This window comes from Motacilla alba, chromosome 2, assembly GCF_015832195.1.
Source record: "Motacilla alba alba isolate MOTALB_02 chromosome 2, Motacilla_alba_V1.0_pri, whole genome shotgun sequence".
Classification (NCBI taxonomy): domain Eukaryota; kingdom Metazoa; phylum Chordata; class Aves; order Passeriformes; family Motacillidae; genus Motacilla; species Motacilla alba.
Window position 1 is genome coordinate 18,842,059 of NC_052017.1, and position 571,632 is coordinate 19,413,690.

The 571,632-nt window shown below is 36.6% G+C and overlaps 2 protein-coding genes across 3 annotated transcripts; both read right to left on the reverse strand.

The window, feature by feature from the left end:
- Positions 1-28,139: 28,139 nt before the first annotated feature.
- Positions 28,140-277,265, reverse strand: PLXDC2 (plexin domain containing 2). 2 transcript variants are annotated; one of them, XM_038128625.1, is made up of 14 exons: positions 276,570-277,265; positions 164,619-164,830; positions 142,889-143,035; positions 137,946-138,015; positions 101,158-101,280; positions 98,220-98,338; positions 89,554-89,653; positions 80,472-80,567; positions 79,450-79,531; positions 59,575-59,635; positions 56,500-56,653; positions 55,044-55,082; positions 45,414-45,574; positions 28,140-31,141 (listed from the first exon to the last, which is right to left on the reverse strand). In XM_038128625.1, the coding sequence occupies exons 1-14, from the start codon at positions 276,676-276,678 to the stop codon at positions 31,025-31,027; spliced, it is 1,590 nt and encodes a 529-aa protein (XP_037984553.1). In that variant the 5' UTR covers positions 276,679-277,265; the 3' UTR covers positions 28,140-31,024. The 2 variants fall into 2 exon arrangements, with proteins under 2 accessions (XP_037984553.1, XP_037984554.1); XM_038128626.1 differs by lacking the exon at positions 276,570-277,265 and adding an exon at positions 167,705-167,738.
- Positions 277,266-306,135: 28,870 nt separating this feature from the next.
- Positions 306,136-542,807, reverse strand: MALRD1 (MAM and LDL receptor class A domain containing 1). Its single transcript, XM_038161885.1, has 40 exons — positions 542,645-542,807; positions 537,973-538,113; positions 533,950-534,044; positions 533,710-533,871; positions 529,683-529,776; positions 525,922-526,065; positions 522,229-522,386; positions 515,605-515,697; positions 513,196-513,403; positions 505,483-505,629; positions 502,473-502,582; positions 498,647-498,814; positions 496,507-496,627; positions 484,689-484,841; positions 484,432-484,537; positions 482,788-483,155; positions 480,900-481,312; positions 466,882-466,975; positions 463,968-464,141; positions 461,517-461,694; positions 451,432-451,588; positions 447,911-448,021; positions 446,812-447,025; positions 442,980-443,227; positions 440,132-440,429; positions 424,071-424,316; positions 422,282-422,439; positions 401,312-401,492; positions 386,835-386,963; positions 382,387-382,548; positions 379,947-380,104; positions 372,951-373,152; positions 358,178-358,453; positions 354,778-354,903; positions 352,664-352,730; positions 319,387-319,469; positions 319,204-319,294; positions 310,764-310,839; positions 309,046-309,102; positions 306,136-308,319 (listed from the first exon to the last, which is right to left on the reverse strand). Exons 1-40 carry the CDS (start codon positions 542,805-542,807, stop codon positions 308,218-308,220), a joined length of 6,432 nt encoding a protein of 2,143 aa, XP_038017813.1. The 3' UTR covers positions 306,136-308,217.
- Positions 542,808-571,632: the final 28,825 nt, after the last annotated feature.

Genomic DNA, 571,632 nt, shown 5'->3' on the forward strand with positions numbered 1-571,632 from the left:
TCTCTTATTTTAATTCACTTGGCATATTTTAATCTTTCTAAGTTTTGTTTCTTTTCCCACTTTTCAGCTTTCTTCCACTTAAAAAAAAAAATCTATAAATAACCATAACCAAAACTTTAAAAGAACTGGTGGTGTTAATCTACATCTGGCTGTAATGGCTGAAAGAAATAATGAGTCAGAGTCTGGAGTGCCCTGCATGAGCTCTGATGTCATGTGTGATTTCATTTGACAGCATTATAAAGGAAAATGTGTAACAGGCTAGATTTCCTTGGCTTAGTGAAGAAATCTATGACCTCCTGCAGTAATGCACTGCTATTCTGACTCATCCAGTACAACAGTCCCAGCTCTAAAAGACAAAACACAGAACCAGATCCCTGATGTATGCAAGGATAGAAAGATTGAGGGTTTGATGTATTTGAATGAATAAAATTGCGAGTGTGAATATGCCATAGATCAACATGTTTAATATGCTGCTAGTGTCCTTACTAGAGCTGACTTCTGTAGGAATCATTATAGGATCAGTCCCAGATTCCTTCAAAAGCCTCTAGCTCCTTAGGTCTCTCTAAATCAAAATTTCTAGTACTCTTAAAACCTGAGCTCAATGTCTCTGAAAAACTGGGTCTGCCCTCAGTCATAAGTTGCAGTTTCACAGAGCATCACATACATTAAATGTAGCTCAGCTTTTGCCAAAAGATTCTCCAAGACTTTTTATGTTCATAAGAAAATAATAGACAGAGATTTAAGTGCTTACACATAGAATTCCTTTTCCCTCCCCTAGAGAGAAGGAATGTCACGATTAGTGACAGTTAACGCTTACAAAATCACACTATTTAATAGAATTTCTATTAGTTTTTTTAAAATGTATTTTAAAGGTTTCTTTTGTAAAATAACACAGACCCTTTTATTTCTTCTATTAAAACCCAGAACCTAATATATGTGTGCATGTGTGTGTGTTTATATGTACGTGCCCTCTTTTAATCAACAGCAAAAACCTGCCTTCAGGGCAACACAGGCATTTATGAAGCAGACAAGACATGGATTGTGCCCTTAATACTAGATATCATTTGCCAGTTGGGTGAGCTTTAACACACTCTGTGACTTGAGGATAAATTTGGCACTTTTTTTGGCCTCAACTGCAAAAAAGTGTCTCTACAGTATAGCTGACTTCCAATTTACACAGTACTAATGTGTTTTCCTTATGATAAAATCCCAGTGCACTGGAAATGACTGGTGTTTCATTTCTGCTTTCCATTCCTCATGTTTTCTGCAAGTCTTATCAGTGCTGATTGACACTATTCAATATTTTTCATACTTTGAATGTGATAAAGATCTCTGCCTTTCTTTCCTATTACCACATCTGGTCTTCTCACATATATTCCAATTCCATTAATAGTAATATTTGAAAAATTTGGTAATGCTTTCTCATTTTTTATTTTCTCTATCTTTGTGTCTTGTGAAGATAACGCTCCTCTCTTGCTGCACATTACTGCCAACTTTCTAATGTAGTGATTTATAGTTCTCTCCAGACAGTTAGATGCATAACTGAAATGGGATTTACATTTAATGAGGCCAGGCCACACATTTTATTGTCTAAATTCACATTTTCCCTGTCATCTGTCTTCTGTCTTTGCATTGGCATATCTTATGCAAATCACCTACTTAGAGCAGTCATAGTAAAACTTCAGGCTGTTCTGTCCTTCCTCTTTTGTCAGGTCACTTGTAATTTTCCAATGTATTCAATGAGATTTCATAAAAGATGCTCCACGTGGGATTTTTTCATCTCTTTCTGCTTGGGTATCTGTTCCTGTTGTTAAATGGCCTATTGACAGAAGTAGTATATTCTTCAGATAGTTTTGGATTTGGTCCAGTAAGTCCTTCTATCATAGTTTCCTGTCATTACTCATTGTACTCACTGACATCCTTCACTGATCTCATCTTTTCTTCTGTACATTTCATGCCAACATAAAGTCACTTCAGGTCAGAGTTCATACAGTGCTAACTTCCTCCTGCTGCTCCTGTCAGATTCCCTTAAATCTACTTTTCATCAAGACACTAATCCCAGGCATATGATCTAATTGGGTGGTATGTAACAGAGCCTTAAATATCCGTAAGCATTACTGAAATTTGCTTGAAAATATTCCTTGTTTTCTTTGTTTGCTTGTCATAATTCCCCTTTCTTAAGCTTCTATATAAAGCTGCCTACATCTGCACTCTTGCAGAGCCCATGCCATTTCCTGTGGCATTTGTGCAATTCCTTTTGGTATCACAAGGCACTGTTAAATCTAAATACTAACTCGAACCCCAGAAAAATTTCACTGAGGAATTAATATCAAGGAAAAACTGCATATTTTCAATCCCTATAATACATGTGGATTTTTTTCTTTTAATTTTCCAATAACTTTTCCAAAACATTTCGGTATTTACAACTGAAAAAAAAAAAAAGCAAATGGGAAAAGTAAGAGCAAAATAAGCCTTTCCTAAACTCTTGACTTTCTATTGTATCAATCCATTCTTCTCTCCATGCAGCCTATTTCAATTTCTAATAACAGATGCCCTTAAAAGATTCAAACATATTGCAGATTTCTGTCAGGGTGATATTGTTGTGTTCTGCATTGTGACTTATCTGGCTAAACTGCAGGCTGCTTGGCAAAGCTTCACTTTCCATGTTGTCATTGTCTGCTATCTGATGGCTCTTTACAACCTGAAACTTTGGCATCCTTCTTGTTCTTGAGGAATCCTACCAATACTTTAATCATGTTTGATTTTTTTTTTTCCTATTAATGAAGTTCAGTTATAGCCAAATCATGGGAAAAGAGAATATACACTTGCAATTTTAGCTAGAGCATTTTACTATGTAACAGCATTTTTCATTAAACTAACCTTTCTTGGTACTATTCAGGTGAGTGAATATTTTCGCTGATTTTTGCATAAATTTTCTAAGCTCATTTATGTTTGCAAAACTCTTAACTGATGATTCCAGATTCTCTTCATTCCCATTTGCTTCCCAATTAGGCAATTTTCTCTTGATCCTCATCTGTGGTTTGCGCTTTATTTTGATTAGCCACACCATGTTATTCACACTTTGTGTTTAATATCCACTTCTCAAAGAAGTCTTTGTTTTCTTTCAGTCAAAAAACCAAGCATTCTTTTTCTTCAGTAATTGTATTCTTCTTACCTTTGTTTCAGTCACCTGTTCAATTTCCTCTTTTCATTTGAAAACATTTTTATTTTAGTAGAAGCCTTATCAGTACAGACAAAGATAATAGCAATCCAGAAAGTTGTCCCACCTTTAGCAGCAATAAAAATGATATTACTGACCTTATGTGTCATTCTCCAAAATAAATTCCATGCTTTAAACTTAAATTTGACATGGAAATTCTGTGGTAAGAAAACCATATATTGATTTTTAATTGGGGATGATAGTGACGCCTCAAATTGGTTAAAATGTTCAGCTCTATATGGAACATGTCTTCTGTCATGTTTTTTTGTGAATACAGCAAATCCTCATCAAAGGTGATCTTTTATACTGGTGCTGCTAAAAAATGCAAGGATTTCTTTCTCTAAGTAAAAGGATCTTTCAGTCTCTGAGTGTTGGAAAAATTTGCTTCTCTGCTGGTCTCACAACTGCCAAAGAAAAGGGTGGGTTGGCATCATACTGTGTTGGTACACAAAAAGCCTACATGACCTGCTCACACGCCTGACTGCCTTTGCTTGCTGCAGAAAGTCTGGCGAGGAGCCCTGGATAATTCACCATCTGCTGGGTCTTTGCATTTTCTCAACAAGACTCCTACCCCCCACAGCCAAGTCTCGATAGAGAAATCAGTGTTGGACAGCACCATGCTTTGGCTTTCCATGTCAGCGTCGCAAAACGAGACCACTGGTGACACAGAAAGAAATTGGGATTTTGGCAGCTGAGTGAGAGTTCATGGTGCTTGGCACCAAAGCATGTGGTGAAGGTCACATAATACAACATAAAACCTCTTAGTAATGTAGCAACTGGCCCAGAATTTGCTGACTGCTTGTTAGTTATTGAACAATCCCAAACTGTCTGACCAAAACTCTACCCTGTGTGTCCTCAGCTGCTTGTCCCAGATGACTAATGGCAACTCTTTTTGAAAGGGGTCCAGGAATGTCTTTGTAGTGCCTTTACTGCCTTTACTTTTCCACAGCTCTGGCCAAGTGACTATTTACCAAGAACCCTGAAACTCCCAGCCAAAACCTCTCCCTCCTGGTACATCTTCCATAAACATGTCCTCTGGTGGATTTCAAATATGGCTGACACTGAAATATGCCAGAAAAAGAAGCTTGAACAGAAGGATTCGTTGATTAGAAATCCTCCTAACATCTTTAAAAAATAAAGCTTCTTCATTGTTACCACTAGCTCAAGTAACATAGATAGGGAAGAAGGGAAAAACTGTGAACTCCTTACACAAACATGAGGTAATAGTCTCTAAGTCAGCTATGAAGCTATGAATTAAAAAAAAAAAAAAAAAAAAGAAGCAAGCAGCATTCCTGGTGTCTGTTCCTGTGTTTCTCTAAGTTTCTAAACATTTATTTTTCAAATGGAAACTTGTGCTTAATCTGGACAAACAAGAAAAAGGTCAGTAATTTTACAAAATGAGCTACTAGTGAAAGAGAAGCCACAGCAAAGGTTCACCTGAACGGATATGTATCTTATTGTTGTCATTCACTGTGAATGTTAATACTGGGAGGTTTACAAGAGGACAGCAGTATTATTCTTTGGTCAGCAATGCCCTTGACCACTACTGTGTGAAGAACATTTCAAATAAGATCCTTGACTAATTCAATCAGAATTTTAGTCGTTAAATATTGTTTGAGCACAGGCTTTATTCATATTCTGGGTTTTAATGATAATCATTGTAGCACAATTCAGACTTCACTTTAAAAAAAATTTCCTTTCTTCCTTCTGGGATATGGTCACATCTACTACTTAAACTAAAGGAAAAAGAAATACTTAAAGTTGCTCCTTTAGCATAACAGAAATCAATATATCTTGACCCTTTTCTGTCCCTGAAGCCCCAGGAAGGTATCCATAGAAGTCCCTAAAAAGCCCTGCAATAGAATTTCTTGCTATTTCCTAACACTTAATGCGTCTATAAAGCTGGTAAAGCCATTTCATTTGCTTTTCCTCTCTCTCTCTATGGAAATCTTGCCATTTCTTCTTTAACTCTGTTGATTCACTCTTTGCTTGGGAATTTGACCTCTAAGTAACTTTGACTTTCAACAAGCACTTTAAGGCCACTATATGTCCTTTCTCTCTCCAGATGTCAAGTCAAAATCTTGGCCATTTCAGGTGGGAAATTGGAATAGGTGGAAAAACCCCTATTTTCCTCTATTTTATACTTAGTGGTATGCCTTTCTCATAATTCCTCTCTTTGGTTTGGTTACCTACCATTTAAACATGTATTACTGTTCTATTTGCTAAAATATGAACATTAATCTTTGTCTCCTCGGGCTTCATTTTCATTCTAAAACAAATAACAAGGGTCAGCAGCAACCAAATAGTTCTGCTCCTCTCCAGACCTCACTCCTATCTCTTCCCTTAAATCTTCTACCTGTCTACATCAGAGAGCATTTCTTCAATTTAGTTCCTGGGGAAGAATCCAGAACTGTGAGTTATGTGGGAAGATGTCTCCTACAGTTTCGGAGAAAAGATAAACACCATAATGGGACTGAATATGACCAACTGAGTGATGCATCCAGTACAAGTCAATAGGAAATACTGAGAATGGTGAGTTTTCTGATTTCTTCCTAATTATTTTCAGGTCTGTGACTTCAGATAGGAACTTAGCAGCATAACCTTGTAATGCCTCCTGATAACAGACCCAAATAATGGTTCTTTCCATTAACTCAGCAATGTTCCTAATTTATTTTTTTTTACAGGAAGAGGATGATGCATCACCTATTTTCTGTAGTATAGTTACTATGGGCATTCTGAAAACCAGAAGAAAATTCAGTGCAGTTAGGCTGCTGGAAGTTCTTTGTGTTGCATTTTAAATTGTTTTCTTAATCCTTTGTCTGGATTTATCCTTAAGACGGGTCACTATTATAACACCATATGTGTTATAATTGTTGTTGTATTGGGGAGTAGGTTGGAATTAAACTAAGTATCTACAACATTTGACTGAAATTTTCTTGCCTGTTTGAGTTGGAAAGCAAATTTGCATTTATTTGTTAAATAAGCTATGGTTAGCATTAATAATTAATACATTTCTTCAATATATGAACTCTAGTCTGCATCAGAAACGCTGTGAAGAGAAAAGGAGGAAAGGTTAAACAGCTATACTTAAGTTTGTATAGTAGAGTTCAAAGAGCAAGATAATTTTCCTGTGCAAGTATTCAGACAATATACCTGAGGTCAGAAGTCTGCTGCATTTTTATTAATATTATAATTTCAAAGCTTGGATTTTCATTGACAGCATCTTATGTAACCTTAGGCAGGTGTTAAGAAGTACATGTACTCTGAGACAGAAGGGGAAAGTGCCCTAAAGATATCAACAGTGAGCTAAACACTTCTCCCTGATCTCTGTATGCCCTTTCCCATTCAATTTCTGGCACATAGAGTAAAACATAACCTGGAAGGAAGAATGTGGTTTTGCAGCAGGCATTTTTAAGAATGACTGAAACTGCCAATTGCTCTCTTTGAGACACGGACAAGAACAAAGAACAAAGACAAGAACAAAGATAAGTTTCCATCTCTGGTAGCAGGATGAAGGGAGAAGCAAGTCCAAATCATAAGAAGATGATGTTGAGAAAGACAATAAATAAAATCTAAGTAATTTATCTTGATGCAGTTAACTTCAGTAAGGTAAGTTGGAAGAAAGTTGAACATACCAGAATTTTAGCTAATCAGCTGCTTTAAAATCTCTCTTCATCTCTTGTCTCTTCTCAGTGCAACCATTCCATCTGTGGCCTCAGATTCCCTTCCAGCTATAACTTTCAAGGTTAACCTCCTCCTTTGTCATCCTCCCCTTCAACACTTCTTCCACACAGACTTTCTGACTGTGCTACTGAAAAAATAATCCTCACAACAGTGCCTCCAGGAACCACAAAAACACACTCCAGGAACACACAAACCAGGAAATACACTTTGTGGCTGCTTCTCTGGTATTTTTTTTGTGTCTTGTCTTTTTCCCCAGGATTTGCTCTTTGAGTTTACCACAGGTCCATGATTGTACCTACTCTAAAAAAGTGATGGGAATTCAGTGCTGGCTGCCAGTGGCTGTCAGATCTCAGACCCAGGAACAGATCATTGTACTTAGGTTCTCTGACATTTATAATGAATAATATTAGTTAGAGAATTATTTAGGAGTTCTTTTGGTTTTTGTAGTATAGCTTGATCTAGGAAGACCTGCTGTGCTGATTTTAGACATTTAAGCTCTAAGATTTGCATTATTATATATCAAAATGAAGCAAAACCTTATGATAATTAAAAAAAAATCCAGACATCTGCCCTGCCATTTTTTAATGGGCATCCAGTCTCTCATCTCAATAATTTCTTCTGTTATGTCGCCATGTGCTAAGTAGAGGTTGAAAGGCCAATAATGTGACTAAAATCTATGTAGTTATCATGCAAATTGAATCTGCAAAATGAAGCAAAATTTTTCAAATATAACTCTATTAAGACTAGTTTATTGATTAGAGGCTGTGTTTTGTTCTAACTATCCACTTGCCTGCTTCCCAAAGCAGAAGAGTGCCATATTGCTGCTCACACAAGGCATGACTGTCTAGATTGTAGATTTGAATGTATTCTGATCATTTCATACATATACAATCAACAGTTGTCATTTTTTCTTGGACAATATCTTCATGGTGTTCACAGTCACTTTAGCTCTCCTTTGCCCAAGTCAGAGCATGCCTCTGATAATAAAGTGTATTTTTCTTCTCCAGTGTTTTAAAGCGCACAAGATACATTAAATTTTATCAGCATCATCTAATCATTATATAGGCAGAGATCTGATAGGGATCAAAATTAAAGATTTCCAGTGCATGTGAGTTTGTACATATTTTTTAAATCTTTCTAGTATTCAGTAGGTTGGAGAGAAATTCTAAACATGTGGTATTTCTTTCAAGATAATTTAGAAAAAAAATGAATGAAAGAAATGTAAGTAAGTGACATTGACCTTTCCCCTCTCTGTGTTTTTTCTTTTTTTGAATCATTCCATAAATCTACTCATTTAAATTCTTTTGGTTCAGAAATTTCAGCTGTTGACTGCAATGAAAACGAACACTTCATAGGTAGACAATGAATCACTTAAATTTTCAAATTGAGAGTGACTCTCCAAATTGGTACTCATGAGCAATCTGAACAGCACACGTTCTGAAATCATCACTCTTGCACAGTTGTACCTCACTTTGCAAACAAGCATTTGAAAGAGTGAGGCTGCTTATGTAGTAAGGGTCAATTTTGTGGCAATGAGTTTATCATCATTTACTTTCATCATGGATTTACTTTCATCATGGATTTTAGAGAGTGCTTTATGTCTTCCAAGTAATAGTATTTTCAATCCCACAGAACAGATGAAAAAATATAGGCTCTGTCAATATTTGCAAGAAACCCTCAGCACTTAATGACTTTAGAAGATATATGTTATTTTATGTTGACATTTGGCTTCTCACCAAAAAAGTAGGAAATTTTTTGAAAAACTTTGGTCATGAAGCAAGAAGCAAATTATTCCCATTCCTTCACTTTAATGTTATTTTCTTCTTCCCCACATCCAATACTGTTTAAGAAGCACATCCTTAGCAAACTTTGAAAGAGTAGGTTGAGTTGAAAGAATTGGATTCAGTTTCTGAATCCTCATTCATAACACCACATCTCAGTCTAAGAGACAGAATTATGTGTAACTTTTATGCAAAATAGCTGGTTGTGTCTTTTGTGTCGACAGACACATGACAGCAATAAAAAATACAATGCAATACAGATAAAATTAACTAAATTATTTAAGAAGTCACATGTTGGCTACACAATGCCTGATTTGCATTTCCCAGAGAGCTGCACATGTGAAGATGAATTTTAGCTCCTATCTGTTGTTCAGTAGGCACTAGGATCTCAGATCCAAGCTCAGCAGTATATCCCTGATAAACGATAAGCAGGCTGTAGGAATCCATATGTATGTCATAGCTAAGTATGTGCTATGCCAAAGTTAATAATTTATTCATAACTGTACAAACCTCTTGAAAATATCATTCTTTTCTCAAGGAAATTGTCATCTATGCTTATTTTCCATGTAAAACTGCAACTCCTCTGAACAGACTGGAGAAGGTTTTTACCATAAGAATAATGGCATCTGGACTGCTGGAGAGAGTGTATTTACTCAATCCTTTTTCTCATTAAGACATATATTCACACACATATATATATATATATATATATATATATCTCACATTCTGATAAAGATGATATCTGAACTGAAACATACAGAAATTTCAAAAATCTAGTTCATCCATTATGATAAAAAAATATAGTTATCAGAAGTTACTTTGATATTTTACCTGTGATTATCACAAATCTCAAGAGGGAAATTGAAAAGCTTTGCCTGCTGTTTAATGAATTAAATTTCCTTTCTCTGAAAGTGAAACTTTATACACCAAAGCCTAGTTGATCATGAATAAAAGAAATTGAAAATCTGAAATATGTTCTCAAACTTAGAATGTTATGTAGCAGCTTTTATGTTTATTTCAGAACACAGAACCATGTAGCAGAAAGAACACAGCTTTTTAGAATTTAAAATGATGCAAATTTTCTGTTCAACTCATAATTTTCAAGTTATTTGTACATAAACCTCTGTGTCTAAATGAAAGCTCCAGTATGTTTGTGTCATCTTCTCAAATGATAAGCTATATAATGGAATTATACATTTATTCTTGATGATGGAAATAATCTTCAATTTGGGCATGTAACTGTGTGCACAATTGATTCAGGACATGGAACTCAGGGCTCAAGGCTGGCTTAAAACTATTTATTTCAAACAAACAACCATGTTCCTCCTAATATTCTCTACTGCCTTGGTTGAAGAACATGTTATATCTCTCCTCAGCAAACAGAAGTGAAAAAGTTTGAATAATCCTTCCTCTTCCACTGTGCAGAGAGCTCTGCCTGCAAAGAGAGAGTGGACTAATGCCATAGGGTAGAACATTGCCTTAGTAACTGATTTTAAGTTGTTGTTGACTTCAAATCTAAAATTTAGCTTTGCAGTGAAATAAAGAAAACCAGATGGGAGTAGGTGGTGAAGAAAGTGCCTCACAGGTTATTCTAATTGAGAATCTCAAGGGATTTTACCTTTGCCCGAACTCAGAGGTGATCCTAGTATAAACCAGCAAAAATCACTTAGTTGAAAAGGATAATACTGCCTTCTCCAACTGAAAACCTAATCTGTAATGTGTTTCCTGTGTTATCTTTCTCAAAGTTTATTGAACTCATTGATACTCAGAGAACTAGATAAAAATTACTAGAAACCTTTTCTGCCTTCACCTTTAATTTAACAGAAAAAAGCTAGAAGTTTTCTTTTTCATGGTGTTATGGTCTCAGAAGTGTCCTGCTGGGAATCTGCCCTGCAGCTTGATAGTACAAACTTTGGATTTTTAAAACCATCTGGAATATCTGGCCTTGCTACTGACCTATCTGTTTGAAGTGTGTGCATATTAGTTGAGGCTAAACTTTTGTTCGCAGTGAATTAACACAGCTCAGAGAGAAATCTCATGCTGTTTTACTGACCCAGGACAGCATACTGATGAGAAGGCTACCTTTTTCTGAAAGCTAATATCTGTCTTTCAGCTTATTGCTATCATATTCCATATTGTTATTCTTGCAAATTAACTGATTTTTTTTCTTTTTAGGATCTTTTACAGACCTATGAGTTCAATTGCATCTTATTTATAACAGATTTTATTGGAAAACATTTTGATTTGTGTCATTGTTTAATATTAGATTTATAATTTTAAATGATTCTTGTGTTCAAGAATGATTCTCATCCATAAAGTTGATGTCATCCTTAAGTGTAATGGACCCTAACACTGGATCAGGAAGTAGCAACAGCACAAGGGACAAAAGATACAAAATGTTCTTGTGCATCTCTCCAGCAATGTGGTCAAATGAATGATTAGAGTCAAAAGTGCCTCATGGACTGTGGATCTCCTAAGAACTTTGGCTATGCAGCCTTGACTGGCATCTTTCTGTACTCTCTCCCTCTCTTGAAGAAAACACTGTTTTGCTGATATTTATAGCTTACCTTGGCGGGGTGTATCCTCTGCTGACGTGGGGTTGCTGTCTTGTGCACCCCCATGTTCCTGGAAATTTGGTCTCCCCAGGGCTTGGCTAGGGCTGAAAAATCACTGCTTCTCTCCGGGAATGTCTGTGTAGTTTATTTGCCCAAAAAAGCAACAGATCTGCTTTTGGTGTATCCTCATAATGCATCAGCTGCCATCGACTTTGTCTTGAGCAATTCTGTCCTGCTCCATCAGGGAGAGGCTGTAAACCAAACTGCCAGTGCACAGCCTCTGCCAAGGCTGACAGCCAGTGGATGGCTACTGCCTGTTGTGATGTCTTTGCCTTGTGACACCTGTACATAGAAAGAAGCCAGCAAGCACCACTCAATTGCTCTCATCCTCAGTTACAACACCCCAGCCATCTATACTTCTAAAGCAGACCACATAAACTGGGAAAAACCGCATCTTCTGGAGAAGCAATTATGGGAATAAAGGATTTTGCAGTAGGTATTAATAATTTAATTTGAGAAACACAGTGTAGCAATGATAAATGAAGTTGTCTGTTATCAAATTGTTCAATTGAATTAATGGTTTAAGTTATTTTTTGTTATTTTAAGTTATTTTAAAGTTTTTTTATAGCATTAAGTTTGGTAAATACTGAAATTACAAAAGTAATCTCGCAAGTCAGTAAAAGGTTCCTTTTATTGACAGTGATCTAAAACAAAAACATCTGCTGCTACTGTTCTTGTTCTTTATATGTCCCCTTCTGTGTGGCACTTTTTTTTTTGCTTTTTACTGAAACGCAGCCTGTGCTGAAGACCATAAAACAACAACTTAATTGCTGTGTTGATGCTTTCTTGGATCCCACTGACTTTCTTGGGCAGCCTATGAGCCCAATCAGAACGCAAAAATTTGGCACACCATAGTTGTGTGAAATGCTCAGGGACAGGAGAAGGACAGGAAGAAAATGTAGAACTGATGAAACAGAGAATAATCAATTCACCAGCCTAAAAGTGAAATAAATATACTTACTGACAACAAGTGCTTTCCAAATAGTTTGAATTAATTCAAATGACAGCTGAATAAAAAATGTTACTGTTGATAAATGCTGAGGAAGGAATATTTTTTTCCCTGCTTTACAAAGTGGGTAAATGTACAGAGAGGGGGAGATTTTCTTTCCTCCACCCTTGCCTTGGATTCTTAGCTGATTCTGTTCTACAACCAATAGACAGTACCTGAGGTGAGAGAAGCAGAAAACAGGGGATATAATTTTCTATTATAATAGCAAGAAATTCAAGACTGAGCTTCCAGAGAGATTACTGCTTTTCACAGGTGATTGAAGCTCCTTGGCTTGCAGCCCTTATGCCTTATACAATCCAGGGAGCTACATTGTCTAAAACCTAAAAACGCACTGCCAGTCTTATGGTTCCATTATCGCTTGGGTTTGCTAGATACTTCTCTCCTTATTTTTTTTTCCTTTTCTCTTTTTCCAAAGATTTTATTTAGCATTTTCTGTATTTGGAATGATGGATATTGTCAAGTAGGATATCAATGTGTTAAATTTGTTTGCTAAATTACTACAAATATTTTTTTAAATTTGTGCACTATTTACCAATATCCTTTAGGTGATATGTAGAGATACTGATACAGGTAATGTAGTTTGTTTTCCCTTTGAGTTTGTTTTTGTAAAAACTGAAAGAATTAAAAAATGTTTGGAATTACATTATTTGATTAATGTAGGGTTAGTAAGTTTTCAGATCCACTGCTTTAATGTATTGCTAAGTAATAAAAACAAAAGGTGTACGTCCAGTAAACTGCTAGTGTTGACTTTCCAGCTATCACTCGCTTTACTTGAGAGTATAAAAATTATCAGATGTGTAAACATTCTGATAAGAAACAACCATAACAGAGCTAAAATCCTGAAGAATTTCATTTAGAGAAAAGAGTTTAAACCTTGTATTGACACTTGCTTTTCTAAATTGATATTTTTTTCTTAGAATAAAATGAGAAAATACATTTAGGTTAATAAAATACTAGTTGTATAAGCACAATGAAGGAAAGGAAAATACATGCTCATTAGGAATGATAAACTTAAGGATTTATTTTATGTGAATGGTTTTGAAAATCTGCAGGAATAAATTCTTCAATTATTAAGAATATATATAAAATTAGGCAGTTTTTGCAATTAACATAATTCTAATGCTACACAGTCAACACAGAAAGCTCACTGTTATTCCATGCAAAGGAACAGATGTGTTTCCATTTCCTTGGTGAATTGTTTCTCAATACTGCATTAATTTGGGCATATGTGCTCCTGAAGGAAATCCACCAAAGGATATAACATATTTATGTATTGCTGGCAGTGTTTGTCAATTTTCTCTCTCCATGAAATATATCAGTTTTTGTTAAGAAAAGCAGCTCTCCCAAGAACAATAAAACTCTCCATGCTCCATAAATGTTATGGTGAAAATCTTGTCATTTTTGCAGCTCAATCTTTGAATTGCAACTTGTTACTAGGCTTGGGAAATTTACAGGTTGAGATTAAGAAATATAAAAACATTGTCCTCCTAGGAGGGAGTTGGATTAGTGTTAGCACCTTTCCAAAGGGTGTCTTCTGTCTCTCAAGTAGTAGAGGCACTTGAGAGGTGCTTCTCTTATTTCTTTATCTCAAGAGAACACAGGAGTTTGTAGTTTGAGTGGTGGGATTAATTTGGATGCTGAAACTGGCTTCAAAGCATATAATGGACTTTTGACAGCTCCAGCATTAAATATCAGCTTAAGATAGTGGAATCTCTTAATTCCTGGGCAGGCAGCTGGGTATTCACTCACAAATGAACTTTTTCTTCTGTTTTAAAATAATCTGATGTAGTACTTTAGGGTGTACAGGTCACAACCTTTCTTCATTATCAGGGAAAAAAAAATAATTTAAAGCCCCTTCATGTTCTTGCAATATTGTAAAATACTAAAGTTCAGTCTTTAGTCATTTGAAAAATCAAGCAATAGGATGAAACATTTAGTATGACCTTTTATGCGATTTCATTTGCAGCACCAGAAGGAGCAGTACTTTATCTCACTGAAGCATATGACCTTGAGGACCTCTTTCACCTGTGAGCTTCCTGCTGAGACCTGTGTGTTATACTGTCTGTAAAAATCCTGGGAGGAACATTTCCTATTCCTTGCTGTCAAAACTTTAAGTTATCTAATTGTCCACTGCAAATTTGTCATGTGCACAGAGAATTCAAATATGTTGGAGAAAACATGCAGCTCACAATTTTAGTTGTATTTAGTGCTATTATGAAGTACCCAGTTTAGGGAGATTTATCTTCATAAACTGCTCCCTCTTTATCTAAATGGTTGTGATTTCTATATTTCCAATAGAAGGCAAATCACTAAGATAAAAAACCCCTTGCCAGTTGGGATGACCGGATTTATTCGATGCTAAGTCTCATATTTGAATAATTATTTACTAAGAACAGACTGAGATCATAAACATGTTCATGCTTTTCAATCTGTTTATGAATATTTATTTTATTATATTATTTGATATATTTAACAGGAGTACATGTTTTGAAATCAGCAGAAGATAGAATGTCTGAATCCCACTAACACAAGAAAATAATAGCTAATCATTATTTAGGTTTGATTTCTGTACCCAAGGCACAACCAAAAAATAACATCTTTTAGAACATTGAAGAATTTGGGCAGAGTTGACAACAGTGACTCTTAAAAGCAGCTCCTGTGCTCATTTCAGTAAAGCTTCATTCAGTCAGCTGGAGCTTCTATGAGCTTGACTTTAATGGGGATCCAACATCTTCTCTACAACTTTAACAAATTGATTCTCTTTTACCTGTGTGGTAGGTCTGGGTTCTTACCCAAATTCTGCCTGAAAGGAATCATAATTGATATTACTAACTAAAGAACTGATGCATGTCCCTAGGTGAGCCAGCCGGCAAGTAAACAGTGAAGTTGGGAAGGCTTTGTTCAGACTTCGAAGATGCCAAGGTTTACTGCAGCCCAGAGAACAAAGTGACTGTCTAGCATTTCTGATCCAAAAGGGACACAATGCATAAAAAATAGTCCTGTTAAATTGGAAAATAAAATCTTGAATGGTCTTTATACACAAGCATTAAAGAATGGAAAATGGATCTTCTGCTTTGTAGGTCACCTTTAAGACTTCTAGCCATTAAAGAGAATTTTGCCTTAAGAAATTACAGGTGTACTGAATTTTAATGGCTTGTTTTCAGACAAAAGATTTTTAAACTTTGATATCAGTTGGAATGCATTGGCAACTTTGTTACTGGACAGAGCTGGCAAGAAGAAACAGTATTTAGCAAAGTTATGTTCTGGGGTAAGAACATGAAGGTTAAAGTTTTTTGTGTACATCAGGAAGATGAGAGGGTTTAACTCTCTGAGTTTCTTTTTGCTCTGTGATGTCTGCCCAGAACTGTATTTGGGAGTACTGCCAAAATGGAATCTTTCAGACAGGCTTCTTTTCTCAGCTTCCTGAGTGGGAGGTTTTAGCCTAGCTTTCACAACTCTTATGGATCAAGGTGCTGAGCCCTCATCTATGCAGGAGGGCTCTATGGACAAGTTGGGATGTTTTACAGGGGCTGTTTAATCCCCTTTCCCAAAGCAAGCCCCTAGAGTTAAGTTGCTGCCACATCCACAGCATGGCAAGGAGAGCATTTCTTTGTCCTAGAACCCCCTTGCAGGTCAGGGTATGGTGATTTTCCCAGCATCACAGATGAGGAAACAGGTGGGTAATCAGGGAATTGCATGGAAAGCTCCCAGCTCTGTAATGGCCACTAAATGCACTTTTTCTTGTCATCTGACTGTGTTTATCAGCTATATGTGACTCTCCAGGGTAGAAACCACCATGTTCACATGCTATCAGCTGTGACAAAAGGAAAAGATAACCTTCCAGACAATCCTTATTCTTCCTAAAACAAAGGCAATTCCCTTTTTGCCTTTGCAAAAAGAAGCTGATAAATATGTCTTTTTGTCCTCTTTCACTCTGCTTATTCAGAAACATGTAGGCACTGAACTGATATTTATCTGCGGTTTTTAATATAACTGTTGAGGGCAAGGAGTAAAAAAGAACAAGGGCAAAAAAAGCTTTTTCTTCAGTGGCTCATAACAGTGCCAATGGCAAGTTCTGCTTTAATAACAAAAGGAACACTTCTGCTGCCTGTTGAAGCAGAAAGAATATATTGCTGAAGAAAAGAAATCAATGTAAATTATTTTAAATGTCCTGCATTATATTACTCTAAGTCAGACAAAAAAGGTGAAAATGATGCTGTATGAGGTGGAGAAAGGATGTAGCTAAATAGAGAAAGGCATGAATTATTTAAAAGCTAATGGATGATAGAAACAATTCAACACAGTTGCAGATGACTTATGATCTGAGAATTTGCCTTACAAGCTTATATAACATTAGGAGAAGTAGTTGGGTACTAATGCAGTAAGGTGATGTGAAATATTGAATTAGAAGGAAAAGAACAGCAAGTGAGAAACCAAAATCTGTGCACTGTAGTGAACTCTATGCTTCTAGAAAGTTGCCACTTTTGCCACAACCTTTTAAGCAAAAGGCACTGATGAGTCCCAAACTCTGGGCCTCTGAGGCTGCACTATACTCTGTGTGATATATCCTGGGTGACTCTGTGGTCCAAGGACTCCTGGGTGATAGAGGGTTTTAGCTGCAGTGCAGTGCTGGGCTTTCCCCACCATGTGAGACCAGCAATCCTTCTTTTCCCCTTGCTGGCTATTGGAGATGCCATAAATAAGTGGGCAAAAGCAGAGGGGCCTTTTTGATTGGCTGTAGCTTTGTTCTGTCTAGAGGATGAGGATGAGAGGTGCTCTACTCCATAGCACACGGAAGTGTTACTGCTCTTGAATGACTTAGATGCCTTAAGCTACCCGAGACTGTTTCTGCTAGGATGCTGCAGTCAGCAGGTTGAGTGAAGTGAAAAAATTGCTGTGGTAATAAAGTGCCCATAAGGCTGCTGCAAAATCACTCACACAGCAGCTTATGGAGCTAAGGAACTCTATCCTGCCAGGAGGTATGGGAGCTTCCCTGTTGCCCCCAAAACACACTGTCAAAGCCACAAAAGCCAAAATTTTCTTATGTTTATCAAGTTTCTAGTGACTGCAGTACAGCTTCTTAAAAACCATGCAGCCTCACTAAAGATGCCAGCTTTGTTATATCTTAGTATGTAAATAATAAACTATAAATGGAAGTTAAAACAGTCATGTGAGTTAATATAAGTGATACTTACAGCATAGGAATTTTAAAGAAATCAATTGACTAAACAAATATAATCAGGCAGATCAGAGAATAACTAGAATGGAGTTCTTGTGTCATATGTCTAAATAATGATAGCAGCAGAAATTATAAATTGTAAAAAGGACCATAGAATGGTTTAAGAATACCTTACCCAGCAAGCCTATCCCCTGTACAAAGACTGTAAGTAGGAATGAAACTCAACTAATAACATGCATTTGTGTGCATATATATATATATATATATATATATATATTATTTTAATAGGTCTACTTAACAAGTTAAATAGCCTGACGAAAGCAGCTGCCCTTAAGTGTCATTAAAACTGAAAAGATGTGGTTTATTTACGTCTAAATCATTGGCCTCAATCAGACATCTCAGGTAATATGTAATCTATAGCCCAGTGAGATTTGCCCCTGTGATTCAGCTGTAGGGAGCTGCCCTTGTTATGGAACATTTTGTTAGGGAAAATATGATATGATGTTGCCTACATCTGTCTGTCTACTTTAGATTGTTGCTCAGGGGATACTAAAGATGAGGAATGACTACCCTGAACATCACACTGATTTGATTTGTGCTGTTTTCTTCTTCTGAGATGTGCACACTTCTTAACTTCATGTTAAATCACCAAGTATTTGGCTGCAACAGACATTTTTTCCAAGCTGTACCTGTGCTATCAGCAATCACATTAATTGGAGTGCAATAGCAGCATATAAACTGGGCAATCTATAAACAAAGCTGCGTGAGACAGGTGTGTGCACATTTCAGATTGTTATCTGCACATTCTGGTTTTGTTTTCTGTACAGTAAGGGACAGGCTGCACCTCCAGACTTCTCAGCCTACATCAAGATATATGAATGTGTGAAACACCTGAGGGAGAGGAAAGAAACAACACCATAGTGAGAAGAAAATTCCCTGACATTCTGGAAGAGTTATAAATGTGTGTGTGAAGGACATTCAGAGGCAAAATAACCTTGACTATGATTTTCACACTCATGTAGGTATTTCCAGAAGAAGAATTGTGATGAGTATGGGAACAATGATGAGCTGAAATGACAAAGTGTCGATAAGCCCCTCAAATTTGGCTTTTTAAAGGTCAGCAAGTTTTTAACATTAGAACATTGGAGGACTGGAAAATAGTATAGCACACACTATAAATCTTCTAGCAGATGTCTGAAGAAAGCTATAAAAGAAATCAGTATTACAACATACATATGATTGAATTTCAATGAATCATCATTTTATAGTGGCCATGACATGAAATCTCCATCTTCCTCTGAAATTGAAGGTTAAGAATGATACACTATTTTACATTTCCCTGATGTTTATATAGAACACTGGAAACAGCATGAAGGAAAGCAGAAAAATAAAGCAGACATTTTAAAAACCTTGTAAGATAACGGGCAAACCACTGTTCTGTTATACAGAATATTTTTTCCTTATTGATATTTGGTGAACTGTAAAAAATCCCCACCTTAAATTAGTGCTTTCCTGCATTCCATTACTGTAACAATAAAGACTGCTTTTTTTGGGGTGCTGTAGCTTTATATATAGTGTACCTAAACAGTATGTCCAAAGATTTTTAGACTTTAGCACCTGAGAATTGCAATACAGAATCACCATTAAATGCTCAGCCTGAAATGTTCACTTATAATGAAAGTGAACAGATAAAAAAGGAGAAGTTGTAGTTCCACACATTTGTTAGACTTTATAGACCCCAGTGGTCTATCTCATGAATCAGATCATCAGGGTATACCAGTCACTTCTGCTTGTCTGAAAATCTTATTAATAGTGTATAATGCTTTTCCTGTCTCTGTTACTGCTTTAAGTAGGGCTAGGTCACTATAAGGTCTTGTGTAAAAATGACCCCTTCTTATTCAGTGGCTTTGGTTCCATGTTTAGCTGATGTATGTAATAATAGATACGGTTAAGTAGGATGGGTTTGTAATTATCGCTTTGCTGCAGGCAGCACAATTTATCAAGGCAATAAAAGTGAGCAAGCTGGAAAGTAGCCCTGCTCACACCTCATCAGCAGATTGTTTCCTGCAGCCCAGCTCCTGGAGGAGTGCTAGATGTGAACAAATCCATCGAGGGCAATCAAAATGCACAGGTATTACTCAAGGCTGAAAAGGAAAACAACACTTCTACCCAGTTCTGCTCTGACATCAGCATTCAGCCTCATGTGACCTGCATTACTGGAGCTGATGTATAGGGAGCAAAACCACCACACATACCTTCAAGGTCCAGCAAGGATTTTTCTGGGGTAATACTTTGTCAAAATACCATTAGTTTGATGTATTATAAACCTTTTATTTTTTTTTTTTTTTTTTATAATTACCAAACAAAATATATGGGTACTAACACTCTTACCAGAAAAATTGTATTATGACTCTATATTAGTTCAGGGTAAGTAATTTTTAACAGACTTTTTTTTTTCTTTTTTTTTTTTTTGTTGAGCTACTGGTTCAGAGTCTTGGCTGTGTGGATCATCTCATTTAAGTTGGCAACATAATGAATTTAACATAAACATATTAATCCATGGCGTGGGCCAGTTACCAATATGAGTTTGGCCTGGTATGCTCTGCACTTTTTGGGAAACAAAGTGTGTATATATATATATATATATATATATATATATATATATATATATATATATATATATATATATATGTTTTAAATTAGTAGATTTAGAAGTTAGTTTCAACTGTTTTTTCCCAGAAGCTTCTACTGAGTTCAAGAGCTTACACTGAATTCCTCCCAGATAAATTTCTTCCCCTGTGTTCCATTTCACTAAAGTGAGAGTTTCCATTTTATGGTAAACTAACTAATTTAGAAATTTATTTAGCTGTCTGTAAGTCCTGAAATTAATCCAGCTTTTTTTTTCCCTATTTCTTACTAATCTACAGGCCAGATGCATTATCTCACTTCCAGTTCCATTGAAATGAAAAAGAGGATTACTTTTTTTAATTCCCATTTGCCATCACTGCAGCAGTCCTAGAGCATTAGAAGTCCATCTCTCCATTTATTTTTAGTACTCTGATTACTGCCCACAGTTTGAAAACAACTTCTGCAATAGCCAGTGCTGCAATATGGATCTTCATTCAAGTACTAACTAGCCTTTCTTTGGCTCATTTACCATTTTGACAAAATTAAATTGGCAATTTGAGTTTGAGTTTTATTTAAGAGCAGTAGAAATAAAGTGAGTTTTTGCTGCTCAAAACTAGGGAAATCTTATAATGAAAGACTAGCTTTCTCTGTTGAATTTTTTTATATTGAGATAAAAGACTAGCCCTTTGATTACCATGCTGGGAAACAGCATTGCTTGGGTTACTAACAACAGCATGCATTGCCAAAGGGTCTTGAAAGTCTGGCTGTGGCTGTAGCCAGTACTTCAGGATTCCTCCCAGGGTTGTCCTGTACAAAGACCTCATAAGTTTCTGGCACATCTGCAAGGATGAATATGGTTTTGCTGTTCAAATTACACTTGGATTTTGAGCCTCTTAGGGAATCAGACACTGCTCTTTCCTGGCGTTTCCATCCATATTTCTCTTGTGTTCATTTACCTGCCCATACTCCTCTTTGACTTGCTCACCTAGCTAGGCTTGCTCACTCTCTTATATCCTGGTAGCTCTTGCTAGCACTACAGATATAAGGCTGTGCTTTGCAGTTTGTAGTATTTTCCCCATAAAAGCACAGAAGAAAAATTTGAGTACTGGAAATCTCTGGCTCTGCAGTGGAAAACTTAAGAGTGTAAAGGACTTGGTTACAGCAGCTCCATGGTTACAGGTGAGGAGATAGAAGCTTCCTTTGCCCATACTTCAAATCAGATAGACATGCTCTAGCTGGGTACATGATGCAGGGTATCTGTGACATTAGCAGGGTGAGGTTCTGCTGACTTGATTCTAGGAGCTCACTTAAGAATATGGATTTTAAAATTAATTACTGTGGTTTCTTGTTTGTATGAATTTTAAATTATTCTCCCGAGGTTTTAAAGCTCTTCAGGTACAAGAACAACTTATAATATTTTCTTCACTTTTGTTACTCAGCCCTATTAAGAATCCTAAGGGTGTGGGAACTTTCATGTTGGAGATTTTATCAAACTGAACATTTCAGTTATCCCTGAAAAATGATAATAGAATCTGCAAATAGGTGGGAAATTCACCTCAATCTCTTTCAAGCACATTTTGTTGTGCTTGCTTTGTGTATGGTTGCTCTGCTTCCTGTGCTCTTTTTCCACTGCTATGCCACTGAGGTTGATCTGGAAAATGCAGCAGGGATCCAAATCTTGCCAAAGTAAATCCTGACTGATATTAATGGGAGCTGGATTTTGCAGAGCCATTTACCACAGGTTTCTGAGGCCAATGACGAAGTGAGGAGTGCTTCATTGCCAGCAGTCAAGCCACCACCACCACCACTACCACCATCACCACCACTAGAAATGGTGGAGCATGAGAAAATCACATTTTATACCTGCTAGGCTTCCATCTCTGTTGTGACAAGAGCAGAGGTCGCTAATGGCCTCTGGTGTGCTGCGACCCTTGAGTGACCCTTGAGTGACCTGGTGGCATGTGCCCCTCCTCCTGAAGCCCAGCCTCTTGCCTTTGCCCACGCTGATGTTACCAGCTGTCAGCTGCTCCCACGTTAAAGCTTCCTGTGAGCAATTCACTAACTGGCAGCCATTGTGAGGATGTGCTCATTTCCAGAGCAACATGCTCCCTCATCACTTTCTCCTTGGACAGTCATCAGATCAGAAAACTCTCTTTGTAAGCTGGATCTCTGCTTTCCCTTTTTAATGCAATAACATGTGCCTCAATGCAGGGAACTTCACTGATTGCTGGCAAGGTTTTCCTGAAAGGGATTGCATCTCTGTTTAAGCCATATATGAGCACGACAAAAACTTTCATCCTGAATGAAGTTGTGTATTGCATTACATAACCTCTTAAAAGATAAAGAAAGAGCAGCAGTTATAGCAGCACTTATATTTATGAGCAGTTTTTCATGGTATTTGCTTCACTTAGGCTGTAATGCTTCTCTGATACAGATGCTTAATCTGTTCTTTATTTTCAAGAAAGCCATGCAAATGTCATCCAGTAATTCTCATTTCAAATCTACCCAGCCCTTTGGCTAATCACTGTGGTAAACATTTTTTTTTCAAAATTTTTTTCCTTTCAGATGCTGCACAGAATTAGCTGTGAGCCTTGGGGTTTTTTTTCTTTTTTTCTTTTTTTTTTTTTTTCTTTTTTTCTTGTTTTGTTTTGTTTTGTTAGATTGGAGTTTTTGTTGGCAATGGTGGACTTCAACAAGACTGGCTGCTGTGCAGAGGTAGAGGGGAAGCCATCTTGCAGGTTACCACAGCTGATGTATCTGTTCTAAAGGAAGAAAGCAGCAAACAGCACAGTGTCTGAGCTGATCTGGGTATGCACAAGTTTCAATAATGTGACTGGGTGTACAATTAATTTCTCCTCTTTATCTCCAGGTGTGCATCCCTTTGCCTTCCTAGGAGGTGCTGTTCAGCTGAAGCACTCTGTTTTTGGGCACTTCAGTAACTGATTACTCTTATGGCTTGCATATCCCAATTTAATATCAGTACAACAGAACTAAACCTTTGCCTTCATTCAGCCATTGTAGTCAGTGGGATGATTAATGAAGGAAGATGCGTGGTAGTATATTTAAATATCACTCTTTTTTTTCTCTCCTCCCTTTGAACATTTTTTAGTAATAACTGTAAAAAAATACTTGTATATGGGATTTTTGCCTATGGGTTTTTTAGTATTTACGTGCCATTTAAAATATTTGAAACTTTAGCATTTTGTGCTAACATAAAAGATTAAATTAATTAAATATGGAAAACTAATTTCAAAACATTTATAATTATTTTACTAAAAATTTACAGTACAACAGAATGGCATGCTACATGCAGTCAACAAGGGAAACACTAATACTATCAATCCAGGTAGGCATTCATATATTGAAACCTAATGAAAAAGGTTTGCCTTTTATTCATATTTTGGGCTGCTGACTATGATTATAGCTTCATAGAAAATGAAAGGCAACTTCTCCTTTATTCAGATGAAATGTACTGCCCTCTAATTAATACTCAGGATCATTCCACAACAATTTATGTGAAAATATTCAAGTGTTAGTGGATAAGATGAGGAATATTTCTTTTCTGAGCATGGTTTTACTCATTCTTTTCCCATCATCACATGTAACAATTGACATTCATTTGCAGTACTTCAGCTGAGCTCTCTGCATGCTGTACAACTATTAATATCCACTGCAGGGAGAAAGAAGGAACAAAACTTCAGAGCTCAGAGTTTCTCTAAGCCAAAGCATCATTATTCAATGTAGAGAAATGTGACAGAACTTTTACTAAAACAACTGTGTCTATAAACCTTGGGTTGTTTATACATTATCTTAGAAGTGGAAAGCTGACAGGTTTCCAGTCTGCAATAGGCAGTGCTTGGAGAGAAGACATGGACTAGGCAAATAAAAGCTCCATACATCATTTAGTTCCCAAAGTACAAGGTGACTGTTCTAAACCATTAGAATAGATGACAGCAAGACTAGCCTCCACACAGCACTTCATTGCTTCTGCAGTGAAGGGTTCATCTGATTTCATTACTGTCTCGCTCACGATTTCCTGTTCTGCAGCAGGGAGAAAAGTTTGGCTTTGCTTTGTGCATATGTGTTTGCATGTTCTTTATTGCTCATGATGCTCATTACAGATACCTCAGCATCCTGCAGGAATGCTTTACCTCTCCTCACTCCTAAGGCACCTAGAAGTTAGGGAACAGCTTACTGTGATGTAGAGCTTTTTCACATCAGCTCCAGGCAAGAAAGTGTTTCCAGGGAAATGTATACCTAAATCTATATACTGGTGAACTGGATTCCTGAGGATGATGCTGATGAAAAATGACATAACATAAATGGGCAAGGGTGTCTTATGCCCAGTCTGTTGCTTGTAAAATAGCAGCATATGTCTGAAAATCCACATCTTACTAATTGTGGGAATCTAGTATCCCTGATTTAACTGTATATTTGAGACAAAGCCATGACCTGAAACTGCTTGCTACTTCTACAATTGCAAATGACACCTCCACACTGGAAAATTTACATCCTTAGGAATATTTTTAGGTATCTGATCATATCTAAAAATTGCAGTCACTCCCCAGGTTTCTTGTCACGTCTGGCTCCCTCTAGGCAGAAATCTGCAGGCCAAGATAACCTCTGAGCACTTGTCACCTTTCACTGACATGGTCACCTGCACTTCAGGTGAGGAGGAAAGCATTCTGGGAGGAGATCTATCAGGTCAGCTTTGCATCCTCAGGATGCAAAGCGTGCTGCAGAGATACAGAGTGAGACAACTTGTGTCATCTTTTATGGCAACAGAGTGCTCTTGCTCTGAGAAAGCACTCAAAACTCAGAATACATGCTTGACAGCAACTGGAAAGAGTGGGTGAGCATGAGGGGGTGCAAGCTGTGTGTGCATGGCTGCAGGAGCCAAAGGCTGTGCCCACACCACAGGGATGGCCTCGTGGGACTGCTGAAGAGATCCTTGGCTCGTGCTCAGCACTGACAAGGCAGAGGCTGGCACAAGGTCACGCTGTTTTATAGAGAGTGCAAGGTGCCACTGCCTCTTTCCGAGCAGGAATGGCACCTGCAGTCCTTCAAGCATCCACTGCCCTGCCCTCATCCTGCCCACAGCCCATGTTAGAGAGGGGCTGTGGATGGGTCAGGTCCCAGCTGGGAGTAATTCTATCCATTGATAGCACAGCTACACAGAGTTTGTGATTTGCAGAGTTATTTTTTTTCAATCACAGTCTGTTTGTAAATCTAGACTGCCAGACTCATCTTTCCAGGAAGAGGACTCCTTCTGGAAACAGGTCATTATGAAAATGCCCACATATCCAGGAAAGGCATGCCATTTTCTTTTGAAAAGCTTCAGCTTGCCACTAAAACAGTGGTGAAATCCTGACATACTCGTAGTCAAGTCAGAGCTGGAAATTTTTAAGGTGAAAAACTTTAATAAAAGACAACATTGATGAAATGTAGTCAAATCTGACCCTCATATTACAGTATGTTTTGTTACTTCTCAAAAAAAAAAAAATTAACAACTCTTATTGAAACTGAAAAAAAAAAAGTCTAGTAATAAAACCAGTAGTCCAAAAAAGCTAGACAGGAACAAGTAATATTTCTTACTAACAGCTTCTAGATGTCTGAGGAAATACTGTGCCACCCAAGCAGACAATAAACCAAATTTCTTTCAAGCTAACATTAGCAATTAACAAAATAGTCTTTTTTGTTTTTCGAGTAAGAGCTACACCAAAGGAAATAAGGCAAAATCCATGGGAAGAGTTTAATTAATATCCCTAAACACCATATTCCTGGAGACCACAGAAACAACAGGCATCCATATTAATTAATTGAGTAGAATTTTCTGCTTAGTTAAATGGATGTAATTAAGAGTAATGTCTTGAGGTCTGTCTTTTAAAGTCCTTTCACTGCTATAAAAGAATATCTGGGACAAGTTTTTCATCGAAGAGACCAGAATTTTGTTTGACCAAAATGTCTAAGGAAAAGTTTCCAAGAGATTCAGCATTTAGCTTGCTAATTCCTGTGGACAGAATCTAGTCAATAACAGGAAAATCTACCTTCAAGTAGTTCCATTAACCCAGAACCCATATACAGAAGAAAAATCAAGTGAGGTTTTTTTTCAGATAGAGGCTTATTTTGAGTGATACTAAAAGTGGTCATGATGACACATAAGTCAGAACTTAAAGGAGTAAAAGAAATGTAGAGTTAAGTCAGAGGTGAAGAACCAAAGGATAAAATGCAAGGCAGGATATAGATATTGAAAAATCTTGCAAGAGAAAGAGAATTGTGTTAAAAAGTGTGGAATGTCCTTTGGAGTCATCATGAGACCCACTAAAATCAGTTTTTCACAAGGGAGCAACTTTTCTGGTCAGGAAAGAACTACATCAGGAGATGAAACTCTGTTCCTGTCAGAAAGATACTTTATTCTACTTGGCATGCTCAAGAGTTTTCTTCTCCTTAAAAAATTAAAAAGTCAAGAAAATCACTTAAGATTTGACAATAAACTGATAGTTAAAGGACCGCTTTAGATTTATGATATTGTTTCAATCAAGTCCAATCAGCTCACAGACTTGAATATTTTATCTGTGCTCCAGCCGTAGGGATACTGGCTGCTCTGATAAAATTAAGTTGATTTGTTTCTCTCAGTTCCACAGAAGCTACATTCTCTGCTTTGTCATATTTGGCTTCTGATAAAACACTACTGTTCCATCTCAAAATGCTGCCTGTGGCTCAAGCCTTTTTTCCTTAAGGAGTGACATAAACCATCCGTGAGATGAAATACAGACTCATGTAGATTTAGACAGAAGCCAGTGGTTCTGATGACTTTTTGTTAGTTTAAAATATAGAGCTGGCATGAAGGAAGACCTCATGTGTTTCCACTCAGTGCCACTGGCACACAGTATCAATGCTCTCAAGACTGCAAATAAGGTTTCTTGCTGTACCTTTAGAGCATCTGTGAATACTGAAATTCCTTCCCTTCTGCATTTTTTCCTTCCCCTTCTCCTACTCCAAAAAAAACCAAGACTCAAACCCAATGTACCATTACATCCATAAAGAAATCAGTAGCAGGTATCAGTTCTTGAAATCTCTATCTAAAACATGAGACTTAGGGTTAAGACTACCCTGTTGGTCAGTAGCGTTTATTTCTGGACCTTTCTAGGCTTCAAGCAGTTTCTCTGCAAGAAGGCAGAGGCAATGTTTATGGATTCCATTGGTCTTACTCTGAACAACAGTGCGTGCTGCTGGTCTTTCTCTTCAGTGGAGGTAATAAATTCCCCGAGATCAAAACTGTTGATCTGAGCCAAATTTGTGATCTATTCCAGTTCTGTTCCTCATGGCTAATACTGTGGACTTTGTGCAGCTGAGATATCTTCTATGTGAATGTCAAATGTTGTCTTTATACAAAGCTTCATTGCTTAGCATCAGAAACTGATAACACAGCCATTGCTTTCTCCACTGTATGCACACAAGGCAAAAATTCCCTTTCATGATCTGTGAACTGGACCATGATCCAACATGGGCCATTCTGAATGCTCTAGTCACCCACTAATTAATGTGATTTGAAAGCTACTTAGTAATGTGCCTTGAGTCCTTAGACTTCAAATTTTCCTTTATCTCTGTGGAAGAGGATGAGCTGAAGCAGAGCACTGAGAGTGTTGGGCATTATGGAACAGTTGACACTAAAATGGAAAATAATAAGAAAAAATGTGACAGATCTTACAATAATTGAATAGTATTAAATGAATAAATTTATAGGGAAGTTTAAGAGTTAAAATGACTTTTGGGATAAATTACTCTGTAAACAAGCATTTTTCTGAGTAAGATTCAAATGAAGGACCACTGGGAATGCTAGTGAAACCACTGTTTCAGACACTTGGATGAAAATTTATGAATTGTTGAAAAACATTTCAGCTGGATTTCTGAGAGAGGCCTATATGACTTTTTTTTTGTCTGGGTCAATTATACCTGCTGCTTTATGAAAATATAAGAATAGAATTCTCAGTCAATCTCAATATTGTATCAGACCTCTAGATTAATGTTTGTATAATTTTTAATGTGGCAATTTTAATTATTAAAAAATTAGAAAACCAGATGGAATTACAAAACAGCAACAGATTACTTAATTAACTTTTGCCTACTGGGATAAATAGAACAAACCACAGATTATATCAAAGCAGACACCAATGAGACACTATACATCCATTAGTATGCAGGAGGTTTTCTCATCAGGTAGCAGTTCTTATCAGACATAAGCATATGCCCATCAATCTCATTAAATAAACCCAGCAACTCCTCATGTTATAATCCACAGCATAAAACATCATGGCAAAAACCTGAAGAAGTATTCTATGATGCTCCCTGCAGACCAGTGAAATCTCCCACCTAAGTACATGAGGGGGACAAAAATGAAAAAAATGGTTGCTATTATTTTATGAAGTAGTATAACATGTAAGTTAGTCTGCAAATACTAACAAACATCCTTCAGCTGTGAAGGGGCCTTAAACCAAAAGTAATCAAAACATCAGATTTTAAAATTTGATATATTTGATATAAATTTGATATATTTGATATATTTGTCTAATCAAATCACAAATACTCTGTCAGCTCCATTGCATGACATGTATTACATACCTGGGTAAAAACAGGAGTGAATCAGATGAAGAGCAGACCTGTAAACCCATAATAATATAAATCTTCTTTACTTATATGAAATATCCTTTGAACTTATTACAGTACAATGTAAATTTTTGCAAATTCCTAATATAATTTGCAAAGATGTTCTCTGAAATAAAAATTATTTCAAACAGGATTCCTGAAGCTCTACAATTGCTTCTTTTAGAATGAACCCCAGCTGATGACTTCCAAGATTCCCAGAATAACTGATGATAATTATTGCACACCAAATACGTTCCTACATGATGTGCACTGATACCGTTTTATTTAATAAAAATGAGTGTCACCATATATATGTGCATACATTTGGTTATTGCTATCAGAATTAAAAGCCTGCAATTTAAACCCAGCCTATTAGAAAAAGGGCTCAGCAGACCCACACAAATGGAAATGACTACTTGCAACAGGTTTTTAACCAGGCTTTGAAACAATACGTTTGTTAGTACCTTCAGATTAATATCAGTTAGTTTTTGCACAGTTTCAATCTCATGCTAGATGATTCAAACCAGATGAAAATAAAAATGTGTTACCCAAAACAAAAGAATACAGAAAATACAGTATTGTAGTATTTACTGAAGAAAATAACAAAAATAATGTTTGCTTTTTTTTTTTTTTTAACAGCATTAAGTAATCAAATTTAGGTCACACAAGCATCAAGAAATGTAAGTAACTGTACTATTAAGGTGGCATCTACAACTTTTTTAAACGGCTCAAAATCCAAAATCACAAATGTTGTCTACCTCACTTAAAAATCATTCAAGTGCCTTGAACAGTATGTAAAAAAATTGATAGTAAATGACTGCTATGAAACATACATGCAGTACCTGAATTTTATATTTCAATACCTCAGGCCCAGATCATCAAAGCATTTAGATTTCTACTCCTCAGGGAAGCTCATGTATATTAACCCCTTCCCTGAAAGGAGTAACTGTTTTTGATGGTGTGAATTTATAGTGTTGTCTTTCCCTGTGCAGGGAGGGAAAGAGTCAATTTTACAGAAAGAATGGTTCCAATAGGCAGAAAGTTTATGGACTGCAACTACATGAACCACCTTCCCTACACAACATAAAAATATTCTAATATTAAGGATTATTTTACAACTCAGTGGAAATATGCAGTAATGCAATTCATTTCCTTTGTCTGGATGACAAAAATGCAGTCTTAACAGTCACAAGAACCCGCCTTGTGTTAGCTATAAAAAAAAATATATTTATATATATATTTATGCAACTACTATGTGCATTAAACAAAACCACTGTATGAATCAGCAGGGTTCAGTAACACTTGTATCTGAATCTCTGGAAGGGGTGCATTGAAGTCTATGGTGCTTCTCAGTAAGGACTCACAATGAAATGGCAAAGAATAGAAACCCATTTATTTTGAATCTTATTTTTCTTACCCCGTTGCCTAAGAAATGCTCCATAAGCTCTCTGGCAGCTAAAAGGATCTGTTGCTTTTATTTCAACCTACTGCTGAGAAATGAAAAATACACCTTAATACAAATCTGATAATTCAATTTTTAGGGAACACTGAAATCGAAAATCAGCCAAACATCATTGTGAACTTCCATGAAATAATTCCACCATCATGAAAATTCTCTGTTGTCTTCAGTTTTTACCAATCTGTGTATCATGAGTTGTTGAGCAGCTTAGTAATCAGCAACGTACAAGAAACACTGTATTATTCCTGGAAAGCATTTACATTGTGACTCACTCAGGTTGGCAGGTCGATTTGAAAAGTGTATTTGTATTTCACATCTGCTTATATAAATGTTGGAAAATTCCTTTTCTTCTTCTTTACCTGTCTTAAGATACTTTTCTCAATCACACTGTGATCAATGCCCTTTGCACTGAAATGGTACAGGTTTTTTCCTCAGTCTTTGCAATAACAGAGAAGAAGACTTGAACCAAAGGGCAACACCCTTGCGCACCAAAGCTTTATTATATTTCTGATTACTGTGCATCCCCACACCTAAAGCAAATAACATGGCACTTGTGCCATGGTTCTGATACTGTAGGTGTCCACTGACAAGTGTTCTGCATGAACCATTGTGTCTCAGTCCACTAACAAAAACTACTATGCAGTAGTAATCTGGTATCTTAGATAGTTTTTCTTCTTGGACAAAGTATATCCAGAATCTTCTTTCTATCAGGCTACAGCAGCTTAGGGCTCCTTTTCTTTAAAGAGAGGCAAAATAAATGTCTTACACCTGTAGGCCAGTACTGGTGTTCTGTCCCAGAAATTTTAGCACTGCTCTGATACGATGAACCCTTCTTTTTCTCCCACTGGTTCCACCTCAGCATAGGCAGGATGTCCAGATCCTCTTCTGAATTTCATTGCTGGCCATCTGCTTGGACGTCGCTACAACAGCAATAAAAAAAGAAACTTTTATGAAGGGTACTACAATAAATTGTTAATAAAAAGATCTAACAATATCCTGCAATTTTGACCTCATATAAACCACATTCCCTGTAGTTGTTACAGGAATAGAAAGGCACAGTTCAGCAGCAGCAAAAGTCAGAGGAATTATTACCTCTTTTTAAATTTATGGAGGATGACTGTTCTTAAACACATAAACAATTACCACTACCCTTAGCAATGAAGAGGATGAAGTAGCTCCTGTCTAAAATGGTTGATTATTGGATTTGTCACATAAAGAACTGATGCTCCACTAACCTCTAGAGGATCTATTCAATGCTCTTCCTTCCTAGTTCTGCATAGGAATTTTTCACTATATGCCATGGGAAAATACATGTCAGGGTTGACAGGAACTTTAATTAAAAAATTATTTAGGATAAAATTCTGGCACGCTTATGCAGGACTCTCAAAATAATGGCTTCCTATTTCAAGTGCCATAATTTCTACTTGAGTAGTTTACTTTGATGGTTCAAATAGAGCAACATTTTTATTAAACTCTTAAGAACTTTGGATACAAGAGCCTTAAGAAGCCCTAACCAGTTTCCACTAGGATCTTGGGTGCCTGCTTTTAAAACAGCTAATAAACAGAGAAAATAAACAGTTATTTTCTAGGGCAGATGAAACAATTCCTGTATTATTATGATATCTCTAGGGAGGAAAAGTGCTTTAAACAATCTCTATTTTCAAAGGAATTAATGTCAGGTAAAGCTCAGATTTTCAGTGACCACTCTGAGATTATGTCAAAGGCAATAGCTTTCTGAAAATAGGGAAACTCCTACATTTAATCAGTGAGAAGGGAAATCTTTCTCAAAAAGATTTTTCCCTATTGAAAATTTTATCTGCCAAATATACTGCTTTATTTCTCTTTACTAACAAGAGTTATAATCTGCTTGGAAGGAGGGCTAGAAATTCAGCAACTTATATAGAAACATTGCAGGAAAATGAGAGGAGAATCAATGAAAACAAGTTACAGCCTATATTTTCATTGACAGCTCAAAAGCTAAATAATTTCACTTTACGATCTTTATTCTGAATATAAACATTGCATTTGATTTTCTGTCCCTATAATACCCAATTTTTATTTCTTTTCAATCACAAAGGAGACTTCATGCTGCTGAGGGGTGTTTTGGTGGCCATAGCACAGCCACAGCCATGATGTTTTGCTGGGACTCATGGTGCTGTTGGGCAGGACTTACTAAAGAAATCTTGAGGTGTCACTGGACCTTGTTCCCAACAAACCACACAGCTGACTGCAGGTTCAGCACAAAGTCTTCCTCAGTGACCATTTTCAGGATGATACCTCATAAAAGCAACTGCTTCCTTTTCCTCCCATTGCAGGATCAGGTTACTTTTGAGGCATTCAGAGCTAAATTCTGTTTGGCAGGTAATTTAAAATACCAGACTTTTCAGTGCAGCACCTTCCTACAAAATAGGAAGGCAGAACACTGTCTTCTTTAATGGATGTCTCTTCCTAACAAGAAAACTTAGTCTATTTAAACTTTGGAGAGTTTTTTTCTACCCAAGCTTGATTCTGTGTGTTTTCAAAATTAAGAAGGACAGTTTGGTTACTGCTAAAGAAAAAGGGTCATATTCTGTTCTCAGTCTCACTAAAGTAAATCAAGAATAATGCAATTAAATGTAAAGGGTTTATTTCAGATTTACACTGGTACAAATGAGAAAGGAATTTGATGGAGAGGTCTCTAATGAAAAGGGAAAAGGAAAAACCACTGGGAAACTAGCAGGAAAGAATAACTAGACATGGTACCAAATGGTGACACATAAGGATGAGCTGGGTTTTAATACACTAAGTTGCTTCCTAATTTAATCTTAAGGTGTACCAATGATTAGTTACTACTTCATTGCTACATTGATGATAGACGCTAAATTTACCATTTTGTAACACTCTTTTTAATGGCCTTTCCAGATGATTAGTTATGGAACAGATGTGTATTAGTTTTTATGATACAAGCCATAAGACATAAATATGAGTTGTTTTTCCAGAAATAAAGCAAAAGACTTGAAGGTCATCTTCTAATATTGCAATTACAGTTTTCTGTGGTTTCTTGTCACGTCTGAGGTGAGATTCTACATTTATTATGATTGTTTAACTTCAGCTTCATTATGTGCATGTTGACAGTTTTAAAAAGAGCACTGACAAACTATAAATTCATTGCCTTATGTAACCCCTTGAAAGCTGTAAAAATATTTCAACTTTAATTGAAGAAAAACTAACTGAATAGATACTGGGAGATATAAAGTTCCTTCATTTACTGAAGCAGCTCAGGAAATACTTAATGCATTCCTTTTTTCTCTGTGAAGACTATTTAAAGAACAGAAAAAACCCTACCCCCAAACAAACCAACCAAACCAAAGACACCAAAAAACCCCACCAAACCCAAACCAAGCAGGGAGAAAGCAAGCTGGGTACTTAATTAACTAATTCCCAATTTTAGCAGAAAAAAAGTTTCTTCATCTGGAATCAGAACACTTAAAGGAAATCCTCTGAGCTGTGAGAGAGTTGAAACGCCTTCTTCCTTTCAGGGTATTACAAAGCAGGAAAACAAGACTAGTTTTTTTTTTTTAAATTTTTTTGAAACTTCCTTGAGTTTGCTATTTTAAGCAACGAAGTTGAGAGAAAAGCACTTGTGACCCTACACGACCAGGATGCAAAAGAAATATGTTGAGATGCAGGAAAATACTTAATGATATACATTAAAAAGTTAGTTCCTATTGAAGATCAGTAAGATAAAAGGAAAAAAAAAATCCAGCAGTTGGATAATCCATGGAAATTGAGGTCTACCTTTCATTTTCCTACATAATGTCTGTCTACACCATTGCTGGTGGCTGTGCAGGATGTTTGATTTCCTGCTGCAATACAAAGACTAAAATAAGTATATTTATATCCATCATGCAGAAGAGACAGAATTTATACAATTTTTCTTACTTCTGAGGGAAAACCAGAGAGGATTCCACCTATAAAATGAAAGGGTAGAGACTGAAGTAACTTCCCACTCTGATTGCAAGGAAAGATCTTCAAGTGTATTCTTCTTTTGATCACTTTCTTCTTTTGACATCTTTCAATATCAGGGATTTTTGAGTCTTATAGGTCCTTACTCATCCATGAAAAACATATGATCTCAGACATGTTAAAAAAAGGGTTTGATACATATCTGAGGGCAGTTAATTGAATATAGTATAAATAAAACAGTTGTTATGATCTGAACATGTTTTCTAGTGTTACATGATTTTTTTTAAGGTTGCTAGCTCTAGACCATCTTATTTCCTGCTGAACAGTAACCAGTATTAGAAGATCAGTTATAGGAGGATGGACAGTTGTGTATAGTTGTGTTGAATTACTGGTATCTGAAGATTGATGCCCTGCTTCTGAGAATTTTTGGTGCTGACATTATTTCTAAAATTTATGCAATTTAACACTTCTTCTGAGATGGTAATTTATCAAAAGCAATTGTAATAATGTATATTTTGTTAGCTGCAGCAATTTTAAGCTTTTACATTTCCTTTCATACATCTGTGTGAAGACAAGCTTCTACTAGTAATGGACCAAAAAAACTTGGCAACTGGTATTACATATTTGATATTTTTACATCCTAGCTTTTATTATCACCATCCCATCCTTAGTCTATATTTCCCTGAGTACACAAAAATTGAATGAAAACAATTCTGTACAGATCTGCAATGTCAGAAGAACAGTGAAGGAAAACAGTAATGAAATATTTGCCCTTCTGTCATCTCCTGAACCCTGCCACACACATTTTGCTCTGAAAGATTCCTAAACCCTATCAAAAGTTTCTTTGAATGTTTCAACCAGCATAAAATCCCAGAATGCTTGTGCATGCATCAGCTCTTCATTCCTATTCATCACTAAACTTGAACTGTGGATTTCATCAAGACATGCACACTCTTTTTAAAACTGAATTTACTGAGTATAAATACTGAGTATACTGAGTATAAATGCTTGACATAACATGAGAAGGTCAATCTTTCAAAGCCTTGACTCTCCAGAGCTCCCTAGTAAACTTGATTTACCACTAAACTACACAAAAGCTGAAGTTATTGAGTACCTTTTAGACTTGAGTGCTCAGGCACAACTTTGTCTCCTCTATGTATTGATTTTTTCTATATTTCAATCTTTCAAACTTCCAGCGGAGTGGTTCACTGTGTCTACTGAGGGGCTGCATCTTACATTTCCACTGATGTCAAATTCTTTGTCTCATTCAGGAGTATAGGCACATTTAAATCTATTTAAAAGCTGTACTCTTTAACCACTTTGTCAAGAAGGCCTATTTAACTCTGATGATACGGAAACATGCAAATCTGGACTTATCAAAATTCTGGATTTATTGCCAAAACTTCAGAAAAACTTATGACTTACTAAAATAGATTAAGAAAAAGGGAACAAAACTATAGTTAGGTCTGACTAAATGACTAAATGTTAATGTGATACTATTCAAGACTCATTAGTCCAAGTATTTGTCCAGTGTTTATCTGCCTCAGTAGTCAGGGCTTTGGTTTCTTGTGAGAAGTAAAGATCTTTCTGTTACCAATTACCTTGACCATAACATTTACTTTTGTGCTCAAAGTTACCTGAAATTGGTACATTAGTCTTTAATATCCCCTAGAAACACCCAATTTATTTGACAAATCACAGTCAGAAGTGGATGAGGCTGCAAATATCTGAAACTATACCTATGATATATATTCCTAGGAATAAGAAAAGAACAATTGCCTGACACCATGTTAAATTCATATTTTGAAGAAACTGTTCTCAAATAAGGATTGCTTCAGACTAAAGATTTAGTAGAGTCATTTACAGGCTTAATTTATTTTTCTTTTTGATAGAAGTACTTGTTTAACATATTTTTTTGTGATTTAAACCATCTTTCTATAACATTTTTTGCAGTCTTATGTTCGTCTGAGGAGCTGCCTGCTGAAGGATGAGAAACAGAATGCCTCCTTCCTCTACACCTTTGACTTTCATTGTCAGTGTTGATTATTTATTTTAGTGCTTCTCCCTTGTGGTCGATTTAGGTTTCCCTTGCTGAACTGCTGGTTCCTGCTGAGCTGGATAAGCTTTGGAAAAATAACTTTACTATCAGTACTAGGTAATGACAGTGAGATCAGTGACAATACTCCAAATGCCAGGACTTCAAAATAAGAGAAGGAAAATGATACCTGTTCTCTTCTTTTTAATCATCATCTTCATGAAATGCAATTCAGCCTGAACATCTGGACAAAAACTACTTGATGACCATGTTAAGCCTATTTCAAACTAAAAGCATAATCTCCTATAAAAAACAATGGGCCATATCCCAGAAGAAAACAGCAAAGCTGTGTGAGCTCTATCAGCTGGCTTAGACAGCTGATGATCTCATTATTTTTACAAAAAAACCCTTATTTTTTTTTAAATCTGCCTCCTCTTTCCTTCTTGTTTGTTTGAAGACATACACTGCATTTTTGACATTAATACAGAAACCTAGAAATGGTACATGGAAAACATGGCTGGATGTTAAATCTGGCTCTTATTTGCGGTGTGCTGTTACAAGCAGAGAAGTAAAATGGTGACCCAGAAATGTCCATTTATTTCCTGAGTCCTGAAATATCAAGAACCCCAGCATTTAAACTATTTTCTCATATTATTTCCTTCCGCTAAGCAGATAGGGGGACGAGCAGAAGATCAAAATCTGAAGAAAATCTGCTGCTAGATGTGTGTGTCAGTGAATGTTTTTAGATAGAATCCCCTATACAGCCCATCATTAAAAAACCTCCCAATAATTAGTGCTTTCTCAGACCACCCCAGCTAGGGCTCAGTATTTAGAAATCATCCTCAGTTCATGCTGAGTCTACATACTGTCAGCTTGAAGTGAGGCAGAGTTAAATGACAGGAATGCAGATCCTTTCATGCTGGTAGGTCTTTATGCTAAAAATCAGTCACAACCTTATTTAATTTACTAGCAAATACATAATTTAAGTTAAATCAAGGACATAATTTAAGTTGAATCAAGAGGACTCAAGGTGCATTCTCCATGCTCTCATCACACACTATTATGTATTTGCTGAAGCTCTGCAGCTGTTTCTTCCTCCCTCCTTGTCTTTTTCCTGATGGTCACTCCCTGGCTCAATAGCACCCGTTCAACTCTCTCTGTGGCCATTTAAACAGATTCCTGAAATCATCCATCTTTGACATCCAAGATGAAGTAAAACAAGCAACAAAAAAAAGACATAGGCATGTGATGTGTGTGATGTAAGTGTACATGTATGTTTCTAAGCAGCTGAATCAGCAAAATAAATCTCTGACATCCCTCCAATGAGACTGGGAATATGAAGGCAGGTGTGACCTTCAAAAAAGGATCTTAACTCAAAAGAATGTTAATTTTTAACCACAAACATCCACACTGTTCTTCAGTGTGTGACATATTAACTACTATTAATACATACACAGCCACTAATACATAATCTCTGAATTCATTAATATTCTTACAGCTTTGGAGTCCCCATATGTTAATAAGTTTTGTAACTATAAGGTGAATACAAGAGAAAGGATCTTTTGCCTGAGGTCAAGAAGTCCTAATTTGAAATGTCATTTTAGACTCCTTAAAATCCTTTGCCCCCAGAGAATCGCCAAAGTAAAATTTTATTCATCTCTTGTCAAGCCTCCTGTAGTCATGCTTGCCAAATGTATCATTGTGTCCATCTGGGAAGAGACATCCCAGTGTATCATTCCTTACCGTCATATCACAGAATCACAAAATCTGCTGAGTTGGAAAGGACCCACAAGGGCCATTGAGTCCAACTCCCAGCGCTGCACAGCACCATCCCCAAGAGTCCCACTCTGTGCCTGTGAGTATTGCCAAATGCTCCTGGGGCTGTCAGGCTGGTGCTGTGACTACTGCCCTGGGGAACCTGTTCCAGGGCTCAACCACCCTCTGGGTGAAGAACCTTTTCCAACCTAAACCTCATCTGGCACAACCTCAGGCCATTCCCTCAAGTCCTGTCACTGGTCACCACAGAGATGAGATCAGTGCCTGACCCTCCTCTTCCCCTCATGAGGAACTTGTAGATTGCCATGAGGTCTCCCCTCAGTCTCCTCCAGGCTGAACAGATCAAGTGACCTCAGCCACCATCTTTGTTGCCTTCTTTTGGACTCTAATAATAAATATTATTCTTACATTGTGGCATCCAAAACTGCCCCCAGCACTTGAGGTGAGGCCACCCCAGAGCAGAGAAGAGCTTGACAATCCCCTCCCTTGCCCTGCTGGCCATGTTGTGCCTGATGTCCCCCAGGACAGGGGGGGACAGCTCCTGGCCCTTCTGGCTGCCAGGGCACTGCTGGCTCATATCCAACTTTCCATGGACCAGGACCCCCACGTTCCCTTCCATGGCACTGCTTCCCAGCATCTCATTCTCCAGTCTGTCTGTACATCCATGGTTGCTCCATCCCAGGTGCAGAATCCAGCACTTTCCCATGTTGAGCTTCAATGGTTGGTAATTGATTGCCCAGCCCTCTGATTTGTTGAGGTCTTGGCAGGGCCTTTCTGCCTTTGAGGGAGTGAACAGCAACTGCCAGTTTTGTATCATCTGTGAACTTGCTTAGTGTTCCTTCCAGTCCTGGTCCAAGTCATTGATGAAGCTGTGGAAGAGCACAGGGCCAAGGATGGAGCCCTGTGGAACCCCAGTAGTGACAGGTCACCAGTCTGATGTCACCCCATTCTCTGTAACCCTTTGTGCCTGACCCATGAGCCAGCTGCTCACCCATCACATGATGTGTTTATCCAGCTGTGAGCTGGACATCTTGTGCAAAGGACACTGAGAGAGACAGCACTGAAAGCTTTACTGAAATCCAAAAATCTCATTACATCAACTGACTACCCTTGATCAACCCCATGGGTTACCTTGTCACAAAAGGAAATCAGGTTGGATAAGCAGGACTTTCCTCTCATGAAGTTGTGCTGGCTGTGACCAATGACTGTGTTGTCTTTATTATTCAGGTTTTTCCATACCTGCCAGAATAATCTTCTCCATAACTTTACCAGGCACTGAAGTGAGACTGACAAGCCTGTAGTTTATGGGGTCCTCCTTCTTGCCTTTCTTGAAAGTTCAGACAGCTTACACCATCTTCCAGTCACCTGGGACTTCTCCATATTCCCAAGACTGCTCAAAAATCATTGAGAGAGGTTGTGCAATAACATCATCCAGCTCTTTGAGGATTCCTGAATGAATCCCACCAGGCCCTGTAGATTTATAGCGATCCAGCCAGAGCAGCAGATCCTGCAGAGTTTCAGGGTTGACTGGGAGTTGACCATTCTTGCAGTCACGGTCCTCCAGCTCGGGGCACCCTTGGTCCACCATCCTTGTTGAAGACAGAGGCAAAGAATGTGTTAAACACCTCTGCCTTGTCTCTGTCCCTCATCCTCACCCTCTAATGGGATAACGTTGTTTTTACACTGCCTAATATTAACATACTTGAAAAAAATCTTTTCATTGTCCCCCACAGCTCTGCTCTGCTGAGCTTTGGCCATGTGAATTTTCTCCCTATAGTGGCCAGCAGAGGCTCTGTGTTTTTCCCATGTCACATGGCCTTGCTTCCACTGCGCATACATCTTCCTTATCTTCCTTATTTTTAAGGGAAGATTCCTGTTCAACCAAGATGGCCTTCTGCCTCAATTGCTTGACTTCCACCATTTGGGAATTTCCTGCTCCTGTGCCCTTAGGAGGTGATGTTTAAAAAGTGACCAGCACTGATGGACTGCAGCACCTGCAAAAGCTTTTTTCCCAAGGACTCCTACTCACTAATTCCCTGAGCAGTCTGAGGTCTGCTCTCCTCAGGTCCAGAGTCAAGGTTTTTGCAATTTTCCTTCTGTTAACAGAGATTTTAAACTCAATCTCTTTGTGGTCACTGTGGCCAAGGCGGCTGCCAATCTCCACTTGCTCACAAGATCCACCCTGTTGACAATCAGGAGGTCAAGGAGGGCATCTTTCCAAGCCTGTTCCATAAAGCTGTCATTCAGGCTTTTAGGAATCTTCTGGCCTGGGTTGTACCAGCTGTGTGATGTTCCCAGTTAATTTCTGGCAAGTTGAAGTCTCCAACAGGGACAAGGGCCGTTGACTTGGAAGAGTTCCTTAGTTCCTCAAAGAATAATTCATCATTGTCCTGTTCAGGAGGTCTGTAGTGGACTCCCACAATGGCATCTGCATCATTTGTTTGTCCCTTGATTCTTATCCAGAGGCTCTCACCTGTGCCATTGGCAGCTGTGAGCTCCATACATTGTACCCCTTCTGTTCCATAGAGTGCCACCCCTGCACCTCTCCTGCCCCACCTGTCCCTCCTGAAGAGCCTGTAACCATCCAACAGGGCACTCCAGGCACAGGACCCATCCCATCAGGTTTCACTTCTCAACTGCGCCCAGCTCATATTGCCTTTGATCTACAATGGCAGAACACTGTGATGACAGCTGAGGTAAATTTCAGGCCTCAAAAGGACTTTGGATCACAATATAAGGAAGGAAGGGAAGAAAACCACAAAGTATGCAAGTTTAAACTTCTTGTGTCCTGCAACCCTTCTGTCCACTGATAACTGGGTGCAAATATGCAAAAGACAACTGAATAAAAAGTAGTGAGACTTAAACCTCATTTTTCAATTTGCTAAATATTCCCTTGACATTAATTGCTCTCAACACCCAAGTTCAAGCACACATGTAAATAATTAGAGATTAAAAATACAGGAAAAAGAAAGAACATAAGAGGAAAAATAAGGGAAGAATTAACATATAAAACTAAAGCTTCAATTTAGTCCACAGCTCATTGAAATCTGAGCAAATCCATCTGGCTCAGCTGGGAATTTCAGCAAATTCCCAGGCTCAGCTGGGAATTTCTTTACTCCTCTTTACATTGAGCTCTGGACCTCTAGATCACATACGTTGTGATCTGTATCACAGGTATGAAATCCATGACATTCAGGACATCATGACTGGCTTCTTGGCCAGCAAACCTCACATGCTGAATACAAGTATACTACATAAATTAGTAAATCAATTAATCAATTGCTTTTTAATTGTGCTATAGCTAGTGTGTAGTGATATATGTTATAGCTAGATTTCTGACATAAACTTTGCTAAGAAAATCATGAACAGCATTATTCGACATGTATCCTACTTTACAAAAAAATCAGTCCAAATCAGCTCAAAGTATAGAGACACAGGATTCCTCAAGGTAGGAGTATGTAATGTGATTACATTACAAAGAGAGGAAACCATTGGCAACTAAATTAAATTCATTGGAGAGGAAATACTGCAAGGTTAATGATAATAGGAAACTAAGGCATGGAACATCTCTTCTGCCACTCTGCAAGCTAATCTTTTGTCAATATTTACTCTTAGCTCTTAGGAAGAACTTGCAGTCATTGGAACTTTGACTGAAGCTCCCTTGACTTTAAAAGCTGATAATTTGTTCAGTCTTTGGGTCACCAGAGAAATGTCCAACCTAAACATTGAAAGACATGTTGAACAGTGTAGAGGCTGGAAGAAACAGGAAAACAGTGCATTTTGATTTGAGTCTTCTACACACTTAACAAAAAGTGGAACATTTTTGAAAATGCATTGAACTGTTTTGATGGCATTGTTTTAAAATTGCACACTACCATAGGCAAATTGAATAGCACTGGCATTTAAGACTTCTCACACTCCTCATTCAAAATAGCTATCTTTATTCCTGGTGGGGCTGCACATGTGTGTTCTGCTCAACAGGCATGAACAAAAACCCCTAGGGAAGCATTTTCTTCAGACTTAAAAGGTAAAAAAAAAAGTAATACAATAATGTTACTATGTTCTAAGACTAATATGTTACTATGACAAATTTGTTCTAAGACAAATATGTTACTATGTTCTAATACCTTTTGTAATAAATGGTATTTTTCTTGGATTTTTTTGTATTGTTTATTTAAACCAACTGTCCTGCACTCAGGATATCATTTAGTGGTGTTCAGAGGTGCCACAAGAGATTGGCTTTATCAGTGCAAGGGTAAACAGCACAGTCAAAGTTTGGGTGTATTTATTCTTATCTGGGAGAGCTCACTTCATGACAAACATAAGTTGGATTTGAGATGAGCTTTGTGAGAACCTAAGCGAGGACGTAAGTGAATATTGGGTGATATCTGCAGAGAACACAAGGAAGAAAGAGACTTAAAGCCTCAGATACAGGATCAGTTTGTTGCATTGTTCTTTAGTAACCACTCATGACTATAAAACAAATCTGCTAAAAATTCCTTACATAGCCCTTAACCTAAAAAACCCAACAAAATCTGATTGAAAATGACATTTTAGCTATGAAATAATGACAGTATCTTAGATACAAAAATAAGTTTCTCTATTAATTATATTAGAGTTTTGAATGAGTGCTATGTTTAATGTCTATATGATGCCTCAATAAAATAACTTCTTTAAAAGTAAACATAAATGCACCAGGTTCCTGTTCCTTCTTTTGGCCAGTCTTAGAGTTATATTAATTCCTAATGATAGATAAACTGATGTGGATCTTGATTTGACTTGAAGACTTGATGGCAGACTAAAGTGTACCTGTAATTTTTTAGACATCTGCAGGAGGGAGATGCCTGTCCATCTGTCACATCTTGTTTTAACTGTGCAATGTGCTTATTAATCAAGAGACTCATAAGAAACAGTATTATTTTCTGAAATATTTATGTGTTTGTTCTTATTTCCTGACCAAGCCCATGGCAATCCTCTTCAGTCCTTTTCCTAGAATGGTAACATCAGATCCATATTTCATTCATTTTCCATAAATAATGCAGCTTGTCTTCTGTGCTGCGTGGGCTATCATGTTATCTGTAACAGTTTACTCAAATATTTTTCAACTGCAAAAAAGCAATAAAGAATGATTTCTTGTAACACTGGCCCATTTATACCAGTTTTTCCTGATTATTTTTGAGCTTCGTTTTCAAAAGGCAAGTTTGAGAAGATGTTTTCTTCTTTGCATTGGAACCATGTAAATCCTATAGATCAGATGAATGTAAGAACAATACATTCTACTTATTATTCTTTTAATTGATCAAATGACTTTTTTCTTTGAAAATCAAATTATTAAACTTATTAAAGCAATTTGATTTCTAGAATGGATTACCTTATTCTGTTCTAGACTTATGATACCAAAAATAGTTTTAAAGTTGAAATATAGTTTCATAGTTTTTTTTTGTAGTTTAAATATAGTTTAATAGTTTTAAAGTTTTAAAGCATTCTGAAGTACAGTCATCCCCTATTTCATCCCTTGTGATTTTCCCCACTATATCAGTGTTTGCATCACTCACAGGGAAAGGCCACCCCTTCATGACTAGTACTTTTTACAATTCTTGCTAATGCTGATCCTTCACAAGTACCACAGTTATCCTAGTAACCAATAGAGAATGTAGGTTATACCCTGTTTTGCATAAACTTTATTTTGACTGATTTCTACTTTATTTTATACAGAAAGTTTAGGGTTTTCTATTTATTCTAAATGACTACATTGCTTGCTGAAAGACATGTTAGCTGTGACTAATAATAGATTAATAGATTGATTAATGGCACCTAAAGATTAGATTCAGTGGAATGATTTTAACAACACTGATTAAGACACCTCTGTTTGCATGATGAGTACAATATCAATGAAAGAAATAAATTAACATGCCCTAACTGTGTTTAAAACAGATAAACAAACAAACAAAAAATGTGAATTGTAATTTGGAATTCTCTTGTTAAAAAGCAGTGCTTAGCCTTTTCTATCACACTATGACAGATAAGAAACTTGCTTTTAGTAGAGTGAAAGAATAGAAATTCAATCCATATAAATTTAATCTGTGTGTGAAAAAAAGAAAGGGACAAAACCGTCTCTTTCATACAAGGACTTCAGTGGAATTTTGTTTGTCTGTATCAACAGTGAACTGGCTTGAAATGCTGCATAAACATGAGAGAAAACTATGTGTTATTATATGGATTCTGTTCCCTGATGGTTAGCACAGTTACATTACTAGAACTGGAATACTGATAAACAGTTCATTCTGATTTCTGTCGCTACTATTCCATCTTAGAAGAATATTTATTATAATATGATGTTAAAGATGAATCATTCTGTTCATGTTCATGTCTCACTTCAATTCTCATTGATGTCACTAAGAATAAATGTCTATATCTTCCTGGGCCAGGCTTTTACTTAAGCAATCCCTAAGGTGTGTCCCTAGTGACATTTCCAGTGGTTTTGCATCTTCACTGTTGTCCAATAGTAAGTGTCTGGGCTCTTCATATGAAGGGAGTACCACAAGTGGGGGCTATGAACAGTCATCCCTTTCTTTCATGTTCAGCAAATCTGTGTTTATCACAAGGCAGAGGGATGTTGCTGAGTTAAAGAAAAGAAACCACAAGGAGGTGTAGGTATTCATGGGTTTTTGTGGATACAAAAGCCTATGGAGAATTTTCCTTTCTCCTATTTTTGTCCACAGCGGAACTGAACTGACTAAATGTCAGCGCCTGCAATGTAGGTATCTGCACCTAAGGTAGCTATCTGTATTTGAGGGAGAAAAATGTCAATTTATCTAATCCTAAAGGGGATGTCTCAAATAGGTAAGATGACTCATGGTCTAAAAGAGTCTGTTTCTCTCTACACTAATAGAAAGAGCAGAAGAAATTACAGATGTTAAAAACTAGGCAAAAATAATCTTCTCCACACTCTAGACAAAGTGTAAAAAGATTCCTTTAAATGGTGTAAGGAACAGCTAATATGAATTTCCAGCTAAAAATGAACTGGAAGTCAGTTCTTCTGTAGAATTAAGAATGAATACTTTTTTCCTCCCCCCACAGGAAAACTATAGAAAAATTACATGTCCTGAAATAAAGCGACAGTGCACAGGAAAGGTTATGGAAAAATGCTGTTGTGAGGAAAATGAAGGACAGGAAATAGAAGTAGTGTTATATTTGACATATATCTCTTAGATATATGTCCTTTCTACAAACAAAAAAAGTAATAGCAATGGTAGCTAAAGGACCAGAGTGACAAACATGCTAAGAGCAAAACAATATCCCCTGCTAGGAGAGCTCCTTTTCTTCAAAGATTACACTCTGAACACGAAGACATTTTTAAAAGATCTATTTTGGAGTCTCCAAATACCCTAGCCAAGAGACAGGACTAGTGACACAGCATGTTGCTCTTGTCTTACCTCTATAAAGAAGAGACTAGCTGCTGACGTTGGGTGATGATACATGTAGACAGTCACGAGGATGGCTGCAGCCACAACGAGGACCAGGACGAGGATGCCGACAATTAACCCAGCATGAAGTGTTCCACCTTTCTTCTCCGCCGCACTGTCATCTGTTGAAGCTGCACACAGAGCACCCTTCTTAGCACAGTAACTTATGCCCTACCCATTCCATTACACAGATGGCAACTGAGCATTTCCTTTTTCTTGTTACATGTACCTGATTTTCTACAGCCCAAGTTGGAAAAAGATATTAGAAGTCTCTTTTCTACAACTGGCTACTCTCATAATCTTAATGAAGAGACTTTCAAATGTTTTACTGATTCTAATTCAACAAATGATATTAATACCCTTTCTTTTGAACTTAAAATGGACAGTCTGAAGTCCCTAACTGCCTTTATAACAAATTTCACTTTGTTTTTCTTATAAAATTATTGCAATTGTCCCACAGAGAAAAAAGTACTAATTGAATACATTTTGAACATTTTATTTTTCTTGAAATATTCCAGTTGAGACATGCCACAAACCCTTATGAGGTCTAGGTATTAAACACATTCTGAAAGCTTTATTCATTAGCTTGTAGAAGAATTTGGAACTGCTCTTTGCAACTGAATCAGGCAGCCAAAAGTGCAACAGATGGATGCAAATATCCTGCAATATTTTGATCTTGGTCTCAATGGAACGCTTGTCATACCAAAATATTACAGTAGACCATTTGTTTACTACACTTGATACCAAGAAGCCACTCATGCTATGCTCCTGTCAGGATAAAAAAGGATGGTTTGTGTCACAAGTCAACAGTCAACGGTGTAACCTCTGGGGGAAAAGTTTCTCAATATATCAACCAATACCTGTAGAACTGGTTGCTCTTCATCATACTCTTGCATACAAGAATTGCTGTTCTGCCCACTTCTGCAGGCAAAAGAGCCATTCAGAAGTCCTAGCTTTAAGAACAAGTAGAGCTCTGGGAATTTGACTTCCATCATTCTGCTACATGTTCTTCACCCAGAGGGTTGCTGGGCACCTCAGGGAGGTGGTAACAGCACCAAGCCTGACAGAGTACAGGAAGCATTTGGACAATGCTGTCAGGTACATGGTGTGACTCTTGGGGGTGGTTCAGTGCAGAGCCAGGAGTCTGTGGTCTTTGTGGGTCCCTTCCAACTCTGCATATTCTGTGAGTTTGTGTGATATTCCCACTGCTTTCTGCTTTTCTGGAAATTCCTCTAATCACTTTCATGGGTTACTCCATACAACACCTGTCTGCTTTTGCTTATGAGAAATTTTCTTTCAGGTCCACTTTTAAGTTTCCTCTCACCATGCTTGTTTGGCAAGCGGACTATGATGAAAATCATTGATATCTGCAACCATCCTTTTTGCTGTGCCATTCCCTTGAAATATTTGTTTGCTTTGTTCTCTGAGGTCAGGTACTCCCATTTATTTATTTTTTGAAGACAGATATGTGTTATGAGTATCACTTCAAACAAATAATTGTTATTGTTATTAAGAGGAACAGCAACAACAACAACAGCAACAAATGTACACGGTCTGTTACCATTCACCTGATTGGAGTTGAACACTCCATGCTAAAGTTAAAATTGAGAACTGGAAAAAATATAGAAGAAAGGCATATTGATGCAGGTAGCAGTAAATGCCTTGCATGAGGGGCAATAAAAGAAAAGCAGAACAGTTAATCTGAGTGTTACAGCCATACACCCATGTATGGCAGCATGTTTCTCACCAGACTAAAGAGAGCTGCATGGTTGGTCACCCAGCAGATTGCACAGCACCATTGGAACAAAACGGAGAAAAGGAAAATGAAGATGCATTATCTTAGCCAAGACACATATCTGACTATTACTCCATGTAATAGTTATGCATCTCTGGGGATAGAGAAGGGACTCATGTACATATCCCTTGTTTTTTGTCCATATTTCCTCAGTCTTGATTCAGGACAGTCAAAACCCCACAGTTTTACTCTGTTCTGTCCCCATAAAGTCAGCGACACTTTGTGGAGTAAGGAACTGAATAACAGAATCAGAGGATAAAGAAAAAGATCCCAATAGATAGGTAAGCTAAACTAGCATGTGGGAAACATTAATGATTTTAATAAAAAAATTGCAAGCATGATACCCATTCAGGTACAGCTGAATCCTGCAGGTATCATTCTTTTTAAAAGTTCATGAGTATCTGGTCACACAGGAACTTCAGTTTTAATTTTACTGATTTTGGACATGAATTTTGAGTTTATGTATGAACAGGATCCAAGAACCAGGTCTCTCCCTGCTTAAATCCTACAAAGGGATTTACTTCGCTTTCTTAGAGCTTAGTTCATACAAATGTATAGGAGTTTTGAAATGGAAAATTAGGTGTCAGTATATTTTATTATTATATTTATTTTATTTTATTTTATTTTATTTTATTTTATTTTATTTTATTTTATTTTATTTTATCAAAATACATACTGTGAACATTTCCAGGCAATTCTTTATGTTGAAGTGGAGGAAAGGAGATATTACCTAGAATGTGGAAGTTCTATTTTTCAAATTTTCAAAATTGTCTCCTAAAGGGTCATTAAAATACTTCCTGCTAGTTAGACCACTTCCTGTCATGGAGAAGACAGGAAAGAAAGGTGATCCAAGAAAAGATTCCTCTTATTTTCAGACAGCAGAATCTTTTGCTTGACATAGCCATCAATATTCACTTCATCTGAGAACAGACGAATGGATAGAAACATCAGTCTTAGTTTCTGTTCATGCACTGTAACAATATTTAATACTTATACATATTTTTCAAATTTCCATACAAATGGAAATTAAGTAACTGAAAGGCCATCAGAAAAGGCCTACTTGATTGTACATCCTCTTGGTTGGACCATTAATTCCCACTGATGAACAATTCATTTTGAGTCACCCTACTGAGAAGCAACTGCTCTTGCAAAGGAGCAGAGGATTCATAGCTTGTTTGTCTCATAATTATCTTTTTGACAGTTTCATACTCTTTACTTCAATGTCACATTTGTGCAGCAAAAACTACTTTGTCACATGTACCCATTTTCGGGCTGATTTGCACTAAACGAGCAATTTGTACTGTTACTATATTATGGTTGAAGGCATAACCTTATATTCTGCATTTTAAAAAGTTCTGGACTTCGGCAAAGGTCCTAACCACTCTATAAAGGTCATCAGTTTAATCCCTTTTGATCTGATATTTTCTCAGCTTCCAGCATTCAGCTTTGCAAACTGGAACACAGTCTCTTTGAAACAGTGCAGGTGTCAACTGCCTGCCCAGATTTCTGCTAGTCAAGGGTGGAGCACTGTGTGGACATGAGTGCAGAGATCAGAATGCCAAATGCAAAAAAAATGATGAAACGAAAAAATGCTTTCCTTAAATTACATCAAGTTTAAGTTACTTGTAATTTCAGTAATGGAAATTCAGTCCATTGACTCCAGGGCTCAAATACTCATGAGAAATTGATTTCACTCTCTGTGCACAGAGACAATAAACAGTTTTGTCAACACTCAAAATACTCTTTGCTGCAAAATCAACTGTCAGTTCTTTTAAAAAGCCACCAAAGGAAATAGTTAAAAAAAAAAAAAAGGACTTGGAAACTTTTTCAGGAGTAGAAGTTCTACTAAGATTATCACAGCATGTCTGTTGTTCCAGGCAAGGATATACCCATGGAAGGCTATTTGTTTTATGGCCAATCCTTTCCCAAAAGGAGTTTTCTCTATGGAACTTTCCCCAGACTTTCCTTTTCTTATGCTCAAGAAGCAATTGTTACATATAATATACTCTGTATTTATAATGTCTTCTCAAACTATCAAATGCATTAAACTTTTAAGCTGAAGGAGCCTGTTACTATCTCCAAGGTCAGTCTGCCTCTCATTAGGTGCTGAATGACTGGACAGAAAGAGCAAGTAGCCTTTTTTCCCTAATATAAAGGCACAGAACCCGAACAAGAAATAGCTGTTCTGATACTAGAATATTAAAAAAAAAAAAGTGAAAATACAATAAAAATGTTACTATTGTTTCCTTTAGAAACACATAAACATTATAAAATCTTGGATTTAAAATAACTATTATGTCTCTAGTTACTCTTGGGCTAGCTTCTTTTGGAGTGGGAAAACAAAAAACCTCAAGGAATGAAAATTGAAAATCTTGTTTTGCCATGGCACACAGGACTGCAATGCTGACTTTAACAGAACAAAGGTGTCTACAAACTCAGACTGCTTTTTAGTGTTTATAAACTGCTACTTGCTCTTTGTAAACACATTGAGGGTACATTGCCAACATTATTTTTCTCATAACTGCATATTAACCCTTGAGGTCTGCAAAATAATGAAATACATTGGTTTTCATTATGTTAAAGTAAAAAAATTGTCATACATACATTTACACCTCTTATGATATGAGACAAAAGAGTTTACTTTCCAGAGATTACTATCTCTGTCTGTGAGAACAGAGATACAAAACATTTTACAGGAAAACTGAGGAGAACTAGATGAACTTCTGGTACTTCCTGGCTAGAAAATTTCCTTTATATAAAGTGATGTGGAACAAAAGGTAAATGACAGACAAAAATGTAGAATTTCATTGCAGACTTGGAAAAAAAAATTTGCTTTTTCCTCCAAAAGCCATAGCATTCCTTTTTGCTCTTGCATTTTGATCAGATGGTAAAAGACCATCTAGAAAAAAACATTGGATTTGAACCTCCAATTCAAACTCACTTTTCTGAACGTGAATCATTAAGGGATAAAACACAATACCTTATTTGACCCTCCTGACTGACGCACCAAGCCAGGGATATAGATGATTTAAATAGCAGCAATCAGCCTGAAGATGATAACTCAGTCCCAAACTTGGTTCTTTTCTCCCCTCTTTTTACCAGAAGAATGCATTTTCTCCTTTTTGGTCAGCAAAAGAGCAGAAACCTTCTCTTGCTGCATGTTCTAGGGCAACTACAGATCAAGTTCACTCATCACCCCTCCACCCTCTTACACACTTAATTTCTAGCCTGGAAACTGTATCACTCCTGTTGGCTGGACTGTGGGTTTGAGTTAATGGGCTCCTGCCAAGAGGGAGGACATAATGTTTAGGACAGCTGAGCACGGAGGCTCACAGGAACAGTGGGCCAGATAGAGCCACCAGATTTTCCCCCTCTTCTGGGCCTCCATTTACATCTGGAATGTGAATCTACCAGGAGACTCTTTGCTTTATGGGGCAGGTATATGGTTCTTCACACGCAAGTTTTTTCCCCCTGTACATAAAGATTCCTGAAAAGATGGTTAATGGCCTGTGGGAGGGAATAAGGGAATGTGCAGTTGGAAGGATTCTCCAGAGACTCAAGGGAATCCCCATAAAATTTTCCCTCTACCTCTTTTAGGAACAGCACGGTCTGGAGTTCTCAACTTATTCACAGTAATGGAGTGTGATTTTCTTGATTTGTGGGTTCAATCCCTTAGCATTTGTTAACATTTTGAGGTTAAGCCATTGCTTTAGTTGGTTTCATGATGATTTATTAAGTTATGGCTCGGCTAATGCTTTAAAAATTGATTTTCAATTGCATGTAAGAAATGAAAGGTGGTCTCTGAGTGAGAATATTATGAACTATAACACACCAAATCAGAATTCAGTATCTGGCTTTGCTATCAATTTTCTGTAGGACCCAGGGCAACTCAGTAAGTCTCTCCAAGACTGATCAGCTGCTTAGTGTAGTAAATTGATGAGAGTCCATTACAATCAAATCCCTCTATTTATAGGATGACAGTACTCTAAATATGTTAGCTAAGGGCTTTCATTCTTCTGCTGTAAAATATCACCTAATGCTACAACAGTTGTCATCTGTATTAATTTTAGTATTCATTTTAGTTTGAGCTGGTTGAGATCATGTAAACCATTACAATACTTAGTAGCACCACCCAGTTGTCATCATGTAGCTCAATATTGTACCATGAAGGACCACACCATTTGCCTGTAAAAGCAGCCGACTCAAATTCAGATGAACAAAAAAGTTAGCTATTTAAAAGATTTTCAATTCTGTCACCCCATTGACTCCTCTTAGCCTTACTGAAAGCAAACACAAGACAATAAGGTAAAGCAGGCTGTTCCTCTCGAATGCTGTGTCTAATGCTTGTAGAGGTACTCACCAGAGTGCCCACCACACCTTTGGGACACAGAACAGCTTTTCTTTTGAGTTTTAAAGCTGAAGGACTTAGGGGGACTCATAGCAATCTAATCATCACAACAAAGTGTCTAAAATGGCAAATAAAATGTCTAGATGTGCTGGCCAGTCATCTAAATCATCCAACAGAGAGTTCTCAACAAGAAAATATTGCATTCCAGGATAATCATGGCCAATTGCTCACAGTTTTATGAAAAATTAGGCTTTTAACTGTTTAGTCAGTTGTGTTAAATTTTAAGAATATGAAGAAACAACTGAATCTGAAATTAATAACAACAAAATTATACATTTTTAGTGTTGGTCATCTCTTAGAACTTATAAAATGCTTGTCATCTTAAGGAGAACCAAGATATAACAAAAATTGTGATGGCATGCCACCTGTATTTTAAAATGGTCTAGGCATGCATGTAACAGGCATTTGTCATGTCTGTAAAGAAAGAAGGCAGGCAGAAGAAACAAAACCAAGCAAATTTGAAATGTACATTAACATAAGCCATAAAACTGCAGCTGGATTACAGTACAGTTGCAAAAGATTTTCTCATACAATTAAAAGGTCAAAGCAGTATGACCAGAACAAAAAAATTAAATTTATAACAATTTATAAATTTATAATATTTGGTTTCAAAAGTTCTAGACAGAGGTAAGATGTAGAATTTCAATGGAATCCTTTTGTTCTACCTAACCATATATTGACTGCTATCACCCAAGGACACATCAAACTATAGGCAATCATTGATCCAATACAGCTTTGGTTTTCCATTATAAAGGGTTTCCTTTCATTAGAGTTTTAAAAGATTTAGTGTGAGAAAGAAAAGACCCTGTATTCATGACCTGGAATAATCTACTCTTTATGAAGGGCTGACAAACCACAGAGAATCAAAGAACGTTCCTGCGGCTACAGAGTTTTATCTGAGTCTAATCTAGGGGACACTAGAAAATTCAATGCATAATTGAAGACTCATCAAAAAGAACTTCTCAGATTAAAAGATACCTTTACTGTGTGAATGAGAAATCCTGGAGTGTTGCTTTGCTTTTCTGTTGTCTAAGTATTTTTTTTCAATTTCAAGAATAAAAGGAAAGCTGAAGGAAAATGAATAATTGCATCAGGTGTTGGTTTGTCCTCCTAAAATGCAGCAGCTTTCTCTGTGGAAATGAACTTTCTATATATAGCTAATGCCTGAAACCCTACACCTCACCTACCAAGTAGGCCACAGCCATCTATAATTTGCTCTGGGATTCAACACTTTTACATAGTTTTTCTTTTCAGATCTTGGGCACTAAACAAACAATCCTGCTGCAATTCCCAAAGTGAAAGAAACATGGATGTGTTTTCTAAACCCCACTTTTGGAATAATTTTTTATATTACAGCATGCAGTTTTGAGCTGTGTATGAGATGGTCATGATGGACAGCTGCCTGTTCCTGGGTCAGCCACCTGCCACAGAGCATTGGCTCACAGGGCAGTGTGGGCACTTTTCAGCCAGGAACACACCTCCAGTTCAGAGCAGACATGGAACAGGAGAATGAAGTGCTGACTGTTGACCTCTAAGAGCACTGAAGGAATTTTCACAATAAAATAAGAAGCAATTTGATTTCAAGAGAGAGAGAGAGAGAGAGAGAGAGAGAGAGAGAGAAGCTTTCAGGTCATTTCCACAGACAAAATGCTTAAAGTACCACATTGAGTTTACAGATCACTTTATTCCAAGGGATCACTTATGCATCAAAGCAATGTCTAAACCACCACTACCAAATATGCAATTTAATGCCCAATACAGCATGTGACCAGCCATGCTGTGGTTGGTGACAGCAAAATGACAGAGGGGAGATGGGCAAGGAAGAGGATGAGAACTGCTCCTGCGGAGTGAACAGATCTCTAGTTTGAGGGAAGGAGAAAATAATGACTGAATGTGACTAAAAAATGACAGGAAAACAGACCAACAAGCTAAGTGGCATCTGCACTCTGTGTTTTTTCAAAACTTGAATAATTCTTTGTGAAGGTCCTGAGAAACTGCTATATCTCAGCTGTTCTGGACTGCTGTATGTGGGACTTCTGCCCATGATGTTAGGGTCCCCCATGTAAGCTCAGGTCCAAACCTAAGCTGTGCTGCAGATAAACCAATATTCAATCCCCTCTCTGATCTTGTATCCTGGAGCAACACTGAAGATAGCTTATCTCCAGTCCTGTCCATGGACTTTGCCTCCTAGGATGGGCCTTGGAGCTGTTTATCCTTTTGCTGTTGCACAATTCCTGTGTAGATGTGGTTCATCATCTCCCCTTCTCTCCACTGATGGGAGCTGCTTTCTCTAGTCCTTTCCTGAGCTGTCTGTTGGCAGCTGTGCCACTTTGCTGTGTCGCTGCTCCCTTCTTCACCAACCTGGCTTCCTGCCTTGTCCCTGGGTCTGCCTCATTGCTGCAGACTCAGCTGGTGGTCACTAGACCAGGGTTGACCCCTGTTGCTTCCCTGAGCTGCTGGGCTTGCCCTGTGCCCTGCCTGTGCCTGCCGCCACACTTGGCTACCTGTTCCCTTCACCCATGAGAGTAACTTCATGCTCCCTGCTTGGAAAGGTAATCAGAGCCAATAATAATCCCCTAAATATCAGAGGAAATGTGATTTATTTAAATTTGCTCACCAAATCTTCCTCTGCTTGGATAGACCATTCTGAAGCCTTCAGAAATTAACCCAAATCTTCCTTTTCACCTCAGCTAGCCCAACTTTGGCAATAAACACAGACACAGGTGATGTCTGACAACTCAGTCCTATTCTAGTAGGGGAATTCTCATCCACTTCAAAGGCAGAAGGAAAAACCTCAGGTCTCAGTCCTTGAACTCACAAAGAAGATTACAAAAGTAGTCCCCTGCAGAGCCTCATTTAACAGGGGCCTTTATGGCAAAGGTGATCTTATTAACTTGCACAGGAAATGTGCATGGAGAATGTGCAGGATCTCTGCTAGTACAGACATAGATATAAAATGGGTATGCTTATTAACAAAATGCCATATAATGATTCACTACTATAAATGACTTTATAGCACAATATTATTATTTAGAACTAGCACCATATACTCTCTTAAAACAGTGAAATAAAACTGCATTATTATAGTCAATAACTATATTAATACTGCATTGCTAGTCAATAACTGTATTAATACAACTAAAATTTGCTTAATATGTCCATAATTGAACAAGCTCTTTAATTATAGAATGCTAACAAGAATTGTAAATATTTAGTTTCCTAAGTAGTTCCTAAGCTTATCTGTCCTACTTATCTTCCACACAGATGTGGGATGATGGAGTCCCTTGAGATTCTGGTGGAAGCTATTTCTACAATCAGATTTTGATTAATAAAGTTCAGTGGAGTATAATTTGACAAAATACTGACACTATTTACAGACAAAAAAAAAACCTCTTACCTCCATTATCTTTTAGGTGCAGTGCTATCTTGGTGTCATCTATAAAGGAAATTCAAAGTTAGTTGAAGGAAAAAGCATTTTTCTAGGTCATGATTCACATTAGCAATAAATTTGTAATGATAAAAACATTCCACAACAAGAAAATTATTTGGTACTCAACTCAATGAGAATTAGCTTGTGGTTTTTCTTACATTGAGCAATATACTTTCTCACCACTAAAAAAAACGCTACTTAAGAGAGTGTTAAAGCATTCAGGAGGACTCAAAACACTAGCAAATAAGGGTATGAGAGTCTGTCTCATAATGTTTATAAATAATTCATATATATTACATGTTCACACACTGCTTGAGCATTCTATCATATTAAGGACTATATGAACCTATGTATGTCAATAAAGTAAGACAATGACTTAGTTTCTCTTTGAAGAATCTTTGAAAAGTCTACTAATACTAAACTCTATTTACTTCCATATTCCTCTTTTTCTTGTGAATTTTATTGAACAGAATGCCAGACAATATTCCTTTTAATGCAGTCCAAATGCTGCACTGACAGTTTCTAAACTTTTATTGCTTTAAACTAACCAGCCTTTCCTATCAGTAGATTCCCACCTTGAAGTGTCTTCAGCTCAGATTTTCCTGTCACAGACTACTTGGAAAATCTGTACCTAGTTCTTTTTCTTGTGTTAACATATAATTTCAACAAACACTCACACACACACACACACACACATATTTTATAGATGTTCCTACACACATGTTATAGATGTTCCTTGATTAATCTGAATGAGCTTTCTTGCCCAGATGAATTTCCTCCAAAGGCAGGAGAGTAGGATATCCCAAGTTCAAAAAGGTAAGGTTTAAGCAGCCATTGGTACGAGGATGAGAACTGTCTCACCATTCCTTACCCAGTTAATTCAATTCAGAAGCCTAGAGAAACTACCTCACAACAGTGAGCACCACATGAAAAGAACAGTGTCAACTGACTGAAAAAAGGTAAACAGCCATATTTCAGTGAGGTTTTTATTTTGGATTATCTATAATTTTCACCTGGCTAAATAGAATCCATAAAAGAATTACTAATTCATTAAGTCTGTGATGGGAATTTCTTCTAGATTTAGCAGGGACCTTTACTACTACTGTTTCAGTAGGTTTTGGACTACTGCCTGAATGTAAAGGAACAATGAAAAAGTCATTGTAACCTCAAGTTTTCACGAAGTCTTCCTAACTTGTCCTTACTTCTCCATCATCATCCTCTCCTTGAGCCTTCATCCCCTTTTCACCTTACTGGTGCAAGAGCAAGCGATTTAAAAGCAAGAACCATGAATGCAATTCCCAGCTCTTTCTGATGCCCCAGAGGGAAAAGGTTGTCATCAACACATACTTAAAGGAAATAAATTTCTTTCTGAGTTGTAAATTGCTTTTTTTTTAAGTGTAAAAATGCAGTGTATACATATCACCTTCTGTGGGCAGGCTGGTTGGAAGGTGGGAAGTAGTGGATCCTCTGGTGGTTGTTAAAAATCTGAACCTTGTGGTGGTTGGCAGAAGGGTGGTGGTGGAGTACAGAGGTGTTTCAGTTGTGTCTATATTCTTCTCACAAATCTTATCCTTTGACTGTTGGGAAACAACAGAAACAAGGAAGAGCAAATTAATTCTCAGTGGAAACTGTCAAGAATGAAGAATTTAATCACAGACAAGTTACTGTGATAAAAGGAGTGAAAATAGACAGTAGATAAATAAATTTCAAGAGCTTTCTCTTTTAATTTAATTTTTTTTCCCTTTTCCCCTTTCAAGTCTCTATGCAGCATTCAGCAACATACATTTTTTTATTTATCTGCAAAATTTACAACTCTTAATTGTTAATTACAAAGTCACCCCAGATTGTCAAACGTGTTATTTCCCCTCAATCAGAGTTTAACATTTAAGGTTATAATTCAGATTTTCACTCTTGTTATGAAATCTCACTACCATCAATCCAGGTGACATAAAACATGTTAGAAAAGATAGGTGGGAATTAAATAGTCACTCTTCACAGTGAACAATGTGTAGTTAACTGGAGCATTTAATTAGGCTTTACATGGAATTATCACAAGAGAACACACATAGATGTGTAAAATATGGGCATGTATTCAGCCTATAGAATATTTATTTACTACAATAAATCAATTCATTCACTATATGCCTATTAGTTCTAATAATATTAAAATGTAATGTATTATTTTTATATAAAAACCATAAAAATATTTATGTATATAGATAAATATAAACCACAATTATTATAAAATACAAACATAAAATAATAAAATTATTATAATATATTAGCACACTATAAATAAAAGTCACTATCAAATAATAAATATTTATTTTCATGGGCAAATATTTTTATACAAATATAGAGTCTGCTTGGTCTTTTTTTTCCCCCCAAGTTCTGGACATTTTAAAAATTCTGAAGATGCAATGAATAATTTCTTTTATGGTTCACACAATTTTGTAGGAAAATACATGCAATTATCTTTCAGCAAATATGGGAACTGCATCTAGCTCCTGCTGTCCCCATTCATTTTAATGAGAAGTGGAGTCATGCAAAACTTTATTTCATTTTATTGAGATCTGGCTGTCACAACCCAGTGAGCATTGCCTTTCTTTTAATATTCACAGATATTTTATCATTCTTTTTTTTTACTCAAAACTATTTCTTACACTACAGAATTGTATCAGTACATGCAGGATAATTATTCTTTACTTTTTTGTATTTTTCTCAAAAAATACTGTTAATTTCACTGATGTAATTTAGTCAAAATTTAGCTCAAAATCTATATTAAAAATAAAGAAACCTTACTATGAGAATTCTCATTATTTATCTTCTTGAGTGAAGCATCTAAAACTAACCATTGTGTGTTAATTATTGATCCTTCCTGGAACTCTAGCAGTCAGCTCAGGCATAATTCTGGAGGATGCCAAGCAAGCTGTTGCTTCTGCTCCAGAGAGCCTAAAAGCTGGACAGTCAGCTGCCACCAAGTAACCCGAAACTGTGCAAATTAAACTATTAATTTCTCAGATACACTTAGTAGATAGATAATTTCCTCTCAGATCATGTACTAAACCTTGGAGCACATGCTGGACTGAAAAAATAAAGGAGAAGTAGAAGGGAATGTTAATGTCCTGCAAAGAGAAGTTTTTTGACATCTTAATTTGCAAGCAAATTGAATCCTAGCTAATTATAACCAGGATTAAAGCAATACAAGGGTCGTGCCCTCTAATAACACATGCTCCCAGTAACTTTAATCCTATGTTCTTGAAAAGGTTGCCGTCCACAGATAACAAACATCTCAGAAATTTTGCTTTCAAATCAGCTGGTGACCAACTGCAAAGCTGAAGCTTCAAGGACATGGAATAAGGCAGTATGTAGGTTGCAGTTACTTTGCAATTACAGTTACAAAAAAGTTCTTCCATTAATAGGGATTTATAGCATTACTTCTCTTTGCTTCTACGGAAAATAAAACAGAATGTGCTTTTCTCACTAGACACCTGGGGCTATGTTTTGCCCTGGGTTTCCCCTGACATTTCAGAAGGCCTGTATTACTGAAAATCTTGAGGATATTTAGCCTGTTCAGCAAAAATGGAAAAATAACTGATTTTTTAATGGCCACCTTTTTTTTTTTTTTTTAAATAGAAAGTGCCATAAATTAATTTGTTGCTATTACCACAAACCCAACATGGAAAAAAGAAAGGATAATGAAAAAAACCCCTGAACCTCAAACCAAAAATGCTTGTCAAAGGGCTTTTAAACTGGAAAGTCATCATCATCATCATCATCATCAATCATCATCATCATCATCGTCATCATCATCATATTTATAAATGTTTATTGACAATAAACTTCTCTGGACTAGGAGTACTCCAGATAACTTTCAGAGGAGGGTTATGGTTTCTGTTTGACAGCCCACCACTACCAAAGTCAGATAACTTTTTGATCCTCTCACTGCATCTCCATGAGAAGAAATCAAAATGCCATGTAGGCTGGTTGTGTGAGAACATTTAAATTTTTATTTCAATTACTATTTTTATTTTATCTCTTTGAATTCATTTGTGTAATTTCTTCTTTATTAAATGATTTGGCCAGATTTCAAAACCAAAATGCAATGTCTGTTTTTCATTTGAGGCTACTCTTGCAAAGAGTTTTCTGAAGTAAGGAACATCACTGTTTCTTCCCCTTGTCTGGCAAAAGTCAGAGTTCTAAAAGAAAATAGGCACAGAGACACGGTTTTGGAGGAGGCTTTCTTGTTTTTGGGTTTTATTTAATTAAAATATTTTCCCAAAGATAAATTTTTAATTTTTGTCTGTTTTATTCCCTCAAATGGGGAGTGAAACTGCTCAGATATTTGTTCTTTGTTATGCCTTATGGGATTTCCCCTGAATGGTAAATATAGTATTTCTTTGGCCTTGAAACCATGCTTTATGATCTGAATAATTTAAACAAAAACATCACAAATACATAAATTGTCACTGATGGGCTGAGGATGTAAACTACTCACCTCTTCAGGGCAGCCACTGTCTACCCAATCTTGCCGGTGACGATCAAATCCACTGGAGCATCTTTAAATTATGAAATAGATAGAAGTTGTCCAGATGGAAATTGGAAGAAAAAAAAGAATAAAGGAAGGGAGAGGAACAGAAGAGAGCGACAGAAAGAATAAGTAAATGATGTGATTTAAAATCCACATGTTTTATATGGTATCGCTTTTATTCAAGATGCTTTTGCTTACAATATCAGTAACTCCTTTAATCCACTTTAGTGAAAGGTCTTTCAATGAATGAGACTTTAATTTAATTTTAAAATTTATTTATAATTTTTAGATAGGAATATCTACCTTTCACTGCATAATTATTCTTAAGATGTCACTGATCCATAGCATTTTTAAGTTTGATGTCAGCTATATCAATGTAAATTAGTTTAATTATTATTGTCCAGACTTAGCCAGGAAAATTTAATCCCACAAAGGATGCAGTGAACCAGTCACTGCGTTTATCAGGCAAAATGCTCAGAGACATCAAGATGCATGTATAGTCATTTGATCAATGTTAACAGCTCCTCTGAACACTCTCTGTGACAAATAGAGAACACTGTACAGCTGCTTCTATCTCCTCTCTAGATGCTGAAAACTTATATTGCATGCATATTTCTTATCAAATTAGGTGAGTTTAATAACCTGTTTGCAATATCTCTTGTCTTTTGCTGTATGTAACAAAGAAATTTTTAAGAAACTTGTAACACTTTAATGTAATGATTCCCCTGGAAATTCCCATCCCTCAAGAGTATCATCAGTGATTGTAGAGTAAGCTTGTGTTTCCTAGACAACAGGTATCATCACAAACAGAAAGCATTATTAAAATGGCAAGCAAATAACTAAACCACCGTGTTAAGCTTTGAAGGAGATTCTTGCCAGCTAGGATTTTTTTATATTTTGGAGGGTTTGTTTTTGGTTTCTGCATTCATTTCCTGCAGTATTTGGTTATGAGACAGGGTGATGACATTTGGCACCCATGGTCATAACTTACCTGAATGCATAAAAAACAACTTTTTGCTGTCTTTTAATAAAACTAGGCAAGCAAATAAGGCCACTGTTATGGTTAGCTGTATTTTAGGGTCCTTTTTTTGTTTACAAAGAATTGAAAGATAACAAGACGTCAAGTTCTACCTACTTCAAGCAAGGGAACAGTTCATTTGGAAAAATGGAACACCATAATTATTTTTATAGTAGGAGAGGATGTTACAAGAAGATGTAAACAATGTTAACAACACTCTTGGGGTAAGAAAAATCTCCATATAATTATTCTGAGCAGAATCTACAATGTCTTTGAGAAAAGATTTTGAGAAAAATGTTCATTCTCTTGTTATACCTGCATTGCATACAACATTCCATCATTTGCAATATTACTAAAAGAAATACCCCAACACGAACAGGTGCCAATTTTCACACACTCTATAGCCATTGGCTTCTCCAAACACCCACTGCCGTTAAGAGAGAAATGTTCAGACCAGAAATGTATTTCAGAGAAATACATTTATTATATCTCCTTCCCAATGTACGAGGCCTCTAACATAAGAAGGGCATTGACGTGCTGAAGCACTCCAGAGAGCCACAAAGCTGATCACAGGGCTGGAGCACTTCTCTTATGAGGACAGGCTGAGCGAATTGAGGTTGCTCAGCCTGGAGAAGAAAAGGCTTCAGGAAAATCCTATACAGGCTGTTCACACTTAAAGGGAGTTTATAAGAAAGATAGAGAGAGACCTTTTATCAAAGTAGTGACAGAACATGGGTAAATGGTTTTAAATGAAAGAGAATAGACTAATATTGGTATAAGGAAGAAGTTTCTCACAGTGATGCTGGTGTGTCACTAGAATAGACTCTCAAGAGAAATCGTGAAAGTCCCATTGTTGGAAGTGTTCAAGGTCTGGTTGGATGGGGCTTTGTGCATCCTTGCATCTACTGCAAGATGTTCCTGCCCATGTCAGTGGGGCTGCTCAGAATAATCTTTAAAGGTCCCATCCAACTCAAATTATTCTATGAATAAAGACCACTTGAAAAGTGTTTTCTTGCTGAACTGTGAGTGAATCAGTACTATGTTGGGAGCTCAGTGCTGCTTCTCCATCTCTGTGGTGTTCTGTCTCTGTGAATGTTTGAAAGAACCAGAAAAACTTAAGCAGAAAGAAATGACAACATGGTATTCCAGGTATGAATAGAACCTTTTTTTTCCATCTCCCCTACATTTCTGTAACTTTGAAGAGCTTCATTAGCAACTTCTGTGCCCATCTCTAAGCAGGACTGAACTGATTTCTCAGATGTACTGAAAACTCATAAATCCATTACATTTTATTCATACTGCTCCGGCTCAAATGGTTTTGAGGATATTCAGTACATCAGAAAACCAAGCCAAATATTTGGACATGAAATCAAGCCACTCCATAAATTCCTCCACTTGAGGCAGTTACTGCTGTTGCATATCTATGCTAATTGAACCCAGTGTACTTAGAGCTAGTAGGGATTAAAAAACCTAGATTTTATCCTATATCTAAACAGTGTCAAATTTAAGTCTCCAAAGATTAAATGAATAGAATATCCCAGGTGCACTCACTTACAGTTCTTAAGCCTTTTCTTACAAACTACTGAATTACAGGGGTGAGTAACATTTCTGTGTTGTTGTGGTTTTGTTTTTTTTTTTTTTTTCCCCACCAGGAATTAACCAACCACCAAAAATTGCATGTAACACTCAAGGACTTGGAATGGCTCTTTCAAAGACATGAGGCAGTCTTGAGAAGACTCTGCCTTTAAAAAAGTACATTAAGCCCTGGGCACTGCTTATTTAACGTTTTCCACTGATGCATAGTGAGTCCAAACAATATTATCAGAAAGCAGCTTTATCAGGAATGAGAGTCTCCTGGCAAACCTGTTTGTGAACTTCCTTTGAGGCACATATCACTGCATGTCAGCCATAGAAGCTACTATTGTTGCTGCCTCGTTGAGTTAGAGTTCTGGAAACTGTCATTTCAGTGCAGCACCCGCTTTACTGACTGCATTTTTAAGACCTTAATTTAGTGGCATGGTGATAATTCCCTGTTGCCATTAAAACAGTGGAGCAGATTTGATTTGCTGCGCTGTTTATGCCATCTGTCAACACGGCTATTTTATAACAACTTCATTTTCAAGTGATGCCTGAACTCAGCTCCTAGGAAAGCAATAATAAAGATGTTCTAGGAAATGAAAATAGGGACATTTATGAAAAGCAAGGAATTTCAGGATTTGTGTGGAACTCTGGAGTACTGGTTCAAGGAAGAAAGGGAAAATGAATATCTCCATACATACAGCAATTAATGCAGCTCAATTGATGGCACGACTAATGCAGCTCAGTCTGAGTAAGAAGAAAACTGTCAGAATCCATTCAGTGAATGGCATGTAGCCCGAAAGGAGCTGAAGATGCCATCCCATTTACCAAATGCCATTTACCTTTATTTGTCAGAGAATACTTGAATGACAAGAAGTGTCCACTTAGTGCAGGACATGAAATGCTTTGCTCCTTTTCTTAAAGAGAGTTCAATTAATATTAATGATGATGATGGTGATGATGACGACGATGATGATGATGATGATAATAATAATAATAATAATAATAATAATAATAATAATAATAATAGATGAGATAACCTGAATACAGAAAACGCATCAAGATTTAACGTGTAAAAGCTAGAAACATTATTAGGAAGAAAATGGGCAAAGTCTGGATGGAAAAACCTTTTCATTAGATTGAGCTGGAGTATGACAATCAAAAGCATTGAAATGCACAGCACATGTAATTTAAACCAATAATTTCCTAGTATTTTTGGCTCTGTAAGAGCATGTAGAGAGCAGATTTTTGGAAATAAAAGGCATTCCAGAAATCTGAAATGATTTTGTAAATACCATGTAATGATTTAGCTAAGTTAAAAGGTTTATCTAGCTGAGTTTATTAACTCAGCTACATAAAATGTTAATCTGGAAAATTAAATAGAAAATTGAAGAGGCAGAACTCTTTTCTGAATTCAACCATTAAGGAAGGACCATCACATTATGAAAGGATTAAGACAGTTGCTAGGATGTTTGAATTACTAAAAGAAGAATTAGAACTTAGAATTAGAATTTAAAGTGGAATTTCTTGCCAAGGTGAGATAGGAAGTAAAAAAATAAATATAAATATATTATTAAAAAATTGCTGGAACTTTGTGTCTGTCCGACTGAAAAATAACTAATTGTAGAGTGATTTTTGGAGGGAAAAATCTTTGTGCTTAGTCTGGTTTTGCCTCCCTTTATGACAGAGCAGGTTCCAGTTTGGTTCCCTCACACGTTAAATATCACTTTCTTGCCACAACGTGCTGTTTGGGGAAAGACTGAATTTTCCTTCCTTTGTTATTTTCCACTTTCAAATGCAGAACTTAATCACAGCTCGAAATGCTTATGAAGTTCATGCAAAGTGTCACTGTGAGTGACTATGGTATGCATTTGTAAGGTATTTGAATAGCATTGGTGCTTATCACTTAGCTCAGTACTCCTAATCATATATCTGAATTCTAGCATAAATAAGTTTTCTGGTTTTATCCTGTACTTCAATATTGCTTAATGAAACTGTACTTCAGAATAGGAGGAATATTTGATTAGTCAGAAGAGGACTTGCTCCCATCTTGCTCTTGTAAAATATCTGACTAGCTGAATACAAGGATTCTAATGTTTATAAAAAAATTGAATGTTACAAAGACATAATTAATAGTTGATGCAACACTGAATTCCACCACAATTGTGCACTGCTCAAAATTTAAAACATTCAGGTAATGACAACAAAGTTCAGCAGTCAATCTTCAGCCTGACAATGGTTCCACAACTTTATGGGACGGAAAGCTTGGAAAAATATAGCTACATGTTGTGTAAAATACTCCTGAGATATCAAGTAAACATAGCAGGCAAATATGTTGAAACTCAAGCTGTTATTTTACAGAAAATGACTGAACATTCATAAGCCTCAATATTTGTAACTCTGACACAATATTTGAATAGGCAGTAAAAAATAAAGACTCCCATAGGGAATTCTTTCTGCTGAAAGAAGCGAAGAATAAAAGTGGGATAAAACAAGTAAGTTTTATTTTCAATTCCAGTAGAAAGAAAAAGATCAAATTGTGGTTAAAGTGAGACTTGGCAGAGTTCTGATTAAAGAAGAATAGGAGGATATTTTCTATAAACTTAATGTCAGTTACAACAATAAAGGAAACATGCTGAAAAGCAGATAAAGAATAAAAAATATGCTTTTGCTAAAGGCTCTGCTTTGAACAGTTAGAAGGAAAAAGATAGTGTAAGAGGAGGACTCTAGAGTCAAATTTATGAGATTATGGGGTACTGGCATTTCCAACAGAATCAGCAGAAATTTATATCAAATGTGTTCTCTAGGAAGGAGCCACACTGAGATTAGTCCCTCTTACTAGATTGCAGTTGCCACTGCTTTGACTTTGTGCATTTGTACCTGCACAAAGTGGGTATCAAGAGCTAACAACAACAGAAGTTAGCAGAGAATTCTGATCTGTTGGCATTGCTGCATGGTTGGCACACAAGTAATTTCTCAGGGTTTGATGCAAACAGCTCTGAAGTACTACTGGATGTACTTTACATTCTGTTTCGTGATCCTAAAAAGCACAATTTAGCTCTTCTTTCTAACATGATTGTCTGAACTATTTTCTATCTTTGCATATGCAGCTGACACTATCTCAGAATTACAGTTATTGTTGCACATCCATTGATTTAGTCTCATTTTTAAAATAAAAATATGAAAGTTGCCTTTGGAGAAAATGTTTCTTTTTCCCCTTTAGAGATAAGGAAACAGAACATAGGAGACATGGAAGGATCAGCTGAGATAACACAGAATTTGTAACAGAACCTAGAATTAAGCCCAGATTTTCTGAAAACAAGATGAGCATGCACTATTTCACAGCTTCTGTGCTTCCCATAGTACTCACAGACATTTGAATGGTAGAAGTGGGAATTAAACTGAAAAACATCAAGTCTCAGGTGCTGTGTACTAAGGCACAGATCTCATTCACACATTGCCCATGCTCGTTTTAATTTAGGTACTTTACTGGGATGTTACTCCTTAAAAAAAACTCACACTGATAACATTAACAACTAGTAGAGTCTTTGTGACAGGATAAAAATGACCTGGTGCCTGGAGACAGTATGAAACAGGGCTGTTCACATGTCTGTTATCACACATGAACCCCCAGTAATCATACAGTGTACACCATGGTTCAGTACTGGTGGGCAGCAGCATCTGAGCTGCTGGAAAAAGAATTGCAATGGTTTAGTTAGTGCTGGGTTACTGCCCCTGCTGTGTCTCATTCACAACTCTGAAAAGAGTAAGAACTAAAGGAAGCAGGAGCTATGACAGGCAAAGGAGGCACAGAGGGCTAAACTCACTCTGTGTAATCCAATGCTTATGTGCTTATAAAAGTATGTGAATTAGGGCAAAGAAAAACACCCTCTGTTAAAACTCAGTGAACTCCTCAGATAGAGAGCTAAAGAAGGAAGGACATGAATCATCCTGTAACTGGTTATGTTCAAAGCAACTTAAAGTTCAGAAAGCTATTTGTTTCCCAAAATAGTATCTTAATTGTGTCTCATTTTTTATTCTAAAAGTGAGTCCAATTCTGAAGTCAACATTGAGCAGGAACAGTCACCAAAAGAGATTAAAAAAGAATTATAGAACAGCAGGGACTTCTCAGTTTCTTAATTAATGGTACATATTGATGTTGTGATATCCAGTGATTTCATTAATACATTATGATAATGCAGATATTGGAAGAGTTAATAGATCTGAATAGAGGGGGAGCTAAAGATGACATTTAAGGAAGAGTACTCATAAAATTTCATTTATTTCCCTAAACTGGGAATATCTTCTACAAGAACATGTTAGAGAATTCCTGAGTTTATGTGACTGGAAAGATTGAGAAGTATATATACTATAAAAAATCTGAAGACTATGTTGGGAAATGGAGCAGTTTGCTTGAGGTGGTCCTAATCCCAAATAATCCAAAATTTATGAAGAGACTTAGGAATTTCAGATTTGTTTAAATAAAAACTTTTGACAAATGATTAGTGTTTAGTAATATGTAAAATTTAAAATATGCTAAAAAATGAGAATTTTCATTCATAGTACTTCATTATAGAATGATATCTAGGAGGCTGTAGGGCAAATCTGATCTCAATGATGCTCAGTTTATACTGAGTACAGCCATAAGAGGTTAGCACTTCTGGAAAGCAATTAAGGCAATTGTGATCATTCTGTCCATACTAGTACAATAAACATGCCCAGAAATGTTCTTTGGCACTGAAGACTGCTGGCACACAATGGCCAATGCCTGAAGAAGCAAACTCTCTCAACCTTGAAAAGGAGGAGGCTGCACATAAATAGCCAGCTGGGAATAACATTTGGAACAGTCCAATTCCTGCACCATGCCTGGGAACTGTTCTGGACAGTGCTCCTGGGCATGGACTGAAATCACAGCAGGAAACATCTCAACTGTTTTAGGGACACATACAATTGTTTTACAATGCCCAGGAAGCTTCCCAGGCTATGTTTAATTTGCAATACTATGTAAAAAGATACTTTGTATGACAAGATGAACTATGCTTGTAAAAGCGACTGGGGCTACCATTCTGCATTATATTTCAATGAAACATGAGAAAAAGAAAATTTGATAAAGTGCAAAAGCTTTTCATTAAAAAATCTTGGTTGATTCCATTAAAAACCACTTGAGTTATTTTATTAACTTATTTTTCCTTGTTTTATTTATTTCCCTTGTAATGAGAACAAAGGGAATTAAGAGTGATCATAAAAAATTGGTAGAAGATAGATTTCTCTATGGTAATGCAGGGGGTTGGATGCCTATATGAAAGGAAAAAAATCTAATGCTTCCAAAAAAGGAGATTAACGTTCATCCTAAAAGTTGTCCTAGAGTCAGGTGTGATAATCTGGGCTGCCTGTTTCCGCAGATGTGTCCTGAGTTTTGACATTCCTGAAATGCTTTGTTCTCAGTTTCTGTTGTTTAACTTTTTATTTATTTTTTTTTTTTTAATACTTGAAATAAGGAAAGAAGGGGACCAGTTTAGAAAATTTTATCTAGGCCAAAAAATTTAGGCTACAATGGGTAGGCTTTTGAAATATAGACTTGTGAACATTCAAGTATTGGATAAAAGTTACCCAGAAAGTAATTTCTGGGAACATACCTTTCTCTGGTAATCAAGGAAGGCATTTGGAACTACAAATTAAGTTCATTTCAGACATGAAAGGAAAGAAATATAGTACCTTGTTCCTCACTAAATTATTCTACTGGGAGGGTCTAAGAGACAGAATGAACCTACTACACAATAATTATTTTTATTAATCCATTTATAGACCTTTTCTATTAAAAAAAATTCCTAAAGTCATAAAACTTGGGTTGGCCAAACTTGTGCATTTTCTAATACATCTTTTTTGGGACAGAAAAAAAATGTCCAATTTGTTCATCTGTTGTAAGCAGTACAGTTGATTTATTTCAGACCATTGGAAGAGAAAATATAGTGCAAAATAGCAGCAGCACAGCTCTATGTACAACAATGCATAAAAGCATTGCAAAATGAGCAATGATGGATAATGGAACCATACTGTTAGAGTACTATCCTATCTTTTTTTTGATTAAAAAGTCATTTAGGACTAGAATAACTAGTTAGTTTCATCAGGAGGAGCTTACTTATATATTTGGCTCAGAAACTGCTGTTGTGGGGCCTAAGAGCTCTTGAGAAACTAAGAACCAAATTATGTTTGGTTTTTATTCCCTTTAACTTTCATATTAGGACATTGAAGTTATAATATGTTCAAAGTCAAAGCATATATCCTGTCATATATGGTTAGAGAATTGACCATGAGCTATTTTAGAATCCACTCTTTCCATTAGTGGAAGATGGTCAGCTCACTTATGACTCTTCCAGTAGCACAGGAATAGTAGTTAGCACAAAATAGTATAAAGAACTATACATCATAGTCAACAGAGAGAGAATTGGGTAAAAATATCAGTAGTTGGCAAATAAAGATAACACTTGCAAATTAATGTTAGTTAGGTTAAGGAAAATGTAGTAAATTTCAGAGGTGTGAAAAAGATATAATTTGTGACTTCACCCACAACACGAAATGGAAGAAACAGCCTGAGTGTCAAGAAGATAACCTAAGTAGAGTAGAAATGATGCTGTAGACATGATGTTAAATTATCTCATTGTTTTTTCGGTACAATACATTATAGTGAGACAACCAATGAGAGATTTGTGACCCTGACTGCATTCCTCTGTCTTTGAACATGGGTTCATACAGCAGTGGTTCATACCTGAAGATGTCAAAACCTTCTTAAAGCTCTTTCTCTGAATGCAGGTAAAGCAGGCACAGTTTTTGCCTAATGCTCTCAGTATTTTTTAAGCAGCCATGTGTCTTAAGTAACAAACCTAGTTTTTGCTAATTTTTCTCATTTGTGTTCTGTATTCATCATTCATCATCTACCTGTATGTCACATTTCACATTTCACATGTCACTTATTATAAAAATTATCACACTAACCACTTTGTATTACAATTTATTTCATACAGTGTTGCTATGCATTTTAATTTATTATCAGAAAAATCTGTTTTATTTGAAATTTGAATTTGAATGTCCCTTGCATTCCTTGTACTATACAATTAAAGTCCAATAATTATGGTAGATGACCATTTGAGGCATTTATTTGGGAATTAGAAAGTCTATAAAGTTTTGTTTAGAACCCATGAGAGAGAGACAGCCTATCACACACAGAATGATGACTACAAGCCTGAGTCAAGTTTCTTAAATCAAAATGTCAAAGTAATCAAAAAGCCTAGTATATGTATAATCAAAAGTCTAGTATATGTATAAATTACATCATAAGGCATCTGTGGAACCCTTTCAAGGGTGAGTGTCACCTTTCTGCAAATAGGAATTTTTCTGAATTCAAATGTAGCTATTAATGTAAGAAATGAACAGACGAAAAGGAAACCAAACTGAAAAGAATTTTGGGCTGCAATGGGACTGAATGTAGCATAGTTCTATCAGAAAAAAACCAAAGTTTAATCCCAGAGTAAATGCCTCTCTAATACAGTGTGGCAATACCCACTGGAATGGCTATCACCCTCAGGATAAACAAACAATGAGGAATTAAGTCTGTACTAAGCTCTCTTGTGATTTGAAAGATTTATGACTGGCACAGAAATTGCAGTTCTAGATATAAATGGTTCATTAAAGACTGAGATGGGCTTTCTCTTATCATTCTAATGCAATAAATAAAGAATAAAATATTACTAGTATTTAAAAGAATTGCAACAGAAGTTTCTAAATAAAAGAATTGTACTGCTAGCTATTTTTCTAGTTGTTATATTACACCTATTTGTCATTTTGGTGTCTTAGGTGCATTTGTGAATTTAAACATAGAAATGAAATATAAATGTTGTCATCTTCTTTCCAAATTAATCAGCAAAATTAAGTATTACCTAAGGTATATATAACAGGTGTATGTCTTCTATCCCTCCTCTCAATGAGATTTAAGTGCTTAACTGTCCTCTGTATCTTTGATAACTACTTCCTGCATTTATTAAAAACACCTTAGGAATGTCATATATTTGGTAATAAACAGTACATGAGACAGACTTTACAGGAAGGTCTTAGAACAGTCCAGGCAGTGGTACTTTCCATATTAACTGTGATATCTATGTCTTGTCCAAGCTGTGTTGCAAAATTGAATATCACAGAAACCTGCACAGTGGATAATGAACAGAGTCTCTAAGCCTCAGAAGACGCAGCAACAACTCTGGCAAAGGATGTTATTGTAAACATCTAGTTAGTGAAAACAATCTCAAATTTTGAAAAGCAAACGATAGTGTAAGAAACATGTATATAGAATATTATTAGTGTAAGTGTAGTCTTAATTTTTAATAGTCTTAAATTGATAACTGTCTTTATATCTAGATTAAAAATCTTCAACAGAAATACTAGGATTTCATACTAATGAGAATTGTAGCAATCTTCTGCTCCTTTTCTAGAAATAATTTAAACTTCTGTGACCTAGCCTTGAACTTCTTGAAAACCTACATCAGTTATGAGCATAACTGTTGTCCTCATGCTGTTCTGAGTTACTCAGGAAAACAAAACAAGGTATACTTATGTGTGACTAATGCTGCAGCTGCAAGAAGACTGGCTATTTCCTGTGTGAAAGCAAGATTCAAATTCACTTGGTTAGATACAAAACTATTAATGATAGGACCAGGATAATTTTATGGAGCTGCTGAGAACATCAGCGAGTAACTGCAGAAGAATGTGGGGAGAAAAGAAGCTTGGCGAATGAATGGTCTGGTCTTGCACTGACTTGTATGAAGCCCCTGAAAGCTAGGGCATGTTCACTGGGTTTCTGCTCAGAGACTGAGCTTTATAGGTTTATTGCTATTAATCATGGGAATTATTCCAGACAATTTGTGCTGGAGGGAATTACAGAAAATTCCACAATGATTCGACTTAATGATTTGACTCCAGCTACTATCAAATTCCACCGATTTACAAAAAAAAGTAGAAAGGCAAGTAATCTGCTATTTATCGATGTGAGATTCTCAGTGAATTGCAAATTCCTCCGGCTGCAGGCTAACTTTTAACAAAAACATGTTGTGAGCTCAGGATCATCTACGTTCCTTAACAGTACTTTCCAATGTACTGCTATGTACATTTTACTGGTGTATATCATTATTACCATTTTTTAAGTGAACCATTACCATTTACCATTATTTTTAAGTGTACCTACAGGGTCACTGAAGTTAACATTCTCTTCTAAACAGAACTGTCATCCCACTTGAGAATATCTATTACTATAATCTTGTGAAGCTTTTTTCATCAAACAATACAATCACTGAGCTCATTCTGGTTTGAGAAAATGCTTTGTTCATTAAACACTTTTGTGCCTCTGTCTTTTCTTGCTTTAGTCCCATCAGGCTTACCATGCATACAAAATTCTTAATTATTGAATGCTAATTTCCTAACAGTTTCTTGCAGCGCATGAGGGCAAATTAGCTCGTCAAATTAAGAGCAAGCACCTTGGAAAATATTTGAAGAAGTTGGGTGTGGAGCAATTTTCTGCTCAATAAAGTATAGATCTACTTATTGTATTGTTCGTATCAGTAATGCAGCAGGGCTGACAAATTTACACATTAATTCTTGATACATTTGTTGCACTTGATTGGAAAGACCAATTGCTGTCTCAATACAGCTTTTAAAATAAAAGAAAAATATGTTGCATTTTAGAGCAAACTCTGACAAAGGGCCATACTTCCTCAGGTCTGCAATATGATTGCTTCATAATTGTAAAAGAAACTGTACGCAAGTTAGAAAAACATTACTTTCCATTTATCTTAGGGTAAATGTGACCTAATTCAACAATCTGATTGTTAAGACCTGTGTTAGTACTCAGCTATATTTTCACAGAAAACCCCTCCAGCTGTAGTGGCATACAAACATCCAGAATCTGGGCACATTTCTTTTGCTTTGTCTGAAGCAGGGGTATGATCAGCAAATTCATGAAGTCAGACACATTGGTAGAATGAAATGTATTTAACAGAATACACTATGTATTAAACCTCTAGCCCTTCAAAAGCACCTAAAATGAGATTTTCCTTGTAATTGGTATATGAAACTGTTACATTGATTGGATTATATATGCTCCCTCTGGTGGTTTACTTAATCCACAGAAATGCCTTTTTTTTCTTTTTTTGGTGTTTGTATTTCAATGGCTAAGGTAATGTGACCAATTTAATAATAACAGCACACTACTGCCAGTTAAATAGTGTTTGGATAAAAAAACCTGAGTATAAACCAGCCAATCTTCCTCCCATTTTTTAATTTGCAGATGAACTATGAAATATTCCTAAAGCAATCAAAAAAACCAACCGACCAACCAACCAAAAAAAAAACCCCAGAAAAACCCCAAACCCATAACTCTTAAAACTTCAAATAGTTAAAATGAGGTATTTTAAAGTGAGCATTTTTAACCAACCTTGAGGCTTTATGATGGAGTGCTAATGTCAGTGGAGAAGGGTAACTCAGTGGATGTCGCCTATCTGTAATTCTGTGAGGCCTCTGCCACAGCTCCTCACAACACCCCTCTCTAAACTGGACGGATTCAGATTTGGTGGTTGGATGGTGTAGTGGATGAGGAACTGGTGAGATGTTAGCATCTATAAAGTAGTGGTCAAAGGATCAATGTCCTGATGGAGATTGGTACAAGAGATTCCTCAGGTGTCTGTACTGGACCAGCGCTGCTTAATGTCTTCATCAAAGGCACAGACAATGGGATCAAGGGCATCCTCAGCAGGTTTGCAGGTGATACCAAGCTGAGGGATGTGGTTTGCCTTTCCCTGCTCTTCAGTGGAATCTACAACCCTCGTTGTAGTGTAAAAGCTGAGGAAAATGTAGATATCAAACAATAAGCTATGTGTTTCTTATTTGGATTTAATTATTTGCTTTCATAAATCCAGAGGCTTCTCTAGTCAGATAGCATAGTAATTATGTTTATGGTTTTATAAATTCTGTAGGGAAGGTGTTTTGCTCAGCTGATAAATATTTTAGGTTACATAAAACTGTTACTTATAAATACTACAATATTTGAGTCAACACTTCTTAAAATGAGAACAGGTCTTGCCAATTGGGATATACAGACCAACAAACAATAAACATTATCCTTTTCTTCTTCCTGATACGAAAAATTTCCAGACATGAACTCACATTTGAAAATTACCTAAACATGTTTCTAATTTCCTTCTAAAGGAAGAAGAACCAACAAGGCATTTCAAACTTATCCAGAAGTTCAGAAGACAAGTGATAGGAATTCTTTTTTATCTCAGTTACTATAAGGGCACTATGGAAAACTGTCACTTCATATTTCAACTGTAACATGTTTTCTTGAAAAATGCAGGTGCCTAAAGAGTCTTCCTTCCCTGCTTTCCAGCTAATCAGCATGGAATGCAAAACAACTTGTTTCTTTATTACCTGCTTAGATAGGAATAATGATTATCATAATAAAAGATTAGAAGTATCAAGATTTAAATCACATTATTGCTACTATTCCCAGACACATTTCTGATTTTTCACTTTGCTCAGAACACATTCCATAAACCCCAGCTATAACCTGTTCATTTACACAACTAGAGCTATTGTTGGCACATGGGACTAAGCACTGAAGTAAAATGCACCACAAATGGGATTATTTCAATATTTTTTACCTCAGAATTGCTTTAAGAGTGTAAGAAGCTTTGGGAGCTGTGCATATACACAAGGGCAGTATGACTCCCTAAAGTCCATGGAGTGCCCTACCTCCTCACTGTACTCAGCCCTGGAATTTGTACAGCCTCTTTCAGGGCACTTTTCAGAAAGGGGGTTTGCACTTTGTGGATCAAAACCATAAACTGGTATGATTTCAAACCACATTATTCAAAGCATACTCTGGAAAACATAGACTCTTAAGGATACGAGTGCAAAATGTCACTTTTCAAACTAAGGAAGGTCCCCAGCAGGGTGGTCTGGAGAGCAGTGGCAGGAGCTAACCCTGAGTCTCCAGGCAGCCAGTGACTGAGAGTAGTGGAGCTGGTCTGAGCGGGAGATATGCAAGGAAGTGCTCATGCTTACATACCTCCACAATTAATGGGCCATTCTTCAGGGGTGACCTGTTTTCAGAGGACCAATGTTCATGTGTTCATCTATCTCCTGTGCCTCTGGGGGTTCTCTGATCACTGACAGACTGTTGTGTCAAGGCAGTGTCACCCTTACTGAGTAGAGAAGCTTCGTGGGGCTCCCATGGGGCATTTCACTGGTCAGCCCTGCTTAGACTCATCTGAAGAATGTTTTCCTCATACAAAGTGTTGGAGCCTTAGTAATTTTTTGGTCCTAGATACTTAAGTCCAGAATTTGGTAAAAAGTTGCTTTTAGTACTGCTCTCCTATTCTGGGTAACTTCCCTTGAAAACCCAAGTGAGTCTGCAAGCAAAGCATCCTTGTGGATCCAGGTGTTAGCCTTTTGGGTACCCTTGGCACAAGGCAGACAGTTTTGAGGATTAAAAATTTGAATATATTTTCCAACAGTGACAGCTGAATTAAGCTATCATCTAAACTGTTTACTTACATCTAAACTCCTGCCCTTAGTACTACAGCCCTCCAGCTCCCTTATCTTCAGTGTAGGGGTAATGGTACCACACCAAACCCGGCTGACGTTGCAGGTACTGGGGAGGTGCTTTTATCCTGTATTGATGAAGTGAAGTATGAGACATTCATAGCCCAAGTCTTTAGGATGCACAGATTGCAAGAATGTGCTCTGAAATACCAGTTTCATTTCACTGCCCAAATCTGAGACTTTCCTGAAGTTTATCAAAATAAAAACATCAATATCTAGGGAATCTTTATTTATTGGACAATCAACTTCAAATATTTTCAAGGGAACTCACTATTTCAGTATATGCAAGAAAGTTTTACAAACTGAAGCTATAAAATAACATCAAAGTGGTCTTAAAACTTTCAAAAACTTTTCTAGAAAATGACATCTCTAATGTGCAGGCTATACAAAGTGCCTAGCGTACATAAACATTTTCAGATGCATAAGAAGATGATATAAACAAATCTAACATTAATGAATTCTCCCAATTTTTACATGTCAGGAAATTAGAGATAATGAAGGGCAAATGATTCATGTTTCAGCCACTGGAGACCTCCATGGGACAGATGCTAAAGAGTTTCAGGCATTTTATAGACATGGATACTTGTGTTGGAGAAAGTTAGAATACTATCTTAGCTTACATATTTATAGTTAAGCTCCTTTTGAAGAGTTTTACTTGTAAAACAGTTATGAAATATACATAGTTCCAACAGAAATTACCTCCTAGGGGGATCCTCCATCTGCTGAAGTCAAAGGAAAATGATGTGCCTTTGCTTCAGTCATGATAAAGTTGTGTGACACACATCATACTGGATTTCAGACTGATAGTTTGATGTCCCCCTATGACAGAGCTAATGGTGATTTAAGCTTGTAGAGAGTGCAGGAATAGAGGATTTGGCCCTCAGTCACATCCAAAATGAACCTGCCTCTCCAACCATTGCAGAGCTGGCACAGCAGCTGGGTTGAAATTACAGGTAGGAAACAACCCACTGTTGTAGGATAAAGCTAGTTTCATTCCAACACAGATTGCCCACATGGGGGAGTAAAGTTTTTCTGCAATGGTCACACTGGTCAGTTTTCCTTGTGCAATTAAAGGTGTTACATAAAGTTTTGGGGTCCTTTTCCCCCCAAAACTGTACTTTGCTGTGTGAATGGTTCAATATATGGATTAAATCTAATGCAAAGAAAGAAATTAAATGCAAGATAGTGCTCCTGGTAGTCACATTTCTCTGGCTAAACGAAGTAATAAGTACCTGAGAAAAAAGGTTGTGTTTCCCAATGGATATGTGTAGGCTTGTTACCCACATGGAAATCTGTCTGCTCAAGAATATCTCACTTTAGAGCAGCACAGTACTACTGTGGCACCATGGAAATAACATCTCTGTGTGTTCCAGGCATATCTGAGCCTCACTACCTATCAGTGCCCTCAGAAGCTAACAGGCATCCTCCACCTGCACAAATCTGAGTGCTACGTCTGCCGGGAGATTATTGATACATTGAAAAGCCACCACTGCCAGTTCAAAGCCTTCTTCAGGCTTTTGCAACAAAGGCTAATTGGCTTCCCCGCTCTGGGATTTGCCTACAGACAGAAGGGGCAGTCTTGGCTCCTTATTTCTTGGATCAGTGTGTGTGTCCAGTCAGATTTGCAACTGAGAAGCATTAATCAGGCATTGCTCCTAAGCATTCCTCCTACTTCAAAAAACCCTATGAGCACACATTTGAAAGTGGATTGTAAATATTAATTTCTTTGTCCTTTAGGCACTTCTGAAATGTCTAAGTTAGTGCTTCATGTAATTCTTTGCCCTTGGTTTTTCAGTCGGATTTTATCCTACTGCAGCAGAGCAATGTATATCATAACAGGAGATAAAAGTCTCCATTGATTTACAAGACTGGTGAGTGAAGAGCAGTGACATATAGAAAAAGCTGAAGGACTGAGAGGTAGGAATTAACAGCTTTCCATCCTTTATGATTTTTAACCAGGCTATCAGATTTTCCTGTTGAGGAAATGTTTCTTGATGACATGCAAAAAGAACTTTTTAACAGAGCAAATTTATTTTTGAGGGGAACAAAACCACAATGTGGTACTGAAGCAAATGATTCTGAGCATTCCTCTTTGAACCAGACATTGCCACTGAGAATGGAGTAAGATTTTTTTACTTTTTATCCTTGAAAATGATTAGTCATGCAGAGAAAGTACAAGGTAAAGGAAGAGAAGCACCAGACTACAAGTCAAGAATGAATATGCAGAACTGGTAGAAAATTTTCAAAGCTGGGACAGAATGATTCCTCATCCCAATAATCCTGCAGTGTAACCAAATAAATATTCAGTTTTCACATTTTTGGAATGCAAGTTGCCTCTTTTCACAAAATATTTAACCATTTATTATTTCAGATCTCTTTCTCCACAGAGATGAAATAGTTGAAATTGCTCATTTCAGAAACTGGAGATGAGTGACCAAGAAGATGAGGCCTGAAGCAGACATCCACCAAAGCCATGTTTCCAGAGGAAACATCAAGCTAATAGATTAGGTGTAAAATCCTGTATTAGGTGTTCTGGGGACTGAACCACAGCCTCTGTGGTCAAGTCCTAGATGAAAAGAGTCATGAAGAAACCAGCTGATCTAACAGCTGGCCCTACTTTGAGTGGGAGGTTAGTCTGGGTTTTCCATTCTCAGCTATTTTATGACTCTATACACAATTCTCCATTTTCTAAAACCTGAATGAATATTGCTCATTCTGACATATAAAAATTGTATGGTATGACTTATTTAGTACTACTGAAATTCCCATGTAGAAGCATATTCTTAGTTTCCCTTTCAGTATCCATCCTTTTTCAAAGGAATCCTCTCCAGTTCCTGCTTTTGCTGTTGGTCAAACAATGCCCAAAGACAGCCTGCATGAAGTGACAGTCTCACTACTGTCAGTAATGGCCTAATTAATAGCAATAAAGCTACTCAGTCTACCTGCTGCATCTTCTCAAAAGCACAACCATGCTGCAAAGTGGAGACAGCTGTTTTTTGGGAAACAGTGCAGGACTACCTCACAGTAGGCTCATCTTTGATCTCCACATGCAAAACAAAAAGCAAGCTTTTCTTCATTCAAACTTTAATTGAATAGAAATAGATGTGTTCAGACTGTGCATTTTTCAGCAGTAAATTACACCTTGCCAGTTGCGAGGGGACAGCCACAAATTCTCCTAAATGAGCAGAAAGAATCACAGTGTGACTACATGGCTGGTTCTGCTCCTGCTAAAGGTGAAGAATAAAACATTTCTCCACAGTGGATTTGTGTCCCAGTGAGCAAAACATATTTCTCAGCAATTTCAGAACTCAGGAAACTCAAGTGTTTGGAAACTAGAGGGAAACAAAAAGGATCTGAAGGTTTCTGCACCTGTTCTTTGCAAGAGGTCTGGATTTTACAATATAAGTGAGTTTATCCAAACAAAAATGAGAACACTGGCAGCACAGCAACAGGCCTTGCTCAAACCAAAGCTAATAGAAACTCGATGCTAAAGCATCTATTGATGGAAGGAGAAGCAATGCTGAAAGCAAGGATTTGGCTAAGGCAACCAAGAACTGTTCATGCTTGCTTGGAACAGTTTTCTAGAAGTTGTATTATCCTCAATATATTTGGTATGTTTTCTATTACTTGATTTGTCTTAGCTCTAATTCCCTTAGAAAGGGTTTTGCAAGACAAATGGGGAACAGAGTTACTTTTAAAGTGACTTACTACAGGAGTTGCAACTTAAGAAAACATTATAAAAATTGCCCCAATTTTCTAATTCTGTGCTATGTTCTTCAGCTATTTATCAGTTCTTCAACTATGGTGTCAAAATATTGCACTATTTTAGAATGTTAATTACCTTTTCTTGTTTCAGTATACATCAGTTTCATACAAAGTATTTCTAAACCAAATCGCAAGAGCTGAAGAGGACAGCAACAATGAATGTTCATTATGATACTGCATTTTGCTTCAGAGAACTGGCATGAAATTCATCATTATGGTCAGTGAAGGTCAGTGAGTGAAAAACATTTTGAAAAGCTGCAGTTGTGGAGTTTCCATTTTGCTGGCTGTGCTTCAGCTGCACCACAGTCTAAATCACTCCTGCCATGGACTTGACTGTCCTGGTCCATGTGTCACTGAGAGCCTGAGGAGACCCAATGCACCCACTAAGTGTAATGACAGGTTAAAAAGGAAAGTACTCTGACTGTTTGGATGTGTTGGTCTCCCTGCTGCTAAAAAGAAAGTTTTGACACCTTGCATCTCCATGGGGTTAAATTATTTTTGATGAAGCCAATGATGTAGGGAGAAAATATGATTTTTATTACGACATCTCCTTCTTTTTCTACTTCAAAAGGATTTTTAAGTATGACTGAAGAAATAAGAACAAGGGCTTAACTCCTGAGTCAATTGTTTTGACTATTCTTGCCTTATTGTTGAAGTGAAATGTGACATTGATGTGTTGCTAGTGATCACACTTGAGATTTTTGTTCATGTGAATGCATATATATAAACCCAAATGTAACAACTTTTAATGCTGTATAACCTGTAGGCAATGGAGAGCCTTTGAGCACAGCTCCATACCCACACACACAAAAAAAGAAAAGAATTTTTTTCTCTACCTTTGGAGTTTACTGCACCAGCTGCAGTTGAAACCAATCTGGGCAGTGACACAGGGACCACAGCTGGTAAACTGGAGACAAGCTGGGATGTAGATAAACATAAATTATTACACTAGTCTTATGTATGGTTCACATTAAAAACACAAAAGAAGAATATATCTTCTGATAATATATATTTAGGAAGTCAACAGGTTCAAACATGTCTAAATAAGACCCTGAATCCAGCATGTTACAATGCTTTGCACAATTGCATACACAAAAGTACATTTCATCTGTGGTATTCCATTCGTATTCCATTTGTAAATGTATTCCTACTTCCACATCTGTTCATTCAGCTTTGTTCCTAAATTTTTATCTTTTTGCTCAATATTAAGTATTTCCTTAAATCTCTTTCTTCTCTGGTTGTTCTTTGGTGTTGCTAACATTGAGACATAAGCAGATAATGACACTGGCAGAAAAGTGTGCAAGAACTAAACCTGAATTTAAAAAAAGGGAAGAAATAGGGGTTTCTACTCTTTTTACAGTAGTACAGCTGGCATTTTAAACCCCAAGATTTCTAAGCAATGTAGTTTTACCTTGGAAAAAAGAGCCAGATGAGCTGCAAAATATTTGGAGCCATTTGTTTGGCGATATGCCTTTGTGATGTGATGCACAGTACACAGAAGAATTCATGTTTGCATTGCATGCATGAAAACTGCTGGTTTTTTTTTTTTTTTTCCTTGAGGAAATGTATTTAAAGGCAATATAATCATTCTTCTGAAAAAATGATTTGGCACAAATTTCATCCAAAACCTACTGGGAGCTGTGTACCTATAAATTAACTTGAAATACACGAGGATGAAGTGAATAATGCATCATCCATTCGGGAATCTAGGAGAGGATAAATGAATCTGTTTGTGATTCCAAGCCCACAGCTAAAACAAAATATTTGAAATTGTGTAAATTGTGTATGTGTTGCCGGGAGGGAGAGGGAGATAGATGCTTTCTAGATCTGGCTCCTGCTTATGTAATGTTTTACTTACTTGGAAGGGGTATCATTTCAACAGCTGAGAGATTGGTAATCTTTGACATCTGTAGCTCCACCCTGTGGTATTCATAAATTGTTCTTCTGCGGACATCTAACAGAAAAGAAAAAAAAAATCATATTTTCTTAATTTGCAGTTTTTAGACTGTGAAAAATAGTGGATGCAATGAATGCACACTGTTTCTTAGGTGCACATATGGCAACTATTTTTCTCAAGAATATATTTTTAACTTTGAATATCACAAAGTAACACGTAAAGATAGATAGAGAATTTTTCAGTAGAGAAACCCTGAGAGCTGACAGAAAAGGTACTTCTCCTGGAAAAGAATTGTGAAAATGCTGACTGTGCTCTCAAGCATCTTAGTCATTGATCTGGGCAGAAATTCTAGAGGGTATACTGTCAGACATTTTAGGGTGTATTTCAAATGCTTCCTTTCCTGAGACGTTTTTCTCGGCTTACAGATTTGAGAGAAATGCTTTATATGCTCACTTTGTCAGTTCTTGCCAAAATGTGGAAACAAAACTTATTTCATTGCTTAATATAATTTGTTAGCTACAAGATGGCTCACATCTAAGAGTACCAGGGTATATTTTCATATAATAACATATTAGAGAAGACAATCTTCCTAAACAGCCATTGTGCATAATCTTTACAAAGGCTGACTGCACCTGTTGCTCAAAGCAGAAATTCAATATAGTCAATGTACTGTTCTGAAGGGCTTTGAACTCACAAGCAACTGTAACACCCAAGCACAAGATAAATGTGAAAAAATCACACACTACTTCCCAGAACGATATCCTGTAATGTGTTCTGAAAATTCCAGATTTTATATATACTGTTGAAATATAGACTGGGGAGCTTGTATATTTAAAGATCAAAAGTACAACGTATAACACCAATCTGACACAAAAATGACAGCTTTCTGGGGTGCTGGTTTCGTTTTTATGTTCTTTTTGAAGGTCTGAAATCAGAGCTAAATGCAAACACTGACCCTCTGCAGTCATTCCAGAGAGGAATTAAGGGTCACATACAAAAGACTAACAGATTATCCAAGCCAATGACTAGTCTTAGTCTACATGTAACAGAAGAAAAAGGACTTCTAGACAGTCACAAACTCAGTCTTTGGATGTCTTCCACGCTGCCAGCCCTGTATGGATTAGGGCACACCTTGTTCCTTGAGGAAGCAGCTTCCCTGCCCTCTCTCACCTCCTTAGCTCTCAGGGATAAGTAGGCAGTATCTCACTTTCAGACAATAATATTTCTATTTAGCTTCAAATCAGCACCATTGCCAACCACTTCTTGCAATTTATTTGAAGCTTTGCTGTGACTTCACCCCTCCTGATAGCAGCATTCTCTTTCAGTACAAAATAAACCTATAATTGAACTAGTTTTATGTGCTACCTGCAAAGTCATTCTGACTGGTTAAAAGACAGATATGGGCAGGTGCCAAAATTTACCCCAATAAATGCCTTAACCATGTCCTTCAGACCCACTGGAGAGAAAGAGTTTTCAAGACCAAGCTAATTATGTGTTGGAATAGGGAAAATCTCTTGCCAGCTTCAAGGGGTTTATGCTCACAGGATGGTCAGCCTCCTAAAAGCCCAATCAGAGTGATTGTAAAATGTCTTTGAAATGAGCTCCTGCCAATGCTGAAGGCTGCAATTTGTTTCCACAGAAACCTTTAACATTCTGGCAAAAAAACAAACAAAAAACCCCCACCAAAACAAAAAAAACCAAACACAACAACAACCCCCCCCCCAAAAAAAAAACCCCAAACAAACAAACAAACAAACAAACAAAAAAAAAAACCACCAAAAAAAACCAAACAAGTAAGTGCATGTGAAGGCAGAACTTAAAATTCTGGGTGTCGACACTTTATTTGAACTGCACCTCATCAGTACTGGCACAGGCTAGTATACTATAATCCTGTTAATACTGAATCTCTCCTTACAGGTTCCTTACAGGGCTTACAAGAAATAAGGAGCTTCTGGCTTTCCAAAGACTCAGTAAGAATCAGAGATTCAGGGCATTTTACCTCACCCAGTGCATGAAATTTCTGAAAAACACTACTTTGAAGAGAATTGTGTTATATATAAAAAAAAAAAAATTATAATCATGGGTATTTTAGCATGACTGTTTATTCCATTAAATCCCACTGCCTGACAGACTCAGATTTGATCTTTTTCTTTAGAGAGATGACTGTGTAAACTACAGGTGCTGAGTTTGCACATGAGATATCTATCTAATGTAAGAAACTTTTAAGCACAGAGAGGTATTTGCATAGTCACCTTCTAACATCTTTGTATATTCTTGCAGACAGGTGGTTGGAAACGTGAGCATTCAAATTTATCTGCCCGACCAGGCTAGAAAAAGATGCAGGCCTAGATTCTTTTGAAAGCATGACTTAAACATGCCATGCTTAGATCTTTGAAATGCACTGTTTCTCCCTATTTTGAATTGTGAGCTGGTTTCCCTTAACAAAATCGGTTAAAAAAACCTAAACTCAACAGGATAAACAGGAAAATGAACGCTTTCCCCCTAACCTCTTCACACACTCCTGCTTCAACCCAGAACAGACAATGCATTTCCCTCAGGTGGAATTTGCTCTTTGTCTTACGCTGTCTATTTAGCTCTTTAACAAAAAAGTACTAGTGCAGAATCATAAAGAGCTTAGGAGCTCAGGTATACCTCAGAACAGACCTTAACATGACAAGAACTAGTGAAATAATTTGGTGCAGAAACAGATCAATATTTAAGCATCACATGCAGGTATTTTGCTATAAAGAAATGTTACATCAGGTCTAGCAGGGAAAAGAAGAAAGGAAAAGGACTTTTGTATGGTTTTGAAGTACCATTCCTGGTTCTAAATTTCAGTAAATATGCGTATATCTTTTCCCAGTAATGAAAAAAAAATTACATTTCTACAAATCTGGGTTTCTCAAACACACTTTTTAACTAAATGCTATAAAATTTAATATATTCCTTAATAACTGATAGCTATATTTTTTACACTTAGTTTAATTCACAGTGTGGTTCAGATTGTTTTTTGGTTTGTTTTCATGGAATGCACTTGTGCTATCTTTGAACACAGGCCAAAGGTACAGTCCCAAAAGAAAAACCTGAAGAAAACACCAGCTACTTGAGGTAAGAACACATTCCTCATTGACTGAGAGAGATAGCATGAGGGTCAGAAGGCTATTTGAAAGAATTCTTTCAAGGGATTAAGCAATGAATTGGTAAATTATAGATGTGCAAGATTCTGCTGTGACAAAATAATTCTATGTAGTTTTATCACAGTAGTATTAAACTAAATAATTTTATATATAAGTATTCTTTGAAACAGATCTGCAAGAGTTAACTAAAGGTACTCAATAGGGAGAGTACTCTGGAGAGGGAACAGTGTCAGGAGAGCACCAATGATTTCTTAACATGCCTGAAGGGTCAGTAGTTCACAGCAAACTATTCATAATATGTGGCTGACAGATGCATAATCTCTCTGTTTTTTTTTCCATTACATAATCACTGCTTTTCCTCATACACCATTCCTCAGCTGAAACCTGCAATACAGTGAAATGTGAAAATACTGGAGAACTCATTCCGAGTTTTTAAATTATATGTTCACACAACTAAAGACCTTTTCCAGTGAAAGATTTCTAGGGAATTTGGATTGGCCATATAACCAGAAATAACTGCTAAACAAGGCCATATGTATTCATCCAGCTGTACTTTCAGTTTTAAGTCTTGCTGATAGAGAAAACACAAATGGTAAGAGGGTTCATTTGATTATGCAGAAGTCAATTTGAAGTAAACAATTTATGAAACATATCCAACAAGCTGCAAGCAATTTGTGGAAAATATAAGGCATAGAGAAGGGAGGGGCACAGCTGCCTTGTTATACAGCCACTGGCTTTGTTTGGCATCACTGGCTGAAAAAAAGCCGGGTATATCTGATTGCTGTCACCACAAAAGGTAAAGGAATCAGAATGTCAAAAGTACCTGTTCTTTACAGCTTTATATTGCTAAACTTATCAATATTAACAAATTAATACTTGAGGCACTGGCACTGGGACTAAAAACCAATGCCTGTAATCCAAACATCTCCACAATTGCTCCTCTGAATATAACACACATCTAAGTCTAGATAAAAATTCAGATTCCCTAATTGTATTAATTTTATAATTCTCTTAAAAATTACTAAAAATATCCTTTTAAACCCGGGAGCTGCACCTCAAATCTGTGAACAAGCAAACCAGTGAAGTAGGATCTGAAAGTATCTTTATGAACAATGTACTGAGAGCTGTTCTGCCACAATGCTCTGCTCCTACCACACATGATTTACTTTGAAACTCTCCATGTCCTTCCAGATTTGCCCCAGTACCTGTTGGCAGCTAAAGAGTTCCTAGTACAGGATCTAGGTGTGAAAAACTTGCTTCATTCCCTAATCCCACCACACACCAAACTGCCTCACTCTGAGATCTGTCTGTGGCTGTTCATGAAAATATTTTAAACTTTGATCAACTTGTACCAGTCCTGGCTGCACTGTCATGCTACCAAAGATCAACAGGAAGCTCCTAAATCAGACATCTAGTGCAAGGAACCCAGCTGCCTGGATAAACCTTTCTGGAACCAGCAGACAAACACTTAGGACTGGAGCAGCTGGCTCTGTGAGATTAGTTACACTAGTGTAAAGAAGAATAAATAATATGATTTTAGAGTGATAACTCTGGGGCCGTTTTGCACAGAGGTAAATGAAAACACTGCCAGTAAGGCAGCAGGAAATCAGACTTGATTTCCCAAGTGGTGCTGCACCTTCATATAATAGATATCAGAGCATAAACGGCCAGTGGTCTTTTACCCTTCAGGAAGGCAATACTAAGGTTCTTTCGGGGCCTTCACTGCTGTAAACAAAGTGGTGAGACAACTTGAGCAAACATTTATAACATGCAGAGTTGTCACTCAATTATATGCTTGAGTTGCACTACATATTGAGTGACACTAATTGCACTGAAACTGGAATATACTAATACATACATCAGTTACAATTTCATTTCTGTGCACAGCGTTGTTGAATAATTTCAGTGTGATTAAATGTTAAGTTGTCAAGGCATGGATTTCCTAAAGAAGTTGCATCTAATACAGTAGATGCCAAAATCACAGAGAAGTATGTCTCATTGTGGAGACAGACCTACTACCCAGTATCTCTTAGTGCAAGACTGTAATTCACTGAGGCATATCCCTGAATTTGGCACTCTGTCGTTTCCCAGTGTATTTCATGGTTTTGTGGAAAACAAACACAACATGGAAAGGCTCTCTGGTGGGGTTTTGATTGTTAAAACACAAAAGTGGGTTGCAGGAAATGCTTTTTCATTTCTTCTTGCACAACAAAATGCTAATTGAAAGACAATAGGGAAGAGCACTAAAACAAAGGAGAGAAACACAGTAACCCTGAATGAGAGGAAAAATGGAGGGAAAGAAAGATGGTCATGAAGTTAAAGAGAGATCTTGGGAGTCTGCAGAAGGAAGAGCAAAGGATACCACAGGCAAGTGAAAGAAGGACCAAGAACAGAATAACAAGGATGGCAGAGAAATAAACGAGAAATGAAAGGGAGATGGTTGGAGAAGGTGGGCAAGGAACAAAGGTCCTGAAGCACTGAAGGTGTTTAAAAAAGTCTTGCTGGAGGAATATGTAAGGCTCCTAACTTTGTCATCACCAATCATATTTCTAGCTGGAAGACATCCATGAAACTCTCATTGTATTCGTTACAAAAGGAAAAATTAGTTAGTCTGCAAGGGTTCAACCTGTCTGAAGAAGAAGAAATTAGGGTGATCATTTTAACTTACACATCAGAAGCAGAGTTCCAGAGCCTGGAACTTCATTTGAATTACCTGGATAGAGCGGAAACTTTTCCTCAGAAATTAATCAAAGGACCTAGTTTGCCATTTTGCTGTCGTATAAATCTCAGAATTATCAGGTTAACCTCGGTGTCAATCAGAAATTTACTTCCCTTAACATATTACCAATCATTCCAAAACACCCCTAGAGTATATACAGGCATATCTATATCTAGATATAAAATAGAGGCTAATCTGCAATAATATAATTATAAGTGGAAAATAGAGACATGGTCTATAAGCAAGAAGTAGTAGCAGATCAAGAAAATATTTATTAAAAAAACCAAACATACAGGCATAAAGCCACAGGCCAAAAATCTCCCATCTCCATGCTCTAACTCTTAAAAGATAAGGTCAACAAGTGTATGTGCCTGTGTGCTTGTAGGGGCAGATAAAAGGAGTATTACTGCAAAGTCTTTATATGAAGAAATATTAAATTAATAAAAATAGGTATGATATTCTCAAGTTCCTTCTTCTAAAACAGTTCAGAAAATCTTTCCTTTTAGCTTTTGTCTCTTCAAGACTTTTCTGCACTCATTAAAATGCACTTTTGAAATGAAATGGCTGATCAAAAAGCATGTTTTCTCTTCCCAGAATGAAACAGGTTTGCCTGGCTTTTGAACTCATCTTTCAGAACTATTAAAAAGGTTATTACCAATCTTTTGGACAGTACATCTGAAAAAAAAGTGATAGTTAGCTTTAAATCTTCTGAAATTACTTTAATAAGCTAGGTCCATTATATTGAAATTTTGGAATGCTGAGCATACAGAAGGCATAAAAGATTTTCAGCATTTTTAAAAATTGAGGGGATATATTTGTTCAAACAGGCTTGCATTGCTCTTAGTTTCTCTTTCCTTTTCAAATGCACAATATATACAAAAAGAATTGACAGAGCTCAAACATGAAGCAGTAGAGTTTGGGGTGGTTTTTTTTTTAATTATTTGAGGGGGATGTTTTTGGCTTTTTTTTCTTTTTTTAATAACTAGCCATGAACATAAAGGGAGACTGAGCTCTTTTGATGGAAAAATCTTTGATAAAGTGGCAAGCTAGAACTAGTCGTTATACTTCTTTGCCTTCTCTTGGGACAAACAACAATTTATATTCATTCTTCCATTGTCTTAAGAAGCCAACAAATAAAGTAAAATAACAATTCTATTATATCACTCTATTATATCACTCTTTCAGCAATTGACTAGAGCCATAGTTGATTTAATACCTCTGAAAAACAAGAATTCAAGAACATGCATATTTTAAGAGCATCTGATACTGGCTTTCTATGGGCCAACATTATTTACCAGCTCTGTCTAGGTGCTATTATATTGCCTGTACACATCAATACAAACCTATTTCATTGAGCACACAATTCAGCTTCAGGAAAATCTACTGTGAAATGATGGTTCCCTTGATTAATATTAGCTCTAGTGTAAGCTGCAATCTAGCAAAAATAATCATGCATTACCACCATCCACAGAATTGGTAGTTGGGGCAAGAGCAATGCATTGTAAACAGCAATACATTAATGCTCTCAAAACTGCTGAAACAGTGGCACATTTTATACTCCTTACCCACATTATAGTCTGACTTCCGTTAGCAGAAAGTGTCATGTGAAAAGAAAATAGATATGCTAAAACCAGAAGCCTAGTAAGTAATTCTGCAATCATCAAAACCGATAGTATTTACTGGTAGTACAACAAGGTGCTTGTCTGAAATATTTCTACAAATAGAAACATTCAGACTTGAATAAAGACTCACATCTACCATATATTTTCCATACAAAATACGTAAATACAAGTCCTTTAGTGCTGTTTTATTATGGAGGCCTGATGCCAAAAGATATCATCCTGTTGCATCTCTTGGATAGAATTTCTTTGTGACTATTCTCATAAACCATTTGCATAGTCAATCAACCTAATTTCCCCCTGAATCCATATTAAGAGCTCTTAGAAACTGAAAATTTAGAAATATTCATATGATTTACTTGCAAATATCACTCACATTACTGAAATTTGTTGCCTAGTTTCATTTGGTCTTAAACACTCAAAACCAATCCATGCAAACATAGGCACATCACAGCTGTCTATCATACCTCAGAAAGAAATTTCTTGACCCCTTCTTCTCCCCCCTTAACTTGTCCCAAGTGAAATCTTGGCATGCTACATCCTTCACACTACTCTGAGCTCACAAGTAACAAATAGTACTGAAATCTTCCATATTCCCCAAGACAGGACATGTAAGACATAGGATTGATGCTCCCTTGTGTTAAAGACTGTTTTATGTGTGGTGAGGAGATAGGATGAGCTGACGCCAATGGCATTGGATTTTTCAGTGTCAGCCCCATCTGCTCTCTGCCTCAAAGCTGGGCTGGATCAGGTCAGTCCCTGTGAGAACCACAGGTCTGCCAGAGTTCACTTTAGGAGAATATGCCTGGTGTCAGCCCTAGGAGGCTGGTTCAAGCACAGCTCCTTCCATCTGCACCCTGTTATCAGGGCTTCATCAAAAACTGGTCTTAGTAAATTTTCTCTAAATATTTAAGTAAACCCAGTAGACTTGAAAAGTGAGCATATTGTCTAATGGCTAAACAGCCTCAAAGGGTTCTGAACACAGTACATTAGAGCATTGAGAAAATCACACTTGATTTCCTATTCTTTGATTTCAGTGAAGCCATGCAAATTATAATTGAAGCCAGACAAAACTAAATTCCACCTGCAATACGGCTGCCATGACTATGTGAGCTCAAGATGTTATTTAATAACTACACCTCCTCTTTTTTTCCTCTCACTAAAATGTGTACATGAATTTGAAATACAGAATAAACTATCAAGAGCTTCCAGCCTGGATATTTTTGGACACAGATGGTTTTTCTAAGCAGATTGCTTCTTCTGTACTATGGATATGAAAGCATTTTCCAGATAAAGATTCTTATGGAAAACCAAATCTAGCCAGTTGAGAGTTTAATTTGACATTATTTGACTGGCCATTTAATTTTATTTACTTAATTTATCAGCTCAAAAGAAACAATGACATGAAAAGCCATATTGGGAATTATCAAGCAAATAAAATTACACTTGAATTAACAAGCTGAAATTAGCTAAGTGATTTGTTGTGCAACTAATCACAAGCTTGATGGAGTCAGCTTATACTAATTTCTCAGCCTCCAAACCATTAGCACCACTAAAATTCTACATACTGGGAATTTGCTGGATCCTGTGCACGACCACAAATGCATCTGAAAGTCCCACTTTCACTGGGTGGTTGGTTGAGCTTATCTGTGTCACAGCGACAGGAATCTAAAAGACAAAACAGGAAGATATCATTGAAATATTGAACTAGAATAAAAAGATTAAAAACAAAAAGCACTGCCAAAATGAACATTTAACCAGTATAACTTAAAAGTCCTAAATAAATATTTTATGCAACATAGCACAATAGAACCAAGAATTACTCGAAGATATAAATTACTGGTTTTACTCTCTATTTTATCTCAGTTTTCTTTGCATTGTTTTCACGTGAACCCTTAGAGGTAGAGAAATTGTCAGTGACAAAGCAGAAAACATAGTAATTTCCAGTAATTTATTTCCCTCAACTGAAGGAAAAGTGGGATGATGTGCCAGTACACTCAAGGATGAGGAGGCAATACCTCCTGTCTACTGTTGAACACAAAAACTGTGAAAGTTCAGCTTGGGATGAATATTTTAAAACTTATGGCTTAGTTAACTTGCACTGAAAACTGTGTGAATTTTTATCTGTAAAGAGTTCTGACAGAATGATAATAATATTTATTATGTTCTCGAATAGCAGGAAAATGGTGTTGTGGTAAACATGGAAAATTCCAGATGCTCAATTGTCAATATCTAGAGGAAGAAATAAAAACATGTAGATAGTCATAGACCATTGCAGCTTTATGTTACAGAGCTATTGACACTGGGTAACATGGTTGCATGAAAACAAATGTCAGGTTTGATTCCATTCTTGGGACAAGATTGCAGCTTTGGCTGATACTTTTATATCGACATAATAGGACTGAAATGTTTTGAGATGTTTGATTTAGCGACATGTAGCATTTCTTCAATATTAATATAGTTAAATAGATTGACAGGTCACAAAAAGCAGCCATCACTGAAGAAGCAGCTCAGACTGACAGTGTGCCTTTACAGCATTCAAAAGTTCTATCCAAGACTGAGAAAGAAACATAAATTTACTGCCTAGCAGTTCTCCAGATGGCACTAGCAGAGTCAAAATAATGAAATGCCTGGATCAATTAGCAAGGCTAGACATTGCAAAAAATGCAACGATATAATACAGACAAAAAAAAGACTGCAAGGTAGAGTTTGGGGACTGGGGTGTAGGAAGAAGCAGTTTCAGAAGGAATATGAGCATTGTAGTGGATGAACAACTCCAGCTGTTTGAGGGGACATCTCAGCAAGAAAACCTAATTGATATGATATTTGGTTACACAAACAGTGAAATATAGACTAGATGTGGGGTGACCATTTTACCTGCACCTGAAAACTAGATCATTACTGATATATCACACAGATTTTGAAAGGATATATTTCTTAAAAAGAGGCCAAAAATTAAGAGAAGGAAGATTAAAAGTGTCATAAAAATATTTTGTAAACTTCTCCAGTTCTCAAATGCCATTAACAGAAATGTTATAAATGTTCTATCCATTTGACTTCTGGATGAAAACCTGAATAGCTGGTTAGATTACCACAAACAAGTAATACAAAAGGCAGAAATTACTTAGAGACTAAAGAGTCTTTTATTCTATTACAGAAAGATATAACCAGCAGTTGGAAATTTCATGCAGGTACTTTAGGAGTAGAATAAGCCACAGCTTTCTATGAGCAATTATGATTTTGTGCCAGTTGCTGTTTTCAGATATCTTATATTTGGATATCTTACTTTTCAAAGCTGCCCTTCAGTTAACCTGAAATTTCTAGGCTGAAGACAGATGATCTGGATCAAGTGTAAGAAACTGAGATACAAGGTCTAAGTTTAGCTAACCCAATTGGTTGCTCTGGCTTTATTTGTGTAGAACTACAAAAATTATATAGTTGGCCAGTAATTCTCACATAGCAGAAAAATGCTGAAGTAAAAAGTTGGTTATTCATCCAGTGGCTGAGGATTCAGTTCTGTCTACGTGACAATTAATAGCATGATTTCTGGCATTTGAGTTAAGCATCAGTAGTTCTCCTTGTTCTCAAAATAACTTTTAGTTTTGCTTTTCCCCAATTACATTGGTAAGTAAGTTCTGGTGAATTAAACATTGTCATAAAATTCCATTCCTTTTACTTAATTTAGTGACTGTTTTCTTCAGGGTTCTTGCACACATGATCTGGTGTGGTACACAAAAGGCTTGTGGCACGTTGTCAAAATGAGAGGAAAAAGAAAACTGGCTTGGAAATACTGCTAGAAATACATCAGCTTAAATTTGGCTTATATCAGCTGAGCTCAGATGCAATTATTGGATAATATGCCAGAAGAAGGCCAAAAGCCATATTTTCAAATTCTTCAAAATAAAAGACTCACTAAGTTCAGAAACAAGTCTATAAATTTTCTGCAGCATGAAAGCTTAAACAAAATAAGGGAATTATTTATAGTCTCAGAACACTGTAAAGAAAAGCTTACATTAACTATCAAAGAAACTGTCTTAAAGGATTTTGAGGAGGATACTCCAGACAACCTATTGAAAGTTAAGTTAGAAAAAGCACTGATGATGAGGATGCAATGACTTTCTCCTCAAAGTTAGGGAGGAAGCAGTAGTTGAAGAATGAGCACAGAGTGTATTTGGAATTGGAATTAGTAGGTGTGTGGCAAAAGATGCTGGCAAAATTGTCATCTTAACGCATAAATTGTTTCTGATGCATGAAAGGATTATACTCATTTGTATCACATGAATGTAAATCAGGAGAAGTTGCACTCTGGCCTTCTAGAATGAGACTCCTTTCTTTTCTTTCTTTTTAGTCTAGCCTTTTCACATGTTTATTGTGAATTTTTGAATTACTGAAAAATTTGCATATTTTCCTCAAAAATTATGAAAAAAGCAAGCTATTTTATTTTTTGTTTGGTTTAGTTTGGTTTTGTTTTGCTTCTGGGAAGGAGCAATGAATTCTTGCAGTACTAATGCCATAAGTGAGGGGTTTGGGTATTTTATTTTATTTTGTTTTATTTTATTTTTTTAAATTTTATTTTTTAGAAGTAAATTTATTTTCATTACAACCTGTTTCAGACCTTGAAAGTTAATAAAATTATGAATGACTCAGTGATATGTGGTACTAAAGCAGGATGCAGTAGCCAGCTTGAACAGAAAATATTTAGAAAAACTTCAAAAGAAATTAGAAAACCTTGAAGCAGAAGTAACCATGGACTTTGCCAAAATCCCAGCAGGTGTCAATACTCCAGTGCTGGGCATTCTACTGAAAGCAAGGAACTTTCAAAATAATTTCTAAAACAAATAAGAAAGTAGTAGGGTCCAGTCTAACAGAACCAGCAGCCAACAGTTTGGATTTATGTTTTAGAAACAGGCTTAGAAGCAAGAGCTTCTGTAAGATTAAAAAGAAAAAAAATTTTAGTGTAGACAGCTCTTCAAACTGAAGGGCAGCCCGTGTGAAACACTCATACAGTCAGAAATGCAGTTAAAGTAGAAGGCAGTCCACAACCCAGGAACACTCTTCTTCTCCTGAAAAACTACAGTGCCCTTATACCTGTACTTACAAAAACATATATTAATTTTTAAGGAGTGAAAAAAGGAATTGGTAGTGTGTGTACTGAGTGCCATGTTACAGGTGAAATCTTTTGCATGAGATGTCAAGATAAAATGAGCTTTTACCATATGCTCTCTGATCAGGAAACATTCCCTTTTGACAGAAAGCTTGTAGTAAACATTAAAACAAATTATGGAATATTACAGCAAAACATAGCAAGCAGACAGCTGCTGTTCTGGATTTCTCACCTGAATAACAAGATATGTCACAACAGGCTGACATGTTAAATGGTTGAGCAGAGAGCTAGGAACCTGCAAGTGATTGCTAATGGTTGGCAAAGATTTTACAGAATTACCTTCTAAGAATGGCTTTTAGCTAGAATAATGTGATCTTTTGTGTTGTACAAATCAAGAGTTTATGAATAAACTTCCCACGCTAGCACTTCGGCCATTAATGTCCATATTTTGGATTATATATCTCAACAGTAAGGAGAAGGGTATTTAGAATTTTTGCTGAATTCTATGAATCATTGGGGTCTGTAATGTAGACAGTATTTTTCATGAGACTTCTCAAATTTTATTCTTTTCAACTGTAAGGTCATATCAGAATCCTATTCTTCAAAAAGGGATAAAATCTCGGCCTCTAAACTTATTCTGAGAGAGGTGGTAAGCAGGTTGCAATTACTGCCCCACTTCAATACTGAGTCAAAGATAAGAGCCAAAGTTGCAAAATAATAATTAGGAACACAATAATTGTGTTTATATAGGGTTTTCATCGCCAGTTTCCTAAGTAGTAATTAATTAGCCCACAGGCTAAATTGCATGAAAATCAGGAGTTTTAATTTGTGTAAAATGAGCACCTCAAAGATCAAAAATCATTTCCACTTCCATATTTTTGATAACAATAAAAAGGCAAAAGTAGCATTATGGGATTATGTTTTTTTTTCTTTTTTTCTAATTTAGTTTTTTGTGGTTTTGTGGTTTTTGTGTTTTTTTTTTTTTGTTATTGTTTGTTTGGGATATTTTTTGGCTTTTATTTTTTTTTATTTTTTAATTTTTTTTAGTTTTCAGGGAAAAATAGAAAGGTTTGAATTCTTGTTACTGAAAACAGAGTATTTTCTTTCATGCCTAGCAGGGGCATCAGTTTTATTTAAGTGCTAGCACTTAATAATTTTAATTTATTTCTGTCTCCTTCTTAGAATAGAAATTCATTCTGCTACAAGCCTCTTTTAGAATTATTTTCCAAATTCACATATTGGGCAAATTTGAGCAAATATTTTGACTGTAATAATGGTTTCTGGATGACTACATAAATACAGAGTCATTATTATTTAAATGAACAAAGAGAGCCTTCTCTAATGATATTAAGAAAAATATCCTAAACAATTGACAAGACCTATGGAACCAATGCCTAATTTGTTCTGTATTAATCATGGATTAAAAAAAGAAACCAAATATTACACTAAGGAACATTAGCTCTAAGCATTAATGGGAAAAGCTATATAGAATAGTTATTTTGTTTAATAAGAAGTGGAACTCTTGAGAATTGAACTTCAGTGAAATTTAGAACATAAGAAATGAGTATTCACTACTAATACATAAAAAGTATGCCTTTGCCAAAATTCTTCTTTGTTCCTGTGTTCTGCTGGCTCTTTTGCACTGTAATGTATTTCACATGCAGTAGAGGTACACCAGTGAAATCTTCATGCCAGCTGATATTTCCTGACATATTGACCATTTGCCAGAATACTAAGAGTTGGTGCAAGCAAAGTGATATTGAAAATGGAAGGGGCATGCACTGTAAAAGAAGTAAATTGCTAAAGAAATAAATATTTTACTTGCTAAAGGACCTTGTTATATTTCAAATTGTTTTCACATTTTGAAAACTTGACCATACAGCTCCTTCTCCTAACAATTAACCCTTCTGAAAGATATTCTGACATCTCCATATTTGTCTTTTCTGATGGTTCTGCTCCTTTTAAAATTATTTTAAATTTTTGGATAAAAATTGCAAATTTCAGGTTGTTTTCTATTGGGGAAAACAACAGAATGCAGAAGATTGGGCAGGGCAACTCCTTTGGTATTCAGCAAACCTCCGCCGGGATCCTGTCTTGGTGATCAACACCAGGTTTATGAGGTAGCAAACCTAATTTGGGAGCAGGAAGAATGGGAAAAAGGGACTCTCAAACTGTTTGAATTAAAAAAAAAAAAAAAAAAAGGTAAAATTTACCTAAAGTGCATTAGACATAAAAGTCACTAGTTGTATCTGCTTTAAATGTATAATCACAGTTATTTTAAAGGTAGACCCTTTTAGATAAATGTGTGGTGTCCCCAAGACAGAGCCCCTGTGGGATGCTTGATGAAGCTACTGGCAACCTGTTTGCTGTATTTCTTACATGGTGCTCCAGCTTGGGGATATTCAATGACAGTGCCATGAAGACCTCTCAGATTTGCCATACATCACTGTCATTTTTGATGAGCTGTGGTGCTAAAATAAATGGCACCAAAAAGACAGTAGAAATCTTGTGCAACTTTTAGTCATGCACTTACACAAGTAATCTTACTGGAGTTAGTGGGGCACCTGACAACGTAACTCAGCAGCAAGAGAAATGGCTCCAGGTGGAAGGACTTCCTCAGAAAGCAATGGATTCAGCACTGCAAAGTAAATAAATTCCTAGCGAGGCTTATAAGCACCAGGACCAAGTTTAAAATGATAAGTGACATGTTTGTTCTTTTCAGACAACTTGTGTCTGATCAGTGATTGGCAATTTTATTTCATTTTCCTCATTTAGGTAAGGTAGTGGTAATGGAGTAAAGGCTGCAAATAAAGAGTGTAGTTGTCTAGAAATCTCAGTCTCAAAACCTATTCCCCAAGTAATTCTGATGAAATACACTAATTATAATGGTCTAAAATGTTTAGAAAAATCTTTTGTCAAAAAAGATTTACAGATCATTAATACACTACTATTACCACTTAAAAAAAAATCTCTTTCCTTAGTTATATGCAATAGTTTTAAAGTAATGTTTGGAAATTCCATTCAGGACAGGAATAACTCATGAGAAGGGATGAGTTCAAACATTTACCAGTAGCAAAAAGCACATTATTACATTTACAAAATCCAGTTTTCTGTCTCAAGATAAATGAACAGAACATTAATAACTCCTACCCACAAAAGCGATGTGGTTTTGGGGGAAGCTTCCAGTAATGTAATGAGAGCAAGCAGCTTGTGCAATGTAGCTCAGAAATTGTTTAACCATGGATTAGATGTCATACTTCCCTGCAATTCTAGGAACCACTTGTAAAGGAGTGGCCTGTTTACTCCTCTTTTCCTAAATGAATAATGTTTTCAACTACCTGACACTCTGCATCATCATTTTCTGTTGTGCAAAATGTATGCCAGATAGTTTCAATTTAGAGCAGTGACTTCTATCATCATATTAGATCAAATTTGCACAGGGCTAGATAGTAACAGGGAGTGCAGTGCATCTCATAACCAGGAATAGAAGTCTCCTGAAATTGTCACCATTTTAATGGCAGAATGCCTATATAGTTCTTGACAAATTTATCTTAAAACTAGTATCCATCCCTCTAGGTCTTGAAGGCAGGAAATTTTGTGCAGTCTTTAGAAGTTTTTGCTTTTCTTTAAAAAGTTTTCAACAACAGGAGATAAGCAAAGCTTTTATGCACTCTTTTGATCAAGTACAACTGAGCTCCATTGTCTTAAGCAGAGTAAAGCTTATATGAAGTAAGATTCAAAATGCAAATAAACTGCATTTTCATAGATGAAGATTCTAACCTGCACATAACATTCAGAAAAAAACCCAAGAAGACCTTGCATCAGCATGTCTTTTATAAGAAAAGGAAAGCCATGTACCTGGGCATACCAGAAGTTTCTTTTTTTCTACAATACTGATCCAGTAAGAGTATCTTGCAACAATCCCTTTCCAAGCTGCAAAGACATCTGTCTTAAGTGAAGGTATGACTGCTGCTAGCAGAAAAACCCAGATCCTGTCTAGCTTGCTAGTGAATGGCAGAAGAATGTTATTATTTCTGCTTCATTAAAGGTGCATAGCTACAACACAGGCAGGGAAAATGAGCCTGAAGGCTCACAAGTGTTTTATAGCAGAGAGAGAAGAGAAAAGAGATTTCTCCAAGTCTGGACAATTGGTTGCATCACTCATTAGAGTTTCTTACTAAAAGGAAAATAACTGAGAGTTGCATTTTGAAGACAAAGTCACAGTGTGCATGCCAAATAGATTAAAATAAAACAAGACAGAACAAAAAACCCAAACCAAGCAAAACCAAAAACAAACAGAAAAGAGGACATAATTTTGTCACTAGAGATTTAAGCTTGTCTACTTTCTGTTTCTTATTTGCATGAATCAGAGAATCATAGAATACCAGATTGAAAGGGGACCTCAAGGATCACCTGCTCCAACCTTTCTTGGCAAAAGCACTGAAATTCAAACAGGCTATAGTTTCCAGAGCTCTAGCAACTCTAGAAAAAAAAAACAAACAAAACACTCAAAGCAACAACTGGAATTCTGAAACACTTGGAGAATGCACAAGAGCCCATTTAAGACAACATATTGGTGCTATGAAGGCAAACCAAATGGCCTCTATCTGAGCAATTTTATCACCAAACAGATGGAAAACCTCAGAGCTAGCAATACAAACCAGTTATTTCTTGTTTCAAATATATGAACTTTGAAATATGTGAGTAGCCAAAAAACTACAGCTGCAGGAAATAGGTGACCTTTTAACAATAACCATTGATTCTAGAGTATTTTGAAATGGGTCAAGATTGGGTAGACTAATTGAAAAATTAGATCCTATCTTTCAAAACCCATGGGGAATTTACTAAAAGCCCAGGAATTTACTGAACTTTTAACACTCACAAACGTCCAAAAAAGCCCAGTTGAAATCCAGGATTAGTACATTTGTGTCATGTTGATGTTTTGAAGTCAATTATATGAACATCACTTTAATAATAATAGATCATTTTCATCAAAATAGTGATCTTACAAAAATGATTTATATAACTGATCTTTCAAAAATTTTCCCTCCCCCACAAAAATGTTGGGAAATTCCTGACATGTATAAAGTAATTTGTCCACTGAAATGACAATCCTCAGACCCGACTTACTTCTTTGTAGCCGAAAATGATACGCCCATCATTGAGAAGGGTGGCCTGAAAAGTGAAACTCCCCAGGTTGTAATTATCCTGCAGATGTACATGGTCCCACTGGACAACTAGTGCTGTGCCTGTGAACCCCAGAGCGGGGGTAGAGAGGCAAAAGGAAGAAAAAAATGTGAGAAATATATTAACTGATTGTAGGAAAAGTACTTCACTGCTGTTACTTGAAATGCGAACAGTGATCTGTCTCTTTCTAGCAACTTTCAGCTCTACACCTTGAAATGCCAAAGATATTACAAACACAAGTTGAAACTGAAATTCGCTTAAACCTAGACACCACAGTGCTACACAAACAGCACAACTACTACTAAAGCAAGAGTGGTCAAATATCTTGTTTGAAATTCACAAGAAATCAATTAAAGGTAGGATCCAGTAGTTCAGGTGTGCTGCCATTACTATTTCTTTGCAGTGACATTCTTTACACTCTATACATAAATCCTTATGGCTTTGAAATGTGAAGTGCTAACAGCATTCTCTGCTTAGTAAAAGTTATTATTTCAAGAATTCAGATTCTTCCTCTAACTGTGCATTAATTAAATAACTTTTTTTTTTCCCTGCATGGTACAAGCCCTTGCTGAGGTTCTGCAAATTGAGAAATGTTAGGGGTTGGCAATAAATAAATGTAGTTCAAATCAAACTCACTGAGAAGTCATAGACAGGGTAAATATTGAGTCTGGTATGCAGAGATTCAGTTGCAAGAGCCTTTTTAATATTCACAGGAGTTCACTGGCTGAAGATGTACTTACCACACTAAAAATATTTCTCAAGCAACTTGCATACCCTGTGAGCATATTTTACAGATGTTGAGGCACTTATCACCAAAACTGTGTTTACTGAAAATAACATTTTCATCTTTATATGCCTTCCTCAGAAACTTCTCTTTTTGGCAGTAATGGAAGTTTATGTGCTTTGATTCAGACTTTAATTTCCTTTCTTCCTAGAATGTTCATGATGGGTCAGTACATATTCAGCTTAATATATTTTTGAAAAATCTTTTGTTACAGATCTATGCTGCAACTGTCATGAACACATCTTGGCAGGGGTTGTCATGAAACTATCAGCATGCAAATTTTGGGTCCACACTGTACCAAGTCCACCATATTATTGTTCTTTGTGTTTTTCTGTATAGCAGATACTCATTATTTGTGCACACCGTGCATTTTTTCCTTTGTGACCACATTCATTAATTACTTTTTGAATATTTCTTTTATTGCATTAAATTTTACTTTAAATTTAAAGTTATTACCTTTATTTTAAATGTAAAGGTATAACTTGTAAACTTATTAGAGCACAATTAGCCAGAATTTCTTCAGAATTTCACTGAGCACTTCAGATCTATGTGCACCTCAGAACCCCAAGCAAAAATGGAAATCAGCTGCCACCATAACTGTTCTTTCATTCCAGAGGCTTTTATGTAGATTTGTGTGTACCTAAGTTCCTTGGAGTTAGCTCCACCAGTGAGACTTTGATGGATCCCCACACTCTGTGCTGTCCCAATACAGATGCTGCTTTATGGCAGAGCACTTACTCATGGGGACAAAGCACAGATGAGTAAGAAATAAGGCACTGAAGACACAATCTGCTCAGTTCCTTTTTACTTGTGTTAAGATAGAAAATTCTTCGTCCTAAAGCCCATGGAGCTCAAAAGATGATGCATTACACATGAAGAAGAAGCCAAAATCTCAAATAACTGTTCAGCCTTGAAATGAAAGCCATATGATCCAGCCTGGCACACCTGGTGTGAAGACTGGAAGTCAGGACTATCATGAGAATTACCAACATCTCCAGAATCCTCAGATTTTTTAAGTAAAGATGATAACTCTCTGGATAAAATATTAAATAATTTAAAACATGAAAATTATATCTTCTTCTGTTTCAAAATTCTTCATGGAAGGAGTAGGATTTTCTCATGTAAGCATTTTATTGGATTTTTTACAAACAAACATTTCAATGGCTAGATTGTAAGGAAAGGTTATGACGATGTAAAAGATACAGAATACATTTTGATAACTGATCTAATTAATAAAAATATTTCTGGAAGTATGAAATGGTTTCGAACCTGCTGGCAATTTTTGTTTAAATTCACTATAAATAAGCATACATAAAATAGCACAGATGTATCCAGGACAATTTGGAAGTCATGGATGTCATGATATTAATTCACAATACTAAACTCTCTAAGTTTTAACTGTCACTGTAGCTGATCACTAAAGGCCTGAGGTAAAGCACCAGGTGCCTTTTAACCACATAGGGTATGTTTCTAAAATATCGATTACAACTGACTTCAAGAGAAAAATATCCACACATTCAAGGGCTTTGAAACTTCTCACAGAGTTTCAAGTACAACACTGCAGCTTGCCTTTTCTTCTTTCAATCTTTTTTACAAGGAACTGTTGAGAAATCATGGGGTAGATGAGGGTATTGGATTCCAATTCTGGGACTCCATGAACACTTAGTCATTGACAGGTTTATTAACCTTATCCCTGCCCTGCTTCTGTGTATTCTTGCTATTGCACTCCACAAATGCTATTTTCATTTTAGGTAGTGGACAGATGGTATCCACTATAAATACTTTGAAGTAACACTTTGAATTTACACTGTTATATAAGACAGATTTTCCCTCCTAAAACTGATAAAATGCATTGCTAGTTTGAGTTTATGTACTTCAACACCCAGATGATATCTGCTCAATTAAGAAAAGGCATTCATAATTCTTTACTGTGTTCTAAATTAATAATTGCTTATAGATGTCAAGTCACATGTTCTATATAGCCTTTAAATTAAAAACAAAAAGCAAAAAAAAATTAAATCCTCAATGCTTTCTTCTGAAATAGTTATTTGGAAAAATAAGAAGAGCCAAGGGATACAGACAAGGACTGCTACATACCATTGTCAAAGTATCTGACTGTTGAATTTCTTGACACACTGGGGTCAAAATTTGCCATTAGGGGTGCAATATATTGAGTAGCTGTTAGCATTCGATGCACAACTTCTCCAGTATATATGAAACCTACAATAAAAAAAAATTGAGACCATTTCAGTAAATTTTGAAAAGATTTTAATAGAATGGCAGGTTGAATTAGGCATTGCTGGAGCATTAAAGGGTCATCTGAGAGAAATTAATCCCACCACAAATTTTATAGTGAATTAAATAAGAGCTAAAACTTCAGAAAAACATCTGTGATGGCTGCCAGAAAAACAAGATCCAAAATGAATAATGGAACAAATAGTTCAAGAAAGTTTTTTATAGAAATAAAAACCAGTGAAAATTCAAGGAAGAATAACTCCAGTTAAGAGCAAAATGCAAGTATGTGGCACTATGAAAATAAGCCATTTACCACCAGGCATATTCCATAATGCTTTTTTCCATACTTTCCAAAAACTTGCAGTTTGTTTTGCTCACACAATTTGTGACCTCATTTAAAGTTAGTCTAGCCCTTTTTCATATTTCTAGAGACACAGAGTTCGGGACTATTTCAGCCTAGAGGTGACAACCTTTAAAAAAAAAAAGTCAGATGGAAAGTGGAACAGATAGGACTTTTTCAGGTTTATAAGGCAAGCAACATTTCTACGACATTCTCTGCTGTGTCAGGACACACTAGTCTGTCCTATTCATCCCTGAATCGACAGTACTCCTCAGATCAATATGGGCTTCTTTCATCTGAAGTGCTCATCCAAAACCTCTTACTGATTTGGAATTAGAGTCCTTCCTTTGAAAGAAGACCAGTCATCTATGGTGAATACAGTAATTCTGCAGTTTTCTTCAAAGCCAACATCAGTGTATTTTAATGGCAAGAAACTCCTATTTTAAACAATAACTGGTCTACAAATAAACCTGTGTTGTTTAGGTTTGCCAACTCCACTTCAACTGGCTAATGGAACTAATTATTTTAAGTGCCCAGATGAAAGCTTGATTTAAAAACTCCCATTGCCCTAGAATGAGTCTTTTTGTTACCCCTTGCCTTTACGTTGATTTGAGCCGCAGACAGATCTTCAAAACTGATGTTTGCATATTACCTCTTCTCCTAGTGTTCCCTAGCAGAGGGTGTCTCATGATGTTTTTGCTTTTTCTACTTCTATTGATTCAATGACATATATTCCACCAGTAAACATCTCAACAACAAGAATAATATTAGAGCTGAAAATTTTCTAACATGAAAAATGTTATTAGAAAGACATATAAATCAAAGAAATATAATTCTTTACTGGAAAATTGTAGCATTATTTTCAACACTAATTATGCTGATTTATGTTTCCTTTTCCATTTTCAATTATATTGAGGGTCTCTCTTCCTCTACAAAACCCTTCACCCCCAAGGCCAAGAGTTCCTTTCTTCTTACCTTTAGTACCATTGCAATAAAACATGTGATAAAGTAGCCTATAAATCTAACTCTAAAACATGATTGTGAAATTCCAGAACCAAATATGAACCTGATCAAAAGTGGTATTAATGTATACTATTGAAAACTGTTAGTGTGCAACCTCACTTTCTGAACAATATCTCCATCCTGACCAGTGTGAGATGGGAGGGTTCATTAACAGATTTGTTTGATATCATATAGGAAATCTCTGAGTGCATGAAAAATTAAGTTTCTGGAGTACTTTAGGCATCCTTCTACTCCTGTACTCTTCTGAAATACACAGTTAAATGCTTGACAACTGCTCATGGAACTAGTTATAGAAGTCATAAGATGTTATAAACAAACAAGGTGGTTCTCTCTGGAGTAATTCTCCTGTATGGCTACTTATAGATAATGTTCTGTGAAGTCAGCTCTTGTGGTGGTGATAGGGGGCCTAAGAAAAAGTCAAGCATGGGGAAAATACAACAAAAGATTCAGTTGCAAAGACTTGGTATCTGACAAAGGGGTGATGTGGGGACTGAGATTTTTTTTTTTTTTCATTTAAAACATTTCTGTGTATTCAAAAGATACAGTATTTTAATATCTGGGCACTCCCTAACTACTAAATTATTTCTTAGGATTAAACTAAAACCTTTTTGTTTTGTTTTGTTTTGTTTTGTTTGTTTTTTTTGTAGCGGACACAGGGGGAAACTGCGGGCCAGATTCTTCCAATTGAATATCTAAATACCACTTTTCTCTTTTGGTAATAGGGAGAGAGAAACACCAGTTTAGAAAGAGAATCTGCCCACACATATTTGCAAGTCATTCATAAATGTGAGCTTTCAGAATATATAAGTGTGGCTGATTTTATGCTATTACTTATTTTAGGATACCCAAATACCTTGCCAAAGTATAGTCCCTGAAAGGCATTTTCACTATTTCCTGCTTATTAGTGTTTGCTTCTGAAATGTCATTCCCTTGATAAATAATCCCTTATGCTTATTTAGACATTTTCAGTAGGTATTATTACACAGAATTCCATTTCATACTATGTGCTCCTTATTATCCCTTTGGACATCTGCACACATATTTTAACACACTTGTGGGTAGGTCTATAACCTTGAAACCATTCCTCAAAAATATTTTAGAGACAATACAAACAAAACCTTTGAATCCATATTCATACATTATAATTAGCCTTAACAGTTCAGTACTTATTCTTCCCTTGCACAATCATCCTGCACTTACACAGTTTGCCTTTCATGCTTTCATGCCATTTACAGTATAAATGTCACCCTTATAACTAATAATGAGGCAGATACAATAGGAAAAGAAAAGACTCAATCGTGCTGGAACACTTAACTAAGTAAATCAGCCCAAGTAATTAGTAACCACAAAGCGTATTTCGAAGTATTTGCCGGATGCAGCTCTACTATAGACAAAAATGGAAAGCAGGAGGTGGATGATAGCTGGGAAGCAGGCAGGCCTTGCATGATGATCATTCTAATGAGAACTCCAGTCATGCATCAGAACAACTTGAAAAGGAACACAAAGTCATTTCAAATCATCCCAGAGATTCACAAGATGAAGCCACCATTGACCATGGACATTTTATCATTTCAACTATGACTTAAAAAGAGCAGCAAAAGTAAAATAAACTTTTTCTGGGACGGAATTCCACAGAAAATTGGCTTATGTTATCTGTGACCTAATTTTCTGACAATGCTTAATGTTTGTGGTTGATTCATTTAGTCAAGGAAGAATTTTTCAGACCTGCAATTTCCTGAACCACTTAATCTCTCTTTTGTGGGAGGCACTGGTAGAGCTCTTTTCCAAAACTCTCCACAAGCAGTCTACCTAGAAGCATAATATGCTCCTAAATACTGAAATGAAGACAAATAGGGATAAGTGCTCAGCATTTTTTAAGTTAAACATGTTCATATAAATTTAGCTAAAACTAAGGCTGAACTAATACTAAAACCACTTGTAAATCAAGAAGAGTATACTTCTAGTTCTCACAGTGTACAAATTTACACCCACACAAACAGGGAAAAAAATATATATTACCACTTAAGCATGAAAGCACAATCCCACTTGATGCAGGACCCTGACTTGATTTAAAAATGCATTTTATGGCTGAAGTTACCCATTCCAAAATATGCTTATCTGTTGCATGCTAACATATCAAGTTTACAAAGAAAATTTAATGTACAAGGTTGCAACACGCTGCATATCAGATTTCTGTGCTTTCCTTTCTCATATTCTTAGCTGTGCACAAACTCAGTATCACTTAGAAAGTTTTTTGACAATGTTTGCCAACAGAATGACAAAATATAGTTTCAAGGTAGCACAGGCAATGAGTCCTTTGAAGAGTGCCTAAAGAGAGTAGGATATGGGATATGCAGACAACAACAACAGAATTACCTAGGTTGATAACCATCTTGTAAGCTGCCTGACAACTAACTTGTAAGATAAACCCTTGTCTCTCTCTGTGGTGGGTTGACTTTTGCCATCTGCCCCTTGTCCACCCAGCTGCTGTCTCAAATCCCTTCCTCAAAAGGATAAGGGGACTAAAGAGAATGAAAAAATGTGTGTGTCCAGACACAAACAGGGAGAACACTTGCCAATTGCTGTCATGGGCAAGGAAGAACTGACTTAGGGAAAGTTAATTTAATTTGCTGCCAGATAAAATAGTTTTGCATAGTGAGAAAGACAGATTAAAACACCTTCCCTCCACCCCTCCCTTTTTCCCAGACTTGGTTGGTGTCACTCCTTTATTCCCATCTCCTCCACCTCCTCCTCCCCACTGAGCAGTGCAGGGGGATGGGGAATGTGACCTGTGGTCAGTTCATAACGATTCATCCGCATCAGTCCTTTCCCTCTCATTTTTTTCCTATTCCACCATAGATCTTTTGCATGGTCTGCAGTCCTTTAGGATAAACCTGCTCCATTGTGAGAACTCCACAGCCCATGGTTCCTCCAGGACCTCTCCAGTGTGGGGTCCTCCACAGGCTGCAGTGGATATCTGCTCCAGTGTGGCTCTCCCATGGTCTGTGAGGAAATACCTGCTCCAGCCTGGTCTCCTTTACAGATGCTTTGGTGCTTCGACAACCTCCTCCCTCTTCTTTTCTCTCCTTGGTGTTCACAGTGGTTTTTTCTCACGCATTTTGCCTCACTCCTGACACTGAAGTGCAACATTTTTTACACTTTTTTAAAACAGGCTCCCCTAGAGGTGCCACCAGGGCTCAGCTGTCCCCTACAGTGGATTTGTCTCTGTCTGCTAAGGGCCAGTTCCCCACCTCCCTCCACAGAGACAGTCACTCTGCTGCCTAAACATTACCACAGTCCCTAATACAACTTTAATTTAGTATTTTGATCTTCTATATACATTATATTTTATTTTGTATATCAACTATTTTACCTAATATGCAAAACCAACATTAGTTACCTGAATTACTGGAATTTGTTGTTTCTTCCTAAGAGTTTTTAAAATTTATTTATTTTTAGTTTAGTTATTTTCTAGTAGAAGACAGGTGGGAAGTTGCAGCTGAAACAGCACTTAATATACCAGTCTTACCCTCAGTAATTGTTAGTTCTTGCCCAGGTCAGGTTACTAACACTATATAATATCTTTTGTCTTCTAAAAAGGAAAAATGTTCTGGCAAAAAGAAAATGAGAGAGAAAAAGAACTATTGTGTCTGCTGGTGATAAATAACAGCAGTGAAATAAGTTGATGTGAAATCATACTTTAAATAGACATGTCATTGCTATCATAAAGAGCACAAAAATTTATAATTGATTGATCCAGAGTTGCAATTTTTCTCTTTTGTTGAAAGTTCAGGGGGATGTAGGATTTTTTGCAATTGTTTTGATTAATGCTGCTGAGAATTTTGACTTTCATTTTATTTTGAGGATGTTTCTTATTTTACATCTCATTGTTTCTGACATACCACATTTTTATCTTAGACTCTTTTTCTTCTCTTCAGCAGTAACAGTAAAAACCTGATGAACCTATTCTTGTTTCTGGAAATAAACTACAAAAGAGATATTTACATGGAAAGATGGCAAGATATATGGAAATAAAACATCAGAAGTAGTGTTGCTCATGTTTTTATTTGGTGAAGCTGAAAAGTATTGCAGAGGTGTATAAAGCACAGCTCACAAAACTTTGCACCGTATCTTTTTCAACTGTGCTGAAATGGCTTTGCCTGTGCTTTTCCAGATATTTCTCTACCAAATATTTCTTTATGAAGCAAATTCAAGGATGTGTTATGCTGTTCAGCCCCTAAAATACATTGGAATGCTGAATTCTAGAAACAGACGATGCAATTTACTTTCACACCTTGTCCTATATAGCCATATTAATTTTTCTTTGATATTTCAGTGAAGTAAGCTTTGAGTAATGTCATTTATCCCCAGATGGCTAATTTATTGTTATGTCTGTAGAAAAAATTTATCATCACTGTAATTGTATGAAGATTACAGTGTAATTAAACAAAAGGATAACAGCAACTCCAGATCCCTCAGACATTCCATGAAAGTTAAATACCTTAATGAGCTTTCAAGATCAGTGTAAAATGAACCAATCTCTCATGCTTTTATGATTTTTTTTCTAGCCTTCTGGGAAAAATGAATTAGAGAGAGAGATTATACATATTTTTTTGCTTTGCTTTTGCCTGACTAGATTGAATGTCTTACCCATTTCTTCTGGCCTGAAAAAGTGGGCTATCTGAAAGCTAAACCCCAGAAGGCATGAGCATAACTGTTTCTCTTAATTGCATAACCTTACAAGGCTTTCTTGTGAGTCTGTGCATGAGGGTAAAAAGAAAAGCTACCCACAATTCTCATACTGTTCTCTGTACTTCTGTGTTATCTTATGTAGATATTTAAAGGCCAGAAAATTAGTTTTTCACCATTATTTTCCCTGCTGCTTTGTTAATACTTAAAGCAAGCATTATCTGGAATATTTGGGAACATGCAATTTATGACATTGAGTAAATGTCAGTAAGTTTTCCAGCTTGCTGTAGTTTCCCTGCTATTCACTCTCTTTTTGAAAAGTTTATGATCCAGTGGAATATAATCCATCCTGATTAATATCCTATTCAGTTCAGTGAAGGAATTTAGGGGACAATGTATCATGAAACTCTTCCAGAAGATGTTTTTCTTCTGAAAAAAATGCCACAAGACATACCCTGTCAGGAGACTGTCAGATGCCACTAGGTAGAACATAGGAGCAAGAGGACTTTTAAGAAAGGACAGTGATGGAATGCAAAAAACTTGCAAATATAATTGTAACTGAAGTATCTCTTCATATACTTTTAATGACTCTAAATTGCAACGCTCTCAACTTCAGGAGAAAGAAACCACAATGTTATTTAGAGTCTGATGGTTTGTATCTATTCCTCTCTGATCATACTTAGAGAAAATTCTTGGAAAGAGGCATGAAATACTTAATCTACTTGGTGAGACACCACCATGCGATAGCTCCCAAGAGCCCCTCAGCTTCAGCCAAACAAAGACCATCACAGTTCCTAGACAGACTGGAACCAGAGAGAAGAGGTTGACAGGAGGATTATCTCACTTGGGATGAATATCTTAGCAGCTGTGTCATTGTAGTAACTTTGGCGCTGCTGAATCCCTGGAAGAGGCTTGAATAGAGCTCTTAAAGGAAAATCAAACTTTGCAGTCTCTTTCTGGTACTTTGCAGTCTATTTTTGCTATTTACTGGTCAGGTAAAACATCTTCATGCCTGAATAGATCTTGTCTCCAATTAAAAAATGTGGATGGTACTGGATGATTTTTGGATGGAATTTTAATGTTTGTAGACATTTAATATAATTGGGGGGGGGGGGGTGTGGGTTCATGTTTGAATCAAACTGTCATAATATCCATACAGAAGTTTTTTACTTTTGCTGCTGTCTGTCTCTTATACTGCCACAGAATTTAAAAAATAAACAACTGTTATTAGCTTTTGCCTTTGCTCTGTTTATTCTTCTCTTTGTTCCAGGCTAACTTTCAAAGTTATTTCTTACCTGATAAATCACAGGAAACTTCAATCACATGATACACAAGAATTAAAAAAAAAAGCCTTCAGGTTATGATGAAATCATTATTCTCCAATGTTTCAAAAAATTCAGTAAGGAAAAGAATAATAGAGTTTAGAAAAATGCTGGATGCCATCAAACTGGGTTGTCATTCATTCTATAGAAGTTTGAAGCAACAAGGTTGCAGAAGACAAAAATAAAATTTTTCAAATTTTAAAAAACCTGCTTTAAATTTATGCAAAACAGAAAGACAGTTTGGTGAATGTCTGGGGTTTTACTGCAAGAAATTAATGTTATTTGAAACATAACTTTGCAGGTTCTATGCAGAGATTAATTCCACACCCATTGTATAATACTATTGCATTGCCTCTGTTAATCCTTCATAAACTACTTAAGCAAATCCCATGTATATAATATTCACATTCATGTAAAACAACAGCACACAGCATGTCAGGGAAGACTGCAGAGACTAACATGCAACATTAGAGAAGTTTCAGACACCACTAAATTACATTTCACATGTATACACAAAAAATAATACTGAAATAGCATATAATGGACATGGTTTTCATTCTATTGGGAATTTTTCAGAGGGGAATTTAGCTCTGTGTTCCTCTACTGCCACAACTACGTGCTGTCCAATGCCTTGCTCTCCCACCACATTTTTTGGTGTTGCACACAGAGTTCAGAGAGGTGAGGCAGCATGGGTTTGCCTCAAGCAGAACTATTCAGCAGTGAATGTACAGCTCAGAACAGTGAGATAGAAGCTGGTAAATGTCCATGTGCAACTTGGGCTTCAGGGGAGGGAAGCTGAGCTTTTGTGTTCTGAAAGAGGTTGTTGCTTATTGCTCAATTCAAGGTTATGTCAATATACGCATATTATCCTTTTCTCTTGTTGAACTCTGTATCCCTCCCAAGGGGACTCAATGCAGCTATTGTAGGGAAAAGCAGCTAGCTCTGCTCCTTTCTGTCACTTCAGCCTGATGCACAGGACTGGATACACCACTCAACAAATTTCACCAACAATTTATTTCTAATCTTAGTGGAATCAATGGCAAACAATAATTTGAATGAGGAACCCCTACCCTGGGTTAAAATTAAATAAACACCAAACCTTTTTGATTAAGATCAGTTTGCTGGTTTAGCTCTCTGGGCAGGGGACAAATGTGGAGGCAGTGAAGGTGGCAGCCAGGTGTAGTGAGGAGCAGACAGCAAGAAATAACAACAATATTCAACCAGATTTGTAGCAGACACACTGTATCCTGAAGCTGAGACAATTTTGGTTTTATACATTCTTTGCCTCCTTTGTCCACTTGTTACCTTACAATCATTTTGGGCTATGCTCTTTAGTTGTGGAGCTAATCTATGAAAAAAATCTGGCCTAGAGCAGAACTAGACAGAGAAAAGGCAAAAATCTAAGTGGAGGAAAACTAGAATATATTAGCCTCAGTGTTTAGAATTTGAGAATTAAATCACATTAGCTTTGGTATCATCAAACACCTTGTGTTTCCTCTCTTTTGCTACATTAGTTACATTAAAGCAAATTACCTCACATGAAAGCACTGTATTGATCTGTAATTTAAAGCACACACAAAAACTTCCACAAAGAGGTAGGGAATTGGACAAATTTCCTTTACATAAAGAGAAATATTGCCTGTATAAAGTGTTCCTATATGATAATTTCAGTTTTATGAAATTTCAGTACTAAAGACCTTCATGGCTTTTACCTTCATGGTCATACACAACTTTGTAATACATGATGGAAATGAGAAGACCAAAATGTCTTTCTCAGTGCAGTTAACACAGGAAGACAGTCACTCAGATCCAAAAAGATGAAGCTTTCTCTCTAAGCAAGTAACTTAACAAAAGTCCTATAATGATGTCAGGAAAATCTGCACTGTCAAACTGGTTAATTACACTCTCATTTCAAATTAATTCTTTTAATTAAAGAAAAACCTTTCCCTTATCTTCCTATTAGAACAGGACCTGTGCTGTGTCCCAGTTCCAAGTCCAAGGTTTTAATTATCTGACCAAAAAGAATAAAGGACAAAAAAAATTTCAATACTAATTTGAACTAAATGATTACAAGTCTGTCATAGGAAGTATACTAGCTTCAACTTTGAACAAAAAGACTAAAATAAAAGTAACATCTTTAGGGTTTTTATTTTAAAGTAATGTTTGGTTTTTTTTTTTGACTGAATAAGTGCTCTAAAGGGATGAGTGAGAAATAGGCCATGGCTAGGCTGTGGGTGGCATGTAGCTGTGCTGCTCATAGTTCTCATAGGCCTAAAAAGCCATCAGGAGGAAGCTGACTTGTGTGAAATCTCTACAAAGGCCTCTAGTAAATATAGTTCTGCCTAGTCTCATGGCTGGTTCTAGCAGGTTGAAGTGTATTCATCAGTGGAATACTGTACATGCTGTGATGGATTGCCTGGGCACTTAATTGTACAGCAACATCAGCCCTGCCAGGGGGGTGCCTTATAGCAGTGCGCAGCATGTACTAACAGACACATCAAACTGGGCTTATGTTTCTGTGCCTCAGTAAAAATACATGTGAAAACACATGGTTCATGTCTTTTAGACATTTGCAGTAGACTGGAAGGGTCATCTTTCATAAATTCAGTATGCATTGGTACATGATCTGAAAGAAAGTCTAAATGATTGAGATTGAAAATGTTTTGAGTAAATATTTTGACCATCACATGATGAGCTAAAATATGGCTATTGGAAGAAGAGGCAAAAGAACTTAACAGAAAAGGTCTTTAGACGAAACAAGACCAAAAATGAATTTCTAAAAAGCAAAGGACTTAACTTACAATGTTGTTCTACGTTATGGAAGATGTATGATACAATGCACACTTCACTCTGATCATAAATATTGGTCATTTAATCATATGGTAAGTTACAAGCAGCAATAGGATATCTGTGGTAAATGCCATATAATCACAGGGTACGTAAACAGTGATCCCTGCCTCCTAAGCCAAAGTGTGGGTTGCAACATAATTATGTTTAGACTTAGTAAAAGCAATCATCAGATGTGGCTGGATTGTATTTGCCAAGGAACAGCCATTTAGGGTCTGCCCAAAGAAAACATGTTCATTCCTTTCAATATTAGAAGCTGGTAAAGCATAACTGTAGCCCCATGTCTCATCACCCACCCAAAAGATAAAAGTTATATCAGGAAAGCTAGAAGTCTAGTCTTAATCTAAGGCAGAAAGCCTTACACAGACATTAGCTGTAATGAGGATAAGGCTGTTTCATCGTGCTTTGGTGGGAAATGTCTGTCTGTGGCATAAGACACAATAGGCTGCTCTTCACATCAGATGACAGCTACAGAAGAGTGGTGACAGTTCTTTCCATGAGCATTTTAACCACTTCCTTTTGAATGAATAACAAAATGGAGAGTATGGATTAAACCACCAAGATGCAAGAAGAAAATCTTGTCTCTCATGAAATCCCAGGAAAAAAAAATACCGTCATGTTCACATTCTATTATTTTTTAAGAAATAAAGTTCCTGAAAGATTAAATTCAGGAAGCATGCACAGGCAGGTGCAGAAACAAAACTGCTTTCTGCTACCAGCTGCACTCATATCTGTTTTCATTGTTGCAGGTCATGAATGGCAGCAGAGGGAAAATGGAGAACCTATGAATTTTTTTACTTCGTTCAGTTTGAACAAAATAATGCAGGTTCTACTTATTTCCCTTGAGAGAGTGTAGGCATATGCCTTGTCATCCTTCTGTCTGCTGTAATGACTCCATTAGGGAAATGATTATTACTTTCACTCTTGCACAAACTTTATACCCTAGAAGCTGCTACTTTCACAAGTTGCCATCAGTATGGCAACTCATATCCCATTTTTGAGGAACATAATTGCTTGTTCAGAGTACATGATCACATTAGGTAAGGTGCATACACATCTTAATAGAGGGGAAAAAATATTTTTTGCCAGAGGATTTGATGACCTTTGTCAAGAAATTAAGAAAAAGGCAGGAACAAAAAATTTCAAATGTCCACCCTGAGTATACACTTTGAGGCACTAAGACAACAAAGAAAATGTTCAAAGGTTAACACCAGCATTATTTTTGCTTTGATAATCTTCTCACAAAACTGTGGATCTGTCCTCTCTGATTTGGGGACTCAGTTGCAATAGCCAGTCCTCAGTGATGATTACAATGTTTTAAAATTTACCATAGGCAGGAAAACACATAAAAACAATCATAATTTGTTCTGACCAGAAATGTGTTTTGTAAATGTAAGCAAGGAAGAACCAGCTTTTTACCCTCTGTTACTAATTGTGCTGAGTATATGAAAGGCAAGTCATAGCTAGCAGAAACCAAGATTTTGTTACTGAGTCCAAGTAAAGGCCTCCTGAAAGTTTGATTCATTTGGAATTGTAACGAAGGGATAGCTAGTACAAAGGGTAGTGCAACACTTTTAGTCACACAAGCATTTTATGAGACATTTCAGAAAACCAGGAACTTGGTAAGGGGTCAGACCCAGCTTCATCTATACACTGCTGACATAGATCAACCACTACAACAGAGTGTGGTGAAGTTGCAGCGATTCCTGACACAGAGCACAGCTTCCTGAGCTGAGTCACTGCTGGTGAGGAAGGCAAGAGCACAAATGACCAAGAGGAGCAGAGTGACTTTGTTGCATTAACAGACCTATTATCATGTGCATTTTGATTTCTTTGTACGGTATCCAACAGAGTGGGGTTTTGAAAAAGAGAATATCTTACAACTTCCTACATCAAGTAAAGTGAGAGAAGGAGGACTCTGAGTGTGAAATACACTGGCATACAATGTGATAGAATAGTATGTTTTATTGACAGAGGAAATAATGGCTGGGACACGTCTGATCAACAGGAGTGATACATTGAGAAAGCCATCAAATCAAAGGTACTATGATCACCCCCACATCTATTACTCAGTGATAATACTGGACTAGAGAGCTGAGGGATATACTCTCCTGAACTGCTCTGGTGCTTGTTGCCTCTTTTGCACTAAGCTGTATGGAGCAGAAGAGGTCAGTTTCCAATTGGTCACGTCAGCACTTCTGTGACCTAAAGTACTGCATAAGAAGCAAGTTCAATACGGAATTTAAAGAACACATTTCTGTCCCTAATTTCTCTATTCACTACCCATCCTCCTTTATTTGGAGATAAACCTTAACTACATCTTCTTACTCTCTGCACAAACTCAGTCATACAGGATCAACAACATCTCAAAAGCATCACTGCTGAGCATTTCTACCAATGTGACTGATGTGACTTATATTGGTTTTATCTGTGTGTACTCAACTAAGTAATTTAAGATGTCAACTAGGACCAGCAAAGCTTCTAGCACAAGAAAACTTTGTACAGGCGTACCACGCAAAGCTCCTAGCACAAGAAAACTTGGTACAGGCGTACCACAGGATGAACATAATTATGTACGAAATCATGTTGCCACTGCTGCTTTTCCTTCTGCAGCAGGTAAAAGTGGAAAGGTAAAAGTAGAAAGAGGACTGCTCTGGTACTGCCCAAATCCAAGTAGCAGTCACCAGAGAACCATGTCTAGTTGCTTTCTCTGAAGCTGTTTGTTAAAATGATGGTATCAGAAGTGAAACCTTTCCCCTTCCTACCTTTTTGGGGAAACTGCCTTGAAATGTCCATCACAGAACAGGACTGCCTGCCCTTTGTATAAAGTACAGAGGGCTGGCACCAAAATAAAACCACCACATGAGTTTATAACTTTAAAAGTGGTTGTCACCAATCTGTCACTAATGATCTTCCTGCCAGTCTTTTTGCCTCCAAGACTAGACTCACACTTTCCGACTGAAATTCAATTTCCAGTTCTTTATCTCGTTTAATAAACCCATCAAGGTTATGTAAACTCACATCCTCATACAATGTCACATCCAACCAAAGTGGTCCCCAACACTTTACCTGCTTTTGCACACCTCCTACCAAGGAACAGAAGATCAAGCCAGCAATAGTACCAAAAAGATGCTTCATCACCCCTCTTCACTGAACTGCAGTGTAAGCACTTCTGCTATCCCAGGATAGCTAGCAGACAAGGTCAGCAGTGAGGGAAACTGTTTCTTCTCTTGACTGTGAAGGCTTATGTCAATTCAAAGTCTTCATGAATTCCCAGCCTTCCACAACTTGTTATGATACATGTCACTTTGAAAATCTCTTGAGCTTTCAATTTCCACTTAAGACTCTCATTGGGCTATCCTACTCCCTCTCAACCTTCTAAAATTTTTGGCCTAAACAACATCTAACATGTTTTTTTTTTTACCTCTGAAAGTAGAAAGTAAGAGCAAATCTGATAGATTTCACTTCTTTTTCATCAGTTCTAGGAAGATGACCTAATCCCCTCTTCCTAAAGTGAAATCACTTCCCTACATGTTTAAGACTGCTGAAAAACCTTTTCAACAACGACTGAAAGATGCTTCTGAAAACAGGAGAGACATAGGTTTTCTTCTCATTTGCAAGTACAGAGATTCAGTGATGAGGCATGAGAAGGAAATCTCATGGAATGAAAATTCTGAGCTTAAATGCCTAACATTCAAGGTCATTCAAGATCAACGTGTTCAACATTCGTGCTCAGCTTCAAAATAAGCTAGTAAAAAGAAATTAAAATATTATTATAACAAGATACTTAAAAACACTAAACCAGAAATCCTTCTCTATTGCAGAAAACATTGGTTCTTAAGAAACCATATCCACACTCTTTCTTTCAGCTTTTGAAAACTCCTTATCAGGTTGAACACAACGGCTTATAAATTTGATTTAAATGAATGCCAAACCATTTCTCAATAGAAAAAAAAGCAGACATGTCTCTAATTCTTATCACTTAACATAAACTATAGAAAGAGTAGAAGGACCAAATGCCATTAAAAATACTATTGAAATAAGAGTGATGAATTCACAAGATGGAACCACAAAGAGAGAACTCAACTATTCGATTTATGTTAAATATAAACCTAAATTTTAATGTAGATTTTAAAACACTCAGGAAAATAGTTTTCATAGAATACATGCACATTATTTACAGTGAAAGCTATACAAAATCCAGTAATTTTATGGCAGTATGTAATGCTTCAGTTATTCTGCAAAAGCTGGAAACACAAACAAATGAAAAGCCCTAAAGGGCTGAATATTCTACCAATTGCAGAGATGGGTTTTCTCATTTAACAAATTATAAAAGTATCTAAGGGCCTGTGTCTGCAAAGGCTCAAAGGTCCCTCAGTACCTGTTGAGTTCAGTAAATATTTAGGGTGCTTACTGTGGACAAAAACACTAGTGGTTTTGACATGAAGTCCTGTTTCCACTTACTAATTTCTTCTAACAAAGGGAATGCCTATCTCTATCTCCCACCAATATTATCATAGCACTGAATTAGAACGTCAGCTACCATTCAGCCATACATGGAATCCGAGTTCAATCTTCTACACTCTTATTACCTTAAAAGATGGTGTAGATATCTGGGAACACCAAGTCAGGATCTTCAGCCCTAATGAGACATTCACACGCAGTCCTCTTGGCAGTCAAATATGTCTTGCAGTGCAAGTGGCTGAATGCCATGGACAGTGTTTCCTATTTTGCTGAACAGACTCATAGAAAAACAGAATCCAGCCAGGCCTAGGGACCTTTCTGCCTCAGGCTGCTTCCAGACCTTTCATCCAACCTCAAGAGAAAATTGTATTTACACCTCTGGCAAATGGAAATCATACATTCACTTAGGCACAAGAGAGGAAATCTTTGCATGCTTGGCACTGGCTGCTCTCAGCATGTTTCCAGATTGCAGAGGGGGAAGGGGCCAGCTCTGAGGAGGGAATCCTATTGCGGAGGCTAACAGGCTTTTATCCAAGAAGGCTAAATTAGGCACTCTGAATTACCTTTTTCATTTCATTGACTACATAAGCAAATATATCCTTAATTGAAAGTGAGTTCCATCTCTCTTGCCCTGTTTCCTGTTTCATCTTCCCTTCTACATTTAGAAAGAGGAAAGATTTCATTGCACAAAGGCTATTGCTTCTTTAAAAATCACAATAACAATAATAATATCTTTTGTCCAGTATATTTAATTAAGCATTTATAATGCTCAGATAATATAGCTACTTTTTAGGTTGAAAATAAGTATTGTAAAAACCTTTGAATATATATATATATTCAATAATATATACAATATAATGTATATATTATTGCTAGCTAGAAAACAACTCTAGAATGCCACTGATATGTTTCTTATTTCTTAGCATTTATTGAAATGAGCAAGCAGAGAATATATTTAAAAGAATCAATACAGAAAATATGGTAAAAGGTGGCAGGCTATTTTGGGCAGTGGGATGGTGCTACCTCTCTTTCTAGAACAAAGACAACAATTTTTTTTCCTTACTTCATCTCACTTTCTCAAGTTGCCTATTTTTTTTTTTTGTAAAGATGGCATTAATCATTCCATATGTAGGTTTTACAGGTTTGTACATTTACTTCTAGTACCATTGCTTTGTTTTCTTCTTCTGGTTCCCTTTGTTAAGTGTTTTAAAACCTGGGTGATTTTTGTGTAGATCAGGATGCTGGAACTCTACACAGAGAGTAAACAGTAGCATACCATTTCTACTAAAACATTACTTATTTGCACACTTTCTCTTCAGCACGATACATCTCACTTCCAAAGTAGACATGTACAGTTAAACACATTTCTGTAGTGACAATTTAATTTCAGCTACACTTAGGCCTTCATTTGGGAATGTGTCATCGGCATGGTTTTGCACATTTAATTTTTTTATAAGATGCGCACGTTGTACCCTTTCACTTCACCTGCAAATTAGTAAACTGGGAAAACTCATACACTGTAGAATAAGTACCAGCATCAGGTAGCAGGAGTTCTTGGGTGAAGTCCAAATTGAACTGCTGTGTGACAATTTTATTTTTTATAAGTGCTGAGGACAAAATGTAACTACCAAATAACGTGAATCATCCAAACTCGAGAAGAGCTTTAGACATGATGGATGGGATCTTTAGAAAAGCATCTCTCTTGACAGAGTACACACAAATCCTACTCTGATATTGCTGAGTTTCCATTGAGTTAGTAATGTGAAACATAATTCACAAGCTGTCCTTGCACATGTTAGGGAGAAAGTTCTAATGAAATCTATTTAAATTGGTGAAAAATTTGGGTATAACTCGAGCACAGTTTTTCCAGGTCTCCTAACAGTAATTAAACATGAAAGAAGAAAATCTACCTCCCCCCAAAAACCAAAAAAACTCCAACAAACTCAACCCTTCTATCAAAAAATACCAACCAACCAAACAAAACAAAAACAAAACAACAAAAAGAAAGAAAGAAACAAACAAAAACAGTAACCACCCCCCCCCCACACCCCCAAGAAAAAAAAGAAGCCAAAATTTTGCTAGCTGTTACCACCGGTAAATGACATATTTTGGTCTAAACTAGTGCTTTATTTTCATAAGGCACAATTATGTCTAAATTTTATATGGAAAGTTGAATTGTTCATATTGTGTTCATAGGAAGTCCTTGGCAAAATCTCCACATTCATTGTAGACAGTTAGTAAAATTAAGCAAAATTGACTACACAGAAAGATCACGGCACAAAATATTTGGCTTATCTAATTCATACAGTTCTTAGGCACAACTCTCTACTTGATCTATGCCCTTCAATCTTATGCATAGTCAGTCAAATGTCTTCTGAATGAAATGTCAGAAGAAAGGTATTCAGCTGATTTTTGATACCTCAATAAAAGTTGGCGGGATTTACCAAAGTTCTTCCTGCTTTTTCTTCCTCTTACTGCTGAAGAAGCAAGGAATTCATGACACCAATGTTGCAGATTATGTCCTTTGGTACTGCTCACTACTCAGTTGCTTATATTGAACATTTCATCTTGACTTTTCACTGCTACTGATCTGCTTCTGCTCAGAGATAAATTTTCCTTTTACTGTCAGTTCTCAGCACATCACAATTCAAAGCCTCTTTTCCCTATCCTTAATCTGAGTAGTTCTTTTCTGAGGCACTGGTCTTTGCAATCAAGTCCTCTCTGTTTTCTCAAGGCTGCATGTTTCCAACACTTCGTGTCTTTCCCCATTAAACAGGCTTTCTGTTGGCCAGGTTGGAATACTGTTCTGCAACTGACCCTCTGCAAGAATTTCAGTAGATTTTCTGAATTTCATTGTTCAATTTTAAGTATTTATTTCTAACTGAGGGATTTTTGTGAAAAGATTAGGGCAAGGGATTCTATACCTAACAGAGTAACTCTAGATTTTAACAATAATCTGTGTTATGCAGCCTGCATACTTCACAGATTTGTGAAAGTATCATAAAAAATCACAAAAGTATCACAAAAAGATTCCCCAGCACCACAGAGATATGGAACTACTGGTGAGAGTTCAGTGAAGGACATTCCAGTGAGGACATTCCAAAGATTATTAGAGGGCTGTTTAGCCCTGAGAACAGAAGGTTGGAGTTTTCCAGAGACTTTGTGGACTATTCATCCATGGAAATATTCAAAAGCTCTGTGGCTACTGCTGTAAGCAACTGGCTGCATGTGGCCCTGCCTGGGAAAGGGGTTGGACTCAATAACCCCAAGAGGTCCCTTCCAACCTCAATGTCTCTGTATCCTGTGATACTTTCAGGTGTGAAAATAACCTACTCTATGACTGACTGAAAGCAAATGCTTGTGAGACTATTACATGTATATTTTGTGACATACCCATTAATTTCCAGACTAATAAGAAAAAAGCTTTTTCTGCCTCAAAAAGCATACATGAGCATTTTATGAATTCCCTTCCCAACCTCAGCAGTGTAATGAGACCAAATTGATATACTAGGAAACAGAATATTTAATGAGGATCAAAGTCATTAAAACACTAGCAGACCTGCTAAAATGGTCCAGTCATGGTCCTTTGTATTTATTGCCTGGCTACTTAAGTTGTTATCACCTGCCCCATGGGGCAAAACAATTTAATTCTTAAATTGAACTGTTGGAGAACCTATAGTTATAGAATAGGGCAGTCTTACAGGATGAAGTTAGAGTCATTCTTGAAAAACATTAAGCAACTGGCTGAATTAGAAAATAATATCTGCAGTTTGCTGATAACTGTACTGTTTTTGTACTGCTTCAAACTTTACCTGGAGGTGAGGCAGTGTTCAGATCACACCACAACTCTTTTATTGATTTTATGCTGTGTTACCATGGAAACTTTTCCCACAAAAAATGCACATTGCATTACAAATTTATACAGACAGTGTTCAATTTGTTGATGGGTTAAAGGAGGACCCAAATCTAAATGCTCTTTCATTTTAATCATCTAGTTAACTGATATACTGAGTCCTAGCCAGTAATTTTTCTTATGGCTATTTTGTTTTCTCAACCTTCTTGCAAGGTTGAGAAGTTTTCCGTAGATATCAATCAACTCCTATAAATGGGATTCTTCCACTCAATGTCTCCTTAAAGTTTCTTCCATTCACTCATTACAGAGGCAGCCTTTTATTTGTTTCTTCTTCAGATTTATTGCTGTGAAACCACTGGGCTATAACCTGCTTAAGGGTTGTGACACAAAATGGTTTTATAGGCTGGTGCTTTTAAATCATTCATTTTCTTGATGAGGTGAAAGGAAAAGTGCTTCAGGCATGTTGGCTTTCATGAAGTCAGTCAGGGAAGCAGTCAGGCTTTAGATCTTTATATGGTAAGGACCAGTCAACATGTGCTTAGAATAGCTGTAACGAATGACAGAAGTTTGGGTTCTTTTTAGATAAGTCAAAACAAATCACCTGAAAACTCCTGTGTTTATGAAACCAGCTTCATTCAGCTGTCCTCAGCTCTGATGTTTTATCCAAGGATCACATAGGATATGATTAAGATGAAAATAATGGATTAGGCTGATAAAATGAAGATGAATTCAGTGGTTAAAGAAGTTCCTGCCTATAGAAATTAGGTGGAACAAAGGAAAACAGGAATGAAATAGGTCCTTGTCTCCCACGAACATGATCTGACTTGCTCCACTGAATCTACAAGGGCTTCTACCCTCTGACTACAGCTGAACCAGAAGGTCAGATGAATATTTATGAAGCAGGGATGCCTACAGGCGGCCCACGGTTTGCCGAATTAACATTGCAAAATTCTTTATCACATACCATTGAAACTCACATACTAGTGAGTTTTCCTTGGTCTGTATTTTAAGTAAATTCTGTGTACTACCTCCCTAATATTACTGGAAATCCTGAAAGCTTAAGTACCTAATTGAAAATTTTATTGCAACTCATATTGGTCTCAATAGCTGCCCACCTAGATGATATACTTTAAATACACCAAAGGAATAATTATTTTAGGCAAGATTAATTTATTAGTTCCCTGCTTGGAGCATATGGTTGGATGCAGTAATCTCTGAAGGTCCTTCTCTATCTGATATGCACAAAATCTCTGTGCTTATTGATATGGTTGTCCTATGCAGAATTCACAATCAGCAGTCCAGCTCTTTTTTTTTCCTAAAGCATGCCATGAACAGAGTTACTGCACCATCCAGCAGCTTTCAGTGTCAGTTAATGATGAGACACAATAAGAGGATGAGGCTAAAACTACCACACATTGATTCCCCCCTTTGACACAGTCAATAGTGACTCTCCTAAAGATTTTGAGGGCACGATGTTGAGTTTCAGCTAAAAGGTTATTTTAAAATTTGAGAATATGCTGAAATATAGGCAAAAAGTAGCTCATGAATGGGAGCATTTTTACATAGAAGCAATATATAGAAGAAGCCAAAGTAACAGCAAGAAGACGACAAAGTGAATAGAAACAGGAAGAGACAAATCAGCTTGAAGCTCTGAGACTATCAAAGGAACAAGACATTAGAGATTAATGGAATAAGATAAAGAATGTATTCATTGATTCATCTTTATAAAATTAAAATTTAATTTAATTAAAAAATTAAGGCTAAAAAGCAAGTAGAAGCCAGAGATACCCATGTTTAAATTCAGAAGAGAAAACAACAGTTTTTAAAAAGCTGTTGAATTGATCACTGCCTTTGCTCCTACTTCCAGACAGCAAAACCAACTAGACACTCATGATCATACAGAAGAAAATCTATGAGAAATTTCATCAAAGAACACAAACAGACTTAAAGGTGCAACTAAAATTCAGAATTATTGTTGGAAATGGCAAAGAAAACAAAATGTTTCAGTAAAAAACTCTGAAAATTTCCATCATAGTTTTATAACTTGTAGCAATCTGGTAACATGACTTTCTGTCTAGTCATACAACAATCATTATAAATCTCTTAAAAATGTATTTATACATTTGCTTACAATGACTTTGGAGCAATTTAAACAAGTAATTTGCATTTTTCATTATCCTGATGTCACATAAACAGATGCATACAAGGATATGCATGATTAGACACATTTCCCCCTATTGCCAGAAATTGTTGTATTTTATGTTTTTTTCCATTTTCTTACCCTCTGGCAAAAATTAACCAGATCAATAAAATTATTTTTGAATTTTATTGTGGCCACAGGTCACATTTCAATACTGTGCTCAACATAGGAATTCCTGTAAGCTATGTCTGGACACAGGCTATCTGTTGGAATCAGCTATTGCCTCTTTCCTCACAGGATGATCATTCAGTATTAAGACCAGGCAGACTTCTCAGGACACACTGAACCCACACAGGCCATTATCTTTAGGGAGAAAATTAAACTTCTCCATTTAATTTAATTTATTTTTTTTATACCAACCCACAAGAGATCCTAGTTGAACTGGCTGAGGATTTCATACTGGCTTGCCCATGAGAATGGGGTTTCACCAACTTAAAAAGTTACACAAATTTCTCTCATGCCAGGATTTATCTCATTACTCCAAAACATGAGACCAAAAAAGGCATGGTAATACTTACATGCATAGAAAGATGTGAGTCCAAAATATTTGTCTTTTGATTGATCTCTTGAGTCATAACTAAGTCATATTTTTAAGTGCACAGTTCCAGTTAGTTGGAAGCTAGGGACATTAGTTTAAAAATAGTCTCCCTGCCTCAAAAAAAAAAAACCAAACCAACAAACCCAACTCCAAATCCAAAACAACAAAACAAACAAACAAAAAAAACCAAACAAAAAACCCAACCCAAACCAAAACCAAAACAAAACGAAAATAAGAGAAAAGAAAAAAACAATTTCCAAACATACTGAAGGAATGACATTAGATTATTTAAAGTCAAAATGTTAATAGCAGTGCTAGTTTGCCACAAAAAATAGTGATGAGATGACACGATCTCTGTATACCTGTTCAAAATGCATTCTCCTTTCTGCTGCTCCTTACATAGCAGCTTCTTCTAGTACACTGTTATCTTGTGAGCCCACCTGCTTCACATTGCTGTCCAATAAATACATTTTCAGAGCCTGCTGGCTTAAAGAACAAGCTGACTGCCTGCTGAACAGCGTCTTTCCACGCCGTCCCAGTTTTACATTAATGCATTGAGATGACGAAGTTTTAAGCCATAATACCAGAAGGCACAGGTTAATTGTTGGTGACACAACCACTGCTCCCCTTCACAGCGGCCGCTCTGGTGCGATGCAATTAGCGGGCACATTAATCATTAATCAGACAGTAATGCATTAAAGTGCACCAATGAGCTGTCCACCAATACTGTGCTGGTGCTTGCTCTGCAGTGGGCAAAGCTGCTGACTTTTCCAGGACAGTCAACTGCCTGCTGAGGGCAATGATACAGCAGTGCCGGAGAACACAGAGAAGTCAGCAAGAACACCCAGGAAAAACACACCTATGGAGCCTACAGAGCCTCCTGACCAACTATCCAATATCCAACTATCTGTCACACAGATGGCGTCATCAATAGGGGAGAAGTCATTTTAGAAATTTCTCAACATTGGACAATGCCTTGGTAATTCTAGGCCTTTGGTAGCAAAAGACAGTAGCTCTGCATTTTAAAGTTGGAGTCCTCAGAGCTTCCTTCTGTATCTTAGCCACTGTACTAGTTTTTCTGAAAAAAAAAAAAAAAAAGAAAACAAACCTATTTTTGGACTGTGAAAAAATGAAGAATGGTTTTAATACAGCTGACAGCCATCTCTGGTTATTGGCTTTGCAAGACCAAGAAATGTCTCTATTAGAAGACTAATTCATGTGACCATGTCAACAAGACCACATTTCCCAAGCCACTATGAAAAGGACAGAAGCTACAACTCATCCCCAATTTCAGTGATCCTCATTTAAAAGAGAAAGACTGAAACAGCCTTTCTCATGGAACAGTTTTCTAGAAGAGGAAAACAGCAGAATCTGAGCAACCCAAGAGGAACTGCAAGTTCATAATGGTACTTACATTTCATTTCACAAGGAAACATCTAGAAACAGAACTAGGGAAAACGTACATGACTGTGGCATCCTGATAATTTGACTACTAGGTAAAAATACAAAACTGTAAATATACCAGAAAAAAACAGACATCTAAATGGGAATCAATGAATAAAAAACATGCCTGATTAGTTTTCAAATATTTGATAAGTTTAAAGTGCTTTTGTGAGTGGAACTGACCTTTAATATCTATAAGAGTGACTGCCAAAATGACTACATTTAAAAGAAAACAAAATGTCAACAGTGCTATACTTCAAAACAATTATATTTCAACCTCAGAAATATTTAAGAATATTCTTGACTGCCTAGCCAGTACTTAATTTTTGCTTGGATGTGAAAAGAAAAAAACACATGGATTCTTGATAACTCATATTCTTCTTCTCTCCCTTGTCTTAACAAGCTTATGCAATAGAAATAGGTTAAGTTTCTGAACATATACAGGAAAGTCTCCAAACCAGAGACTTCCCCTTACATGGATTTTAAAAGATATATTTTCTTTTATGAATAAAGGACACTAAACTAATATTTGTCTAATTTTAAAAATTATTATTATTTCACAGTAAACCAAAACCATAAAATTTACCACAGAAAATGTACATTTTACCATTCTTTTCTGGTCTGCATAAAATGTAATTAAACCTAGTGGAATGATTGAAAATTGCACTGTCAGTCTCACTCTTTTAAGATGTGTATTATGGATTGATATTATTCGTGCTCCATTTGTGTTTTAAGCAAAATTGTGTTTTCTCAATAAATACCAGTGATGATAGAATAAACCAAACACAGCTAGCAGTGAAAACAGCATTTAAATGATCCCAACCATGCCTTCCAAATGCCCAAATGCCCAGAGCATATTTGCTTAGAATTGCTTGAGTTCCTCTTCATGTAGGGAAAAACCAGCTGAATGCCTCATAAAAATATGTTCTGTTCCCTCCCCCACAATGGAAATAGATGAAAAACTGTATTTATAAAAATTGGAATAAACGTATTTTGCAATTGGCAACCTAGGGCTAGATTTTAAAGTGCCATGAATTCTGAGAAGTACCAGAGGATGCAAGCTGCTCCGCCAAATTTTTCACTATTTTTTTGAGTGAGTACATATGAAGTAATGCAAATATTATTCCTTGGACATTTTCACAGCTGAATGCACAACTTTCTAGTCTCTGTGTTATCAGAAGTCCATGTTCATACTAGGAGTTGGAATTAACAAGTAAAATGGTTACAAATGCTACACCTGAAAGAGCACCAAAAAAAAAAAAAAAAAAAAGCAAGCATTTCTAAAAATTCAGAAACTCTTCTTGAAGAGAAATGTTCATGTACCAAATCAATCTGCTGGCCGGGTGTTTATGGGCAGTGCAGGCATGTGTCCTCCAAAGTAAAAGAATGCTTTATCTTTCGCATAACTATTTAAAAGAAACCAATAAATAAGCATGATGACTAAGAACAAAACTTGCTTCAAAACAGGCCTGAAGAGGTTTTTTTTGCTGAAAATGTGGACATAATTTTTATCATTGAGGTAAGCAATGCCATTGCTGTGACACCTTGCTCTGACACTTGAAAACAGGTACAGCTCAGAGCTGTTAAGGTGGACGAAAGCCAGTAGGCACAGGTAGGTGTGTATTATTCACACAGGAAACAAGGTATAAAATTCACATTCTCCTGAAGGAGGCTCAAAAGGCTCTGGGTCTAATGGCTTATAGTGTCCTTAGGGGATAAATTCAGGCCGTCAACTAAGAAACATAATTTTTTCCTTAAAATATTGGTTCTGATGCAATTGCAAGAGAGGTAGAAATCAGGGGGTAGGAATCCTAAAGTAAAATTCACCAATAATGATCATCCAATGACGCTACATAGAAATCTACTTGAAAGAAGGAAAACATTTATTTTAGCGTATAGGATCGAGAGAGATGGAGCTTAAAACTCTTAGTCAATGCTCCATAGATCTTTTTATTCCATTGTATTTCATGTCTCCTTCACATTAGGCAGAAAATCAAAGCAGCACATAAACTGCAATAAAAAAAAGACTTTTATTGCCCTATTAAGTCATTGCCTAATAACCTCTTGTTTTGTTTGGCGTCGCTTGCATCTAACATGTGAGATGTATGAAATCACACATCTACTGTCATTCCTCTCATGATTTAACAATATTGCAGCTAGCACCCTTCTATTAATAAGTTATTAAATTAATAGGAATTTATTTCTTTGACAAATGGTAATTTTTACCAAGCCAGTTAAGCCCTTGGAATCTTAAACCAGTCACCATTCATGCTCTCTTCAACAGCTTTTAGACTCTCTCTGCTCTCAGATGTGCAGGCACATACCAGACTGCCACATGCGGCAGCTTGAAGTCAAAAATTCACCATTTCTACTTGAGCAAATAGCTACAAAAAGGTTTTTCTAGGTAAGCAGCCCCAGGCATCATGGGTCACGATGCAGGTAATAGAGTCTGGCTTTCCTTTTTTCAGGTTGGTTAAAAGCAGAGTTACAGGCTACACTTCTTCATGCACAGGTTTTGCAGTACAGCAATAGGTGAAGATAAAACACTTATGACACAAATTGCAGGGCAGTCCCCGACTGCAGAGTTATATCAATGTTGTCTCTGGCAAGGCAAGGCAGTGTTGAACCCACAAACACTTGAAGGAGAGGCAGCATTTGCCCCGATGGCCCTTTATGGAGATGTCTATGCCCTCTTTATCCCCTACTTAAGACTTGAGACCAGTACTGGTGAGTGAGGCAGGGTAAGAATCCCATGCTAGTGATTCTGGCTATCTTATCATTTCCTGGAAACACACTAGAGAGACACATCAGCAAGCTGACAAAATGGCACCATAAAATGGTGTGAAATTGTTACAATATTGTGGCCTAGTGGTAGTAGTTCTAAAACAAAAGTCCTGTCTAGAATAGTTACTGCAAGGGATTGGAGCATGAAGAAGCCCCTACAAGTAAATGGAACTAAAACATGTGAAAACAAATGCAGTTTTGAGGTAAGCTTTCCATGCAAAAAACAACTTGAGGAAGAGGAAAACAGGAAAAAACCTGTTTTTCATTTTAATAGTTTTTCCTGACATGTCTTGTAATTAAATTTATGTGAACAAAAATTATCACTTTTTTGTGAACAAAATTATCACTTTAAGCCATGGCAAGGAAAACCTCCATAAACCTCTGGCAAACTCTTTCCTATGATTTTAGAAGAAATTTAGGCATAAATGTTTCTTTCTGCTGCTCACACCTGGAACCATCTCCTCAGCAACAGACATATGCATGAAAAATCTTGAAGACTGGGGATGTCACAGCCCAGTGACAGCATTGACAGAAGGAAGGGGAAAGGGTGTGAATGCAGTCAAGACCAAGACTGTAAGGAGGAGTGAGAAGCAAGTGAAAAAATTAAAGTCTCTATTGAAAACTGACAAAGATCCATGGGAACCTATTTATTTCAATGGCTTTGGTTTCAGAAAACAGACAGATATGAATCTGAGCAATTTGCAAGGGTAATGAATTTAGCAAGGACTGGCTTGAGACAGGGAGGTTGCCAAGGAAGGAATGATGACATAATGAAGAGGCTGGCAACGGGCAACTGATTTTTCATAATGTGGCTCAGACAACACTTGCATGCACTCTGTTTTCCAACTGTTGATCATGCAAAACACGTAGCAGCATTTGCTTTTCTAAAGACTCTCCAGGAGTCAGGGATGGATAGACATGGACAGCCATCATATGAAATCGCAGTACAGTAAAGATATTAAGAAAATCTGTAATCCCTGTTCTGTCAGAGATGCAAAAGAAATTCCATGTGCAGATTTTACATGACAGATCCCAAGTAGTGAAATTAGAATACTTTATCTGAAGTAATGAATATAAAAAGACTTTCATAGATTTATTCATGTGCTTTCATACTATTCAACAGTTAGAGATACAGACAGGAAATGGAAATTATGGGTGGTTTGTGGCTTTGGAGACAACAATGCAGAAACTCAATAGCAAGAATATATTTACTTTTTTTAAAATATTTACTTTTAAACAATGCTGCTGGTGACATGTAAAACTAAGTAACTAAATAGCCTCTTAATGTGAGCCTGTGTTATCAGTAGGTTGGTTCCAGTATGATGGTTCTCTGTTGCTGCCTTCTTTTAGCTCCCACTAAATATTTCTGGCTTCCTCATCAGTGAAGGCTTGCACTGGGTCTCTGTGGGATGATCTGGGGCCATTTTAGGATCCAATTTACTTTGTTAATTATATTTCTCCAGCAATAATTTCAGTGTTCACTTTTAAATCCTTCATTGATTTTAATTAATCCTGCGTAAGCTTCCAAACTTTTCTTTTAGATAACAACAAGCTGCTTATAGCACAACAACCAGAAATTCCACACTTACTAATGCAGCAGGAAATCAAATGTACTGTCACTTGCTATAATTGCTTTGGACATACTGTCAGTGGCCTAAATAATGGGTAAGTCTGAAGAAAAATAGAGGGGCAAGAAATCTTGTTTTCCAAAATATGACAAGTTGCAAATTAGAACATTGTTTCAAGACTTTAGATTTCTATTTTTCTTGCAACTTTTTTTTGTTATTAAATCGTTTTCTGGATGATGGTTCTATACCACATATCACGTTAAGATAGCAACAAAGATTAAATAACAAAGGTAATATAGAGTAAATGCCCAACTGTTGTACTAACATTGCACTAAACACCTTGATATACATAATCCTGTGAGCTGCTGGAATAGTGTTTAAGGTAATAAAATGCACAGCATAAAAATGGAGTGAGACCCTTCACTGATAGAACAAAAAATTATTGACTGGATAGGACTCTTACCTACAGCTTTAAAAACATCACTTAGATGAACTGATATTGTAGCTGATGAGTACATCCAAATATGATATTTCTAATATATTTTCCTGACAGAATTGAAGGTACTTTATCTACACAGGCAAAAACCTTGCCTGTATTACTCTCTTCTTGCACCTGATGCACCTCTGCAGAGGACTGCCTCTTCTCTGCTGTATTAAGTTCCCAGCAGATGTCTGGTAGGTTAAAATCACCTAGAAGAACAAGGGCTGCTGATCCTGAAACATTCTCCAGCTGCTTATAGAATGAATTGTCCACCTCTTCTTCCTGGTTGGGTGAATGATAACAGACTCCCAGTAGGATGTCAGCCTTCCCTCTAACTCTTATCCATGGGCATTCAACTTCATCATCATTAGTTTGAATACTCATGGCATCAAAAGCCTCCCTAGTATAAAGGGCCACCCCTCCATCTCTTCCCCATTTCCTGTCTCTTCTGAAGAGCTTGTAGCCATCCAGTGCAGCGCTCCAGCTATGTAAGTCATCCCACCACATTTCCATAATGGGGACCACATCATTGCTTTGCTGTTGTATCATGGCTCCCAACTCTTGTTTGTTACCCATGCTGCGTGCATTGGTATACATGCACCTCAGCTAGGCTACTGATTTCACCCCTAACTCAGGCTTACCACCCTTGGGCCTGCTTCATAACAGTTCAGCTGCATCCCCTTCCCTCTTAAAACCTAGTTTAAAGCCCTGTCAATGAGTACTACCAGCTCATGAACTAAAATCCTTTGGCCCTTAGCAGAGAGATGGAGCCCATACAGTTCCAGCAGGCGAGATGCTGTAAAAGCTGCCCCATGATCAACAAACCTAAAATTCTGCTGATGATACAAACCCTTGAGCCACTTGTTGATGATGTGAGCTCTCCTATTCCTTTCATCATTTTTCTCTGCCACCAAAGAGACTGAGCAGAACACTACCTGACCTCCTGCCCTATCAACCACTTAATCAGCGCCCTCAAGTCCCTTTTAATTGCCCTGATGCTTCTCTTTTCAATCTCATCACTGCCAGCCTGGAGCATCAGCAGTGGGTAATAATCAGAGGGCTGAATCAGCCCAGGAAGTCTGTCAGTGATATCCCATATGCGGGCCCAGGGAGGCAACAGACTGTGGGGTGGGTCCCATCAACATATGGGACCCTCTGTTCCCTCAGAAGGGAGTCACCCACTATGACTACCCTTCTCTTCTTTTTAATGTCAGAGATGGTGATCCCTCTTACAGATGAAGCATAACTCAGAGGGTCACTGGGCAGATTATTTTCTTCTGCATCCTCCAGCTGACCCTCTAGATCCAGGGCCTCATACCTATTCTGAAGTGGCACCTGGGTAGGTGAAGGGGGTCAGGAGGAATTTTTATTACTTCTCTGAGTAGGGACCCATTTCCATTCCCCTTCATCCACCAGGTGTCCTCCTGTTGCTTGACAGTGGGAAGTGTGGGTGTGCTCAGACTCTTGGTGGGCCCTCCTTCGAGGATGGAAGGGCAGAACTCCACCAATCTATTTCCCCTTTCACTTTCCCTAATATTCCTTAGTCTTTCAACTTCCTCCCTAAGCTAGGCCACCAGTGAAAGGAGATCATTCACCTGCTCACACCACAGGCAGGCTTCTTCTGCAATGCTCCCAAGAACCACTCATAAGCTCAAACACTCTGCACAGAAAGGAGTCTGGACAGATGGATTTTTTTTGGAGGGTTTTATTTGGCTACATACATTTTTACTAACTGCAGTTATTGATCATGTAAAAACCATTACTAACAAAAATCCCCAAAACCAACCAACAGAAACACAACAACTAAAAACCCCTCTAGCAGGGAGAAACCTGCCACCCTGCCTGTGTGAACTGCCACGTAAACTGCCCTGCCATGCCTGCAGAGATGTGCCACACCCCTGTTTGCCCACTTCTGTTTGCCATGCTCCCTAGAGCCCCCTTTTAATCACCTGCTGCCCACCGGAGGAAAGCCCCACCCTGTGCAGCTAACTAGAACGAGGAACCAACCTGCTCAGTGCTCTTTTAATCACCCGCCGTTCGCAGAAATGGAGAGCTGCCCTGATATGAGGTACAGCCAATTAGGGAAGAGTCCTGTGGCAATCTAAGGAGCTTTACAGCTCATTTTGATAGCAATAGGATCATGATATAATTTCTGGGAACCCTTGTCTTAACAGTAATTTCTTAAGGAAACCAAATGATCAGTCAGTGCAGGTGCCTAGATTTCAGAAGAAATATGAGGAACAATATGAATTCCATAGGTATTCTAGGAACAAGAACACAAATGTATGACATTTACAGATATGGAGGATAACATGCAAAGGAGAATGAAGCCCACAGTTTCCCTGGCTATTAAAAGTAATCATCACTGGTACCTGGTGCTATGGGGTACTAGGTAGCAATAGCATCACACAATATGAAGGATTTCAATTTTTATAAATTAAAATTTTGAAACTGCATTTACAGCTGCCTGATTTGAGATGTAAAATAGGTTTCCCTTAAAAGTTCAAGGAAAAGAGCCTTCATTAAGATGCACATGGGACCAAGTGACTGAAAAGATTTTACTACCCCTTGGCAATAATATTGATATTAGTAGGAATTCAACACACTAAAAAAACCCTAAACCCAAACACTAAGAAAATCAGGAAAAAGAACTTTTGCCAAAGTCAGAAAAAAAATTTTTCAGAAAGGACAACTTTTAATAATATTTGGAGAGAATTCAAACTAAGACACACCTCTTATTACAAATATTGTAACCTATAGCAGTCCTTATGTTTAATAATTCATATTAACTCTGAGCTGAATTTTTCATGCAATTCCAAGCCTAAATAGTGTGTAAATACTCTATGCTTGGAAATAGTTAATTTTTAAAAAAAATTTTGTAATCAAATATTATCATGATCTTATTTTGACTTTAGGAAACAGATATATCCAAGTACTATTTTACAAATATTAGAAGATTTATGAACTGACCACATTTCATTTGGTTTGGGAATTCCACACTTATACAAAATTTTTATGCACTGCTGCCTTACAGCATCAAAAGGTGTGTTTCCCACTTGTCATCAGGAATTTCTTCTTTTAATTAGAAGCTATAGGCAAAAATGTATTGAAGCTTTTTTTTTTTTTTTTAACTTTTAAGCATGGACCAAACCAAAGAAACATTATATTTTGTAGTACCTGGAGAAAATAAAGATTTGTCAAACATTAGAAATCTTTACTATGATGTAATAGCATAATTTATTGAGACTTTGAATGCTACTGTAAAGGCTTAATGAAAAACTATACTATAAAAAGTTATGGATCCATTTTAGACATAGTCTATATCTAACAACTTCTCAGTTTTGGGCTACCCTGAAGACTCTTTGCCTTAACATTAGGTAATTTAATTCATTATTATTTTCTGCAAAATTATTTTATTTTATTTTATGCTTATTTGGCATTACATGTGGACAAATGCTTTGGCCAGTTATCTTTTTTTCTATGAAACAGAGTCTTAAAAAAACACAAATATGGTCATTTTAAGCCTTTACCACTTTGGTACCCCTACTGCCCATTATCATCACAAAGTTGGCAAATGCCTTAATATATGATGATCAGAGTTATGTCAAGGCATATGGAATGCTTTTTTCCCCCTAAAACTTATAATTCTCTTTGCCCTAAGTGCTTCTGATCCAGTTGGTAAAGATAAAGCATAAGTGTGGGAATGGAAAGTATTCAAAGGGTTTACCAAGAAGAGGTAGGAAAGCAGAGTTTCCAGGGAGGGGTTAGAACCTTACAAAGACAGGAGGGGTATTCCCAGGACATTTGAAACAGGAATGACAGACAAAGGAAGCTTTACAGGGAGAAAATTTTTTGTTACAACTGGATGGCAATATAAGACATCAGAAAAAGACGAGGCAAATGAAGGCAATTGTGTGAGCTAGTCACCAGCCAGACCTCCACAGTCCCTTCAGAGTGACCTGCCCACTGGTGATGACAAGAGTAATCCCTTGTAACAGACACAAGCTAATCTGAGGCACTAATTTTGGCTAGAAACACTGTGTTTCACTCTGCTTTGTATCACCTTTGCCATTCAACAGATGTTGCCCACAGGGCAATTTGTGTTGTCAAAGAGCTCTGCATTAAGTGATGAACACATCTCCTACTGGCTCCTGTGCTGAGACAGTCAGAGAAGCAGGAACAGCCAGAAAAGCCTTGCTAAAATTTCTGACAGACTCCAACAAAATGTTCCACTCAGGACACTGATAATTCAAAGAGACAGGTAAATTTCACTCTACTTACCCACTGGTTTGGAAATTTAAGAAAATGAACACATGAGATGCAGGGAAAATAATTAATTAGCATGGACTTTCTGCAGGCTGCAAATGCACAGCCATCCTCACCCTTAACAAGCTCAGGTCCTGACTGCATGATCCCTTCTCTTTTCATAGCACCACCAGCTGGGTGGACAAATTTCCCTCCTGCTCAGAGGTATTGCCAACACAGAAAGATGGGACTGAGACAGTGCAACATCAGGCTTTATTCCTTCCCCACAGCATACTTTATCATTGATCCCTTTTCCTTGAAAGTACCGCAAAATGTGACACAAATTGTATTAGAATTCTCCACACTTTGGTACTTATTTTTCATATCCCTCCTTGCTACGTTGAAAACAGTAAAATTGAGCAGAATTCCATAACTATATATACACATTCAATGTCCAAAAGAAAACTTAAAGTGTTATGTGTGTATAGAACTTCAGCTTTCAAGTAGCTAACCATCTTGCTAACCAGAGAGATTTTGCCTTTGCCTTTCTTACAAGCCATATGTACACTTAAAAAGAATTTGATACTGAAATAAGGGTGATTCCTCATGAGAATGAAAGATTACTTTGAATCAGTTGTCCTGACTCGTCAGGGTTTAAGAACCATGCTCAGGCACCTCACAGCTGCTCCTCAGTGCAAGATCCAATAACATCAGGTTTCAGCAGAAAAATTAGTTCAGTATTTTCAATGCTTGTGTTCCTATCTTGTGTCAATAGAGCACAGGACTGCTGTAGTTTTGATGAAAAGCTGTGTGAATCTTGGATGCACAAAGACTTCTTTCTTCCATAAATACAAGTATTTTTAAGCATGAGATCTGGCCTTAGGAAGTAATAATCATACAAAGAGTTCTTGATTTCTGTTTTAGAAAATTATCAACTGTAATTTAATTACACTGGAATTTACTGCTAGGATGGCTTTTTATTTGTTTGTTTGGTTCTCCTTTGATTGACAGTGGTAGAAATGCTCAGACAGCATCCTCAGAATTATGTCAGACAATTCTTCCATCTGGAATATTCCTCTAGTGAAAGATGATTCAAATATTATCTCACCAGAATTTAATACAATATTTAAAAATTCAGCTGCTTGCTTCAACTTCAGCAATTTGCTATTACACAGGGTAAGCAGACATTTCTGGAGACTTCTTCATGCTAGCTGGCAAAATGTCTCAATATTCAGCATTATAAATCTAAAAATGTAACCACCTGGTCACTTCAATTTCTAATGTTATTGTTATGTTTCCTTAATGCTGGGCAGTGCTTGCACAGCAAGGCCTTTCCTTCTCCCTGCAATCCCACAGAGAAATTTAATGAATGAAAAATGCCACAAAAAAATCCCCACCTAAATAACTTACAGTACCTGATATAAAATTGCACTAAAAATAGAGACTGATAAACAAAACAAACAAAAAAAATCCCACAGAGAATAAACAAGAGGGGCTTACTACAATGAACATGGAAAATGAATACAGCCAGCAATGAAGTCTGCAGCATGTTGAGTAGGATGTGGGGCACAGAGCTTCAAGGACACCCTTGAGAAGGGTTATGGTACTGCATGGAGAGATGTATCACAAGAGAGGGTTTTCCCAGCTCCACTGAGCTCTGTGAGGGGAGTCAGTGACTGGCAACAAGCAGACTTCACGTGCTCAGCTCCTGGCATGTACAACATGACTCACTATCGCACAAGATTTTTCTTTTTGCAAAATTACCACATTTTTAGCCTGTAGGCTAAGAACTTTAGAAAGCTTCACAAAAACCAAAATTCAGCTTGTTTGAGAACTATTTATAGGAATGTGGGCAGAGACATATCTGTATGGCAAAGAACCAATTACTAAGTTTGTTAATAGTTATTTCAATTCTAATATATACTTTATATAATAATATATAGCCCTTTCAAATACAAGCTAAGACAACAGTGAATAAAACCCTCAAACTATTTCTTTTCACTACCCATTCTTCCTTTTCTTAGTTGAACACAATCAGGTCATCAAAACTATTCAGAAGAGGAAATAAATATTAGCTAAAGAGAAAAAAAAGTTGAGTTTTAAACTGCAGTGATTCCAAAATCATCCTAACCAATTCGGGAGCCCTACTATGCCACAGTGCACACTCCATGAAGAATGGCAGAAACCACTGGGGTTGATGTTTTTATTGTGACAGGGATTTATTGTGCCATTGTCCTCGACTTCCCTTTTAAGAAGACTATTTAATTTATGATTTGTATATAAAAAACAATTTTTAGTGTTGTCATTAGCATAATTAATAATATCTCGCTCTCCAGGAAGTGGACATCTGTCATGTGGGAGTTCTGTACACATTAACTTTGTCATTTTTTTGATGTCAGAATAACCTCTGGAGGTATTCCAGGTCTCTAATAATAGTAATGCCATTGTAAAATCTTGGTTACTAAGAAATAGGAGACCATAGAGAATATGAAGCATGTGGAACATGTATTCATCTTCTGTTATCATAAATCATTGGTGGTGAAGTGTGATGCTTAGCCTAGCAACAAAATTTGCAAATATATCTGAATTAAAACACCTTTAGAGAGGTAGCACAGAAATAAACCTTTCTTTTCCTGCTAGACGAGTTTAGGAGCCCTATAATTGTAGTAAAGGTTGCATCCTGGACTGACAGAATGACTTACAGTTACTGAGCTTTATCAAGATAACATTTTAAAATCTATTATTAACCAGATCTTTTTTGTGCTTAATTTTGAGGTGGAAAAATCATGGAAATGTCAATGAAAGACAGAAATATCTCTATGCTAGTGTCAATGGTGTACATTAAAAAGACTGATTTTAAAGTTGTATTTAGCTTGACAATAATCCATAGATCTATTTACAGCAATAATATTTTATTTAGTCCCAATGGAGCATAATTATCAGCCAGTGTTCCATTAATAGTGAGAGAAAAGAATACTGCAGAGCTGCAGTCATTTCTATATTCTGACTTTAAAAAAAAACCCAAAAATCCAAAGGACAAAACCACTTAAATTCCTTGTTTACTCTGTATCAAAAGGAAAAAAAAAGGTACCTCAGAAATTGCTACTACACGGTTCACCTCATGAGATTAACTGTCCTTCCAAATCTTTTGGGTCTGATGGAGAAACTAGTCAGAGCTCTATATTAGTGAAAGTGGTAAAAGTAGTAAAAAAATCAGGTATTTTAAATTCCATTAAATGAGAATGCTCAGCAGACTGACCACACAAAAAAATTACTAGAAGAGAGTGAACTTTGTGAAATTTTAAGGAACCGAGCACAGTAGTAAGAATAAGGGGACATTTAGAGGATGAACCCTGTCCCCACCACTGCTGTTTTAGCTTTGCAGGATCTATCCCATCCTTTCATGCTACACAAATCACGTGCTTGATTTTGGCAACCTGTCAAAAGCAACCCCTCTAATAAAGAATGCAAAACTAGGCATTGATGATCAAGCACCAAAATGAAGCTAACAGCACAGCAGAATGGAAATGAGACAAATCTCAAAATCAGTGGTTCTTGGCTCATCTTATCCAAATCAGAATCAAAATGTTATTGCTGATCAAGAGGAGAAAACTGATACTGAAGTCACTTCATAATTCTGCATCCTTTTTCATCATTCTGCTGCAAATCACTTTAATATCAGCCTTTATTCACCTTTGTCCAGCACTTGTATTCTGCTTTGGTAGCAAAATGGAGATCCTGATGGGGAGCATGACAGGAATCTCTGTTACAGTTCACACTGTTGTTGAGACTGTCCACAATTCTACCCCAATCTTTTAGTCATAACCTCCCCATTTAGGACTCCAGTTGGACACGGATATCCCCTGATGTCCATCTGGACCCCATAGCAAGAAAAGGAGAAACTTTGATCAGGGACTGGGTAGAATTGTTCCTGATGATGGTGGCTCCTATTTCTGCCTGCTTGTCCTGCCACCTGTCTAGGCTGAGCACCACCAGCCAGGGTCCATTAACTTGCTGGACACATTCAAGGACCAGAGGATCTTCTGGGTGTGCTCTCCATGATGCTTCCTTTTGCCTCCGTTTTCATTTTTTTACTACTCCTCCTCCTCCTTCTTTTTCTCATTTGTTGTCTTTCACATCATCTCCTTTTCCTTATCTCATTAAAATCAAATTGTCTTTCGAGGAGTTTGAGTTAGGAAGGGAACAGAAGGAGCTGATGGCTGTTCCCAGTGCAGGAGATTGGTGCAAGCAGCAGCCAGCAGCACTGGGAGAAGAGCCCCGACTGTGAGCCATCAGTGCATCCCAGAGCTGCCAGACTGAGAGCTTGAGTTGGCGCTATCTTCCTTCTCACCCCACTCCTCTCATGGAAAGAGGAGAGGAAGGCCATGGAACATTTTCAGAGGCCGTACCACACCATGGCAATGCACTGCGATGGGTTTGCCTTACAGGTGACACATGCCATACTTCTAGCAGCACTTCTAATCTTTGGGCAGGAAATCCTCTCCCCCTGTGCAGGCAAACCCTGTCTCCCTCCTGGTTCTGGCTCCAGCACTCTCATGTCCAGTGCAACTGCTAAATACACATACACCTGAGTTTTGGGGGAAATATCTAAACAGAAAAGGATTAGTGCTGTAAAGTTTTATAATGAGATGGGTTTATAACAGTTCAACTTAAATGCTGGAGGTTTTTCATCATATTGATACTTTGTAATTTGCTTTTTGTGGACAGGAAAATTTCGTAAATAAAAGCTGCAGTTTATCTCTTGACATATACAAGCAGGGGAAAAATATTTTAAATAGCTGCAAGAAACTCTTCTCATCTTACTCAAAGCAAATGGTTAAAAAACCACTTACCCCCAGTTGCCACAGTAATTTCACGTAGAAAATGTCCGTAAAATGGAAAATCAAAGGACAGATTCACTCTCTGAAAGGAATAATAGCAGAAAATAAAATCAATATTGAGCAGAATGTTAAGAGAAAAAAAGACAAACAGTCATCCACTTGAAATATCTCTTTCATTGCCTTTTATTTTTCACTGGAGCCTTGTTCCTTAATTTGGAATTGCCAGTAGCTAACTGGAAAGAATTCTGAGGAGCAGACAAACACTTTAAGCAGTGGATCTTTATAACAGAAAACTTCAGAAAAGAAAATACATGAACAGACATTGTAACTCAATTACAAGAACCAAATTAATAAAAGATTTGTGGAGTTTCTCCTTAAAAAACTGTCACTTTAACTTCTTTCATAAAAGAACCCATCAATATCAAAAGCCTTAGCAATACCTATGTTTTACAGGACACCTGCTACTTTGGCTGCTGGCTTTCTGCTGCTCTGCCACACGAGCCTTCAGATTCAAGTGCTGTCCCTGACATCCTGCTGCTGCCTGGGAGCTTGTCTGATGAAGCTGGTCACTGGAAGGCAATTCCTCCATCAAACCCATATGACACCATTCCCTAAAACTCTCAATAGTCTCAGCTAGGAGATGGAATGATGTATAAAGAAATATTCAACAGAAGCAATAACAAACTGTACTTAAGCTACTTATTGAAAAATAAAGTAAATAATTAAAATTTTAAAAAGAACCTTTTTTTTCCTCCATCTACCTCCATGTGACTATCCTCTATCAGCTGAATTCATAGCACAGAATTGTAATTTAAGGAATGAATTCTTCTTCTCAACTAAGCTCACCATAAAACAACATTCAAATTCAAACTCACTTTGCCTCTCTTCCTATGGCTTTATCTTTTTCCATCTATTTCATTCCATTCCATTCCATTCCATTCCATTCCATTCCATTCCATTCCATTCCATTCCATTCCATTCCATTCCCAAAGCTCAGTGATTATTGTGGCCACCCATAATTATCATCTTGTGTGCTACGTGGTCAAACTCTGAATAAATTAGTGGTCATGGCCGAAAGGAGTGCTGAAATCTCAGCATGGTCTTTTCATTGTTTAAATATAATATCCTGTGAAAAACACATCTCTTTCACAATGGTCCAAGTAGTAAATATGAAATGAGCATGCAGTCCATTATTCCTTCTTTTGGAGGATTTACTACAGTAAACACTGGTGTGGAGATGAGTTGTTTGTGTCTGTCCCTCAACCGTAACTTTTGATGACTCCACTTAAGAAAGGGTGACAGCCCACACATTTTAAGAAAGTGGAGGAGGAAGGGAGAAGAAAAGTACTCATGTCTTAGTTTTCCCTCCCATTATTTCTGTCCTGTATTTGTTATTTTCAGATTGTATCTGAATAATTCTTCTCTCAGGAAGAATTATATTTACATCAACCAGAAATGTTTAAAGAATTATTTAGCATGAAATTAGCAGTTGAAGACTTACAGTAACTTTAAGTGTTTGGAGAGGGATAGAAAGATTTGCTTTCCATTTAAATGGAAGACAGAATTATGACAGGATTTATTAGCACATTTTTGTTTGTTTTTAATTAGAATGCAAAATCCATTTGCAATGTGTTAATTGGACTGAGTAGGTTCTAGTGACCTTTTCTGTATATACATAAATATGGATGTAGAACTGAACATTTCTAATCAAAAATAGCATATGCAAAAGACAGCACATGAATTAACTCACACAAATATTTTTTTACTATGTTCTACAACTTTCACTGCTGAAGTGTACGCTACGTCTATAAATGCACTCCATTTAAATTATGTCCTTGCTCTACCAAACATCATTTGAAGAACTCCATTGAAACTACCAATATTCTGACCAAACTTTCCCTCTTTCCTTTATATGCCATCCTCCATTTTACCTATTCACTTTGAATCATAGTAACCATTGAACTACTTCAAATGAAAACTGCACCCCCTAATCTGTGTTCTAAATGGCTATAATATAAACATTAGTATAAAGATGTTTGCAACAAAAACTTGATCCCATTTCCACTCAAGCCTAAAATAGATCTCTCACTCATTTAAGTCAAAATGTGATACTTTAAATTCTGACAATCTAAAAATGTTTAATATAGCAGATTTTTAGCATAATGCTGTAATAACCAACATGATTTAAGTATTATTTTGAAACACAATTTCTAATAGTCACTAAAGTTTTGCTTTTATTTTGATGTTAGAAAGCATACCTCATTTTTAAGAAAGAATATCAGAACTTTCAATTCACCAAAATGAAAATGTTCTCTCCATGCATAAATGATAGAATGGATTGGGAGAAAAAGGGAGTTGTGTTCCCAAATATGACATATCCTGTATTCTAGTTCAGCGTTTGACTAATCAACTCTTAGATATCTAATTTAAATCCACTGATTATCAAAGCCACCTCTAAAATTCTATTATATGGTAAAGAAGATGGTGGCAATATATTGAAAAAACATCTTTACTACTAGTGTTATAAATCCTATAGTGTTAGACATTTTAATTATTCCATTAATATATGCTTGCTACTTTCCACAAAAATTTACTGTGCTGTTTGTAAAATCAAACCGTTTCATGGATCCTCTCCAGGATTCTCTCCAGTCCTTATGACTTTTCTTGTAGAAGCAAAACAAAGTGACAGCTTCTGGGACCTCTCAGGATTATTTACTTCCAAATGAAGGAAAACACACAAATTGAGTGTATAATTGTCAGCATTCAAAGAATCCCTGACATTGTAAATTAATTCCTTAATATTTAGCATGTGATAATTTAACTCCTGGTTCTATTGTCAAATTGGAGAATAATGTTTAAGAAAAAATCATGTAAATCATTATGTGCAAGATGTGCAAAATGGCCTTTTTAAAAAGAGTAATGGCAAAGTTTATGAGAGAGAAGGTAAGAGATTGCTGCTGAGGTATGTATGATCTCAAAATATATGACTCTGCAGTTGTGCAGCTATAAAAATCACATCTCTCTGTTAAACGCCTTTGTTGTGTAGTACATGTGGATGTTGTTTACTTGGACACACACATACAAAAAATCAATTATAGGTGCATAAATAAGGAATAAAATCTTACAGGATGACTCTCTGATATTTTTAATCCTTTTAGGGGGACATAAAACAGATCTGAAAAAGGGCTCTTTAAAACTCTATGTAGATATGGCTGCAGCCACTCAAGTTCATAGTCCAAGACTTTTGGGTAAGCAGGAAAAGAGAACAGTGTGCTAACCAGGGACCAGAGCTTTCTCTGCTGGAGCTGGAAGAAAGGTAGAGGAGGCACCCCACATTCAGAAGAGAGGTCTTAAACCACTGGCTTTGGGGAGAAACAGTTGAATCCCTCGTTTCCATTTGCCATGCTTAATGGTCCTCTACATTGACCCCACACCAGACCAAAAATATAGCCTTGTTCAAGCCTCTAGTTTATTAACTTGAACCAAAAGTCCCCCTTGGGATGGACATTTTAGCTGCATAATCTCAGGGATCCAATTGGAAATAAAAGTGCTTACAACAAAGATATGGGAGGGTGTCATCTTTATTAATCACGAAACATGGGTTAAAATTTTACATTTATTTATTAGCTTTTCTTTCGGCATATTTCCATTCTTTACCTCAACACAGAGCATCAGAATACCACATAAAGTAGACCAGACAGACAACAGAGATCCTCACTACCTCAAGGTACCCTTGAGGGTCGTTTTTTTTCTCATTAGAATCAAATTGTCTTAAGAAAATAGCTGATACACTATTTTATGAAGTCTACCCCAAAGATCTATAACTGTCTGAACCCTCTGCATTTGCATTATCCCTGACTGCCTACACTCTTTTAATTATGAAGGATATATTTTTGAATTGGACTCTCTGTCAGTTACATGTGCTGGATTTATCACCTCACTCTGCTTTCTGTATTCTGACTTAAATACCACAGTATTTCTTTCTGCTGCCTCTTGCATTCCTCTGAGCAGTCACCTGGCTTGTGCCAGGGAGAAAACAGATTACCAAAGGAAAAGATGAATTAAACTTCTGATTTCTCTCAGCTTTAAAACTGTTAAACACATCTGCATCTGTAAAAACTGTGCAACTTTTAAGTAAGGCATTCACTAGATTTTGTTTTAAACTAGCAAAACCCAAGGACTTTTTTTTGAGCTATGTTGCTGATTGGATGAAACAAGAGTCTCTTCAACCATAGTTCTGAGCTGTAATTTTCTGTATTCAATTTATGCTAATATTGGCTCTTCTATGTATGCAGCTTCTAGCCACAGGTGAGAACCAAGAATACAATCTCTAAATCATACAGTATTTGATTCCATTTCTAGGTGTGTAAGCCCGTTATTTTCATACCCACCTTACCAGCAGCATGACTACCATAAGTTAAATATGATTGTTATTTACACCCCAATTATTTATTTGCTGATAACCTAAAATAGTGTTCACATAATTTCTGTTACTATGTGACATTCTCATGAGCTTTATCAGTTGTCCCAAAAGGAAATATAAGCATGAAACCTCATATAAAATAGAAGTACAAACATATCACATACTTTCCATTAGAGACTTAAAACTTCATCTACTTCATCCTGAACCCAGCTCTTTTACTATTTAACTCAACAGTAAAATTCCCTCTGATTACAGCAACACAAGTGGTTTACCATTTGATAGTTTGTGATTCTTAGGAGCAGAGGAAAATTTTAAATCTATTTGTAAAGGCATCTCTGAAGGACTGTTACAGAAGGTTCAAAAAGTTCAAGGAAACATTTGATAGCAATAGTGTAAAGACTTCCACAGCTTAACTAGAATTCAAAGACATAGCTCTATGAACAATAGTCACGGTACCTAATAATACTGCTGTGTGGATCTCTGGGGAAAAATATCCATGTTAGTCAAAGAAGAAAATGATAAAATAACTTACTGCTGCTTGACGATGGGTATTGGAAAGAATCCCATGAATCTTTACTTTGTCCTTCTCCATTTGGTCTATATTGACCCACAGATCCCGGCTGGTAGAATCATAGGGGCCATATGTCCTTGATGTGTAATAATTATGATCTGTATCTTCCTGAAAAGGAAAACCACAGAAAAAAAAAACCAAACAGATTATAATGGAAGATGAGCCTTTGTTTTATATAAAACTCACCCTTGAAATACTGAGTCCTACTGCTTCTTGAAGAACCTCAGCAATGAAGGAAAAAGAGTAAGAATTGTAAATATGTTGCAGAGATAGCTCTGCTCCTAAGCACTAGCAGTTGACAAGGCAGTTGCCTCATGCAATCATCTTGTATCATGATTATAATGTTCACTATCCCAAGTACCAATCATACAGGTTGTGTAATAACCACATCAGTGAAATCTATGGCAAAATGTTTGATGTCTTTTGAGGCAAGATGGACAATTCCTGTAACAATGGCCACACTCTAATGAAGCCATGAGAACTATTCATGGATAACACCTTAAAAAAATTGCAGTTTTTAACATTTGTGAACATAAGTCACTAGACTATCCTATTTAAGAACATCTGAAACATTCGTAATAGCTGTAGGCTTACAATGCTATGTTATTTTAAATCTCTAGAAGTCTGGTTTACTGTAGATTTTCCCCTCCAATACAGAAAAATATATAAGTATTTGTGGAAAAAAATTTCCTAATTCTTGTGGTTTTAAAAAATACAGTAGTTGCTGTCATGCTCCCATCACAGCAAATTTTTCCTAAGGTTAATTACTGTGAAGGTCTCAACCTTCCTATCTAAGACAGAAAAAAAGAAAACAAGTGTGTGGTCTGGGGCAAGAAATGAAACTCAGCTCAGATTCCCAGTCTTCCTTTACTCAAACCAAGCTTTTGCAACCACAAAATATTTGAATCAACAGCATTGCCAGCTTTCTGCTGAATAGCTACAAGTAATTATATAGAAGTAGTACCTGCTAGTATTTCTTAGTTCCCGCCTCACTTCCTCCCCTTCTAAGAAAAAGTAAAAAAACCCCAAAGCCTCAATGATAGAGCTTGAAAATGAAAAGAAACTCAGAAAATAAAAAATACCATAGAAAATCGAAGAGGAGGACATAGAATTTGGAATTACCCTGGTGATGAAGATGTTCTCCTCCTGCTGCATCTCCTGTATCCAGTCAGCCACATGGGAGTACCCTCAAATCAGGCTGTGCTGCCATGCAGAACCTGACATTCCCTCCCCACAACCCCAGATCGTACACAACCCATTCCTACTGACATGATCCTGAGCTGGAGACACGCGTGGCAAGGACTGATATTCTAATGACATCCTTCATGTCCTAGATAAATATATTGACCATAAATCCTGTTTCAGCTGGATTTGACCCTATATTAACATCATTACTGATGCATCTTACTTTAGCTGTTGCAGAAATAATGAGGATATTTTCTCCTTGACAATTTCTGTGTCTTCTGCTGTACTTTGCATGCTGGGATGTAATTTATATGTCCAGTAAATCTCAGTAACAATTCTGAAGCAACTTCTAACAGATTCACCAGCTCTAGGTTAGTCACACAAGTAAACATAATTAAAACTATACTGTCAGGAAGATGACAAAAGCCAGCCACCTTACCAAATTCTTTCCTTCTTTAATGGTCAACAGAAACAGTTATTGCTGTCAGGTATAAAATAGAGGTACTGTAAATTAAAAGGTTTTGAAAACAAATATGTATATTCCCAGTCCAATTTATGACTCTGAAAAAAATTTCCTTAGTAAATATTGGTCACATTTAAGGCATACAAAATCTCAAAGAAAGAGATCCACAGACAAATAACAAATAATAACAGTTTATTTCAGATAAACATGCAATATTTAAACTATAGTCAAAACTGTGCAAAGTTTTTTGCATTTCAATTTTTTTTTTATAGCTAATAAAGATACCCCAGTTAATTTCTAGTACCTAAGCCCCCACTTCCACAAATAGAAGGCTCTAGCACTGAGCCTAGTTGGTATCTCTGTAAGAATGTTTTAAATGGTATCTTGACCCATGCCTAAAGCAGATTTACCATACAGATTGTAAATCAAACACTTAAATTATAGCCTTCAGCTCAAGATTTTGGCACTGTGTGAGGAATTGTTTATGTCTAACAAATTTTGTGTACAAAAAGACTCGTTTATTATGTTAATCCAAGTTAAATAATCTTGGATTATTTATATATTCTGGAAGGAAACAAATTCACTTCTACTTGAATGATAGAAGGAAGGCAGAATTCCTCTTCATAGCCTTCATGCAGATGTATTTTATGAATATATTTTGAATTATTTCTCTCTCACACCCTAATTTTTCTTAATCCCATCTGTAAATTTACAATCTGAAACAAAAAGGCACACACAGGTAACTACTAAAGTTGCTATGAGCAGCTTGGGAGCTCCAAATAAGGTTAGGATCTAAGCTTCCGTTCCAAGTCACTGCTTTTATAGCTTCTAATTTGCATTACCATGGAAATGAAATTCTTGGAGTCTTTAATAAATATGATTTTATTGGTATCAATAGATACCTATGACTTTTCATTCTGTCAGACCTGTTTATATTCTTTGGCTGATTGTACCTGCTTCATAATGCATTCCATTCCCTACAGGTAGGTACTACATAAGAAGATGGAAACATGTTTAAGAAATTTTACTGAATTTGCATGTAAACTACTCAATGAAGAAAATAATTTTAATACTTATATGAGACAGATTCAGAGTTTTACTGATAATTAGACTTATATAAAGATACAATTATGATAAGGAACAAACTTTTCAGTATCTATTAGGGACATGGAAGCACGTTACTGAAAGGAAGGCAGAAAAAGCAGAGAACATACCCTTCACTGCTTCAAGAAAGCTTTGCTTTTTTCTTTTTCAGGTATTTGGGGGATATGAGCATTAGCTCCCACTGGATCTCTAAGTGTGCAATTCTGTCCAAATTCTGTTTGTATATGAAGTACATAGCAGCTTTCTTCTATGGAACAGTACAGCATTAAAGCAATGGATTTTCCCAGATATTTACACCAGCTATGAGGATTACTGTTGGCAACCTTTGTGACTATAAAGGGAGTATTTATTAGAATATCTCTCATAACACTTTTCTTTTGGGGAAATGAGCTGTTTTTAACCTCAGGCAATACTTGATGTTGAGTTGCCATCTTATTGTTGATTGTGGAAAATAATTTCTTAGCTTTCACAAGCTAAGTGATGACACTTTCACAAGTGATGACACTTTAAATATATTCCCATACTTCTCCAAATACAGCTGAATTTTTCAGGAAAGCTGAATACATGCACTACTCATAAGAGCTCAGCACAACTGAAGATTAAGCCTTCTTTAAATACTTGGTGTTTAGTATTTGCCAAATTCAAAGACTTAACATCCATTCCATACATTAGATATACAGATAATCCCAAATACAGTCTAAATGTCACATACTCACTTCATCAATAACTGCTGTTGCTTAACAGATTAAGGCTTCCAATGTGTGATGTGATCTTTCACAATCAAGATAACATAAAGTAACTATATGTGATATTTAAAAGTAACAACAACATTATGCTTCTGACATTTGTTCAAAATATTAACTGGGATTCTGGCCAAAGATAGGCATGAAAATAGTACCAAAACTAACATGAAACAATGAAGCTTCCTCTCAATGTGTCCTGGGTTGAAAGATGTGGGTGGGGGTGTGTATTCTATTCCCATCTGTTAGAGGTGGGGTGGTTATCTTGTGTTAATTGTGCAGTTTTCTTTATCTCTTCCATGAGGGATCCTCCCTCTGGGAAATATCTTCTGTTAATGGGCCACTTGAGTCTCATTGCATGACTGATAAAAATTACATCATCCCATTGTGAGATGCTCCACCCAAGGAGAGGAGCCAAGCATTCCTACCTGGATATGATCTGAGGTTGGAACATCCCAGTAGCCTTTTCCCACCAGATTCCCAGAGGAGCTGCCCTTTCCCATTGGATTCCCAGAGGAAGACCAGGCCCATCTACACCACCACTGAACCTTCAGAGGAAAACTACACCCTTCAACAGGATCACTGCTTCAACAGAGCCACATCTGTCACTCCAGGAGGATTGCAGCCACCATTTCAATTGGACTGCTGCCAACACCCTGATCCACAGGAAGTCAGGTTGTATTCTGACTCTGTCAGTGTTGTTTTGTATGACTGCATTTTTATTTTTATCTTTCCCAATAAAGACCTGTTAATCCTACTCCTACATCTTTGCCTGAGAGCCCCTTAATTTCAAAATTATAATAATTTGGAGGGAGGAGGTTTACATTTTCCATTTCAAGGGAGGCTCCTGCCTTCCTTAGCAGACACCTGTCTTTTCAAACCAAGACACAATGGAGACACCATGATTCTATGATGATACAATCACATAAGTAAACATGTGACTTTTTAGATTTAATTATTTTCCTGTCACATTTTTTCTTGAACAGGTATTGAAAAGTATTATAAATCTCTAGGAGACAGAGGATATTATCAAACAAGATTTAGGAATAAGAGTTGCTGTTGAATCCAAGTGCATGAATATTTTGTTTTTAAATACTGGATTCAATTCGACCCAAACCACAGACATTACTGAACATGAAGTTCTGCTATCTCTCAAGCTCTCTCTGTGTAAGGCTGTAATTGAAGAAAATGAATAACTTTAACCAGAGAAAAAGCAACCAGGAATGAGCTCTGCTGTTGCACAATAGTATGTCGTAGAAAAGATCTTGCTTTCCTGAGAAAGGAAAGGAAGACATCCACAAGGCAAATTATTATGGATCAGCCAACCAGATGGCCATTACATTTCAGCAGATTGTTCTGGCTGCCTTCCCCCAGTACTGGAACATTGTTTGTGACATTATCAATGAAAAATCAATTGACTGATCAATCAATCCATCAATCATCCCATCCAAGGATCCTCATCATCAGATCTTCCTTATCAAGTGTCATCAGTTATTGCCAGATGCAATAGAAGACAGGAAGACTGCATTTAATTTGATAACTGTTGTCCCTTTAAATATGCTACTTTATAATTATGCTGGAATTGCATTCCCAGCTTCAACTGAGAAGACAACATAATACAAAAAACTCTGAAGCCCTCAAGGATATGGTGGTAGACTTTATAGATACCTAATTTTATCACTGTGAGTAGAAGGTCTGGTATCTGATTTTTAACAAAATACATTAACAAATTGCTACAATATTTCCATACTCACAGACTAGGTTTATTTTTAAATTAACTGGAATTTCTGATAATATTTGCCCCAAAAAAATTAGTTCCAAACAAATCACCAATTACTAATTTCAGGGTCTTCTGAATACAAACATTTCTCCATTAATAGCCTATGAAATTAGTCAGAGAATTGTGTTTTCCATAAGGTGCATTTGTAGACTAAAATGAAAACACTGGAAGAAGAAAACATGCAATTTTATATTTTAAAACAGACTACTTTTCAGCAAAAAAGGAGCAAAGATATCAATACTTTGGATATTTAGATAAAGGAAATAAGCTGGCAATTACAATTAGTTCCTAAGGAATGAAGCAGTTCTGGCAATCCATTTTGCAGAACCAAAACACCCTTTCTATTTAAATGTGACAACAACAACAATGTGCCACTGCACACATACAGCCAAAACAGCTTCCTCAAAACTATTTGTACTTTTACCCAATCACATGGCTACTCTCTTATGGTATCTCTGCCTATCACGTCAGTAAAATACAGCCAAAAGTGACTTCTGAATTGTTTCAGACTTTTGTTAGAAAATTGCTTTTAGATTTCTGAGCGCTATTAATCCCCACCAGCTAACAGCAGCCCAAAGGGGAGAACAGAGGTGACAGTTTTGATAGGACTTGAGCTAGCTCTGCATTGCAGGTGATGGAAAACCTCTTCTCAACAGCACGTTTTTGGGCCCTGAGAAGGGGCAAGAGAGATGCATGGTCACACTCTGCATTACCTGGGCAGGAGAAGCATGTGTGTATGGTGTTGCAACTGATTTTCCTCATTTATTCACATTTTCTTTAGGCAGACACTGACTGAGACAAGGGCAGGTGGCAAGGACACATGGAGAATACTCCTAGTATAACAGCCATTAGTACAGGAGATGAGACAGCACAAGAGAGGATCAGCTATCCTGAGATGGGGTCCTTGTGGGAAGATTAAGGCCAGGGGAAATGGGGATAGAGATACTATGCATGCTGCAGCCACATAGCTCATTCCAACAGAATACTGGAATTACAATCATAACAGAGCAATGCTATGATTTACAGGTTCATAGGATCTGATAATTGAAGAATCCTGAGGAATACTTAACTTGAACTGGCCTCTCAAAACATGAAAGCTCTAATTTTGGTAGATAAGGTACATGTGGATTACAACATAGTCTTACAGAGGAAATATATAGGGGCTGCTGCTTAGGAAGCTCAATTGTTCTGAGGTGCTCAGAATTACCAATTTCATAAGCACTTTGCATCAAGGATAAACTCTCTGCTGTTCAATTTCTTAACAAAAGTCTTTGTTCTGTACTAATCTACTGAGGAAACATGCAATTTAGAGAAGTGCTTTTTCAGTGACTTGCTGCTTTCATAGTGACAAAGCTGCAATCTGCTGGGTTTTCTTTTTTTTTTCTTTTTTTAATGTCTCATATGGGACAAACTAAGGGAATATACATATATTTATAGCAATATGGGTATAGCATACATAGTTGACATCAACCACCAGCTTGTAAATATCACTGTTGATGACAAAACCCCCAGCAAAATCCATTTTGAACTCCTAATATAATGACTAATGAAAGAGAGGAAGCCAAAGTAATGGAAGAGGAGATTCTGTATCTGAGTGCTTTGTTATTAAAAATGTCGTCTCACATTAAATTCTCCAAGAAGAGGCTACATGAGTACTCTACAGAGTCCTGAAAGCCTATTGTGTGTGTGTGCAGTAGTCCTCACACTCAGGTTTTCAAGAGGACCAGTATAGAAGTCACTTTGCCCAGAATCTCACAGATTTACATCCAGAGGCTGTTATGGTAAACATTAAATGCTGTCATCTGCTGGGATGAAACAAAAGATTTATCTCACATCTCTCCCCCCCATGCAGACACAAGGCTTTACGCAACTCTGTAACAACTTAAGTTCACAGGTTTTAAACTGCACTTTTCTGAGCTCCTGACAGCACCTATAATGGAGAGTCACACTTGCTGACAGACATTCTGCAAGAGAAGGATGCCATAAAACTGTTATTAATCCAAAAAGCCATTTAGTCTTTGCAGCTTAGTGAAAAGTCAATGTGGAGTCACTGCCTTTTCCATGATATTCAGCTGCTTTTGAAAGGAAGCTTCCCTCTTGGGGACTGCTATAAAACTGTCAGCCTATTTAGGGGTCATTACAGCAGGCTTATAAAACCCTTTGGACTGTCTTGTCATATGAGACAAGCTTCAAAAGAGCAAAAATCTCTGCAATGCCTTACTTAAGAAGGGAAAAAAGCCAAATCATCAGTCACTCAAAACCCAATTACAGTAAGGAAATATTTATTATGCAGTTTTGTTCCTGATTTGCTGGAGCAGAAGTCTGAGAAATGACATTCTGAAAATGCATCTTTATTAACTGCTCCACATAGCATCCTCTCCACTAAAAGAAAATATAAAGAACCATTTCAATACAAAGCCCAAAAAATATCTAGCAGAAATTTTATTTTGGTGTAATTATGACACAGGTTTTAGAGTTTATTTTCTCATTTTTAGATATGTATAAATGACTGAAGGGTTCATGAAACTGAAACTATAAAAATTACTTTTTGTAAACATGAAAACCTATCTGCCAGGACTAGACTACAAAGCATTAGTGGTTATGACACTGCATCTATTACCAGCTCCATTCTTGGGGGCTTATGACTCCAGATAATACCATAAATAACTACATTCTTGGGGGCTTATGACTCCAGGTAATACCATAAATAACTACATTTTTGTCAAGTTAGCTTTTAAAGATGTAGTATTTTAGTCTTATAAAGATCCACTTCCTGTCTGGAGTATGACAAACTCTGTTCCTGAGCATATGTACTTTGACCTACTTACAGCCACACTTGGGCAATTTTCTTCCTCCTCCTAAATATGTAAGTTCAGTTTGGTATTGTACACCCTCTTATTTTTTTTTTTCATCCAGGTATTAGAGTAGCTTTAAACTCTTTGTAGCCTTGTATTCCTCCACTGTATATTCAAATGCCAGGAGATGTAAGTCATATTATTATTACAGTCTTATTTCCTGTTCTTTGGCACTTCTCTGTTGGAAGAGATGCGAGGAAAACAGCAACCAAGACCCAACCAAGAGCCTGAGGCCTCACATAAGGAGAAGTGGCAAATATAAATTGGTATGGAAAGTGTTACAGATCTGAAGCATTAAGTTGATATTAGCAGGTATAGTTTGTAGTTGATCAGGGCTTTCCATAGGACAGTGCAGGAAACTGCCTCTGTGCTCACTGGTATGAGACGCAGCTCCTGAGCTGTTGATATTGTGTTTCAGGGATCCATCAGGGTTTTGAGCCAAAATTGTAGAGCAATCAGTTGTAGGAACATGTATGATCAATACAAAGTTGATACAGGCAGGAGCATGGGTTAATTAATGCAGTAGCATTTTACCTGTTGGGATAAAGCTTATTTTGAAGCTTTTAAAGGTGTCACACATACACCTCACTCAGCACCAGTCTTTGCCAAAGTCATGCTCTTCAGTCCAGCTGTCTGCTGGTGAGCATATAGACAGACCATGCCCATCAGAGAACCTGAGCAACACAGGACAAACTGCATCACCATGGCTTCCCTGGGAAGCACTGGTTTAAACAGATTGCAAAAAAACTGGTAGTTGATTTAGCCACAGAACTTTCTAGTTTAGCTCTCATGCACAATACACATGAAGCTTTAGTTACTAAAAGATAGGACTGGCTGAAATCTGCAATCAATATGCAAAATTCCAAAATCACTGTTCATGGCTTACAGAGAAAGACAGTGATGATTATGAAAGTGGTTAGAAATTTCTACTGCTCTTTTGTTTGGAAAAAGTATGCATTTTGATTTATTCACATGTCTTTTTCTGTGTACATCTGTAGGAGCATTTCAGTCAGGATTGCATACACAAAAATATTGAAAAAAATGCTATGTACAGTTTTACCAAACTGTTATCACCAGCCACATTTCTTAAGGACTTGTCACAGAAATGCTTATTTATCAGATCTTGCAGTCACGCTCAATAAAATAAATAAATCCCTTGAGAACTCTTGTGCCACAACTCTAAGACATCATATTTAATTGAGATGCTTGATGAGTTACATGTTGTCTAGACAGGCGTGTTCCAGTTGCTACCTTTGCCTGACATCAGGCTCCAAACAAGATTTCTGCAGAATATGCACTGGTTTTTTTTAAAAGAGGAATACTCTGTGCACTTCACAATTACCCAGACAAGATCAGGATGCTAAATAATGTCTTCCCTCTGTTGTCTCTGAGAAGTACTCCCTTCAAGTTAACCTAGAGTGCTGTTGAACCAATATACTAAAATATTTCAAAAATATACTAACACATTGTTTTGGTTTTGATGTTATTTTTTCTTGTGTCTAAATCTACATTGCTCTTCCACAGTAAATTGATCCAAAGTGGAATGTTGCATAAACTTGTATTTCCTTTTTTTGTCTTTCATCTAAATACAGGACACTAAGAAGATAAATCACAAGGTGCTACAGAATTACTTTTGACTTGAAAGGTATCTTTTGACAATTTCAAGCAACAGAAGGGATGCAAAACATCTAAGCCCTGAAAACCAATGAAAGATGATGACATGAGATTTTACTTGTGTTTGAAATCAATATTTTTTTTTACTGGTGTGGGGTTGCTGGTGTGGCAAGTAAGATAGGGAGAGGGGAAAAGAAAGGAGGGATCTCAACATTTTGACCTTGATACAATTTATAGGTATATCTGTAAAAAAAAAAAAAAAAAACCCAAACAAAAAACAAACCACCAAAACCAACAAAAAATCCTATATTTTTTCCCTTCAGACTCTGATAAAAAAATAGGTAGATGAGCAGCGTGTTATTCAGTGCTCAGGTTGGATACTTCACTGCAGCTGTCTACCTAGGAACTGAGTTTGGAAGCACTCATTATCAGAACCACAGATGTGTTAACGCTGTCAGTGAAGATTTGCCAGCTCCTTCAGCTCCACTTTAGAACAATCAAAATGCACACTTTAACTGCACTGCCTGTACTGACCATGGATAAGATCTAATTACTAAGCACTGGAGGAACCCAAGGCCATCTGAAAATTGCAGATATGATTCAGGACCTGCAGCTGACCTTTATCCTACAGGAGCATCAGTGGACCATTCAGTATAACCACAGCCTAAAATTATATCAGACATCTATTGCTAGGCACTTTTCACCTTAAATTTCCACCAACTTTGATCACAGAATAGTTTGTATTGGAAGAGACCTTACAGATCATCTTGTTCCAATTCCCCAGCCATGGGCAGGGATGTTTTCCACTAGAGCAGGCTGTTCAGAGCCCATCCAACCTGGCCTTGAAATCTTCCTGGGATGAGTCATCCAAATTGCTCTGGACAACCTGTTCAAGTACCCTACCATCCTCATGGCAAAGACTATTTTGCAAATATCTCATCTAAATCTATCTTCTTTAAGCTGTTCCCCCTTCTCCTACCTCTACATGCCCTGTTAAAAACTTGCACATTCCTTGTCTATGCCACATGCATCTATACTTAGGTTACCAAACTGAAGAGCTGAATTTCACTTCCAATTTCAATATTAGCTATGACTAAAAAAGAAAATCACCACCCGTACAGACTCCGGTGTCTTTTAGCAATCACAGTCACCTAATATTTCGTATAAATTCATGTCCATTATTGGAGCAGTATACAGATGTGTACTACCCTTTATTGAATGTTTATATTAGAAACAAAACTCTGCAGTGCAGCGTATTTAAGAAATTACCTTGATTTCCAAGGGGATGGAATAATATGCCTGATATAAGAAAAATCAACATTGTGTACACTGCTAGAAGACTAAATGGTTGAATCAAAATTCTATTTCCAGGTTTTTTGAAAAAAAAAATTCTCAGGAATGAATTGCTGTTTCTTTCAACTTCATAGCCAGTAGTTTTGACTCAACAAAGAGCTGGGGGCTTTGTTTTCTAGTCAAATAGGGACATTGGGGCCCTAGCTTATGACTATGAAATGAAGATATTCCAAACATCCTCACCAAACTTGCTATAATCCACTGTGCCAGCTAATATAATAGCCAAAAAGTTATACCCTCAAAATGAGCACCCACCAAGTTGTTGACCTATGTAAGCCAGATCTAAGCAGTAGCACTTTGGAGCCAGATTATGTCTGTTCTAACACTGCAAGACACTTTTCATACACCAGAAGAGAGGCATCTATCCTTTGCCTGGAGCAGGAAGAACCTGAGAAACATCTTGCTTTGTTATCTGTACTAGAGCAGAAAACCTCTGAGAGATCTTGGCACTTTATCCCTCAAGACATTTACTGCTCCGCCTAGATGAGATCAGACAGATAGGATTTCCATCTGCAATTTCTCCCTCTTCCTACTTGTGTTGCTAAGGTTACGGAAAGAATGCTCAGAAAATAATGCTTTATTTAAAAATTGTAATAGGAAATTGTGAAGAATTCTGCAGCTTACTACAAATGCATGAAGCAAACTTCCAGTATCCATGTCACATCTCTCTAACTTTTGTTAACTGTTGTGCCATGTTTGCTATTCTTTTTTTGTTTTTCCCCCTCATTATTCACACTGCAATTTGCTGCACTCTCTCCAAGATCTCCTATTGCCAATTTTGTTTTCCAGAAATAAGTATACTGTTTCTTTACTGATGGTGTGTGAACACTTAGACATGCTGCACATGAATGCATGCCAGTGTTATAGAAGAAAGAAAAAAACCAAATAAATCCCTGGTATTTCCATTAGTTATTTCTGTTCTGTGTATGAAATATTACAGCTCCTAGAAATGTTTCATCAGCATTTTCTTCAGGAGTTGAAAACATTTAACTGGCATTTTTGGAAGAACAAATGTACATTTAACAAATGGAACTTTCTTGACTCTGATCCCCCTCTTGATATGAATTTTGAGCATTGGCATTTATTATTCTCTTTGCAAAATCTGTGTAACTCATACAATCACAATGAGGATAGATCATTGGCTTTGGCATAAATACTAAATTTACAGAGTCACAGGAAGTGTCTGACCAAATCTGAAACAATAGACCCATCTGTTTACATGCCATGTCGTTACTGTTTTGGGATAACAAATAATTGACTTTCCCATATTAAAAAAACATGAAAGATTTGGAGAAACACTGAGCAATCCATCAATGCCAGCAGAATTCCTACAGCTTTGAAAATCTATCCCTAAGGACTGGTACTATCCAAACTGGAATTGTGTGGCTCAGTGTGACCACTCTTTACTTACTTACTCAAATTCCTCTGCACAAACAACTTGGTAATATATTCACCCTCACTCCCTGCTCCAACCAACTATGCACAATTTGCTGAGTGCTGTTAAATTAGCTGAGTGCTGTCTGCTTTGCATGGGTAGAAATGAACATCATCTTCTGCTTTTTGCATGACCAAATTGATACAAGTCTCCTCTCTTGAGGACACTCCAGGTGAACATGGTGAAAAGGCTCAGAAAGAAGTGTCTGGGAAAGGAAAGACCTTCTCAGCCTTCACAGCCACACTAATATTCAGCTTCACAAGTTGAATCTATTTTCAGCAAACCCCTGCAAGCAAGTGCTGAGGCATGTATGACTGAAATAATTAATTCAGAAAGTACAAGGTCTGTTGATTCTGCTCATAGCTCTTTTCAGTCATGAGTTCCACCATTCTGGAATATGCTTTAGGAAGTTGGAGATGAAGGATATGGAAAAGTAAAATATTGATGTGGCGTTCACATTTTCTTACTCTCATTGTCTTATTATCATTAAGAAAATTCAAAGGCAGATACCATTAAATTCTGAATTTCCTGTCTCCTTCCTTGCTATAAAGATTCATTTTCCTCAATGTGTTAAATGCCTTTTGTGCCAATGTAGCTAAGCATGGGAAATGAACTCAGGATTACAATGGAGTTATCTTATTTAGGAATGGGGAAGCTAGTTTTTAATTTCTTTCCTTCCCTGTCCTCTCCTCCTGAGCTTAAAGGAAATAGAGAATGAATTTTTCCTCCAGCCTTTTCCCTTTTCACCTATACACGAGTTATTAGCAGAACCATCACTTCTTGACTTTAATTTGAGAATATTGAAACGTTGACAGGCTTATTTTTACAACACTTCTTACAGAGTTGGCAATGCATTCAGTGCAGCTGAACATCATAGCAAGACCCAGTAAAAGTGTTAAGATGACCTTGATATAAATAAGCAATCAGTATATTCAAAAGAAAAAGATATATGAGGCGTTTGCCTAGTTTAACATTTTGAAACAGAAAGCCTGGAAAAAAAACAAGACAGTGATATTTCAGTCTGCTGGCTGGCTAGGAAGTGTGACATCACTGGTAAAAATCTTAGCAGAAAATAGTGAGTAAATTAATGATTCTTCCAGATTCTGTTTCTAATTGCTGGTGACATACTTTTTGGTGTAATTTAGCAATAGCATAGACTTAGGACATTTCATGTATGATCTGTGCTGTTTTCCAGACTAATCCACTTTCTGGCTCTTCTTTGTAATGATTAAAAATGATCAACTAAATACAAAATTTAGCAGTAATTTCCAGACATTTTAGTTTGTCTTAGGATGTTACATGAAGAGAAAGTTAAAAAATTTTCCTAAGATCACATGAAAAGGAAACTTATTTTTTCCCTTGACTCAGTTTGAAAAATGTATATTCAGTTTTTGTGAAAATAAATTACATTCTCCATCTCCAGAGTAACAAGCTAACTTTCTAAAATAAATTCTTGAAAATTGTGAAAAAAACCAATTTAAAAATAACAATTAAAACCTTTGCAAAAAAATTAAAATACAGTAGGAAAATTCTATACAACTTAGCCTTTAATTATTATACTAGCTACATATATTAAAACAAAATTTTAGCTCTCCTTCAACAAAAAAATGACATCCAAGCATTCTGTTAAATGGAAAACAAATGATATATCCACAATGGTTTCAGTGCAGCAGCACTGTTTCAGCATATCCCAAGTTCCTTCCTCCAATACATCCTTAATATCCACTGTAATTTTCAAGCTCCCAAATATGAAAATAATAACATGATATTTAACTTAATCTAGTAAATGGATACCAAAAAAGCACTAGACCAGCTGGAGTCTCTTAAGTCAAACATCTTCATGTGGTCCTCAGAACTGACTGGGAAAGAGAATTGGACTCAGTGATACTTGTGGGTCCCCTCCAGCTCAGGATATTCTATGATTCTGTCTGTGATGCCCAGTAAGCATAGGGGACCCAGAGCAAACAATGGCAGTTCCCCATTTTCCCTAGGGTCCAGTAATCTGCTCTTCAGAAACTTCCTTTGTGTTTAATAACCCATAACAAATTTGTATTCCAAGAATTTGCTTCATTCTGTAAATTTTGACATCCACAAGATTCAGCGCCAATGAGCTTCAGAACTTTTGCAGTTTCATGATGTGCAGTAGAAAGGAATCATATGGCACATTCGTTTAACCCTCTAGAACATTACGGAAACACCAGAGATGTGAACAGCACATATTCCAGCAGAGACTTCTGGACTTAGGTTACATCTGGCTTAAAGGCTGCAAGACATCTGTGTTAGAGGTACAACTGGCACGGCCAAAGGCAACATAAGATAGGGCCTGAAAATGGCTGCAAATCTTATCCAATGCCTTCAACCTTCAACTGTAAAACCATGTATTTTAGTCACAGGAAGTTCCAGGTCTATACACTAGATAACTGAAGTTTGATCAAAAATTGTGAAAAATATTTGCAGGCCTACTGGAAGAGCCCAGATTTTTCCTCCTTCTCTTGAATGAGTCATACAGCAGAAATCACACATACACCAAAAATCATGTAGTAATTATTAACTGTGAACAAGAAATAATTATACATGCCTAAAAGTGAAAATAAGAGTGAACATAACTTTTGTTATGATAATGATTTTGCAAGTAGACCTGAAAACTTCAGCTATGTAATTAAATCAATTAAAGCGTATTTCTTGACTTAGAACTTTAAATTAACCTTAACCAAAATCTAATGTTTCCCTTATTTCAGTCAAGAGCTAAATATTATTTGAGCTCAATAATATAGTCTAGAATCTGTTCCTAAAATGAAGCCACATCAGAAAGTAGGTATCAAAAATAAAACTGGCTGTTGCTTCAGGTTTTTAGTTAGTTTTTTTCCCCCTGAGTTTTGTAAACACAAATTTCATAACAGAAGTATTGTTCTTTTGCTCTTTAAAGAAACAGCCAATTCCTGTTCAGCAAAGCTTCATTCCTCTTCACTTACATGTTAAATGCTTCCACTGAAACCTAAAATCTGGTTAAACCTTTGTACTGAATATGCATTACTTTGATATTTCATGATTTGCATTAACATGTGACTATGCACTAAGAAAAGAGGGTGGAGGGATCTGTCCTAAGGTGGAGGGATCAATAGCATCCCTGATATTATTAAACTAAATGGCTGTACGAGAAATGTTGCCCATGGAATTAACTTGCACTGTTGAGGACCCCAGACTGGGGAAGGAAGATACAGATACTATTTAAGATAAACAGTTGAACTTTAAGTTTAAAAGGTAAGTAAGGAGGCAACTTTACACAGGCGATTAAAGGCTCTAAAAATTGCAAGTCAGAAAACAGGTTCAAGAAGGAAAGGGGCACATTCTTAGCTTGGGATGAGGAAAAAGAAAAGAAGTACTCATTAGACTGTGGTAATAAGGATTTTTTTTCTTAGATACAGAATCTGGTTGTCAGTAACTTGAAGGGACCATGGTTTCAGAATACAGTGTTATTAACACTGCTCTTTCTAAGGCCATCAAATGCAACTGGCATTAAAGCATTGGGATGGGAAGAAAAGAAAAGAAAAAAAAAGGCAGAAACAAAACAGGGGCAGACTCGGCCAAACTGACAGCTCACTATGAGACTGTAATACTCTTTAGTTTTAAGGCTTCTCTTTCTCATGGACAAGTTTTTCTACTTTTAATACAGTGCATTAGAGAAGTAAACACAGAATTGCCTTATCATTTGTCCAGCTGAGGGAAATTTAATCTCAACCATTTATTTTCTTCCTTGCTCAGACTTGCAGTGGGGACACAGCAATGTGCATGCTGACACTGCTGTCAGTAGCTGAGAGCAGTTGCTCTCAAATCCCAAGGGGTGTAAAACTCAATCCCTTCTGTTGTTTTTGCCAGTCAGAATCAGACATCTTCACTTCCATGAGTGACTGGGACTGATAAGGGAGAAGTGCTCTTTTGGGCAGAAACTCTGGATCAGAATGTAAAATCCAGCAAAAGACTGCTTTTTATCAGTAGGAAACCCACAAATGTTGTTTCAATAGGGACAAGATGCTTTTGAGGTATAAACTACAGGTGCTGCTAAAATTTACATTTCAAACAACATCTAGAGAACATAAAGAAAGGAGGAAAAAAAACAAAGGGTGACTTCAGTTGGCAACAACTCTATTTTAGTTAAAAGCAATACACAGCAGGAGATATCAGTGACATCCACAGGAATAAATTAATTGCTTCAATACAGAAAAAAAAAATTGCACCGAAATAGCCTCAGTTTTCTATGCTTGCTAGGAGTATGTTAGGTGGGGTGGAGAAAATAAGATACAGTTGAGTTTGGTTTGATTTAGTGTGCTCAGAACTGAATCTTCTGTCATACAGCAGCAATCATTCATTCTGTTCTAAGACTTTATATGAAAAATTATGTTTTCCTCGCATTTTTGCTGGTGCAAAGCAATAAAACTTTACTGCACTCAGCTCAAGCTTGACTATGATTTAATCTATTATTTTATTGCTGGATTTATTTTTGGTATTTGAAGTTTGTGAAAGACTATTGTTTTGATGTAGTATCTCTATACAGCAGCAACAAATTTGAAAGTAATTCACATGATCTAAAGTTATTCTGCAAAGTTTTTCACCTTCTGCTCCTGACAATGCAAGCTATATATCAGACACTTCTCCACTTCAATTTCTCTATATTTTTCTTGCCAGTGTTTTACCCAGCACTGGTGTGACTGCAGTCACAAGGAAGATCCATGATAAAGAGACCAAAGCTATACATACAGAGGGAGATTCTGTTCTGAATGGAGCTACACATAGCCAAAAACCATAGGAAATCACTTGAAAAATGATGCACATGGGAAAATTATCATGCAACATTTGTGCAATGCACAATTGTATGTTAATGAGTTAGTTGTATATTATTGAATTATTAAGCCTTTTCCAACTCTCAGTAGCCAAACCTGCATTAGCAAGTACTACGACAAAGCAGGAATGCATTTATGGATCCTTTAGTGGCGAATGCTGGGGAACCAGGATCCACAGGAGATTCATTTCAGAGATCAACTTCTTTCTCAGTAATGCAAAAAACGAACAGGCAGAAAGAACCTCTGATATCCACCTTCATTATCTGTGTGGCCACAGGCCTCTGGGGATTAACAGAACACTGGTCACATCATAACCATGAAGCTGAGTTTATTTTAGCAATAATAATACTAATCTACTTAATAAAATTGAGTGATTAAGGAGTATATTTTTATTTTAAAAGAATATATATGAAGGAATATAGTATATTTATCTTATTTTTCTCCTTGCTTAAAAGACATGCCAAACTACGTATATTCAGGAAGATTTATTTTCACACTCACTGCTTTTACAAGGGCTTACAGTGTTTGCAGCAACAAATTCCACCTGACACGTTGCATTTCCTAAGCTCTATTTATCATAAGTAAAAGGCACTTCTAAATGTCCTGAGCCCAATAAACAAAAGCAGTAGATTACACAACAAGCAAAAACCCAAAACAAACCTGACCCTCAAAACAGGAGTGAAGAATTTAAGATAGATGGGAGGGAAAAAAAAAGAAAGCTAGTCTTGAAATCATGATATTGTGAAATCCCAGAAATTTGAGAAACAAAATTTCTAGAAAGAAGAATTCTGACAGTCCCAAAGTTATTCCAGGCAGAAGGCTTTAATGTTTGGCTTTGTGACCCTTGGGAAAAAATATGACTTAGTCATGGATGTTCCTATCTTCAATGGAGACCTGAAACTCTCATTTGCCATGAAGCCAAGAAGACAACTTGTTGCAGTGCATCACCATAACCCTGTATTTTGGGGCTGCCCCTTACAGTTGGTTTAGATGGCTGACAGCATATTGCTTTACCTGTCCAAGGCTATCTGCTTTGGGAATTTCTCTCAGACTGTTCCATTTGCACCCATCTGTATAAGATTTCACTCTTTTTATGTCACTATTTTATGCCTCTTCAGAGCTTTCTCTCTCTCTATTTAGCTATTTGATATAATGGGAATGAAAACATAATAAGTCTCTTATAGAATATGACCCTCTTCTGCCGTTGAGCTCTAGAGCACCAATTGCAAATAAAGCAAATGGGACTAACCTCCATCCTTGGGGGGCTTTTTGGATTTGCAATATTATAGTCTCTAATTGGCACACCATAATAATCCTTCTAAAGTAGGAGGAGTTTTTTCAAGATAGTAGTACTGTTTTAAGAGTGTTATATATAAATTTTACCCTATAATTTATAGTTAGCCATCAGGGTTCCTATCTGATGTGCAGCAAAACACTGCTTTTCTTTTGGCAGCATCCATCCTTGTGGGTTTGTGCCACCACAACATTCCTATTCTCCAGCAACACAATGGGACTTGGAGGTCTTTTCTTCTTCTTCTACTTCCCCAGACCCTACTCTTTTCTGAAGGCCCAGCACATCAAATGGTTATAACCATTGCTTCTTCCAGTTTCTGCAATTTAGTTCAAGACCAGTTCAAGAGAACAGCCTTACTTATAAAAGGCACATGAATGTGTATATCATTTTGTATGAGTCCTTTCCTGAATCACAGTGCCAAACAAATGCAGGAGACAAAATGGAGATGTGAAGATAAACACCTGGGCTCCCTGGTGGCTACACTGCTCCATTTTTTGGACCAGAGAAGCTGCACCCTAAAGAGAATCTCATCATTATCATCTTTCCCATGCACAGGAGGGGGTTCACCCTGACTACTAGAAAGGTGCGATGAACCAATCTACAATGCACTTGCAAGAAGAGCTTTAGAAGGTCTGCACTTCATGCTCCAACACAAGCTGATGTTAAAATAACCTCCGGATCAGGGCTGATGGCTGATCCAGTGAAAGTTACAGAACAATTCCAGTACTTCATTGGGAAAAAAATAATTAAAAGTGTCATTATCTTAAAATAAACAGCAACCCAGTGGAACTAAGCTGTGCTCCACACAGGTTTGATTTTATCTTTTTTTATCTTATGACTATGCATTGATAACTCAAGTAATATTAATTTTAAACAGTGTCCAGAAATTTCTGCCTACTGCCTTCCCTTTTTTCCTTGGCTGTTTTGGTTTTTGTGGGGTTTGTTTGTTTGTTTTATTTTTGTTTTGGTTTTGTTGTTGTTTTGGGGTTTTTGATTTGGTTTGGTTTTTTTTTGCCAAAAGGGGAAAAAAAAAAAGAGATGGATAGAGGTGAGAGAGGTAGGGTTTGGGTTTATAAAGCTGGAGATAAAATGAACTCATCATTATAAAAAAGGACAGCAAATACTATCGAGTGAAAACATGTTAATCACTGTCAGTCTTCATATTAAAGAAGTCTGCATTTGCATGGTAAGCCTACAAAACACTTTAGAGAAAACAGTATCTGTAAAGGAGGGATGTCATCATCCTGTAGCATCACTAAATGTAAGTGGCAGCTAATACTTATTCTCTGGATTTTCTTTAGCAGGCACTGCAATGTTCACAGAGCAAGAATTTAAAATAATCAATAAGCTCTCCAGCACTGCTGATAAGCTGCCAAGCTGCAAAGACTGCAACGTATGGATTCTTCCTCTGTGGATTTCTGTTGTATACTCTACCTCCTCTATAAGGCCAAGCATCAAGGGTTTTTTTATGAGATGTCTGTGTGTTGTAGTGGGGATTTTCAATGGAATCCGATAATGTGTAAAACCACAACTCTGTTATCTCATTGTGCTGAAAAGACCTTAGAAAAAAGAGGTTTGCAACAGAACACAAAACCTGAATTCAATAAACTTTTCAGGTTAAGACACTGTAAAGACATTAATCTGTCAGGAAAGATGTTCCTGGGAATACCATTCTATGTATATCCATTTGCAAGCATTCATTTTTTTTCCCCAAGTCTTGCTATACATAAGTGTTAGAGGGGGACATCTGACCATTTTGCTTCATAAGAGCTTGGAACAGAACTGAATGGAAACACCACATAGGCATCTACAGGGTAAGCCATGGAAAGATCAGCTACTAAAACTTCCCTGTACCTGAGACAGCTTGCCCTTTTCCTGCTAAAATAACTAGAAGCAAGACTGATCTCTGTTGTAGTCCAAAATATTTGCTACAAGTATGGGCAGATGAGGATTACATGAGGCAAAAAGGAAGTTAAAAAATCAACATGAAATTCAAAACTACAATTTACCAACCAGTGACTTTCATGTTAGTACAAGAGGAAATGTAATTAGTCCTGTGCAAACTGGGAACATTAAAAACAACCAGCACAAAACACACCTCTCTGAAAGCACTTTTTTTTTGCTTATGAAGAAGAGATTCCATTGTCTCTACAGATGGGTTTTATATTGCATTATGGTTTTTTATTGTGTAAGTAACAACCCAAAATCTGAAATCTGCATTTTTTTTTCTCTGAGAGTCAGCTTCTTGGAACTGAAAAAACCCCAACACTGTTGTTTTGGAAGCAGATTATAATGACTGAAGATGTTAAGTGTAGTTTATTCAAAGTTGTATTTTATTGAAAAACAGGATGTAGATTTTATTAACAGGAAACCCCCAAGTTCAATACTTAAAAAAACACCACCACCACAACAACAAAAGGACCAAAGAAAACAGGACAGAGAACTATCTGGCAGCTAAATAGGAAATTAGAGGTTGAAAGACACTATAAAATAGAGGGAGAATGTCCCAAGGCTTCACAAAGATGGACTCAATCCATCTTATTCTTTGGAAGACCAAAAATCAAATAATATGCAATTTTTTTTTCAATTACCAACCTGAATTTTCTTCCAATTTTTCATTTTTCTAGGGTCTTTTCCCCTTTGTGCCTGGATATCACTCTCCAGAAAGATCAGGCAAAGTCTTGCAAATTGAGGTATTTACATCAACTTCAAAAAAGAATTCAATTTTATTCTGTTTTAATACCACTTCCTTTTCCAGTTTTCCAGCAAGAACTGCTAAAACATGGGACTTCCCTTAACTGTTTTCCAGCAAAAAAGCAAACATCCTCAAGAGACTATCTTCAAAAGCCATGAAGGACAGGCTCTAGCCTCAGGACAAGAGAAAATTCCAGCTTCCACATACTGATAGCTTCACTAAGACCAGAGGTTCTCCTCCCCATAAGTGTTTGAATACCCTGAAGGAAATGTCCTAATTTTTTACTTACTCCCAGTCAAAGACAATAAAATTAATTAGATGAAATTAATATCTACCTCAATCTGTGTAGTGTTGTCATGTCCTTCTTCAAGCAGCAGGTCTGTGAAACCCCCTGGCTCCAAGGAATCCTGCCCCATGCTGGCTCTGTTGGTGTCCACGGATTTGAGGGACTCTGAGTGCCTTCTCCACCTGTGGCTGCTTACAAATGAATCCACCTCCACATTTTCCTCCACTCGAGGGAAGCTCTGAACAACTTCATAAAACACACCTGTTTGACAAGAAAAGAAAGGCAAAACAAAGCAATGTAGTGAACAGGACACTAGTTTGTTAATCATACTTGAAAAAAAATTGTAAATGAATATAAATCATAATTGAAATTGAAAATAATTTTATAAAGGTTTTGAACACTCCATAAAATAGCCATTTGTTTCCCTCATAAAGATTTTATGGCAATGTAAGTGCTTAAAACAGCTATTATACTTCTACAAAATTCAGGAATTTTGGACTAAGTTTTGTAGACTCACCTAAACTTCCTAGCAGTTTTATTTTTCTGCTTGTTTTCTGTCTGGGAAAAGCTTTGCCTGTAACATTTTTAACTTTAATACATGTTTACCCATAGCTGACACTTTTCAAAATAGGATAAGTCTAAAAGAAATGTAAGAAATGTAATATTTTCACCTAAGAAAACAAATATAGAAGAGACAGAGAAACTCTTGTACAGACTTAAGTTTCCTACTGATTTTATGTCAAAAGAGCTTGGAAGCCATGGTGAAAGGCAAATAAACATTATGAAAGATGTGAAATTCTCATAAACAGCTGTTCCAGTTCATAAATAAAGCTGTCTTGCTGTATACGTGATAAACATGAATGATGTGTGAATTCTGCAGACACCCACTATATCTTCTGCAAGGGGTGAGCAGTTGGGTGGTGTGTTTAACATATTACTTTTTAACATTTTCATGCTCATTTGCAATTTTTTCATACTAGTAAGACTACCAGCAAAACAACCCTATAAAACTATCAGCAGACAAAACCATTAACTCTTCAGAAGTTTCCATTTTGCCCAGTCCAAAACCCTATCAAAATATTTTTCTGTTAATTTATTTTTGTTAACACCATCAAGAGAGAGTGAAGTAAGTTTGTATATTTTGCACTAAAAATCAGATATGCTTTTCATATTGTCTTTGTGTCTGAAAGGAGAAGTACAGGGGCGCTTGCTTTTGATGGGCCAGGAAGAAGGTGATTTGGTCCAAAAAACAGAAAAAAACAGATGTCTCAAAAGGAGAGGTAAAGGACAATGCTGAAAGGATAGACCAGTAAACAATCATGTGCAGAAAAACTTCCACTGCTTTTTTAAACAGAATCATCTGTACAAATAATGGTACCACTTCCAAGGTCCTTAATAAGCAACAAACATGTTGTCAAAGTACAGAAATAGAAAATTAGCTATCAAAGGTTTAAGTAAGTGAGGTTTTCCTGCATCACAGGTACAGGTGTAGGAGCCTTGGGTATAGAAAAATCTGTCAGACATTGTTCTTGGCAGACCAGAAAGTCCTACAATACAGAAATAATATCTATTACACTTTAGGCTCTATGTGGCTCCATTTTTCTATCAAACTCTGAAATCTACTAAACTTATTTCCTAAGTTATTTGATCAGCTTCAACCAAGCCGAAATTATGTGTGATGAAGGTGCTTGGTCAGCTAGATAAATTGGAATTTAATTGACATGCAAAGCAAGCAAGCAATCTCAGGCCATATCTTTCCTCAGACCTCAAGAAATCAGACTTCTTTTCTTTTAATAGGTGGCTTTTTGAAGCCTGTTTCCTTGCATTTCTTAAAAGCCTTAGAACATTGACTTCAACAAATTGCTACTCTGCTCCCTATTTTATCAGACAGTCAGCAGCCCGATGCAGCGGGACAGCTCAGCGGGTGAACTAACTTATTCCTCCACATTCCTTATCAAAATTTATTCAAAGCAGCCCTCCCTGCTTCAGCTTGCAGCCTTCACCGTGCTGTTATGGGGATCAGGAAGCTGTGGGACATGGCAAACTCTTCAGAGCTGTGGACAGGCACGGCTCCTTGTCTGCGCCTGCCATGCCCGGGGCTGGCTCCAGGGAGGCAGGGTTTGTCCCCTGCTGCCACCGAGGCTGGGGCACCGGAACACCATGGCACCTTCTGCAAGCCCTGGGGAGCATCACACACCTACACACAGGGCGCCAAGGCCACAGCACCTCAGCTACGTCTGCGTGACCCCTTTCCCTTCCCCTGAAGCGCCTTTCCTGCCTAGTCTTGGTGACCCAAAACCCACACTCAGAGAGAACCAAAAAAACCCCATTTTGCAGTCCCACTCCAGCCTATTCTTCTCATGGCTATCATACATGCTTGACATGTTGAGGCAATCACCTAAATTAGCAAATAGAACATGTGAAAGTTAGGGGAGGGTTTTAAATACCATTCACCTCAAGTTGAGACCCACTTGTGAAGAAAATCAATTACACCTTGTTCTCCCACATCCTGAATAGAAGTGAATGAAGTTTCTAACCTTAAGGTGTTCGTAACATAAATTGGTTTTTAAAATTATAATAATATAATGATGGTGAGAAGGAAAGAAGCGTGTTGGGATATTTCCACTGGCTTGGAAATTCTACACAGTTTTCTCCATATTTTCTTTTATCGTATAATAGGCATCAGGGCAGCTTCAAAATTTGGCTTGCCCATTCCCCATTACATAGATTTTCGATGTCATTAGTGCACAATTTTTACCCCCTTTTAAATTTTTAATTATGTGATTTTTCTCTTTTAAACATAGAAAATGTTTTAAAAAAGACAATTTCTGCCATTACACTGATAAACATTTTTTACAGGTACAAGCTATACTGACATAAGGAAGCTTTAGAATCATCTAACTGTATTCAGAATGCATGATATCCATCTAAATTGAATAGTAGCAAGAATTAAATGCAGGAAGTGATAACTACGCAGTTTAAAACTAATCTTTGGAGGTTTTTTCACTGTAAAATCTGTAAAATACTGTTATCAATAGACCAGTTGACTGTCCTGGACAGGCAGTATGAGGATACTGAGCTACAATGTGAGATAAAATCTGGATGTGATTTCAAGGAATAAATAAAGAAATGTACTGTGTGATTCCTCCTTCATTAAACCTTCTCCTTAAACTACAGGGGATAAAGAGGGGTGATGATCTTGGCTGGACCAGCTCTGCTGCAGAACGTTCTCTTTGTTTATCCCAGCAGTTCTCTAATGCTGAGAAAATGACAAACATTTTTGAAATAAGCTGAACAAGATGTTTTATTTTTATGTAAATAAAACTTATATAAATTTTCAGATAATGGATTGATAAACTACCTTTAAGTTCTAAAAGGAGGCATGCCAGAAGAAAAGGCATTCAGAGACCTAAAATTCCAACACTTTGCAAGTCAGAACTGTTTGATGTTTCTGGTTGAAATCACTGTGTAGCTAAAAAAAAAAAAATCACATAAAAGGCATTTTAGAGGAAATGTACTGAAGTATTATAGTCTTATCTTTTGGATCTTGGAGCTCTTGCTTTAATTAACGCTGAAGGAGAAGATGTCATCCAAATCAATTGAAAAGAAGCCAAATGCTGTAATGTCTGATTTATAATAAAATCACAATATTGGCAAGCACAGATGGGTAGCAACTTGTTCGACTTGTATGAACAGAGATGCAAAACTTGGCTCTAACAGATCAGAAATGCTGGGCTATACAAGAAAGGTTTGCTGAAAGGGAAGAAGACACCTAAATGTGTTGGGGACAGGGGTTCTCTGCTTTGCTAAGCCTGCCCTCAAAGAAAAAGGGAGAAATTCTAACCAAATAGGCCCAAAATGCAACAGCTGAACCTGACAAGTAAGACAACTCTGATTTTGTCAGGAAGTCTGGTCTACATAAAGCTTTATTTACAAGGAAGAAACAACAAAAAAGGAATTTTTTTTTAATGGGTGGCAATATAACCAAAGGAGAAAGAAACCTTCTTTGGAAAAAAAAAATTGCAAATACATAAATCTTCTTCCATTCATTCAACTAGTTTTGGGTTCCTCCCCCAGCCTTTTAGCCTTTTCCAAAAGTTCAATCTAAGTTTTGTGGAGTGTTTCAGCACATCAGAATTTCAGAATTGCATTTCTGAAATGTGTGTGTTATTTCATGATTGCACACATTTAAGCCAACTCTGCAATTTGACTAATTTCATAAATGCATCATAATCAGTAAGATTTTTTTTAAAGACTTGAAATACTCATACATTGAAACCTGTATTCAGAAGATTGCTTGTGAGACAGATGATCAACTTTCTAAATATGCCACAGCTCAAATGCCAGCAAAATCAAGTATCAAACACAATTTTTTTCATCAAGAGACAGAAAAAGCCATGATACTACTTTAGCTTAAATAACTTTCTATAGCCTCATGTCTCATATAGCCTATAGTCTCATGAGTTTTCATTTCTATTACGATCCTTTCAGTAAGGAAACCAAAACATGTTGATGAAAGATATGAACAATAGTGTCACGAAGTTATAGACTCTTTCAAAGTATAAACATGCCTTTAAAGGATTCTCCAGGTACAGAGCTTATATATTAAATGATGATTTTCACAGCAGAAATCAGTCATATGTCTCAAAGAAAGGAAAATTTCTACTTTAAATTAATTCTTCCTATGAAAACCTCAACACAATAGAGACTTTTTTCTTCATCAGTACCTGATTCATGGGCCTCGGACTAATTCCATCTTTCTGATCTTAATTTAGGAAAGATAGATAAGCTTGACTTTGAATATGTCCTTGATAATGATATGATACATTTCTTAATAAATTAAAAAATAACATGATTTGTAAAATCTATCCCACAATGATAACTGGCAAACAAATAGCTGTGTCAGTTTGGGTCATGATTTGGGTCAACCAACAACAGACCAGATCCTTATAGTTTCTTTTTAAAGCTTGTCTGAAACTGCTAACAGAATTGTAATAATATGTGGGAAAATAATGCATAGCATGATCCTATTTTTCCCAGCTAGGGATGAGAATTTATGAGGCCTGCAAAGGGAATCAGAGGTCAACGATGATAAAACTCTGAATGATGGCAGATGATGATCATGGTACTGCTGTTGACTTGTCTGCTCAGAGCAAAAAATAATGTCTAAAATAATAACACTAGCTCGAGGTACGTTTTCCTTGCAATTACATAATAAGTAGCGACTAAGACATGTCCAATACAGAATCAGTACCAATAATAATAGGTATTATGGCAGGGAAATAACATAACTGGTAATTTCCTTCCACATCCATTTTATCAACAATATGAACTCAGACCTTTCCCTTTGCAACTGCTTTCTAGTCAATAATTATTTTTCACCACTACAAGTGGTCCCAAAGAGCATATTAACACACTTCTAGAACTTTATCTTTGTCACAAGCAGAACTGCTGCAGGCTGAGTTTTTGTCGTGTTGTGGTGTTTTGTTTTTGTTTTGGTTTTTAAAAATTTTTGTTTCATTGTTCTAACTGCCTGATTTACTTTCACTTAGTAATTATTTATGTAGTCATACAGATAAATTGAAATGGTATAAATCAAGATCTGAGTCCACTGGTAACAATACTGTTACTTTGATTAGCCTACATCACCACTGAGGAAATATTGTTAAATTCCAGCTTCACTCGTATTCTCCAGCTACACGAACACAATAATTTGCACATTGAATTTATAAGCAATCTGATTATGGCTTTATAATTTCTTATAGGCTTGTTTTTCTATTCTTTTTTTGTCAGTTCCACCTGGGGACCAAGATTTAAATTTATTGCTAACTGGATACATACAGAACCAAAAAAATACAACTTATGTCTCAAAGAAGGCTTGCAGTCTTGAAGATGCTGGATAGCAAGAGGAGGGAGAAAATTTTGTTCAGTACAAAGTGGTATCAGCCATCACCAAATACCTAGCCAATATCAAGATTTTGAAGCTATTTTAGTAAAAAGAAGATTTAAAATGGAAAAAAAAAGTGGTTAATTTTTTTTTTTGCACGCATGTTCTAGAAGGATATAAGTTACTTTCACAACTGAAGGCAGAACAAGAGTCTAGAGAAGGCTGATCATAACAAGTGGATGGCATAAAACATTTCATTCCTACTAGGTGCTTACAAATCTTATGCACATCTGCATCCCACACTTGCAGACTTTTTTTTTTGTATTATTTTTGGAACGATAAAAACACAATTATGATAAAGCTAACAATGTGGAGTGTAATCCTTTATTTCAGCTCTCCACTTTTGGAGACAGGATGAAAAAATCACCTTGAAAAGAAAGATAATGAAGTTGGAATTGATTCTGGTTTAGTCTTTCCTTACAAAATAAGAGAAAAAAAAAAAAAAAAAAAAAAGACGCTCTAATAGACTTAGATACGATACCCAGCCATGGCAAATTCAATTTGAGTACTATTCACTTAATCTTTACACCCTATACTAATGTTCTATATGCACGCCTACAGCAGCACTTGCAATTATTATCAGTAATGAGACCCCCAGCTGTACATAGAAGAATATTTAGCACATACTAAGCTTCCAAAAGGAAGTATATCTGTAATGTTCTCATGTGCTTGGAGCACAGATTGCACTTTTAATAATTTCATTTTCTTGTGCATTATCAACTACAGCATAGAAAAGGAAGTAGTTAACACATTTTAATAAATTTGATGTTTTCTGATTAACTTGTAGCAATAATTTCAAAATGTTAATTCATGTGTAGTTTGTGTATTTTCTGTTCAAACCTCCCTATAACACAAATCCTTGCTAAAGTACAGAATTATTTCTTTAAAAAGCACTAAAAAGTAAAGAATTCAAAAAAAAAAAAAAAAAAAAAGCCCTGCCAAGAGAAATAGAGATCTCTGTATAATATTCTATTTATATGCAAATTCTTGCTTTTCCAAACTAAATTCAAAGGTTTGCCAGAGAATACTAATACCAACTACACCTTATTTAAACACATTGTAAAGAAGTTTTTTCTTCTGGTCAGTACCTGGATTACAGTATGATTGTTGGTATTGGACAGTAACATTAGAGCTGTCTCCTCTACATCCACTTCACTGTTTCTGCTTGAAGGCATCTTTCTTTTTCCTGAAGGATCTAGCAAACCTAGGCAGTAGAACAACCCGAGGATATGAGAGAAAAGCATACAAAAAGTGAACTAGGTATTCATAGTTTGAGCTGCAGCATATGTCTGGAACTCATTTTGCATGACTTGTTGAGAAAGAATACAGTAAAAAACTGGGATGTAAGAACCTGTGGTAGCTTGGCTAACGATGCCCTTCTAAGCAGATAGTGCCAAACGCAACTTTGGTAGAAGTTTGGTCTTCAGTTTTAGCCTGAGGAAAAGCCAAAGGCTAAGGCAGAAGGAAGCCCATTGCTCAAAAAATGGATTAGCACAGACAGCACACACAGTCTCTGCACAGCAGCGTGCAGAGGAAAAGAGCAGCGATTGCAGGGACACTGCTCTGGCCAGGACACCACAGGCCTGTCACTCACTGGTGCTGGAGCAGCACCAGAGGGTAATTGGCTCCCTGGGTAGCCCTGTCAGGCTGACTTCGAATCAGGCTCAAGGATCAATGCCAGCATCCACCCCAAAGGCAGCCATGCAGGATTGGGTTGCTCAAGCAAAGAGATACAGATGGACAACAGGGCTCGCATACCAAACCAATGGAGCTGCCCATACATACAGGTACAGGCAAAGTCACCGCAGGGGCACAGGTTAAAGTCTGAGCTACCTGGCACAGTGGAAATAAAAGAACAAGGTTGGAACAATGGCATAATGCCTCATCAGGTACAACAAACACTGATGGCACACAGATGAAGGATTTCCTCTGCTCCCTAGTCAGTGGTGCCCAACAGACTGAAACCACCCTTGGTAAGTTTGTCTCAAACAAGGGTGAACTCCTAAGCCTCTTACTATCTCCAAACAGACTTATTAATGAGTTTGTGGCAGTGTGCCAAAATACAGCCTACATACAGAGTGACACTTCGGAGAACTCAACATGTCCTGGACACTTCAAAGAAAGGCAGCTCATGCAATGTAACCCCAGCATGACTTAAATATGGCACATTTCTTTCTCTGCATCCTCAATCCCCTCTGCCCCCATCACAGGAGGGGAAAGGAAGTGGTTTGCAGTAGTAGATGTTTCACAGAGCTCAGGATTTGGAAATCTGGAAAATGAACAAGCCAGAAAAGTGTAGCAGAGAATGTAATAATAATCTGATGTTATAAAAGCTGAAGAAAAAAATTGCATTATTTTTCTTCCAGTAGCGTGGCAAAAGAGAATTTTTTGAAGATGGGAAAATTAAAATTTACAGCAGTTTATGGAGACATAACTTGGACTACTTTTCAGCTCAAGATCAAAAACTGGTTTCCATCAGAGCCATAAATTTAAACCCCTTCACTTTCATTATGGATCAAACAAGGAAACTAAATATCTTCTTTCATTTTCTGCACACCAAGTCTTCCTAGACAAACAATGATTCAGGATTAAGAAAGATTAATCCAGCTACAAGTAAACAGATTGATCATTTCTAGAATTAATGAATTCATTTAATAAACAGTAAAGGCTTAGTGCCAGAACTCACTACACTGTGGTGTCAAGATGTTTTTCATGAAATTTCCTGCAAAAAGTAAAAGAAGTAAATTGTCATGTTCAAACACGGAGTTGCTTCAAGGGTCAGGAGAAGTAAAGGTGATCTCACTGGGCTAATATAAAACAGTTAAATGTTTAGGTTAGTAATGATTGAAAAATACATTAAATTGGAATACTTTAGAATTCTTAAGATACCTTTACCAGATTTTCATGCCTTTATAGATACACTGAATTATGCTTACGATGTTTTATCTGTGATGCCTTTTCTTTTTTTTTTTTTTTTTGTAGAGAGGGGATGGTCAAGAAATGAAAATTGCATTCTATTAAAAAAAATACATCAAATCTTATTTCAAGGTCTCTCCACCCTCAACTTGAAATTGCTGTTCAACTTACATTTCTCTCTACATTTACCCAGTTCCCTCAGTTCTGCATATTTTGTTCCAAAATAATTGAAAAAAACTTTAAAAAAGAAGACCTATTCCCTTCTATTTTCACTCATATGCATGAAGTAGGTGTTCTAAGGACTTCTGACAACATAGTAGGGATTCTAAATGATAAGGGATCCAATCTAGCCCAGTGCAGTACCATAGACATGGTCCTCTGTAAGAGAAGTCACTAGAGAAGACAGAACTTTTCAATTTTTGAAGATGCATAAGAGAAAAATAAGTAATTATAGTACTATATATAGTGTAGAGATGAATTCTTTAAAAGAAAGTAAATATATGCTGTAAAAGAGCAGTTTATATTTTTTAGTATTTTTTTCATAATAGCTCAATGAATGCCTCTCTTTTGCAATCTGTAAGATGCAGATAATGAAACTAACTTTCTCTCTTAAACATGGTCTGTGTTACTAATAACAAGCACAAGATAATAGCTATGTACTATTTTATTACTAAAAGGCCATTGCTTATTTCTTCCAGTCTCTCTTGGCAAAGTATTTTCTGTCTTGTCTAATGAAGATAAAATTTGTCACTGAAATCACAATGGATTTAAATGCCTTCAGCTTTTTTATTTTTTTATTTTTTTATTTTCTGGAGAAATTATCATTTTAGCTTCAGCTAAAATCAGCTAAAATCCTAGATCAGGATATCTGCTGGAGAAAAACATCATGTTTCTAGCACACTAATGGGAGGAAATTAGAGGAAAGATTGTTTTTAAGCTCTGGCACAAAATCTGTCTTGCTAGACTTGTTGTGAGACCAAAAAAAAAAAAATCATAGATTAAGTAGGAGTTGTTGTAGAAATGTGTTTAGAGTCAAAGAACAGCTGTATTAAAACCATCAGAAATCAGAGGCATAAAAATACAAATTAAGCCTGTTTGAGATATGAATGATAGAAAGACATTCTTTGTTTGGGAGAAAAGAAATAATCCCTTTGAAAACTGGCAGAGATACTGGAGAAACAGAAGATAAAATACTCCACCGATCTTGAAACTTGTCAAAGCAATGAAATTATCCAGAAAATGTTGAATTGGACTGCCTGATACATGGAGTATTGAATATGGCCTTTGTCTTCTAAAAGGCAGACGAGCTGGTACTGTGGATTGCACAGCTCTGGGGAGTGAAGTGCAGGAAGGGCAAGTTTTAACAGTTTTTAAACAGGACTATTTAAAAACTGTGAAAACAATCAGGAACTGGACTGGAATGACTCCACTCCTATAAAGGCATTTTAGAATTTACAGATAAAACATGTTTTTTTTTTTTTTAATGTATGTTACATTTGACACTGTTTACATGCACTCCCACCATACCAAAGTAAAATTAGGGAACTGCATTGCTGGCATCCACTTTTAATATACAGAAGTTACAAGGAACGTAGGCATTTGGATAGACATATTCTGGGAGAAGACTGAATAAATGTGTTTTTTTTTTCTTCTGTATTAAACACCTTCCAATTCAACAACAACATTTCCAGGAAGAAAAACCATTATCAGCACTCCTGCTGGGGTGGGTTTGTTAGCATGCTGTGGTTACATTTAATCTCTGTATTTTTTTAAAAAAGGAGGCAGAAACGGATACTGCCATTACTGTTGCAAAGCACACGGTGTTTTGGAAGCTGTGCAGGGATGAGCCAGCTTAAATGACATCAGTCTACACTTTATGAAGGGACAGATTTGCAACTCTCTGCTGTGCCAGTGCTTTTCTAAATGGAAGATAGGACATTATGTAATGTGTGAAGATCATTACACATTAATCATCATATGAAGAATATGTTATTTTGCTTTTCAGAGGGTAAAAAAATAGACATGACACACGGAACAAGAGAGTTCAGTATATTCCTTGAAAATACAAATGTACTTAAATGTTTAGGAAGAGCTTATTTTCAAAATGAAGCTGAGCTAATAGGAACTCAGACCTGATAGACGCAGTGATTGGATGCATGCAAACACTGCCTAGTGCCCACAGAGAGCTGAAGGAATGACTCTATGAGGAAAAGACCTTCTTCACAAAATTGTTGGTTTTCTACTCAGGTAATCACTCTAGTGCAGAGCATTTATACTTTATGCAGCCACTCACTCAAACTGTTGCTCAGGTTCTTTATTTTCACTGGCTAGAAGACAAATTCAAAGGAGAAAAGAGAAAAATATCTTTAAGTAAGAGAGAAAATAGAATGTTTTAGAAGATTTTTAGATAAAAAGACATTTCAGTGTTTAATTACTAAACAAAGACAAGAATATCCATGTAGAGAATGAGTTGGTAAAAAAGTCAAAATTTGGCCTATTTTGTTAGACAGAGATTGATATACCTGTAAAATATACTTGAAAAACCATCTGTGTTTCTTCTTATTCTATTCACCACAGACTTTATTCCTAAGAAGCACATAATAATGCTGTCTCAATGTGCCATTTCTTTTCTCTTTCCAAAGGAAAAATAGTGCCAACAGTCAGCTATGATTCCCCATGCCCTGCCCTTGAAATTCAATGACAGAAAAGCACTAGCCAGATGCACAAAAAGGCATCTTTTAGAGCAGTCTTATATTTCTTTGTCACATCATCTTGCTGCCAAGGTTTTAACCCACATCCTGGCTGACAGCCCATCCAGAACCAGAGCGGCCACAGTAAGGTTTGCAAACCAGCTCGTCACATCTTGCAGCAGGGAATGGATTCAAAACCAGCTAAACTGCATTCAGTGTTGTAAGTGTAAAAGATTTGCCTGGTTCCTGGAAATTAATGTAATTTTTCCTAGAAATCATACTTAAGTTTCTCAAGAGCAATTTGGTTTTTTTTTCTAATTAGCTCAATGCTAATTTAGGGCACAAACTCTCACCCTGTACCACATGTATTCACACTGTCAAAGCACTTGCAACTCATGCAAGTCCCAAGCTGGTGAACTTTAATGGGACTTAAACAGCCCCTAAAACTGCCCATCTTCTTCAGGCCTGTCAGTTCCACTCCAATGAGGAGTTAATTTTAAATTAATCTGTCTGCTTGATGAGTGCTGATTGCCTTCCTCAACACATACATCTCATTTATTCAAGCAGAGAAACAGTTCAGTCACTAAAGATCTATCATTCCATGTCTGAATTACAGAGGGATAAATTACCAGTTCCTGGATATCTGGGTGTCTTGGCCAACTGACTGCTGAGCTTGCACAGGCTGACTGTCCTTTTGCAGTATGTCCCACAGACCCACCACTTCCAAACCCACTGCCATTAACAGGCCTAGTTTACAGTATTTTCTCTTCAGATAACTGTAAGGATGAGGCTATCTAGTGCTAAAGGATGCAGTCAGGCTCAGTCAGTAAGGATTGGCATCCCCTCCTACCAAAAAGGCTGGCTTGGCCACCTTTTTTACCCGCCTGAGCTGCTCACTTGATCCTGCTTTCCAGTTTTGGAAAGCATTTGCCCACTGTGACAGCACTGTCACTTGAAATTCACAGTAAACTTTTCTTAAATCAGGGCTAGTTCCAGTCCTCATAGATTTTATAAACTGTCTGTCCTGCCCTCTCCTTTGTTTGCATTAGTCTTCCCTATTGTCCAGAAAAACTTCAAAAGCAGGACACCTTGCTAAGAGATGGAAGACCTCCCCCAGGGTAAAGGTAATCTTGAACTTTCTGCCTCACTTCCCTGGAGAGTGCATAACCACCAAGATATCAGGAAAGCACAAGACACCAGTACTTGGGTTCAGAAGACAAATGGAGCGCTTCTCTCATTGACAAAGACCAGCTGCACTCTCAGAAGTGCATTGCGCATGCTGGAGCCCAAGGCAAGCAGGTCTCTTTTTGCAAACCTTAAGAGCAGTTAAGTTAATCCCTAGAAGCAGGATTTCAGACACACAATGGGTGTTGCTTATTTTTGTTTTTAATTTTCAGGCCACTCCCAGATCCACAGCTAAGTGTTTGGGATGGCAAACTAAGTGATAACAGTAAGCAGCTCACACAAGGCTTTAATTCCACTTAAGAATTACAAAACTACAGATTTGCTATGAAAACGCAGTTTGTAAGCGCTGAAGTCCGTCATCACATTCACAACCTTAAACAAATTTGGAAGGAAGTGTTTGTTAAACACTAACCAGTGTTGACAGCAAATGCCCACTTGCTTCAAAAACTAAAACCAGTTTTTCAGCCCCTGTATCACATGCTTGCCAATCATGTGGAAATTTCTCATCGTTTGGTGCATTTGGGCACATTGTTTGGCTCTAAATGAGCCCACAAATCCACTGACACTTCTATGAACCAGGACCTTCCAAAGACTTGTTATTTAACTGAACTTTATTGCATAACTCACAGTGGACATTTTTCCTCTTTTCTGTTAATGGTAAACCGTAACCTCACAACTTCTTGTGCCCCAAATGAATCTCCATTTCTGCCTGGTTACACCAAAAGCAGCAGATTTTTCACACCGCATAATGTAGGCATCCCTTCGCAAGATTTAGTTAAACTGTTTCTAAGCATCTGTCCAGTATAATCTGTTTGTAAAAAAGTATGAAGCATATATCACTTTTTACCTGCTACTGGAGGAGAAAAGTAATAAAAGACAGCACATTCAGCTTCCTCCTCTCATATAAATGCAGTAAGAAGGGAAAAAGCAACAACTTACTTTATTACTCCCATCAGTTTTGCTGAAGTAAGGAGACTGAAAGCTGTGGGAGAAAACTTTCTGTGTCATTATACATACTCTCCACAGGAAGCACAGGCTCATCAATATATTGTTTTCATCTTCAGCTTTAAACATGAGTGATTTCACATATACCAGCTCATACAATTTCTCTTAGATCTGTAATGCACTCAACCAGGGGCAAACTGAATCTTGCTTTTTAAAAAATTTTTTATGATTTGTTTGGTTTTTTTTTCCCCTACATGTGCATGTGACCCCACTCCTCACTGTGTGCCTTCCTCCCTCCTCCCAGCAGGGTACAAAACCCCAGAGTGGCATTCCCTCTGATGTCCTCAGATTCCAAATCAAGTCTCTCCCCATACAACCAGAGTTGTCTTTCCCATAGCTTGAATGACAGGCTTTAATAGAGTGTTTACCATCCAGTGCCCTGACAGGTCAATCCCACCAGGAACCAGTCTAGACTGGAAATTCCTCCTTTTACAGCTTTACTCAGGTTTTATTCTGCCGCCAGTCCAGTTATTCAGCCTTATTCTGATCATGTCCTTTTCCACAGCTGCCTGGTCTCTCCAGATCAGCCTGTGCTCTCCCAGGAAGAGCACAGACCCCATGTTGCACCACTTTTGTTTAGCCCTGTTTCAGGAAAGAGGAGCAGAGCAGGGAGGAAAAGGTGATGTTTCATGCAGAGACTGTCTCATAGCCTCGACCATAGAATTTAGCCTTACTTGCCTGCTACCTTTTCCCAACCTTATTGTCTGAAATCAGATGTTATCCTCTCCAGTGACCTGTCAGAGGAAGATAAAACAGCAGAGGGGAGAGTAAATTGCATGGAGTTCTGCAGTCAGAAAATCACTTCTCTGAAAAGCAATGTGACAAGTCTGAACTCTATTTTATATCATATATTTTCTCAGTATTGAAGGAATGTTTTTCCTGTTTAAAAAGTTTAAAATTAGGACCTTTCTTATCTGAAATGAATATCAGATATGTGTCACATAATAAGTGCATGGAAACAATGCTGGGCTTACTTCACACTGTTCAAGCCTGTGGACAAAGAACTTGCATGTTTTAATTTACAGAACAGTCTATATGCATCCTATGATCTGTTACTTACTATTCCATAAATATATGGGACATAAATCATTAAGAAAAACACTTAGTCAAGGCAGTGACAAAACAGCAAAGTGGTTTGCATGCACATAGGGAGGGAATGAAATGACTGTGCATGTTGAGTCCAGTGGGATGTCTAGATCCCAAGAAAAAAACAAAAGGTAATTTACTGATGATATCTAATACACAGCAGCACCATAAAACTGCTAGTCATGGGCTCTTCTTGCTTCTCTTAGAAAACTCAGACATTAGAAAATTCAGAAGAAGAATTCTAATACTATTCTACTGCAAGATACATCATATAGCAAATAAATTGGCATGTTTAAATCTCACAAAGTGATCTAGAAGCCATACATTTGACATTATAGTTAATAGGAGCACTTGCTGGTGCTCTGCAGAGAGCTGATTAGTCACAGCACACAGTTTCCTTTAGTTTTCAGCTATTAAACAATACTTAGAAAGTTAAACTCATATTAAATATTTATCTGATATTTCTTTTTCCATGTAAGTAATTGCTGCAAATGCCACAGGAATACAACGCTGTTGCCAGAAAGAAGATGCAATGGCAAATAGGTTGGGAAGTAAGCCCACGAGGCAACATCTGAGTTGAAATATGAATTTGGGAACCCTTTGGCCAGAATTGCTCAACATGACTGAGAGTTTCACATTTTGCAGATGCCTGACTGCAGCATCTTAAAGAGGCATAATTTTTGCAGGGTGATCTTTTGGCTCCTTCTGAACATCATCCCATCCAGAACATATCCCTACAGACATTTTCCATCTCTTTACCTTCTGGTTCTTCTCATTAGTAAGCTCAGTTACTTCCTCACATTACACCATCCTCACATAGCTCAAGATTTAGAATTATAATCACTTTGAGATGTGTAAATGCAAGTGTGCAACCTCCTGAAGATCTTATCATTCAGATCAGCTGTGGATGCTTAGAGCACCTTTGATGTCAAGCTGCTCTGGTGTGGGGTGGTGTCTGACTGGAGGTGGTAACCCTTCTGAAACATTCAACTGTGGAAAACTGAATTGAAACCAGCTGCAACAGATTATGAATTTCTGGAAACAGGTAGTGCTGCATTCTCATAAATGTATGTGCCTCATATAACATCAGGTGGAGGAGGTCATCTCCCCAGCTATTTACTGCAACTGTGAAGGTGGCTCTGGCTCTAGTGTTACAGGTTTAGTTTTATTCCATGGGAAAAACCTTTTCTGCCCTAACTTGAAATCTTTTAAACCTGAAATATTCTGGGTGATCAATACCATTGTCTACTGAAGCTATTCAAGTAGTCTGACTGCCTTACAATAATAACTTCTGATTAGATGTTTCTAAAATATTCTAAACTTCAATTTGGCATATAAGTAACCTCATTTTTTTTTTCTCAAACTAGCACCCACTAACACATTGCCTGCTCTGAAATTCCCTGTCATTGCTAGGAAAGTCAGCACTAGGTCAGTGTTAGACATCTGCATTTTCAGATCCATAACAGCTTTTTGTGGGGAGAAGTAAGGCTTGCCAGAAAGGACAAAGTTCAAGAACACAACATCCCCCATTAGCATGGCTCAGTTCTAGTCAAAATAACGTTTTAATGTCTTTATTTGAAATTAATGCCTCCCTCCAATCAAATCCAGATGTTCTGTGTTTATTTATTTATTTACATTTTTTAGAAGCAGAAAGTGGTAGGAATGGTGAGAAACAGTTTGAAACTCTGAGAAGAAGCTTTGATCCCAGAAGCACTGTTAAAACTATTGTAAAACACTGTTTTCTCAACCTAAATGCTATGAAGTTTATATACCCAAGCTAACTGAAAAAAAAAAAACCTAAGCTAAAATAACAAGCTTAAAAAAACATACAAAAATGTTCTTCTAAACACTTTCGATGTATTTCATTTATTGTAATTCTAACCAACTGCAGCTGCCTTCTCCTTTACTTATTGAAAATGCAATCAGCAATGAAGTTAATTTGTGTCAGACCAAAGCTCTTGCACTAACTGATTACTTACAGATGTCAAATCTCCAAGTGAAATTTTTGCCACCTGTTTTCAATTTCAGGATTGGCAGTTTTGTATTTCCACAGTTTACTGACCTGGTGTGGATCTATACCATCTGCTGTTGTATTCTCAACGCTCAGTTTCCACAAGACATCAACAATATCAAAATAGTTTTATCAGGAAGTTTTCTCCTTTATACAAGGAGACATCCAAAATATTGCAGTGTGGAAGTATCAAAACTGTCTTCCACATTAAAAAGAAGCTGTAGATGAAACATTGACTACTTTTCATTAATAAGTGGTTTCATTCGAGGTGTGAATATGGTTTATTTGCATGTCAAATTAACTATATCAAGATGCTTCCATGAATTGTCCAGGCCAAGCTTCACTGCATTTTTATTTGGATATCAGTTATCAAGCATAAACATTTTGTCTGGCCTGAAGTTCTTTAAGAGACCCCATTTTATTTATTGCTGTCAACATTAAATCCATGTACTAAAAAATACAAAGCTTTATTTAATTAAAAGGGGCAATAATAAACATTTCAGAAATAAACTGGAATTTTTGGTGATAAGCAATGATCAGAAATACAAAATTGCCTTTTTTTTTCTACTAGTCTGCAAAGGCTACATTGCTAAGTAGCTTTGTACAACATTTTTTCTATTTTAGATGGGATTTATTGTACAAGATGCATTACCAACAATGTTTTAGCCATGACTCATCAACAAGATAATTCCAAAATGTATTCTCATTATAATGATTACTAGATGGTAATTTTAAGAGAAATCAGTTAAGGAAAAGGAGCAGTTATCCTATCTGTAAATTGTAGCATGAACCTCTAGGGGATGCTGTGTATATTAAATTTACACTGCATTTTTATTTTTGAATTCTTTCCAGTATAGAAGTCTCAGCTGATACCAGCTCAGATGGCTTGTGGTTGGTAGATATTATTTTTGCTTGTATGACCATAGTGGGTAAGTTCCTTTGCTGTTGACAAGGTCCAGGGTGGAAGATGCACTGCAAATGCAGGATAAAAACTGTCCCATCCTTTCCACTGCTGCATGAAGAGTTAAGCATGCGCTAAATTAGGCTGTGCTCTGAGATATCAGCTCCTTCCCTATCCTCAGGTAGCCCATGACCAGAGGAAGCTGCAGGGCTTTGGAAGAGGAGGAGAAGGGGGTCTGAGATGGGTGCTGTTCCCACAGCACTGGAGTGGGCTATCAGAGGTGGAAAGGCAAAACCTCAGACATGAACAGCAGAGTGGGCACGAGTCACAGACTGTGGGCATGCTAGGGTGGGAGAGAAGGATGACTTTTTGCTAAGACACTAAAATTCCTAAAAGGATTGTTTCCCTACTTTAACACCAACCACAGAGGTTCTCTCAGTCTTCTCCCCACTGCAGGAAATGACAGGTTCCCCAGCCCTTCCCCTCCTTCATGAAGCAATTGAAACCATTGTCTTCAAAAGAAGCTTCTGAGCATTCCCCTCGGGTCGAGTTTTAGTGTAGAGACAAGAGACAGCACAAGATCAAAAAGCACTTTCCAGACAGCCACAGCTCTTCCAAGCCTCTCAGACTGCAGTTACAGCTCATGTGCTAATGGTGATAGACACAGAACCCTTTACTCCTCATAACTATTTGATTAACATCCTGCCATACTGTTTGCTATTGCTCAGTCTCCAGAAGAGTGAAGGAGACTTTGGCATCACTTTGGAGCCACTAGAGTTTTTATGTATTTTGCTTAAAGAACTCTGCCAGGCAAAAATTAGGCAGGATTGTGGCCCACTTGCTGCAATGTCCTCTGACCTCACTTAACACTGACATAAAACTAGAAGAATGCTGTTGACTGGAGCACAGCTATTGCCATTGTACAGGAGTGCATCTGAGGTCAGAATCTGACTCAATCTGCTTGCCAAAGACTGCAAAATATTATGAAAGAATGGCTAACAGAAGCTACCCACACCCACTGAGCTGTGGATGTTCAGCTGAGAAGCAGATGTTTTAAGGGTCAGTACTTCTGTAATAAGTAAACACATTTATTGTAATGTAGAACACTGAGCTAATAATATAAATACCAAGTAAGACACTTGAAATACTGTGCAAACAACAACATACATCTGAAAAATAACTACAACAAATGCTTGTTTTTCACTAGAAAGATCACAGGATCAGCAGCTGTTTACTGCTTCAGCACAGCAATTACGACGTAAGCTTAGCCAATGTTTCCAATAAAGCCTACTCCCATCCATCCAATTTCTAATAATCTGTGACATTTTTTCCTGGGTCTAATATTCAGAGTTTGCTGTCCAAAACACTAGCTGAGCTACTCTCAGAGCAAGGCCAAAGAACCACGTGCTCTCCTTTTTAGATGCAGTTAGCTAAAACTAATTCACTTCGCTCTTTGCAAAGACCCCCTGCTTCCTACTCAGCAGTATAATTGTAGAATGCAAATAAGGAAGTTTCTGAAGACTAAACATGTTAATTAGAAACCAAAAAAACCTCCCCCACAAACACAGAAAAGAAAAAGGAAAAAAGAAAATCCCTCCTAGAACAAAAGAAATCTTTGCATTTACTTTTGTTTCTGGAATTTGGCTAAATAAAGTACATTGATATGATAGCCAAGCTTTCAGCTAAGAAGACACCCACACAGATTCAAGAACAGATCCAATATTTGCACTTCTGCTGACTTTGGTGGGCTCTGGGCCAGTGCTCAATAAAGCAAATAAAGTATCACTTTCACCAGGGTTCCTGCTTATCTGCATCCCCATGCAAGTTCTCCATAAGCTCTGACCTTTTAGAGGGAAGCCACAGAGCCTCTCCCACACCATCAGCAGAAGCCTGAGGAGTGACTCTGGAGTGCCAAACTGGGCTGAGGAGAGGCTGTAGGTTACTGGGGCTGCTGTAGGTCCTCTGTCCCTGTCCCAGGGGACCCTTGCTCCAGCTGCCCCCACCCATCCATTTCAGGACTCTCCATCTGGGGTACTGGGTATGCTGGAGGGTTAGAAATGGGTACAGAGCCCAGCCTCATAGTCAAGAAGAGAGACTCTTTTATTCACTGCATTATCTTCTCGGACCTCTTCTAAGTCGCAAAAATACACAAACGTGCTTAAATGTGGGAGCAATATTCTCATCAGACCAGTCTAACTGTTCCCTCTTGTATTATCCTACATGCCAATTATTTTAGTTTGATTTTTCATCTTATTCAACACGTAAAAACAAAAGCATCATCCACTCTCTCTTTTCTTTTTTTCTCCAGAAGAGAAAGAGGCTAAAAATTGCAGTGGAAATGCAGACATACACGTACATTTTTGCTAGCATATCTGAAGTTTTGCAGACATGTCTCCCTTCTCCTTCCTTTTCCTTGGCTAAAAAAAAAAAAAAAAAAGACATGTCCATTATAGCTCAAAATTTTAAAACCAACACCATGTCTACTCTTCCTCAGAACTCCCTTTCCCAAGTTAGGAATTCCACGCTAAACAGTGAAGCTACTACAGAACCAAGCAAGCTAAGCAGCCCACTCAAAGCCAGCAAAGAACTCCTCCTAATCCATTCCAATGCACCCAAATCCCTCTTTTGACCTGCAGTCTTGCATGTACCAGCCAGGGTTCACCTGGGGTGAACAAAACTAGTTTGCTGACTCTATTAAACAGGCAAAAATTTGGACCAGCTCAGGAAGAACCTGCATGTAGTGCATCATCTAGAATTGTAGTGGCTTATTTTCTTCTTTGAACATAGATTCTCCCTATTTATTTATTTATTTTAAAATCAAGAACATGCTGTTTGGATGAAAATAATTTCATTCTTTATCTTCTCTAGTCTATAAAGGTGCACATGTGTTTCTGATAAATTGCGGGATCTTCCTCCATCCCTGAAGAAAGAAAGGGACATGTTGATAACAGTTAAACAGAGTCAAGATTAGAAAACTTAGGAGCTGGACTGAGTAACCAAATTTAAAAAGTGATTTGGACAATGTCAGACAGCAGGATGAAAGATTAAATTTTTGTCAGAGCATCAGCTAGCACCCTCTGGTTAATGGCATACAGACGAGAAGCAGCTCAGGTAAATGTCTCATCACCAGCTCTATATCTGAATTTTAAATCAGTTCTAAGTTATAAAACTGCTTGCAGAGTTCTGAATTACTGACTTCTCCAAGGTTTTACTCCGGATGTTGTCTAGGTCTTCCCTAGTTCTGCCTGTTTTCTACTGCTAGGGTAAGTTTTGTCAAATAGAGTTCAGAAAGGCCTACTTTTAATCAGATGTCAGAAATGTTGGGGTTTTTCGGATTCAGGCTATTAGGATTTACACAGTTATGCACTTGCAGCTCTGGGTTAGAAAAACACAGATAAGTGAAAAGGGATGAAACAGATACATGGATGACTTGCTTATTTTCATTGGCTGAGTAGTATCACATGGAAAAAATAAAAAGGGCTTTAAAAACAATTAAGATTTAAAACACAGGTGGACAGTTATAGACATTGTTTAAAAGCATGAATTATGTGTGAGCTCTGATCCTTGCTCTCAGAATGAGAAAAGGTGACCACACAGAAACGTGTATAGTCTAGTCTACCATGAAAGATTGAATTAATGAATACAGTCACTAACTTCAATTGGACTTCCCTAATTCAGAGCGAGATTTATTTATTTATTTGCACTGCAGAGGCCTGCAGGACAAGGCCAATGACTCTGACAGAGGCTTTCATAACACAGCCGTGTATGTGCTCTGCTTCAAAACAAAGGAAAGGTACAATCAGCTGGATGATTAATTCCTTTCATATATCAACCTTTCATACAAAATTTATATGATCTAGTAACCTCATAATATTCCTTTAAACATAGATTTCAACAAAAAAATCACTTGAAAAAATATACATAAACTAAGTATCCAACTTCAGCTTCTTCAGGAGACCTGGAAATAAGGATGGAGTGATGTATATATAAGTTCTTAATGGAAAGCTTGTGACTGGAAAGAAAAACAAATAAAGGACTTAAGTGTAAGGTTTTATTCAATATAAGGAAGCTACAAACATGCTGGAGTTATATATTAGGGCAATATAAACACAGATTTAGGTAAATCTCTTAATTATCTTTAACAGTTTTTCATGTATATTTTCTTCCTTTTCAAAGACAGGGGTTTGTGTGCTTTTTAAACACATATTGAGAATAAGGACTCTCATCATCATTCACGTCTATTAGCTGAAATTTTTTCAAGTAACCTTTTATCTATTTTAAAATATTTTCTCCCTATTTTGGTAAAGCAATTAATCTAGATTAGTGTAAGTTGACTGCCTGTTAAATTAACTCAAGAATGCATGGGAAAATCCTTCAGGTTAATATCTAGTTGCTCAGCTGGGTTCTGGAAAATGTTGCAAACAATATTCTTTTGGAAGCAAAACCTCTTCAGCAAGCTAAGCAAGTTTTCCCAGTAATTATGTTATTAATCTTCAGTGTGACTTCAGTGATTTTGTGATTTCTACAAGTGTCAAAAAGTATAATTATACATTATACATTAGCCTCTTTAATGTTGTAAAATACTGATGTAGAAACAAAGATCTTGTTCAGCAGAAGGGAAACTCAGCCCATGCAGGGTTTCAACATATTATTTACTCTCTGGATTTCTAGAGGTAGAAAAGAGGATTTATCATGACAACTGCTATCACAGTATTGAAGCTCAAGTGTATTCAACATTCAGTCAATCCATTAGGAGTAACAGATCAAAAAAATGGACAAATTAATATGGAGATTTTTTTTTATTTTAAAAGTAGAGTCAGCAAAACTCCATGAAATCCAGCAAGCACTTTGCTGCCATTACCCATTCTCAAGGAAATTGTTGTTCTAACAGACAGTTGTATATAATCCTACAATTACTCTCAACCCATTTTCTATCTGTTCTCAGTCATTTACTCTGCAGAGACAGACAAGTTACTATCTATTTCCCTTGTCTAGTATTTGTGTGGAAAAAAGTCTCCTGGTATGGGTGATTGCTTCTTGGCCTGGTGTACGTGTTAGAAGGTGTTAATGGACCTGAAGAATAAGGGTGTAAATATGAAGAATGAAGCACAGTAAAAGTATCTCCACTCAAGATATTTCCATTTTGTTTCACAAAACACGAATTTGAGCCAGCAGCAGCCTATGTATGAGTGCACTGTAATGAAGGTGAAAATTCCTGGACATGCACTGAGACTAATAGCATCTACAATGAACATTAATTATTTCTCACATTTATTAGGGAAAAAAAAAAGAGCAAAATTATTTTAGGTAATATAGGGGAAGCATTGTATCTATACCCTGTCATTTTCTAGCTTTCATAATAAGTTTCTACTTCAGCATTAGAAAATGCAGATAGGCAAAGCACCAAGTGCATGACTTTTACCTTCCCATGACACATCCACAAGTCTGAATGATAAAAAACACATAGCAAATCTCTGAAAATTCATCAGCTCTACATGTGCTCACACACACTGCATTTCACAGAGCTACAACAAGAACACAAAAGGTGTCAAAAAACTGGGCCAAACTTGCCCAAGGGTAGCAAGTAGCAATCAACTGATTGGATAAGTCCCCTCCAAAACTATCAGCACTTCTGCAAAAGTAAATACAACCTGAATAAAAAGTTCTCACAAATACATGGCAGCTTCCTTAGCACTTCAGTGGTCACATAAGATATTTCCCAGGATTTATAACCTGGATTTTGGGTTTTTTTTCCCCAAAATGTAAGGGCTGAATTTTTCTTCCCAAGTTTACCTCGACACAGCATTTTGTGGAGAGTTACCAAACAAAGTCCTTCTGTAAAGTTCAGTTCTACAGGTAAGCTGGCAAAGAGCTCTGCAAAGCACTGCAAACCTTAATTTCTAAATGCAACTCACCAAAGACTGAATATACACTGTGAGATCCAACACAGTGAGTTGGTGTTAATAAACTACTTATCACCTAATAACACCAGTATTTTCTAATGCCTCTTAGTTCCTCTGATTGCTGAAATAATGGTGTCTTTATGCCCTACATTCTGAATCAAGTAAATCCCTGGTGGGATTTGGATGTGAGGCAACATATTACAGACATTTCCCTATATCTTCAAAATACCTCTAGAAGAACAAATTAGGTAAATTTTCCACTCTGAAAGAAACTGTGCTATGTTCTCAAAACAGGAATCCAGCCTTGCAAGTAGATTGCTGCCTCTTTCATTCATGTCATTCATGCCCAAAGGATATGTTAAGAACATGGGAAGGCCTCAGCTGAGCTGCACTGGCAGCATAAATTGCCTTTTCATGAAGAAATATCAAAGAAAAAACTAGGGACCAATGGAGTGAGTGATTCACAGAAAATTTCTTGTCAGGAAAAGTTCTCAAAAAATTTCAGTGGTGTTATACCAGCTGGAATAGAAGGGGGAACTTTCATACTGCCATAAACATCACCTTGATCAATGCATTGCTCTCCCTGTGGACACTGACCAGTGATATAAAACACTTCTAGTAGCAAACATCTGGAGATCTTCACATTATTAATGCCCTGTAAGAATTTTTATCAGGAGGAAAATAATTCCAAAATTTAAAATGGAAACGATACAAATGTCTCTTGGTATTTATAAAATCCTGAAAGTATCCTATTATCCTGTTTGCTGAATGATTAATTTTAATACATTTTAAAGAGAAGCAGTATTTTTCTAGCTTCACCTAGAAAATATTATCAAAATAACACAATCTTACAGCCCTATTGTTAATATTTTAATTTTCACATGATTATCTTGCTTGCATTTCTGTACCTTAGAAAGCAATTTTTCCTATTGTCTACCCACAAAAGTCTAACTTGACCATAACAATTTCTTCTTCTTGAGATGAGATTGTATTATTGCTCAACCTGAGGGCATCTTTTAACAAATAAACTTTGAGGTGATCTATTTTAACTTTTTATTTTAAAAGAAAATGCATGAAATATAGCAAGTCATTCAAGAAATTAAAAGAAAATAATTGTACTAATTCAGAAGTAATGGAACCCTTTGGAAAAAAATATAGTCTATTACCAACTGCATGAACCACTAATACTGGCTCATTAAATAGAAACTTGTCTTAGAGCAATTTCTGGATCAGGCAGAAATGATAATCTAGTGTGGACACAGAAACTTTGCACATTCACTAAAACCATCTCTAAGAATGATTTCAACCGTGTAATCCAGAAATTCTGCAAGCTGTGAGATCAAATTTGTAATGTTCCACTTCACTGGAGATTAGAAGACCTTTTGCTGCCTTTGTCCCTGCATTTCTCCTGCTCCTGATCCTGCACCTGGCTCTGATCCAGGCAGGCAGAGCTACAAGTGCAAGCAGAGCTTCATTTCAGCACTCACTTCTGCATGCAGGCCGAGGAGGGGCTGGTGCTGGGCAGGACTGTTCAGATACACACAAGCAGCAGAAGGCTTTCCCTTCCCTCTGGTATCAGCTGTTGGTTATCAGCAGAAACATTACAGACATCAGGCACTAAGACCACTGAGACAGTTTGATGTTCAGAATACTCTTGCCCTTAAAGATCCTGTGTCCAGCTGCTGGAAGAGATGAGGGGTGTGGGTTGCACAGACATCTGTAATGCTGGTATGCTGCAGCATTTTAACATCCTGTTTATCCTGGCCTTAATTTTAGCTCATTGCTGGGTAATGATGCAAGAGATTATCTGATGAAGCAGGAACTTGGAACATGAAACCAAATTTCCAGGCAAATCAGGTTTTCCATTTTTTCCCTTCAGCTCAAGAGCCCCTTCTGCTCAATCCTGGTAATTGTGTACACCAGATGAAGAACATGGCATTGACAGATGACTTACTACTGCAGTCTTTACTCCAGGATCTTCCAACAAGTTCCTGTTTTCTCTTGCCAACACAACCACAAATTATAGAGGACCTTGACATTTTCAGGCTATATATCAAAGTACCTAATATCACATCTTTAAGGTATATTTTTTTCTTTAGTATAAATCATATAGTACATTTTTACTGACTAAAAAGCTGAGCAGAAAGAGGAGTAGAGCTGGAGAAAGTGATGGAATTGATGAGTGATGGGTAAAAAGTTTCTTTTTGAGCAAGTCAGAGAGGAGACATTTCTCTCTTGCTTCTTCTCCTCTCTTCTCGGGAAAATAACGTATAATTACGGGAAAATAACGTATAATATAACAAGGCAAATAGTTCTTTTTATATAGAAATAAAGATGGTTTAAGGAGTTGAAGGTCTTTGCAAATGAAAACCACCAGAGGCTACAACATAAATCATAATTAGAACAGAAAGGAAAGGTATTAGCAGACTCCTGAGCTGGAGTGGGTGAGAGGACCCTCACTGCCATTGTAAAGTCTGCAGGGAGCTGCTGGAATTCGCCAGCCAGGAGTGGAACACAGCACTCCTGATAGTTTTCCTGGTCAAGACCCAGGATGGCTGTCTTTGCTACTAACCCTCCTTGCAGCCCCAGGATCACTGTAGTTCAGGGACAGACAGCTGGGAGAATCCCCCCAGCCCTGTTCTGATGTGGTCTGTACTAAGTGCAAAGCCAGCATCAGGTCACTTACAGGGCTGTCACACTTACAGGCTGTATATTCTCTGAGCTATTACTTTGGCTACTAATATAGAATTTTTCTGTTCAGTGTCTCAGTTTGAAAGAGAATTACAAATTTTCAATGTGAAGGGTTTAATAAAGTCTCAAAAAAAGAACATACAAAACTGCTTTTCTCAAATATAAAGTCATCCAGCACACCAGGGCTGTGCTCCATATCCATGGTCACAACCACATGCTCAGTCCAGGTCTTTTCACACTAAAGATGCAGGTACGCAGCTCATTTGCAAATCTTCTGGACCATGCCCGAGTAAACAAAGTTACACTTTCTGGTTCTTTAATTGCCTTTTTTTTTTTTTTTTTTTTTAAATCATCTCAGCAGGCTGTGATCCCAGAAATGACAGTAACTGCTGGTGTCATACAGGCTTTTTGGCTTCCACACACCAAGCTTATGATTCTGCCACCAAACTGTAAGTTGTACACATATGATTAGAACTTTTCAGAGAGCCAGTCACAGTATTTGTAGGAAGCAAAAGAAAATAGGCAGTGTTACCCAAAATAGCAGTCAATATAGATATTCACTTTAATGGTGGGAAGACAGGCTGCAAGACAGAAATCTAGAGCATTGTGCAGTGAAGGAAATGGCTTGTCTGCACTGATGTGTTAAACTCACATCTGCTAGGGTATAGAAAGAATGGAGTATTTCTCTCGCTTTATATTAGGAAGTAATTAAATCAAAGAGGTGCAGTCAAATGCAGCTCTGAGAATCATGTGGCATATTCCCTTAGACACCTCACTGGTTCACAGGAGAGAATAAAATGCCCATTTGAACGAAACACCTCATATACAGCTTTTTATACAGGAATTTCATACCTAGACTGGTCTAACCCAGGCCCTAGTTTGCTAGATTAACTCTGCTGTGAACAGCTGCTACTCCTTAAAAATATTCTAAGTGCATCTGACTGAAACCAAAGGGACACAGTATGATTTTGTCTTTCATCTCAACAGAAGTAGACCATTCTTCAGGAGAAATTCTCCTTCTAAATCAGGCTCTGATGAAAGATCAATGCCAAAAGCTGGCTCTAGCACTGGTCATACAAATTTCTCTCCAAATACCATTATTTCTGCCAAGTTTAATGAAACAGATGGCAAATGCTGCAGCATGTACTTCCCAGCACATACTGGAAAGAATTTGGAAGCACATGTGTAACTGCACTATGCAGTGACATCTGTCTTAGCACTTATCTGTTGTCAATTATGTAACATAATAAAATAGAGATAAAATAACATCTGCTAGAACAAGAACGAATCTAGCTTTTAGGAAGTATTAAGGACTTTATTTTACTTTCTATGAGGTCAGCAATAATTTTGTTATTGATGTTAGTAGACACACAGCTGAGGACAAAAGCTTATTTTAAGCCTCAAAATAGCTGCTGAGCAAAGAGGAGAACAAATTATTTGAAGAAGTATTTATTGTAATGGTGGGGCTTTTTCTTGGGATGATTAACTAGTTAGTGTATAACAGACATAAAGGGAATAAGATAACAAGCACTTACCAAATTATTACATACACAGATGATTTAGTTTAGTGTGAAGTATTTTGGCTAAATGATGCTGCTTTTCAAGATTAGAGCATAGGAGGCTCTGCTGCATCTTCAGATTAACCAGAAAAGAGTTTGAATGCTATAGTAAATATATCTGTCCTCTTGGATTTTACAGGGATTCTTTAAATTTAGAAATAGACTCAAATCAGTGTGCAATCTACAGGGACAAATTTGAATCTACAGCTAGTGCTCCACTGACAATTTACTCTGAAGTGCCATACACTGATTTTGTTAATGAGAATTTTCAATTAATTTAATGAGAGCTGAATTTGTCTTCCATGTGTTGTTCTAACCTAATGAAGAAAATACATTAACTACCTGACAGTCCCAAGGTATTATCTATTAAATGTTTTTGGAAGATGAGGATGGACAGACATTTTTGGAACTAATTGTGAATACTTTGTATCACTTTGGGAAAACCATGTAATTACTGTTTTTTCAAAGATGTTAAACTGAGTTGAATAGCATAAGTTTTGGGGTTTTTTGATTTGATTGGTTGGCTTTGTTACATTTTTTCCTTTATTTTTTAATAAAGAAAAAGAATTCTCTCACTTATTTTATGTCTTGATTCAGGCTTGTAATGATATTTAAACACTATTTGTAGAACAACAGATTTAGAAGTGGAAAGTAATTCAAGTTACACCCATTTGATTTTTGGCAGCTTAACAGAGTGACCTAAAGAGGGGCGACAACTAGTATTGGTAGCACTCTGAGTTTTGCCAAGCCCAGTCAAAACAATTGCATTTATAAAGATCATACATCAAACATAAATCCAATTAATATACAATTAATGAAACACCATATCTACAATTTACGCTGTCACTGGTCAGATTTAGACAGAAATATCCATATTTTAGAAAGAGAGTTTGCATTTTTGACACATTGCCCCTCAGCTGCTTCCATTCAATGAGTATTATATCTCCCTTGTGCTATCCAAATTTCTGCTTTAAGTACCGGCACTTCCTCTCTCTCTCTAAGCCTAACCTTGCATGCTCCCAGAAGATATGCAGATGCCATTGCAGTTAGGCAAGCAGATGTTTTTGAGCTCATGGTGAAGTTGCTGCCAGCTGTAGTAGTTGCTTGGAACGTTACAGAAGAGTTAGCATCCTCCATGAAGCCCTGTAGATTATTAAATCTTTGTCATAATGGCTTTATTGTAATAGACTGGTACCTTGATTTTTCCTATGACTACATCAGTTTGTTTCAACTTGCCTTTTAGAAAATTAATTCTAAGGATGTTCTCCTAAACTACACAACTGTGGAATACATGCCCAAAATTTAGAGAAAGCAGGATTGACAGTTCCAGTTGTGATAGTCTAAACCAGGGGGCTCACAATCAGTTTTCTCTTCTGATATTTGTTTTTAAGTGCTGTTACTACCCTTTATTGTGCTGTTTATATCCATTAGTATTATCCATACTTATCCAAATGGTTAAGTTGGAGTAGAATTTAAGCTAACACTTGACTCTTAATGTACCTACCATGTTTTTCTGTACCACCTTCTAGAAGCCCCATGTCTTGATAAACAATCCTTTGGACTTTGCAACACATGTATTTATTATTCCAGCTTTATAGAACAGAAACCTGCAGAAACATGGAACTACACTCTCATGAGAGATTACAGTCACTGTCAATGTAAACATTGCATTTTCTCCACCATATGAGTAGCTGCAAACACCTTCCTTTAGACCGCAGTTACATCAGCAGGCAATATAGAGCTAAACTATATGTAAACATATAATTTATAAACACCCAACCATTCAGAAGTTTATAAGCATTAATCCTTTCATGATGCTGATCCTTTTAAAAATATCATGTCCAACTGATTTTATTCTTTGTCTTTATCTCAGTAAAAAAATTGCCTAGTTAGGTTGTATGAGGCATGTCACTGACTCAATTTTCAGTACTCAATTCCAACTGATCAAAATGACAGGCTTACAAAAATGCTTCTGAAAGTCCCAGTATGCCTGCTCGTATCCTCTAACACCTCCTTTAAAAACATGATCCTTAATGATTTCTGGAGTATCTGAAACGTTTGTTCAGACATTGGTTTAAGGAATGCAGTCAGGACATTCTACATTCCTTTCTCCTTTAACTTGACAGAATACGGATCTCTATAAAAGAATACCAGATGAAAATCTGTTTATTTATCTGTTCTGTGCTGAAAATCCCAGCACCTCACCCACACACGCTATGATAAAGTCCATTTTTTTAGCATGCCTACCCAAATATTTTCATGTGCCTCTCTGTATATGTATGTGTGACACACTTTCTCCTGAAGATGATGAGAAAAAAAGTGAATGAAAAACTTTAATGATGCATTATAGTTATACTAATCAACACGTTTCTGAAAGGCACTTGGATACCATAAAAAGAGGCATGGAATAGGAACAGAAGGGTGGCTTCAAAGTGTAAAACATACTCACAGCATGAATGTAAGGCTTTAGCCCTCAAGTAAAGTAAACCTGTGGTAATTTTGATAGATCAGCAAACTCTTATGGAAAACATCTCAAGTCCCACATATACAGTTGAATGCATAATAAAAATTTAGATCATCCAAAGGTATAATTCTGTCTTCTTATCTTGTTCAGTCATGTAGAAAACTTAATATCTCCATAATTCACAAGCTCCTTCATAAATTGATAATATTGGTAGTCAAACAGTGGTTTGGTTTTACTAACATAGCAGAAAGCTATCCAAGAATGTTTTATATATTTCTTCTAAACTCTGACTTAGATGTATTCATAAGTTATATACATGTATTTGTTCTTGAGCCAATATAATTCTATACCTTAAATAGATCTTCTCCTCTGTTATTTACCCACCTAATCATGCATGAAAATTAACCATTTCGGCCTCCATTTTAAAAGGCTAAACAAGCCAAGGCCTCTTAGAATTTTTACAACATCTCTTCACTTTTTTTTTCCTCCTTCAGTGCCTATTCCAGTTTTAGTTAATCCCTCCAGAAGTTAGAAGATCGAATTTCCATGCAGCCCTGTAGGAAAAAAATAAAGCCTTACCTGTTCTCCACACAACAAAATGAGTTTTCATTCACCAGAAGTGTCTCAGATAATGCACTTTATGGTCACAGCACCATTGGAGCATACTTATTGCTGTGACCCTGCTGAAATTTTCTTCAAGAATGGTGACAGATTAAGTGGAGCCAAAACCTAATATATCCTACTGGGTTTCTGTTCTGAGCTTTCTGGATTATTCAGAAACAAACTGGACTTTGTATCCTAGTGAGATGGCATTGTCAGCTTTTCAAGTCAAGTGAAATAAAAGAAAAAAGCAAAAAAAAAGAGGTAAAATATATAGATTTTTCCAATGAACCCATATATCAGGCTTGAAAAGCTCTGCTAGTTACTGACTTTTTGCTCTGAAGGGATAAGAAATACCACATCTTTGTTTAAATGCCATAATACACTGTAAGACAGTGAAGAATTGACTTAAAAAGGCTCTGGATGCAAGCTACCACTACTTCTCAGACTGTCCTTTTCATTTGCTTAAAACTTTCTCTATTTCTCAGATATTCAAATAATCAATCATATATAACCTCAATTTCAGATCACAAGAAATTAAAAGCTTGAACATTACCTCACTTAGGACCTAGTCCTTTGAGCAATCCATCTGGCTAATTAGAATTAAATTTGCTTTTAATTTACCTGTACTGAAATGAGACAGGACATATCAGAATGTATTACAACCCTTAGTACTATCAGCCAGCATTGTTAAATCCCAAAAGAACTGAAGACTTTAAGATGGGAGGATTATTCAAAGGGATTATACACTAAATTCCTGCATGTTAAATAACTCATCAGAATTAATTCCACATATATTATCAGCTTTTCTCTCCTTCTCATCAGTCCCAAAGACCAGTTTATAAGAATATGAAGTGATTCAGCATCTATGATATTTTTAAGACTTTTTTTTTTAAACCACCACCTTCAGAACAGCTGGTAAGAAGGGGACAATGTATATCAAAAGAAACAAAAAACCCCAGTGGTAAGAGCTAATAGTCTACTTGAGCAAGAGAAAGGGCCTCATGTTGGACAAATCTTGATTTCTTGGATGTCTGAAGTCCATCTTTTTAAAAAATGTCACAAATCATTTTTATTGCTGTCTTCTCCTCCAACAAAACAAGCTATCAGCATAATTCACTCTACAAGGATAGTTTAATACACTTAAAAGAGCACAGCACTACATTTCTCAGATGACTGGAACTAAGCCAAAGCAAAGCAAACACAAATTGTGCTTCCAGTGTTCAAAAGCACAATTAGACAAGCAGGACTGACCAAGCTGACAGGTTTGTCTACCTAATATTTCCTGAACAAAGTGCAGGGCTCTTATTCTGTGATGGCTGCTGAACACCGTGCTTAAGCTATTAAACTAAAAATTGTTTGGGACACAGAAGATTTTCAGTATTCATGAACAGGCTGGCTACATGTTGAACAACTGAGATCAAGAGTAGTCAGGTGATGAGTTCTAGTAAATATTGCCTTTTTTGTCACCTCTCTCTCAAGACAGGACCTCTCTCTATAAATGCTCTCCATGCCTTTCAAGAGTTGATCAGCAGGGTCCTTCCACAGTTTACTCACTGTAAATCAAAACACATCTTGTTCAATAGGTGACTATTTTAATTTAGGTCCCTTCACTCTCTCCCTACCACCTGACAGGCTTGGGCTTTTCCACCTCAACCTGAGGCAAGATCCATTATGATCTAGTTCTTCTTGGCTTGGGTCGGGAAACATTTCTGTACAGTACTCCTGAAAAGAAAATCACTCAGCTACTCTATTTGAAAAAAAATCCCCTTCTCTCTAGAACACAAATATTTTTAATGATGCTGAAAGCATTTCGACAAAATAATGTACTAGTTAATGAGGATTAAAATAGTAATTGGCCTATACAGCTTGTTCCAGAACTTCACAAATATTTAGAATATTTAGTACTTAGCATCACCAACTCCCACTGAAACAAAGAATGCATTTAATAATTCAGGCTGTAAATACTTATTCAAATATTGTCCTTTCATTGCAATTGAAGCTGATGTAAAGTCAGAGTCAAAGAATTATGACCCTGCTGCAACAGCTCTTAGCAATTAATCAGAAAAACATTTCCAGAAGTTTTGGCTGATGTTCTTTTCTCCTGGGCTACTTTTTAAACACTTTTAAGCTTCTCTGTCTTTTAAACCTAAACCTTATGATCTTGTTAGCCCACCTGGACTGAGGTTGACATTTCCCCATTATTAGCATTCCCTCTGCTCTCACAGGGCCTTACATTTCTCCTGGAGACATTTCATCTTTGAAACTGTTCTGTGTCTTTCCTGTTTTCTTCCTAACAGCTTTGTCTGCAGCTCCAACTTTTCCTGCTGAATAATATGGAGCAGATAAAGTAATACTAACTAGCACTGACACTACAACAGAAAAGAAAGTATACTTTTTATTTCATTCACATTAAAGTAAAGCTTAAAGCAAAGGTGAACACTGTCTTCTGTGAGAGTACAACTGAGAAAGATGGCAGTGTACCGAATACAAAAACAGAAGAATGTATTAAAAGCAGAGTCCTCATTTTGATATAAAATTTAGATAGAAACAATTACTTTTTATTCTTGGCAGGATTGATGTCACTGCCACTTCATTTACTGAGAGTCTACATGTCTATGCTGATTATTCCATTGCTGAATTGCTACACAGAAGTATAACCAACTTTTGATTGTTTCTTTTGGATAAATTTAATTTAATAAAAACCATCATTAAAAATAACCATTCTGTGTTACTATGTCGAACTGTAGATCCAGGACATACCTATATCCATCTGATTTAATCATGGAAACACAGATGTGCTCAAAGGACAAAGGTAGTCAGCCTTTCTTCTCCCTGAGAAAGTTGGTTTCACTGTGATTTGAATTGATTCATCCTCAAATGTAAATACCTCAGCTATTCTCATGCTCCAGTGAAGCCTCTGAACATGGCAGATGGATAGAGAGATGCCAATCCTCACAATTTACTTACAACTCCTGCCATGTTTTCCTTTCATCCACCTTCCTCCCTCTTTTGCAGCCTAATCTTTATTTTCTGTTTCTTCTCCTTTACTCCTTGTCACCTATTTCCCCTTCTCACATTTTTTTTTCGTGTTTGTATTCCTCTGCTTCGTATTACCCACTAAGGAACAAAACCGCTTCCTGGATCCTTGAAAACATTTTTGGAACTTAAACCTGAGTGTTCCTCATGGAAAAAAAGCCAAGAAGCTCAAACAAAGAAGTACCGGCCTTGTTTCTTTAACTTTTCCACCAAACCAAGAATGCTTTTTGTGTCCAGCTGGAATAAAAAGTCACTACTAAAGGAGAGCACAGGTGTAAGTTCTGACAATTATAATGCAACTAAGACAAAATGAGGTAATGGATCAATGTGAAACAGGACTATATAGGAACTAAGCAACTTTATCTCCAGGCTCTCATTTACTGTGACGGCGTTTATATCTTAATAGAGACAACAGATTTCCTAAAAGAAAAGACCTCTCCTAATTTCAACACTTGTTCTCATTTTAGGAGAGGTCCATATGATTCTCAGATACTGGGTATGCAGCAGACACACTCCCATGCACACCCACTGCAGAGTACCTCAGGCTGAGGAGAGGTGATGAACACTCCCTCTGTCAACACCACCATGTGAGAATGTACTCTGCACACACCTTAGGTGAAGCTTTTATTAACAAACTTTCATTGGCTGTAAAGTGTGTAAAGTCAAATAATGAACGTGGAGAAAAATATTGAAAAGAATAAATGCAATTACAACAGGTTCTGGAAACACACCTTGATCTAATTCCTTCCCCTGCTGTACCCTCAAAAGTGAAAAAAATGTCTGTGAGGAAAAAGAAGCCATTTACTGTCAGCAGAGACCACTCCATGACCAGAGATTAAACCTGTGCTCATCATTATGCCTTTAAAAAACAATCATTTTTTTTCTTTTAGCATACTTAAAAATGTGTAAGTGCAGGAATGTGAAATATATTTGGAAATTCTAGTGTGCTTTCTTTGTGCTAAAAATGCAGACCAGAGATATTAAAACCTTTGCAGTGTATGGTCAATTTTTATACACTGCATACTTGAAACACAAATATTAAGTGTCCCAATCTTGTTTCACAAGAAGAATAAACCATGGCACAGACCTGATTAAGTGCTATGCAGATAGCAAGTACAGATAATCAACACTTTCTGATTTTGAGGTATGTGTTGTTGATCCACATCATGTAATAACTCTAAAAACATTTGGCTTGAGGAGCAGGCAACAAGGCATCTGATTATTGAACTGAGACAGACAGGTTAACTCCATCAAAATTTGTTGCTGATAGATGCTCACCACTGCTAAATTAGGTACTTAGGAGAGCACTGTGTGAAAGGTCCTGCTCTACACACCTAAATGGTGACTGCCACGAAGAGTTCAGGCTTCTCCTCAAGTGTAAGCATGGCCCAAGGATCTGCTGAACATAGTAAATGACTTAATGACTTTGTCCATGGAGTGTAGCCTTGGTATAAACCTCTGGAGAATAATAATTATAGAGATTATAGTGAACGTGACTTGTGACAGAGGATCATAAAAAAAAAAAAAAGTGTCAACCACAGCTTCAGCAATACAGTGTAATACATAAATATAGTGAAATTCAATTGCCACCCTCAGATCACTTAAGAACAGGGGAGAACAAGGCTTGTTTTAAGAGGAAATGCTGTTTTTTCTGCTATCATTAACTAAAATAAAATACTTATGCATTTTCTGAAGGGCTCAAAAAAGTGGGTTTTTTTTAGAAATGTCAGATGTAAGAAACATTTTCTATGACAGGATATTTTTAGGTATCAGTCATATATGAGTGGAGAAGAAGATATAGGGAGAAGGAAAGATGGAAAGGGAGAAGCAGAAAGGCAGGTAGAGAATGTTTTCATCTAGATCAGTTCTGAAAGTTCACTTCAAAAATAAGTATGAAAAATGTTTTCATATTATTTTTGAAATAGGAGGAGTATGACAAGGAATCCTTGAAATTTCCTCAAAATTTCCAGGATAACCTAATTAGTTAGATGAAGGAAATGAGAAGACATAAGTACACATCCCCCTGGCAAAAAGCTTTCTTGTAACTTCATTAGAGAATGTTAAAACAGGATCTCTGTGATCCTACCAGGTTTAACAAGACTCACAGATCATCTGTGATTAAATGCAGGTCACATAAAATAACATCTGTAATGCTGCCAACTTCAGTGAGGCTCAAGCATGACAGTGATTAAATGCTGGTCACATAAAGTAACCCCATGACTCTAAAAACCACGGAATAGATTTGCAATTCAAAGGCACGTACACAAATACATTACATACACTCAGATTGTAACTGCTGGAGATTAACTAGCAGGAAATTCTTGTGTTCTTTAACAAAGCTTAGAAGGTTGCAAAATAGGCATAAAGACGAACAGAACTGTCTCATGAAATCACAACCATTACTAACACATAGAAGCAGGGATGTTGCTCCTCATGTGCAGGAGTGCTTTTGCAGGATGCATTGTGTTTTACTCCACAGTATTAGTACTTAAAGTTAATCCCACACTTCAACAGCACATGTCATCTAAACATCACACTGTTTTTACTGACAGGTATTTATATGAAAATAAATAAGAGGACCATTTTCCTCCCCTCTTTCTTTCAATCATTTGAAGTGCTGTCACTAAGAAAAGATAAGAAGGGCAGAACACTGCTGCATGACCGGAACTCCACAAGGCAGGGGAATAACTGCTTCCTGCAGTGAACACAAACCAGAGCTGGATGTCAAAAATATAGCTCCTTGCCTCAGCTAGCTGCTGCTGCTGTCTTTGGAACCAAAAGCTGAGTAAGACCTATTCATTCACATGCGTGGGCTGAAAATGAAACATTATGTACTTCTCTTAAAGCTGTTTTCAGAATGGCTGCTCATGATGCATCAGAAAAAAAAAAGGCAGTTTCGTAAATTGAATCAAACTAAATCTCCACTACATTAAAAGAAGAATTCTCTTCAAAGTCCTGACAGATCAAGCTACTTTTTCTAAGTTTTAGAATGCCAGGTGCCACACCAAGATACCAGCAAGTTTGTAAAGTCTCATTTGTCTTTAGTATAAAACATTCCTTTTGTATCAGTTTAAGAGATAAAGGTGCTTTTGCTTTTTCAAGATAAAGTCATGCAGATGTACTGAATACACACATCCTGCAGTTTTTCTGAGCCTTATCATGGAAGCCTATCAAGCCTTAACTGATGTTTTTCATTTACTTTTTTCATGTGCAGTAAACCACTGATGGCTTTTCTTCTGAATTCTTATTTCTCTTTTCCTGACCTACTTTTTGAACATGAGGTTTTGGGAATACTATTACACATTTGCCTACCGGATGTCTGAACCTCTGCTAAAGTCATCTCTTTCTGCTACTCCTGCATAGCTGCTATTTTCAGAGGAATATTAAATTAGTGTGTTAGACTATTCACTGCCAGCATGAAAAGGCTAACTTTAAATATTTCAGGACAATGCCACAAGTGAATGCATTTGTTGAAGGCATCTTTAAAAAGTTGACATTATCAGTAGATTAATTTTAACTGCCAAGTTTCGTAAGTTTGGTAGGAGTACTAGCAAGCACATTGACAATATGAGTAATTCTGTCAGCTGTCATCGATTTAGTCCTTTGACCTTTTCTGCTGGAAAATCTTGCAAAATGCACTACATTACTGAATTTATTTGAATCAGAAATACAATACAAATAACCTGTCAATTAATCTGGCTTTTAGTCCTAGCAGAAACTTAAATTTCCACAGCCAATTTGTACTGGCAGTTTCTGTACTGAAAGAACAAAAGTTAAAAAAAATCTCTCTCTTAGCAGGCTTTGAAGTCAAAAAAGTGGTTTTATAAAACCACAGATACTCTACCACTTTACTCTTTCCTTAAGTTCTGCCTGTTTCACAGACCATCTGTTGAAGGAACATGGCAAAATATTCCTGTGACTCACTTCAGTCACTTAGAGAATAAAGTCTTCAACAAACCCACTACTGACATAAAACTTGTAGATGAAGTGGTTAATATATGCGCTATCTTTTTAAAGAAAATATGAAACTATAAATTAATAGCAAAACCAAGACTAGCTAACAATTAAAATGGGAACCTTATGCTCCAAGGTTTACCTTCTGTAAAGATATAAGCAGGTGCTTTGTTTAGCACATAAAATAGACTCATTAAAATTAATGGGACAATTCACTGTATGTAAGAGTGCACAGACTTAAATCAAAATGATTGGAATTACTAAATTTAATCAGGAGTTAAATGAGTCAGCAGAAGAGTATGACTTAGATCTTCAAGTTTAATCTTCTTTTCAATTTTTAGGTTTTTTTTTCTTTAATGAAAAGTTGAGTCTTTATAGCTGGTATAATTTTTTCTCTCTTCCTGCAATTAGGGAACATTATGCCAAATAAACCCACAAATAGTGACTAACAAAGCCTTGTCACTTGGTAAAAGTTATTCAAATCTCTAATTTTTACTTTGGATTAAGTGTGAAAATAGTGAATGGAGTATTTCTTACTAATAGATAATGGTTATTCTTAATTTGTGTCTATACATATAGACGGAAAATTTGATCTCAGTTTAAGCTAAACAGAAAAAGGAAGTATTAAACCAATTCATTCAGGGAGCAATCTCACTTGACTTCACCCATCTAAAAGTTAAGCATCTCATCCCAGCAGGTAACCTAGCCTTGGTTTGCAGTCAATAGAGGTAAGAAGCAATTTCAGCATGTGATTCCTTATTCTAATGATGAAACGATTTGCCATCTGCAATGGCTATCTTCTCCCTCTGACTAAAAAGGGAAGACAAAGTTTTTGCTTAGAATTCAACAACTAATGTTAGGTAGAATGATTCTTACTCATATTATTTAATCTAAACACCTAAGTGCATTAGAGACATAAAAAAAATCTACTTAAGTTTACAGTATCAACTAAAGAAAATTATTGCAAATGCAAAGGATATACTGTGTCTATTTTGCAATTTAAATACATTGATTTTGGTTAGCCCAGTCTTTAAAATTTTAAAACTAATAAGAAGTACTTCTTTTGCATTTTAGCCAAAGACTGAAAATGAAAAATATTGCCAATTTTCAGGCTTTTATAATTTCAGACCATTTCTTAACTTTTAGGGGAAAAGTCACAGAATAGAACTTAATGAATAAACTGAAAAAAACCCACATCCTGTGAAGATTAGGATGTTTCTGTCAGAAGCCGATTTTACACTTCAGCAAATCTATGTTTCAGGTGGTCAGGTTTCAACTGGCCAAAAATTTCCAGTGGTTCACTGAGATACCTTCTAAAAAACATCTACTTCAAACACAGTATGCTTAAATATGGCTTTGGTGTTGTTTTTTTTTTTTTTTTTTTCCTTTTCTGCTGGGACTTGGCTCTCAGCAAAACAAATGTTCAGAAAGTGCTCGTGCACAGGACCATATCAGATCACTATAATTTTATGTTTTATCATTATGAGAGTATAAGTTAGAGTCAAAATAAACATTTATCTAAATTTGTACATTTCATTCGTACATTTGTACATTCACAATGTACATTTGTACATTTCAAAGTAGGAAAGACAAATAAAAATGACAAAAATTAAGTATATTTCTTGTAGTCTCCTCAAATAAAGAAAAAAAGTAAAGCATATCTCTCACTTCTATTTCAAAACATTAAGAGAAACAATTTTAGTAGTGTTATTAGTAATTGCTTATTACATTTCTTAAGTCTGATGAAAATATAGGAGTAGAAAAAACAAACAAATAAACTACAGAAAAAAAAAATCAAAACAAAAAGAGATGGAAAATGTGGCCTGCTGGTTCTTCTATTAAGTAGAAAATTAGGTCTTCCCTGCCCCTGAGGCGTTCTCCTAACAATGTGCTCTTTGGATGCTTATTCTTTTCACAGCAATTTACAGCTAAAAGTAAAATCAGACTTATTAAAAGCACACACCACCACTACTCAGCTGAGACCACTCTGCCTCTGAATCGTGCAAAGACATTTAAAAACACACAATCTCATAGGAAACCCTTTTTCATAAGCCTTAGTTAATAAAATTAAGCTTTATTGGTGAAATATGCAATATTCTTAGAGGTCTCCTACTCATAGATAAAACTAAAATTTAAAAAAATATAAAATTTTAAAAAGAGGAATGTAGCTTTCTTTCTGAAAAATATGAAAAGAAGCATCCTGTGTGATCAGGATAGGGCTGTGATAACAGGTTCAGGATAAAGCAGTTGAGGCACAGTACCTGAAATTGCAAATACTTCAGCTGAGGAACTACTGCAGAATACACTTATTTGCTCCATCTAGGCAACACATGAAAAGGGATTCCTATCATAAAATTTATGTGCCACAACACCAGTTAGAAAATAACCTTCTTCCTAGCTCTGAGGTAGTCCATTTTTGATCTATTATCCTATTGTACACACTATGGTAACATTAAGTAATTAAAATAAATTAACAAGCTTAACATTCTTGGATTATCCTTGGTGCCTTTCTCTGTAGTTCTACTACAGTGTTTCTGGGAGAAGGAGACCAGGGCAACACACAGTACTCAGTGTAAAAGGTCCTTGTGGAATGTTGCAATCACAGAGTCATGCTGTTGTGTTTACTGTTCTATTACTTTCCTAAGAAGCCCTAAATTTCTAATTCTACAGGACTACTTCTTAGATTTAACTGAATCTTTTACAGGACTATGCACTATAACCTTTCAGCAGTAATGGTCAGCATGCCAAGGGCCATTTGTGAAGTTAGATTTTGGTTTTTCCATAAGCACCACTTTACAATTAATTGTACTGAATTTCTAACTACCTAAGACTAGCTAAGATATTGAACATTGCCAGGCCTTTTCCTTTTTTTAAGATTTACAGTTGCTCTGATCCAGCACTATGAACACCTAAAAGTCTGATCTTCCTGGCATACACAGGGCCCAAGCATTAAACATCTAGGGTATCTATTTCCCTGTCTTGGAGCCACACTTCTTCCCAGTTTGAAACACAATCACAAGAATAAAACCTCTGCGTTTGTCACTAAAAAATCAACAAACAAACAAAAAAAATCATAGTCTAAGGCAAGAGACAGTTTCTGAACTGTTAATAGACTCTTTAAGCATTCCTGGGTACTGCCAAAGTTAACGTACAAATGGATTATAAGACACACGCATCTCAGCATAGAGTTTTATGATACAAAGGTAATGTTTATATAGACATGCCACCCTTGTTCCTTTTTCTCACAAGCTATGTTTTTTCAGATTGTGTACTACACAAAAATCTATTTTTGGGAATATTACTTTGAGATATGTCAGGTAATAGCATGGTCCAGGGTGTTTTAGAAAAAAACCAGTCATATTTTTAAGGTCCAAATTTCACTAAACTTGAATTTAAAATCTAGAATCACCATTTTGTTGCTGGTGGATGACCTCTGGTTTCACTTACACATCTGTTCAAAAGTATTTTGTTCAAGATCCTGGGTAATATCCTTCATTTTTAGGTCTATCCTCTAAAAAGACTAGAATCTGTTTCTGGCACTGATTTGAATACTTTCACACTATTATATAAATGGCATTAGGAATGGAAACCTATTTGATGTTCAAAAAGGCTTGTGAGCCAGGTGTATTAAAACCACCCCAAAGTTGGTTGGGGTTTTTTGTAAAAACAACTAACAACAATAATAGTAAAACTAGGAAAATATTAATTTCTGAAGGACTTTTCCTTTGTATGGGTTCATGGTTCGTGTGGACTGATGTAGGCAAAATGTCTACCCAAAAAATAAATTCTGAGCGTGAAAGTTTTTGTCCAAAGTTGTGGAATGTGATAGATTTAATCTAAGCCAGACAGGTTGCCAAAGACAAGTTCCAGAGGTGTGCTTGGGATCAATGCATTCTTGGATCACAGAGCATTTGCTGCACTTGCACTTCTGCTGGCATAGGAGCTAACAAGATTAAATTGAAATTGTGCACGCCCATGCAAAGGCTGTCACCATCTTCTTTTCTGTGGACATATTCAAAGCTTAATTCAGGGGATTTCAGTGGCACATAATGTTAGGTGATTCGTTTCAGCCATATGTAAACATAGCAGGAAGGATTCAAATACAAAAGATAAGTAGAAAATACTTAAAGTATGTTAGAAGAAAATTGTGCAACTTATTTGCAAAGCAATGCAAAATACTCAGAGGAAACATTTATAGATGTTTGAGGCTATTAATCATTGTATAGTTCACTTCCTCAGGGAACAGAGCACATATTAACAAAATTCTTCTATTATTAAATCAGAAGGCAGATTCTGAACAGAACATGCACATCATGAGGGACTGTGTTGACAAAGTGCTGAGAACAATGCCCAGCGGGTCAGGCTCTTTGCATCTTCAGCCATGATGCAAAGCATCATCTATCAAAATATCTAACTAGGTTGCAGTTTTATGAAGAATAGATTTTTGCTTTCAATGTAAAGTAAGTGGTAGCAAAAAGTATGGCATATTGCAAACAACAAACACTACATAAAAGACTTAAAACCACAGCTATTTTGTGTTCTCCAACACTTGACATAAAGCCACAAATTATATATAAAAAATAAATAAAAAGGAAGAGAATCAATCAAAAAACTATTTTTTCTAGTAAGACAATGCAAAGCTTGCATCTATACTTCATGATCTGAAGCATTAAGCTTTTATCAAGAAAATAAACAATTCTTCTATTGTATCTCCACCTCAGGATGGCACTGCAGATATACAAGGCTGGCAATAAAATAAGATACTATTTTTGTCCCCAAGATTGGGAAGTGTCACAAAACTTGTTCTGAGCAGATTGTTCAGTTCCTTAACTTGGTTATTGTCCCTTTTGCAACAGGCACCTCATCAGGCTGAGCAATGGCAGCTTGATTCAGGAGTTCTCATTCCCTCCAACAACATCTGCTCACAATATAGTGTTCTTTAATTTATGCACTGGACAGGACTGACATAAGAACAGCAGTGTCTATCACTAGATATCCCTCTGCCCCCGGCATTGAACTTGGGAAAAGAGAAAGCAACAGATTTGTGCTTACAATCAACCATTCTAAAAAAGCCAAAGCATAAGACCTTGGCTCTCACAAGAGCATTTTACCTAAGTAAAAATGCTTTAAATCAGGTAAAATTTTGGAAATTTTGTATTTTATTCTGTGTTATGAAGGAAACACAGAGACACATCTCTATAAAATTGACGTTCATGTAAAAGAAATGTATAAGCATTTAAGTAGTTCTTTAAAGTGCAGAAATATTATACATTTTTGTACTTATACTAATTTCCTCTTCCAGAGTCTTCTTCTGTAATTTCCATTTTTTTTCCTGCAGATTAATTTTGCCAAGTGTCTTTGCTGTCTGCATAAATATTTCAAATGCTGCCTTGATCTTTCCCATTATTCACCCATTATGACACAGAGCAGATCTGATGCTGAAGTAGGGCTATACCTTACCAAATTTATTTTTAGTGGCTTGCATGATTCCTTCCAAGGCAGGATCAAGAGAAGATTAAGTATAGTAGAGCACTTTCTAAATCATGTATCTTGTCTTGAAAGTTAGGAGAGTCCAGAGCTAAAGAAGTGTAAATCAATAAATCAGTAAATCAGTTCAGTGTCATTTCATTCAAAAATCCTTCTCTTGGTAGCAATTTGCTAGTAGGAGTATCTGCTCTTTAACACTTCAGTATTGCTCTACAGAAATTAACACAACCCTTCAGTAATTCTGTAGTGCTAAACTGACCTACTCCATCGGATGTGCAAATATGGCAGCATTTTAATTACCTGATTCAGAAAATATTGTTTATATTCCTAGGAGTAATATTTTTCTCTAAAATTAAAAGGCAAAATCAGTGGGAGGTTTTCTTCTACACTGACTTTAGTAAAGCTCCTTGGGAATTATGACTAAATTTTGTGACATCACAAGAAATAGTGTACCAATTCACCCTGTCCTTACATCCTAAAGGGAGGAATCACAACATCAGGTGGGAAATCAGGAAAGCATGAACACCTAAGAGTTGGACTTGATCATCCTTGTAGGTCCCTTCTTCTCAGAATATTCTGTCATAACAGATGAGCCATCTCATCATTCCCAAGAGCCTCACATGGGTAACTTTTCCTTGTGTGGAAAAAGAATTTTTTCAGTGTAGAACAGCTAAAAATGTAAACAAAACAAAATTAAATAGAAACTGGCTTGAGAATCATGTTAAGTCACACATTAGTACCCCAGGCCAGTGAAATGGAGCTGCAGGCAATCTGCATTTAGCTTCAAGGTTACAGATTCTTGGCTCTTGATCAGACTGATACGAAGATGAGAATGAAAGCACCAACCAAGGACGTGAAAGACCTATGCTGATATTCCATCAGACATTATCTAGTATTAAACCTCTTTTTTATGATCTTTCCAACTCAAAAAACCACAAAGGTATAACACCAGAGCTACTGACAATTAAAAAAAGATTAAACCTTCACATGGAAATAGTAATTGTCATTCCATTTTAAAGTAAAAGAAAACAAAATACACCAAAACAAACTGATTTTTGAAATACTACTCTGATGGATTAATTGTCTAGCTTGCATGCTCTTCAACATAAATACCACATCTCACATGCTTGCAAACTTACTGCAGAAGCAAGATTGTCAGCTCATTTGAAACCCCTGTATGTATTAATTTATATATTAAAATAACAGAAATGTAAAAGATTTCTTGTGATTGTAAGACTTAGAAGAATAAGAATGTAATTTTAAATATTTTATGACTGTTCTGTTTCAAATATTTATCTGCTCTTCTATAACATATCCCATTTTCTATTCTCATTTTTTTCTTTTTCCATTTCTTATTTCACTCTGATATAATTTCTTATCTGTTCTTGCAGTTGCTTTTAGAAATGGAACCTAGGAAAAACTCCTGCTGAAAGATAACAGCTCTGTTTGCAGATTAAATAGTCCATGAGGAGATTTAGCACCTGCAGGGGAGCTGATTCTGCGTGGTGCGAAGCATCATCAGTCACGCTCTGAGCATCAACAATCACAGCCAGCAACACTGGGCTTAAAAGTGGCAGTGTTTCAATGGATGCAACCCTTTCATAGAAGATAGAAATAAAAGCAGAAAGAAAAATCAAGCCATGGCTTAAAAATGAGTTTACAAGGGCATGCAGTGACAGGATGAGGGTAATGGCTTTGAACTGAAAGAAGGTAGATTTAGATTGGATACTAGGAAGAAATTCTTTACTGTGAGGATGGTGAGGCTCAGGAACAGATTGTCCAGGCAAGTTGTGAATATGCCGGGAAGTGTTCAAGGCCAGATTGGATGGGGCTCTGAGAAACCTGGTCTAGTGGAAGGCACCCCTACCCATGGCAGCGGGATAGAATTAGGTATGCTTTAAGGTTCCTTCCAACCCAAGACATTTTAAGATTCTAAGAGCAATGGAAAATATTGCAATTTAGATCTAATGTAATGTAACTAACTATGATGGGAATATTTTACACATCCTAAAGCCAGAATTACCAATGTAATTTTAAATGAAGCATCTAATAATATATAGTGTGTGTACTAGAAGACCTCATTCTTGTACAGTTGATCTACTCTGCCAGCCTCTTGCACCAAACAAAAATCTCAAACAAGAAAGCACCCAAAACTTAAGATAAATGTCATAACAGTGGCAGACAACCATGAAGGAAAATTCTGTATGCTGTAATACTCCTCTCAAAGCAAATTAAATTAATTAGAGGGTATGAGTAAAAAAAAAAAAAAAACAAGTAAAATTTGAAGAAAAATATAATTACTGCATTTAGCTTCAAGGTTACAGATTCTTGGCTCTTGATCAGACTGATACGAAGATGAGAATGAAAGCACCAACCAAGGACGTGAAAGACCTATGCTGATATTCCATCAGACATTATCTAGTAATAAACCTCTTTTTTATGATCTTTCCAACTCAAAAAACCACAAAGGTATAACACCAGAGCTACTGACAATTAAAAAAAGATTAAACCTTCCCATGGAAATAGTAATTGTCATTCCATTTTAAAGTAAAAAAAAAACAAAATACACCAAAACAAACTGATTTTTGAAATACTACTCTCTGATGGATCCTCCAGCTCAGGGCACCCTTGGTCCATCATCCAGTTGAAGACAGAGGCAAAGAATGTGTTAAACACCTCTGCCTTGTCTCTGTCCCTATTTGTGAGGAGATCTTCCTCATCCTGTAATGGGATGTTGTTTTTACATTGCCTAATATTAATATATTTGAAAAAAACTCTTTTTATTGTCCCCCACAGGTCTGCTCAGCTAAGTTTTGGCCACATGAATTTTTGCCCTACAGTGGCCAGCAGAGGCTCTGTGTTTTTCCCATGTCACCTGACCTTGCTTCCACTGCGCATACATCTTCTTTTTCCTCCTTAACTTTAAGAAAATATTCCTGTTCTGTCAAGATGGCCTTCTGCCTCAATTGCTTGACTTCCACCATTTGGGAATTGACTGCTCTTGTGCCCTCACAGGTGATGTTTAAAAAGTGACCAGCACTGATGGACAGCAGCACCTGCAAAAAGCTTTTTTCCCAGGGGATCTTACTCACTAATTCCCTGAGCAGTCTGAGGTCTGCTCTCCTCAGGTCCAGAGTCAAAGTTTTTACATTTTTCCTTCTCTTCACAGAAATTTTACACTCGATTTCTTCATAGTAGACGTGGCCAAGATGGCTTCCAATCTCCACTTGCTCACAAGATCCACCCTGTTGACAAGGAGTAGATCAAGGAGGGCATCTTTCCAAGCCTGTTCCATAAAGCTGTCATTCAGGCTTTTAGGAATCTTCTGGCCTGGGTTGTACCAGCTGTGGGATGTTCCCAGTTAATTTCTGGCAAGTTGAAGTCTCCCATAGGGACAAGGGCAGTTGACTTAGAAGAGTCCCTTAGTTCCTCAAAGAATAATTTGTCATTGTCCTGTCCAGGAGGTCTGTAGTGGACTCCCACAATGGCATCTGCATCATTTCTTTGTCCCTTGATTCTTATCCAGAAGCTCTCACCTGTGCCATTGGCAGCTGTGAGCTCCATACATTGTACCCCTTCTGTTCCATAGAGTGCCACCCCTGCACCTCTCCTGCCCTACCTGTCCCTCCTGAAGAGCCTGTAACCATCCAACAGGGCACCCCAGGCACAGGACCCATCCCACCAGGTTTCTCTCCTGCCAGCGATGTCAGATCTCCGGGACTGGGCCAAAGCCTGGATTCCCCTTGTTTGTCCCTCTTGCTGGGTGCATTAGCGTGGAAACATTTCAGGTGTGGTGCATTGTAGCCAACACCTCCTGAGGCAGATTGAGGGACCCCGTGGGTGCTCCTTTCCTCAAGTACTGACACCCCATCCCATCACTCATCACTGTCCCACCTGGCTTTATCTCTTTCCCCCTTCCAGGCTGGTTTAAAGCTCTGACAGTAGCCAGCTCCTGTGCTAAAGCTCTTTTTCCCCTCTGATATTGGTGCATCCTGTCAGGTGTCAGAAGTCCAGGCTGAGAAATTCATCCCATGGTAAAACCCCTAAATTTTCTTTGATTACACCAGCCTCACAGTATGCATTGACCTGATAGATCTGGCTGCTCCTATCAATATTATTCCTTGTTACAGGAAGGATTGAGGAAATCACCATCTGTGCTCCTGATCCATCATACCAGTCTCTTTTGATTTTTGACTTTGGTTAAACCTGTACAAAAACTACCTTGCTATAGGTCCACCACAGCAGCAAGACAGTCACCTGTGCATCCTGAGATGGAGCACAGATGATTTTAAATAGCAAGCCTTCTTCCTACCCATCTCTCCCATCTACCTTTTTTTATTCAGCAAAACAGTTCAGACCAATCCCATTTTCATTAACTCTACAGGCTTAAAACTGGTTGTAAAAACACTGATTCAGAAAAATCCAGCACCCTTGGATTCAACAAAAGATGCAGGACAGATGACTATGAACACCTGAAAGTGTCCCAGGTTTGACTTTCAGGAGGCAGGCATGTGTACATGTCTAAACTACTCATGCAGTTAGAGCTATATCATCAAGGTATTACAGTTTTTAATAAATACACATTCTGAATGCTGCAGTAAAATTGGTGATTTCAGATACTTTAATTGAGGGACCTTCATGCTGAAGACTTCTACTTAAAATGCTGTTACAAATGTCATATGTGCAAATGAAGGCAGTCTATCCATCAGCAGTGTTTTTTACTGTGTTTTGGGGCAAAGCACAGGCAATTAAACACAAGAAGGGGAGAAGTGAAAGTTCTCTTCTGCAGTTTTTGCAGTGCATTCCAAGAGGGACTGAGAGCCTCACCGTTCTTACTGAGCATATTCTCAGTAAGGAGTCAGAATTCCTTTCACTGAATTTACAGGAAAATAAGAAAAAGTGGTGGGAGTAGAAGGAAGGAATAAAGATAGAGACAACTCTAAAGAAGTAATTTAATTGTGCACAGTGTGTCTGACTGTTGCTGAGTAAAACAAAGACAATTTGATTCATTAAATGGAGATTGCCATTTTTGTAAACATAGACTGCAGGCTATTGATTTAACTGAGTAAATTCCATCTATACTGGGACATTGTAGGGATGTAAGCCTTTTATATCACTCCAAGCAATTTGGTGTATTTCTCTGTGTTTTACCTTTACCTCCTATTAACAGTGTTTATATAAGCTAATTTAATAGCATCTGTAGCGGGAGTATTGAATGTGTGCAAATTCTTGTAACCTCCATTAACAGGCTTCCAGCACAGGGATAGAAGATTCAGTTCTAATAAGCAGCAAAAGATGGTCAGGTGCCCTTAGCAAGGAGCAGGCCTGACCATGCCTGACCAAGAGCATTGTCTTGTTTTGGGGTGGTGACACTGTAATTTGGAACAATTTGTCAAACCTAGGCCAGACTCCAAATCTAACAAATAATTCAATGGATATGAGAACTGCAACATATTGGTTATCAGAGCCTAAAATTAAAATGTCATGGAGTCCCAGCTTGGAACTAGAAGAAATTCAATGCCTGAAACTGCATTTTAGATAATAATTTCCTCACAGAAGAGAAAGTGTCTGTAAACCTAAGAATGCCACCACATCTTTCTATCTAAATTAAGTTTGAAATTTGAAAGAGCTGCTTTCTTTTCAATCTTACAAAGAGAGCAAAAGAGAAAAACTGGGATTAAAGAGAGATTTCTTTTAGCCCAGTTGTCATCACTTTGCAGACCAATGCATTTGATGATCCTTGTGGGTCCCTTTCAACTAAGGATATTTTAGGATTCTATGAAGTCATGCTTCATTTTCTCTACTTGGAAAAACGTGTATTTCCATAGAACCACTTGCCTGCTTTTCATCATATTCCCAGGGATCTCTTGGCACTTTTCTATGCCCTAGGAAGGTACACCTTACTTCCATTTCCACAGAAGTTCTCATTCATCATCTCTTATTAGGTCTCAAGGTAAAAATTTCCATCTGTTTACTTCATTTTTTTAAAGGAAGCAATCTATCACAGTCTATTCATTCTGCATGAACTACTAGCATCAAATGTAACAGACTTACTGTGGTCCCTGCCCTACAGATTAAAAGGTAATCTCTCAAACAAATGTAAAAATTACTGAAAAATTCTAATGTAGAAACGAGTTAACATAAATTCTCTTCTGCTTGTTAATGTGACTTTTTTTCTTTCTTTTACTTCACAGGGTCTTGAATGCATTCATAATGAACAATCATGGCGAAAAATGCTATAATGATTAAAATCAGCACTTCTTGTAGCACAGGAAAAAAAAAAATCACAAAGTTTACCAAGAGCATGAGAAAAATGACAGAATTTTTGTTACCATAGAATTGGAATTTTGCAGCTTTCCTGAAGATGTTTTTTATGTCCATGAGGAACAGGACATAAAACTAAAAATCTTATATACATCAAACCAATATTCTCAGTATTAGGAAAATAGAAGTAATACATAAATAATAATCTCCTAAGGACATACAGAACTACAAAGTAATGAAAAATGAATGAATCATGTTTAGGTATTTGCCATGATTAGGGATAGATAAAAAAGTCACGTGTATTGATGTCTTCTTTCCTTCCCAAATGATGACCCGACTTTGTTTCTTGCCAGCTGGCCTATGATGGAGCAATTGAAGCAATCAACTGGCAAGGAACTCTAAGCCAAGAGTGATAGTGATCTTTGCTTCTACAGTGACATACTTTAAAATGCCATCTCAGCTTCCCTGTGCTATTTCTTTCAGCCAAGAAATCTAATGATCTCCTTCTATAACAAGGCTGCTATAGCTACAGACAGAAGAAGACTTTATCACAACCGAATGAAGCTCAGCTGTGCAGAAGAAAATTTTCAGACCAGAACAATCTTCAGTGGGGACTAAAAAGCCCCACTGTCTTGTTTTTTTCTAAGTGCTGTAGACACTCATTGATTTAGTTAACACAGTATTTTATAGCATATATGTGGTGCACACATAATTTACAAAACCATCGTAAAAGTACAACACTATTGGATAAACAATCTCCCACCTGGAGAAGGGAGAGAAAGAATGAACTGCATACGACAAACATTTGTCAAGCTACTTACCACATTTCTGCAAGGCAGTGAGAAACTCCCTGATAATGGGAGTAAGAAGCATAAAAACAGAGCAGATGAAGAGTGAGTAGACAACTGGACAGGATAAATTATTTACAAGAAAACATAGCAAACATTTCTACTTTATAAAGGATTAATAGTGCTCATTACAGAGGTACCTGCAAATAGTTTGCATGGAAAATAATATATATTTCAGGCTTATAAACAGAGTTCACAGTCATTTCTGAAAGGAAATAAGGTAATACTGGCTTATTAAAATTCAAAATGAAAGACCTGTAAAATCCCAAGACGTCAGCTTTTGGTGTCATGTAAATCAAAGTAGCCCCAGCAGACACAGGTAGGTCACCATCATTTAAACAAGATGAAAACTGTGCTGTTGTAGTCACTTGATTTGAACTTATTAGGAGAGTACTTGCCAGCTCATCAAAGTGTGGTCTTATTGCTGTTAAGCTCCTTCTCATCCAGCATCTTCCTATGGATTATTAACATTCTTATTCAGGTACAAAAGCACTGCTGCTAAACCTACTGTAAGTCACCTGCTATAAATCTGTTTGGAAGTTTGATTTTGTGGTCAGGGGACTCTGACAGTGTTTAATGCAGTAACCATACACATCACATCTACGTATGAATTTCTTTGCTTCAGCGTTCCCATGCATTTAGCCTTCCATGTCTCTCCGGACTGCGGATCTCTGAAACCAGAACTGGCTTGGTAATTCTGTCTGGCACAGTGTCAGGGTTTAACAGACAAGAATTAGTAACAATATTCCAGAGGGTGTTGTGCAGCGCCAGAGGAAAGCTGTTGTGAGGTCACATGTCAGCTGTGTCTGCTTGCTGCCAGCAGGCTTTAAGGGGTTTCAAGGAGAACCCCTGCAGAATACAGAGCAGGAGAACCCCTGTGGAGTCATTCATACAAACACTGCATCCCGCTACCAGAAATAACATCCTGGGGAATAGGGTTGGGGAAAGAAAAACAGGCAAGAAAAAAACAAAATAAGCAATAAACTAGACACACACGTACAGCTAAACTGCTTGAAAGTGAAAACTCAGCAGGGAGGTAAATGTTGCTACATAACTCTGAGACCACATACGACACAGAACCTCCAATTTTCATGCAGTTTAATTGTGAGTTCTTTCCTCCTTTGGGAGTTAAATCAGTGAGAACCATATAACTTAAAGTGGCTTGTTGTGGGCTCTATCTCTGGCAATCGGTGCCTAGTTTCATTTTTTCATGAATGCTCTCTCTGTTGTTGCAAGCATTGTTTCTCTGCTCCTGTATAACTGGATTGCAAAAAAAGGTGTGTGGGAATTTTTAGATAGAAAAGTCTGCTGAATTTGAATGAGACAGTTCTACTCTCTCATTTCAAACCGCACCAAAGGGTAGATACAGAGGGTGTAAGAGACATGAAACTAAGGGCTCAACAAGGAATCCATAAAAAAGATTGAAATGCAAACTGAGTGGTCCAAATTAAAAAAAAAAAAAAAGCTGTCTGGCCTTTTATTTTTTAATAAATTAATGATCTTGACAATATTTGCAGAACAAACTGGAACATTGATTTTTACCACATCCCTTTCAGTCACAGAAAAATTTAATCAGAACCAAGGTACATACTTCTTTCCTCTTATTATAGTTTTATTAATTCAATTACTGATTTCTTTGAGATTCTCCTCCCTATTACTTCAACCCTGGCTCCTGAATAAAAATTTTCATGTTGACACTACCTTTTAACCCAAAAACATTTCTGCATTTGTGGCTGGTGTAGAATTAGCAGCCTCAGAGAATGGCATTCCCTCCCAGTTCACTGCATGGGAAGACGATGGACAGTATAAAATGCTTTATAGAGATCCTCTCAGGCCATGTATGAAGATGATAATTTTAAGGTCAATTTAGCTGCATGTTGCTGTGACAGCCAGTGAATATACAGATTTACACATTCAAGTAGTAGGTACTGTACTTTGTTTTATGATGGCAACTGTCCAGGACCATTGCAGTTGGCAGTTGCCACGTACTTGAGTGAGATGTAAGATCAAACTGGTTTGGGTTACTGTCCCATTTCATTCATTCTCAGAACTTGGCATTTTCAGTAGTTGGTAATATCTAGGTGAAGTTATCCCTCCTTTTATTGACAAGGGAAACATTAACTCCAAATTACCTGCCATTACTTCAAACAGTTATAGACCAGAGTGATTTTTGACGTCACTTCTCATGATTCCAGGAGGGGGAATGTTTCCTGCAGTTAGTGCTAGAAAGGCACAAGGAAAAACACTACTGAAGAAAGAACCCCCAACTTAGCTCCTTATTAAGGCAGAAATTCACCTTAAGAGTTGCATTTACAATGTGCTTTTAAGACAAATGCAGACATTTCCAAGTGTCTGTCTCTCCACAGCCAGCCATCCCTCCCTCCATATTTCATGCAAGTTTCTACAGCAACATTTACAATTGAGTGCCCTGCACACAGACAGCAGCAAAATACCCCTTATGAGTGAATGAGGAAAAAACAGCATTTGATGCCTTGAACAAAATGCAATTAAAATGATAACAACGTCTTTCATTCATTCATGCACTGATATTCTTTAACAATTAGTATAAGTATTTCTTTATAGTATTTGATGATGCAAAAGAATAAAAAGCACCACAAATCACCTCAGGCAAAAGTGAAGCTTTGGCGTGGATGGGCAAAAGAACAAAAAAGCAAAGGAAGGAGTTAAACAAATACCTGCTCAGGGGCTGTGTGAGCTGGGTCCTCCTGCCCCATTCAGCAGTCTGGGAGAGCCAGACTGGTGGCAGGATGGCAGGGCAGCCTCAGCCACCCCTCATCTGCAATGGCATCCCCTGCCCAGCCCTGGGACAGGACACTACACAACCCTGCAGGTGAGTGCATGAAACAGGACCATGCACCTGTGGTTTCCACATGGAGCTAAAGCCCTCAGAGCTCCCTTCAGGCAGCCTGGGCACGGGGGCACTTGCTCTGGAAGGCAGCAATGAGAGGAGGATCCATACATCACCCCTCAGGGATCACTCACCATGCAGGTCCACTCTCTCCATTTTTTTTTGGCTGAATATAACCTGCTCAGATTCACACTTACATAGATCCAGAACTGGCCACACAAGTTAAAAAGCTGCTCTGGACCACTTTTCAGTGGGTAGTTTGTGTCACCAAGTTCCAGCATGGTTTGCCTTCACGCTGTCTTTAAAACAAAGAGAACTTTAACTTGAGCCCTTGACTTGACCTGACCCTAAATTCTCCATAAGATTTCAAACTAGGAAAAATATGCAGGTCCAGGAATGGATGTTCTGGATGCTGGGAGAAACTGGCGGAGGACCAGGGTTAGCTCAGTGCGCAGACACGCATCTCCATCTCCGGATCAAGCCTACAACCTCCAGTCAGCTGAATGCCTATAGCATTCAGAAAGACAGGTTAACAACTCTAGATATTTTGCATGAAGTAGAATCTGCCAAATACCTGTGCAAGATATTCTCTTTTTCTCTTCTGTTCCAATGATTTAAAAATCAAGTCTCATTTAAAGTCTAAATACATAAGATTGAAGCCTTCAGTCATTAGGACCCTTTACATCTTTCTGCTAAATTAGGTGGCCCTCTTCTAGAATAAATACTTTCACAGGATTTCTCTGAAATACAAAATGTTGCCCTTTTGCTTTTTCATTAATAAGGTAAGCAGATCAAGTTTCTCACTGCAAGAAGCATCACCTTGTCAATGTTGTCAATGTTATCAAAAAAAAAAAAAATAAAAGAAAGAAAGACATATAGGCAGAAGTACTTTCTGAATTTCCACAAGTGCCATATAGTTTCCCTTATGCTAGGGAAACTATAGTACCAGTATAGTACTAGTACTATATAAACTATAGTACTAGTATAGTACTAGTATGCATTAGAACATTACTCTTTCAAAATAACATAATGTAGTCTGTCACTCTGGCCATGTAATAATTTTTTAAAAAAATGTTTCTAAAAATATTTCCTTTTTGTTTTCAATATAAGTATGAAGTGGAATTTCTAAGTATTGTTGGAAAAGAAATTCAGAAGAATCAAGATTAACCTGAAGCTTACTTTCATTATATATCACAACACTGATCCCTTGAACAAGCATTTCCTACTTTAGGAAAAAAAAAAAGGCAAACCAAAACATCGAAACCTAAAGAAAACAAAAGAATCTATACAAAAATAAATAAAATCAGAAAATATCTGACTATGAATGTTACAATGCACAAATCTGATGCGAAGGAAGAGTGCAGCTTAAAAGGTAATAACTTGCAGAGTTATATTAATTTCTGCAGTACTGCAACCAATTTACAAATAACAGGGATGCCATCTGTTCTCTCAAGAACCATGTAAAAAAATGTCTGCTAGCAATTAAGAGGCTGTACACAAGACAAAATTTCTGCAATTTTTACTTCTTTTACCTGTTTTGTTTTGGTTGCTTGGAACAGAAACAATGTAATCACAAATACCAGTAGATGGTCTTTCTACAGGTTTTTTTTTTTTAATATTTTAGCCTACTTAGCTTAGATATGTACTTTTTTAATCAGTGTATTTGGTATTCATGACTAATGTGAATTTGTAGATGAGATCCGAGAGAATTATGTGGATTTAGGTTTAGAGCTTTTCCCATCCTGGCAGACTGATATTAACTGAACATTTATTCTGCTCTGACTAATGAATTTTCTCTCTCTGGCCTCTCAATTATTGTTACTTTTCACTTTCTCTTTTTAATAGTTATGGTACATTAGTGTAAGCACTGCTTCTTTCGGGTTATGCTGTTACCGAGACTTTGCTAACATGTGGATGAGAATGTTGTCAACTATTTCACTGTTACAGATTTTCACAGTCCTAGAGGGCTTAAAGTTAAAAGAAACTACAGATTTGTTAATGCATTTTGCAATTTGATTGCATTAATGTATTCAGTAACATGCTCAGATCTTTGGAACAAGTCTGTGGGTGCTGAATTGTATTTGAGAATGATTCTTATGTACACAATACCATTCTGGCACATGACATAATTGCTATCCAGATAAGTCAATAAAGACATAGCGAAATCCAAAACAAAGTCATACAGGAGAATTAAATGACACAGGCTGCTATTTTACTTGCTGCCATGCACGCTCTCTTTGGCCAAAACAAGCTTTCCCTAAGAAAGTGGTTCCAGCATACTGCTACCATAATGCCTCGGAACGTTTATCTGGGCTTTGGCAGCAGAGCCATGATGATTATTTTGGTTTCCATTGCAGAAGGTCTATTTAAGATCAAATACTTTCTTTTAATGTGTGCCCACCCTTGAAAGAGCATATAATCCTCCTGTAGATAGAACACCGTAAGGATAAGGACAAGTAGGAATTCATCCCTAATTTTAACCTACGGGAACACCTGGGCTCCTGCAAAAATCTATACTTGTTGCAAAAAAACCCTTCCACAGACTCTGTGGTAAATCAATCCTCCCTGCCAAACCCCTGGAAAGCCTGTATCGGTGTGACTAGCAAGATATGATTGCATTTGTCAGTCACACCAAAACCAGGATTTTTGCTTTCCACAGAGAAGAAGTTAAAGACCAGTTCCTTAGGGCAGAAGATAAACCAGAGTAGCATCTTCAAAACAACTACACAGAACAATCCTGACAAGAGACACAGATAAAGCCAAGGGGCCCCTTGGCCACACTGGCATTAAATAGAAATCTGCAATATCATTACTTCCTCTTAGCTGCTAAGAGGTGTCTTTCATGATTGGAAAAAACTGAGCACATGTAAATTCAAAACTGCACAGAGAACATATAAAGAGACTTCACACTCACCTACTGAATGATTTTAACAGCAGAGAATTTCACACTGGGACTTAAAACCAGAGTATTTTACAGCTGTCTATAAAATTGCTTCAATATCTAAGTACAAGCTTGGATTTCCTGGAAGTGGACCTTCATTTTGAAGGAATCTTGCTCTTGCTGATGTCTGTCTGGTAACAGCCAGCACTGCGCTGTGGTGGGCAGAACTAGAATTTGATCAATGAGAAAAATTCAATTGTAAGCAGCAATTAGGTGGATCTGAGATGCATGCAATAGATTATTTTCAGTGTGGAGAGCCAGCCACACCAATTGCACTAATGGGACTTAGGCTTTTAAATTTTATTTGTACTGCATGCTGGAAATCCTACTCTCTTTCACTGATCTACATGGTACATGACCACTATACCTAAAAATGGAAATTGAGAATGATTATCCTGTTTCATTTTTGCTCCCGTGAGTGTCTGAAAGTTTAAATAGAAATGAAAAGTCCTGACTTATCATTCTATATAAGAGTAATTTCTGTTTATAAGAAATGTAGAGGACTGGATAGGCACACCCTAGGCTGGTGCTGGGAGCACATCACAGGCAAAGGAAAGCACAAACTTGGGCTCCTCTGGCAAAGCCAGTGACAGGGGGGATCCAAAGAAATGCCAGGGATAAGAAGCACTAATTTTCCTCTCCAGTTCGAAAAGTTTGAATACTTTTCAAAGTGAAAAATTGTTCATTTTGGCACTTGAAAATTGGGCTGGGAGAATAGGGACAGCACTAAAAAACTAGTCTCGTGGTGATGAAGCTGCAAATATAAAGATTTGTCTAGGTAAGGCAGAAAATACCTTTTTAAAAATTGGTCTAACAGCAACTGATTTCTCCCAACAATTTAAGGTTGGCACCAGGCAAAGATTCTCATTTGTACCTGTGGCACCAAATTAAGCCTCTATTTTCTGTATCTCTCTCCTTTTCATAACCTATGTCCTACTCCTAAGGAAATAAAAGAAACAGGCAAGAAGCAGGCTCGGTGTCACAAGACTGCAGGTCACACACTGGCACAGCAAAGATAAAGCATCTCTACTGTAAGAGTAGATGTGGTCTCCAGATGAGAAACTTTCTGCGAGCCTGGTCCAAAGCAGCATGAGTGATCATGACAATGACTACCACCTCCTGCCTAACCTCTCCACGCACAGGCCATTTCTCTGTTGCTTTCCTCTTTTCCTCACAGGGCTGTATAATCTGTGTAGTGAGGCAGGATGTTATCACCATGAAATCTCCATGGCAAACATCCCTGTGAAAACAAGGCAGTGCACTGCAGTCACGTGTGTACTTTCCCTCACCACCCCTTGGAAGAAGATGAGGGGATAAGCACTGTGCAAACCCATATTCTGTTCCACATGGCCTGACAGCAATGGGATAAGAGTCTGCGGAGCACAGGAAAGCACACAAGTGCAAATAGTAATGTGAACAAAACCTAACCTATTACCATTACCAGAAGTACTGTGGTGGCACATCGCTCCTGTGACTAGGCCCACGTTCATGTGCCAGCCTGGCCCCACTTACTGCTCTGTTCTTCAGGCTCCAACCTTCTACTTTACTCTGGGACTGTCCTGGGAGTGCCAGTCCTCCAGCTACTGGTTTGGAGGAAGAAGCAGCCAATGCAGACAGCATGATCTAATGTTGCATACAAGTCTTGGGCAATTCCTACAGAAGAGCAAGGAACTTGATCTTCTCTGGAACTACTCCACTGCAACAGACCATCCACCACCTCTGAAGAAAACCCAGAAAGGGAATTTTGCTTTTACAGGTATCAGATGGGTCCTGTAGAAGTCAAATATAGTTTTACTACTGATTTGTTTGAAACACTTTACCTCCATGACTGATTTCAATGAGGTTGTTGTTTTTTATGCTTCCTTCCTCCCTTGGTTAGGGTACACCTGATGGACTAATGAGGAAGAAAGAATCTACTACTGTTTCTCTTTGAAGTGTATCATCCAAAGCAGCTGCTGATACTTTTAATGAATATCAACAAAATATTTATCACTCTGACTACAGCCAAGCTTTAATTTGAACTCTGTCTATGATGACCTCAAACAAAGTACTTAAAAAATCACTAGAACCCAGAAAAAGAGAAATCTGATTGTAACTCTCATTTGTAATATGCCATGGAGCCATCATAATTTATCACAGTATACCAAAAACTGGTGAGTTCATTGTCAGGCTACAAAAATACTTCCTTACCACTCATGTAGCTACTTGGTTGTGGTAATAAATAATCTACATCGAAATCATGGGTTCGCTACAAACAAAAGCATGCAAATTTCAAAGCAGATGTGTAGCTTTTGTGTTCTCTTTTATGAAAGAGGGGAAAAGTAAAGAGAGGAAAGAGGAAAAATGAAAAGGAAAAAGAAAAAAAAAGAAAATGAAATAAAGTGAAAGATTTGACTTATTGATTTACAGTTTAATGAATGGTGAAATAATTTGTTGAATATCAACAAGGTTTTAACGCCGCCCTGAAGGACTACCTGGAAGTTCAATAGTGAGTTAAGACTATAACACGCTTCAGTGACCAAGATAAATCAACAAATCAGGGATCTGTATTTGAAAAATGGAAATCTGCTGTTTTCTGCTAAATGCTGAAATAATCTGTATTGTGAATCAATATTATCCATGTTTTCAATACCAGAGGAAAAAAAAGTAACTCATTATTCACTTGTTATCCCTTCCCTTGCAAAGCTGTTAACCCCCACAAAGATGCTTGTGAGTTGAGAAAACCAGGAAGGAACAAGAGCAAATGGCACAAAAGATCATTTCATTTGCTTGACTAGGCACATTAATGAATTCCACTTAGACTGGAAAAATGCAGGGAGCACCACAGCATCATACATTGCTTTAGCTTGAGTGATTCAGAGTCTATGTCATTAAAATGTAGAGTAAACTGTAATTAAGCAATTAGACATGAAAGAGCATAGGCTGAGCTGAAATAATGTTAGACCCCCAAATGCCTTGTTTGTTTTATGCCTATAGCAGTTTCAGCTTTAACTCTATTTCAGAATGACATATGCCCTGTCAGAGCTGTCTAACTGTGGTTATAAAAAGCTACCTCTTTTTCTTTCCTACCAAAAGGCAATTCAAAGTATTTTGTTCTTGCACCCTTGTATAAATCCTTTCAATTCCTGTTAACACGTTTGCTGCTCATAGAAGCTGCCTTCCAAAAAGCGTGATGATGGCTCAGAGGCAGGAAATAAAGGGCAAAGATAGAAAAGCTTTCTTTAGCATGAAAAGAAATAATAATTTAGCCTCCAGAATTGTTTTAGTGTAGCCTAAAAAGGGTGCCAACATGAAAAATTATTTTAATTAGGACTGCAGGTGATTGCAAAACCTTATTGGAAACAAAAGATTATCTGCACCTCAGATCAGCATGCAAAATGCATAAATATGGAACTTTGATGAAGGACATAAACAAAGACATGATAAGATAAACTAAACTATAAGGGGCAGTTATGATTATATCTCATTTTTACAGTTTTTCCAATAATTTCCTGATATAAAAAAATCCAGGTCTCACAAAGACTCAGTGATGAAGTCTAACCTACAGGCAGCAGGAAAGTGAACAGGAGAATACATTTTAGTAAAATAAAGGACAGATCAATACAGGAATCTTACAACAAAGGACTTCACAGATGAGAGTTTAAAAACAAATGCCCAAAAACTCCTACAGAGTTTAGAACAACCTGTCACAGTGGTATCTTGAAAAACTAGCTTTCACATTTTAATTTGTGTATTAACTTATTTTTAGGATCCTATGTTGTATCCTAAAGCCTATTTTTTTTGGCAGAAACAGGCAGGTATATATTGTCAAATTTATTATTTCAGAACAGCTACTAATCAGCAAGGTAAACTTCCACTTTTATTATCCAACAGAACAAAACATATACATAACATACACAAAACAAAACATAGATCTGTAGCTCTTATTTTTTCATTTTCCATTTTTCAAGCAGAGAGTGGGTATTTCAGGCATTAAAACAGCATATTAAAACAGGCACTAAAGACTTAAAAAGTAATGAATGAGATGTGATTTAGGGAAAAAAATCCAAACCAACCAATCTCGACAAATTCTAAAATTAGAAAAAACAGGTCTGTAAGATGCATCATAACAGGCTTCACATCTGAAGCAGCTGCTACAAAACACCAAAAGAGTAAAAAATCTAGTGAAACTGAACACTGGCCTGATTCAATGCCACAGATTTTACTGTATGAGGCTGTCTCCTGGTTTTCAGCATTTACTTCTGAACAGAAGCAGTATAAGACCTTCCTCCACACTCAGACAACACCGGAAGCAAAAGCAAACAGGGTTTGTGAGGTATCAAAACCCTCTCTCCTCTCTGCCTAGAAGGAAAAATGTCTGTGCAGTCTCCAAGACAGAACTCAATTCCCAACAAAGCAACTGTCAGGAAAAGCACATGAACCTAAACCTTTTTACCCTTTTTTGTAGCCCACACACACACAAACTTCTTCAAACAGGTTATTCATTATTCTAAGGGGAGTCTTCCAGAGCAGCTCTAACCTCTGTGCAGACTTAACTCCACAGTGAGGAAATTAGTATTAGTATTAGACATTTGTGAGATCATGACATACTTCAGAGACAGTGAACTCCTATTTTTTTTACCCCAGTGACTGTCTAGTCATGTTCCTGCCAAAAATTTGTTTTTCTCTGTGTTTTCTGTTCTTCCTTTTAAAATTAAAATCACATTTGAGACAAAAAATTTAACACAGCTGAGTTTTCAGGCTAGTATTGAGAATAGTTATTTACCCATTTGAGCTCTCAAATTCAATTTTGTTTATTTCCTCCAAAATTTTTTTCATATTTCTTCCAAGTAATTTTGGGGGGAAAAAGGAAGTATTGAATATTTTGTATTTGGATTTTAGCATAAACAAGCCTGTCAGCAAAACCACAAAGTTCAGTTTGAAGATATCTTTCCAAAATAAAGACATGAAAATAAATGTAAAGGTTACGAAAGCACTTGGCTCACCAGACTTGCAGACTCATGTCCTCTGTTTTTCAGAACAGGAGGAATGTGGATAGTGGCCAGGACATTTGTCAGACAAACTCCATCAACAACCATAACTCAGTCAGCCACATGTGTGCAATCTAATAATCCTGGCAGATGAATATTATGCAACATTGAAGTTGGTGGACTTGCTGTACTGAAGAATTTATCTGTGCCTGATCATGATTTGTTTATAGTGTGGGAAGACACAATGATGGGATTGGTACAGCAGGATAAACCAAACTTTTCCCCCTTTAATTTAAAAAGACAAATACTAATCACCAAAAGCAGCAGAAGGAATAAAAGATTAAAAAGTATTATATCTTATAAGCAAAAAAATAGGAGCCAGTGTGATTTTTCACAGAGATGTAACAGGTCCTCACTACATGACCTAACATATCAAAAACCCCCTAGAATTGTTATTCAGAGATTAATTATCTCTGAGGGTCTTGTGGTCTAATCCATCACTTAGACCATGACTGATCTTATGATTCCTCTTTTCCCTAAAGTCTAACTGGATTTCTTTTGCTGTGACTTGTGTCCATTTCTACTTGTCCTATCACCTTTCATTTTTAGCTGCAGACAGATGTGAGGTCCTCCCTTGTCCTTTTTTCTTAGAATTCAGCAATACCACTCCCATCATCCTCCTTTCACCATTTCCTTCTTTTTCTTCCAAAATAAGCTCTTTACCAATAAACCTTCACAAGAATGGCTCTTGAAAGGTAGGAAAAGCCAATGCAAACTTACCAAATTCCTGAGTATGCTTTTTTTCTGAATACACAGTTAAACTACTTATGAGAGAACTCATGTTAAGGAGTGCACAGAGCTCATACATTATTTAATACAGGACCACTCTTACGCAGTTTCCAGAGCTAGGTGACAGGCAGAGGCTCAGGAAGCAGATATTTCCATGGCCCAGAGCCTGACCTGACAAGACCACTGAACAGAATTTTCAGGTCACTCTCACCAGGGCCACTCTTCTTTCTCTCTTCCCTCTGATCACATATCCCTGTGATCACATATCCCTTTTGTTGACTAACTTCAGCCTGTAATACAGAAACTATCACTGCAAGATTTTAGAATCAGGTAAAAATCTAGACATCAGAATTTCTCAAAAGCACAGTCTGATACACTGGACATATAGAATGTCATTACTGCTCAGCACATTAAAAAAATCCCAACAAAACACACACACACACAAAAAAAAACCTCACAAAAAAAAATCCCCCCCCAAAAGAAACCCCCCCCATTCCTGTTTTGACTGGAGAGATATTCTTGCATACAAAATAAGCAGACCATATACAAGCCTGTCTACTATGGATCTCTAGTAATAGTGTGCACATTAAGTTCCCGTTTGATAAAATCATGTACAGCCTATACTTTGGGCAGAGAATGAAGGACAAGAATGTGTGAGAGCCACAGAACTGCACTAACACAACCTTGGCTAAAGAAGGAGAAACCTCTCCCACCCAGGTTGTACATGTTTGCTTGCACATATGACTAAGCACATCTCCAGAGGTGTTTTGACTGCCAGGTATGTTCAAACCCACCCATTCTTGCTCATTAAAGCTCAGTCTGAAAATTGTAGAAACAAGGAAAAAGTAAAATGTCATAAAGTCACACATTATTTTAAAAGGCGTTCTAATGTCCTGGGTTGACAAGTAACCTGAGCTGTACAGTTGCAGATTTGGTGCCACCCTGTCCTGATACTGGCTCCCACAGTAGGTTCAACGAACTATCAAGTCTTCCTCTCAATAGAGGCAAAACTCAGTTTTGCCATATCAGTAATAAAAACCTCTTGTTGGAGTCAAAGGGCTCAGCTTGGATAACTGGGAGAAAGGGCAACAACCACAGGGAGCTGGGCTTTGTCCTCCCACTGCCCATTGTGTGGTGCAACAGATCTCCAGGTCCTCCTTGCCTGTGGGATGGTCCAAGTAGAGAGCACAGCCATGCTTTTCGGATGCTGCTGCCATTTAGCTGCCCTGGTGTAGTCTGTGACCAAAGCAAGCCCCGCTGTAACAAACTGCTTAGATTTTCTTTCTTTAGTATAAAAGATACAATGATGTTCACCATTTTATCCCTCGTAACCGCTTCTTTTTCAGTACTAAATGATATTTTGTATACATTTTATCACACATTATACATTTTCTTTAAAGTGATGAGATCCATTTGTGCTGCTCTATGACAGTCCCTCAACCTTACTCTCACTCTGGGAAGCCTATGAACAGCATAAAACAGAGAAGGGTCCTGCCTCAAAATTTAAATGCTTTGACACAAAATCATTGCTCATCTTAGGCAGAAGGCAAAAAAAGCATGTGCTCCTCAGTAAACAAGTAGTGATACCAGCTACGAATCAAGTTGCACTGACATACACTAAGCATAGAAATTCTATCATCAAATCTATTACAGAAGTGCTCATCCTTACCTAAATTAATTTCTTTAGCGATGTTTTTAGCAATTGCTTTTTAATGACATTTATTAAATGCCCCTTTTTTATTTAAAAGACAGAACTGGACAGACATTAAGGTGAGATTTTAATCTTTATGTCACGTGTAATGCTTACTACGTACAGCTTGTCACACAAGCATAGAAACACACATGTAGCTGTATCTAGCAGCAGCTAACTCAACAATCCCAGAAGAAAAGCACAGCTGAACTCCTCCTGCCACACTAAATGTTGGCAGCAAAAGGATTTTACTCCTAACCATAAGACAATGGCGGCTCAGACTGAAAATATAAACCTCGCATTTTTGAAACCCCGAGAGATTACCAGTGTGTTAAGAGAAATATGGCTTCTTTATGCCAAATTTTTACTTCTCTACAAACCAAATGTTTGTCTTTAGACCCAAAATACTGCAGTAAAATATTCAATTTGTGTCATTTCACCTTGTAATAAAGGATGACTCTCTAAGAACATGAGGATGTTGATCAGTCTGCTAAGATAACTACACAAATAGAGGTAGACTGGATACAAAAACACACCCTTAGGTGTTCCTAAAATATTCCAGAGAAAATATGATAAAGTTTACTATTATGTTATGAATTTTGCACCAGGCTTTTTTCTATTTCTCATAAAAAAATATTGCTAACCCAGTTCCATGTAGATACTTTATGGTAGTTCTAGCTCAGCTAATTAACTGAATTTAGATTGCAATTTGTGGTTTGTGGGTCTGAAGCTCTACGAACTTCATTCAAGTGGCTCTCCATAGGTAATTAAAAAAGGAAACTAGTAAAATAAGATTAGTTGCAGAATCAGCCAGCAGTCATTAGAAAAAACATAGTAGCCCATAAATGTATGGTGTTAAAAATCTCCACTTTACTGGGCCATCATTGTCTAGTGCATTAGGTAGATAAGTAGAATTATTAAAAAAACAAACAAACAAACAAAACAAATGAGAGAATTGCAATTCACCTCTTTACAGCATTGCTTTTGAAGACATCCCCTTCACTGCCTCACTGCAATATGACCAACTTTTGGTATTGGCTGCAATGCAGAGGGACATCTCATGCAAGAACTTGAGGACATGCACATAGCAGCATTTTTGCTCACCTTTCCTCTCACCACCTTCCAAGAATTTGACTCCTCTTGAAATAAAAACCATAAAAATTATTACTACTCCAAATACAGAGGGGGTAAAGTCAAAGCAAGATTATTAAATTCTAGCAATTTCTTTTTGGAGTAAACCAGAGCCATGTCATACTGCTGACAATGTAAGTACATAGAGAGCCCTGGAGTTAGAATGGAGGCACTCCTGTCTTCTAGGGTAGACAAAAATGTAATCTTCTTTTATTAATAGGTCAGATTTCTCTGTACTTATCACAACTGGAGCAATAAAATTTCATACTGTGAACAATCACACATTGGATATTCTTAACTATAATTTGAAAGTTCAGAGTTACTCGATTCTTTAATTAAATATTCTCCTAATGCCTTTAGCTTATCACTGACTGGTAGTATTCTCATAGCTCAAATACATCAGTTTGAGAGGTCTGAACTATTTGTACTCCTCAATGAGTTGTCATGTAATTATAAAAGCAACAAGTAAGACCATTGATCGTCCCATATATTTACCAATGAACTGTGAGCAACACAATTCCGCGGAGAGCAATATTGAAAGAAGAAGCTGAGCAGACAGCAGGCCAGACATGATTGCAAACTAGAAACTTTCAATTTGCATCTGGACTTGTTTTTTTCATGGATTACACTCACTCAAAGCTGCCATCAAGCCAAGGCAATCAGAGAATTGATAGAAAACAAAAAGGATGCAGTGACCTGACTCCTACATGATGGTGGAAATCCAAAGGCCAATTTTGCTCTTTTCATTGATTAACATATCAAAACAATCCTTTCAATATAGGGAGGGCTTCAACAAATGCTTGTTTTGATTGCAAATGACTTTAGAAATCTATGAAATATAAAATGGTTAAATGAAATTGCAGAAGCCAGGACTTCGTTTCTCCCACTTGTGGTGGAGGAGTTTCAAAGTGACACTGAGGGCAAATGCCAGTGTTCCTGCATGCAGAACATTTTGTGCACTATTAACACTTTGCAAATGCCCAACTGATTAAGAGCGCACTACCACAAATGCTTATTCACAGAAAAAATTGCTATCGGATAAGAAAGCCTAATGAAAACAATGGGTCTACTAAGATGCTCACAACTAATGACAGAGCAGGATTCTGTTTCAAATGAGAAGCTAAAAACAATCAAGAGAAGTCTGGCCTATTCTCTGCTTTCAAGAACAGTGACAAACAGGCCTGAAGCAGGAAACTTAAGCCTTAGTTTTAGGTCAGGTGTTTCCTTGATCATATTTTGGGCTGTGTTGTGCAAGAAATATCCATGACTTAGCTACGCTGTAGGTGGGCAACGCTCCCAGAAAAAATTAGCAATTTCTACCAAACACTGTGGTAAATGACACAATAATAAAACAAAATTTTGTGTCCTTTTCACATTGAAGTGATCTGATTGCAAAATGTGACAATATCTTTAAAAATAAACTTTTTTTAAATTTTATACTACGCAATAACAAGAAATGAGATATGGAAGATATGCTATGGGATTATAATAATGATGTCCTTTTGCATTTTGCAATACTGGAAATAAGAATTAATACTGCAAAGCTTCAATCCTATTTCTCGTTGCTATTTCAACAAGTGATTTAACAGAGCACTCAGTAAAGATAATTGACTTGTGGCTTCCAAACCAGAGATCTCTTGTGCTGATTCCAAAGCAGGTACCTTCCTAGTGTATGGTTTGCAATATAAACCAACTGAGAATATCAAGGGGGGGCTGCTGAGACCAGATTTGCAGGGTTACACAAAGCACAGCAGCTCGCCCAAACCAGCCAAGTCCCCAGCACACCATGAGGCAGCATCAGCCACAAAACTGCTTGATGCCTTTGGGCTACACACAGGCTTTATCCTTCTCTTGCCTTCCTGAATCAAATGCTGTGCAACTTGTGGCCACATAAAGGTTTCCTTGGGTATCGTAGGGCCAGAAGCAATCTGAAATACATCTAACATTGGGATCGAGAAATGACATTTCTGTAAATCTCTTTTAACATTAAACTATCATTCATGGACACACATGTCTTGGTCTACAACACACGACGGGTGATGAGTGTTAAGTTTGAAACAAGATGTCTTCAGCAAGATGATCAGGTGCATAATTTAGCCAGTAAAGTTCTCATATAGTCTTTGCCAGATCCACAGGAATAATTTCTAGTTTCAATGAGAACAAAGTACACACAGAAACATAAATGGAAAAAAACCAATCATTTCACAAAATCATAGGATATTTATCATTTTCTTCTGAATGTGTTAATGTAGATTCCACACAGCAGTCATGGATTTTCATTTTCATGGTCTATGCCATATTAATATCCATATTTTTCTGCCTCTAGGTGTAGCATTTGGCAGTAAGCCATTAAACTGTGAAGTACAAAGGAAAAAGCAAAACAAAAGCATGCTCAGAGTCTCTACAATCAGCAGTGAAGACTTTGCCAGATAGAGCAAATGATATGGTCAATGAAGGTGCAGAAGGTGAAAAAATTAATCTAAGGGAATTAACAGGATGCCTGACACCAGAGTGCTCCCCAAAATCTCTTGTGTCAGCTTCAGCTGTCCATGCAGTGTCAAGTTCACATGGTGGATATGCACTAATTATGCATCTCCCTCTCTGCAGTTACTGAATTTATTGATTGTTTTTACTGTGCTCATTTGATTTCTTTTCCACTATTTAGTTTGGCCGAGAAGAGGCTAAACACTTTAAATTGCAAATCACAGCTGCAAAACCCAAACATACACTGTTTCTTGTGCATTTTCCACATTCCTTCCAAGAGCATAAAAAATGCACTTTCTTGAGACCTTTCACCACCTTAAGTCCATCTGCAGCATTGCTTGCACAGTTCATCTACAATTGTTTCTGGGGCTTCCAAGCTTAACACCTTCTACTATTCCCCCCACAATAATGTGACTGCATTTTTTCATCTTTCAAGATCACTGAGGATGGAAGAGAACAAGTCTTGTCATATATGCATATATTTAACAAGAATTTTATGCTCTCATCTCTTTCTTAGCAAAGTTTCATACCTATTCGGTGTTTCTGGTGAGCAGCTCCTCTGAGCACATCCTTCCTCTCTCACCAGGTAACCAACTGACTCCAGTTCCCTTCCTGCTTTAAGGCGTGGCCTCTTGACAAGCCAACCCACTCTTTTATAGCTCCTATTGTTCTTATTAGTTACAGCTGTGGCTTGTTGAAGTTAGGCCTTCTCCTCATTTTGATAATCTGCCCAGCTGCAACTCCTTAGGGGTAAGATTACTTTATATACTATTTCCATTCTATCCCCCCCACAAACAAGTACCTAGTCCAGGATGTCAACAGATTTTTTCAAGATAGGCTTCTGTGGTCCCAAAAATGCTCTGTCTTCAATACTTAGTCATCAACTTTATAAAGCCTTGATTCTTCCAGTCCACTTCCTATAGCAAGGGCCAATTTTGGGGTGTCTTGTACTACAGTCCCAGATTTTTCCTCACAAATTATAGAACAAAGAGAGCAAGTATCTTTGTGTAAAAATTTTCAGGTAATAATTCTGAAGTGATGGAGTTAGCATTCCCACAAGGCATATATGTGTTTGTGGGTGAGTTTATTCAGAGAAAAAGAAAGGCCAGCAACCATTCTGTTCTTTAGAAGGTTCACACCTGCTCCCTGCAGTGTCCTATATTTGTTTTTAACTCTACTCCATGTTCTTCCTCTTAAAATTTCTGAAGTCTCTCAGAGAGCCTGTGCCCCCTGTGCAGCAGAACAGAGGTCAGAGAGACCCAGAAGCTCCCTGGCTGGGCACATGTGCAGCTGCAAGGGGCGTTATTGCTCGTGCTGATGTCAGAACTCACCTAAGAAGGGCAATCTCTGAACTAGTCGTTCCAACCACTGGTCTCAGTGGAAAGCACTGGAGGCAGAAGTTAGCCAGACTTATAAACTGGTTTAATGATGCCCTGCTATTATTTCAGAAGAGCTTTTGCTTACTGCTGCACTGTGCAACCAAGAACACCTGAGGGAACCAGTTTGGCTTTCCATGAAACGGGGCAGTCTGTTCAGACAGCACATCCTTCCACACTCTTCCACATTCACAACTTGTTCAACCTGTTGGTCGGAGAAAAAAAATTACAGGTATTTATCCTTCTTCTCCATCTCTCTCCAAACTTGTCAGGACTTCACCTAAACTGAATAAACTAGGAATTAGATTCTAGTCAAAATTACTCTTCAAAAGAAAAGCGCAATATAGCACCTCCCCTTTCTCAAATCCTTTGCAACAGAAGACTGTGAATTTTTTCTTCTTAACATCCCAACAGTCCCATAAATGTGATAGGATATATAGTTTGAAGTCTTATTGGCAGAATTCATTCTTTTTAGCAGTTGGGTTTTTTTTTAGTTTGGGTGGGGTTTTTTTAGGTTTTTTTTTTTTTTTTTTTTTTTTTTTTGTAACTATAGGTGAGGTGAATTCAGTGAAAATGAAATTTTAAGAAATTAAGGTATTTGGAATCTATCTGATGCACTAGTTGACATTTCTATTATTTTTCACAGCATCTAGATATTTGTACTTTTAATCTTGTTTTGAGAACTCTGCCTGACTGCTGGGAAGAAACCTGTGGGCAAGATATGTCTGTCCTTCAAATTTCACTCTTTCCTAGCTGCCACATGCTGGCAGCTGTTGATTAAGAAATCAATGACAGCAACAAATTCTGCCTGTTGTAACACTTTTCATACCACATATAGAAATGGAAAATGCATATATAAAAACCCCAAAGAAATTGTCTTTTGTTTCATCTTCCCCTTTGTAGATTTGTCAGCCTACTGAATAACTAAACTTGGCAGAAATGCTGACTAATTCAGCTTGTGTTTACAATTCCTGCTTTTTAACTAGCTGTAAGTCCAAATGAAGCAATAAAAATTATTTGTTGCCTTGGAAACACATGAACTATGCATTTATGCCTTTCTCAGTGTAAATGCTTTTTTCTATAATGCTGCACCACCGGTCTACCAAAGCTTGTAATTTACCAGTTGGAATGAACACAACCTTCTAAAACTCAGTTGTTTATCAACTGCTGATGGCCAAAGTTTTCTTTAACTGAGGTGCAGATGACTTTTGACAATTCTGTCTCTAACCAGCATCACTACCATGTTTATGAAACAATGCAGTTTTTGTTTTCCCAGTAGATATTAAAAAGATCATTTTTTCCCCTATTATAAAATAAAATATTTGCTAGAAGTTATTATTTATCCTCTTCATATCCAGAAGTTCTTTGGCTTGGCAAATTGAGCTAACAGCATGTTGAAGGACATTACTAAACAATTTCTTTATACTTATTTTCATATACTTTAAAAGTCTTTGCCTTCCCTACAGTGTACTTGCGACTCTGTTGCCAAAGAGAAGTAGAATGTCCTTTACATTACTTCCACATAAATCATACCACAGTAGCTACAGAAATATCAATCAAAATCATTGGTGTCAGAACAAACTAACCTCATGAGTCTCTCACATTATCAAAACAGCCTTACCATTCAGTCTAAATACACTCCTACCCATCAGCTTAGCATAGGAATGTATTTGCCTTATTAGCCAAATAATAATAAACTGCTTACTTTCCCAGTTAAAGGCATTTCTCAGTTAAATAATTAATTGCATCAACCGAACCTCACTTCCATTACACTAACCAATGGTTAGTGTATATACAGCAAAAGCTTCTAAGCAGTCTACATTCAGTTTTGCTTTTCTCTACCAAAATATCTAAAACCAGAAGAGTAGAGAACACAATTTTCTAAATGGCTTACATCCCATTTTCTAAAAGGCACAGACATGAACTACAGACAGGCTTTCCCCTACTCCAAGAGCTCAGGGAGAGCAGGGAAGCCTCGGGGTACTCGCTGATGCTGGCACCCGTGTGAAGAGAATCCCACAAAAGCAGGGAGAAAGTTCTCTTCATAGAACTTTGTGGAAACTGGGCCAAGATTTAAATAATACCTGGACCTCCCAGAAGGCATTATGTTACTTAAAAATATGAAGAACCAAAAACCTAATTAGATTTGTAGCACAGTGTTCAGGCTCCCCAGGTACAAGCGAGGAGCTTTATAGCTTAGACTGAAAAGCTACAGAATGCCATTTTACTGCTGCTCTGTGGCTGGCTCCTCAGAATACAGTATTACACTAATAGGAGCAATTAGACCTTCTTCTGAAGTTTAAAAAAAAAATCCTTTCTTTATAATCTGAATGGGTTTTATTAATGGTATTTATTATTGTAAGTGACACATGATAAAATAAAGATCCTGAAGAGTACAAAGTCTTTGACTGAGATGTACAAATAGACTTAGCAGTCAGGTCTCAAGTTCACATGCTATGGAAACAACCTAATATATTTATGATTTTATTAAGACAGAAAAAACCTTGATATATGCACAATGAAAAATCCTCAATTTCTTTTCCCTGCCCATTATTCATCAAGATTTCCAAATGTACTATATGAGAAATTATTCTAAACAGCAGGTGATTTGGTACCTCATACTGATAAAGAAGGAAAGCAATTTCCCATCAGTTTCCAACCATCAATCCTTTTGAAAAATAAGCTTAACCGTAAGCTTAAGGCACAATGCCTTAACTAGAAAATACCCAAAGGGCATTCCAAGCTATGCCAGAGCAACTGCCTTTTCTCATGTGAAATGTGATTTCTAAAAACTTTCTAGTTGAAAAAGGCTTTTAGTAAGGTAAAAACTACCCAATGCATACACAGAAAAGGGAAAAAAAAGATATTTTCTCATTATTTTCCTTATTTTCAGAAAAAAAAATCTCACTCCCTAAATGAGATCAATTCTTTTTTTTTTTTTCTCTGCACTAGGATTTTTTTTGATGATCAGGTCTGACTATCAACAGTTATGTTGATTTGTGAAGAACTTGAAAAGATGGCCAAAACATAAAATATTGACCTTTTAGAAAGTAATATTGTACTGTGCTATATACTCCCCAATGCATATTGATCATCTCTTTACCTACTTCAATAGGAAAACGTAATTAAATTTAAGTTGAGTAGGGTACTTGCTATTTTTTCACAGCTTGGGATTCTCTGCAATGGCCCCAGCTGACATCATCGTTAATATAAAAAGATACTCAACAAAAGTCAAGGACAGAAGGTGACTCTCCAGTTTGATTCTACCTTTTTTCCTGGACAAACCTGCTGCTAGCTTCAGAGAATTCAAGATGTTAATGCCAAACAGATTGGCATTTGAATGACAATCGTCTTAGACAAATTTCTCCATGAGCTGGACCTACAGAGGCATCATATTCCAGATAAAAGGGTTATGATTTTTGCACAGATGTGCAACTAATTATTGTGGGCACCCCAAATAAGTCAGAACCCTGTGCTTTTGTCCCAGTCATATCACAGGTCAGGTAAGGACAACACCAAACACCTACCACTAAGAAATAAGACAATAAAATCTCTTGTCTCTGTGGCGGAGTATTCAAACTAAGGAAAACTGATAGATGGTTCATAAAATAGAAAGGATGCTAACTAGAATTTGCTAAATTAAGGCAAAGTGTCCAAGTCTTTAAGAGCAAAAATAATCCCCACACCTTCTCTTTTGGAGTTGTGCATAACTACTAAGAGTTGGTGAATTTGTATTCCCCAGATTTCACCAAGGCAGTATTCACTAATAAAGGTACTCTAGTCAGTGAGCCTCAAAAAATCCTTACCTGCATGTAATTATCTGGCCTGCCTACTCCTATCATTTCTACTACCCTCATTGGTAATTATTTTCTTCTAATGAAAATCAAGGGACACTTCAAGAAGAATAATTTCCTTTACTTGTCAGCTCCTTTTGCACTTCCCTTTCATTAGCTCTTGCTAATGGCTACTGCTCCAAACAATTCTCCCAGCACAAATATCTCAGAGCTCCTAGATGAAATTTTTGAAAAATGAAGTCTTTACCACACTTACAATATTTTCCTGACCCATTTAAAATTTTTATTACAAGTTATTATATTTTATTTTTATTTTTTATCTATCTATATATATTCTTATATTTTTAAGTAGTGCAAAAATCTAGATAAATTTCTAAGAAAAATGGCAGCATAATTTAATGTTGCTTCAGTTGTTAAATATCTTCTCGTAACAGAGACAAAGAAAGTACTTGGCTGGCAACTAGTTACTACTAGAATATTGCTTGGTTTAGATGATGGGCATAAAGCTTTCATTTTTTCTTTGAGTGAAACTAGATATTAGGAAGCATTTCTTTACTGAGAGGGTGGTTGAACACTGGAACAGAATTCTTAGAAAGGTGGCCAATGCCCCATGCCTGTCAACATTTAAGAGGCATTTGAATACTGTCCTTAATAATATACTTGTCCAGCCCTGAATTGGTCAGGAAGTTGGACTAGGTAACCATTGACAGTCCCTTCCAACTGGCATCATTCTAGTCTAATTAATATGATAAATAAATAAATAAATAAATAGGAGACTGAAAAAGTCCTGAACTGCCTCCCTCTGGGAAGTGAATGGTGCCCAGCAATGCCTGTCAGGGCTGTTACATTCACTGTGAGAGATGGAAGGTGGGAATCAAAACCTTGACTCATGTCTCTTATTGGCCTAAGAGATTTCAAGCACAGCAAGACTCTGTTGAGCCTGCATTTGGAGAAAGCCTGCTTCGTTGAGAGTAATCAACGTCACAGTGTTTTTTCTCTAGATAATGACTCTTTTCCTTGCCTCTGAACACTGCTGTCATTTTACTGACAAGGTTCCTTCCAACCTCTGCATCATGCCACCCATGTGGAAGTATAGCAATAGGAGCACTGATACCTAGAAGACAGAGGGGATAGCTCTGAGAAAGGTCTGGAGTGACTAAAGTATAACCTCAAATGGAACCTGGATGATTTTGTTAGCAAGTACTCTTACTGTGTCAAAAGATGGCAATGCTCAGCATTTTGTTGGTCATTACTTTGCTTTAAAATAACCAAGAAGCCAGCACCTAATTCAGTGAGCTAAGACCACTGTAAAGGCTTTGATGTAGAGATATACACAACATTTCATTATCAAACATTATCAGATGAAGCCCTACTTTAGCTAGTGTACATTTTTAAAAGATAATTTTCTAGTTTTCAAGCACATTGCCTGTAAAACATATATATCCTATAGCTAGCTCTCATATTGTCCTTACATTGTCGAATTCAGACACGTAACATGATTTGCAAAAGCTAAAAAAAGCAAACCAAAAGTGGCATTAATTTAGACGCTTAACTATGCATCTAAGAATCAGATTTTTTGCACTACCCTGAATGAATAGACAAGTATAAATAATCTTGACAGAATGATAGATGCTTTATCATTTTTTCATCAAAAGTACATCCAAAGATTTAATATATGGTTTTTACAACGTAATTCATGACAAAGACATACATAACCCACAAATACATTACTACTTAGCAGCTGTGTATCTCCTCCCATCATGCTGAGCGTTGAAAACTGAAAAAACAAACATATTGGCTTGTTATCCTTTAAAAGGCATTGATGGACACACTCTCTTTCTTTTGTTTCTACTGTTTCATCTCTCAAGCATTAATCACTGCCTTAGTTGCAAATCAAACTTTTATTGGGCAATTATCGTCTTGGTCTATACTAAATTCTTTCCCTTTGCTCCATGTATTAGGCAAAGGTGGCATAATATATTATTGCTGTATTCTGCCCGCAGAATACAGCAATAATATATTATAAAATGTGAAACCTAATGAAAGCAGTGCAGTGTTTCTTGTTCCATCATATTCCTGTATTTAACCAGTGTATAGAGAAGAAACGCCTGATGTCCCTGATAGGTCCCACTATTACATCAGTGAAAACAGAATGTTCTTCTGGCCCTAGAATACATGCACAAGCCACAGACATACTGCTTCTTAATCTTTTTCAATTGAGAAGGGGAAAAAAAACCCCTCTTTTCTTACCCTCCAAAAAACCTATAGGCCCTCTGGCATCCCCTCACATACTTTTTGAAATTGAGAGTAAGGAGTCATGAAGCAATAATGGAAATTAAATGCTGTTCCTTAAAAAAATTAAAAACAACTTTAATTTAACTCTTTTAATTGCAGATGAAACAAAATATCAGTGATCACTATACTTCTGACTATGCTTGGTAATAGACTTTCATAGGACAGAACCTGCACTAACATTGGAAAATTACTGTATTAACTTTATTTCCCCCCACTCTCTGCTTATATGCAAAGGGATGTTATGGTGCTTCTATGCATCAGCAAGATTTGTACAGCTTCCTGGTTTTTTTGGATGAAGAATGATCACAGTGAGTGAGCAAAATCATGTTAAATTAATGAGGAGTCAGTAACACACATGCTGACTAGAATATCTGGCCCAATCTTTCATTCTCTACTACACGAAGTGCAATTTCTGGCCAAATCTGCTGTCTGTATGAAAGAGGCAGAATGGAAAAAATGTTAGGTGTATGCCAGCCTCTCCAGCCTTGCAGTGACAGGATGTCACCTGGCAGCTGTTTCTCTAACTCCTCCAATGAAGTATTCTTTTCAACTGGGATTCATGCAAATGTTTATGTCAATACAACTTTAGAACAAACATCTAATGGGGCATGAAGCAAGAGCCTTCAAAATAAATAATTTAAGTTTGCCCCTGGGACAAACTTATGGATGGAAAAATGAATAGAAAGACAAGGAATAAAAAGGCCAAACCCCAAGAATTCCTTTTTTTCCTCCCATTTTTTTCCTCAGAAGCTATTCAAAATCAAATTTTAACATTGATATGGATGGAGCTACTCATCAGCTGAAACAATTTTAGCTAGAGCTTTTCCTGCCAGTCCTTATGTGCAGCCAGGGAGAATCTTCCACACTCTAAAATGTTCTCCATGTCTGAAACAGGTAGCAGATTAGAAGCTATCATAGGTTCAAATAAACAAAACCAAACAGCAATACAGGTTGAACAGGAAGCCTTAGCAGCTGGTACAGGCATCAGTTATTCAACATGATTCAAAACTTTGTTAGTATCCAAAGCCCACATGTGAAAAAAAGCATTGATTAAATGAAACCCAAATAAAATGGCAGAAAGATTTTCAGTGAAAATATAAGATTATTTGACTGCATTCCTTTATTTTACTGTCTACAATCTCACTGCTACGAGCTGTAATTTTTTTCCTCCCTATGAAGATTGCTTTCAAACAATCAAATTGAAATAGTATCAAGTTTGGCATGTAATGAGGTTGGCATTAATACTTGCTAAATCTTTCAGATGTCTAATGTTAAGATGCATAATTTTCTTCATAGCATATTCATATTGGAAAAATCTAAATTGGTTCTCTCTTTTTTTGATCTTTTGTTTTCTCTTGTGATGGTTTTGCTGCTTGCATATTCCAGCATTATAATAATGACCTAGATGAGAGGATGGGTTGTGCAATTCTCCTATCTCTTCTTTAAAACCTGTTATTTGAGTTTCAATACTCTGATTGACTCTTGGATCTTGCCTGGAAGCAAAATTCCACAGCAGAAGACACAACAAAACTTAGGCACAAATAGCAGCCTTGATACAAACAAAAGAAACACAACAGGCTGCCAATATGTGAAAGTTTAACCTTATGGGATCCTCACTCTTGTTTTCACTCAGACAAATACAAAAACTCCACGGAATTCTATGCCAGATGAAGTGAAAGACGGATTACCATTTTACTATAAAAAAAGTCTGTGCTAAGTACTAAACCAATACTGAGAAAAAGCAAAATTACAGGTAAGAAAATTATTTTTTCTTTTTTTGTGTGTTATATCCACTCTTGTGGGCAGAAGTAATAATTCATGGGAAGTAGCAAAGAATGACCATCATTTATCAACTGCACAGAAATGGTGATGAAAGAGTAAAATAAAATAACTCTTCCTTCCTCTCCAAACCTCAAAAAGGCCTGTTTTGAAGATTTTTCAGTAAATGAAAATTTGTGAAAGACTTGGATTTTTTCTGTATGCAAAAAACTATGGTTTTTTCCCAATTTATACCATATAATTTCTGAGTATATATTAAATATTCTAGGAAGAGCAAGATACAAACAGAGGGGAATTTTAGACTTCAGCTTTCATACAGACAGACTTCCCTTTTCATGCACAAAGTAGATAAAGTGTGCATGTATGCAAAGCTTGGTTTCTATAAGAAGTAGGCATCTTCCTTTCAAAGGTGTTTCTGAGAGGACTGAATGATTTGATAGCTAAATACTATATTTAAATACAGGTCTGATGGAAAACTGATTTTTCTCCACCCAGAAGCATCACATCTCCTCATAATCATATACCTGGCAAAACTGAAATCTGAAGGGATGCTCCCAGATTGCCACCTTTCCTGCCTGAAAACAATGGAGCAATTTGGCCTAGCAAATTACAGCATAGTTTTAGACATATTTTTCATTAATCTGCCATACACCATAGGGGATGCAAATAGGCTTCTTTTAGGTCTGATTGGTTTAGATAAACATTATTGTCAAGACTACTCCCAAAACCACAAAATGCCATTCAAACATTTTGGAAAAAATTCACACCACCATTTGAAAAAACAAAAAAAAAACCAAAAAAAAGGTAAAATTATATGTTTTTGGTTGAAATCACTAATGTGCTGGAAAGGCCTAAGAAGCTACAGGCAGGTTTTTAATGTATCAAACCATTAATACTGCTTAGTAAGTAAAAAAAAAAACAAAACCAAACCACCTCTCTTGGTGCAATACACCTCAGTACCTGCTCCCTGTCTAGTCTGAAAAAAGTATTTTAATGATTAGCATGATGGGAAAGAAAAGATATTGAAAAGTGAAGATGAAGTACAGCTAGACATGGTGGGGGTAGGTTTACCAGATCAGGCTTTCAGAAGCCATGTCTCATTCAAGCTCCTTCAAAAAAGAGTTGCAAGTTCTCTCTCAAAGGCAAGTAATATCTTAATATCTTCATTATTGTCCCACTAACTACTAGACAAGACACTCCCTGGATGCTTTACACAACACTGCTAGATATAACCATAGTGCATACTCAGTGCATTACTCCTGATGGATTGAATAGTATAGAGAGAAAAAAAATCTTATAGTTTTTATTGAGGTTTCAAATTCAGATTCATTTTCAAAAGATGAACACACTTAAATAATTAACCACCAATCTCTGAGGGAGGAAAAATGGGTTTGTTTTGGTTTTTTTGTTTGATTTGGTTTCCTTTGTCCTCAAGAAGGCCTCAATAAATCATAGAGAATAGGAGTTCAAGGGGTGATTAAAGATGAAAAAATAAAATAATTCATTTAGAAAGGACTTGGAAAAGATTTAACTGAAGGTTGTTTAGTACCATCAAAGTGCAAACAAAAAACCCCTGCACTATAACTATTTGTAGAAGAAATAGTAATTAAGAAAATAAGTTAAATGCATCTGTAAAGTAAGATGTTTGCTCCATCTCTCTCAGCTTTGGCATAGACCTATCAAATGCTGAATCAGTCAGACCCTCAAAAATAAACAAATTTTAAATCTACAATTCATGGGAGATGAGGATTTTCTTAAATTCTCATGTAATCAAACACAACTGGTCTAGAATATATATTATGTAATAATCTGCAGGTACTCTGTCCAGCCTCCACTGGCTTTCTGAGGGAGGATGTGTGCCAGATAAAAGTTGGGAGCAAGGGCAGCTGTCTGAATTCAGAGCCAGAGCGGTACTGAATAATACAGCACAGAATGTGAGTCCAACCAATACTCTTTTGGGTTATACAAGGTACCACACTTGCTAAATAAAATATGAATTCAATTATTTTATTTGTTATTTAAAGAAGTAGTACTTCAGGATTGGCTGAGCAACAAAAGCAACAAAATTCTTGTTCAACAAAACAACAGTTATCCCAGAGGAGTAATTGCAATGTGTGCTCTAATTCTCGAATTTGAAACTCAGGGTGGTTACACAACCTGGAATTCAGAACATCTGAAGGATACTCACAAACATATCCATTATTTACTATTCTGAGGAAAAGGCATGAACACGTCTGGCACCTTTGAACACCTGAGTTCCAGAGTCAGATTGTATCACAAATAAGCACAAGGCATTTGCCCCTAGCCTAGCCAGCTCTCAGGAGCCCATTCATATAACACTGCTCCAGCTCTGATTGATATGCTTTTATTTTTAAGAAAAATTCCCATGAGTCTAGGTTTTATAAAGTCCCTGGATTTCCATCTACAGCACTGAAGGCAAGAATACAAATGAAGTAAGGTCCCACTATTATACAAGAAGATAAAGACTGGAGACAAAGCCTGGACCTCCTGCAAGGTTTCTTGACTTTGGGGAACCCTAACTTCACCCTAAGGCCCTTCTGACAGCACATATAGATTCAGACTGTCATAGCTGACATTTTAAAGTGGAAAGACAAACAGATAAAAACTGTTGCCCAGCTGTTGGGATATCAACTCAAATGCAACTGTTCCAACTAATCTTTGCTCTAGGTCTATTGAGATGATGTCATGGATTCCTCTGCCTCGGTCACAAGGTCCATTTAAGCAACTACAGTCAAGATTTGGCCAACAGTATTTATTCAGCACTAAAGTCAACCAAAATGCCTCAAACTAAAATGATTTGAGAAACCTAATAGTGAGTATATTTTCATGTATTTCACAGAATGTTTAGAAAATTGAGGAAGCAGAGATATATGACATCCTTCTGCATGAAAGAAGATTCAATTAAACCTCAGATATTCTTGCCAGATATTTGTTTAATACATTCTCAAGTATCTCTACCAGTGGAGACTTTCCATGTCATTAAGTAATTTACTGTAGAGCTTAAACTGCTCATTCAGCCACAAGGGTTTCCCTAACCCTCTAGTCTGATTTACCTTATTGCCATCTAAGTCATGCAATGCTTATCCAATCCACAATGGACAGGAAGAGAAAACTACTGCCTTTCCCTTTGCAACTGTGTTTTAAGCACCTGAAAAATAATTTTGTGGTCCACTTCAGTCTGATTCCATTTTAGTAACCAAGCCCCTTTCACATTTCTTTTCACTTTCAAGACATGTAAGATCCCATTTGCTATATATTTGCTTTCTCCTTTGGTCTAGTTAGATGGCTTATGTCCTTCCTGAAGGATACAATGTGCAAGCCTGGATGCATGATTCCAGTTGAGAATGTATGAGCTCAGAAGAGAATAGACAGCCTTATCTTTTTCTTTTTTTTTTCTCTTCTTAACATCCATTTTAGCCTTTAGAACTTCAAATATGAATCCTCTTCCTCACCTATCTTTCTCACTGCTGTAATGCTTCAGCCATTGTTCTGAGAAAGACACTCTGACAAAGTTTCACAGAGAATTGGCTTCTATTTCTTTCAGAATGCTGCTCTCATTTGTCGCGATCATCCGGAATACAACACTCCATTGTTCTTTTAAGCCTCTCACCTTTGCTTCATCTGCAAATTCAGTAAGTATTTCCCAGCTGATATCATGGGATTGCTCTTTTCTATAAGTTTCTTTTCAGTGTTATGGAATCCATAGCTCTGGAACAAAATATACCTATTTCCCCTCCATTTTATCCTGAACACTTCCCCTCCCACCAGACATACTGTCACCCAAGTAATGTTCCTGGTTTTTATAAGTGTGTTATACAATGAGTACTAAACCTCTCATTGCTGAAGGAATGTTATGACAGTTTGCCTATACTACCTTTGTTATTGTGTAACTGAAAGTAATATTTGCTTCTAAAAGCCTAAAATGTTTCTAATATTGTATAAGCACAGCATTGTAACTGTTCCTTGTTGCAGTGAATCCTCTTGATATCAATGAAGCTGTTTATAGGAGTTACACAACAGATTTCAAAAAAACCTGTTATTTGTTTGGTCATGAAATTAACACGTGCATAATAGAAAACTAGTCATGACATATTTTTGGGGCAAAGCTATGCATGTTTTTTGCTCAAAGTCCCTAGTCTGTTGGGCTGCATTGCCTAGTATCACCGTGTTTTTGGGACCCAACCTTCATGAAAACAAAACTGATTGCTTCAAATGATCTTTCTTGTAGCAAAGGCCTGAAGGATGGGTCAGTAATTTCATTAACATATCCTACTCTGGTGTGAATACTCTTAATTGAAGTCTGGAGAGGGCCTAAAGACATTTCAGATGGGAGGTTCTGTGAAATAAGGCATGTAATTAGGGAATGTCTCAGAATGATTGAAAGGGTGTTTTTCATCAACACCATCTCTGCTGTTTGAGGCCATTCACTGAACTTTGCAGAAAGGACTTTCTGAACAAAAGGAATGTGGAACAAAGCTATTATTACTGTCAATTATGACACAGGTGAAAAAAAAAAACCCCAAAACTATTCCTCCATTACTTAGAAAATCACAGCTCTGGCTAAAAAAAGCTCTATATTTCATCTGTGGCCTTTACTACAGAATTCTTTAAAACTATTAGCAGCATCTTCTGTTTTTCTCAGAGTGAAGGCTGATAAATTAGCAACAGAGGGAAGAGCTCCTAAGCTAGACGGTTCACTTGGAGTCATTATATAAATGACCTTTCTGAAATGTGTCCAAGACTTAAATTACTCTGATTAGTTGATGTCTGTGGAACTGGCAACAAGCCTTTTTACTGTTGCTCTCATGGTAATTATTATTCTTGTTTCACTGCATATTTTGATAGCATTTCTCAAGTGTCTAGTTATAAATCTCTTAAAAGCCTGAGGACAGTTGAATCAGTAGAGGTAAAATAAGAACAGATCCCAGCTGATACGGTCCTTGTCTTCTCTGTAGTTGAAAATAAGTGTCTTCCTACATCCAACCCAGAATTGATCAGAATGTGCTTAAAAAAAGGAACAGGGATGCTTTCAACCTATCCATTATATTTATATATCACAAAAGGATGTATAATTCAGAATAAAAAAGTTATGAGCACACAGTTTGCTTCTTTTTGTTAGACTACGTTTTTAAAAATTAACTGTAAAAATAGCATTTCTAATAGCCATAATCACGACACATTTTTCCATGTAGATAACAGCTCTCTTCAGATTCAAGAAAGCTCTAATAGATCTCATTTATCTAATCTTTCGGAGCCAATTAATTTTACCAGAAAAATATTCATCTCATATCCTCAAACATCAAACCTTTCTCGTTTCCATAACTCATCTCCCCAAATTGCTATCAACTCTGCAACTAGAGTTTGTGTCTCTTTGTTCCCACAGCTCTTTCAAACACTACTTCAAGTCCCATCACTTCTCATTAACTAGTAACTTCTCCAAATCTCTTTGGTAGAAGAGTTAAATCCCCCAAGTCAAAACTTCGAAAATTAACATTTATTAATCCATATTTCACTGTGCTCTGCATTATCTGCCACTGAATCAGGAACAGAAACTGCTGTCTCAGTTCCTAACAAGTTAGATGACTTCAGAAAGTTTCTGTTTTCTCTGTAAAAATCATTCTTTGCATCCTGTGCTGCCTAAGAGTGACACAAGATATTCCTCTAACAATATGGTATGACATGCCATGGAAAACCAGCTGTGAAGTATTTTTTTGATAGATGCTGCAAGAAATTTTTCATGCTCTATGATGAAAGCAGACATAAGCAACCTTTTAATAACTTGCACCACATCTTGCTTTTTTCTTGATTGCACACACCCAAATGGGTAGAGGACTTAATTCTGGTGGGTTTGAAAGATAAAGCTGAAATAATATTAAATTAAATAGATCTTTACACTGAAGAAAAAAAATCTATATATAAATATGCATCATTATAGAACTTGAGTTTCCATTTCAGTGCATCCAAGTGGAAATACATGGTTAGTAATTGACAAAGATGCCAACCATAAATTTTGGTAAAGAGAGCTCAAAAAAAAGCTTTCTTATTCCACTAACACCATTTTCTTCAATCAATATTACAGAACCAAATGGCCAGAAAATAACTACATATATGAATGTCACCTTAACTTCAAGGAGGTGAGAAAAAAATTCTTAATTACCAAGAAGTTAGATTACTAACTGAAAAATTCTCTACATGAAATACAATACAATAGCAAAGGAAAAAAATGGTGAATGGGCTGAGGCACTCAGGGAGCAATTCTAAGAGCTACCAGTACTGACAGACTTCCCCTAGACAGAAGATGATAAATGTGCAGAGGAACTGTTTGTAAACTGAAAAAAATCATCCAACAGATTAGGCAGAAACAGTTTTTCTTTAGGATCTTAGCAGGGTTTTGTTTTGCTTCCTCATCTGACAGTACTTTCAATTATTGAGACAGAATGACAAAGGAGCATATGTGCTCAATGATCAGAGGACCTGCACCATCAAACTGGGCATCTGCTACTCATTTCCAAAGGATGCTGCAAGTGAGATACAAGTGAAAACCAGAATACTGAATAGTCCTAAGCCAGGCCAGCTGGAGCAGGACCAAGCAATTGGGCTATTTTCAGAGGAACTTAACACAAGTGGTCTATAGAAAGTAATTTGTACCTGGAAATGCACCCTGTAATTGTTTCATTGTATTTGATCAGCAATGTCACAGAGATGATTTAGGCACACATATGGCCAACAACAGACCAAAGAGTGACGGCAAAGGTGATTCCATCTATCCTTGGTCCTGCTCCTAAACAGAGTTAAAGTGCACTATCATGACCCAGACATTGATCTGTGAACATATGAATAGAACTGGAGGAATCGTATCCTTGAACAGGATGCATCACAGAAATAATCACCAAATTTATGAAGCTGAAGGGTCTCCTCTGACTTGATTTAATTCTAGCCTGATTTGCACCTGCCCCATTATGTCCTGAATTGTTCATTCATTTTGGAAAATGTTATGGCTATCTACCGCATTCACCAACTGTAACTGCAGCTGTTATTTCTGTTGTCCTTTTTTCCAGAAAAAAAAAAAAAAAGTGTCTTTTTTATTCTATCTTTCCATGTTAACAGCCAGCCCAGGAAAACACATTTTGCAAACAAAATTCTGAAGCACTGGATTAATGATATGATAGTTGTTCAGTGACAGAATCACTAGATCACTAGGGTTGCAATGTTACTTACAACTCCTTTTAATCGACTGCACAGCATTTACAGAAAAGATGGTCTCACTTCAATTTTTTTTTCATTAAGTCTTAAAAATATTTCTTCTTCTTCTTTCATTGTTTTAGATAAATTCCTGAATAACCTTCTTCATTATTCAGTAAGAAGAATGTAATTTCTCAGGTTTTATGGAGACAGTAGCTCATCATAAATGTGTGCTAACACTGCTTCTACTAGAAAACTTTGTAATCTCACCACATTGCAGGAAAGGGAAGAGGGAAAGAACTCCTTTTCCTGGAAAGCATGATTCCCAGTGAGTTTCTTCAAAATAGTGAATGGAATCACAGAATTGCAGCAACCGAAGTCAGATGGAACTTTCAGGAACATTTGGTCCAAACCGTGGCTCAAAACAGGTCTGTTTAGAACAGGCTGCTCAAGCCCATGTCCAAGTGAATGCTGAGTCCCTCCAAGGACAGAGGTACCACAACCTCTCCTTAAATCCTATTCCAGTGTTTGACCATTCTCATGGTAAATACAAAATCTCAATAACTAATCAGAATATTCTACATGAATATGTTTTCTTGCCCAAACTTTTAAAATCTATGACCAATTTAAAGTCACACTAATAACAAAAAATCAACTTCTTATTCATTGCTTTGTGCCCCTCAAACACTCAAATGCAAAGTTTGGTTTAAATTTCTTTTCTCTCTTCATTGACTATCTGAGTGGCAAATGAAATTCTATAAATGAAATGCATACAGGAATTCTGTACAGATGTAGAGGGGAAAAAGGATCCAGAATAGAGCATGAATGTGGCACTACATCATCCCACAGACAGAATAAGCCTGATAATTGTCCAATTAAACATTATTGCAAAAAAGGTCATTACCCTGTCCCCTACCACTTCAATACATAGCACACAATAAAATCATGTTATCTTATTCTAATAATCAGGATGACTGGGAGTAGCACAGAAGAAAGAAGTCAGATATTCAACTTGCCTTCACCTCCAAGAAGTTTTTTTTTAGTTTTTGGGGTTTTTTTTTCCTATAACTAATGCAGCAAAGGCTCTAAGAGGCCTGATAAACATTTCTAATCTTGGGTAATACTAATTTAGTAGTGTCAAAGCAATTACTGTGTATGAACTATCACCCATAGACATAAAGAAAGATTGCTAAAGAGTTCACTGAGTCTTTTCCTTAAAAATGCTCTCATACAAATGGGACCAAATGCAGATGAAAAAAACCAGAAGGCTGAACAGAGATGAATCTGTAAATTGTTATCTGGTTTATGTGGATCCATTTCAGCATCTATCTGCACCTTGAAAGATGGAAGAGTTGGGTGGTTGATTTGTGGGGTACAAATCATCCCTTAACAAAAACTTTCAGATCCTTAACATCTCTCTTGAAGGCAACATAACTTCAGTCACCAGTGCTGGTTTCATTGCCTTATTTTAGCTGATAATTTAAAGCTAATTGTAGAGCAGATCACATTTAAGCCACTGGAAAAAAAGCCCAGTTACTTTTACAGTGCATGCCCAAGATCTGAAAGCAAATAATAAAACCATTAATTGAACCCATTTTAAAAGCAAAAAACAGCAAGAAGCAAACACAACCTAGCTATGGTTATTTGGAATTATGTGTAATTTTTCTAACTGGTTCCCAGGTAAACACAGCGTCCATTGCTTTCTTAAGCTTTCTGCCACAAAATATCTCGTCGTCTCACACTGCCATACCCACCTTGGCCTTTATAATCACAGAATCTGGGTTGCAATTTGCAGACACCTACTGGCATTTTCTCCTCTCTGTCCCTTCTTTCCCCCAACAACATGGAAGGCATCTACAAAACCAGACATGAAAACTGAAGCAATGCTTCCTCTGGGTGCCATGCAAAAAGCCCATTATCATCAGAAGGCAAACATGCTGCTTTTTTTTCCATAAATGGGGGAATTCAAAACATGAAATAATTAACACATTCCTGCACTCAACCCAAAAATACTTGCTACAGAATACAGCATCTTCATTTTATATTCATGATAATGTAGGGAGTTAAAACATTCACTCCCTTATTTATTTATGTGCAACAACAAACATCCTTTTCCAGACACCACCAAGCATACCAGAAAATAGAGTTCCATCTCCACTGCTATTCTGTGGCTCAAGATTGAGAAGACAAAAATACCAGCAGTGTGGCACAAGATAATTAAAACACAATAAAATATAACTCAGCTTTACAACTAAAGTAATCTGTTCAAGAGTAACAAGACGCCAAAGCTCTGTCACCTACAATGCCCAAACAGGCAACATGTCTAGACTGGGCAGAGCACATTGTCTGCTGTTCACAAAACTATGTGAAATGCTTACTGAGACCTTGGATAAAAAAGTTTACCTAGTGCATTCCTTCTGTTCATCCACCATCAGGTTCACTAAAATGAACAGGCTGTGAAATCAATGGCCTCCCAATTGTTCATTTGTAGGAGAGGCACAAAACTGTTTTATATAAAAGGGACTGAACTGCCAACATTTCAATGAATCTGAAAGAACTTACCCAAAACCATTGACCCAAAAAGATAATCAGCACGCAGTGGTGAGCACTCAATGCTCCCCCACTAGAGAAATTGTTTAGTAATGGTGACATAACCCCTGGATTCTGGGTCATCAGATATAAAATATCATTACTGTTCAGTAACTATTCAGTGACTCAGAGGACACAAGAAGAGTTGGCAATCACAGTACCTTTTTTTTTTGTGCTTGTGATGAGCAGTTTTTGGCTAGACAAGTGGTTCTTCACAGTGGCAGGCCAGAGGATGCCAAGTCTATTCTGTTCCAGCCAAAGACTCACACAGGTATTTCAACGGAATTACCCGAGAGCTTGACAATTGACTTCAAGTTTGAAGGTTATGTTGGACTGGAACCAAAGTGCTCAGCACTAAATCTCTCTTGATGAACTTCTCTGTATAAACATGTATTGAGGAAAGAAAAAAAGAAAAAAGAGAAAGACCTAGATCCTGAATGGTGTTTCGATACCAAAATTATTAAATACCAAAATCCTATGGATGGTGTAACTTCCTTAAATATCTTCCAAGATATGAAGCAAAACCACCCTCTATGCTCCCAACTACTCTGTTTGCTGTGAGCCTCAGCGAAGAGGCCAGTGACAGAACAAAAGTGCAGAAGGCAAATCCCACAAGGCAACCTGGCAGACTAGAGAGAAACACCATGGTTTACTGTACCATGGCTCAGACTCTTTTTTAACCATCTGAATTTATGCTTCTCTGATTTGGCTGTCAACCATAAGCATTAAAGACTCTTTGTAACATAAAAGAAAAGGCTTCCTATGCTACAACTGCCCTGCAAAAGTAGTCATAGTTTAATCAGAGTTGCAAAACAACCAATACATTTCATTGAGTCATATTCATCACTTCGCCTAATCTGTATCAGGGAAATATCTACTTTATTTATAAAGACTTGTTTTAGTTTAACTAAAACTCTGTTATAGCTGCATGCCAAGGAAAGAAGCCATACTGGCTCCTTAAATGGATAGTCACGTAGTACTTCCATCTGTGGAACATGTTTTCTCTGTAATTTCCCTTTCAGCATGGAGTCTTTGACATGCAGAAGAATGGACAGCACTTGTCAAACTATGATTACTTCAGAAATTGAAATACATAAAATAATAACCAAGGCAATCAAATGCACACACAACTATCATTTGCTTGGAACACAGACAAGCAGATAGTAAATGATTCAATTTATAATTAATTCAGAGAAAGAAGGAGGAGTTGAAAAAAACCTATATAAATACATTCTTCAGGACTTGGCAGAAAATAATGACTGAACAAGGATCTCAAAAGGAAAATTAATGAATGACAACAGGAGCAGCACATGTGTAACATGAAGATAGACTACCAGAAAATTAAACATGTTGCTTATGGGAAAATAATCACCTTCTCCTTATTTTGCTCAGAAAAAAACCACACGGTTCCTAATGGAATACAAGGCTATTATTCAATCAGAAGATTCTCATGAAGGCAGGAACTGTGAAAGTATGCTTCCTAAAGCAGAACCCCAGGAGATAACCGAAGCTCTAGAATCACAGCAGTGATTTTCTTGAACACTCATCCCCAGGTTACCTTAAAAAAATCCATCAGACAAGAACATCCAATGCAGCAACATAAAGGTTACAGTCCGTGAGATGTAAATAAAGAAAGAGAAAGAAAATAAAATGCCTAAAAAAATCTTTGGGGAAAATTATAGGTGAGTATTTGCATATGTACACACACAAACTGAACTTTGCTATATAAACCATATACCTGAAAAAAAATTTTAAAAATCCTAGTTCCCTTTTGAAAGTACCGTCCAGAAATTTCACATACAAGCAGTGTTTTAAGAGCCTTTCAATAGCCACAGTTTTCAGAACTCAAGCACAGTTTTCAAGATCACACTCAATCAGATTTGCTAAAAGGAAAACTGAAAAAGATGGACTTGACCTGTAGGAAGGCCATAGATGTCACAGCAATCCTATGTGAAGAGCCCCATTCTCTGGTCTAAAACGATGGAGATTTAAATGGAAGTCACTCTGACAAAGCAGGTTCCAGCCTGACAATTCACACATTGCAATGATCTCTCTAAAAGCAAGAAATATTTTTATGGACGTTATAGAGGGGAAAAACCAGATCTTATTGATTTAGAAATTCACTTAAATCCTGTGATACCACAAAACTGGAGAGAGAAGAAAACAGAACAACTCTTTTCTTCCTAGGTCAGTACTGTAACTAAATCTGCAGTCTTCTCAGCCGTGTAGCCATTTCTCAAGGAGATCCAGTGATAAATCAAATTATTAGAAGAGCCTCATGCTCCGTATATGAGCACCAGATCCCACTCTGTGCTCCTCTCCCATATGGCATCAAATAATGTATGCTAACCTTACTATTTGCCTTCAAAGCTCCCCCATCACCAAAGAACTTGGTCACCACTGCTCTGAAGTTATGGTCAGAGGACAGCAGGGACAGAGCTGTGTTTCCAGCACTTGTCAGTTAGTGATAACCACTGCACCTACCAAAGCTGAATGACAACCATGTGAAAATTCCATCATCCTAAGTCCTGCAGCCAGAGGTGCTGATGTATTTTTTCCCTAAGAGGAATAAATTTCAGCCATTCTTCAGTTCCAAGCACACCATATACCATACAGGGATGCAAAACCAGCTCCCTCTGCAGCAAGGTGAAGCACCAGCAAGGAAGGGTTAGAGAAAGGATTATAGCCTAGGGTATAGCACATAAACTGGCACAGTCTAATTTATGAGCTATCAAGTCTCATAGGGAAGCAATACAAACCATTCAAAGTACCTAAGACCCAGAGAGCAAAGGAGGCCAAACATTGGCAAGAAATTAAATAGGTTTAATATACTACTGGGCACTCACAGATAAGTGCCATTAGTTCCCACATACTTCATTTTTTAAAAGACCAATTACAGAACTCCTGCCACTGAATAAAGATTGTGACTTTTACTGTGGCTTCTCAGGGAGAAAAGAAATTAGTCTGGACAACTTAGAAATTATATAAGCAAATAAAGAATGCCAGTATTATTGTTTCTTAACAAATCCCATGATTTCTTGAGCCTTGTGGCATTTAATTTTGGAGTTTGTTGCATGGTAAAGCTTGGTTCATGAAGGCAGGGATATAAGGCTGTTATCAGCTGCATTGTAAAAGCCCGAACACTGTACCGGAATTTATTGCTTACTCACTGGAGTAGGAGATATATATTCCAACATCACCAAAGAAAATTTAAAAGTTTGCATTCCTATTTTCTCCAATTGCTGATAAAAATCACTTTGAAGAGTACATTAAACTAATGCCAGGAAAAACACTGCAGTGCTTGCTCCTCACAAAGAGGAAGTTTCCAGCCATAGCAAAATTTGGCTGCTAAATGCATGTCCTTATTACCAAAATGGTTTTTTGTGACATCTGCTGCCCTATAATCAGTGCTTGGATGCTAATAAATACATATGATATGATACTGTACATCTAATCAGTGCTTCAGTGAACCAAAGAAAAAGACCAAGCCAGAAGTAAAAAAAAAAGAATTCAATAGCAAACTCACACAGAATGGAAATTTTGGTTCTCTCTCAGGTGTTCCCATTACCTGACATTTTTTTTGATATGTAGTAAAGAAATTTTATTTATACTAATGAGACACTACCAAAAATCAATTCCTAAACTACAATTGCATTTAAAACAATTGCTGCAACCTTGCCTTTTCTGGGAGTCCTGAGGGAAGAGGAGCTCTTACAGTTTCTCTTCGCAGGATGCAGGAATGTGTGCAATTGGTATTGATGAGTCAGGGGAAAAAAGCTTCCTTAGCCATCCTTCTCTTTCTTGCTAAACTCTTTGGACATATGTCTTTATTTGTGTGTGGAGAAACACAGGCAACATAAATAACAGTTCCACTGAATCCTGGAGCTCAAACAACACAACTGTGATTTCACTCCCCCTGTGATTCAAAGCAGGCTGGAAGTTCCCTTGCTATAGAAATCATGCAAATATATTAAACATTGTTACCAGCCCCAAAGACAAGAGCCATAAAGAAAGAAACACTGTTCTAAAATCTGTTGGAGACCAAGCACACAAATTGATTTTTTGTTAGGTTCTTTTACAAAGACAATACTAGAAAGAACTAGGATTGAAAGTCCTGAAAACTGGTTTGGCCACTATCCTAAAACTGTAGGATGAAATTATATGTTGTAGTCTTCGTTACTTGAAGTCTTTAAGTCAGATTTTTTGTAAGATACATATATACTCAGGTTTTAACAATAGAACACTGAAGTTACAAACTCCCAGTGAGCCCTAGGAGTGGACACTCCTTTACTTAGCTGCTCCCCACAGACATTTGAGTTAGTTTTATGATGTCATACATATATTCCTAAATCTGTCTTCCAGTTTTGAAATTAGCCTGTACAGCCGTGTTATCCCTTGGATACTCTAAAGAAATACACCAAGACACTGGACTATAGAAGAGGTGTTTAGTGCTCTTTGTCTCCTGTAAGCAGATTTCGTAAGACTGAAATAAGATCCAAGAAGACAAAAGCAAGAAAGCACACTCCCAGCATCTCCAGTTACATACTGTGTCAGAGTGACCAGCTAATTTTCTCAGTCTCTCTGAAGCAACAACTTGGGCCACTAATTCCACCACTTTTTCAAGATTATATTTGCTACTGAACCTAATGTGGAGTCTTTCTGCTTTCTTTTGCTTAAATGACATTTCAGAAAAGGGAGGAATGGCACAGAGTAAGGAGCTGGAATCCTCTCTATGTTTCCCAAGTTCAAATGGCAGAGCACTGCTCATTCATCCTTTCAAAGGTGGTTCTTCTTCTCCCGTCAGTGGGTGCTGGGACACACAAATGTCCCTGTCTCATTCCCCCGTGGATTAGCTTTAAACTGCTTTTGCTAGTTAAAAGACTAATAAATAATGATAAAATTTTACTATTTGTTATCACACCAACTTTGCCTTGGCACTTTGCATTAGTCCCATAACTGAAATTACATCATCTTCAGGAACCAATACAATCTAATCATGGTACTTGAGCACAAATTAATTACAGGATTAGGGAACAGGTTTTCTGATGTGCGTGGCATACCTGTATCCCTTCAGGGGAATGCTTGAAAGACTCAAACACAGTGCTATGACGCTTCATTTTCAATCCTCCACTACCCAGGGGCCACAGTAGTTTTAAAACTCAATGACCAGTCATCCTCTTGACATTCATGCTGCAAGGTTTGAACAGAGTGCAAAGTAGTGCAGGGTTATATAAGCACCTATCATAAGCTCATTGTGGGGAAACCTTGAGTGAAATCTGTAGATAAACAATCATGCCACAGAGGCTGAGCAGAAGCCAGCAGGTTAGACACGCAACTGTGATGCTAAGAAACCACTCTCTCTGGGAGATCTGGAGCAGAAACAGCAAAGTTATGATATAACCCATGACCACAGACAGCACTGTCAGTGAAACTGCAAGCCAAGTCTCCTGGACAGAGGCCCACTGGGATGCTCTCCAGGCAGCAGAATCTGTGGCACTTGTTTTAGAGTCTAGCACACACGATTTAAGTGTCTTTTCAGATTACAGCAAAAAGGAAATTGCAAGGCCAGAACATGCAAAAAAAGTGGATTGCCTGTGAACATGTCTACTTCTCTTACATCTCCAATCACACACTTTGGGCAACACCCTTCCCTCGTTCTGCTCCTGAAGGTGTTTATCTCTGGAACATTGACTGAACAGTGTTGAAGGACTCATTTATTACCTCCCAAGATGAACAAAACACTTTCCTCTGCAGTACTGCACTACAGGACTCAAAAGGAGCAGGTGAAGTTATGTAGCAGTAACACCAGATTTAGGACAGCAGTACCCTGCAGATGTGTATCCTCTATAAACTATTCCATAAAGTTTAGGTGTGCACTCACTAGAAATCTCTTTGACTTTGAAAGGGAACCACATTTAGAACCCCCCTTCTCTGCTGGTTACTGATCTTTGTATTTGCATAAATTTATTCATGGCCAATATATATCTATTTGATTTTTACCTCAAATATCTCCTCTTCTCTGTTTTTTCTCCTGAAATATATTTACAGAAAGATATTATGACTTCTTCCAGACTTTATTTTGTGAAACTGAAGAAATTTATCTTACCTCACATAGAATTGTTCATCCTATTCATCCCAAATAGGCTTCCTCTGCACCTTTTGCAATTTGAATGCGTTTTTATAGCAAATGGATGATCAGAACTTTATGAAATATTCTATGCTCAGTTACATCAGCATACTTTCCCACTTCTGAAAAAGATGCTTCTCATGTCTTTTAGTAGCACAGCCACTTTTTCCACATCTACAACACATTTTTATGGTACAGTCTTTTCTCCAGTAAGGAGCAAGATAATAAGGATTTTGTTTCTTTTTTTTGTTTGGTTTTTTTTGTTTGTTTGTTTGGTTTTTTTTCAGTTTCAATCAACAAATGTGAGAATTTTGACTATATTTCATGCCTTTTTCATACTTTGCCATCTCATTATTTTTTTACAGGAATTCCTAGTCCTCCTCTGACATGGATTAAAAGGAATCATCAGCACAAGAGCAGAATTTACTAGCATACTCCCATTTTAATGACAATTTTATTATGGAAATACTAAAGAAGACTAGTTCCCAAAGCCAATTTAGGAGAATCTCTGTTTGCTTGGATAGAAGCTGCTTCTCCTTTCTTCTTCCCAGAGTCTTGCCATGTCCATTACAGTTCTTCTGTTAGTTAACCATTTTCCCTATTTGAACTACCAATTTCTATGGGATACATAACATATGCCTTTGGGAAGAAAAGTAAAAGAAGATCTACCACAATCTCTTTTCACTAAACAGTAAAGAAATAATCTTCCCTTACTTAAGTCACCTAGATATTAAAAAAAAAAAAAGGAAAAATCACTGAAGTATATAACTGAAATTTAAAAATAATTGTTTCAAAATGTCTAAAGCTTGGGTATAATTGCCTGTATCACTGTTTTTCTCATTTTGACAAATGAAATACACGGCAAAATGTCACATACTATCAAACTTAAAAAACAGATTTTTTTTTCTTTTGCTAGGAAGAAACACTGAAAATCAAAGGATAAAAAGTTAAAAGCTTCTTTTTCTTCCCCAGAAGGAAGATATTTTCATGATGCAGTCATCTTTAAAAGCAAAACAAAAACCAACAAAACATGTTTCTTACAAAACCATCTGCAAAACAAGCAACCCACCTATTAAAATTGAGCCTGGACTGATATTCAGTTGAGAATGTTTTTGATTTCCATTATCATTATGAGATAAAAATGGTAGGGAATTTCTTTGCTCTAACTATTGGATAAATTATAACAGATCTTTGAGTATGTATGTTTTCAAAGGCTACTCTTTCAACAGCACTTTGTATAATTTGCTTCAACATCTGTTGGCCTGCTGAGTTCTTTCTTTATTCACATTTCACTAGACCTATAATTAAACCCTCTTAAAAAATGTACCACTTCAGGTGTCCTAATGAAGAATCTTGAGGAAGCTGGTAATAGTTTGCTAAGGGAGAGCAACAAAGCTCCTTCTCTTCTTACAACTATTTCTTGCAAGATTCATTCTCTTCAGCAGATGGAAGGCTGCAGTAAAAGACAGCAAGTCAGGGCTGAAGAGGTCATAAAACTCTCAAGAGCAGGAAATTACATAGGCATATCTGCCAATGAGGTCTATATAAGAAAAGTCATTAGGCTTTCCCAATCTCTTCAGTTCCTGCTTCCCCAAATAAAAGAACAGTATTTTAAGAGTAGTAAACCCCAAAAATCTTGTTTCAATTTAAGCTTATTCCTCTATTTTCTTTTATATGATAAGCATATAACTCATGCCAAACACAAAAAATATCCACCTGCTACAGGGAAACTAATTAGATGTATAAGCAAGTAGGGGATTCTCCCCCTTGAAATTTGATCCTGCAGCCCATGGAGAGTTTTGAAGCAGTAAATACCTGCTACAGTATTGATATCACATGATTTTGCTTTTGTTTCAACATGAGTTTTAGCCTCCAGGTTTAACAACCTTGGAAGGCCTCACTTCACTATGCCACAGACTCAGGGAGAGAAGAAGACACCCACCCTCCAAGAGCTGTGTCACACCTGGGTGACCAGGCTCATCATCCTCCCAGGCTGGAGCATTCTGTGAGCTTCATGTGCCTTCATCCCCTTGGGACTCCAGGCTTCTCCATCAGGGACAGGTATAAGCCTTTACAGGCAACTACTACGGAAGCCACGAGGATTTTTGCCAGAGTAAGGAAAGCAAATTTAGACTAACATCCATAAATATAGCTGTGCACAATGATCATCAACATGTGAAATTGCTTTTACAAAGACTAGCAAAAACCAGTCAGAAGAACCCTGATGTCCCTAGGCAGTCACTTTATTTGAATGACTACGAGGTACTATGAGTTACTAATAGAAGTCAAAAGTGGAAAAGTAAAAGTAAACATCGAGAAAAGATAATTACTAGATGCTCTTTGCATTTTATTGAATTATGATTTTGATTAGTACTGAGTATTAAAAAGATGACAAAATAGTGAAAACAGTAATTAAGCTAGGTTAAAGAAGATTGTATTTCCTTAATACATGACATTCTATCAATAAATAAAAGAAGAACTTGGAGTGGAATATGCTCTGAGAATAGTAAAAGGAATGGCACCTCTGGGAAGTAAGAATACCAAATATTCAAAGTAATTTTATTATAAAAACTGTGAAAATCAATGTAGGAATATGCAAATAAGGAATGAAAACAAAGAAAATTTACTGTATAACTGATGTGCAGCCTTATCTTTAGATATGACAATATTTACACATATGCATATTTAGCTCAGTTGGTCAGAGCCTGGTGCTAATAATGACAAGGCTGTGGATTCAACCCCTGTATGGGCCGTTCACTTAAGAGCTGGACTTGGTGATCCTTGTGGGCCCCTTGCAACTCAGAATATTCTGTGATTCTGTGATAGAAGTACCTACAAACACCCTCCTATCGTTCCATTTTTATAAGAGGTTACATACTGAATGTAAAAATGGGTTCACAAGTATTTTCAATATGTAAATTCACAATATCCCACAGCTCCTTCTAAATATTTCTAATTTATTTTGCATCCTTCCTACACAGCTGGGACAGTTTACATTTCTTTAAAAATTATTTAGCAGTTGAAGGAGATCATAAGACCTGGCAACCTCTTGTACATGGAGCTCTGTGCTTCCCAGACCAGCAGAGCTGAGCTCTTCAGGAACCAATGGGAAATGTTCTTCAAGAAACACATACTCAAAAGTCCTGTTGAGCTCTTGGTCCCAAGACTGTCTATTATCTTTACTATTTTGATTTCAAAGGCTAAATGGCTGAAATTCAATTTGCTACCAAGTGAATTGCTTGCTAAGCTGCAAAAACTCCCAAACCTGGCATTGTTTTGAAATTAAATAGAAAATAAATGCATGCAAAAATAAACTAAATGCAAAATATAACCTTGCATACCACACATCTAGAAGTGCTTAAGGAGATTTTGGGCACTTAGTTCCCACTGACGTCAGTGGTAAATGCCCAAGATTAAGCACTTAGGGAACTGTACAGTAACAGTTGCAGAACTGCGTGGCCTAACTGTAAGTTATATTCATCTTATTCATTAAAGTTGCATATTTTCAATTTTGTGGAGAGCATTCCAAATGTATTGTGGTTGTTGTAAAACCAGACATTCCAAGCTAAATGGAGCACATGTCTCATGGAGGTTATTAAGTAAAGGATTAGAAAACTTTTAACATAATTTTTTTCCTAAAAATCTGCTCTAAATATTAATGCAATTGTATATCTTTCAGAAATGAGACAACAATTGTACTCAATGGCTTGATTAAACTTCCAAACCAGATAACTGTTCTTAAAAAAAAAGAAAAAACAAACCCAAAACATCCAACTGATGCCTCTAATTTATAGCAGACCTTAAAAAATAAATCATGCAGGTCATTAATTTTATATCACAAGAGGTCTTTATATTAGATTAAATGCTTAGATGCATTTATTGCAGAAGAAAATTAACAGATCACATTTGGCTGCCTTTTCTTGGCCATCATTTATTTGGGAACAGCTCTTTGGTGACTTGGCATATCTTTTTCAAGGTAAACTGAGGTGATGAAGGATTCTGTGATTCTATTTCTAAACTACACCCTCTACAATCTTTCCATCAAGGAAATAATCTCAAAAATCATGCTGGATTCCACATCCTAAAGAATATGGGAGTTTTCTAAAACCAGAGCTTAAATTTTGGAGTACCTCTGCTGCTGGTAGGTCCCAAAACCAAGCTCTGCTACAGTATTAAGTCATTTTTGCTGCCTGTGACTCTGTAGTGTAATTTAGGAAAAGACCAGGTATGTTTTATATGTAGGCCACAAGAAATATTAAGGAGTCACATGATTTTTCTTTTCCCTTTGCACACTGAGGCAAAGGACCTCATGCTCTTACTGAACAGCATCTGAGGGCAGCATTTGAAAAAAGGTCTTGGTATATGTAACTATCCCTGGGCTGTGACATTTCTCCAGATTTCTTCTAAGATTTGTAGGACCCTCATTATATTCTTCAAATCAATAAAAGAGATGCTGACTGTAAACCTAGACCCTTCCAGGCCTCCACTTCCCTGCCAAACCTTTACTCCAGGACAGTGGGGGTCTCTGCCTGTTCCTTTGGCCTCATATAACTTCCATTTCTACTTCTTGCTCAGAGCATTTGAAGGAAAAATTAAAAAGTCAAAAGAAGAGAAAAAGGAGAAGAGAATTGCAGAAAAGTGTTTAAAAATCTAAAACGACAAGTAAATACAATCCATAACTACATTAATAACTTCAGCCAGAGCACAGAGCAGAAGCCTTTTTTTTTTTTTTGGCTAAATTCTTTTGGTGTATTTTTTGGTGTTGTTTTTGTTTTTGCAGTTGATTTGTTTGAGGTTTTTTTTTTTTCCTTTAAAGCATATGTTACTATTCTCCTGGAAGCAAAACAGATTCCCTAATTTAAGAGACTGCAGCTCTACTCAGCAGTAAGCTTGAATGCCATTTTGCAGCAACAGGGAGAGTAACAAACCAGTCTTGGACTGCCAAATATTTAAATGGAAGTTCAAGAGCTCTTGGCGGATGGTGGAGTTCTGACAGAAATTGTGAAGATGCTATTGGCTTGCGTTCTAGTGAGTAGCTCTTGTATATTCAATTTTAAGTTCGTAGTTCCATCACTACAAAGCATACGGTGTCTGCTTTGAAGGTAAAACATGAAAACACAAATTAAAACTGGGATTTTTTTCTTGTTTCTACACTAAATTTCTTGTGTGTGATCTTGGCAAGTCATTCAATACTAGGGTGCTCCTTTGGTAAAATGAAAAGAAATAATAACAGATATTAGATGCGGCAGTTTTATCACTAAATTCATCAGTCTTTAAAAACAACTTTAATAAATGGTGATGATGAAACCTATGGAAAACATTATAAACAGGTATTTAAAATTCAAATCCATCCATTCTAAATCCACAAATGGAAAGTAAAATATATTACAGCATAAATACCAAGAGAGATGGGAGGGAGAAAAAGCACATGACATGATTTTAAATCATGAAATGCACATGGAAGTTTTCATTGAGTATGCACAATGAATGGCCATCAGATGCCAGCTGGCTGGATGAATATAAACAGCAGGAATAGGTATAGGTCAATGAACTTCCCTTGGCAGGTGGGTATCAAAATCCCAAAGTAAGTAAGAGCAGAGATTCCTAGTTACTGATAAAAAGAGCAACTTGAGGGAGATGGGCACTTCTGATCAGAAGCATGTTTTAGGATTCCTGGGAATGTTGAAGGCTGGAGCAATTTGCCTCAGCAAACAAAGGTAAGTGATACACCATGTCAGTTAACAAGTTAAGGAAATACAGCCCACAACTGCAGAGGGATGTGCAAGGAGAATAGAACAGGTTTTAAATTCAGCATCCCATGTTTAATGAAGCATTACTTTGGGTTATAACTTAGTGCTTTCTGCTGGGATTTACTGCCTCAAGGATGGTCAGAGGCTACTCTGTCAAGTTACAAGCTAAACCCCTATTGCCACAGTACAGCTGGAACGATACAGGAAATTACCATAGGGCCAAGCAAACAGCCTGTAGTTTTCTTTATCACTATTATTCATTTTTTTTTTCCTCATTTCCCCTCAGAAAACATGATTACTGAACATGGAAACAGCTAGACCTTTGAAGAAATGCCACAGACCAGAAGGGTCCCACTTTGCCTTCCTGGCCTTTGCTCCCCCCATCCTGCGATGCCTGGCTGAAACAGGTGTTCTGTGATGAAAAAGGAAGCTCCTGAATGCCTAGAAGCATAGCCCAGAAAACCCAGACAAAAAGTCTTTTCATTCCTCATGTATTTTTTTTTACAAGGCAGCCATTGATAATAGCAGTCACCTGGCAGGGACATAAAAGTTGGGAAGCTTTCCTTCCCAGTTTACCTGTCCTATATAATTTAGAAGTTAGTAACATTCCTAAAACTGTGCAACAGGCACTTCCTTCTTCCTTTCTGTGATTTTCAAGAGAACAGAATCAGAGAAGGTACCTTTTTTTAATTTTATTTTTTAATAATTACTTTTTAATACTGAAAAAGAAACCAAATTAGAATAGCAAATGCAGCGTTTTCCTCTAAATGGACACAGCTTCTCTATAGAGTTCTACAGAGCTTCTGAATATATCTTTTCCTATCTTCACTCTCTGGCTCCCAACAGATTTAAATCACAGAAGCAGAATATTTGTCCTCAAAGTAACCTATTTTTTTTAATTCACACGGATGTTTTGATCTCTCTCCCCAGAATTCCAGGCTGAATAGCCCCACAGAATTAGTACGGCTGCTAAAATGTATAGAGAGAACTGAATCAGGTCTTTCATTCCTGCCCAGCAAATAGTCTTATAGCTCTCAGTCAACTCATGGACTCCTCTGCTTGCTTCTCTTTTTCCCATTTCAAGAGTCTCAAGCACTCTAAAACCAAATGCACTTTCTTTACCCTTAGATATAAGCAAATTAAATTATCATATAAATAAATAATACAAATAAAAACACAACAAAGAAACAGGCACCCAGAACCTTTCAGCCTCCAAATCCCAAATGCCTTCAAAGAGTATAATGAACAACTCTGAGGTATGGAGTAGGTTTTCAACAACGAGGTAAAAATCCCCCCATTCATTCATTCTCTTCCTGGGAGCACACAAGCCATGCTCACTGCCTGTGGGAAAGTTGCATCAAGCTGTCCTGTGACCAAAATCCCACACTGCAAGACTTCACATGCACTGAGCACTGCTGAGCACACTACAGAATTAGAGGCAAGGCTTTGTGGGCTGAAGACTCATTACAAACTGGCTCAAGCTGTTCTTTTAGGAGTAAACTGTGGCTGTGTTGAAGCATGTAAGGGTAGAATATAACCGCTTTCTTTTTCCCTAAATTAAATTCTACATACAAAAGCCCTACAAACATTTTAGCAACACCTACCAGCATGTTCTAGCACAAGTCATTTTGGTGAAGGCTTTACATATGCACTTCTCTTTAAGCACATGCTTCAGTCACATTTTCAAGTGCTGTGCCAAATTGAGGCTTGCAAGGGCAGCAACTATTTTTCTTTTTATATTGAATTTAAATTTAAATCTTTTAAATCTTTAATCTCTTCTCTTTGCCTTCTCTTGCTTTATGGCAAACCTCAAAACATATTTGAATTCTACTTAAAAATTTCCTTAGATCTCCAAACAATAGATTAGTGGAAAGAGAGGGACAACTGGCTGGCTCTATAACTGTACTAGTAACTGTCTCAGACTCTCAGGTAGAGAGATGAAGTTAAAACTACAATGGATTTATGATTATCAATAAAACAAAATTATGACACCAGAAAATATAACCAAACACTAGACAATCTCTCTGGCCACAGAGTTTTTAAGCCTCACTGGGAAAGCTGGCTTGGTATGCAGCCCCAATAGACTGTGCCATAAAACAGCAGAATAGGATAAAATAATGAAATTCAAATACAGGCATGGGAGGGTCAAAGCTAAAGCTGAAAGAACTAATTTTATTTTACAATCTGATCTAACTAGAGCAAACTTCTGAAGATAAAGCTGGATATAACTTCCTATCCTGAAGACTTCAACTTCAGTTTATTATCTATACATGCTTAGGGACAAAAATGTGATTCACTAACATCTCTGGGTCATCCCTTGAAGCTAACAGCAATGTTTTTGTGTAAAAAAGCAGAACAATAAACCATAAATTTGCATTCAAGAAGCAGCATGGAATAAGTGTTTACACATAAATTTGATGTGAGCCATGTGTGCTTATAGCTTCTCAAGCTCAGGCCACATTTCAGTCCCTTGGAGAGAGATCATAAAATCTAAGTGAATATTTAGTTTGTGCATCTTCTAAATGTGTCTTCCACATCACATTAGGAAAAAAAAATCCCAGTGTCCAGCTCTTAAAGAACAATGCAACATGCATTAGAAGAGATTACTCACTGCTGTTATCCACTACAAATACACATGGAGGTCAGTCTTTTCTGCCTGCTGAAAGATCCTTTTCCCTTCAAACCATTTCAGGATCTGCAACAAGGCTGCAAAAATTACTGCCTCTGTTGCAAATGTACTGGGACTTCTGGGTCAGCTACATTCCAAAATCCAAGATCAGATGAAAATCTCAGACATCTACATCTTTTCAGTCCACTCATCTGTAGGACACCATTTGCATAGAATGATACTGTTAAGCAAGCATTTAAGCACAGTTCTAAATAAGGGAAGTTTTCCATAACTGAAGCCTAGATATGCAACTCCAAATGCTCCAAAGTGTGCAGTCTGTTTGAGGTTTGGTTTGTTATTTTTTTTGGTGGGCTGCTCCTCCTCCCACTTCCTCCCCCCATTCTTGCTGTCCCCCCCCAACCCCTTCCCCCCACCTTTCTGGTTTTATTGTTCTTGTTGCTTTCTCCTCTTGTTTTGTTGGGTTTTTTCCCCCCCAACTGATGGCTCTATTAGATCTATTACCTAAATGATAATGTAAATTTCTTTTCAAATTAGGTGGGAGAAGGAAACACATATACTTTGCAAAAAAAGAATTACAGCTTTTTAAAATACAGGGTTTTTTTAACTTATCACTATTTCTGCAGAACAAACAAAACCCACCATCAGTGATAAAACAGCACATGCTGAAAAGCACCAGTCTGCTGATCTATCAGTTCTGTTTTCAGCAAGATACTTACTCTACAGGAAACTTCAACATGATTTATAGCACCAGAGGCACAGTATTATACATGGATGGTGTATACATACATGTGTTATAGATCATTTGTTAATAATCTTTCTCCTTAAAAGGTCATGAAGATACAGTCCCAGTAAAGGCTGCTATCATATTTATCAAGCAAAATAATAATTTATGTCTTGCAATGATTGTTTTTTTTAGGATGATAAACTTTTTGAGCAATCAAAGCATTCTGGTCAGCAGGGTTTTAACCCAAGTGCTTTGGAATTCTTTCCTCTGACTAGCAATTTCTGATTCTGGATTGTTATTTTTAAAGTTTAATTACAGGAAAAATAATTTTACAGTTTGTGGAACACTGTCGTTCTCTTCTCTCCAAGAACTCAATGACAAAACCAAAAAAGATTTGGATACAGACTTTTCAAACTGTCAAAGTGCCAACAGGCAGAAATCTGACACAGTATTTCTCTATTTGTCTATCCTTCAGACATGCTTGTGTTTAGGAAAAGAACTTATCACACTAGACTATAAAATGATGAAGTTTGGGATGTGTTATATAAACAGCTTAGGGAAAAAAACACTCTCCTGATGCAAGCCTGAGTGAAGAAGGAGTATCAGAAAAGGCAAAATCTACAGCAGTCCAAGACTAAACCTTGTGGTCTCTGCACTAATCAGAATCTTCAGTCAACTCTAATCTGGATTTTTTTCCAGAGAGACAGGTTACTTGATCAGACGTCTGACTGGGATTTAAAGTCTGAGATTAGAGAATTGAAGGATAAAAATGCAGAGAGAAACTACACCCCTGAATTTGAAGAAACAAGGGGAAACTCAAAAGATCTGCTATTGTAGAAAAATTCAACTCATGCTTTGATACATAAACAAGGAATCTTTAATTCTAGCAAAGTTGTCACCTTTTAAAACCATCTTCTCATTCATAAAACTAGAATATTACCTGACTTCTACAAGGTCTTCCAAGAATAAGAAAACTATGAATATAAAACACATATCTATGATACCGGGAACAATCAAGCAAGCTGTAAGACAAGTATGGTCTGAAAACAGGAGTGGAGAAGTAGAGCATACAAATTGCTTGCTGACAAGTGATGGGAATCAAAAGTCAGGGGTTCAACATCAGAGCACCTAAACAAAATTAAGAACACAGGCTGGATCCAAGCTTGCAGTACAACACAATATGAATCGGCAGAACTGCCAGTCCTCAGGCATCTCAGCTGAGGTGGAGCATAATCCCTCCTCCTTTTGAACACTTTTTCAGGGTGCTTTACAGGCGTATGGGGTTGAGATCAAGAGGCTGATAAAAGACAGTGGTGGTTTCTTTCCTCCATTCAAATTGACAAGTTTTCTCTAAGAAGAGTTATTTTGCAGGTCAATAATGTTGTTCTAGAAAATGACTCTGAATTGAATCAAAACCAGTGTTACCAACTCTGCAATCATTGTCCATGTAATTGTGCATGCAAAGCCAGGGGCTGAAAGAGCCAAGTATATTAGGTCAAAAAATAAATGGAAAAAAAATACCAGGCTAAGCAAAACCAGATAAAGACCAACAAGCCTTCAAACAAAGGATGCTACAATTTTGGAGTTTTTTGCTACTGTAGTAACTCAAACTCAATGACTTGGGTCTGCTGCAATTTTACCAAAGGTTGTTATAGTGAAGCACATTACCAATGGCCTGTGGTGCATGGGGGCGTGTGGAACAGACTTGCACGACACAACTTCTTCTCATCTCAAGAAAATACTTGCTGACCTAAGTAATCCCTTCTTAGCTATGCTGTCCTAGGTAAGAAATTGTTAGGACAACTTACCACTGTTATTGTATCATTTGTGCATTGGAAAGATAGAAGTGTCTCCAACAGCTTACAGGAAAGGTTTGGGAAGGAAAAATTCATTAACATCAGCAAAACTGAAAGTAATTATGCTATTGCTTAGCATGATATTTGATAGGGGAAAGAACCCTTTGGGTTTCTGTGGCTGAATGTAAACATGAAAAGCTGTGTACTTCTACAGTTTACAACTGTACATTTCAGTTATTAAATCTTTCAGAGTTTGCATAATAAACTAAAAAGCATTGCATTACACATTCTTAATTCATAAAAACTTTTTTAAAAAGAACATGAATAACAGACGTAATAAAAAGTAAATGGAAACCAGAACTGATGACAATCTACATTGGTGATTCATGTTAACCATTTTATTTGAGACTACAATTTAGATCAGTGTATATATAAGTTTAAATAGGAATCAGTAATTAATTGTGTTGATATTGAGGTCAGGTTTCTGCAATACACCAAATGCTAAACTTCTAGTCCATAAATACCTTCACTGCAAGTAAAACATAAATCTATTACCTTTACAGCAGCTGCAATCTGAAAAATATGCTCTTTTAATTTTGTTGCCTCATGTATATCTTATTAAAAAAGAAGCAACCTGAATGAGAAATATACAATAAAGTTAAAAAAACAAAACCCTCAAACCCTAGCTGGATGATCAAGACAACTGGCCTGTTCAGCCATTCTCACCTTTTCTGTCATCAAATGAAAGTAAGCTTTTTTACAAGATAAAATGGCCTGCTCTTACAGGGCTTACTTAGACAAATTCTCAACAGCAATAAGTCTCAATTAGAGATGACCAGAAAATTAATTTCCCACCTTCATCAAAATTTTGATCTTATTCAGATTAAAAGTGAATAGTCAATGCTTGGTGTAGGAAATTAAATAAAAACATGTAAATACACAAACACATTAACTTTGAATCAACGTGCTTTTTGATTGTGTTTATATACATTACAAAAATTCTAAGTTAAAGGTCCAAATGCAACATTTGAAATGAGATATTTTATCATCATCAAAATAACAATCTCACAACTACTTGTTTTGTTACTTGCCAGTGAAATACTTGACAAGAGCATGTCAACTGTGACATAATTTTCCAATTTCAACTAGTTTTTCTTTGAGCTTTTTTTGACTAAACCTACATAACACCTGGTAGTATTGAACAGAATTCAGCTATTCCACTTTTCCAGAGTTTTTATATTGTTTTAAGAGGATTTATGATGCTCACAGGTTTCAAAATATTACATTCATCCTCCTTATAATTTTATTTTCACCTCCACTACCTCTTCTGAAATGTAGTCGTTTCTGTTTCTCTCTCTTTTTTAAATCCCTCTTGACTAACAAGAGCAGGTCTGGTCCATCTGACCTAGAGCATGGCCACATCAGCTGCTGAAACAGTGCAAGTGAGGAGGAAGCAATCTCTTCACAAGCAGGAAGGGCAAGGAGGAGATGCAGCATGGGACAAAAGAGGATGGACCCAGGAACTCTGAAACCTGTTTTGCCAGAAAGAAGTTCCTTACATAGGGCCTTGGGTTTCTATCCCGGGGGGCTGAGGTTGAATTGCAGATGCACACTGTTTTGCTTGCAAATTCAAATGGAGAGTCCTTTTAACCCACACAGGAAAGCAGAAACATGCAGCTGGAGAATATCATGGAGCAACTACCACAAGAAAGACTCATGCCAGCTCCCAGTTCTCTATGGAGGCCAAGACTACATTTTCCAATGGATTTTTGATTCAGCTGCTGACTCAGAAAAGAAGAATCTGCATAGTGATGAATGAACCTTAACCCTTCAGAAAACACTGAATTTACAATGGATGATACCCGCCTTTTACAACTAGCCTAGCAACTAGCAACTCCTGTGAGAAGATGCAATTATTCAGCAGAGATGCAGTTTGCAAATTACGACTAAAGGGGGAAAAAAAGGGTAATGCATGAATAGAAGAAAAAATTAAATAAAACTCTAACTGCTTATTACTGGGTAACCACTGCATCCTATTCTGCTACTAAATGCAGCTGAAACTTCCAAGAGAATGTGCCCTATGACAGCAGTTAAGGAAAGCTGCAGTAAATACTATAAATGGTATTGCATCCCTGAAACATAACCAGCCCTTTGACACAGTTCAATTACATCTGTAAAGCAAAGGAATGGAGATCCTAGCATCAATTCTGACACAACATATATTTGAAACACTGCCAGAGAAAGGTTAAATGGAAAGGTTTATATATTCCCTTTGTGGAACTCTTCCTGTTCATGTCAAGGATTGTTCACTGAACAAAATGGCATGAGATAAGTGATTCTGCCCAAAGACCAAAAAAATCACCATGAGAATATCCTAAAAAAAAAAATTATCTGCTTATAATGGAACATAGACAGTGTTCATATTAAAAGGTAAAGGTTTTAAACAAGTAAGAACAAAATCTGATTTTAAAAGCTTTATTTCATGACATAAGAACACTAACTACAGCAGAATTTTGAATGTCCTTAACTCGTCTACAGCCACAGAAAGTGTATGTTGAAATCACATTAAAGCCACGTATATCATTGGAAATAAGAGACAGAGGCCCCAAGCTAAGTGAGCACTGGAATTCATGCTTGTATTTTATCTGGCTGCAGAGTTCAAGGCGAGCTCCTGTGTACTTAAAGCTATCCACACAGAATGATTCCAGATAGCTTGGTGACACCTAGAAAGGTCACATTGTCCAGCCATTTGCTCTAAGGCAAGAACAGCTGCCTTTTTTGACAGAAAGACATTTTGGACATATGTTTATCTAACCTGTTTCAGTGATGAAGAATACTCATAGATAATCTGTTCCTCTAGCCTTATCATATAGGAATCTGCTTTACTGCAATTTCAGTCATCAGTTGCTGCTGAAGACAAGCTCCTCCTCTGTGGAAGCCTTTTACACACCTTAAGATTGTTACCATGTCATCTCTTAATTTTATTCTTTATAGCAGTTTTCTTTACCTTTTTTCTTCACATGACAGTCCTCAATTACTTCATATATTTCTTTAAGTGCAGTGCTTGAAACTGAAGAAAATAACTCTTGGCATCTTATCATGGTTGAGTAGAGCACAGGTGTCCTTCTTGTGATGTCTTGTACCTATCTTCATATTAATCCTTACATTTCTCTTGATGGATCACCCTATCAAGACGCTACTTTTCAAACTGTGTGTTCAACTCAAGCACCATGTCTGACCCTGGATCTGGCCTCACAACCTGCTCCATTTGCCTGTTTCAGAAGGTTGGGTCAAATCCAGCCCAGAAACACACTCTAACACACTGCCCTTTGGTTGAGGGACATGAACAGGTTACACAAGCTCTTTCAAACCCAAACACTTAGCACAACTGATTGCTCAATGTTGACTGCAAGGAGTGCTAACTGAAGTTCAGTTTATTGGTTGGATGAAAAAAAGAGAAGAGGAGAAAGCGGAGGAAGTGTTCCATGATGAGACGCAGCACCCAGCACTCACAGATGTTACTTTAGGGCAACGTTTATGCTCATTTGTGAGAAGCCACAACCTAAAACAATCCTCATGTGTACTTAGCATGGCCTCTCTGCATACTTCTCCATAGAAAGCAAACTCATAGGTTCTTCTTGTTCCTGCTGTGATTATGCAATTCTCCAGTTTAGTAAATACAGCATCTGCCAATTGCACCACATTAACACTCCCAGCTCAGCCCTCATCAAACCTAGAAGTTGGATATAATTCCACACTGCTGGCAAGCTTGCAGCATTTCCTTGTACTGGATCGTAAATGCTCCCACCAAATTACCTTTGTTCCCTCTCTACAGAGTCCTCAGGAGAGATTACACTGACCAGGGCCGCCTTAAATTCCATTGGTATTCCTTCTTCTTAGGAAGCATAAACCACACTGGGAATGCAAAATACCAGTGACCCCAGCTGTGTTCTCAGACTAACAGTCTGCAGCCTTGGTAAGTTTTGAAACTGGGGATGTTACAGAGATTTCTTTTTTCCAGGGCTTTTAGAGTTACAAGCAGCAGAACTGTGCAGCAATTCACACAGTCCAATGAAACCACGGTGACTTTTATAAAAAGCAGGGTCAAATTATACTTTTATTGTTATTTATTTTAATATGAAATTTTTATCTCCTTTGTGGAGAAAAACCAGTAGGATTCAACAGAGCATGTAATAACTGTATTTGGCATACTTCAAAACACAGCAACTTTCCAGGTACCACTGCATAGCAGTCCTGCAGGAAACACAAGTTTCAGGTCCAAAGCTCCATCTCCTGAGGTCTGTGCAGGTGTGGAGACCTGCAGCACTGCTCCACCAAAATTTGCCAAAAAAAGTCCTTAACGAAAAATACTAGAGTCTGTGACTATTCTCCTCAGGAAGTCTCTCATCGCCTGACATCATGCATTTCTTGATCTACCTCCTTCATGGTCTCAGGAGTCTCTTCCTTGAAAGGAAGCAGCCTTCCTGAACTGCATTTTTTAGAGGAATCTGGTATTCAGTAAGGCAGTGGATGTCACAAGATTTTGCTCTAAATAGCCTGTATGTGTTGTTAATAAATTTTTCACTAGACAAAAAACTATCCCAAATTATAAAGACCTTCTCTTCATTCGACTACATTTGTTTACAGTATGGAGAGATAGTTCCCCTGTTATTTATCATCAGCTCCAAGTTACATGTCAGACAAAACCTAACATCTGAGTCAAGTATTTGCTGGAGTTTAGGTGCCTGTATGAGGATATAAACTCTGAACAGGAATATTCAGAGCCAAACAAAAACACTTTTTCCCCAAGGGATTTTTAAACTTTCAATGAACTATGAGTATTGATCTTACTGTGGAAATGAGTTTCTGTAAAACTGAATTTAAGACCACCTCAGTCAACCTCACTATAGTCCTAATTTATCCACTATTTACGAGCAGTATTTCAAACCACTTTTTCAGAGGAAATGACGAAGACAAAAAGCACAAAAAAAGAGGAAGAAGTAGTGTGAAAGTTGAAAAAGAGATGACTACTTTAGAGAGAAATCTTAGTAAAATATATATGATGTGCAAATAGGAATTGCTCTCAAATGTCACTATGATTCTCTACCCCAATAGTCCTTCTTTACATATCAAGTACAAAAAAAAAAAAAAAAAAAAAACAACAAAAAAAAACCACAAAAAAAATACCGCAACTTAAATGCAAACAGAGAAAATATACCTGATATACATGTTGCCTAATCTTGCATTTCTTTTGCTACTTTATCTTCCAAGATAAAAGCCAAAGGTCCTAAAGTATGGTGATGAAAGTTTTCTCTCAATTATAGATTTTTTTTTTTAACAGAGTAAAATTCAGGCAATATCAAAATGTTACTATTCCAGCAGATAAACATTCCTTAATAGCAATTTATCCTATAAAAATAATTCTACCCCTCCTCTGAATGCTGATGTCTGGAGACAGCAGAAGTCCAATGAATATAAATTATATCAGGACTCAGGAACATACTTTGACATATTGTAGTAAAAATTACAATAACAACCTCCCAATTCTGACTGATGACATTTGCAAAAGAATGTAACGCTTTCAAGACTTTGTGGCAGCACTTCAACAGTGAGCCCTCACTTACACAACTGGACGCCTTAATTGTTTTGTGAGCTTTCCAGAGACAGTCTGTTTCACTTCACTTAATTAATGTCATATTCAGTCTAGCTACTGTAAAACACACATACACACAAACCTTGCGTTTAAGAACCTCCATCCTGGATTTTTAGCATTTTTGTCACCAAAAGGGAAGTTCTGCCCGGGCCCAGGGGTGGGTGGGTGGGTGGGTGGGTGGATGGATGGATGGATGGATGGATGGATGGATGGATGGATGGATGGATGGATGGATGGATGGATGGATACACGGACGGATGGATGCTGAAAGGGAGCCGGGCCGCCGCTGCGCCCTCTGGCGGGGACAGCCCCGCTCCGGCCAGCGCAGCCTGGCACAAAGTCCGCGTTTAGAAACCCCCGGGGGCACCAGGTAAGTTCCGGCATGCCTAGAGAATTATTTCACTTGAATTGGTCCGACTTGATTGTCTGCGGTAAGATAATTCTAATGAGCTGGCAAAAAACTCCTTTGCATTTTTTTTCCCACGTCTGCTGAAATCAGAGTGTATCCCTTTGGTAGCATCCTCAGAAATCCTCCCTGGCTCCAGCTCTGACACGGTTTACTATATGTTTCCATTTCTTGATACTGTTATTCCATTCATTTTCAATAAGGGGGTTTGTCACCGAGTGTTTGGGAAAAAAAGGTAAAAGCAGCATCCCCTTAAGAACTTGCAGCTACCTCAAATATTTAATTCTTTAAAGGTTTTATCTGAGCTGATCCAAAGGGATACAGTAGGTGCTAAATAAAGTAAAACTTTGAAACATCACTTTTTTCATCTTGTCTCACAAAACCTGAAGTTGAATTTCTGGCTTTACATATTTTTTCTCTTCTCACTGGTTGGACACAGTCTAACATTGCCTTTTTTTTTTCCCAAATAGATACAGTATTACAAACAAACAAACAAAAAAGGAAATAAAACTCAGATTTTGAAATATTTAATTATTACTGTACTGATATAGATTTTTTAAATCTAGAACTATTGAAAATATGCCAAAGTTATAAACATCTAGATGTCAAAATTGACTTCAGATTGCCCATCTTGCTACTTGAAGAAAACAACTACTTGCTATATTTTCTTCAGAATGCATTAAATATCAAAATAATATTTGCCTGATTATTAACCCCTTCCTACTTCATAACACATTCAGGAAGACACAAGACATTATTAAATGATTTATGAATAAGCAATCCACTGGTAAACCTTCTATTTAGCACCTCCTGGTACAGAAATTGATGTCTACTACAATTTAACAGCCGAAATCAGTGATCTGTGGTGTTTATTTGCCCACTGATATATTATTATACTTCATTTAGTCACCATCTTATTGGCTGGATACATTGGCTGAAAGATCATAAACTTTGTGAGTTCAGTCCACTACCACGCAAGATTGCAATTCTCTTTTTCTAATATCACCACTACACCTTTTTTCCTCCCTTATCACTAACATTAATAAATACCAACATTCGTTGCCTACAGCCCTGAGTGTAGCAACATGGAGTTTGCAGCAGTACATGAAAACTCTCCTCCCGGCTTTTCCCTTTGGCTCCAAGTGACATGTGAGCCCCAGCAACCTGCTGAGCTACCCCGTCGTTTAGCAATTCCAAAACTCAGTGGTAGGCCCCTGCCCAGGAAACTCCTGCTCTGTCTAGCACATAATCTCACTGGACATTTAAAAAAACTACCCAGCCTCTCTTGTTCGGGTCAGTTACACAGTGACCACAAAACTTTTCACACTTGTATCAAAACCTTAAAGAAAGGAGGAAGGGGCAGTTCTGTTGCACCAGGGAAGCCAGTAGGCGTGTTCTATCTATTAATAATCTAGCTGGTATTGCGACTACACAGGCACAGCTCTCGAAAATACCTGTAAACCAGAATCTGCTGCAGAAAGGTCCCCTGACACACAAACGCCACGACCTTTCTCACTGTCCGCAAATGTGCAAAGATTTCCCTTAGCAGCTTTCCCCTCCACAGCACAGGAATGCAGGATACAGAAGGCTTTAGTGATCCAAAGGGAACCCCATGCTGTGGGAAACAGTGGCCCAAGAGAAAGCACTACAGGTGCTGTGTGTCACGCATTAACAGGTGTCTCCAGAAGGACTGGCAGGAGGACCCTGACACTTCGCAAGCAAAGTTAGTCAACAGAGCCTCTCGCTCCTAACGAACAGGTCCCACAGCGCCTGGGGCTTCTTCCTTAATCTTTCTCCTCGCAACACCCAGTTTCCAGGGAAGGCTGCAAGCTACTGACTTCCGCGGGGGAGGAGAGTGCCCGCTAGCTCTCCCAGGCAGGATCTGCAGGGAAACTTTGCCATCCCTCCACGGCTCGCTGCCGGGAGAGCTGGGGGCCCCCAGCGCGGGAGGGCGGGAGGGGGAGGCTGTCGGGGCGCCTCTCCCGGGAACTCCGGGGGCTCCGTCCCTCCCTTCCCGGTTCTCGAAGTGAGCCCCTCACGTCTCGTACAGGGCTGGGAAGGAGGCTCCGGGGACCCCGCGGAGGGGCTGGGGAGGGGAACAGCACCGGCTCCCAGTGATCGCGGGGCAGATTCATTAAAGGAGGAAAGTCCCGAATTCTCGTTAAAATAAGGAATGAAGTCATAGAGAGCTCTTTCCGGAGAAGCCAGTAGGGAAGGATGAGAAGCCCGGGACCCCGGGCCTCTCTCGGGAGGAGGGGTAGCCAGCCCCGAACGGCGTTTGCCCTCTCCGGGTACGCGGCCCGTGGAGCGGCCGGCAGAGTCCACCCCGCGGGGGGCTGCGGAGCCGGCCCGGCCCCCGACCCCGGCCCCGGCCCGACCCCGCCCCGGCCGCGCTGCCCCGGGCTCCGCGGAGAAGCCGGGCCGGCCCCGCCCGGCAGGTACCGGCCTCCCTTACCGCGGCTCTGCCTCGGCGTCTCCCCGCCGGCGAGCTGGCAGCGCTCGCTCAGGCACTGGAAAAGTAATAGAAATCCGGCGGCTAGTTTGCTTCTCCGCAGCCTCGCCATAGCACGGAGCCCGCCGAGACAACTCTCCGGGTGCGGGGTGCGCGCCGCTCCTCGTCGGTGGTGGAGAAGTCCGGGGGGCGGCGGGGAGCAGCCCTAGCAGGCGCCGAGCCGCCCTGTCCTCGGAGCAGCGCTCATACAGTGGGGCGGCAGGGACGAGCCGCCGGGGCTGAAGGCGCTGCGCCGGGTCTGGGGGGCGCTGGAAGGAGGTGGGGGGGGCTCCGTCCCCCTAACTCGCGCGGCCGCGCCGCTCTCAGTCCAGCGGCATCACCGCTAGGGAAAACAAGCCCAGCCTCGCTGCGAAGTGCCAAACTCTTCCCTCCTCGCAGCCTGCTGATAGATTTTAGGAGAGCCACTGAGATCCTCCCTTCCTGGCTTGCCCCCACCCAGCTCCCTTCCCCCGCAGGGTGAGACAGGATGCCTGAGGGACGGAGCCTCTCCTCGGTGTACCGCTACCGACTAAACCCCTCCGAGGGCAGCCAGCGGGGAAACGTTCCAGCCGGAGCCAGCGGACCGGCCCCGAGTACGGGGGGAGCAGGACCCGGAGGGCGGGCGGATGCGCCGCGGGAGAGGATGCGCGGGCGGCGGGGAGGCAGGCGGGGACGGACGAACAAGTTCTCTCTCTCTTTCGGGGCGGTTTCCGCGGCCGGCGGCGCTGGTGCGGGGCCGAGGGCAGCGGCGTGGGGCGGGCGCTCCCCCGGCCCGCAGCGCGCCCGCGCTGCCGCCGCCCCCGCCGCGCAAGTGCGGGCAGGGGGCTCGCCTGAGGCCGGTCCCGGCCGCCACCTCGCTCTGCCCCCCGCCCCCTCCGCAGAGCGCGGTGGGGCGCAGGCGCCGGGGCTTCCCCGTCTCTCCCACCGCTGCCGGCGGGGCCGCGCTCCGCGCGGCGGTCCCGGGAGGCGCTGCCGGGCCGGGCACCTGGCCCCGGCACGGCTCCCGAGCGGGGCGGGTCGCTGCCCGGAGCTGCCGGCAGCCTCCGCTGCACGGCGAGGGCGGGGGGAGGACGGCGGGCGGCACGAAGACCCCCGGGCCCGGCCGGAGCGCCCCCGCTCCGCGGGAGGGGGCGAGCCCGGCCCAACGCCGCCTGCTTGTTCAAAAGTTGCTGTGTAAACGTGCGTCAGTTTCGCGGGTGACAACTGCAATAACGCCCAAACCCCCTGAATCGCGTTCCCCGCTTCCCCTCTCCCCCAGAATTTCCCTGTGTTTTCGGGCAAAGCAGCCTTCCTTCACACACACCCACACACACACACAGTCCTCCACCCCCTCCCTTTTATTTTCTATTTCTTTTCGCAAACCAAAGAGTTGTTTATGTACACTCATCACTTCAAAAGTGCAATGACTGGGAAGGTTCTCCCCTTCCAAAAAATTATCTTCATGCTTGATTAAACGCACCGTGAATAATCCCATCCCCTCCATTAATCTGTGAACGACGGCACGGAGACAGAAGCGAGCAGAGGGCACATCAATCAAATCCAGACAAGCGAAAGGGGCACCGGGGACCGGGCGGCGGCTTTTTACCAGTTCAGCAAACTGTGGAGCTGGTAATCAGCTGAGCAACATGTAGAGAACCATGAATGCACCAGCCTCTCAGCACTTGCTACCAAATAATTAAATTAATTAGGGCGACAATTAAATTAATCAAATAAATAGGTCTACAGAATGTCAAACATAGCAGATAACTAATACTTAATCACAAAAGAACAACCAGTAACAAGACTGTGTTTTTCTTTAATTTACTGCTGCTCCTGAGATTAAGAATTCATCAGGTCCATTGTAAGTGTCTTGCTCTTTAATCATTGATGTGTTTATGTGTAAATCAAAGCATAACACCCGTGGGTTTAGGAAGTATATTTGAAGTATAAACAGAAATTTTCTAAATGTCTCAATCTATATTGAAATATGATACTGGAGGGTGTTATCAATAAGGTTTATATTTGAGTTTCTGGCCTTTCTAGTTTCTAGTTTCAAGCTTCTTGCACATACCCTTAAAAAAAAGCAAAAAACAGTCCAAGTATTGCTAAAAATAACTGCAGAAAATATATTCTATATTCGCTGTATAAGAGAAAATAATACTGGAGATTTTATGCATCAGGAATGAAATCCTGCCCTTGCTGAAATCTGTGGGGATTCAGGGGGTGTAAGCCTTGTATACCAGCTGATCCGGATTATGCCACAGACTTTGGTGCAGATTTGGTCAAGTTGGTATTAAAGCTATTGCAGCTTCTTAAACAAAATGTAAGACAGAGGTTTCTTCATGCTATTGGAATACATTTTTCCTTGACAGTTGGTCAGGTTGCTCAGATTACCCAAAGTATTGCTGAAGTTGCTGAGAGGATTGTTGAGCTTTTGGCCTTTACTGGAAGGGGTAGGGAGATAGTCTTAAAGAAGGGCTGACCACTCTTTCTGCTGTTTTTCAGCAAAACTATTAGCTGAGAATAAGAACAGTAAGGTCTGTAAAACCTTCACAATCTGTTTTCATCGTCTTTTATCCTTTAAAAAAAATTAATAATAAAGACGAGATTATTGTAAAGTTACAGTAAATCTTAAAATACAAAAGATTTGAATGATTTGAGAAAAAAGTTTACGTGTTGCTGCATAAGTAATAATTTGTCAAGCCCCTTATGTATAGTATAGAGAAGCCTAAATGAGGACAACTAATTTTTTTTATTTGTTCTTTCCTTCTCAGTTCTATAGTTTCAGATTTAAATTCTTCAAAGATACACCACAAAAACTGCATGCTGAAGAAAGGGAAGGATTAGCAAGAGATGGCTGAAGTGTGCAGTTGCAGATAAAAGTGTTAGCAACATACTAGGTCCCACAGTCCTAATTTCCTGCGTTCTGTGTAGTTGTGGGATAGTTTTGCAGTGTGCCTGCTGCAAGGTTGGCCCAGAATCACAGCATTCTATACGTCTTTTTCTCCACAGAAAAAACCAAACTGCATCCTCCAAAGAAGGCTGTATCCATTGTGCTTCTTGTGCTGCAAAACAGAATTAGAACATAGCTTATCTTGGTATAATTGTGTGTAAAAGTACAGGAAAGACTTTTTATTGCACTGAGAAAAAGCCTGAGATGAAAGTTAATAATCAATCTCATAGTGATTAATGACATGACATTGCTAGAGAGGCATTCATAACACAAAAGGTTATGCATTTGTTGTTACTTGTAAAGCATAAGTAAAACTGAAAGAACAACTTCTTGAAGGCTACGTGACATGATGAGCGGTTTTTACTTGGAACAGAGTGATAAACCTGTGATAAGTTTTCATTACTCCTATGTGCTTTTACCATCACCATGGTTGCACATTATCTCACCTCTCTTATGTAATATCTTACAGTGGCATAAACAGCAGTGGTTCCATAGAAATAAATGAGAACCCTTCCACTTTCACCAGTCAAGAATATGGCATTATAATCTCTCTTCCCGTGTAATCCATCCCTGTTTATAACATCAATCACTCAGGAAAAAAGGGTGGGAACATTCTCTCTGTTCATTGTGTTCTACTGTCATACTGCTTGCAAGTGCCTGCTCTCACTTACATATTCATTTAAGAATTTGCTTGCCTTTTTTTTTTTTCTTTTGGTATCAACATAGTCTTTTCTACCTACACTATTTCTGGCTGTATTGCATTACTGATTCTGAAAAACAGAGTTTTTAACATTTCTTTGTCTGTTTTAACATGTTCCTAGCTATTCTGCTTTGATAGATATAAGAGAGGCACTTCTCAACTGCACTCCAGCGCTAGCCTGGATCAATAACTGCTTTTGCATTTGAGGAGTCAGGGGAGGATATCTCTGCTTAATTCGGGAAAAAAGAAACTGGTAGAAATAGTTTCAGCATTCCTGAGAGAGAGGAGAATATATCTGTATTCTCTTCCAAGAAGAAAAAACAGCGTTTTCCTGTTTGGTGAACTTGCACTTGCTGTTATTCTGCAAAGGATTGTGTCTGCATATTAATAGACAGACTACAACCATCAGTATTTTCTGCTGTAACTGAGTGGTGTCTATCAAATAACCCACTTTCCCAATTGCAGAGAAAAAAAGATCTAGGTAATTAATTTTGGAGCCATAAATAAGACTTGATCTGCCAGGAGTAGTACCCACAGGGACAAAATGGATTATGGGACCCTTATGGAGCAGATAGTCCACAGCTTGATGTTATGAGTATCACACATTGAAGCTGCATATGGCCTTTAATCCCTAGGGGTGAATTTGCCACTGAGATTCACCTCCCTCCCTTTGGAGCTCTGTGCTGGTTAGGGCTCAAGAAGGTGATTTGTGTAGCTATTGGGAATTTGGCTGAGGCATTAGGCTTAGTATTGTCAAAAGGAGGTGTTAGAGCTGTGAACTTCAAGTGCTACCCAGCTGGCAGCCGCCTTTGATTTTGCCAGTTCAAAGGAGGAGCACAGCATTTTTGTTGAATCACTAAAGGGCACTGCAAAACTCAGATGTTAAGCATGAGGCAGAGAGGCAGCTTCCTTGTTAAGTAGGGAAATACAGCAACTTTCCAGAGAAGCTGCACTTTTAAACAAGCCTTTGCTGCTTTCCATTTTCCTCTGGCTGGAAGAGCCTTGAGTCTCACCACTCAGCTTTATTTTCTGGGAAAAGCCCTGAGGTTCCCTTTCTGGTTAAGTCACATCCAGTAGGCTTCTGCTAGATTCCCTGTAACTCTCTGCGAGGTGCTATATGCAAATACATGAGTTTGCATAATTGTGCCTGTTTAGAATCTGTCCGTTTTGTGGCTCAAAGAGCTGTGTGGTTAATGCCAGTTCAGCTTTGCTCAGCAGAGCTTTCTGCTTATCTCTAGGACAACAGGACTGCAAACCTCCCATATGCACTGCCTTTTGCCTGTGCCTCGATGCATGGCTAGGGAGAGTTTCTTTTGGGGTAAAGAGAGTTCAGATTCATGGAGTGGTAGACACTTTGTGATGTGGAAAGCAGAACTCTGTCACATTATCTCACACTCTGATAAACTAGTTCACTGGAAATTTGAGAAGGGGAAAAATTAAAGAGTAACTTTTCAGCAAGCAAGGCAGCATGAAAAAATAATAGTTTGAGGTTAAACAAAAAGTTTAATCCAAAACAGTTTTGATATTTATTTGAACTCTGAAACAATTTTAAAAGAATGGAATTGCTTTTGAAATGGAACATACTTCCAGAATGAGAAACCAAAAAGTTCCAGCTAAAGATCAATTATTTGAACTCAAAATGCTTCAAACTTATTCTTTCAATGAGTCTGCCTTTGCAACAACACTGACACAGGCAAATGCTGCACCAAGCAATGCCTTTGCCTGCTTGTGATCGGGAGCTACGAGAATGTTACTCAACTTTGAAAGCCACAAGGCAGCAAACCCCAAAACAGGGCCTAGGAGTTCCAAGTCACACACCCCATCCCTGCAACTCCGGAAAAGGCTGTGGTTGTGACCCTTACTCATCTTATGTCCGGTACAGTTCCAGTTCCAAGCTATGGACCCAGGACTGGAGGAACTAGAAGGTTTCCTGAATGCTTCTGGCAGGGCCAAGTTTAACAGAGAAGTTAATATTTCAGTATAGCACTGGTCAGCAGGCTACAGTAAACCCATAGGAGAACTGAAAGGGGCTAAAGGGTGACACAGAAGAGAAAGCAAGCATGGAAATGAAAGTGAGAGAAGAAAAAAACAATTTTGTCAGTGACACTTCTCCATTGCTGTGATGAAAACCCTATTTATATATGGATGCAGACTTTTGTGTGATGAACCTTACATGCACAGGACCCAAGCCTTTTTTCATGGATGGCTACAGGAAAAGTGGGAATGGTGGCAGAGCAAGCCATTAGTTCTCTTTTAACCAAGATAGTGAGGCTCAACACAGGATAACATTCAGATTGGACACATTTCTTGGTGACCATGCTGCTACTAGTAGTCACTGAAGTAGTCAATAAAACTAAGAACAAAAATTTTCAGCTACAATTAAAACCAAATAAACCTCAAACACAGCTTTTCAGTGGCCACATTTTCCAAGAAAGCAATCTTTACTAGAATCCGCAGAAGCATGCCAAGCTATTCTTCACTAAGCCCTTTCTTACTCATGATCTGGAGCTGGTAGGAGGGCCTGAGCAATTACTATGGCCCATACAGTTGTGAGTAGAGTTAACGTTTTTAATCATTTGAGACCAAAGAAAGAAATCTGCTGCTGAGCACAGCAGGGGAAGGCAGACTGGGTTTGGGACTGGTGTTAGAAAAAGTAATTGGCTTGGGATTAGGTTTTAGGTCAGAAAGCCTAGGCAAACTTTAAAGCTAGAATGATCTTAACAAGTGCTTAGCTGAGACAACTGACCCGGGAGTAGCTGTGACACTGACCTGTAGAGGGTCAGTGCCTGGTGTTAATGATGGTTGTGGGGGTGGGGGAAAGGGACAGCTGCAACAAGTAGACAAAGTTTGGGAGTTAAATATTGAAAACATCTACCACATTTTGTGCAGTGGCCCCAGCAGCATAACAATCTGCTGTACATCCAGCAGCTTATTGCCCGTTTGTCTTTCCAGACTTGCTTGCATATGAAACAAGTTTTCTCTAGCAGTTTGTGCTCAGAAAGACCTCTGTTGCTAGTATTGCCCCAGCGTGGCCTATTATGGGCATCAAGACTGTGCAATATGTCTAAAAAGCGGCACAGATATGATGCTTTTTCTTCAATTCAACACTTGAAAGAAATAATACTATTGAACCACTGTCTCCCTTAAATGTGAGGACTAAGGAGCACAGAACTTTGGCTTTCTCCCTGGTATATGGGCTGATGTCTCTAGGCACAGCTGTCATATCTGATGTTCAAACCCTGAAACCTGCTTCAGAAGAGTGCCAGCATCCCCAGCACAGAGATTCCAGGATCACACTGAGGTAGGCAAGCAGAGAACTGGCCAATTAAACTGACCACAGAGGCCACTGCCTGTGCAGGCAGGGAATGGACTATGTCAGAAACATTCTTTTTAACAGTGGTTCCATTGAACTGAGCTGAATCACATTCAGTACAGAGCTGATCTGGCTATGAAGAAATAAGAAATACAATTACTTAGAAGCTGTGTTGTCTTAAGTTCACCTTAGCATATTTCCTGTGTGTTGTAAAGGATCTTAAAAGGCACTGCCAATATTCAGTGTGTAGGAATGCACAACTGATGTGCAAAATGCCACTGCTATTTGTGCTGATAGCAGGCTTAAGGAAGAGATATATCTTCAAAGAAAAGTATAACCTAGCAAGTTTACTTTAATTCAATGTGGCAATTCAACTGTGGCAATACTTCCTTTGCCAGGGAAATCTTTAAGAAGGGAAGAAATCTCCAGGAGCAGTTGGATGGTTGGATGCTAAAGCAGATGAATGTCTCCTTTTATCTTGTTTTGAAGTAGTCCTTTCTTGGTTATCACAGGTTGAAAAGATTTCTGTAGTGATTCCTGTGTCCAAGAAACACAAGAATTATTTAGTCAAAGGTAGGCACACCCGTCTGCCAGGCAGCAGGCTTCCCCCAGTCAGTAAGTTCTGCTCTCTGACAGCTGCCACCCCTCTCTCCAGTAAGACTTCCCTGTATTTTGCCCCTGTATGTTGCTCCAAACTACCCTTGAACACCTTAACTGCTATATTAACATTAAGATATGATTTTTTCTGGGTTCCACGTGCACCATGGAGCTTGTTTGTGTGCCTAATGAGAAATGGTAAGCAACTGTCCAGTGAAGGGTAGCACTTATTTGATGATTTTTCATGTCAGAAATCCACCCCAGATAAGTGTTTATGGTGAGACTTTGATCTCAAAGATTTAGCTCTCCCTGCAGAGCAAAAGCAGATGCTTGGTAAGCTGTAGCTGTAGTCCTGACAACCCTTTCAAATGTCTAGACAGTGGAAAGAGATGATTACATCCTCTTTTAAACTCAACTGCAACAATTCAGCACACTTACCGTGTTTACTTCAGGATGAACCTATTTACACTGCTTTCTTTCATGACACTGCAAGTATCTAATACTTTTGAAAGATGCAGGATGATAAGGTGGTCAGGATAAAAACCTGCTTTCCTTAACAGTAATAAATCTGACAGACGTACTCGGTCACATATGGTCCTTATATAGACTTTAGCATTGACCTAGAGATTAAGGAGTTTGATAACATGCATTTGCAGCTAATACTTATCATTTAAGAGTCTTGAAAATGTTAACACTTAGAGAAAGCCTATTTAATTAATGCTCATTGAAGAACACATTAAATCCCAGAGACAAGTCTGGGAAATGTCCAACATTGCTGATTTACTTTATGCCATGTATTGAACAGGGGATGAGAAAACTGAGTTATCAGAGTCATAATGGATGAAGAGCTATCTTAGTCTTGTAAGACAATAGATTCAGAAGAAGAGATCTGAAAAGAGAAGGGAAGGAGATTTCACCTTAGTCAGCATCCTCAAAATAGATATAAATTCAACAGTTTCTCCAAGCAAAGCCAGCCATGGAGATGTTAATGTGCTAAGTCTGCCTCTCATCAACTGTGTCACTGAAGCAGGTATGGAAAAAATTTCCAGTAATGTGATTCAGGACTGTATTAGGTGCTTTCCAGTTTTGTAATTAAGAACCTAAAACTTTTCCTTTTGGTTGAGTAAAACCTCTGATTTTCTTGTTAATCTGTTGTGGAGTTTAAAATTATCTCAGGTGCTTCTGATAAATCAGAAGTACTTTTCCCTCTGGGAAGTCTAACAAGATGGTACTGCGAACACAGAATCACAGAACAAACTCTTTGGATGCTAGAGAATTCAGAAAAGTTATCTAGTGCAATACAATTTTTTTAACAAAGGTCAAAGAACATAAATTGTAAATATATTAAACCTTTGTCAATGGCAAGCTGTTGATATCTTCAGAAAAACCCATAGCATGGTATTTATTCTTGTAGTCAATTGTCCAGGCCAGAATACCTGCTCATGTGGAAGCTGAGGTTATTATTGTCAAATTGTGATCTTAAGCTTGATTTAGGAAAGGTTTGTGGACTGCTTTGTCATATTCTCTGTCTTCTAACATTCATTTTGAACAGTCTTATTTCCTGTTATCTAAAAAATCAGTTTCCCAGCAGTGTTTCTAAGATGCCACTAAGTGAAATGTCATCAAATCAACAGGAGTTCTTACTTTTCAGGATGATTTTCTGGATGTATTTTAAGGCTTGGTTACAATTTCAGTTTGTTGCATCTATTTAATTTACATAATAATGAAGAAATAAGTTTGCAAAGATATTTTCAGTATGGTCATGTCACCAGCTCAGACTAAATTTCAAAAATAAGTAGCTAGTAAAACCATAGAAGTTAGATCTATCTATCTACTCAGTAAACATAAGATTTTTCTGAGATTTCAGTTTTATGCTTCACCATGAAGTCTGATCTGAGTTTCCCAACTACAGCTGTCAAAGTTGCTTTGCTAACACAAATAATATATTTCCACTGCAATATAAATCCTACATACAGAAGACATACTGTGCATATGAAGATTGTAGAGCAAAGATTTTTTTTAAATTAAAAGAGCATCTAAACCTGGCAATGTTTGAATCCTAGGAAACAAAAGGAAATAAAGAGGATCAATTTAAAATTTGGAGGAACTTAGTGAACTTTTAAGGACAGATGTCACATGATAATGTCAACTGAAATCTGTTTAACTCATGAAGTCATAACTCAGTTTCTCCTCAAACCATGCTGCTGTGCTGGCAACAAGTAGCTCTTTAGCAATATCAAATAAGCAGATGATGCAAAAGAAACAATTCCCTTATGTTCCTTTCAGTAATAAAATAAGAAATCTATAAAGCTAATACCTTTGCACACAGTCTCAGGGTTTTATTGTAATCTTATTAGGTATTTTTGCAGCTATAAATTTCCACATGTAGTGGAATGTATCTAAAAGATGCAGGTCAATCATTGTCACAAGTCACAATATGTTCTGAAAAATAAACTTTTTTTTTTTATAATCCATCATCCATTTCTCTCTGGTTTTTTTTATTTTTTTTTATTTCCCTTGTTTCGTTTTCTTTGTGCTCATGAAGAATGGTGTTTTGAAGCAAGAAAGTTATAAACTGTAGGCTGTGTAAATAAGTTTATGTCAAATATACTTCAGGGATTTACACTTTCTTTATCATTCAAGTGATTTGTTTTTTGAGGTTTGACAGTAGTTGTTTTGTCCAAATGTTTTTCAAGGTGTTGAGTTTTAATCCCAGTTGGCAATTAAGTACCACACAGCCACTTACTGACTGCCCTCAACACATTCCTGAAGGGGAGAAGAGTCAGAAAGAAAAAGTAAACCTCGTGGGTTGACTTAAGTACACTTTAATAATCAAAACAATAATGATAGTTATGAAGATAATAATGATAATAATAAGAACTGTGGCAATAATAATAACCACAACAACAACATTAATAATAATAGTAACAATAAGGAGAGGAAAAGAGAATAATATAATAGAATCCAGGAGAAACAAGTGAAGCACAATACAATTTCTCACCTATACCCAGCTCATCCCTGAAGAGTGACCAGCTCCTCCCAGACAACTTCCCCAGTTAATATACTGGGCATGATATTTATGGTGTGGAATATCCCTTTGGGAGTCCAGGGCAGCTGTCATGGCTGTGCTCCCTTACAGCTTTTTGTGCCCCTCCCAACTAGCATACATGAGACACTGAAAAGTCCTTGATTTAGGGTAAGGATTTACCCTAACAACAGCTGTTGTTAACCCTACTTAACAACAGCTAAAACATTAGTTTGTTATCTACATTATTCTCATACAAAATTCAAAAATGCACTGCCTTGTACCAGCTACTGAGAAGAAAACTGACTTTGTCCCAGCCAAAACCAGGATAAAAAGAAGACTATCTGCTTTTTTTTTAATTATAATTTGAGATTTTCAATACATTTGCATTTTTTAATTTGTTTTTCTGCTTTGGAAAGATAACAACTGAACAGCATCTTTTTCTAAATTCAGAATTTTGTCCAACACTAACTGTGACCCATTCCAATGTATGTAACTTAATACTGTTCCTTTCAGTCATTGAAACACCAATAGAAAGTCTTACCTTCCCCTTTTATCTGCATTCCTTGTAAATTCAGTTAAATTGGTCTGAATGGGAGTTAATTATGCAGGATCACAGGGGGAGGTCCTTGGCTAGTCAGTTGAACCCACACTCGGGGTTCAACACTGCTAAGTAATTTTGCCACAAAATCAGAAAACTAAACCAGGGTGTATAAAATAAGGGCAAGTTGCAGTCTAGGGAGAAAAAAAAACCCAAACATATGCAACTGACTTGGGCCTCCTGATTTTTAAATTATCTATACTAGTTCACTACAACAATTGTAGAATATTTTTGCTTGTATTGTTGAAGAAAAAATTCGTCCCAGAAATCAATTTTGGTGGTCCACCCTGATACCAGGCAAAGCAGTTTTATCTAGTTAAGATATCTGAGCACAGTCTTTATATTTTGTGAATTGAAATACTAGGATGTCCAGGAGATTTATGTCTGGAATATAGGGCTGGATTTCAGGCCCTTCTCCAGAACACCCCTCTGAGAGTTACAGACTTGCCTGGAGTTTTTCAGCAGGTGAAATGGTTATGCAAGGAACAATTAGATAATAGCTGTTTTCTTAATAATATCCAACTTTTAAAAACCTGTCATTAATATTTGCATGAACATGAGCACAGTCTAACATGTTACACTACCCTTACTTTTGTTGAAAACAATCAAATGAAAAATAATTAAATCAGCTGGCGTTACTTGGAGTGTTTTACAAAACTGATTTCTGAGGGGAAAGGGAGGGTAGGGGCTTTCAGGGTGTGTGTGTGTCATGTACATACACCTCTGCCTGCTGGAAAATGTGAGACCAGGCTTCTCTGGTAGCAAGAGAGTTATGAGATAAGTTCTTCTCTTTTGAACTTAGTCCAAGTTTTAATTAGCACCCTCTTAGGTTGTGTACTGTCTATCTGGACACACCCATTTAAAACCCACTTTTATTTTGGCAGTCACAGAACAAAAGGCAATAAAATTAAAAGCAGCCCATATAATTGATGCACTAATTCATGGATGTGATGTTTCTAAGTCCCTTTCCTACTTTTTGACAATTGTGGTTTGTGGACAGATACTGATTTTCAAAGACGAAGATGTTCTAACATGCTCCCTTTCCCTGCTTTTCTCATCTGCTGAACTGCATTTTCAAGACATGAAAAGTGCTTGAATTTATCATATCATGACAAAATAAGAAAAAAAAATTAAATTTTATATTCCTTTCTAGAATGGCAGCTATTTTTCAAGCTTTACAGCTGGATTTGAATAAATTTTAGTCTATATACCTTCCCTTACTTTCCGTTACTCCATATAAATTTTCTTTGTCTTACTTTCTACATGCAACTCCAGAAAACATGTTTTCCTGCTACAAACATTCACAGTTTTTCTAATGCATGCAAAGTGTGATGCAATTGTAGTTGAAAGAGAGCATAGCTCAAACATGGAAAGACAAGGGTAAATACATTGTCTAGGATTAAAACAAAAAGATATAGTTATAGGTGGTCTCATTAGCCTGATTTATCAAGGTTCTCAAGCAGCTGACACTTCATAGTAGGAGAGGAAACAGAGCCAGCAGGTATAGCATGAGCTTGTCATTCAGAAGAACTGGGCTCAGTTCCTGCCTTATCACTGTTTTTTCCCAAGTCCCTAAGAAAGCAGATTGCTCCCTCCTAATTCAAGAAAATACCTTGTCCTTACCTTACCAAGCTGTTGTGAGTGCCAGGCAGTGGCAGCTGTGAGGTCTGGTACAAGGTAAGGACAGCCCTGCAATAGATGGTGCTATTCCCACACTTCAGAATCAGGGTGTCTGAGGTCTTTCATCTACAAGTCATGTGCTGAGAAAGTCTTGACTTTATTTTTTTTTTTTCTTCTATGATATTCTCACAAAAACCAAGATTATTAAAACATTTTCCCTCACTTTCCTCTAGTAGTATTCAGCTTCCTTGCTTTGGGGTTTTTATTTGTTACCTACTATTATCTCTCCCTACAGCAGTTTTCTTCTACTAAATCAGGTCATTATTCATCTGTTTCCACACATTGCCCTCTCTCCCTAAAGCAAGTAGAAGCTCATTCATTCCATTCAAGTATGGAAAATACATTTTCAAAATGCTAGTCCTAACTGCTATGTGTCGGAATCAGCTTAACTATTTGTATCAAATCCTTTGTTCAGAAGACAAAAGAACCAGCAAAGAGGATAACGGATTACCCACTGTCGTGTCTCATCTGAAGTTATCTAAAGGCTGCTTTGATAAGTAGAGTGAGAGTTGTTGGTGTGACTAATGTTGCACCATTACATTGCTAGAACCTGTAAAACACAGAGATACCAGGATCATAAGAAATACTGCTACAGAGCATCTAAAGTGGTTAACAGCAGTGAAGGAAACACTGGCATCTAATCCATTACATATATTGCATTGATACAAAAAATTGATTTTTCTAGCTGGAGTGGGGTATTAGAAGTCTTTATACAAAACAGCTTCTCATCCATGAGGAGTTAGATGTTTTAGCATGATATAAGAGATTAACTTGATTAATATAGACATACTCAAACAGAAACGTTATTGGTTGTCTTGCAGACACTATAATAATATGTACCTCTGTCAAAGAATGTAGATACCAGCATTTAACAACAGAGATATTCAGGGTAATGTGCTGACCTCAGCTCTGCTGATGCCTGGCTGTAAAGGTGTGACTCCACTGGTCAGCCATTTCCTGGACAGTTACAACACAAATGGACTCACAGTACTTTAAGTAGCTCGTAAAAACTTCCCATTAAAACAAACAAACAAACAAACAATCAAACAAAAAAAATCAATCTAGTAATTTTTCAAAGACTTTTTAAGCCAAAAGCTTAAAAAGGATTGTGGTACCATCTTTGTCTTCCTTCTCCTGGTTAAAGAAACTGTGAAATACAATAGCAGGTGTTTAACTCATTTGGCCCAAAGAACAGAATAACGTTAGTCAATATGTCCTATTAGCTCTATGCACTCTATGCACTTTCTTTCTTTCCCTGTTGAGCATTGTGGAACATCCACATCAGTGGCAAACCTCTCAATAACTCTTTAGTACAAAGTCAAGGACCCAGATATTCATAACAGTTTTTTAATGGATTTTGTGTTTCTGCATTTAGCAAATTGCTTTTGCCCTAAAATTAATCATTGTTCTTAAAGTCTTGGAAGAAAAGAACAAGAAAAGTAAGTTTATATGTAAATAGTCCAAGAAATAGATTGTAGCAATAAACTCCAGGAAATATTCATGGACGAGAGGGTCAACAGAAGTTAAGCAGTGACCCCAAAGTAATAGCACATTATGGTTATCAGCTCCAGTATACCGAGTGCAAAGGAACAAATTGATTTTTTTAAAGCTTTGAAAATTAAAGCAACCACAATAAAAGTTTTTTATTATACATCAGCCAAAAAAAAGTAAACCCTGCCATAAAAGCTAGTCAAGTAAAACCAAACATCACCGCACAAACAGAAGGCAAGATTCTCTTCCTATTATTTCAGATTATTCCTCCCTAGGGCTGTGATTTCCTAATTGCTTTATTGCTACCACTGATGGCAGGATTTGGCCTAGCTCTAGGGACCAGTGCAGTGTGACACTACAGAGATTTCTCTTGGAAAAGGGGTGTTGAAGAAAGAGAATGAAATAGAAGAAGAAATAATTTGAAAAATTTATTCTTAAATTAATAACATTTAAAGCCCCATTTCAATCTAATCACGTATGTTCTTAAAATCTCAGGATAGAGTACCAAAAGCCAATGTCTATGCCTAAGGCATGTGCTATAGTGTCTGCACAGAAACTTCTCACTTCTCCTACACACAGCATGTATCATGTATCACCCACCTCTAAGTAACTTAAAACCAGGCATAGATTAGTCCTGCTTTATCAATCCCTCTGTCTCAGAGCCATTCTTTCTCCTTTTGCAGGGAAATCCAGACACCAGTTCAGCCTCTCTTGCAGGCTGTAAGCTGTGTTAGCCTGCAATGCCTCTTGTCCTGGGCAGTCTCCACACCTAGCTGCTTCAGCAGCTTTAGAGGCAGCTGAGATATCAACATCCATCACCTTTGCACAAGCTGATTTTTGGTCTTTTATAGCATCTGCCCCTCATTAGCTGCTTGGTAGAGGAAAAAGCAGGAGGAGTGGACAGGTTGTTATTAACGTGTTCACTGCTGCACTGTGAAGTGTACATGCTTCATCACAGTCTTTGGTCGTTCCAGCTGGTGCGACTGGGGGAAGAAGTTGCTAATTGTCAGAGAAAAGCTGTCTGAAAAGTTTTATCAGCTCCCTTATATTCTGCATAAAGATCAGCCTGTGCCCAAAATTGTTAAGTTAGCAGGAACAGAGTTTAAAGTGGCATGATGTGGTTCACCTGCATTGGTACTGGTCTCAGCAGTCACTTCTTGAAATCAAATCTTCCTACATTTGCAGCTCACAAAGAAGTGTGTTTGAGGTTTGGAGAGAATAGTGTGGTAAAGATATCTGCTAAGAAAACCTGAAGTATCTTTTAATTTTTTTTATCATTGCTCAGAAATATCAGTGCTAAAAGATCTCATTCTACTTTTTGATTGATTGCTGTGGTTATGAAAAACCAAACAATTTCCTCAGATCTTGGCTGTGCATTGATCATGTATTAAAAAAGCTGTCAGGGAAGTAATTGCATTTTAAGATGTATAAAGCATGTGCAAATTTGTGATTATCTGTATTAGCTCTTACGTGTCTGTATTCAAAGTTTAGAAATACAAGAAGAAAATACATTTCAATTAACAAACTGTCTTTATTCTGGGTACATATAGGACCTAAAATATAACATTTGAGAGGACCTATGCAGTAGAAAACCTGTTCTGAGCATTGTTCCTCATACAATAACATGTAACTATATTCCAATTCCCTCCATTCCCTTTATTAAATAATGTGCAGCACAAGAATAATAATAAAAAAAAGATCTGAATACTCAGGACTGAAAGTAAATAACATCAAATTTTAGATACTGTAATAAAATAATTTATTAGAAATACTGCTGAAAAAGTATCTTAAATTGAATTTTTAATATATATAAATATGTCTAGATGCCAAATACAGTTTTGTCTGCTGTGAGGATAAACAGATCTTGAATCCCTGCAGACACAAATAAACACTCCAGAATTTGGTGGATTTTCTACAATAGGTTCAATTAATCCTGCATTGTGGGGCACTCTGCATATCCAGTCTCTGATAATGGGAAAGGCAGGGACAAGTACACATTGCGTTGTCTGGATTCTTATTTCCAGATGGCAGCATGCTTTCACAGGCTACTTGTCATTTATTCAAGCAACACTTGCATCTTTAAGTTTCAAAGCTTTGGGAGGAAAAGTAAATTCTTTGTCATTTATTACTACTAAGCTAAATCTTTATTCAGCGGCACCTACTGATGATGACATTAACTGAGGACATCAGTTTGATTAACCATGAGAACCCAGGGGAAGTGGTCTCTTACTGGTTTGTGGTCCTCAGCAGGCACTGGACTCAAAGGAGCCAAAGTAAAGCACTGTGTTCACTATTCACCCTGTGGCATGTTTGGTCCCCAGCACATAGTCAACTCCATCAGGACCTGCAACACTTGAAAACGGGAGGCAAAGCTTGTCAATCACAAGCCGGGAAGCAGTGGGCTGAAGCAAATCCCTGTGGACTAACAGGCATTGTGCCAGTAGAGCAGGATATGCAATGAGTGGGGCACTGCTCTGGGGTGGTGTGGGGGAAGTCACCAAACAAGTCCCCCTATAAAGTGAACAAAGTAAGCCAGTTCCACAGGAAGATGCTTTCCATGAGGCAGTGCACTCAGGAGAAGCAAGCAAGCCTTGTGGTGAGCAGTCCTGAGGGAAAAGGAGCATCTGCCTTCCCAGAGCCTTCTAGCCCTAGCCAAATTGTTCAATTTGAGTTCATAGCATGGAAGTCCCTTCCTAGAGCGGATTTTGGATAATAAAACAATTTCCTTCAAATCTCTGATGGGGACTGGGTCTTGATGTCTGATCTTTGCTTCTGAATGACATTTCTTCAGGTGATGAAGAAGGCATTTTTTTGAAGGGGTTAGTCATGAAATTTACATGATGGATAATACACAGAAATTGACATTCCTAAGAAATCAATTGCCTCTAATTGTCTGGCAATGGACCTCACATTTACTCTAAAAATATGTGTTTTCAAGAGAATTTGTGGAGAATGTACCTAGCTTGCCCTTGCCTATATACTTTTCTGGAAAATGTGTAGACATGGGGTTAACAGCTGTTTTGTTTTGCATCTCACTCCTTCCCACCAGAAGAGTAACATAGTCTAGGAATCCACATCTCACCATTCTGAGACAAATGCATGAACCAGCAGGTAATTTTCCTGCCCATATTTGTGAACACACATGTTGGCAATGTTTCATCCTTCTACGAGGGAAAGTTCAGCATGAGCTGGTCACCAGATGGGTGCAGGGAGACTGAAGTTTTCACAGGTCTCAGGCAAGATATTTGGCTTTACATGCTTGGAGAAAGTGGTCTGAATTATTATGTTGCACTGCATAAACCTAAATCCTTACAGCTGGAGAAGGGAGGGAGATCTAGACTTGCACTCTGCCTCAGATCCCACATTTAAACTGAACCTCAACTACTGACTGCCCACCCAGTAGTTTCATTATGGATCAACCATCTAATAAGGATATCCTATTGTTAGGGGCTATATAAGTTCTTTAAATCATTATGACAAATTTAAAAATTAGGCTATAATATCTAATTTTTTCACCAAAATCCCTGACAGAGTGCAGGGATCACAGTATGTTACCCAGGGAGAATATCTGTATGGATATCTGTCAGTTCCAGGAATTATTAATTCTTATTTCCACCTGTAAAACTAAAGAAAAGGCTTAGCACAAATGTAGTGTTGTTTTCAAACCTGAAGATTTAGCTTCTTTTGCAGCTGGGCATTTCTCTTTTTTGCTAGTTGAATAGTATCACATTTCCTTTGAGTGAGGGGAAAAGGAGAAAATCATGGATCGATCATGCTGGGGCCATAGCTGCTCCCATTTCCCTTGCTCTGTTCCCTCTCTATGCTGGTCTTGCTGCGAGCAGTAGCCTCTTGTAAGCACCCTGCTTCTTCCTCTGGTGTGAGCAGAGACTCAGGGGTTTGCAGGGTGCAGCTTTGGAGCTATGTTAAGGGAAGAGATTTGTGTGCACAGGGGCTAGAGGAGGTTATGGGGAAGGAAAAGAGGGAAAGGAAGGAAGGGGGTTTTGAGACCAGTGACTTGGCAAGAGGAGTCCTTTGGAGAAGCTGGAGAGCAGCATTTGTGTTGTTAGGCAACAAGGCATGCAAGGACACAACAGCTCAGGTTGTCCATTCTGACTCCCACAAGCAAGGTGGACCCGAGGTGCACGCCAAGTGATGGGGGCTGCTGGTTGAAATGAAGAGGTTTAGGGATGTGAGCTGGATGAAGGGGAGGGTAACTGTTGTGACAAAGGAAAAAACCAATTCAGTCATTAAACAGTTAAGAACAGCTGCTTTACCCGCTCAGACCTTTAGTGCTTAAGGCAGTTAAGAAGTAAATCACAGCAATGAAATTTAAGGATGTATTCCGGTAAAGCTCAAGCAAATACCTTCAGCAGATGCTTAAAAGTTATATGTGTGCTTAAAAACACCACTGAATTTTCCCCTTGAACAGAACTAGTCTGAAATGTGTCATTTGCTGTAGTTCCATTTCTAGCTTCATATGTAAAACTTAACTTGTGCTTCTCATCATTTCATGGCAATTAAAGAGAAGCTGATAGGCACTCCAGCTTTTAGGGAATTTGGTAAGACCAGCTAATATCTATTACTGCTTAGGAAAAACTAGTTTCATATAATAACAGAATTTTGTTTTTCTGAGAATGCATAGTAGTATTTTAGTAGTCTTATTATATAACATCTTTTGATGCAAAATCAGTCCTGCCTAAGAGTGTCTATGATCATTCACATTCTTTAATCACCAATTAGTACATGTTGCATTTTCTGATAATTTATGGTGTCACTAATCACACAAAAAATAACCAAACTACTGTGGCCATGGCTTGTCTCACATGGTTTGTATTATCTAAATTTTGATGGCACTACACTGGAATGACAGACATGACTAAAATGAAGCAAAAGTTACATATTTTGCTGTAATGTGATCAGAGGAAGGCCTGCTAAGGCATTTCACTGGTGTCCTTGTGTTAGCTTTAGAACCAGTATACCTGCTTTTTTTTGATCAATCACAATCATGTTGTACAAAAGTACACTAGAAACTGAGCTATTGAATGTGTAATTATATGTCTCACATAACTTCAAGGTCTATTTTTACTGGTTTTTAAGGATTTCTATTGATGTTTAACAGCAACCATGCACAACTACTTTACATTGAAAAATAATGTAAAAAATTTATGTCATAAAAAGAGATTAATTTTATTTAAAGATTACTTTAATTACTTTAAAGAACTACTAGTCAAACTGATTTTTTTTAAAGTTAGGCTACTCTTAGAATTCAATTTAACACACAGCCCAAAATACAATGTAAATATTATATAACAATGTAATATTTTATATAACATTTATATATAATGCAAAAATATATAAACAAAAATAAAATGTAGTAATATATTATGCATATATAAAAATTAAAATTTATTTACAATTTAGATTGTGAGGATATTGTCAAAACAATTAATTTCACAGGGAGTTGTTAATTATATAAAGATAGAATATATCCTAAAAAAACCCCAGTGCCTAAATTTTTCTTCTAGACAAGGTATCTTTAGCAGTAGCGATGGCTTTCTGATTCTTTTTAAACTTATTAATGATTGTTAAGGTCAAGTGTTCCCAATGTGCAACACACTGTCCTTCAACATGGCTCAGATCAAATATTTTGGGCATTTCCTTTGGGCAGTTTGCCATTGTTCTGTTGGATTGGAAGCTACAGCAATTTGACTGGTATGTCTTTTAATCTTTTTTTTTCCCCCTTAGCTATTGAAAGCAAGTATTGTTGTATCTGTACTGCAGCTGAAGCAATTTTGCAATTGAAAACTTGCATGTTTGCTTTCTGCTTACACAATAATCTATTTTGATCCAGGGTTCTGTTGACTGCTGCATAAAGTAGCAAGTGCTATCACCCAAAAAAAGTACAGCTTTAAGAGAATAGTAATACTTCTCTCTTATCTTGAAAAGGCTGTCTGTGTGATTTATATTGCTGGCAGTGTATTAAATGTGTCATGTGGGTGTCAGAGAAGTACAAAATAGCTTCTGTTTTACAGGCTCCTCCTGTAAGTCTGTTCTTGAGTCCTCCTTAACATATTTACTTTTTTAGCAAAATATAAATGGGAACGTGGCGTGAAGTACTTTTGCAGTGCACTTTAAATCTGTAGTTAATAATTTCCTAAAATAAAGAAGTCATAGCAATATGTACTCACTATTCATATATTATTAAGAACAGGTTGTGTCATGAAACTTGAAGCTATGTAAAGAAAAATGGTTAAATGAAAAAGAATTTCTCCTTAGTGGGTTATTCCTTTTCTTTCCTCAAATGGTTCTTGAGGAATTTTAATTCACTGCTTAAAGCACTCATTAAGCAAATTTTTACATTGTATGGTATTGTCAGTCTCTGGAACACTGTTGGTCCTTTGGGCATATTTTCAAACAGATTAGGCCATTTTAATAGATTGAAGCCAAAATCAGAACCATCTGTCCCCATTCCTGCGTCTGCAAACCATGTTTCTCCCAAAAGTAAGCAAGCAACCAATCACTCTTTTATTTTACTGCCTGCATTTGTCCACCAAGTCACTGGGCCTTTCTAATGGCAACCCCATTTGAGGTGCACACCCAAAAAACAGTGAATTGGGGCATTTATGATGAGTAAACCACAAAATACAGAGATACAAGTAATTTTCCTTCATATGAACTATGGCCTTTTTATTCAGGAAAGAAGAATCTGCTAATAAGAATACTATTTCAGACAGGGTACAACTTTTCTTTCTAAATTAAAACTTACAGGGGATTTAAGTGTACCCAGTTAAAAAAACCAAAACAAATAGACAAACAAAACTCCAGGTATTTTGTCATTCTGAAGAATGACAACTTTCATAAGCCATATTGATGGACTATTAACATGTCTGTGAAAATTATTCACAATTGTAAATATTTCACTCTATTAGGTTCTCATCACTGGGGAAACAGATGTTCTATAGTCAATAATTCTAGTACATGCACACCAAGTATGCATCAAGCTTCCAAAACTGGTTTTTTCTCCATTCTCCAGATTCCCACACAGATTTACAGACCACAGAGGATACTTGGAGTTGAAAGGGACCCACAAGGTTCATTGAGTCTAAGTGAACAACCCACAATGCTGGTGCTAACAAGGGTCTTTCAATGGGACTCAAAGTTTTCAAACTTTATTGAGGTGACTGTGTTTTGCATGGCCTGGTTTTTGGTAGCAGGGGGCCACAGAGGTGGCTTCTGTGAGAAGTTGCAGGAAGCTTCCACCATGCCTAGCAGAGCCAATCCCTGATGGCTCTGAAGGCTGCTGGTCAAGGCTGGGTCAATTAGAGGTGTTGATAATGCCTCTGTGATAACATATTTAAGAAAAAAAAATCAAAAAAAGGAGGTGCAGTTTTTTCCTAGCCAGAGAAGAGGAGAAGGTGAGAACATGTGAGGGAAACGACATGGAGACACCGAAGTCAGTGGAGAAGGAGGGGGAGGAGGTGCTTCATGTTCTGGAGCCAAGATTCCTCTGCAGACATCCCTGGTGTGACCATGGTGAAGCAGCTGTGCCCCTGCAGCCCATGGGGATCCACGGGGGATGCAGAGATCCACCTGCAGCCCATGGGGGAGGTGCCCATGCCAGAGTGGGTGGATGTCTGGAAGAGGCTGTGATCCAGTGGAAGACCCAGTGGAGAGAGGGGCCCTTGCTTCCAGGCTGGAGCACCCTGTCCTTGGAGGACTGCACCCTGTGGAAAGAGTGACCCATACCACAGCAGTTTTGGGAGAACTGTGTGCCTGTGGGAGGGACTCACACTGCAGCAGTTTTGGGAGGACTGCTGCTTGTCAGATTGGAGCCACGCTGGAGGAGTTCACGGGGAGCCATCTCCCATGGGAGGCAGCCCATGGCCCCATAGGGGAAGCATTCTTCTCCCTGAGTAGCAGAGGAAAACCCTGGGTGATGAACTGACCAAAACCCCCATGCCCTGTCTCCCTGCGCTGTTGGTGGGAAGGAGGGAGTGGCTGGGGGAAGAAAAGATGTTTTAAGGACTTATTTTACTTCTCATTATCCTCCTCTGATTCTGTTAGTTATAAATTCACTTTGTACCTTTGAGATGAGGCTGTTTTACCCTTGCAGTGTTTTCTTCCAGTTCTTATCTCAGCTCATGAAATCTTCATTAAATTTTTCTCCCGCCTCTAGCCAGCTGTGACAGGGGAGGGTGAGTAAGTGGCTTTTGTGGGTGCTTGGTGTTTGGCCAGTGTCAAACCACAACAGTGACTTTGAAGCCTAAAATTTTCTGACTAGAAGAATTAAAAACTATGTCTAATCCTGTTATCTAAGCATGGCTGTTTTACTGGCAACTGGGGCAGTCTGTGTGCTGGTGTTAAATTCTAGGGTAACCAGTTGACAATCAAAAGTGATAGATGAGCTCCAAAACCATGCCACTTAACCATGCCACAGAAAAGTAAGTATATAGCTATTATTACAAATTCATACTGAAACAGCAAAAATTCAACACCAAACTTGTCTATCTTATTGTTATATGGTTACTATGTTGTGTATCAAATGGAGGAGCATTAATTGTCTGCAATGAACTGTCCCTCTCCACCGTGTGCCTTGTGTTCCATCCCGGGGGAGTATTTACTCAAGCAACAGGCAGGGCACAGCACTTACCACAGCAGGTAGCATAGGGAGATGGAAGCTATGCTTCAGATATCTGTGACAGTTTGATTTAGGTACAGATCTTTCACCACAGTTCTGAAAATTATTTGATCTAATGATGCAAGAAGGTTCCATGATAAATGGCAATGAAACAAAGATAAAGCTAATTACTTAAAATACTGAAATTAATATCCCCAAAGTTAAGAGTTTCAATCCATATTTTGGCTATTAAATAAGAGTTTCTGAGTGTGCCTGGAATTTCTTGAGGTCCCAGGACTGCAGTTCTCATTGACCTCAATAAGATTTATAGGCAATTGAAACTCTTGAAAATCTGGTGGCATTATTCATGATAATCAATGTAGTAGTACCTGAGGACCAAGAAAGCCTTGAGGAATTTGCATTGCAATATGTTAGATAATGACAGTATAAAAGGTAAGTGTAATTTAACCAGCATGATTGAAACAAGTTTCCTATTTGATCAAAACTGCATTTCCCTTTCCTGTAGAAAAGAGAATAAGTGAAGGGTTGAATGACCAGTGAGACAATATAAGACAGAGAATAAAAAAGCACATATAAAGATTGAAAAACTGAAAAAGATGGCAAGATTGAAAGCTGAAATAAAGAGCCCATTGGCACAAGAATAGAAAAGTTCAGCCAAAAGCAAAGACCATTCTCTGAAGATGCAGAGGTTCAGAGACATACATGTTTTGCTTGCCTTTCCTCTTGGCAGCTACTGTGTGTGTTTGTATATGGATGTATGATTAATTTGTGTCAGGTTAAAGTATATAATGCAAGCTTAACTTAGTTTTAAATAACAAATATGTGCAACTTGATTAATCAGTTCCATGCTAAAAGAAATCAAAGCTATCCATGCAACCTTTTCAGTGAGAGATTTTATGTTTTCTCTTGTAAGACTTTAAATAACCATATTTGTAGAGTGCTTAGCGCAGGAAAGACATGGACTTGCTGGAGACAGTCCAGAGGAGTGCCATAAAAATCATCAGAGTGATGTTATACCTCTCCTATGAGAGAAGCTGAAGGAGTTGTTCAACCTAGAGAAGAGCAGGCTCTGTGGAGACCTTTTGAGCTGTTCAGTCTGTAAAGAGGCTTATCAGAAAGATGGGGACAAACCTTTTAGTGACCCCTGTAGCAATAGGACAAGGGATAATGGTTTTAAATGAAAAGAGGATAGAGTTAGATAGGACATAAGGAAGAAATTTTTTTGTCGGAAAGGAAGAAAAGAAGAAAGGTTTTTGGTTGTCCAGAGGGATGGGCAATACCCCAACCCTGGAAACATTCAAGGCCAGGTTGGATGGAGCTCTGGGCAACGTGATTTAGTTGTCCCTGCTCTTTACAGTGGGGTTGGAATAGATGATCTTTAAAGGTCCCTATCAAACCAAACTATTCTGTGATTCTGTGATTTTATCTCTTTTCATTTGAGATAAAAAACTGTACAACAACCTGAGATCTGTGTATGGCATGCACTGGGTATGTACTTACATTTTACTTTCATTTCCAGAAAGCTTTTCAGGAGTATATGAGGCAGTGAGTTTAATTGCTATCTATAGGAGGATGACAAGCTAAATATAAGGAGTGAGCCCACATGTCTACTTATAAGCAATATTTTGTGAAATTGCTTCCTCTTGGGGTTTTTTTTCTAGAATTTTCACTAGTATTGCAAAACAAAAGTTTTGGTCAATATTTTTTTTTTCAGGTAAATGCCTGAAGAATTATCTTAGGAATATTTGCAGTGAACTTGGAGGAGTATGTTAGCTTACTCTTTGATTTGTATCTGTAAGTAGGAAATGGGTCATTAACAGAATAGAAACATGAAAATATTTCTATTCTTGGATACCTAACATGTTGAATATTTAGTGATGTTAATTCTCTCCCTTGCTTCTCATCATTCTACCCCATACATAATTTAAGACAATTTTGTTGAAGTTGAACTGGGTAGGATTTTCTTGTATCTACTTCTTAGTAGAAAAGTTAAACATAGTCTTACAAACAGGAAAATAAACTGAGACTGAATCCAAATCTCTTTTCAATGGTTCCTTTCAAATCTTTTGACTGTGAGAAACTGATCTCCAAGAGAAAGTTTACACAGCTAGTAAATTAGGCAGATTTTAGAGTAACTAAAAGTAGCATTTAATGGATTGCTAAACTGCAGAAACAACACTTAGGATTGCGTTAACATATGCAAAGACAGTACATGTGTTACCAGAAATTTCAGCCTGGGCATCCATCCTTTGGCCACTGCATTTTCTCAAGGATGTCCAGAGAAACCTCCTGCAGGCTAAGACAGATAAAGAGGAACTGCAAAGTAATTTAATCCTTATCTTCTGGATATTCTAAATTGGTATAGGAATACGTATCTAGGATTATACTCCTAGGAGTATATTCTTTTATCCTTTTGTTTGGCTTTATGTCAGTAGGAATTTTGCAGATAAGCTCAAGGCAGCGCATAACCCTGAGAGTCCTACTTACCTCTTCAATTTGTTACTTGAATAATCACACTGTTACAATGAATACAGACCCTTTTTACAAAACTATGTAAATCATTATTAATTCCATGACAACACTTCACATGAATCACATCGAATACTTTGAGTCACATTGCATACTTTAACTACTAAAGTAGCTGTAATACACAGTTGCATTGGACACCAATTGTAATATAGTAATATAATGTAAAGTGTAATATAGTAATATAATGTCCACTTCTGGCCAACATGTCCAAGTGAATACCAGATAGATTACTAATTCTAAAGCTCTAGACATATCATGTTTCTGACGTAGCTGTATGTTGATGCTCAATTGTATTCTAAACCTTGGATATTGAAACCACAATAACATCAACTAAAACTTTACAAATTCACATGACATATGTATTGTAAAATATTTGTCACAGAGTGATACTGTTTTATAATCTGAGTAAAGTTGTTGAGAAAAAGAAAAATTAATCACTTGAAGAAGTAGGACTCAAACAAAAGACTAAGATAAAGAACAAAATGAAAAAGTTACTTATTAAGAAAGAAAAAAAGTTACTTATTATTACCTCTAAATTATTTAGGCTTTACATCCCAAACTTTCAAAATATGCAGAAAAAATTAAAGCACTAGATTATCAGGGGTTTTTTGTTCTCCACAGCTCTATGCTAATCATTGGGCTGAGTGTGAACTGACTTTTTCCTCCTGCTATGAGCAACCAAAGTCTTTGTTCTGAGAATGATCACATAATTACACAGAAGATTAAAGAATTCCCATGAATAATTTGTGCTGATTTCTCCCTGTTAAACCCATTTAACCCAGTTGAGCGTGCCTTGCTGACTTGCTTCAGAGACTCACATTTTCATTAGAAAAGTAGAATATTCACCCTCCCCTGCAGCTGGTAACTTTTTTCTGGCTTATCTTACTGCCTAAACATTTCCATGAACACTTTGGCATTGTTCATAAATAAATTATAAAAGTAAAAATTAACTCTTTTTATGATGACATGGTGAAAGAAAAGGTAAATCTTTGAAAATTCATTGAATTATCAGAATGGAGAATTCCTTCTAGTTGTTGGAATCAATGCTGGGAGATGTATTTTTGCTTGTGGTCCAGAGAGCCAGAGGACTGAAAGAAATTCATTGTCACATCACAAGTTACTCTAATTTACGTCCTACCCCCAATTTTCACCACCTGAACACTAAGTCAAGTTTTATGTTCCTGTATCTAGTCTGAACACTATATTGCTTTTTGGCTGGATTATGATAAGGGCAAAAAATGTGGTTTCACAATAAAAAAAGTAAATATACTGTAAATTCCTGGTGTGTTTAAGGTTATGTTCTGATCTATTCTCCTGTCCCCCTTTGAGATGCACCTTGTGTATAGCAACAAAAATAAAATGCAAGCCCACCAAGACTAATGCTCTACAGTTTATCGTATCTTAGTAGTCACGTACAACTATCCTGTAGAAAAGTGCACCTCTTATTTTAAAGCCTTTTTTTTTGAGTATAAAATACATCCCTAGGAATGATAAATTAAAATCCAGATATGAATATTAACTTGCCTGACATTTGTGAAGGTCTATGGATGGTTGCTGCTGGAGCATGCACACTATGACCACCCTTTTGGTCAGCTGCATCACTGCTTTCAAATAAAAAGGGGCTACAATATAAAAAGTACAGCTGATGAAGTGGTAACCCTCTAGGAACAGTTTAGAGTGATGTTACTATGCTCTTAATATTGTGTTTCCTGCCTTTGCTGCACTTTGTACTTCATCCTCACACAAGGGGAGAGCAATTTCCGTTTCACCAGTCTTTGTAACTGGCTGGTACCTTGGAGAATAAATTACTGTCTTTAAGTTCCCAGCAGAGGAGGAATACTGTTCCATGTCAGGTGCCAGAGTTCTCACATGCTGTAATCTACGTGAAGCAATACAGCCCACAGTAGATTTTTCTGCTTAGATGCTTAGAAATTTCCATTTTTGCTCTCATATGAATTCTTCCCACCCCTTCTCTCTCTCTTCCCACACACAAACTGAAAATGAAAAACAGAAGATGTCGGGTTTTGACAGATGCTTTACTGCAAGTTATATGTATTTATTAAGCTCTTTCTGTCTAATTTATACAACAGAGAGGTCTGGAAAATGATTGTGTATTAGATAGCATTTCTGGGCACACTTGTAAGGAAGATTATCCAGTGAAAATCTTCCTATTACATACATACATTAATGAAATTTGGTGTTAATTAAAACAGTGGGATACATATTATTAAATCTGGATATCTCCATTGCAGGCATAATGTCTAGACTTTCTTTACAGGCAACAGAAAGAACAAAATTACGAGCTGCTAGAATTCAGTGTACTGCATTCTAGGGTAGGCATCTACCTGAGAACAAGATTAATTTAACCCCTGCCAACTGGATGACTACAAAAAGTTGACACTTTTTGTACCTTCAGTGTTTATATATGGCAGCATGTCTGATCAAGTTGTAGTGGATCAGGTCAAAGCTCTGAGTAATCCAAGAGCCTATCTCCAGCTGTGTGAGATGCAGAAACAGGTAATGAAAAGTCAAAAGCTGCGCCTGAGGCCTCGGCCACAGCTGAGCAAATAATGAAGGAACCGTAAGGGGGAGCTGAGGACACCTTTGGTTTCAGAATGATCTCAGGCAGACATATGCATGGCACAGGCTGGAGACAAAATAGTGGGGGTTATGATGTCAAGAGGAACTGGGTGCCACCAATACCATGGAAACGTAGGACTACAAGTAGATTTAGGTCAAAAAGGACTTCTGGATGCCACCTAAGCCATCCTCTAGATAAAAACCATTATACCTTCAAAATTAGATCATGATGATCAGTTTTATCATTGCATAGTCATCAGGCTGCTCCAGCTGAAACAGGGAAAGGATGAGACAAGGTCACCATCTGCAAACACCTGGACTACACCCATGGTCATATCCACTGTAATGACCAGCAGATGCAGGAAAACATGGAGGCATGGGGCAGCCGTGTAAAACACAGGTACAGCTGCACCAGTGCAGCCACCAAACCCAAAGGGGAGCTCTGAACAAGGCTTGAGCCCCTCAGTATTGGCAAGGAGAAAGATTCACGGCCACATGTTTTACTTCAGATTTTGCAAACAGAAAATAAGATCCTTCAACACCTCTTCCAAATCTGCACAGCAGCAGCCAGTGGCAGATGTTGAGGCAAGTATTGGAACAAGCTGCAAATACAGTGATCCTTTCTGAGACAAGACTGGGCCATCTGTGTACGAAACATGATTGTTGATATGTACCATAAATAAATCTTGGTTTGAAATGAAGATTAGCCAAAACCGAGAGACATGGATGCTTGCATTCTTTATGATTGTGAGACCTCAGAAGCAAAACAACTGTAAGAAGACCATATACACCACATTGAAAGTGGTATCAGGTTTTGTTAAAAGTTTGCCTTATAATTTATTTCTACTGTTACCTTGGATCATTGATGTATAAACATGTGTAAATTAGACTTAGTATTCATCGTCTGTATAGAGTATCCATCTTCTAATTTATTCCCAGAAAACAGGTCACTTGGAGACAAATATTTTTTATTACATAAAATTTATGAGAATGTCAGCATAAGCTTACAGAGGGTATTTAGCCAAGGGACATTATAAATAGAAAGAAGAAATCTATGTAAAAAAAATTAACAATATCTTATCATGTATATTGCCTTTAGATTTGTTCTTTAGATTTTGGAATTGAAACTGTGGAAATGATGACTGAGAACATGAATTCTATGAATTTGGTTCACAGTATTGAAAAATTTCAGAAAATTAGATAAGAAGTTAATTTTTGTCTTAAAATTTCAGTCTGAGGCTGAAAATATAACCATATATTGAATATAATTAAATCTCTTATTTTTCCTGAAATAAGAAGATAAAAAATTATTGAAATTCAGGAAGATTAAAAGTCTGAATTTCAGCACTTTCTTTGTAAGCATTGTCATTAATAAAAATTGAAAATTATTTTGATAAAAGGCCTACCTTGTTTCAGAGATTATCCGGAAGAGGCACAGTTCTCTCAGAAGTTAATTACTGATGAGTAATACGATGTTCCCTGAGTTATTTTACAACAATTTTTTATAATCATCTACTTTTATTTGGGACATTAAAATATTAATACCATAAACAGTAAAATAAATGGTTTTCTTTTCATAAGAGAGAATGTGATAAAATTCATTCATTGTTAATTTTATCCTTTTCATTACTGTAATTTTTTACAGATACACAGAGCATGACACAATGAATGGAGATTTAAGAGCTATAGCATAACCATCATTTTAGTGTTTAATGAAATTCTGCAAGTAGTGCTAGTCTATTGCAGAATAAACAGAGAATTTGAGTACATGTGCTTGACCATGTAAGGATGTTCAATGCCTATTTGTAACACGGAGATCAGTCATATCACACAGATTTATCAAAATATCAGAGTTCAGGAGCTGGAGACACTTGGCACTTTCCAGGATCAAATGTGTTCTCTGTGTCTCAACCTAACAGATACAAGTTTAATTAAAAAATTCTATGCTTCAGTCACACTAAACTTGTTACAGAAAGAAAACAGCACGTGTGATCACATTTTCTTTATTTAAAACCTTAATTAATAACATTTGGTAACTTTCAACTAGATGGCATTAAGGCAAGTTGTGTATGAATGCAGCAGAGAGGCACTTATGAGCATATTGCTGGAAAGGTATGTGGAGAATGATGGGCAAACATCATACCTTGCTATTCCTACTACCCATGAAACAATATGCCAGTCAGACAAAAAAAAAAAAATCTAAGTCAAAAAATTGTTCTGTGGCTCCAGGTAGAAAGATACATAGATATATAGAAAGATATAGGTTACGGTTATTTTGTGAAGAAAAAGTGAAAGAAAAACAAAACAACAAAGCCAAACCAAGAATCCCTGTGTGTCATGAAATGAAAGCAGGCATCCGTATGCTTTTCTGTCTGGAGTCCCAAAAATCTAATAAATGTCAAGCAATTCTGCTTTCCCTGAATAAAGATATTAACAGAGATACCATCTACAGTGCAGATATCTGTTTTTATGCAATTTGTAGGAGTTTAGTAACTTTCAGACTTGCCAATGGGTTTAAAATTAAGCAGGCTGTAGAAATACAGTAAGGGAGAAAACACAAGCACAGCAGGAACACTTAAGCCTTCAAGCTAAAAATGATGATCATGTAATGCAAGTGGGTATTATGGAAGATGACATTTTGTCAGGTTATTTAAAGTGTAAACACTGTTACGAGCTATGCCTGCTACCACAGAGGATGACAATCGAAATCACAAGGCACTCCAGAATTCTTCCCCAATATCTTTCTCATGGAGGCATGGGCTGACATAAGTTTTAGCTGTGTGGGAGGCCAACCTATTCAGCAGAAATATAGTTTCCTGAACATGCCAGTTTCCACCCTCTGTCAACCACTAAGCTAAATTTATCAGGAGCCCTGTGGTCAGAACTACAGAACTGCAGAGCTGACCAGAGGGAAATTTGGTCAGATGTAACTATCATGGTTAATAGTAAAAATATTTTTTAAAAATAAGTGCATATACTGGTGTGTCACATAGATGAATCACATGCTGAGCCAATATTCAAATCTATGATTCATGACCACTCCTGATTTAGTTTGATATGTTTCCAATTTTATAAAGACTTTTCTTTTGCTTCTGCATCTTGGAACACTAAAAGAGTTGGTTAATATCCCTTTGTAATGCAAAATTACAGAAATATTTAAGTCATCATTTCTCAAATAATGGACATTAAATTATGTTTCCCAAACATAAAGAATCTGGATTAGATTAAAAATTTTAATAACATACTAGAATTTGAACTATATGAAAAATGAATTCATAGTTATAATTATCAATTTCTTTCTGCACCAATAGAAATGACAGAAGACTATATATAATTATGGTTTACTTATGTATGGATTCCAGTTTCAATATAAATTTACTTTCTGAATGTAATTGCTTTAATAAGAGTTATTCTGTGATGAGTTATTCATTCATATTGCAAATATTACAGTATAATGGCACACTTCCAGATTTTATAACAAATCTTTAGGCAGAGAGTTACGATCGCTATTGATCCTGCATTGTGTTTAAGTTTTCAAGGAGCTACATAATTTCTCCATGTCTTCTGCTGCTACACCATAGAGAGGATTTGGAAAAGAAGTAGCATTCACATTTTCATTAAATGGATACTAAAAGAAAAAAAGATAGAAGGAAATTTAAAACCCAAGTGATTCAATTTTTTTAAAATGCACATACAAATGGCTATAGATTCATTATAGAAGTAAAATTTTAAAGAAAACCGTAAAAACTCAAAACATTTTTAAACCAGACTTTCAGCTGAATAAAGTTAGCATAGATCCACCAAAACAATTACCAACTACATGCCCCGATCAAGTAATTTAACCTACTTCTGCATCTGTTTCCACCTTTTTTCCCCTTGTCTCCACAGCCCTTGCCCCAATATACATTTAGTATTATTTCAGGCAATCTGTTTACAATAGTGTAATTGCAGTTGGTCACTGATTTTGGTACATGGCATTGTAATTTCCTTTTATTCAAGGAAATGGTTATAATTTCCTTGATTGAAAAATTATGAGAAAATAGATAATATGAATCTTTCTTTCAGGAAAGAATTTCAGTAATTCTAAACATTTTCTTCAGCGTCTGCCCAGACTGAAACTTACTGATTTAGTGTATGGTGTACCAAGTAGCCATGAAGAGCAACACTACTAGAATTGTTATTATGAAGTCCTTGCCAACCAATTCAGCCCCAGTCATCTTTCTCAGATTTCCAGAGGTGCTAACAGTATAAGTAGAAGTACACCATTGACTTTAAGTGATATTTTTCCCTTTCCTCTGCAAATGAATTTCCTTTACTAGTCCAACACGCATCCTAGAAATATATTATTACATACCTCATGCCATGGAGAAACACTGATTTGAACAGCAGAAGAGATGGCATACCTAGGAGACTATAAAAAGAAAAAAACTGCTTCAGAATATTTTTAGTGAGCTGAAAAGAATATATTCTGCCATGTGGCGCCTGGGTAACACACTCTATGGATCCAAAATTATGAGGCAGTATTATGAGCAAGAGTAGAGCTATGCTAAGCCCACATGATTTTAGTGTTCAGAAGGTTCAGGAGAACTGTTCTTTATGAAGCTCAGAGGCTCCCACAAGGGCATAACTTGTGAGTATTCAGCTGGAGACAAGAGCTTTTGCTCACATTTTGTCATCGCTTTTGATTGATGATACACCATTCACATTTAAGTCTCATCAGACCTGGAGAAAACTCATAATGCCTATTTTCTTTTAAAAAGAAGAATTAGTGTAAACATGTATTTTCCCAGTCTTAGAGAAAATAGAGGAAGTTCTGGTACATGGCTGGACTTCAGTCACAATGCCTGGGGCTATCTTCCATGAAAATGTCTCTCCTGAATCTGTGCTTCTGTTTTTCAACTTGCTATTAAATGAAGCCTGTCAGGAATCTATTTTAACTAAAATAAAAATGTCCTGATGAATTGGACATGATTGTGATGGGAATATTTCCAACTTGGAGCTCTCACAAACTCCAACCTATAAGTGAATTCATTTGATCTAATGTCTCTAAAATCAGGTGTAAGGACCTTTTTACAGAAAGTAAATGGCATGTCAGAGTTAATCCTATTCAAAGCTGCAGTGGAATCTTATATTATTGACTGTGCAAAGGACAAGATTTATTTTCTATTTCAAATCAAGCCTAACTCTTTCAATGCTAATAAGGGTAGTATCAAAATGAGGGCAGGAAGGATATTTAAAATTTTTTTGACTATTTTTTTCTTTTTATTACAAGGTTCTTTGTATTTTTTTTAAATTATAAACAAAAACATCAGAGGTATCTTTATTTTAATTCAATAATTTATTTCTTGTTAAATTTAAGACATGATTTTTAGTTTTTGTAATTTGATAATTAAATCTTGCCTTTAATTCTTTTGCTGCAATATGTTCACTTTCAAATACATATTTTACTCAAAAATTTCTTTCTTACTCTATCAGTTTCTTAATTCTGATCAGCAAAGGGTACTAGGGAAATGTGTGGCCAATTGCTTGTTTAGTGTCGAGGTGAATTTTACAGTGATGGGAATTGTGATGTACATTTAAGGTACTGGAGAGAACTAAAAACTCCTTTATTAAAGTTAAGTGAGTCTGCAAAGGCACCTTGGTTGCTGAATCATGAATGTTGTGTTTTTATTGTTGATGATGTGTTTCTTTTGTTGTGTGTTTGCTTTGTTGGATGGTTTTTCTTGGGTTTTTGTTCATTTGCTTGTTTATTTTCCAGATACAAAAGGAGACGAGTCCCAGTGAGTTTATTCTTATCTATGTGTGGGTAAATATTTAATCCAAAACACTTTTTTTCCTCCAAATCATCAGCCCATAGTCATGATAATTATAAACACTGAGATGTTATCAAAACTGAGCTGATTTCAACTCTTACTATGTTTTGAAAATGCACTGGAATTGATCTGAGTATTAAGTCAATTTTTAATTCTCACTTATTTTATTAAATAGCATTTTCTCAGGGATTACATTCTTTTAATGGAAAACTATTTGAGGACTACCTCACATTTTCCTGAACATATAGAGACAGCTTACCTTTACTTTCCCAGATGATCTAAGGTCTTTGTACAATGGATTGGCAAATGAAGAAATAGCAGTTTTCTGCACTTTCCTTGGGAAGTCAAAAAAAAACAAAAGGAACAAAAACCACCATATCACACAGGTAATCAAAGAAACAAACAGATTAAAGTTCAAAAGACTTGAGTCCAAAAAAATAGGTGGCTAAATATATTTACAACTGAGCTCTACTGAAATTAATGAAATTAAACCAATATTCTGGATAAATAATGTACAGGTTAAAATAATATTTTTTCATCTGTTGCTTCTAAAATGATGTATGCTTCTGGATGTGCATAGAACGATTTAGTATGTATAAAATGCAGGTATAGTGCTATACATTAAATAAAACATGAGATTACCTTAAAAGTTGCATTCCTATAATTTCTTTGCATGGGATAAGATTATGTTCTTCCCGTGTTTTGGTATCACACTGACAATTCAGTGATTAACATGGTCTTAGGCTCCAAGTTCAAGAGCACCTTAGTTATTTAATTGTGATAAGTACTCTGCTTTTCCAATTCACTGGGAAAGAACTTGCATTTTGGGTCAAAATCATCATCATCAGTTTTAAAGCTTTTTCCACCCATATCTTTTTCTACAAAGACAGGAATAAATAATCATTTGAGGTTTTGAAATGCAATTTTTTCATTAATTAATACAATGCCTTAAACAATTTATAATAGATTATTAGGACAAATTTTGCTATTTATGGATCTCATGTCCATTACCTCATCTGGAGGTCTAAAGATATGCTTTCTTGACAGAGGTCTTCAGATTTCTATGTCCCATTTCTTTTTGGAAGCACTTATGACCTGTGTAGTTAATCACATTTATTCTGCAAAAGCAGAATGGGCATGGAACATGCTGCCTAGATCTAATTTTTTTTCCTGTATAGATGACTAGTTGTTAATATTCCACATTGCTTGAAATCACAGAATCATAGACTCATTTATGTTAGAATTCTGAGAACTTGAAGATCACTGAGTCCAGATTGACTGATCACCACTTTGTCAGCTGGAGTAAGTGCCATGTCCACCCCTTCCACCTCCATTGGCTCTCTGTTCCAATGCTTAACAACTCTTTTGGTGATGAAATTCTTCATGATGTCTAGCCTGAAGTCCCCTAGCACAGCTTGAGGCCATCTCCTCTTGTCCTGTCACTTGTTCCTCAGAGAAGGGACTCACCCCCACCTGGCCACAATCTCCTGCCTCAGGTAGTTCTAGAGAGCAGTAAAGTCTTCCCCAACCCTTCTTTTCTCTTTTCATGCAAAACACTTCCTGCTCCCTCAGTTGCTCCTCATAGGACTTAATTTCTAGTCCCTTCACCAGCTTTGTTGCTCTGGACTCTCTCCAGCACCTCAATGTCTTTGTTATAGTGAGACGCCCAGAATCATCAAAGCTGTTCCAATATTACATAAAAAGCAACAGATGTATTAGTTAAAATTACTGAAGAATGAAGCAGAAGCTAGTCTTTGCTTCTGAAGTGATGCATTTAGTTTTTTGGGTTTTATCCACAGTTTTTACGCCTTGTGTACATAAAAACCTGCATGTGCAGTATTCCAAGACAAAAATTTTCCCTTAAAGCTTCCCATTAGCCTTGATGATGGAGAAATAAATTTTATTGCGTAAAAAAGTGTTTCTGTTCCAAAGCTGCTCCTGCAGGTGGTTGAAGCCATGTCTCCCTAGAATCTGTTAGACAGGCTCTGTGTTACTGGGGTAGGCAGGACTGAGGGACCAAGAGCAGTCACAGGAGCACAGCCTGAGCACAGAGATGTTGGGAAGGGAAGCTGTTCCTCAGTGGGGACCACAGAGGAGACACACTGAATGATTTCTGTTGCAAATAGCTAAAACCAGAATGGCTGCTTGGGAGGAAGACACAAGTAAGGCACAAAAATATTCCACCGTATGAATTAAATTGGGGCAAGAAACTAAGTTTGGATTTTAGACTAAACCAGACATGTTTCCCTAAAATTTTTCACAAGACTGTCAGAAAATAATTGCTTCTAATGCCAGTCTCATAATTTATTTTGATTACCTGACACAACAATGGGGAGAGCTGAATATTTGAACCTGTTAATTTTTTCATTTGATCTAATCTTAACTGTAATAAATAATAATATTCTGATTCATTTAGTTTGCTTAGTGAAGCAATGAAAGATTATTTATATGCCTGCTAAGTGTATATTTGCATCCCAGTCCTCCTGAATGAAGTCCAGAAAATGTGTACAAAATTTATTTTTTACTCTAAAATGAAAGCATGGTTCACAAAATCTAAGGCCAGAAGCAAACTCAGATGAGAAGCTGTTAAAGAGAATGGCTCTGCTTCTAAACTAGTGCCCAAAGGGCCAGACTTGCATGCCTTAATTTTGGTGCCTCATTTAGACATCACAAACCAACTGTATGGCCTAAAAGCATGATATGGAATGAAGCAAATCAGTTCTCCTTAGAGTCAGTCAAGACACTTCCAAAGGGCAACACAGGTCACACAATTCTCAGTGTAAACCACCCTTACTGTGCCAATAGCAAATGGTAAGGACAGGGACTGGTCTGATTGTCTTTCATCACTCCATTAAACTCGAGCTGTTTGTGCAAGACATATACACAGCTTATTCGGGCAAGAGCATGCTGAGTACTTAGGTCTGTCCTGAGGACAGGAGGGTGCTGAACACAGATCTCCAGCTTCCTCTGCAAGGAGGAGAACTAACCAGAAGGACACTGTGCCAAATTGTGGGCACCAGAGTGCTGGCCAAGGTCTTCAACAACATGTTTTGGTTACTGTGCTTAGTGCTGAAATCGGTCCTGTCTATGTCTCAAGCAATAAAATTGAGTCCAGCATATTTCAGGTGTCCTCCCACTGTAGATCTGAATCATGAAAAGCATATGTATTGGTCACCGAATCTTAGGGATAATGGGAATTTTATGGCCCAAAATATGGGCACTGCTTGAATTTATGCACCAGAAACTTCGGTGGAAAATGAACTTTCTCAATTTCATTCCTATTCTTACGGACATTTTTGTCAAAATTCAAAAGTCACCTTGAATATACTACCTTATGTAACTTAAGCTACACAAACATACACCATGTATAAATGCATAGATGTATACATATGAATATGTTTATACAAACTGATACATGGTTACCCCTGTTTGTGAATGCAGCAAGCAATACTTTCTAAAGGATATCAATAGATAGCCTTAAAATTTCTAAAATATTTTCAAATTACTTAATAGGCCTTAAAAATTTGTAAGAGAAAATTTAATCACATGTTTACACAAATGCTGTAATCGATCAATTGGATGAGGTAGTAACTGCAGTAAAAAAAAGTTTAAAAAAAAGTTAAAAAAAAGTAAAAAAATACTCAAATTTGTGTGTAAGGTAGTTTGGACAGAACTGGGTTTTCTAACATAACCAGAAATACTACAATAGGAATGGAGAGAATTAATCATCTTGGGTTGAGGTAACATTTGGCACAGCTTTGCTAAACTCATCTGCATTCTTTAGTAGCAAAAACTACTGCCTTATCAGAGGTTTCTCCACTACAATTTCACAAAGACAGAAAGAAGTTTTATGCTCCACAAAATACCCACCAGTGTATAAACAGACTGCTGAGTAACATCATTCTTGTTAATGGAAAATTAAAGTATCTAGGTTTAATTTTTTTGGATGCAAGAGCTCATAATTTTGTACTTTTCAATATAAAAGAAAAAACAAAACTTTCATACAGAACACAGATTCTTAAGAAATACAGTACTGGAGGAATGCTTATCATCTGATCCATAACAACAACAAAGTCCTAGTCGACCAAAGATTTAATTAAGCTACTAATTAAAATAATCCCTTAAAAGATTTTTATAGGTGGGCTAAAGCTGCAGTTCTTAATAAAAACTAAAACTCAAGATCTTAATTTACAAAGCATGTTTAAAATCTTTTCAACTAAATTTAGTTTTGCTGAAGTAAGCTATATTTTGTATATCCCATAAAAGAAATGGGAGGCATGATGCAAAGAGAGAAGAGAAGACTTTCCAAAAGCTGCATTTAAAATAATGTACAGGCCACTTGGATGTTTGATTTGACTGTTAATATGCTGTATGGGTTTCCTAAGTCTGTACTTTGTACCTTTTGAGTCACTTTGGGGAAGTAATTTTTTATTTTATTAAATCATTCCTTTGTAACTTTCATCTTCGTGATCTTGAAGGGTACAGATTTCAGAGACTGGCTGTGCCTCAGCGTGTTTCCTCCTGTTTCTGTGCAGCGTTCCTGTGTGTGGTTACATTCTGAAATGTAACATTTCAGAAAAACTGAAAACTTCTGACTATAGCACTCATCCTTCAGAACAGCAATACTCTACAGAAGAATGAATGGATTTGGATAGCAGCATTAGAATAGTACAACAATTCCCAAACAACATTTATGGCTAATGCTTCCAAATTTTGGTTTATTTTTTCCCATAAAACTGCACATTTTTCTCCCATTATACATGAACTGTATCTGTCTCTGTTCCAGTTCACAAGCTGAAAACGATTCACTAAATGTCATTTTGCTGTCATTCTGTTTATCTCTTTGGGATATAGGAACAGAGGCACAGCCAGCAATGACCTCTGGCAGCCCCTCAGATCTGTTTGGAGAGCTTCCCTCAGAATACACCACTCGTTCCTTCACACCAGACCTCCAGAAGACTATGGTCTAATTGCAGAAAGTCTGGCAACAGAAACTGGGAATCATCATAATTGTAAGTAAACCTTAACTATGGAGAAAGACAAAATCACTGAGCTTGTTTACCCTGAAGGAAGCAGCCTGTAAGGAGGCATGACAACTCCCTTCAAGAACAGAAAAAGCTTTCTGCAAGGAGGAAGGGAATGATCTGATATTGTCCATGGTGAATAGGAATGAACTTAAATGATAAACAGACATATCAGCAGTTGGAAAATAACTTTCTAACAGCAAACTTCTTTCTGCCCAAGGTACCAATATAGCCTGAGGATGCCATCAAATGCATGTTGGTAGAGGTTTTTAAATGTGAACTCAGGAGTGATACAATTGAGTCTGTGATGTGGCAGGATGAAAAATGGCCTCTGTTGGCCTTTTCTTTCCATGATTTTCTATAATTTTAAAATGATTTCTCATAACACCTCAGTTTTTCACTCTTTTGCTTGTGTGGCAAGATACATTGTTATATGCTTTAAAAAATTTAATGTTCTGTGCCCATTAAGATTGACAGAATTGGTAATAGCTGTGGTACATTGGCCTTGCAGCGGATGGCACAGTTCAGGAACAGGAAAGAAACAAACTGAAATGATCCAGGAATGTTGACTGATTTGGAGGCAATAGTAAAAGGCATAGCTTGGCTGAACAGAAAGTCACTTTTCATACTCTCACATTTCAAATTACAATGACGCATTAGAAGGCAGCTGCAAAAAAAAAAAAAAATGGAAGCTAAAATGAAGCTTTGCTTCTATTTGGTCAACAAGGACAGATGTCACTGATAGAGTGGAGCAACTGGCAGCCTTCCCTTCTGGATTAGGGAACATCATCTCTATAGTGCAAACAGGAATGAGAGAAACTAACAAGCTTCTCTGATTTGGGGTTTCTACACAAAAGTTTCACATATCCCCAGCTGGGGACTGGGAAGTATCTGACATATCTGAATGCTGTCATGGTAATGAAGTATGCTGCTGCCAAGCCATGTAAAGCTGCCTTTGTCCGTTAGAAAGTAAACTTACATGATGACTCCCAGTAACTCCCACTCAGTAACAGGAGTGTTTGAAGCCTGCAGATCAGACATCAAATTCTGCACAGTAGGAGAAAGAAAAGGCGAAGCAGGGCATCCATTCTAGGTTGAAGGGAAGGGTTAAGGTACTATTATTGTTTCTAGAGAAGAAGAGGGACAAATGTGACTTAGGTTCTCACTGCTGTTAGTGACAAATTTCTAGCTGGCAATCACCTGATGAGCACTCAGCCTATCCTTACTGCCTCCTACCTAGTTTTCTGATGAAAAAAGAAAGAGTTCTCTTGGACTCTTAAGCTTCTCCATCTCTTGTGCACATTCCTGTATTATTTGTCCTGAGACTTAGATGGACCTATGCAACATTTTAAGATGTCATGGGGGCTAACACCTTCAACTCCTTAGTGCCTCTGGAGAACCATCTGCCAGTGCCTGCATGGGTGGGTCTATACAGTAAAGCAAGGGGACACTAACAGAAATGACATAAAAATAGCTAGCAAAAGAATTTATCAAAAGGTAGCAAATACGGCCTCAAGCATGTGAAAGCTTCCCTAGAGTGACTCTAGTGCCTAATGACTTTAAGAAAACAACATTGCAGGAGGGCTAAAAGCAGACACAAGTGAAAATTAACTGTAGGAAAATATCATTTATGTGCCAGTAAAATCCTCTCATTCATCAAATCCCTTAAAAAAAATCACGAGTAAAATCTCATGCCTCTGTGTGGTGCTGTCACATTGTACATTTTACAGACTTATGCAAATGCAAGTCACCTTTTATTATAAAGCCTTATCCTAAAGATCCAAACTTCAGTATGTTAGCACTGGCTGCATTTTGACTAGTCACTTCTGATTACTGATTAAGCAGTTCAGGAATAACTTGCCTTAATTTACTACTATGTTTCCAGCTGTGATTTTTGCATACCAAATCATGGTAGGCACTAGGTAGTTGAAGAGGAAGAGCTTGGATGAACTTATCTTCTCAAATTCAAAATTTTGGATTTCATTGTTTTCACAATTTCAAACAAATTGCCATTTATTAGCTAGATTATTTCTTAGCAAGATGCCTATAAAAGCATTTTGACTTACATGTTAAGTAGACTGTGATTGAAAACAAGGAAAATAAAAAAAATATTTGTAGTGTGGGCAAAATGATTTGACAATCTCAATTTCTAATAGACAAGATTTGTAGTCACAAAAATTTCCATCATCATGACTTACCTTTCTGGAAGCTTTAATGAAAACAATCAAGGCCAGAATAAGCTTTGTTTTGTAAGCTTGTCTAATCCTCTCTTTCACAGCTCTGGTTCTCTGCATATCAGGGCTGTGGTATTCTTAGAGCCTACTAAGAAGATCCTCATTCATCCCTGTTTTATACCTGATAGGACCATATTGCTTAGCATCATATCGCAGCAGGGTACAAAAAAGACTACTTTATTTTTTTCAGTAGCATAAGTAATTATAAGAAAAAAAAATCTTCCCTAAATATAGATTTATGGGTAAAAGAGATGTGAATGACAGTGCAGTAGCCTTTGAGTAGACATTTATGAAAGGAAAACATAGAGGGAGTGTTGAGTGAGAGCACAGAAGAAGTAGTGTAAGAAACAACAATATTTTTAAAATTAAAACACTATCAAACATGTTTTGAGAAATTAAACTCTTTTTTTCAAAGACAAATATTGAAATCACAGAAAGAAAAATGCAGCAGCTCTTACAATACAAGTAATCTTGCACTTCTGAAGTGCTTTTCCATATGTGTGCCTTGGCAGGTTGTATTAATGTGAATGAATTAAATCTTGAAGCCCTGTGAAATCAGATAAGGAAATGTTATTCCAGCTTTCAAGAAGAGGAAGGACATGTAAGGAAAGCAGGTGAAGCGATGCACTCAATTAACAGAAGCACAACCAATAAAGGTTTCTGCTTCAACATTTTGTTCTGTGTCCATAGACAGCTCTACCTGTCAGGGGAGCATGCAGAGATAGGAGACTTGTCAGCAGCAATAATGTCAGGACAGGAGTCTGCACAGTTTAGTAGATACTTTGGGAGATAACAACATCCCCAAAGAGAGGAAAGTCTATAGCAGAGAACAAGTTTAAAGGAAAAGAGACAGCTTTGAAGATGAATTCTGGAGAAGAAAATGAAGGGTGAGGAAAATCTAACAGCACAAAAATGGACAAGGAAATATGCAACAGGAATTGCTGAAAGGGAGGAAGGGACAGTGCTATGTCCTTGCTGGCAGAGAAGGATCTAGAAGACTAAGCTGAGAGATAGGCAGAGAAGGAATACAGAGGTTAGAGTAAAGTAAACAGTTGGGGAGGAGAGAAAAAGCAGAGATTATCGAAGGAGAGAAAAAGCAGAGATTATCAGAGGGATGACAGGAAGGGCTTGTAAATGTATCTGTGAAATACTGAATTGTCAGTTGAAGGCATATCCTAAAAACCTCCAGATTTTATAATTTAATAATACTCATAAAATGCCACAATCAAAACATTCTAGGCAATCAAGCCATTGCTCATTGTTTCCAGACTGGGGCCCACAAAGGTCAGCTTTTGTTGCAAAGTTACGTTTTCTGCTCAGTGTTTCATATGAAGACAGACTGTGGGGAGATTCAAAAGCTGAAACCAATGAGCCTGGGCAGTTGGCCATTGCTCTGTGCCACATTTGAGTTTGCTATATGCAAAATAAAAGTTTTACTTACATTTCTGGCACTTTCTTCTTGGAAAGAAAATACAAGGCAGCAGCTGTAATTTTAATCAGTAAGAAACCGATACCCAATCCAATCCAAATATCTGCAAAATCAGAGCAATCAAAGACAGAAATAAGTAAAATGAAAGACTCAAACAATGAATTGAAAGACATTACTTTCTTTTTACAGACCTACCATTTTGTAGGAGACTGGAAGTTGGAGGCTGAAGAGGCTTAGCACTTATGTGGCAACGGTTTCCTTTCCATCCTTTTCCACATCTATGAATGAAACAATAATTCTTGAAGAAGGGAGGAGAAAGGATCATAAACAGACATGAGCACGGAGGAAAGGCCAAAGTTTTGAGCACTTTTGCCAGTGGCTAAAGCTTATCCAGGAATCACAAAGAGCAGCATCAAAGTTAATATAATGGAATCTAAGTGAGAAATACACAAAGCAAACTAAGAAGAGAGAAAAAAATAAAACTAAGTTCAGAGGCCAGAATTGGCTTCCTTTTCCATAATGTCATCATATTGCTCACTCACAGCAATTTCCATGTATCCCCCATGCGAGGGTTAAATACACATCTGAGTTGAGGGACTGGAACACTAATGTAGAGAAAGATACACAATTAGAGTATGAGAAAGATCTTTTTCTCCCGTCATCTAATTTTCTCTTGTTTTTCAATTTTTTTTTGTAAAAATGGTACCTCTCCAACAAATACCTTGTAAAAACCAAAGCTACACTTGAATGAAGCCATGTAAAATTATTCCAAAGATTCTGTTTGGTAAAATTTCGTCTTGATTTGAAGTGACCAAAATATAAAATATCTGACAAAACTTTGCTGTTTTGATTTACACTTGTTGCTTAATGGTTAATCAAATTCAACAAAAAGGCCTATATCACTTGTCACTTCAATTTGCCTCAATTAAGATTTTGTCTACTTGCTTTTATTGTGGCCTTCTGTCTTCATGAGAGTGAAGGGACCCAAGACACCTAGGTGAGACCCATGCAGTTTGGGGAATCTCAACATGGCTGCAGCTTGAAGGGTTAGGGGGACGGCCACATACTGACCTCTTAATTTCAGGCACCCCACATGGTGTTTGGACCCTATCCTGAGTGTATTGAAGGAATGAGTTCTACCAGCTTTCCAATTATATGCATGGCTGGTGATTTATGAGCTTCATAAATTTTAAACTTTTTTTAGAAGGGTGTATCAGAAAGAAGTGATAGCAGTTGTCCAGTTTCAGTCCTACTAATGTCAAATGAATGGAAAATTCTTTTCACCTATGATTTCTTTCTTTACAGTTTCATAAACTATTAATGTGGGCTGTAATACATATTGAGATGCTTTCTAACTCTTACACCATGATTTTTTTCCATAGTCACCTCTTCTTAAGATGTAATTTTGAAATTGTAGTTTCTTCACCTTAAGTATATAGTATAAAACCTCACATATACACAATTAAATCTTTATATTAAAGTTCTTTAATTTGAATATGTGAGAGAGGACTTCATGCTATTTGCCATAGCTTAGCACGAGGTATTGCCTACATGCCTTACCCTAGCAGCTGCACTCTGAGGTAACTAGGCACTTCAGAGGGACAGAAAGGCATTTCAGTGGGACAGGAGTACTTCACTTTCCCAGAAAATGACTTAAGAGTGCTGGATGTAGGAAGAGGAAGGGTGGAGTGACAGGAGCAGCAAGAATCTGTAGCTGCAATGATAATTAGAATCCTTAAAGGATCAGGGCATGTCAGAAACCAGATCAATATCCCAGTTTCAGACATGACAGGAAGGTGACTTCACCAAAGACCAAAAGAGACTGATGCACGATTCATTGCAATTCAGTGTATGGTTAAAAAATTCTGAACAGGGACTATGTCAGAATGGAAGTTCCAGCCCTACTCCAATACAGTGGACAGAGGGAGATTTTATTTAACCCATTTACACCACAGATGGGTTTTCTGTGGTTAAAGGGTTACCTTATTCAAGGTTACTAATTGATATACTAATGAATACTAGCTTTAGAAACTAGAGCCAGTGACATATTCTGACATGCTATATCTAAAGAAAAAATGGTATAATTTGAGCTGGCAGCTCTGGCTGAGTTGGAGACCCATTGTATTCAGTGACTGAAAATACCTGGTCTCTTCAATCCTCCTTCTCCTTCAGCATACTACAAAAAATCATGTTATTCATAAGCTGCTCTTTTATGCAGACTGATGATCTAATAAAAATGTCAAATTGCAGCTGGGCTGACACCAAGCTCTGTGGATCCATGTAGAAACATTGCAATCTGCTGGTAATCATCCATCAAAAGAATTTTCTGATTGCTCTCAATTGTATAATTTCCTTTTTCCCTGTTTGCCAGATATTCTGTTGAACTAGATATGCTTTTAACCAAAATTGGCCTCATTCTTGTCACTGCAGAACTTACTTGGCTGTAAAAGAAAGACTAAGAAAACAGATCTGCAGCTGTGTGCAAGCACTACTCAGAGTGGCAAGGAGAGGTGCCATTTGCTGGTTTGGAGGCACCAGGACATAATTCACCTCAGAGCTGCAAAGAGGTACTTCATAAAGCAAGTGTGTGTACTGGTAAGACTGTAGGGAAATTCTAGTACACAGAAATATATAAATATATCTTCATATGCTGTATTCCCATTTACTGATGGAGTATTTCCACATATTCGTGCTATGTTTGAATTGTGGGTAAAAAAAGTTGAGCATCTTTTAGTTTATCTTCCTATGCACACAAGTTTTGTGATCAACTACTAACTCCCTTGGCTTAGCCATTCATTCCTCTTCAAATCTCTGAATGCTACATGACACATACCACTTAGGAATCTGATGTCAGACTATCAAGGTGTAATTTTAGCCAGTGAAATGATTTTCCACCGTGTCCATCTAGGTTGTTACTGTAAGTATCACTGACATGGCTGGGGAAAAAAGAAAAGGGTAAAAATGGATAGAGGTAGAGCAAAGATAATATCTCTGGAACTTGGTAATTTATAAGGAAAAATTAAAAAAAAAAATTAATGGGAAAAATGTTGTAAAGCATGAAGCATGGGGACTATTTTATAGGGAGAGGGAGGAGTGAAGGCAAAAAAGATGATGATAGTAAAAATAGCAGGGCTAATCCTTAAAGATCAGGGTAGAAAAGGAGTCCTAAACAACAAAAAAATTAAAAAGTAAATAAGTTGGTTAAGTGCTGCCACATGTATCTTCACGCATAAAATTATTTGTTATTTTTTAACTGTGATAGGGAATCTTAACCATCATCTCTGCCACTGAGGTAAAATATAAGAGTGTCAGAAAAATCTAGGTTATAATTAGGAGATTGATTGATTCAACCCTTTATCAGATTTGTTTTTTCATTACTAACAAAATTCCATCTTCTCAAGTAAAAAAAAAAAAAAAAGAAGGACAAGAGAAAGTAAGAGTTACAGCTAGTTTAAAAGCCTGCAACTTTCAGTGAGTCTCCCAGAAAAACTTGGGAAAATTGCTCATTAATAGGTCTCAGCTGATACAAACATTGCCTCTGGCTTTTAATGAAGCCAAGCTTTTCTGTTCCCAGAATAGAGGGAAAGTTGTCTTAAATATTCAAAACAATCTCGTTTCATAAATGTCTTGCAAGATTTTGTTCCTTTTATATGTATCATCTCTAGAAACTCTATCTGACTACAGTGATAACTGTGCTGGAGAACTCACTCTGTAACTTGAGAGGAAAGGATAGAATGAGATTTCTGGAACCAATATCTGCCAATAACTTAGATTAGAGAAGAAGAGAAGATAAAAGTTCTAGATCATGAAGGTAAATAAAATATAAATAGTTTTTATCAAACTACTCCAGTTTTTTCTCTGTATTAGAAAGCTGAGGTGTACTTTCAAAACAAACAAATATTTTAGGCATGGTCTTCTTTAGGGCAGCTGAAGGTTTTGCTAAAAAATGCAGAATGAAAATCTTTTACAGGTTTGAAAATGCTGTACCACTATATATTATTTTATATTTAACAAAATCCAGAAACTATTGCAGGCAATAACCAACCAATCAAACTAGTTGGTTAGAAGCTATGCAAAACTTACATGACAAAACACAGAACCTATCATCCTTAAGAAATGAGATACATGTACCCCCTTCTCTGAGTCTGACTCTCCATGGCCTTCTGCCTGTGCAGTCCTTTGCAGCTGTGTTGTTGCGTGGGTGTTGAAAAGATGTTCTTCTCATCTGGTGACATTTCCTGTAGGCTTCACACTCTGTCCAATGCATGAAGTACTAGGCAGTTGATAAAAAAAACTGGAAGAGTCCCTCTTTTGATTGAGTAATAAAACAAACATATTGGGAAAAAAAGGTGGCAAGGACAATCATGGTGTAAGTTTACAGTGATTTTGAGGAGATGGATGAGGTTTCCCTAAGTGTTTGTATTGGGGGCTCAGAATACACAATCCTATGCTTTTACAAGGACAAAATAATAGTCTTGACCCCCAGACTTCATTTTGCTGTTACTGCAAAATTGTATCAGTGAATAACAGTAATAATACCATGCATCTTTTTAGTAAATCAAGTCAAACTTCATCTTTATACTGTGCAATCCTTCATACAATCAGTCCTGAACTGAACTTTGATTAACAGCACCAGGTCAGAGCAGCCTTTGCATACACCCAAGAGATGACTCCCTTGAAGTCCAGATAATGAAGAACACTCTTAACTACCCATCCACTGCTGAGCATGGTCTGTACTTCTGGGAGGCTGATAAGTTGCTTCTTCAAAGTCACAATTACTTTTCTCTCTGATGAGAGCAGCCAGGGATATGCCAATGCTGTTGTGGTGTAAGGACCTTAAGGATTACAGATCAACCATGTCTTCTGGGCTATGTGTTAAATCTTCATTAGCAGGGTAATAGGAATTTTGAAGAGCTTCCTTAATAATCCTCTTCTGCTATTTTATTTTTAAGACGGACAATTCTGAAAAGACTGAATTTATCTCTTGAGCCATGAAGCCGAAACTCCACATTATTTATGTACAATTAATTTCCTTGGACTAATGACATCTTGACTAATTAGCAGCACCACATTTTATACAAGTCTTAAGCTTATCTGAAATACAGATATAGCCATTGCAATCCTTTTAGACAGGAAACTCCTCCTAGTTGAAACAGGAGGAGCAACAGAGAAAGACAGATTAAATAGCACTTGAATACTTCCATCCCAGTGCACATCCTAATCTATCCTGCCTGACAAAAATGTCTTCTGCTATTAGTGAGTTCTTATTGAAAAGTCACCCTGGAAGGCAGAATGTTAACCCTTCAGATTTGCTTCCAGGATTTCCAGCTCATTAATCCCCATATACATATCGGTAATGCAGAAGAAAGAGCTTAGCATTGCCTGTGTTGCTGCATCCTGTGCCTGCAGTTGTGGCTCATCTCACTCAGAATGAAAAATAAAAGGCAGACTAGGTGTCTGTTTTTTTTTTGATGTTCAGTCAGGACATTTTTAATTTACAAGAACATGTCTGGCTAATACACTGCTTCATTTCAGAATATCAAAGCACACCTCCTTTTCCTATTTTTACCTGAAAAAATTGTTATACAGAAAATCTAATCTGTTATGCCTTGTGCATGTTCAGAATGATCAAAAATTATTCAGCCAACTATTCAGTGTACATGGTATTAATAGTATGTAGATATGGGCAGTAATGTGTGGATGATTGTAGCTATATATTCTTCTGAACATGACTGTAAGCTTTGCAATATCCTTTAGAAAATGTTCTTATGAATCTGCTCCAATGCAGTGAGACAGTACTGTGTGAGCTCAGGTTTGCCACTGCCGTGTGTCTGATGCATTTGCTGTTTATAATACATTACATGGGGAACATTGCACATGAGTGCTGACATTGTCTGGGAGCTGTGCCATGTATGCCAACATGCTGGACAGCTGCTGTATAGCAGTGCAGGCTGCTCCAGGAGTGGTGTTGGATGATACAGGGGAAAAAACCCATCCAAACCACAACTCTAGCTTCTTGTGGAAAACAGAATTTACATCTCTTTGCTATATCACTGTAGAAGTTTCTCTGCTCACTAGTCTTTGCAACCAATATTTGCAAACGAAGCTTCACTAGACTCTTGATGGAAACAGCAACTCATTCCATTATGAAGGAAGAAGCAAACTCTACTTCAGCAAAGTAGTTATCCTTTTGCACACACACACACACCCCAAAGGTCCTCAGATGCTGTAAACTCCCACTAGCACAGCAAGGAACAAGAGAGGAACAAGAGCTCCCCATAAATGTTCATAAAAGAAAGCTGACTAAACTTCTGAATAGAATCGTATGGTGTGACTCTGTATGGTAACAAAGGCCTGGAATTTGAGGATGTAGATATGGCTTCTATTCTGAAAACTGTTAAAATTCATAAGTGGCAAATACAAATGAATCAACATGAAGGAGAGCAATACAAGGTATAAACAGATTCTAAAAGAACTATAAGTATTCTGTGAAAAGATCTATGGATCCTCATAGATTATTCAAGGAAAGCAATGGCTCACTTTGTATCATAAAAGCCTGCAGTATGCATAATGAGTAAAATAGAAGACTTTCGAGATTACAGTGATTAAAGTCATATGGCAGAGTCTGAAAAGATCAGATTTAATTTACACAGAAGATGAGTGGGAGCAGATATGCTGAAGGTAAACAAAATGATATATAGTAAATGGAAGAAAAATCATGTGTTGCTGTCTATCTTCTAGAACATTCAATCAAACTGAAAGGAAATAGATCTTAAACTAATAATAAGGGACCTTATTTGTCACAGTTGTTAGCTGACCTGAGGGAGTCCTTGCCCCACAGCAAGTCTTAAAAGCCAAGAACTTAATGATATGTAGTGGAGAGAGCTCCTTTAATCAGAGAATGAAACTCTTTAGAGATTGCAGAGCCCAATGTGATAATTGATGGCAATTTGGAAGAAAATTCATATATTGGCATCATCATCTTTTATATGTATCTTTTCTCCAGTGTGTGCTGGGAGCTACTCCCAGGTTCCTAGCATGACACCCTGATTACTCATTGCTCCTATAGCCACAATGAGAGGTTCTAATTACAGCCTGAGTTGAATAGCAGAATTGTTATAAGGAAGGACGAGGTCAGTGTATCTAATTGCTTTTCATAGAGATACACAATGAAACTATGGTAACCAGTTTAAAGGTTTAGAGGGGGACTTAATTCTTCTAACATTAAGCCCCTGAAAAGGGGGGACAGTTCGGACAAACTTAGACTAGGTGAAATAAGGAGACCAGTCCTCACTGGGTCCTTTACCATTGTCTGTAACAGTGTCACAATGAATAATTCTGACTAAATAGGTATGTTTAGCATTTTCACAGCTAGGCAAGAGGAACAAAACCTTAATGTTTGCTGTGAAATGTTGAAACAGGAAATAAGCAACTTCTGATTTTAGACTAAGAGCATGAAGGTGAGATTTTTATCCTGGATAGCTTGTGGATGACTTCCTGTTAGGTGCAGACAAACCATTTATTATGTGGGGAAGGATAAATTATTCCTGTCATTTTGAACAGAGAGGTTGGAAAATTTCAGAGCAAATATTTCTTCACTGAAATTAGTTGATACATGAAAAGGATTATATTTCATGGAGAATTTGAATTTAAATTTTAAACAAATTCTGTCAGTACTTGAAACTTGCCTGATCTGGCTGATTTCTTCTGGATCCTAACCTAAACACTTCAGAACAAAGTAAAAGTTTTGAAGTTATTCTGATGAGAATGACACCAATCTGAAAAACCAAATACTTTATTCTTTCCATAAATTCTTCCTGTTTCAGACCAGTGCCTGATAATCTTTCATGACAGAGTTTTTTTTCAGGGTGTTTAATCCTATCATAAGGAAATGCAGACTTATATGGAAATTATTTGCTGTGTCATTTCCTTTTGTGCCTCTAGTGTTTGATGAAATAGGCCCCAGCAGGATTCATTGAAGGCTGGTATGTGACATGCACTGTGTTTTATGGCACAGATTTATTCAGCTACAGCAAAGAAGCAGAAGTTCATAGCAGATGGCCAGACCTGAAATCCACCATTTAAACAATTACACCGCTTTTCATGCTACCTTTCCCCACCTTCTTAAATAATAGTTTTCTGATAACAGATTTTTCATTACTATATCACTGAGTTAAAAGTTCCCATGGGACAAATTGTAAAGCTATTCTTGACACTGAAGAAATAATTTGGTGCTAAATTTAGCAGGTAAATGACTAATCACTTAGCTAGATAATAAACAAATTAAAGTCTTAAGATTTCTTAAAGAAGGAAAAAAGAAGTGCTTTTTTAAATTAAATTTTCCCTAGGACAAAACTAGTATTTCAACCTACTTTACTTAAAGGTCAAACCACCAGCAAACATGTTGTTCAATTCCAACTGATGCTGACTTGAGACATCCTCTCAACAGAGAAAGAAACAACTTGAATCACTGTAGAAGGTAAACTGATCACTGATGACTGGAGGTAAGAGTCCGAACTACAGCTGAGTGCTGAGTTTCAGCCCGCTGCTTCTAAAGCTGTGCTTTGCAAAAAGTGACCCTCAGAATACATGATTTTGTCCATGAAATAGTCTTATCATTTTAATCCTGGATAAACCAGGCTTAGTAATTTTGTGAACAAGAATCAAAATACGGCATACTGTGAGTGCTGGGCTGGCACCTTGTCTGCTGAGGGAAGTTTGGTGCAAGAACTGCAAGCAATGTGCTCAGCATGTAGAGCACATTACTAATGAGAAAAAGGACTAATTTGCACCTTCTCTTGCTCTAAGGAACCTTGGAGATTGAAGCATTGCACATTACCATTTGCCATATGAAGAGAAGCTACCCTTACAGCAGCACCTAAAAAATGAAAAAGTTCATACAAGAGATACACCTTAGCTTAATTCAGCCGACAGAAAAGAAGCAGTCCTTCATGCCAGCCTGCCTATCCATCTTGTTTCCAGTTCTTTCTTCCTCCTTTTTTTCTTTTTGTACACTCTTACATGCCTTTCTTTCTTTGACCCTCTTATGTTTCTCTTCTATTTTCCTCCTTCCCTTTTGCCCTTTGTGGAACGTGCATTTGGAGCTGATCTTTGATTTGCTCTTGAAGAACACTCCAAGTAAGGGAAGAATATAGAGAGAAAGAGGGCAACAAGAGAAAGAGGTAGAGAAATAAAACTTCTAGGAACACGTTTTACGTGTCTGTGTCTCAAATATAGACTTCAGCTGCAACTTTTAGAGGGCTGGATAGAGATTAAGGAATGACCTGACAGAAAGTCTGGCTGTGCAGCTGTATTGACAGCTGGTAGCAAAATTATTTTTCTTTCAAAACCAGCACTGATTTCACATTTAGGCAAGATTAGGAAATAAGGCAATGAATTATAGAAGAGACCTGTTCATTTCACAGAAAAAAAAGCTTTTTGCTTAAATTACAATGCTGGAATAGAACAGATAGGGTTCTCTATAAGTAGAAAACCTGATAAAAGATCTGAACATATTTACAGTGGCTGTAGTTTATCACAGAGACCATCCTTTTGTTGCCTTGTTTTTGCTAGGTTATGGGTTGGGATTTTTTGTTTTTTCTTTTATTTTTTTTAACTTTCTGTTTGTTTGGTTTTTGTTTTGTTTGTTAGGTTGTCGTTACATTATTGGTTGTTAATTTTTTGTTGTTTGTTCCTTTTGAGTTTTTTTGGGGGGTGTTTGTATTTTTCTGTTTGTTTTGTTTTTTAATGTTTGGTCTTATTGTTTTTAATCAATAATACTAACTAACAGTACTACCTACTCACTGCATTATTATCTGCACTATAGCTAAATAAGAAATAATAGATATTTATTTCGGTCAGCTCATGTATCTGCTTTTCACTGCAGTTTACCCTCTGAATAATAAAAGTTTTCATGTGAATGAATCTACTATGTCCAGGTGAAGTTAAATAGTTGCTTTAAAAGGTTATACCATGGAAGTGTTTTGTCAATATTAAACTACACACTTGGCACAAGTATTATTAAAAAAACCTTAAAATTATTTTCTTTCTTTTTCTGCTGCCCCTTTTCAGCATTGGTTCACTCATTTTATCAGCTGAAATGGTTGGATTTTACCAGAGCCTGCCAACACCAGGCATTGCTCCTGGCAGGTGGATTGTTGTATATATTGAAGATTATAAATCATTTTGTCATTCTGAGACAGTCATAAATGTATCTGTTTGCACAGGGGACAACACTGTACAATAACATCTAATTCTGCTTCTCACTGTTGTACAAGGGAGATGCACAAGTACAGGCTAAGATTACATCAACAAGAATACATTGTTTAAAACGTTTTGCTTCTATTTTAAATGTATGCTTATATTAAAAAAACAAAAAAGTCACAAAACTTCTCTTTTGCTTATCATCCATGTACCAGAGAGACAGTGGTTTACTCTCTGAATTGCACACAACTCAGAAAAGACTTCTGCAATGAGTTCTACACATGCCAGTGTGGCTCACAGAAAATAATGCAGGGATGTTGTCTCTGCATAATTTGCAGGTATTAGAGATGAATTTCACAGATGCTTGGGGAATTCTCTCTCCAGTTTCTTGTTATCAAGTTAAATTTATGAAATCTTCAGAGGAATGACCTTTAAACAATTTATGAGAACCTAAGACACTTTAGATGCAATAAAAATAATTTCATCACAACCTTCCTTCCAGCTCCACATTCTGTTAGCGTTGTTATGGTTACAGAGTCAAGACTTGAAAATTTAGGAGAAGCTGGAACTGAGGATTCCCATGCAATTTCAATTCAAACCCTCAGGTATGCCTGTTCAAGCACATATTTAATTGTTAGATCACAAACTTGCCATGCGCCTCCCTCCCAAATTTAAAGCTTCAATTCTGCTATTCAGTGTTAATCATTGCAACATGATTGTAATCATCGAATTCTGAAGAGATAATTCAAAATACCTAATAAAAAAAGAAGAAAAAGGCCAACAGAAAAAAAACTCAATTGTTATTATGAATAGCTAAATCATCACTTCTGTTCTTAGTATTTAAACCTTCAAACTTCAGCACTTAATACTAGTGTATTTGTTGCTATGAAAAGAAATTTGAACTCCAAGTGCATTCTTGAAACATTTATTGAGGAGAATAGATAGGTCTAAATGTGGCCTATTTGAATTAATTTAATAGAAGAGTTAATTTCAACCTGGAACTTTGATGAAGCAAAATCTTTCCTGTGATTTATGCATCACATGTTTGTAATAATATATGGTGAGCTATAGTCAATGATAAAAAAATTTCTAACAGCATTCCAGCATGCATTGAACAAAGTCTCTTCTTGGTTACAGCCATGGAATATGCAGTACAGATGAAGAAATGAGAACTGTTCCCCTGATGTTAGCACTACTGTGCAACGAATCACTGTACATAAAACAATTCAGAGCAGCCTTTATGCTCCTTTAGCATGTACTGCCAGGCAGAACAAAAGCCTAGTTAGCCTGCATTGCTGGTCAACAGCCCTAACAGACAGAGGCAGTATCCAAAAACCTGTGAGATCAAAGAATCCTTGCTATGTTCTGTTTTTCTACTGACGATTTTATGTTAGCAGTTGGGACAAGGTGGCAGGGAGCCATAACAAACATTCTGTATCAATAAGGGGCAGATTTACATTTTGTAGAGCCACACGACTGAGGTGTTTATATAAGCTGAAGTCAGCTTTTATATAGCTGAAAAAGTGATTTCATTAACCCACTTCTCGTCATCTAAGGACATTGCAATTTTTCATCTATTTGGAATAAAAAGAGTATATTTTTTTTTCTGCAGAGTTCCTAGTAGATGATATTTTTTACTGCTCTTGAAACAGTCTGTTACAAAGCTGGTACAATGCCCTACCTTTATTCTTCAACATCAAATAGCTGAAAACCATGACAAGATAACTTACTTTCACAAATACCTTCAAAGAATAAGAAATGTATCATAACGATGCACATCAGTTCCTTTTTTGTTTTGGAGTAAATAAGTTAATAATATATTATATTGCTACATATATGTTCTCAAATATGACCTGAGGTAATCAACTTTCTAATGTGTAAAAGGAGACTGAACTTATTTGCATATGATAGTTTACTATCTTTTGAGTGAGATTAGATATTGATCTTTTTAAGTTCTTTTGCTATGGTTTATTTATTTTTTTACTAGAAGGATTTTTTTCGCAGGTAAAACATCCACTAAAAATGATTGGCTATGGTAGAAGCTGTGTCTGCAGGTGTTTTCCCATGCACAAGTACAAGAGGAGACATGCAGCTGCTATGAAGCAGCAGGAGTCTGAGTCTGCCTCTGCTTGTCTAAAAAGGTGGAAAGCAGAGGAAAACCTCCTGCCTGATGGACTTTGTGAGCCAATGTTTGGGACTGACTTTTTAAAATATTTTTTAATATACAGCACAAGAGTTAAAAACCTGCATTTTCATTATTTTCTAAATTATATCTCTATTTAAGAATTTAATATCTTTAAATATTAGATTAGATCTTGTGATTCTTAGCAAATGTAGTAAAACAATATTTTGCCAACACTGGATTTAATAATGCCTAGCTTTTAATGTGCTCCCACCCATTCATGCTGTTGCTTTATTTCCATTATTAACTAAACACATCCCTTGGTTATTTCAAAGGTCTGTGGAAGCAATGAGAGATAGTCAGGTCTACAGTCAGGTCTTTGCCCCCTTCCCCCCTCACATCTCTAATGGACCACGTGATTTGCCCCAGGATAAGAACCCCAGGTGGGTATTGCAGGAGGAACTGTCTGATGCTTGCACAATGAATAATTCAGCGTGGGAAGGCTGTGATGATTGTGGCTGACTTTGGTGCACATCAGCCTGCAAGTGTGTAGAACACTGCTGGAGACTGGGCCAGCTGGGCTCAGGAGGTCGTAGGCATCCTCAAGGTGGGTCCCCGTGGTGGCAGGGACTCACTTTTGAACAGGTGAGTAAAAGCACTAAGATCCAGTCAAATACAGAGATAAAATTCTAAAGACACTACATAGGTGCTTTGTTGCCTTTTAACGGTGCTTACTTCACAGCCAGAGCCAAACCTGTCTGTTTCTCCATGGCCCTGCTTACAGTGAAACCCTTTAGATTTGCCTCTGTTACATACTGCATTGGCCGTATTTAGAGACTGTATTAGCAATAAATGTAAACACAGTCATTCACATAATCAGGATCATACTTCTTGTGCCTGATTGAGAGTCTTTTCTCTATTACTGTGGCATAAGGTCTTAGAAAAGTTTTAAAATAACTCAGAGTTCCAGCACCAGTTTAGAAACACACCTACATATCACCACCAGAGATTTCTCTGCTACACTGCCTGATCTTTGCATGTCCTTCTCCCGAGCTTAACTAAGCCAAATGAGTACAGAAAACAGCTCTTTGCTCAGGCTGACCTCATGAAAAGTTAAATTAATTGACTTGAAGGACAGTGAATAATTTCCATTTGAGAGTAAAAGCTATTTGAAATGGTTCAGAGAACAAATGTTGGCTCAGGTCTCAAGCATACACATAGCCCTGCCACCCATCTCCCCCGGCTTTTTAATAAACTCTGAAATGCTTTGGCAGAATAGAAAGCCAAAAACTGAACTCTGAGCTTAAATGCATTAAAATAAACAAACAAATAATTAAATAAATAAAATATAATTATTTGGTTTTCAGCTGCTTATAATAAGTAAGGTTTCTAAGTGGCAGTACTTAAAGTACCTTTTTCAATGCTGTACAGCAATTCTCAAAGTTTGATTTACATATATATATATACATTTGTAACATTTTATGGATATATAGATTTTCTCCTTTAAGCAGTTAATTATGGCAGACTTCCATTAAAAGGAATTCAATTCATGTTCTTTTTCTCAAATATCCAGGAGCAAAAGAAAAGTTTATAATCCTATTTTATATTCCAAGATTACTTTGAAGGCCAGCAGTTAGATGGGTATATAATCCCAAACATTGGAGCAGTTGGAATTTCTGAAGATGGAAAAGTGCTGTTCATCCATAAGAGTTTACTGATTACAATGTTTTATGAGCCTCTTCACTTGATTTAAATTGGAATTCCAACAAAAAACTATTTTCCTTAATATTTCATATTTAGGACAGAAGATAAATACCGCATGAATACTTTGTAGGCTATTTCCACAGAAGATCTTATTAAGGAAAAAAAGTGAGGAAGAAAGGCCAACTTACCAACCAAAAGCCAAAATAATGAGTTGTTCTAAATACACATGAAAAAGAACACCCATATCACTGGTTTCACATAACCTAAGTATCAAAACATTAAAACTACACCAAAACAAGATTGTAACAAAGAATAAAACTGAATCAGCTAGTTATGGTCACAAGAAAAATCCAAGATTTTTAAATATGTGAAATCTTTTCATAAAGATTATAGCAATGATTCTTTGAACATTCAAAAATGGCAACTGCCATTCAAACACAGAACATGTACTTGAAGGACTGGGGGTTTTCACAAATTTCAAACAGAGCTCAAAAAAAGTCAAGGTCAAGTGTTGTGGTTTATACAGGTCAATAAATGTCTAACTCTGTGAAGGACTGTTTAGAAACAAATTGAAGTAAAAAGAATAATTAGATTCAGGGTATTATTAAAAACTTTTAAAGCCTAATGCAAACCAATTGAAAAAAGTTCTATTTGAAAGTATTTGCTTTTGATAAGACATGAGCAAAAAACTGCCTAATTTATGAAGTCAACATTGGTATAAGGCTGACTGGCTTTTTCACTTTACATTTACAGATGGAGAGAAGAATATTTACATCAGCTGAAGAATTGGTTCTTTTATTGTTGTCATGTTATTTAATACTACAAACTTCTTGTAATGTTTAAGAATGAATAGAAAAATAAAAAGCCTGTGGGGCCAACATATTGGCAAGAGTGGAAACAGGATTTGTTGCAGGCATATACATATTGTAGAACCTGTATGAACATCAGTGCAAACTGAAGGATCCTCTCAGTTTTATAAACTGAACTGAATATTGTTGGTTTTTTATTCCACCACTGGAATTTTGTAGTACCTCAGACTATCAGTCTTTTCTTGAAGGTTTAAGGGTTAACTTGAGATCCACACTTGGTGTTCATGCACTTGGCGGTCTTGTGAATAAACCTTTATGTGATTTTATTTATTTTTGAGGTTAATTATTTTTTCCTGAGCTTGTCCCTAAGCAGTTCCGTTCCAACTCTTCTTTTATTTCTTCCTCAAGAAAGAGACTTTGAGAACTTACTTTCCATGAGGATTCAATAAAAGCAGCCTTCCTGTTGCTCTGGTCACCCACACAGCAAAAAGGAAGTTAAACTGTTTGCTGACATATCTCTTATGGTTTGGGTCTGAGCCTTTGCTCCTGAGCCTACTGCCAAAGTCTGACTTGCACAGACAATACTTTGTGGGTGGTGACTTCACTGGGAATCCAGAGCCAAGAATTGGAGAAGTGTCCTGTGTGCCATATCTGTGGTGGTTAGGAATGCATTACTGGATCCACCTTTTAAACTTACAGCAAATGTACTTATTTTGTGGTAACCACGCAGTGGAAGAAAGTAGTTCTCTGGCCCCTAAACTCCAGCTTAGCTAATCATAAGGAAGGTCAGTAAATGCAGTGTTTTTCTCGTGACATTTTATAAACATAGGGTTTCAAAGTGAATGTGGATGGAAAGGCAAATAATCCTTCCATTCCTTATGATCTGCATATAATTGTGGTTTGCCTGAACTGGCTGAAAGCTCAGAGTAATTATTTGGAAAGACTGGAGTTTAGAGAGCTAATCTATCTGCATCAATTCCTAACTTACCCTTGCTTTCTTTAGAAAATACAGATGAATTTTCATACACTCATTGATAACAGATATATAAAATCTATCCCAGATCAAGATGTGGCATTTCTATTAATATCATTGATATTTCCCTATAAGGAATTTAGTTCACAGTCATCTCTAAGGCAGCAGAAATGAACACATAAACCAGCATTTACATAAAAGTGAGTAGAAATGAAAGACAGAAAGATATTGATTGCTGTTTAGGATATCTGATTTATTCCTGCATATAATATGAGACATTATGAGCAAAAAAGTAAAAGCCTTATTGAAAGTTGAGCACTGATTCCAGGCAGAATAATCATTCCAGTTTTGCTTTAGTACGTGACTGAAAATAATATTGACTGAATATTCTGAACTAGAGTCTACTCACAAACTAGAGTACTTCACAAATAAAGTCCTGCAATATCTATTATTCAAACTACTATGTACATTTATCATTGCCTTATTCTGACACTAGACTTCCAAGAGCTTCAATAACATAAAAAATAAATAGCAAAAAAGTGTACTGATAATTAATTTGGTTTTCAATTTTTTATTTAAGTACACAGGAAAATCCAAGGGTTCTGCAACAAATGTATTATGCCTTCACAGTTATGCAAAAGGGGTTTTTTCAAAAAACTGTTTGAGAATCATAAATCACTATGTAAGTAGAAATTTGACATCCATTTAGGTACTTAAAATTTACTACTGCAGTTCCTGTGTTATTATATCTGGGTCTGATTTCATGGAGGCAAACAAAAATCCACAGAATACCTCTTATGAAGACCTTGAAACAAGCACTAACTGTTCTGGAGGAGAGATAGCACTATTATGAGCTTGTTGCTGATGAAGTCATAGATGAAAAGAGTGAACTTAATTAATATTTAAATGATATTTCATCAAAAAGCCTCTTGAAAGTAGGTGGGATATGGGTTTTAAAATTGCTTGTATGCTTTTGAAGACTTTATGTTAGGGAAGCTGCACATCCTAAGCTCAGAAATCCTCAATTCCAGACTTGCACAATTATTCTCAGGACTGCCAGGCTTCATAAATCTGTGTCTGAAATTGCTGCTTGAACTGTCCTAAAAATAACAACAGCAAAAAATATTTCCATGTGGGTTCTTTGTTGAAGAAGAGTGAAATTGGTCAGAAGGAATGCACACACTTGGCACTGCTTTGAATACTTAGCTTCAATAATTTTTTAAACTCAAAAAAAAAAAAAAAGCAGTTTACAGTTTCTCTGTGCTTCCTGTTTCACTAATGCTACATGTTTTGGTTTTGTGCAGCAATATTTTGGAAATGGTGGGGGGGTGGGGGGGTGGGGCTACAGGAGTGGCTACTGTGAGAAGCTGCCAGAAGCTTCCCCTGTGTCTGACAGAAAATGCCAGCTGGCTCCAAGATGGATCTGCTGCTGGCAAGGCTGAGCCCATCAGTGATTTTCCCAAAGTCAAGGTCTGTTTTGCCCGTGATGGTAGCTGGTGAGTGATGTCTCCCTGTCCTCATCTCAACCCATGAGCCTTTCATTACATTTTCTCTCCCCTGCCTAAAAAGGAGAGTAATAGAGGGGCTTTGGTGGGCATCTGGCATCCTGCCAGGGTCAGGTCACTGCACTACACCATGATATGAGCCACAGATAAGAGTCTTCTGGCACCTTTTGTGTTTTGGTAACATTAGAGAGGATGCTGTTATGGGATATTGGAAGGAAATATTAGGTATTGAGGATATACTACATTCACAAGAAGAAAAGTTGTTTATTCATATTTTGAAAAATTAAATAATCTCCTCAGAACCTCTCCCCTTCATCATGTAATGTATACGTGTCCCTGATGTGTCTGTACAGTGATCGCCCAGGCTTGTACGGAAAGAAACAGTCAAAGAACCAAGACAAATATTCTTTTCTTCTAAGTATTCCAGAGGTTTTGGCTTGGTCAGATGGGATATTTTCTGTCAAAAATAACTATGTAGACACCTCTCTGACTAGATAGCATTTTTTGGAATATTTTATAAAATTTCTGCTATTCACCAGAAAACTTTAAAATGCTTTTATTCTAGTTAAAAAATGATTCCTTACCTTGATAATTTAAGCGAGAATAACACTATGAGCAAGAGTAACACCATAGTAACACTAATAAAGACAGTAGAGTATTGGAGCATGTCCAGAGAAGGGCAATGAAGCTGTTGAAAGAGCACAGGTCTGAGGTGGAGAGACGGAGGGAGCTGGGTGTGTTCAGCCTGGAGAAAAGGAGGCTCAGGGGAGACCTTATCACTCTCTACAACTGCCTGAAGGGAGATTGTAGCCAGGTGAGGGTTGGGCTCTTCTACCAAGTAAAAAGTGACAGAAAGGACAAGAAGAAATGGCCTCAAGTTGCACCTGGGGAGGCTTAGATTGCACTTTAGGAAAACATTTTTCGCTGAAAGAGTGGTCAGACATTGGAATAGGTTGCTCAGGAAAGTGGTGAAGTCACTATTTCTAGAAATGTTAAAAAAATGGGTCATTTAGGGATATGTTAGTGCAGAAACATGGTGGCACTGGTTTAATGGTTGAACTCAATGACCTCAAAGGTCTTTTCTAGTCTTAACATTTCTTTGATTCTGTGATTCTACTCTCATTTTCATTAATATGTCCTTGAAAGGGAAAGATGAAAGGAGAAAAAGTGATCAACCTTCTAACTAAACTTTAATTCCACCATGTAATATTTAGCAAAGTCTAAGCAAATTTGAATTTACAGAACCAGGGCAAAATGTGCCTGTCTTTTTAAGAAATATAGTTAATATAATTTAAATTGAATGCAAATTGTTCTTCTCCCAGTTCCAAAGACAAAGAAGAAGCTATAAGTGAATGAGATTATCTCATGGTATTAACTAAGGTTTTGGTTGGGGGTGTGGGGAGGTGTTGTTTGTTTGTTTGCAGTTTTGTTTGTATGTTTGCTTTCTTTTCTTTCCAAAGACCTTGTTATCTATAAAGTACTTTCTTGAGCTAGCCAAAAAGGGGAAAGCTCAATTTTGATTAATATCACAGCACATTTGTACTTCTGAAATATCAACATAGCTTTAAATCTTGCAGTCTAGCCTGCCTTAAGAAGTGAATAGTACAGTTCACTGCTGTGCATTTTTTGTGACTACTTGTGCATTCTTCATAGATGTAAGAAGATACGTTCAAATAAAGATAATCTTGAACATGTGCCAAATAATTTGTTCCATCTTTTGCATGCCAATATCAGCTGTGAGGACTTCATACTACTGGAACAAAGTAAGTAATTAAAAAACAAGGCTAGAGATTGAAGAAAAAAAAATATTGTAAAAGAAGCTCAAATGTCAAAGGCAGGATTTTTGTCCTACACTTTGATCCTCTGGGTTTATGAGGAAAGCATATGCCTAATTCCTTCCTGAGCTCAGTCCTTGTTTCATGAACATTTGGAATTAAGTTATTTTGAAAGAGAAACCTACCTTCTGTTCAGTTAGTACAAACAGTTTTGTTTAATTGTATTCTACACTTTGTCAAGAGTGCAGACCTGTTAAAACCATCCATTGTTATTGTTCTGCACTGGGTAGGGGACAGGTTATACTCTCTGTTTGAGCAAGCAGTATCAAAACATATTCCAATTGTATTTGCTAAATAAGAAATTACAGATGGAGTTGGAATAAATTATGAAGGCTAGGAAAGCAGGGTCAATATTTAACATTTGATGCAGTAAGGAAAAGGGAGCAGAGACGAAAAAAAAGGATCCTCTCTGAAGCTGCTTTTGAAGACCATTGGCCTAAAAGCTTTGTAGTCATCCAAGTGAGAAGGGTCAATGCTGCATTAACTGAGATGCATGATGATGACAATTTGGGCAAAAAAATTAGTGAGTTATGTCGGGTAAGAATGCATCTTAAAATTAAAAAACTGAAAAGAATGTGCAAGGTACAAATGCAACTTGTACCATTAGAAGTTCAGAGTGTAGAATTGCAGAGAGTTCTGAATGATTAAAGAAAAATGTTTCTGGAAGACTTTTTTACAAGACTAAAATTCAAGTGAAGCTGACCTACTAGTAGTTATAAGACTGCACTGAGAAAGCTGATAGGGTTTCACCATCTTTTTCAAATACACAATGGTTCTACCACATAAAATGTTGAACAGACAGAAATAAAATCTGGTAAGTTCCATTGTTTTGGTCCCATTCTCACATATATTAAAATCTTCTTTGTCCTTACTCTCTGATAGGTTTCAATGAAAATACAAATAAATATGAAATTTTTAAAAGTTAAGAAAGAGTATTTGATAATATACCAACTTCTATATTATATTTAAATGCACAGTTGTTTTGTGTGGTCCCATCTTGAAATGAGGTGTTCATAGTTCTGTGGCAGTATGATTTTTGTAGATCAGAACAAAGGTATATCACCAACTCCTAGGCTTACAGAAACTTGTATCTTGCTGTCTGTAGTATCAGCATACTGAAAAGAATTTTAAAGGCAGTAAGTTTTAGCAAGATAGCTGTAGAAGCATGATATATATGTGTGTGTATATATATATGTATATATATTTAAAAGCTAAATGAAAAATACTTACTATACTGGTATAATCTAGTTTGTGGTATTGTCTACCCAGCTGTATGTTCATTTTTAGCTTTTGTCTACTATGCTATGATCTGTCAGAAAAAAAAGTTCTCAGCTACTTCCATTAAGTACAACACTCTCAGTATGTAGGGTTTTGTGCTGGTCTTACTAGTAACAAAGAAAATGACTTTACTGATGTCATAAGGGAAGTTTATAAATGAAGAAAAATTTTATGACCCCTATTAAAACACTAGAACTATAACAATGAGTAGCTGCTGTGTAGCCTCTTAAAATGCATTCTGCAAAATCATCTCACCTTAAACTCTAAAAGCCAGAGAGGCAGGAAGAAAATATTTGTGAATTTTTATGACTATGTAAACATATTCTATTTTCCACACTCTAAAATATTAACGAGTGTTAGGAGACCTTTCTTCCATTTTTCTAAGTTCCCAAAAAAGTTCACATTAATAAAATATTGATTTGCAAAAGATAAAGAATAAAGGCTAAAGAAAAGCAAGGCAAATAAAAGCTTTTTTCCTCATCTGTTGAAATTTCTTAATAACTCCTGACTTTTAAATTTTAAATTTTTTTTGTAGACTACAATATAAATCAAACCATGCAATTTAATTTACCTGAAAATCAGTAAAAATCAATTGATTGCAAAAGAGTACTTGAAATCTGAAAATGAGGCAACCAGAGAAGAAATAACTATTTTTAGACTGAAAATCTGCTCTGTGAAAAGCAAGCTTTGGGATATTTGGCTCTATGTAACACTGCTTAAAAAATGTTTTGTTCAGCTCCTAGTCATGCAAAGCTACACTATCAACTGCTTGCATAGGAAACTCAAGTGTGCAAGGACTGCATAACACAGGGTCCATTTTCTAGGTAGTCAACTTGTTAGCTCCATTTTACAACCCTAAGGAATTTTCATCCATTTGCACAACTTTTGCCACCAAACTCAGTTGAGCAGACATTTCATCAGTGGAAAATGCAATAGTTAATAAGGATGAATGGCAAAAAGATTAAAGTAAGAAATTGGAAAGTTCTAAGTAAAAGCAAGAAACTCATGAAGCAATAAAAATAATTTTCTAATATAGTAAGTTAATGACCCAGAGCTCAAACACACTTAATCTTAGAATTTAGACAATCCTTACTGTATAATCTCACCTAGCACTTACATTAAAGAAGCTATTGGCACATATTTTTGGCTCCAATACTGTTTTCTTTTCCAACAAAGGCACTTGTTGAGGTTAGCCTAGGTGCAATGCATGTGTTTATACACAGCTGATATATTCCTCTATCCAAGGACTTTATACAGCTGCCAAGGTACCCTAAGTATGTGCAGAACTAGAGTTAAAAATGGAGAAGACACCTTGGCCTTGATGACAAGTCTTTCTCTCTGACCAATGCTCATGGTTTTGGCTTTCATGTGGCTGCCCAGAGGGTGAGAAAAGGCACAGTTTAGGTCAGCATAGTTGGGAAGCCATATGATAATTTGTTATCTAGGTCTGCTAATATAAAAATATGCATACTGCAAATAAAATATCATGCATCCTGGTGAGTTAGTTTTCTCATCCCCAGGGAAACAATTTGTGGTGGGTTGACTCTGACTGGATTCCAGGTGCACACCAAAACCACTCTATCACTCCCCTCCACAACTGGACGGGAAGAGAAAATATAACAAAAAGGTTCACAAGTTGAGATAAGGGCAGGGAGAGACCACTCACCAGTTAATGTCAAGGGGCAAACCAGACTTATCTTGGGGAAATTAGTTGAGTTTATTACCAATCAAAATCAGAGCAGGAGAATGGGACATAAAAGAAATCTTAAAAACACCTTTCCCAAACTCCTTGCCACGCTCTTTCTCCTTTCCTCCTAGTGGTGCAGGGAGATGGGGAATGGCCATATTATCAGCTCATCACAGGTTGTTTCTGACATTGCTCAGGGAGAGAAGCACTTCCTCTGCTCCACTGAGGCATCTCTCCCATTGGAGACAATTCTCCATGACCTTCTCCAGCCTGGGTTCCCATGGGCTACAGCTCTTCAGGAACTGCTCCAACATGGGTCCCTTTCTATGGGGTGCAGTCCTTCAGGAACAGACTGCTCCAGAGTGGCTCCCCCATGGGATCACAAGTCCTGACAAAAAAGCTGCTCTAGAATGGGCTCCTCTTTCCATGGGTCTGCAGGTCCCCACCAGGAATCAGCTCCTGTGTAGACTTCCCACGGGGTCACAATCTTCTTTCAGGCTTTCACCTGCTCTGGTGTGGTTTTCTTCCACGGGCTGCAGGTCGATCTCTGCATCCCCATGGATCTCCCTGGGTTGCAGGGCCACAGCTGCCTCACCATGGTCTTCACCATGGGCTGCAGGGCAATCTCAACTCTGGTCTGGAGTTCCTCCAGCCCTTCCTTCTCCGCTGATAACGGGGTGTCTGTAGAATTGTTGCTCTCACATATTCTCACTCCTCTCTTCTCTTCATGCAGTTACATCTGTGAAACAACTTTTTTGTTCCTCTTAGATATGTTATCACAGAGGTGTTACCATCTTCTCTGGTTGTCTCAGCCTTGGCCAGTGGTAGATTTGTCTTGGAGCTGGCTGGCATTGCCTCTGTCAGACATGGGGAATTTTCCAGCAGCTTTTCACTGAAGCCCCACCTGTAGTGCCCCTCCCAGCTACCAAAATCTGGTTGCACAAACTCAATACACAGTTCATTTAAGCCCAAACCTTTCTCACCTCCATCATTTAAAATCTGACAAACAAAAGCTCAGCCACCTGCAGTTTACTGAATTCTGAAGCCTAGCTTGATGACTGGGTTTCAGTGGGTTTGCATGGCAAAGTTTTGGTATCTGCTGAATGGGGCTACAGGGGAAGCTTCTGTGAAAAGCTGCCAGAACCTTCCCCCATGCTCAACAGAACTAATGCCAGCTGGCTGCAAGATGGACCTGGCACTGGCCAAGGCTGAGCACATAAGTGATGGTGGCTGCCCCTGTGATGAACTTACTGCAACCCTCATTCCTCATTCCTCTGCTCTGCCAGAGGGGAGGAGGAAGAGAAAATAAGGAATCACAAAATCAATTAGGCTGGAAAAGATCTCTGAGATCATCAAGTTTGACCTATAACCCACCACCATTTCAACTAGACCATGGCTCTAGGTGCCACATCCAGTCTTTCCTTAAACATCTAGAGGGGCACTGACTCCACCACCTCCCTGGGCAGGCCATCCCAATATCAAATCACTCCTTCTCTGAAGAATTTCTTCATAATGTCCAGCCTAAAGCTCCCCTAGAACAGCATAAAATTGTGTCCTCTTGTCCTATTGCAGAGTTAACCTACTTATCATGGAGTCGAGTCTGGGAATAAGGGAGGGGTGGGGGTTAGGCATTTTAAAATCTAGCTTTTATTTCTCATTGCCCTACTCAGATTTGATTGGTAATAAATTAAAATAATTTCTCTGAGTCTAGTCTGGTTTGCCTGTGATGGTAATTGCTCAGTGACCTCTCCTGGTCCTTATCTCAATACACAAACTTCTCATTATATTTTTCCTCCCCTGTCCAGCTGAGGAAGGGAGTCACAGAGTGGCTTGGTGGGCATCTGGCACCCAACCAGGGTGCCAACCAGGGTCAACCCACCACAGACATTTATTCCTGCAGTAACTCTGGTGTAGAGATCCATAGTGTAATTCTTGCATGAGCCGCATCACCTTGATATACTCCAGAGGACACTTCAAAGTTCATTTATGTCTTACAATCCAATACATATTTTTAATGAAAAATATTTCTGTACATTGAAAATATGACTTTCGCACCAGATGCAGACAAAATTATTTTAGCTTAAAGGTATGTGGTTTTTTTTTTCCCCAAAGGACACACAAGTTTCTGTGTGGGAACAGCACATAGTTACTGCTTCCCACTTAGAGATGTAGCCTAGTAGCTGATTAGAGCAATAGCAAACATGAAAAGCTCCTTCCAAGCATTGAGAAAAATCCTCAGTGTTTGTATGTGTTTAAAATTAAAGTGCATGGAGCTTTCCAGATCAGTCAACACTGCAAAAGCTGCAAGAAAAGTTCAAAAGTTCTTAATTTAGTAGAATTTGCTCCTTTTAGGAAATCCCTTAGCCACCTAGCAACCGCACAAAAGGTATAATTCTCGGAGACTTCAATTCTCACTGACTGAACAAGAGGGAAAATTGCAAACGTGCAAGACAGCTTGATGACATTGTGACACCAGTGTGTCTAGTGGGTCAGACTGAGCAGGCCAAATGTCAGGATGTGGCTGGTACAGAATACAGGATGTATGTCTATTCTATGCAATTTACACAATAGCACAGATCCTCAAATACAGACCTCCACTATTCCCATCTTTCCTGGCATCCTCAGCCCAGACTTATCTGTATCAGAGTACTCATTTTAGTCACACTTCAAAATTCTTGTCAACACACTTCATGATATATGTGTTTTCCAAAAGTCTCCCTTACAGCTTTTACGGCACATTCTGTATTGGATTAGGTGTATCCAACTGGCATCCTGCAGGTGCCTCCTACAGAGAGGACTCTAACACTGAGCTGATTGTCATTCTGGACAACAAAATCTGATACAGGTGTAATACATGTAATACATGCAGGTGTAATCTTCGGGAGTGAAAATACTGGTTTTCATCTCATTTACTGCTTCTTACTTTCACTTAAATCCAGGGAGACTGAATTTTAAAAAAGATCATAATTCAGTTTAAGTAAGACTATCTGAACCCAGACTTCTAAATTATTGTTTGACCTAATATAATCCAAAAATTTATAGTGATTTATGTGCCTATGAATAGATATAACCAGATGTTTTTAAATTTCTGTCAACAAAAGACAGACATGTGAATGTGAAGGAGGAGTGGCTGGAAAACAAGAATCTTTGCAATCCTTGTTTACACTTCCTCAATTGTTCCCTTTTTACCCTCTTTTGAAAAGTATTTATTATCCTACTGCTATTCTTTCCTGTTTTGAACAAAACAGAACAAAAAATGTTTTGATTTAAAGTTTCCTATCCATGTTTTCTACTCTCGAGCATCTGGTATTAGTAGGACTAACCCTCCAGGGGACCCTCCATACTTTGGCAAACATCCAATATCCAATATTAATTAACATTCTCCCATATAAAAAATCTCTCATTACTCAAAATACATCCTCTCCTACACATACACTTCCCACATCCTAAGCTTTTCCCTACTGAAGACAAACCTATCTCCTGAATTTTAAATGTAATAAAGTCTAGAGTTTTGTGTATAAGTCATTCTGAGGTAAAGGTTCATTAGTAATAATAAAAATCCAGCTGTGGTTTCCTACACCCAGCAGTTTCCTCATTTTGCTTTGAATGTCTTAAAAGAATGAATGGAAAATCAAATGAGAAATGTAGGATATTTATCAGAGAGGTTGAATCCTTTCAGCAACTTTAGCATTGCTGATCCAACCATTGCTGATTTCTGAGGAGAAATTTTTTTGCTTAATCATTATTATATGTCCAAGTAATTTTCACCATAGCTACTAAATTATACCTTTCTCAATGAGATTATAGTATCTTCAAATTAAAATATCAATTATTTTGTTCACCTACTAAATATAATTCTCTCTCTGATCTTGAGAGTTGCAATGATAATGCAATTGATAATGTAAGAAATTCACCTTTTATACTAAAACATGCAGTTACTTTTGTTCCCAAAGCTGTGTTAGCACCTTTCAACTCCAAAATTTTGCAACAGAAGGTTGTACAAAGTGTCCATCAAGTTATTTAACTTAAAATTGTCCCAGAAATTCCTTGCTGATTTTCTTTACTGGTAAAAATCTCCCCACTCAGCAAACATATAATGAAGAGGCAATTGGAAAATACAGTTTGTTTTTCAAAATGACCTGTGGGCCATATTTAAAATAAGCACTTCCACAGTGAGTGCTCTTCTGATTCTATCAATGGGTCATTCGAGCAAAACATTTTCCATTTGTCACAGTAATATTTCACTTCAGGAGAACAGAGAAAGACTATAAGCTACTTAGTTTGTTTCCAGTTTTAAAGATATCTTGAAATTTGTTTTTCTGTAAAAAAAAAGACCAATATGAAGAGTTTAATGAGGAAGTCTGACTTACATTTGAATCAAATGTTAGAGATTTCTAAAAGACATGATCAGAAATGTGTTCTGAGACTATCCTTTGTGTCTGTTCAGTTGTATTTATTAATTGACTCTGGCATCTGGCTTTCAATTATGTGCAGTCAAATTTTAGCAGTTAGATGGGAACAACCTTGTTTTAGTTCTATAATAAGAAAATCAGAAAAAGACAAATTCATTCTGAAATCATTGGATTAAGCGATCAACTGATTCAGACCACTCACAAGAGAACTTCATGGCACATCCCTGCCTCACTGCAGAAGGTGGCAAACTGCCCTGTGTATTCAATTAGGTTTAACTAAGATAAATATCTGGGTTTTTTTCTTCATTTCTAGAAGTTGCAAATGCATGAAGCAGCTGGCTTCAGTGTGATAAAGAGCTGACCTCAGGATCATACTATTATCTGCAGAGGAAGAAGAAGAGCAAAACTTGAAGTAAACTCCTTCTAAATACAAAAGATAGCTAGTGTATTCCATTGACAATGGCTCAATGGCAAGTATCTCACTAGATAACAATGATTTGGCCAAATGTACTTACTTTGAAGTCACTTAGTACAACTAAATGAAAAAAATCCCAACTCATTAAAGAAATTTGACATATATTTTTCTAAATGAAGGAACAGTATTTTGTAAATTCTGATATACGAAGGATTAAAAAGATTTTCTATTTTTTTTCTGTTGAGAAATGATCACTGAACATCCTGTGAGCAGGCAATCAGCATGAGAAGCAAAAGCTGTTTCATCCCAACTATTGGAAAACAGACCAAATGCTAAGATTTTTGCAGCTAAGTTTCTGTCGCACTGCACCATAATCCCCCTGGGATTTTCCTTTGGAAAAGGCCATGAAGTTAGAAACGTGAAAAACTAAAAGGCAAGAGTATTGTTGTATCAAGCATCTTGATTTCATGAAAAGTGTCCAAATAAGAATGGATCAAGACTGAACAAAATCTTTAGGAAACAGTTTTCTGTAAGCAAACATTTAAAATGCATTTCCATCAATATCTTGTATATTTTCTTTCATGACGAATTGTGTCTAATTTGTTCTGGAGAATAGATGTATTAACTTGTCTTTCTATTCTTAATTTTACCCAACTCAGGTAACCTGAATTTGTTATGTGATTTGCACCAACATCACTTTTCAAATGAGACTTGGGTAAAGGAAAGATATGAAAAAAACCCTTCTCTCTACCAGCTATGTATGTTTGTAGATATGTCTTTGCTTCCCAAAATCCAAATCTTAACATGACACTTGTTTTCAGTATCTTATCTTTTTGATTACTCATCACAGCTTTCATTTTTATTCATGGCTACATCCTTATATCATTGCTCCTTTATGTACAATTAATTTTCATGACTACAACTTTCCTGAGTAAGTGTATATGCTCAATATAGCATTATCAATTTACCCATGTCCCACTTGTTCAGTAAGTAAACCTAAAAGAAAATTCCTAGGGAAGAATGAAATCAGTACCAATTTGCTTTGTTTGAACCATTGATAATCTGCAGTGAATCAGCAGCTGCTATGCCAGCAATCCTCCCTCTGAGGTAGAAATTTCTGAGAAGAGCAGGAGAAAATGTAGCTGAAATGGAAACTGCTTTCTCCTCTTTTTATAAACTCTCTTTACTCATGAATTGGTGTTTCTACATCATCAGTGTTAAACTTCATATTTCCATCAAATCACATTCCAGATGCTTCCAAACATTTTATTTTCTTAGGCTGGAATACTATTATCACTCCATTTCCTGGAATCTTGTGTGATATAAAAACAATCCTCCTGCTTTTAAAGATAAATACCACCATCAGGCCTCAAAAATCCAGTAACACAGAACAAGTAAGAATAGAACCAAATTCAAATATGTTTAGGAAAAAAACCCAAGAAGAACCCTATGTTAGTTACTGAAAGATACTGTCCAGTGAGGATGTAGGATTTACCTCCTTTGCCATATATGATACTTAACTGGAAAAGGTATCAAACAGTCTACCAAGACATTATGTGATGCTGCATGCCACTTGCAGGGCTCCTCAAAAATTTATCATGCTTACTAGAAGCTGGTATTTTGAAAAAAAAAAAAAAAAAAAAGAAAATTCTGAAAAAATGTCTCAACTACCAAAACCACTCCCTTTTTTTTTTTTTTTAATTTTGTGAAATATTGTTTGCTATTGTACTACTCATGATAAAATACTTTGTTTGCAATGTAAAACAGACCATTTGTGTTAAAATAAGTTCATTGCAAAAATGAGAAAGAAAGAAGTAAAATGAAGAGGACCGATTTAACCTGTAGCTTTTCTAAAAGGAATAGGCAAGAATTCCAATTCTCTGAATGAATAGTTACCCTGTAAAACCAATTCTTTTTTAAAAAGAAACAAAAGAGAAAGTAATCTTCTTTACTTTTATCACATGAGAGAAACAAATAAAATAATTCTGTTTTTGTTTTTTGGGCCAAATCAGCATTTAGATAAACAACTTTAAAGACAATAATTTTTAATTATCTATTTATAATGACTCCTTGCAATTTCAATCTCTACAGCCCAGTCAGACAGATTTTACATATTCAGTGACTTTAAAAATTGTTTAATGAAGATTTATTTCTAATCTGTAATATGATTGTTTCATTAAGCGAATGCAATTACTTTTTCTTTTTGCAAAAGATAGAACCTTCTTACATCAGACAAGAATAAAAGTGCTCTCATATGCTCTTTACTACTAGTCAGTGTATCTACTCTGAAATTTGGTATATTATGTTGAAAATATTTGTGTAAAATAAAGGGAAATTCAAGCATTGTATTATGTCCTTTCCAACTTCAACAATTCTATTTTTAGTAGGGCCTGGAGAAACAGGGCCATGAATACTGGTTCTAAAGCAAAGAAGGGGAGATTCAGACTAGATATATGAAAGAAATTTTTATAACTAACTTTGTGAAATGCTGAAATATATTGCCCAGAGATGGGGTAGATTCACAGTCAGGGTGGAAGGGGTTCTGAGCAACCTGATCTAATTGAAGATGAAAGTACTCATTGCAGGGGGGTTGGATTAGATGAACTTTACAGGTTCCTTCCCAAACCATTTGATGATTTGATGATGATTTAATATTTATTATATGTGAAGTTTAGTACATTTTGAATGTGCATGTTTAATATGACTCTCGTCCAATTGGATGAGAATGAAAAGCATGTACGAAGAGTCTGGTTTGGTGTTTTGGTTTTTTTTCTGTTCTCAGTGGTTTTTTTTCTTTCAACACTAGTATAATCTTTGAACCCTCACCCTTCCACTTTTAGTGTGTTAGAAACACACTTCTCCCAGCTTGCTTTTTCTCCTCTATACTCCTCTCCTATATTTCCAGGAGTCTGTGGTCTCACTTTAAAGCAAAAATAAAACAAACACAAAGAAACATTGGACAAGCAGTTGGGGAAAGCATACACATAATCAAAGGAATGATTTTGAAATTGGAGGATTGAAATTGCAAAAATTCTAGTCATTATTGCTCAAATTATTGTGATTTGCTGGTGCAATCATAGTAGCTGATTGCCAGCACCAGTCACTTGTCTGCACATTGACTACAGAAGAGACCTCATTCAGGACAAATAGGAGTCACATTTTTTAAAATGAGAATGGCCATAGAATTTCAGATTAAATCTCCATCTAGCTTGGCAGACAAAGAAAATACCCATGAAATAGAAAGTACAAGACAAATGTGTTCAATATGCACCCCAATTACTCTCCTGACCAAACAGCAGAAACAAGTGCAAGTGCCTTTCAAAGCTAACTCAAAAATTCAAATACCAAGCAGGAGCAGGACAGCCATCAAGTTGTTCAAGTAGGAAGATAACCATCACCCAAACACCAGTGCCCTGCATTTACTCACATACTCTCACTGAGAACATCCACCAGAACTAAGCAGTCACATTCTCAAACACTGGGCATCCCACTGATGTTATTGCAGTCCTTATGTACCAGCCTAGAGATGCTGTTTTCAGTAGAATGAACAAAAATTACAGCAACCTGATACATCAGCTTTCTTACCTGCTCCAATATATACTGAAATTTTATCTAGACTTGTATGCACTGCTTTTGTTTCTACCAGGTCTACAGACATCTCTTCACAGAGGGATGTCAGAGCTCACCTCCCACTGCTACTGATCCCTCTCAGTTACCTCCTCTTGAAAGACAGGGTGGTGCCTTAAGTATTAACTTTATATATATCTAAGCTACACAAGTTCACACATGTGAAAACATACAGCATCAAAGGAACTGGAGAAGCACTAAATGTATAAAATCTACTATCTGCTTTCAGTCTCTTCAAATAGTTCAAATGCTAGGGCTTTCTTTTGCCTGAGCAGCTACTGCAAATTCACTGTTCACAGGCTTGCAGGTTCAACTACTGGAAGAAGCATATACAGTCAACTACTTCAACCCCACTGCATTAAAACCACAGAAAAACTCAGCTGTTACCACCAGCAGAAATATTTTCCAGAAAGCCTATTCCTTTCTATCAGTGTACCTAAAACTAACCTAAAATGAGCAGCAATTTCAGTTCTTATAGGAACATGATGGAACAAATGAAGCTTTGGGACTGGTCCACTCTAATTTTTTGTTAAACCAACATTCCAGGGAAGCCTGAGAACGACTTTTAAAACTCCAGACTCAGGTTTTGTTTCATAGGAACTACAGCGCAATCATCTCACATGGGGGAAGATCAGAATCCATTTTGCCAGATAAAATAGCGAGAAAAGAATATGTTAACAAATTTTCTCCTTTTCCGCTGCGCCACTGAATAGTATTAGTCAAACCCAGAGACTTCTAAGAGCACTTTGATCCCACACAATTGCCTCTGGGTGTCTAGGAAGACTCTGTCACTTCTATGGCAGGGCAGTATCTGGACTCTGTTCTTTTCAAGAGTCTCCTTTCTGTGGAACAGGCTTCCTGCACTCTTACACAGTCTGCTTTTTCTTCTGACCTATCCTGCAGTCTAGAGGAACAGTTGCTCTCAAGGGAGGAAGATATTTCTAGCTAAAATTATCATTTATTTTTCAGAAAACTTAGAGTAAGGACTGAGAACTAAAAGGTAAAAAATAGCATATTTTTCATGATAATTTCTATTTTTGTTCAGTTGTTTTGGGGTTTTGGGGGGTTGCTTGTTTTTGGTTTTGGTGTTTCATTGTCTTCCCCCTGGGTATTGAAAACTGATATACTTTTACATTTAAAATTATTTTGGTATGTTTTTGGGGTGTTTTCGTTGGGGTTTTTTTGTATTTTTATGGTCTTGATGTGGAATTTTAAAAAGTCAAGCAGAAGTTTATCTTAGTAATGACTAACTCTCCTTTTATTATATATATAATTCCTTACAAATATTATAAAGCCTTGAATGGTATTGATATCAGACTGTTGCCATTTGTAGTTCTCCAGCCACTTCCCCTAGAGGCAGTTTTCAGAAAGCCTATTGCAACGTGCACTGGTGTTCTGGCATTCTCGGGCAGAGATGACCAATTTCCCCAACACAAGCAAGTACTGCTTTTGAAGTTATGTTAATCTCCCAGTTGAGGATTTTTTTTCCTGTGCCTTTGCTCTGATTGCCTGTGCATTACATCAGAATTAAATATGTTTCTTACTGAATACTGAGGTAAACTACCCTAGTTGCTACTTTAATTTACTATTTTTATTCCAACTGTCTTTTATTTCTGTGGATAAAAAAGATTTGCAGGTTTGGGTTACTTTCTCTTGCAAGTCTGAACAGAAGTTCAATTCTCATAATTCTCTTGTACACTTAAAATCTCAATTTCTCCCCCAGAGCTTTGTCCCTACAAGCAATTTTATTTTTGATCAATGATTTAATCTACAAATTACAAACCTCCTATTGCAAATCCCTTTATTTTCTGCTGACTTTTCATTCTGCAATCTTTCTCTATTGTTTTTGTCCCCTTTCTCTCTATGTGTTCAAATAATTTTGAAGCAGCCACCTTGATGATATTCCAACATTTTTGCATTCTCTGTCAAGAGACCATTCATTCTGTGTTCTAGTATAGTGGACATTTTGGGAGAAATGTGCAGGTAATTAACATTTTTTTCTGAGACCCAAATTGAAATACCTTATATGAATGTCCCTATTTTCTATGTTATACATTACACTTCTTCCGCCAATCAAGGATAAACCTGTCTTGAAAGACAAAGCAGGATTACTAATGTGCTTCTCCTGGCAACTAGGAGACAAACCTTAGCATCTAATCTTGACTAAGATAGCTACTGTGATAAAACAGTTACTTCTTTAGTAATTTGGCAAAGCTCTGGCAAGCTCCACTGAAGCATGTGAAGGACAAAAGCATGATAACACATACCATCACTTTCTTTGCACTTAGAAAGTCTCCTCTAATTTCCCAGAGGGAAACAGTTATATCTTGTGTGAATGAGTTGCTTCAGATATCCTGAGACTCTTTCCAATGGCTAGTACATTCTACATCAGAATTGCAGATGTTATTTTTTTATTAGAGAGTATTTCCAGAAAAAAAAATGTAAGCATATTTTTAACCCCCCCCTTTTTTTTTGGGGGGGGGGGGGAATAAGTGAAAAAAACCCCTTTCTTTTTCTAAATGCCTAACAGGAAGATAAAGATGAGTATGTGGCCTGCTGTAAAATCTCATCGGAGGTACACAACACCCTGCTGCAAATAAGGCACAGAAACGTGTTTTGAAATGTTGCAGTAAAACATGAGATAGAAAACTTAGCGTGCCAGGCCAAAAGGTTGTGTCATGAAATTAAAGATAAAAGTTACAGAAAATTCTATCTGATAAATAACATTCTTCTCAAAATGTGGTTTCACTCACTAAGTGTAAATACAAATAGTGTAGACATACAGAGACTTTTTAAAATACACTTCTACCAAATATAATTTCAATCCCTAGGGAGCAAACCACCTGTTTCAACAGCAGCTTTCTCCAACCTCAAGCACATGTCAATTGCCAATGAAACTTACTGGCATAATGGGATGTCATCTTTGATTATGCATTTTCCTCCATTTTTGCAGTATTCTTCAGGACAAGCTGCAAACATAAAGGTAAAAATTGTGATTTCCCCCTCTTTTTTATTACATTTGTCATTATCTAATTTTCAAAATGGCAAAATATCCACGCCTGTCCTATTGAGTGCTTAGCACTTCTAAAACTTTTTTTATATCTGGACTTGGTGATAGAAGTGTGAAGTCATAAGAATATTAGAAGCAATGGAGTGCTCTTGAGCTTATTGAAAACCTGATGCTGCACTTGAACAGGCTTCAAATTTTTCTCAAATGAGATTTTCATCTGACTTCAGAAATGGAATTTTTGCTACTTAGTTGATTTTCAAAAAACAGGAATATATAAAATAAGACCCAAAAGAATTGAACTAATATTTAATTAGTACCTAAGTCAATTTTAATATTAATAGGTTTTATATAAGGCTAGTGAACAGACACTCCTTTGTGACCAGCCCTTCCATTAAAGATATTCAGAATTTTAACACTTGGAATCATATTCTCATAAGAACAAGAGAAATAGGGCTTTAAAAGATAAAAATTGTTTAAGTACTTAGTGATACTCCTTAAAACCTCTTGATGTCCCTGAACTTGGATTTCCTTCCACACCATCACATTTAATTTTACTAAGAAGCTTAGTTTTACTAGTTTAGTTTTCTTTAGCTATTAAAAACTCAAAATCAAAAAAGAATCCCCTCAAAAGAATCCCCTCCATCTTCTTTAGTATGAAAAGAACTGGTAATATACTAATTAGGCCTAAAGAGTTTTGGATATATGCAAAATGAAATGGTTTATTGCAGCATATAACAGTGCTATTCAGTGTAGACACCTTCAGTTTCAGGATTAAATTTTGAAAAGTGCATTACTTACTTAAAAGGTCTGCTTTCTGAAAAAATAGTTTTTAAAATTACTGTTATGCATGTCTACTAGTTTATGTACCATATTCTTGAATATTGAATTAATTTCTGAATAAAATTATTTTAATTTAAAATAATTTTTATAAATCAAATTTACCAAGTATGAGTTCTCTCATCATTATAGAAGTGGTATTTTTTAATGTTGAAGTATGATTCCTTCTCTCACATGAGCAATCTGGGCTTGTGAAGGTGTCCCTGCACAAGTCAGAGGCATTGCAAATTTGTGATCTTTAAGGTCCCTTCCAACCAAAACCATTTCATGATGCTATGAGAGATAGTGAACACAATACTTGTGGTTAAATTTCACTCCCAAAGAAACTTGTGGATGCCTCCTGCCAATAAGTGTTTGTAAAACTTTTAGTTTGTGAATAGACATTTAATATACTATAATGAATTATATCACTGTAATGCATATGTGTTGTGAATTTTATCACATAACTCTAAAAAATTATACAAAGAGAGAGTTAAATTCTCAGCTAATGCAACTTGAGCTAAGCTGGCAGAGTACTGTCAGCACAGAACTGGTCAAGAGTTTATATCTCTCTTGGGGAAGAGCTGCAGTACCCTTCTGTAATTGAAGTGGACATTTTGAATCTAGATTTAATTATTTATATGACCATCACCTATGTGTTTGTTAGATTTAGTTAATAAAAATCTACTTCACATTGAATGTGTATTATTGTCCTCTACTTATCTTTCTCCAGCATTTAACTACTACAAATCAAACAGGAATATTTTGCCAAATGCACTGTGTTAAATCAACTACTAGTTAGTTAATTTTCCAATCTGGATTTGTAATACAATTGAAAAAAAAAAAAACCCAAATGAAAAAGCCACAAATAAGCAACCCTGTTACTCAACAATATGGGTTAACTCAACTGGCTAAAATCAAGAGAAGTCCTAAAAGTATACTACAAAAAGTTGGGGGTTTTTTTGACCTATGTGTTTATATGGTAAGAAACACCCCTTGTGAAGATGTTAAGATTTTAAGCACATTATTCTTCATCTTTTTCTCACTTTCATCAGGAAAATTCATGCCTAACATGATTTGACAAAGTTAGTAGAGGTACCTTAGTCAAGTTTGAGGACTGCCAAAACATTCAGTAGGAAATAACTACACTTTCTTTCTTTCAAATTATATTTTTATGCAAAAATAAGTACCTGAACAGCCAGATTCATCAAGGCTGGAATCAATGCAGTCTGCGATTCCATCACAACGCTGGGAGAGTGGTATACATTGATTAGTTGAAGCACATAACAAAGAACCATTGGAACAATCTTTATTGGCTGAAATGAAAAGTAACATGGTCGTTATCATCAGCTGTATTTTTCTCCTCACTGTTCAAAAACGAGCAAAAAACTTGATTCATACTGTAGGATATAAACTTGCATCTGTGTGACCTCTCCAAGCTTTCATCTTCAAAGACATGCAACTTTACTACTGAGATGCTAAATAAGTAAACAAATACAGAGCACAGATGGTACAGAAACCAAATTTTCCCATGTAATATTTGTGAAGGAGTGCATATTAACTCACAATGCTGAGAGTGTATACTGCAAAATCTCAAAGAAAACCCATAAAAGGATATCAGCAAACATAATTAACTCTCATTCAGAAACTAGATTCAAAATGATGGAATCAATTTGTTTGCACATTATTTTAACACATTACAGTGGGAACAGTCATAGCCATAGCAACAAACCTAATGGTTGAAAATTTTGCAGTTAAGGACAATGTCACCAAGTTATTGGTGCCGAGGTAAAGAATATAAGGACCACATGAAGGCACTAAAACCAGTAAAGATATATAAAAAAAAAATCCAATTTTCATCTATATTTAATTTTCCAGGTGCAAATTAAAACAGTAAGGGATAATGATATCACAGCCACTTTGAAAGTATAAATCTTTAAATATTTCATAGGTATTTAATACTTACCAAAACTACAAGAGATACATTTTGGGGCACTACAGAAAACTGACAAATGACTTTTTATTTGTTGCTATTTAGCACTTCAATCAGATGATGCAGGTGGAAAAGGATGTTAGTCTGTGGAAAACTAATGAATACATCCCCGCTGGTGTTAATATGTTGGTTTTACACCCTTGGTATTGTAATCAGGCAAATAAAAGACTAAATAAGTGAGGTAATATGCCCTTCACTAAAACTGTCAGCAAGAAGAGAGCCAGCCAAGTAGAACATCTTTAACTGGAAAACAGTTCCAGAATTTTTTTGGTAAATGCAACAAGTAACAAAATCCGCTTCATTAGTAGGTATAAAACAATATTTACATAATGTTGTACAACCTAACTGCTATGTGAACGCTACAGGAAATTCTGTCTGCATAAATCCCTAAGTCGTGAAGAAAAGCATTTCTGTGGTAGAAGCTGTGTTTTCAGTAGGGACTTGACCAATGGGTTTTTTTGGGTTTTTTTTTGTCCCGGCCTCCTTTAGGGCTTTATCCTTAATCTCTGCAAGATGCGTTTTGACAAATAGTCTTTATCAAAAAAAGAAAACTTTCCCTGATGAATTCCTCAATTCAGAACCCAGAACATTTTTGTTCTACACTTAAGTAGTGTTAAATGTTTTGTTTTGCACTTAAATGAATAAAATTGCTATGGGACACAAAATGGAAAGTGTCAGTAATTCCTAAACTGAAGTTTTCTAAAATGAGCAGATAGATTTGATCTGCACCAAAGGAAAAAAGTTAATCTAAAATCTAAAAAATAAATCCCCACTTTCAATCTGAGCTATTATTAGAGTACAAATAGGTTGGAGTTACTAGAAAAACAATCAATTTTATAGATAATGAATAAATTTCAATAAAAGAAGGAAATTTCTGAGATATTTACTTTTTCTCTCTGACCTTCCCCAGTTGACAAACTTCTATGGGTTTTCACCTGTTAAAAGTTGGACGTTAAACTCTGTGCTCTCTTGGCATACGCAGTTGGATCTCAGCACCAGCTGTGACACTAATCAGCTTTCCACTGATTTAATTCCAAACTAGCACAAATAATTTTCTTTTTACTCTGCCTTCTCCTCTGCTTTGCTTCGCTTCTCTGAATTACCTTCTTCAGTGAAGAAACAAGAATTACTGCTTCGGTATTTCTATCTTATACTATCAAGGCTTACATGTTTAATTACTATGAACCAAATTTTGAAGTAACAATGAAGTACAGACTTGACCAATTTTCCTTCAGACTGAGAACCCCAAAGTTATGAAATATCTATGGAGAATGTTTGTTCTTTGAATAGACCAGGATTTAATTTCTTCTTAATCCCTGGGTTTTGTTTTGAAGTCAAAGCAGTAAAATAAACAAAAAAAGAGCAATATCTCAGTTGTTTGTGTAATACACAAAGTCATGGAAATATTTTGGCTTTCAGATTTTGAGGTTCCACATCAGCTTCTGTGGTGTGGAGTTGGGATGTGCATGTAATAGAACACAGCATGGATGTCTCTACCAGAGGACAGATTGAGGAGGAAACAAGGTCAAATGAAGATTAACCATGAGAGGTTTATTTGAAGAAAGGAACATGCAAAATTTCTACATGTCTTTGGGGTATGTAGAATTTAACATCAAAGTTATCTCCAAAATCATGTCTTCTGCCAACAAAACCACAGAGTTCACTTCAAAACAAAAGACTTACATAGATAGTCTGCCAAATCCATGCCAGTTTGGTAGACTACTTTGCTAAATTAACTGGCCTGCGCAGTAGCCTGCATTTATATTTAGTAAATTTGATAGAAAATATTAAAGAACATTAATTTCTAATCCACTGAAAACTGATATTATTTACCAATTTTTTTTTTTTCATTCTGATAAGGATGAGAAAAATGTTTAAAAAGTTTCAAAGCATGAAAGGAAGAGAAGTGTTTACATGTAAAAAGCCTTTTTTTCTTTTTTTTTTCTGTGTAACTAATTCTTTTGAAATTCCTGGAATGAAATATTTGGGCTCAGTTCACCTACTAATAATGAAATATTTTTAAAGGGCAGACACTCACTTTTGTGTCTATTTATTTCAGATGTTTCTCCATGGCATCTCATTGAAGTTACATTTCAAAGCCTATTGACCTTGTGTTTTGTTTGTGAGCCCTTTTCCTTGCTTGGGGCAGAGATTACTGCTATTTCATGAACAGACTTGATTTCAAAATCCTTGAAAGGTCAGGACTGCCTTAAATGTTACTGAATAACACAACTGCAAAAGCCTATCTTTCTGTCATATCATGATCAGAGGTTACAGAGGAAATGCAAATGCAGCTGACTGATTTAAGGAAAAAAACATGGAAATGCGTAAATATTAACAGAAACACAACTGCAGTTTTTTTAAACATTTGCCAAATTTTAGCAAAGAAATTAAAATGCATAAGCAAAATTATTTAGAAATGTAAAGCATCTCTGCAATTAATGCATTATATGTGACACAAATAGGGGTCTATTTGACAAGGGAATGATGAATTTTACACTAAACTTCTCTGTGTTGCTCTTTTTCTTTCCTGAAACATCACTGGTTTGGACGGGTGAGTTAACATTGCCATTTCCACCACCATGGATGTAACTTACGGCAGCCAGCTTCGTCTTCGCTGAGGTGGCAGTCGGGCACGCCATCGCACAGCAGGAGGGATGGGACACAGCCCTGGGAAGGACACAGGAACTCTGCCTCCTTGCAGGAGCCTGGGGATGTGGTGGTGGGCACCTCCATGGGGCAGCTCATCTCATCACTTCCATCCATGCAATCCTCGACCCCGTTGCACCGCGCAGCGAGGGACAAACACTGCTGCACGTACGCGCACGGGAACTCGTCACCACTGCAAGTGGGAGGGTGTGCATCAGCTGATCCTACAAGAGAAAAAGGAATGTTTAGGGATTCTGTTCTTTCATTCATACTGCCTTTGAAATAGACAGGAACTGCAGGGAATGCAGCTGATTTTGGTTACTAAATTCTTTACAAAAAAAGGAAACCAGTTTTTATAAAAACACAGCTCCTAAGTGCAAAACACAGTATTAAAAACATTTTGTCTAATATTAACTTCATTGTTGTTGTTGCAGCATTTTGCTTCTAAATCTCAAATTCAGCATTTATTTTGATCCTATTACTTCTTTTGCCATGCACACATAGAAGGGTTAAACCAAAATATTAGTAAATCTTTTCTTTCACCCAGGATCTGGAAAGCCTTAAAAAAGTCCTCAAGTAATAATTCTAAGCTAAATTAAGAAAAAGATTTTTATAAAGTAACAATAAAACCTTTTCTGATCTAGTGTATTATTACTCTGAGTCTTTAGCTTAGCTTGATATGATAGAGAATTAAATTTAAAAAATACTAGATAGACTTCCAGGATAGAAGTAAAGAAAAATGTGCTTTTAGAATTTTAGACTTTAACAAATTCAGACACCTGACAAAAAAGAAATGAATAAAATAAATAAATAAATAAAATATTCCATGCTTACCTGCATTGCTGGAAGAAAATACTGGGGAAAGCTTTTTGTGATCACATACGTGAATAAATTTTGCCAGATACTTAAGTCTTTTTTCTATGAAAACCATTACAACTGAATTTTATCAGAAGAAGCATAAGATCTATTTGTGGAAACTAATTTCTAAGGAGCTGGCTGTGCTAACATTGTGTTCTTTATAGCATCAGGATCTCCCATGGAAGCGATGTGATGGATTCCTGTACTTCTTATGTGCAGGGAAAAGAGAAAAATCTCCAGAATTTAGATCCATATTTTAATCTTTCTAGGTCAATTTGCAGCAGCTGAGTAAAAAATATATTATGATCATTAGAGACAAGGTAAGACAAATTAATGTCACTTTCTCTGTAGAAGACAGGAAGAATTTTGCTGTTGACCTGGGCTGAGGCGAAGGAGACAAGCACAAAAAATCATGGGTGTGTTTTATCTTGACTTTTGAACTGGTGCAAGCATTGTTCTCTGGCCTCAGATGGCCAATGTTACTGCTGCTTTAAGGCATGACACTGTAAAAGGAGTACATTGATTTTGGCATGATTTTATGACTTTTAATCCACTGGTCATATCAGTATGTTTGTGTGTTCTGCAATACCCAGCTGGGGTTTTACAGTGTGAGGGCTTTGTTAAAACATGCTCAGTTTCAAGTATACCACCATCATAAATAACAACAGCCTTTTGTACAAATAAATGAACTGTTAATGCATTCAGGTGAACATAATACTAGCATTATTTTACCATCCAATTGCTCATGAAGCAGCTATATGGAAAAAGAGTTCAAAGTTCTGTGCAATATAGACCTTCTATAGATTAGAAATTTTTGATTTTCATGTTGACTTTTTATAAAAAAAAATAATAATTGAAAAGCTTGATACAATAGAACATGCCTGGTATTATTTCATGCCCCTAATTTTGTTAAATTAAATCATTCTACTAGAAAAATGTGTTTGATTCTCTGGATATAATGTAAACATAAAATGTGTTTGATTCTCTGGATATAATGTAAACATAAAATAACAAAAATTATTACTGACTCAGTGAAAATAATAACCTGGTGAATTTTTGTCCCGTTTATATTCAGAATTACACCATGCATACCTCAAAGATGTGAACTTCTACATGGGATTGAAAAGATTGTGGTTTCATATGTGTTTTATAAATGTCTTAGTATTAAAAAAAATCTATGCTACTTTAAAAGGCTTATGGAAGTTGGTTTTAGGTAGTTGATAATAGACATTCAGATCACATAGTGGATTGATTTTGTAGATTAAAAGTATTCTAGATTTTGCATTTTCTTTCTACTTTGGTCCTATACTTTACCAGATAGTAATAGTAGCCCATGAAAATGTTGAATTTGTTTTGTCATATAGAAACTATATATAAGGCCATGATCCTGCCAAGGTACTGATGAAATGCCGTTGGGAGAACATATTTCTCTCTCCATTGATACAGAACTAGTGCTGTCAAATCTTGCACAGTGGAGTAAAAAAAAATATTTTTAGTTTGCACTTGCTCTGGGAAAAAAGAAAAAAGTATGATTATATTTGAAAGTACTTTCTGTTCTTTCTGTTCTTTCTGACCCTTTCCTCACAGTGCCTAGGGGGCATTTAGGCAGTGAAAATGACTTAAGCTGCAGTCAGCTCTGCTTATATACATTCTTTTGTCCTTGCATAGTCCTGTGTTAGCTTTTCCGTATTTGTTCTGATGCTATGGAAATTAACCACACACAGATACAATATATTTGACTTTGCTATGGTAGCCTGTTTATGTTGCAGGAAAGATTGAATTTATAATACATTTGTGAGCATTTCTGACCCAGTTTAATTTCCTGTTCTTGATATGTTTATTCACATGCTTCTACCCAAATTTGTTCTGTAAACTGAAATCCCCTCTTAAACTCAACATTTCTTGAATGTGTTGCTTGTTATGAATCTGGCCTTGAGTTTAAAATTATTTTCAGACTTTTGTAACCCTGATCAGTTTACAATCCTGTGCCAAATTATGTATTTAGAGAAATGCTTGAATGCTCTTTTTGAATGGGGATGATCATGTTTCTATTATTATTATTATTTTCTACTACTACTACTACTATTATTATTTTTTTCTATTAATATTTTCTATCATTATTCCCTCTGATTGTTAGAAAATAATTTTTAGGATTAAGCTCTTCCTGACTTGCATAGCAATTATATTAGAGTGTGCAATATTCACCAAGGGCAGCAAAGATGTGTTCAGGTTGAGGTAGGTGTAGGGTTAACCAGGGGTCTTATTGAGGTCTGTTTTATATTTGCACTACATTAAAAAAAATCCAAAGTCATACCCTGAAATAAGTAAAATCCTTTTAGATCAGAACAGTGCATGAGATAAGAATGTACTTCAAAGCTCATAGGAGTATCCCTTGCTTGTTAACTCATGTGATATATTAATTAGTTCACATGTGTTTGCTTTCAGATACTACAAAAAAATTTTGCTCTGGTTGGCATTCTATAAGAGGGTGTTATTGCCATGGTCTGCCAAAATTCTACCCTGAAGTTTAATCTATTTTCTTTACATAAACTAGTTTATAAATGTTTTTTCCTAATTATAAATTAAATGTGCCTGGTAAAAATTTTGAAAACGTATAAAAACATTAATTTGTACAAAGCTAACAACTAAAAAAAGCTAATTAAGAATATGCAAATGTAGAAAATCATTAACTAATTCCAACTGAAATCTTCAGCAACATTAATGCAAAACTAATTACTTGTATTCAAAGCTACCATCTATGTAATTATTTATTTTAAGCTCATCATTGCAGTATCTGCTACTGACACATTTCCTCCTAAAAAGTGGGAATATTCATTCTGTTTTCTTGCCACTTTCTTGTGAAGAATTAAACTAAGGTGTTAACACTCCAATGTGGTTTGCAATGAAAAACAAGCTGGCACTAATGAGAGACTTGTCAGAAACACCCTGCATGTGCGGACTCACACAGTAGTACACTTACACAATTTAGCAATAAAAACTACCTTTAAATTTATGCATATCTGTGAACCTAATATTTTCTTCTTGTACATATATACAAAAGTTATTTAAACAGCAGAATCTGAAGTGAAGTTTTTTCAGTGCAAATTGGACCAGTTGTGGCCCACACATCCTTTCTGTCACTTAATATTGTTTGATTCAACAATTGCCTAACACTGGCATGCCAAGAAAATGTTTCCCTCACCTTTTCTCAAATGCAGAAAAGATGTTCCCAAGGCAGCACTCATCTCCTGAACGCCGTGTGACTCTCATTTTCAGACCACATTCAGGAGTGCAGGAGACATTGTACAGGTTACTTTTTTCAAAATCATTATCTGTTTGAACTGTTTAAGGATTTGGAGATAAATCTACTGAAAATGATAAGTTCTAAGGAAGACAGTATAAAAGCTTTAGATTTTTGTATCCAGGCTGCATGTTCACTGAAAAGCATGACTAAAAATCCTCAAGAATTCAGTATTTGCACGCAGATGAAAAGCAAACTAAACAAAAACAATTTCAGCAAAAATAACCTCTGCACTGCAAAGCACTGAGTCTGAATTTAGATCCTCATTGAAAACAGCAGTAAATTGTTGATGTTCCATTATAGCTAAAGGAATCATGACTTTTCAAATAGAAAGCTGAGTACATGTCCTTATTTACTTTACTTTGCACTTAGTGTTTTATTTTGCACTTATTTTTTCCTTGCATATGGCAAATAGCAAAAATTAAGGAAAGGGTTTAAAAATGTGCATATAACATCTACTTGTATATAATAAAAAAAGACATTTTAATTAGGTCCTAAAACCTGACATTTTAATTTGGTCCTATGTCTTTTGAAACGTACTCACACAGCTGTGCTGGATGAGTTATAATCTACGGACCAGAAGTGCTGCCTCACATGCACCTTCACACTTTTATGAGAAGTTAAGTAGCTGAGGTAGATATAAAAAACCCATAAAATCAGACCAGTGTTTAAAGCAAAAAAAATTTGGTATGTACTGTTCCATGAACTGCAGCAACTACAGCTGGATATATCTGTATTTCATTGTTGTCAGATCAAATAGTTGCTTTTAAATACATTTTTATTGCAATGTGCTAACCATCAAACCATGTTTGCAGTACATAGAGCTCATAAGCTGATGATTTTGGAGCAAAGAGCCTTTACAATACGAAGTGTTAAGTCAACAAGTGCTCATTGTCAAGGACACAATTATATATTTGTGGGATAGGGATTTGTTAAAGTCTTACTGTTCTTTGATGAACATTTTCTGTACACTTATGTTTTTCTGTATTATTGTCTTTGTCATCCATGGAGCATATGATCCTCTTTCCTGACTGTAAAGAAAGCTTCACAGGTTGGCACTGCAAATATTTTGCTCATGAATCACAGGGATTCAGTCACAGAAAAACATAGAACTGCTATTACCCAAATGATAATATAAAATAAATGTTTGTATTACACAGTCATTACCACAGCAAGCAGCACACAAACATGCTTAATTTGAATGAAGCAACAGCTCCAGGCTATCCTCCTTTTTTCTGCCTTTCCTCTTCAAATACAAAGATCTCTGGTGCAGAGTAAGTCCCCATTTATATTTATATATCACCTGTAACAGTGAATTTTAGTTAAGCCTAGTGGACATTGCCATTAGAGCCAACACCAGGGAGCATGAAATAAAGTGACCACATATGCTGTTAGGCAGCACCACCTCAGGTGTATCAGAGCTTGCTCTAAAGCCCATTTAAGTAAATGGAATAACTCATATTGATTTTAATGGGCCTTGCATCAGACCCTTGAAAATCAACAACCTGTCTGAGATATTTGCATAAGTAATTGGCCTAGCAAATGTAATAAAAATGGTGGACCCATTAACTGTAGCTAAGAGAGGTCAAAAATAACTCCCTCCCATAGATTTCATTAGAAAAGAGTATAAATTAATTACAGGCCCAATCCAGTGCATTAATTAATTTGAAATACATGTCAGTCCTCAATTTCAGTTCAGTAAACATCGGATCCGGGCATGAAATCAACCCATTCAAGGTGGCTGCAAGGAAACAAACTTATTAAAAAAAATAATTGGACTAAAACTATACAAATACTTTAACAATCTTTCCATGAGTTTTTATCCATTACATTAAAGCTCCTGCTGTTAATTTCCAAACTTGTAAAAAGACAAAAACTAAAAAAGGGGGAAATGACTCTGGCCAATTGAATCTTCAAGTCTCTTCCCTTCATGAGAAGACAGAGTTATGGGGCAGGGTGCTGAAAAGGATCCCAGAGACCCAATGACAAAGCCAGAATTAAAAAAAAAAAAACAGAACATGGCTCAATGACTTCAGATTTCTATATGTCTGTGCAGAATTTATTTTAAATGATTACAGTTTGCTAACATACAAACATAATGGAAAACAGACAGGTTTACTGCCAGTAAAGTCAAGCTATGATTTAGTCTTCACTCAGAGAATTACTGCTTCTGGCTGGAACACACTACCTGTGACAGGAATATGGCAATATTTGCCATATTTCTGCTAAGAATAGTCAGAGAATGGCTAGCTATGCCTGCTAATGTCACGGATTTGTTGGTTTGTTTATTTATTAGGAGCAATGACAAACTGGAGAAGCTGTGAAACTTCAGTCTTCGACAAAATGAAGTAGATATAATTTTTGAGATAAATCTGAGCTGAAGACTTACTCTTATTGAGGAGATGAGTAGGTTTTACATAAGGAAGAGTCTGACAATTTTCTGCTCTTTAAGATAGTATCATGAAACCATTTCATTTCAAACATTATTTCTCTCCATCCCTCCAAGGAAATATGTTGATTTTTATGAATGAAGTTAGCAAGGAAAAATATCATCTGTGTGATTTGAAGGTTTTCTGGTGTAAACAGATGGGGTTTGGAGGTTCAATATTAATGAAACTATTTTAATACACTATTAATAAATCTGAAGAATTTTAATTTCCCAAAAGGCATGAGCTTGCTACAGAAGATTTCAGTATTCTGGACAAGTTATAAGAAGGCAGAGAGTAACTGAAGGTTTTGGACAAATACAGTATAATTATTAATTTAAACATACACAACATAATTGCATTTAGGAATTGCCAATAATCATCCTAGTTTATACAGTGCAATTATCTTATTCTAAAATTATTCCCAGTTCCTTTTCTGTGAAATCTACAAAAAGTTTTGGCTTTTGACACTGGCTAAATCTGTGCACTGGAAGCTACAAGAACAGGCTGAAGAAAATCTCTAAGGTACTATGCCTTGGATCACAATTTTTAGTGTTTAAAAATGCATAAATGCCCTATCTCTGCCAAGCAACGCAGATCTAAAGCATTTAGTGATTGGTTTCAGGGAAATGCTGATTGACTAAAAAACCTATTCACAAATTTCCCTGATATCTCCAGTCCTCTATTACTACTCATTCTGCTTTCCTCTTCCCCTCCTTTGTTTCTGTGAGTAGCCTTCCCCTACAACTTCTCTCATTATTCATCTCCTGCCCTTGAGGAAAGAAACTCCATGAGTTTCTTCTTTCTCTCTCCCTGAGAAAGCAACTCCATATGAGAGAGATTTCTGCTTCACTGCCAGCATGAGCAGACAAGATAACAGTGATTCCCCTGGCTCTGCAACTTAAAGAAATCAGAAGTTAAGGCTCCTCTACAGTGTTTTCCCCCATGATCTAACACTGTAGTATTGGCAGTTCAGGCAGTTAACCCTTCCGGTATTTGCAGCACTTGGGCTCTGTGAATTTCAGAGAAGGATCATAGACTGTCTAAGTTTTTGTCAGATGAGTCCTGTTCTGCTGCAGAATTTTCTGTGTTGCTTCATGCAACACTTGGACACACTTGCACACACACAGACACACAGATTCACACACATGGATACACACATGGACACATGGACACATGAGGGGCATTCTCGCCCCTCAACAAGATTCTTTCTGCCCTATGCAGCTATTTTTTTTGCACAAAGCTCAAACAAACACCTACTCTACTTTTTGGATTGTTGTGTCTTAATGAGATAAAAATTTAATTTATTCTTTTCTTACTGTGATATGGGATCTACTAAAAAGGCTGGAGAGCATATAAAATTATCTGCAAATGGCTGCCTTCTGAGCTGTTTAATTTGACTAGCTTGCCTGTTACCCTTCTGTCATGGGTAACCCAGAATGTCATTGTACTTCATATCGATCTTTTATTGTCTCTTTAAACCTCAGCATATCCAGAACCAGAATTGTGGGGCAGCTGGGACATGCTGGTCCCTTTGGAAGGCCAGGGCACCCAAGCTGACTCCCTTCTTTGCCTGGCAGAGTTTGCTGAAGGTGGATGCTGCCCTTTCGAAAGGGCTGCTTTGGGTGGGTTTTTGGGCTTGCCACTGTAGCAACTTGGAAGAATAGCATTTTGCAATTAGAAACCACCTGTAGAATGAATCTTGCTAATTCCATAGGCAGTGAAGCTTAAGCTGGCCCCGTGGAGCTGGCTCACCCTGTGTCAGCACCGACCAAGTGGACACAGCAGTGGGTCAGGACACGAGCACGAGCACCAGCAGAGTGCAGAGGGCAGCAGGAGGAAGCGGCGGGCAGCAGAGCTGACCCCCCCACACACTGGCGGGTCTTCATCTGCCACTAGGGCAGCTCTGTAAGCTGCCACCTTCCCAGGAGGGTTCTTTTTGGGCACCACCATTTCTCCCCTTGCTTCCCAGACCACGGGCCACCTGGAGAGCACCATCTTGGGGAGAGAGCTGGCACCATTTTCCCTCTGTCTTTCAAGATACATGGGAACCATCTTGGGAAGGGTATTTCTGGCATTTTGGTTCTCTCTTTGCTCCTGTGGGGCTCCTGAGATTTAGCGATTTTGTCTCTAGTGGTCATTTACTGGGGTTTTTTTTTGCCTGTTGCTGTTCCACTTGTAGGTAAATGGTATTTTTTCACTTATATCTACTAGGGTCCATTCCTTATTGGTGGAAAGGGATTGGTTAAGACTAAGGGGATGTAACTCATTTTAGAGTCTCCTTTTTAAATTCTTCTAATTGAAGACAACTTATCTGTCATTATAGGGTCTGCACAGGAGAAGCATTTTGGCTGATTCATATTTTGCTTTTTTGGTCAATTCAGGATTTTTTATTTTTATGAGTCTGTAAACAATAATGGTTTGGACATGTCCCAACTACTACTCAATTTACAAAAGCTTTTTTTTTTTTTTATCCCATCTTTTTACTTGGCAGGTGGATAACATTATGCAATAAGAAGTAGTTATGAAGGTAGTTATCAAATAGTTTTCAAATATTTGGACACTATAGCTATGTGTTGTTTAGAAAAACTCTTCATCAAGATGAGAAATTCTGCAGTCAAAGATATATCTGAAAAATGTACACAGAGAAACAAAAATTTTCAATTATGTCTCATCTCGGTATGAGATGACCCCTTGTGGGTCCCTTTCTACTGAGGATATTCTGTCATTCTATGCATATATGTTGTGAGAAACAGATTATAACTAGGCAAGATGTTATGACATTAGTATTTCCACACATATATAAGAAACCACATAAATGTGGTTTCTTATCTAAAATCTCAAGGGGATTCATGTCTAAAGAAATGCTGCTCTCATTTATTTTCCTGAAAAATTAGATACCTTCAAGATACCACATATCATCTAAAATTGTAGTAGTTTAGACTAATACTGATTTAGAAAACCTCAACTCATTATCAGGTGATTATCTACATAGATTTTTATTTTACCACTTTCTTTCTTTCTGCTGTCTAGCTATTCAGAAATTGTTTTCAGAGTCACTATTCTTTTATTAAGTTTTTCAATAAAAAAAGTATTTGATTCTACCTTCATTCTGCTATGTTCAAATTATAAACAGTCATAAACAGAGTTTAAATTAGAAGCCAGTTATAACATTCATTTTCTTCCACCCTGAGCAAAGAGAATGGCCTATAGCTCTGGTCCTTTGGGATACCTTCCTTCTCATCTTGATGCTTGAACCTGCACCTATCACAGATTTTTGGTATGATATTGCATATATTCTGCTGTTGTTTGGAAGTCAATGCAAATTATTTCACTCTGAAGGGACTTCAGGACTGGGTCTATAGCATGCATCTATTGTGGGATTTGAAACTGCTTCATGGAGATATCTTAAAAAAAATCCTACCCACCACACAAAAGAGTGAACCACCAAGGCTGAAATAAAGATTTCATACATTTCAAGGCCTAAATGAGAAAGCACTAAAGCTTTTCTATTCATGAATATAAGCCTAGATTCATATAAGCAGCAGCAGCATATAATTTAATTTCTGAATATTAAAAATTTGCCTGATGTTAAAAGGAGAACGGATAAGTTCAAAGGGAAAGAAAAAACTTGAGGATCATTATTCCAGGAAGACTGAATTACAAATGGCTGCCAATGGGAAATGTTTTGGGGGTAAAACAGTATGTATAGTTTCCCCTCTCTTATACTCTTTCCCTGACATCCAGAACTGTTGGAGACAGGTTATACTTCTAGATGAACTTTTTTCTAACTTACTGTGGCTGACCAGAAATTCTGAGTATATCTATCTTAAATTTGATTGAATATAATTTCTTTTGTCACACAGTTTTTGGAATATCATTTCTTCTAGAAAACTAAGGAAAGATGATCTAGATGGATGCATGTTGCTATATCTCATGATTGTCTTATGATGGTTCAAATAAATTGAAAATTAAATTCTTGGCGGTTAGGTTTTAGGGTACTGGGATGCCTTTGTATACATTTTAAAAAATACCCTTGGGCTTGAATGTAAAGCTAAAACCTGTCTCATAATTCACAGATTCTGATTTGTTTCTTCTATTTTTTTTTTTTTTTCACAGCAAGGGAAAGCTCGCTCAGTATAAGGATTATACTCAACCTTTACCGAAGGCTTAGTTTGTGCTTTGCTACACAGCAATGGGGAGACTTGGAAGAATTATAACATTTCAAAGCAAAGGTTTTACCTAAGTGAAAGCTGCCAACAATCACTGAAAATTTTACTGTACTTCAGGTCCTAAGAAGTAGATATAACCCTTTTGTTGGTAACCTCTGTGGTGAAGTCAAGAATTATGACAACATCATAAAAAAGCCCTGACCCATCACATCTGGAAAATAGAACTTCCTATATTCACAATTCCACCACAGTCAGATGACATAGTGTTAGAGATGCCATGTCCTGTCTGTGCTGAATGTTTTGCAATATTTTATATTGCCCTTTTATCTCTAATGTATCCTTACATAATAATATGTTCTACTGGAGACAGATCTTTCAGGCGAAAGGAAAGCTGCAGGGGGATGTGGTGAGGAATTTTTAATAATGGCAGTCCTTTCTCATATGCTAAGTTTATAGGCTAAAGAGACATTTTTTGAAAAATATTTTATAAAGAAGGGAATGTATGAAAAAAAAAGCTGAGAAGTAAAAAGGATTTTAAAATAAAATTATCAAAGTGGATAAAAAGTGGCTCACAAAACAGAAGGAAAAAAAAGAAAATAATTCAGATAGTGTGACCAGCTATGGGAAATAAACTATGCAGCAAACAGAGACTAAAAAGAGTAATTAAAAAAGAGAGAATGATAAGGAAAGGTGAGGTAGAAGAATAGACACAGAAGCACTTCTAGATTAATTTTATTCAAATTAATTATTTCAGTAAGCAATATTAATACTGAACTGGTGATAAGCATGACTGATGGTGAGAAAGCAAACACTGTTTTCTCAAATACTCCGGAGCCTCAGGCACCACATAATATTTGCACTCATCCTTACACCCAAAATGCATCCCAAGTATTCATTTTAAAGCATCAACACTATTCTTTCTGAATAAACTAAAATTGCTTTAGCAATTCGTTAAAGCATTACAATTTAGAGGTATAAATTCCCAAAGAGTTGCGGCTAAATAGGGCCTAACAGGTAACTTGACTGCATAAAGGAGCTGGAGCATCATTCAGTGCTGACTTTGTACTGAGATTTACCTTCTTCCACTAGATCTCCACAAGCACAAATATTTCACTTGGGTGATCTCTGGAAGACATAAAAAAATATATTTATAATTTATTTGTTTCTCGAGAATCCTGCTCCAATTTGTACAAGTGCTATTTAACTAAATTACACCAAATTTATTTATCTGGTTTATTTCTCCAGTAACGAATGAGTGGCAAAATACAGTATTCTGATTTTTATAAGCAGAATAAAGTTTGGTTATTAGGCATCTTTGGGTTAATGCTAGGATTTAAATTAGGTGAAGCAATAATTTTTAGAATTTCTGTAATGCCTCCTATTTCAGCTCATCTAGAAAATACTATGAGAAAGACATTAATGAACATAAAATCTGATTCAATACTGTGGAATTTTTGTTCCATCTGAATCTAGAAATAGAAATGTTTTTTAAGTTATATTTTGGTAAAATAAAGACATAATAGAAATATAGTTTTGTGTTTGTTTTTTTTAAATCAAATTTACAAATTTGAAGAAGACAGTTACAACTAATTAAAAATTAAATTCTTTGGTCCCTAGGATGTAAAATAAGATCTTCACATAACTTCAGCAGCAGAAAGTTACGAACCTTGAAAAGTGGCACGAATATATCTCATTTAGCAGCTAATTCTGAGCTAGATCCAGTGCCACTGACAGCTCCCCCTGCATTAGCATCAGCTGAAAGCCACTTCTGCAGTAGTCCTAGCTTGACCTAGCACTACCTTGGCAACACCTTACTTAAATGTTCAGAAATATTCTTGGATATCTAGGAACTGTCATGGCTATTATGGACTGACTACTTAAAAAAATAAAACCACAACTGAATTAGAGCTGCTGGCAATGCTTTATTACTCAGAGCTCCCAACCTGCTAAATTGTGATTGCTTCCATTTAGAACATGTTGCCTCTGGAAACTCAAAGTAATTAAAGGAAGGTTGAAATATAATAATTCAGAGAGAGGAAAAAAAGATCTGTAGTAGTATAGCTATCTTCTGAAAGGAAGAACACTACACAAAACCTGCACTGCAGGTAATACACTTTTCTTTGAGCTAGGTCTTTGAATAAACATAATGAGCAACAATCAAAGCAGGACTGACTGTGGATTAGGTAAACTTTCCCACCGATCCGGTTACAGAAAAAAGTTCTTGCTCAAATACCCACAGGATAGTGCTTTTATACTATTGGAAGGGAATATCTTCAAATTTTAGCATCAGAATATTTAAGCAGCTCTCTAGCAACAACAGTTAGTGAAAAACAGCACCTCCTCCTAAGTAGCTTTTTGTCAGGAACAGTATTAAAATTCAGCAGTAGGTTCTTTTTTTTTTTTTCTGAATTGCTGTGGTTTATTGTATTACATTGATTTTATGCAATTCTCTTGCCTCCTCACAAGCTCTACCAGACAAGCTAGGATTATTAAGATAGGACTCTTCCAAGGACAGTATGAAGCCAATCTTAAGTAACAGCATCTAGATATTGTTTTTGTCTGGAGAGAAGATTATCCATCAAGTTGCAATTTATGCATGTATATAAGGCATGAGTTTTTGACTTATTCAGCAAAATGTAAGTAACCAATATAACTACAAGAAATTTTCTTCAGAAATTTATGATATAACACATTCGTAAGAGCAACAGATTGTGATACAAGTTAGATACTTTTTAATGTATTCTACAACTGGAAAATCTCTGGAAAAAAATAATGTCATTAAAAATGTTGCTCCATTAAAATGAATTTATTTCTATAGTTATGAATATTTCAAAATTACAGGTATTGAAAATATATAATTTGAAAATTTCCTAATTATGTTATTCTATGCATGAAACTGCCTATGTAATCCTTAAGATATGGCTAAAAAAGGTGATTAATGTAATACGGGTAGAACAAATGCCTGTTTATGCACATAGTCTACAGCTCGTGGAATTACATTCCAAAATATTATTTGCCTGAGCCTATTTAGTGAAAATAAACAAAACTCTCATTGAAGTTGAGACTGAACAAATGTCACCCGTGTGAACATATTATTTCACTTGAAGCTTTAATCAGCATGAGTTTAATTCCTCCAGAAGGTGCTTACCACAATGACAATAATAATAGAAATAGTTTCTTGAACAGCATGACAACCAGGTCATACACAGGCTGTCCAATCTGAACAACAAGAGCTGTATTAATAAAAATAAAGGTTATCAAAGAAGATTTTTATAACCTTCATATTGGCATTTATTTAACAATAATAATTTCTAGTTGTCCCTTAGTCATTAAGTTTTGCTGATATTTCTATCAGAATCTGTATTTGCATGTATACTGTTCTTTTTCTCCTGATATGGTATCGTATGCTACATTTTGTTTTCAGAGTAAACCACTGCTTTTCTCACAGAAAAAAAAAACCCAGGACATTTTAAGACATTAGAATTCTTTTTCTACATAGATCAAATACTTGTGTAGCAGAAGTGAGATTGTAAATACTCGAAGAAAATGTTAGCAAGGCAAATGTGGTGCACATATGTATTTTATGAAAAGAGCCAAGATAAAAAAAACTGACAACTTTCTTTGAAAATAATTGTGAACTACTTTGATACTCATAAAACTCTTCGATCCCAAACTAATGTCTTCTCTGATTTTTTTTCATACAGGAGAAAACCAAAATAGTGAAACGGCAGTAGATTCCTCTCAACTATGGTTCAATTCCTCAATGCCAGTAATATTCTGAGTTGCTATAATTATTCATATGTTCAATTTCTAGCTAAAACACAAAACTGTCATCTATAAACCATGAGAAAAAGAAAATATGTCAGATTTTGTGACTGTGATATACATTGAAATATGAAATGCAACAATTTTCCTTGCTCTCTGAAAAGAGAACATGTATGATTGTAGTTGTGTAATAGCATACCTCCATGAATGCATTCTGGGGTGAAAGTAATATCATCAAGAGCAAATTCTGTGGGTTGACTCCACCCCACTTCAGCTTCAAAGGCAACTCTGAAAAGGCTGTTACTGGAAAGAACTGCACTTCCATACATCCATTTGTTTTCTTCATTTCTACTAGAAGACCACATAAGGATATCCATTCCATGTTCTTCAACTGTGTAGACCTGTTGATGACAGAAATGAGTCAGCATTAAGGAACAGGAGTGCAGCTTGGGAAAGTAACACAGCCCAAGTGCAGCAGTGCACCTCCCTGCTTGGGCAGTACTAACCCTCCTAGATATGGTTCAGATCCTCTTCATATTGGAAATGACCAAATGTTACTGAATACTTTTGCTAATGCTAGTTCAGCTTCAAATATAAAGCTACTGAAAAAAACCACAAAAAGCGAGAGCTGCTATCCCAATCACTAACTGCAAAATCTACAAACAGTCTCATCCTGACATGCAGAAGATAATGAGTAAATACTTAACCCCGAATTCATTTAAAAACTGAAGAAAGACTGAAAGACTGAGAAGGATCTTGAACTATCCTTTCATCTCTAAATGGTGACCTCCTTATAGTTAGACTGAGTGAAGATTTTAGAGGTATAAATAAAAGACTTAGCAACTAGGGATTTAAGTCTGTCATCTGGTACTAGCAATTTATAATACGGACTTACAGACGGTAACAGAAAGTTATTGCAAACATATTTAGCAAAGGTATGAATAAAAATACATAAATATTTAAATACTGAATGCAATAAATATAGCAATGAATGAAGTCCAAATTAACCAACGACCAGTGAATTTATGCCAAGAACATGAAACTGGAAAATACAGAGGTATTTGCTTTTCCCACTCAGGTGTTAAAAAATCCTTATACAATCTGACCAGGTCAAAAAAATAAAAAAGAACTGGAGAAAAGAAAGTAAGCATATTCTAACCATTCCAGATGGTAACTTATTTCTTTAAGGGACTGAATATTATAATCAATATCCATCCTCTTCTCATCACTTTCAGAAACATAATTCTCTCAGACGAATTTTTCCAGTGACCTGTAGGTTCATGATGCCAACTGAGTGCCCGAGTTTAATAATGGAACAGAAACACTGAGGCCCCAGAAAGTCATGAACTTGAACCCATGCTAATATTCTGTATAATTCAGCAAGTTTGATTCTCCTAGTCCACCTGATGGGACAAATAAGCTAAAAACCCAAATCGGACACTAAATCCCACATACTTTGTAGAACTTGGTGTATTGATTACACTATCTGTGATGCCTGAAAACTCTTGCAAGTTATTTTAATTTTGGAGTAAGGAAGCAAGAAAGAATACTAACACAGAGTAACTCAAATCAGGACCAAATTTTGTCAAGCCTGATCTTTGGTTACAGGACTGTGTAACAACAATATCTTGTCACTGTCTTCCTAAAAGCACACCTCTTGCAGGGCTAAAAGGACAGGTGTTGAGAAGAAATAGATGGTTCAATCCGTAAAATATAATTTAAAACTGTGTGTAAGAGTTTTTCACATTATCAGGCTCTGTGGTCTTAATAAGTTGAAACCCTTGATTAGAGAAACCCCTCATATGAGGTTAGGACAATGTGAAAGACCTGTGTTTGTCTCTGGACCCATTCACTATTTCACCAATCATGAAATATGACAATCTTGATGATCTGGAATTTTACAGCATATAAAAATGTTAGCATGGTTTTAGCTATAAGCAGTGATATTTACTTTTGGAAGATAAATATTGAGGTAATATTCTTTTCAGTATATCTCATTGTTAAGTCTCACAGCTGCACAAATAGCTTTTGGGGAAGTGGGAAGAATCCAAAGCATCTGAAGACAATACTAGCATCTTACAGGAAAGATTGCCACATTGTTTAAAGGCAGATTTTTTTTTTTTTCAGTTCTTTTGGTCAGGTTAGTAGGAGAATTTTCTCATACTTAAAGTTTCAAGGCACAATAATTACTTGAATAGGTCTGTCTATGTACAGAGATTTATTCTGTCCTGGTCTCAGGTGCAGCAAGGACCCATTCTGTGCACATTCAGATCAGCCCTGCAGCTCAAGCTCAGTGCCAACAATAGTCAGGAATTCTGCTGTCTGTTCACTGGCCAGTGGGTCTAGAATGGAAGCAAGTCAAACTGGGTCTTAAGTGTGACATTTTGATGACATCAGCTCCTGTTCACATAGATGCAAAGTCATCTTACATGCCTTGTCTTTCTTTCCTTGGAGATTTAACTTACATTCACCATAGAGTAAGGGCATTTAGATATGTAATTACTAATGGATTAATTAACATGTTATGGCAATTTATGTGACTCTGTCCTCAGTTAGACTAAAGTTTAAACCTGGTGTATAACAATCACATAGGTAATTGAGGAAACTGATATCATTTAGTGTAAATCTGTAAACTGGTACATTGGAAATATGGGATGAACTGAGAACAGTTCTGTTTCATTTGTCATCTGCCTTCCTGGGGTAATGCTTAAATCCCACTACTTGCCAAAGTTCTCCTGAATACCTGAGTTGTCCAAACCTTTTTCTGTCCAACAACTATGCCAGGAAACGGTCTGTGTTCTTAAATATCTTCTAAAAATGTTAGATGAAATTTCTAAAAGAATAACACATAACTGAAAATGCATGCTAAATCAAATGAGATTAGAGTTCAGAAAAATGGGAAGCCCAAGGACTCTGTTCCTTTAGCAGGGGATACAGGTCTTATTTTCTCTGAGGTTGTGCCCAGTGAAAGTGAAGAAACATAATAATATCTTCTCTCCTGGGGCTACCCATGTCACTCAGTGCTTAAGCATCTTCTGGATCAGGAAGTACATCAAGTGTACACAAGACTTTTGCTGGCTTGTGTAAACACATGAAAGGTCAAGCAAATTTTCATGGATAAGATCTCCCTAGAGCCCTGGAAGGGTACAACTCTGCGGTGCTTAATACCTCCAGCACCACCTTCCTGCACAGCATCCTATCTGAAGTGTACAAGCTGGCCTGGTAGTGAAAACAATTTAAGATGTGCAGGATAAAAAAACTGGCAAGATGAATCCCACTGCATGGTATGTAACAGAAGAAAAGCAACCACCAAACAAAAACCAACCAAGCAAAGAAAAAAAAACGAACACCCCAAAACCACAAAACCCTCAAAACAACCAAACAAGAAGTTGCAGCAAAATCCCATTAAACAACTCCGTGTTTCTAAGTCTGATAGGATTGTTCTGCAGCCTAATACTGATCTAGCTGATCCACAGAGAACAGCATTCTTTAAAAAATCCTATTTACTGCCTTAAAATCATGACTTAGTTCTAATTCTCCACAGAATATCCTGTGTGTTAGAAACGTCTGAATTATTTTTCAGCTTATATTTCATTTTGAGGATATGGAAAGTACTTTTTAAGGTCATAAAATATAAACTATTTTCTATTTGTTAATCAGCAGTTACAACTCCTGGCTATTGTGTACCCTTATTCTGACTTTTCCGTATGATATGTTATCTTGCCTGAATCTAGCAGTTGGAATTCTGGAAGATACTACATTCCACCTGAATTGTCTAATAAATAAGAAACCAATGCAGGTCTGAAGGATGCATAATAAGAGATTTATTCTCTCACCATTGACAACTTAGAGTCTTTAATTGCCAGCCGTGGAAACAGGAAAATCTTGAGAAAGAGAACCTGTATTTTCACTTCATTAGGCACCAGAGACTGGTGTCAGCTGAGGAAAATTTCCATTGACTTGTGAATAATGATGCTAGGTTTTCTGCTTTACATCTTTAAGATCATGCTTTTGAACTCTTCATGTTCCTCAGCAGTCATCATCACATCTCTTCCTTGGACCGGTCTCACCAGAGACAGGCTGAAATTGTTTCTAAGTTCACAAATCAGATTACAAAATTGTATCATATTTCATTGTCCCAATAGAGAAGCACTTAAAAAATTATTTACCTCTTTTCCCTTTATTCCCCTAAACCTCTGTTTGAAGAAATAAAAATTTTGCCTAAACATTAGTTTGAAGTAATAAAATATTTAGGTTTTCTGAGTAAAATTGACCTGTTTTATACCAAAATTTATTATGAATCAGTTATTTTAGTATCAACAAATACGGAGGCAAAAACCTGTTGTATTAGCTATACTATCACATCAGGAATTAATTTCAGTTTTAATTCTCCACTGTATGAGTATGGCAGACTCCTAAGGTAAATGGGCAGAGAAGCATAATAAACACTGAGTGTCTTCAGTCTAACTGACAGATGATCAATAGAATTTCCATTGGGAAGAAACAGATGTAAAAACCACATTCATTTTTTGCTGAAACTGCTCTCCTACAGCATTAAATTCAACAAAGTAGTCATAAGAATGCAAAGAGAAATGTAAGGTTTTTTAAATTTACATTTGCAGCATAATGCAGCAACATTTGTATGTGTTAAGAGGTATTTTTGTCCAGAAGATATTGATTGATATATTAGACCAGGCTTGTATTCAGTACTGGATAACTCCCTTTCAAAGACTCTTACCAAGTACTTCTAAGGAAAGCTAGTGGGTTTTTTCTTAGTCATTACAAAGCAATTTTCTTCTCCTGTTGATTAATTATTGATTGAAGTCCTGAAACAGGAGTATTCAGATTTCTTTTTAAATTGCATCCATTCTATGTTAATGCAAGAGTTGCTGTAAACACTGTGTCTTTCTAAAAATAATAATAATAGCCCAGACTTTTGGTTTCCATATGAACAAATTACAGAGTTTATGACAATGGAATTGTGCAATTGAAATGTGCACTGTGAATACAGAATAGAATAATTTCAAGTTCCTATTCCACTTTCCTCATTGACTAGTTCCTTTTCTGAGTAAAAATAGGATTGTTCCTGTAACTTTCCACTATTTTGTGTAGTTCTAACACATCTATTCCCTATATTTTACAATGTTCATTTTAATCTTTATTTTACTGATTCCTTTTATGTCATTTTAATCACACATCTCAGTATGTCCTATATCAGCAGTCCTTTTATTTTTTTTTTAATTCAGACTTGACCAGATAGCTGTCTTTCAGATAAGAACTATATCAGCTTTTGTACTGATGTTATTATATTCTGGAACATTATTCAAACTTCCTATTACAGTTTGACTTCTTTCACCTACAGTGAAAACTGAAAAAAAATCTTCACAGAGCTGTTGTTTCAGAAGTTTTGGGCTGTTGATTTTATTGCTTTTCTTTTTCTTTTTTTTTTTTTCTCTTCAGTTTTTTTTCCCTTTTCACTTGAATGGGTACAGTTAATTTATATTCTTGATTTAATAACAGCAACAGTTGATACTGAAATAGCTTATTAATTTGATAGAATAGAGCAAAATGTCCACAGAGGTAAATTGGTTCTGTGATGAGGTGATATTCCTTGCTGAGTGCCTCAATCTGTTGTGAATACGTTTCTAAATAAAGAGTACATGTAGCAAAGCCATAAACAAAGAACTTTGTTTGTATGTGGGAGTAAGACAATTCTTTATGAAATTGAGGCAATTAGAGGAAATTAAACTAGTCTTCTTAAAAAGAAAAAGTCCAATTAAAAAGCAGGCTCTGGCTGTCTGCCTGCTAACTCACACATAGGCCACACACATCTACTTATTCACAAATGCTAAGTGTTCTGTGATGCTTGAAAACATTCAAAAGCTCCTTCAAAGGATCTCATAATCAATCTTGCATGCTGTAAGTTCCAGGATACTTGAATTTAAACAGATAGTTAATCATAGATAGTCTCACAGTAATTCAGCTATCAACAGGTCAAAAAAGGAATTTATGTTTGCTTTTTTACTGCTGCTTATATGAACTTCATGAAATACAGCTTTTTTTTTTATCAATAAGTGTATTTACAGCAATACTCAGAGTAATAAACTAGGTGCTAGAGATAAAATTGATATGCAAATCCCATTCTGAAAAAATTACTAAAAAAAAAGAAAAGAAAAAAAGAAAGGTGAAATGAAAGATAACATTATCTTTGGGCTGGATGTAAGGAGAAGATAGCGGAAAGTTTACCAGTGGCACAAGTTGCCTCTAGAGGCTGAGTAGTCTCCATTTATGGACATTTTCAAGACTGGGTAAATTCCTGAGCCACCCAGCATCATCTCGTAGCTGACTCTGCTTGAAGAAAGGGGTTTATTAGAGACCACCTGAGGCCCTTCCAGCCTAATTGCACTATAATCCCAGGGAACAGTGCCGTGATTATCTTTTCCAGGGGAGAAAACAGTGGTAAAAATGATTTAATTCAATGTCCAAGACTACACAAATATTGTTGTTCACTTTTAACATAGACTAACTTATATTCTGTACTGACTAAAAACATTAACAATACCTGTATTTTCAAAATTTAACAAACCCCACAGATAGGAGTCTTTCTCAGGTCACTTTAAAAGGAACTGTGCAGCATATTTATACAGTGAGTCACATGAAGTGAGTTGTTTGCCAAGGGACTGCATCCCTGCTTGGACTGTTACTGGATTACTTAACCAAAAGTGTTCTTGTTAAGGATGCTTGGCAAGCAGCAAGACAACAGTTTCATGGAAACTTGAAACTGTTAATACAGTTAAATACCTTATTTCCAATTGTTTTCGTAAAACATCTATCACACACAGTTGCATTAATATTTTAAAACATATAATTTTAACCAGTAAAGATTAGAAATTGTCTCTGTTTTATGTTAGAGTGAATTCTGCAGAGAACTGTGCTGGTACTGGGTAGGTTTTTGTATGCTAGTGAAATGTGCAGTGTTAATTCTTACACATGCAGTAAAAGGACTTCAAGTTGAACTAAATCTAAAGCAGAACTGTCACTTGATGTTGTCAGGAGAAGATTTGTGTTGTGGCAGTAAGTTGTGATGAAGTTTAGTTAATATAAATTCCTGAGATTTTGCTAATCCTGGATACAAAAATGCAAATAGTACTAAAGCAAGTATGATTATGCCATAGTGCAGTAGAAGGACTTTTACCTTTAAAACTCCTGTTTGCCTAGAAGGAAACATCCAGAACCAGAAGCGAACTCTACAGACCCCAAGACTAGCTGGGAAGAATTTAGTGGTAGTTATCCTTGCTCTGTTTCCTTCCTTCTGGGTGGATGAGTTGACATACAAAAATCTCTGTCCTTTTCCTTAAAAAAAAAAATAAGGTAAAAAACATTTAGAGTTTTTAAATACTATTTAATGCTTTGCTTTACTTTATAAGCATTTTCATAAACAGGTTTCATAAACAGATTTTTTTTTCTTTTTACCACACACGTGTATACCATACCATACTTGTATGGTGATCTTCCTTGCAATTGCTTTATGTATTTCACAGAATTTCAGAATAGCTTGGGTTGGAAGGGCCCTTAAAAATCATCCAGTTCCAACCCCATGCCATGGGCAGGGATGCCACCCACGGCATCAGGCTTCTCAGAACACATCCAGGCTGGCCTTGAACACTTCCAAGGATGGGGCATTCACAGTTTCTGCACAAATTTTTTCCAGTGTCTGACTGCCTTCTGAGTAAAGAATTTCTTTCTAATTTCCTAATTTCCAATCTAAGACACGCCAAGTGTCACACCATGTGTCTGAGAGCATTGTCTAAATTATTCTTGAACTCTGACAGGCTGGTGCTGTGGCTACTGTCCTGGGGAGCTGCCCCAGTGCCCAGCCACCCTCTGGGTGAAGAACCTTTTCCTAATATCCAACCTAAATCTGATGGACTGATAGATATTTCTAAGTTTTACAGGCTATTGGCAATTCTGGCAAGCAATTCCTCTGTAGCTAATGCAAATATAACTTGTCTGGGTAATTTGAAATTAAATTACAAATCTGGATAATTTTGTAAACAGTTTGCTCTAATTTTGTTTTCCTTTTGCTTCACTTTTTATTAACTTTGTTTTTTGTTTTTTTTTTTTTTTTTTACAATTACTGTGTAATTACACAGAAACAAAGAACTAATTAAATGAGAGAAACTGAAATAGAAAAACACTCAAAATTGCCTTAAAAAGCCAGGGGCTAGTGGTTGTTTTGTTATCACATTGCATCAAAGTAACAGCAAGGAAGCAAGTCAAACTACTTATTTGCAAGAAACAGCTTGCCTAAAACAGCTGCAGTAGTTTCTACCTCTACCTTGTCTGTTCTGTCCCTTTCCAAGAGGAATGCACTTCCAGATTTACAGCCTGCGACATAAAGTGGTAGGAATGTCTGCAAAAACTATGATTTGTATTTTTGATTTGAATAAGCAGTTCCCTTATGAACAGGTGAGCAATTCCTGCAGCAGGTGCAGAATAAAGGAAAAGGGAGGATAAATGAGTTGGAGAGAAGTTGGCTACAACCCCCATGGTAAGGTGTCTTTATTGATTTTGAAAACATAAATAAAAAAAAAGTCGAAACCTGGAGATGATGCTGCTCACAAACCCAAGAGAAAAACAATAAAAATATTGATACTTCTAAATTGGGTATTAACTATACTTTGCTGATTAGATGGAAATTAAGATAGGGATTCTAACCATTAAGGCTTCTGGAAAGAAAGTTAATTACTTCTCAAATAGAGATTGGTACATTTGTGATGGAAATTAATATCCCACCCATATATATGGTATCATATAAAGAATATAGTATTTAATATTTATGTTATACAACATATAATTATGCTTAATACATAGCACAGATTGCTGTAATTGTCTATCAATAAATTTCATTCTCCTGAAAATCAAAAGGCATTGTGGTAGCAGTTTGTCAGAAATGTCTTGGGAAGAACTTCTATAATAACATTTCTGGCAAGCCAATGTCAGGAAGGTAACTTAAATCAAGGTAGGAGCCCCAGGCATTTCACACACAGCCCCACACTTTGCTCCTCATTCTGCATACGGTTGCATGTTTTTATAAAATTCATTAGGATGGGAGCACTCTTCAGGAAAAGTAGATTATTTTAAATATTGACAAGGAGAAGAGTATTACTATAGCCAGTTAGATTTCATCAGAGAATTCATCTTCTAATGTCAGAAGCTGACATTATGTAGGTGAAATTGGTTATTGGAGTTGAATACAGAGGAATAGTATCATTTCAGTTGGATGAGACCTAAAATGTTTATCTAGTCCAACTGGCTTATCAGTTCAGGGCCGCCCAAGATAAAGCATTTTGTTAAGGGCATTGCCCAAAAGCCTCCTAAACACTGAAAGGCTGGGGGCACTGAACACCTCTAGGAAGCCTGTTCCAGTGTTTGCCCTCCCCATTGGTAAAGACATGCTTCCTTATGTCCAGTCTGAACCTTTCCTGGCACAGCTTTGAACCATTCCCATGTATCAACTGATCACACTGAGATGTGCTGTTATTTTGGCACAGATCTACATTTTTTAAATTTTGTTTTCTTAATTCAGTGAATATTTTATTTTCCCAGAAGTGATGTAGTGCACATGGCAATACCTGGTGTGTGGTCAGTATGAGGATGTATTTGCCCTGTGACAGCGCTGTTGCTAATATTCCAGTCAAAATCATCAGCAGTGTCTTGTGTTAATCCACATACAGTTGTCCACTCTTGATCTTGTGTTTCAAAGTTACAGCTTCCAGGAATACTTGTGTAGTAACCTGAAAATACAGCAAAAAATCAGTTATCATCCCAGCTCTACATAAAGGTGCTATAGTGTGCACGCTAAAAATGGAAATGAAAAGGACTGTATGGCTAACACTGTGATTCCCTGAATTTCATACATGGACATAAATAATATGTGATAATAATGAGGAAAGGAAAAACTCATTCTTCACTTCAAGAGCAGGTATAAACTTTATTACAGATGAATGCCCATGACAAACCAATGACCACCAAACTTAGTTCTTATCTAAGGTAAATGGAAAGAATGATTTCCAGACAATTAGCTAGAAAACCAGACTGCCCTTGCACAGTGACATTTTTCATAAGCATATGTTGGCCTTGTGAATATTATGTCTGATGGCAGCTTTATGATGAGGGATATGTTCTTTTGATTAGGACACTGACTAAATTCAGGAGGTCTGAGTTAAACTGCTCCCTTCTAACTCTGCTGCTTCAGGTTGCTGGGAAAAGTAATTAATCAACAAAAATATATAAATGGTGTGGTACAGAGGAATCAAATAACACCACAATCTCTTCTGTTGGCTCCAAAACATCTTTTCCTAAGTTATAAAGTAGAAGCAGCTACACAATTGCTGAGCGTGAGCACGGACAGCCCCCTGTGGGGAGACTTCAGAAAAATGTTACAAGCTATTAAACATCACAATCAGCCATGCATGTTAGAAACAGGTCTGAGTGTGACTGTTCAGAATGGGTTTGAAGATTTAGACTATGTTCCTTTATCTAGAAATATTCTTCAATATTAAAATACAGCTGTTTATGTATCATTGTCTGAGTATAAAGGACATAGATAAACATAATAGATTTAATTACCTCCTATTAATCTGTTTTGGTTTTTTTCCTGTTTTTTACTTTGATGCTAAAAGAAAAACTGAGGCCATTCTTTATGAAAATATCATTATCATAAAACTGCTTATGACCAAGGTCTGCATACACCCTGTAAGCATGTGGACTTTTGTTCTCTGTAAAAAAATGTGTCACCTTAGTTAAATGCATAAGACAAATATCTTAAAAGATGTATAATTTTGATTCAATATAGGTTATTCACTGGATTAAAATCCTGTATGCTAGGGGGAGAATTTGCACTGTCCTGTAATGTAGTTACTGTACTACAAGGACTGAAGTGTCTCTCCTAATCCCAGATCTGCATTGGCAGTGTATTACAAACATCATGTAAGCCTAATAAAGGCCTAACTCCAACAATAACCTCACACACAGGAAGAACAAAGGAAACCCATTATTTGAAAAAAGAAAGTACATTTTCTTGTGCATCTCTAACAAGATCCAAGTCCAAATCCATTTAGGATTTACACTAGTCATAATACCTGACTTCAGGTTTTTTACCCTAATATATTAACAGCGCATTCAGAAGGCAATTATTAATAAATATTTATGAACAGTACTTACTGGGTTGACAAAGTCACGTGACCCATCTGCACCTGCTGAGTGGTTTTTTTTATGGGTAAGCATACCCTATTTAGAAGCCAGCAGAAGAAAATTGCTCCATTTATTGGAAAAATTGTTTTTATTTCAATAATTCAAGCACTCCTCTAGTTGGTTCATCAACACTGAGGTTTGCTATTAATCAAATCTGTCTGTATAGTTGGCTGCAATTCATGAAAATTGAAACTGCTTTCATGTGTGGTTTTTTCACCTCGGTACTTCCAGCAGCATACTGAAAGAGAATCGAAATTTTGCAAGATTGCCTGACTGGACTGAATGAAACATAGAGTAAGTAATTACCACGAGTTTATTAAAAAAAAAAAAAAAGTCCACCAGCCTACGTGGATGCAGTTCATTTCATACAGGTTCTGTTGTAAATCCTGCATACAGGAATTGCTGCTGAGTAGATTATGGTCCATTTACTTCTTTGGAATTACACTTGTATAAAACTATAGTAGAATGTGAAATAAGCTCAGACCTTGAGCTAGTTCAGTGCAAAGGAGAAAACTGCAGACAAATGTGGCCATAACCACTTGTGATGGGACAGGATAGGCTATGAAGAGATTTCTCTGTGTCTGTTATACTTTCTTTTCTGATTAAACAACTCCTGTTGTCTTTTCATTTAAAAAAATCAGGTTTCCATATCTAGGAGGCATTATGTGCCCTTTAATGTTGTTTATTCCCATCTATAAGATATATGCTCAGGGAAAAAGTGTGTTTATCTAAATATAAGGCATTATTTGTTGGGACTAAAATAGAGCAGACAGGGAAATATTATACCTGGGGCTTATCTCAGTATTCTGAATGCCAGATTACTGTATCTCTGCATTACACTTCGGTAGAGACAGCAAGACTAAAGACTGATGAAAATATGTTGATGTATCTACAGCTTTTCCATCAACAATAAAAAGATATTTCAGTCTATTTTTCTAAGGTGAATATGAGCAATTTTTTTTCTCCACTTGGGAAAGGTTTTCTTCAGTATAGCAAAGACAGTTGCTTTACTGTGATTCAAGATAATTTATGGCCTGAAATGTTCCAGTCTATTATCTATCTATTATCTGACTAAGAAAAGAGTTCTTCCAGAAAACACAGAACAACACCCTCCCCCAAGGAAGCTACTATATTCTCTAAAAATATTTAGAGAATAAATCAATTTTCTCCATAGTTTTCTGAATAACTTTACTGAACAGTTCACTTTGGTAATTCAATTTAGTAATTCATAGTAATTAGTAATTAGTAGTAATTTAGTAATTAGTTCACTTTAGTCATTCAATTTAGTGTGTATCTGTTAGATCTGGAAAATATTACAAGGGCGAGTTTCCAGAGTATTTTGCTGCACTTACTTTGCCTGTCTCCTGAAAAAGTACTAAAGCTTTATACAAGAAATACAGATTAACTGTGTAAAATCTATCTTGGAGTCTACTTTTAACAACCTAGTATTTTTAAGTTAACATTTAATGTAAATTCATTTCCATGAATAAAATTCATAAAGTTCACGGCAACACAAAGTACTACAAGAGGTAGATATCAGAGATAGTGACACTATTTTCAGCTTTTATACTTCAGAACTGCTATTTAATTTTATGAAAGGGAGAAAACTCCAACATCTTAGCATCTTTTTTAGTATGTATGTAAGTTTGTAGCCTGGCAAAATCATTATAATGTGCATCATCCAGTAAAGGGTCATTACTTTTGTAATCCTGTTCAGTTGAGCATGTAGCAACCCCATGCAAGAAAAAAGTCTCTTGATTTTCAAAGGATCACAAAATATTGGCTTATCTCAGTGAAGTAGTTTTACTTCCACAAAGATTGAGCATTGAATTGATGGGTGGATTCATTTACTCTATCTAGCAAGTCTACTTTTGAGCATACCTGCATTATGGCAGAATTTGACCCTGCAGCTCAAAGATTAACAATTAGACTGATTACTGAGCTGTATATATGAACTACTTAATCTTTCTACTCCAAATATCCAGTCCAGACTGTAGATGTAAATAAACAAAGATATAGAGCAGGAACAAAGGCGCAATGCCTTACTGCTTCTGAGTTTCAGGCCTGAATTTGAAGCCCATTAACTTGATCCAGATTTTCAAATGGAGCTGTGTCCTTCCATCTAAATCAGCCTCAGCAAAGAATGCCTTCAGACAAATTGTGTCTCAGTATTCATTAGGATTTAGGCAAAGATAAACAGACTCAATTTTTTCCCAACTCTTCTCTAATAGAGAAATGACAGTAAAATATTTTCATAGCTCTGAGGTAGAAGTAAGATCAAACAATGAAACTGTACCCACACTACTCAGATCACAAAGGCAAAATTCATTTGAAAGGAAAGACAAGCTTATTTTTAAGTATACACCTTTTTATGGCAGAATCATGCCTAAATGTTATTGTGCATAAATTTTGCTTGTTTAGCTTTTCCATTCGACATTTATATTTCCTTTCAACACATTTTTATATCAAAAACAAGCTTACTTTTTTTTCCTCAGACTTGATTTTTATTGTAACTCATTGATTTAATTCCTCAAGTATGTTTTTGATCCCTAAGCTGGTTTTGGCCTTGGTGTCAGGGTTTTTTTGAGTATTTAACCTTTGGTTTTAGTTAGTTATACTTTTGCAACTGAACCGTTCTTGAATACTTTTGCAGCAAATATCTCTGAGGATGTGATAATATCAGCCCTTTTGACCTGGGGATAAGGCAACCTACTTGTGATCATCTTCTGAGTGAATGAATCATCTTTATGAAATCACCTTAACTATGCTACAGAATTTAAAGCTATAATTTTAACAGAAGGTTAGATTAACACACAGAGATACTTACTGCAGTCAGCTTCATCTGATAGGTCTTCACAGTCTGGTTTATAGTCACAGATGAACTGAGACTCTATGCAATCCTTATTCCCACACACAAAATCAGTGAGAGCAGGGCATTCCCTGGGATTCTCTCCAACTGAAACCAACAGGACATTTAAATCAATATTGCAATTAGATCAAAAGATGTTCTTTTAAATTTTTTAACAATTATATATCATGGCTTCAGGGTTTTACTGCTTCCAACAGATGTTATTTGGTCTCACTCTTTTAATGTTCCATTATATATTTCTAGACTACTGCATTTGCCTTGCCCAGAGCTTCAAAAGTAGGATGTTTTGGCTGGAAGAAAATTAAATTCAGCATCAACATAAATGTTTCCCTGGTATATTTGTTGTGGACAGTCTATAAAAAAAGGATTCTGTGAGCTGTTGAAAAGTAGACAGGCAAAAGGCTTTATTCTGCTCATAATTATATTTTTTTGAAAATAACATTTTAAAAGGAAAAAAATCACTGCTGTACACATTTGCATAATAAATAAACTTTTAGAGCCTTTATATGACATTTGCCTTTTTTTTTTGTAGAGTTTAGACAAACTGCTGCTCTGATTGTGTGAACCATTGAGAAATCTCACTTAGTGTATTTAATATGCAAATCTGTTTTACAAAAATTTGTGTTCATCTCTGCAGGTGAGTGAAAATCATCTCATAAAATGAGAGTAACTTAGTAACTTGAACGTAAAACATTAGGTTCAAATCCAGAGTACTGAGATTCAGCCATCCCTAGACAGTAAGACTAAAAAGGAACTTACCTAAGTTATTTTTTAGTTCAGTGCACTGTATGCATAATTTCAGCCAACAGTAATTGAAACAGTTCTGATAACCCTAAATGCAACACTTCAAAAACACTCTGATAACCTTAGATTGCCTTTCAGCCTATAGCTTCAAGTTCTGCAAAAACACATTTAGGATAATTTATTTTGACTGTATTCATTGTATTGTGTTTCATTTTTTTCCTTCAAATGTGACTAAAATGTGACATATTGTTAAACACAGTCTGATCAGAACACCATGATTTTTGCCTTTGTGCAAGCCTATATTTTCAGAGGAGTAGTTGTTGTTGTCAGGGTATTAATCTCCTCAAACAGTGGTACTTACTGAATTTTACAGACTGAGGAACTGCATTCTCATTGAAGCAGAATAGGAAAAGAGAACTAAACTTTTGGTTTATTTTCAACATATACTCAAAGTAATATTAAACAGGGTGACAATACAGCAGTAAAATGTAATCCGTACATTTTAAATGGATAGTACACAAAAAAAGAAAAAAAATCACTGCTCATGTTGGTTACTTGCAAAACCTCAATACTTCAATTCTCAGCTTTGAAATGCAGAAGCCCATGAGCACTGACACATTAAAAAAAACTTTCCAAATTGATATCTGTCCTTTTATTTTGTCTTTTAATTTTTCACTGTCAGTTTGATCTGATTAGTCACCACAAACAAATTGTCATGAATGCCTTAAATACATGAAAACCTATTGCTGCTTTTTACAGACAATCCACGTGGCAGAGAACCATTAGCAGAGGAGCAGACTCCTGAGAAAAAAATTGACTGAGGCATTTGTGATGGTTAAGGCAGTTTTCACACCTGTCCAAAATGATATGATAAAACCTGATTGAAGATACCACCAAGAATTCATTAGTATGGCTCATCCTAAATTCTGGAAAGACACAGAATAGTTGAGGTTGGCAGAGACTTCTGAAGACCTTTCTAGTCCAACCCACTGCTTCAGCCACCTCTAGTACAGCAGGTTGTGAGGGACCATGTGCAGCTGGGTTTTGGATAATATCAATAGATGGAGACTCAACAACCTCTTTGGACAACCACTTGTGTTGGGTGATCTTCACAGTAAAGTAGTTTATTGTGTTCACATGTAATTTCCCGGTTTTTGAATTTGTGCCCATTGCCTTCTGTCAGTAGGCACTTTTGAGAAGAGACTAAAACCCTTATCTCCACTCCCTCCTCTGCACTGGAAATGATGCACTGGAAAATTAAACTACTTCCTTAAGTCATTCAATGGCTTAAATAATGACAGATAGGCAATTGCAGATCCATTAGCATACAGTGATTTTCACTGCATAGGAAAGAGTTACGTTATCACCATACAGGGGAGTGACTTTTGAAAATCCATGGCTTTGGGACTGATCATATTGCACATTAGATAGACAGAGAACCATTATGTTATGTTACATTGTGTTATGTTATGTTATGTTACATCGTGTTATGTTATGTTATGTTGTTATGTGATGTTACGTTACTCTATCATTTATATTTAGCATTTAATTTACAGTTGTTCTTTTTTTTAAAGCAAGCAACTTTATAGTACTTCAAACATATCATAAACCAGCATTTAATAATGTTATCCTAAAATAAAACGTGTGATGCCAACAGAGACATAATGAAATTTTTTTATCTCAACAGGTGTGAATGTCATAAACACAAATTTACATATCTATGAATTTTATCCTTTTGGAGTAAGACCTTTTTTATATATAATTTTTAGGGGTATCAGGTTACATTTATGATAATGATGGTTTTTCTGCTACAGTCATTGGCAGAGAGAAATAAAGTCTCTCTTAAAATCAACATAGTGACATTAGCATTGCACAGTGTAACCAACTATTCTAAACTCTACTCGGAATTATGGCATAAAAAAATCAACTCTCCATAGTACACTCATTCTGGCCAAAACTCCTATACCAGCTGAGAATTAAAACAAAACAAGAAATATGGTGCAACTTGACCATAAAATGCAACTTCAGTGGCAGCAAACCCAAAGCTAAAGACAAGTTCACACAGAAGCTGTAGCTCAGAAGTTTCATTTTTACAAGATATTCTTCAAATATAATAGAAAAAAAATCAATTTCATCAGAAAAAAAATACACTGAAGAACATATGGGTAAATATGTTGGAAACTACTTTAAACAAAGAAACAGAGAGACATTTAAAATATTATCTTGCCCATTTTTAATTTTTGCCTTCAAAATTACATGGTTGCCAAAATCTGACTTTGTATCTATCGGTACTGAATTTGGAGAACAGTCATCTAACATCACTCCAGGGAGATTTAGTATAAAGCAAAACAATGTCTCTGAATGAACAGCTTTGTTTTTAAGCTGATATTTCAGATAAAATGAGATATTTCGATTAAGTCTTATTTCTTTGTGCATGCTGGTTGTGTTGGGACTGCATTTAAAAGTATATAACTTTTCACCTGATTGTATTTCTCATTTGTACTTTGATGACCAGTAGATAGAATGATAATGTGTTGGATGATGGTGGATTATATATAGCATATAATATTATATTTTTCCCAATAATCTAGCTCACAACATTCCATGAAAATCCAAACATACAGAAAAATTATTTCTAAGCAGAAAAAGACATGAAAAAATATGGTAAATTATGTTTCTTGCCTCTTTCTCAAGAAACCTGTAAGGAAAAAAAACCCCATCTAATTATGAATACATGCAAAACAAATTAAGACAAAGATTATAACAAAAAAAGTTATCCGTTGTACTTTGCTTGCGGTGTTACTCTGAAATTATCTTTGAGCAGCTACAACATAAATGGATGAGTAAACTACAGCAAGCAAAAGAATGAGCTGATGCCGTGTATGGAAATGTCAGAGGTGTAAAAGAGTGAGATATCCACAAATGTGGATTTTTCACAAACTGGGCATGAGAGGAATTACAGGGAGTTGTGATGTTTTTGATACATACCTTTCTGAATATGCTATGAAAAATTTGCAGAGAGCTACGATGTCCAAAATAAAAAGAAAACATTTCATTGTAATTTAAGATAACTGTTGACCAGAAAGTATCCTGGACTTAATGAAAAAGCAAAAAATGTTTTTTGACCTGACCTTCTTCCAAATCTTTGATTTAACCCCTATACTGAAGAATTTAAAGTTTATCAGCTCTAGACATAATTTTACATAATGAAAAATACCCTTACAGGTATGGAGTGTTGGTCTACAGGCATAGCATGAGGGACAGAGAAACAGATCAGAGCTACAAAAACAGGTGGCAGGGAGTGGGAACCGTTTGGTTTTGGTTTTTTAAATTAGAACAGAAGCTTCAACTAAATTTACTGCTTTCCAGCACTCTTGGACATTTCTTGGACTAGTTACTTTTGTTTTGCATTATGTTTTGATCTTTCTTCTCCTGCAGTTACTCAGTCCAAAAATCTGTTGCATTTGAATGCTACATGAGATATGTTGCAGGTCAAAAGGCCACACTCCATTCCCTTCCCAGAAAAAAACCCACATTATAAGCAGCAAAAAATCACCCTAAAATAAAGTGTGGACACCTTATTATAACACAAGCATGGATAAGAATTGAATAGCTTGTGGTAACAACCAACCTTTAGAGCAGCATAGAAATAACTAGATTAACAAGAATCAATGGAGTAATTAAACCAGTTATTTTCTCATAGGTCAAAGTTATCTGGGAGTAGCACATGTACCCTTATAAATCACTTTTTTTCCCTTACATTAAATACTTGATGATTAGATTTTTATTAATTAAAAAAAACCAACCAAACAAAAGCAAACAACAACAAAACCAATCTATTTTTATGGTACAAAAATTATAATGTTTTACTGTGCCCATTTATTTGGCTTTCCCCTCAGAATTACAGCTTTTCCAAAAAGCCAGGACACCACAAGAAACTAACACAAGACATATTTTAGATGTAGCTAATGACTGCATGTTATGCAAATCCCTTCACCAAATGAAATGGCAGTTCTTGAAAAGGAAAAAAGCATATACAGGATATCACTTTTCAGTTAAGTACAATTTTGTATTGATGCAGCAAAGAGCCACATAATCTTCTAAGTAGTTTTTAAGAGGCCAATAGAGCTAGCTGGGCTTCTGGATCACTAAACCCTACAAAATAAGAATATTAATGATGGTTGCCACAGAACTTGCATTTACATGCAATTGCTTTGCTTTCTACATATTTTGTTCTGGACAATACAATTCTCAGAATACCAGCAAAGATCTTCCCTAGTAAGGATACCTGTGTGGGTTTGTATACTCATAGAAAGCACACAAGTGCACGTCATGCATACCACAGATAAATTGTGACTCTGTTGTGGATACAGCACAAGCTTGCAGCTGTCTTTATTTTATACCCATTTCCAGTGTATGTTATCTATGGAAGACTAACCCATATAATGGACACAGAATTTATAGACATGACAAAATTCATTTGGAGATAGCTGATAAATAAAGCATTATGAGCTGAGACTTTTTTTTTCCAATTACCAGGAAAGGCTTGACTAGGAAAGAACTCACAAAACCATTCTTTCCTTTAAGTTTACGACTGAAGGAAAGCAATAGGTCAGTGACTATTTCTCTGACTCTCTGAGTACAAGAGCTTACTTGTACCAATGTTTTGTAAGATGTAAACATTCCTGTGATATCCATTACATCTAAAATCACAGGAAGAATCAGACAGGTTGAATATCAGTCCTATAGGCTATAGATCTTTACTGTTTGAAACAAAATGGATGAGGCAAAAAATATTTACGTTTACTAGATAGCACTAAATATCATAGATTTGGTGACACAGAGTAAACGTTTAAAAGACTTAACATGAAAGACATGATTGATCACACTGGAAGAGATGCTCTAGTATTACAACACTAAAGACATAGGTTGTAGGAGGTTGTGTTTGGCCAATGCTTTGTGCTTTTGAAAGGCATAGGGTGAATTCCAAATTATTGTGGTTCCTAAAGGCAGCAGTGAATAAGACCTTGAACTGTTTTGGAAAGCAGGGTGTACCTCAAGTTCAAGTGCACTGAGAGCTGCTGTTTAGCAAGAGTCTCATTTCTGCTCCCCAAGAAAACACATGCACTCACTCAACAATATAACACCACCATGTCAGCAGTATGAAATTAAACATAACATACAATTTATATTCAATTGGAATTAGCCTTTTCTCCCACTATTTGTCGTTTTAGAAGTTATGGTCCTTCCTGAGTAGAAATGCTTTAAAATTTAAGTTGAAAATTCGCCTCTTTTTATTTTTGTTTTTTAAATTTTATTGTTTAGTGGGAGCACTTAAACCACTTCTCTCCCCTCTTTCACAACACTTGAGATATAGAAATAATCAAACATATTGTTGAAAATACTATTTAATTGAAGTAAATATAATCTGAAAGTTTCACCCTTTGTTTAAAGTGGAATTTCTGAAATACACAGTCCTAGAAGGTTTTATTTCTCAACTATACTCTGAGATTCAGAAATTACGAAACACAATTTTCATAAAGTTTTTTCATTTGCTTACCTCAATTGCTCAGTCCTCTTTATGCATGACTTTTTACAGAATCTTAGAATTGTATTCGCAAAATCATCAATAATGCTTCTCTCCATGGATGACCTTGTAAATCTATTGCAAAGATAACTAGATGAAAAGTTTCTGCTCAAGCAAGCTACGTGTAATTTCAAATATGGTTCTTTTTATAATTTTAAAACCACAGAGAAGTCTCCTCATGAAACAGATCACTCAAAAGGCCAGATTTAATTCAAAGATATGTTTTGATGCCAACATAAACAGTAGATCTAACAAATTATATTGCCTCTTAGGAGAGACTCTGACCTGTAGACACAAAATTCGGCCAAAGGACTTCCTGAAGCTGTTCAAAGCAAGCAGTAGTGTGCCTAAGGCCCCCGATAACTTGGAAAAATAAAAAATTTATTCACAGTTCTGGAAATGCAGAACTGCCTCTGGCTCAAACAATACAAAAGATAAGAAAATTCTCTTTACCTTCTAGTGCTGATATCACGGAGTATATAAATCCACAGGAGACAGGGACAGAAGCTTTTATATTGGATAAAGACTGAAAGACCAGCTTTGGCATGCAGTGTATCAGCAGGATAAGGATCTCATACTCACAGTACTCTTTTATAGGGATCTACCATACTTTGCTTAATACCAAAGGACACATGAGGGAGAAGCACTGAGGACTGAACAATGAGGGTCTGGCTGTTCTAGGCTTTATCTATTTGGAATGTTCAAGTGGTAAAAGAAAGGGAGAAGTGGAAATAAGGCAAAAAATGAGATGTTTTCACAGAAAATTTCCCAGTAATTATGAACAAGTTCAACCAGATAAAAGCATGTCCTGAAACAGTATGACATGAGATCTCTACTTCTTGGTCCTTTTCCCCCTCCCTGTCTGTCCTCTATCCTAATTCCAGTGTAGAGTTACATTGCACCTCAGAAAGTTCAGATGAATAGATTATTTTTAGAACTTTTTAATCATATCTACACTGAAAGTGACTGTCAAACTATTGTTTCCACTGTGATGCAGAATCAATCAAAATGACTCAATCACAGCACTCTCCAGTTATCACAGATATCTTAGAAGCATTTGATATGAATGGTTTATTTTTTTAACATGGACTTGTCCTAATGTTGTCCACTGGGGCTGTTGGGATAGACCAATGGAGCAGAGCACATAGTGCAAGCTGCAATTATCTGCGACCAGGAGACACTTCCTCAGCTGGGTGCTCTCGCTGTCTCTGCAGCATTGCCCTTAGATGTGAAATTCATCTTAGGTGTCACCTTGCATGGAGGTGTATGATGGGTTACATGCAGTTTGGCTGTACTTGAAGGGGGTCCTACTTTTTAGAGTCATTTTACATGAAAATCAACTCAGCCTGGGACAGGGGTTATTCTTCTAGCACTACCTTTATAGACAAAGATTGTATATTAAAGAGAAAAAAGACAGAAAGTCCATTCACATCAACCTTATATATTTTAGTAGCCAAAAAAATCCTTCTTTTTTGGCCTGTTTGGAATAGATGGAGTAAAAAAATCTACCACTGGATATGAAGAGTAAGCAATATGTGAAGTAAATGTCAAAATGATGGGATTTTAATTTTAGGCTGAAAGTCCTAGTTTACAGCCATGTGCTAGCAAACCAAATTATCTTTGAAGTCAGCAACTCTTCTTCAAAAGTTTCCCGTGAGATAAACAGAAAACTAAAATGCCACAGAGGTCTCTTCATGAAAAATGAGGTAAAAGTTATTTCTTGTTTCTCATATTCAAAGTCTGTGGCATTCCTAATACATCTCTGGGAGTTGCAAAAAGGTGATGAACAAACCCTTTGGTCAAGCTCATGCATTTTTTATATAAGTGCAAACAGAAATTCTAGTTTACAGATATGTCAATCATGTCTGAACAATGCAGTAAAAACAAGACAATTCTGTGGTTTTCAAGCTAGTGCCATATTTCTCTTTATTCCATTTTAAATTTCTTTTTTTTTTCAAAGAAGGTTGTCAAATGTAAATCTTTCCCCAAATCCAGACTGTAAAAATCAATTTTGTAAAAATTAATTTATATTTTTCAAACATTTCTAGAAAGTTTTAATATTTGATGCAGTTTAAGCATTTCTGCATAACAGGACTTTTGTAGGAATTCATGTCTTTCCCCAGTGTAAATGGCAGCCCTTGCAAGCTGGGTTGGGGGAGTTTCCTCCACATCTGTCCTTAGCATGCTACCTTCCTCACTGAGTCCTTCCTACAAGGGCATACAGAAGGGATATCCTCTGAAAGACATCTGTGGCTGATCTTCACATTGCCAAAGGGGAGATTTTTTCTTGTCTAGAACCAAATTGCGCATATCTGTACCCTCTGCTGAGTGTAATGAGGTCTGAGTTCAGTAAAATTTTCCCTCAAGTGATAAAGTATGTTCATGTTAATGTATGTTACACTAAGCCAAATTAAGTTAATGATACCAATATTTCTAGCTTTCTTTCCCTGTAATGAAGAAGATTCAATATATAGCAGAAAATTTTAAACTGATAGCTCACAATGAAATCAGAGAATAATTTCCTTGTAAATGCAAAATCCAAATATTAGACTAACAAAAACTTTATCATTGATTTCAGCACATTTACTGAGAAGTTTTAGCCAGGTCATGTGATTCCAGTGCCCCAAGTCAGAATATCCTGACATTGACCTATTTATAAAAACAAGAGAAAGACATCATGAATCACTAAAATATTTGAAGGGGGGGAAAAAAAGAAAATTAAAAAAACTGGGCATACATTCTGTCTGAACATCAGTGAATATCCTAGTGACTAATTTAGGCCTGGCAGCTTTCTCTGTCTGAATTCCCTTCCCTCTCACTTAAGGGCCAGATTTGTACTGAATACTTCTATTATCTGAGTTTGAACTGCTCTCAAGTATTTAAGAAGAAAGAACTAAATTCTCCACTAAACATAAAGCTTTGCATGATACATAGCTGAGGATTCAAAGGAAACACTGGCTTGTTTTAAAAACAAAAAAAGTCTGGCCTACATACACAAACACTAGGATGTTTTAGTTATTGTCTCTCTGATCTGCAGAGCTAGGATGGAATTCTAACAAGAAAGTCTTTTTCTACTGAGGCTTTCAAAGCTTTTTGTTTATGAGAGCATGGAGGTAAAGCTGTTCAAAGGATTTCAGCATCTTCACCTATGGTCTTTGCCATAAACAGTAGGTGAGAAGGAATACAAATATGTGAGGAGAAAGGGAAATAAAAAGTTTACCGCCAGGAAAACAAGCTTTATTATATTTTAAGGTAAATTTCTGTTCAGCTCAATTTGACGAAGCAATTTCCTATTAATAGATTGTGGAATTTTTACTTTTCCTTTCTTTTAAAAACTAAATATAATTGTAACATTAGAAGAAAAGGCTGTGGAGTCTGATTCCAAACAGTCAACAGACAAAGGTCACTGGATCTGTAATGGTCCTGTCTTATTCCTGGATTTCCATGGCACTGAATTCCCAGACTATGAAAAATTGTATAAATCAACTGAATAGCGTTCTAGAAATTTCTTTGAAATTCTAATTTAGAGTGATAATTCTCTTATTTTCATTTATCTTCCCTTAGTTTTTCAGGGGGTGCCCTCTGATACCAAAATCAGTATGTATGATGTGGCTGAGCCATGTGCATGTCCATGCTTATACTCACTGTTATGTATCTGAGAGTACAAAATCCCTTTTCTTTACATTACAGATGCACAAAAACCAGACTTCTGGTAACAGCATGCCTGAGAAATTGTGCTCTTGATTCACTATTATTTGACAGTGAGCCATCAGCTGGCAAAGCAGATCAATAATGCTTGAAGTACTCCTTAATGATAGCAGACCACATTATCATGAAGTTAAATGTCATAAGTGTAAAAAATAAATGTATCATTAGGGATTATTCTGCATGACCCTCATAGATGTTTTATCTTTTTATTAAGGCAAAAATGGAGACCTTTTTTTCTAGCCTGCAAATAACCTCATGCATGGTCAAAGTCAAATATTAAAAAGCACAAGAAATGATGACAGTAAACTCCATTCAGGTCACATAGTCTCAATAAAGTTGTATAAAGAATTATTGTACAAGTAAGTGAAAAAAAAATCAGTATATCAGCTAATTTAAGAATAACTTTTTCCTAGCTGTCATGTAATTTCACTCTTTTTTCATATTTTTAAATTTAACCTGTAAAGTAAAAGGTATCAGATTTGGAATTTAACCTATTTTTGTAACCAGAACATTCTTACCCTCTCAAAACCAACTCTTTAATATCTTTTTTTCATTCTATTTTTGACAATATATCCTAGAGCTCATATTTCCAATAAACCCACAGCTTCTTCTTGTCCTTCACTTCCACAGAAATTAATGAGACCTGACGAAAATGAGCCTTGAAAGAAAGGGCCTCAGAAGCTCAGATCATAACAGAGTCATTTGTAGTATTCTACTGATAAAGAAGCTGTTGACAAATTAATTTTAAAAAGGAAATAGTGAAAAGTTTCTCTGTAATCAGTTGAAAAATCCTCATTTAAAATGAGCTATGTAAATCAAAGATATATAAGTGAAGAGCAAAGAATCCACCTCAGTGAAGATACTCTTATGATGTATGCAGCTTATGACACACTGCAAGGAAGCAAGCTGAAGGAAAATACAAGTAAAATAAAGTAAGCGTTTAAATATATTAAAGAATGGTATAACTGTTGACTATTACCATACTGCAGAAAACAGATCTAATATTCTCATGTAAACTATCACATGGGCTGCCTTTCTTTTCCCCTTTCACTGTCTCAACTTGAGTACATAATTTCTGCAAAGAGGCAATTATTTTATTGTGCTGACTGTAAACCATGTTCCAGGAATACCATTCAGCAGCTTACAAAAGGACAGTCTGTGAGGAGGAGGCTATCCCAAAATATTTGAAAGCTCCAGAATTGCTTTTACTTTAGTTTTCAGCACTAAATGCTGTCTGCTGAGAAGCAGCTAAATATTAGAATTTTCCCCCATGCAATTTAAGGCATTCTCGTTTCAACTTCATTCTATTTATTTTAAACTTGTTTTCAAGTTTTAATTATTTACAATCTCCTAGGTTTTTTTCTGTGCATGTTATATTCCACTGTTAATGTAATTAACACATCCAGAATACCCATGATATGAAAGATTTAGTGTAACAAAATAACTTCAGCTGCCCTAGAGGACCCTTGTCATACGTCTAGCCCAGCAATTCTACAGCAAACACAGAACACGCCTAAGTGCTGTAAATCAAGTCATTCTGTTGATCAGAAACCCCTGTTCCCCAACGGCTTTGTATGCTGCTCTTCTTTTGAGTTTGGCCACAGTAAGATTGTGTTTGCTGACTTTTAGCTTTTTTACGACAGACACAATAAAACTGTGAACTCTGTGCTGAAAAAAGTACAATCTCTACATGACATGCTTTCTCTATCCTGAATGCCCCCGGCCTGGGTCAGGTGGGAAATGTTATTTTTGAGAAACTGGCAAAATTTTTTTTTGCTTGTTTGTTCTACACAGGTAAAGAATCAATAACAACAAGAATGAGAAAGGTCAGACCAGGCTGCTTCATGTCATCATGCCAACAGGAAGGTCAGCATACCAAAAGCCTTGAGAAAATTAAGCAAGCAGGTATCAACTTGTGGAGTAGAACGCAAAAAATCATATGGAGAGTGCAGAGCTGATGTGAAAGGCACTAAATTATTCCCTTTTAATGTTGGTTTGAGGCTAAGTGTCCTCATACAGATAAGAAAATCAGGGGGTAGAGATGGGGTGAGGTGTTTTAGAGCGTGGGTTGCTTTTTTAGGTTTTGTTTGTTTTGCTTCTTTTACAGGCATGCACGTTCACAGATGCCCACAGATACAGTTGAAAAGCCAACAAACAATAGGCCTCTGATCCTGCTGGGAAGCAAAGCCATGAGCATAAACACATTCCAACAGGACACATACTCCTAAACTTTAATGATAACCCGGCTGTACCTGGCATACACTACCAGAGATGCTGTAAGGAAATGATTCCTGAGTGTATGAAGAGTGTACCCTATTAGAGAGCAAAAGCTATGACCATGCAAGTTACAGCTCTATAAAGGATCAGCATCTTGGGTCTCCAACTTTCCTAAATGGATCTTTATAAAATTTGCATTGCAAATTAAGCTTCAATTGTACATATTAAGCTTCTATGAGAAAAACCTCCTCTGAATCATCTGTCTTCATAAACCATAATTTTTTTCAAAATATACAGGAATATGACTGTGCTGAAGCTGTATGGGAAAGCAGTTGGAGCACTTGGTGCAACTGCTTTCCCAACAGAGCTTCTTCCTGAAGCAGTGCTGTAAAACAAATAGTTGCTGTAAAGTAATAAACCAAGTTACTTCCTGAACTGTTCCACTGCTAAGGTATTTTAATGCAAGACTTGTTATAAAACACTGTTAACATTCAGATTTGTGGGGTCATAGACTAAAAGCAATGTAAATTTCAGCAACCTTAACATTTTAAGAGATTGAGGCTCCTTCATCTAACAGTTTTTCAAATCCTCATTGAAACAATTTCCGTCCTTGCAATGAAAACTCTGGAATATTTCCAGTTATACTTATATGATGTCATTTTGAAGGTTGTTATATAACATAACTTAAGAGTAAGAAAAAATATTTTTACACTATATTAAGAGATGTTGATACCATCTTTATGAACTTAACAGAGATATCACTTCTTCCTTAAGAAAAAGAACTCTACTATATTCATTTGCTGAATATCTTCATGAATCTGATTGTGAAATGAAGTGTCTAATTTGTTGTAGCTCCAAAACAGAACAGAATCTCAGAAATGTGGTTTAACTGGACCCCACTGGTATGAATTAATACATGTGAGCACAACTGGCAACAAATTGCAAGAGAGACCAACGTTCACTTTGTTATTTAAGATGATAGATATTGACTTACCATCTCCTACCAGGGCATCCTTACTTATCCGCCTTTGTTCTTTTGGAGAACAATCACATGCACAGCAATGAGGACAATGAAACAACTCAAAAAAAAGACAAGGGGCTCACTAATGCTCATGTGCTTTGTAGAGCTTTTAAGAATATATCTGCCTTAGAGTTTTATTAAAGTGCAATTCTGAAGAAGGTTCCAGATTGTATCACGTTTCCATTCTTTGAATTATACAACAACTTCTGATTGCAAACACTTCATTTTTTAGATAAAACTAGATCAAGAGGTGTTCCTTGGAAGTTCATTTTTTGTACTTCAGTTGATTTCGGGCATCCAGTCTATGGCAGAAGATTAAAGCTTGTTCAAACAACTACCACAAAACTCATACAGTGTTGATATGTGGCATCAGCACCTCGTTTAACAAAATCACTTATGTTCTGTCACACTGTTTCCTACAAGATATAAAGACCACATACTTTCCTGAGAGAAACCGTGATCTACCTACTCAGTATTTATCTTCTTGGTTTCAGGTGTTTCTTTTGTTACTGTTTGTTTGGTGGTTTGGTGGGGTTTTTTGGGGGGTGGTTTTTGTTTGTATTATTTTGGTTGTTGTTGTAGTTGTTGCTGTTGCTTTTGTTGTTTTTAATAAGGGCAAACATTGTTCTTATTTAGCCTATGTCCACAGAGATATGAATTAAACAGAGTATTCTGTGAAGGAGGCAAATGTTTTATTTTGCTGACCTAAACGCTTCAACTGAACTGGGAAAAATATTGATAAAGTTCATTTTTAGTCTCCACTTATTTTTACGGCAAGAGACTGCACAGAGGCCAAAGGTTTCATATATTATAATCTGACACAATTTATACAAAATTTTTATATACAACATCACAGGCTCAAAACCTTACCAACAGATTTAAGAAGGAAAGTTCTTACTCAAAACAAAATAAATAAAGGAAACAAAACCTTAGTAATTTCTTGGATTTATCTGTCATGATTTAGTGTGAGAACTCCGCACGAATGTACGTGCAGAAAAGACTATCAAAGTTACAAGAGCAGAAACAATTTATTCCTAACTGATTTTATGAGAAGTGAAATGATGATGATAACAGTAAAATTATGATGTATTTAAAAACAAACAAGAACTTCCTACATCTCATGTCGCATCCCTCTAGAAAATTTCCTCTTGAACTTACTTGTAGTGCAGTTGTGGAACTCAATGTCATCTACTGCTGCTCCTCCTCCAAGGTCTCCAGTACGAATGCCTTCAAAGATAATTTCAAAATTCCTTAACTTCCCCAAGTGTAACTTGACTTTGTTCCACTCGTCACCATGAGTCCCTGATTCACTCCATATTTTCACAATCCCATCATCAGTCTAAAATTTGAATAAATTGTATATAGTAAGATACATGCAAGTTTGGATTATCAAACACAAGTTTTGGGGAAAAAACCCAAACCAAACAAAACAAAAAGGAGACTTGAAGATGCCCATGCAGTTGTGTTGAGAATCAGCAAACAGATTCTTTGCTAGGATAATAGGAAAGGTAGTAAAATTAGATGAGTACTGTGCAAATAATGATCAATAGCAGGTAAAATCTCAGTAGATAAATTACTTTGTGTGTGATTGAACTGCAAAACCATCCATTTTGTTAGAGTTGTATTTAACTTTATACAAAACTGTTCTCTATTTTTAGACTATATTACTGGATGAACGGCTACTCTACCATTTTAAATTGTATCCATCTATCTTTCAAAAGTTGTGACAGTGGTGATAAAGGGGAGGAAAATTAACAAATATGCAATAACCATAGGTTTAGTATAGCTTATTTGAAGGTAAATAAGAATATTCTGACTCACAAGTACACTAATATATTTTAAAGCTTTTCTTTAGACCTCTTATCATACTACCTATCTGGCAAGTCAGCAGCAGCCATGCTTAATTTTATAACAGTTGTGTTAGAATGCACCTGCACCAATTTTCCTTGCCTTGAAGGGATGATGCATACATATGATGATATCAAAAGGAAATATTTGCATAAGTTTTGTATATGTCTAAATCTATTTTTCTTTGTGACTGTCTGAATAACCATCCAAACTGTAAATAAGAATTTTTTTTTCTATTCTTTTCTTAGCAAAAGCCATTAGTACTCCAGCTGGGGTTAAGAAAAACACTGTGAGATGCATCAAGAAGCCAAATATAATGCATAACAAAGGTTCTAAGACTGTAGTACATGAACAAGCAAAATCTAAGGAAAATAGAGACAGCAGTAAAATAGACAGGGAAGAAAATTAATTACATTTCTTTATCCATGGTGAACCTGTTAGATCAGATTTATGTTAATGTCTAATGCATATTTATGATGAGAAAATGAATCTTGGTGCTGTAGATATTGTATTCTGAATAAGAAAGTGCAGACAAGCATGCACACAAATATTACATTAGTTTGTGATTCAGGGAACTCGCAGAATTGTTGATATCTATTAGAAGGAGGTCCTTAGACCTAACAAAGCATAGAGACACTTGAAGTGTTGCCTTGCAAAGGTGTTCTTGAAAATCATAATGAACAGTAGAGGAACTTTTGAAAACAATGGCAACTTTACTTTGAAATGTTAAACAGGAAAAAAAAGAAAAAAACAAAACAGGGAGGAATTTCCATAACTTCATGTAAAGTCGTAGATATCCAGCTGAATAACTCCATTTCTGCACATAACTACATAACTAATGATGTTCAACCAGTGGTGATAGCCCTTTCTAAGTCATGATATCTGAGCACACAATCACCTACAGATGCAAGTTTAGGCATTGCTTCATCAGTTATGTCTCATTTGTTTAAAGCCAATGACACAGTCCCATTAAAGTGAAAATAATATAACAGGACCTTAGTAGTGCTTTGCACCACTAATTCCAGAGTTGATGACAATTGTTAATGATGTTCTTAATGAATTTCTCCCAGTGAGATTCCTAACTCTATGTGCCATCACATCAGCAGTCCGTTCTTTTAATAGTCATAGCACCACAGATCATCTCAAGTTGAAAGGGACCCATGATAATTTTCAAATCCAACTTCTTGTTTCTTGCAGAAGTACTTAAAACTAAGCCATGACCAAGATCATCGTCTAGATGCTCCTAGAACTCAGACATGCTTCTTGCTATCATCACCTCCCTGCGGAGCCTGTTCCAGGAACCAGCCACCCTCCCAGGGAAGAAGCCCCTTTTGGGCCTATAATCAGTGCAATTAAGGGGGACTGGAATCAGCATGAGAGTAATACCTTTTGTAAGACTTTTATGTACATTTCAGTATAGAAACACAGAGGGCTCTATATTAACACTGAGCTCAAAAAGGGTAGATACAGTAACTGAAGCTGATTTCAAAAGTGGTAAAAGAGAGTGGCAAATCTATTTTAAACTTGCTCCTATTATTCGTGTTCATCAACAACTCAACTTATTTCAATAGCTCAGCTATATCTATTCCATTGATTCTGATATTTTTGAAAAGCCTCCAGGAGAGTATTTCTTATTATTGGGGTAGTTTGTTTAGTCCACACATGCCTTTCACCTATTCATGACATGTATAAAATGGATGGTTATGATGACTTACATTTGGCCTACTGTATTCTCCAACATAGAATAAACCCCAAACCTTAGAAAAGATGCACTTTTAAACAATTTATCTATTTGTTGTATATGGACCCTCTTCTGTCTGCACTTGACAACTGTTTGGAATACAAATAATTTTCATTAATATTTTTTATAATATATCACAGATTAATTTTTACAAAATAGCTCAGTGCTGTGTATTAGTGGTGAAAACTTAAAATGAAGTCGATTAAAATAATGCTGAATGATAAGGGACCTGCCTTACATTCATGAATTTGAGCATGATAGAAAAATTCAAAACTTTTTTTCTATCTGAACATTAAGCCCCAAATCAATTACAAAATTAGATGTTTTTAAGACTGAATGTATGGAGATAGCTGGATCTTTTTAAAAAACACAGAGATAAGTATTTATATCAAATCTGGAGGTGTTAAATGTTACACAGTTATCCAGAGTATAAGCCTCATGTCTGCTGCTAGCTAGATTTTGATTGATTTCACCTTATATTTAATTGCATGACATTCTGTTCAGACTAACGTTGTGTTTATCACATTGATTTTTGAGTAAAGAATGCTACAAGCAACAAGTGATGGGGATCACATATTTCTTTAGAAATAACCACATAAAAATGTATTAGCAATCAATTTGTATATGGTATCATAGCCATAGCATATCAAATCTTTACACAATTATAGGCACTGGAGCATTTTTCATACAGTGAGACACTGAATTATTTTTTGTTAAGAAGAATTTTTCCGGATGGAAACTTTATGGCAATCTCCTTTCACTTCACAAGTTACTGAATATGAGTACACAAATAAAATGCAGAAGAGATATCTCTCCTTGTCTGGGTTCCACAGAAGAAAGGAGTTCCTACACTACAGTAGAACTTCATAAAACATGACAAGCTGATTTTTCACTTGCTGAGCTACAGCTCTACATACCAAAATGAAAAGCACCCTTCTCCACTGCATAACTGTATGAAGGCTGGTCCAATGCAGAGTGGAAAGTCCTTTCAAAGTCATAAGCCCTGCACATTTTCTGCATCAAACATCCAAGGGGAGGTGGGAAAGGAAGAGACAAGCAGTAAACTTGGCTTTCCTCCTTTCCCCAGGCCCAGGGAGTGAAGCTGGCTTGGCTCAGGGCTGTGAGCTATACACTTCTGAATACATGCTTGGCATGAGAGGATCATCGCTTTGCAGCTTTGCAGATTCCATTTCATGAATTATTGTTTTGTTTTCTGCATTCTCTAACCTTTTATTCTGTCTTGTGCTTTGGCATTTTTTTAATATCTTTGGAATGCCTTTGCTTCTAAAACAAATACAAATATGGCCTGAGGTGGACAGAAAATTATTCTGTGCTTTGACCTGCCCATTGCATCCAGAAATCCTTCAATCTCTTTCGCTCTTGTACACACATATTAATGTAGAGGAGAGATATATAAAAGAGATATATGACAAGCAGAAATATGCTCGGTGTAGAGAAGGCTGAAGGTCACAATGTCACCTTTTTTCTGCTTTTAAGAGGTTATTCCTTTGCTGAGAACTATTCATATTGAGTGTAGGTTTCTCTTCAGCCTGGACTGGTTGGTGACAAAAGTCCCAGCTGACCTCTGTTCTCCAACTGGCTGGCAAAAAGTGCCTCAGATCTGTGGGTGACTCTGCTGGCTGTTGGACAGAGCAGGAATCTCATTTTCCTGCTACTCCTCAAGAGTTTAGCTGCATGTAGGCTTTATGCAGACAGAAATGGTTAAAGAGAATTGTTTGTTGGTCATACTATGTTTTAGTAAGGATGACTGGACCACAGGATGCAATAGAACACACCCTAGATTTGCATGAGTGTTTCTACTTTAGACTTACTGCTTCCCAGTATATGGTTTACTATTTATTAGTGCAGACTATTACCAGGCAATACTACCACAAAAAAGTTCCAGAAATTTCCCCAGAACATAATTTTTACAACCTATTTTGTAATTCCGTACTTTTTAATTCCCTTAACTCAACCTGCGAAATTCCAAGAGTTCAATGTTATTTCTAGATCAAGTAAAAAAATTGTCACTTCCCAAAAATACACAATAAGACTGCTAAAAACAGATGGTGTTTTCATTTAAGGCTCTGGAAAGTTATTATTAATTGCACATCACTGCCCTCTGTGGGTTGAACATAGTGAAAGGTCAGGCTGAGGTGAGGAGCCATCATTAAGGAAAACTTGACAGTAAAGGGCATATTTTTATATTGATTTGCAGCAGTGGGTTCCAGACTTCCACTGGCACATTATGCTGAGTAATAAACATGCTCAGAAAATGGCAGAATTACTTCTAAGAAGGCCACAACCCGTTTAGACCTGTAGGTCTGTATGCCCAGCTCCATCAGAAAATTCATATTCATATTCAGAGGATTTTTATCTGCTTTCTGATGGTCTGAGGGAGAATTATTTTTTAAATTATCTTTTTCCATTGCAATTTAGAATCTTCCTCATGCTTGTCTTCATTTGAAGGGCAATCTAAAGTGTTTATAGCCTCTCTTTTGAGCACTTCAAGGGGGAAGATACAACTTACTTGGTTCAATATCCTCATTAATTCACCTGGGGGTAGTAAGAATAAAGGAGAGGAAGGATTTATTTTTGTCTTAGAATTCCTTTTATTTTGTGACTGAGTTTAATATTTTTTCTATCCATCAGAGAACACCATTACTCTCAAGGCTACATTTCTAACAGAGTCAGAACAATATTAGGAACTGACTCCAAAGCACAAGGAGTATGTGATTTTCCATTACTAGATGTTGCAAAGAAACTTCCTGTGAATACACGGTCTTTCTGAGCAACACAGTAAGTATTCCAGATGCAATTATAAAGATTTTTCTATGAGGCAATCTTCCTAGTTGCATCTGCACCTCTCCTTCTATTCATATTCCAAGCTGGGTTCAAAATATTTTCCTGGTTCATTCCCATCAGATATTTATTTCAGCAGAGCAACAGGAAATGAAGCAGAGCTTACCAAATGGATGGAGGCAATGAAAACATTTCTTAAATATTCCTGGACTCTTCAAACCAAATATATTTGAGGGCTTTTAAATCAGAGACAGAATATTTTCAAATTATTCATAAAATAAAATAAAAATTAAATGTTTGTTTTAATACCTTAAAAATACTTTCCAGATTAATTGTATCAAAAGACTCCCCTTTCTACATCACCTTTCAGAATTTTTAGAGAAGTAAAACATGTTTTTACATACTTCTATAAAAAATTAGGAAAAACATCTCTGCTTTCAGTTTGCTTTGAAAACAGTATCTTCCTGACAAGCTTTGATGATTCAGAATCTTTAAACATTATATACATTATCCAAAGCACACAAAAATAGTACAGAATGAGTGTAATGTGACTTTAACTGTCACTGCTCTTTTCTCTAGTTTTGGATGCATTATTATCCCTCTGTTTTACAAGAGTATTTCAGGAGGGCAGTTTACTTTTCAGGCATTTATCCTTGGTTTCAGATTGAATGTATTTTCATGGTCTGCAAATGAAGTTAATTAATAAACCTGGTTTTAATGAAGTTTTATTTTCCTTGGTGTGGTAACATTATTAAAGTCTTTTCATGGCTGACCAAGTAGTTTAAAAATAAAGTATTCCATGATGAGCTGTATTCCTTCCCTGCTGCTTCCTTTTCTCAGCAAGGTGTGCAGTCCTGAGTGCTACATGCACATCAAAGGAACAGGAGGCAGTAGGAAGAAAAGTCACACTTTGCCTTATTTATCCATAATTTAAAGACCCTGTCCGTGAATTTGTATTTTCTCAAGTCACAGAACTATTAATATCTTTGCTGACACTTCCAAAATAATTTATCTACTTATTACAGTTTCATTGCTTGAGAGTGAGCCCTGTTTGGAGAAGGTGCTGAGCACTCTCCTTATAAATTTGGGCTGATGCTACCTTGCACACACAACACCTGCTTAATATACAGATCTCACTTCCTAAGGTTTAGTCTCTCATAAGTAGCTCTAAACAAAAGTGCTTTAAAATACAATAAAAATGAAAACTAATGCTGTATAGCAAAATCTCTTTTAAAAAAAGGAAAACATTATTGTGTCTCCTTCATCTGATGTCATATTCACAGTATGAGAGATTCTTTTTCTTTTTAATTTCTCACTGATTTTCTCTTAAAAATTTCTAAAACACTGTTCTACTTGAAAACAATAAATGAATACAGAGTTTGATCTTATATTTCATTCAAGCAAACAAAAGCTCTACATGAGCTAAATGGTCAGGAGTATCAAATTATCAAACTTATTTAAATGAGTCAAAAAATGTGCTGAAGTAGATATTTTTTCATCCAAGACTTAAAATTCAAGCTAACATTTTCCTTCTGATCCTCTTCCCTATTTTGTTTCCTTGTTTCTTCTTTTCTCTCTTCTATCTTTCCTTCCCAGTGACACAAAGAAAAATGAGAGCAGCCAACAAGGCCATGAAGATGCGAGTTATGAGCAAGCCCGTGTGTCCTCTGGCACACCTGTCAATCACCAGGCTGACAACAATTCCATACAAACAGCTCAGTTAAACTGTTAAAATAACCCAGCTACCTTATTTTAGAGAAAGGCACATGCTTGGCATTTTATGGGCAAGGTTGATAAGTGTATGCTAACAAACCAAACAAAATATTTGTACATATTGTTGTTAATAATGTAGGAAAGTCTGGGCACAGGAGTAGTTATTTATTACTCAGCCCTTAGCTGATTTTTTGAAAATTTGTCACTCCTATTAAATAATTCTTGTGGTTAGTATTACTGTTACATTTAGAAAATTGCTGATAATTATCTGAACGTTGAAGCTCTGCATTAAACACATAATTCCAAACTTACTGAATCTTCCTAGAATAGCTCTGAGACAAATAGAAACTCTTTCAATGTAGGAATAGATTTTAAACTCAAAATTTATCTTCCATCACTAAGCTGAAGGATGCTGCAGTATGCTCACTATGGTATTCTGAATTTTTCAGCAAATTGAGGTAGCAGAAATGAAGAAATAACATCAAAAAAGCAGGCAAGAAGACTGCAAGAATCTACAAAGTAATGTTTCCAAAAGGCAGGGACAAATTAGGGACAAGTATACAACAGGATGATTTTTACTTTAGGAATATGATGCTGATGAGCTTACTCAAGGTCCAGTGACTTAAATGAGAATTCATGATGCTCAGCAATGAAAAGAATACATTAAAAATCCAAAATTTTCAGTGTTATATTCTAGTAGGAACCAGAATAAAAATAAAATTCAATAAAAAACACTTAAAGAGGAAACATGAAGCTGATCAAATGAAATGTTGGAGAAATTATTTTATGCAGCCAACAAATACTTATGCTACCTATGTACATCAGCATGCATGAAAATTTGGCTCCACTTTTAAGGACAACTTACGAAAATCACACAAAAAATTGAATTTTCACAATGCATTATAGAAAGAAGAAAAACAGCAAGATGAAACAGTGATATTTCAGCTTTCAAGCCTTTTATTAGAGTCTGTGTGTATTAGTCTCAGTAGATTCTCATAATAAGAGTTAATGACAAAACCCATCCAGCCAACCCTTTAATTTCCTCCTTTGTGTAAAGTTTTAAGATGATTTTCATTCTCTAAAATATCTTTTCCTCAATTTTCATTTTCTAAATTTACATCACTATAATAAAGGACTACACATTTCAGCAAAAAACCCCCCCATGCATTCTAATGAAAAAAGCCAAATAAGTAAGTGTACCACAGATAAAATTCTTTTTTTTAAAAATGCACCTGTTTTGTTTGGAATTCTGGAATCTCAGTGAATTCCTCCAGAGCATCAAAAGGCATCAACACCTCACCCTGCCATGGGTGCCAGCATTTGCAATATTTCTAGAAGTAAAATTCTGAAATAGTAAGGCTCTTCTCTTTTTTAATTGGTCAAAGTGCCGAGTTGAGAAAAGACAATTTAAAAGGTGTTTTGATAAAAAGTGATTGGTAATTCACCTGGATACAGCAGTTTGTTTCAAGCAGGTACACATTGCAAGGAATGACAATTAAATTGCCCATTAAAAAATATAAAGTTACACTTTAAACCCACTTATTTTGGAAATCTGTAATGGGAAGGCAAAAATAATTTGTTGTTTTTCCTTAAATTAGTCTGTGTATTTCACTTTCTTATAACTTTGATTTATCCTGTCACAACTATTAAATCTAATAGATATCATTATAGCCAGCTTTCATTTATAACCAAGCAAACTTTTCTGGCATTTGAATCCCTTTACATTCCCATGGTAGTTTTCCATCAAATATACTTCTATGTGCTTAGGCTCTTAAAAAATATATCTTCATTTTATATGTTATCCTTACCAATTAGAAGAGAGAAATAAAACAACTCACTGGAAAAGATGATTCATTAGGTACTTTGTACTACTTCATCCTCTCCTTATTTCCTAGCCCTCCTAGCCCTTCTTTCTCCTAAAATGCATATATTTCTTCTTAATTTCCTGTCATAATCCACCTTTGTTTGATTTTGGGTTTTAGGTAGCTTAAGGGATATAATTCTGATTGCTTGGATTACATTTTTTTCCTTCAGTTCTGTTGCTAAGGCTAAGTAACAGTAAGCATCAAAGCCACTTCATAAGACCATTAGCATTTCAAGTAACTTAGTTCTATTTTGTCTCAAACCTTGTTACACCTTTGTTTTAATCTCATTTTACAGGTCTTTTTGGAATGTTCACATCTCAGAGTTGAGGCAACTGCTATTTTGTGGAAAAGCAAAGCTTTCAAGCTTGAGAAATAATCACAGTTACAAAATTTCTAAGATTCCGGACAGCTGTTACAACCCTCCATAGTGCCAAACAAGGCCAGTGTGCTAAATGCTATGCAATGATAGATTCCATGGATTAAAAAAAGTTATCCCCTTACTTCTACGCACTAGCTACACAAATGCAGAGCATCTAAAGTAATAGATGTAACAGAACAGTTTATGAATCAAGATCATAAAAAAGTATTTTGCAAACCTCAAATCTGTAATTCCTGTTTTTCCTCCTATAGGGAATACTTTGAATACCATACTGAAAGATGGGAGGCAAAAGTCACTTTCTAAATTTCAGTGCTTTTTGTGCATCTTTAATTCACTTTCTCTTTTTTTTTTCTTTTTTTTTTCCTTTTTTTTTGCATTCATTTTTTTCTTTATCAGTTTGGATATGGACTGAGAGAAGGAATACAAGTGTCTGAGTAGGAGGTGCATACCCCTAACAACTCTAGGACCAGTGGTGACATCCATGATGCATCTTGACCTCAGAGCACCCACCAGGAGGGAGGATGGTGAGGCACAGCCCCCTGAGTGTCTGGGAAAATGTGTGCTTACAACCAGCCACAGTGAAACTGGGACTTGGGTAAAGCTCACACCTCAGGTCTGCAGAGCAGACCAGACCAGACACTGCCAGGGAGCGCTTGTCCAGGATGTCTTTGAGAGAAAAAGGATGGTGGAGGACCTTTTCTTTCACATGTCATGGATCAAAGTACTGTTTGAGTGACACAGTGGGCAGGCAGGACGCAAGCTGTGCTGGCAGGACAACTTCTCTGCTCTGACACTTTGACAGACACTTGCTAAGGTCAGAAGCATTCTATTCACACTGTCACAGTGTTTACAAGATCAGTTCCACAAAGTGGGAATTATGGAATAAACCTATGTGAAAGTCCTCCCAGCTCTTCAAAATGTGAAGGTTTGTGCATGAAGAATTAAAGAATTATCACTACAGCTGCCTTGTAAAAGAAAAGCCTCAAGGCAAACCCAATTCAGCTAAACAAAAAATCTGGAATCTTCCAGAGATTTAGTTTGTTTTCATCAATATCTTAATTTGGCAATTCACCTCTAATAACATTTTGATTCTCTGTATAATACTGAGCAGAAGAAGTAGGGAAACATATATATATACAGAAATTCTGGTGAAAGAAAAAGAAAATAAAATTTGATAAAATAAAGGAAAAAGAAGTACATATCTGATGTAAACAAAATGTATTTAGGAAAAATAAGGTTCTTTCATATAGGACAATATCGTTCAAAGATTAATAATAATTTTAAGATTGACAACATTAATTTTTAATTCTTGTACACCGTCATTAAAACTTATAAGGTTTTAATAAATATTTAATCTGTCACTTCTTCAAAGTGACAAATCTGCAGGACAAGGATTGACATGAATATTCCCTAATAATCATCAAAGTGCATCATATGCTTTTTCAGATGCATGAGAGAGTGATTAATGTCAGTCAGGTGTCATTGATACTTTGATGAAGTGGGATGTTCTCTGGGATATAACTGTATTTCTTGCTTTGTGACATCTACTATACAGCCTATTTGTATTCTATTGGAATATTTTCAATTTGATTGAAGTTTTTGGGCTTGTAGAAACATAGAACAGATCCTCCGGGATTTTAGATGAACTGGACAGCCTCAGGGGACTCAAAACACTGAGGCTGAAAAAATAGAACATTCTTTATATAGTCAATGCCCAATTAAGTATTTTAAGCTTCACTGTATTGATCCTGGATAAATGAGACATCTTTAAGAGAAATGTTTAAGTCCTGTCTCTATAACATCTAACAGATACAACTACTTATCTCTTAAAGAATGCCAAGGAACCAGATATTTGATTTAATTTTTTTAATCTGCAGTTATGAAATATGTACCCTAAAACCTGAGGGCTCTTATAACTACCAGATAGTCCTGTAATAAAATACTTCTCTATCCAATGGCCACCACCTAGTATGTTGAAGGACAAATGAAGTTATAAATATGTAAATATACATACCGTGGTAGGCATGCACAAGACAAAAATTTGCAGACAGATTCACGAGATCTTGGTGTTTGCATTGCCAGCAGAGATACTAAAAATTTACAGAAGTATATGGCAACATTTACTGCAATGTTCTGAATTCAAATATTTATCCAGGGACATTCTTGACAGTACCAGTACTGCTTGGTGAAAGGTGTACACTTACAAGTCTACAGGAAGCAGTAGGGAAAGAAACAGCCACCTTTCTTCTTGGAGATGTTTGCTCTACAATGACACAAATCATACTTAAAATTCCCTTTGACATGGGGAGTAAAACAAAGAGAGATTAAAGTGACTGCAGCAGTGGCTGCTCTGCGGGCATCTATGATTTTAAGTAATAGGAATTTGTCCCACCCAGAGTGGGACAAATTGCATTTTAAAATCAAGTCCTGTGACCTTCACATATTTCTTAGGAAAAAAAATCTCCCTGCTGTAGAAAGTACAGATATCTCTTTCTAAGATGTCTTTCCTGTAGTAACAGACATAATTTTCCAGGAAAAGGCAAAATGATTGATCTAAAAACAAACATGGGAACACATGTCAGCCACACTCCAATATATATAAGAGAATTTGTAATATATTTCAAAACAAATACAAATAAAACTAAGGTAGAACAGGAAATTCCGTGGCAATTCTTTCTCTTCCATTTGTTGTTGTTGTTGTTGTTGTTTTGTTTTTTGTTTTGTTTTGTTTTGTGTTTTTTTTGTTTTCAATCAAAATCTCTCAGAGGTCCTTCCATTTTTTTTTTTTCCCCCAGTGCAGCAACTATTACATTACCCACTTCTGGTTTATAGTTTCAGTGGCTGTGATAACCTCAATTCTCTGGTTCCAATTCTTCACTTTTTCCTTAGATCTTGCAGACAGTGCAGAAGTTTTGTCTGTGTTTTCTAAATGGATTTATTCCCTGAAGCAAATAAGCACAGAGCTAATTATCAGAAGAGTATAAACCTTTTACTGTGAACTGAGGGAATATTGCAACATTTAAAAAAGCAAATCAAGAAAAATAAGCCACTAAGTGACAAAACAACCCAAGAAAAAGAAAACTCCAAGGAATTTGTGGAAGAATGTACTTTCCCTACCACTTCTACAGTAGAAATTCAATCTCACCATGTCAGCTTGGAAAGGGATATTTCAAGATGATGTTTAAGAAGTTTCTATAGTAATGGCATCCTCTGCATAAAATCTGTAGCAGTTAGATTGGCATACTCAGAAAAATAAATTATATGCTGAGGATATTTTATTATCATTTACCATGACATTCCTACTTTGGTCCTGCCACATCGTAATCTGTACCTTTCTTTCTCATATGACCACATCTTTTGTGGATATTATTTATAAAACCATTCAGGTTTTCAACTACATACAGTGCAAATTCTCTTGTCAAACTCTAACATTGTTCTTTTCTAGACAGGTGGTCTCTTTAAAAGGATCTTACTGCACCATCTTTTGTCAAAAAAATCTCAGATCTAACCTGAATAAACACCTCATTTCTCTGTGCAACAAATTTTGGTACAACTTGGAAGGGGAGGACTGCAATTTTTATAGAGATTAAATTCCAGAGAAACTGACTTTAACAGACTACACTTTTAACTAACTTAGGAAAATTCTAAGATTAATTAATGTGCAGCTAGTGACTCAGGGGAAGATTTTCATTAGTTCCTAATTACTTTCTATAGCCCACACACTCCTAAAACAGCTAGACTGGGAAAAGAAAAAAAGTAGAACTCTCACTCTTTTAGTAACTCTTGAAGAATAGAGCTGGTGTATAAAGTGTTAAAGAGATGAAAATCAACTTAAATAATTTTTGACTGCTAATAAACTTTTTGATAATATACTCATTCTGAGCTCCCATTGAACACAATTCTGAACTGAATCACACTGTCAAAATGCTCAGAATAACGTTGTGCACTGCAGAATCCTTCATGTCTAATGATATTTCCATGTCATAAATAACAAGAGTCTTCTAGTGTTCGCTGATCAATGAAATGAATTAGATGCCTCATGTATCAAAATTTAAATAGTACCTCTTCTTGATCTTTTTTATTCACCACTCTTCAATTGTTTTCTTAATCTAAGTGTTAGAATTAAAAGAAGTAAAAAATTTGTCATTATATATGTATTCAATGACTGCTATCCAACAAAGAATGCTTTCAATTCTAAGAATTTATTTTTCTCCCTTGTAAGAATTTGAAAATTAAGCAAAAAAGATTGGCTCATAGTTTTCATTTAGTATGAAAATCTGAAAAGCATCCACATCATGTTTTGATAGATATAGTCTCAAAGGCTTAGTGGTTTTTGTTTGTTTAGTAGGTTCTGGGGTTTTGTGGTATGCTCACTCTCTTTAGAAAACAAGAACCCAGTTCTGCTAAGAAAATGCTCATATTTTGGTCACATTCCTGGTTCACATCACAGCCCAGCATTGCAGCTAAACATTAAACTGTTCTCCTTATTTTTTAATTTCTTGAAATCTGTACTTTTAATAAAGATTTATTTATTAAAAAAATAAACACACAAACGAAAACCCCACCAACTTTCCATATCATCTAAACAACTGCAGCCAAAGAAAACCAAAGGATCACAGATAGATTAGGGCAATCTACAAATCTAGTATATGGGAGCTAAGAAATGCAATTTTTAGTGTTCATCTTCTACTTGTAGTGCTCCTGCTGAAGGCAAAATCAAATACACCCTGCAGACCACACAGTTACACCCACATATTCCAGACTTAATGCAGATAGTCTGTAACTCCTGATTTTAGTAGTATTAATGTGCCACCTCTCACAACTACATTAATTTAAACAGAAGATCATGTTAACATGGTTTCTTCAGTATTTAAATCAGTTTAAAATTCCTTATTTGAGCTCCCTGATATTTTTAATCATGGATATGGCCTGGTAAACCTTGCAGAAACAAGTTACAAAAGAATGAGGACATGGGGAAGTGCTGAGGGAAGCTGGAAACCTGAGGAGCATGACTGAAGAAAAAGACCTACTGGAAGAAATTGAGTCTACAAAGAGGAGAAACTGCTGTGATGGACTATGGGATTTCCACAAGAGGGCAGGAAATTAATCTCTGAGCTGCAATGACCCTTTCACCAGCAAGCACCGTGAAGTTACTGAGTTGTGGAAGGTTTTGTTTAAGAAACTGGTGTCTCTCAAAGCTCCCCCTGCATTGACACAATTGTTCTCTGCTGCAAATAATACTTGCTCTCTACAACACTCTTGCACATTAGTGCATGCAATGATAAGACGATTCTACCTCATGCTATGGGATAAACCTACAAACAAATACACTTAGAGATTATTGCAGTTGTAAATATGTGTACCTAAAAATTCCTAGTCTGACTCTGACAGGAAATTACCAGAATCAGATCCTCCCATAATTGTGAAATAAATTATGGCAAATACAGAAACACAGCTGGTTTGGGCTGGTTTGGAGATTTTTTGGTTGGTTGGGGATTTTTTGCTGTTAGTTTTTGGTTTTGTTTTTGGTTTTGATTTGATTTTGGTTTTATTTTGAATTTGGGTTTTTGGAGTTTTTTTGGGGTTTTTTTTGGTTTTGATTTTGTTTTGTTTGGGGTTTTAATTTTTTTTTGTGGATTTTTTTGTTGTTGGTGGTTTGGTTTTATTTTTCTTTTCTTCCTGAAGCTAATGAGAATTCAAAGCTGAAGGTCAGAATAAGAAAAAAAATCTGCAAGGATAAAAATTAGACTCTTATGTTAAGAACCCTTATTGATTAATCAAAGTAATTTTAAGCACACTACAACTAGGTACTGCAAGCCTGCCAAAGATCAAGGACTATCTTGATCTTCACGACACTAAAACTGATCTGTGAATTAAAAATAAAAGTTGCATTAAAGGAATACAAAACCTGTAACAGATTAATGTTCTGCACCATGAGTGCTAGTGCTACATCTGATCTTGATGAAGTTTCACAGTATAACATCTGCTCAGTTCAGTACTTATTTGAAAAAGAAGAAAGACTTTTTTCTCAGTGGAAGACTGAAGAGGCTTTGGGATGTAAAAAGCAATGAGAAAGAAAAAAGAAAAAAAAGAAGTATCTTCCACCTTTGCTGAGGTCAAATGGAACTCTTAGAAATGTTAGGGTTTTTTCTTAGAACATTTCTAAGAAATTTGGAGAGTTTTTTCCAAATGGGGTTGTTGATCAGGAAAATTAGACACTGTCCCGGGATTTTAGATCTGATCAATATTTTATGCTTTGTAAAAGGTATAAGCAAGGTATTGTCTTGCATCATTTATTATCTCAAAAAAAAAAAAAAGGTTAATTAAATTTCTGGCTTCTTTAGAAGAAGAGATGTGGAAACTGCTCAAAGCCCAAGGCTATACCTCAGAGGCTATTGTTCAGACAAAGTCCTATGCCTGTTTCACAGTTATTATAAAAAGATCTGAATTTGATGTCTGTTGCTGCAGTAAAAATCATTAAACAGCAGCTCTGTGATCCTTCAAAGAACTCTGCCCTGAGACCCATTGAAATCACAACTTTCACTGCTGAATGTGTGCCCTGAAAAGCACTAGAAAAGTGCAAAAATGTCTGACCAGCAAAGATCCCAGAGTCACTTCAAAGTCTCATATGCTAAAAAGCAGCAATGTGATAGCACTCTATGAGACTATAAAACGACAAGTCCATAAAGAAAATCATTCCCAGAGATCTCTGAATTCAGGAATGGGTTCAGTGAAACAACACTGGGGAGCTGTGCAGTCTGGAGGAGACTGAAAGTGCATTTGTTATCTATGCCACATTATGCTATTTGGTGCCAGGCTGGGGTAGAAATCAGGAGGATGGTACTAGCTCTGAGACACATGGCTTGTGACTCCAGGTGGAATGTTGCAGGCTGTTGCTGAGTTGCTTCAATGACTGTGCATCACTGTCTAAATCTGTCAGACTGCCTGGTTTTATAACCAAGCACTGCCCTTCATGACAGCCCTAGTCACACTAACCCTATACCCTTCCTCACTCTCACCTCCTAAGTGAGGAAATAGCAAAGTTCTCAAAAAAATTTAAGAAAAAAATCCTAAATACCACATACCATTACCACATAAAAACACATATAAACAGTTACCACAGATACCACATATAAACAATTTTCACTGACATGTGTTTATAGAAAAACAATGATTGTAGGTTACAAATCCTCTGATAAACCTCTTGTCTTCACAAGAAAGATGTCAAAATACAAGGGTGATTCTTTTACTCTTTTTTAAAATACCTTCTTCCTTCAAAGGATCTTCAAATATATTATTCTCTCTCATCAACTCATTGGAATGAATGCTTACATCTGGTTGCAGCATAGGAATACAATTAATTATATTCTTCCAGTAACTGACAATAAGAAGATTGAAATAATTTCCTAATGTACTCATCTGGGAAAATAAAACACACTTAATGGTATCTGCATTTACCTACAGTTGTGCATAATTGTTTGTACCTTCTATGTAAATTCTTTTTGAAAAATTATGCTTTCAATAAAAACTGATTTTTTTCTGTTTAATCAGTCTCTCATTCTCAATTTGCTTGGAAATATGCTTATGTCATGGTGTCAAAATCAGGCCTAAACCAACACTGTTTGAAACAATGTCTAAAAAGATAGTAAGTGCTGTTTGAGATTCCAGAAATACAAGTAAAATATTTTCTTGCCCTGGGAAGTAAAGATGCCATAAAAAGTTACTCTAGACAAGTAATACTGCATTTCACAGTATCTCCACTGATTTCCTTCAGAACTCTTGGGACTAATATTCTGTTATTCTCTCTCATTAGTCAGATGACATTTCATTGACTCAACCACAAGTTTTAATAACAGTTCACAGGTCAGTAATGGGAGTAAATAGTTTAAAACTGTGTCCTTTTCAGAGCTATAGATACTCATTAAATAAAGGCCATTACCACTATGCAGCTATGTGGAACTAAATACTAGGAAAATTTACTCATTACTATTAGTTTTAAAGAATTTTGCTAATACCTTAATTTTGTCTAAGAAATAAACCTTATGTCTCTGTTGACTAAATTTACAGATAGTCTGTATTTTTTTTGAGCATGATTTCAGCAAACTCTTAAGTAAAGCATTCAAGCAAATCTTTGAAAACTTATTTTTTTTCCTCTAGTTTCATGGAGGTCAAGTAATCTGCTTTGAGGCTACCTGAATCCAATGCAGTCTCTAACTTCTACATTAATGTGAGGGATTGATTGTTTTTCATCCAGTCAGTGAGAAGAATCAATGTAGAAATACACATTCTATTTTATGCTGTGAGGTAGAATAAGCAGTTTCCTTAAGCCTTATTCTTGAGTGACTTCCCATAGAAGTAGGGTCAATTATATTGATTTGTGAAAATGTAATTTTAAGCTACTTGATCCTACAAATACAAATGTCCAGAATATACCAGCTGGCATCTGCAGAACCTCTGCTGCAGATTTCCATGTCCACAGCCTGGGAGAGTAAAATTTAGCTCCATTAAAACTAACCAGGGAATTAGAAAATCCACTGTGACTCTTCTATACCTGAGCTGTGGCACCTGCTAAGCCATGCATTTCTACGGGACCAACCCTCTCCTCTCTACATTGGGCTGGTTAAAAGCAATAACAATGCCAGGGGAATGACTGGGGGGGCTCCCAGCCTTTGCTGAGAGGCAGCAGCCAGGTAAAGGGTCTGTGCTGCAGCAGCCCTCAGCAGCTGCAGGAGGCTGGATGCTGGCTCCAGCTGCCTGCTGCCCTGGCCAGGTTAGGCTGCTGCTGCTGCGGTATAAATGGGGCCCAGCTTTACTTGCCATGTCCTGGTCAGGACTTCTTCTTTTCCTCAATGTCCTAATGTCTTTGCTCATCTTTAACAGGATGGACTTAATTAAATGTCTGGGTAAGGTGCACTGGAACTTCCTAATGAGATCATATGTGTGTTGGCCTTGTTATTATCAGCAGAGGGAGTTACTAATGACAGGTTTCACCTTTGTTATTCATCTGCATATTTGTTTTTGGAGGCTTGTTTCAAGTCTTTGAGAGAATCTTCCCCTAACTGTACTAGATCCTAAATTATCTTCTTAAATTAAAATGTCTATATGCAAAAGCAATTGACATTGATGCCACAAAAATTATTTTCAACAAATGGTTTTATCCTTTGTTGCTGATTTCCTTCTGCTTCTTTTTTTTTTTAATAGAAGGGACAGCTTACATGGTGGTAGAAAGCTTATTTTAGATCAACAGAATAATGAAATGTATTATCCCTTTCACCTAATAATTCTTGCTTGCCTCTCTATAAACATATTTAAAAATACACAGTTTCTTCTGACTCACAAAATCAAGTGAATGCTGATGAGGTGGCCCACCACCAATACTAGAACAGGCACAGTGAACATGCTGCACCTGAACTTTGAAACATCTCCTACAATGGATGGTATTCTCTTACAACTGCCACAGTCAAGGCTAAAATGTCTCAAAATCTCACTGGAAAAAGTTTTGTTTAGTTATATCCAGATCTCTTTGGGGAATATTCTGTTTGCTTTTGCACTGCTATCAAATCCTTGTAATTTGAATTCAGATGGGTGGTGAGCTGGATATTTCAGTCTTCAAAAGTAGCTGCACTGTCAATATCTTTTGTTTACATAAATGTCAAAGGGGTCAATTTGAAGAATCCTGTATGTTTGCAGCTAATTCAACAGCCCATCACTTGGACTGGATTATTATTATTCCATATACAGATGGTTTTCTTCAAAGAATATGTAGTACAATTTCAAGAGAAAAAATCAAAACAGCAACTTCAGAGAAATTCCATTAGGAAAATGTATTGATTTTCTCCAGCTGCAAACTTTAACAAAAGAGGTTCATGCTTGGCTATAGTACCCTTTTATGATCTTTTAGTTTTATTTCTGGTTGTTGTTTATCTCATAATCTGAGATACCACTCAGTAGTGTGATAGACAATCTTAGACTTCCTGAAAGTGGGCAAGCAGTGCACATATTAAGAAAAGATATTGGTGCATACCATGAACTGTGATTTTTCTAAAAATGGCTTTTTACCTTTTCTTACCAATTTTGTTCTACTGTGATAATTCTGGAAAAATATACATTCTTTCCTCATTCTGCCTCTAAAAATATTTCCACATCTGATTTTTCATTGCTGTTCCGCTGCCTATGCAGTTTTCACTCCCAGTTAAAATTTGTATGGATGGAATGACTTCAGCCAGACACAGTTTGCTAAGTTTTGAAAGTCGAGATGGTAATTACCTTCCCAGATCATCTTGTCATCTTTTCTTTTCAGCTAATCACTACCTAGAGATCTGATTTCACTGACATTAACTTTACTTTAAATCCAGGGATAATCAATCTGGATGCAAATATCGAGCTATTGCAGTTTGAGCCAGCAGGAGAAGCTTCAGTATGACTTCCCATGACTATGTGTTGTTTAATTAGATTATATTCCTACAGACACTGCTCAATAGAAACTCCAATTAAAATATGGACTTATGGGTCCTTATAACAGCATAACAGGTGAAGTTAAGTTGATCTACAAAAAATTCCAGGTACAATGACGGAATAATTTTGCTTCCTTTACAAATTTGAACCTTACTGGGAAAAAGAGCCATATAAAAACATCTCAGTAAATATACATTTACTTGATGAGTGGTCTGTTGTTATTTGTAGGTGTTTGGACTAATTAATGAAAAAAAATCTCCTGATGCCTGTCAAAGGCAATGAACCCATTGTTTTTTATATTTCAGGCAGACATATCCCAGGTTGCATCTCTAGGTACTAAATTCTATTGAAGTCTTTTATCTTTCAGGCTTTTAAATTATTTTTATATTGTCCACAATAATCCAGAGAAATAATTTTTAGTCATTTGTTTCCAAAGAAAAAATATAATTTGTCATTTCAAGTTAAGTCAGCCAAGATATGCATTGGAAATAAACCAGAAACTTTAAAGCAATTCACCAAGACATTATTAGAGATATTGTAGGAAGGGAAGTCAACAGACGTGGTAAATAAATTGCACCATGATTTATACTTGAATAACCAGAAGAGATGCACAGATACAAGTAAGCACAAACACATATTTGGTCACTGTGTCTGAAGAATGTTGATTATTAATTTCTACGTAAGAATTAATTTCTAGTCTGAACCATATTATGATTTAAAGGTTTTTTACAAGAAGTTAATCCTTTTTAAGGAACAGATAATTTTTTACAAATGTCTCACTTTTCCCTTGCAAATTAATAACCAGACGTTATTTTTAAACAATTTTTTGGTCGTCTCACATTTAGTGAAGAAAAAAATATTTCTAAATAAAATTGGTGATACTCTGTACCCATTTATATAAAAATATTTAATGCAGTCATATTTTTGCATTTTGTTCTCACTTTGTACATCTTGGTAATTTTTTGTGTGTCATCCCATCAGAACAATAGGGCTGTATACTGATAAATACCAATAAGGATGTCAGCAAAATATGAAAATAGCCTCACATGGAAAAAAACAAAGGGAAAGGTACTATATGTGAAGAGGGAAAAATAAAAAGAGGATTTGAAAACATTTTCTTTGGCTTTTCAGATGGCTTCTCTTGGAAGAGAAATGCTAAAAGCATTTTTAAGAGTCTGGAGTAATAAAAACCAGCACAGAACCAGGAGGTGCGTGGGAGCTCTCCAGTCTGTCAGCTAAACAACAGAATGTCATTGTGCTGAGGCGCTCTGCAGGAACACCCTTATAGGTATAATATATTCAAAAGAAAAGGGGGCTTTTGTTACCTTAATCAGAACCTGAATATGTCCCATGGCTTTTGATGACTTGAAGTACCAGAAGCTCATCACACAAGTCCCACTTGATTCTTTCCATATGGAACTCTTCACATGGGCTTTTTCATTTATTAGGCTTATTGCAGTGGCCTCAAGATATAGGAAATGCCCTGAAATTAAAGCATGTATTACTGAAAAAATGTTTTACATTTTTAAATTAGATTCCAAAACTCAGCAAAGTAAATGCAGAGGCATATGAAGAACACTTCCCTCATAAGTCTCATATTAGTCAACCTCAGCTCAGGAGAAAAAATGACCAGTTCCATTCCTTGTGCACTTCTAACATCAGGAATAAACTCGTGGTAGCAGCTGAAGATTTGGGTGGACTTGTGTAGAAGACTGGGAACTCTTCCATGTTTTCTGGCTACTTTGATTACAAGTCCCAGCTGAACTGCAGTAGTTGCAATTCTGACAATGCATCACACGATAGCCACATCATGATAAATTTCAGGATAAAGTCTCCTGAAAGGTAATCTTCAAAATAGCAAGTCACGCTATATGAAAATTTGTGAAACAGGAGAAAAGATAAAGTGTGTATAAATCACTAGGCATCCCTAATGGTTCATATTACCCTTGGTCATTTTTACTCTGTTTGAATAATAATGAACATATAAATTATTTAGTCAGATAAAATTGCAAAATTAGATGCCTAGAGTTAGTATTTTTCAACACTGATATGGTTCTCGAGTCTTCCATCTTTATTTTTAATCAGAAGCATAAAAAATTCTCCCAAGTTTTCAAATTCATTTTTTTCCTTTGTACAAATAAGAAATGTGTATTTGACATAAATATAAATGTATTATAAATAATACAAAAATTGTAATTGCACATCTACTAATGTTTGTGTATGAATTAGGCAAAAAAAAAATTACTTCACCAGATAATGCAGAAACAAATTGATTGATTCTGACTTTGATACTTCCCTGTCTCAGATATGACCATAGATGTTTGCCATGGTGTTATGGGATCAGAAATCTGCTTTTTCTCTGAGCTCAAGCATATATTTAACAAGTGTAGTGGTGTATTTGTGATAATACTTTAAAAATATATATTGCTGACAATGCAAGTGAATTTTTTTCCTAAATTTTGAAGTTTACTGGGTTTTGTCCTTCAGCAGTTTGTGTAAACATTCAGTGACTACTATCATGTCTTTGTGCAACTCTGCCGTGAATATTTCAATTTAAGGTCAGTTCTGAGCTCAGCTTTGGCAACATCTTTGTCTGAGCTATAGGACCTTTGAAAGCAAAGTATGAAGGCACAGAGCTTGTAGCAAGAACAAGAGCGGATAACTGAGTGCTTTGGCCAAAACAAACCAGGACATGCACTAACAAAGGAGATTTGTTTCTTTAAATTTACTTATTTAACATTATCTAAAATTAAAGTATGAATAGTCACTATGGGAAACTGTAAGCTTCCTGAAAATGACCTCAAGCTCTGGAGGAGTGGGACCCAGTGGATCTCAGAGCTGAGTAACTCAGCTTTGCAAATTGCAGCCAGAACAAATGCCTCTCTCCAGACAAGTATCAAATTATCTTGCCTGACTCATTTGAGAAACAGCTAAGATTCAATTTTCCTAAATTAAAATTATTTTACAATGGTAGTTAATATCTTTATATTGTAACACATCTGATTCATTAAAAATGACGCCCTGATTAGAGATTTTAGAACTCCCCTGCTGCCTGTGGAGATACGAGACATTTCATGAAGACAGTTATCCCCTATTTGTGAGCTACCAACATACCAGTTCTATTTCCAAGCGTGTGGTCCCCGGGAGGTCTAAGACTTTGAGGCGAGCTGACCCCTAGCACCCAGTGAAAATTGTCAGCCAGGGAATTTTGCCAGCCACATCTGCCATTCTCAAAGGTGCAGGAAGTTCCGCATTCACTCTCGTCTGTATTATCCCCACAGTTGTCTTCAAAATCACAGCTTTGTTCTGGTCTGTAACACTTGCCATTCTGGCACTGCCTATGGCCATGTGAGCAGGAGCCTGAAAAGAGAAGAATGAGGGTGTCCTGGTGAATCACAGTGCCGTGCATCCCAGTAAGGTTACTGGAAGGTTACATTTCAGAGAGCTTAATATTTAGGAGAAGGAGGGTGGTCCAGAGCAGTTTTATTAAAAGCCTTTGGTTCCCCTGAAGTACCAATCCATTATCAGTTTATTTCTTTTGTATTTTGTCAAGTGATTGCCTAAATAAATGACTGTTTCCCTTGTAAAGCCTCAGAGGGCAAGCTCCAGCCAGGCATTCCATCACTAACAAAGCTTTCTAGTCTGACTTAATTGCTGGCATTCTCCTTTCATGTGGTGTTGGATTGAATCATTTTATCTTAGCTGCAAAGTTGAACCGACTAAGGAGCCCTAATTTGGAAGAAAAAACTTTTCTGTTTTAACTACACAGGTTTGCCTTTTAATGGATTTTTTTTATCAGTTCAGTAGGTTGACAGTGTCCTTTTTGTGCAGTCTTCCTGCCATTATTGAGGGATAATTCTACTATTGTGCAGCCTAAAGATTGTAGGACTCAGACACGGGATCTATTTCCAAGTTTCATGTTTTCATTTCAGATCAGTTTCTGCAGGACTCTGAATAAAATGTAGCAACTTTAGTACATTCTGTAATCAAGAGGTGAAACACAACATTCTGAAATTGACCCCTTCCCATTTACTTTGTACATTCTCCTGTGCAAGAAATAAATGAACAAGAATAATTTTTCTTAAAAATAGGAGTATGAATATATGAGCTTAACAGACAAAATTAGAATATGCACATGTCTAAAAGTTGCAGAAGTGCAGGGAGAATCTGAGTTAATTGATACTGAAAATCAAATGGTGCTAAAAACTTGTTTCTATTACCACTTTATTAATTTAAAGGAGCTAAATGACATTCACATAAGGCTGGATTTTATCAAGAGGTCTGAAAAACAGATTTATTAGTAGAAAGATGATAAGAGATGGGGTATCCAGTTGTCATGTTGGCAACCTCCATCCCATGGCATTTGTTTCAGCAAGACTCTAAATTACAAATACTCCAAACAGAAAAAAAACATTGTTAGAACCCTTATTTTTGTTAAAGTGAACACAAGTCTCTTTATTTCTAGATGTCAGCTAAAGAAAACAAGCGTTAACCTCTCCTCTTCAAGTTAAAATCCTCCTAATGCAATTCTTATTAAAATGAATTTAAAATACAAATACATATTGGAATATGATAGAAATATCTATCAAGATTTCCAGGGAAATTATTAATTTTTAATTCCTGATTTCTCAGTAACATAAAAATATGTATCAGGTTTGCTCCAAACAACTGTGTATGATTTGGCTTTTAACAATTGCTCAGAGAAAGGAGGAAAAATTCCTGATCAAAAAGAAGCAAATAAGAATAAAAATCTGATACTGACTTTGAAAGTCAAGAACATTAGGCAAAGATCTCCAAATCTGGAGACAAGAAAAATGGGTGATCTCTGAGTAGAAGAAAAAGACTTGTTTGAAGTTCAAAGCTAAAAGTTTATAAAAGCATCAGCGAGAATTTTATCAGTACACAAACTCTGAAAATGGTCCTGGTCAAAAGAATGGTGCAATAGTATTGATGGATCAGTCAGTGTCCATCAGAAACTTCTATCAATCTGCTTCAGAATTTCACTCATCTGTGTTGTATCCCAAAGGGTGACAGGGATTTAGTATAAAATTGCTGTCTAATTTAAGTGACATATATTTTTAGGAGCTAGTTATCATAATCCTACCGTTCTTTTAGGTGATTGCAGTTAGAATTTAGCAAAACATTTATTTTGTCAGCAAATCAGGAATTTAAATTTCAGAATGCTGTCCATGCCTTAAAATATTTTCCCTTTCAGTTCAATGATCAATAATTTCAATAACTATTGAATTTTGAGGTCCCTTTGTAGCTTTGTTTCCAATTCCAGGTTAAAAGAAAGCAGAGTTGAAAAGTGGAAGTCTTTGTTTCCTGAGGAAAAACAAAAAAAATCCGTCTTGAACCCTGGCATGAATGAATCTTTCCAAGCATGTGTAATGAATGATATTACACTGCCTGAGTCTGTAACGTGACTTGCTTCTGGATGTACTTCCATAGTATAGCTTCTCTTTAAATGACATTTCTAAGGCTTTAAAACTGTAGGGAAAAAAAAAAAAAAAACAACTTCACCAAACAAACAAACAATCTTCCCTCCCCACAGAAAACAACGCTGAACCTACATTAAAAGGAATTTTATTTTAGAGCTTTTTTTTCTTCCCTACTTTTCCTTAATCTTAGTTGTTCAAACACTCTGTTACGTAGATTCCTGTGGGTATGAGAGAGGTATTTAATTCAGAGGAATTTCTCCTTAACAAGGTTCAGTACATCTTTCCTCCAATCAGTATTCCTTGAAGATTATTTGTGGGTAGACCTTTTGTCCTATATGAAAACTGCATGGATGCACTAGGATGCAGTAGAGCCTTAGGGGCTGTTACAGCCCCTTTCAGATAAATATCTTTTATCTTATCATTATATGTTTCCTTCAGATAAATAAACTTTGAATTGAGGAGTATTTATACAACAGAGGAAAATAGCTGCACCAGTTAATAATCCCCTTCTTCATCTAACCTGAGCAAAATCAACAGCTAAAACAGTTATATTTTTAAACAGCTTTTAGGAGAAGGATTAATCTCCTTATTTAGTAAGGGTATTTTTCTTAAATGTATTTTGAAAAAAAAAAGAAATTTACCTGCCAACATCAAGAGGGAAAATAATTTTTTCTTGAGGACAACCTGTCTTATTCTTTAAAAGTGAGGCAAAGAAGGTCTCAAGTACTCAGCCTTTTCCTCATTTTTTTTCATATTCCCCCTTGCATCCAGTAAGGAATAGAGGTTTTCCTTGCCACTCCTTTTGCTATTGACGTATTTATAAAAATATTTTTATTATCCTTTCCAGAAGTGGCCAGATAATGTTCTAATCAGGATTATTATAAAGTTGTTAAATTTAATAAATTGTTAAGCTTCTTAAACTTAATATATTTAATAGCTTCAGCATTGATGTTTTCCAAATCAAAACCAAATCAAATGAATGAGATAGTTTACAATTATTGGAATAACCCATCAATAGTTGTGAAAATCTAGAGCGGCTTCAAAATATTTTCAGATTTTATTTACATTCTCATGGCTAGAAGCATACCTTCTCCTAAATCAAAGCTAGAGCTCCTGTAGAACCATAGTCTGGTATAGAGGCCAGAGTAATTAATCAGCAGACTAAGAGTGTGACATCCCAGGGATAGGGGCTCTCTGGATAATTTAGATCTCTGAGTTTTTCCCTGTAAAAATTACTCCTTTATCCTTCTTGCTCTGAGTTGACATCACTGTATGACTGAAATCTATATGTCCTTAAAAAAAATAATTTGTTAACAAGAACATCTTTCCTCTAGTATTTCACTACTATAGCCCAAGGACACAGAGAAAAGTGCTTTCATCACTGTTGATGATGCATGGTAATACTGACTTTTCACTGCAGGAATGTGAAAAATGCATCTCACTTCAAAAGTAAAGCTTTAAAAATTAAAAGAATTTTAAAGACTTTCAGATGTTGGTGTGTCGGGGAAAAATATTTTAAAAGTATAACAGTATATCAGCTTTATATTTTTTTTTGTTTTGAAGGAAAAAGGCTTTATTTTCTCGAATTGAGTGCAAACATTTGGTTTTGTAAGCCTTGCAAGTACTTTGACATATTGATTTGCATTCTGAACAACTGAAAGTTAGAAAAACAACAGCTTGAGTTCATTTGCAAAAGGGACTTTTAGAAGAAACTGTTAACTGTCTAAGTTACTGCCACAACAAAGAGCAGACAAAAGCTCCAACAACCAAAACTTTCTCAATCAATTTCTTATCTTGACCATTCCCACACACAAACGCAAGAGAATTCTTTTGCAGTAACCAGATCTGGTAATATTCAAACTGAGAACCAAAAAGAACCAAAAACATAAACAGCAACAGCAACAGCAATATCCTAATATTGCTGATCAATATTATTGTCTCTGTCCATGACAGAGCACTGAAGATTCTTCTTTGTTTTGTTTGTTGGTACTTTGTTATTAGAAAAGCATTGGTTTTTATCAGTCACTCAATACTCTTTAAGACATACCCAATCTGTGACACATTCAATGGGTCATAACCTGGTGCTTTGCTTTATTTAAGGTTACCAGAAATTCTGACCTGAAGGAAAGAGGGGCTACTCAGTGCCTCTTCATACTGAGTGTACTGCATATACTATAAGCAGGGCAATGCTAAAAACAATACTATAAAGATCAAAAGATTCACTTTCAATTGCTTAGATGCATGTAAATGTGCATTCACAAGGAATGAAAAGAGTAGGTTTTGATTAGGGAAGGAGTCACAAAGTATTTTTAACTCCCCCACTCCTGCAGTGCTGGCATACTATCTTCAGTAATAGAAGTAGTGCGTACTTTCCATGTTGCTTGAGTAATTCTACACCTATTTATTCTATAAAACATGCTAGTAGGGCAACTTAAAAGGAAACTTTTAGTTACTCTCTTCACGTGTTAAATCCCCATACTGGATAAGAAGAGACCTAGACCTGGATTCATGAATGATCCATTGTGATAGCATCGACTGGTTTGCTCCTTGCCAGAAAACTGAAATAAGATACACAGTCCATGTTAATACTGTTATTCCAGTGCTAATCAGGTGGTCTATGTCTCCAGCATAAAGAAAAGGACAAGCAAGGAAAACTGTTGTAATAGGACACACACTTAACGAGCACTGTGATACATCAGTTCTTTCATACAGTCTTCCCTTTCCAAAGCCATGTTGAAATTTATAGCCTATCTTCTCGAGGGTGGACTTAGAAATACTAAGAGAAAAGGAATTTACACCTAGTTTTTATGCAAAGCTTTTCCAGAAACAATAATATTAATCTTATAATATTCATCATATTCATAACATCTACTACAGTGAGAAAGACTAAATACCAACTAAAGTGAAAAGCTTAACTCACACTCCTGAGTTTACTCTTAGCAAAAATCCAAAATAAAATTATATTGAAGAAAATTTTGGGTTGCCATGGTCTGGCTCAAATAAATGAAATCTAAACCTATTTACGGCCGGGATTCCTTAGTAAAGACAGAGCAAAAGAAATATTCCTTAGGTATCAGATCCACAATCCTAAAAATATGTTAAAAATTTGCTGCATGTCCTTTAGAAGTACAACTTGAAGCTCATGTGAAATGCTATACAACTATGGACTGACATCTTGCCAGAAGTAGATTAGGTAAAAGTGCTTTTATGAGAGCCTGGACTGGTGCATAACTGGTGACATGTCCACCTTAGAGACCAAAATGGTTTAGCTGTGACCTCTGGTTTAATGGTCCAATCTGATTGTTTAGAGGGTGGAAGAAGGTATGGCATCTTCATTTCCTGGTGCCAAGAGCAGGCTCTGGTCAGTGGTTTCGCTGGCTGCATTCTGATGGGAGAAAAGTCTGAAGATTGAATCTAAAGTATGGCTTGAAGTAAAGCAGACACCCATAAATCAGAACAGTTTGAGCATGAGAAATGGGTTGCACAAACTCTGGATAGCTGAGGTATGTTAGAAGGGAATTTCTACAAGGAGATCAACAAAAAGTTGGTTAAACTGTGAACTAAAAGCATTTTATGGTGTTATAAATGAATCTGAAGGGGGAGAGATCTTCACTGGCTGCACTGGAATATGTGTTTGTTTATATTCTCCACCATACTCCAAGCTATTGCCCAAAGCATATAGTGGGAGGTGAAGCTGCAGTGCAATGATAAATCACCTTTGTACAACTTGCCAGAGCTGCTCAGTAAATGTGACAGGTGGAAAGCACTTCCCTCAAATCCTACTCGAAGCCTGACCAACCAGTTCTAATTTAGATTCACAGCCCTGACTCTGAGACCAGAGGACACTGTTCTGGTCAGATTTAACCTTGGTGAGAGAGGATAGTGGACATGGAGTCCCAGAACCTGAGAAACACTGGCTCCAGAACCGAAAGTATGAACAAAATTATGTTGAGAAAGCTTTCTCTGGCAAATAAAGGCATGTAAAACCACATAGAATAAGCAGTAAAAAGTCTTTCTATTATACATCCACAAGACCTCAGATGTTCTCCAGAAAATGGCCTTTTCTTCAACACATTAGACACTATGAGGTGGTCCAGTCATGTCCTTAATTTGACATATAACTGTTCAATATTCAAAATGGAAGATAACAAAAAATCCATCTATTATCAGCTGGGCATCTCTACTACAAATGAATGTCAACCTCTTCCCTTAAATCAGTAGTAATATTCAACAACACAAATGTAAACTACAAAGAAAATTGTTCTGGAGAATTCTCACTTGTGTACAGATGGGATTAAAGAGCGAAAGAGCTGCAAGAAGCATAATTTGTTCAGAATTTCTAGAGAAAATTACAACATTTAAACAGAGCTATATTAAAACTTTTCAGACATATATGAGTAAGGGTCAGGTGTAGGAGAAATGAAAACTGCCCAAAAGTGATTAAATTGAATGTCACGACCTCTATGAATCCTCATCTGTCATTACTCCGGAATAAATTTCAGGATTACTCTATTTACCACCTTCAACTGAAGAGTACGTGATGATTAAAAGATTTCATTGATGTCTTGAACAGCCTTCTGCACAGATTTAAGCCTCCACTGAAGAGGTCAACAGGAAAATGAAAAATTCTTTATGCTTGATGGAGAAGAAAGATATCAACAAACTCCTTAATCACACAGTATCTTGTAGAAATGTAGTTTCAATTATGTTCAGCTTTTCCCTTCCTCTGAGTTACATGTTTGTTCTCAGACACTGAAAGAAAAAGACTAAAATTTTCCCTATAAAGTCAGGAAAAGTGCTTTGAGGTAAGGTTCTGAAAACAACAAGTATTACTCTTGGTACTGTCATGCCAAAATATTGTTACTTTGTCTCCTAGTGCCATTAAGGAATTCTGTTCCTTATCTTTTTTTCCAGCCAGGATGAACAATTAAGACAAAATTATTTTGTTATTTTTCTCATTTGATGTTAATCCAATCCATTACAGTAATTTATTCCTGAAAACGTTAATAACTTCATTAACTGTGCCACCATTTAGCACATGTTCACATTTACCAGCAGACTTTGAGGTAAGCAAGTAGTAGCACATCTGCTTAGCAAGTGACTGAACATGGAAAGAGCAAAACAGTTCATGGTTACAAAAACAATCTTGATGAAATTGCTTGATGCTACTTCACAGGGTTTCCACAGTGCTTACCATGTGAGCTCTGCCATTCAGCTTTCCTCTGCTTGGAAAGGAAGCCAAGGGAAATAACAGAGAAAAGTACGAACAGTCCTGAAACCCAGAAAACAGCACTACCTAATCCTCTCATATTTACCTAGCCCAAACCTTCATCTCTAAGTCCAATAGAAGCTGAGTAATTTCTTACACAATCTTCTTTTGAAGCTTTGACAAATTCCTTGATCTACTGCTTGTAATCAGAGTGGATCTCATGAGCAAAGTGGATATTGTTGACAGGAGAGCTGCCAAAACCTCCACTCTGGACCTGAGGAGAGCTGACCTCAGACTGCTCAGGGAATTAGTTATTAAGGTTGACTGGGAAACTGTTTGTGCAAGTGCTGGGGTCCATCAGTGCTGGTCTCTTTTTAAACATCATCCCATAATAAAGGCATGGAAGCAGGCAATTCCCAAATGTCAGAACTCAAGCAGGTGAAGCAGAAAGGCATCTTGGTTGGACAGGAGCCTTCCCTTGGAAAAAGGGCAAAAAGAAGGTGTGTGGCCAGAAGCAGCAAAGGCGAAAAGGTGAAATGGGAAAAATACAGAGATACTGCTTTCCACTGTAGGGAAAAAAATGTGTGGCAAAAGCTCAGCTGAGCAGAGCTGGGGGGGGATAATAAAAAGAGTTTTTTCAAATATATTAATGGCAATCAACCCACTACAGGATGAGGACTGTCTCCTCACAAACAGGGACAGAGATAAGGCAGAGGTGTTTAACACATTCATTGCCTCTCGTCTTCAACATGGATGATGGACCAAGGGGCCGATCTGACTTTGGAGCAAAAAATGATTGTGGCCCTTCCACAGGCAAGAATTCTTAATAAATTTTGACAGTTAACAGTGTTTATACCTCTTATTTGTTCATTAGCTTCATTTATCCTAACACTAAACAACATCCAGGCACATCTTGGGATAGTTAGGTACCTTGTGAAAGCTGAAACAGCATTTTACTTGGAAGTCATATTCTGTTGAAAAATTTGAGAACAAAAAAAACCAGATAATGAAAATGAAGCCTTGCAGTGAGTTGCCTAAAATCTTTCATTATATAAATCACAAACTATAAACTGAACTTTCAAATAAACTTTACAAACATCTTTCTCAAAATAATGTTGGTCTTTGTTGACGTACGTCATACTGAAAACATAAATTCCTAACTAGTAATATAAAATGCAGTCCAAAGTGGCTATTGATAAGCATGTACTTAAAAAACAGTTGAGTTAGATTTTGTTTCCTACAGTTAGAGAAGGAGAATAAAGAACCACACTTGTCTTCAGTCTTAACCACATATAGAAATTTTGTTCCAGTATGTCTAGAAAATTCAAATGCCCAGCAAAGGTGTACTGCACTGAAGATAAAATAGGACTAGATTCTGTGAAATGTAACTTTTTTTTTCACATTGCTTTTTCTGCTGTAAGACTTAAGAGTAGAAACATCCTATATTTCTAAGACTCCTCTGCACTGTGACATCATTTCCCTTCTTTTAGATGTGTAAGAAAAAGAAAAGTCATTACAGACAAGTAAGAGCAACTTTTTATCTAGTTCTTGGAATGCAGAGCAGAGTTAGAGCTTTCATGTTCTCAGTTCATCCAAGGAAAGGCCAGCTCTGAATTTGGAATACGTAACACATTGAAAAATGTCTCACAATGAGAGCTAATATTGACAGTAGCACTGGTGGTCCTGAGACAACTCAAATTTTACTTAGTTCTCCTAGTAGAGAGAAAATGAAAGAAAAGGGCTCTTTAAGAGGGTTCTCCTTTATAAATACAGTACCAGAAATTCTTCTTACAATTTTTGGAGCAATTTGGTTACAAAAGCCATTCCCAAACCACAGCTACTCATTGCCAAAAGGAATTACCAGCTCATACTATAAATGTAGATATAAATACCTGCCCTCACCTGCTGCTCAGAGACTCTCATCAAACTGGCAGCACTGAAATTCTTTTCTCCTGACCTTATGCTGATTTGGATGCCTGTTTTGGGACATGTTTCTCAGAAACAAGTCCATGGAGACCCAAGAGCTAAAGAAAGTTTTGAAGATGTTAAAACAGTTCTGTGAAACAGAAAAACAAGGGCTGACAATGCCCTACCTCCAAGGACCTTAGATGAGACATTAATCATGTTCTGAAATGACACTAATCACATTCTGTCTGCCAGTTTCTAGAGTTGTAATCAGTTATGGGCCCAGTTCAGGCTCTCCTCACATCTGACTACTGATCCAAAGAATTTGTGGGCTTTAATTTCACTATTATGTCTGAGAATAACTAGGGGAAAATTTTTGTTTCTTTGACATAAAATTATAATAAAGTATGGGAAATGTCTTCAAATTACATGTACTTTACTGTATATTCAAATGCTGTAGTTGGTTAGTGACTGAAATGTATCCTGAATCTCCAGAGAATAGTGGGAAAAAAAAAATTAACTCCCCTAAAATTACAACCCATTCTAAATTATTTGCCATTATTTTCCAAATTAGACCAGTAAAATATATGTGATTTTCTTTTTTAGTTTAGCAAATGGGCACATTGCTTTCAAACCAATATACAATCTGATAAGGTTAGAACTCAAAATAAAAGGAGATAGATCAGAATCCAAGCTACAGACAAGCAAAAAGAATCAGAAGAAACTTTGGAATTAAAAAGGTGGTGCAAGATATTTCCAGTTAAATTGATAAAGTACAGTGATAAAGTACAATCTGTGTACACTTACACAGATTTGGAATTTATTTGGAGAAAGCTCAATTAGAGCTTTTATTAACTCCTAATTAGAATTAGAAAATACACCACCAAAATCTGGGCTATGTATTTTTCTCCTTCACAGTCAATAAAAAGGATAAATTTTATAATAATAGGTGGACAATTTATGTAGAAATTGAATTCAAGTAACCTGTAGTCATGACTACTTCATATTCAAATGTAGTAGCTTCATACCAAGCTCCTAAACCAATCTACATATTCTACAGTATGAAAAATATGGAAGGAATTGTATAATGTACCAGACAGGAGAGAGAAAAAATTAAACGTGTAGATTTCTCGGTTTTAAAATACCATAACAATAAACCTTTTGTGTAATTGTATAATGAAAATGAAAGTTGCCTCTTGTGTGGAACTTTATTCTAGACATATCTGAGAATATGTTCAGGTACCAGTGAATAAAAAAAACTTCACAAACTGCTGTATGGAGTCAAGGCAACTACATAGACAGATAGATTATTCCAAAAGAAATGTTGAGTCCTGTTTATAGGCTTGTTTTTGTTTGGGGTTTTTTGTTGGGGGGTCCTTGTTTAATTGGTTGATTGGTTTTTGTTAAGCTTTTGTTATTCTTTCAGTGCTAATTGTTTATTTTTGTTTGGTTTCAGGTTTGTTTTTATTTCTTTCTCTTCCCAGAACTGATTTCAAAATGCTTTGGAAATACTACTTTATTCAATTCACATACTGTTCTCTCAGTCAATCGTCAATGCTGGCTGGTTTAAATGAAGCTATAAATGCTTTGTTATTTGATTAGTTCTGCATAAAGAGATTTTTTTCCTCTTTTCAGTAGATCACATTATGCACTGAAGCATAAAATTTTATAATTCTTGTAATTATATATAAGTTACAAAAACTGCCAAAGTTATTTCTATTTATGTGTCTGTAAACTTTTATAGATCTAATTATAACTGCAAAAGAGTGATATAAGCAATATCCTTTGGCTTTTAGAGTATACTCTAGAGTTTTGAGCTATATTTCAAATGAAAATATTTTTGGCAAATCTGATTTCCTGGTTATTCTATTACTTCGCATATATTTATTTTAATTATGTTGCTGACCAAATTCTATATGTTTTAAATTTTTTTGTGAAGGAGAAATTTGTACTAAAATGATTTAAAAATCAGTATGGAAAGAAAACCCCATTAACTAAACCAAAAAAAAATCCCAAAGAAAGAACAAAGAAAGTCCAAGACTGTATTCTTTATTGTTTACTTTTAAAAGACAAGGGAAGTGCGTGAGTTATGAGTTAAGAAAATATTTTAGTGATGTAAGTATTCAGAGTGATATAAGCTAGGAATAACCATGAATAATAGGACAAGTGATGAAACGTGCTTCATGGGACTGTACCCAGTGCTAGTTATGAACTAAAAAACTTCTCTGACATCAGCTGCCATTGCAGGACATTCACTTTCTTATAATCCCTGTAACATCCAGCCCCCACAGGTGCATCAGTTATTTTATACAACTATGATGGAGATAAACAGTCACAATGCAGCAAATTATTTCACCCTGGGTGACTGGCAATGACAGGTGATGTTATTGACTTACACACAATAACACAGTCCATCTTTCACAGGTTCTGGAATCCTATCACTATCACTCCTAAAGAGTGACACAGCGCAATACAGAAACAGTTCCAGAAACACAAAAGCCCAATGTTTAAAAAGGACAAAACAATCAAGGGTTTAGGATTTATCAGTAAAGCAACAAAAGAGACTAAGAACCATTTTGTTACAGTATCATTCCACTGGTTTCTCATTTCCTAAATGCTCTACACAGATCTGATTTTACAATTCCAAAAGAGTATAGTAGAATTTTTTAAAAGCCAGAAAAAGCAAAATATAAGGAACAGTTTCCATGCAAGAAATAAGTTGAAATCCTTCAGTGTATAATGTTGCTTAAGGATGATTTCATAGAGAACAATATGGAGTAGGTATTTTTGGCTGTTCACCATTTTCAGTAAAAAGAGGGTAAAAACAGAGTTACTTTCTCTGCAAGTGGCAGAACTGCACAACTTGCTACAAAAAATGAGAAGGGGGCTATACTTCTGAATGTGCTTCTAGGGATACTAGGCTCTATAAAGAAGGCAAATACATTAAAGTTTGCTACATATCCAAAACCACATTTGGTTTGTAAGGTCACCTAAAAAGGAAATATTAGGAACATCAAGAGAAAGTATCATATATGTTCATCTTCTCACTGACAGCAGTAGAAAGGATATCAAGTGAAATGGACCTTGATGTGATTCTCTGTTAATATTCCTATGTTCTCAAAGTTCTCAAAGACATGTTCCACGCTTCAGTGAATTGCTTTTTATTTGCTGAAAACAACTGTCTTCTCTACAAAACCGAACTCAGCAGATATCAGTTCCCTAGTCTCCGGAATAACTTTTCTTTATTGTAGCCTGCTAATCTGATCAGGCAGCCCTTGGCAGCTGTTGTATTCCCAGGTGAGTGGAAGGAGACATGAGCAGAAACTCTGATGGAGGGATCTGCAATTTTTATAGTCAGTAACTACACTGCAGGAGGGAAGGAATAGAAAGAAGATAGGAAAACCAAGTTTAGAGATCTTCGAAATTATTGTCAAATCCATGATATCTCTTTTGTAAACAACTGTAAGTATAAAATATTATTCATGGATAGCTATTCCAACATTAACCTCCATGGCTGCAATGAGACAGCCTAACTCACCATGGTATTTACCACAGGCTGAAGGGGAATCTCCTGCTCCTTCTTCCCTTAACTTGGTGCCAGCAAAGCTCTTTCTTTTGCATATTCTCACTCCTCTCTCTGGCTGCAATTGCTTTTGTGCAACAACTTTTCCCTCTCCTAAATCTGTTATCACAAGAATGCTGCCACCATCACTGGTGGGCTCAGCCCTGGTCTGCAGTGGGTCCCTCCTGGAGCCAGCTGGAACTGGTTCTGTCCAACACAAGAGAAACTTCTGGCACCTTCTCACAGAAGTCACCCCTGTAGCTCCCTGCCACCAAAACCCTGCCAGACAATCCAAATACGGAAACAACTGCAACTTTCACGAGGTTCAGTGTGGCCAGGGTCTCTTCCTGGGCTGATGTGGATACAGGCAGCCTTTTACACAAGGCAGAACCTAACTCAAAATCTTACCACACTGCACAGGCACAGCAACAGGCACAAAAAACATTGTTAAAACAGAATTGTCTTTGCATTTTCCTCCCCACAGTACCATTGTGACACAGGAGAAAAACTGGTGTTCATACAATGAAAATTTGAAAAGGGCCAGCTTAAAATGATGTCTATTGTTTCTCAGTCCCAGAAATTTAAGTGGCTCTCAGTGGTTTTGCAGTTCAGCATTGTTGTTGCTAAGCAGCATATTGAGAACAATCTACAGTATCCTGTAGCTTACAGGAAATTACAATGCAAGCTTTCAAAATTATTTTTTCTAACAGTCCAGTGCTCACTTCCTGCCTTTAAATATTACTGCATGTTTGGCTAAAAGAAACAGCCGCCTTAGAATATATTTTTTTGTTAATGTGCAGAATTTCAAGGTGTTTATATAGAATCAGGGAAAAATTCTTCTGAACGGTGAGTCTATGTCACAGATGAGAACATTTAATGATTCTGTTCAATTTCATCTTTACACTGCATTCATTGCCACATGACTCTATGCACGGAAATAACAAGAAATGACTCCTTAGTATGCTTGTGTCACACAGTGATATGGCTCAATAAGGCTCAGCAGAATCTCCTTTGATATGTGCATTACAAATATTATCTAAAACAAATACAAAATTGAAAAGGAATTGTTTTAGAGTGTATCTCAAAAACTACAAGTTTATCTCTTAAAGAAGAAATATTTTTACTTTCTTAGCAAATCTATTCCCTAGCTGGAGACAAGAAGGAGACAGATCACTGCTGCATGATATTCTTCATCCTCAGAAACCTTCAAAAAATTGATCAATGGATATAAGTGTTTTATTTTTGGTTAAACTTTCCTTTGTTTCCACATATAAGCAGATACGTCTAGGGCTGCTGATTTTTGCAGCTGATCATCATGGCCATTCTAGCTGGTTCTATTTTAAAAAGTTGCATTACAGAGCACTTTTCACAACATCCAGCATGCTTTTTGCCACAGTTCAGAGCATTTCTTTGGGCAGAAGCAGACCCACTTACAAGCAGTGATGCAAACAGATACCACTGCTAAGCAGCAGCTATAGGTTGAACCCCTCAGTGGGTCATGTAAACTCTTATCCTGGATGAGTAAAATTTGTCAATGTAAAAAATATGGTTTGTTGTAAGGATGAATTTAAACCATCGCCTAAAGTGTTGTGAACCTCTGAAGTTCACAAAGTATATCTTATATGAGCTACACTAAGAAATCAGTCTCTGGAGGCTCTTTCCTGAGATTTTAGTATCTTTTTTATTATAAAACATAAAAGTGTTTTGGAGCATCCTTTACCATCAAAACCAAAGCTTTTAAAGCTTCTAACGTTGCCACAGGGACTTTCATCTGCCATTAAGAGGATAGAGTCTGAATACAACAAAAATAAAGAATCAGAAAGCTTGGCTAGTGTTCCTCTTGGGGTAACATTCATATAAAGCTGAACTTCAAAATATAAATCTCATTTGCAATAAATTTCCATGACTGATTTGGCAGAAGTAGGAAGCCAATAGTACTAGAACTGGCACCTTATCAGTGAGATGTCTGGAAAATTTTGCCCATGTCTTTCCTGTTTATCTTGTGCTCAAAGTTCAATGCAATTTCTTGGGTCTGATGTAGTCTCATCAGTGTTATTTCCCAATGCCTGAGCAGTGCTTAATGACATCCTAAAGGAGAAGGCTATTCATTAGCAGCAGTAACAAAGCAAAGTTGCTCACATAAATTAACGATCCGTTCTCGTGGTAGTCCTTGACACTGGGAAATATTAACTTTGTTTTATTGATCAGAAAGACAGAGACGTGAGATAAAATGACTTTCTGCAGCCATGCAGGAAATTTGTAGTTGACCCAGGAACAAAATGCAACTCCTAAATTCCACTTCAGGGGGTTACATTTCACTAGCTCTGTGATAAATGTGGAAGGAGGAAGAAGATTTGTCCTGTTCTGTCAAAAAGAGTCTCTCCCTCATCATTTGTTTCCAAGCAAATATTACTAACCTACAGCAGCAGTGCTTTCATGAGTAGCTCTTACATTGGGGTTATTGGGATCCATCCCCATACAAACTGTATCATTTCTGGTAAATGTTTTCTGAGTTTTATTTCCCCAGTGCAGTAAGTGAGGATGGTGCAAATAATTGCACTGATGCTGGCACCCTACCACACAGACAGGAGATGGATATGGTGCCTAATCAGTATCAATAGCAATTCCTACCAGACAAAAACCATTTAAGCCTGCTGAACTTATTGCAAATTGTCCATATTAACTCTGTCCCACTCAGTTCTGTATTTTACAACAACTCTGTTTTACAATTTTTGATAAATAAATCCTACTGAATTAAGCAGGATAGTGGCTAAGTGTACATGGCTGAACAAGAATCTTTGCAGGTTCACAACAGTTGACTCAATAACCAAACAACTATTTTATAAAATTATTTTATTAGAATTTCATGGGCTGCCTAAAAGTGTTAAAATTTCTGAATGTCTTTAGCAAGATATGTATATCTTTTATATAAAGATATACATATCTTGCTAAAGATATGTATTTTATACTATTTCTCTTTTGAAGGAGAGACAAATGAAAATAATGCTGCTATTCCTTTTTTCCAAACTTATATAAACTGTCCATAGCTGAAACATACCTGTTGGAGGTAGCTTTGTGGGTTCTGCTGGTAAAAACTCCTGGGATGATAAGCACTCCCTGGAAAATGTGAGGTCATCAAGTGCTATGCCATCTTTGGGACCTTCTCCAGCTATCCCTTCAAAGACAACTTGAAAATCTTCATCTCCATCTCCAGACAGGGTCAGTGCCTTGCGCTGCCAGAAATTTCCCTGGTTTCCAGTAAGATTAAGGAGAATTTTTTCATGTTTCAATGTAGTTCTCTGGTAGATAATCAACGATCCAATGTGAGCTCCATACATATGATAATAGAAAATTATCTGTAAGCAAAAACCAGAGCATAAAGTATGCAATAGGTGACTTCAGTCAAATTCTGCTATTGTATTGACTCTAATTCTTAAACTGAGCATTACTAATAGCATTCAGAGTAGTCATTAATTTTACTGATTGAAAAATAATTTAATCAAAAGGCGACAGAACGACTTATTATTTGCGATTCTTTCACTATTCCATAAGCCAAACTTCAAAACCAGCATTAAAATATTCAGCAGCAGATCTTGCATCCCTTTAAATGACTCTTCCATTTAAATGTGAAAGAACTAAAATATTTTTTAAGGAAATGGAGGAATGGAGTAGCACCATTTGCAGTATAGGAAGAAACTTCAGTTTACTGAAAAATTTTCTGGTTAAAAATATGCTTATGTAGGCTATAGAATGTGCAATTAGAAAGTAATCCAATCTATAATGGGAGCAAAACTTTCAGATGGATATGTACAAAAAAAAAAAACAACCCCAAAACCCACTAAAATATATGAGGTTTGGATATATGAGGTTTTGAATATATTAATATGGATTACAAAACAGTGATCTATTTCTTTTTAGTAAAAATGAAGACATTCTTAAATACAAAAGATGAAATACATACATAAAAAGACCACTGTGAAAATTCATCATTAACTGCTCTCTCAGTCCTTTCCAATTCAGTCTTGGATTTCTATTCCTTTTGAAGGTGCAGCTTTGTTTCTGAAAGCCTTGTATATAGACAAAATATTTTTATTCATTTATGCCCCTGTATAGTTACAGCTCTATATTTGTTTTCTATGCATAAAACTCATCCAATTGATGTAAATGTTCATTTTCCAATTATTTGAAATGTTCTAAGATACCATACTAAATCTGTTGTAATATGATGAAGCATGTTCTTCTCAAATAACCTGTAGGAAGGAGTAAAATACTTCAGGGGACTCTCTGATCTTATAAGATGAGGTTTCAGATCTTGACATATTTTTTTCCATCACACAATTTCCTATACCAATATTTGCCCTTCCTTTGGATATTTGTCTATGTGTAAGTTTCAGAACTGCTCAAGACCTGCAAAAAGTAAAATATCAGAAATATGACTGACTGCTTCAGGCCACATCATGAATGTCAAGAGTTTGGTCTGCACAAGGTACATAAACCTGTTCATTTTTGGAAATAATTTTCTGTGTGACAGAAACAACAGTTTCTCATAGTTACATTTCAAGGACTTAATTGCATTTAATGTGTGATACATAACAGTTCAGATGTCAACGTGTCATTCTCAGTTATTCTGCATTTCTTTATGTATGTTTTATGCTTCAGAGAAGTCAAAAAGTGGAAAAGTTGTTTTTAGAGCATAAAAGCAGGTAATGCAGAGAAAGAGATACTCATAAGTACAATGCTAGAAGCAGAAGGCCAAGATCTCCATGTTTGTGTAAGCAGAATTTTTTTAGTAAGTGTATTTTAGGCAATGAAAAAATTAATGTGGTTCCAATTTTGAAGATAATTTTATAATGGCTAGATTAAATTTTGCTACTGAATATCATAGTTATTAAAGTTTTCTTTTGAATCATTATTCAAACCCTTTATGTTTAATACTTCCTGACTTTTTAACTTATAAAGAGTTTGTAGACTTCTCAGAGAGAAGTATTTCAGTAAAATGAACTGGTTAGAAATCTCAAACATAGGCAGAACTCTTTCCAAGTTACAGATAAACTGCTCAGGAATATTCCTCAGAAGTAGTATGAGATAAATGAAACTAGAGATAAATAAAACTAGACATTTTGCACAGAGATATCACCTGCATAGCCAATAAACTCTTTAGGACTATTTCAGTCTAAGACCAGCTTCATTTGATGAGCATAGTTCTGTGATCACACAAACAGTTAATTTCAAAAGCTTTTTTAAAAATGGCCTCATAAATATTATCCTCTTGAGAGGTCTACTTATTAGATGTATAAAGGTAAACTTGTAGTTTCAAAATAAGGCATAGCTAAAGATTCTGGGACATTGTATTTTTAGCAAAGACTATAAAAGATGTATCAAAACCAGGAAATTTTTTATTCCAGATTTGCAAAGAAATTTTCAAGCTGAAGTGACTGCAATGTGCTGTTATATTTTGGAAGATCAAGGCTTACACTTCTCAATTTTCTAGAGAAGAGCTGGTAACAAAGCCTTCTGTCACACATCCTTCCTTTTGCAGTTATATTCTTTGAAAAGCAATTGTTACTGCACTTATACACACTTTCTCCATAAAATCAGAAACCATTGAATAATTGTTTATTACTTTGGATAAGTTGCATAAGACATTGTAAATCAGACACTGCATTTATTGGCAGCTTCATCTGAATCTCACTGAATACTCATTTACTTCCAGAATAACTCTTCTCCTGCAGCAGGATTTTTCTTATGGTTAAAATGAAATAAGATCTGATCCTGACTTCTCTACAAAAGGATGGGATTTTTTTTCCCCAAGATTTATTTCAGTAATCATCTTTAATCATTTTAGGAGTACACTCTTGGTGCAATCTAGAAATCAAATTCTTCATTCCTGCTACTACCTCACATACCTTGCAGTTTTTATTCTTTCTGCTTAAGACAGGACTAGAAATCCTAGCTTTCTGTCCTGGTAGCTGAAAAAATGAACTCTTTATAAAAATATAATGACCAGATGGCTCTTGCAGTGTATGATCAGTGGCTGGTCCAGTGCCCAGTTTTGCAGTACTGCTAGTTCTGAGGTGCCAGTCAAAATCATCATTTTCATCTTGCTTCCATCCACAAAGGTCAAACTCAAAATTGCAATGCCCAATAGATGTACCTGAAATATATTTGACACACATAAAAAGAGATTTATTTTGAAGAAGTTAATTAAGTACATATAGTACAACCTAGTACTCCTATCTATGGGAAAAAAAAAAAAGCTTCACTATAAAAAATAATATCCATGTATCTCATTAAAAAGAGCGTTTTGAATATTCTGGACTTTAATATCAGGATAAACCTACTTGCATATATATGAGGTAGGTCCAGTGGGTTTTTTTTATTACAGTCAACCAAGAATCCTTGGTATATATGCAACCAAATTTTAACTCTTTAGGGTCTTAACTGCCCCCCCCCTAGAGCATCCAAGACATGCAGAAAACCAGCCTCTTTCTGAAGGAACATGCTAAGATCAGGTGAGAACAGGAAGAAATGCCTCTGTCTAGGGAACAGACACATTCAAATGAAAGTACTGAGCACCATAAAAACACAGCTTCTATATAGACAGATACAGACAAACATGAATATGGATGTGATAATCTTGAGCTGAATCACACCCAAAGTTAGTTTACTTTTGCACAAGTCCTTGATTCACTTGTGTTTTCTTAGCCAATATAGAAACATAGATAAATTATGTTGGTGGTGGATTGTGTCCAAAGAAGGCTAAGGGCCTGGGGCACAGGTCTGAAGAGGAACATCTGAGGCCCTGGGCGTGTTTGGAGAAAAGGAGGGTCAGGGATGGCTGTATTGCTCTTGACAACTACTCTATCTCTAAGAGGTTTGGGAGTGAGGTTGTGGCGAGGTGGGGCTCGGTGTCTTCTCTTGAGTAAAGAGTGATAGGAGAAGAAGAAAGGACTCAGGTTGCACCATCAGAGGTGAAGATTGGATACTAGGAAAAATTTTTCATGGGAAGGATTGTTAAGCATTGGAACAGGCTGCCAAGGGAAGTGGTCGTGTCACTATCCTTGGAGGTCTTTAGAAGCCACATAGATGTGGCACTTAGGGACATGGTTTGGTGGTGAAATTGGTAATGCTAATAGTGGGATTTAATGATCCTAAAGGTCTTTTCCAACATAAATGATTGTTCTATGATTGTCTGCATATCTCCTTAAGTTGTACTTAAGGCCTAGAAAAGAAGAAAGCTGTCATAATTTTGGTTGATTTTTATGTGAAAGAACATGCATATTCTTTATAAAATTTTGAATCTTGAATGTCAAAACAGCCAGCATGGTGAGTAAACTGTCCACATTAATTAAGTCAATTGCATCATTCCAGAAGCTTAATTTCTGTGTATTTTTCTCTCTATACATCTATAAGTTCATTACAATGATTACCAAGTAAGAGTAAAATTGCTGAAATAAGCTGGAATTTCAGCAGAGACTCCAAGAATCTTTTGACTGTGAATGTTCTTGTGACTCTGAATATTCTTACTATTATTGCTAAAAAGGAAAGTGCCTTGAAGATAAATTTGGAAAATGTATGTATTATTTTGTAGAACAGTATCAGAAATTACAAAATGTCTCTTTCAAAATGTAATCAAAATCTGAGCCTCTTCTGAGGTCTGATAAAGTTCAGCCACTTGAAAGTAGTTTTATTTAACTGAAAGGTCCTCAGAAACATCAGTAACCAGGCTAAGGATCTAGAATCCATGGAATCTACACATGGACCAAAACAGGAAAAACAGCTACCTCAAAAATTTCAGGCTGAAATGAGATAAAATATTTTTCTTTGAATTTTAGTCTGTGAATGTCATAAAGTAAAAAAGTTAGAAACTTTTTCTTAAGAGTACGAGCTGCTTAGCAAAACTAGCTTCCCTTTTACCTCTGTCTGCAAATATAGTGCCATCTGAAGTAACAATTAAAACCAACCCAGACCTGATATGTGAAATTATATTATCTTATATTAAAATCACAGATTGTAGATTAGCTCAACTGAAGGCAACTGCCCATAAAATTTGTCCTAATTATATTTTTCAACTGATTTAGCTACTTAATATTTCAAAACCATTCTTAAAGAAATTCCTTCCATTATTTACAAATTCCATCTTGAGTTAATAAAATTCATGCTTACAACTGACCCTTTCATTTTTAAGACATGTTTTCAAGAATCAAGACCTTAAGGCATGAGCACTGATATCCCTGCTAATGCTGTACATATTGGGTACATACTGATCTATGTTTAGATGTCCTTGTAGGATCTCTATTGTCAACAAAGAGAAATATTCATACCTACAGGACAACTTCTTTAAGTCAAACAGCTGATTTTAAGTTGCATGAACTTCAGCCTGAAAACAAGTTACTCCACTGATGAAAAAGAGAATTTAGGCAGCCTGCTTAGAAGCTCAAGTTACTGCAGATGATTGTGCACTTGCACATTAAATGACTCCTGTGCTTGTAAAGCACAATAATGATTCACTGTAAAGCTTACAATTAAAATGCAGTTTGGAAATTTTTTTTAAAATTATTTTTCGATTTTTTTCCTTACTTAAAAGTAATAATATAAAACAAATTAGAGGAAAGTATTCACTTTATGGGGCTGTTTCCCATCTCTTCCAATGGGAAATTGGAGTAAAATCCTTATTATAGTGGTTGCAAAACAAAATCCCATCAGTTTATTTGAACCATTTTGCCCTTAATGCTTCAATTTATTTTTGTCTGATGATATTTCATGGGAAACACAGACAATGCAGAAAACCCCCCCAAAAAACCAAAAAAAAAACCAAACAAACAAAAAAACTCCAAAAAAACCCATTAATATTTAAAAAATATTCAGAAAACAAAAGTCAAAGTTTGAGAATATTTTTGAACAGAGTAATTGCAACTACTCTTCATTTTCAGTTGCAGAAGACATGAGCTGGTCCCTGTATAGGTTAGTGATGTACTATTCCTGGACTGGAAATCATTGAGTAGTTTAATAGGATGAAAATAATTTGCAAAAAATGGTTCCTTTGCCATATACCTTAGCTTTCATGGGATATCAGCATACCTTTGCTTCAAAGAATTGTATTCACTGAGAATTTGATAAACTGCATTAATATTCTCAGTAAAAATGAGGTAACTGTTAATATGGTACCAATCTATGGAGATTTGATTGTGTGAGCATTTCCCACATTTGTAGTAGTAAAAGAAGGAAATGTTAATACCATATATTGTGATTCAGAAGGAGTAATTTGATATGAAATGCCATTCTTTGAATCAGATATTACATATGCTGCTTCTTGATATATCTTGTAAAACCAAAACTGTACAATATTCAGATTAAAATAATTTGCTGAGACCTGACAACCCTTGAAATATCTGAGGAGGTAGGCCCCTCATCTCCCAAAGGTATTATGCTTGAATATTTTTTCAGCTTTAATACATTCTTTTCTTATGGAAAGCAGGATAATTTTATTCTGATTTTAAAGACAGCTGCTTTCTGAATTATTTTAAGATATCCATTAGCACCTCTTTGTATTTTGTGTTGTGAATTTTAAATTCAATAATAATAATTAAAAATCCTTAAAAGCCAAGGAATAGAATTAAATTATTACCTTCTTGTTTGCTTTCTTAGCTGATGAGTTGTCAAGAAAATTTTAGTATTAAAAATTCACAGCAGGCAGAGTTATTTATGATAATTATATTAAAAAAATACCATACTTACTGCAAATACTAGGGCTTTCATCTGAGTTATCTTCACAGTCATTTACAAAATCACACAGATTATTCTTTGGGATGCAGTACTTGTTGGCACACATGAATTCCTCTGATGTGCAAGGTTTGTCTGAGATTAGCAGAGGGGAACAATCTTCAAAGGTAATATCATCCACTGCCACGTCTCCCATGTAACTGACCCCATGTTTTGCCCTGAAAATAACCTAATAAAAATTACAGAGCTATTACAGTAAGCCACTGATAAGATAGAGAAAAGCTTATGTACACAACATGAAAAGAACAGAGACTGATGGTGCTCATAAATCTTTTAATATGAAGTGGTCAGTTCTTACTGTCAAAGCATAACTCTACAAAATCTTGTACTAGAGCTGGTACAGATCTGTTTCTTTAGTTATTGAAGGACCATCTTCTAACATAACCAAGCACACCAAAAAAAAAAAAAAAAAGAAATTAATGATGCCACTCAAAGAGATACTAGTCCTCACTCATCCTGAACTAATGGCAAAGGTTCTTCCTACTTCTGCAAGGAAAGCCTGAAAAAGACTAGTCTGCCATTCATTATTTATTCCCATGAATGTAAAAGGAATTTTAAAATTTCATTAAAATTCCAAGTCAGAAGTATCAGGAAATGTAACTCTTTTAAAAATATGTTACTGACTATCCTTGGGGGTTTTTGGTTTTTTCATAAGCCTACAACTAAGCAAGTATCTCTAAGAGGTTTGGGAATCTGCTCTGATTTTAAGGCAAACATCATGCTCAAGATTCTTTTTTCAAAATCCAGATGTTCATATTTACTGCACACTAAGGAGAAAGAAGTAGAATATTTTAATCAGAATTGGATTGAAGGATAGATGGGATTCTCAGTCTTAAAAATGGATTATCAGTCTGAGATAAAAGAGGAGTGATAAATCTCCAAAAACATGAGTCCCGCTCAGATAATTAATCAGACAGCCATAAAGATGATTTCTTCTATGGGGGAGGAGAGGTACATGCATGGTGTGAAAAGGTAAATGAGAAGGTGAAGAATGCTTAATGTAGAAGTACGAATAGCCAGCTCTCTAGGAAGCACATCACATTGGAAGACACACCTGAAAATTTGAACGAATTCCTAAGAACACTTCAGCTCTGTTCCACTGGGGACCTTGGCTGCCACTTTGAGTCCATAGTTTAGAAATCTTGTTACTGCTTTTATAGAGTACCTAAAAAAGAAAATAACTTTAGGTCACAAAAAATATGTTTCCATTATCAACTCACTCAAGAGTCCTATAATTGTATAAAAGATACAATAATAATATTGTACAAGGTACAATATTACCTTGTACATCTAATCTCTACTCCACCATTAAAATTCACAGAATCATAGAATTTCTAGAATTGGAAGGGGCCATCAAATCCAAGTCCTTACCCCTTGCAGGACTACCCAAAGCTGAATCATACACCTGGGACTGCTGAGGTGCTCCTTGTACTCTGCCAGCCTTGGTGCTGTGCCTGCTGTCCTGGGGATCCTGCTGCAGTGCCCAGCCACCCTCTGGGTGCAGAACCTTTGCCTAATGTCCAACCTGGACATGGATATGTCAGTGTAAATGTCTTTACTAAGAAAATAATGCTTTAAGATTTTCTGACCTCCTCATAAACATACCCAGCCCACAGCCTTGACTGGACTAATGTATCTCATTAATTTATCCAGAGTGCCTAGCAGTTAATAAAAATTGTTCATTAGTGGATTGTGATTCAGTTGTACAACACAGAAACAGGGTTAACAAGACTTGCTGAAAAGTATATTCGTTCATGCATACAATTAAATGCTCTTCCAGGATGGATTTTCTTGCCCTGATTCTTATGGAACATTTTGTTTCTTCTACAAATAATTTTTTTTCTTTTTTTAATAAAGACAAAATTTCATCTTCCTGAGCAATGAAAGACTTTTAAAAGCCCATATCCTTGTAAACAGCAAATTGGGGAATGATGACACACTTCAACATGAGCAGAGAGTCCTAAATATTCTTTGGTCCAATCTCTTGGGCATCCAAATTCAACTGAGCTGACAATAACAAGATGGGTGTTTGATGAAGTGTGTCAAGCTGTGTCTCCAGCCAGTCCTAGCAGAGCTAAACATCCATTCACCAGTTGCCTGGACTACTTCTGCTTTCAAGGATTTACTGCTATGCTGTGTAATCTTCTTAGGGCAGCCCAGGCATTTTTCATCATAATGAAAAAACCTTTTTTTTTTGTTTTAAATTTATGCAGTCCCATGAGTGTATATATTGCATAACAGGTAAGTTCTGCCAAGCAAACAGCAAATCCTCACACTAAAGAGCTTTCATTTCAGGGGGAGAAAGGGAATAGATAATATATTAAATTTGACAGAAAAACAAGTGACTTCTGACTTTACAGACAGGAGGATCTGCCATAGAAGACATGAATTTTAAATGAAAATAAATAAATTAGTGAGAAAGGGATTACAGACATTATTTGAAATAATAAAGAGTTCTGAATAAGAAAGTATCTTTTTTTAATCTGAAATGCAAATAATATATGAAGGTATGTGTGTGACTGTAGATACACACGTACATGTTTTTACAGACTGTAAATTACATTTATATTATTACATATCCAATTCCTGCATCAGAATTTCATATTTTCTATCACACCGTGAAAAAAGGTTAAAACTTTAGAGTAAAACATGGCCATTAAATTGTGTGCTATTAAAACCCAATGCTTCTCTGTGCCTTGATGCACTTTGAACCTCTATGCATTTCAATTACATTGCAAAAAAGCACATCTAATACTTTGGCAGAATTACCCATGCCACGTCAAAGTACAGAAATAAATAAATAAATAAGGTTCCAACAAATAATCAAATTGAGGTTGCTCAGGAAAGTTACAGCAAATCAATATTTAAAAAAGTAATAGAAACACAGGAAGGTAACCATTCATGCAAATGGCAGGAAATCCTTCAGCAATCCTACATGATATCTGATGGCATGGATGCAGACTTACAAGCAAAAATCAAAAAAAAATGTGGTAGTCATGGGGAAAATATGGATAAAAGGTCTTTTAAGGACAGAAATTATTCCCATTCCTACAATACTTAGAGCCTTCTTAATATAAACGATGAGAAATCACCTAAATAATTTTGTATTCTGAGTTATTCTTACACCAATTATTAAATGATTAATCAAGCAATTGAAACCAGACAATTATTAACAGTGTGCAAAGGTTTCATGATTTTCCTTTGGTACATTTTAAAATTAAATAAGTTGGGGGTGAGGGAGGATCAGTTAAAAATAGAGGGAAATTGTAATCAGTATTGAAACTGAGAAAAAAAAAATCTATACAATACATATTTGCCTTTTGTGCTGGTAATACTGGGCATGGCTCCGTAGAATTGCTCTTGATTTCTACAAAACATTTTTTGAACATAATTCCAACTAACATGGGATCTTACACCAAAAAGGAGCCTGCAGCCTGGAGCATGCAAAGAAGTCCAGAAGCACATTAATTGGTCCCAAGCCTTAAAACTGTGGATGAACCATCTTTATCCTCGGATTTGCCACTGATTCTGATTAATTAATATTTGACCACTTGCCAAGCAGCCTAGCAAGATCTTTACCTGGTTGGGAGAAATTTAACTAAATTTTAAAAAAAATTTTAGGAAAAAAAACCAAGAAAACATAGAATGTGCTTCCATTAAATATCTAGCAAGTCACATGCATGGTGTGTAGTTCACCACATCCCACATCACATTTCCAATGTCAACACTAATATTAATTTTGTTTTCAAAACAGCTGAATTCTGTCACCTTTTTTTATAAGTTGTATATTTAAATCCTCATACACTGGCCACATCCAATATGATACTAAATGCACAGGTTCCTGGGTAACTTATATGAGCATTTTTTTTAATCCATTCCTGATGCTGTAGGTATTCTGTAACATTCCTGGGAAATACCATTATAAGCACACAGCTGCGTGGTAAAAATAATTGTTTAGAACAATGTTGCTGTTTTATTAATTTCTGTCTGCAATGACTTATACAAGCTGCTGAGTTAAACTTCCTTTACAGAAGTGCTTTTATTTAAACTGGAACGAAGAAAAGGGTATGGGAATTTGTTGCTAATGTGACACAGAAATAGTTCAATGCTGCTTACATGAATATAAATAATCTCTGAAAGTGATGTGTTTAGCTTTTCAAGGAATAAACTCTTTCCACAAGATTTCATGTCAAATTTTGATACAATTACTTTGGTTTCCCATGTTTCTACATTAGCCAAAGACCTTGCTATCCAAATATCTATTGCTGCTTTTCAGTGTCAAATGGTACTGTGTGATACAAAACTTTTTCTTGTATGAAAGTTCCAACCATAGTATGTCTATAACAGTCATAATTTTTGCTTGTTGTAGAAATTTCTAATTTATAATTTTTCCAGTATTTGAACTAATTATTCCTTTATATCATAACACGTTGAGAGCAGTAGAGTGCTAGAACTTGTTAATTTTCATTTATTAGCAGCCTGGGCTTTAATGAAACTGAAAGAGAAGGCATAAATTTCCTCACAGCAATTTCATGCAGAAAAACAAAACAAACAAAATAAAGAGCATCTCCATACCTCCAGAGAACCTATCGTTGAACCATTCATGTGGTTCCAGAATATGATTTTGCATCTGGGCCCTGTAAGGGAGATGACTGGGGTAGAAATGTCAGCTGTGTCACCAAATTCTCCATTTGAGCTGTCTGCAAAGAGATACCAGCCTTCTTCAGTGCACCTGCTCAGAGAAAAAGGGTTAGAACTCATTAAAACAAAACATTTCATCATATTTAATTTAAGATGACAATATTTACTTAGATAGTATTTGCTGTCTGAGTATCTGGATGCATCTTAGTATGTAGCCAGAATTAAAAAAAAACTCCTTGCAAATGCAGCTAGTATTTTTACATCAGAGATTGGCAAAAAAAAAATCAAACCAAACCAAACAAACAAACAAACCAAACAAACAAACAAAAAGACTCACCCAAAAAAAACCCCACTGAAGTGAACCCACAGCATCATGTAGATGTGGGCTAGAGGGACTCTGGCTTTCCCTGCTACCCTCTTTCCTGGGGGAATTTAGAGGATTTGATCCTGGCTTAATGCCAGGAAAACCCAAGATTTTGGATGAAATTTTGTCTCCTCACCAGGAAAGGTGAGGTCTTTTTGAAGTAAGCATCAGATTCTGAGTGTACAGAGATACCAGAAGTGCAGTTTTCATGTTTTGAGTATTTAAGATTTAGCCCCCAAAAACCTTACTTTCCAAAATAAAATGCAGCTGTTGACCAAAGATAAATTTCTCTTCTCTCCAGCAGAAGTGCTTCACACTCAGTACTTGTCAAAAGAATTTTTCCCAACAAGTGCTTACAAACCTGACAATGGAACCTGACAATGTTTTTAAATGGGTGCTGTTATTTGGTTTTCTTTTCCTTTTGGTTTTTCGGATGGGCCAAGTTCTGAGCAACTACTCAGTAAAGTTGCATCACTACAGCTGTGAGAAGACAATGACCCTAGCCAGCAAGCACTGCCAAGAGAAACACAAGATGCTCAAAGACCTCATGACATCAGGCTCTTCACAGACTGAAAATCCTGCCTAATGAGAAGAGTAAAGGATCAGAAACAGGCCTTCAAAATCCTCACAAATCAGACTTTTTTCAGCTAGACTACTGCTTCTACCTTCCCATGTGTCACACCAGGAAAAAAAACAAAGAAACAAAAAACCAACCAACCACATAATCAAAAAGGCAACATTTTAATGGGATGGATCTTAATTTTGCATAGATCAGATATGTTACATGTGAGATCACTGAAAACTGCTCATAAACATAGAAGGGAGCAAAGTTCATCTGGGCAAAATCCTAGGGGGAAGGAAGAGTTAGGATTTGTGGAAATCAGGATCTTCTCCACAATCTTATTTTCTGTTTTCATGAAAAGGCAGATAAGAGAATTGCTGCTGATGCTTTTCTTTTATCACTGAATCCTGGTGACTCAGACATCTTTATAATTACTGCATGCATTTGCTTAATCCTTTAGCCTAAGTATTAAAACATTCTCCAAATAAACTGACTCCACTGTAACTAATAGCTGAAAACTTTGAAAACTCATAATTACAGATCTTTCAAGAAATATGCATTTGGACAACTCATTTATTTCCCTCCTTTCTGCTGAAGAAAGCTGTTATTTCAAGGTAGCAATTTTAGGTTTCTTTTTTGCCTTGGTGCTGAGTATTCTACCAGAGTCTTTCTCGAAGGTAAAAGAGGGTAAAGTTCTCTTAAGGTTTGCAAAACTATTGAAAAATTCAGAATTTGCTCTGCTTCTGGGAACTCATGCCTTCAATGACCCAAGGGTGTTGGCACTGTATTTACAACAGCATTGAAAAGGACTTGTAAGAAGCGGAATGATAAAAAGCTCTGAGGAGCAACAGCACTTACAGATTTCATACTTCCCAGAGTATTCAGTATTAGATCCATGCCTCTCAGTGAGATTAGCTTGAAACAGTGGCAGGGTACAATCAGTTCTGTGATGAAATTCAGTCATCCATCTCTTGTTGGTATGTTCTGTCAGACATAGGCAGGCCAAAGATCCCCTCATACTGTCCCACTGTGCAGCCTAAGACAAGGGTCCTTGCAAATTTTTTGTTTCAGTGTTTGCTATAATACCACATTTAAAACTAGTACACCAGATGAAAGTCCCCTGTATGAAACACTTCACAGTGCTAGCCATCAAACACAGTGGTGATATGTGATTACAAGAAGATTAAGGTTAAGCGGGCAAGTAATGGGCAATGGAGGGATCAGAAGGGGGTGGGTAAGTATGTGTAGACAATTCTTGTTGACTTTCACTCCTATCATGGACATTCTTACACTTAGGACTACAAGACTAATATACTTGTGACCCGTCTATGTTAAAAGGAAAGCTTTATTCTAGTGAAAATTAACTGCATCATATTTGCTCACAGAACAAAGTAATTTCTCTGTCTTGAATTCTTAAGCTGCCTTGTACAGAAGTCTGCATGGAATTTCCAGGGAGGTGCATGATCTTCAGGGGGAAGAGTTTGGGAGAAGTAATAAGTAATCATTCTGCTTGCAGAGAGTTCAAATCAGCCAGAGGGTCCACACCTTCTGTGGATGCAAATTTTTTAGCAGAGCCAATTAACGTACATGCAATCATCTGTTCAGTGCGTCAAGCTCTGACTTTGAAAAGAAAGGATTTCTTAGCTGGCCCACTTTTATTTTAACCTAGTAAAAAATATACAGTGACAAGGTATTCCAAAGCTTCCATAAATGTAAATTAACAGCTTCTCTTACTCTGCCAGATGATGTTCTTGTCTTCACTCCCAACCTTTGTTTTTTAAGTGATCTTTAGAGAAGATAACTTTCTTAATTCTGGGAGTTAATCAGATCCATCCTTAAATTAATTTCTTTCCTATTCCATAAAAAGACTCCCTTGAGCTGTTTTGGGGTTTTTTTAAGTGAAACCTCAAGAAGTTGATGATAACAAATGTAAAACATGGTATTTTTCAACATATATAATAGTGAATAAATCTAGCTTTCAGCATAGATCTTATGTAAGGGCTGAAAATTCAGCAGAATATAGGCAGGCTCCCCTGCCAGTAGCTGCAAGAGCTCAGGCCAATTTAGAAAAATAACCTGTGGAAAACCTCTTAGTTGGCAGCTACAGTAAGTGTCATTAAAATCTTGATATTTACCCTTTGAAAATAATTAATTTTACCTCTGTACTACAAGCATTCCCTATACAAAGACACTCCTGTGCCAGTCCAAACATCCTAATTAATTTCAGAGGGAAATTCACAATATTTAATGGATATAAAATTTTCAACATAAGCAACTGACCTATATTTGCATACTTTTCTTAGTTAATAGCTTAATATTTCAAATATATTTTGAACTGTATTTGGCAAAGAATGGACATTTATAGAAGAATCTTCATGTTATTTTCCCCTTCGAGGCATTCCAAAGAACACAGTGAACTGAATATCATAATTAGGGAATGATTAGGTGGGTTAAGAAAAGTTGAAGACCTACCAAAAAATTAGTCCCATCTTAAATCTGGCAGTGTTATCAAGTCATGCCTCATGCTGTGAATTACACATTTCACAGTTCTAATTGTCTATTGTTGCAATGTCTGAAAGGGGAATCAAAACTTATTCAGATGTATTTTATTGTACAGAAAGTTCAAGCTCTTATTTAATGAATTTTTTGACATCTCTAAGTTTTTAAAGTGTTAATTCATCTGTATATCTTCTACTAATTGTTTGAGAATCCCGGACTAAACACTTACTTGGATTTTTAAAATGCTCATTATTCATTATTTTTCTTTAGGACTGAAAACTAAACCAGATTAGAAAATAAACAACTCTCTTTCACTAAAAAGGCCTGATTTCCTTCCAAATTTCAGCAATAACAAGAAAAAAAAAAAAAAACATAAACTGGAGAGAGATACTTAGTTTCTTTGAGTTCTAGGTATCCCAATGATCAGCTCACCACACTAAATTTCAAAATTCAGAAAGCAGCAGACTCCACATGCATTTCTATTTTTCCTGATTATATATGTCCATAAACACTGTACACTTCCTATATAGCAAATCAGAGCCCCACACCTATTGCACCTATTATGCACTGAAAGTATTTTTCTTCAGTTTTCCACCACCATCTGTCTGGGATCTGCCCAGGTGAGTGACCTGCTATTAGAACAGATGGGTTTCTGAATAGAGAAAATAACAAAATAATGATCAAGAAAACCCAGTAGGGCACTAAATGACCTTCAAAAGAGGTACTCTCTTGACCAAAGGGAAAGGATTGTGGAATATTGGACATGTCAGGAAATTGTGGGCCATCAAATCTCAAGATGATGGTTTGAATCAGTCAAGACAGTGGCTTCAGTTTGCATTTTTCCCATCCCCTGCATCCTTTATCAGGGTACTGGGGCTGTGGCCCATCACTCCCTTCTCTAGCTTCTTTCCCCCAAAGCATGAGTAACCAGCAGGCAGAAGTTTTGCTAAAGTTAATGCATTTGCAGATTTTTGTTTTAAATTAGCTACAATTTCCTAGCTAAGAACCTTACATCAGAAGATTTCTGAGAAAAAAAAAAAGTTAATAAGGTGTTAAATTCCAACTTTTCATTCCTAAAAAACATATTTATGAGAAAATATTCATGGTTTTGTCATTTTTTTGTACTGTCATCAGAATATAGCATTGATATTTTACTGCCTTATATACTTGACACAAGGTGGTGGCAAACTGTGATACTTCGACTTTTGCATCAAGCTAACTTCATTTTCTGTTGATTCCTATTAATTTTTGTTTCTTAGTGTCAAAACCAGATTATGATAGTTCTGGTAAAATGTTAGATGGTAGATAAAGAAAACTTGTTATATTTTCTAGCAACAAAAGTAGCAATACAAAGATATAGCATACAGAATTCATTGCCACAATATTCCAAAGGAAACAGGCAAAGACATGAGGACAGGTTAATCTTTATGTATTCATACAGAGCCCAATGTAACCTCAATATTAAATGTAAAATGGGGAAGCTACGTACATATTGTACCTTTTACTTGAAATTTACCTGTAAGGTGAGAAACTGCTGAATGGTGGGTAGAAAAAGCTTAGAACTATACAGAATAAGCCTTCTGTTAAAAAAAAAAAAAAAAAAAAAAAAAAAAAAAAAAAAAAAAAAAAAAAAAGAAAAAAAGCAAACCCTAACATTTCCCTCAACATGGTGCTGGTCAGTTCAGCCAGAAGTCCACAGGTGGTGTAGGAAGGAGAGGGACTTGTGATGGGCAGGGCCAAGGTTTTAGTTAAGGTGAAGAGTGACTTTGAATCTGGAAGAAATGTGGTGGGGCACATATCTTTAGGAAGTATGAGAACACTTATGATGAGAGAGAAGGAGAATGAAAAATAATACCTTGTTTCTTTTGTATCTCTACTTGTTAAATATTCAATGTCTGCACCAGAAATTCTCTGACTATTTATCCTTCACTAGATAATACAGGATGGGTTATTATAGGTTGTAACATGTGAACAAAACCTTCACAGACCTCTTGCAGTTTGATACATAGCATATCCATAGGCTTCAAAAAATTTCTTCCCTGATTAAAGATTATTGTATCTGTGAGGATATTGTTTCAGAAAAAGAATCTATATTCAAAATTAAAATGTTATAAAATGTGTAATTTCCAATATTATTAAAGGAAGAAAATAAATCAAATAATTTAATTAATTCTGTGTATCAGAGAAAGATTAAAGATTTTCTCTGCTTAACATTTCCAATCACTTAAATTCTAATAGTTCCTAAATAGTCAGTAAAAAATCTGTTATCTGTATCTAACAACTAGAAGGGAAAAAAAGAAAGGAAGGCTTCCTTTGAATTAAACTTCAGCATTTATGCATAGATTAAAAAAAAATTAAAAGAGAATTGAGCGCAAACAGTCATTAGGAATGCAGATTTTCACTTACAGCCATATGTGTCATATTAATTTCAAAGTGGTTATTCCAAAAAAGAGTAAATTCTCTTGTTACGATTTGAAACTTTTTTTCCTAGTAACCTCCCGCATCCATTAACATTTAATATTAAGGCTTAATAAATTCAGAAATAAAAATGTAAAATGATTGTCATGCCGTAATAAAGTAGATATAAATTTTTTGGAAGACAGTTTTCTGAAAGATTGCCATAGAGCAATTTCCTATTGCAGAAGACAACCTCTGCTTCTGTTCATAGTTGCCTGTAAAATGCTGGATGCCAACTGACCAAGTTCTTTGCATAGTGCTACAGAAAAAAATAATCTAGCTTGAGCATCTAAACTTTATCACATGATTGAGGTTCAATATTTATTTCAAACTGAATGAAACCAAAGTTGCTAAACACACCAAAACATAAGTTATACTGAGACCTGTAATTGGACACTGACATCTCAAAGTTGCTCAAAAGAAAACCACCAGAGAAGTGATTCTTCTCACATTGGAGAAGGAATTCTTGTACTAAATAAAACTGCAGTATATTTATTATTGAATCCTAAAAGTCAAAATTTCAAATGAAAATTTCTCTCTGTGACCATGCTTCAAGTGTATCACAGAAAACTGTGATGCTTTGTTTTACATAATAAATATGAATTCCAGGAAGAAAATAAGGCAAGTGTAGGCAAAGTTTTACCTACACAAAATGATTAAATTATTCACAGTCTAATTTATTTTCATTATGAGTTTAATCCCATGCTCTGGCATAAGAGGTAAAAAATACTTTGGGTATATTCTCTTTCTTCATACAAAATTAAGTTTGATTAAATTATGAATGCTTACAATGAAATAATTTGACATCATCCTGCAAATAATTCCTTGTCATTAGCTTATTCTTAAAAGTAGTTGGTATTTATGTTGGACACACAAGGAAAAACAACCCAACAACCAACAAACAAAAAAACTCAAGGAAAAAAGAAAAAAAACACACACAATACTTTTTCATTTTTTCACCTCTTTTGAAGTTTTTAGATTCTCAAATTTAAAACACTGCTGAAAAAACTGCTGGGCTTAAGCATATTACTTAAAACCTTTAATTTTCCTAACTTTCCTGAATTCTGATAATTGTCTTAAAAGAAGACCCAAAAGAAAGACAAATGTATTAAAATTGTGTTTATCAGGGGAACTATTTACACAGCAATAATTATCATGTCAGCTTCATTTTATCTCTGCATCCATTTTTGTTTTGATTTATTAGATTTGATGCATGAATTATCGTATCAATTAAGTGACTACAAAGTTTTCAATTAACAGTTGTACATAAATATCATTAATAATGTCAGAGAATTTGCAACATCACTAACCAGATTGTTTAAAAAGGAAATAAACGAATAGACATCCATTTGCTGGAGTCAATTTAATACACTTGTTTAAGCCTACACAAACCGATACTTTAATTGTTGCAGCTTTTAGAAACATAACTGCAAAAGAGAATTCCATTTTCTAAGCATAGAAATGCATCACAGGAGCTCTACATTTGAGTATGAATAGTGATCTTTCCAGTGCACAGTTTCAATGTCACCCAGCCCTTTGCACAACACGTGACAGCCTTTTTCTAGCTCAAGCCAGAGACTGTATAGCTCAAGCCAGGCTCCAGTGGCAGACTCCCATAACGGCGTCGATTCCTCCAGCCTTTGGTTTCTATATACATATACAAGCTGTTGCCTCTGTTTCCAAAGTAATTACTTTCACTTATTTAATGTAATTACAGCTTCAAAGGCTCACACCTCACAATTCACCAGCCTACATGTGGCTAGCCCAAGTACTTATTCTTGGGATGCAGATGGTTTGACTACAAGTATTCACAGGTATTTTTGCTGAAAGAACTCATTGTAAACTGCACTGCCAACTACTCTTGCATCAGAATGAATCCAAACATTTCTATACATAGTCCTGCATATTTTCTTTTAGTTTGCAAACATACAGGATTACAGTAACACAGCTTGCCTCATATAACTAGTGGAAATTTGGGGAAAATGGATGAGAAAATAAAATGAAATGTTTCAGGGTTTTAATTCAAAAAAACTGCTGCTCTGCATCTCCTGTGGTAATTTGGAAGCATCTATCTTCTGTACTTCTCTATAGGCCAATAAACAAAGGGAAGAGGGGAACCATAGAACCAAACTGCATCTCATGTGAAACATCACAAGAGCAATACATTACAGAGCTGCCTGAAAACTGCAATCTCTATGGATCATTTACTTTCTCTTTTCATCAGTCCTTTTCAATATGCTGTTAGTTGCATTAAACCTTGAAAATATGTTGAAAACCAGTAATACAATTCCATGTATCACTGTGCCAAGGTAAACCTATACTGGAAAGGTTGCGGGAGGATTTACTAAGTACACATACAGGGCTGGTGTTGGCTAATATACAACAATTAAAGAGCAGACAATGAAAGATTTGACAGCTAATTTATTGTAAGCAGTTGCTCTTTTTTATGGGATACAATTCCTTTTCATATATAATGTAGAGACCTAGAAATAGCTTGACAGCCTTGTAATTCTTTGCTGTTGTTGAATGACTTTTTTGAGTTTGGTAATGCTGTTTTGGGATCTTTGTAAAAATACAGTAATTTTAATGAAGTACACAGTGAAACTAACATATTGAGCTCGCTCTTTAATAGCAATAGAAATTCAGGCTGAGCAAATGCAAAATAACATCATTTTAAACTAGTAGCAATATAGCAAAGATTTTGTTGAAGTGGTCTTAATTTAAAGACCATCTTCGCACTCTATGATCTATTGTCACAGAAACTAAACATACATATCACTAAAACCAGGCAAGTATTTTTCTGTTCAGAATAATTACACTGTACAGAAATTTTCTTATTGTTGAAGTTGTATAATATTTAAAATTGATTGTACTCAATACATTTGCTAGTTACTTGAAGGGATTTTTTTTCAATAACTCTTACTTTAAACTGGAATACATTGGATTAATGCATTTTTTTAAACACATTTCTTAATTTTTAAAAAAAATCAAAAACCCCCAATCATTTAAAACCAAATGTTCATGCAGAAAAGCTTATTTTTGCTCCTCAAAATAAATCAAAAGAGCATCTTCAGAGGAGCTAGAAACTATCTTAAGCAATCTACCCAGAATGCAACATTAATTTACAATTCTTCACTGAGAGAATAGAAATATTTTACATTTTAATACAAACTATCATCATTAACCAGAGAAATGGTAAAATAAAAAGAGCTGGTAAAAAAATACCAGCGAAACTGAATTTGGCTCTAACTGCAGTAGTTTTGAACTGCATAATTTAAATATTAAATGAGTGTAGAATTCACAGGACATTTTGTGTTAACTTGCACAGCCTACCCTTGGGCAAAACTGCTGGGATAAGAGCAATAGCTAACAATAACAAAATTGGAAGCATCAGCTAACAACTATCAATAGCTAGTAAGATAGAAAAGTGAGCATAAATTTTCTGTGTGAATAAAGACTGATAAGGTATTCACCTCAAACTGATCAACAGGACAACCACAATGAACCAAATTAAGCAGTGCCAAATTAATTACAAAGCCAGCTTTCAAAAGAGAAGTCAGCTTGAAAAGAAGTGTAAAAGTAGGATAAAAATTTGTAATAGCAGGAATTGATAATGCAGTGCAAAGAGCAGTGGCCAACACCTGGTTTTGACATGCCAGAGGTCATCTTGCTGGTGCCACAACCACTGCAGAGACCAGAGAGAGCACCAGTCCCCCTGGGTGCTGCCACCAACCTGCAGCCAACTGGTGGGCTGGCAGTTTGGGGTGCTGGAAGGAGGGTAGTGCTGGAGCAGCCATGTCTTCCAAACTTGCTTTCCCATAAAGGGCAACACGCTTGTACTCCATATATCCCTGTGCACGTTTCTCTGGACAGGGAGGCACTGAAACTTTTGGGAGTTACTCATAGAAAGGTATTTAGAAATTTTTACCTGCTTATTAATGATTTTTAAATTTTGAATAATATGTAGTATTGATCCATTATACCTACTTCACCTACTGTCAGTAAAATACATGTCATTAATAAACCAGGAAACTGCTTCAATATTGCAAATGCAGCAGGTTTTCCCCTTGACAATCTACATGTGGTTAAGATCACACATTCTAGAAGAGACTCAAGCACCTGAAAAACTGTACTCACGTAGTATGATCGGTCAATGGGCAGTGTTGCTCCTCCTCAGGGTAGAGATTTGCTCCTCTTCCACGTTGCCACTTGAATGTCTTTGTGACAAGTATGGAATAATTTCCTGACATCTGTTCCAAGGCTGGTTGATGCCATCCACACAGGTTTTTATCTTCAAAGTCACAAACTTCCATAACTTTAGAGATCAACAATGATTACTCATGTTTATATAAAAATTAAAAATCATTAACTCATGTTACAACACAAAAAGCAACATGGAAATAAAAAGGATTCAATTTATAGTATCTGTGAATACTGACAAAATACTAACATGCAACGTTTTTTCCTTTCAGATAAAACATGAATTTCATATTTTCTCCTCTATAAGACAGATTCTATTTTTGGGCATATACCAATTCCTCTGCACCTCAGTATCTACCTTCATGTGAGTTCTGACTAGCTTTCAGGTAATTCTAATAATGTGTCACGTAATATACACGGAAATTCCTGTAAAATTCATCAGCCAATCTGTGAGCTGCTGTATGGTTCTGTCTCCAGTCCTGTAGACTGATGACATTAGCAAATCGTTGTACATTGTCTACAAAGTCCATGACCATTACTCTAAAAAAAAAACCAAAAAAACCCAGAACAGATTTCAAGCACTCCTCACAAAACATGAAAATTACATTAAAATGCATCAATTTCATATTGATATCAAATTGTTGTCTTGCTGAAAAATGTGCAGCTACCTTCCATAGTATTTTTGCTTCCTGAGCATCAGAGTGAGCTCACTACTGACCCTACTTAGGGTAAAGAAACCAATTTTATTTTCCATTTCTGCTGTGAATATTTATTCTCCAGAACATGGTCCAAGTTGAGTCTAGTCACTCTCCAGAACTTTGGAACAGATTATTATACTTAAGTGACTGCAGTGAGACTTGTGCAAGGGAAACAAGAATTAATTTTAACCCATAAACAATGCTGCATCAAGAAATCATGGTTTGTTGGTAGAATGTGCCTGATGCTTCTTTCCTTGAAGGCTAAAAATGGTAGACTAAAGAAAGAAAGAGGTTTGATTTATAGGCTGTATATCCTCACTAAGGAAGAAAACTGCAGCCAGTGTGATCTCACGGGTTGCCCATATGAAGATTTGTGATGTTTCCTGAGAATGATGAGTTGTGTTAAATGCTTATTCCTCTTTTTAACATGCCCTGTAAACATTATACTTAAAGTGCCTCTGAGAAAGATAACAACCTCCTGTGATCATATTTCTGTTTCAGTCCAGACATTTTTAAGTCCTAGTCCAGCATTGTCATTTAAGTGATAAATTCCCATCTTAGTGATGGGAGACCTCAGATAGTGCAAACATGCAAAGGTGTATCCTCTACAGTATTTATCTTACTTAGGAAAAAAAAGATGTTTTGTAAGATAATGTTTTGAGGGGAGAAATATTCAGAGGGCTCTGCATTTATGTTTCAGGGCAAGATTTCAATGGCTGGTTTTTTTTTACACTATAGGAAACTACAGTGGCACTTAAACATCAGATTAATTTCTTCCAGTTATTCCCACATAGGAAATAGACATAGGGAGGCAATGATACTTTTTCTCACTGAGCCCTCAGCCCTGAGAGAGGTGATTGAATTCCCTTCACAGTGTGTAATGAATTCAGAGTTTTATTTTCAGTGACAATAGTTTTGCTTGCAAAGGCTGATGAGGTCACTGTCTCTAGAGGTCTGTCTCCCTCATTAACTGGGTACTTTCAAGTACTGTTATTTGATGAAAAGGAAGTCATTAGCAGCTTCTAAAATGCTACAGTGTGAACTGCTGCAACTCAGAAGTAATCAACAATTGTCTTAGATCTTTATGGGTGTCATGTGTGGACCTTGTCCATTGTCCCCCTTACAGTGTTCCATTAGACTATCAGAGCTTTACAGGCTGGAACTCACTTCTGTGTGGAGTAGGCTGAATTTCACAATTATTGCTGATGCTGAAAAAATTTTTGTATAAAAAAAATCCCAACAACTACTCAACCAAACAAAACCCATACTCATTGAAGTAGTTAAGAAGTGGATACTGTTCTCCCAGATGTCCACCACAAAGATGAAACTAAAGTTTTTCTCTCTTCCAGTCTGGACTAGTGAGCATTTTAAGAAAATATGTTCACTTAAAATTGTCATGTATGGTTACCAATCATTAGGGAACTGAGGATTCCTTCCCCTACCACATTTCAGTAGTAACTTGAAATGTTGAGTCTGAATCAGGAGGCAGAAAGTGCATTACATCACAAATATTAAGAGTAAAATGTTACTATGTTCCTGGGGAAAATCACATTAAAATAGCATCTAGGTGCTAATACCAAATTGTGTAGATAAGATAGAGCTGCTAGAGCAATGTGTTTAAGACCCACAAACTAGTAAGGTAGAGAACATGATTTAAAGAACCTGAAAGAATATGATTTAATCCACTCACCACAAGCTGATTCATCAGACTTATCAGAGCAGTCAGTTCTAAAATCACACTTCTGGATCATCTGGATGCAGTGGCCAGAGGCTCGACAGACAAACTCCTTCTCTGTGCAGTTGTTCATTGGAAGCGTGGCAGGAACTGAAGTTCCTGAAGTAGTTGTAGAAATAGTGGGCAAGTCTCCTTTGAAAAAGGAGCCAAAAGGAAGTTGAGCATCTGGACTAAGGCATTCCAGCTTCATAATGATTTCTCCCTTTGCCACTGCTCTCCTTTTCCAGGGTATGGCTTTACTGGAATCATGCCTGGACAGCTGAGTGACTGAATTGTTGTTCAGCAGGAGCTGAATTGGAGCTTTCCTCAATGAAAAGCACTGGTTTTGTCACACCATCCATACAATCTTTGACACATGCAGAATTTATACCTCTTGCCAGTCTTTGAAATTTGGATTAACCCGGTGAGTAATTTCAAAAAACTGATGCTGACACACACACAGCAATCACAGAGACCGATTTTCCCTGTGCACCAAGGCTAACAGATTATTCAGATGATAATGGGGATTTTCAACATGTTGATTGCTACAAGCGACTGTGGAAATTACTATGTAACCTTCTTACCTAGTAAATTTATCACTGAAAAAAATTATTTTCTCATTAGAGAAATTATTCTGAAGTCACCACCTTGTTCCATCACCTCCTTTATATTTCATTCAAACTCATTACCACTTCTTTCAAATCAATTGTCTTTTTTTGTCCTCCTATTCTTTACTATGCACCTTTCTTCAAGCTTACTCTCTTTTCTTGAAAACATTTGCTATTTTTGTCCATAAAAGGAATTTCCATTATAAAACTCCTTTTTAAAATTTAATAATTTATGAAATTATTAGCTGTAGCGCACAATGCACCTGAGCAATACACCTGAGTTAATTAAAAAGTACATGTGAAGACTTTTCATATTAAATGTGTCTGGGATAGCAAGGATTTTCTTTTATCCCTGAGGGCTGGAGCACTAATACTGATAATAAATTACCCATTTTTATTTTGCAGGGTAGAAAGCAAATCTATGAAATTAAATAAATTATTTTCCAGTCAAATGAATGATGCTCTCAAAATGCCCTAAAACTCAAACAAAAGACTTAGGGTAAGGAACATTTTGAAGTAAGAATTGTATGAATTGATAAATTTATCTGCGACTCGGAATAACAGCAAGTACCTTATTGGTCAGAAAATTTTAAATACAAAGGCCACATTTAAGGCTCTGCTCCTGATACACTGAAATGGAAGAAGAAATTTTGAATAACCATAGCCTTCATAGCACCTGAAAAGAAAGGAGGATCTGATACTTCCTCTATTTCAAAATAATTTCTTTTCTATACTTTATTCAATACCATTTTGTCCAGAGCAAGCATCACTGAATAGCCTTTGGTCAGGGCATTCAAATGATGTGTTGAAGCAGTACACTCAAGATTCAAAAGATTCAACATCTTTCATGTTAGTTATGAGAGACTTTCCAAGAAGCTGTCAAGCCAATCTCTCCCTGTCAGTATTTGGTCACTTAAAAGTGGACCTAGAGCAATTGGGCAGTGCTTGATTCTGGTGTGCAGGGACAGGGGAACCCTGCTTTTTCAACCTGATCCAACTGGTGTTAAATATGGTGGAATATGCCATAGCTGTTGTCTCTTTTGCAGGCTATTTCCACAGTCTCTTTGACTGGTTTTTTTTTTTGTTTGAATATTTCTATGGCATGGAGGAGACAAAACAAAGACAAGACCCTAGACTGTCTCAAAAATTGCTCTCAATTTTAAAAAATATACAGAAGACAAAACCTGATTCCTGTTCACCATTAGACTGGAGTATTTTCAATTTATCTTTCCACACACAATGAAGTTTTTTTCTTAGTTTTGAACTAGTTATTTTCTCTTAGTTTTTTCTTGGTTATGAACTTTGAAACTCTGACCCTCTATGTTTTCCAATTTCTTGTTTAGTTTTAAAGTTTTCTTCATAACTAATTTGAATTATTTATGGATTTTCTGATTAGTTATTTTAAGATTTTATTCCCTGAATATAAGGCACAATCCGTTAACTCAGTATTTACAAAAAGTTGTCACATCCAAAATGTATAATAACTGCTGTACCCTGTATAAATATGGTAAAACACTAGATAACTATCTGCAAAAGAAATACCATACACATTCGATATTCTTCATAGAACTAATTATAAGAAATGTTTGGATTAACATAACAAAATGCATCTACACTAGAGTGTTTTAGAGTAAGTGCTAGGATATTAATATTCAGACACTGTTTTAAACTGTTTGCTGCTCTACAGCCCTGTCATGACCTCAGAGCAACTGTCACACCATATATAACCCTGCAACACCTGCTGCAGCTGGCAGCAGCTCCCTTAAAATCTATTCTGTGGTGAGCTCCACATCCTGAGTCTGGTGTCTTGGAGTACATGTATTTTGGGATATAATATTTACAATTCTGTAGACATTGTTCTGCCTTGGTGACAATGACTTGACAACAGGTTGGTCTGTCACCTGAACTTCTTGTGTGCTGTCACGTGAGAGCAACTGGCACAGTAAATACATTAGGAATTATTGGGGGAGGTGGAAAGCTGTATCAAACTGAATTGGCAGAATGAAACTTCAGTTCCTTTACACACACCTAAGTTTCTTTTACCTTCTAGGAGTCAAGATCTAAAAGAGTATGGAAGCTGCACATTTCTCACTAAGGATCTCTTTTGGACCTTACATGAAGAACCTATTTTGTTGTGATGCCTGGATAGGAGAGTCTGAGGGGCAGGGAAACAAGACTGGATTTCCTGACTCGCATTTTAACCTGGTTTTTACTTTTCTAGTAGCAATATTGACAAATGACAGCAACAAATCAGCTCACATCTTGGAGATGTGCATTTCAACTCTTACCATTGTAAAGAGTACAGCCCAGAAAAGACACATCATCAAGTCCAATGTCTCCGGTGAAACCATCTCCTACGATACCTTTCACCAAAATCTAGGAAAATAAGAATTACAAAAGCATTTTTCAGTGTATAGTAGACTTCCACTTCTCATTAAGTATTTCTTATTAATTGATAGAGGAGTTATATGCCATGTTTCTCACTTAAAATTAGATCAAATTTATTCTGGGCAATACAGTCTATTTAATGACAATTTAAGAAAGCGACTAATTATTATCAGGTTTCACTGGTGGTCACATTAATCATAGTGAACCATAACAGAATGGTTGGCTTCACAATGGTGTAAATTCACTGAAACATCACTGTGATATAAAATGATGGCGAGGTATTATCATAAGTGGCATATTATGATTACTTCCTTTGGTACTTATTGCAATAACATTAATCATGCTTAAATATAATACCATTCATTTTAAAAAAATTATAGACTCATACAAATTTCAGTATGATGAACACAATTAGGCAGGTAAGAAAAGAGCTACAGAACCTTTTAAAGAAAAATATTCCACTGTTTCATTAGACTTCTCAATGTTGTATTTGCTATTAGTAGTATTTTCTACTGCCAGGGAATAGGAGAAGTTGGTGTTTGTGAAATACTCTCAGGAAGACTAACTAAACCTCCTCTCTTCTGTCTGTTGCTGAGTGATAAATATCTAGCAGGTGATTAGTGAAAGATTTGACAAGAGTATTCTTATTTTAACTAAATAATAGACCCCTATTTATAAAAATAATAAAGCCTTCTCAAACCACACACTTTGAAAAAAGATGTTTTTACTGATCCAAGAGAGTTCAAAAATTGTTATTTCTTTGCCATTATTTTAGATCCTTATTTTACATGCTACACACACATTATGTTTCAGAAATGCTGTATAAAAGTTCTAATTTTTTTTTCATTTTTTTCCTCACTTAAGTAAAAAATTCCTACACATTAATGAAGGATAAATAGTGGCAAATTTATGACGGTTCTACTTCAGAGTACTGTTAGTTCTACTACTTTTGTTGTAATTTATTTATAAAGAAAGGTTATATTCAACAAGAACCATTTTTCATATGATATGTACAGAGACCTTTCAAACATTACACTTGAAATTTATTATCCTGTAACAGGAGGGAAAAATACTTAAAAGATGCAAGGAATGGCCTTAACCCCATAAAAGTTAAAGAATAATATCAGTCTAAATATGTTAACACTGACAAATTTGTTTCTGCTATTTTAAAGTTGCACGTGAATTGTAGATTTATTACTGATGCTGACATCACCAGAGTAAATAAAAATTATTACATTTCATTTATATATTATGTCCATGAAACAAAATAAATGAGTATGCTAAAAGAAGACAGGTAAATGTCCCCTACTATGGATATGCTCCAGATGGGCCATTTTAGCACAAAATATATTTCATGTGAACGACAACAATAAATGACAGCATTGCTTTTTATTGCTCTCACAGCAGTATGGGATTCTTATTTTTCCCTCAGGATGCCCACAAATATTCTTTACAATATTACATCAGGCTTTTGGATATGTTAGATTAAAATGGGGACAATGCTACAGTACTGGTACCAATAGCAATAAAATGGTTATGAATGGGAATCATGACAAACAAAAACACCTACTGTTTGGAAAAGCCTGACAAGGCAATTTATTATTCCAAAATGACAAATCTCCTTCCACTGTAACGTCGACTGGTAAACACACAGCAGTTTAAATATAATTTTAATTTGTTTTCAAAATATGAATGATTATCTACCTACAATTAATTATTTATTAATTAGCTCAAATTTAGAAAAAGAGGCAGTGAGTTAATTTAATTACACAGGTACTACTAAGATAAACCCAAATGCTCTTGCAACTACACCAGTTCTCCATGGGATTGGATTGTGCACTTGTGGATGTCACTGCTGGATGTGCAAGGAGCTTCAGTTTCCAAATCCACCTGTGCCCATGCCCCCAGTCCTGACAGACACACAGGCTGAGGACATCCTTATATAACATCTTCCACCAATGTTTCCTTTAAGAAAGCTGCACTCTTGCACATTAAGCAGGAATATATTTTTAAAAGAATTAAAAATATTCAAAGTTAGAAGTGACAGGACACAGTTCTCTAGGAGGAATTGAATTCAGAATACCCTTCTACTCATTATCATTATGATTCTCCCCACCCACATTATTTTTCTTACATTTATCTAAGCACCTGGGGAATCTGAAATATAGCATGAACTTATTAGCAACACAGAAAATGTAATAGTGGCACAGGTATACACTTAAAACTGAAAATAAGACCAATTTCTGAGTTTAGAGCCTCAATACATAGTCTCTCCACAGCTGTGGTTAAACTTTGACCGGTTTAATTAATTTAGCAGACATAAATCTGCAAACTTCATAAGATATTATAAAGCAACCTCTAGGAAATTCATCTGCTGTGAAACTCATTTCACATCACATTCGCTATTTGGATGAGAATAAACAGTCCCCAATTTCATGTTTTCAGAAGTCTAAGATCCAGACTCAATGAAAACTATAAAAGTATGAAAAGGTATTTGAAATAAAGAAAAGAGGGGAAAAAACCCAATTCCATCAAAGCAAACTGTATTAGAATGACACTCTGCATACATAAAAAGAATGATCCCCTAAGATTTTGAACAAAATAGGCTTTTGAAGAGTGATGTCATGACAAATCTTAATAGAGGAATTACAATGGATAATACAGTTCTGAGAAAATGCTCAGTTTTCACAATGATGCTCATTTCTGTCAATAGCCAATTTCCACTGAAGGTTACGTAAGTAAAATCTTAATTTCTATACAAGCACAGTTTAAGATAGAATGGAATTAATTTCAAAAACTGTGGCATATTCAAAATTCTGAAGATTTCCAAAGGTCTAGAAAATAGTGATATTAGTTCTAATGTATTCAATGTGTAATTTAGACAAACAGTAACTCAGGTTTGTCACATGAGGTGTCAACAGGGTGATTTAGTGTTTTTTATTTCTAGTTAGAGCATGGTAATTTAGATTAGTTTTTTACCATGATTTCTGGCAGGAAACCATTTGATTTGGTTTGAATAGGAAAGAACAGCCACACAACTGACAAAGCACTTTTCCATAAAAAAAAATTTGTTGTAACTTACTAAAAGCAGAGTCCTCCACATTTCACTGCATATCTCTGAAGTAAACTACCCCTATGTTTTAATGCTAGGGATGAATAAAGAAAATAGTATAATAACTTTTCATCAAAAAAGCAATAAATTCTTTATGAGGTGATGTAACTTTTGTAACTACAGACAAAGGACAAGCCAGAGAACGGAGCTTCAAATCTTCATTTTTCATCCAATGATCATGTCACAAGTCATGTCACTGTAGAATAATATTTTCAAGAATGCATGAACATATTCCTATAATAATTTCTCAAGAAGTACATTAAAAGGGAAACTATTTCCAAGAAAACACAATTCTTCAAGAAAACATTTTATTAAAAAAACAAAAGAGAAATTTAGATTTGATTTTTAATTTTTGAGTAGTATTAATGTCAAAAAAGATATTGACTACTTCGATGAGTCCAAACATGGTGATTTATTCCTCCTTGGCTCTGTTTCTCTGCTTCCTCAGCTGCCATCAAAGGAGTAGGCACTGTGGATTTGAGATTATTCCCCCAATCTCTCATTTAGGTGTCCACTAGTTGCATTCTGTTCACGTGGCACTGGCCTGTTCCTCCGTATCTTTTGCAAAACAGTTTGTCTTAGAGGAAAAAAATGGATGACTGGGTTGTCACAGTCTGTTCCAGCTTTCCCTCTCTTGGGGGGAATGATTTAGGCAATCAGAGCTGTTATGTGCCGCATGGAACTCTTCTAACCCCAAAAGCAATCACATGTGGAGACCTGCCATCAGCTTCTGGAGAGATTATCAGCACTGGGTCACCCCATCATTTAAATCATACCCACTGAAAAGCTCAAGATCACACTGCCCTTCTTCAAAGCTCATCAGCCCCTTTCTTTCATGACCATTGAAAACACTTTAGAAATTAATGCCTCAAAACTTCAAAAGTGGAAATAAAGTCCTTTCACACAGGTGTCCAAATGAATTGTTACCAGCATTCTTAAGGTTACACACATCAAATATGAAAAATCTTGTGTCAAATATTTGATGTTTTACAGTGCTTGGTTTTACAAGATACTGAAAAACACTAGTTCTAGTTCAGTAAAGTACTTTATCACACTTCACTATAAGCTTGTGAACCCTCATGCTGATTTATGATGGTTTTCACAGCATTTCTCTAAAGTGCAGGGATGAATCACATTTCTATCCTGTTTTAGACTATTCTTTATTATTGGTGGGATTAATAACTACATATTCTGGGAGTCTTTGCTTTCCTGTATTAAGGTCACAAAACTTCATTCAAGAGAAAAAATCCTGTTGTCACTCCGTAATATTAGCACTGGAAGAATTATTGCAGAAGTACTATATTGTCAGTGCCTAAAAATTTCTGAGATTCTAGTTTTATAAAGCAACATATTTAGCCTGCCCATTTGAGAAACATCTATATGGCAATTATAATTATTGAACTATATTTTAACAACCTTAATTTCATGGTTAGTTTTGACTTAATCTACAAGGATAGACAAAGTCTGCTTTCTTTTCTCCCAAACACAGTTTTCCTCAGATTTTATAAGTAAATGGTAAAACAAACAAACAAAAAAAACAGGATTCTGGCTGAGTTACTATGTCAAATACCTGGGACTTATGGTCCTGAAAGAAGGGTCCAACATTGACCAGGATGACTTGTTATGACCTGAGTATTTCTGTCCCTCCCTTTTGTACAGTAGAGCATACCAAGATATAAAGGGCTGCAGAAAGACACACATCATTCCCTAGACAGACGTGAATCTTCACATCTCTGTCTAGGGAAGTCTGCATTGGGCTGAATGGATAGACTTGATCAGATCTATGCAGCGCTTACTGCAAAGGCAATTCTTCCATGCTGAGATAAGGAGCATCCTGAGAGGAGGCACTCAGTGCTTTCTTTTCAATGTTTGTGAATACACTTTTGGTAATAAACAGTCAATTATCTGTTCAGCAGCAAATGCTAATCAGCAAAGGGATTACTATTAGACCTTCTGCCTAATGATGTGGACCTTTCCAGACCCAAAGGATTTTTCCTGACTTAGTTATATAGAGTTGCTGCTCCTACATCCATGCATATGGCCTTAACCTCCCAAAGTAAGGAAACACTAACATAGAGATATCACCAGAACATGTGGGTTGACATGAAATCCTGTCTTCATTACTGTTAATGAGAGTTTTGACACATACTTCAATGGGAGTAGATTTCTACATTGTTTCTTAATTCTGCTATAAGCATACTCAATAAACAGAAAGATTTCAAAAAATATTTTTAAAACTCTGTGCTTCATATAAAGGATAGCCCTATGGATGGATATTTAATTAAATCTTCAACAAAGTATAGCTTTCCTGTGATCTTCCTGTTATATTTTCAAATGTGGCTTCTAGATCCAGTTAAGCCATGAGAGAAAAGTCATTAACATTTTCCTTCTCCTTGAAAAGTCATCCAAGTCTTATTTTCCTGTTGAGCAGTTGCTGATAACTAATATAGTAATATCAATAGGAAATGTGAAACAGTACTCTTAATTTTCAGGGAAACAAAACTGCTGTCTTACATGATGCCCCTTGAATTCAAATGGCCCAACACAGTTTCTCAGTGGGCTGTAAGTTCTGAAAGATGGTGAAAACTTTTCATAACTTCAGGTTTTCCATATTTAAAACGGGCAGAACTTGACAGCTCAGTAGAGAATAGAAAGGCTATTTTTACTTTATGTGATTTCCTTTGAGCAGCTTGCATGTAAATAGGGACAAAAAAGGTAAAAAGCACTCACCCTGGCCCCCTTTTTTTCTCCACTCTCAAGAAAAATTGCCAGGAAATGACAGACATGAAATTAAGAATATAATTTTCACTGGAAAAGGCATTATTAAAGGTCGATTAGAAATTATTATTCCTTGTCCCCTATGAGCACATGTTATGACTTGATGACATCATGACAAGTTTTCCACAGCATATCAATAAAACAATAGAACAAAGAATCAATTATTTCTATTGTTAGAGTGGATTATCTCTTTAGTATTCTGATAGCACTGAATGAAAGGCCACTATCTTTCCCGAAGACCTGAACTAAGCCCACAGAATTTTCTCTGAAGGTTTATACAATGTATTTTCCTAATTCTTTATATGATTTCCTTGTTTCCACAGTTTTCTATGTTCAGAAATCCATTTATAAAAAATGGCAAAACCCTTGTTTGGAATGACGTTTTAAAAAACTCACACTACTTATTTTTCAAATACACAGCATTGTACCACACACATTTTCAGCACAAAAATTCTCTGTATTTCACTTCATACTGTAGGTATTGAATAGTCTTCACTATCAACACAAAGTTCACCACCAACCACAAAGTCTTAAGGTTGTTTTTCACCCCTTCCCACAAACGCCTTGGTTCCCACATTGTCCACTCTATGTGTATATTGTTTCTGACGTAGATTGTGGACTAACTAGGAAACTTGAGCATGAATTGCCCAAACTAGAGCCTACAAGCTCTGCATGAAGTATGAACATGAGATTAACATGAGATATGTCATCTTTTGTTCCTGGCCCTCTATAGCCCCTTGAGGCTGGTCGTGAGGATGGGGCATGGTAGAGAGCTTAGGACCTATAAGTGCAAGAATTAGAGCTACTATATCAAACAGCATTGACACTTCAACAGGACAGATTTGGACTAATCCACATGATTTGGCCTGACAGAGCAACCTCAGGCACAGTTCAGCTACCCTGAAACCGTGTCTGCACATCACACCTGCCAGGACACAGTCTAGAAAGGCATGAGTGTTAAATACAGGTAAGACAACAAATTTTTTGGGTTTGAGCATGTGGTTATTGGTTTTGGTCAGTCAGTTGGGCTTTTTCCTTTTTTGTTTAAATAACTTGCAGGATTGCGTAGGCTTTGCCCTGTGCTTCATACAAAAGGTGTGGCCAGCCAGCTAAGGGAGGTGATTCTGCCACTCTGTCCATCCTGGTGAGCCCAAACCCTGGTGAGCCCAAACCTGGAGTACTGCATCCAACTCTGGATTCCCCAGCACAAGAATCACATGGACCTGTAAGAGTAGGTGTAGGGGAGGGCCACAAAAACTGGTCAGAACATTGGAATATCTCTGCTATGAAGACAGTATGAAAGATTTGAATTTTGAGAAAAGAAGGATATGTGGAGACCTTATGGCAGCATTTCAATACTTAAAGCTTGCTCATAAGAAAGATGGAAAGAGACTTTTTCCCAAGACCTATACTGACAGGACAAGGGGCAATGATTTTAAATTGAAAGAGAAGATATTTAGATTGAATATGAAGAAAGAAATTTTTTACAATGAGGGTGAGAAATGTGCTGGTCAGGATGGACGAGAATTTAAGCAACTTTTTATCTGGTGCAAGATGTCTCTTCCCATTCCAGTGCATTTGGATCTTTAAAAGTCCCTATTAGCCAATTAATAAAAATTTGCTCCAGAGCCAACTACAAACAAAACTGTGTAGGTCTGCCTGAGACTACAAGCTGTACAATGCCACAATGAAAACAAAATGAGAATGATTACTGTAAACAGACCAGAAACCAACAGCACAATGTAAAGGTAAAAACCACAAAGTATTGTGCAATGTGTAAAGAGGTATCAAGAATGAAAGAAGCCATCATACAGATCAGAAACAAAGAAGAATAGTCAGAAAAAGACCTAATGAAATGCAGCAAATATGTCTAGATATCCATTTATTTTAAGTACTATTGGAGGAGTAAGGTAGAACAAAAGCAAATGGTAACATTTAAAGGACAGGGGAAAAATAAGAAAAAAAAAAAGAATTTCTGAATACTAATCTCAGCAGATTATTAGGGGAAGTACAAAGGAGAGGAGTAGGAGAAGGAAGATAAGGAGTGATAAATTGAAAATTGAAACTGAAGCTGTTTTTAAGTGGAAATCCATGCTCTCTAAATCTTTGTGTGGAAATTACTAGCAGGGAATGGATCAAAAGCAATAACATAAAAATGATCACAAGTAGGTATTAGACACGTAATAAATGTCTTAGAGAAGTCCTTGATAAGTTCAGAGCTGCTTCAACACCAGATTTTAATGAAAAATATGTATCTGACCAAGTAAACATTAACAAACTCCTACTGGTATGTCAAAACACGCTAAAATGAGGCCCTGAAGAAGGAAGCAGGTAGGCAATCAAATCAAGGCAGAAGGCTAACAACACTTGACAATAACAAACCTGGTTCAATAAGGGAGAAAGCGACTGCAGAAAATCTGAAATCACAGCCAGAATATCAAAAAGACTGAGCCTCCCAATGCTCCAAATGCTCTCTGCAGCATAGCACCTCTCAGTGTGAGCACAGATGCGCGGTGGCAAGGCTGGCTGTCCAGCTCAGTGTGTGTCACCATGGATGGCATCACCCCCAGCAATGCCACATCCTGGCACGCACTGGCTCCACCCAGACTCTTTCCAGTGTATGGCAGGTGCGAGGTTGTAGCCTCGTTATTGTGCTTCTAGCCCTTAACAGACTTTGCTTCTGATAATTTTCCAAGTTACTTATTGACTTCATTTGTAGTTTCTTGTACACAAAACATCCATCACCAATGAGCTGTACAACAGGTCATCCTAAAATACTATTTCCTTTTGCTTGGATTGTGTTACGTAATGATTTCACAGAATACCTCTCTTGTCTCTATTCAGAAAAATCACTAATGATCTTTCTCTATGAAGCTTTTTTAACACTGTTGATTAGATGTTTCTCTGCTAAATCTCAAACAACTTTCTTTCTGAAAGGAACACAGTTTAATCAAGTGTTCTAGAAAGGGTCAAACATTTCCAATGCTTTTTTTTTTTCCCTCCCAGTTTAATGTTCCAAAAATAAGGGTAAATACACAATTGCTTTGATTTGTTTTCTTTCTTCCTGTGCTTTCCACACTAGGAAATAATACTTCTCCTTGGGACAATAAAGAGTAATGCACACTCTTCCAGAGAAGTTGAAGGCAAAGTAGTTTGGTTAAGTTTGATCAGATACATGTTCTGGAATACACCAGTATAAGTCCAGAATTTCAACCTGATGCTGACCAATTAATGACTTGAGAAGACTGAAAACTTCACACAAGTCTACAAAACAATCAATGTTACAAACACTATTAAAATATTCTCTCTGAGGGTCTGTGAAATGGGATACAAGATTTAAATTTGTCATTTCCATAGTTCTGGTGCTTGTTATGTAGGAAATGAAATTGTAATTATTCTCACTTAAAAGATATTATAGCTAGCAAAGAGGATGAGTGCATCATTATCTTGTCTTAAATTTCTGAAAAGGGTATTTAGTTTACTATAAGTCGCCCGGTACTATTCATTTATGAAATACAATTATCACCACTAGAAATGCATGAGAGAAAAACATTACATTCTGAAACCTCAAAAATTGCCACAGTGGACACTTTTCTTAGAAACAGAACTCCAAACCACTATAAAAATAGTTTTAAAAATGGAATTACACCAAAATTTCCATTTGCCTCTAGAATTCTGAGTCTTTCACTACAGAAATGGCTGGTGGGGTGAGGGTGTTGATCAATCCTCTCTTTCCTTAGAAAAGTAATTGCAAGAAACAGCAAGAATTGCAGAAATAACAGAAGTACGATTTTTGTGATGCCGTTTCACTTATTACAGAGCAGATCATCAGAACCCCCAAAGAAAAAACTGCTGTCTCATCTCACTGAGGAGTGAAAAGGAAGAGCAGAGAAGAGAAAGCAGAACAGCCTATGTGACTGTACCTCGCCAGCTTAGTACCTTATGTATGTGTAAAGAGGTATCAAGAGGTGTAAAGAGGTATCAAGAGAGATAGCACTTCCTATCTCTCTTGTCAAGATGAATGACTAGAGCCTGGATGCAAAAGATGTATGCTTGCTACATGTGTATTTGATAGGAAACTGATATGTCAAAGTTATTACAAAAACCAAAATACAAGTATTAAAATATAAAAATATATTAAAATATATTAATTTAATATATTAATTTATTATAATTAAATTTATAAATTTTAATTTATATTAATTTATTATATTAATTTTAATATGTTAAAATATATTAAAATATATTTAAAATATATTAAAATATAAAAATATATTAAAAAATAACACAACTGATAAAAATAATAGTTGGAGAAAGAATATTGTTTTATATTTGTGTTCACAGAACATAGTGCTATTCTATATTCATAGCAAATGTATCATTCTAATTTTCAATCAATATTCCATTACTTCCTAAGCTAATACTTAATTGATAAAAAGATTAAAATTATTATAGTGAATTTTTTTGTTTACTTTTTTAACCACTCGTAAAATAGGAAATTGTCAAATGCATTTTATATCTACTTAATTGCAATGTTATTTTGCATTATTTATTTTCTTCTGATTTTAATCCTTATTTTTCACACTTAAATGGAGAAACTTTTAAATTTGAAGGGACAAGTAAGGTCTTATATATGATACTCAGAATACTAAAATTTTTAGTAATGAAACCAAATATAGCAGTAATAGTTAACCATGAACTTAAACATTGTACTTGCATTTTTAAATTTCATAAGAGCCAATGAAGAAAATGCAAAACTGACCTTTATAAAACCATCACAAAATGATGATAGACTCCCTAATGTACTACTTACACTTTGCAGCATCAAAGATCTATAACCATCTTTATTTACAGAGATAAATGTACAATCTGCATGAGCAAAAAGGGAATAACTGTACTGGGGTAAAGATAATGATTCTTTTTTTAATAATATGTTTTGCAATATAGTAAAGTTGCCCTAGGTCTCTTAAGACAGACATGATAGGTATGTGATTTCTATCATGACAAAAAGGAGACTACAGTGCCCAAAAGGATTGAGATATGGAATTTTGCCTTTTTTCACATATCATCATTTCCTTTTCTGTATCCTCAGAAATATTAATAAATAGAGCAAGCGAAGAGATTATTTTTTTAAATGTTAAAATAGAATCTTTGCACCTTCTTAGGAGCAGAAACTATTTCAGATAAGGTTATTCCAAGGAAGATAAAAAGCAAACACTGTTCATCATCAATATGAGCAGGTTACCAAAGACAGACTCTTATTTTACTACCATTTCAAGTATTTATCTAAAAAAAGACATGTAAGTAAACTTCTAAGGATGAAAATAAATGCAGAACAAGTAAAGAGACAAGGACACTAGACAGGGGTTTTTTTCCTGTTGAAATAAGTATCCTGTATAATTAAAAGGAATGGTTTATAAGAAATTCCTTTTTAACTTGAATTTTTCCAATTTAAAAAATTGTATAATTTCTTGCAGATAATATTATTTGCAGAGAAAGAGAAACTCTAGATCAATAAAGCTGCACAATTTTTATAAGCATGTATATTTGGGACTATTTTTAATACTTGTCAGTAGTAGTATTTGACAGAGGTGCTTAATTTTGTCTAAAAAAACTGCATTGCTTTTGTTTAAATAGTTTAGCTCTGAATTTACCTGTTCCTCCTCCAGCTCCTCCCATTGTTCTCAATGATGTCACATTTAACACTCTGGTCTAAAACATCAGATGGAATAGCAACAAATGTTGCCATGGTTTAATGGCAGCCAGAACAAAGCTTTCTTGACAAAATTAAGATTCTGAGGTATTTTTGGGAGTGAGTGTAAGCCAAGAGAGTCTGCTGCTGCCTTTGGGTTTCTGCTAGAGCATTCAATTAAAGGGCCTAGAGTTCCATACCTATAGAGTTCAAAACTTCCAAAAGAGAGTCTGACTTTCAAGAGGTTCTCAAATGCCTTTTTTTGCTGCTTTGAATTTTTGGCTGACAATTCCTCTTTTTCCTAGGAACTGGCGTATAGGCACAATTATTTATATACTCCAAAAGCTGGCTTCTTATGCTTAGCAAATAAACTGAAAATGTGAATTTGAGGGATTTATTTATTATTTATAATGATTATTTCTCCAACTGGGGTCAACAAATGACCTATTCATACAAGGAGGAAAGAGGAAGAGGACACATCTCAGATGTATTATTATCTCACACATTTAGAAGAGAAAAAGCAAAATGAAGAGCTGACTGACAAAGACTTGGACTATCTTTGGTCCTAGAGTCTATCATTTTCTATTCACTAGGAATCTGAAAATCCTGCAAGAGCTGGCAAGATGCTCTGGTTACAGATAGAGAAGATTATGAAGCCAAGACTTGTATTTTGACCAGAAAATTATTTAAAAGTTCTATCTTGTTTTTAGACTTTCATGAAAAAAAAAATCCATTCTCAGGTAAATCTAAACACTTCATTTGGAGCATTGAGGTGACTTACAAGACTTTAAGCATGTAGTGTGAAAGCAGTGAAACCCTAAGTTTATGGGATGTTGGGAATACAGTATAGTAAGTACAGAAGCTTTAATAAGCTTATACAGCCTGGAGACAGCCTAAAACCAACAAAGAGGCTGTTCTAGTGCACATCTCAGTAGAAATACTTCAAATATTGTGTATTTAAACACTATACACGTCAAAGAAAGTTTGGAAAGAGAAAGAAAGATTGCAAAGAGATCAGCACTTGGCAACTTAGTAGAAACAGAACACAACTTGCTCTCTTCAAAACTTCTGAGTTTTGAAGTGTTGTAGGTTGTGACACAGTAAACTCCATTATAAGACCCACAATACACAATAATGAACATCAGATCTTGATCTTTTTCTCCAAAACAATCAAACTTACACCTCGTGCCCCTCAGAAATGACTATGAGAAACAAAAATAGATCAAAATAATATAAGATCTTTGAAATTCCCTGCACAGAACTGTGAAAGTACAACAGAAAACCCTACAACACTAACATGTGAAAAACATTTCAGTTACTGAATAGACCTTCCTAACTCTCAGGAGGTCAAATACAGGACACAGAGGTTTATAGCTCTTCAGATAAACCACTAAACATGGAAGGGGAAGGGGAAGAGGCTTTGATAGCATTATGTTTATATGACTTTATATTTTCACAAAAGTTCTTGACAGAAAATAAACACGTTCCTTCCATGTGCCTCTTTGCATCCACAGTATTAATAATGCCTTTTCCTCCAAAGAGGATAGAATTTCTCTTTACTTAAAAATAGTGTTTTGGGAAACATTAATGAGCAATCTAAAGAAAAAAAAATGCACTATATCAGATTTAAAAGAAAGATGGGAGGTGGTTTTTTTTTATAATATGGTGTGGGGGAGAGGAGAATGGTAATTTTAGGACCAGCTGACAATTGAATGAACCAATGTCTCCTCTAATAACCCTGCAGAATATCCCAAGTGGGATAAAAAGACCACATGTAATCAAAAATAAATAATATTTATAATATTTAAAAGATGAGAAAATAAGTAGTGATTTATAGCTGTAGCTTACTTTAATTGCATATTTCTCCAAGAAATTTTTGACTCCTAGTCTAACCTGGCAGCTAAATATTTTGTAGTGATATATTTTCTGGCATTATATAATTAAAAATTAATTTGTAACTCTTTAAAAGTAAGGCAAAGCAGAGGATATTCTTTCGGACAGAATTAATGAATCAAATTATTTTGTAGTAGATTTGGATAAGATCTTTTTTCAGCAAACCCTTGAAAAAAAACCAGTATCCATTTTAAATAACACATATTCAAATTATTAAAATTAAGTGGTTTAGGGGGGAAAGTCAATATAACCATAAGAACAAAAGTATTTTACATATTTCCTAAAAAAACCCTACAAACATATTTTGAAGCAAAACATATTTTGAAGCAAAATTGATCAGACAGTTACAAATACCTTTGAGATTGTGCAGTTATTTATGTACTCTCAGTACTTTACGATGGAGCAAATAAACACTTCAAAACTTAAAAGGATCATACCTGAAATGGCTTAGAACTGCTGATGAAGAGTGTCTGTCGGATCCATCTGTTTTCTTGATTTCCAAACTTATACCACAACAGCCATCCCTTAGCATTACTCACAGTTCTTTGGAAGACTGACAGCTTATAAACTTCTTTTCCAAACATATGATAATGGAAGCGGAAAATACAGGTTCCATAGACAGCAGGGTTGAAGAGAGGACTAAGCAAAACTGCTTTATCTCGGAACTGGCGTGGCTCAGAGGACTCCAGGTAAAGGTAGTGTCCTCTGGCTGTGCCTGTCGTGTGATCCTTCAGTGGGCCTGTATTAACTGTGGGGGTTGGACCCCGTATTCTGATCCAGTCAAAGTCATCCTGTACATCCTGCTCCCAATTGCACAGCCCATTTTCAAAGTCACACTGTAGGTCAGGGTCTGAAATGTAAAGAGAACAGACTTTTAAAAATATAAAAGCAGTATCAAAAGGGGATGGTGCTTTAACATTTTTTTTATCCTTGCAAATATTTATTTCCAATATGTATCTGTCAAATTGTACTTAATTTATTGAATAAACAGAACAGTGAGTAAAATTATCCATGTTAATAATTTTATGTATTATTAAAATTAAAGACTGTAAAGTTCTTTAACTGAAAGTGAACAGATCAAAGGATTTAAAATTGAGGTTAATTGAATGAAATAAACCACACCATACTGTCTTGTAGGTATGTGTGATAAAAGATCTAATGTATTTTTGCTTGGCAGATGTAGTCCTAAAAACACATTGGGGTTTAGGTATTTATTATTCTCAATAATATTAACACGATAATTTTACCAAGGCTAAATCAAAGACTTTATAACACAACTGCATTTTTTTATTTGACACTGAGGCAAAATGTATTGATTACTTCTAATATAAAACAACAAAATGTGTCAGAGGTTGTGAACTTGCATTCCAACTTTGCATCTGCTTTTAATAAGCAGCAACTGACATTACAGCATTTTTTTAAATTAAGCTGTTGCATTTAATGGTGTTTAAAACTGCAACTCAAACCTTATTGTAGACCTCAAAATGGGTTATAAATAAGCTAGGCATTCTATAAGTAGAAAAACTAAGATAAGCTGGAAAGCCTTCACTTTCTTTTAAATTTACAGCAGTTTTAAGTTGATATTCAGCAATTACTGCTGCAGACTGATATCACCTCGAGCATGTAAGGTGCCCCCCATTCTCAAACTGATTGTGATTTGCATAATTCAGTTATACCTCAGGAAGTGATAAAGCAAATGCTAGTTAATTTTATTTTATATTAATGTTCTTGAGTTCTTAAAATTGATGAATGCATGCTTCAGGGGAAAAGCCATCAACAGCACCCTTCAGCACACAAGGTGAATGTCAAAAATGGGAACAACTCAGGGCTTTCCTCAGTACTTTCAATGCTTCCTTTGAAGGGGACAAATATGTTCAGCATGATTCCTATCTTTAGTATAGATTTTTTAACTTTTTTTGGCAGGAAGAGTATAGGTCCTAAGAAGAGGCAGGACATACACTCCTCTCAGTCCATCAGTACTTCTGTCAGTAAAATCAAAGATAGCACCTTGACTTTACATCTTCCCTTTTAAAATAAACTCACTATGAATGTTCATGTTTTACACAAGATAAAGAAATAGAGTGGCTTTGGATAAAGGAGATAGAATTCCATTTACCTTCAGTTTAACTCATCATATGCACTTAAGTTTAAAATTATCATTCTGGTCTATCTCTGTATAATGAGTGGAATATATATCCACTATATATCCACTATACTGAGTGGAATCATTACTGGCTGTAGCAGTTCTGTGCTCTTTAAGCCCAGGGGTGAATTGGCAGGTCAATTTTTGTGTGGTGTTAGTAAGCAATAGTGGGGAGTACTCACCACAGCTGTCTTCATCCGATCCATCCCCACAGTCATCCACAAGATCACAGACCAATAAAGTGTCAATACAAGCTTTTGTGTCTCTGCACCAGAAGCGATTTGGACCTTCACAGCTTAATGCAGGAGGCGGGAGAGCACAGTTTTCAAATCTAATATCATCAATCGCTGAGACACCCTCATAAACACCCAGACTGATTTTATCAAGAGAAAATTGGAAAGGATGTGGAAGGCGTCCAAGCTGAATGACTGCCTTCAGCCACTGATTTCCCTCGCTGTAGTATGTCCTCCAAAGGACAGTAGGCTTCTTCAGCCCATCCACAAGCAATTGCAGCTCTGCTGCCCCAACTGACTGTCCATAATTGTAATACCTAAAATGATAAAAATAAGAATGTTACGTGGGCAAATGATGAAAATGGACTACATCAGTTACAACGACCACTATCTTTGCTGCTATATCTCTGTGATATATAAGAAGTCCACAGGGCCTGTAATTCAATGCATTTTCTGAATGATGGTAGGATAGGCTGCTATATCAGTCTCGGCCTCATCTCAAGAACTGAAGATTTTGAAAGAAGCATACTTCATTAAATTGAAACCCAGAACTGAAGAGACACATTTGTTTTTATATTCAGCAACAAACACTTCTCACTCAGATGCATAATTTCTTTTCATAAAATTAATTCAGTACATAGTTGTAAAGTTTCAGGAAGGAAAAACAGAACACCGACCAAATGCATAAGTATGCTTTCTATCTACGTTAGGTTTTTTAGGTTGCCTTCTAAGCCTTCAGCATTTAAAACTGACAAATACTTAGGTTGTCAATTGTACAACAAAACTGGGAGCAGAAACACATATACAAGCAACAACTTGTAATATTCAACTTCAAGTCATCAATCTTGGATAAAAAGACAGTTCCACTTCCTATGGCAGATGTATTTAACATCACTGAGACAAACCGCACTTACTAACACCAAGGTCAGGCCAAACCTTTATTTAAACAGTAACACCAGTTTGGCCATAGCAAACAAATTATCAAAGCTATATTTTTTCTGTCTATCTTTGACAAGTTTGCACAAAGACTGAGACAATTACTGAAAATGTTTGTTTGGGTTTGATTGTTGACTTTATTTGTGGGGTTTTTTTTGTTTTGGCTTGGTTTTTTCTGTGTACATGAAAATATAAGTGGAAGCGAAGAACCAATTCTCACACTGGAACTTCTACTTAATAATAATGACGTCTAATTTTGGATACTCAAGGTGACACAAGGACCTATTAGATTTTTCAGTGCTTTTCGTTTCTTGAAAAAAAAAATCACATTTTCACATTATTTACTAAAGAACAAAGAATTAACAAAAGAATTGTTAGCAAAAGGAATGTGGTATTTGCCCATGTATACACAGGCACAATCCTTTACTATAATTTTGCTCCAAACCTCACAACAATGTCATGTCATGTTTCACTTCTTTTCTGCAAGTGTTTCATCTTATATCTGTATTGTTCACAATGATGACTATATGCTGACAGAATAAAATGAAATAAATACTTCAGAGAAAGATGTATCCATTTCAAACTACAACCTCAATTTCAGTACAAGAGAAGCAATGTGAAATAATCCAGGAGTTTTAAATGTAAAGTATTTCATACCAAAAGGACAGTGTGCAATTTGATCCTGTTTGCCTGAACTTTGGGCTTCGAAGCCGAGCTATTTGTGAAATGCTGTTGCTGCTCTTCAGAATGAACATAAAATGACCTGTTAAAAGAAAATAAAAAACAACTTTTCAGGCTCAAGAAATAAAGGGTTTATAAAGGTTTTTACAGGATTCATAGGCGTCACCCAAAATCTGGTTAAGAAGCAGGTTTACCTATTCCACTTCTCTGTTTCTAGGCCTGACTTGTCTTACCTTCAGGCTTGTTATAGGTGTGATCTCGTGGAGGAGCTTGCTTCTGAAATGCAGGTGGAAGAGCATTGCTGGAGCTTCTTACCCAGTCAAATTCATCTGCATTTACAGCTTCAAACCAGCCACAGCTCTCTTTTTCAAAGTCACACACAGCAGCTGGAATAAAGAAAGAGACATTTCATTTCTATATACAACATTACTAAAAAAGCTTTGCAGTATGAAAAGTAAATAAAATGTTTCTAACATGTCATCAATATTCTAGAAGTAAGTCTAGGAAAGGGGCGTGGAGAGGCAGAGTGGCTTTGTACCAAACATGAGGTATTTGCTTAGTAACAGCTGAGTAAAAGAGCAGCCACAGAGGAGCAGCCAAGCCATCCCTATGTGCGCTGTTCTCACTGAAACAGATCCTTCTCTCTTGGGGTGCTTCAGCCAAAGCACTCAGAGCAGGTGAGGAGGTGCTGAAAATGAACCTCACAGTCCTCCTGGTATCGAGCAAGAACAATGGGCACACAAAGCAGCCACAAACCTTCTGCAAGATCTGTCTTGTGGGAGCCAGAAATTAAACTCCTTTTTTCCTAAATGCCAGCAAATATGTTAATGATAACAAAATCCTCCCTCTGTTCATAATTGGAATGAAGTTAAATATCAGGCATTAGTGAGAAGCTATGATATTGGTAATCTCTGTAACACGAACTACTAAAGTGAAAAAAAATCTAAAAAGCATATTCAGCTGCATTCTTCAATTCTATAATTAAAGGAACAGTGATATTTTAGAAAATGTATCTATCACAAATACAGGGGGAAAAAAGAGTAGAAGGGTGTCATTTATGAATGAATGTAAATTAACATAAAATCATGGAATGGTCTGGGTTGGAAGGGACCTTAAAGATCTTTTAGTTCCAGCCCCCTTGCCATAGGCAGGAACAGCTTCCCCTAGACCAGGCTGCTCAGAGCCCCATCTAACCTGGCCTGGAACAGGGATGGGCTATTCACAGCTTTTCTGGGCAACCTGTTCCAGTGACTCACCACTTCCACAGCAAAGAATTCTTTTTCATCAAGCTTTTCTCTATGGTATTTTATAAAAATCTTCATTAAATCACAAAATTATATTTTTTTTATTCCTGCAAATATAACAGGCTTTAAATAGAAAACATTAAGGAAATTAAAGATTTTAAGAAATAATTTATTAATCATTTACATAGAATAAATAAAGCAAATATTCAGGCATGATTGTCAGAATTCTGCCATTATTTTGTAATTCTTATCACAGCTTTCAGTCATCATATTATGCTGTGGTGATAGTATGGTACATAAAATATGCACATATCAGAATCATATGAAGTCCCCTGAAGAATAAGATTACCTTAGTATTTATTCATGGAAAACATGGGATTTTTTTTCCATTTGTTGTGTTTGATTTTGTTTGTTTTCCTCTTTAGAAACTGTGTTACACTAGTTATACATATTTTTTAGAAAAAATGAAAAATTACTAATGAGGCATATTAGTATTATTGATAGCTACAGCTTCTAAAAACAGAAGGTTTTGTAAATTATTGACAGTTAAAAGTCCATACTTAGCTTCAAGAAAAAAAATTCTACAAATATGGAAGAACAAATAATGTTTAAGAGATCCAATAAAATATATGTTTTCTCTACATATGGTGTATGTGGGTCAGAAATGCCTCTGACAAGATGATGCGAATCAAATGTGACTAAAAAACGGAAGGAATTTTTTGACAGAAAGTTTTGATAAAATAAAATGAAGACAAAATATATCTGCAAATATTCAAGGACCTAAGCATGAGAGAAATTACTGGAAATCCCCAGAGAGAATATCATGAAAAAGGAATATGGACAGCTATTTTTGATTTGCTGTTTTACTCAATTGAAGAAACCATCACATATTCCCAGGAGAACAGCTACAAAGTATATGACAGACCTTGGACACAGATGGTTACACCAAATGAGGCAAATAAACAAGATAAAACTGTTAAGTCTGAGCCCAGACTTCTTGCATCTGTAACTTGTAACACAGACAAAACAGAGAAGAAAGGATTCACTAGACCATTTAGCTTAAGCATGGATGAGTACAGTGAGATAAAATAATCCTGAAACCTTCAACTAAATCTCAAACCAGCTATTTAACACCTAGGGAAAATACAAGAATACAGAAAGCTGGTAGAGTCTGGGTGAAATGCACTCGGATCTTGATGCTTGATAACACTTCAATTATCTAATTGTCTTGTCCCATAACTTCTTTGAATGGCAGTTCCATTTCAGACAGATTATTCAGAAAAAAAGTCTCTTGACTGGGTACTTTTGTTCTTTCACTCACAGTGAACTCAACAATCTAATCTGCCTTCTCTCCTAAATCTTTTGGTTTTGCTTTTCTCCTATTCCTTTTTTTTTTGTTCTCACATGCTGTGCATATACTCTGATCCCACGTGAGCCTATGCACTCTGCCAGGCTGTCTGCTCTTCATGTGCTGATGAATTTATTGCTAGTGTTTCTTAAACTTGTTTTGTAATCCTTACTGTGTTTTTACATTTAACCTACCAAAATTTGTCATCTTTTCCATATTTTCGATTTAGAAAATACTTCAACCATTTGTTTGATGCTGTTTAACTCCTAGTGGTATCCATGTCATCTGTATGAATACATTTTTTCTTTGCTGCCTCTTTCAGCATCGTTTCTAACAAGCTCCCTCCCTAGTCAAGAAGGAATCAGAGATCCTGTGAGCATTGCATTTCAGAGTGGTTGGCTTTGTTGATGCTTTGAGCAAGCTGCCCTTACGCCTCAACAGATTCAGTTTTCTCTGAGCTAACTTGTTACCACAAAACCCTAGATTTCTTTCTGATTTTGTGCTCCCATGCAAAGTACTCTTTCCCTTTCTGCTTTGAGGAGTTTTATTCTAAGGCCTTCACAAATCAGATGTGCAGGGTCTCTGTTAGCTGAGTGATGCCTAACATGAATTTAAGAAACAGTCTTGCTCAGAACAGTATTTTAAAAACAAGTGTTTAAGATATTAGCATTTCTTCAAGAATGGAAACTCATAAATCTATACAACCCTCAAAATCTCTGTTTGTCTTTCAGCCCATGTAAGTTTATACAGAATGCATCATAAATAAAAAATCCAGGTGAAGAGATAACCTCATAATTACTGGCTTATGATATTTTCCTTTATGTAAAAAATGTTTCTAAATGCTCCAATATGCCAATAAGCTTTAAACTAATTTTCAATCAGTAATTTTAAGATAAATTTAGGAATTTATTGCCAATTGGAAAAAATTGCAATAAATGGCAAAAATAAAATTACCATCAGTTCTGGGAACCCGTTTAACTCTGTACACAGTCATCTTAAACTATTTTACCTCTCATTATAATACAAACACACTGAAACACACACCTTCCTTCCCACTTTTATGTGTTCTATCCCAGCTACTATTTACTAATTCCATTATATACACTCTAGCAAATAACACTATAATTTGCTGGTGCAGTGGCCTAATTTCTACAGTGACAAACTGAATAAAGAACAGTTAAAAAATAACTGTAAAAGTTCATCAGCAACAAGCAAGGTTAACTGGAACAAACAAACTATCAAACAAACAAAAGACGAAAAGCAAGTCACTACTTGAAGATCAAAGAAGTCTGATCTTTACAAAATCCAAGGCACAGTTCCCCCCTTTGCTCAGTTTTCATTTCCAAATATTAATTGCTACTATTTTGAAAAAAATAACCACCAATACCCCCCAAAAAACAAACTAGGAAAAAAAAAAACAAAACAACAACAAACACATGTTAAAAAAAAAGGAAAAAAAGAAACAAAAAAAATTCACACTTAAACATAAAGGTTTAAAACAAATAGATGTGGTCGTCTTTTCTACAGATGGCTACAGGAACAAAGTACCCCAGAACATTTTCTTTTGCTAAATTCTGTTGGGAAATACAGACAGACTTCTGTTGGGAAATTGCAACAGACTTCTTTGTGACTTCAGTCATGTGGGCTTTATAGTACTAGACAGACATGATTTGTACATAACACAGAAGTGAATATCACTTGTGAAATGAGAAATGCATGTAAGGAAGGCAAAACATCCAGATTAAAAAGATCTTTTTATAAATAAATCTTGTGATATCACTGTGCACCTACATTTTCAACAACTAACTGCACTAAATATCTCCTAACTTAGCTGTAGGACTTACAAAGATTGAGATTTTTACAGAGGGAAAATAAAATTAAAGAAAAAAGTCTATAAAACTGAAGGGAAACTTCCTCTTTTTAGTGAACTATGCAAAAATAAGGCCCAGTGGTCACTATTCAGGTCTTCTTGTTATTCATCCTGTTTTCTCTGCCACCAAAACTCATTCAATATTTTTTATCAAAGTGTATAATTTGCTGGAAACCAAATAAGAATGACTATGCAATGAGACATAGGTTTTGCCCAAAAAATACTATGTAGATATTTGCTAAATGAAGTAGACAAGATACACTTACGAATTCCAGGTTATACAGAAATTCTGAAAGTGTGTGTGCTCTCTGTGGGAAAAATGCCCCTGCTCTTTCCTCAATGCTTTTCTTTTCCACAGCTTACTTCCTGCTTTACCTATTACACAACTGCTCTTCTGTGACCCCTTATCTCAGTCCTAGTATCACTGCAAAAGTGGAAATCCTCACTCTCTTACCTCATCACCCCAAGCAGCTCCCTGATTCAGGCCCTCTCATGTAGTCTCAGCTCTCTGTCACTTCACGGCCACATTTTATACAGGTCCCTCTCAAAAAATCACTGTTCCACATTTGTATTCTTCATTCCCATTCTCTCCTTGTTTTATTCTCTCTTACCAGACATTTAATCTTCCATTATTTATCTCTCTCCTGCCACTTTGATCAGCTGCTCCCAGTTCTCGCCCACAAAAGCGGCCAAGGTCCCTCCTGCCCTGGCTTCTTCCAGCCCCTGGGATCTTCTCTCCTACCCCAGCAAGCTCCAGCAATGCAGCCTTTGCAGCCATTTCTTACCCACTGTCAAAGGTATTTTCCTTTCTCTGTAGATGAGATTTCAGTCCCATCCCTTCCCCATTAACTTTAATGAGCTGATTCTCATGCAGTTATCTAGGCACTTCCAGCACTAGGTACCTTCTCCAATTTACAACCTGGCAATCTTTTCACTCCTTGAACTTAAGCCTCTCTGATCTGGCTGCTGTTCCTGGTCTCACCTTTAAGAATTACTGATTTGCCTGGATGAAATAGAGTAGCAAGCATATGAGACAGACATTTTGGTGTGCAAGATTTGATTCTAAAATGAGATTTAGGAAGAGTTACTGTATAATTAGAGCAGAAGTGTTATGCTTTGCCAAGATTAGTAGTGGGAAATATGGGGAAGGTTTCTTATAATACTGAGGAGATTTTTATTACTCATATGAAGGTAACCATTAGAAACCAAATAATATTTATCTTTTAACAATTATGCCACTGAAGTAGTTTTTAAGAACCAATACGTGCATCCTTCTCTTTACTTGCCTTCTAACTCAAATTAAGGTACATAAAACTGCGCACAAATGTATAGATTATGTCCAGTTTATGAATTACTTCATTTAAGGCTAGCCTTAGCATGCTTGTGCTGCCCTAAATTGTACACCATAGAAATAATAACTATTAAATGCATCCTTCATTTAGACATAAACATAAAACAATGTGTGTTTTTGTGTGCTGGTTTGGGCTGGGGTATAGTTAATTTTCTTCACAGTAGCTGATAAAGGGCTGTATTTTGGGTTTGCACTGGAAACAGTGTTGATTATTCAGGGATATTTTAATTATTGCTGGGCAATGTTTATATAGAGTCAAGGCCTTTCCTGTTCCTCACGCTGCCCCACCAGCAAGGAGGTTGGGAGTGCACAAAAAGCTGTGAAGAGACACATCCAGGACAGCTGACACCAACTCAACAAAGGGATAGCCTACATCCTGTGGTGTCACGCTCAGCAGTAGACTAGCAGGAGATGTTCCAAGGGATGGGGTTGATCTTCCCAAGTGTCTGTAACGTGTCATGGGGCCCTGCTCTCCTGGGGATGGCTGAACACCTGCCTGCTCACAGGGTGAATGAAATCCGTGTTCTGCTTTGCTTGTGTGCGTGGCTTTTGCTTTCCCTATTAAACTGTCTTTATCTCAACCCATGAGTTTTTTCACCTTTACTCATCTGATTCTCACTCACCAGGGGAGTGAGTCAGCAGCTATGTGGGGCTAAGATGGGGGTTCAACCATAGCAGTCTTTTCTGGCACACGTGGCTTGAAGGGTTTGAGATAATGAAAAGTGTGATTGGAATGTGTTGGATCAAATTTATAGCTTGTATTGATTTTTAGATATTAATTGGCACGCTCCTGTGCTTGCCATGGGGCCTGCTTTCCTGACTGTTCATTAGAGCCTGGTGCTTGTTATTGGCTGCTTCTTGCTTTCACTGCTTGCTGTCTGCTTATCTACTTACTCTACTGTGCCTGAAGCATTTTGATAACAAGACAGGTGATGAGCCTGCTGGCACATGGCCAGGCCACTGCTGCTGCTGGAACTCCAGTGTGGACTCAAGTCAAAGGGACTGTGACCTGCGGAGGAGGCCACCTGAGACTGGGACTCCCTGGGGTGTCTGAGGCTGAGAATAAGAGCAGGTGCATCTTGAAGCACCTGTGGCCATGGTTATGTCTGTGTGGCAGCAGGTGTAACTCTGAAGGGTAAGTCCATGCTGGATAAAGTACACCTCAAAGGATCTATGGCTGTGGGTGAGTCATTGCTGCAACAGATATGCCTTGGTACATCAGTGACTGTGCACAAGGTCAGGTTGAAGAACCTCAAACCATGGATAAACCAGTAAAAATATGCTGTATTTCATATAAATGTAAATTAATTCTTATTTATTTTATATAGAAACCCATATAATTATTCTTGATAATCCACACCATAAATAGACAGAGGAAAAAAAAAACAAAACAAAAGAGACACAAAAGACAGAGCATAAGGGAGAAATTAGCAAAGTTCAGACAGAATATCAAGAATACATTTATGTTACCAGATTGCTTTTTAACCTGACCTTATTCCTATTCCATCAACATAATTCTTAGGGTGTAAAAGTGAACATTTAGACTACACCAAATGCATAAGATGTAGACCACAGAAGTCATGCTGCACATTCATCTTCCAGAGCACAAGCACACAATGTGATAGGTGTGTTAGGTCACTGCTGTAAATCTGCAGTTGGAAAAAGGCTGTCCCATTTCTCCTCTGCTTTAATGCATGGAAGTCAAGTATAAAAAGTATAAAAGCTTTATGGCCATAGTAAATTCTTCATTTGTAGAAGAAAAGCTGTGATCTAATAGTCAGGGGTAGTAGCACTCAAGTGAGAAAATATTTTGTCAGTCCCAGAAGGGGTTATCTTCAACTGAATACTTCCAGGCCTGACAGAAAAAAAAGGCACTCGTTTGAGTGGAAGGGAAAATCGAGAGATGTCTCAAGGATTGATATTGACAGCTTAAAAAATTGTATGGGTACCTGGCTTATTCAGTGGATGTAGTAGACCCAAGCATCTAACTAAATAATCTTGCTGGAATTTAAGAGTATAAGATTTAAAGTAAACATATTTTGAAAGACATTTTAAGCCCATGTCATATCCTTGCCTGGTTCTCATACAAAGAGAAAAATATTAACAAGGTCAAGCTGCATGAAATCACTATTAGATGAAACACCATGGGAAAAAATCTTAATGTTGATGAAAACAACAATGCAGTTGGAAGAGGTGAACAAAAATCTGTGCTTAGCCAAGTTCAGAAATAAGGAAAATTGAGAAATATGAAATGCTTGCATCCAAGAGCAGGAACATGCAAAGAAAATAACAATGCACTGCATAAGCATGAAGATGATTAAATACTATTTGAAAAGAATTATAAGAGCTATTTTAGTGCTGCAGACGACCAGATTAATGTGCTGAAAGGCAAGTTTATTGCTTGGAAACAGTCAACTTGCCAAACTGCTTGCAGTGTCCTTTGTGTACCTACATTCTGCTTCCCACATTACAAGCTGTGCTGCTAGCACACATTGAGCCAGCTCAGCAGTAACAATGATTTATAAGTCAGCAATATACTTAGAGCAAAGATCACCATAAATATAATGGTTCCAAAGTTTAACCTTTAGCATGGCATTGTTAATGCATTGTCTTGACAAATGAGACTTGGGTATAATAAAAGATTCTTCAGTGATATAATTAGAGGAAAAAGAAAAAAAATCAGTTGCCATATAGACTACTTGTAATTAAGGCTGATCTAGGACTGCTTGAACACCTAGCTGGACATCTGTCTTCACCCATAGGTACAATGTTGAAATGGAAACAAAGGCTGAATAGTTAAAAGGAAATATAAACAACCACAAAAACCAGATCTTCATTTTCTTTATTAAAAGCTACCACTTCACTGCTATGTCAGTGCAGTGAAAGTTTCATGCAGCTAGATCTATTTAGAACATTTTTTACTTAAACTATTGATTTGGAAGTGTTATTATTTTGTCAGAGAATAAATACCTTTTATCAGAATTTAAAAAGGGTAATGTGAGAAAAATCCAGACTATCATAACCCAATGCTGCATAAGGTATGTAATCACAATTAAAGTAGAAAAAAAATCAAGTAAATTGAAAATTGAGTATTTTAATATGAGTTACATGGGCAGTGAAGTAGTGGAGAAGTAAAAACTCTTCTCAGTTGTGCCCAGTGAAATGAGAAGAAGCAATAGACACTTATTTTACTGCAAGGGTGATCAAACACTGGGACAGGGTGTCCTGGCTGGCTGGGTAGTCTGCATTCTCATAGGTATTCAGAACCTAACTCTGTCAAACTCAGGGCATTTGGCTCTGGTGGCCCTGCTTCAAGCAGGGTGGTGTTAAATCACTAAGTAATCTTCAAATATGACTTCCAACCTCAGCTGGCATGCAGTAACATCAGAATTTTCTTTACTGTGGCCCACAAGAGGAAAGATATTCTGTTCAGTGAACATTCAATAGTAATTTTTTGATTTTAGCTAGGCAAACTGTTAGCTAGTGAAACAAAATGAAGTTTTATATGTCAAACCTCTGTGTATTTTGGATAGCAGTCTTTCTAAACACTTAAAATCCACAATACCAGTGCTCTTGCTGAAGAGGATTCAATGCTAAAATTGAAGAGAAATCTCATAGAAGCTGTAATTATTTCATTTACTTGCTAATAGTCAAATAGATCTTTGTTTATCTGAGCAACAACTCTCAAATCTCCAAATAAAAACCATAAAATATGAACACTGAAATTGGATTATATTAGCACCTCTAAAGATGTTTATGTTTTTAGATGCATAACAGGGCACAGAAAATAATTTTAGGATCTTGTCTACAATATTTCTGTCATTTGTGTTGAATGTGCTAGAAAGCATCATGCTCTATTTTTAAAAAGAAAATTTGCAGTAAATAAGGCTCTTGGCAACTCTTTTGAAAATGCATCACAAGTTCTACAGCAAAGCTGATGGTTCAAAGCAAGAGACTCATTTTCAAAAGTGCAAAGTATAACTGTGATTTCTTATGCAAAGCAGGAAACTGAATGAATCAAAACGACTTTTGAAGCTGCATATTAGAGACCCTGAAAGAGTTCCAAGCTCCCTGCTGACTGTACAGTGGAGAGGGATTCTGAGATGCATCACCTCCCTCTACTTTCCCACGTGTTTGTTTCCATGAAGGGAAAACCCAGGCATGTGGCCCTGACAGGAATCACAGCTCATCCAAACAGAAGACGCTGACTCAGCCGAAATTGGATCTGTGACCAGGCTCATGGTACAGCTGTGGTACTGCTGTGGCATCTTCACATCAAAAGTAAGTATATAAAACATACCGTTTGAATGCAAGTCTGTGGCCACTGCATTAAAATTATACAATAAAATGCTATTTTTAAAGGAACATCTTTACTAAATAATTAATCAAAACCTTTTCTTCTGGTTTTAATGCTAAGAGAGTAGTAGTTGCTACAGAAACTAAAAGGGGAAAAAATTACAGAACAGAATCAAAGTGAAGTAACTGTTTCTCGAGAGCTTTTACTTTTAATTAAATTTCAAGATTTATGAGGTCATGAAAGCATTGGAAATAGGACAAAGGAACATAGTCACAGGAGCTTAACAACATAGATTTCAAGGTTTTCACTTACGGCATTTGGTTTCATCGTGGTTATTTGGGCAGTCAGGCTTAAAATCACAAAATTTATCAGGCAAAATACATTGCCCATTCCCACATGAAAAAAATCCCACTGGACAGTAGAAATATGAAGCATTAGCATCTGCAGATTCTCTTTCCCCTTAAAAAAAAACAGAAAAAGACATATAAGTAAACCCACAAGTATATAAAATTATTAAGACGTGCTTTTATCTCCTTTTAATATAGCAACATGCTCAGCACAAGGAACAGATCAGCACCTATGCAGTGCACTAGATTATATCACAGCTGATAAGAGACACAGCTGAACTCAATGTCTGATGGCCTTAAACTAAATCTTACTCTCCACAATATTCAAACTTTCATGTGAAAAGTTATCCAATACACCTTGGTGTTACAGAGCCAGGCTCCTGCTCAGAAGCCAGAGGCTGGTATGGCTCCCTGCTCTTTCCCTGGGAGCCAGGTGCAGGTTTTCCACCAAACCTTTCTGCTGTAGCTGTGCTCTCTCTGTGCTCAGGTCACAATGAAAGCTGCAGGAAGCCAAAGTTGGGTGCTGCACCATTACTGGTCTGTACCTCAATTTACACACTAGAAAACACCCCAAATTTCAATGAATGGGGAAGCAAAAGGCCAGGGTCTTCTGGTTTTTCTTCAGTAGATTTCTGGAAAGTGAGTGAGAGGAATGATGAGCAGGTTTTCATATTCTTTGTTTAACTTAACTTTTTAAAATATGCATATTTCTATCCAGACAGGGATTAAAAAAATTCTCCCTTCTAAAGACAATATCTTTGTGATTAATGGATAAATGAGGGAGTGTCAAGGAAAATAATTAAAGCAAATAAATGTTTCTCTAAATACCTCAATCCCACTGTATATAGGGATCAGAGAAGCCTTAAAACTCAACACTGAAGTTCTCTATTATGCCTTTAAATTTTTGGATATTAAATTCAGATACATGATGGCTATAACTCGTCAACATCACCCCTGACTGCACATGTGCCCATGCCATTTTTGAAAATCAGCTCTTAGCATCAAAAGGATCATGAGCAGTAGTCTGATAGATTAGGTTGTTTTATATTTCCATCCACTGGCTCTTTAAGCCTACGGAGTGTGAGTACCAAGATGAGTTTGGTGGGCATTTATTATATGTCAGATATTTAGCAGTAATGATGGGAGAAACCTTTTGCCCTAAAGGTAAAGCAGCAGAATTTGCTCTTTAGTGGAAAATATAGGATGCTTTGCTTCTGCCTCTGCATCCAAACATGAATGTGAGCAGGTATTACATAGTAAGTGGTACCAGGAAATTCCCACCAGAGATCACTTTGCAGAATTAGTGCAAACTCATAGCAGCTAATGTGTAACACAAGGATGAAAGCCTTCATTATAGAGCCATAGAATGGTTTTTATTGGAAAGGACCCTAAAGATCATCTAGTCTGCCATGGACAAAGTCAAAGACCCATCCAACACAGCTGGGAACACTTCCAGGGAGATGATTGATTACAGCATACAAACTTTTTTTCTCAGATTATCCTCTACTTTATTAAAAGTAACTTCAAGTTGTCAGTAAAATAAGTTATATATAGCAGACATTGGGGAAAATGTATTGAAAACCGTGAAACTTGCCTTCACTTTCCTGGCTGACTCCTGGGAGCGATCCATTCACAACTACACATTCCCCTGTTACACTAATATCATCAATAGCAACAGTAGCATTTGTTGTTAGAACAGTACCTCGCAAGATAATCTGTAAAAACAGAAAAAAAAAGTTAAATCATTAAAGGTGACATGATAAAAAGACACAAACACACACACACACATTTATTTATATATTCATTTATAATTTCTGACATCTGCACGGAACTAAATAGTTCCTACAACCAGCTCTGAACATCAGCCAGGAAAAACTACAACTGAGATTTGGTCAGGCCAGAAATTTGCTCCTCCACTGTCAAAGCCATAGCTACTTTTACCTAGGGAAAGTTCTGCAACACAAATGACTTCGCTTCAATCAAAACTGGTAAAAATCATCACTATTGAATGAATGGTCTTCCTGCTGGAACGCATAAAAATTATATATCTTCTTAAATTAGCTATTCATGGTTACCAAATATGATGATTTACACCACCATTTAATTGTGGTCATCTATACTGTGCCTGATGAAGTTAGCAATGTGGGGATAGATTGTAGGGATAATGTAGGGATAAATGTAGGGATAGCTTGAAGTACCTGCACTGTCAGCCTCACCTCTGTGTCTGGGCAGATCATGGAACAGATCCTCCTATAAGTTATGCTAAGGCACATGGAGGACAGGGAAGTTGACTTGAGGCTGCCAGCGTGACTTCAGCAAGGGCGAGTCCTGCCTGACCAACCCAGTGGCCCTCTATGATGAAGTGACTGCACCAGTGAAGGGTTATGGCTCCCCTACCTGGGCTTCTGCAAAGCCTTTGACATGGCCCCCACAAAATCCTGCTCTTCAAATTGGAGAGAGATTGATTTAATAGAGGGACTGTTAGGTGGATAAATAATTGGTTGCATGGTCACATCCAGAGGGTGGCGGTCAACTGTTCAGAGTCCAGATGAACGTCAGTGAGAAGTGGTGGGTCCCTATTTGGACCAGTGTCATTTAATATCTTCATTAATGACAGTGTGATCAAGTGCACCCTCAACAAGTTTGCAGTGGTGCACCAAGCTGAGTGGTGCAGCTGACGTGCCTAAAGGACACGATGCCATCCAGAAGGACCTGGACAAGCTTGAGAAGTGGCCCATGGGAATCTCATGAGGTTCAACAAGATCAAGTGCAAACTGCTGCACCTGGGCTGGGGTAACCCCCAGTATCCATACAGGCTGGGGATGAAGGGATTGAGTGCAGCCCTGCCCAGAAGGACCTGGGGGTGCTGGTGGATGAGAGGCTGCACATGACCCGGCCATGTGCACTCACAGTGCAGAGAGCCAAATGTGTCCCGGGCTGCACCAAAAGCAGCGTGGCCAGCCAGGCAAGGGAAGGATTCTGCCCCTCTAATCTGCCTCTGTGAGAGCCCAGAATATTGCGTCAGGCTCTGGGGTCCCCAGCACCTATTGGAGGGAGTGTAGAAGAGGTCACCAAGTTGATCAGAGGTATGCAGCACCTCTCCTATGAGGAAAGGCTGAGAGAATTGGGTTTATTCAGCCTCAAAGTGTGAAGGCTCGAGAACGACCTAATTGCAGCCTTCAGTACCTGAAGGAAGCCTACAAGAAAGATGGAGAGGGACTATTTATAAGGTCATGTAGTAACAGGACAAGTGGAATGGATTCAAACTTAAAAAGAATGGGTTAAGATTAGATATTGGGAAGAAATCCTTTACTTTTAGGGTGGTGAGGCACTGAAAGGTTACCCAGGAAAGTTGTGGATCCCTGGAGGGATCCCTGGAGGGATCCACAAGGATCCACACCTCCACCCCTGGAGGTGTTCAAGGTCAGGCTAGATGGAGCTTTGACCAGCCTGGTCAAATGAAAGGTGTCCTTGCTAATAGGGGTTGGAGCTAAATAATCTTTAGCATCCCTTAATGTTTGTTGCTAAAAGTTATTCTAATGCTTAGAATACTGAAACAATGGCTTTGCTCTTTAATAGATGGAGCAGTGGAAAAAGCCGAATCAAATTATTTTTCATATGAGCATTAAAGAATTGAAATTCTCTTTCTATATTTCATCATTAAAAGTAAATTAATTATAAAGGCCAAAGTAAAGTATCTTTTTGAAGGCAATGTAAATGTGATATATAATTACCTGAAAAGGTAAATTCTCAGCCACACTTTCTACAGGTATATTCACTTTTTTCCAGTTCATCTCAGGCAATCCTGAAATGTCATGCAATTTTTCCAAACTTCCATTTAATGCAGTCCTCTTAAAGACAGAAAGCTGGGAATCCTGAGATAACCAGAACCAAAATCTCACCTGTTGAAAGATTTTTTTAGTGAAAAGCTTTAAAAAGGTTATACAATCAATCTGCAATAAATTCAATACCAAGTAATATATGTACGTTTTAACAAAGAAAGACATGATGGGTCTAAGCACAGACTTGGCATGAAAGTTGGGGATGTTTGAAATCACAGCATGTTGAAGAGCAGTATCATGTCTAAAGAAAAAACTATATTTAAAAGTAAAGCTTATTTTTACAATTTACTTTTAACTTGTATCTACTAACTGATGCAGACTGAATGATATGACTTCCCTTAACTTCTTTATCCTAATAAACACTTAGAGAGTTTTCAAAGATTATTTTTCTTTAAAAATGCTGAATGCATGACAGTTTCACAGTCATGTTAATCTCAGAAGAGCAACCACTGAGATTCTTGTATGAAGGAAATTTCATGATCTTTTATTTCCAAAATCAACATAAGTGAATACAGTCTGAAGACAGATTTTTAAAAGAATCTATTAATCTCCTGAAACAAGCATATTGACCAATATATGGGAGGAAAGAACAAAGACTGTATGTGGGTGAGGCTGCTTGTGAGGTAGAAAAGATATGAAAACAGTGAGAATCACAGTTCACTCCCTTGCAATACAGAGTAATTTAATAAATTTAATTTATTTTTTGTACTGATACATTATTTTTTTTAATAATACCCAGGCAAAAATTCAGCTGAGAACTGAGGGGAAGAAATAAGATTTTCAAAGACTAATTTTTTTTCTTTCCCCCTGAGTCCTTCCTGCTTCTCTACATAGACAAAGATTAAAATTTCTTCAACTGTTTCTACTTCCCTGCAAAAGCCTTGATATTGATAATACTTGTCTCTTCATGAAAGTAAAACAAGAGCTGGATCAGTCATGCAGAAATATTCCTGTTAAAACACACTGCTACTTATTAGTATCATCTGGCTTCAGGTCTGGCAGCCTCAGTCTCTCAACATTTAATTTTACCAACACTCATGAAAATAATGCCTTATATAAAATAACCTTGATCCTTATTAATAAATTGAAATACTTTCATGTTACTCATTCCCCCAGCAAAAAAGCTTAAGAAATAGAAAGCAGCAGGTACAAACACTTTCCAAAGTGAGGTGTTTGAAGAATTACTCTCTAAACAATTTAGATGGCTTTTGACTTTCAAACAGCTTTTCAAAAAAATTCATGTTTTCATTAAGTAAGAAATAATGTTTCCTTCCTTTTTTATGTCTACATGTCCTACTATAGAGTGACTATTGTGTCCAATAAAGAGCCATAAATATAGAGCTGGGACTAGAAATTTGCTTCTACAAGTGCAAAACCTTGAGCTAGAGGAAGATGTTTCTTAGCTTACATCTACAAAAAGATCCAGCTACAAGAAGCTGCAGAAAGAAGTTACTTCTAAGCTTCAATTAACCAGAAAGGCACAATATAAATCTGTTACACTTCAACTCAAATATTTATTTTTTTTTTTATCAACTGAAGCTAAAGAACTTGTAAAGCTAGTAATAAACATAGATCTCTTTGTGTAGATCCTTTTATCCTCTCAGTGGGATATTCAACAGAGGGCATCATCTCACATTAATAGGCAGAGAGCATAACACATCCTAGTGAGCAACTCCTACTCGTTGCTCTTTCCCAGAAATAAAAGCCTGCAGGGATAATGTGGCAGAAAGCCAAACTTCCAGTCCTCAAAAACACTCTCCTGATAGACACGTACAGTTAGGTAAGAACTTGCTCTAGCTTTTGTTGGATCTAAGAATTTTAAATTCATTCAATGCATGCATACTTATAATAAAACTTGTTTCTTTTCTGACTTTGAAGTGGAGAAAAATATGTGCATCCCCACTGCATCTGTGTTTATTTTGAATGCAGACCAAACTCTGCAACAGATCATACTAGAATAATTCATTGATTCTTATATCAGTGGCACCCAGATTGCCTTAAGGGTTTCTAAGATAAATTAATCTGAATCTGAAAGGTGCTTATCTCCTCAGTATCAAAGTCAACAAAAGTGAGATGGAACTGTCTAAACAAATGTGCTGTGAGTACTAAGGATGTTGATGTCCCGGGAGTAGTGCACACACAGGGATTCTGTGGGACGGTTCAGGACTTCTGAGTTCCCTGCAGCAGCATTCCACTTGAGTTTACTGTGCATCTATTTTATTTCTAACATTTTAAAACACTAAGAAGCCACGTGAAGATTAAGAATTCTGAGATTGCCTTAAGGGACTGCAAGGAACTGTTCTTGAATTGTTTCAGAGGCTTCTACTCCTCAGCTGCAAGTGGCAGCTATTCAGCTGAGATCTGGTAACTCACTGATGCGTGTAGTCCTTGTGAGCTGCAGTTTCAAGTAAAACAGATTTAGCTAAGCTAGCACTTGTTCCTGGTCCCTTAGACGAGATAAAACCTAAGAAGCCTAGATCCTGCTGGAATAAAGTTCTGCTACTTATTGGAACTTCCAAGTGCATCTCCTTATTTTCTGACTTTTTTTATTTTTTTGAAAAAAGTTTTTTAAGTGGAATTAACAGTTTCTGTTCTACACTAAGTCTGAAAAGTTAAGAAACCCGTCTAAATTTCGTTTTGTTTCTTCAAAGCTCCTTTTTTTCAGAGAACAACATAAAATTATTTTGGCAAGCTTTCTCTGTCTTTTCCTTTTCTTCTTTCTGACTTTTTAAATAAGAAGGGATTATACAGTATCAGAAGAAAACCACATCATAACTACACAACTTAACTTCTCCCCAGTATGGCATAAGTATTGAAAAGTTACAGAACAGAAAATTTTAAAAAGCCTCAGGAAAGGAGAAAAAACAGAGTTATAAAACTGAGCAGTGTCTAGTAATTTTATTCAGTGGCCAAACAGACAAATAAAAATACAGCTGTGAATGTAGTGAGGAGCTGCTGTTCATATTTAATATACTTCAAGTTTAGTTTTAAGAATACAGAATTTTGTTGAAAAATAAAACTGTCTAGTTATAAAACTGCATTTTCATCTCTCATCTAATATTTTTCTAATTTTTGTCCTTCCTGATTAATTTTTTTTCCTGGTACCTTTCTAGTTTTTCAGCTCAACCATTATCCTGGCTGGTTGCTTTTGCATTCCTCTGCAGAGCCACAAGACATCTGACAAAAACCCACATTTCAAAGTAACTCCCAGATACTGCACTGATCAGCTTAAAAAGCATCCTCCTCAAACCATGAATTAAAATTTAGTGCATGCCTGGAGTACGGCAGCTAGTTCTCTCTGGTCACACCAACACAGCTGATGTGTATAGTGGCTTCAAACCATAGGTGTCCTATTATGGAAGCCTGGTTATGTGACTTTCCTGTCTGCAGACAACAGAGTGGCTATTTGATAGAGCCCTGTTATCATTGTCCAGATACCTTTGCCAAAGTACACAAAAACCTGGAGCATTTCCTGAAATCTGAGTCACCTGCTGGGTGCTTTGAGAAAGAGTGGTAATAACCAGATATAAAATTTGGCATCAAAACAGTAAAAATTGTCTTCCTCTCCGTCCTCCCTAAGCATTAGTCTGTAACTCCTTCCTCTGGTATTGAAATAGAGCTCTCAGTATCAGCAGCACTTAGAGCATGAAGAATACCTGACATGCATCAGCTGAAGGATAGGTCACAAAGATGGGGACAGTTCATGTCAAACTGTTACCTGGCAGCAGGAGAGCCCAGGGGTAAGCTTGGCAAGGAAAGGGCTTCCCAGGTGAGACATGGCCATCTTTGTGCTCCTCTGATGTGATCCACTGAAGTAAATGAACGCTCCTATAAACAAATTTTATTTTAAAGTATGAGAAATATGTCATGCTCCAATGGCAAATGGCTACCTCAGAGAGGTAACTATATGCTTCATGAGACACATAAAGCTTATTCATAGATCAAAACAATCTAAACTGCTTTGCCATCAGTTCAGTCTCTGTGGATAATGAGGAGAGTGATGTAACAGGCTGTGACAAGCAATGTCTATGTGGGTAAAGACAAAACAGATTGCTAAATGCTCCTGGCTCTTCCCTCCTGTAAAATCGTCATGACTGATTCCAAAGACAAGGAGAGAGGGAGAAGGAAATAAGATTTTTTGTGTAGTCATTGCTAAGACTACCCTGTCACGGTGCCTGCGAGAACATAAACCCAAAGAAGTGACCACAGAGCCCCTCAAAGGCAGTTCAGGTGTTGCTTCTCTGAGAACATTACTGTGCAGATATCCACTGGAAGTATTTTTTTATCTGCTGTCTTCAAGCAAAAGCCTTAAGATCTCCACCCTTAAAACACGACAACTACAACCCACCACCACCTTCACACATTGCCCATCCACTCTCTGTATGGACTGGGGAGAGCAGAGGAGCTGCAACACAGAGCACCCTGGAGATCAAGCAACAGAGACCTCAGCCAAGATCCCTAAAGGACACATTTTAATTGGCTTAAATATTGTTTCAAACAGAATTTAAACCAGAAATTATTTCCTTTAGGGTACAGTATTCACTCTCAGCACAGCCCAGCCACTTTTAAGCATGCTAACAATGTTGCAGACCATAGGAGCCAATGGAATAAGCTGTATTTTCTCATGGGGTCCACAGACTTGACATTGTTGTCTGTGCTAGTGGGGATGAAAGCTTAATTAAAGATCTAATCTGAACTCTGGCAAATGCACTGCATTTGGATTTGAACTACAGCAGATGTGCTTCAGACAAAGGTAGGGAAGGATAAACATTTTCAAGGGGCCCTAAAGCAGCATATTTTGAATGCCGTCAGTGCTGCCTTCGCTGAATACTGAGACTTTTTCATGAAAGTCTATGCAAAACAACACTAAAGGCTCAGTCTTTTTTGAGCATTTATATTGCACATATTGCCTTACATCTTGGAAAATCAGCTATTGTGCTGCCACAGTCATACTCCTTAGCCACTTATTTCCCATGGATCTGTAATGAAGCCGAGGGTTAGGTCCCGCCCCACGTGAATAAATGGCATTGCTTTAGCAAGGTTGGCACAAAGAGGGAACCATTCCAGCTCCCTGTACAAACAGGAATGCTGCATTCCGCAGCATGAGGGAAGCTCCCCTCATTGGAATGCAAGGGTACTTCAAAGGACCCTCTTTAATTTGCAGCTGAGGCTCTGCTGTAGCCTTGTTAAGATCTTCATTAATCAAAATTTGCTGCTGCCCTCCCCAGGAGAGAAGAGAGATGACCACTCTGCGGTACTAAAGGAACAGTTGCAACCTGAAGGATGGTGATTTAATGTTGGCAAAAACTTGCTCAGATTCTGGAATCCTAATTCTGAAGTCGTGGCAGTAGCCAGCACAATGATAGATTGGCACAAAACCACCTCAGAAACACCTTTTCAGCTAATTTATACAGAGAGTGCAACATTACTGGGCTTGAGAGGTGGGGCATAGTAACCTCCAAGTGTGCTTGAGGCTTCAACCTGCAGCAACACTGAAACAAGCTTGTAAAAATTCAGGTGTCAAAGCAACTTAAGTGAAGCAGCACACAGCTCCATATGGGAGATGTTAATGTGATATTAAGGCTGCCGTAAGCCTTCCTTCTGACCACATTACCCCTCAGATCTCATCAGCACCTACAGCAGAGAAAGGCACAGGCAGATCAGTGCACCCTTCTGGAGCTTTGAGAGTAGGAAACCTGTAACACAGCCGTGCTTACATAAAGTGCAGTACTGTGGACCCAGTCCCACTCTACAGAGAAAATAAAATGAAATATCAAACAGTTGCTGAGAAAAGTGAGTAGCAACTTTGGTGCACTTCATCACATGAGGACCAGTGGATAAAATATGACTGTTCATTCAGAATCATTCTATAGCAGGCACACACATACTTCATCCACTACTGCTTGCTCAGGTGAATTTTAATCCTGAAGTTTTTATACCTGAGGAGGAGTACTTAAATGTCACATTTCTTTAACATGAACATGGAAGAGAAGTGTGGAGGTCCGGCTGCAGATAATATACATAATTAATTAAATCTAAATTAAAGGAGCTCTGGACTGTAACACAGATTTTAATCTTATCTCCACTGGAAGCAGTGCAATAGATATATTTTAATAGAATTAAAGTCACAGAATACTTGTCAATATTATTTGACAATGAAAAACATGCTTGGTAGTTTTATTTTTATGGAGTGTGCCATAACAACATTTTCACTTTGGAAAAATATTTTTAACAGTTCTGTTCTGGAATAAAATGGTTTTCCAGCTGAATACATTGTATGGCAAATATAGGCTGAAGGAAGGACAACTCTTTAAAGGAAATTATACTGACTCTATTTTTCCCAGACAATATGGATTGATTTAACTGCACTCTACAAAAAGCTGTTTGTCCAAATAATGCTTCCAAGAATGGCCCCTATGTGAATATTGGGTAAACAATGGTTATGATATGCACAAACAAAGTCAGCTGTCAGTTCAAAGGTCAGTATCTCAAAAAAACTGCATTAAGTCTCATACCTCACTGACTGTGCCAGCCAAAAATAAGGGTTACAGAGTTAACTAGATCACAGCTAAAAAATATTATCTCCAACAGGCTGGCTTTCTGTGACACATTACCTGTGTTATTTACATACTGTGTGGCATCCATTTCAAACCAGTTTTTATTATCAGTCTGCGAGCATTTACAATTAGGAATTTTCATGACAGAAGGAGAAAAATAATAAGTCTCACCATGCCCCGTTTTATTTATATGACCTCTGCCAGGGAGTTCTCTGTCACGGGGAGCCTGTCCTTTCATTATGTTCCAGTCAGCATCACCTTTGCTCAGTGGCTTCCATCCACAAAGGTCAGTCTCAAAATCACATAAGGTGTAAGTAGCTGTGGTAACAACAACAACAACAACAAGGAATCAATAAGCTGAACTTGATGCAACAGTTTAATGCCACAACTCTTACTGTTTTGTAATTAGATGCACTTAGAGTTTTGAAGAAGCAAAAATGTATTTGAGGTTATTCACAGGGATAATTAGTTCTAGAATACAGGTGACAGGTTGGGCAGGTCCTTCCTTTCTTAATCAAACTCAGAACTATGAAACCAACTATCTGCAAGAGAATAAACATAGGAAAGACCTGTACATAGGTTGCTGAGATATTATAAAAATAATATTAAATGTTTTTTAAAGAAGAATTGCACCAGTAATTTCGTTATGAACATGTGAGAAAAATAAAATGCATTTAAGGCTTAAAATATATGGAAAGCAAAGATGAATTAAGCTTTCATTTAATTTATTTTTGAAAATAAGATTTAAATTTATCAATTATTCAGATCGCCTAGAAATTTTCATTGCAAAATGAAAGACGACTTTCTCACTTGGTATGGATTAGACCAATTTAAATTGTATAAAAATTTCACACACTGCTACATTGATTGAGTACAAATAATTATTTTGATAAGAAAGTTTTATACTCAGAGTTTTCTTTATTGGTCCAGAACAGCTTCCCAAGGCACTATGCTTAACTCCTGGGGTCACTTATTGCAATTGCAACCATTATTTTGGAACTGTATTTGTCACTTTCTGCTCCCACAGCACATTTATCTGATCATATCAGCCTCAGACACAATCATACATATTACTCCAATTTTCAGATTGTACAAAACCAAAATGAAATGCATCTTTCTTTAAGCACCATTGTAGCAAAGCTAAATAGTAGAAGTTTCCCGGAAATATAGAGGTTATTTGAGCAGCTAAATGTTAAGGTAGAAAATAAACGAAAAATATCAGTGTTTCTTATCTGGCTTCACCATATACATTAAAATTTGATGGTGCATAGTTTTCTGTTTAGTGCAGCATATATAGTTTAAAATGAAACTTGGTTAACTTATTTGATGAAACTTTCATGCTTTTCACAAGGCATCTTTTTAATTAGACTTCAATTGCTAGTGCAGTAAGGTTGAATATGCAAATTGATACTGAAGACTAAGCTGTTTTGGTAATTAATACTATATCTAGGCATTTTGCTTTCCTTAGCTAAGCAGTCTTGAGAGAACCAATGTGACACAAAAAGACAAACATTCTTTGCTTAAATATCTCTTTCTCCTGGCCTCCCTAAACCCCACAAAAGGTGTTCTGCATAAGCAGCTGACTGCAGTGTCTGCACAGTAATATCCAAAAAGACATCCATAAATGACCCTGTAGGCACCAAAAGAAAACAAGTTAAAATAATGGTTTAAATATGAAACTAAGACCAAGATAGTTCTAATACTGATTATTTTACAGGTCTGAAAGGTATTTGGCATGGAAACATTTTTTAAATTATGATTTTCTTTTAACTGGAGGCATTTGTGACCTCAAGCAGATTTGTTATGCTGATAAAAACAACAGCTCTTTTTGTGATCAGGGCCCATCATTGCCCTTGATGTTCAACAGAAAGAGAGGTGTGGTGAAATCAGCATTTCTTACATTGGTAGCCTGTAGTACAATTTCTTCTAACCCTATATATAGAGAGAGAAATGTATAAACATCCTTTTTTTAGGCTGAATATATAAGCAGTGGGGGAAAAAAAAAGACATGCACACACAGCAAAACACGATCCCAAATGAAATTGGTTTTCTCCAGTCATGTTTTCATACTTTATTCAAGTCTGAACACAATTATAAAGGTAGGAAGAACATCCATGGTGGTGCACTTTGGGTTGGGTTTGGTTTTTGTTGATGATGATTGTTGGTTGGGTTTTTTCTTTTGGAGAGAAAATAGAATATGGAGACAAATAGAATATGGTAATTCTCACCACACTACAGATGCTAAATGTTTTTTTTTATTCCACCTTTCACTTGAAATTTAAAGCTCTAAACAAGTACCCATTTATGCAGAAACACTGACCAGAGTCAATGACCAAACCCAAGTGTTGCCCCTACGTAGTATCTGGAAGAGATACTCCAATTTATAAGTGTAAATATGCTGTAGAACAGCTTGCCTTCAACTGTGAAATGCACTTGTCCAAATTAACAGTCAAACTTCAACTTTATCCCTACTTAATTCCAAAAACTTAAGGAGTGCTTGTAAATGTTTAATCAAGCTTGAAAGAAAAGTTCTGTGCTTTGGCTAAAACCCAAATCCAAGTAAGACAGTTTTTCAGTGTGTTTTTTCATTCCTCAAACATTAATAAACCTTAAGAAATGTGCCTTTCCTATCAAACATTCAGCATTTTTATCTGAACCTTCAAGGGATTATAGATAATCTTTCACTATCCATAGTAGGAAAATAAGTGACTGCACAGCCTATAGTTTTTGAGTAGTCATGTCGCAGTTAAGTTTGACATAAAACTCTTTTCTGATATATTATGTCCCTTCCTACTGGAATTCTCAGCACCGGAGCTTATGTTTTATATTTCACTAGGAAGATTTCAATAGATTCAAACTGCAGATAGGTTTTTGACATTTTGAGTGGAATATGAGTCAGTTCTCTATTTTAGACTTTTATCTATATAATTCAGCAAAACAGAAATGAAAATAGAAAGGAAAAAACAACTTTCATTTTAACAGTAAGACAAATTTGAATTATTTTTTTTAAATTCATGTGCATATATCAGTATGGCTTAATTAATAAAGGAGTAAATTATTACACCATTTCCACAAAATCAAATGATGCGGCCAGGAAAAAAAAAAAATTGTTCCCCCAAAACTTCTTGAGTTTCAAGAATAAGTGTAGGTTACTAAAGCCATAAAATACACTGAAAAGATTTTTCAATTACTACATGCCATTTTCAACATATTAAAAAAGAAAAAAAAAAAACAAAACCAAAACAAAATAACAACCAGAAAACCCCCCAAAAAGCCAGGAAACAAAGTACATATTTCAAGAGTGCTAGGAGGTGAAATGGGAATGTTTTTTTCTTTGAATAGCTTACCCTATCTATCCCATCTCCTCATGGTCCTCCCAGGGTAAAAAACAAAGCAGCTCTGTCAACTAGGCTGGGTTACCAGCCAAGTCATATTGCTTCAGCTTTGCTAGCCTGCAAGTGCATAAAGGTTTTCAATCCTGCTCTGAGAGCTCAACTAAATGAACACAAATAGGGACACTCAGCTGGTCTCTCCATCAGGTTGGCGTTTCCCTGAACAACAGCAGAGAATGAGGAGGGCTGCTCCCCTCATTCAGTATGGCAGCACCTAAGTGCCTTTGGAATTTGAAATAATAACTATCATTATGAACAGAAACCAAAGAACCTCTTTGCCATTACTATTTTGTAACTTCTGGTGAACACTTTATGTCATTTTGGGAAAGTGAAGGATTACACATATACCTTCTTTCTGAGTGTCTCTGCACTTTCCCTATCAGTTTGTGATTAATTTTATTTACCTAGAATTTGTTAAAGGAGTCCCACAGAAATATCCCAGATGGCCACAGATCATCCAGCCTGAACTTCCTCATGTCATAAGTCATTACACAGATGACTCATAACTCTCATAGGTGAGATGGCCTCACATCCTTCTGAAATGACTCAGTTCCCTGGCTTAGGGATAAGAGAGTTTAAGAGAATCTCATGTCCACCCTTGCTCTGCAGAGATCAGGTTTATTTGGAGCTGCTCTGGTGAAACACAAAGGGCGGCACAGTGCTGGTCAGCAGCAAAGTCTGTGGCAATAGCATGGGTGTAGCTTCTTCTCCACATGCACATACAAGATTGATGAACAGATACTGACAATTTCAGGCAAATTTAGTGTCACAGGAAATGCACAAATGTTTAGTAAAACAAAGGTTTCAGATTAGAAAGTGCTCTTTCCACTTCAATGTTGAATGGTAATAAAAAATACTTGTGTCTGTGCTCAGCTGCAGTGGAAGGTTTCAAGGATTTGCAATTGTAAATTGCTATACTGTAAATGAAATGCTGTAAAAGCTACATGGCTTTAAAATTATACAGGTTTCCTTTATTCTACATATTCCATATTCATAAATTATACAAATCCTATGAAAAGCTGAGAATATTTAAGTTAATACTAGAGGTGTAAAATTAAAAGCAGAAGCAGTAAAGACGGCTGTTTTAAGAAAGCTTCTAATTAAGTTAAATGGAAGTCATCCTCTTTCAGAAATACCAGTAGGATAACTCCACCCCACAATATTTATGAATTTACATGGATGCTGATGAGCAGGTAATTTCCAGAAACACCACTGCATCAAAGTGTGATATTACTTGAAAATTGCAAGCGCTTCCTAGACTTGTTTCCAAGCTGCTAGGACTGTTTGCAACTGATTCATTCGTATTTATGGGTTTATAAGTGTTGTGAAGTTTATGTATAAATAATGTAAAATAATATTAAGTATAGTGTTTTAAATATTAGTTATATATTAGTTATTTGACACAGTATTTATTTCCTTTATATTGTGTGGGAAATAAAGGAAAGGTATCAGCATGAAAGGGATCTTTATAATCCTTTAAATTATCCAAGTCCTGCTCCTCACCTTCTGTTCAAATACATTACCTAGGTTTTCATAATTTGTTATCATTCACTGAAATAAAAAATTTAGAAGTGTTCACAAACAAGAGGTGTCAGAAAAGACATAATGAAAATGTAGAATTTAATAGTAAAACCTGTACTTTCATAACTCATTACTCCATTAGATTCATAGATTTTAACAACTCAAATAAAAAAGATAACTCATATGCATAAGTGTTTCCTAGACAATTTCCTAATTTTTGAGACTTTCAAGTCTCATAGACTTAAATATATATTTATATAAATGAGCATAGATTAAACAGAAGGATTAGGAAGCACTGCAACATTTATGTGTTTGTTCTTGTAATAAATTGTGTTATTATAACACTACTCATGTCAAATCAACATGATCAAAGAGAAACATTATTTTAAAATTCCTTATTAAAATGAAACAAAGAAATTCTTAAAGGAAGGGATTCCTTCACATTAAGTAACAGCTGTCTGCCATTGTTTTTGTTCAGTAGGAGATCTGTCAGCTCTTTCAGTACCTGAGAACACTTCAACAAAGGAAACTACTGAGGATGTGCCCAAGGATAGATGCTAAAAGACTTAATAAAGGCTAAAACATGCATCACTGTACCAGCTAGGAAATTTTACTGAAAATCAATAAGAATAAATATAGTGAACTCTAAACATCATGGAGGACAATATCAAGATCTTGTGGAAAATTGGGAATAAAATAACAAAGGACATGGAATAATGGAATGGGAATAAAAGAACAAAGGACAAAAATAAATAAGATTTTTTTTTCTTTACGCCATTTTTTTCCCAATACTGTGGAAAGTGTCTGAAAGATGAATCTTCTAAGCTGACCAAACTGCTGAGTAGCTATATTCCACCAGGGCCACCTTTCCTGAAAAGGAGTGTGGGAAACATGCAAGACAATGTTATCCATTAATATGGGCCAACTTTAACAATAGTTTTGCTATTTTTTAGCTTATATTTTATTATGCTATTAAAGATGGCACATTTTTGTGTGCTGTTTCTTCTCAGCCAGTAGTCAGAGAAATAAGCAACTACTATTGGTACTTATACATCAGAAAAGAACCTTTTTCCACCCTCTTTTTGGATAAATATACTTTTGTGCACTGCTCCAATGAAATGATACCTCTTCAAACGGTGAATATTTCAACACATATTTAAGCAAACAATCCCTATTCCTCAGTTTCAACTGAGTGTCATATTTTCTTTAATTTGAAGAGAGTTAGTGGAGAATCAGCGCGAGTAGACAAACCAAAGTCAATTGCAGAAGCAGCAGTAAAGAATGGAGCATGAGGCAGAGATTTTTAAGAGCATTTTGAGCTGATTGTGGCTCTCATCATTCCTTGTCCTAGCACCATAACTCTGGACATTCCACAAAGGACCGTGTTGAGACCATCATGTCATTCTGGCTTTTCCTTCTTGTGCCAAATCTCTGTTTTTCCGACCCATCAACATCACCATGATGGAGGAAATATTCCCAAAAATTCTATTGTAATCTTTAAAAGACAGACTAGATCTAGGTATTTTGTAATCTTTTGGTTACCTAGCATAAATGTCCAGTGTCTGAGGCACAGGCCTGTAAGTGTTTGGAGTTATCTTCATTTTTGTCTTGTGTAGTATGATTAGAAGCTCCCTTCAACTGCAACAATTATTTTTCATGATCCTTTGAAACCTAAAAATTATTCTTTTTTATTTCCAGTTGCTCTTAGCACAATTCCTTTTCATTTTTACGTAGTGGGATTGCTAAATTGCTGAGAAATGAAGTCCAGCTTTGAAAATACAATTCATTCTCATTCCATTCCTCCCAAAGAACTTACAAGGACTCTCCACACTCCTACCTGTGGAGGTAGGACAGACACAGAGACACAGAGGCAGCATAGGGTCAAGCCTTGTAAAAATCAAAAAGAGCTCTCAGAGAGGGAGCCCTTACAGACTTTAATGTTTGCTTAGATTCTGCCTAAAGATAAAACAGTATATACCTTCCTATTTAAAATGTTATTTCAGCATTTGCACATATTACTTGTTTCAGAGACAGTTCCCACGTGGTTATTTAAGTAATTGAAAAAATTAAGGATTCTGACCGTGAGTTAAAAAAATGGCTTGCAGTCACAAATATTTCCTGAAGCCTCATCAAGGAATTAGAAAATAAAACATTATCAGTGTTTTTAATCCTGCTACCTTGAGCAATACACAAAATTTTAATTGGCACCTCCCAGCAGCAATGTATATCATCACCAGTATCTTAAATATGTGCACATTTTTTATGCTAAACACATATTTAAGTATTACTACCACAGGCAAACATACATACTTATGCATGCCCTATAATATTAATTTTAGAAGTGATAGGGTCCCTAAAGACGTTTTCACATAGAGATCTAAAATTATTCAGAATTATTAAAGACATTTTTCAGTAATTTTAATTATTTTCTTTTTACTCTTGATTGTACAGTGAAAACCGTGGCTTCTAAACAAACTTACCTTGAGCTGCAAATATAATGAAGATGCAGCTTCTGAACTTCATTTCTGTGGTGATTTGTATCATAGTGCAAATATTCTGTCATTTAATGCATTTTCTGACAGTAATTCACAAATGGTCTAAATTAGAAAACTGTTCAGAGAACAAATCCCAAGGCAGATTTCATTCCCTTGCAAATTAGGGTTATAAAAGTGGTATGTAGGGAATATATTTAAGCAAAAATACAGTAAATGTTGTGTTTCAGCAGATTATTAAACAAATTACCAGCTGTATCTAAAACATGATGATGAGGCCAGACAGAGGAACACCCAGTAATGGAAAGAAGAAAATGCTGTGACCATTTTCTCTAACCTGTATGTCATTAAATATTCTGGGGGAAAAAAAGCCATAGAAATTTAATATTTTTTCCAGTGATTTGTTGAACAGAAATGTTTAGGTTTCACAGCACTCCTCAGCAGGCTGTCCCCCCACTAAAGCAGTGGGGTTCACTCACAGCAGGTGCCTGGGTCCTCATCGCTGGCGCCAGGGCAGTCCGGGTGAGAGTCACAGGCTGATCCAGGGGCCACGGGCTGCCCATCCCTGCAGGGAGGTTCTTCCAAGGAGCACAAACCTGGCGGCTCTGATGGTGCAGAGTCCAACAGCTGGATGCTATTCAGGCAGATGAAACCTGCCCTGCTCTGGAGTGCTCCTTTAAACACAAGCTGCCAATAAAATATCTGCATTAACAGACAACAGAGTGAAACTGATTTTTATTTACACGAAACAGTTCTAGGTATAAGAAGTGCTTCATAATTTCCATTGCAAAACTGTGATAGATTTCAAAACAGAATCTGAAATTTTGTATTGCTATCTCAGGTTGAAATTACAAAAAATTTTAAGCTGAAGTTTGATGAATTCCAAGAGTGAAGGTAAAAAGAAAAAGAGTTTTTTTTAAAGAAAAACTCCTAGTCTCATAAACATTTAGCTAAAAATTAGTAATGCCTCTGTGCTTTAGAAAGGTGTCCTGAAATTTAAAATCTTAAAGTCTCCATCTTCCTTTCTGAAGTGTCTTCAAAACCTCATTTTGCAGATCCGCAAGAGAAAATTTCCACTTACAGGTGTGTGAACTGGGCTGGGGACTGTCCTCAGACATCAGCTGGCATAGTAGGGTTTAACAATTGATAACTGTTTCATCATGTACAACAAAAGGGATGCACCCAGTCTCTGCTGTGGGGTTGGTCCCTGCCTGCTTGCAATCCTGGAACTGTTCTGGGCGCTGGATTGGAGGCGGCTGATTTGCTAAGGTCAAAACCTCTCTAGGAACCATGCCGACGTTTTAATTATTTGGACAATCACATGCTAATCCTGGGCCTGTGCCTTCACCCTGCTTATTTTACTGCTATTGACATGGACAAAGAGATTCAAGGAGCATTTCTCTCTCTGACAGAGTTCCCTTGCTCCGAGCAGATTTAGCACAAGCTGATTTATAGCAATGAAATTCCAGAAGAGCATCTGTTGCTCCTGGGCACAGTGCAGCCCAGCTCTGCTGGCTCTCAAAGCAATGAAATTATCCCATTTGCGCTCTCAAGGTTTCTTTCACCTAGAGTTAGAGCAGTAAGCAGGAGGAAGAAAGCTTGGATTCATCACAAAGACTAGGATGGCAATAAAAGAAAGCACTGAGAAAAAAAGGAGTAGGAGTTGGAGGAATAAATATAAATGGATTTGTGGGTTTTCACAGGCTGGGACATGACCGAAGTGTGAGTCTCAGAAAGTAGTTATGTGCAAGGGTCAGAAAGCACTGTGTAAGAGTATTTGACAAAACAGAAGGAAAATGGAACAGATCTGATTTGGGGCATAAGCAGAAGGGTCTAGCACACTCCCCAAAGCCTGGAAATTAGGTTGGAATGAAATCTCAAGAGGCATTTTTCTTTCTAAAACATGATTTATATGTCATTGTCTTCCACTAGAGAAAATATCTTCAAAATGACAAAAGTCATCTAATACTTTCCATGCTCACTCTACCAGTTCAAAAAAAAAAAAAAGAATGCTGTGCTGAAAATATGAAATCAGCACAAATTTAAAAACAGTATGTTTCCTTTCCTAAGTGCAAGGAATCCTTGCAGTCTTTGTACAAAAATATACAATTTTGACTTCCTACTTATATAGATACAACCTAAGCAGATGTTTATTTTTTTTACATACTACAGAAAACTTAATTACACATCTGCTTGTTTATTCAAAATTTTCCTCATGCGAAAAGGAGAGACCGGCAACAACACACCCTTAGAACCTACTAGCTCACTGAAATGCATTCATTTTAACATCTTTCAGAACATCAATTCCTGCAGTGGGCTTAGTTTTTTGTCCTTTCACAGAGATTACATTTTCAGCTGACTGCTGAAACAGTACAGTATGATGGCTACTTACAGAACTACAAAAAACCTGTAAATGGAAAGTTACTTAAATGGAAACTTGTAAATAAATATAAAAATTAAGTAGCTGCAATTTAGCATTTATCTCTGTGTCTGAAATTTCAGTGAGAAGGTATCTTCCCAATTAGTGGTTTACATAATTTCACTGAAGTTCCACAAGATAATTTACATCATCTCACTTAATAGTATATATACATTTAAATGAGTTGGAAATTCCTGAGTTGGGCTCAGATGACTAATTAGAATCAGATGAGATTTGTATTCATTTTCTTGCATATTATTCAAGTGCAGCAGCTTCTGTATATCATGTTTGTGTAGATGTTTTCTTGAGGTACAGCCAGAGATTTACTCATATTGAAGCAATGAAAAAATAGCAAGATATTCAATATACGCACAATTTTAACAAATGTTTAGGCTTTCTAGATGATTTACAAACATCTAGGAATGTAAAGCAGCCTCAAAAATTGAGCACATGCCTTTTTCATTCATACCTTTATATTTTCTAGCCCTGTTGGTAGTTGTATATTCACTTTGACCCATTCCCTCTTGGTCGTGATGTTGGTTTCCCACAAGACATGCTCCTCCTGTAAAATGTAGAAAACAATGTTATAAAGATAATTTTTGTTCCTCCAGAAGTTATTGAGGCCATTTTTCATCCTCCATCTTTTCATGTGCCAGCCAAACAACCACTATATACCAAGTTTCTCTATGTGGAAAAGTACAGCTTCTCATACTCATTTGCAATCTTCGCATTGAGGTCTACTGAAGAGAGAGGAAACAACACATGTTTACTGTGACTAAACAGACTAATAATATAATTATCAGGAGTTGAGTTGGTAGAATTAACATTAATTAATATGTAAATTAAGCCATGTTATTGCTGAATTTAACAATATGTTTCCATGGTGTTCTCTACATAAGCTTCCTTTCATAAATAACTGCTTATATTGTATTGTAGATTTAGTTCTCTTAGAACTGAAGTTTGGGTCTGACAGAATTACCCAAATTGTGCAGAATTGTACCCAAATTGTACCCAAATATATTTTTTTTTTCCAAATCTGTAAAGCAAGCACACAGAGTAACACCTAACAACTTTTACTCATGATCTCAGTTACCTTTTATCCTCCCATTTTAATTCCACCTCCTAAGGATAACAGGAAGAGTGGTAAGGCTCCCTTTGTGCAAGCACTGCAAACCCTTTTGATTCAATAACCTGGCAAAAGTATCTCACACTCCCTCTGCTTCTGGTCACAAACATACTTAGCTTGGAACATGCTGAGGCATAAAAAAAAGAAGGCAGAAATTTGAACTTTATATATCCACACAAAATCTTATCAAGAAGCAGTTGCAAAATAGAATAAAAAACAAAAAGACAAAAGACACACAGGAAAAGTTTAGGCTATGCATGCAAACAGACTCGCCACTGAAAATATCAATATTGAGAATACTTTCAGGAAGCTGCAAAGTATTGGTCATACCTTTTCCACAAAGGATATTACAGAATTAGTGGCAGTTCAGAAAAAGATACAAAGCAGGATAAGAGAAATGAAGAGTCTCTTGTCTGAAGAGAAATTGAAAGTATAAAAACAATTTATCTTACAGGAGATTAATAAAAGGGGTTGTGATAGGCATGTGAAATGTTATCAATACTATAGACAAGGACAGTTATCTTTTTTCCTGTTTTATCATATAAAAGAGAGGAGAAATGTGCTGTCTACTGCTTGATAGGCTGTGAGCCAGCAGAAGAACATTGAAATGATTTGTGATATGAAGACAATTAGTGCTCTTTTCTTACCAAGGCCATTCTGATATATTAGCAAAGTTAGAACATTAAATCCCCATTGAACATGTGTTCAAAGATCACAAAAAAAAAAAAAAGAAATTTTGCATAACTGCAAGACCAAGGCAACACACTAATTTCAAACACTCAGTGACAGAAGAGATCAAATTGGATACAGCACATGGCATACTTGATTTCAGAAATAAGAGTCAGCTGTGAGTTTCTACATCAGTATAGGACGTATTTGTTCAATTCTTTACGTGACATATTCAGCAAAAGTCTTTCAATATTGAGAACACCTCATTCTGGGTAAAACTTGCTTCATTTTACTAAATAATTCAGCTTCTAAAGGAAATCTTTCAGCCTAATCATTTTAGGCACATATGAGACACAGAAAAGGATGGTGTTCTAGGAATCATGCTGCATGGAAGGTTAAAACCATAGCCTGTGGTTAAATTTCTGCTTTTATTTAACATGCTTCCCCCCACCTGCATGTACAAACCCTTCAAACACATTTGTATATCTTTTGGGGAGCACTGCATTTGCTGTGCATTTGACTGGATGAACCTCGAGACTATAATTTTGTCCACATTCAGATAACAGCTTAGAAACCCAGCCCCATGACCATTTTTTACAACAGTAGTAAATAGCTTGTAGGAGTAAACTTGAATTTTCTGTACAGTAGCCAGACCTTCTAAGACTTTCATTTACACTGAAATCTGTAATTCACCTCTGATGAAAGAGTATTTTAAGCAGATTTTACCCAGTGATTTTATACAGCTCTAATAAGTCAACAATATAGTTTCTCTTCCTCACAATACTTGTAGTATTCACCCTGCTTGTCCTAGTCTTCCACCTCTTTGCTACAAATGGGTTAACCCCTCTAGCACACTCCTGTGTCACTAGTCTTCTTCCAAAATAAGGAAGGTGTTGCTTTTCCAGTACTTTCCTTCAAGATTTATTTTCATGATGCAGGGGAGTGGTTGTTCAAGACAACTTTACTCTTTTCCCCTTACTATGATATATTACTATCAATAAACAACCTTCTGTAAAGCTAAAATGGGCAAGAATTGTTCCTTTTCCCCACAATGTTTTTTTTCTGACATAATGCCATTCAGATTGGAAAGATGGAAGAGAAATCACAATTTTTTATAAAAGTCTCCATCTATAAAATATTTAATCTTTTTTTTTTGACATTTCTCTATTGATAGCTGCACTGCTGTGCAACTGCACCCATTATTTTGTTCCCACTTCTCTTTTCACAGTGTAATTTGCAACAAAGGCTTATCTTTTCCCCCACAATGATTAATCAACTTTATCTTCTGCAGAAGAGTGTACTCACATGACTTTTGCAAGTGTTGTTGAACGCATAGAAAAATTTTAGTGCACTAGGATACAAATATACTTGTATACTTGCATGTACAAGCATTAGTTGAAATAATCTTTTATTGTTAAATTTCTGGGTTTTTCAAAGCCATACAAGATGTAAAGATTAAGACAATAAAAGGAAGGAAAAAAAGCCAAATACTTAAAGGGAGTAACAAACAAATAATGAACAGCAAGTGATAGGCTCAACATTATATTATTTGGTTTCCATTTTTTACCAAAAATGTTAAAATTTATCTGCCAGTTAACAGACAGTTAATTTTGCTAATTGAATGTACAAGCTGGGGGATAAGATGCTGGAAAGCAGAGCCATGGAAAGGGACCTGGGGGTCCTGGTCAATGACAAGTTGAACGTGACCCAGCAGTGCCCTGGCAGCCAGGAGGGCCAACTTTGTCCTGGGGGACATCAGGCACAGCATGGCCAGCAGGGCAAGGGAGGGATTGTCCTGCTCTGCTCTGCCCTGGGGCAGCCTCACCTCGAGTGCTGGGGGCAGTTCTGGGTGCCACAATATTAAAAAAACCATTTAACTCTTAGAGTGTCCAAAGGAGAGCCATGAGGATGGTGAAGGGCATTGAGGGGAAACCGTATGAGGAGCAGCAGAGTTCTCTTGGATTGTTCACCTTGGAGAAGACTAAGGGAAAACATCATTGGTGTCTACCACTTCCTCATGAGGGGAAGAGGAGGGCACTGATGTCTTCTTTGTGGTCACCAGTGACAGGACCTGAGGGAATGGCCTGAGGTTGTGCCAGGGGAGGTTTAGGTTGGATATTAGGAAAAGGTTCTTCTCCCAGAGGGTGGCTGGACACTGGAACAGCCACTGGAAGTGGTCACAGCACCAAACCTCAGAGTTCAAGAAGCATTTAGAGAATGCTCTCAGGCACATGGTGTGACACTTGAGGCATCCTATGCAGGGCCAGGAGTTGGACTTTGATGATGCTAGTGTGTACCTTCCAACTCAGGACATTCTATGATTCTGTAAATATTTTATGCTAGTTGAACAGTCAATATTGCTAAATGGGAATTCAGTTACGGACCAGAATAGACAAATAATGTTAAAAATACATATAAGCCAGAAGTACTAAAACTGGAATGGAATCACAAACTTTTAAGTAAAGGTTGCATACTGGAAGGAATATTTTATTATCAACAGCAAGCTCTGAGAACCTGAGGAGAATGAGTAGGATATTAGACAATTGGGACAACATAGGACATATGTGGCAGCTAAGGGATAAATACAGAATTATAGCCAATTATAGCCAAGATGCTGAACAACTCTTAAGACACTAGAACAAATTGCAAGCAACCTTGTAAGCAGCTAGAGAATTGGAAACTAAAAAACCTATATTAGCTGCTTCTGATGAGGAACAAGTTGTGTTTAGCTGTGTGGTCTTTTTTTTTTTTAATTGTAAACAGACTTGAAAAATTAGTTACCTCACTTTATTAAGGTTTTTAAACAATCTCATGCTTTAAAATAATTGTGGTGATTTGGTGTAATGAAATTACTGTGAAATGTGTGTGCAAATAGAAATGTGAGCTTATTTCAAAGAGGAGATGTCAATAGTTTTCTATCAAACTAAAAGAAATTTATAATAAAATTCTGCATAGGTCTCTTCCAGAACCTGATATAATTATAGTGCTGACTAACTGACTGGAGAGTGCAGAGAGTCAGATGAAAAATGAATTTTAAAACAATATAGAAAATACTATATTGGGAGGAATTATAAGCACTGTGAAGAACAACATTTGCATTTAAAATCATTTCAGTATACAGAAACCAGTTTCCAAACCAATAAGGCAAAGTTTAAAGACATATGAGTCACAATTAAGAAAAGAAAAAAATCAAATAGTCAAATGCAGTAGTGTTTAATGAAGAGCAGTTTGGCAAGCCGGCAAGAAAAGAGGAAAAGTTGCAGATTATCATGGACTGCAAAGTGAATGTAAGTAAACAACAGGTTATTGTTGACAACAAAAGTCCATTTTCCTTATCCTTCTTCATACCCAAGAGCAATCTAAATTCCCTGTCTTCCGATTGGTACCACAATGTCTATATTAGGAAATATGTCCACTCATCTTTGCTCTCTCTCTTGAAAGAGTAAGGAAGGCCAGGGAAAAATTTACAACATCTGCGCCTCTAAGAACAGTACTGAAACTGTACATTGGGTATAATCCAGTCTCCAGGTGTGTTGGGCCTGTCAGTGCTGGGATTTAGCAAGAGTTATTCAAAGACAAGAGATTTTGATGAATAAATATAGTCATAGGATGTGTAGGAAACTGCAAGGTGCACAAAATTGAGAGGCTGTTTTGAATGACAGCTTCCAGGACTGCAGCTCTGTTGTCTTCCAGGGTCAGAATAAGCACTCACCCCTCACCTCTGGTTCTTAGTATTGGCTAGTTTTGAAGATTCATTTGTCTTTCATAAACAACCTAATGATTCAGTAGCAAAATGTGAAAAAGCCAACTCTCCTTTCATTTCAGTTTAAGAAGTCTTAAACATGATTCTGTACATGGTTTTATTTTTCCTGAAACTACCAGCAGAAGCTTATGTTTCTGAAGATTTTTATGGTAAATTTTTCAGTATGAGTAACTCATATCATCTTTAAATAAGTCTGTGTGCAATAAATACACTTCTGATTGAAGGAAAAATTCAATAACTAAAACATAAAAGGGCTAAGAGAATCTGTGGAAACAGAGTGGACTGATGTAATAAATGCTAGAAAATGTTCTTCTAATGAGCATGTAAGGACCTGTTTATCAATTAATTCAATCTATGTTCCCAGTTCTATGGGAACTCATATGTCAGTCCTCTTATGGTTTTCACTTACATAATTTGCTCTGTTTTCAGGAAAAAACAACTCTTGAATTGGGTCCATTGATGCTACTTAGGTGAACTGCTGAAATCAATATTCCTATTCTGTCTCAAGGTTGCTGCAAGTGTCATACCTGGGGATTTATTGGCAAGTACTATGGCACAAAAACCTGTGCATTCTGACCAGAACACTGATTATGTTACAATACCCTGACACAGTCATAGAGAATTACAACTATTGGCTTTTAGAAATGAAACATGAGCAAATGCCTGGAGTTGTTTTCATGAATAATCAAAGACACAATCAGAAAGAAATAAATTGTTTCCATTACCTGTCCTAATTTTAAGACCTTTTGGTTGTGTTATACTTTGGGGTTTTTAGCTTCTAATCTTTGTGAATGAAGTGGATCTAATATTTAAATATGTATATTTTTGAGTGATAAGAATTCACCTCTAGCATCAAGATATGAGAGCCATTAACTGCATGAGAGCAGCTCTACTGATCTTGCTTTCATTAAGTAGCAGTGCAAAGCATCAATACTAACCTATCAAACCAGACTTCCAAAAGAGAACATCCTAGTAGTAAAAAGTCTCACAAGGTAGGGGAGGTAAGAAAGACGGAAATAGTTAGCAATGCTCAACTGACATTTGTGTTTCATTCTGCCAGGGTTCTTTTATCTACTAATAGGTAGAAGAATAGAAAAAATACTGCTCTAACACTTGGACAAAACAAAACAGGTGCTTAATCAAGAATATTCCAGCTATCCTGAATCAAAACCTTTTTTTTAATATGTCTCCATAGACAAAAACACCTATTTTCTTAATTCCATAACAGGAAGAAGGCTAGAAAAGCTGTTACTATAGATTTCCCCCCTGGAATCTGCAATTTATTTAATTCTGTAATAGCTGGATTTGTCCACAACATTCACCCATCAAATCAGTTCATAGCTGAGACAGTGAACATCCAGGTTTTGCAATTGCACAGAGCAGAGCAATTACTGGTAAAACCAGTAACCAAGTTATTTTTTGCACAAACTGACTCAGGGGACAGGCATGCAGCAGCAGGTGTGTCTTGCATTTTGTCTGGTAACACCTGGGCTGCCATACCTTTAACTTTTGGAAATGAACACTTTTCTACTTACCTGGTTCATAAGCAGTACTGCCTTGAGAACACTGCTATCTGCCATAGAGTAATGAAACTGAAAATGGCAATTCTTGCTGGAACAATGACACATGGAGCTGTTTAGAGGGGCTCTTTCATATAACATCTTGTTATTAGCTTCTAACCACTCAAAATGGCCTGAAGAAAAAAAAGGAAAGGACATAAAGGTCACTTCTTCACAAAACTTTGGTTTTTTTCAGTTGTTAAAAATAAGGACTGGTATCATGTAATTACACAAAAGACCTATTCCAGCAAGAATGAAATCTAATCATCATGCTGATGATGTGGCTTGGATATCATCTGTTTCCTATTAAATTATATATATATTTATTTATTTATTTTACTCACAGATCTCACAGCAACTACGAATTACATCACTTGATAGTATCTCAAAGTCTTCATTTGCATGCTTAAACCTGCAAGAAGTCCCAGCTCAGCCTCCTTATATTTACAACCATTCAATATTTAATGGCAAGTATATGTGGAAACTGGGCTTTCTTCCCACTGTGGTTTTCAGGAAATATGCTTTTTACAGCAATGCTTAAAAAACAAGCAAAGAAATAAAGGTCATCTGCACTACTGCTACAAGAAGCAGTCACATCTCCACCATGTAATCAAGGTCTTTACTCCTCAGACAGAACTTCTGCAACAAAATGTTGGAAGCATATTGTCTTTCCATGTGAAGCAGAAAAGCAATTCATGCTTTTCTTGACCTACTGACCCTTATAAAAGCATTCCTACAGAGATCTAAGGACTTCTCCATCCCCTCAACAGTGTCTATTAGTTTTCAGAAATAAAAAGGCTAAATATTTTTTACTAAATATATCAGCTCTTTCCCCTGCCCCCTGAGTCACGGAATATTTTGCTGCCTTCCACAGCAACTATTAAAATAATAAACAAGGACTAATTAAAGGTTTTTAGTCTGCAGTTTCTGTGTTTATTTCTCTGAATAAAACTTATCTCAAATACAAATGTTACACAATCTCAAAGGAGTGTCAAGGAAGGAAGTGTCATTTCACAAGAAAAATACTCATATTCATAAAAGACCATGTTATTTTCCTTTTGTTGCCAGTTTACTCTTTGTGTTATGCATTGATTTACACTGTAATATATTCTTGAAATTTCCTTGGAGTTAAGCTTGTAATTTCATGCCACAGCAACCAACATTTATATAAGAAAATATTGTAGATTTAACCCAAATTTGTCTTTCAGATATGAACAAAACATCTACACATCTCTGACTATTATCTTGTGCATAAAAGAGATATGCAACACTAGAAGGTATGCTACCAATTGTTTATATAACCTCAGAGTTCTCTGATGCCATAATAAAGCCAAACAATTTTAGTTTCTGAGCCCAGTGATAATTCACATTCTTTTCCCTCTTTCCTTTTAAATACTAGAATCTTTAAAAGCAGGGCAAAGAGGAGTTGACATGATTTTTTGACAAGAAAGCAAGTGCTGTGTTCTAGATAAACCAAAGTCCCATGAAGCATCCAGAATGAGCCTGTATCCAAAAAAGGATGCTCACTCTACTTTAGGGAATGCATTTTGTGCAAGTATTGTGATTGCTTCTGCTTAATCCAATGCAAGATACATAAACTATGGAAACTACAATGAGCATATATGAAACATATATGGAAAAAAGAAAAACAAGAAAAAAGGTACTTTCTGAACCGTACTACAGGGGAATATAAAATCTCTGTTAGAACTTTTGACACAAGAGAAATCAAGTGGAAAAGTTGTAAATAAATTGCTTACGATACAAAACTAGAGAAACAAAGCAATAAAGAAACAAAGAACAAAGGTCTTCCAAGGACAGAAAATATTTTATTAAATTTAGGGATACCAGCAAGGGAGGATTAATCAAAGGCTGTAAGAAATCTTTTCTTTATAAATATAATTGTTTAGACCTCTTCTTTGTAATTTTATTTCTTAACTCTCTTCTATTTATAGAAGTAAAAGCTTTGATCGAAATCATAATATAAAGCTTAATCAAGCTCTATTTGCATTGCAAGTTTGAGCCCTCAAGCATGGCATTTTTTGCAGTTTGCATACTATGTCTTTAGTTTATAGAACTTTTTTTTATATTCAACCTCTTCATTTATGTCTCAGCATATCTGCATGAATAGAAATACTGAATGTATTGAGAGGTCAGCAATCACAGTTCAGATTTTTCAATTTTAATGATGAATTATACTCTGTTGTTGTTTTGATGCTTGTTTCTTCACACATTTTCATTTTTCTTTATGATTAGAACAGAGAATTCCCCTAAGCAGTTGGAGAAGTTCAGCCTACTCAGCTGCCTGTGCATATCCATACAATAATGCCCAAGCACCTCTGCAGGAAATATTTCCAAATATGTTCTCTTTCCATAGACAGTGCTTGTAATACATTCCTGTAAAATCCCTTACAGAATTTCAATATCTTTTGTGTTCTCAATATTGCCTTGAAAGAAAATCCATAACCATTTACTAGCCCTAAAGATGTCATGTTAAGGTGTGGCACAGATACAACGACTTTAAGGGAGATTTTTCAAATAAAACCAAATGAAAAGTCTCTTTTTTCTTAGATACTCCAGTGGAAATTGGAAGATGATATGACTCTTCTCCTCATATTTAAGGGGAAAAAAAAATCTGCTTTACTTTATGCTCTCCATTATACATACCTGCAAAATTAATTTTAACAGTGTATACACCGAGGCACTTTTCCTTGCTATTCAATGATAAATTGACTTATGGTTACTAGAAAGTGTTGAAATGCATGCTAAAATTTCTGTTTAATTTTTTTTTTTTTAATAAAAGCAATATCTAACATTCATTCAGCTTCTGTCAATGAGATGTGCTCTATTTCTGTGGGTTCAAAGTTCAAGCAGTAATCTCCACAACATCAGTTCTTCAAAGCTGCATCACAAACTGTACTATTACAACTAGCAGTACTTGACCCCTCTGAAGGCAGTCTCAGCACACAAGGCAAATGCTTGGCACCCAAGACAGTTCCATCTCACAACAGAACACTGAGAGGTTTACGCCATTAAGCTTTCAAAAACCTTTCCCATAAACCCATAGAGACATAGACACAATGACTTCAAAAACAAGCGGTGCTCTTTGCTTCTTAAAATTGCATCTGGACAAACTTCATTGATTTTAAAGGTAGGACACTATTTTCTAGAATAATTGTTTATTTACATTTGCCCTAATAAGAGGTTTAAAAGGAAGTTCCAGACTGTATGCTCAAGCAGAGTAGTACTACACAAGTCAAACTGCTAAGTGTCAAAATCAAAACAAAACAGAAAATCACACACACAGGGGCTGGGGGCATAGATGAATTTGATTTGATTTAATTTCACCAAATTCTTGCACAGATCTCATAAAAAGAATAAACTGGAAAATAAATCAGCTATTAGTTTATATTAGAATTCTTATGTTAAAATATTTCATGAATACCTGAAAAAAATTCATTAATTATTACAATAAAATATTTTATATCTTACCAGAAGGAGTGCTCACAATGTCCTTATTAAACAGCCAAAACAAAACCTGATTTAAACACAAAACACATACAAGTAGTTTTTGTAGTTTTGTTCTGTTTTGGCATTGAGGCACCATCTTGCCATAAAAAGCACTATATTCTTCATGACACCTAGTAATTTTGAGTTAAATTAAATCCCCACCTTCAGTATTGTTGCTGGAATCTTTCAGGAAGGAACAGGAGGCAATCTTGTGCCCGGCTTGCAGCCGTGCCCCCTGAGCAGGCTCAGCTGGCTGGTCTGAGTGCCACTCACACATGCCAAGCTCAAAAATGGAAATCTGTGGTACTAAAAGACATAGAAAAACAATCACTTCTGAAGAAGTCATTCTTTATGAGACTATTCCCCATTAGAAAACTATGCTTATTAAACTCCTTGGCAACATTTCTGCTTCTTCAAAAGGTTGCTTCAAAAGCCCTGTGTATCCCTGATTGCTGCCCTGTATTTCAGCCTGCCATCTTTAAATACTCTAAGAAATCATTCCCTCAAGACAGATGCCTCTTTCAAAGCAATGGAGTGCTATTTATGTTAGCCAGTCAGCACAACCTTTATGAATTCAATTCTGTAGGGAGAGTTGCCAGGTAACATAAAAAACTGACATTTAATAATAAGAAATACCTATTTACTTTTCTAGGTGATAGCTACAGAAAAATCAGTTTTAACAGGTTAAACTCAGCAGCATCTCCACAATACTTGTAACAGAATGTTTCTTTTTAGAGACAGAAAGGTTCTGAATGCATCACCACATCTTTTCGAGAGCTTTTAACAGTATGCTTGACTAATCTAGCTGCCTCAGGATTTTAAGCAGAATTGCACCATGACAATGGAAGATCCACTTCTTAATGTTATTGCAGAGGAAAGGTAATCCCTTGGTTTAGTCATGTTTTTAAATACCAGTCAGGATATCTCAGAGAAAAAAAAGATTCCTAACTGTATGGAGAAAACAGTTTCAGGTTAGTTTACAGAGATGTTACTGTCTCCTTCATCTGAGAGGCATTGTATTATTCACATTACTGACACTTCAGTGAAATGGGCTGTCCAGGCAGTGCTGCAAACCATTCATTTCTTCCTTGTTCTAGTGCTGAATAAATGTGCGCTGTTTTCAAACCATGTGTATTGCCTGAGAAAGAGCTTATCAAAAACTTGTTTCCTATGGAAAATTCAAAATTCCACAACGGTCTGGAAAAGGATGAATTCTGTCAAATTTCAACATGCAAAAAAAATTTGCGAATTCTTTCAAAAGGAATCAAGATCTTCTTCTAAAACTTTTGAAGTATTGATACAAAACATTTTGAGTAATTCTGTGGGGGTTTTTTCTATAATTTATTTTTATATATTTTTGAGGGGTTTTTTTTTGTTTTGTCAAAATACCCATTTTCTAGCTCATAATGCCACAGCATGTCAGACAACAGTAAGATTAGTGCTTTGGATTTTCTCACTCCCATCCCTGTAGCAGTTCATCTCAAATACCTGCTTCTGTAATATTAAATGCTACGTCTTTGCAGGATTAGAATTAACTAAGGAATTAAGTTTAAGATTTTGTCATTTGAAGTATTCATATTGTATTTTGTCAAAATTTATACATTATAAGTAATACATAATAATTACTTCCTCAAAGTAAAACATATATTTGCAGTGAGGCTTTGTCACTTGTGCATTAGAAGTGACTTAAGGAGGACAAAAGATTCATTCCCCCTTATAGAATTCCACTTTCATGCCTTGATGAAAGCTCTTTGCTTTCATCTCTATACAGAGATCAGAAGGACACTCTTAGTGGGGTTCTTCACATATATAATTTTTTGGAAGTTGAGAGGGAATTCTGCAGAGCAGCCGCTTGGATAAGAATATGAAGCCTTTGAACAGAAGGTCTACTAAAGGTATAATTAAAGGAGATTTTGCATTATGTGTGTTTCAGAAAATAACTTCATATTTTCTATTTTACAGCCAAACTCTTTTTTTCTGTAGTCCATATTCAAATATATGATAAAGAGCTGTGAGGTATTTAACAAACATACAAACCTACATAACAAACTATTTGGCAGCTGTAGGGGAAACTACAAACTGTAGAGTACCTTAAATTGCTGTATTGGTGATAGGGTTTTAGTTGCATTTTTTTCAATGCATGAAGTTTAGTCTTTATCAGAACTGGACAAAAGACTGAAGTGGGGCAGTCTGGGAGACAGAGGAGGGATAGAAGGGAAGAAAAAACCTAAAGCATACTGAAATTACTTTTATATTTAAGCATCACAGTTTGCATCAAGAAACTCCTAAAAGCACAAAAAATTAAGATATTTTACTCACAACCCTTAAAACATAGCCATGCTAATGAATACAAATGTCCAGGTCATCTCTTTTGTGCATTTGTACTGGGATTAAAAATCATGAGGTGTACATTAAAAATGCAAGTTTTAACTAGGGATTTCATGAAATTAAAGTGGTTTTCATTAAAAGTCTACTTTTCCAGACATTCCATAAGGACCAGAGAAAAAATTATTTCAAATTCAACCAACCATTAGTCTGACCTTTTGTTTTAATTATTGCAAACTGTTCAGTAGTAACATTTCTCTTTCAGGGAGAAAATTAAGATTCTTTGACCCTGTTTTTTTGGCTGCTGTGAGCCATTTAGATGTCACTTAATGAAGTTGACTTCTCCTAATGAGGAAACACAGGATAAGAACTGGCTCTTATTAGAATATACCTGAGGCACTTAACAATGCAGCAGCTCGATCTGTAAGCCACAGCATGGAGTTCAACAGCTGCCATGTGAGTTTAACACCTGGATTTGTAAGATATGGTGAAAACATACATCAGTTTCCTTTTTTCCCTGTTTCATCTCTTTGACACAGTGTTTCTTCTCATAGCTGAGTTTTTTTGGTTTTTTGGGGTTTTTTTTGCTTTAGGAGAACTTTGTTGAAAAACACAATGTATTTTTGCAAACAGATCTCCCACAGCGACTGGTTAAACAAGTACATAGGTTTCTAGAATTGTAGAAATCTAAATATATTTGCCTGCTGGCATCATTAAATCAGGGTTTGTATCTTGCTCTTAATGTGATCTGCTTGAAATTGCTTAGCACTCTAACAGATTGATACCCATGTGCATCTCTTTTCAATAGTATTTTCCTACAGGGAAATCTAGAGAGCATTATTTAGGAGCATGGTACACAAAAAACCAACCATGTAACCTAGCTTGGTTCGTGTCAAACACTGCTTTTAATATCTCAAGTTAAGTTTAAAGTCTAAACCCTCTGTGCCCATGCCAAGAATAAAGACAAGAAAAACAAAGGAGGTGCTTTGAATCAGAACTGCACTCATCTGAGGGCAATACTCTTGTGTAATACAGAGCAGCAAGTAACTTAATTTATGTTAGGATGGGTAGTACTTCTTTTCCATGAAAATGGAAATAGGTTGAAAAGGGAAATAGGAAATGTTTTGTTGAAGAATCCTGACATGCAGGGATGGTCTGACTGCAGAGATGACCAGCCTGACATTACAGCTCTTGGATGTAGCAGAGCAGAACAGCATAGCCCCGTTGCACAGCTGAGGATCAGGACCTTCTTGCATTTAGAAATACACGAGTGCCTTGGGAATCTTCCTAGTCAGCTCCAAAGCTGAGCTGAGCTGGCTGAACACATCAGTTCTTCAGCCAAAACCAGTAGATCTTTTTACCCACTGAGCCCTACATTTATAATGCATCAGATTTCTAAAAGTATTGCCTTTCTTTGTAATTGTGTTTAGATGTGAAAAGACAGATGATTGTTTAGGAAAATGAAAATGAGCCAAACAAAAACACTTACAGAGTTAAAAAAGCCTTTGAATAGCAAAACAATTCCATTGTCATTTCTCTTTTAATCCAAGGAAAAGACGATGTAAAATGACCTGGCTCCTGAAAACAGGTATTCTTACCATGTGCTATAGAACATCCTTCACTGAAGGTAATATCATCAATGGCAACACTTTCACGTTGTCTCTGGGTCTCCACCACCCCCGAAAAAATAACCTAAAGAGATTAACAGCAAATCAACAAAAACCAGATTTTATCAGTGTCGCAGACAAAACAAAAAAGCACACAATATATGCCAGTCAAGTCCATGAGGTATCTAAAAGAAATACAAGAACTCTAATCACATATTTAACAATTTTCGAGGATTATCATCCTGGCTTTTTGACACACCTGTGGCTTTTTCACCTGAGCACAGATAAGTAGTCCAATCATCTAACTCAAGATTAAAGTAGAATTAACCAGGAAGGACTTCAAAATCACAATAAAATGCCTTAAAATCTAAGCAAGGATCATGACAGTTAAAGAATAGAACACAAAGGATTTTGTGTTTTATCAAGCCATTATTCCACCAGAGACTAGAAATATGAGCATTTTCTGGTTGATTTCAGAATTTCTCAAAAACCTGGACAAAAGTCAGAGAAAAAAAAATCCCATTATTCAGAAGCCCTTCATCACATTTTTAGCCAAAACAAACATTTAAGAATATTTGTTGACAGTTATTCTGCTCTAATGTTACAACAGTGTTTTTTTTTTCCCCACCAAAGTCTTCTTCATAACAAGAAGTGAGAAATGTTTTCTTTTTCCATCTTAAGGGCAGATTTCAATCCACATTTGTAAATGCAGAGACTATTACACATTTTCTGCAGTGGCGTACAAGGGAACTGACTGATCAATCACAGTCCTTGGGAAAACACAACAAAAACATACCAATCAAAACAACCCAACAAATCAATCTTATGAATTATGTTCCCTAAATTATTCCCTAGCCACATCTAGGGATGAAACTGTTCCAGGATTTTCCAGAGCCTTGGAGGCAAAATCTACCTAGAGGCACATTCTAGTTCTTATTAAAGAATTCACAGTGTTAGCAATAATTTTTCAAACATTACCTTGAGAGTTCAGCACCAATATTGTGCATAGTTTAACACATTGATGCAGAAAACCATAAATTACAAAGAACAGAGTTTTTTGCAGTACAAGATGACACAACTTATCCAATGATATGACCATTATGTTACAAATGGGATTTTTTTTTTTTGAGGGGTATAATCTTTTGTCTTTTGCTTGTTTTACTGAACCTGCAGCTGGCTTGCACAAAAATGGCAGCCATACCAGATTCAAAATTATGTTTATAGGAATGAAATGCAGCATTTTGAAAATTTGCTCATTTGATTTGTTTCAGAAAACAGTATTTTGAATTCTGCTGCAATGATATGTCCAGGTAGTGTGTACTTTCATGACATCACTGCAAGAAGGACAAATAAGTTCCTGAAATAATACAGTGCACTTTTTTTTTTTAAATTAGAAACACCAGAAATATTATTTAATATCAAGGATTTGACAAATCTTTTACCTTTGCACAATGGTATTTCATTTTGAACTCAAAATTTAGTTATTAATAATTTAAAGTACGTATCTACTTATCGCTTGCAGCTGGGGTTTCATAGTCAGATTTTATTATATAGTGAGAAAAAGTGATTTAGACAATGCTGAAGAGAGACTAGCTCACTTTGCTAGAGCAAAATCAGAGGCTGCTTCAAGATCATATTCCATCAGAGCACACGAAGTCTGTGTGAACCTGTGTTTCCTCAAAACTCATGAGCAGTCTCTCAACTTCCCCACTTCCAGAAGATAATATTACTAGATGCCTCCAGCTGCTCTTGTGTCTAAAAAAGATTATCCAGGCTTTATCTGGTGTGGATACCCAGCTGACCTTCCCTAAGTTCATTCCAATAATAACCAAAGTGACTCACACCCAAGTTTACTCCAGAAAGGAACCATTATGTTTTCCTTCTCACATTAAGTCTGGAGTTCTTTAAGCTCTCAAGTCAATAACAAAAAAAAAAAAAAAAAAAAAAGTCATCTGCTTATAAGTGCAATGGTATTTATCTATGCAATATCTGTGAGCACCAGATCAAATGAACATTGCAGCTCCATTAGTGGCAGGGAGGGTGCAGTGGGACTGCAGGTGGGATCAAACACAGGCTGGGCTGACTCCAGAAGGCAGCCACAGCAGCAAAGCATGAGGTAAAACAGGAGTCAAGCATAAATACAGAAAGGAACCCCAAGCCTAGAAACCTTTCCCTTAATAAAGTCTGGGAGACAGATATTTGTTCTCAGTTAGTCAGAGGAAAAGTAGCTTGGAGAGAATACCACGATACAGTTCTCCAAAACTCAGCCAAAACAGACATACTGAGCTTTCTGCTTGTTTAGTAGTTAAACCACTGTCAATCTCTGCATTTCAGAGCTCCATAAAATGGAGATTTTTAAATGCCAAACTAAATTCTGTATTCCGTAAATATAATCCAGACTCTTAGTAGGAACAGACATAAGTATTAAATAGTCACCATCAAAATGAGTGAAAAAAATAATCAGTGGAGATTCAGAGGTAGATTTTAACTAAAATCTCACTTCAAATGTGTTTTTAAAATTAAAAAAGTACTAAAGCATCCTATTTCAAAGGGATTTGTACATCCAAATAAAAATTATTTGTCTCCCATCATTTTTTCCCCATAGAAACATTAACAATCAAAACTTTATCTTGAAAAATGCCACATGTATCCCTATAGGCTTGTCATATAAAACAACAAGTGCAAAAGGGCAAGTGAATTGCATTCACTTGTATGACAGTGATATCTTGCAAGTTGTCACTGGAGCAAAATGTGCAAACAAAAGAAAATTTGCTCAGCTTCAGACTCTAGGTTTTGTGAGGTTTTGAGCTGTGTTTCTTAAGTCAATTGTAATGATTACTGCAGTAAGTTTGACACCAGCCTCTTTAAAGCTGGACTCTGCCCGTCAGGTCACTTGAGAGAGGCCAAAGGATAACCAGGTTTGCAAGCAATAATCTAGTTAGAATTGGACCTAGCAATTCAAAGGAAGTAGATTCCATATTATATAAACCATTCCCAGACTCATTCAATTTTCCAAGTAATATGAATGATAAAAAAATAAATCTAGACGTAAACCCTTCCAATACAGCCTCAGATTGCTATCTATACAGTCTTATCAGGTAGAGGTAAGTTACTGACCAATAACATTGATACTTGTGTTGAGTTGGGTACAGGTATTTTGCAATATACATTCTCAGAAGAGTTGAGCAGGCCAGTATTAATTCAAAAATCAAGGTCCTGTTGGATGCTTTAGCGCAATATGAAAGCCAAGTACTTATGTTACTCATTTGGTTTATGGAAATGAGGTTGTGCTGCCATGCCTTCAGGTTTGCATGCTAAGCAACTTCACAGTAACTGCTGTAGCAGGAAAGACCTCTCATTTTTTCTCTGCTCCCCACTTTGTCTCCAGTATTATACATAGCAGTGAGTGTACACCACCCACAATATGATAGCCCTAAGTTACATTTACTGTGCTAATGTTTTCTGTAAATGCACACACAAAAACACTTAAATAGCCTATGACATTTGCATTGCTTTCTGGTAGCTTTGAGCAAAATTAAACCATTTGCATGTGTTCTAAGACAAAAGTCTCAAAGCTGCAATTAATAGTTAAGTACAGTTTTTGTCATCCCATAAAACAGTATCTCATTGTATAAAGTGCAGTTTCCTATATAAATGAAACCTTGAGTTTATCAGTCCAGTTAGACTGAGGCTAAGAGAATACTGTATTGAAAGCTAAGATCACAAGTATCTCACCTCTGTGGGCTGGTAGATAATTTATGGCTCAATGAGACTGTTTTATTTAAGACATATGCACAGTTTATGCAAAGCTTGGTGTCAGTTTTAACACCAGTAAGAATTAAGAACAAGCTACATTTGCTAATGCAAACTATGATCATAAAAATGGCTTTTTTTCTCGTTTGCCTCATGATAGTACCTTCTTTTCAATTATAAAATATTTAATGCCAACCTGTTAAAAAGGCCCACCATTTATAAACCATTTAAGAAGTGTCCTTTATGGTAACCTTAATTTACTAACCTGAAACTTTTCGGTGCTACTGATTGTAATGGTATTTACGTTCCACTGATTTCGTTGTTCTCCTGAAACTTGCCAGATGTTTGTAATAGTATCTTCAGAGAGCTTTTGAAGCCCCACCATTAATGTTCTGCTCATTTCACTGACCCAATAATGAAATCTAATCTAGGAAAAAGAAGAAGATCTCATTATTCCAGGGGATTTCTATGGCAAAAAGTGTGCAAAGAATGTGCATTAAAATACCTGGCAAAGGTGTTCTTCATCAGTTGGAAGGAAAACACTTGTCCTTAAAGCTGCAGAAGAGGATTGCATTTCAGAGGACAATGAGAGGAAATAAGCTATTAAAAGGAATAAAAATAGAAAAATTAGAAGCCTGGAAAAAAAAAAAACCCAACAATAAAACAAGGAGATCAATATGCGCAGGTATAAATTAATAACTAAAAAGCCAACTGGAATTGTTTCCCCAGAAAAGATTATTAGCACTTGTAGCCATTGTGATATAAATTTTTTTCCATGTTCAATATTGTCATGGTATTGATCCATGTTCCAGCTAAAATTTTAAGCAGGATTCCAAAACGTTTCATGTGGTGGTTTCTTGAATGCTCAGCATTTTGGGACAAAGTGAGACTAACTCAGAAAGCTGATCAAAAGACTTTAAGCTCCAATGATTGAGTACATAACATATTTCATGCCCGAATGTCCAACTGCTGTAAACAACAATACACATTTGTCATGACCATTCAGGTCTTTGAGGAGGTAGTGGAACATGGACTGTGGTGTTTTTATAGGTTGAAAACTGGTGCTGTCTGGGTTCTGGCTGCTCAGAAAATTGCCTTGAGAGAAAGATGTGGTATCCCTGTATATCCCAAATGTAAAAAGTTGTCTTAGTAATTTCAAAGCTACCATTAAAGGTGTCATTATTTTTCATTTACAAATCAAGTCCTTGCTTCACTTGAAAGTGTAACAGCTCAAGAGGAGTCAGTGAACTACGGTTGTTGCCATGCCCTTTGACTGATCGTATCTCTTCCTGGCAGTATTGTTTCAGATCTTATAACAGATGGAAAGCAACCACCCTATTTCAGGATATCAAATACTGTAAGTCAAAATTTGTCTCTTCCCGAACACAAAGATTTCAGAGATGTTAGATGCTAAGGATGCAAGATGAAAAATATAGAAAAAGACCTGATCTATTTTTAATTATTTTTCTTCCTTTCTTTTCTCTTCCCCTTCCCAAACTCCAAGCAATGCCAAGTAACTTGTCCTCCGACATTAACATGCTAATGAAAGAAGGAAGATGGAGAAAAGAGGCCAAGCAGGACTAAAGGAAAAAAGTCCTAAAAAAAAAGATTAATACATTCACCAAATATCAGAGGATAGATCAAAACATCTAACTCCTTAATTTATTCAGCTACCCACCTTGACCTCTCATCCTTGTGTGGAACTGGAAAGCCCCTGATGAAGCACCACCAGCCCAGATCAGGGTTGGAGCCAGCTGAGCAATTCCCCACCGAGGAGCATTTTGCAGCCCGCTACCAGGGCAATGGCCATGCTGCCCCCAGGTTTTAGACCTTTCCTGACTGCTCAGGCAGCATTTTCAGAGCTGCCAGCTGCAAGGGTATTGCTCCTACCCACAACAGATGGCTTGGTGTCTCTGCAGAGCCCTGTCCCTGACTCCAATCTGTTCCATTGGATGTTAGCTTCCATGAAATTTTGAATTTTTTTCTTTTAGTTCTCTAAAGATGAATATGTCCAAGAGTAAAAAAATTATTTTTCACCTACCACAGGAATTTTAAGTTTTACACAGAAAGGGAAGAAATACTAATTTTAAGAAATTCTTTGAACAGTAATTTCACATTACACCTCTGCATAAAGAATAGTTTCATCTACTAAAATCAGGTTGTGGATTTTTTTTGAGTTCTTTTAAAGTGGTTGTCACTGATTTGTTCATTTACTTTTTCAGTAAAAAAAAAAAAGATCCATGAGAGACAGAAGAAATATTTTGGGTTCTAGTAAATGATTACATAAATCTTCAAAGGAGTTAAATTTACCAATGTATCTTAGCTTTTCTGCTAATGTGTGCGTTTTATCCTGATGGCAGAAAGTCTTCCTTTTAAGACTCATCCATAAAGCATACTCTGCTCATTTGTCACAATAGAGAATCATTTCTGGGTTTTAAGCAGGAACCAACATGAAACTGATTACATAGTCTGTTGAGTCACCAGCAGTGGAAAACTCAACTCACTGCCATAAGAAGATAAATATTTCCTAGGCAATTAGAATCAGCATTTAGAAAATGAAAGCACAGTTTAGACATTCTTCAGGTAGAAATGTAGAAGCAAATTAATACAATGCATTTAAATCTCCTTTGCTATTCAGTTCACTGATCTGAGTATGCAGCCTCTCAGAAAGCTGAATAGCTACAAGTATTTGAGCTTCCTGCTACCTGAATAAAATAACTTAGATTAACATGACCACTGCACAATTTAGACCTGGTAGATACAGCAGTGACTGAAGTGCCAAAACAAGTAAATGTGAACAATACAGGTGACTGAAGAGTTTGCTTCCTCTGCAACAAACACTTCAGTTCGCAATTCTCAATCTTTTGCTGGCTTTGGCAGTCTGTACAAGTTACATTTTCCCTTCCCCACCAGTTTTTTTGATTATTAGTGTATCTTTCTGGCATTTGCTGCATCCTGATGTGGTGTGTACTACCAAGCATGCACTAATTCTAGAAACTTCAACTACAGCAAGGCTGTTGCCTGACGAACCTATTTTGATTCTAGGCAAGAGTTTCCCACATTTGTATTCCATGGTACTTTTGGGTTTTTTTTAATATGTTTCTTAATGAGCAAAGATTTATTATTTTGAACTATTTCACAATATGCATACTCAACAAAAAGCTTGTGTTTATGAAGAAGGTTTGGTAGTTGCTCACCTTTTTGTGCCAACATTGATTTAAATCAACACTTATTTAAGAACAATCTTATCTTTGGAAGCATAATACACACAGCAGGATGTGCTTCTGAAATACATACAAGCAAAAACTGAAGTTGCTAAAAGCACATCAGATATATATAAAATTTCCTAATTGCAGAGTATCATGAGAATTGTCCACTGGGAAAGAGGAACTTGCAGGAAAACCTAAACTGGGGGTTTTGGTTGCTGTTTTTTTCAATTAAAAAATTTAAATTTGGGTTTCATTTTCATGCGCTGATTTCTAAGTAAGTTTTTCCACACATTCCCCTCAAAACCACCAATTTATACTCATTGTTATTGGAAACTTCTACCTGTATGGTGGCTTATGCAATGTTAGGAGATGCTACTTTAGAACAGTGCAGACTTCCACACTCCCAGATCAACATAGTTTGGGAATGGGGTGTAAAGCACCTGGGCTAATCATAACACCACCTGCATCCCACATATGATTCTCTTGGACATGCTCCAACATTGCATGCCTACCCTCAGGGGCTCACCATGAGGGCCTCCAAAGCACTGCTTGTGCCTGGGAGAGATGAGAGGGTGTGGGTGGAGGTGAAGGGACAGAGAATAACAGAAAATATATAGAACTAAAGAGCTATTGTATTACAGTATGTATCACAGGAGGAAAAGCAGGGTTAATTGGCCATAGGAGAAGTACAAAGGGTATATAAGAGAAAAGGAATTACTTAGTTGAAAGACACTCTTCGAGGTAAAGTAGAATTGTAAAAAGATTTAGAAAGAAGCTGGCTCAAAAACAGACTATCAAAGCTTATCCTGTCTCCAAATACAACATCCTCTTATCTCAAAATATTTGGAGTAGTAATATTAGCCACTAATATTAGCTAATATTAGATGATAGATACACACACTCCCGGCATTTACCAGTCCAAGAAAACATGAAAATACGTCTCAGATTTTCTCAATCATCAAGACTGAACTTACCACCTAATGTCTACAAAACAAGTAAAGACCACTCTGGTAGGTAAACACATCTTTTGGAACTGATTACTTGCTCCTCTATGATGACAAGAATTGCTTACTGAAATACTGTAAGTAAGAATTGCTTACTGTCTTTCTCCTCCCCTTTCCGCCTGGAATTCCGGGTTATTGTAATTGCAATCACCTTAAAGACGCCTCAAAATCACCTCAAAAGGCACAAGTGCTCAGGAAACATGTGGCAGAAAATAATTGAACAATCAAAAAATTAACAAAATTTAGTAAAATAAATAGAAAACTACATAATATGTAAGAAACCAAGCTTTCCCCAAAGATCACAAGGAATCTTACCACTGTCATTCCCATTGTGGTCAGAGTATGGTGGTCCCATCCCAGATCGACCATTTCTTCTTATCCAGCCAGGCTGTAAATTGAATTCAGGAAGAACTTTGCATAGATTGGTTTCAAAATCACAGTTGTTCCAGGAGGAACCTGGATTGAAGCAAACAAACAAGAAATTGGAAGCTTAAAAGCAGAAGCAAAGAGGTACTTTTTTCACCATCACTTGCTGTTTAGTTGACATACAGAAACACTCTGAACAGTGTTTCTGGGAAAAAAGTGAGAAACACCAGAATGTTAAATCATGAACAAAGAGAAACAATGCAGTGGAAGAGAGACAACTGAAAATGAACATTGGGAAAAAAGCCTCAAACAAACAGCCAAGTCCTTCCTTCACCAAACCAAATCCAAACTCATCCATTTATATTTTATTACTATATGTTCTTTTCATTACAAAAATGTGTGTAGTTACCTTTTTGTAGGAAAATCTCCAAGCTAGTATAATTTATATGCAAAGATTGTTCTTAAAATACATCGCAGCTCTAAGGTGAAACTTTTTTCCAGAGTTCTTGCAGAGAAAAACTAAGACTTAACACCAGGATGTAATCAGAGAGCAAGTTTGGGGTTTTGTTGGTTTTTTTTTATTCCACATCATTCAAAGAAGAGACACAATGAATCCTCAGAATGGCATAGTGTCCCCACTTGCCTGTTCCATTTCCTATTTCTTCCAGTACATGTCACAATGTGGTGAGGAAGGAGTATTTTCCCCCTTCCAGATTCCCCTGTAGAGCAATGGATGTTGGAAAAGGGAGGCAGAACACCTTTCTGGCACCAAACCCAGTTTGGTGTATGAGTTCATTCAGGAAGTTTGAGGTAGGTATGGGACCAGATAAATAACTGCTTACTTGGGCTGGAGGGACAGGTGTTGGTTTTTCACAGATGTGCAACAGCCCTTTATGTATTACATCCAAGCTGAATGGAAGTGCTAGGATGTGTTGACAGGCTGGACAGCCCCATTCCTTTAAGTATTTCTTGTATTGGTGGAAGGATTTAATTAAAAAAGAAGTCTAAGTAGATGCAGCTGTAAAGAACAAACTTATTGCAACTCCAGCCCAAGTAGAGCAGCCAGTACGTGGCACTGTCTCCAGATTTTGTGTCTTGTGTGGAAACCTTCAGACCCCTGCCCTTTGTCTTCCACAGCAGAGGAAGGTGGCTAAGACCCTGCCTTCTGATTGGGATTCTGGTTAGACACAGGAGCTACAATGCCTTCAAAATCCCTCTCCAGTTGGAGCTCCCTCTCCAGGCCCCTGCAAATGCTTTTGGTCTAGTCTGTATTATCATAATTCACTGGGCATTTTAAATAAAGTTGCAACTGCAGCATTGATAATCACACTACAATGTTCAATTTCATGACTTTCATATTCATATCAGTTTACTGCAACAATTAATTACAAGGTTAGGAGAAAATACAAATAATTCACACAAGCATTCCAGACTCAAGTTAATGTGCAGATTGGCTGAGTCATCAACCAACTTTTTATTGCTGCTTTTATTCATTAGATCTTTAAATGGCTAAAAGGCATGTCAGAGGTTCATCAAAAGCACTAACACTACTGAAGTATATCTGCTTGACATTGCATGAAATGCACCAAATCACACTCAATATTTCTTCAAGAATTTTATCATACTGAAAAAAACAATTGCAAATTAATATGCATGAAATAGCATGAATTGTAGCATTTTAAATTTAAAAGAAATAATAATTCATCATTATTTTCCAAAGTAATATTCATTTTCACAGAAAATATAACTTCAAAGCAAACCGATGTAAATTTGCTGGAAGATAGATTTAAAAAGGTAAAGTCACTGCATAGAGAGGAAAATTTCAGAAGGAAGAAATGTGTGGGATTTTTTAGATAATTTTTGCTGAGTTTCCTGTGAATAAAAAAAATCTAGAATAACTTCTAAGAAAAAATTCCAAGTCTCACAGGAACAGACTACACTTAAAAGTTCTATTTCAAGTGGGCATGTGTATAAAGTCTGTTTGGGATATTATAGGAGAAAAATATATATAAGAGTATTTAGTTATCATTCATTTCCTGGCAAATATTTTGCAGTATGACAACCAAATAAGCAATAAAAACTGGAATTCCAATTTTTATATATTTTCACTGCAGAAGCTTCCTTAAATCTGAGCAAAGCCCAGGGAAAAGAGCAGGAACCTGTCACCAACATGAGACCAGGAGCTGAAACCTAAGCAGAAAAATGATTTTGCAATAATTCCAAAACCCAAGAAACAGTGTCAGCAGGACAAATCTTCAATTTGACACTTTGATCTGTATCTTCATGTGTGACAGCTGATTTATCTCCTGAGGTAATCCAGAGCATTATCCAAGCAGTCCCAGCATGCAGCCTGTCCCTCAAAGCCTAGTTCTACCCCTGTGGCTCGTTCACATGAAATGCAATATAATTTCATATTCAGGGCTTTTACAGAGACCACAGGCTCATACTAGTCTTTGGAGAAACCTTTAATTCTTTACTTTCATGCAAGCATTTGTCTATAGTTGCATTCCCTCAACAGACAAGTGTAAAAAGCCTCCATAAAAGACAATGGAAGAATGCAGCTCTTGTTCCATATTCTGCCGATACTATAGAACATGCTGCCTTTCCAGAGAAAACAAGACCAAGCACAATAAGGATTTCATGGCTATGCAGTGAAACTTAGCTTACCCACCTCTTGTGCAAGTGATAAAAATATATGCTAACCTGAGATGTGTTAGACATGTCAGGGAATTCAACAGGCATTTCAGCCATTGCCATTTAATACATTTTTGTATAGCACAGGAAACTTACAAAAATGTACTGATATCCAGTACAGTCTTAATAATTGTCTAATTAGCAGAGAAATTAAAACTAAGTATCCTAGAGCTAATTCTAGACTCCTGCTCCAAACAGATCTCTGCATCCTATTTGTATAAAACAGGAAGTCCTATCAGAGGAAGAAAATCTTTATGTGGTTGGACACACAACTGTAATTTGAAGAACCTGGATTTAAGTTAATCTGTGCTCTTTCTCACAGATTTCAGATGAATTCAGTAATTGCTAACATGCTGTAATTGGCAGGTTTCAGTGTGGACAGACAGATACAGGCTCATCCAAAGACCATCTGGTTTGTATTTAAAATGAAATTTTAAAATCCCAACAAAGATGGTAGCTTCCTTTGCTGCATAGTGAGTAGGAGAACTTAGATAAGCTTTCTAGTTAGAATTAAAATTTTTGATAAATCCAAGCTCTTCTTTGGACTCGGAACAAAAATCCTCAAGGAGAAGGACTACCTTATACATCTGTCCTGGTTTCAGCTAGGAAAGAGTTAATTTCTTCTCAGTAGATGTTACAGTGCTGTGTTTTGGATTCAGAATGACAGTGGTGTTGATAACACGCTTATGTTTCAATTTTTTTGCTAAGTCTTATATATCCTATGGCAAGGACTTATTTTTCCCCTTTGCCTCATGCTCTGCCAGCGAGGAGTTTGCAGGGCTGGCTCAGTTGATCAGAGCCTGGTGCTAATTACACCAAGGCTCTAGGTATGGCCTGCATGTGGGCCATGCACTTCAGTGTTGGACTCAGTGATCCTTGTGGGTCCCTTCCAACTCAGAATATTCTGTAATTCTGTAAAAAAATACAAAAGAAAACTACCAAAACTGGGACGGGGGTAGCATAGCTGAGAAGGGTCATGCCCACTATATAAACTGGGGGAATTAGCTGGAAGCACAGCTGATCTGGGATCAGGAATGGGAGGTTTGGCACCCATCAGTGAGTGGCGAGCAATTATATAGTATATTACTTGGGTTTTTTTTCCTTTTTTTTTTTTGTCATTATTATTTACCATTATTACCCTTACCATTGTTTTAGTTTCAATTAATAAACTCTTCTTATCTCAACACACAAGTTTTAGTACAATTCTCTTCCCCATTGCACCAGCACCACAAACACCACAACTGTATGGTGTTTCATCTCCAGCTGGGCTTAAAAGCATGACGTGAAATTATTTGCAGCACCATTTTGTAGTACAGTATTCCAGAAATACTAGAATTCTGATGCAAATTTACTCATAGAATAGCAGTTAAAATTCACTCTCACCACTTAGATCAATTCCTTACAGGAAATAGCACCAATTGTATTTGTAACCAATGCATGTGACAAAGATTAAGCTAGGATAATCAGTCGCTAATCAGTTCATGAATTCAAGGAAAGTTCCACCCTTGTCTAGACTAAAAAAAAAAAAAAAGAAAAAGCTGCAGCTTATACCTTGGTCTAGGTATTTTGTATTAAATCTGAATTCTGCCAAACAAGTCTCCCACAAATTAAGGAAAAAAGTATTACTTGCTGAATCTTCATTGAATTTTGATGAGGAAACACTTGTTTTGTGATGTAATATCCATATGAAGATTCATGAGAGTCCTGCTCTTCACAAATGTTGAAAAAGAAGAAAAGCATGAAAAATCAAACTGAAGCTAGAATAAACTTTTCTTTAAAAAATGAAGAGGGTAACCCCCCCCTCAAAAAAAAAAAAAAAAAAGAATTCCCCAAATTTCTGAACATAAAAACATGCCCCCTAGTTCTCTCTTCTGTCACATTTGGTTACCAAACTGTATCACCCTTCTGCTAAGCTCACCAGACTTACCTTGTTTTTCATCACTGCTGTCTCCACAGCAGTTGGTGGAGATGCACACTTCTCCAGGTGCAGCAGAAGAGCCATCCCCACGCTGGCACCCACTTCTTGTGGATGACTGAGTGTCCACTGGAGCAAAGCAATACAGCACACAGACATATAGGAGCCTGTTCATGGGCTGTGTTACTATCCAAGCCTACACTTGGAAAATAATTACTGAAACTGGCTAGTAGTGGTCATGAAGTGCCTTTGACTAAGCTGTGTTTACACACATCTCTCTGGAAGACGTTTTTAGAACTTCAATTTCTTAATCTGCAGCTTACAGGAAGTCACTGCTGCTGCAAAGCAATGACTTTCAACCTGGTGTGTCTTAGGATAATATTTAACTGCATATAACATTTTATGACTAAAAAATATTGGCACATGCTATAAAAGTCAACTGTATATCATTAACTTACTGACTGGATTTATTGCTCAGTGGTTTGAAAATATATTAGATAAGAAAACAACAGAAAAAGGGGTAGAATTACTAAATGACCAACATCCACAAAGATCGCTATTTGCTCAGAAGGAGCAAAATGAAAAATGAAAAATGTTTACAAAATGTATGAAAAGTTTCTACATTGAATGTAAAAAACAGTTGAGAAATTCAAATTTCAATTGATTTTGCATCAAAAGGATTGTAAATCAGCACACTGACTTCTGTGTCTTGCAGGAGGATGTTTCAGTAATGCCTTTCACTGTGTTTCAATGTTTCGCCAAATCACAGTGGTTCTGGCCACACCTTTAGACCAACGCCTCAACAACCTTCAAATGCAGGAGGGGGACAGGGAGATCCAAACAATTAAAAGAGCAAACCTTGTGAAAGAATATTGAATAAACTTGTTTCATTCAGCCTAGCATCACATGAAATCAGGGGAATTGTTTTAATGAAGTAGCTTAAATACTCTAGATGCCCCAAAACTAGGGATGGAATGCTAGTAGGAAAAGAGAAGTTAATTTCAAAATTTGCAAGGCAAATAATGGTGATAAGTAGACAAAATAAATCTGGCTCACACGTAAGTATGGCACTCCTTTAATAGGAATAGTGAGATCAAAAAAACCATTCCCAAGTGGCAAGTAACTCATGCCAGCAGGTCTGGAGATCTCATCACCTACAAATTCACAAAATCAAGTCAGGGGAATGCACATCCCATCATGCATAACTCTGATTTTCCTGTTAGCCCTGGCGAGCAGAAATAAGAAAAGATATATCTCTGTAACTAAAGTATGCTGATTGCAATGCACAAGTGCCATAGTATCTGTAAAGAGAAACATGCAAACTCTGCCTGTAGGGGAATAAATCATTTGTTCTGCAGATCTCTATTTTCCTAATATAAGAAATCTCTTGTCAGGGAACAAAGACTGCTACTCCAACATCACCTGAAGGCAAGAAGTGCAAGATCTGATGCAACTTCCTATTATCTTCAACACCAGAGGCAGGCACATATTTATTGTGACAAAGGTTCCTGTACTGCCTAGAAAGCATTTTCCAGCTCATTTGGTTCAACTCCACCCTTTTCATCATTAGTTCTGTGGGCACTGTTTTAGCTCTTTTATTTTAATGCTTTGTCCTCAGGCCATAGGGCTGTTTGGAAAACTTCCTGATAAAAAGCAGAGCTATGACTTAATTAATTAAGAGTTCATTGATATATACATATATATATTCCTTAAGAATGCATATCATTTAATTGTTTTCTTCCAGTCTGTAAGTACAGATTAGGCTAGAAGCTTATATTAAAAAAAAACAACGAAAACCAGAAAACCCTCAGAAAACCCTCTGAAAATATATTTTCACATTACTACATTTATAAAAGCTTAAATATTTCTGCTATCCAGCTGTTTTCAGTTAATTTTCTCCAACATATAATATTTTATCTTATTTCTTTTTTTGTTTATATATTCTTAAACTCCCCTCACACTGCTAAGCATCACAATACCAGGATTTCCCTGTCTTTCAGCTTTCTTTCATTTTACAAAAACTCCCACTATGTTTTGCCCAGCTGTTGCACTTTTGTGCCTGCAATATAAATCTGTATACAAGTATTCTGAGTCAAAGGATAATTTTTACAGGAACTGGTTTCCATTTCCAGCTTAATATGCTCTAAAACATTCATAACAAGCAAATTTGCATAGCCCTAACAAGTCAAAATCACAATAAAATCTGTTATGAGTGGAAATAAATGAAAAATGTATCAAATATTCAGAAATATTTAGGGTGTAATCCATGGATCTTTAGTGAATAAGGGAAAAAGTATTTCAGTGAAGGTCTAACAGAAAGTACAAAACCAAAGAAAAGGTGTCTCTAATTTTTTTGGGAAGTTTTTGGCAGTGTCCATGTAGGGAGAGTTTCTTGATGAGTGCAACAGTTCAACCCTCTCCTCAACTACGAATAAGAACAACAAAGGTTTTTATATTTCTGAGAATCACATAGAAAGGAACAAGAAGATGACTCAGAAGCAAAGGACTTACAGGGAATGTCAAAAGGACAAATACTTTAAGTACTGAACTTGAAGCACTCTAGAAAACATAAAGGAGGCAGAGAGGGAAAAGTATAAACTGGCAAAAAAGGTGCAGGATGTCAAGAAAGCAGAAGATGGACACTAATCAAAGGGTATTTTTTTAAGCACTAAAGAAATATTGCCGAGAAAATGAAGACTGAAAGGAAAGCAAGCAAAGCCAGACACTATGTCTATTTCCAAAGTTATTTTAGTAAACAAGAAGTTTTTTAAAAGGAAAATAAAGTTAAAATAGAAAACTGCTTGAATTTACATCAAAGCTGGATTTTTCTGGCTTACCCTAATTCATTTAATTTAAGGCAAGACAAAACACATTTCGCTTAAGTGAAAAAGATTGCCCACTCAGCCTTCAACTTAAGTAAATCTGTTTAAAAAGTTTCAGATATTTAATCTAGGAGTTTGAAAAGGTAAATCGTAAAAAGAAGTCCAAACAGGTTCTGAAACGGGGCCAGAAAAATTTTGCATTTTTGAGACCATTTTTCATGTGAACAGAAAGTAATTTGCTTAAGCATAAAATGGATTTCAGTTTGCAATTCTCCTTCAGGTTTCTGTAGAGCCAGTTATTATCAGTGATGAAACAGAGGAAATAACTAAAAAACTGGGATAAGAGCTTCACCATCTGAAAACATGTTCAAATATTCCTGCAACTGCTAGCATTCTTTCAGGGAGAAGTCTTATAGAGTAGAATAGTCACCCTTTCAGAGTAATCCAAATGTCATTAGGTTTAATATAACTTTAAAATGGCAAATTTATAATCTGCTTCTTTTTTTTTTCCTTTAATGTGATCAGACTGGAGAGCAGTACTGCACCAGTGTATGAACCTTTAACATATCTCTCTTTTATGCAAGAACAATTTTAGCCAACTTTTAATAAAACCACCAAAGCTGTATTTTTTAAAATAATTCCCAAAAATTCAGATAAGACTTCATTTTGAGAGCTTCTTCCCAAAAATACACTATTCATATTATTATATGACCATTCTAATTTTAAATTGTCAAATTGTAACTGAAAGACTTCTGTACAGTAGCAGAAAGTCAAGCAATCACCATTACCCCAAACTGATAAATTTTTAACAAGAATTGACATAATTCATTACTTTGATGTGAAAGGCAATAATTGCACAGCATCTGTCTTCAGTTAAATGACACATCTGAAAGGACAACTATTGAGGACTAAGATATTCATATATTTGAATAAAAGGCTTCTGGGTAAGAGCTCTTACCACTCATCTCCATTTGCTAAAAGAAATCAATGAAATCAATAGAGAGTTTAAAACCAAACAATGCATCGATCAGGGTACATCATGAGCACCATGGTTACAACTAGTAAAGGAAAATAGTCCATAGTATTAGGAAAAGGTGTGATGAACTAGATATAATCAGGTTGAAGTCCTAGATCATCACAGACTCAAAAAATGTTACAATTTGGGAAACAATTTGGGAGCATCTTTTCCATCTTTTTAATGGATAAAATTCAAGAGGAAATCACAGGTGGTGATAAAGAGAAAGTAGAGAAATTATTCAGTGGAAGATAAAAGAATCTCTATGTGTACCACGTATTTCAAATTGACTCTGCACCTAGAGTTTGTAAAAAAAAAAAAAAGTACTTCAATTCTGAACAGTCAACAGCTGTCAAGAACTGCCCTTCTTTCTCTATACTGCAATGTAAGAAAGGGGAAACCAATTTCCAAAAGTGGCTCCTAGTCCATAAAGCAATATCCTGTCAGAAAGCAAAACTATTAATTGGCATAAACTCTGATCAAGTAGAATAATTTCTATCTCCTGCCTGCTAGGTTGCTTCTTCAGAGAAATAAGAATGGAATAAAGATTTTCTCAGCCGTTAGTTTGCTGACTGAAGACTTCCAACAGGCTTCAGCACACACTGCTCCTACACCATCTTCTTCTATTACATCACTCTACCAAGCATTTTGGTTCTCTTCTCTCCTATAAGCAGCTCCCTGGTCCCTGCAAGGGACCTGGAGCATGTGGCACTGTCCCACAGGAGAGTGAAACCCACAAGGCAGAGGACTGATGCATTATTGGTATGAACTATTACATCACATGGCTCAATATGTTTCGTGTTTAACTCAAACTATCTCCAGACTGGTCCCATGGAAGAAACACCCATCAGTGGCCAAGGAGTATTAGGTGTGCTCACAGAGTTCATCCTCTGCTCTGGTCTCATGCAAGGGTATCCACTGCACACTGTCTGTGGCTGCCCTGCTTCAGGTCACACAGTGTGCAGGGGTTGTTGGAACACTTCTTTCAATAATGCAGCCCTCATTGGAACCAGAATTTAAACATGGTAAGCATGCTTAGCAACTCTTGGAACAAGAGCTGGCCTTCCCTTCATCCTCAAGGAACATAAATATGTTGTAGCAGGCATCCCCACTGGGTAACAATTAGAATTGGCTCTATGATTCTAGAAGGCTGATCAATCAATTTATTATACGATACTTATTAAGAAACTCATCACCCTTACAGACAGTCTGATACAGCCAGACCAGATTAGTCAATTAATTATAACACCATCGCCATTACTAATTAAGAAATCACCCTCTAGTAAACAAATCTCCATAACACATTCTACATGTTCACAACATCAAGTACAGTAAGCGAAGATAAAAATTGTTTATCATTCTTTTCTCTGATCTTCTCACAGCCTTCCCCAGGACAATGCCTGGGAAAGTTGTACCTATCACTCTCTGTGGCCAGAGAGCAGCTACAACATAAATAGATCTAGCTTTCTCTCAGAATTTGGAGAAATATATGTGTACTGTAAAAATTAAACCTGAAGCAAATGAAACAGTTCTTCTATCCATCTCATCTATCCTAACCTTGGTTACCAGAGTCTGGACAGCTACCAAAGGCATTACAGGTAGCAGAGGCAGACAAACACATATCAGGGCAAACCACCCAAAGAGGTCTGAGTGAAACAAGTCCTTTAGAGGTGATTTTTAACAGAAAAATAAGCTTACCCTTCAGTATCACTTCTAAGTATGCAAAAAAGGGCAAATAAATCCTTCTGATTGTCTGCTTCTGACATACATAACATTAGTTAGAAAAAACAGCAAGATAAGGGATAAATCTGGAAGAAAGCAATATCCCTGGGCTCATGGCCCACAACTGCAGCTAAATCAGCACAGCCCAGGTTTGTGTCTCCAGCAATATTAATCTTTACTCCTGAAACTTGTCCACATGCCCAAGAGCTGAAAATTAGGCTGGTAAGATCTAGAGGGAGTCTCAACAAAATATACACCTTGGTAACCAGACTAAAAATAATAATAAAAAACTTACCCATTGAGTTTTCCCACAATTTTGATTTTTTCCTTAGGACATCTCTGCAATGATACTGCTCCTGAGGATTTCCAACCAGTCATGCTCACTCTACATATTTCTAGAAATTATTCCTGAAAAAGAGACAGGAGGTATGTATTAAAAATCTTTTTTGTCAAAACTCCCCTTTATCTTAATTTCCTCATCCATAAACAAATAAATGGTCTGAAAATTTCTGACTTTCTCTGATACCCCTAGACCATAAAACTAAGTAGGAACTAATAATGCTGAGTAACCTTTCTCCACCAATTTTAAATCAGCCTTCAATATAAGGGCAATATCTTGATATACAAAGAAATAATATTCCACTCAGATAAGAGAGGGATACTTTTCTGCTCTGATTTTCAGAGATGTTAGGTGAAAGGATGACATTCTGAACAGAGAATAGCTCATTTGAAACATACTTTCAGTGCAATTATTATGCAGTTCAACTTTATGCAATGAAGGCACAGGCTTTGGGAAAAGTCCTTAGAATTAAAGTACTCAGGAGCTTAATGGTAGAAGCTTAGCACTTATAATGAAATTGTGTAAAACTTCAGAGTACATGCTTTGCTTAGAAAAATAAAATCACGAGAAAACTGTGTGCTGCCTCAATAAACCAGCTCTATCTTAAATTTAAAAAGCCTAGTAATACTTCTTAAATTAACCCAGACATATTAAAAAATTTTAGTTAGAGTAATCACTTTTCAGTTGGAGCTATGTGTTACTTAGAGCAGTTTCATACTTCAAGGAACTGTAGGAAATATTCTATCACTTATTAATTTCTTGACTATTTTTCATTCTATAATTACAAAAAAATTGTTTAGATCTAGAGATTAATTTAATCCTTGCATCTAAGATAAATGAATATGAATCTCAGTCTAGATGCATTGTCATGTTAATATGAAATATAATACATTCTCATAGATCTCCAGAATGTTAGAACTTTCCTTGCAGCTTTTAACAACTTGCTAACGTCCCTTTGTACTTTGAGTGACTTTGTTTACAATGAGAGATCAATGGGATAAGCAAAGAAATGAACAAATAGGAAATACAAACAAACAAAGGACCTTCTTATGACCTTCCTAAGCCGGCCGCCACTAAGACATGGACATTTTTCAGTACTGTAAAAACTCTCATAAAGCAGCAGCTGCAAATATAGCTCAGATGGACACTGAAGCTGCTCCAAATGATATTTCTAGAACCACCACTGATAGGAAAAGAGTCAGAAACACCCCATACCACTATTTCCATCTTGCAATCACACAAAATAACCCTAGAGCTCCCAGCCTCATCTGGGAAAGGGGTTGTAGTGGGCAGGCTAGACAAGTTCTAGGTGATTGAGTAAACACATTATCCTCCCCAATCACAGGGGAAAAAAAAAACCAAACAAATCAAGAAACAAATAAAACAGCTAAATCCCATTCACAACCCCAAACTCCTAAATACCTTAGTTTTCCATGCAGGCTCTAAATCATTCCAATTTCCTATTTTTCCTCTACAGTTTTACCCAGACTGCTACTTATCCCTACATGATTCATCAGGTAGTGATCCTCTACACCTGCATTAAAGTGACAAGCTTTCAGCTGCTCTCTTAGAAAAAAAAAAAAAAACAAACCAGTATGCTTTATCTATAAACTTCCTAGAAACTTGACAGATTTTTTTTTTCTTGAAAAAGGTTGTAGTCTTGGAGTACCAATGCCAGAGAAGCTGCCATGCCATGGGTCCAGCACCACAGAGCACATTCTCCTGCAGCAAGCAAAACTACTTCCGGAGTTGCTTTGAATGCAGTTGAGCATATTAAAGTTTGAGATAAAGAGACATATTTTCTCATCTCATCCTCTGCTCAATGAAATGCACCACACATTTTCAGCTGGCGAAGTTGTTATTGAGATTTTCTATTCAAAATCTCCAGTGTTTATTTTCAAATACCCTGTGTTTATTTTCAAAGTTTACATGTTGCTGGTTTTCGCAGTTAGGTATCACCTACCATCAGCAGCAATAGTTTTCAGTCCTTATCAGACTTATTGAATGTTTTTGTTGAATTACAAAGTCTAAAATGAATGTGGTTTTATAGATAATGACAGGTTATTTCAAGTATGGCAATAAACTTTTATTGCTTTTCCTTACCAATTTAAAATTCTAGACAGCTGTTGTGAGCTAGGTATTTACCACATCAAAAAGACAACTCACCTGAGTGAACAAATTACTATCTGCATTTTTTTCAAATATACAAGCAGCAGTTCAAATAAACAATTCTAATGAAGATTGTAACTAAATGTTATCAAAGCATTCAAGAAAAATTTTGGCTCTTGAGAATTTCTAAGCTAGGCCAAAAGATTGCCCCAAAGGGTAAATGCTTAAATGTCCACCCCACTAAAAAGCAGCGGAATTGTTTCACCAACTCCAGTGGCCATATTTCAATATAAAATAAGTTAAATCTGAAGTATATAAAACTGTTACACTCAAATTTTTCTATGACAAATAGGGTAACACATAAATATAGACCTAGGAATTTTAAACACAATTTCTGTTTTAATAGTCCAAGTTATCTAAGAAAATCCTCATTAATCCAGTTGATGAACATGATATTCCAAGTGTCTAACTCTTTTATTCATGTTGTCTTCATCTCTACCATGGTCCTCTGGGTCTAACATCAGCAACTTCAATCTCCCTCAAGAAGAATGGGGGAGTATTGAGTCAAGCCATCAACAACCTGAAGTCTTCACCAGAAGGGCAAATATGCCCTTTTAGGGGCACAATTTAGAAAGTCTTCATCTTTGGTCTAGGATTCATTTGGGTCCAATTTAGCACACTTTCTTCCTTCTCCTTGGTTCCCAAGGGAAGTATGAGAGTAATCCAGTGCCTCCTTCATCCTCAGCTGAAATAAATAGCTGTTGTTTGTTCAGGGAATGCATACATTTTTCAGACATTTGCTACAGAGCAATTATCACACCACTTATGCTGAATGAGGCTGCAATGAATTAGCCAGTATAAAATTGTTCAAACAAGCTCAAACAGGGCAAGACAAGCCCTGATAGTGCTGAGATCTATGCTTTCAAATTGACATGATGGCTACAGCCTGTTAGTATATATCAAATATCTTATATACTGGGTTATGAAAAAGGACAGAAAGTGATTTAATATTTTGACTTTTTTTATCCTTGACCATTTCCATATATGTCATCTGGACCTATTTCTTCCATATATGTCATCTGAGCCCTTTCAATAAAAAGTGAGTACTGCTTTCCACCAGTAGCAAATAATTTCAAATCTACTGTTTCAAAACCTTCAAGATGCAGTACCTATCACTGAGACCCAGCATGTTCCTATTCCCAATAAAGACCTACTGATTAATGAGCCTTCTGCTTGTCTTTATAAGGTCAAAAGCCTCAATGACTTCAACCAAGGATATCTGAAGTTTTCAGATCATAGAAGCAATTTGAGCATAACCTTCATAGCACAAAACCCCAGAAATCAAAGAGTAATCACAGGTAGTCAGAGCTCTACCCTAAACAGTTAATCTTCAAAAACTGGCAAATGGATATTAATTGATTTACTGCCTATTACTGTTCTATTTTGGAAAGAAAATTCTCAAGACAATAAATAAATGACTGGACATCCATTACTGCAAGAAAATTACCTTTTTAGCATGAATTATGTAGAAATGAAATAACTTATCAAAGAATAGTTGCATAACTGAATATCAGGTAAATTTACAGCTGTAGAAGAGGTAGCAGCCCAGTGTAATGTTTCACAAGCAGATAGAAATTACTTTATAAGAAGCAGTTAACTTTTTTTTTTTGTATCTGGTAAATACAGACCAAACACTGGAGAGTCCTCTTCAATGTTCTAGTAGTATTAAGGGAAACTATTATTGATGGCAAAATTAATCTTAAAAAAAACATTCTGACTCGATCATTGAAAGAGAAACCCAAAATTTGAGATGGAATTACTAACAAATTCAGATTGCTCTGTACATATGTACCTAGAAAAACTTACCTTAAAATTAAGTTTTAATAGCAGAAGTTTTCCACTAACAAACTTAGAGAAAGAATCATCACCTGTCCAATTAGATGGATTATACCAAGTACAATGGCGAGCATTCACCTTACCTATTGCCATTTCACACCTGTGAACCAGAAGTTAGCAATGTCCCTGAAAGAGATTATCAAGAGATTTAAAATGTCAGAGCTCCTTTAGATTTTTCTCAATACACTTCAGACTTTAAAGACTGCAGACTCCTCAGCCCTTTGTTCTTCTGCTGAGGCTGCTGCCAGCAAGGTGCCAGTCCTCACTATAGTAATTTCTGTGACATAAACCATGGACAGCTTTGACAGAGCTGACTCTTTCCATGGAAGACAAGCAAACAGCACCTGACAGATACTAATGAATTTCAGTCCTGGTGGCACAAAAGAAATGTTCACAGCAATGGCTGAAGATGTGTACCAAGAAAGCAGGCAGAATACAAGTTTGTGGTACAAATCTACCAGTGCATATCTGCAGCATGCCTGCTGCAGAAAAATGGAAAATATGTGATTATGTCAGCCAACTTTATGAAAAAGTAGTGACTTTCTTTCTGATTGAAACACCAAGAAGTTTTGAATAAATTGCTCCAAATCAGAGGTCAACTCAAAACCTAATGCAGAATGATCAGCAGGAAAAGAGAATGAAGTCTGACTACGGGCAGGTCCTGCAGGGGGCTGGATGCAGGTGCAGGAAGTATTGACAGAGATTTGTTACCTTGTTCCTTGCACTCAAAACCTTCTAGCAAATGGATTACTGACAAGACAACTACACTGTCCATGATATAACCCTTCCCCAGAGGAAAATCAGGCCATGCAGAGGCAATAATACCTACCAAAGCTGAGAAAGACAGTTTGGAGGCAGACAAAGAAACCACCCTCTGCCTACAACGCTGTATCCACAGGTCCTGTGTTCTGACATCTCCTTCCATCCAACATAGTGTGCAAAACGTGCTCTAAACATCATTAGACTGGAAAAGGGCAGTTATGACAAGCAGTAAACATTTTTTTTTTCTCATTGTCTTTTTGCCTGTGACATCATGGTGACCAAGTTTTTTTCTAAAGAAACCCCAGAGACATCATGATAATGGTTGGTGTTTGTCCAGAGATGATCACAGAAGTGACAGGAACATTGAGCAAAAGCCTAGGTGAGAAAGACATTAGGTGTTCAGTTAACAGCTCAAACTCTATTTTGAAATTATAAGTTCTAGCACAATAGAAAACAATTATCAAAAAAACTATTCATCTTGAAGGAAGGTAAAATCTGTGGTGGTTTGCATCAAATGCAGTATTATATCTTCCATTCCAACATATGAACTCTTAGTTGATTTTGAAGATAGGAAGTGAAAACTTTCCTCTTTCTTTCTGGTAATAAATTGCCTTCTGACAGTGTAATCAACAGCTGTAGAAATAACTTTTCTCTGGAATTCTTGAGAATAAAACAGGGTCAAAACCTGCTGGTAACATCATCCAGGGCTCCAGTTTAGAGTTCAATTTTGTATTTAGTTTTGTATGATGGAACTGATTTCCCGGGGCTTAATAGACGCAGAGTTTTTAGAGAGCAAATACACTCTGTTAAATAGGATAAGGAGGGTGGAAACTGTTTCTGACTTCTAACTTGTGACTTTTAAGAAACTGCAAACTTAAATACACCTATATGCAAAAGGATGGACAACTGCCAGTTTAAATTGTTGTGGACAGTCAAACCAGATGATCAGAACAACCTGCTTTTCTCCTAAACTCTGTCCTCCTAATGCTATCATAAAAATGGGATTTATTAAAATTTAGATGCTTCTTTAAGAGTCTTGGAAAGACATTATTAATGCCCATTTAAGTAATGACTTTTTTATTTAATGAAGAACAAATGACAGTGTATTTCTCATGACAAGTGGCCATATTTCTGGAAGAGATTCAACAATAAAAGAGTGGAAATTATTTATAAAAATAAAGGGAAAAGGGATTTTAAAAATCAAAATGCAACAGAAAATAAAGCTGAAACTGAAAAATCACAGAAAAATAATGCTAAGACTGGAAAATCAGCCTTAGGACAAAAAAAAATATCTCATTAAACAAAATACAGGAACAGATCAGAAATGTGCCAGAATGTACAAGATGGATTGTGTCAGGGTTGCTACATCTAAGTTCCATACAAGTGTCCAAACAAGTAAATTAAAACTGGTTACTTAGGCAACACATCCCTGCTAGCAGTTCCACCACTAAAGGGCACAATGTCAGAATCCTCAGTGCAACAATCTGCAGTTAATTTAATTTGTTAGCAGAATTGCTTTCTGAAATTTTAAATAATACTGTTACATGCCTCCCACAGTCACTCACAGCTAAAAGTGCTTACAAAATGAAAGCACTGTGCCGCAAAATGAAAACAAATCTGTCATGCCTACAAAAGCATACACATCTCCAAAATGAGAGAAATAGGCCTTTATCCAAAGAGTTTGCTACAACACTACAACACTACTTGATCTTTGATTTGGCTAATTTTTATAATTGGGATTTTTCTTGAGCTGGACTATCCTAAATTTAAATCCCACTGTGGATGGGAGGTAGAAAAACAGGGCCAGCAGACTGTGGCACAGCTGCCTCTTCTGGAAAACAACTAATTCTTTATTTTTGGTTCCTTAAATTTGTATGAAAAATGGTGGCAGAGGAAGTGCAATATTCCATTTTCATACGTGGGAAATGAAGGGTGCCACCAGAATCTTCAGTTTCACACAGGCAAGCTACCTTAAAGCCCATACTTCAAGTTTTTGTCCAGAACACCAAAACACCAAAAAAAAAAAAAAAAAAAAAGAGAGAGAATGCAATGGAAAACATGAAAAAAAGAACTTCATAATTCATAGCAACAGCTCCTATGCCACTTTAAATACACACAGGGCTATCAACAGGAATACCATAGTAAGTACAGTAAGACAGTAAGTACATAAAAGTTATACTCAGGGTTCCACATTTGGCTCATGGAGGATGGAGCAAGTGTTTACCAGCAATCGTGTCCATGCACACTCACACAGAGTAACACTGGCATCTCTTGGATTCCCAGATTTGCTCCTGAATTCAAATTTTATTCAAAGTTAAGGCAGCTAGTGGAACAAGTTCTACCATATGGACAGGCTTTCAGACCAAAACAGGATACGTGGATGGCATACACACAGTCAAAGAATTTTTTTATCAATCTTTTTGTAAATGAAGGTCTTCCATTTCCATCCCAGTGTAATGCCAAGAAGGCTGAACTCCTATTCCATTCACAGAACTAAAATTCCTATAAAATTAAGCAGGATTAAGACATTACCTTAATTATGACAATAAAAGTTAACTTTAAGGACAAAAGAAGTGTTTTTTTAATTACTGACAATAAGTATGAGTGAATGTGTCATAAATTGGAAAATCATTCACTGTGTAATAGAAGCTCCAAATAGGATTATAGATGAAAAGCAAATGAGCTGGAAAAGAAAGAACAAATGTGCTGGGAATGCTGTTTTTCATATTATGTCTTGTGGGAATCTGAAGAAATCCCACTACACTGGGGTTTTTTTACTTCTTTTTAGATGGAAATGTACTGGCTTAATAGAGAAACACATTTGCATTTCATTTCTTAAACTTTCTAAACATTTAAAAATATGAAATCCATTTCCTTGCCAGAAGTACTAAAAAATTACATATTTCATTGCCAAAATCATCTATCCAACATTATAATAATAATTTCTCCCAGAATCATTAATCTCCAGATACAGAAGATTTGTTTTAAGCATCAAATAACTTGCTATATTTTACTGAGAAATAAAGTGAAAGTGTAAACAAGAAAAAAGAAATTAAACCCTAGTTGATCTGACAATAAGAACATATTCAATTTTATCTTTCTATAAAATGTAAGGTTTTTTTTTAAGAGGAACAGAAAAGGCAGAGTAAATACTTGTGGCAGAATGCAGGTAGGATCCTCAATCTGCTCAGTCAATACTTATGATTTAAAGCCCATGCAGCCAAAGGAAATTTTATCAACCATTTCAAAATATTTTGAATTGAGACCTTCAGAAGTCACCAGGACTATTCACAAGACTATAATATTACAGTGCATTCCAATATTTGACTGTCTTGTTAAGCTAGAGTATAATTCTGATACTGGTTGCAAAGCCTAAACCTGCTTTTGCCATGAGGAGCATCAACCCATACTTTCTTAGTAAAATATTTAACTAAGCTAACAAACATTTTATTTTTCCAATTTTTTTGCCTTTGTTAATCTTTTTCTTTCAGGCATGCAATTCCAATATTTTTATCTAAGTTTATATAAATGAAACCATCCCTTTTTTTTTAATATCTGTCGCAATTGTTTTCTTCTTATATGTAAATATAACTGTGTAACTATGGCAGGAACGTGAGTTTGAAATTTCTCCCATCAGTCTACATAAATTTTTGTTACAACAACCGACAATGTTTTCAGATTGATGTGCTTAAGATACATGAGATTTTTATTAGATCAATGAAGACAATTAAAACTCCTCAAGTTTGTGCAAATCTCACTTTTATCATCCTAATAATTACTATTCCATTACCACCATCCTTAGATTGTCTACTCAAGAAAATATCAGATGTACCTAGAATACAGATAAGGATTCAAAGGCAAAAAAGAAAATTATTTCAGAAAACTGTTTCCTGAAATATTATGAAATCATTATGGATTGGGTAGCCCAACTTTATGTGTCTAGGGTTTTTTTGGGCTTTTTTGTTGTTGTTGTTGTTTATTTTTTTTTTTAGTTTATCTTGGTTCTGTGTCTTAATACCAGACTTTTCAAAGAAAATTTAAAAGGTAAGTTAAATAAAGTCTGATGGGTTGCTTTATGAGGCTCAAATAATGCCACTAAAATGGTATTAATAACCATAATTTTTGATCCATTCCTTAATATTTCTAAAAAAAAACAAGAAACCTTTATTCTCTGGATGCACCACAAGTCAAGTGCAGAAAGAAAGGTTTTTAGCACCCCATGTAACACTCCTTCATCCAGGACTTCATTTAAAACCTTTCTACCTGTTTCTCACGGGTCTATGTTCCCAGTTTATTCCCAATGTATTTGTTCCTGTGGTTTTGATTTTCACTGTCATATCCCCAGTTTTTCACTCAGATACAAAAACATTCATAGAATTACAGAATGGTTTGGTTTGGAAAGGACCTTAAAGATCATCTAATTCCAATCTCCCTTCTATGGGCATGGAAATGTTCCAATGGAGACCAGATTGCTCAAAGCCTTATCCTACTCTTACAGAAATGGGGCAACCCTAACACCAAAAATTTCTTCATAATACCTAATCTAAACCTGCTTTCTTCCATTAAAAGACATTCCCTTTTGTCATATTACTACAGGCTTTCATACAAACTCCAGTGTGTTTCCAGGCCCCCTTTAGGTACAGTAAGACTGCTCTAGGGTCTCCTTCCAGCTGAATCCAAGTTCTCCCAGCCTCTCCACAGGAGAGGTGTCCCACCTCTGATTATCTCCATGCTGCTCCTCTGGACCTGCTAGTAACATATCCACACTCTTCCTATCCTGGGGACCCCAGGGCTGGATGCAGTACTCCAAATGGAGTCATCCATCAAGCAAGGGACAGCCAGCTGCCTTGTTGGTGTATATGTGATTTATTTCATCTGAGCTTTGGGTAGTGAGTGCCAAGTACCAGCACTTTAGATGATGGTTTTTGGTTTAGCTGGTAACATGAAATAGCTAATGTTTAATTTACTGGAATGAAGAGCTGTTTCATTCACAGTTTGAACAAGTTTTAACTCAACACTTAAAACTCTTAATATTCATCTAAGTAGAAGGGCCAACTGGTTTTAAATGGCTCTGCCCACCTGCTTTGACTAGCAGTGATAGTGATAAGAGTTTAATTGCCTTAAGTATGGCTTATGTAACTGTCTCCATTTCAGGCATGATGTACATAACTAGGTGATTGTAGATATAATGCAGGCGATTTTGGATTTTTAAGGGTTTCCTGAGTAGACTTACTATTATGCGGATTTTGGCACATATATAATTACTTTTAAAATAAAGTCTTAATTCATCTACTTAAACTTTTACTAACATAGTGCTATACTTTGAATTGCAGAACTTATTTTTTCTCTTTTAGTTATTCAAACTGAAATTTTACCTAGGCATCTGTTTTTGTCCAAAAAGATTCTTTATTATATCTTAATATAAGATATTTTACAACTTCCTTTTCTTAAATATGTTGTATGTGTGATATTATTTTCTTTGTTTTTCAAGGGCTTTTTATTTTATTTAATGAAATGTAACAATGGTGAAAACAGGAGTGGGAGAGGGGTATGAGATGAGATAGACTGTCAGTTGTATGGATATTTTTATAGCCTTGACATATGATTTTTTAAACAGGAATCAACACATGCTTGATTCAGGATGAACACAGCAAGAAAGAGTGGATGTTAGCGCCTTGGTGCTTTGTTTCAATAAATGACTTTGTCCCATGCAAGAAGATTCCTGAGGAAAAGCTAGATACAGGAATGGATCTGAATTTTGTTTCTGAAAATGCTTAAAATTTCTGAGACATGAAGAGGAATAATTCACTTAGTAATTCAAAATGTTCATAATTTTTGGTTAGTGATTTTACTGCTATCAAGGGTATACCAAGTCTGCTCACGTTCACTTGATGCCTTCATTGTCAGAAGTGCAGGAGCACATGTGCCCAAAGGGAATTTTCTTCTGATGCACGGTTGCAGCCTTATGCTTCATAATAGCAATGAGAAAATTATGGGCAAGGAAGCTGGTTTAAAAAAAGAACAACAACAATCGAATGAGGTAATTATTTTAATGGATGGATATCTAATTATGCTGACAAATCCTAATTTAGACCTACCATAACCATAAACATCAGACCATAAACATTACAGAATAAGCATTAAACCTACAGTCAAAACAATACCATGTCCTCAATAACATCAGCTTCTAAAGAGAAGCTTCTCTAATATATGTACATACTCCAGCTATGAATTTTCCACCAGGAATTCCAATATGCACAAAAGGGAGGAGATCAAATAGCCTGATTTACAATGAAGCTATGAAGGAAAGGCAGACAGTATAGCAAGACAAATCTGATGCCATCACAATTTTGAAGGAATGACAATCATTCTTCTGCTGCTCATCCCTTTCTTGAAAATTCATTAATTAATGAATTAGGTTTACTACTTTTTTACATAATGTGACAAACTTGGCCTGACCTTAAAAAAAATTGTGGATCTTTATTTAGGAAATATAGTGAAGAATAATGCATTTTTCCACTTCTTTATAGGGAGCAAAAATTCTGTTGTACTGCCACCCCACTAAGTAAATAGATTTGCAGAATTTGCAGCACTGAAGGAAGGAGCCACTAATATCAAGTCATGCACTCGCTAAGCTATTAACATAATTATAATCATCAGAGCAACACTGAAGATGGCCTTGATAGCATTGTTTGACTCAAGAAGCAGCCAGAAATTATTAGGAGGTTTGTTGGAACTCTTTTTTGAACTGACGCACTTTTCTAATTAAAACTGTATTTGCTGCTTTGGTCTCTAAAACAGTCAATTATAGAAGCATTTCCCAATAGTCCACATCATGCAAATATTATTTGACATTAAAACCATTAAAGTTCTTCTGGGGAGCTTATTGCTGCTTTTATTGCTATACTTTGGTAGATAGCCAATATTGTTGGAAATGTATATCTTTTAGTCAATGTATCTTTGTTGGATGCTCAATTATGGTTTCTTTATGCAATACAAGAATATCAGCAAAATCTGTGAAAGAGAAACTTCTTTCCACAGAAGTGCCCAGATAAAACAATGTGTTTCTTAGGTTGTAGGTTGGTGTCAGCAGACATTCTTCAAAGGTACATAAGCTATAAGGCACAGAACAAATTTCAAATAGTCATCACATGTTATGCATATACAATTTTTTTTTTCATGCAGTGGAAGTCTGTTCAATTAAACTACGAAAAAATGAAAATTCCTTTCATTAGCAAAGAAAATACTACTGGCATTACATTTTATTGTTCAACCCTAGAAAGTGGGTTTGCATTTAAATGTCTGATGAAAGAACATTTTTGCCTTGCATGCATGCAAAAATAATTAATTTAAAAGTACAATCCAAAGCACTTGAAATAATTTAACTAAGTTACTATGAGATACAGATCAGATATTTTTGTTAAACTTTTTACTATTGTCGTTCTGCTTACAGTAGTGCTCTTTTTCTTTTGTGTTAACTTACTATGCTTAAAGTGCGGGGGGGTCTTTAAAGATGAGGCCATCAACAGTAGCTTGAATTCAGTATGTTAAGTTCATGAACTGCATGGTTTGAAGAAGACTCCAAATGCGGTATTGAAAACCATAAATATATCTCATCAGCAAGTCAAACTTGGATACAGAAGTAATTAGCTGTGTCAGAAGAATGAACATTTTGCCTTCAAGAAAATAACAAAAGTTGCATAGAATTTGCATACAGTATATGAAATATGGAAATTTCTCTGTAAACAGATGTGTTTTCAGCTTTGATTTACTGTCACCACTAAATGATGAGGATGAGCATGAATACTGATATGGTGGTATTACATTATTCATTTACTAAAGAAAGGTAGAAAAGACAGAGCAAGAAAGAGAGTTAGAGAAAGTAAATTGCCTTAAATTTGTTGAAAGAACTTTTCTATTTGATGGGTTGAGTAAATAAAGAAATAGCTTGGTCAATTTGATGATGGAAAAGTAGGAAGTTCATACAGAAAATTTTAAGATTATGTGGACATAAAAGCCTGAAACAAATACTATGTATACAAAATATAGTTTTGCTTTATGGCTGAAATTTGAACACAAAGCTTATATGTAAGCACTCAAAAGATGAGTTTATTCTCTTTCTGTGACAGATGTTTTTCATGTGTTCTGGTCAAATCTTCCCAGGAAATGGCAGCAGGAAATAATCCAAACCTACCTGGACTTAATTTTATCCAGCCCAGCTGACCAGTTTGAATTTTAAAAGACATTTGAATGCCTACCTTTAGCCTATGAAAATAGACGTCAAATTCCTACTTAAATAAATGGCATGAAATTCTAAGCAGTGTTAATAATGCTTAGAAGGTAGGCCAATTGGAAAAAGGATTAGGAAAATAAAAATATACAATTGTAAGGGAATGAAGAGGGTCTTAAAAAGATTCTTGCACCATATTACTTAAGTAGAGACTTACTACAGACTTATGATTGTTTACACTGCATGAGTTCTATTCCAGCTCTCTATTTTCTTAGATTTTGGTAATGGTCAAAGCCATTTCAGTGCAGTCATTTTCACAGCTGCCTTGTATCTCCTATGTCCTTTATCAATGATTGCACAAGTATACTTTAGGCAAGCTTAAGGAGAAAAATCTGGATATTGTCGTGCTGCAGGGGCACAGTTTTTCATCCTGGAAATCTAAATACTGTTGGAAACTTGTCTTGTGCGTATGCTGCTTACATAAAGAGTAGACTTGTTTAGATCAACAGCATAAATCAACCATTCACCTAATACTAATCAAGTTTTAACTCAATCCAGTGTATGAATCCTGTTTATATGAGTTTTATGCAGACAACCAGAATCTAAAACCAAGAATAATAAGAAATTTGCCTCAGGGTCTTTTGCCTGAAGATACAGTTGGAGGCCTCTCAGTGGAGGTGCCCCCAGGGTCCCATACTGGGCTCAGCACTCGTTGATTTGTTTATCAGTTGCTTGGATGGAGGGGCAGATGCCTCCTCAGCAAGTTCACTGAGGAAGCCCAGCTGGGAGGAGTGGCCAATGCCCCAGGGGGCTGTGCCGCTCTGCAGAGGGACCTCGACAGGCTGGAGGGGTGGGCAGAGCGGAACTGTCTGAAATTCAGCAAAGGCAGAATAACCCCATGCACCAGCACAGGCTGGGGGCTGACCTGCTGAAGAACAGCTCTCAGAAGAAGGACCTGGGGATTCTGGTAGAAAATAGGCTGTCCATGAGCTGTTACTTGTGGCCAGGAGCACAGAGGGTACCCAGGGTCATCCTTTGCTAATGAAATAATAGACCATATAGAACTTTACAGATCTGTGGGTTCAAAGATAGCTCTTAGTTAAGGGTTCAATAAGAAGTTCTGGAATTTCATTAGCAGTATTAATGACAATAACACTGTGAGTAGTAAATCAAAATCCTATTCTCCAGTTATTCATTTTGTTATTTCTGTTTTACTAGGATCATTTTATTTACGTACGTATACTAAAATGTTGAGCTAATATCTTCAGATGTAGTTTTGTTCTATCTCAGGAATTTGCAAAGGCATTGAACAGACACCTGCAGAAAGCTTGGATCAAATAATTCTGGAGTATGCATCAGATTACTTTCATAAGAATAAAATCACTCGTATTTCAGTCCCAGACTCACTAAGAAAATAATCCTCCCTTCACAGAAACCACTCATAAAATAATTAGTCTTCAATCATTCAGTAATATTTACTGAAGTTTATTTACATGCCATTAAAAATCCAAAATTTGAAAGTAATACATCACTAGCAATAAAGGCCTGTATGGGAATAACAAATGCTGTATTCATCAACTAGCCAGATTTTGCCTTGAGTGCTTTCACCAGGTTATTTTGAAGTTTCTATCAGAAATTTAGGTTAGCTATTAAATATAAGTATGGGAACCATCTGGAGATGTGTTGTAGGCAGAATAGTCCAATAAATGTGATGTGCAATGGTGATATGCCTTTAGATTATTTATATCTTCTGTTTAATTGTCATTGGAACTAATGATCTCTTTCCTAATTTTAGAAAATTCAGATTTAAAGCCTAGTACTAATTTTTACATATAATTTTATTTTATTACAATTTTTAGTGGAGATCTAAATCTAGATCATGGACTCACTTTCCTGAGTAAGAGGTCAGTGACTAAAATTTGTTTACAAAGTGAGAAGTGCCCTAGTCAGGACAAGTTGTTCTTGCTTGGTATCTTCACATTAAATCATAAAAAAATGGTGGTGCAATTGTAAAAATGATAAATTGAGAGAATAAGTGTGAAGTACTCTCAAACCTTCTAAAAGGTAAGAAATTATTTTTTTTCTGCAATCAGCAAAATAAATTAACTCAGAAATTTCATGCCTAATTGTGTATGGTCAGTCACATAAATATTCAGAACACCTTACTTCACAGTGAAAAATTAATTTCTGCTGATTTCTTGGACCAAACACAGCCAATATCTCTGTTAAGCAACTAAGTATAATTTCTTGATATACCTCTGTTTATCCTGTCAGCTCAGCCTTCCAGCATTTCTGCTCTTGCATTAGTCCTGAACAGCACCAGAGTTCTGCATATTATCTGCTTCCTGAGGGTCCCAAAAATTCCATAATGCCTGTGGAAACCCTAACTGGCTTTTCTTTACTCTCAGGTTGTGGGAAGGAATAAATATGAAAGACTGACTTTCCTATAAGCATTTAATACATGCTGTTCAACTGATCTTGCATTTCAGAAATTATTTTTCTATGTCTGACCCACTGTGACTATTACACCAATTAAAATTCCATTAATTGTGGCTGAATAGTCTTTAAATATCTGGCTTCATGTTCCTGGGGCAATTTAAAATTCTTAAACATGTCACCAGAAACTATTGTAAACAGCACTGTTTTAATTTTCACTTAGCTGTGCATGTGAGGTTTGACCTTGTCAGCCCTGACCCAGCAAGTAAAGCAAGAAAATCAGAACCTCTGTCTTGGCACTATTCCAAATTTGGGCTGATGGCTTATGCTTCATTAGGCTTAAATAATTTCATATAATTTAATTAGACTTAGACACTCAAATGAACCCAGCCACCATTGGTTTATGAATCATCAGACACAGTCTGAGCATTTCAAAGCAAGCCACACATGCCTGCCAACAGAAATAGGTGCTCAAAGAAAAATCCCGAAAAACCCAAGGGTGACAATTCTAATGGAAGATGATCACCAGAGACAGGTGGTATGCAGAAGATTTAAATCAAATAATACATTAAAAATTGTTTGGACTCTGTTTTACCTCTGGAATCCATCCTAATTTGAAGTTAGGTTTTTAGAAAGCAATAGAATAGTACATCTTGTATGTAGAATATCACTGATGCACCATTGCTAGATATTGGACCACAGTTTTCTCTTTTCCAAAAGCCCTGAAGAAACAATCCTGTGCATTTTAAAAAGAAGAAGAAACTATAAGCCATTATTTACTGTAGTCTTTTCAATTAATAATGTCACAGGCAGTTGAGCACCTTGGAAATAGAAGCTTCACTATGTGCTACTCCACATTTCACAAGCAAAAAAGTATGACATATAGAGTCTTATTACTTAGAAGAACAGTGGAGCTTGAAACTCTTGCATTAAGTTTGAGCAGCCTTGGTGAAAATGAGATCTCGTTCCCTCATTATGCAATCTGACATCCTTCATCTAAAACCAAATGAGATAATAAAGTAAGAGAGATGAGATATATTTTCTGCATAAAGAACCACATAATCCTTTATCTCATTTAAATAATAGATTCATAAAATCTTTTTTTAAATATTCAACTAAATGATGCAGTGAAATATTAATATACCTGCATATTTAATAACATTAATATCACATGCTAAATGGTAGCTAAATGATATTCTCAGAGATATACCAAACAACACCAACATGGCTGTGATTGGCTTGAATTTGAAGTTTGTAAAGCACTACATAGAGCAACAGGTCTCAGTATGGCGCAGGTTCTGTAAAGTGCTGTGTATCAGCACAGCATTAAAATGCTGACTTTATTTCATGCTTACATAATTCTCATTGAAGTGGGGTCTGTGCTGATATTTGAGATTGAGTATCAAGAAGCAATATTCTTACTGCATCACAAGGCAATTTCTTAACTTTTCATGAGATAAGAATCTCACCAGTTGTTGAGAATAAACCTGATGGTGTGTTTTCAGGCATACTGAAAAGCATGTGAGGCATTTACCTCCTACTTGTACTAGGAGTGGGGTGCTTTTCTCTTCCCTAACTTCTTTGTAGCTGTGTCAAGTTACCATAAAAAATAGAATGTCAGATAAGAATTCAGATTACTAAGCAATGAGCCATTAAACACAAATCAAATTTATCCTGACTTTGCCAGAAGTAGATGGGAAATGGAGATCCAATTGTCCCAGCCTGTCAGGCTGGGAAAATGCCTGACAGACTTAAAGTTCAGAAACAACGGGAGAAGAACAATAAAATGCTTCCTGTTTTCTTTTGGCTATGAAGGGTTTTCTACATCTTTAATAATTTTTAAGTATTACGTAGCCAGGAATTAGTTTATCTCCATAACCACTTTTTTATGTACAAGAGGGTCTTCAGTCTCTTAAGAATCAAGAACTGAGACACAGAATTGCAAGGCAGAAATCCAAAACAGACTATCAATGTATCTACAGTGAAAATTAAGCAGAATAGAGGCACATGGTTCAAAATCTGAAACCCTTTAAACAGAGGTCGTTCACTGCCTGTTTCTGGAGACCCCTAAAAGCACTGTGTGCTCTATTCACCAATATTAATGTTTCCTGTTCCAAAAATACAGTACTCCCTCAGAAGTACCCTAGAGCTGGCAGTGTGAAACAACCTGATTAGTTGATTATAGTCCATAACCCCAGTCATGGTCTCTGACACGTCTTATCTACAGGAAATGCAATGGGAAAGTCATCTCATATGGCTCTCTGCAGAATTTAACAACAGATTCCACATGCTTCAAAAGGACAGCGGAAGATACAGCTAAAATACATAAAAACTCTGCCAGAAGGACTGACCTGTGTTAACACCTAGGCTAATGTCCTAGCAAAATGCATTTTTAACTTCTCATTCCAGAAAATACCAAGCACAAGACTCTGAAAAAGGTGCATTTGGATATGGTAAAATGACTGTGCAAAGCACGGGGTCATAGGAGTCTCACTGATGTCTCAAATACAAGTTTAGTGGAGTTGACAGAAGAGGAGATAGTCTCATCAGATTACAGCTGACAGTGACATGTAGCCACACAAAAAGCTATGTAATAAACAGAGCAAAGGAACTTTAACCCCATCATCCAAAGCTGCAGTGACAATGCACAACAAATATTCTGCAGAGCATTACTCCTTCATTTACAAGAGAAGTTTAATTACAGCAATAAATATAAGCTTCCTAGACTCAGAGAAGACCTTAAGAGATCATCATACAAAGGGAGGCTAAAATCATCTGAAGAAGCAAACCAAGGCAAGCAGACAGGAGGGTAAACACATCAAAAGGACTCACTAGAAATAAAAGGCTGTTGGGAGAAAAATAATCAGACAGAAAGTATCCATGCCTAAGTCTCTAACCTACAGAAGAGTATAGTTTTAGAAAACAAACTGGGGCCAAAATTTCACTTTTAATCCATTAAAAAAAAAGCTGTTGTGGTGCATGGTTGTCTGAAATCACAGGGGGCTAGATGTCAGCAGGCCAAAGGGTCACATTTTATTTCATTTTCCAGGGTGCAAGTAGAGAATTTGAAAGTGAAGTGAAGAATTTCCAGGATTTCTAGGCACATGATAAGGGAAAGCTGCTTGGTTAAAAATCACATTAGCGAAAGCTAAAACTGAAAAATACAATATTGCACATTGTGATGCTTACATAGGTAGTGCCTATCCAAATACTGAGTATATAGAAAAAGAAATCAGTCCAAAGAAGCAAGTCTAACTTTCCTAAAGTCTACAAATATATGAAAACTAGTAAATAGATAACGATTTTCTACTATTGATACTTACATGCTTGTATTTCATAATGTGTTTCCAATTTAGAAAAAAAATGTGTATTTTATTGTTAATTTTCAAAGATCTAAGGTTAGAAATTAATCCAGTTATGCGTGTGAAAAAGGCAAAAGAGCTAGATAAAAGTCATTTCAGAATTCTTTCAAGAGATATTTCTTTCCTGGGGGAAAACAAGTTGTTGCCTCAGAGGACAAGCACAGACCACCTTAAGAATCCTCTGTGCATACCTTATAATAGACTTATGTATCTTCCCAAGAAAAGAGAAACAGGAAAAAGAATCATATTAAATAAGGACAGGCCACAGTGATAATGAGAAGATGAAATAAACATAAAGTCAAAATATACCTTGTAATTTCAGTGTAGGTGGTGTACTTCCAATTGTTGCTGTTTAATATCGCCTTGTTGCTTCCTGGCATCTTAAATACATACACATTTGTGATGATCCAGGGTAGAATTGCAGCATTTTTAATGTGGCACCACAGTCTGATTGGTCCTAATTGGATTTTTTTATCTATGTGGGAAGATAAATGACTTGATTTTACTGCCTACTGTGAATTTACAGGTGTGGCAGTTCTAAAGACTTCTTTTCTAATGGGGAGGTGATTTATTACAGTATTAGTGAAAACCCAGGAGTGACCAAGTGCTGTCAGCAGTGCTGTCAATTTTCAAAATCTAAACATTCTCCAGTCTGACCCTCACACTTTATATGAACATAAAACACAGAGATGCTTTGCTAATATATATTTTAATTATCTAATGGTTCTCCTTCCTTCCAGCAATATATTCTTTTCAATATGTGTTTCAAATTGTATATGGTCAGCCAAGAAAGGCAGAACAGCTTTTTATTTAGAAATAATTGCTTTCATTTAGGTTGGTGGTAGTATCATCTTGGTACTATTCAGGACAGTACATGTAACTGTACATGGTATCCTAACATATCCTGTGGTATAAAGACTTATTTTTATAGGGATGATAGTTTCACTAGAGCAGATTAAATGAAATAGCATAAGTGAATGCAGGGTTAAAGCATGAATTGGCTTTGAATTGCCTGGTTTTCATTTGTTAGCATTTGTTGTGTCCTATACAGTGAAATGCCAAGATGTTTGCCTTACCTCCGGATGAAAGCCAATTTGATCAGTCATGACCTACAAAGCAAAGGTATGAGTGTCTGTACCTATGTACATATATATATTTGTATATGTGTCTGCTCTTGGCTATTCCCACATATGCACCTGCATTTGTGCTATTCTTGGGGACTATTCAGAATATATTCATATCTTTGTGTGTTATGTGTGCAGTACATGCAACCAGCACGTGCAGGACGCATGCAAAAAATGACTGTCCAGTCATAACCTCGACTTTGAATTTTTTAGGTATTAAAAATAAAACTACATGGTTTCTGGGAAATAAAGAAGCTGAGATCCATACCCCTTTTCCTTTTCTTTATATCACTTAGACCAAGTAAATCAGAAGAATACCAACAATAGGGAGTTTTCTGGCATAAGACACAGGTGCATTTCGATTAGGTAGAAGGTAGAGGGGTTTGGGTTTTTTTTAAATGCTTGTAATTAACTGTTAATTAGTCCGTTGACATGGTTTCTTATGAAAAATTCAAGTTTTAAACAACACTAAAACAAATCCAAACACTAGTTAACATAAGTGATGATCAGACAACAGTAAAAAGACTTGTCTCAATAAAAATAGTAGACTAAGAATAATAAATTTTTGCCCAGCAAGAGCTTCTTCCACAATTAATTGCAGCATTGAGTTAAAATATTTTTGCCCTCCCTACCCACAATGAAATACTCATACAAAGGTGCAGATTTATTTTCATCACATGGAATAATTCTAAAACTTAAATATCTTCAGATCACTTGCAAGCCCATGTTCATCAAGACACAGACATTTGCTGTAAAATATTTCTAATGAACTAAACCCATTTACTTTGTTTTTACAAAAACAAATTACTACTAGATTTTCATTCCTTCACCTGCTTCACCTAAAACTAATGCCATTTGATTTCATCACATAATATCATTATGAAGATATATCTTCATTTTTTTCAATCAAATAATCATTGAAATAGCAACTTGATTGCATGAAGAATAGTGCCTATCAGGATATATTATCATTATACAATGTGCACCTAAGATGAGGCAAATTTAAAGCAATGTTCTACCACTTAATTATCATGACAAATGAAGACTAAGTAATTTAAGCCTGACACTCTCTTATGTAGCTTCCAAAAGAGCTCAAAGTGTACAGCAATTAGCACCACTTTGGAAAGATTCTTTTTTTAATAAGTGGTAGGATATTATAGATGGAATCAGCCTGAGGAGAGCATTGCCTGACTAAATTGCATCATTCTTGATTACACTTTAGAGCAGCATACCATTGTTTTCAGTAGATGGAATTACATGACATGAGAGCAATAATACACATGCTCTGTGAATTGACCTTCCTTGTCTTCAATTTTTAATACCGAGGTGCACTATTGGGTGGCATTATTTATGTTATCATGATTAGAAAATAATATTTTTCAAAACAATTCAGGAAAGGTCTTATTTGAAATATGCTGCACTCTGGAGCTAGATATCAATCCAAGATGTTACAAAATGTTGCAGATGCAATGAATAAGAAATAAACTTTAATCCTGTGCTATATATTCCACTGGCAGGGTTTGATGTAAAATATTTAACAAATGCTTGGGTGGTTTAGCCTTTAAAAAATAATATCGGCAGAGGTTATGGAAGTCTTTATCAAAGCCTATAAACTAAACCAAATGTGTTTGCAACTTGTTATAATGCATCATATTTCTGGAGAAAAAAAAATTTAAATCAAACTATGGAAAAAAATCTGCCAGTGAAAAAAAAGTCTCTGTCTTTATGTCTTGTATGAAGTTTGGCTGTTGTCCCATGCTGGGGACAGAGGTGTAACTTTAGTAGTGAGGGTTCACTGAAGGTGGATGCCCAAGCAATGGAATGATAGGCATTTCTGCCTCCCACTGCTGTGAGCTTCAAATACTCAGCAGGGATTGAACAGGTCTGGTGGGAACTAGCTCAATAATGTAGAATGGCAGCAACATTACTAAATTTCATTGTTTTAATCTGTGCAACATAACTATTACATAGGAATAACTTACTTCTGTTATTTGTCTTACACCAATTGGAACAAACTAACTAATTGAAACTGGTAGGTTAGGGAAAATAATAATCACAGCAGTCACATTAGAGAATAAACTTCTTTCAATAGTTTTGATTAGATTGGTGCAGATATTCTCCAAGCAAAATTTTATTTAAATACCTTATTATGGAAATCGACTTTACAGTCATTCCCTTGAATATTCACATGCTGTCTTCTTTATCAGGCAGGACACAGTGATGAAAAAGCACTCCACTACAGCTTCAGGAATTAAACTTTATCTGTATCTCACTGCAAATAGAGGACCTGAGCAGGTAAAGGTGGCTGAAACAAGATTAATCACTTGAGGCATTTTGCATCACCAGCAACAGAAATTGTCAGCCAGTGCTGGCCATTTTCACCAGGTCTTCCTCCATTCTTTCAAGGGCACAGACTATTTTTTGGTGGAGAAAAGACAGTGTTTACAGACCATTCCCCTGGGAGTGAGATGGCAGAAGGGAATCTGACTGCCTCTCTCCCAGCTCTATGCAGAAATGCACCACTTCCATCATGGGACAAATTTGAAAAAAATTCTTCATAAACTGAGATCAAGAGAGAAATGCGTCCATAATTTTTGCAATAAAATAAAGTGTAATAGCAATGCTTCCAAAATTATCTCCCTGTAACTCTTCACCAGGCGTTTCTGATGCCATTTCTTCAGGAAATAGGGAAAGCCTCAGAAATTTATCCTAGATGTCTTTTTCAGGTAACAAGACATGTCAATAATAAAATAGTGAGGAAAAAAGATAATAGAAATCAAAGTAATTTAGAAATTATGAGGTATAAAAAAGTGGGAAAGGATAATAAGTACATTAGGAAAAACCAATTGTTGGCAGAACAAAACACAAACCCCAAGTGTTTTAAGCATATTGAAAAGATAAATCTTTTATTACTATCAGATGGAAATGCTAATGATAGTAATAACAGCAACTAACATGCAAACTGAAGTGTTCCATAAATATTTCTATTTTAATTTTGAGAAGATGCAGGATAATGCACAAGTTGGCAAATGTGGAAGACTTCACAATAGCTAAATAAGCTGTTAATCAACACTTAGTAGTGGTGGTCAAATTTTAAATCTAGTGGACAGTCTCTGGAGTTTCCATATTCCTTCCATAAATAAATTTGGAACTCCAAGGAAATGCTAAAATATTGCTAGTGT

Coding starts and splice junctions, on each gene's coding strand:
- PLXDC2 (XM_038128625.1), bottom strand. CDS start 276,678: ATGGCGAGGCTGCGGAGAAGCAAACTAGCCGCCGGATTTCTATTACTT. Junction 164,831..276,569: donor GACGCCGAGGCAGAGCCGCG/GTAAGGGAGGCC, acceptor CTTGTCAAACAG/GTGTGTTTTATGAAGTTGTT. Junction 59,636..79,449: donor TGGTGCAGTAAACTCCAAAG/GTAGAGAAAAAA, acceptor CATAATTTAAAG/ATGCTCCAGTGGATTTGATC.
- MALRD1 (XM_038161885.1), bottom strand. CDS start 542,807: ATGAACAGGCTCCTATATGTCTGTGTGCTGTATTGCTTTGCTCCAGTG. Junction 484,538..484,688: donor CACCTATAACAAGCCTGAAG/GTAAGACAAGTC, acceptor TTCTTTTAACAG/GTCATTTTATGTTCATTCTG. Junction 461,695..463,967: donor GTCTGATGAATCAGCTTGTG/GTGAGTGGATTA, acceptor TGATCTCTAAAG/TTATGGAAGTTTGTGACTTT.